Source organism: Sminthopsis crassicaudata, chromosome 1, assembly GCF_048593235.1.
Source record: "Sminthopsis crassicaudata isolate SCR6 chromosome 1, ASM4859323v1, whole genome shotgun sequence".
In the NCBI taxonomy this organism is placed as follows: Eukaryota; Metazoa; Chordata; class Mammalia; order Dasyuromorphia; family Dasyuridae; genus Sminthopsis; species Sminthopsis crassicaudata.
In genome coordinates, this window is record NC_133617.1 from 265,059,290 (window position 1) to 265,636,005 (window position 576,716).

General features: G+C 33.4%; 1 protein-coding gene and 2 pseudogenes across 3 annotated transcripts; 1 reads left to right on the forward strand and 2 right to left on the reverse strand.

Annotated features, from left to right (window-relative positions):
* The first annotated feature begins 61,494 nt into the window (after window positions 1-61,494).
* On the forward strand, window positions 61,495-62,404 carry LOC141553937 (eukaryotic translation initiation factor 3 subunit L pseudogene; annotated as a pseudogene).
* A 30,068-nt stretch (window positions 62,405-92,472) lies between these two features.
* TOX (thymocyte selection associated high mobility group box) lies at window positions 92,473-443,257 on the reverse strand. Of its 3 annotated transcripts, none has more exons than XM_074278738.1 (9): window positions 442,794-443,257; window positions 269,609-269,674; window positions 249,913-250,155; window positions 149,925-150,203; window positions 136,342-136,572; window positions 119,938-120,018; window positions 106,680-107,066; window positions 94,023-94,174; window positions 92,473-93,535 (listed from the first exon to the last, which is right to left on the reverse strand). In XM_074278738.1, the coding sequence occupies exons 1-9, from the start codon at window positions 442,893-442,895 to the stop codon at window positions 93,499-93,501; spliced, it is 1,578 nt and encodes a 525-aa protein (XP_074134839.1). In that variant the 5' UTR covers window positions 442,896-443,257; the 3' UTR covers window positions 92,473-93,498. The 3 variants fall into 3 exon arrangements, with proteins under 3 accessions (XP_074134839.1, XP_074134841.1, XP_074134840.1); XM_074278740.1 differs by having other exon boundaries at window positions 441,511-442,862; XM_074278739.1 differs by lacking the exon at window positions 269,609-269,674 and having other exon boundaries at window positions 442,794-443,060.
* Window positions 443,258-471,169: 27,912 nt separating this feature from the next.
* On the reverse strand, window positions 471,170-473,373 carry LOC141549702 (WW domain-binding protein 11 pseudogene; annotated as a pseudogene).
* Between the last annotated feature and the right edge of the window lie 103,343 nt (window positions 473,374-576,716).

Consider the following 576,716-nt stretch of genomic DNA (forward strand, 5'->3'; position numbering starts at 1 on the left):
AATAAGTGAAAATATATACACCCTGCACAATCTTAATGCATACTTATAGATACATACATTCACAAACACACATATCATTATACACATGTATGATATTTATATATGTAACCCTTGGCTCTAAGAGCTAATTATTTGGAACTTCATTCTTGTTGATAGAGATGGATTAGCTTACACTATTTTCATACCATAAACACACACCCACATATAAAACAAGTGTGTGTGTATACATATACATATTTGTACATGATCTTATGATGCAAAGTAAATAGCTTTTTCATAAAACTTTTAAAGCTCAAACTCTCAAGGAAGGTAAGTAGCTGCTAGACATTGATTTTATTTTGCTATTAATCTCTTTCTCCCTGATCTCTACTATATTTCTTTATCCCAACTTTCTCTAGATATCAGATGCATTTCAGACAAATGCCCCGCTCCGAGTCCTAATTATTTTTAATATTTTTGAATGTTACCTAGTAGAACATCTTGTTCACATGAAAAGATCACACATGAAGAAGTCATGTATATGACCTGACCTCAGTTACCTTCTTACCTGAATGAATGTTTTTTTGCCTATATCCAACTAAGATGAGCAAGCAGCAATTTGGACATACCAATATGGGATCCATAAGAATCTTTTAGAAAAAATCATAGCCTCTATTATTAGCTATTCTAAAATAAATTTTTTTTATTTAGGTACAAGTTGGACAGAGGATCCTAATGTTGCTTCTAGTGTTAGGATTTGACATGGGTCTGTTGAGAGTAAGGGAGAAAGGAAGGGAGGAAAAAGAATAAAGCAAAGACTCCTGATTTTCTTTTTTTGTAGTTTTGGTTCATTCACTTCAGAATGAATGCAACTATTCCAGAGGGATCTCTTTTCCTCCCTTTTCCTCCTCCTCTTCCTTGGGCTATTTATATTATCAATACTATTAATTATTACTAATTACTAATAATACTATTATATTATTAATAAAAACATACTAGTATTGGAAAACACATTAAAACTCAGTTAATTCTTTGGTTGACTGCAATACTCATGTGTATGTTCTCCTATATCTCAGTGATGATGAAATTAAATGCTATTTACTGTGTTCTTCCACAGCAGCAACAACAACAAATCTAAGTTGTCTATTCTTTTTATTTGTACTCTCTAAAGAGATCACTGTTACAGACATATCCCTGATAACAGAATCTATCTGTAGCAAGGCAGTTCTTAAGAGGGTTATTATACACAGATTATACTGCCACCCTTCACTCTGTTTAATTTTGTAGTTGTTCAAGGCTGAATAGATCTTCTTTCATATTGATTAAACATAGCATAATTTAAGGGAGAATAAAAGACAGGCCACTTATCCAATTTATAAGTTCCATTTTATCCAAATGTTATGTTCACAAGAATAAGGTGAAACAGAAGATTAAAGTACTTATATATACAAAGAAAGTATAAGGAATGGCAATTTTAAAATGTAGAATATCTGGCAATAAAAGAAAATAAGACATAGGATACAAAAACCTATGACCAATGCTCTGCTTGTTCTTTCCTCATAAGCTACCGCACAAAATAAAATGGGACATGAAATTCACTTTTTTTGAATATTATGTATTTTTTCTTCTTACCTTTTGCTGTATTTTACTATATCTTCCTCTCATGCATTGTTTGAAAAACTACCCATTCTTCTGTAGGAGGAAAATGAAAGTATATTCTATATTTCTTAAGAAATTCTTTCTCAGAAGGACCTAGTATTGTTGAAAGAGTTCTGGATTTGGAGTCTGAGAACCTGGGTGCAGATTTCAGCTTTGCTTCTTATTTCAATTTATCTTTGTGGTCTTCATAAAATGATCTCTTGTTAGATTAGATGGCATCCGAGGTCCCTATTAGATTCTAAATTCTATTATTAACATAGCTTCTGAAAGAACTGTGGAATATAAGGAACAACCAAGGAATACAATATCTTTATTGTGAATTATGAATTATTTCTATCTGATGTCCTTAGTCATTAAGCCAAATTGCAATGACCAAATAGGTCTTTCCTTATCTCCATGGCAGTGCATCCTATCATGGGAGATCAAACAGAATAATACAATTGCACAGAAAATGTTTCTTATAAAAGACCTGGATTTTCATTGGCATGGACATTTATTGTAACTTTTTCAAGCCTTCTAGATAGTTTTGTGAGCTGTTGTAGACAAAAATATTTATTGGCTAATGACAAGAGAGAACTCCATTAAAATAAATTTTTGTAAAATTACATTAGCTGGGAAGATTTTACCCAAGCAGCAAGAGAAAATGCATTCTTTCTGATTTCTGCTTTGTATCAAGTTCTGTACAATGAGAGCAAATTAGTATTAGCAGTTTGGTTCCTTTCCACTTTTGCCATATGCAGACCAATGCCTTTGTCAGCATGTGGTATGATTTTTCAATCCCTCACAAAATGTAAGAAAGCTGAAGTATGCTTCTATGTCCTTAGGTCCTGCTGTTGAGGTGGTAAGTATAAGGAAGTATATCAGAAGCTTAAGATCTCTTTGCAAATTGACTTGCAGTTAAAGACTAAGTTCCAGCTCAATATTTCCAGACATAATCTTCTACATCAGGAAAAACTGTTCAGGAAATCAATTTCATAGATATTATTCCCACAAAAGGAGAAGGAGGGGACAGAGAGATAATGAGTCAATTATGAGCAACAACGGGGTAATCCCCCAACTTCATCGTGTTGATTTGAAGCATGAGATTATCCAGGTCTGAACAGCTGCCTGGGTCAACCATTTGTAGGTTAATTGCTCAGCAGTTAATATTGCCATGTGATTGATCCAATTCAGTTTTATTAAAAGTAGCAAAAGAAATGGACCACAAAATGGCCAGCTTGGTTATTTGCAATTTCAACAAACAAGTGAATTTGACCCTGTCATGATCTGAGAGCTCTGTGACAATCATTTTGAGCACTTGAAGAAATGACTGAATCATTTTTTGGTTGATTCAATTAAGCAGCATAAATATTGTATCTTGTATGTTGAAAATATCAGTTTGCTGACAGCCCTGGCAAAAAAAAAAAAAGCTGAGCACACCTTAGAGCCATTCATTATTATTGAATTGCTAACTCTGGTAAAGGTAAATTAAAAAACAAAAACAAGAAAATAATCTTGTCTAAGTAGACTATAATTCAGTAAACCTTTAAAACTAATAAAGGGAAATTCTCAAAGCTTAAATGTTTCATAACTACCTCCCAAAAGACATAATTTTGTTTTTTATTTAGTTTATCATAAATCAGAAGTAAATTGTATTAACATTTCCAATAAAATTCCTTCAAAGTGTGTTTCATTTGGTTTCAAAAGGCCCCAAATGGTTCTCCAACTTTGGTGAAGCCATTCTTAATATTGGTTAGAAGACAAATCTTGCCAATATAGAAAAATACCATCTGTACTGTCAAAAAAAAAAAAAAAAAAGTAATGAACTTTGCAAGCATAGTGAGAGGTTCCCCGGGTGAAGAGTATATATCCTTAACTTAGCAAATGTTAAAATTCTGGCAGGGTTAGAGAAAAAAACACACTTAAAACTGAACTATTGCAAGTCATTTCCAAATCTAAAAATGATATCTGGATGAAACTAATGGATTTCATTTAAAAATTCCTTCTTTCTGTGAATCAGTCAAAGTCAATCTTGCCAGTCAGCTGTCTATAGAAATGTTGCTTCCTTTCTTACATATGTTACTAAATTAGACCATATTGTGACTGTGTTATATTACAAGGTTTCGGGGGAGGGGGAGAGGAGATCTGGGTGTGAAATGTAATTTTCAAATGATATCATTTATCCAGGTTTGCTTTTTCCCCTCTCATTCCCTTTTTTCATGAAGTACAGCATTATGGCTACCAAGCTCCCAGATTCTGTTACAGCAGTAATAATGTTTCATCTAAGATCTAGGCCAGTTTTTCTCTTCTCACAGGGACAATATGGACCATGAATAATAAACCATTTAGTAGTTCTGAAAGGATAAGTGCTCATTCTTAGGGCTGTTATGTAACACAGGTTCTTTCCCTGGTGAGGAGTTGAAATAGGGTAAAAAATCAGAAATAATGTAGCAGCAATATGAAAAGTCTTGGCATTCTCTTCTTGAATATTCTGCCTAACATCCAATAAAGTATATATTTCTTTTCTTTGTCTCTTTCTCAGGTGATTAAATCATAGAGGGTTGTACATATTATTCTTGGGCCACTATAACATATTATAAATGTAACATACAAATCTCTCTCACTATATGAGCCTTTAGAAATCTACCCCACGGCTGAGGTACTTTATAGATCCATGCTGTATCTTTAAAATCTACCTCATGAACTCCCTAATGTGCTTTCTTTTACTAGATCAACATAAGGATGTATAAAACAAAATTTATTTAATCAAATAGTGTATCAAAAGAAGTAACAAAGATCACTTCCTCTTTCTTCCTACACAGAGAAAAAGAATAAAACCAACTTCAAATTCTTCTTACAAGGAACATATATGACCATGGAATACACATAGAGAGATAATTCATATCTCAAACATGGCAAAGCCACTGATGCCTCCTGGCGATACCATCTCATTGCTCTCTAAGATTCTCTGCTGTGCATTTTTGTGTTCTGCAGCTGTCCATTGATCTTTGGTTGCAAAGTGGTTTCTTCTTCATGAGTGGAGGGGGGTTCGCTAGCTCTTTAGCTTATGGACCAAAAGTTATATTTAGCTCTTTTGTAATTGAGACTCCAGCTAGTAACATCCATCCACTTAGGTAGAAAATTCCTTTGGCATTTAAAGGCAAGCTTTGAACTTCTTTTTTCCTTCTGCCACTTTGTGTCTCTCTGTATAATCTCTCTCACTTTTTTTAGTTAAAGTGAAAAAACTTCTATTCAACTCTTTTCTGTTCCTATAATACCAGTAATGATCTGTGCAAATCAAAGGGGAATGGCAAAGGATTGAATAGGGCTGATGAACTTTATCCTACTTAAATATCCCCCCCAAATTCAAAATGCTGTACTTTCTGAATGAATAAAATGTGTAGTATATGCGCACATTGGACTAATGAAACCCAAGATCAGAAGGAATCCAGAAAAAGTCCACACTAAGTGTTAAGAAAAAATAAGAATAACAATCATACAACTCAATTTCAGTATATTTTGAAATAGTTGTATTGCAATAAAAGTTTTCTCACAGGTTTTCTCACATAGAAATGATCTTTGACTTTAGGATCAAGTTGATTAAATCATTCTCCTGTTCAAAATAGTATCAATGCCCCACTTCCTCTCTCATCACTTATGAAATAAAATATAGACTATTAATCCTGGCATTCAAGGCTCTCAAAAATCCAATTCCAACTTTTTTCGGTTTATGTCATAATATTTTTTTCATATACTCTATGCTCCAACCTCATCTCTGACTATAGACATCTTTTAAAGTTCAATTAAGGTACTATCTGTCCCCTGAAGCCTTCATTGTCCAGCCAGATCTAAAAGTGTTTATTCTTTCCTTGAATCTCTCAGGAAACTCTGACCTCTTTTATGCACTTAATCATTTTCTAACTTATTCATATAAATTTGTTGCCTTCTATTAGATTATAATATCCCTAGATCAAAGCACAGTGCTTTACATGTAGTTGGTGTTTAATAAAGGTTTGTTGAATTTAGATAAAGACTCAGGGAATTGTTAGAAAAGATCTGAATGGTGCAAGAAAATGAGTAAGGTCCTAGTTATAGTGTTGAATACTAAATTTATTTTTTGTTCTTTTATTGACCAAGAAGCTTGAAAGTTTGTATTTATACAATTAATCCTCACTATCTATATAAAATTAATAATTAAATCACTTAAGAATATTGATCTAATACCTCAATTCAATAGAATTGTCAACTTAGAGTTAGAAGAATAAATCTTTGATATTATCAAATCAACTCCTTAAATTTATAGTTGAGGAAATTGAAATCTAATTATAAGTGTCTTGTTCAAGGTCAGATAGTTAGTAGGTGGCAGGGATAGCATTTGTGCCCAAAACCTATGATTCTCAAACCAGCACTTTTTCACTACAACATACTGCCTTCTCAATCAGTCAGTCAACAAGTATTTATTGAATACTTTCTCCATGCCAGCCACTTTACTAAGTACTGAAGATACAAATAGAAGCAAAAGGAGAGATAGTCCCTAACCTCAAGAAGCTTATATTTCTGATAGGGAAGACAACATATCAAAGAAAATTAAGAGGTAGGGGACAGGGCTGGAAGGTCAATTCCAAGGCTGAAGTGACCTTCTAGGATGAAGAAATTTCTGAGGCATGATGGAGAAGTCCAAAGGGGCACAGCCTAATGGGAAATAAAGAAATGTTTGAACTGGGCTTCTTCTTTAAATGGTGCTTGTGAGAGTCTAGTCAGTCAGAGGGACCCAAAAGGCAGAGATATTTTAGAAAGCTGAAATAATTTTCCAGTATACATATACTTGCATACAAGATACTGAAAGATACAAAGATGAATAAGATATGGCTCTTGGAGTCTGGTTGGTTTGTGGTCTTTAATCATTCAGTCATTACTAACTCTTCATGAGCCCATTTGGGGTTTTCTTGACAGAATGATTTGACATTTCCTTCTGCAGCTCATTTTATAAATGAGAAAACTCAGGCAAACAGGGTTTTAAGTGACTTGTCCAGGGTCATATAGCAAATAAGTGTCTGAGGCCGCATTTGAACTCAGATGTTCTTGTTTTCAAGCCCAGAGCTTTATCTTTTGTATCATCTCACTGCTTTATAGGTACTTAAAATCCCAAAGAGGTAGAATAACTGTGTTTCTATAATTAATGTAGAAATCTTCAAGTCTTCTATTATGGTAGGTAATATGGACGAATGCATATAGAGAAGCTCCAAAATTAGCAGACATAGTGTGTTTGTTTTTTTATATCACACAACAATCAGAGTTGGTGAAAACCATTTTATATTTTATTATGCCTGGAGTGGTTATCATAGAACGGCATTGCCACAAATGTTACTGCAAGATAATCAAAAGAACCGATCTAATTTGGGGATGTAGAGTACTTATTACTATGGCATATTCTATCATTTGAAGCTTTCAAAGCTCATGCCTTTTCATGATTAAGCACATATTATTTTCCTGGAAGATATTTCTTTTTTGGCAGATAAGATAATGGAACAGATCCACTGTTTGTCAAGAGGAGTTACTATGTCATTAAAAAGCCTTTAACACAATGTTTTTCTCTTCCCCATGCTGGTTGAAAAGATTTGAATGCAAAAGCATAGATATAACAATAACAGGAAAAAAAAAACCTAAATTGTCCATGGAAAAGCATAAACCAACTTAAATTTTTCCATTTGCCAAATGGTCTTCAAGCAATTTAAATGTAATTCAAAACAGACACTCAGTAGCCACAGATGTGTGTTCCCTCAAAATGTTCTTTGTCTTTGCTGTTTATATCCTATTTCTTTCTATAGGTGATAAAAACAACAAGCATCCTCTCTATTAGAGCAATGAAGCAAATGCCCAAATTCAGTCTAAAAGTTTATATGATTCAAACCTTCCCCCCTCTGAAAATATATTCTCATCCATCCCCAAAAAACCTTAATCATATTTTACTTCTTCCCCATTAAAGAAAAACTCAGTAAGAACCTTTATTTTGTATAACATGAGACAGTCTAATAATAAATTTTTAAAATTTAAGCAAATAAGCTTGTTTCATCATCTTTTGCAGAATGCACTATTTTTACTTATATTCAGCTTAAAGTTAGAGAACATTCTGGTTTCTATTAGAGGAAAAAATGCCTACTGAACATTCCATAGATGCATAGCATCCCTTAAGATGTCAGTAGTCTGCTCTCCCCAACTACTAATGATTCCTTAGTTTACCCAAGAGGTCCTTGAGCTGGTACAGAAAATTTTGAATGACTTGAATATGCTTTTGGTATATAGAAGATCCCTGAGTGGATGGATTAGCTCTAGGAATCTTTTGGGAGATTCTTAGATCTTCAAACACTTGAGTTAATCTTAGGCTAAACTGAAAATCCATTAAATTCTTTCTACTAGAGTAGAACCCGTGATTTACATGTTATTTCCCATTCTGAATTGAGAAATAATCACTTGTAGTCAACTCTCTGAGATGTCTACACAACTCCGAAAACAATCATGGTCAAGGTAGGTATATTTAGGGAATAACCCTGAGAATTCTATTTCTTTCAATGCCATCTAATTGTAGAGAATAAATGCCATAGGCCCACAGCTGTGATTCGTATCCAAACTGGACTATGGAGGGGGACATTAAATGCCATGAATCATTGTCTTGCAATATCAAAGATATTTGAGATGTGCATGATTTTGCTAAGAGAGAGGGAAAAAAAAAAGACACTGTAAAATGAAACCATTTGTATTCATGTCAAGAAAAATGTGAAGACATTTTTTCCCCCCCTGAGGCTGAGGTTAAGTGACTTGCCCAGGGTCCCACAGCTAGGAAGTGTAAAGTATCTGAGATCAGATTTGAACTCAGGTCCTCCTGAATTCAAGGCTAGTGCTCTATCCACTGCACCACCTAGCTGCCCCTATGAAGACATTATGAAGAGTATCAAATGTTTAGTGTTCATTTGGAGATACTTGCCAGGAAGCAGAATTCTGATTGAGTTGATACTTTTCCTCATTTCCATTGTTCTCTGAGTCTATGGGCCCAGGTTTATATGCGCAGCTCTAGATATTTTCACTAGCTCTGAGGTGTATTGGGCCTAAAATATTCATTAGTTAAGATTTAGTAAAAATATTCCCCAAATTTACAGACCTGTGTCATCATGTATTAGATAAACTTTAGATAAGGATCCTTTCTCAAATCAATGATTTTCTGTATATTTAATCTAAGGCCAGAATAAAGACACAATCCTAACTGGAAGGAATGTTAAGAGTCTATCTAGCTCACCTCCCTCACTTCACAGATGAGTAAACTGAAACCCAAAGAGATTAAATGAATTGACTTGTCCTAACACAGATTGTAAATGGCAAAAGCACAATCTACACTCAAGCCCTTTGACTTCAAATCAAGTGAGCTTTCTACTTTGTCACACTGAACTTTAGTAAACTGAAGTTTAGTATAGCCCAAAGTAGAAAAATCAAGTAATGATAAACTTCCTCTGACTAAGTCCATGCTTATATCCCTCATTTTTTTTCCTTAGGAAGAATAATATGAGATATTCTATTTTTTTTAAGAAGAATGAGAGATGATCCCATTCATTAAGCTTCTACAAAGTTCCTTTCACAGAGTAGATGCTTAATAATGGTTCTTTAAAGGTGCTGAATTGAAATAACTAGTCACAATAGCATTAGAATGATCTTTCATGCTTTCCAAAAGTTTTTCCTTCAAGAAACCTTTATCCTATTACTATGTAAAGTGCATGCAACTTTAGATCACACTAAAAAGCATAGCCCTTTTCTTAAAAGAGAAACCCCCATATAAATCTGCATTCATTCAAAGAATACTCCTGAGTTTCTACAGTATATATTTACTTTTACTAGTTGGTCACAGGGCACAATTAGCTAAAAACAAAGGCATTTAATGAAATAACATGGTTTTTTTTTTTAAAGTATCACTAGACCATTTCTTCATATACCTAGACCACTTTCTTTTCTCTTAGCCAGTCTTAATCATTGAATGGGCATTGCCTGAGTCAAACTGAGACCTGGGAAAAACTGTAATTTTAAAAAGCCAAAGGCTCCCTTTGTGGCTAAAGCCATCTCTAGCCATCTTGATCTATAGCTTGCCATTGGACCCAAAAGGCTGCGGAGTTATTTCTCTGCATGTGGATAGTCCTTTGGAACTGTCTTAGAGCATTGTATTGCTAAGAAAAGCTAAGTCTATCATAATTGATCATTACACAATATAGCTGTTTATGCATGCAATGTTCTTTTGGTTCTGCTCACTTCAGTCAGCATCAATTCATGTAAGTTTTTTCAGGTTTTGCTGAAAGCTGTCTGCTCATCATTTCTTGTAGCACAATAGTATTCCATTACATTCATATACTACAACTTGTTTAGTCATTTCCCAATTAGTGGGTATTCCCTTGATTTCCAAAACTTTGCCACCACAAAAAGAGCTGCTACAAATATTTTTGAACATGTGAGTCCTTTTTTCCTTGGGGTACAGACCTATGAGTAGAGTTGCTGGATCAAAGAATAAGAACAGTTTTATTGCCCTTTGAACATAGTTCCAAAGTGCTCTTCAGAGCATTAGATCAATTCAACTCCACCAAGTATGCATTAGTGTTACAATTTTCCCACAACTCTTACAATTGTCATTTTTCCTTTTTTATCATATTAGCTAATCTGATAGGTGTGAGGTAGTACCTTCATAATTGTTTTAATTTGCATTTATTTAATCAATAGTGATTTAGAGCAGTTTTCATAAGAGTATACATAACTTTCATTTGTTTATATTAGAATGTAATGTTATTTGTTTTTATTGTATTTTTATTTGTTCTTTTAAACACATATCAATTACATTTAAAATTTTTAATATTATTTTACCTTTCTAAATAAGTGTAAAAACATTTTCAACATTCATTGTAAAACTTTGTTTCAAATTTTTCTACCTTACCTCCCTCTTCCCCAAGACATAAAATATGCGTAATCCTTTTAAGCATATTTCCATATTTGTCATGTTGTGCAAGAAAAATGAGAACAAAAGGGGAATTAAAAATCCACTAGAAAGAAAAAAAACAAACAAAAAGACAAAATTACTATGCTTCAATTCATATTCAGTCTCTATAGTTTTCTCTCTGTATACAATTAGTATTTGCATCCCATAGGTATAATTTCTTCATATGAAACTGTCTGTTCATGTCCTTTGACCATTTATCAATTGGGAAGTAACTTTGTATTCTTATAAATTTGACTCCATTCTTTACATATTTTAGAAATGAGGCATTTATCAGAGACACTAGTTGTAAAAATTATTTCCCAGTCTTCTACTTCCTTCTAATCTTGGTTGCATTGGCTTTGTTTGTCCAAGAAGTGTTTAATTTAATGTAATCAAAATTATCCATTTTGTATTTCATAATGTCTCTATCTCTTGTTTGGTCATAAATTCTTTGGTAATAAAATCTCCATAGATTTGACAAATTAACTACATATTGTTCTCCTAATTTGCTTATGGTATCACATTTATGTACCCATTTTGACTTTATTTGAGATTATAATATGAGATGTTGGTCTATGCCTATTTTTTGCCATACTGTTTTCTAGTTTTCCCAGTAGTTTTTATCAAAGTGAATTCTTATTTCACAAGCTGGTCTTTGAGTTACCAGAGAGTAAATTACTATACTCATGACTATTGTGTCTTGTGTACCTAACCTATTTCATTAATTCACTACTCTATTTCTTAGTCAATACCAAATAGTTTTGATGATGCTTTATAATATAGCTTTAGATCTGGTACACCTTTCTTTGCATTGTTTTCCTGTTAATTCTTTTGATATTCTTGACCTTTTGTACTTCCAGATTAATTTTGTTATTATTTTTTCAGGATATAATTTTTGGTATTTTGATTGATATGACACTAAATAAATGAAGTAATTTAGATAGAAATGTCATTTTTATTATATTGACTTGGTCTACCCATGAGAAGTTGATATTTTTTCAATTGTTTAGATCTGACTTTTTTTGTGTGAAAAGTGTCTTGTAATTATGTTCATATAGTTCATATAGTTACCTATTCAGCAGGAAAACTCCCAAATATTTCATAATGTTTACAATTATTTTACATGAAATTCCTTTTTCAATCTCTTGATGATGACCATTGTTGGTAACACATAGGAATGCTGATGATTTATGTGGATTTATTTTATATCCTGCAATTTCGCTAACATAGTTAATTATTTCAAGTAGTTTTTCAGTTGATTTTCTAAGATTCTCTAAGTGTACCATCATAATATCTGTAGAGTGGTAGCTTTGTTTCCTCATTACCTATTTCAATTCCTTCAATTTCTTTTTCCTTCTCTCATCACTAAACCTACTATTTCTAATAAAATATTGCACAATAATGTTGATAACGGGCATCCTTTTTTCATCCCTGATATTACTGAAAAAGTTTCTAGTTTATCCCCCTTATAATTAGTGCTTGTTGATGGTTTTAGGTAGATACAACTTATTATTTTAATAAAAACTCCATTGATTCCTATGCTATCTAATGTTTTTTATAGAAAAACTGTGCTGTATTTTTTGCATCTTTTGAGATAATCATATTATTTCTGTTAGTTTTTTATTGATATGGTCAATTATGTTGATAGTAATCCTAATATTGCATTCCTGGTATAAATACTACCTGTTCATAGTGTATTATCCTGCTTATAAATTGCATGATATCTTTGATAACATTTTATTTTAAAATTTACATAAATATTCATTAGGAAAATTGCGCTATAATTTTTTTTCTCTGTTTTGGCTCTTCCTGATTTAAATATTACACCATGTTTGTGTCATGAAAAGAATTTAGTAGGACTCCTTTAAAAATACATTTATTTCTTAATGAACATGATAGCAAAGCATAAGAAAAATGTATTTCTGATCCAAGTTTATTCTGATCCAAAGTAGTAGAATGATTATAGAAAGTAAAAGTTTGAAATGAATTAAAATTTACTGGCTATAATACTTAAATGGTGATGTGATAAAAACCCATCATTATTGTCATTTATAATGCAGTATTTTAGCAGCAGAGAATAAATAAATATATATGTATATATATTTAAAATTCATTTATTCATTTAAAACTTAAATACAAAATGAGAAAAAATAGAAAAAAAAGAAAAAGAAAGGCAGAAAAAATTGTCATATACCCAGAAGAACATCAGGGAGGATTCAAAATATGAAACAAAATATTCCCATTTTAGGAAAGCATATCAAATAATATAAGGCATTATATTCGTGACTACCCATTTTTTCTTTGTTTCCCTGTAGGTTATTTAAAAATTTTTCTGCTGGGTATTTTTTACTTGATTTTTTTCCCTTCCCTTTCCTATGCCCTTCTTCCCCAAGCAGGCTACCATTAATTCTGGATGTGTATATATACACATACATACATATGTACAAAGACATACACTCACCCCCTATACATACATACATACATCTGTACATACATACATGTATATAGACATGCATCTAAAACAATATTACTATGACTGACATAATGTAGTTTTCTACTGATTAAGTATTTAAGTTTAACTTTGAGATTATTGATTACTAGCTCTATTTTTTCCTAATAAATTCTAATCTTGATCATTGTTTTTGCACTATATATAACTTTTATTTCTTTAAATCAAATTAATTAAAGGTTTATCTATTTTATTGTTTTTTACCTCATAAAGGCAATTCTTAGTTTAATTTATTAGTTCAATATTTTCCTTCTTTCAATTTTATTAATTTTTTTTGGAGTTTCTAGTTTACTATTTAAAACTTTTAATTTTTTTCTAGCTTTTTTATTTGCATGCTCAATTCACAGATCCCTTCTTTCTCTATTTTTATTCATGTAAGCATTAGAGATATAAATTTTTCCCTAAATAGTGTTTTGGCTGCATCTCATAAATTTTGGTGTTGTCTCATTATTGTTGTTCCCTTAGATGAAATTATTAATTGGTTCTATGATTTACTGTTTGACCCACTCATTCTTATATTATTATGAGCTTTTTATGTCTTAATTTATGATCAATTTTTGTGTAGGTGCCATGTACAACTGAGAAAAAAGAATAATCTTTCCTCTCCCCATTCAATTTTCTTCTATAATATCTAACTTTTCTAAAATTCTACTTACCTTCTTAAATTCTTTCTTGGTTTTTTTGTTTTTTGTTTTTGTTTTTTTTTTTTTGTAGTTAGATTTAGCTAGTGATAATAGAAGCAGGTTAAGATCCCCCACTAAGATGGTTTTGCTGTCTATTTCTTATTGCAATTCTTTAAGAATTTAGAAGCTATAAGTATTTATTATTGATATTACTAAATTGTGTATAATACTTTTTAACAAGATGTAATTTCCTTCTTTTATCTCTTTTAATTAGATCTACTTTTGCTTTTGCTTTGTCTGAGATCAGGATTGCTATCCTTGCTATTTTTTTTACTTCAATTGAAGCATAATATGTACTGTTCCAGCCTTTTAACTTTACTTTGTGAGTATCTCTTTGTTTCCAGTGTATTTCTTATAATGTATTGTAGGATTCTAATTTTTAATCCATCCTTCTATTTACTTCTGTTTTATGGAAGAGTTCATCCCACTCACATTGACAGTTATGATTACTAACTGTTTATTTCTTACTATCCTATTTTCCCTTATTTATGCTTTTCTCTCTTCTTTTACCCTGTCCCTCCTTTTAAGTGTTTTGTTCTGCCTACTATCTCCCTCAATCTGCCCTCCCTTCTATTAGTCTCCTTCCCTTTTCTTTCCCCCCTTTCCTTCTACTTTTCTATAGGATGAGATAAATTTCTATAGCTGAATGTGTGTTATTCCTTTTTGAGTCAACTGATGAGAGTAAGATTCAAACAATGCTCACCCCTCTCCCATTTTTCCCACTATAGTAACAGGTCTTTTGGACCTCTTTATGTGATATATATATATAATTTACCCTATTCTTCCTCTCCCTATTCTTCTAGCACAATCCTTTTTTCCCCAATCCCTTAATTTTTTTTTTATATAATCACATATACTCATACTCTCTATCTATGTATACCCCGTCTGACAGCTCTGATAAAGATACAGTTCTTGATAATTACAAATATCATCTTTCAGCATAATTATTGTTGTTGTTCAGTCATTTTTCAGTTGTATCTGACTCCCTATGACCTCATTTGGAGTTTGGGAGGAATGATATTGAATAGCATTTTAAAAATAAAAGTTATAAGAAAAAAATGTTATTGTTACCCTGTTTATCTTTTTATGCTTCTCTTGAATATTGTATTTGAAGATTAAATTTTCTGTTTAGTTCTGGTATTTTCATCAGGAAAATTTGAATCAAATGTTAATTTTCAACCCTGAAAGATTATCCTTAATTTTGCTTGATAGTTGATTCTTGATTGTAATACAAATTCCTTCGCCTTCAGGAATATCATGTGCCAAGCCCTCCAAGTTTTTTAATGTGGAAACTGCTAAATCTTGTGTTATTCTAAGTGTGGTTTTTTGATATCTGAATTATTTCTTTTTGGCTACTTGATATATTTATTTCTTAACCTGCTAGTTCTGGAATTTTGGATTTTTCATTTTGGGATTTCTTTCAGGAGGTTATCAGTGGATTCTTTCAGTGACTATTTTACCCTCTTACTCTAAGATATCAGGGCAGTTTTTTATATAATTTCTTGAAATATGGTATCCAAACTTTTTAAAAACTATAACTTTCAGATAGGCAAATAACTTTTTTCAATTATTTTTCATTTTTTTATTTTTATTTTTTATTAAAGTTTTTTTCTTTACAAGATCTATGCATGGGTAATTTTTCAGCATTGACCCTTGCAAAACCTTCTGTTCCAACTTTTCCCTTCCTTCCCCCCATCTCTCTACCCTAGATGGCAGGTAGACCAATACATGTTAAATATGTTAAAGTATATGTTAAATACAATATATCTATACATATATATATACAGTTATTTTGCTGCACAAGAAAAATTGGACTTAGAAATAAGATAAAAATAACCTGAGAAGGAAATCAGAAATGCAAGCAGACAAAAACAGAGGGAATGGAAATGTTATGTTGTGGTTCACACTCATTTCTCATAGTTCTTTCGCTGGGTGTAGTTGATTCTCTTCATTATTGAACAAATGGAACTGATTTTGTTCATCTCATTGTTGAAGAGGGCCACATCCATCAGAATTGATCATCATATAGTATTATTGTTGAAGTATATAATGATCTCCTGGTCCTGCTCATTTCACTCAGCATCAGTTCATGTAAGTTTCTCCAGGCCTTTCTGAAATTAACCTGCTGGTCATTTCTTACAGAACAATAATATTCCATAACATTCATATACCACAACTTATTCAGCCATTCTCCAATTGATGGGATTCAGTTTCCAGTTTCTTGCCACTACAAAAAGAGCTGCCACAAATATTTTTGCACATACAGGTCCCTTTCCCTTCTTTAGGATTTCTTTGGGATATAGTCCCAGTTGTAAAACTGCTGGATCAAAGGGTATGTGCAGTTTGCTAAGTTTTTGAGCATAGTTCCAAATAGCTCTCCAGAATGGTTGGATGTATTCACAATTCTACCAAGAAGGTATCAGTATCCCAGTTTTCCCACATTCCCTCCAACATTCAGCATTATCTTTTCCTGTCATCCTAAGCAATCTGAGAGATATGTAGTGGTATCTCAGAGTTGTCTTAATTTGCATTTCTCTGATTAATAATGATTTGGAGCATCTTTTCATATGTCTAGAAATAGTTTTTATTTCTTCATCCAAAAGTTGTCCGTTCATATCCTTTGACCATTTATCAATTGGAGAATGGCCTGATTTCTTATAAATTAAAGTCAATTCTCTATATATTTTGGAAATGAGGCCTTTTCAGAACCTTTGACTATAATTTTTTTCGCCAGTTTATTGCTTCCCTTATAATTTTGTCTGCATTAGTTTTGTTTGTATAAAATCTTTTTAAATTTATAATCAAAATTTTCTATTTTGTGATCAATAATGATCTCTAGTTCTTCTTTGGTCACAAATTCCTTCCTTCCTTCTCCACAGGTCTGAGAGGTAAACTATCCTATGTTCTTCTAAATTATTTATAATCTTATTCTTTATGCCTATATCATGAACCCATTTTGACCTTATCTTGGTGTACGGTGTTAAGTATGGGTCAATGTCTAATTTCTACCATACTAATTTCCAATTTTCCCAGCAGTTTTTGCCAAACAGTGAATTCTTATCCCCCAAGCTGGGGTCTTTGCTTTTGTCTAGGCAAATAATTTTAAAACTAACTCTCTTAGAGCTATTTTTCAGATCAGTTGTTTAGGAAATTGATTAATAGCTTTCTCTATTTCTTTTTCTAAAATGGGACTATTTAAGTAATTTATTTCCTCTTCTGTTAATCTGGGAAATCTATATTTTTGTAGGTATTCCTACATTTCACTTAGATTATCAAATTTATTGACATAAAGTTGGGCAAAATAGCTCCTAATTAGTGTTCTAATTTCCTCTTCATTGGTAGAAAGTTCTTTCTTTTCATTTTTGAGACTAACAATTTGATTTTCTTCTTTCCTTTTTCAAATCAAATTAGCTAAAGGTTTATCTATTTTGTTGGGTTTTTCATAAAACCAACTTTTAGTTTTATCTATTAATTCAATAGTTTTCTTACTTTCAATTTTATTAATCTCCCCTTTTATTTTCAGAATTTTGATATCTAATTTGGGGTTTTTTAATTTGTTCTTTTCTAGCTTATTTAAATGCAAGCCCAATTGATGATCTTTTCTTTTGCTATTGTCATTCTCTTGGAGGAAATTATTGATTGTGCCTATGATTTGTTGTTTCACCCTCTCTTGCTTTAGGAATAGATTGTTTAGTTTCCAATTAATTTTTGGTCTATTTTCCCCTGGCTTTTTATTGCATGTAATTTTTATCGCATCATGATCTGAGAAGAATACATTTACTATTTCTGCCTTTCTACATTTGAATTTGGGGTTTTTATGCCCTAATACATGGTCAGTTTTTGTATAGGATCCATGTACTGCTGAGGAAAAAAGTATATTCCTTTCTGTCTCCATTCAATTTTCTCCAAAGGTTGATCATATCTAACTTTTCTAGGATTCTATTTACCTCCTTAAATTTTTCTTATTTATTTTGTAGTTCAATTTATCTAGTTCTAAGAGAGCAAGTTTGAGAACCCCCACTAGTATAATTTTGTTGTCTAATTCTTCTTGCAGCTCTGTTAACTTCTCCTTTATGAATTAGGATGCTATACCACTTGGAACATATATGTTTATTACTGATAATACTTCATTATCTATGGTACCTTTAAGTAGGATGTAGTTTCCTTCCTTATCTCTTTTAATTAGATCTAATTTTGCTTTTGCTTGATCTGAGATCAGGATTGCTACCCCTGCTTTTTTTTTTTTTTTTTTTTTTTTTTTGTTTTTTTTGTTTTTTAACCTTAGCTGAAGCATAATTTATTCTGTTCCAGCCTTTTACCTTTACTCTAAATGTATCATTCTATTTTTTCTTTTTCTTTTTTTATTAGTATAGCTTTTTATTTACAAGATATGCATAGGTAATTTTTCAGCATTGACAATTGCAAAATTTTTTGTTCCAACTTTTCCCCTCCTTCCCTCCCCCCCCCCACTTTCCCCAGATGGCAGGTTGACCAATACATGTTAAATATGCTGAAGTATAAGTTAAATACAACATATGTTGTATCATTCTATTTTAAATGAGTGTCTTGTAAATAACAAGTCTCCAGTCTGCTATCCACTTCTGTTTTACAAAAGAGTTCATTCTATTCACATTCACAGATACACAGATGTGTATTTTCTTCAGTCTTCCATCTTATTTACCTGGGGTAAACAAGTTTATACTCTAGTTTGCCCTGGGGCAGTTCTGCTGACTGACTTCAGGTGCTGCATAAACCCAGCCAGTGGTTCACTACTTCCCCCTTTGTATTTGCTTTTAAGTGTCTCACAGCAAATTGCTGAACCATCAGTTTACAACCAGGATAGAGTAGCCTAAGACCCTCATAGTAGTTTGCCCAGGCACAGATGCCAATGCCCTGACTCAGTGCCTCAGATTCTTGCCCTGGGTTCCTTGCACTGTAGTCTGGATTCAGCAGCCGTTCCTCCTGACCAATTGAAACAGACCTTTTCTAAAGTTCTTCCAAAATATCTTTTGGAAATTTGTTGTACTTCAAATCATTTGTGGTTCTGTCATTCCAAAACCAGTTCAGAGGCTTAATCTGCTGTTAATTTGAGGGAAGCTCAGAGGAAGTCAGATAGATAAGTGTCTGCTCTCCACCATCTTCCAGTTGGTTTTCCAAGGAGGCATTTTTCATTCTCTTCTATTTTTTCCCTTCTTCTGATTTTGCTGGTTGATGTCTCATAAAATCATTAGCTTCCATTTGCCAAATTCTAATTTTTAAGGAATTATTTTCTTCATTTAGCCTTTGTACATTCTTTACCATTTGGCCAATTCTACTTTTTGAAAAATTGTTTTCTTCTGGAATTTTTTTTTTTCATTTAACCAACTGTATTTCTTTTAGGAATTGTTCTCTTCAGTCAATTTTTGTCCTTCCTTTTGCAAGTTGTTGACTCTCTTTTGTATCCTTCTCACTTCTTTTCTGAATTTTCTTCTATTTCTCCTATTTGACTTTTAAAATCCTTTTTCAAGAATGCTTTAATGGGTTCGAAACCAATTCATATTTCCCTTCAAGGTTTTGTATGGAGGTTTTTTTTTTTTAATATTGTTGTCTTCTTCTGAGTGTGTGTTTTGATCTTCTCTCTCATCATAATCATAATCACATTTTATTACCAAGACTCTTTGTTTCTTGATTATTTTTAGACTATTTTGTGGCTTTTAAAAGTTGATCCCTGCTTCTGGGGCACAAGGGCACTGTCTTAAGCTTCTTGTTTTGGGGACCAGGAAGGATTGGTTATTGGCTTTGTGCTTTAAGGCCTCAAGTGGTGGTGGATTATTCATTGGACTGGGGTGGTCTAGTTATGCCTATTGTTGCCTGGGTTCCTGTGCTGGCAATCTGTGCTCTGTGCTGGGGGGCCTCACAATCTGGCCCTCAGTGTCACTGGCATGCCTAGATAGGACCAAAGGATTGCTACCTGTGCTGTACCTAATAGAGTCCGGCTGGATTGCTCAAATGCCATCAAACTGAATTGCTCTCCCTTTTACTCAAATGAGACAGCTTTCCTAAAGTCCTTCTAAGTTGTCTTAAGATGGCAAAATATTTTACTCCATCTTTTCAAAGATTCAGTTGCTCCAGAATCTATTTAGAAACTTGATTTATCATTGTTTTCAAAGGAAATTGGGGGAGAGGTCAGACAACTTTCTGGCTTCTCTCCACAATCATAGTTTTACCCTCTTAGAGACAACTTTTCATTGAACTGGTCAAGGTTGTTTGCATTAAAGATTCCCAGTTTCTTATTTCCAAATTATATTTTTTTGTGCCCCATACAAAATTAGAAAAAAATAGGAGAAGTAAAAGGAAAGAACAAAACCCCTTAAATGAGCCACTAGAACCATCATTTTCCACCTTGTTCAATTCAGGTGAATAAGGTGTTCTTTATTCTTATCTTTATTTTTTTACATTTGGCCAAAAAAGTCATTCTCCTAGCTAGCTTTGTGCAGTCCCCCCCCAAAATAATAATAATAACATTTTTTATTTAAATAAAGCTAAACTGTAGTATCCTGAAATGCAACCTTCCCCTCCCCCCCAAAGGATAAGACACTAAATTTTTACTTACCTGCTTAGATTTAACCTTACTTCTTTCACTTCCAACTTTCTCTGGTGATTTTTCATACTGGAGGAGACTAGTTATTTCTTCTGTTTTCCATTATCTGAAAATACCATTAAGCTAAAGATGACTAGTTGCTGCACCAAGTCCTGATTGTTAGGAAGTGTTGCACTTGTGAAAGTGTCCACAGAAGTATGCAGTATTGTGGCAGTTGGAGTTATAAGCAATCCTACCTCAGGGTAAGATATTCAAGGAAGGCAGTTCTATAATTCTGTTAGCATAGATTTGTAAACAGAAAATAGTTACAAAAGCCTGAATCTGCCAAAGTATTTTTAAGAAGAAATAGATTGTTCATTTTTTCCACATCTAACAACTACAATAAACAACCAAATTCCTGCCTTTGTCTTGTGTCAGAATTTCTGTCTTCTAGAAGAACAGCATCTTCTCTGGAAAACACATCTGGTTTCTGAACTCAACCCGTCCATCAACAAAACAGATGGTTTTCAAAGAGAGACCAGAAGGCAGGACTGTGGATTAGGCTATAGGCTCTTTTCCAAGTAGAATTTCCTTCTTGGTAATTCCAAGGCTTGAAATATTCAATGAATATTGAAACTCCATTTCACAAGTTTATAGTGTGCTATAGAGTTTTATAATTTAGTTGTAGTTATACTAGCTTTAGCATAGAATTTGTTGTCCCTGAAACTTCTAGGGATCCTTAACCAAGCCTCTCAGAACTTCCAGTTTTTTTAACTGGTTAATTATCTGGTGATACCTCAGTTTATTATTGTTCTAAGTAGAACTGTAATAATTGCCATAAAAATACATAAGCAGAAAATTCAATGTTTGGGAGCATTGTATGAAGGTGTAATGGAAAAGAACACTAGACAAGAATTCTGTGAGAAATCTGGGTTCAAGTGTCAGCATAACTAGTGAAAGATTGTACAATCTTGGTCAAGTCACTTAACTTTACAATTATTTCTAACTGTGTCTCCTGCTCTTTGTTCATCTTTCTCAATTTCCCTCTTACCAAATCTAGATTTGAGCTGTGGGATGCTGATCTCTCATAGGTGATAGGAGTCAGACTACCACATCACTTCCCTACCATTTTCAAACATGCTTCTAACTCATACTTCTTCCCCTACCTTTTCTAACTTCCATCTATATATTCTTCCATTAAGTTGTTAGCTACTTGAGGGCAGGAATTATCTTGTTTACTTGTACATAATTGCATTTCCAATTCAATTCCTGGCACCAAATTAGCAGTCTTTCTTCCTTTCTTTCACTTTGGTTTCCTTATCTATAAGGTGATGGAATTGAACTACTTAGCCTTTTTTTTTCCCCTTTCAGTTCTAAAATCCCATGAATATAAAACATTGAAGAAAAGTCAAAATTCAAAATATTTGTTAAAAAATTGTTAGTTTAGCTTTTTTCATCTTTGCGGAATTCTTCCTCACCTCTTCAAGACTAGAATGGAAGACAACAAATTTCTTTATTGTTCACTTCAAGTTGAGATTATCACTGATCACAACCAACTTTTATCTCATTATTGTTATTATTTTTATTTTAAATTTTAACACCATGATCTGTCTCTGATCCTTGTTTTGGGGAGTATCATCATAAGACTATTAGATCCTTAAGAAAAGAAACCACATTTTGATCATTTGATTATAGCAAAATATATAATTATGAAAATATAATAATAATAGTAATTAGTATTTCTATAATACTTTCATCCTAGGCATTATGTTACAGACTTTATAAATCATCATCTTATTAGATTCTCATAATCCTTGGATGGAGGTACTGTTATTTTTCTGTTTTATAGTTTAGGAAGCAAAGGGAGGCATAATTCATATTATTTTCTCAGGGTCACACATCTAGTTAGTGTCTGAGGCAGGATTTGAAGTCAGGTCTTCTAACTACTGCGTCATCTAAAGATCAAATGCTTTTCTGTGATGACAATTAAAGATGAAATAATAGAAAGATCACTGACTTTAGAATCAGTAGATCTGGATTCAAGTTTAGATGACTAATTAATAACAATTTGATACTGGGAAAATAACTTCACCTCTCTGGGTCTCAGTTTTTCAACTTTAAAATGGATTATCATCCATTTTAATAATAATAATCTCATTACCTCACAAGAGTATTAAGGAAAGCACTTTATAAATGATAAATGTTGAAGCTGAAAGATATAATTTAGGACATTAAAATCAAACATTTATAATTGGAAAGGAACCTCAAAGAAGGCTCTTGAGACTTGTTTAAATTATGCACTCCTGGTTATTCATCTGGGATAAATGAGATCACTAGAAAGAACCCAAAGATGTTCTTAAAGATTTTGAAAATCATTGCAGGAAGTAAAGGTAAATAAAAGTTAGGATCTCTTAATGCTACCAACTGAAGATTATAACTTTATTTTATTTTACCTCTTTGCTGAGGCAATTGGGATTAAGTGACTTCCCCAGGGTCACACAGCTAGGACGTGTTAAGTGTCTGAGTCAGATTTGAACTCAGGTCCTTCTGACTTCAGGGCTTGTGGTTTATCCACTTCACCACCTAACTACTCCTGAAGATTATAACTTTAGAAGAGACAGGTTTAGTTAGGACATAATAATGAATACAGAGATTTCACTTTCTGAACCATCCTTAACAGATTCTTGGCCAAGAATGGAGTATAACTACTGTAATTTAGTTTAAAAAAATCCTAGTTGCTATATGAATTTAAGTGAGAGGATTCTTAACTTAAATACGAGGGGCAAGAGTAAAAACTGGACGAAAAGATCTGAAGAATTTGGCATTCCAGAAAGTAGTAGATATAACATAAGAGGAAAAGTAACAAAAGAGAGGATAGAGAGTTCATGGAAGACAATATTTAAGAAGAAATCTGGTTATAAAATTCATGGCCTTATATCTATGTACAAATGCACAAAGTAAGAATAATAAATAGGACGAACAAGAGAAACTTAAGCAAAGAAGGCAAATTTGATCTCAAAGTTGTTGCTAAGATTTGAGAGGATGACAGTCATTCCTAGACTATGCATCTAGAAGACAGTATATCTCATTTCAAGAGAAGAGAATATTTAGGGGTGAGGGAAGAATACAATATATTAAGAAGACATACTCATGTGATGTAATCCATGTAGAGGGCAAGAAGTAGGGAAGAAGCAGCATAGGAGAAACTATTGGAGTGGGGATCAATGGAAAAAGATAGAATTCATATTGTCTTACAATTATACTACAGAATATAAAGATACAAGAGGGAAATGGATGAGTTCAAAAATCAGATCACATACATGGAATGAAAGCATAATGTAGAAGATATGGAAGGATTTAACTATTTGAATATCATCTAGATCTTTCTGCAAAAAGCAGAGTAGCTAATAAATGCTTAACTTAGAATTGGCAGATCAATGATTCATCTTAGTGGACTCCTTTTTGCAACAGTGTTGCTTTCCATAAGCATACGGGGAGTATGTCATTACATTAATTATCCAATAAAAAATATCAATTACTTGAGGGTAGTATCTGAATTAGTCATCAGGTGTCATTTTATAGGGACCACCAGCCCAAGCTTCCCTAACCTTCTTGGGCACATGCAAATACAGTAGCTTGGATGCTGGAGAGTCCCCACACCTGAGATGCTCATCTTACTGCCATGCCTATGCAATGGAAAAGCTTCTTTAGTTAACCCCTCATTGGCTAGATTCCAATTTAATTCAAAACATGACAACATGTTGCTACAAGTACTAAAATATTAAATCTGACAACTGTATCTGGTTCTTTGCTAGAATCATCCTTTTTTTTAGAAACTGTCAGCTTCCCTGTGAGGGCTTTCTTTAGCACTCCCACACTGCTTTGATGCTTGGAATGAACACAGAACTCAGAAGTTCCATCCCCTTTAACCTGGAAGGAGTGATGAGAGCTTGGTATAATAATGTACCAAGTCCAGTGAATGTTTTCTTGTTGAACCACTGCGGATTTCTTCCTCTTGCTAAGAATTGAAATCTATCACATAGAGGATCCTGTTGGTATTTCTGGTTGTATCTCTTCACTGTCCTATTTTAGAAATGTTAACTACTAACCCAATTTGAGGCTAGCTGCCCTAATGTTCTTCCTTTGTCACTCTTGCCCCTGTCTCCCTGTTCTCTGTCTGTTCTGTCTCCCTGTATATATTCTTCTCTTAAATGTGAAAAATAGAGGCCTATTGCTTCCAACATAGAATGGCTGATGTAATTCTTTTTTGAAGTCCATTTAAAATCCTAATCCCAACCAGACTGAAGCATCATCTATATTACTGAATATCCATTGTGGAACACTGGAGTAGTCTCCAGGAATGAAGGATAAGGAACAAATCTGAAGGACTATAAGATATGGTTTGTGGTTTTTGCCATTGAATAGGTTTTTATTTTCCATCATTTTTTATTTATAAAGTGTGATTGCTGAGAAGCAGAAAGAGCCTTATAGATCTCATCAATTAAAAGAAAGGGGGAAAAAAGGGAAGAAAGGGAGAAAAAAAAGAAAGAAGGAAGGAAAAGGAAAGAAAATGATTATTTTCAATAGACTTGGGGTTTTTACACTGACCTAATATAGAAAAATTAAAATCATTTTTTCCTTACACAATTTCTTCCCATATTATACTCAATCTTTTTTTTTTATTTGTATAAAGTTATTCAACCTTCTTGAATCAAAACAGTTATTACCATGACTATACATTTTAAAAATAACACACTCAGACTTGATAACTCTTTTTATCTAGTCCTAAATAGGAGATGAAGACTGTTATCTGCACTAAAAATATAGAGGGTAAAAAGCAAAAGCTGAGTCTATACAATGCCAAAACAACTAATCAATTAATTTAACTCATTTGAAAACATTCAATCCCGGGGCTACACTTTCAATTCAGTTGCAACAGAATTGAGTGCAAGTGGAATTGAGGGATAAGTGACTAAAAGGAGAGTAACAAAGCAAAATGGAACTTAACATAGTAACAGAGCAAGAATAAAGTCTTCCTGACTCTATTTTCAGTTTTCACATCTGTAAAATGAGCTAAAGAAGTTTTCCGATAAGCTCATATTCACAGGGTATTCAAGTAAGAATAAAAGGACCAACTAACCAATCAATCATCAAACAGCTATTATGTGTTTATTATATGCCAGCTAGGTGGTGCCAGCTAGTAGAAGGAAGGCTCATTTCCTGAGTTCAAATCTGGCTTCAGATATTTATTAGCTATGTGACCCTGAGTAAGTTACTTAACCCTATTGCCTCAGTTTCCTCATCTATAAGATTATGTGTAAAACTATTCCAGTATCATTGTCCCCAAAACCCAACCCCCCCAAATCCCACAGGGGACTGTAGAGAGTCAGACACAACTGAAAAATGACTGAACAACAACATGCCTTGCATTGTATTAAGCAATGGAGATGTTTAAACAATGAAAAAAGTGATAACAACGACTGTCCTCAATGAGCTTCTCTTCTATAGGGAAAAATTACATCTACACAATTATATAGAAAATATATCCATAATTTAAAATCAAGCTAACTCATAGAAGGAGGTAGGTTGGGAAATAGTGACAATTAATAAATCAGAAAAGGATTTATTTGGGTAGAAGGTGGCATTTGAATTAAACTTTGATGGAAATTAAGAATTCTAAGTAGAGGTGAAGAGGGAGTTGATTCCAGGCAGAAATCATTAACCTTTTTTTTATCTTGTATCCCTTTGGCAGGTTAGTCAAACTGCTGGACTACCTACTCAAAATAATGTTTTTAAATTAATAAAATAAAACTTTAACAAAAGCATTTTATTAAAATGAAATTTTATTTAATAAAATAAAGTTACAAAGGAAATCAATTATATTAAAATATATCAATCAAAATTATAAAAAAAAAACTTCATAGAATTCAAATTAAAAGCAAAGCAAAAATCTTTGCAAAAGCAAAGATTTGGTTTGAAATGTAGACTAACTTGGGCTCATAAGCAATATTATAGCAACAATCACAGGTTTGTGATTCATAGGCTCATAGACTTAAAACTAGATGAGCTCCATTTTACAGTTGTGGAAACTGAAGCCCAGAAAAATTAAGCAATCTGCCTAAGACTCCACAGGTAATAGGAAAATGGAAGAGCCAGGATTCAAACCAGGTTTTAGGATTTCAAGCTCAGCAGTTTTTCCACTGTACCATACTGACTCCCTTTCTAACTACATCATCATGGTTGCTTTATCTTCTGTTAACCACAGTCTATTATTACTCTGATTCTTTTACTATCCTACACTTACAGAGGTAGGTATACAGAAGTATCTATACCTATTTTGCTATACCTACAGAGGTAATAGCACAGAAAAATGGGAAATGTGTGTTACTATCATTTACAAATATGAAGATGTCATATGCATTTTTATGAATACACAACATTTGGCTCTGCATCTGGCAACATGAAAAATCACAAATCCAGTTTTGTACTCTAGGAGATATCCACTTTGCTTTATTATTTTAATGATTTTGATGCATGTAGGCACTTTCTGAGCACCTGGGCTGGCACCAAAACTGGCATAGAACATGTCATTCATGTTCCCCAGAGATGATTTGAGTTAGCCAAAACATGAGAAAACAAATATTGGGACAGTATAAAGCAGACAAATTTATTAGAACTTTATTGGATCTCATGGTGCCCCAGAAAAAGGCAGTGGATTTGGGGTCAGAGGACTTGATTTCAATCTTAATTTCTACTATTCTCTCCCTGCAATATTTTGGACAAGTTGTTTTTCCATTCTAGGTCTTTACTTACTAATCAATGAGAGAGTTAGACTAAATGATTTCTAAGATCCCTTCTAATTTTAAGTCATATGACCTACTTTTAAAGGTAAATTATGGCTTATTATCTATATTAATTGACTATATAGGGAATCTTATCATCATCTTTCTGTGGGTTTGATAAATATAGTGAATATATATATATATATATATATATATATATTTTGAGGCTGGGGCTAAGTGACTTGCCCAGGGTCAACAGCTGTCTGAGACCAAATTTGAACTCAGGTCCTCCTCTATCCACTGAGCCACCTAGCTGCCCCCGTGAATTTATATTTAGAGAAAGACTCTATAATAGTTCTTATGTTCACTTTGTATACGTCAACTGAAAGTTGTTATGAATTAAACAATGTTATGAATTAGAAAGATTTTTATTGTATATATTGTATAAATTATAAAGATTTCTTGTATAATAAACTAAACTATTATAACATGCCTCATGGGACCATCTGTATCTAAATAAAATCAAAATTATTCCTGGGCAATAAAAAAGGACCTCTAGATCATAGGATTCTATTTTTAGAGGGGACTGATGATAAATGATGGTTATGATACTAATTGAGTAGGAAGAATCTTTTATTGTGAATCTTTCTCATTATGAATTTTTGTAAATATGATGGGTTTGTATAGAAAGAAGTCTGGGGTTTACATCATTTTGTTTGCATTAACTGTTAAAGATCCAAAGATAATATAATCAATGGTAAGGGTTTTATTGGTTTATATTACATAATAAACTAAACTATATAATGTTGTATATACTATGCATCAAGTGACTAACAGTATTTAAATAAAGTCACAATTATTTCTTGGCTATAAAAATAAATCCCTAGAATGTACATTCCTACTATGATATTAAAATAAATTCCACTTTGGGACTTTGAGATGATGTCATTAGATTGATGAAACTCAAAAATAGGATGGCAAAGGGTCTTAAATCTATGCCATACTACCTGTAAGAACTATGCATGTTATACTGGAGAAGATTCAGTAGGGTCATATGTTTAAGTCTCTGTGGCCAAGTGTCTGAAGGATTATCGGGTAGAAGAGAGGTTGAACTTAAAATGTTTGGTCCTGAAAAGCAAAACAAGGAATAATGGGATAATGAGCAAAACCATAAATTTAGGCTTGATACCAAAAAATATTTCTTGACAATTAGAGCTATCTAAAACTTGGAAGAGCTACTTTGGGAAATAATGGATTCTTTCTCTAACCTCCCTTCTCACTTCACTTGGATTTTCAATTGAAGATAGAATGACAACTGGTGAAATATATATGAGTAGGGATTCCTTTCAAAAATGAGTTGGACCAGATGGTTACTGAGGGCTCTTTCAACAATCAGATTTTAGGATTCTGTGAAAATTACTATCTGTTTATTTCAAGCCATCTTCATGGTTACCTTCATGATTAATTCTATTTCTGGTTGAGTTCAGAAAAGGTTTGTTTATAATTCATCACATAAAATTTAATACATCTAATTTATACTTCTTTATATGTTCAAAATGATGGGGATGTTCACTTTCTTCATCTTATAAATATATTTTGGGCATTTCCTCCCACCTTTCACTCTTGACAAGACTTTCTATTGTTAAAGGAAATATGGAGGGGTGTGGAAAGAAGATTTGGCTTTTATCATAAAACTACTAGAGAGCTTTTGGAAAGTTCATCTGGGCATTTGTATCTTTTGACACTCACTCAGTAGGCAGACTTCCATTAAAGAGAGCCGTGTCTAATAGGGCTGTCTGATTCTATTTATTTTTATCATCTTACAGGACCGTTTTTTGGCAGTGTTAAAAATCTGTTCAGTTCTTTAAGTCACTAGTCTCTAAGAAAACAGGCCAATCTTGTGTAACTCATTTCATCTTTTATTTAGCCACTGACACTTACTATATACTGGCTTGAGTTCTGACCTTTGAGATAGATTGGAGTAGAAGTACTTTTTTTAGGGATGATTCCTCTCTTCTATTCATTATCTTTTTATGGAAAGATTTTTAAGCTTGATTGTGTATTTTTCTCTGTCTAGCACCCATGAAAAAGGTTGTTAAACAGAAGCACTTCTCTTTTTTTCCTTTTTCCATGTTGTTTTTATTTCTTCATGTGTGTTCTTTGTACATATCCAAGTATAAAGAATTTGATGCCAGGTCTGGAACTGAGAGTTGGGAGCCAGGATGTGGAATGTGTGAGCCAAAGAACCCATCCTCTACTTTCTGCAGACTAAGCAAATCAAGTTTTATGTAACTGGATAGTTTTCTATCCAAGCATGGGAGTCCTAGCCTTTCCATTTCTGAATGAGATTGAGAAAAATGATAAATTCAGAAAACAGGATGAATTCCATCCATGAATAATCAGATTAAACTTTTAAAATGGCATAAACACAAATTCAAATCAATCTAAAGAATTAAGCAACAAAAGGTAACAAGATATTCAACTGATAAAGTAGCAGAATTTGATATTCAATCCAATTTTACATTAATGATAGAAAGAGACCTAAATCTAAGACTTATTAGGAGAAATAGTGAAACAAACCTTGAACTCAAATGTATTCTTTCTTCACTTATAACTTAGACACTCCCTCTTTCTTCAATATTTAGTTCAAGCATCTTATTACCTTGTATTTATTTAGTATTTACTTAACATATTTATTCTTTAAATACTTATGTATGGATTTTTCTCTTTCCTGAATAGACTATAAGATCTCTAAAGATAGGGATTGTTTGAATTATTTCTGTCTCTTTATTCCCAGAATGCAGTAAGAAATGCTTTCTGACTAATTAATTATCTAAACTCTACCGCAAATAGATGTTTATAAACTTGGTTAAGTCACATAACTTCTCTGAGCTTCAGTTTTCTTAGCTATAAGATGAATATATATATATATATATATATATATATATATATATATATATATAAAATGTCCAAATATAATACAATAAATTGGTACCAGGTTATGAGGATTATTTAATGGTGGAAAAGAAAGAAATAAGCATTTATTAAGCATCTGCTATGTTCCAGGAACTATGCTAAGTGTTTTACAAATGTCATCTCATTTTATCCTCTCAAGATGCTATTATTATTTCCATTTTATAGTGGAGACAATTGAGGTAGAGAAGTTAATTGATTTGCCTAGAATTACACAGCTAGTAAATCTCTGAGGCTCGGAGTGAACTTATATCTTTCTGCCTCTAGGTTCAATGCTTTATTCACCATACCAATCCTTGTTAAAGATGTAGTATTTTATTAGGTTTGCAGTGGTAGGCTGTATGGAAAATTTTGGAATAGAAAATGTACATTCAGAAGATTATTCTTATAGCAGGAGATGTATGGATTGTTAAGGGAAGAAACCAAATGCTGGGAAACCAATTAAAAGACTAATATAATGATGAGAGTTGAAGAAGTTCTGTGGCAACAGTAGGAATGGAAAGAAATGAATAGGTATGAAAAATAGTGTGAAGAAAAAGTGGATGGACATTGAAAATTGATTGGATGTAGGCGATGAAAAAGAAGAAAGCCACAAGCATATTTCAAGCTGGGATACCTGGGAGATTAGTGGTGGTTGTTTGACTTTCATTCTAGGACCATATCAGGGAGGTGATCCCATAACATGCAAATAAATTAGATTTAAGTGAGGGAGGCTAGGCAAAGTCACCTCCCTCACTTTCCCCTCCAGAGCCATTTGGGTCCAGAGCCATCTGGGTCCAGAGCCCAGACATAGATCAGGATGATTGAATCTGGCCCTAGATGCAATAGGAGACCTTAGCCTTTTTGAGCTAAAGTTAGACTGAGGCCACACCCATTCAGTAATTAAGGATAGGTAGCAACTGAGACAAAGAATCTTCTCTTTCATCTAGTCAAAAAAAACCAAACAAAAAACAAAACCACCAAAATAAATAAATAAATGGGGATAGGAAAAGGAATTGTACGAGAAGGGTCAGGTTTGAGTAGAGAGATGCAATTCTTAGATTTGTTGAATTGGAGAAATCTTTGAAAGATTTAAAGAAGGACATTCTATAGGCAGTTGGAAATCAGAAACTGAACTCAAGAATGAAGTCTACACTGGAGATTATCAATTTAGAAGTTATCAGGATAATTAAACCATGGGGATAGGCCATATCAACAAGGGAGAGATTACAAAATGAAAAAGACCAAAAACAAAGCCTTGGGGTATGTTCACAAGTAGCAGATTCAGAAAAAAAAGGAGTTTGTGATGGGGACAAAGGAGACATTAGAGATGTGGGAGATATAACAAGAAATTACATTATTCCAGAATTCAAAAAAATTGAAGGGAAAATCAAGAAGGAGAGAATGATCAACAATTTCAAATGCTGCAGATAGGGTAGAGAAGATAAGAATTGTAAATAAAAGGTACTGAATTTCTCAAAAAAGAGGTATCACATTAGGATAAAGAACTAGAAGTTAGTTACTTTAGAGGTCATCTAGCCTAAGAATCTAACTTAACAAATAAGAAAAGTAAGGTCAAAGAAGTTTAAGGGGTTATATGGTTAGTGTTTTAGATGGTAAGAAGTATAGAGTCAGAATGACCTGAGATTTGTCCTGCTAATTGTGTGACTCTGGAAAGTTCTGTCATCTCTATGATCCTCAGTTTATTCAAATGTGAAATGAAGCAAGAGGCTTCTAAGGCTCCTTCCATATCTAAATCTGTGATCCTATCAAGTCAACTTTTTCTAATTCCTAGTACAATTCTCTAAGAAATCTATCCATACTGCCATGTACAACCCACAGGGCAGGTAATAAAAAGGAGGTGAGAGATAGGAAGGTGATCTGGGAGCATAGCAGGGTCAAGTCAAAAATGTCACGAAATATTTAGTAAGTGCTTACTATGTGCTGGGCATTTGTGTTATGATTGTGAATAGAAATACAACCAAAATGAAAGGTAGTCCTTACCTTCAAGGAGCCTAAATTTTAATGGGAGAAGGCAACACATAAAAAACAAGACGAAAAGGGGGAGAAAAAGAATATGTACTCCATATAAGGGTAGAGTGGCCAGTTGGAGAATTGAGAACTGATCCAGCAGAGTAGTGAAAGTGTCAGCATGGGACTGGCCTAGACATTTTGTGAAAAGGAAAATTCAGGGATGGAAACACTGATGAAGAGATGGGGCCCCCAGAGATAAAAAGAGAACAAAAGAAAAAGGGAGTTTTTTTTTTTTTGTTTTTTTTTTTTAATAGCATTAAGGAGACAAATGGGGGAAATAGAAATGAGGGAGATTTTGAAGATGAAAGAGTAAAGGGCTAATTGTTAGAAGAAGGTCTCAGTGAAATGAAAAAAAGCATAGGTTATAGAGCATAGGTGGAGGAGTTAGCACTGGCAAGGAACAGAGTGTCAACTTGCCACCACAACTTTCTCTGACACTGGAAAAACAAAACTAAAGAAGAGTGTTTTGAGATAAAGCTTAACGAAGGTGGGAGTCTTTTAAGAGAGAAGGGTCTGAAAGTGTATATGTGGATATGAGGAAAATATTGGAGTTTTTCTACGGAAAATGTGGTACATCAGTAAGAAATGAATTAAAAAGTCTAGTTGTGGCTAGTTAACAAATTCAAATACTCAGTTTAAACTTCTTCAACTAGAAAAAAGCCTAGGAATTAGATAGTATCCCTTAACTTGTGTTTGGATATAAAGGGGACAATAATGGGGAAAAAAAAGACAAGGGGGCAAGAGATTCATTAAAAAGTGAGAGGAAGAATGTCAGTGAAATAATGTTGGTCTATCAATTTTCTGTGGTTATTGTGAATATCATATAATAAATAGTAATGATAGCTAGCATTTATATGACATTCCAAGGTTTGCATTTATTAGTTCATTTTATCTTTACAACAGTCCTGGGATGTAGGTGTTATTATTAACCTTACTGTACTGTTGAGGGACCTGATAGGTAATTTATCCCAGGATTACATAATATCTGATACAGAGTTTGAATTCAGGTCTTCTTGATTCAAATACAGCACTCTAGCTACTACATTTGCCTGCCTATGCATAATGTTTGCAAAACAGTTGTGGTCTCCTGGGAGATCACCTGGATATTTTCCTTAGCAAGGCTAATCCTTTTACATGCAACCTTGATCCATTTCTATCCTGTCTTCTTCAGCAGATTGCCCTCATCTTTAAAAAACTTCATTTAATGCAGACAAGATTAGAAGGGAAGCAATAAACTGGGGAAACATTTTTGTAGTTTAAAAGCCTCATTTCTAAAATATATAGAGAATTGACTCTAATTTATATGAATTCAAAGCATTCTCCAATTGATAAATGGTCAAAGGATATAAACACACAATTTTCAGATAAAGAAACTAAAAACATTTCTAGCCATATGAAAAAGTGCTCTAAGTCACTATTGATCTGAGAAATGCAAATTAAGACAACTCTGAGCTACTACCACCTCTCAGATTGGCTAAGATGACAGGAAAAGATAGTGATGAATGTTGGAGGGGATGTGGGAAAACTGGGACACTGATACATTACTAGTAGAAATGTGAAGTGATCCAACCATTCTAGAGAGCGATTTGGAACTACACTCAAAAAGTTGTCAAACTGTGCATACCCTTTGATCCAGCAGTGTTACTATTGGGCTTATATCCCAAAGAAATCTTAAAGGAGGGAAAGGGACCTGTATGTGCAAGAATGTTTGTGGCAGCCCTTTTTGTAGTGGCTAGAAACTGGAAAATGAGTGGATGCCCATCAGTTGGAGAATGCCTGAATAAGTTATGGTATATGAATGTTATGGAATACTATTGTTCTATAAGAAATGAGCAACAGAATGATTTCAGAGAGGCCTGGAGAGACTTACATGAACTGATACTAAGTGAAATGAGCAGAACCAGGAAATCATTGTATATGGCAACAAGAAGACTATACCATCAATTCTGGTGGACTTGGTTCTTTTCAACAATGAGATGATTCAGGCCAGTTCCAATAATCTTGTGATGAAAAGAGCCATCTACACCCAGAGAGAGGACTGTAGGAATTGAGTGTGGTCCACAATATAGCATTTTCACTCTTTTTGTTGTTGTTTGCTTGCATTTTATTTTCTTTCTCATTTTTTCTTTTTGATTTGATTTTTCTTGTGTAGAAGATACTTGTATACATATGCATGTACATATTGGATTTAACATATTTTACCATGTTTAATATATATTGGATTAGTTGCTATCTAGGGGAGGAGGTGGGGAGAAGGGGGGGAAATTGGAACAAGAGGTTTTGCAAGGGTAATTGTTGAAAATTTATACATATGTTTTGAAAATTAAAAAGCTTTAATTTAAAAAAAAATTAATCTGACTATCCCTGCTAATTGGTTAGTTCTGTATCTCTCCCTCCCTTTGTGGTCAAACTCAGTGAGAAAACCTTCTAAGACCTGATGCTTTCCTTTTCTCTCCTTCCAAGTAGGCATTTGATCTCAACATTCAAAATTACTAGTGCTAAATCTAAGGATGATGGCAGCCACTTTTTGCCACCAGAGTCTATCTCCTCTCCTCTCTCTTTCTCTCTTTCTCTTTTCTTCCCTTCTCCCCCATCCCTTTCCATTCTTTCTGTCTCTGTCTCTCTCTCTCCCCCTTTCCTCCCCTCTGTCCCTTTTTTGTTGTTGCTCTATCTCTTTATCTCCTTCCCTCTCTGTTTTGCTCTCTCCATTGTCTCTCTTTGCCTGTCTTTCTGTTTCTTTGTCTCTTTCTTTGTTTCCTCGATTACTTTATGTTTCTCTGTGTCTTTTTTGTCTGTGTCTTTCTTTCTACCCAGTTCTAGAACTGCCTCTCCCTGTATCAGCCTAAACTAAAAAAGAAAGGGGAGGATGAGTTGTAAAAAGAAAAAGAAGAGTGTAAAAAGAAGTTTTAAAGCAAACTTCTGATGATAAACCATAAAAGGAAAAAAAAAAAAAAGAAAGAAACTGACTCCCAAACCCTCTTCTGGAGAGTTCAAAATCTTTCAGTGCCTTGGGCTGGATCCTGTGGCTTTCTGTGAAATCATACATTATCACTGACCCTCCACTGAACCTGGGATTTGTATACTTCCCTTCTAGCACCTGGTGCATGAAATTGTTCAGGACTTCAGAAGGGGCTTGTGCTTCCAGAGTGCAGCATTTGGGCCATTGCAGGGGGCAAATGAAACCTGTCTGGTTGGCCTGTTTGAGGACAGCTACCTATACAAGCTAAAAGGGTCATAATAATGATAAAAGAGACCAAGCAAGTATGCTGTATAAATGGAAGACATGCTTAAACTCCACTATGATGGGAAACATGTGGCATTCTCAAAGAAGAAAAAAAATCTCTTCTTCCTCTTTCCCCCAATGAGGTCAAAAGGTGCCTAAGTATATGATTGTGAATGGAAAAATACAAAAGATAATGAAGTTTCGACAGATTTTTTTCCATTGTAATTTTTGTGAGAATATACATATATACATATATATACATATATGTATATATGTATATTCTCACAAATATAGATAGATAGATAGATAGATAGATAGATAGATAGATAGATATAGATATAGACCTAAAACATCAATGAAGTCACAAAAAGATTCTATGAGCAAGTTTCAACAATTCAGCTTTGAACAACTATAAGTAAACCTGTTAAATGTTTCTGAACAAATTTTTTTAAACAGGCAAATTTCTTTTTGATGGCAAAACAAAACATATTAAAGAAGTTAATGAGTTTTTTTTTTCAGTCCTTAGCTTTCTTGATTGCTTTTTAGCCTTTGCCTCTGCTGATCAGTCTCTTCTCCTAGAAACTTTCCTTCTTAAGTTTTTGTGACATGAGTCTCTTTTGGTTCTTCTTCCTGTTGGACCACCTCCTCAGTATCCTTGACTAGTTTTTCTTCCAGGTCATGACTACTAATTGAGAATATCGTCCAATGTTGTCTTGGGCCTTATTTCCTCTTCCCTCAACACTCCCCTGTAATATGCCCTTAATAGAAATTAACATCTTTACTTAACAGAAATTAATGTTCTTTCCATCTTTTCTATTACTTTTGTGAGAATCATTACGCTTCCAGTTCTCCACAATTTCAGTCTCAAAATCATTTTTTACTCCTCCCTTGAGTACTTTGTTGCCAAGCTTTCTCATATCTATCCTCATAATGTCTTTCTTTACTTCCTCTCTACTCACATACCTGACACTCTGGGCCAAACCCCTCATTACCTCATTTCTGCATTGCTGCCATTACCTTTTAGTTAGTCTTCTTGCTTCAATATCTCCATTCCTCTCCATTCCATCCTCCATTCATCCCCCAAAAACAATATTCCCAAAGTACAGAGCTAAACATTTCTCACACCTATTCATTAAGTTGTAGTGGTTCCCTTTTATTTCTGGGATCAAATATAAAATCTTCTTTTAGTCTTTTAAAGCCCTTTACAACCCTTTCTATGCTTCTTACTCATTATTATCCACACATAAAATAAAATCCAGCAACACTGGCCTTCTTGCTGTTCTTTGAAATTAATCTTCCAATTCTGTAATATGGGTTGACCCCAGTGCCTGGAATTTTGTGCTTCCTTATCTCCATCTCCTGACTTCAAACCCTATTTTATGCAGGAGGCTTTCCCCATCCTGGTCATACTCTTCTTTCCTTCATCTTTACCCTAATCCCATACCATAGTGATTTAGGGCTGAGATTACCTTTCCCTTACTGTATTTGTGTTTACTAGGTACATTTTTTTGCACATAGTCTCCCCTATTACACTATGAGCTCCTTGATAGCAGGGATTGTTTTTGCTTTTCTTTGTACCCCAGTGCTTAGCACAGTGTCTGGGACCTAATAGGTGGTTTCTGTCCTTGGTTCTCAGAGAGCAGCAAATGACATAACTATTATGAAGTCAAGTTAATGGTGTGTCCAACTGTGGCTGATCAGACTAATATGTACTCAGACGATTCTACCACAGGTTGGGCACAAATAGTATGTATGAATATTTGGGGTAGAGATACCTCTAAATTTGCCAATGTCTCCTAGGTTACACAATCAATTGTATTTAATAAACATTTATAAACTGATCATCAATATGTATACATGTCCAACCAATGAACCAGAGAGAATGTACAAAAAGTAGAAATTTTGGAAAAGTATTGTACTAAGAGGAAAGGGAAACTTCTTTCTTATCCAATTACTTAATATTTCTGGGAAGCAATAGAAAAGTATGAATGTCAAGAGTGAAAGTTTAATCTATATGTTGGTAGGTAACTCTTGGAAATGAATTTGTCCTGATTGTACTTGGGAATTCCAAAAGATTTTTATATGCTTTTCTCTCTTTTTCTTTTATAATTTATTCTCCCTCCCCCAAACCACTGGGTTCCTTGGCAGATCTCTTCCAGCTAGAATCTATGATCTTAGTATCCTGTGAATTATTGATATATTAGCAATAACTCCCAAGTTCAATAGCCTCTGCTAATTCCCTCTCAAAATGTATTAGCCACTTTTTTTCCCCTACAAAAGCAGAAGTGAAGCCTTCATAATTAAATCACCAAACCACTTTGGCTTTAATTATATAATATTTTAGTAATTTCTACCTTTAGAGTAGGCATAAATATACATATATTTACAATCTCAGAAAACATAGTCAGCTCTTAATCATCTGTGATAATATTCTTATTAGTGTGGAAAGTGTGGAACAATTGATATTTTTCCCCAAATACAAAATCATTTATAATTAATTGGCTTTTGAATGCAGTCTGAAAAATACCTTCAGGATGTTTCTGTACCAGTTGCCATTCTATTTTTTTTTTTAAATGAACTTAACACTGTATTCCATCATCTAATTTTTTGACTGACTCATTCACTAACCGGTTGAATTAACTGTAACTGAGTTATTTTATTTTTACTTGTTATAGCTTTAAGCAGAGATATATGGGCCAGGTTTAAAATATATAACAAATTATGGTCACAACCAGATATTTTACATTATTATGAATGACAAGAAATATTCGTCTGGCATAAATGAACAGTTGAATACATAGCAGAATGAAGTGTGGGGGGGGGGTTAGTAACAGCAATATTGTTCAATGAAGAATTGTGAATGACTTAGTTATTTTCAGCAATACAATGATCCAAGACAATCCCAAAGGACTAATGATGAAGCATACTATCCTCCTCCAGAGATAGAACTGATATTGATTGAATACAAACTGAAACATGCTATTTTTCACTTTCTTTCTCTCCTTTTATTAAAGTTTTCTTGTACAAAATGACTAACATGGAAATGTTTTACATAATTATACATGTATAATGTAGACATGGTTGCTTACCATCTCAGGGAGGAGGAAGAGAAAAGAGGAATAGAATTGGGACACAAACAAAAATATTTTAAAAATTGAAAAAAATTAGCTATTGGATAAGGAATGAATCTGTCCCAATTAAATAAATTAAAATATAAAAAATGAAGTGGGGGTCTTAATGTTGGATAGATGATGGAGATCTGATCCCATATCCTTGGAAGTAAAGATTTCTCTCCCTGAGTCTCTGCCAACAAATCACCTACAACTTTCTGGCCTAAAATATCACTGATTAGGGAATTCTAATGAGGGTAAATTATAGGCCTGGGATGGGAAAGAATTTTTATTAATATCCTAAATAACTTGGTACAAAACAAGACAAGGAAAGATAGAATACATTAAGTTCCTACTATGTATAAGCATTCTGCTAAATGCTGGTAAGTAAAATTCCCATCTAATGTCATTGCCCTCAAGGATTTCAAAGAGACAACAGTTCATTGTAGAGGAACATTGTGGTATTGTGGACAAAAGACTATATCTAGAACTGGAAGCCCTAGATTTGAATTCCAGAACAGTTAATTAATATCTCAGTGTGCATGGGGAAATACTTCTCTTTGGAGTTTAGTATTTCATTTGTAAAATGAGAGGTAAAGGAGTGGATGTAGTAGTAGTGGTAGTAGTAGTAGTGGTGGTAGTGGTAGTAGTAGTAGTGGTGGTGGTAGTGGTAGTAATGGTAATAGTGATGGTGGCAATAGCAGTAGTAGTAGTAGTGGTGGTAGTAGTGCTTGTGGTAGTAGTGGTAGTAGTAATGGTGGTGGAGGTAGTAGTAGTGGTAGTAGTGGTGGTAGTGGTAGTAGTAATAATAGTAGTAGTGGTAGTAGTGGTGGTAGTGGTAGTGGTAGTGGTAGTAGTAGTAGTGATGGTAGTAGTGATGGTAGTAGTAATAGGTAATAGTAGTAGTAGTAGTAGTGGTAATGGTAGTAGTGATGGTGGTGATAGCAGTAGTAGTAGTAGTAGTGGTAGTAGTACTTGTAGTGGTAGTAGTGGTAGTAGTGCTTGTGGTAATAGTGGTAGTAGTAATGGTGGTGGAGGTAGTAGTAGTAGTGGTAGTAGTACTTGTAGTGGTAGTAGTGGTAGTAGTGCTTGTGGTAATAGTGGTAGTAGTAATGGTGGTGGAGGTAGTAGTAGTAGTGGTAGTAGTGGTGGTAGTGGTAGTGGTAATAATAGTAGTAGTGCTAGTAGTGGTGGTAGTGGTAGTGGTAGTAGTAATAGTGATGGTAGTAGTGATGGTGATAGTAGCAGTAGTAGTAGTGATAGTAGTGATGGTAGTAGTAGTAGTAGTAGTAGTAGTGATGGTAGTAGTAATAGGTAATAGTAGTGGTAGTAGTAGTGGTAATGGTAGTAGTGATGGTGGTGATAGCAGTAGTAGTAGTAGTAGTGGTAGTAATACTTGTAGTGGTAGTAGTGATAGTAGTAATGGTGGTGGTGGTGGTAGTAGTAGTAGTAGTGCTAGTAGTGGTAGTGATAGTAGTAGTGGTGGTGGGAGTGGTAGTGGTAGTAGTGATGGTGGTAGTAGTAGTAGTGGTAATAGTAGTAGTGGTAGTGGTAGTAGTAGTGGTAATGGTAGTAGTGATAACAGTAGTAATAGTAATGGTAGTAGTACGACAGTACTAGTAGTCATGGTGTGTATGGTGGTAGTACGTCGGTAGTAGTCACTAGTGGAAGTAAGTAGTAGTAGTAGTAGTAGTGTAGCTAGTAATGGTAGTGGTCGTTCGTAGGTGGTAGTCTAGTGTGGACTCAGAGTACTAGTAGTACTCAGTGGACTGGTAGTAGAATAATAGTAGTAGCTAGTCGTAGTGATGGACCACTAATAATGGTAGTCAAAGGTAGTAGTAGTAGTGGTAGTGGTAGTAGTGATGGTGGTCGTAGAAGTAGTAGTAGATAATTTCTAATGTCTATTACAATTTTAAATCCTTGATTTACATGACTCCTAGATAGTTAAACTTTTATTTTTTAAGGTGTTTAACATGTTTATTATTATGATTGCTGGATAAGTCATCCCTGTACCCCATCTCTTCCTACAATGTTTTTCCATTTAAAAAGAGATCTTTAAGGTACACAAGGCCTAACCTTATGCCTAACGAGTGGTAAAGAGTCTAATGGGCAGAAATTTTTCTTGAAATCCAAAAACCTGGATTGTATTCCCAGCCCAAACCCTCGCCCCCAACCTGATTGTGTGATGCTGGAGAAGTCATGGAGTTTTACTTGACTTCAGTTTTCTCAACAATAAAAATGAGGATATTGGATTACAGAGAGGCAGCTAGATAGCACAATAGATAGATTGCCAGGTCTGCAGTCAGGAATGGTATGACACTGGACAAGTCACTTAACTCTGTCTCAGTTTCCTCATCTGTAAAATGAGTTGCAAAAAGAAATGTCAAACCATTTCAGTATCTTTGCTAAGAAAATGCCCAAAAGGATCAAAAAGAATCAGACATGTCTGAAACGACCAAACAACAGATTGGATTAAATCTCTGTGATCCTATCAGTTCTTATATATATATATACACACACATACACACATACACACATACACATATATAAAACTCTGTAGTTGAGTAAAGCAAGCTGCATTGACATACTTCTTACAAAACCTCATTCTCAATTTGGGAGAACTGATGCATGGCAAACTGGTAGTAAGGAGAGTATAATGGACAGAGAGCTTATCTTGAAGTCTAAAAACCTACATTCTATTTCCAGCTCAAACCCCACCTGATTGATGCATGAACTGATGCATATGAAATGATCAGAACCAGGAAAACGTTGTGCACATTTATAAAAATATTTTAATGATGATCAACTGTGAAAGTTTTAACTAAAAATGCTATCCACTCTGAGTTCAGTTTTCCTCTTTATTTTTCTTGTTTTATTTATTTATTTATTTAGGCAGTATGGCTAATGTGGAGATATATTTTGCATGACTTCATATGTATAAATAATAACATGTTGCTTGCCTTCTCAATGGGCAAGTGAGGGGCTGGAGAGAAGGAGAGAATTTAGAATTCAATTTTTTAAAATGCTAAAAATAAATGAATAAAAAGAGGTAATTTCTTTTCTTGTGTGTAAGAAGACCTGTAGAAAAGGTCAAACCAAGGCAAATGTTATTTGCAGGAAAGAATAATTAGCAAGCCAGACTTTTGCTTATATTTCTATGACATAAAGTCAAATTTAATGTAGGGCCCTATGTCTTGATTGTAAATGGTAATAGATTAAATTAGATTAGATGAAACATTTATTAAACTCTTAATAGGATGTTTAATCACTGCCCTTTTGACTTGTGCAGGCAGCAGTGAATGAAACTTCTGATAAAGACATCCATGGTACAATCTTCTGGCTGACTCCCCACCTATCCTTATTTTTTCTTTTGAGAAGTTAGAAAAGGCAAAGATTATCTTCTGCCATAACTTATAGCAGTCTTTTCATCTGTAGATTAATTTCTACTACTCTTGACATCATCCCTAAATCTTTGCCTTAAAAAGGAGAAAAGTTGTTTGAAAGGAGGGATTCTTTTGCTACCCTGGTTGTCTTGATGGAAAAGAAAACTATTATTACAGCCCAGGAAACATGCACAAAACATCACTAGTACACTAAATGAGTGTTATGGTTTTTTTTTTTTCAAACCATTCTTCCTTCTCTATTGACTGTATAATGAGAAGGCCAAAGAAAATCACTGTTCCCCTCTCCTGACCCACCATAAATTGATACTAGCCCCAGCTATATAGCTATCAGCTGCTCTGATTTAGCACATTAGTTAAGTCCCTTAATATATACTTCAAATGGCTCACCTAATAATATTCTTGAATGACCAGTGGTTTTACCCTTGCCCTAAAGCTCTGAAGTTCAAATTCTGATAATTTAGTCTCTGTTTCAGAGTACTGTGGGATAATGATATCATAAGGTAACTTTCCACTGATCATATTATAACTGTTAAATTTTTCACAAACTCATGGATTCTCGGTCACAGGTTCTCATGCTAAGGCATGTTAACATTGTTACCATTCTGACTCTACCTTAATAGAGATGAGTGTTCCATTTCTTGATACTAGATATTTGAAAATAATACATTGCCTTAATATTCATACTCTCAATCTTTCCAAAAAGGATGGACCATTATGCTTCTAATCACAAAAATTAAACATGATTTTAGTAGGAGTTCAGAATGGAAGGGCATTCTGAACACTAGAGAGTTTGGAAACAGACTTATTAAAACTCAAAAAGACAGAATGAACATAGTCCTACTACCCCATTCACAGTGGAATGAGTGTACAAGGTCTGCTGGCAATAAATTTAATGGATTAGTGCAAAGGTTGGGATTGGCCCAAGCCCAGATTAGTCAGCAAGCAAAGAGTGGTCTCACCATTTACAGGAAATTTCCTTTGGCCAGCATTCATTGCTTTATGGGCCAGAGAGGAAAGAGCCAAAACACATGACTATTCTCTTGGGCATAAAATGGACAGGCATGATGATTTGCTTATTGATCAGTAATGAATTTAATTGATTGCTCAGTTCTAAGGGGAGCAGACTGATGTTCAAAGGTTTCTTAGAGGGTAGAGATCTTATTACCCTTGTTCAGAAAAGTATCACTACTATCACTATCACTTCTACTTTTATTACTACTACTAACTACAACCATTACCACTACTACTATCACTATTATCGTTACCACTATCATAACTATTAAGACTATTTGTATGACTGCAACTACTACTACTATCACTCTACCTCCAATACTACTACTGTTACTATCACTATTATGATTATTACCACTACCCCAACTCCTCTTCCTCTTCCTCCTCCTCTTTCTTTTCCTCCTCCTCCTTATTGTTCTCCTCCTTTTTGTTCTCCTCCTCCTCTTTCTCCTCTACTTCTACTGCTACAGTGGGTCCTAGTCTGCATAATCAGAAAGTGGTCACAGTGTTGGTAATGTGGGAGTTCATCCATGAAAAAAATATCCAATTGCATAGTCAGTGCTTGAAGGATGGAAAAGATCTCTTTAAGTGTTTCAGCAACTTTAATTCTGACTCTTTGTTATTGAATGTTTTCAAACCCCTTTCATATATCCCGTTTACCTCCATGCATGTCTGAACCCTCTCTTTTTCAGCTTCTCTCTTTCATGTCTTTTCCTTTTGACTTCTCTCACTTTTTTCTCTCTCCTAACCCCAAAGTGATACAAAACAAAAGTAAAGGAGTGTTATCTGGGGGATTGGGGCAAGGAATAAACGTTAAAGAATGGAACGGAAATAAATAATACCATGGTTTCTGGGGCAAGATCTAGTTCTTTTATTAGTTTTGTTTTGAGAAAAGTTGGTGGGCTTTTTTTCCATATAGTAACTCATCACCAGGCTAAAGGAAAGTCCTAACTATAGCATCTTCTGTAACCTAACATCAATATTTTCCCTCTAGGCACCTGTGATCTGGGTTGAAATAGTAGTATCAGGTGACTTGAAAATGGACAAAATAAAAGAAGGTTATCTTCTTTATGCATCCAAGAGGACAGAAAACTAGTGTCTCCTGAGCCTAAGGGGAGAATTGATATCTACAAACACTTGTTCTGGCTTTCATGGATTTATTCTATATAACAATTAGGTTGGATCTGTGAGTGCTTATCTCCCTGGAGTAAACACACATTTACAATTGGAATGAAGTGTGAAATCCAGTTTTATGTCTAAATTAATCTAAGCTGCTTTTTCTTTTTGGTCTACTGCTTGGATTTTGTTCAAAACTACTTTTCTAATACATATTTCATTATTCCTAGATGGTTTTCCTTTTTTTCCCCTAAAAGTGCACTTTTAAATTCTGTTTTCCCATTTCTTTAAGTCATTCAAAAGGAATGGCCAAGTGGATTCTATCACTAACACCAAATGAATTAGGTAAATTCCAGGGGATCCTGCTGTTGATCCATTTCACAGTCAATATGATAATTAATTAACAACAATTACTTCTTATCAGCAGATGGTGAAACTCTAGACAGTAGAAACTATGAAATGTTTGTGGGTTTATCCCTATTATCTTTGATGGTCATTTCAAACAATGGAATAAAATGCCAATATTTTGTATTCAGAAGCTGTTTCCAAAGCTCACGTGAAGGGAGCAACCAGGTGTTTTTAAGTTTTATTTCTTGTATCCTACCAAAATATTCCTGTTCTAAATGAAACTACCTTGGTGGTAATTTGTGTCAGATACGGAATGACTAGTCCTTGAATCTCAGAAAGACTCATACAGGACACTATAGTAGAAAATATTCTATCAATGGAAAAATCTAAGGAAGTTCAGATGGTTTCACAATTGATAAGAAAAAAAATAAGGCATTGTAGGGAAGGAAATAAACTTTAAAAAAAAAAACATCAGTTATATACTAGATATTTTGCTAAGGACTTTACAAATAATATCTCATTTGATCTTCACAAAAATTTTAGGAGTCAGATGCTAGCATTTTCCCATTTTACAGTTGAGGAAATTCAGGCAGAGAGGTTGTCATTTGACCAAAGTAACACAGCTAGTAAATATCTAAGACTGGATTTGAACAGAGGCCTTTCTAACTTCTACTCCAGTACTCTGTCCACTATGCCTCTTATCTTCCTTAAATGCAATAGATATATCTCTTGTCTTATAAGTGAAAATGGGAACATAGGAACATAGATTTGAAAAGTACCTTTGAAATTATCTAGCCCTGATCTACTTTACAGGTAAGGAAATGAGGTCCGGCCTTTGGCAGAGACACTTAACCCTAAATAAATGTTAAATGTCTGACTGGGCTCCTGCTTCAGAGTCTTATAGGAGGCAATGAATATAGAAGGCATTGTGCATCATTAAAATCTGATAGCAAATAAGTACTAGCAAGGATACAGATTATTTAGGGAAAGGAATGAAGAAGGTAGCATGGTATGGCAAGACCTTAGTCCTAGAGAAACTGTGCTAGTGGGCAAGGAACAAACATGGCATTAATGAATGAGGGAACAAGAAGAAAATATAGTTCCTGAGTTGAGATTAAAGATGGAGACTTAGTCATAAGAAACAAGATGAGAACCTGATGATTAGAATTAGGGTACAAGATCAGAGCATGACCAGCCCCAAGAAAAACTCTATCTGAACTACTGACTTAAGTCTTCTTAAATTTTCTCTAACCAAGATCAGAACTGGTTGCAGAGTCTGGGCAGATCTGAATTTGTAGGGTTAAATTACAAACAGCAAATCATAGATTATTTTACTTCTTTGGTCATAGTTGAAAAATAAAAATCAATTACTTCAAGGAATAGTAATAATTTTTAATTCAGTTTCTTTGGACACTAGTTTCATAGAATTTAGAACTAAAGGGGCCTTTACAAATCACCTTATCCAACTAAATATTATAGATAAGTAAATTAAAGTTCAAAAGAGTGAAGAACTTGCTCTTATTAACAGAACTAATAAATAACTGAACCTCAGGTTTTGAACATATCTTCTAACTCTAAATCTTAAGCCCTATACTATTTATTCCAATTCAGAGAGCAAGTTATTATCATCTAAATGATTGACTTTCTGCTTACCTACACTGATCATCTCCTGCAATTTTCTTTCTACACATCCAAGATGTTCTTACCTCTTTTAGTTATAGGTTTCACTCTTTGGAAGAGCTTAATATCAGATATATATTACATCTTTTGAATAATTTTTTTTCTATGGGATGATGTTTCCAATGTTGTAATATAAATGAATGAGGAAATAAGGTTACCTTGTAGAAATTAGATTTTCAGGCAATTTTTCTGGAAAAGTTGTTGAAGATGTGAGAATTAGTTTTCCTGTGAAATATTGAACAATAGAAGTATCAAGAAAATTGTTAACATTGAAAATTTAGATTAAATAATGGGAATTTTTTTTTTTGCTGTGATAACCTAATAAGGACAGTATCTTGTCAAGAAGTCCAAGTGTTTTGGAAATCAACTCATTCTTTTTTAATTCAAAAGTAAAGGAAGAAATTGTCTTTCTCAACATTTTAGCTTATAAAGACAAAGCCCAAAGTCTTTTTAAATTTTAAATTAAAACATTTATTAAAACTTCTTAATTTTCAAAACATATTCATAGCTAATTTTTCAACATTTAACCCTTGCAAAACCTTATGTTCTAACTTTTCCTCCCTTTCCTCCTACCCCCTCCCCAGATGGCACTAATCTAATATATGTTAAACATGGTAAAAATATATGTTAAATCCAATATATGTATACATATTTATACAATTATCTTGCTGCACAAGAAAAAAATCAAAAAGAAAAAAAAAACAAGAAAGAAAATAAAATGCAAGCAAACGACAACAACAACAACAAAATGCTATGTTGTGATCCACACTCAGTTCCTACAGTCCTCTGTCTGGGTATAGATGGCTCTTTTCATCACAGGATCATTGGAACTAGCCTGGATTATCTCATTGTTGAAAAGAGCCAAGACCATCAGAACTGATCATTGTATAATCTTCTTGTTTCCATTTATAAAGGTCTCTGGTTCTGCTCATTTCACTTAGCAACAGTTCATGTAAGTCTCTTCATCTCTCTGAAATCATCTTCCTTATCATTTCTTATAGAACAATAATATTCTATAACATTCATATACCATAATTTATTCAGCCATTCTCCAATTGATGGGCATCCATTCAGTTTCCAGATGCTTGCTACTACAAAAAGGACTCCACAAACATTTTTGTACATGTGGGTCCCTTTCCCTCCTTTAAAACCTCTTTAGGATACAAGGCCAATAGAAACAGTGCTGAATCAAAGGTATGCACAGTTTTATAGCCTTTTGTGCATAGTGCCAAATTGCTCTCCAGAATGGTTGAATCAGTTCACAACTCCACCAACAATGTATTAGTGTCCCTCCAAACATTTGTCATTGTCTTTTCCTGTCATCTTAGCCAATCTGAAAGGTTGTCTGTGTAATTGTCTTAATTTGCATTTCTCTGATCAATCGTGATTTAGAGAATATTTTCGTATGATTAGAAATGGTTTTAATTTCTTCATCTGAAAATTGTGCATATCCTTTGACCATTTATCAATTGGAGAATGGCTTGAATTCTTATAAATCTGAGTTAATTCTCTATATCAGAAGTCTTTTTAAAACATACTATTCAGCTTGCATGTCAGATGTGACAATAACCAGTTGTTTTTGTTGTGGTTGCTATATGTCCTTTGTTCTTGAAGATGACCATGGTATAAGGGAGGTGATGCCATTACATGCAAGTGAATTCAATTTGAGTGAGTGAGGGCTGTGTAATATCACCAATCTCACTCTCCTCCAGAGTCATCTGGACCAGTGGCCTGATATAGATCATGACAATTGGAAATGGTTCTGAATGCAATAGGAGATCTTAGTCTTGGATGTGACTATAGTCTAGATAGATTATGAAAAACAAGCCAAGAAGCTTCTAGAATTAATGGAAAACTTACCACTAAAGTATCAAGCTGCCAACCCTCCCCTCTCCAACCAATCCTCAATATGCAATGACATACTGAAAAGCACAGAACAAAACTGTTAAGTTTCACAAATGACAATGGAGACCCCAGGATCCAATAAAAGACTTCTGCACTTAGTTATTCCTTGAGAACTAATGTATGTGTTCCACTCTCTTTACTGACTCTCCCCTCTAACCCTTCTAGCCTTTAGCCATTCTAGCAATGGAATTATTCCACTTAAATATGGGGGTTCATGAGACAAGAAAGGACAATTCTTCAGACTTTGTGACTACATTCGTAACCATCCCTGGACTCAGTATTCATGTCAAAATAAACTCTGAGAATCTGGAGCTCTAACTGCATGCAGCATTACAGCCGAGCCCAGAAACTGCCTCTCATCCTTCATAGCAGGGGTTTCATCTTCAGAGGTTTATAAATGCAGAACAATATGGAAATCAGAAGAAAAGAATGAAAAGTACCTAGATCAGCTGAGTCATGTCTGCATTATACAAATCTGACTGAAGGCATGAATAAAAACCTTCATCTGCAGCAATGGAGTTGCCAGACTGTTTTTGATGGAAATTTCTATAGGGTTCACAGGGACTATCTTGCTTCAATTAACCTCACACAGAGAGTGCTGCTTCAGACCGTCAGTGATTACTTATTTCTTTCATGAGAAAGTAAGGCTTTTGGAAAAGAACTTGGGGAACATTTTTATTTTCTTCTGCAGTTTTAACCAAAGACATTCCAGATAGAGATGTTCAGAGCGGTGTTCAGTAAGAGGACAAGGCAAGGAGGACAAAGATAGGGCCAGTCAGTCATATATACTCAGCTAAAGTACTGGGAAAGAAGAGATTTCTGAACTTTCTTCTTATTTCCACCATCTTCTATTTGAGGTGTGGACAATATTTTGAAAATAGCAGGATTTGATATGTTTGGAAGCTGGCTTGAGTCCAGTGTACCACAGCCAGATGGATACTTTCCCCAGGTTTCTAGGAGCATGTCAGAAGTCCCAGTCCCTGCTATATCTACGGTAGTTTTCATGTGCCCTTCTCTCTGCCTTACAGAAACCATCTCTTTCTTCAAAATGTAGTTCAAGTTCTGTTTTTCATATGAAGTACTTTATTCCCCAGTTGGTTATACCCTCCTCAAACTACCTTGTATTTAACTACTTTGTATTTATTATCTTATTAGTTATTTTAATAAACATATATGTCCTCATTTACTGTTTCCCCATTAGAATATAAACCCTTTGCTGAATAGGGATTGTTTCATTCTTTATTTTTGTATACTCATTACCTAACATAGAGCCTAGAGCACACTATGTATTTCCTTGATTTATTCAGTATTTATTGCATATAATCTCTAAAAGAAGGCACTAAGATGTCTAGAAACTGGAAAATGAATGGATGTCCATCAATTGGAGAATGGTTGGGTAAATTGTGGTATATGAATGCTATGGGATATTATTGTTCTGTAAGAAATGACCAGCAGGATGAATACAGAGAGGCTTGGAGAGACTTACATGAACTGATGTTGAGTGAAATGAGCAGAACCAGGAGATCATTATACACTTCAACAACAATACTGTATGAGGATGTATTCTGATGGAAGTGGATATCTTCGACAAAGAGAAGATCTAATTCAGTTCCAATCGATCAATGATGGACAGAATCAGCTACACCCAGAGAAGGAACACTGGGAAATGAGTGTGAACTGTTTGTATTTTTGTTTTTCTTCCCAGGTTATTTTTACCCTCTGAATCCAATTCTTCCTGTGCAACAAGAAATACGGTTCTGCACACATGTACTGTATCTAGGATATACTATAACACATTTAACATGTATAAGACTGCCTGCCATCTAGGGGAGGTAGTGGAGGGAGGGAAGGGAAAAAAGAAGTTACTAAGATTGAAGAAGCTAATAAGAAAACTAAGTGAGAGAGATTAGAAGGAAAAGAGAAGAGGAGATAGACTCTTTGGGGAACACTCATGGTTAGACAGGTAGAAGAAAAAGCAGGCGAAAAAAGTGTCAAAAATCTAAAGAAGAAAGAGTATTCAGAAAATGTGTAGAGACCCAAGTGGGAGGACTGAGAAAAATGCCATTAAATTTGGCAATTAATAAATAAATCATGAATAAATTTGGAGAAAGCAATTTTAGTTGAATGATATGAACAGAAGACAGATTGAAAAGGATTTAAAAGAGAATAAGAATGGAAGTTGAGAATGTTTCAGGGAGAAGTTAAGAAGGTAAGAAAACATTACAATTTCCAAGACAATTCAGCTTGATTTCTTCCTCTAGTTGAATTTTAGACCATTTTTAATGTCTGCCCAAGATATAAATAATGATGGATGAGTTCTTTGGTTTGTCCATACACAATGCATGTCTGGAAAACTGGCTTTCCTCATCCACTTTTTTTATAGGAAGATAGGCTGAACTCTATAATGATTTTAGATATTATTTCTGAGTTATTGCAGTACTCTTATGCTTTATGCAATCAGCACAACATCAAATACAGAAAGGAGCATCTGGAATACTTCACCATTCATAATGAATCTCTCTTCTATTTGGATCCTGGAATAAAACAATATCCAAAATTTATGATCATAGATTTATAGTCAGAAGGAGCCTTAGAAGATATTTAGTCCAATAGTGTCAGATTCCTGCTGACCACATATTGACTTTTACAAAAATCACAAATTAGCATTCTATTTTATTATATTTTTATTTAGTTAAGCATTTCCCAATTACATTTTAATATGATTTGGGCTGTGCTTAAGAATTTTATGTGCAGCTGCCTTACTGATTATATGTTTCTGTTTTTAATTAATAATTAGAGATTTAACAAAATTGTTATGTGTGGTGACACTTTTCAAGGAAACTTGTATGATTTTGACATACTTATGGGTAGATAGCTTTTTGAAGAAGATCATTTAAAGAGACAGCTTTGCTCTTTCAAATCAAATCAGTTTTTATTGTCAATAAAAATTAGCCTAGTGAGAACTTGTTTCCACTACAGTAAATTTTGTCACTGTAAAGATAGACTAGGGTATGCTATAGATCAGTTTTGGAAAAGTCTAACTGTTCCTTTTTCACACCTTCATGAAGAATTTTTTCTATATATGTGTAGATTATTCTGATACTTTGTAGATATGAAACATTTTGGTGGTTATTAATATTTTCTTGGTCACTTTTTGAGGAAAATAAAAAGATCTGGGATCCCTACCCCATACTTATGGTAACCTCTTTTCTTTCAGATGCCCTAATTCAGATTGATCCATTAATAACTTGAAACTTGTTCTGCTTTCAGGAGACCTCCTCTGTCTATAATATTGTCCAGTTGTTCTTTGTTTAGCCCCATTTGAACTACTTAATTCAGCATATTGGAAATTAGGTGCGTTAAAGATTAAGTGTGGTGGTTTCCCTATCATAGGAAGGCTTATAAGTCTAAAACTGAAAGGTAACAACTTATCCTTAGAGGGCATCTAGTCCAATTCCCTTGTTTTTGTCTTTTTTGGAGGTAATTTTAAAATTAATCTCTTTTGCCTGACTCATAGTAGGTGTTTGGTAAATTTTTGCTGATCAATTCGTGCTGTAAATTAATTTCTGTTTGGGTTCAAGTTGTCTGAAATTTTTTCTAAAGAGGACTGAGCACAACTGGTTTCTTCTTGTTTGTTACTTCCTTCTAAGAATCTAAGGCCAATTCCATATCCCTAAAGGAATGTTTGCAAAAGATCCTTACCCTTAAAATAACCCTAGCCTCTGTTAGCCTTGATTAATTTAAAACATTAGTCCTTGTCTTCTAATTGAGAATAATGTGTTGAAAATACTTTACTGAGGACAGGTAAAAGCTGACCCAAGGAATTAGTTCAAAACTTGCCAAATTACATAAGAGTGGCCCAGTCAGGTAGAAGATCAGGGTTGACTTGTCTGATTATTCAAAATTTTAATTTTCTTTTTTATTGAAAGTATAATAATCACTAAACACAAGTATTTCTATATAAAAAGTAATACAAAAAAGAGGATTTTGCATGAAACTATAAATTACTATTTAGTTTAGTTTTGAAAATGTAAAATAAACTTAATAAAGCAGTAAAAAAATCATCCTATTTATGTCCTCTTTTGAACATATTATTGCTTTTCTCTATGAATGTTTAATATTTTACTGAGGATTCTCTTTCTCTCTTTCCTTTCTTCCTCTATCTTTTTCTTTCCTTTCTTTCTTTTCTTTTGTCTTTCTTCCTTTCTTTTTTGCCATTTGCTCACAAAACTTGTCCTTTTTCCACGTAGAAATCCTCTGTTTAATATATATTATAGTCATGGAAAACAAACCACATTAACCATATATGTCTTATTCTCTGCCTCTCATTCATAACTTCTCTCTAGGAAGTAAAATATTGGCTTCCTTTTCAGTCTTATGAAGTCATTATTCGTTGAAAGTTTGGTCAAAATTCTGAGTTTTGAAAAAAATATTGTGGAGAGGGGAAAAAAGCCCTCACAGTTTTGCTTACAATCCTCTTCTTGTGTTTTGGCCAGATGTTTTGATCTCTGGGGTTTTTGTTTGTTAGTAAAAGTATCCCATTCAAATTGGAAGTAGAGAGCAAAGTAGATGTTCCATATTCTGGACCTTGGCAATGGGAAATGCAACTCCTTCTGGGAGTCTCAAAAGAATAACAAAGGAGGCCACATACATTTCTGTGTCATTTTCTTCATAATGTTGGACTCTTAAAACATTTCTTCTGAGTCAATCTTTTGAAATATAGAAGGCCATCCTCCCTCTCTGTTTGTCTCCTTATCAAAGCGGGAAATCAAGTTCTTGGAAAATACCAGGGCCATGAATCAAATAACTAATCAGCTCTAGAGGGGTGCTTTGGATTTCATTTGGATTTTTTCTTTGATGTTGGACATAAGGAAGTGCATGTGGTCCATAGACAAACACCTCTAGGTGATAAGAACCTAGCAATTAAACTCATGAGTGATTGTGAACAGATGTTTCCCTATAACTGCTCTTTCCCAAAGAATGAAGTCTGGCTTTAGGACTAGACCCAAGCAAAGAAATCTCCATCAAGATCACAGCACCTGTGTAAAGGCTCTTAAGTGTCACCTACCCTCTATAAACTCTGAGTATTTCTATCCTATAGAACTATACCAAGCCTCAAAGTCTATTTATTTATAAGTAGCCCCCTCATTTTACAAATGAGAAAAAGAAGACCCAGGGAAATTACATGATTTGTTCAAGGTTACAGGAGTAGTATCATAAGTGCAATTTGAATTCAGGTATCTTACAGTCCAGAGCTACTGCTCTTTCTGTTATACTAAACATTGTTAATCTGACAGTCGTCTCTTTCTCTGTTTTTGTCTATCTCTTTCACAGTTTTTGCTTCTTTTGTTTTCTCTCTCCCCTCCTCTTTCTCTTCCTTCCTCTTTTCATATACATATTCACACATGCATGCATACATACATGTGCACACACACACATACCTATACACACCCCTTGTGTATCTGGCTGCTCCTATAAGAATCCTGGTCTTTTTTTAGTCCAGGATAACTCAGAATAGGTCAGCTCATGAAACCTTACCTTAATCTCACTTGAGGAAGATGTCAACAACACATTCATCTTTCACCTAAAAAAACATTCCCTCATCTTCTTTTTGAAACTAAAAGTCATCATACAACCATTGCTTCTCTCTCACTGATGCTGTTCTTGAATCATTTGCCTCATTTGTGTCTGATAACAGAAATCAAAGAAGAATAAAGTAATTGAAACAATTGATTCTCACTTGTTTGGTGGGCTTTTTGCATTACTTTGTTTTTTCCATCCCCATTCTGAATATCTGATTTTGGATTCCTTGGCAAACTGAAGGATATATTGGTCTTCAATAACCCAGATTCATTTTAGGATAAATACTTTGTGTGTGTGTGACAGCAGAACTGAATGATATTTTCGTTTCTGTTCTTACAGCACAAACCTACCTCCTGCTGTCATTTTTCCTTAGTCCTCCTCTAATTTCAGGTCATAAATTTTAGGTAGTTCTGAAAATGAGATGATCCCAGAAGCAACCAGAATTTTCTTGTAGGTATCATGATGAGAGTCTGATATTGTTCTTCTCAGGTTCAGAAAGCTATCATTTTCTCTTGATTTATGAAAAGAAAAAAAATGGCAGATAAGCTTTGGGCTTTCCTCTTTCCTGAAATGACATGTTCTAGTTCCCCAAGGAGTATAAACTCTAGTGCTTTCATTACTGACTTCCCTTAGTAATGACAGGATTATGACTTAGTAGTGAGCCTTCTCATATCCTAGCCATTACCAGCTACAGCTTCTGTGATGTGAGTCAGATCAGTGGTGCAGCAGAATTCCCTGCCTGGTGGAGGAAATTTACTACTTGTGGAGTAACTGACTTCCCATCTTTCAATTTCTTTCTTTCTTTCTTTTCTCTCTTTACTTTTCTTTCTTTCTTTCTTTCTTTCTTTCTTTCTTTCTTTCTTTCTTTCTTTCTTTCTTTCTTTCTTTCTTTCTTTCTTTCTTTCTTTCTTTCTTTCTTTCTTTCTTTCTCTCTCTTTCTTTCTCTCTCTTTCTTTCCTTTTTTCTTTCTCTCTCTTTCTTTCCTTCTTTCTCTCTCTTTCTTTCTGTCTCTTTCTTTCCTTCTTTCTTTCTTTCTCTCTCTTTCTTTCTCTCTTTCTTTCTTTCTTTCTTTGTTTCTTTCTTTCTTTCTTTTTCTCTTTCCTTCTTCCTTCCTCCCTCCTTTTCTTCCCTTCTTTCTTTCTCCCTTTCTTTCTCTTTCTTTATGTTTTTCTTCCCTCCCTCTCTTCTCCTTCCTTCCTTATTTCCGTCATTCCTTCCATCCTTATTTCCTTCCTTCCTTCTTCCTTCCTTCCTTCTTTCCTTCCTCCTTTCCTTCCTCCCTTCCTTCCCTCCTTTCCTACCTTTTCCTTCCTTCCTTCCTTTTCTATTTCTTTCCTTCCTTCCTTTTCTCTTTTTTCCTTCCTTCCTTCCTTCCTTCCTTCCTTCCTTCCTTCCTTCCTTCCTTCCTTCCTTCCTTCCTTCCTTCCTTCCTTCCTTCCTCTCTCTCTCTTTCCCTTTCTACTTTCATGCTTTCTTTCTTTTTTATTTTCTTCTTTCCTATCTCCCTTTTTTCTTCCTTCCTTTTTTTTACAATCTAACAGACCCTTAAGTGCATTGGGATCAGGATATCTCTCTAGATGTAAGTCAAGCTATAAAATAAAACATAAATTAGATATTACTTACGAGCCACATAATTTATGTTGATCAGTTTTCAAACACAGCCTTTTTCCAATTATAGGATGAAGCATAACTAATGTGATGATAACTCACATGGCTAAATGTAGTACCAGTAAAGAACATGATGCTTTGCAGAGACAAACTGTCAGACGGAGGGCTCCAGTGCACCTTAAATATATTCCTCCATCAGCTTCTTTCTTCTTTATTGCATCTAATTTCTTGACTTCACTACTTCAATATGATTGGCATCGGTTACATTAAAAAGTCATATTAGCTCTTCAGTGAATTACAACACTCAACTGTACTCTGTGATTTATCTCTACTCTGCTTCTTTCCCCATTTCACTACACAGCCTCAACTCCCCTTTGGAGCTAGAGGCAGAAGTTTGGATTTGATGAATGAAAGGTAAATGTGAACAAATCTTTAGACTTTTCCTTTTGGAGATTTGCAAAAGGATGTTTCTATCTGTTAAGCTGGCAGAGAGAAGCCAGCATCTTGGGCCTCTTCACCACTGCTAACAAGCTGTTTGAGTCAGCAGAAAGGCCACATTTGTGCTGAGAGAATATTCTGACTATTTTTGATGTTAGCCCTTATGGGACCAAACTTTGAGGTTATTTTCCCCTTAAGTTCCCCTCTCTTTCCCCATCATAAGTGATGCTTTGAATTTCAGTTTAGAACCAAAATGAAACATCAAAGAAAGTAAGTCTATTAGGTTTCACTCTACAAGTTTCAAATTAAAACACAGAAAAACTGTTGCTACGTTTTACTTGGGTTTGGAGACAAAAAGAAGAGTAAAATTATGCTTCAGGGTAGGAAAAAGATATATTAATATAAATAATATATTCATTTCTCAAGCAGAGTATGATGTTTTGGATATGGGTATTCCTCCCAACAATGCAGGTCCCAACTCATCCATGCTTACCTATCTATATGACTATTGTGCTCATCCTTCTAGAAGTTTATCACTCATAGTGTGAGTTCCTGAAGTTCTGACATGTCCAAGGTGTGATGCAGGGTATGTTGGTTATCACGAAATCACTTCCAACATCAATCAATTTTTTTCAATTATCTTTGTTTATAGAATAATCTCCTTTATAGTTTTTCTCCTTTAAGAAGTTACTTCTTAGGCTTCTCAGACTCAACTCACATGATTCCATGTGTAATCATTTTTTGTACTATATTATAAAAATGCCTCATTTATTTCATAAATTAAAAAAAATAATTTGTTTATAAAAAGAACCAAAAAAGGTCCTCTCTCAGACCGAAAGGGTATACATACCTTACTTCACTATGTCCCTCTCCAAAGCTGTCTATAGTGGCTCTGGGTACAGAATCTACCATCTGACTTTCTCATTTCTCATTGCTAAACCCCATTTTCTGATATCTTTTTTTTTTTTAATCATTCTTGACTCTGGTATGCCTTTGCATCAAAGTAATTAAGTATTTAAGTTTACCTTGGTTTAATTTGGAGGGAATTTTCAAGTTCTTCATCTCTCCTTTGCTACAGACATTGGCATGTAGGCTGCAATTTACTTTCATAGTGGACTTCTTTTGAATCCTTATCCAGGTACTGATGTCCCAATGTTTCTTATTGCCTTGGCATACACAATATAATGAATTCATCTAACTCCTTTTATTTGCTTCTCCAAGAAAAAAATTCATTTAGCTAGTGAGAATGTCAGAATTGGATGAATTAGTTCCTCTAGCATTATGTTCACTAATCACTGGGCATGGGTCTTACCTTTAGGATAGTAACAGCTTAGTGAATGTTGATAATCATTCTTAAGACTGTGGTCTTTTGATCCTCTGCCTCCTTTTTTATCACTGCAAGACAAAAAAAAAAAAAGCTACACAGGCCTGGGAGCTTTTTTTTTTTTTTTTTATCATTTCTAATTGTTTTATGACCAAGAAATTTATCACTAAATGGTCACCTTCCAGGTAATGTTCCTGTTCCTTTGCTGGTCCTCAGAAAAGAGACTCAGTGACACTCTTTAACCTCTGAGGTTAAATACAAACTCACCTATTTGGAAGTTAAAACTCTTCACAACTTGGTCCCAGCTTACTTTAACAACTTTATGATATATTGCTTCTTTTCACATATGCTATGGTTCAATAAACTTGGATTTCTTACTCTTCCTCAATAAGCCCTCAGTTTTAGTCTCCAAGCCTTTGTGCAAGCTGCCTCCCATGCCTGAAGCTTCCTTCTGCTTCTTACAATCTCTAGTCTCCTGTAAGACATTTCAAATGCCATATTCTACACAAAGCATTTCCTGATTCTCTTCAGATACCATTGCCCTCTTGTCATAAAATCACCTTTTATATATTATCTATCTATCCATCCATCCATATGTGTGTAAATATATAAATCTATATACTATGTATATATATCAATCTATCTATGGTATTTTTTTTTTTTTTTTTTTGAGGCTGGGATTAAGTGACTTGCCCAGGGTCAAAGATCTAGGAAGTGTTAAGTGCCTGAGACCAGATTTGAACTCGGGTCCTTCTGAATTCAAGGCTGGTGCTCTATCCACTGTGACACCTAGCTGCCCCTATCTATGGTATTTCTTATAATGGAATATAATTTGAGGGCAGGAATGATTTTACTTCTGTATTTGTATCTCTCTAGCATCTAAATGCCTTGTTTTAATCAACTAATGATTTCCGGTGAAGGGCTATAGGTACCCATTTGCCTCCAAAATTCTGAATGACTAGGGCATAAGTACTAAGTTTGCAATAATTCTATAGGTAGGAAGTATAGTAGTTGTGTTTTTTTTTTTTAATCAATGAAGAAACTTAGACTCAGAGAATTTAAGTCACTTGTTCAAGATCAGATAGTTAACAAGGAACAGAACCAGGACTTACACTGAATCCTATTGATTTCAAATTCAGTGGTTTTTCTCCTACGATCTCCCCTTCTTCCCCCTTCCCCTTCCATTTTTACAAGATTTATTCATTGTTAGTATAGGAATCAAAGTCATTTTATGGTTTGAAAAATTCTGTGAAAAATCAAAAGGGATTATTTGTGGGAATTGGAATGTGTTAGGAAGACAATGAAGGAAGAAAGGATTTGAAATAGGAAGCAAGGTCATTTTGGCCGCTACAGTCCTGGGATTTCAGGACTCTCCAACTCAGTAGATATAGACCTGTAGTAGATATAATCTCAGTAGATATAATATCATCATGATGTTTTTCAAAACTATTCCAGTCAATATGTGTAAACTTTCAGTCCTATTACAAATGGGAATTCCCAGATGTTACACATTATCAAAGAGGAAGCTGGAGAAGTTCTTACATAAATAACAATAGATTAATTCACATTATTATGATTCTTTGAATAAAATAGAGTTGGCTTAATTTCTAGTGTTTCTAGATTCTTCTTTTAATGGCAGAAGCCAGATTTATGAAAGGCTAAATGATGTATAGTTATTACTGTACATGACTTTTGGAACTCATTTCTTCTTTTTTTAAAATAAAACTTTATTTTTAAAAAATCAACAAAAATCCTCTTTTCTTCATTCTCTCACCTTCCCCATAACAATTGAAAATGAAAATAAAACTCATGTTATAAATATATATAGTCAAGCATTAAAAATTTCTACATTGGCCATGTCTAAAAGATAAATAAATATATATATATATACATATATATATATGTATATATGTATGTGAATATATAGCAATATATATTGTTGTTCAGTCATGTCAATCATGTCCTATACTCTGTGATCCCATTTGAAATTTTTTTGGCAATGATATTGGAGTGGTTTGCCATTTCCTTTCCTGAAAAGCTCATTTTACAGATGAAGAACTGAGGCAGACAGGTTTAAATGACTTGCCCAAGTTGATACAGTAAGTGTCTGAAGCCAGATTTATGTATGTAAATATTTATGTGTGTATATATTATTGCATATGTAAACATACACACATGCCATATATATATATAAATATATATATATACACACACACATATGTGTATGTATATGTATGTGTGTCTCACTCTACATTCTTGAGTTTCTTAACTCTCTACCAAGAAATGGGAAGCATATTTTATCATCAAAATTTCTGGGAATTCTTTGGAGATTATTTCTGATTCTCACATCCTCAAGTCTGAGTTGCGTGGCACGGGGATTCCCTTTAAGTTCATTGGATCCTATAGAATTCTTTTGAACTTGTTAAAGTTATGAAGTCCATGAAGATGACAAGAGAAAACTCGTGGCTTAGTAAATAGAATGCTGGGCAGGAAGATCTTACTTCAAATTCAGCTTCAGATACTTACGAGTTGTGTGACCATGGACAAAAACACCATTTGGCTTCAGTTTTCTAAACTGTAAAATGAATGTAACAATAATATACCTTCAGGGTCCTGGTGAGGATCCCAAGGGGATAATATTTATAAATAAAACCACTTAGCATATTGCCTGGCACATAGGGGATGCTATATAAATGCTTGTGTTCTCCTCTCTCTCTCTCTTAGGTTCACAGAATTATAGTTGGAAGGGACATTAGAGATTATCTAAATTTATTCTCCTCATTTTCAGATGTGAAAACTGAGATCCAGGGAGGTTAAGGAATTTGCCTATTGTTACATAGGTATTAAGTAGCAGAGTTGGGATTCAGTCTCTTACCTCTGACTCCCAAAGCAGTGTTCCTTCTTCCTCCCACCCCCCTCTCACACCACCATATCCTGCTGCTGTCTCTGAACATGCTCACTTTCCCCTATGTTATTCTGCATAAACTATGACCCAATATCAAAAACTCTAACTGATAACTTCCTGGTTTCTTGAGTTTCACCTAGTTTCAATTTTATTGCTCAAGTCTTATGATTCATTATTTAAAAGAGAAGATTTATGTGCACATAGTATTTTAGAGCAGGACCCAACATTTTTTATCCTATAGTGCTTTTTCTCCCTGGAGTTGGCAGTACTTTAGACACACTAACTCATTACACCTGTGAGACCATTTTTATATTTGTCTGGAGAATGATTATTTGACTGACCCACTTTGAAAGAATCTTATTTTCAAAATATGAGGCTTCCTGTCTAATCAGAAGCCCTAGGGAAATTCCTCTAGCAAGGTCTTTTATGTAGGTCAATGATGAAATGTGACAAGGTCAAACATGATAGGGATTTCCCTTCCTTAGCACTATCTCTGTTTTTGGGGTAACAAAACAAACAAAACTATATTGGAAACTAATATTTTGTCATATATGTTAGGGGCACACATCCCTGAGATATTTAGCTTCAATTAATAGGTTCAATTTGTCCATTGAGTTCTTTTTTATTATAGCTTTTTATTGACAGAACATATGCATGGGTAATTTTTCAACATTGTCCCTTGCAATCACTTCTGTTCCAACTTTTCCCTTCCTTCCCTCCACCCCCTTCCCATGCCCATTAAGTTCTAAAAAAAAATATAAAAAGTTGATGGACAGCTAAGTGGTGCAGTGTATAATCGTAAGTCCTGGAGTCAGTAAGAGTCATCTTTCTGAGTTCGAATCACATCTTAGATATCCTTACTGGCTGTGTGACATTGGATGAATTACTTAACTCTGTTTGTCTCAATTCCTCATCTATAAAATGAGCTTCAGAAAGAAATAGCAAAGCACACCAGCATTTTTAGCAAGAAAACCCCAAAAGGGGGTCACAAAAAGAGACTTTTCATGACTGAAAACTGGGCAACAGCAAATACAAGTTAATAATCTCTTCCTTTTATTAAGAAACATGTATTAAGGACTTGAATTAAGGCAAAAAAAAGTGAATAACTTAACCTCTCCTGACTTCCAGTCTCACGTCTCCAGCTGACTTTTGGGCATCTCAAACTGGATGTCCCATAGGTATCTTAGATTTAATATGTCCAAACTAAGCTAATTATATTTCCCCCCAAAATCTTTCATTTTTCCACTGCCCTTTAGAGCTCCAACATCCTCCCAGCCATCCAAATTTTTAACTTAGATTTATCCTTGACTGTTTTATTATTTCCCAAATCCAATCTATTGATTTTGCCTTTATGATATCTCTGATATACTCCCCTTGCTCCTCTGACACTGTTGCAGTGCTGATACAGGTCTTTATCCACCTCACACTTGCATCATTACAAGGGCATTCAGGAGAGCCTCCTTGACTCAAGCCCCTGCCCTCAAAGGGATGTTACTAAAATGTCAATCTGAGCATTTCATCCCCTGATTCAATAATAGGGAGTCCCCTGGCTCCTTATTTTCTCTAGGATCATTTATAAAACCTTCTCTTTAGTTTTTAAAGTCCTTCATAACTTTCTAGTCTACAATCCAGTGGCCTCAATACTATTCCTCCCATAAGACACTATCTCTCTAATCTGTACATTTTCACTTCTTATCCCATGCTGTAGAACAATGAACTCGATAAGAAAAGCATACATTTCTGGGTGCCTAAGGAGTGGGTCACTACTTATTATTACTTATTATTACACGGGCTTTGTCCATTTGATGATGCACCAATACCAAGGTGCCTTTTGTGTTTTTGCCAACATTCTGCTCTTCATCCAGAAGACCAAGAGCATGTTCCAGAGGACAACATGCTAGTATGATATGATCAGTAAGCAGAACAAGGAGACACATGCCCTGCTGGCCATTGCCCTATGTACCCCATGTGCCTCAAGGAGAGTATTCATCTATAGCTGTAGGATAAGTATGTTGACAAGAAGTTGTGAATGCAGAAGGGGGAATCTGCAAGAGCACAAGGAGCTTTTCAGCTATTCCTGCCCCAAGTTCCTATCCCCCATCATGCCCAATTATGATAAAACGTACCCCAACTACCAAAAGGAATCTTCCCTGCAGCAGCTGAAGGTATTTGCAGATGAGGTGCAGCAGCAGATCCAGCTCTTCACTATCTACAGCTTCCTGAAACTCTACATTACATGTCCATGGTCAAGGTGGCTGAATTCCTGGACCTTATTGTTGTACCCAGTTTCTTGTCTTAAACCAATGAAGAATGTAGTGTGGATAAGAGGCATCTCAATTCTGGATGGTGAGTTCCAGCTGGCCTCTTGGGTAGACTTTTACACTGACAAGGACAATGAAACACATTGTTAAAACTGAGGTAGTTTTCTGCTATGGAGACTTCTTCATCTGTCAGACCCATAAATATGAAGGAACTCGATAAAACCTTAAGAAAGATGGACCAGAGATCCTGAGTTTGTATCATTTTCTGCACATTTATTCAGCATTCATAGAAATGCTGGTGACAAAACATGTTTTCCATCTTGTAGTGTCTTGACCTTTTGATCTAGATCAGTGGGGTTTCCATACTGGGTTGAACATATAAATATATCCCAGGAAGGGAAAAAAAGCATCATCACAAGACTTCTTTGTCCTTCATATAAATACACATTAAATACAAATTTGTTTAAATTAACTTTTTGGCAAATGTAACTCCAGCAAGTAAATGACAGGGACGAAGGAAGCCACAAAGTACTATGGAAACAGTGCTAGAATAGAATGAGACTTGGCTTGACATCTTGAATCTGTTGCTTACTACCTGTGTAAACTTTGGCAGACAACTTCTCTGAGCCTGGTTCCTCATTTATTAAATGGAGGACTAGACAAGAAGGCTTCTGAAGACCCTTTTAGTTTTCCTTCTTTGATCTGTTAATCCCTTCTGAACTTTCTTCTGCACTCTTCTCATTATTTTTAAATGCTTCATTGATATTTTTCTTTTCTTCTTTTTTAAAAGTATCATTAACATTACCTTTTTGTTTCAATAATATTCATTACATTTATGTAATATATATTTAACACATACATTATGTACAATTTTTTTTAATTTGTGGAAGCAATCCTCAATTAATGGACATCCTCTTTGTTTTCATCTTTTAAAAAATAAATTTTTAGGTATAAACCTATTTACCTATATATCTTAACCTTTGTCTGTGACCACAGAACTGTCTACTCATAGCTACCTTTTTATGAATGCATGCTAAAAAACTTTACTCACAAAAAATGGTTTGTGACACCTCAGTGTTATTAGTAGGTGAAATATATCCATATTTGAGAATTGGACATGCACAGGAGCCACAATTAAGAGAAAATATCTTCAGTTACTCAAATCAAGAAGATTTATTTCAAGGGATTAGAAGAGTAAAAGGCAAAGATTTGTAAAGTATTAAATAGTTGACCAGAGAAATTACGCTGTCTATCTGTCTATCTATCTGAATAAGAATGCTTAAGCCTGGTTATATCCATTTAAACCTCTTGGATGTGTCATTTCTTAGAGAGTTCTTCCATAATAAGATTACAATGGATGCTATAATGGCTATGAACAATTCCAGGTACTTTTAAAGACAATTATTTGTAAAAATGAAGATAGTAAAATATCCAGTTAAAAATTAACAAAATAATTTAATTTTGTACATTTCTGAATAAGATTTGACAAATAGAAGTTGACATAAACACATCCTTCTACAGAAAAGAACAGAAAAATGAGACCTCTTAAGAAACCATGAAGCTCTTCTATATATATAGCTGATTTCAATTTTATTTTTGATATTTCATATTTAGCATGGTTGTTCCAGAACCATACTGTTTGTTTCATACTGCCTTCTGAACTTTCTTCTGCACTCTTCTCATTATTTTTAAATGCTTCATTGATATTTTTCTTTTCTTCTTTTTTAAAAGTATCATTAACATTACCTTTTTGTTTCAATAATATTCATTACATTTATGTAATATATATTTAACATATACATTATGTACAATTTTTTTTAATTTGTGGAAGCAATCCTCAATTAATGGACATCCTCTTTGTTTTCATCTTTTAAAAAATAAATTTTTAGGTATAAACCTATTTACCTATATATCTGGGCTAAAAGATACATACAATTTAGTGACTTTAAGGATATAGTTCCAAATTGCTCTCTAGAATAATTATTGCCCCAAAGTTTGCAATTATAACACCAATTAATTAGTGTGCTCATTTTCCCATAACCACCTACCTAACAATAATCATTGTCTTTTAAAAATGGATGTACAATAGAAGCGCATGGTTGTTTTAATTTTATTTCTTTTATTATTAGTAATTTGGTAGTTTTTTTTCACTTTGCTGTTGAATGCTTGCTTTTGTTCCGTTTAAAGCTTTTTGCTCAAATCCTTTTAAAATTCAAAGACAGAATGGCTCTTATCTCTATGTATTTATAAAAATTATCTACATGATTATCAAATATTAGAAAAATTTTTCAGCAAAGATTTCTCCCATTTTACTGTTTAATTTCTAATTCTAACTGTATTAATATTATTTGTGCAAAAATTTGTTCAATTTTGTGTAATCAAAACTTTCATGTGATTCCTGCTATCCTTTGTTTCATCAAGAATTTTCCTATCCATAGTTGGGAAATGTATATTTATGCTTCATCTTCTAATTTTGTTTTACATGATTTTTAATACATTGACTTATATTTATTTGGAGCTTATTGTGATATATATATATATATATATATATAGTGTGTAGTGTTTGTCTAAACCTAATTCTGTCAGATTACTTTCTTGTTTTCTGAGAGATATTGCTGAAAGAGTCCTTTCCTAGTAAATGGTGTCTTTGGGTTCATTGACCATTATGTTACCATGTTGAATATCTAATCTGCTCCACTGATCAATATTTATATTTTTAATTGTTATAAGATAATTTTGAAGATTATCTTTTAGTATAGTTAGACAACTTGCTACTCTGAATTTGTTTCATTACCACTTTTCATTATTTCTTCTTAAATTCTTGTACTTTTGTTCACACAAATTAATTTTGTTATAATTTTTCTAGTTCTATAAAGTAATGCTTAGGCAGTTTTTATTGGTATGGCACTAAATTTTCAAATTAACTTAGATCATATTGTCATTTTTATTGTATTAGAACTATCCAACTATGAACAATTAAAACCTTTCCAATAATTTGGGTCTCTCTTAATTTTGTAAAGAGTGTTTTCTAGTTGTACTCATGTAATTTTGACATGTATTTTGGCATCTAGACCCCAAGATTATTTATACATTTTATAATAATTTTGAAAGAAAAGTTTCTATTTTTTTCTTACTGTGCTTTGTTACTAATATTCAAAAGAGCAAACAATTTTGAAAGTCATTATGCTTATAAATCTTTTGCCTTCAAATGGACAAATGTGCATTTACTTTTGTTAAAAAAAACAAAACAATAAAAGATGAGAAAACTTGATTTGGTGGATAGTGCTGGACTTGGCAATCAGAAAGACCTTTGTTTTTAATTTGGTCTTTTACCAAAAGTTGTGTGATCCTGAGCAAATCATTTAATCGCATTGTACCTGAAGCAACTCCCTAAGACTTATCTAAAAGGAAATATCAGTGCTACATTACAGATAGAAGACATGGGTTTGAATCCAATCTCTTATGCGATGTGACAAGAAGCAAGTAATCTCTCTGGGTTTTAGTTTCCTCGTGTGTAAAATGACAGAGGTAAGGTAGGTAGCTTTTAAGATTCCTTAAAACTCTAAATCTATATTACCATGTTTTTTTGTACTGAGGGTCTTCATTGTCTACTTGTTTTAGTGGAGGAATTTTACATACAAGTGATGAATCAGAAATAAAACATATATGTGTCCACCCCACAGTTGATAAAGATGAGTCCCCTTTTTCTTCTGCCACTCTGCCCACCACCTTACACATCACAAATCTAATATATGGCTATTTCTTTGAACTTTGCACACAAACATAGATTTTCATGAAATCCAAACTAAAAAGGGAACATAGAAGAATGGAAGAAAATAGTCTATTTTTTTTTTTTTAAACAGGTCCATTGTCTAATTTTCTCTTGATTTCTTGCATGTCCCATGTACTTGCTCTTTTTATGACCAATCTGTGTATTTCCTAGGGAGTGGATTAACTCTTGGCATCTCAATAGTATTTAACCCCCTGGAGCAATGTACTTAATATGATCCTTTAAAATAAAAGTGTTAATGTAACTGCCAATAAAACTGGGCTAAACCACTCCCAGGGTGGGTCTATTGGCCTTGAGCACCATTCATGAGTTCGGACTATTGAAAGCATATTACCACTAGAAATGTCATTTACAATTATGCTTGGCTTTGGAAAAACTTGGAACATTTTATCAGAAACACAAAGAGCTAAAGATGAACACCTTAACTTTCTTTATCTTCTAGAGTAAAGTTCTCTTTTTTTGTTTTTGGCTTAATGAAATGGAAGACTAGCCATAAAGAGTGATTTCAGAAAAGGTATTTTACAATAGTTTCCAAATATGATTAGTATGTAAAATCATCCATAAGTCAAGTCAGCAAAAATTTATTAAGTACATACTGTGTGCTAAAAAAAAACAAAAATACAGTCCCCATACTCAAGAAGCTTATACATGGAAAAGACAGTATTCAACAACTATATATGTATTTATGTAACATATGTGAAAATTGGAGATAATTTCAAAGGGAAAGTATTAAAAGGGTTTAGTAAATTCCTTCTTGCTGAAGGTGGGATTTTGTCTGAGCCTCAATGGAATCCAGAGAAGTCAAAAAATAAGAGATAAGAAGAGAAATAATTCCATATATGGGAGTAGCCAATAAAAATATGGGGAAAAAGGAAGAGGGAAATGGAATATCTTGTGCAAGGAATAGCAAGAAAGTACTGTAGTTTATTGAATAAGGATGTAACAGAGTCAACTAGGTGGCATAATGGAGACAGGAAGACATGAGTTCAAATCCTAAATCAAACCTTTACTAGCTGTGTGAATGTGAGTAAGTTGCTTAACCCTATTTGTCTCAATTTTTTTCATCTGTAAAATGAGCTGGAGAAGGAAATGGCAAACTATTCCAATACCTTTGCTAAGAAAACCCCAAATTGGGGTCATGAAGAGTCAGATGCTACTGAAACAACTTGATAACAATAAGAACAAATGACAAGATTTTCACTTAAGGAAGATCAATTTGATAATTGAGCAGAGGGTAGATTAGAGCAGTGCTTCTCTAAGTGTGATCTGGAGAATCCTGGGGGGGTCTCTGAAACCATTTCAAAAGGTCTACAAATTCAAAATTAGTTTTTATTTCTAATGTGGTAAGTATCTATAAATATAGCTCGTATCAAGAAAAAACTCTTTGGGCAGATCCTTGATAATTTTTAAAGGTTTAAAGATACTGAGAACAAAAGTTTGAGAACAACTGGACAAAAACAGGTGTTCTTAAACTTCTTCCACCTGTGACCCTTTTCACCTGAGGAATTTTTATGTGACCCTCAGTATATCAATATATAAAATAGGTAAACAACTCAAACATTTATTGATAATAAATTCTGAAGAAATTTATTTTAAAACAATTCTTTGATATACATATAATTTTACCATTTATTAAAGATGAGAGTAAATTTGCACACTAGTGAAATGGATGTGCTTGTTTATTTTTACATAAAGAATTAAAGCTTGGCAAAATATTTGATAATGCAGGACATAGAGCATCTTCAACATTTTTTAGAGTTGATCAATATTTTGATTTCATGATAGTAAATACTGAGAACACTGCTTCACATACATATCTAATACAAAATGGCAGAAGTGTGTTTAGAGTCTTTTCAGAAATTGTTAGAAATTACAATTAAACTTTGGTAAGGTTATTTTCAATTATAAAATAATCTGTAGCTGTGAACATTTCTAAAAAAATCATCTCCACCCTATTCTTCTATAAATTTTAGTATAACTTTTAATTTTTAAAACATAAATATCTTACATTTTCTCTTGAAGCAATATGTTTGAATAATTGTTTTTCAAAAATATCTGACAACATAATTTTGAAAGCCATACCATGTCGTTATGAAAAAAATTAACAAAATCAGATTTCTTCTCAAAAACATAACTACTTCATCTTTCAATTTCAATAATCTGTTTAAACTTCACCCTCTTGAGAGCCATCTTACCTCTGCATGTAGTAATAAGCTTTTCTAATTTTTTAATGTCTTTACAACAGTTTGAAAACAATTGATGGTTAAGGGCATGAATTTTAATGAAGTTAGTGATTTTAATAGTATCAACAAGCACAACTTCTAACTCTGGTAGTATTTTTTTGGCTAGAAGTTCCTCCCAACAGATCATACAATGAGTGAAAGTGATATATTCATTGCCATCAGATTTAATTTTTGCTACAAATCCAACATTCTTGCCTATTATTGTTCTAGCATCATCTATACAAACTTCAACATATTTTTTCCCCACTGTAAACTTTCGTTTGTGCAAAATTCTTGGACTTTAAAATATGTATCTTCCTGTCTTGTGTGTCTTCCCAAAGGGTGACAAAATAATTCCTCATGTACATAAAGTAACAATTGTGCCATGCTAGAAATATCGTTGATTTGTCTAACTGAATTGCAAATTTTGAACTGCCCTTAAACTTGGTAATAAGCCACTGGAATTGTTCATTACTAATTTTAGAAATTCTTTTGGAAATTATCATTTGATAAAGGAATTTTATGAATTTCATCCCCATACTTTTTTCCATGGCCTGTTTTTGACATTTTAATATCAGAAGGTAACACAAAATTTTCTCCTATTGGGTAGGGCTTTTTTGTTTTTGAAATTAAATAAGAAGTTTTTAAAGATGCAAATAAGATGTTTCATTGACAAAAACAAACTTCTTCAAACATTGCTTTTCTTTATTTGAAGATTTTAAAAGTTGTCCAAAATATTCCTTTGGTTCATTGTAGTACACGATTTTAGGTTGGCTAGTTTCATGCTTTCTACAGCCAAAATTTCATTACAAATTAAGCAAAGAGATTTTTTCATACTATCATCATTATTAGAATTACATCTATATTGCAAAAATGTTTCAAAATATTTTCTTTTTCTAGTTAATTTAGGTGTACTTCAACCTGGTAGAGAAGATTGTTATATTTAATCTCTTAGTCTAAATTTAGCCACTAATTCATAACTGAAAAAATATTTTAGTACTAAGATGTAAATGTTGCTAATAACTTCTCAAATAAATAGCTTTAGTTTATGAAAATCCATTTGGTTATGCTTAATTTTAAAAAATGCTATTCACACTTACATATACATTCAATAGCGATAGTAAGGAAACATTATTAAAGGATTTTAGTCTTTACTTGTTGCAATTAAACACTTATGTTTCTGCAAAAGAAGAAGATAACAGCAATTTAAAAAAAAATAAAACATTTTAACATAATCCAATCCAAAGACATACTAATTCGATAATTACATGATGAAGAATGATGGTATAAAAATATTAAAAGTCTTTATTTTTCAAAATTAAACTATTATGTTTCTGTAAGAAAAGAAACTTTGTATATACAGTAAAAACACTGAAATTCATAACATACAATAATCTTGAATCTGAGCCAAGGTGTTTCTGGCAGCATTTATTGGCATTGAGTGTTGTGATAGCATGCGCAGTGCAAAGTGTGCATGTTATGTGTTCAGAACCAATGCTGCAGTAAAGAAGCGTGATGCAACATGGCCAAGTGCTGCCAGAAACACCTCAAATTCATTAATTCTTGGTCATTGAAAGTTCAGAAACATTTTATTGTTGCCAAATTTTTCATGACCTCCACATTCAGTTATGCAACCCCATACCGGGCTGTGCAACCCATAGTTTAAGAAGCTTTGGACTAAAGTGGGGAGAATTTTGAAGTAAGGAGACTAAGTAGAAAGCTATCGTAATGGTCCAGACATGAATTAATGAGGACCTAACTGCGGTCAGAGGAAAGGAGGAGAATATGAGAGATATTGTCATGGTATAATAATCAGGACTTGGCAGGATATTGGCTGGGGGAGGAGTGAAAGAGTGATTAGTTGAGAAATGAAATATAGGCTGTGATGCTAGATGACTTGTAGGATGGTAATACTCTATATCATAATAGGGAAGTTAGAAAATATGAGAGAGTAGGAAAAAAGTGAGCTTAGTTTCAGTGCATTGAATTTAAGGTGCCTATGGAACATCTAGTTCAAGATGTCCAATAAGTAGTTGGAGATAGAATCCTAGAGATGAAAAGAGAGGTTGGAATATATAAGTAAATCTGAAAAGTATGTGTAGAGAAATGATAACTACATCCATGGGAGATGATAATGAAATAGTATAGTGGAGAACAGAAGAGGACCCAGGTCAGACCCTTGAAGCATTCTTATAATTAGTAGAAGTGATCTGAATGAAAATCCAGCAAAAAATTAAAAATTAAAAAAAAAATCTGAGGATAGATCAGACCAGAAGAAGAAACAGAACAAAGTACTATCATCAAAACCACACACAGACAAACTTGAATTTTGGTTGATTTAACTCTCAGAATGATGATTTCTGGCTGGCATTTTTGACAGTCTATTGCTTCAATTATATTTGGAGGACACTATCCTGGTTTTGTCAAGGTATCTCTATGTCTATTTTTTAGAACAATGATTTTCTTTCTTGTTGAAAACTATTAGCAAACAAATATATTTTGGTTATAATGTGGTTTGAAGTATTTTGAGTAATTTCACTGGTCTATAATTTTCAAGAAAATATACTGCTCAAGATTTTCTCTGTCACATGGTTGAAGAAGGAAAGAGTGATTTATTTTTCTAACTGTAGCTTTTTATTTTAACTAAAAAAATTAAGAGTAAAACTAAGAGCTTTTATTAAAAAAATATGGATTCAACAATGTCTTCTTTGAGCTTTCATTTATTATTAAAATAAACCAAACCAAAGAATTAAATAGTCCCCAACTTTAAAAATGAATATGTATCAACAACAAAAAACTTGAGAGCTGAAAGTTAGGGAGTCTCTCAGTGAATACCAGCCTTCACCTCCTTGCCTCACTGGCCACGATCCAGAAAAGATCAGAAAATGCAACCTTAAAATAAAAACAATTGGCACCATTTGGGTTTCTAAGTGACATTTTCCTGCACAGCTGCCTCACTTGGAACTTGCTTAAACAAATAATTCACTTAAGAGCTAAAAGCTTTTCATAAGTCAAAAAAAAAAAAAAATTTGAATCGTGGACTGTTGCTGCTTTGTACCTCTTTGGGACCACAGAACTGAAAGAGCTAGCACACAGGAATCTAGGGATAAATGGAAGAAATCCTAAACAGAAGCTAAGGATCAAAGGATCACATACCTAGACTCGAAGTAGATGGAAATCCAAAAAACTTCTAATATAATATCCTCATTTTGCTATGAAGAAACTGTGGCTAACAAAGTTAAATGACTTGACCATGAGCTTTAGGTTTAACTTTGATTTGGAGAAATTTGGGAATTTAGAGGTTCTAATTTAATTTTCTGAGGTGGTCAAAGTCACAGCAACTCTTTTGATTATGTCGGGTGTTTGTTTTGAGGGAATTTTTTTTTATTTATTAAGAAGTTGATTTTGGCCACTTTTTTACCTGCTTTTTGCTTTAGATTCCTACATCACTGAAGGTGAGAATTGAAGTTAAATGACATTTGCAAATATGTGTGAATAAAGTGAGATGAGGACAATTTCAAAATGGTTATTTCTTTAATTCAATAGCTTATTTGGAGACTCCTTTTGGCTATATTTTTCCTTTCTTTATGATGTAGCAAACATTCATATAATACATTAATATCCATTTAGCATTTTTAAAATGCGTGTTCTCATTTGTTCTTCTTAGATTTATGAAGTATTCCTCAGGTACTCTTTAGATTATTACTATAATTTTCACAGAAGAAGGAATTAAAGTTCAGGAAAAAAAATGCTGGCTATGGAGTCAGAGGACCTTGGTTCAAATATCACTTCTGTCCCTTATTACCAGACCTCTATGGTTTTTGGTTTCCTCATTTGTAAAATGAACTAAATGGCTTTTGAGATTTTTTCTAGCTCTAGCTCTATGATGCTATCATCTTAAATGACTTGTTCATTATATAGACAAATGGGGTATTATGTTAGCTATTCACTGCTATGTTCCTTTAAGCTCAGTCTAGGCATAACACTCAGGTGGAATGAAACCCAAGGATGAGGCTGTAAAAGAAAAGATGTAGTTGGATAAAGGAGCAGTCAGGTGTGTCAGTTGATTGGGTTTGGAATCAGGAAGGTATCCTTATGAGTTCAAATCTGACCTCAGATATTTACTAGCTTGTATGGTCTTGGGAAAGTCACTTAACCCTGTTTGCTTTAGTCTCCTCATCTATAAAATGAGCTGGAGAAGGAAATGGCAAACCACTCCAATATATCTGCCAAGAAAACCCTAAACTGGGGTCACAAAAACAGAGATGATTCAGTGATAACAACAAAATAGGTGTGTGTGTATGTGTGTGTGTGTGTGGGAGAAGGGTGTGGCTTAATTTTCAAAGCATCTGTTTAGATACTTATAAATTTAGAGAACAAAGATTTTGGCACAAAGGTCTCTTTATTAACTAATCCCATTTTATAACAATGTCGTTGTATGTGAAAGAAATAAAATCTCACAAGATTGGTATACCTAGATTTGGAAATCATTATATATTTACATTTTGAACAAGGTAAGGATGAATGAGATTTAGTTTGGGTAACAGAAGACCTAAGTTCTTAAAACTCTATCATTAATGAATTTTATCATCTTGGACAAGGGATTTTATATCTTGGTACCTAATTTTCTTCTTTGATAATAATATCAAATTGAATTAGATAGCTCCTGGGTCAATGAAATTTGGATATGGCCATATAGGGCAAATAGTAAATAATTCCATCTGCAAACTACACACCTGCCATGCGATACCATGATGATAGAACCTTTATTATGGCCGCCTCCTTCAAATATTCTTATTATATATAAAAAACATAAAAATGGCAACAACTTGACACAATTAGGCCTAATTTCTATATTCTTAAGAATTCTCTCACTATTTCTTCATCTTCAAAGTTTGTTTATCCCATTTATATAGTTTCCAACTCCATCTTCATCTCTCGAATTTCCTTGTTTATATTTCTTCAATATGGTTGTTTTTTCCCCTAAGGATTCTGAATAAGAAAATTCTGATAAGTTTTTGAATGTTGCTGATAAGTCACTAAAGGAAGAGAAGAACTCCAGTGACTGGCCAATGTTTTGATGTTAGAGATTTAATGAATATATTAGGCTATCTTTTTTTTAAACATCCAATATCTGAGAAGACATAACACATCCAGGCATTAATTTCTTAATGTTAAATGTCAGATTACTTTCTTGCATAACAGTAAGAACTTGGATACCAATGAAATCCCTGAGCACACTATACTATGCTGTTCTTACAAATAAACCCATTCCCCTTAAAATATCTTGTAGAATTAATACCCCTATCCTGTCCTTAATTCCTGTCCTATCCTATCCTATCCTATCCTATCCTATCCTATCCTATCCTATCCTATCCCTATCCTATCCTATTCTGTATGCTACCCTGTCCTATTTTATCCTATCTTATTCTATGCTGTCCTATTCTATTTTATCCTACCCTGTCCTATTTTATTCAATCCTATTCTTTCCTATCCTATCTTTTCTTATCCTATCCTATCTTATTCTGTTCTATCCCTGTCCTGTCATATCCTATCCTATCTTCCCCTGCCTTGTCCTGCCCTGTCCTGTTTCATTCTATTCCATTCCATTTAGTATGAGATCATAGGAATAAATAGATTCAAGTCTAAGGTAATATTGTGAGGTAAGTAAAGCTTTCACCTTCATCTTTCTGGGCTGGTTTGCCACCTTATAACAGACCCATTACTGAACAGACTTGTCTAGGTAAGAAGGAGGCACCCTTAGAATACTACTCCATTAAACAGAAGTTTAAGAGATCCCAGACCTGAGTGGGTTATGGTCCTAATGAAAACAAACAAACAAACAAACAAACAAACAAACAAAAAGAAACCATGGGATTCTCATGGAAAATTTGCATGCTTCAGAGGTAGGGAAAGCTACCCAGAAGGACTATACTATTTAGTAACAATTTCAAACTCTTAAGTTTAGAGATTGGGGACTATGGAAGAGAGATTGCAGATGGTTTTGTGGTTATAACTTAAGAAAAAGCAGACATTGCTAGCACATTGCCACTGTCAAAAGGATGCTGCTTTAGGTTCATTCCTTGTGAAAGTCATCAATGCTTCCTGCTTCCAATTCCCTGGGACATCCTGGATATTCCATATAGAACACCCATAGGCTTTATATCTTTTTTTTCCCCTCAAATTTAGTCTGTGAGTTCCTGACTGGCTCTTCAGATTAGTGGCCTTTGGGAACTCCTGGCTTTGAGTCCAAATCAACTTTATTCCTTTGAGTTTTGTCTAGGATAATGGCGTTCATTACCTCCTAATTCATGTTGTAGCATGTTTCTTTCCTCTGGTCCTTAGTAAGTACAACTAATTTTAGCATGATCTTTCTCCTATTCTTTAACCTCCCTTTCTGCCCTTGCCAAATATGGAGCAAAGACTCAATATTATCTTGACTCACTAGTATTCTCATATGTTTTTCTCCCTCCTAGCATAATATGATCTCTAAAAAATATTTATTTCATTTCACCCCAAAAGGTAATAGGTAGATATGTGTAAATGATGACTATAATAATAATAATCATAATAGCTTGTATTAACACTATGCCTATTATGTGCCAGACACTGGGAGTCAAGTACTATTACTGTTTCCATTTTCTAGTTGCAAAAACTCCCAAGATCAGCAACTAAGTGTCAGAGGCCAGATTTAAACTTCTATCTTCATTACTTCAGGCCAAGTATTCTACATCTATATATTTAAAAGTAGACAAACAGGGAATCTTAAGTTTTGAGATAAAAGAATTAATTATTAATTTTATAATTATATACATCAAATAACAAACAGAGGTAGTATTGTGAAAGGCAAAGGAGCCACCCTGGGTCTTCAAAATTATACTCATGATGAGCCCTTAGTAATTAGCTCTGGAATCATAGTATAGAGAAAACCTACATAAACACTTTTAAAATCATACTCAATATCATGTACTACATATACATGCAAAATTCATGTGGCTACATACATATACAGATAATTTTTTTAACTTTTTTTGTATCTTCTTGTGAATGTCTCACATGAAATGCTTTAATAAGTGCTTATTAATTGACACAGACACATATACATGTATACTTTTATAATACCCCAGATTATTTTTATCCTATCTTATTATTTATTAATAAGGGGTCATCTATATAATATAAATCAAAGAAAGGTAAGTAAAGCTTTTTCTGTTCAACTCTGAAAGAAAAGTGGAAAAGAGTATGGATTAGATAGTAGTAACTACCCTATGGGGTGGGGTGTTGAGACACAGGAGATGAGATGAACCTGTGCTGGGTCAGAAGGATACAAAAGAAGAAGTTTAAGCAGCCTGAATTAAAGCGAGAACACAGAACTAGTATAAATATGGCCTAAGTTCTTCTTAAGATGGTAGGGGGAAGGGCAGGCTAAAAGGAGAAAACAGGATGCATCTGAATCAATACAGTCTGAATCAGTTATGCCAGATAGTGTACTAAATGCTGGGAATATAAAAAAGGAGGTAAAAGACAATTTCTGCCCTCAAGGAGTTTACAATCTCATGGGGAAACAACATGCTAACAGATGTTTACAGAACAAGTTATATAGAGAATAAATAGGAAATAATTAATATAGAGAAATCACTAAGAGAGGAGGATAGGAGGTTTCCTTAGGTAGGTAGTATTTTATTTGTAACTTAAAGGAAGCCAGAAAGATCAGAAAGGGAATAGAGGAGGGAAAATGTTACTGTAACGGGGAACATGGTGTCTTGTTTGTGAAATAGTCAGGAGACTAGTATCATTGGATCAAAGAGTATATTTTGAAGAATAAACACTGGAAAGGTAGGAGGAGCTAATTTATAAAGGAATTTAAATGCCAAATGAAGGATTTTGTATTTCTTCCTGGAGACAATAGGTAGCCAGTGGAGTCTATTGAGTGACATGTATTTGGGATGTGTGTGTCTGTATCTCATGATCAGACCTGCTCTTTAGGAAAATCACCTTGTGGTTGAATTGAGGATTGCTTGTAGTTGGGAGAGACTGGACACAGGCCAGCCCACCAGCAGGCTATTGCAATAATCCAAATGTGAAATGATAAGGGCTTGCTCTAGAGGGGTGACAGTGTCAGAGGAGGGAAGGGGAGTATATAGGAGATATTGCAAAGGTGAAATTGACAGGTATGATCTGGAAGAGGAACAAGCAAAGTAATGGTCAGATAAATAGAAGAAAGTGGAACTTTCAGAAGAACTAGAGAAAAGGAAGTTTCAAGATTGTGAAAGCCTGCAGAGAAATTAAAAGAGAATGGAGAAAAGAGCATTGGATTTGACAACTAAGAGATCATTAGTAATGGTCTTTGGGGACAATAGTTTCAGTGAAATGATAAGATTAGAAGTCAGATTCTAAAGGATTAAGAAGAAAGTGAGAGGAGAAAAGCATCTATTGTAGGTAACCTTTTCTAGGAGTTTAGCTACAAAGTGTGAAGATACAGTCAATACTCAATTTTACTACTCTAACTTCTGTGACTTCAAGCATTTGGTGATTTTATTAATAATCTCATTTTTATTTTTGCGTTGACAACAGCACATATTCATGGCTATGTGCAGTAAAGAGAAAAATAAGTATGATGTGCAAGTTTGCAAAGTGACCAGTACCCTTCAAGTCTCTTCATTAGTTTTATTCACTCTATTACTGTAAAGAGCTCTTCGCATATTCAATGCATATCTTCATTGTTTGCCTTTAAAACTCAAGTTTTATGTTGAAATTATGCCCCCTCCCCAAACATAATGCAAGTCCTTTGGTCTCTAAGTCTAATCTTCAAAGTCACTGATGTGACTTAGAGAGAAAATAAAACTGTTACATAAACTTTATGTCACAATGTCTGCAGCTGCTGTTGGCTGGGAGACTCTTGCAGATGTTAAAACACTGCCCAAATGCTGCTGATGGATTATTTCAGGCTAGTGAGTCCTTCACAAACTCCAGTGCCATACCACCACCCATGAAGGACTGACTGCTAGAGGTGATGATAAGACCCTGCCAGTTGTGGTGTCTTTCTTTTTTTTTTTTTTTTTTAATTATATATATATATATATATTTTATAATATTATCCCTTGTATTCATTTTTCCAAATTATCCCCCCTCCCTCTATTCCCTCCCCCCGACGACAGGCAATACCATACATTTTACATGTGTTACAATATAGTCTAGGTACAATACATGTGTGCGAATATCATTTTCTTGTTGCACAATAAACATTAGAATCCGAAGGTACATGCAACCTGGGCAGACAGATATTAGTGCTAACAATTTTCATTCCCCTCCCAGTGTTTCTTCTCTGGGTGTAGCTACCTCTGTCCATCATTGATCAACTGGAAGTGAGTTGGATCTTCTTTATGTTGAAGATTTAGTTGTGGTGTCTTTCAACAAGAGCAACTAAAGTCCCAGTAGCCTCTCCCTTGGTTTTCAAAGGGTGACCAAAGTAGAGAAATTTATAGTAATATTATTGTTGTTTGTCCTTCATTCTTAAAGAGGACCATGACATCAGGAAGGTGATGTCATGACTTGCAAGTGAATAGGATTTAAATGAGGGCTGTACAATGTCACCAATCTCACTCTCTCCTCTAGAGACATCTGGGTCAAATGACAAGATATAGATCAGCACAACTGGAGATGATATTGGATGTAATACAATGTTCTTACACCACCATCTGACACAGTAGAAGGTAATTAGGTTAAAAAAAGTTTTGGTTTTAAGAATCTTATTTGCCATACAGTAATCATGATACCATAGATTTCATGTGTATTGAAAAGTGAATATTGTCTGAAATAAAAAATTTTAAGTAAATTTTAGCACAAAAGGTCACAGAATTCTAGGGAATTATTAGAGAGAAAAATGTTTTATATGTTACCAATTTTATTTTGTGTTCATTTTATAGATTATTTTATTGGTACTGTGTTATGAAATATGTTAGAATTATTTTTGTTAAGAATTTTATGTAAAAAAGTACACTTTCAACAATTTCAATATAGTTTTTGATGGTTGTAGGAACTTAACTCCTTATTTCCTACGATTCAATGGATCACCATTTACATTTTTGACTTTCATGCTATTTTCTTGGACTATTATTCCCATGAAAGTTGAGGATTGAAAAAAATATATGGATACACACACACACACACACAGAGAATGCAATCACTTGAAGTAGTAGAATGCTTAGCCTTGTAAAGAAATAATAGACTTGGGTGAGGGAGCTCAGAGTGGAAGAAGGCACCAGAGTGCTAGGAGATGAGGCAAAATAGTCTCAATTTTTTCCTGCAAAATATGGGGAAAGGATTTCAGCTGCCATGCATTCTTCCACCACAATTCTAATCACACCTATAGGAAAAACCAGAAGTAGTTGGACTCTGGGAATCACTAATGGACTTTTTTTTTACCTTGTTCCCTAATCTACTCATTCCTACTCTACCTTCTGAGAGTGAAAGATTCATCAGAGCTGAAATGATCTTATGTACTGAGAGAATTGCTCTCTTTGGAAATTTTGAAGGTCCTCCACTTCCTTCCCTCATTCCTTCCCTTCCCTCAAGTTATTTGTATTTTTTGTTGCCCTGAACTTTTTTCTAGAGTGGTACTACACAGCACCACTTCCTGCTACTGATTTCTGACTAGACTACTCAGGTGAAAAGAGGAGCTAGATTTTTTTTTTTTTTTCTTTGTGTGCCTTGTGCCTTCCATTTCCTGCTGGTCAGTGTGTCCCTTAAGGAAAGGTGTCTGAGGGCCAAGCCAGGTGTCTTGTATCTGTCCTAAAGCAACAACTTCCATCTGTGCCAGAAAAAAAGCAACTTTCACTTCCTGCTGCCAGCTCCATCTCCCTATAGGGATGTGAAGAACTCCAGAACAAAGAACACTCAACCCTTTGATCTCATGCATTTCCTTTCCTGCTGCACCTGTCCCTTGAGAGAAGAGAAAGAGCATATTGTTGGGTAACGGGACTTCTTTCTCTTGCTGTGCACAGGTTTAACTTTTAATCTCTTGCTGTACCTTTTTCTTGCCTTATCTCTATTCTTTGGAAGGAAAAAGAATACTGAAGCATGGACTTACTCTGGATCACTTCACTTTGTGCTTCCTGTCTCATAGTTCACTTGCCTCCAGCCAGATCATCTCTCTGTTGGGAAGAGGAGTGGTGTCCTCCATTCAGTGATGAGTATTCTCATACCTCGTCATGGGCTTCACATGTCAGTGATTCTAAATCCATTTAGATTTATCATCCAAATACCATTCCCAACTCTCTTACCTGATTTCTTGTTTCCATTCTCCTCAATACAGGGCACAGGAAGGGCCAAGTGGTGCTGGCCTCAAACGAGACCTCACTACTGCTTGGCAATCTTATTATAGCTCCCTTGTCAACTCACTATTTCACTTTCCACAGAAGCCATTATAATCCTTTTAATATCTCCTCAATTTGTCCATGACCCTCCCATCCCTTGCTGTGAACTTTGCCTCATATTTTACAGAAAAAAATTTAGGCCATTTGCCATGAACTGCCTCTTTTCCCTTCCTTATCTCTTATCACTCTTTTACCACTCTCTCCTCCTTCATCCTTATCTCACATGATGAAATAGAAGTGACCTTACTCTTTCCCAAGGATAAGCCCTTTACTTTTCCATAAGTTCCCATTCCGTCATGTCTCTTCCAATAAGTTGGCCCTTCTTTTGTCCCATCCCTTTCATTTATTTTAAATCTGTCTTTATAAATTGGATCATTTCCCACTATCTATAAACATGCCTACATCCCCCCTATTATCATCCTCAAAAAATCTTTACTTGATTCTTCCATTCCTAATACCCTTATGTATATATTCTGCCCTTTGTAACTAAACTCAAAAACGATGTGTTAGGTACCTTTACTTTGTCTCCTCATTCTCATCTTAAACCCTTATATATGCTAGTTTTGACCACTGAAACTGCTTTTTCCATAGTTATTAATAGTCTTTTAGTTGCCAAATCCAATGGCCTTTTCTCAATTCTCATTCTCCTTGATCTTTCCTCAACCTTTGGCATTAGGGATTACTCCATCCTCTTTGATATTCTCTTTTCTCTAGATTATTGGGTCATCACTGCCTTCTGATACTCCTATTTTTTCTGACTACTTCTTTTCAATCTTCTTTGCTGTGTTCTCATCAAGATCTTACTCTCTAATCACAATTATCTCTCAGAGTTCCATTCTGAGGATGGCTCTTTCTTTGTACAACTTCACTTAGTGATCTCATCAACTCCCATGGATTTAATTGCCAACTCTATGCCTTTTAGATATCTTAAACTAGGATGTTCAGAAGTCATCTTAAACAATATATATATATATATATTTATAAAAGAGAATTCAATCTCTTCCCCCTCCAAGTTCTTTCCAACTCTGCTATCCCTATTGTTGTAAAGGAAAACACTATACTCCCTGTTCTTCAGGCTTACAAGCTAGGTGTCATTTTGGATTCATTACTCTTTCTCCACTTTCCCCACTATTCATAAAGCTTACTGATTTCATCTTTGCAACATTTATTATATATACACCCTTCTCTCTTCTGACATTGCCATTGTTTCAATGTAGGTCTTTAGCACCTCATCACTAGATTATTGTATGATTATTGTCTGTTGGTGAGTCTGCCTGTTTTATGTCTCTCTTTACAGTCTATCCTCATTTAGCCGCAAAAGTGCCTTTCCTAAAATCAGGTCTGATCATGTATTCCCTCCCTGCAATAAATTCTAGTAGCTTCCTATTGCCTCCAGGATCAAACAAAATCCTTTGTTTGACTTTCAAAGCCCTCCATAACTTAATGCTCCTCCTATCTTTTCAGTTTTCTTATATCTTACTTCCAATTTTTGTATTCTTTGGTCCAATCATACTGGATTCTTAACTATTCCATGAATAAATTACTCCATCTCTTGATTGAGCATTTTCTCTGACTCTCTCCCATCACAGGAATTCTTTCTCTTCTCAACTCCAGCTCCTGGCTTCCATGACTTTTTAACACTTATAGTTAGGATTGAATATATGTATGTATATATGTATGTATGTATATATATATATATATGCATATATATATATATATATGTATGTATGTATATATATATATATATGCATATATATATATATATATCAACATTTTTATGATAACAAAAATTAGAAGCAAATGTGTGCCTGTTTGTAATACAGGTATTATCTGACACATAGGCTCAACTAGTTTTTCCTTGAAAGGTATTAGAAGTACCCTTGAAACTTAATTCATTCAGGGCACCAACTCTGTGATTGACATAATTTCTTGGTGGCCTAGTTCCAAAAAAAAAGTCCATGAAGAAGAAGGAGTTTACTCTTCTCATAGGTTTCTAACCAATGTAATAGCATGGCAGACACTGAGGCAAAGAAACTGGGACCAATGAATCAATATTCTGAACTTGCTGAATCTCCTTTCCCTGTTAGAGTGAAGTACATTTCCCTTTGTTAATTGTTAGATTGTGTTTAAATGTTTCATTCTATTGGGATTCCAAGCCTGAAGCACTAGACTATCTTAAATCACATATGGTTTAGAACATCATCAATTGTGGGAATAGATGAATAAATGCATTATGTGAATGTAATGGACTATTATTGCAATGTAAGAAATAACAAATATGAATTATTCAGGGAAGCTCAGGAAACTTACAAGAACTGATGTAGACTGAAGTAAACAGAACCAGGAGAACAACTTATACAATGACCATAACAAAGGAAAATAACAGTGAATGACTTCAGAATTTTGACTAATGTAGTGACAAATAATAAATGAGTCCAAAGCTAGAGGCAGCTAGGGAGTGCAGTGAATACAGCATTTATTAGCTGTGTGACTTTATTTGCCTCAGTTTCCTCATCTGAAAATGAGAATAATAATAGCATCCACATACAAGGGTTGTTATGAGAATCAAATGAAATAATAGTTGCAAAGTACTTATCACGTTGCCTGGCACATACATAGTAAGCACTAAATAAATGTTATTCTTATCATCATCATCATTATCAAATAAATAATAATTGCAATATGCCTGACACATAGTGAATACTATAGAAATGATAGCTATTATAAGTACTATTATCAAATGAAGGAATAATTCTAAAGCACTTAGCATAGTATCCGACATAGATATAGTAAACAGTATATACGTTATTTATTTATTTATTTTGTTATTATTACACCAGCAGTGCTAAACACCATCCTAAAATTCTTGATTGCCCAAAAAGATTAAAATGTAATTGGGAAATATTAAATAAAATAAATAATATCATATAACATAGTGTGTTTTTTAAATTCATGATGGCAGCTGACAGGGATTTGTTTCTATATGACTTTGACTCTACTGTTCTTCAGTAAAGTATGTCTTTCTTTAGCAAGACAGAGAAGGTAGTCTATAGATAGAAAAAGGCATGCTTTTTGTCATGTCAGATTAAGCTGTGTTGGGTGTTTTTACTTGACTACATTTCTTTGTTGCAAGGTAAGGATAAGTGGAAGAAGTGGAAAATGGGCATTGAGAAGTAAGATTGATTAAAAAAGCTTCAATAAAACATTCATTAAAAAATAAGAGTAGCTACTCTCATAAACAGACTATTAACATAAGGTAGAATACATATATTCAAAGGATTCTTTTAAATTGGGATGACTTTTAAGGGTTGCTGAAAATGACTAAAATCTTACCTTAGAAAAACAAAGTCAGAAGTATAGCAATAAAGCAAGATGAGGATGAAGGTAGGCTAGTCAAAGTTTAGAAGCCATGCTACTTAGACCAAACAAATTCTATTTTGAAGAACTAATCAATTTTTTAGAGCTGTATTTGATTCTTGGTGTTCTTGTGTGTTATTAGAGCAGATTATTATGTAGTGTTTCCATTGACTGTTTTAACTTTAGATAGTTTATTATTTTTTTTTTTCTTTAACCATAGGAACAGAACATACGGTTAGTATCTAGCAACTTATGTCAGCTATGCACAAAAGCCAAAATTGGGGCAAGTTTTGACTTGCTTATTTGCATTTCTCTTTAAGAATCTAATGCCCTAGGAGGAGTTAGCTTCTCAGTATGGTGTGCCTCTGAATGGAAATATTCTCCAAAGTAATGACATCAAGATAAAACCAAGATAAAGAGCTGGCATCATTATGTTTGACAGAGCATATACAGTACTTATACTGAAATTGAAATGATCATAACTAACCTCATGGAAAAATGCAAACACTTAAAGGTTGTATGAAAAGATACATAAATCAAATTTGCCAAGTAATTCTAATGCAGTTTTTTGGACGTAAATTCCCTTGCAGAATACTCATCAGCCACATTTTCATCTGAATGCTTGTTTGATGGCAAGAGTGATGATGATTAAAGTATGAGACATTGGCAAAACTTCATTTCTGCCAAAATATGAAAACCAAACCTTTAGGCCAAAATGTTAAAAATAGTCTCTTTGGAGGAGGGTTTAGGGGGAGGGAAGGATGAAACCATGAGTATAAATGAAACTAATAGGTTTTATCTAAACCATCTGTTGGTATGGAGGCACTGAAATGTGAAGTCACGTAGGAAAACCCTTAGAGACTTCTGATAACCATACATTGAAAAGAAAATAAAAAAGGGACAAAATAAAGTATCTTTTTCTCCCCTCTCATTTATTTGGGTACTAACAGAGTGATCATCAAAATACACGCATGAGTTAATTCACTTTCTTTCTGCCACAGACGCTTGGCTTGTGGGGTCATTACTTTGTGATTATAGTAGTTATGAGACTGCAAAACCAAAATTATTTCAGAAATTTGATAAGTGATGTAGACTGAATGAATTTTTTCTTTTGTCACTCTCTGACTATGATTTCTTTAAGGAGTAGGGACTATATTTTGCCTTTCTTTATATCCCTAGTGTTTATCATGGTGTCTAGGACATGTTTTTATTTTTCAGGTTTTTTTTGTGACACATTGGGGTTTTCTTGGCAGAAATGCTGTAGTGGTTTGCCATTTCCTTCTCCACCTCATTTTACAGATGAGGAAAATGAGACAGACAAGATAAAGTGACTTGCCCAAGGTCACATAGTTTATAAGGATCTGAGAGTAGATTTAAACTGAGGAAAATGAGTCTTCCTGACTCTAGTCCAGTGTCTTATTCACTGTGCTGCCTCATTGCCCTTGGGGACTTATACACTCTGTCTGTGACATGCTAGACACTTTATAAAATGCCTTTTGACTTATTGACACAGCATACATATACTTCAAAACTTAACCCCTAGGAATGAACAGTTGCAAAGTCCTGTCACTTTTATTATGCTGGTTTCTTTAAACCACACTTTAAACCAGGTGTCAGAAAGTGGCCCAACTTAGCAATTAGGAAAAGGTGCTTTGTAAGTGTATGTATTTTGTAATATTGTCCGGAAATTGCAGTTTCATTTAGAGATATGTCTTTTCTTTCTGTTTGTCTGAAACTCTAGATGAGACCAGATTTAAGTTTCTGTGGTTCTTCTTGATAAAGCAAAACATTCCACCATGCCCCAGAGAGAAGATTCTATGTTATGATTCAAGACTTGGTCAATGTTAGAAGGTATTGGTTGTAATAATATATCTATCAGTGACTAGTTATTGCTGCCCATCAAGGCTGAACTTAGAATTAGGAAGATCTACATTCAAATTTAATATCTAACAATAGACATGTGACTGTGGGAAGTCGCTTAAAGGCCCCTGAGACTCAGAGGCCTTCACTTATATAAAGGGAAGATGATACTCTTAGATATTTTTAGATTTTAGTTACCTATTAGATTTGTTGTAAGAATCAAATGAAAAAGTGTCAAAATGTTTTGCAAACCTCAAAGCACTATATAAATGCCATCTAGCATTATTATTTTTGTTGTTGTGATTGTTATTACACAATAAAACCTCAGAATCCTTACCCAGTGCTTTAGGTCCCCAGAGGAACCTTGCCTCTATTGGAATGTGATTGGGAAACTAAAGAGTGCAATATTTTGTTTCTATCCTTGTTTATTATCTCCTGCTTTTGAATAGTAACAGCAGGGTATTTGATGAACAAATCTTTTGAATTCTTCACCTGATGCTTTCAGAAATCCTTTCTGTGACCTTGTAATATATACAATCCTGTCACTTCTCCACAACTCAGTTTACTCATCTGAATAATCATAGAATCACAGGGTAATGGGGGATGACCAGACCTCAGAGGGGTGCTGTGAAAACTCAATAACATTTGTGAAGTGCTTTGCTGGCAGGCATTGTAAACATATAGCTGAGATTTCCTCCACTTTCTCTCTTATTCCACTATTAAGATGGGAAAAAAAGATTGAGACTCTTTGGAGTAAAAGGTGAAACATATCCATTTAAACTAGTGGTTTCAAAACAAAATGAGAATGTAATGTGAACCTTGAGATTAGGGCTACCCCTTGACCTGGAGATGGGACTTTGAAAAATATCAGGAGAAGATATCCAAGTGACCAAGCTAAAGTTAGGCAGAATTGTGGGGGAGGCCACAGAAGTAATATTGCCTTGACTGAAAAAAAAACCAGTAAGTTTCCTGAGCACACTCTTCCTCCTTATCTCCCCCTCCTAAATCTGTAGTTTTTTTCAAAGTTCGCCTCATATCATATCATTTTCTATCTTAGGCCTTTTTTCAACCCCACTAATTCCTAAGGCTTTCTTTTTTCTATAAGTTACATTTACTTTGTACATATTCAGTATTATTTATGAGTAAATGTTTCTTTCTATAAAATCTAAACTCCTTGAGGACAGGGACTATATCATTTTTTTCCTTTGTATATCTGGAGCTCAGCACAGAGCATGGCAAATACAGGATATAATTAATAAATGTTTGTTGCTTAAGAAAGTGTCTAATATTTCTTATGACAGGGAAGATGTGATTTATAAGCATATGCTTAATTTTTACACAGATTATTTGACTTAGTTATCAACATTACTAGGAATTACTAGGAAAGAGGGAATTTGACAGATATCTATACAATGGACTCTAGACCAGAGTCTTGGGTGCTATTCTGAATAGTGAATCTCTTTATTTTTAAAATTGGCTCAGATTAATGAGGATAATTTGTCACCTCTCTATATCTCTGGAATATGTCCAACATTAAGGGAATAAAACTCTTTTGGACCCTCAGCATCAAGGAATAAATATAGTAAGCTTCCATGCACTACTGGAATTTCTTGATTTGGTATTGCTTCAAAGATCCTAACAATAACCATAAACTTATAAATAATGGCACTTAGATTACTCTGACTTGGCTTTTGAAAAAAATTTCAATGTCTATTCAGGGAATAAGAACTCTAAACTCACAAACTTCTTTGGATGAACAATTATATTTTATGGATTGCCCACTAAGCTCATTGGCCTAATGGCCCAGAATCTGCTAGCCCTGTATGGATCAACAGTGCAACTGTTGTTTTATTAAGATGGTTTGTATCTGTTTAGACAATTTCAGCTTGATGATGCTTGAAAAGGTTTGGGGAAAAAGCAGTCATATTGGAAAAGCTAATTTGAGCTTAATGCTAACTTAGAATTCTTTAGAAGTAGATGTTTAACTACATGGGAATGTTATTCTTTCCCTTTATTATTATATTTTGATTTGAAGCAGTCTTATTCTGAGACAAAAATCTATTTGCCCCTTTTTATGGACTTGAAACAACCACCCTAGAATAGAGCTTCCATTCTCTAGATTTGTAATGAATATGAGTTCTCCCCTCTTTTTCTACTGGGTCTTCACTCCAAAGGAACTCTAGATAAAAATTCAGTCGACTTTATAAAGATTAACAGCTCACTCCTGTATTTTGGTCCAACTTTCAACTATGTAGTCTTTATTCAACACTATGGCACACAAAGCATTTATATGGTCTGAGGAAATGAAACATTAATTTTGGACTTTGGACGACTCTCACATCTTTGATCACCATTTCTAACCGTTTTCAAAACCTTCTGCCAGCAACAGTTGCAAACTGTGGCTTCTTTGTCTCGGTGAGGTGACTAACAGAAATACCAATCTCTATATGTGGGACATGTTCACCTAACCACCTTCTGGCTTCCGGGATCTGTTATCAGCTAAGCCATCAACCATAAGCTGACATTTCAGTTTTCAGAACCCATTCTCCTCTCACCCCCTACACGCCCCAAAGAAAAGTGACAGGAGGAGAAAAAGGCTCATTTGGCAATACTTTTCCATTGCTATTTGGCCCGGAGAAAGACATTCAAAGTGGTATAAGATTGTTTAGTAACAGCTGGCAAGCACCAGGGTGTGAGCCTGATTTTCAGATATGACAGGCACTTACAGGAATGTTGCCAGATACAGCTGTTTAAAAACCTTAATAAACAGCAAGTCAATACTAATCTTTGCCAAATTAATCTTTTCCCTGACAGCCCATCAGTGCAATTATGCTCAGGCTTATTGTAAACACACAATTGTCAAATGGTGATGCCCCAATCTTTAAAATACTGTAGTTTTGCATGTAGCCTTTCTTGAGCATTGAAGGCTTTTTTCCTCTTTAGGTTTGCTAGTTCTTTCCATTTTATTTTTCTAGTCACTTTTCTTTTTGGCTGGCTTCTGATACCAGTGTGAATGAAATTTTACTTTAAAATGTCTATGCTAGCAAGCTGTTAATAAAATGTGAAATAATGACAGTTGTAGGCTCCATGCTGGCTTACATTTGCTAGTAGGTTTCTTTAATTAGGCAGTAGCTATGACAGATGTTGAAATCTAACAAGTCATTGTTCTCAGTTGTCTCCAAGTCAGTAGAATAAGAACTTAATCTTACCTACAATTTAATTTGGCTTGGAATATGAGATGATGAAATGCTCGGCTGTGTAAAAGATGAGATGGCACATTTCATAGCGTCTATCCAAGGAGCCACTGACTCTGTGCCCTTGAGGAGGTACCCAAGCCTATAAAGCTTCTCGGGATTCAGTGGTGCTGGGAAGCAACTCAATTCTTTTCTCTCCACAATGTTCCTCACTGAGGAGTATTAATACCTTTTTGGTGCTAAGAATTGAAAATTCATGTGATGTAGTGGAAAGCTAGCCAATTTTTTAATGTGGGTTCAAGTCACATTTCTGACACATGGTGACTGTATGATTTTGAGCAAGACATTTAACTTCTGGGTGCCCCTGTCAGTGCTCTAAGACTATGAATGAGAGAAAAGATGCCAGCATTCATTGGTAGAAGGAGTTTCTTTATCTGGGAGGTTGCTGTATGTCTGTGAAATCAGAGGTCCAGTCCACTGGCATGTCTAAGATAGGGTCTTCTTGTGAGCATCTCTAAAAGCAAAGCATTTTTTTTTCATCCCTGACATGGCATAGCCTAATCTTTGTAGGATATCTTACTAAAATTTATCTTTGTATCACAAAGGACTCTAATTGGCATGTTCCTGACTTTAAAAGCACTTTGCACTTCTCACAGGTGCACCTTTTCTCGAATTTAATTTAGAATTGTATCTATGTGTATTAAATATTTTTTCTGTTAGAATGTAAATTCTCCAAGAGCAGGATTAGATTCATTCATTTCTGTAGTTCTGTGGGTACCTAGTACAATGTGTTATGCATAATAATATTGGTTGAATTGTATTTATTGCCTTTGACTTATTTTCTGCCATAGGATTTTCTGTTTTGTCCCTAAACTTTATCTCTAGTACCTAACACTTCTGGTTGTCTAGGATCTTTTTCTTTTCTGTGTTCCTTTGGTTCTACTGATGTGAGAGATGTTTTTGCTCTTGCCACCACTAGAAAAATTCCTGACATTTTCAATAATATAGCCTGAGGAAACAAGACCTTAATTACTTTGAAATTTTCTCTCTGTACTTCCTTTCCTCTGCACTTTCACCACTTAATTTCTCTGAAGTCTCTTCAAGCACTAAATGCTACCATTCTATAATGATTCCCACAATTTTGGGCTTCTTCAATCCACAATGACTTCTAGCTAAGTTTATAACCCTTCTTCTGGGAGCATCTTTCAAAACTAACAGAACAAGAAGGCCTCCAGATATTCAACAGATTCTCTTGTGGTGGATCCATGGGAATATATGTATAAAGATACCACATGACACAAAAGCATAGTAGGAAAACTTTTTCTCAAGGTTTACTGCCCTCTCATTCCCAGTATTACAAGAACGAAATCATGGACCCACCATAGAACCAAAACTCTTTATTTGAAGTGTCTATAAATTGAGGACTTTGTCTATGTCTCTATGTAATTGGTTTGTTACTTTTCCTTGCAGAGACTCAAAAATAGGTACTGAATAAATATTGAATAATAAAATGTTTATAGAAGCCTACCCAGCCACAGATATTTACTGAATTCCTTCCTAAGCACAGGATATTGTGCTAGACATGAAGCAATATAAGGAGACAAATATGCCATATTAGGAAGGTCTTATTGCTTAGCAAGGAATGCCAGAGGTGGTCATTCAGATATAGTGAATTTCAATGAAAATGATAAATGAAGCTTGTGAAGAAGAAGTTTTGTCCCTGGTGCTATCAATGTCTGTTTGTAAACCTTAACAAATAGCTGCATCCAGATGGGCTTCACTTTTCTATATTTAAAAGGAGTATAAGACGACTAGTTTAAAAGAGGTCTTTTTGGAGAAATAAGAAGGGGAGTCTAGAAAAAGACCAGAACTTCTGGCCATGACTGTAAAACAATTTCCAATCTTGGCTGATGACCTACTTGTTTCTATTAACGTTGGACAATCCCAAATTCTACTCTAACAAATAAACAGAGATAATCCTTTGCAAATTTATTAAAATGGAGTTGGAATTGTGCTGCAAAATATAATTAACACCCTAAAACATAACAGGAGGGTCATTTAAAATTTGTTTTAAATCTAAAAGGCCATTTAAAAAGTGGTCAATTTAATGCAATGTGATTTCTGAGACTTGGTTTAAATAATAATAAAAATAAATAATAAAAGTTGCTAGTATACGCATTTTCTCATTGCCTCCTTGGGAATTTCTTCTAGGACTTCATAGAGCACTCAGGAAATTTAACTTGAGATTTCTTCTAATGTTGGAGTCAAACTGATTGTTTCTGTTTCCCATGAGCACCTTCCAAAGGGTTCAATAGCTATCCCAAGAGATCTAGGGGAATAGGAATCTGACTACTAATGCATTAATTCTTAAATCTGCTTTTAGAGAGCTTTTCTTCTACTTCTTTATGAACTGTGGATCTTTTTGGGCATGATTTCCTATTGGCTACTCATCCCTTATTAGGCTATTCTCTAACTCTTTAATGCATCAAGATGAAAACAATCCCAGAGAACAACTTTTATCCTTAAATAATGTTAACTCATTTGGTCACTTTGGAAATCATTATTTGACTAACTTTCTATTATTGACTCTTGTTCTGACTTAACATTTGGAGGAGCATCAGCATGCTCAACTTGCCCACTACTACACCCCACTTCTCACATTCCTCATCATTATTATTCCCCTTCCTTTTAATTGTTGGCACTTTTGGTCTATGCTTTCTATGTCTTATGTGCTGATGAAGTGCTTCATTCATGATCATGACTGAATTTGCCAGAGATATTTCTTTAGGAGAATAGCTAGAATCCTCACTTTTATCTCTGTTTTGTTATTACTTTTCAAAGTTATCACTTCACATGTGGTAGTCATTTTATTTGAACCAATGGGCTCTTTTTTCTGTCCAGACATGATTCTAGAATGGTGAGCCCCATGTATAAATAACTTCCTCAGAAATTGTCTCATCCTGATAAAGGCACTTTTTCTAAGTGTTTTGGGTATGAGGATCTTGGGGGGTGGGCAGGAATGGATAGGAAGAATCAGGGCTAGGCATTTTTCTATTTCTGCCCGATCAATTCTGCCAAGATATCCTTTTGGAATTACTCATCCTACTGTGATTTTTCTTTCAGAGACCAATGGATAATCAAATAGAATTCGGTCACACATGATAATAATTTTTATTCATGATGTATTTTCTTTTATTTACATTTATGTTTTTACTGTATTTGGTATTGAATTTCAACACTCTTCCTACCCTGGTTGTACACCTGCTCTAGAAAGGACGTAAACAACATAGTACTTTCCTGTACAAACTGCCTGTCAAAGTCAAATCGGGTTGTTCTCACTCTAGTAATTACCTTCTCATTTTAGAATTAATGCGACTCAAAATTTTACTTTATCATAATATAATAAATAAAAGACATTAGGTAATTAGTAGTGCTGGTATATTTCTAAAATGCTAAACAGACAAACAATAAGCTATGAACTCAATCACATGAGTTCTTATACAGTTTCAAGACAGGAAAATTAGAGCTCTCAGCTACAGTCATTTTAATAATCACATTGGATCTGCATTATTTATTAGTTATTACATGCTCAAGTGATTCAAGGTTGTACAATGCCTAAAATCATTCCAAAGCAAGCATACCTTTTGTCTTTTTTATTCTGACTGGATTACACAATGCATATATTTGTATTTAGTTAAATTGCTAAGTTTATTTCACACACTGCATGAAAGAGACATCAGTCATTCCCTTAATTACCAACTAGACTAGCTTCCTGGATACAATCTTCCATAAGGGTCTAGTTTGCTAGAGCTCTTTGATCAAAAAGCCGTGCATATGTCCAGCTAAATTCCAGTAGTCCTCTGTTTTCCTGCAGGTCTCTTGCACCCACAGCATTCCTCTGACTAACTGAGGACGTTTGGAGAGTGAAGAGGCATGTAGTAGCCACAAAGGACAATAAGAACCTCATTCTTTATGATTGACTTTTGCTTCTGAGTTTCTTTTTTTTTTTCTCCCTGCTGCCTTGGCCACTCATCTTTCATTTTTTGAAGGCATTTTAGACAGCTATGTTTCCCTTATCTTCCTTTTTTCCACACCCTTTATCCCCCACCCCACTCCCACCCCTACCCCAACCCTAATTCATTCATTCTCATAAGCTTTCTGAATGTCCATTAAATGTAACTGGAGGAGGCATTTTGGTCAGTTCACGCTGGTTTTCTCTATTTTGCTTTACTTTTACTTTAAATTTTCTTTCTTAACTAAAACTGGACTGAGAACCAAGAAGTAACCCTTTTTGGATGGAGGACCCTTTTGTTTGTTTAGTCTTGTGGTTCATGTGTCTTTTAGGGTAGTTCCCTGTTTCATTGGATTAAGAAGGGAAGTTCTTAAATAGGATCTCTTTTTTCTTTTTTTTTTCTTTTTTTCTTTTTTTGCACCAACTAAAGAAATGCAGAAATAAGGATTGGTTACTTTCATTTGCTGCTAAATGAAAAGCAGGTTTGGCTTTATTCATGTCACTGTAAAAACTAAATAATAAAGTATTCACACCAGGTGCGAATATATTTTTTTTTTGCCAGCAAAAGTTAAAACATCAAAGAAACCTCTTTAAAATGCTAACAAATTTACTTACAAACACCTATATTTATTATTTCATAAATAGGCGCAACAGGTTCCATAAAAAAAGATTAAATACAGACACAGTATGAAGAAACAATAATACAGAGCCATATGTAAAGGTTATAATTTAGCTGTTTCCAATCTGTTTCTGCATCTAATAAAATACCAGGTAAGCATTTGGCAGTTTTATACATAAAAGGACTTAAATGACATTTACTAACCATTACACAAAAAGTGATACAAAAAAAGCAATTTTTTTTTTCTGCAGTACAAAATAAATGTGTTTGCGCTTCCCCCAACATTTTTTTTTTTTTTTGTCTGATCAATGAGACAAAGCCAATTGGTTTTTAAATTCAAATCATTTGGGAATATTTTTTTTCTCAAATATTTTGAAAATATAGAGCTATTAGTCAGTTGATATTTTTTTTAAAAATGAAGTAAAAATATGAATGTTTGCCAATTTAACCCCTATTGTGAAATCAATAAACTGGAATGAGCCAGTTTCCAATTACAATTTAGCTACAAAAACATTCACATTTTATACTCTAGGAGAGTGTAACATAGATGCTATTTACAAACTTGCTATGACTGCTACATCAAGCCATTTAAAAAGTCTTTAGTAGTTTTATATAAACACCCATTATGAAAACCAATGGAAAATCCAGGACTTTAATCCGAGAGACGTCTACAGTTGCTAAGGCAGTTACTATAGCGAAGCACTTCACAACAAAAAACCAACATAAAATCTGAATGGTCCAAGTTTCCCTCAGGGAAGAAGAAAAACAATGTCCGTAAAGTATTTAGAGGGATGGGGATGGGGAAGAGAGAGAGAGAGAGAAACAATAACGAAAGAAGCATGACTATTTTTTTTTTTTTCCCCAGGGTGGGTGACCCACAAGCTCAGATAGTCCTAAGTGCTTAGCAACTTGTATTTTCTAATAAATTGCAGAACTGCCTTGACTGCACAAAGCAATCCATGGTGAAAAGACTTCCCTGCATTCCTTCTTGGAAAGAAGAGGCGATCTGATTTTCAGGTAAGGTATAGCGCTTTGTCCCTCTGCATGCTCCTGCATGGGGAAAAAACAAACACATGTAAACAGAAGTAGTTATGTTGGCTACACACCCTGGGATGATCAATATAGGGCAGAGAATCTTTACACTCCCTCAGTTTTTTTTTTTTTTTTGGTTTTTTTGTTTGTTTGTTTGTTTTTGGTCTTCTCATTAGAAAAGTACCTGGCACAAGGTGAATACTTAATCAGTGCTTGTTAATGGACTGATTTTACTGTAGTTTTAGAAAATGACCTCACAACTAGCATAGAAAATGGGGGTAAGTAGATACTACTGTGAAGTTAATCAAAAGGCATGGATTACTGAAAGTCTGTTTCATAATTCCTGGAGCATCCTTTTCTGTTTTACAAAATGCAAAGAGCTCTTCCTGATGAACTTTTTGGAAAGTATCAGAAAAAGAGATAGAGGTATGGCTTTTCATCTTTGGGACCTGACTTGTGTATTAAGTGTATTTTAAAATAAAGTTGGCATTCCCTGGCTGCTTACCCATTACTGCAGTAGTCATTATTCCAGTCCACGGTCTGTGCCGGAGGATTTCTGCAGCCTGAACGTACATACTCCATTGCTTGGGTTACAACCTGTGCAGCAGTAGATGTGGGATTGATAATAGTCTGATAGTCAGGTTGAAGAGCAAACCCCTGAAAAAGAAATCAGGCCTGTAGAATCACACTTGTTTATTAACTATCCACTTATTATAAACAAATTAGAGTTGGATCTAGATCAGCTATCTTAACCTCTTGGCCTCAGTTTTCTCCCCTGTGAAATATTTTAATAACTATAGAAAAGGATTATGCAATGCTGTGCACATTAGGTGATATGCAGACAGTAGAACACTACTTAAATACTAATCATGTGAGGCAGCTAGATGCCACAGTGGATAGGGCACTAGCTCTGGAGTCAGGAGAACTTGAGTTCAAATTTGGCCTCAGACATTTAACAGTGATTACATTTGTTAAATTATTTCATCTTCCTGCCTCATTCCTCCCCCTCCCCTCCAAAAAAAAAAAAAAAAAGAAAAAGAAAAACAAATATCAACCATATACTAAATACTTGGGTAGCTTATTGTAAAGGAGGAAAGTGCCTTGTGTTATGTACTTAATACTTTGCTGTTGTTTAGTCATTTCAGTTTCACTCATGTCTAACTCTTCATGATTCCATTTGGATTTTTCTGGCAAAGATATGGAGATGGTTTGTCCTTTCCTTCTCCAGCTCATTTTATAGTTGAGGCAAACATGGTTAGAGGACTTGTCCATTGTCATTCATCCTATTAAATATTTTGGGCCAGATCTGTATGCAGGAAGATGGGTCTCCCTGACTCGATGCCCAGTGCTCCATATTCTGTACCATCTTGATTTGAAAGCCTTTTACTTCATGCATAGTTATACTCTAGAGCGTAAAGTTGTTAAACTAAGGAAAATTTTAAGCTAGAGAGATGATAACTGAATCCAAACATAAGGGGAAATAGCTTCTATAACTTTCAGAGTTTACTTTTTCCTTCATTAAACCTAAAGATACCCCAGTAGTTAATTCCCAGAATATGCAAGAGAATCTTTTTTGAAGGATGCAGGCAGCAGGTGGCTGAGTGTTTTATTAGACTACACCTATTCACACATTGTTCTCAAAACCCTTTTTCTTCATTCAATCACAAAGAAACCATCTGCTTCTTCTTTTATTTGTACTTCTTTCTCAACTAAACAAAAATTCAACCAAAGCTTTTGAGCAGTTGTTGGACTAATGTAGAAAGAAGGACTCATGACAATTTGCCACTGGAAAGCAGAGAAAGAGAAAAGTGTAAGGCAGAGCAAATATTTTTTAATTGAAAAGCCTATTAACTGGGACACAATCAGATTTTAGGAAGATTCTTTCAATATACTAGTTTGGTGAAGGGTTCACTTTCAATCCTAAGAGTCATTAGAAATTCAAGGACAAAATCTCTGAAATATTTAGTAGATGGATCAAGTAAACAGAAATCATGCTAAGAATTATTTTAAGTTTATCTGGTGAATTCAAGAATAATTTAGGGAAGCTTTGTTGGAAATACCCAAAATAAAATACTCAATTAATATATCATGGCTGCCTTTTTCTATTATAGATCTCACCTATGCATATCATCCTTGAAATTCAGAGACTTGAGGGGAATGAAAGAGAAAGGAAATATGTATTTAGCATAACACCTCCTATGTGTCAGACATTATTTAAACATCAATCATTACAATAAGGATGTGGACAACAGTGCAAAGGGAGAAAATACTATGTCCTATACACCTAATTCCTTATTGTTAAGTCATATCAATTGTGTCCACCTCTTCATGACTCCATTGGGATTTTCCTTAAAAAGATACTGGGAGTGGTTTGCCATTCCTTCTCCTTCCTTGTTCATTTTAGGTGAGGAACTGAGGCAAACAGGTTTAAAAAACTTGCTTCAGGTTCTCTTATCAAGTAAGAGTGTGAGGCCAGATTTGAATGATATCATTTGATCTTAAAAATTAATTTATCATTATTTACTTACTGCTAATATTTTGGAAGATACAATATTTTAGAGGATTTTGAAATGTCTAATAATACTATAAATAATTTTAAACATGTTTTTGTTTTTTTCTTGGTCTTTTGTTCATTTTATAAAAACCTGATATAAATGCCTGGGGCACACTGAGATGATGTAAAATACCACTCTAAATCACCCTAAAATAAATTAACATTAATTATCACCATGCTAATTATTGTTCTCTATATTATACCATATAATGTCAGTCAATTAAACTTTCAGCATCCTAGGCAACTCTGTAAGACAAAAAGTTGCTGAGTTGCCCACTGAAGAGATGAAAGAAGGACTTTCTCATTGAAGAAATCACATATAACTTCTCTATCTCTATATTAAAGTTGGGGGGCATATTAGAAATTATGTAGCCCCACATTCTTCTTTCACAGATGGGGAAACTTGAGGACAAAAGGAAATAACTTATCTGAGGTTAAAAAGATATCATTATCTTCTTTCTGAATTTAATTGTTAAACCAAATGATAGGAATAACGTGCATAACAGATGTGCATATCCTCACTAAAATTTTAACATAGATTTATAAGATAAAGGGATCTCAAAGATCAGTTAGTCCAATTTGTTTATGTTATATATGGGTAAATTATGGTCAGGAAGTTTGTTTCAAAAGAAGTAAATAACAAAATTGGGATTTGCCCCTAGGTTTCCAGAGTCAGTAGACATCTAGATGGTATTGTGTTTTAGAATACTGGATCTGGACTCAAGGTTTCAATTCAAATTTGACTTCAGAAACACTAGCTATGTGACCTTAGCCAAGTCCCTTAACTTGTTTGTCTCAGTTTCCTTGGCTATAAGGTAGGATAATAACAGCACTTACTTTTCAAGGTTGTTTTGAAGATCAAATGAGATATTTGTAAATCGCTTACCACAATGCCTGGCACATAATAGGTACTTAATAAATACTTATTTCCTTCTGCTTCTCCTCTTATTCTGAAACCAATGCTCATTTGATGTAAAAACAATCAGAAGGAAAAAATAAAACAATTCAGCTAAACACTTAAATGGATTCACATAAACTAAATTAACACTATTTCATTAAATTCCTAATAACTAGTTTGTGTTTCTTATAAAAGAACTACAGGTAACTTTGTGTGTGTGTGCGTGTGTGTGCATGTGTGTGTGCGTGTGTGTGTGTGTGTGTGTGTATGTGTGTGTGTGTGTGTGTTAGTGCTGGTAAGATTTGAGTGGCAAAGGATTTGATGAGGTTTTTTCCATTTTCCCCCCCCATTCTGTTTATGGTACCTCCAACTTCCCAATTAGTAAATCTTAAAACTTTGAAGCCACCTTTGGTTTTTCTCTGTCATCTAACACATAGGAACAGTTATTAGATCAGTTATTAAATCCTATTTATTGTGCCTTGGCAGTATTGTTGTCATTGCTGTTGCTTTAGTCATGTCCAATTCTTCATGACACTATTTGGAGTTTTCTTGGCAAAAATACTAGAGTGGTTTGCCATTTTTTTCTCTAGCTCATTTGATAGCAAACAGGGTTTTAAGTCAGTTGCCTGGGGTCACACAGTAAGTGTCTAAGGCCAAATTTGAACTCAGGAAAATGAGTTTTGCTGACTCCAGGCCTGTCACACTAGTCACCATACCATCTAATTGTCAATATGTTGACAATATCTTGGAAGTATGTCTCCCATCTATTCTCTTCTTTCCATTGTCCCAATGAAATCTCCTAGTTCAGGCTCTCAGCATCTTTAAGCAAATGTTATATATGTTTATTAAGCACCTATTACGTGTAAGGAACTGTGCTAAAAGCTGGTGATACATAGATAAAGACTGGCAGAGAGTTAAATATAGGGAATTTACAATCTATTAGGGGGATTAAGACATTACCTTTAAGGGGGGTCAGGGTTTGGCAATGTTGAGAGATTAAATCACTAACTAAGGTCATATATTTAATATAGGTCAGAGGTGATTTGAACCTGGGTTTTCCTGATTCTAAGCTTATCTACCATCCTATGCTATTGTAAGATGTTATATAAATAAGCATATTGTCATACAAGGTAAAGGAGAAATTTTTTGGGAAACGGCCTACAAAATGGACTTCCAATCACCAAGCTGCCTCCTTTTTGATTTATCCCAAGGAGAAAGCATGATGAAAATGAGGGATATAGATGGGTTTAGTCATACAATAGAATATATGAGATAAATCTAAAATGGTAGATTGGCATCAGACTGTGACTCCAATTGATCTTTTACATTGCTGGCATGTAATCTTCTTAATGCAGAATTCTGATGTCATTTCTCTTATCATTCTTCCACTCAAAAACCTTGACTGACTCTTCAATGCTTACTGAGCAAAGCATTTAACTTCAGATCCAAAGAGTCAAGGTTTCAAAAATCTGACAATTCTCTTTCTAGATTTATCTCATCCTACTCTTGTTCACATGTTCACATTTTTATCACATTGGACAGTTCTAAACCCCTCATTTTCATCCTTCATTCTCCTTTTTCCCTGCTTTTGTTCTATATTCTCTCCCCTCCTTTGTGCCTAGAATGATCTCTGCTCCTTGCCCTATCTCCTCCTTTTGAAGCCTCTTCATTTCTTTAAAGTATTATTGAATGACTGACAGCTTCTCACCTCTTATTGTCACCCTCTCTGCCTTCCTTAATTTTTTGAGTTCTTTCCCTACAGGATCTGTATTTCATATTTACCACACCCTATCTTTCATCATATATTATTATAGAGGGTAAACTCCTTGCAGGTAGGGAATATGTCATATGTATTTTATACCCCTTCCCAGAAGCAAGTGCAATGTCTTGCACATAACATATGCTTGATGGGTATTTTAAAAAATTGAATGGAACTGAATTCCAACCAGTCTTCTCCAATCCAAATTTCTCAGCATCCACATGATTCTTTGATACATTGAATTTTAATCATCTTCCAAGAGCAGGTATGCACTTGGTAAATGTTGATTGACTAGATATTCTTACTTTTATCATCAATTACGTTGTCGCGCAACTTCTGCTATTGCCTTTCATGGTCCATAGTGCAGTGCTAGACACGTAGTAGGGTAGTAGGACATAAGCTCTTTTTTTTTTTTTTTTTTTTACATTTTTAAATTTTATAATTATAACTTTTTTTTTGACAGTACATATGCATGGGTAATTTTTTTTACAACCCTTGCACTCACTTCTACTCCGAATTTTCCCTCTTTCCCTCCATCCCCTCCCCTAGATGGCAGGCAGTCCCATATATGTTAATTGTGTTATAGTATATCCTAGATACAATAAATGTATGCAGAACCAAATAGTTCTCTTGTTGCACAGGAAGAATTGGATTCAGAAGGTAAAAATAACCTGGGAATAAAAACAAAAATGCAAACAGTTTACATTCATTTCCCAGTGTTCCTTCTCTGGGTGTAGCTGATTCTGTCCATAAATTGGAACTGAATTAGATCTTCTCTTTGTTGAAGAGATGCACTTCCATCAGAATACATCCTCATACAATATTGTTGTTGAAATGTATAATGATCTCCTGGTTAGGACATAAGCTCTTAAAGATGATATGATATTAAATAGATCCAATATAAAAAAATTATATTTTTAATCAGCATCTGTTACAGAGCCATGGGTGTCAATCCTTATTAAGAATTATTTCAAGTTTGGTGGAAGAGACATAGGAAATGAGTATGCTGGATCAATGTTTTACCACTAAACAATAGTAAAATATTCTAAAACAGTATAATAAAAAATGTCTTGATTTAGCAAAATGCATGGAACCAATTTAAAAAAAATTAGTCTTTTCTATAATAATAGAGAAAACACTTGGGAGATATGTTATCAGGAAAACATTATTTCCATTTAATCTCTTCGAAGGTTAGATAAATTAGTGACTGGTTTTATTAGATCAAAAATTGAAACTCTTCAAGATGAGAACATTTAAGATCTCAGCATTATAATGTCTAAATTTTAGAAGGTTACTAATGAGATTCAAAATGAAAGCCAAAGAGAAAAGAGTAGAATTATGATGTAAATGATTATTCTTTCAACTTCTTCCCAGTTAAAATGGAATATATTTCTGATACTGCAAATGAAGAGAGAGTTTCTAGGGTTAAACCCATAGCTCATTTGAGGGGCATTATTTATCTAATTCTGTAACAAATGCTGATGATCAAAAAAAATATTTAAAAAAAATGCTTGAGAGGTCTAATTAAACAATGGTGAATGTTTTGCATTGTAATGCTCAAGAGAAAAATCACCAACTGTTTTGCAACATGCCTAGAATTTTAAATTTCATTTTGTGGTGCCAGATTGAAATAAAAATAGGGAACTTGATAAAGATTAATTTGATGTCAGAAGGGACATTTGCTCTTTAATTAGATTTCTGTAGCCTTAGCAGTTTCCTTGTGCCACTATTGCAAGTCCTAAAAAGCCTGCAGCACAACTAAGCAGTGATCCTCATCCCCACACTTTACGGGGAACTAATTTCATTTCCTGCCTGTCTGGAGAGGTATTTTCAACAGGCATCAATGTTTTTGTCTTCACAACTGATTTATTCATCAATCTCAATGTGATTTTTTTTAAAACCTTTAAATTACATCCAAATCCTAAAGCATCTGTTTATTACACAAGGAAATTGAAAATCTGTCTGTATGATATCATACAAAGATTTTTCCTTAAGGTTATAAAGGAAGTTGACAGATATTAATGATTTTTTTCTGTTGACCTCATTCAACAATATCGTAGAGCAGGAAAAAGAGAAGAATTCTGGACAAATAAAGTAGAACCATTGGTTTGCTGTGTAAAATATATACTAGAAAAATGAGACTATTATTGCTGTTGGACTATGTAATCATTCTATAGTATACATTCATTTTCAAAAGGAAAAGAAAATAACCAAAAGAATACTGAAATATAAAACATTCTTTTAAAAATACTATATTAAAATTTTAAAAATTTTATATAAGAATATGCTTAGTATCCTTGATAGAAAATGTTTCATAAGAAGCAGAGTTTTGATTCTAAAACAAAACAAAACAAAACAGAACACCTTGTCATGACATTAGCAATAAATTGCCATCAAAAGTATAAATGAATGATTGGCATATTGGAAAATGCTTGGATCTTAGTCTCATAAACCTGGATAGGCTAGGATAGTATTTAATCTATCCTCTCTCCTTCCTATGTGCAGGCAAAATCATGCTCCAACTACCCCCTAAATGGATGTCTATTCCATTTAAAAAACAATACCTATTCAAGTGGAATTTATTCAGCACCTGCAAAGGAATGGGAATAGAAAGAGAACTATGATTCCTCAGAAACTAAAATTCTACACCTCATCCTTGTAACTCATTTCATGCTGAACTTTTGTTCATTCATTCATTCATTCATTCATTTAAATACTTTTTGATACCAACTAATAAAGAGGCTTTGTGTTAAGTGGGGAGACAATGAATTCTAATAATAGCCAACTTAAATTCCTCATTCTATAATTGAAGCATCCGGTCTTTAATTATTAATGGGGATCAAAAGCAAAGGAATTTCATCCCCTTCATTGAAGTAATCCATGTGAAACATTAAGGGAATAAAGATAGCAAGACTGCAACACTATAAGCTCCTTGAAGGTACAGGGACTATTTAATTTCTTTCTTTATATCTTCATATACAGTACCTTGAATATGATAAATGTTTGTTGATTAAAAGATTCATTCTTTGAGAGTACAAACTGAAAATGAGGGGGGGGGAGTATTCGACAATGATAAAAAAAAAAAATGAAATGGGCAGTTGGGTAGAGCACTGCACTTGAAATCAGGAAGACACCTTTTAAGTTCAAATCTGGCCTCAAATACTTACTAGCTGTGTGACCCTGGGCAAATCACTTATCCCTGAGGAAACTCAGTTTCCTCATCTGTCAAATGAGCTGGAGAAGAAAATGGCAACCCACTTCAGTATCTTCGCCAAGAAAATATCAAATGAGTTCATAGTGAGACATGACTGAAAGGCCTGAACAACAACAAAATAGCTGAAAATCATAGGAATTAGCAGGGAAGATGGAAATAGAGAGAATAATAGAAATAGGAAGAGGGAGGGAAAGGGAGAATCCTATACTTGTTGGTATAGGTAAGCATAAGTAAGAGTAACCCCTTGTTATTTTTAAAAGGGGATATAACTTTAAATATGCTTTGTGTGTATGTGTATGTGATTTTCAGAGAACCAAATGTTAAACAATTACCAGCACATCCCTGGGCATAATTCAAAAGAGTAAACTGCAATTCACTTTGTCACCTGGAAGTGCTGCAAAGTTAAATGATGTGGCCAAGTTCACAGAGGCAGTAGAAATCAAAGGTTACCACCTATTTGGCTAGTTCTATATATCCTGCCCTCTTTATTTACATTTAAATATTTCAAGTCTAGTGGCTTCCTGATGATATTCTTGGATCCAATATAAGCAAGTGCATTCTAAAAAGATTTTGGTATGAATATTATAAAATAAGCAATCAGAGAATAATGGACTCTTCAAGTTAGAAATGACTTTCACTTTATTTCTACCTGTGTGACAATGTTGGGCAAATTACTTAATGTCTTGGTGATGTAACTTAATCTCTTCCTGTCATGAAGAAGCTTTTATCAGATAATTTTATTATTAGATAATAGCTATTATCAGATAATTCCTAGACTATCCTGATTGTATAGAGTGATTTTGAGGAAGGAACTCTTTTATCAGTCTTCATGGTCTATTACCCAACCTCTGGGTATCTTTAAACAACTTTTTGAGATATCCATTAGCATATCTTTAGACAGGTCTGGGACCTGGTCTGCCAACTGCATTAGATCTGACTCTTGGATCTTCCCTCTGAGTTTGCCTTGGGTTCCCTGAGAAAAATACCAAGGCTGCATTTCCACTATAAAAGATGTGATTATAATGGTCTTTGCTAAGTTTTTTTTTTTTTCAGAACTAAACCCACTCTGAAGTTACTTTCTCTCTCTCCTCATAGTACTTTGTCTTTAATGGCAGCTTTTCCCTTACTCTAGCTAATTTTGGTTAGTCTGCCAAACTTCTCTATGGATCTAATATGCTAGTCAATGGCTTACTCCCAACTTATGGAGTATTTCCTTTCTCCTGGTTAATTGTGAGTTTCCTTAGGGAACTTGCTCTTTCCTTACTATCTATATGCTCTCATGTTTACCATTTCTGTTTATTTTAATTTAATTTGTCTGTAACCTATCCCCATAAATAAATCTATTTTCTGCCAAAGAGAATGGCCATTATGAATTTATTACATGTTTATATTTAACTAGGAATTGCTACCCCGACCCCATAATTGGGGTCCTAAGTTTCTTAAGTCTTAGATCTTAAAATTCTGACCTCTCACCCAACTAAAAATCTTCCTTATAAGAAATGAGGTTTTTATCATGTATAATCTGGAATTCTTTAAATAAAAATTACATTCTTCCTCCATCTGAAGAACATCTTCCTTTTTGCTTTACTAAATGGTAATTTATAATTTTCTCTAATTTTGAGTCTGTGATTCTTCCCTATATGTTTTTATTTGTTAAGGTTGACTTAAATGTAGTCTAGAACAATAATCCAAAAATTGGCATTGGCTATATTTAGGCTCCAGGATAACATTATATAGTCAAGTTGAATAGTGGCTGAATTAAGGAAAAGAAAACAGACTGCTGCTGGTTATTTCCTTTTACTAAATAGTAGAGAGATTGGAATTTGTGGGTCACCAGTATGGCTTTGCAAGGTCCATGTTTCCTTTTCAGGCAAGAATAGACCTATTGTGCAGACAACAGAATACACGTGTGTATGTGTGTGTGACAGTCATTCTGAATCTCTGCTTTCAGTATCATTGTCAAATGTAGTAAACAAATAAACAAGTTTTCAGCTCTGAATGCCTAGAATTATAAGGTCCCTTTGCTAGGATACCCTTATATTTATCTCTTTCTAGGGTGTAGTATAATTGAACTAATTTAGAATGTCCCTGTACCTTTTAACTGAGCTAAACAATAGCAAAAAGCAGCTACACCTCATGGAGCCATCACATAAAGGATTCTCTAATATGTAAATCTGTATCTTGTATGTAATTACTTTGGATCTAAAAGCACAAAATGCAGTCTCAGGCATTACTAAACTCACCTAATATTCATTTATGAAAGGTTACAATTGCTCTCTAGGCTCTTTCATATCTCATCTCCTATTGGGTCTCTTCATTAGCGTCTCTCTCTTTTTCTTTTCTTTATCTCCCTCTGACTCTTGAAGTGATTCTAGTAAGCTTTCTTCTGGGCTTTCAGGTTTTATCATCATCAAAAACTGAGCTTACCCTCATTCTCAGAGATTCCTATCATCAATTAGTCAATCTTAAGTTCCTGCTCTGTATAAGATTAGTGGAGTAAGTATAGAGTTAGTGTTGGGGTCAGAAAGACAGGTTCAAATCCTGCTTCTGAAAGACAGCCAGTAATGTATAGTGTTAGTTTTGATGGCATTTTTTTTTTTTTTTTTTATGAAATGTAATTGCTTTTTCTGTCCACTACAATGTAAATTACATGGGACTTAGATTTCTAGCTCTGTAGGATCTAAAATTTGAAGACCAATATGTTATTGAGTTGAAAAATAAGTCTGAATTTAATGGCTGCATACATGTTTCTATATTTGTTTGGGCAATGGATTTAATATCTTTCTGCATTCTTGAAACTCTTATTCTGTTTGTTGCAGCCCTTTTTGTAGTTGCTAGAAACTGGAAAATGAATGGATGTCCATCAATTGGAGAATGGTTAGGTAAATTATGGTATATGAAGGTTATGGAATATTATTGTTCTGTAAGAAATGACCAACAGGAGAAATACAGAGAGGCTTGGAGACACATCAACTGATGCTGAGTGAAACGAGCAGAACCAGGAGATCATTTTACACTTCAACAATGATACTGTATGAGGATGTATTCTGATGGAAGTGGATATCTTCAACAAAGAGAAGAGCTAATCCAATTCCAATTGATCAATGATGGACAGAATCAGCTACACCCAGAAAAGGAACACTGGGAAATGAGTGTAAACTGTGAGCATTTTTTTTTTTCTTCCCGGATTATTTTTACCTTCCGAATACAATTCTTCCTTTGCAACAACAACAACAAAATTCAGTTCTGCACATATATATGGTACCTAGGATATATTATAAGATATTTAATATGTATGGGAATGCCTGCCATCTAGGGAGGGGGGTGGAGGGAAGGAGGGGAAAAATTCAGGACAGAAGGGAGTACAAGGGATAATGTAAAAAAAAAAATAAATTATTACCTATGCATATGTACTGTCAAAAAAAGTTATAATTATAAAATTAATAAAAAAATCATAAAAAAATAAACTCATTCTGCAAAATAATTTTTTATTTCTTATTCTTCAAATACCTAATTTTTTTTAATTGAAAAAAAATTTATATTAAGTAAAAAATTGCTCAATAGAAATCTAAACTGAGACATAAATAGCTTCCATAAAACCCAGATATAAGATTGGTGGCTAGTATCTCCTGTGTTTTCCGGTATCCATTAAAGCCAGATTCCCACGGTGAGATGTTAAATAACTGAAGCTTCCAGGGTTGCCCCAGTTTGCCTCAATCAAAGGAAACATGATCTTGATTATTTCACTCAACACCAACTGGGTTCAACAAGGATATCAATGAAAGACTTTTTTATTTTCTCAAGAACCTGAGGGCACTAGATAATTGGTCTGGTATGTTTATTCCTCAGTGTTGCTCTACTAGTCTGTGCTGACCACCAATGGACATTACCAGGGGCAACAGCACTGGGGCATGTGGTTGTGACACAGTTCTTGGTTTCTAGATTCTGGCTTCATTTAGATCAGTAGATGAAGTGCTTTTACCTCTTCATAATAAAAGGAGTGGGCTCTATTCTGGTTGTTTTGGATTAAAACTGTGAAACTTTCCTTGCTACAGATGTTTTCCAACAGAACTTATTAAACTATAATCACAGATTGCTAAAGACTCTATAGATGAATTTTAGGGACTCAGGAAGTCCTTGAACTTAAATGGTAGGGAAAAAAAAACATTTATTTTTTTAAAAAAATAGTTTCTTTTGTAACCCTATGTAACTTATTTTATGCATTTAAAAACATTATTCTGAAAAGAGGTCCATGACTCACACACAAAAAGGTTAAGAACACTTTCTTTAGAATTCTTGACATAGAAGCTTGAATATTTTTTTTTTTATCACTTTTTAAAAACAAGCATTGTTAATCCTAGAAACACAAGCCTAGCAATTTGACATGGAGTTGTAGAAAGAAACCCATGATTATGAAAAGAAACCATCAAGAATTCTTGTGACCTTCTCATGTACCACACACTCATCGCTTTACTTCTCCAAAGAGCAGAACTACATTTACTGAATACTAACAGTTCTTCTTTTCTGCATCTACACTTTTTACTATTCAACCTTCCTTTTATTTCTTTCATACTTTTTAAAGCTTCTATCACATTGACATGCTCTAAAAGCATAATAAACATTCTGCAGAACAGAAAAAAAAAAGATTAAAGTTCTTTCCCATTTATTATAATAAGTAATCTTGTCCTGTAGTTAACAAAAGAAACTAGAGCCAAGAGTTAACAAAATAATACTTACTTGTTGCATTGTGGGTGAATGTAAGGCAGACTGGACCTGCATTGGTAGTTGGTTTCCAATTGACTGCTGCATTGTGATTGGCTGGTGTTGCTGTATATTGAGATGCTGGTGAAGAGGTGGGCTGATCTGAAGGGGAGGAGGAGGAGACACTGCCATGTTGGCTATAGACACAGTCACTGGCATTTGGTTATTAGGTTTCGGTGCTATGTTCCTGGGGAGACTAGGGTGCATAGCAGTTACGTGAGGATTCATTCCCGGCTGTTGATGATAGTGGGAACTTAGGTAGAGAGCTGAATGAGTTTGGGTGGGCCCATGGAACACTGACTGTTTAGAATTAATGAGCTGAGGAGGCTGGGATGTTTTAACATCAACAGGTTCACTGTAACTCTGTGGAGAAATCAGACAAAAATAGTATAAGATTGACAAGAACACAGGATGATTTCTGTATTCGAGAATTTATTCTTATACTCATGAATAGCATTATTGTACACTATAGACACTTACTAATGCTTAGTAGATTAGAATACATTTTTGGCTCCCTGATTTAAAAAAAGAGAATTTCTTCATATTGCCTTACCAATAAGATATTACTCAAACAATAATCTGTTTACTGAATTCTGTTGCTGTTGATTTTGTTTTGTTTTATATGGTACTTTATAATTTGTAATGTGCTATCTTATTTATATATAATGTACTGTGAGTCAGACAGTACAAATTATCTTTATCTCCCAGATGAAAGGTGAAGGGTTTGGCTTGGGGTTATACAGCAGATCCAACCAAAGAACCAGCACTTAAACTCCCTGTCTCCTTACCCAAGCCTATTCTTTCACTTTTGCATCTTGTCTTTTTTATTCCAGCTGTCATACCTCTAAAATAATACAGTCTAGATTTTTTCCCCACTCTCCGGATTTTAGTACCCGAGCCCTTGACTTTCCAGGTTATTTGGAAACAAGAGAGTACTACTATTGTTCTAATATGAATCAGATATGCAATGTACTTTATGAAGGCTCATCTTTGGGCTTCTCTTATGGGATTACATTTTCGTATATATTTTTCTTCCCAGTGGGACCAAGAAAATTGACCACAACATCTGTAATGAGAGAATAGGAATTGCTGGAAATGGGTTTTGAGGAAGAGACTGCTGAAATAAATTACTTAAATTGCACAGAACCATATTAACATATCTTTAAAGTAACTCACTGCAGAGCTCATTTTGATTTCTTTAAGTAGTTAGTGATGAATTGTTCTCCATAATGATTGGATAAAAATAACCTCTTTCCTAATTTTAAAACTCCATCATAAATTACTGTAATTTTGCCTTAAAATTTTTCCACACAGTCTTATACCAATTTCCTAATGATCTTTTAATTGACTTATAAACTAAATTCATTCCAGTGAAAGTCAGAAAATTGTTCAGACTTAGCTTGTTAGTGTTCTTTTTGGTGTGATTGATAAAGGTTAAGTATCAAAATCAGGAAGATCTGGATTCAAGTCCTCCCCTAGCTAGGTGACTATAGGCAAATCACTTAACCTCAAAATGCCCCAGATAAGTCAGTAAGCAATAAATTATAGATGACTTTCTCATCTGAATTGTGGACAGAGATGTGGGGAGTTTGTATCTCAGATTTTCCATATCATAATGTAATGACAATTCTGGACTATGGAAGGAAAACAAAGAAGAAATAGTCAAGAGCATACCTACTAATTTTGCAGGGGGAGGAGAGTTTGACAAAATAATTGTTAAAAGGTGAAAATGCTAAAATTTAGCCCTTGGAGAAATAAGTCACTTTTGTCAGAACAAGGCCTTGAAGATGCATGTGTGCCCTCATGCTGTGACCTCCAAGTCACATTTATTCAATTTACAACTCAAAATAAGTTTCTTATTACTCTCAGCACTGCAGGATGAGCTGAATCTGGAAGAGTCTATTTGCATTCTTCCTGATCTATGCGGCATCACCCACAACCAAGAAATACTTGCATTACAAAAATTAGTTTCTTATACATGATAATATAGGACTATAAAAAAACCCTTCATGTTCATAAGCCAAGCTTCAACTCTGCTAGTAATTTAAAAAAAATGTTCTGGCCAATAAAATTAGAAAAGCCAATGAAAAATAATAGTAAGAATAAAACTACATTGTATTTTTCACTTGTTCCCCCCCCCCACACACACATTATATATTAAAGCAGAGGCAGAACCATGCATGTAGTCCTAGGACTGGAATCAGGAATATCTGAGTTAAATTTCACTTCAGATACTTACTAACTATGTGATCCTGGGCAAGTTTTTAACCTTTGTTAGCCTCAGTTTACAGAACTGTAAAATGGGGATAATAATAGGAACCTATATTGCTGGGTGTTTTGAGGATCAAATGAGGTAATACTTGTAAAGTACATTTAATTAGCACATTGCCTGGCATAGAAGTATTTTCTAACATATAATAAATATCACTTATATAATAACTAAAATTTATAAGTTATACACACACACACACATTTTACCCATGTAAGCAGGTACTATTTTTTATCATTTTCATTTTAGAAATGAGGAAACTGATGCAAATAAAGGTTAAATGACTTGACCAAGATCACATAGCTAATAAATATCTGCAACTAAATCTGAATTTAGGTCTTTCTGATTCCACACCTGGCATTCTATCCTCTGTGCCATTTATAGGTGCTTGTTAACTGACCTTTAAATTCTATTTCACATAAGGAAAAAAGGATTACATAATGTTAATAATAAGTTAAAAGAAGATTCAAATTTTCAACTCAAAATTTAATTTACATATTGCTTTCCAATTATTTTTCATTCTAAATTGGAGAGGATTTTTACAATTTTTTCTATGATTGATACATATGGGATTAATGCAATTGAAATTGTTTTCATTATGCATCTCTGCAGCATAAAGCACCTCATTATCTAAGTATCTTTTACCAATTAAATATATATATATGTATTCATGTGTGTATGTATGAAATAAGCATTTTTATTGTCAATTCTATGTAATAGGCAATGTGCTTAGTATTTTTTACAAATATTATCTTATTTGATCCTCATAACAACTCTGCAAGATAGGTATTTTTAAAAACACATTTTTACTATTGAAGAAACTGAGGCAAACAGAGATTAGGTCATTTGCCCAGGATCATATATTTAGAAAGTGTCTGAAGACAGACCTGAACACAGGAGGGAGGGGGTGGTGTGTGTGTGTGTGTGTGTGTGTGTGTGTGTGTGTGTGTGTGTGTGTATAATCTCGCATATGTAAACCTTAATCACCCCAGGAATTAGAATTTAATATAAAATAGATGTCATTTCAATGTTGTTGGCACAAGTAAATTTATGTAAACAAATTTGATTTAAATAAATACATTCATGATAAATTTATAAACGCAATAAGTAATTTAGGAGAACCCAGATGCACTGTTGCATGAGTTTACTTTTTTTTTTTTTTGTTATTGTTCAGAGAAATCACTGAATTCCACACACATTTTTGTCCCCCCCCCAAAAAAATGGCAAATATAAATTAAGATTCCATTTAAAAAATTGTATTTCTTGCCTTAAAAGAAAGCCATGTATGACTATTATTTATGACTTCATTGGATGACTCTTCCTCATCTTGCTCTCTAAAAGGGTATTTCTAAGTCTTCTGTTCTCAGCTTTCTTTTCTTATAGCTATTCTTTTTTGGCAATCTCATAGAAATCCAAAATTTACGAGTTGGATGGGACTTTAAAAAATTATCTAGTCCATTTCTTATTGGAACAGGGATCACTTTAGAACCATCTTTCATAAGTGGCTGTGTTGGTTCCATATTAAGACCTTCAATGAAAAAAATGTATGATCTTCCAAGGCAGCTCATCTCACTTTTGAATGATTTAAATTATTTGACAAATAGAGCAACTGTACACTATTTTTACCTGTCTTTCCTAGTTCTGGCCTCCTTAGTTCAAGCAAAATGAGGCTAATCCCCATTTTCACATGCCTACTCTTTGAATATCAGATTACAGCTTCAATTATCATCTCTTATGCAGTTGACTACCAAATCCTTATTTTCAACCCTAATCTTTTCTGAGTTCTGAATCAGCATTTCTAAATGACTAATTATACCTACAAGTAGATGTTTTACCAGTGTTTCAAACTCAGTGTAACTCAAGCTCTATTCCTTAACTTAGTTCCTGAACATGCCCTTCTTCTTGAATTCCTAGTTTCTGTCAATGTTACTGTGATTTTTCTAATCATACAGGTTTCCTCTGCTATGGTCCCCCAAAATATTTCAAGTATTTCCCTGTTATTGAATAAAATCAAACTCTCTTAGTTGTCATTCAAGATACTTTGCAATTTGACCTTAGCTTTATTTTCCAATCCTTTCCCCACCCCAGCCAAATTCCCCTTAATGAACATAACAGGGAAGCTATGCCAGTGTACTATTTCTTGAATATACTATTTATAAAATTATTATTATTCAAGATTCAGCTTAATAATTCCTTTATGAAGACTTCTCTAATACCCTCATTTAGATGTTCTCTCCTCTGACCCAACAAAGGACTATTAATTTCTCATTCTACTTTCACATTATAGTTTGCATTACAGCCATTTGTGTATATGCCTTATCTTCTTAAGCTCAGAGATTATTTTAATACATACAAATTTGTATATTATATATAAAATTTACATTCATATATGTGCATGTATACCTTATCTTCATAAGGACAGGTATTGTTTCATACATATATATATTATAAACATGTTTATTACAGACACATATGTAAGTTATTTATGTACATTTATGTATGCATTTGACAAATATTAATTGAAAATCCAGTATTTATGAGGCACTATAGATTTCATCACATATATTTTATAAATGCATAAGTGAACATGTGTGTATACACACATGACACTCTATAAATACATACATACACATTTATATATAAAACATGTACATGTGTTACATATATATATATAAATCTTTCACAAACACTGGTTTTTCAATTAACATCTTTTGAATTTTCTCAAATATACCTTTAGAAAAAACTAATAGTTGATGACCCCCATCTCACCTTACTCATACAATATTTCTGAAGACTATAAGAGTTGATATTAATATAGTTTTTGGTATAGAAGAAGTCCTTAGTGAATTATTTTCATTCATTCATAAAATTAAGTTAATTTATTCTTATTTGAATACTTCTGTGGTAGTTTCAGGTACCATTTCCCCTATTTAGCAAATAGAGGAGTTAGGGGATAAGGTATTAAATATCACCTTAAACTGAACAAACAAAATTGAACCCAAATTTACTCATTTTTCAAATCTTTGGTCAAGTTTTATCAATGATAAAGCAAACTCTTTATTATAAATACTGTAAACACTATAACAGTACCATTATTAATATTATAGATATTATAAACTATTCCCCCTCCCACATTTTTTCTTTTAAAGTTCTTTTGTCCAGAAGTCTAATGCAGCATCTATTTCTGTCACAAATCATGCCAATACTTAAGCAAGCATCACTATAACCCCCAACACTAATAACTTTTCTTTGATCTGTATTCGATCTGTATTCACTAGACAAATATAATTGTCTAGTGAAACTCATTTGAAAATCATCTGAGTGAATTTGACATTGTTATGGGAGGAATTTACTCTTGTGGTTATCTTCTAAGTGTGTGCTACCTCCTACTGCATTATTTTATACAGCTGACATAAATGCTGTATACACACACACACACACACACACACACCTATATATATATATATATATATATATATATATATATATATATATATATATATATATATATATATATATATATATATATATATATATATATATATATATATATATATGTATAAAGGTCTTTCCCAGTAAGCCATAGTGACTTCATTAAAGCACTCAATGATATTTCCAAACTAAGGTCCTTCACACCACATTCCTTTCAATATCCTTTTGAGATGTTAAAAATATGCAGCATTCATTGTTCTGCTCTATGCTCCAGGATTCTCTAGGATTCATTATTAAACAAGTTTTTGGTTACTTCAAATCATCTCAATCCCATTTACTCTTGATAATGAAGACACTGCTATATATGTGGCTGCCTCCATACTATGGCAATGTGTGCTATAAAAGTGAAAGATTGACAAAGCAATTGTTATTTAAAATAGGGAAGTATCAACAGAAGATATAAAACTCACTGGAGGTAACACTATAGGAGTTGCTGAACCAAATCAAATTAATAGACCATCTAATTTGATTCCTTGATTTCAGCACTGACCACTACTAGATGCAATGGGAATTAAAGAAATTTTTATGTACCTACTCTATTGTGCATTGTTACACATGGAGGGGGGGATTGTTCCTGGCCCTTGCAGGTGATTAACTTGCACCCTGAAGCATGAGATTTTATTATCTTTAAATCACTGTCTGGGCTTACAGAGCTGCAAATTTTATGTTAACAGTCATAAAATTATCCAGCCCATTTTAAAATTCAGACACAGTATTTGTCTCAATGACTTTCCATGGCACTGAATTCTGCCACTTTACCTCATGCTGTAAAAAGAAATCATTTCTTTTATTTGTTTTAAATTTATTGCCCTTCAGTTTAATTTTAATGCTGTGTTTCTGTATTATGGGCATGATAAAAAGGCTACTTCATAATTTGATTAGACATTATCCTTCTTTTCCTCCTTTGCACCATGAAAAAGGAAGCTTCTTTATAAGTCAGGATTTTCCACCATCTTGGTGAAGTGGAGGAATGTTAAACATGTGGCCCATAGGTGCTGGAACCAGATTAAAATTTCATTGGAAAGCAACAAAATAAACAGAAAGACAATAAAACAGACAATATTACATTTTAAAATTAAATCTATGTGTGACCACAGGGATCCTTATGTACAGATTAGTAGCCCTATTTCTATTTGAGTTTGATATCATTGGTAAAGTGGAAAAAATACTGGATTTGGGTTCAAACCATACCCCTGTTACTTGCAATCTGTCTCATCTTTGGCAAATCACATTAACTTCAGTTTCCTCAAAGGTCTTTTCTAGCTCAAAATCTATGCTCCTATAATCCCAAGATATAATGAGAAGACAAGTTCTTTAAAGTTAGACTGGGATCTCACAAATGAATGCATACCTCTAGGGATGTTGTCTCTGGCAATGAAATATCTTTAGAGGCCATAAACACATGAGAATGTCAACACTTCTCCAAACTTTTTTTAGAAATCTGCTTTGAAATTGCCTTTCTGGCTATTGGTTGTGCTTTTAAGTATACTGATGATTTTTCATCCTTTGAGGATGTGTTTAATTTTCAGGAACTTTCCAAAACCATGTAGAGCCAAATCAGTTGCTTAGTTAGGTGATTAAATTGGTAAAATTATTTTGGGTCAATAATGCAGTGAGATTAGGAAGTAAGGATACTTGTTTTGTAGTCAAACTTATAGGCTCTCTTGGAGGGCAAATTCAAAAGCAGAGGTAAGTTCCAAATTTGGCATAATGGCAACATCACTGAAATTAGAAGATTTTTCAAATACTGCTTTAAAGTTCATAAAGCATTTTGCCTAAAGCTATCTCCACTGATCTGTATGCCAGTCTTTGAGGTGAATGCTATATTGATCCTACCTACTTATATAAATTATAATATAGATAAACCAATATAACTTTATCCCCATATTATAAATGTATAAACTGAGGCTGAGAGCAATTAAATGCTCTGTCTGACATCATATGGTTGTCTAAGACAGGACTCAAACACAAGTATTCTTGGTATGACACCATATCTATTGTACTACAGCTTTTTAACACACGTATAACCTCCTAAGATAATTTTGGAAGACAACAATGGAGCATACTTATTTTCTTAAAGCACTGGACATCCGATTCCCATCTTAGGTTCTGTGTAATGTTTTCAAAAGATTATGCTTGCTAACATCTGGACTTGTCCCTTCCCACTCCTCAGCCTCTCAATCTATATTCTTTTTCCCTATTACTTCTACAAGTAATACAGAATTTGCAATGATTAAAAAATAATAAAAATGCCAGAAATTTAAGATGTTCTAGCAAGGAAATCCTTCTTTCCCTCAATATGCCTACACATAACAAAATAATTTTCTCATTTTTAGTATCATTTACTATTTCCTATCATTTTTCTATTTCCTATCTCTTCCCCTATAGAATAGTCAATTGCGGGGACAGGCAAAGCCAATTATTAGGAGTCATGGATGATTCGTTGTGTTCAGTATAACTTATTATCTTGACTAGAAAAACAACTCAAAAAACATTTCATGGAATCTTCTCTGTAGAAGAAAAGCAATGTTCATTCATGTGTACTTTGGTTTTGAGTCTTAAATTTCTTATTTAGACCTCAATTTATTTCAGGTCAAAGCAGATCCAAAAGATCACCCACATTAATTGAACAGTATTCCATTTAACAAAATAATCTAACAACTTCAAAGAGGGTGTTATTAATCTTTGGCTTTATTTCAGGAGTTGTTTCCATCTTTCATAAGAATATCAGCACTCTTTAAGACTTTACTGTTCTCTTTATATCAGGTATGAGAGAGTTAGGGCATAAGAAAAGTTATAAGCTTAAGGTGCTGCTTAGGTCCACAATGTCTCTGCTACTGATTGGTAAAAACTGCTCTCATTGAAAGGGATAAGGAAAACAGCCTTAGCCACATTCAGAGACTCAGACTCATATACTGGTCAGGATGTTATGGTATGTGGTTTTGTGACACACAGATTTTGACTGCAATACCTGTTTTGGTGAACCCATTTAATGCTGAGAAAATACCTATCAAAATTCAATCAACTAACTAATTAGCACTTATTAAACATTCCCCATGTAGCAGCATTATTCCAAGTGCTAAAGAATACAAATGATAAAAGCAAAGCAAGCTTTAAACTCAAGGATTTTATGTTGTATAGGGGAGAATGGGGGCAACATATGTATGTGAATACTATGTGTGTAAATATTCATTATATATAGCTATATATGCATAAGCATATATTCATATACATAAAACAAAAACATATACACAGTATTCATAAAGAGATTTTATATGGAAAAGTACTAGAAATATAGAAAGATCAGAAAAAATCTTTTTTAGAAGCTGAAGACTAAACTTTTTGATGGAAAACAAAGAAGGGGAGAGAATATGAAGAATAGGGTGCAACCAATGCAAAAAACAGAGATGAGAAATGGAACACTATAAGAAAAATCAGGAAAGTTTATAGAATATAAGAATAGTATTAATATACCAAGAAGACTGAAAAGTCAAGAAAACACATGGATATGAAGAGCTTAAATGACAAAAGGGAGATTACATTGGAATACATAGGTCATCAGAAGTTGGTTGGGTGGGAATAACATGGTCAGACTTACTTTGGAAAAATCATATGCTACATGAATTGGGACAGGAAAAGATTTGAGAGAGGGACTAATTTGGAGTTTGTACAACTCCAAAAACAAACATTAATAATAACACAGTTACCTAGTTTTTTTAAGATTTACAAAAAATATATATTCTTCACAACAATACAAGCTGCACCAATATTACTTCCATTTCCTGGCTTTGTTTCATGAACCAAATATTTCATTCATAACCCATTTTATTTTCTTAAAGAGAACACTTTAAAATAGTTTTCACATTATATATAAACAAGTTATGCTATAAGTTTTATGTGTATGGAAGCAGCTGGCAGAGAACTGCATAGAACACTGGATTCAGGAAGACTTTAGTTCAAATCTAGCTTCCGTTATTTACTAGCTGTATGACTCTGGGCAAGATTTTTTTTGTTTCAGTTTCCTTAATTGTCAAATGAGAAGAATAACACCCATTACCTTGCAGATTTGTTGTGAGGATCAACTGGCATAGTATCTAAAGTATTTAGCACAATGCCTGAAAATGTAGTAGGTGCTATATAAATATTTCTTTATTTCTCCCCCTTCCTTTTGCTTCATGGAAAAATTTAGAGGGAAATGGAAGCTTTAAAAAATAACAATAAAACGATTATTAGACTGGGAAAAAGTAATGTTACTTCCCCTCGCTGACCTTGTCTATTACAAGAGTTTAGACTAAATGATGCTTAAGGTGTTTTCTATGGCTGAAAGATTGGACTTCCTTGCTTCTTTTAAGTCCCAACTAAAATCCGAACCTTAATACGAAGCTTTCTCTAATTCTTTTCTATTCTAATGGCTTCCCTCTGTTAATTTACTATTTATCCTGTATATAGCTTGCATTGTATATATTTATTTGCATATTGTCTCTCCCATTAGATTATAAGCAATTTGAGAGAAGGAACTATCTTTTGCATCTTTTTGTGTCTCCAGCACATAGCACAGGGATTGGTTACACAGTAGGTGTTTAATATGTGTTTATTGATTGATATGATGATGAGTTGGTAAGTTTTATGAAGTCACCTAAAAGGTTATGCTGCATATCTATCTGTCCATACATAGAATCAGGGTGTTCTTTTCTGTGTGGGTAAAGGGTATTTACCCCTCTCCTTCAATTTGTATACATACAATAAATAGATAACTGTACATAAATAGACATTTAACAGCTCCAGCAAAATTCCTTACTGCCAAAGAGAAGAAAAATGTCAGAGTAAGCTGTAAAAAAATGCTTGGTTTTTTAAATGCAGAAATGGCGATTCCAAGCATTTATACAAATTGCTATGTACTGTTGGTTGCAATTCTGAGATAGAATAATACCTAAAGTTGCAACTATGAGCAAATCTAAGAACACTTGTTTTGAAGGTAAAGGCTTAGTCAGTGTTATGGAGTTCTAGTAATCTGTATAGTATTGCCTATAACACTTTGTCCTGGAATTTTACTTTATATATTGCTCTCTACATATTGGGAGTAGCCAGACTAAAATTCCATTATATCTTTAAAAAGAAACTAAGCTGAAATGAGAAATGCAGCAAATGAATTATTTCATATTTTGTTTAGAGTTACATAACATAATTAGCATAATATCAGTGTCATGGAATCTTTGAAGACTTTTAAGTTTGTGATGATGAAAGCCACAGGATGAATTTTAATTTTTATTAGTGAAAAACCATTAACGTCACATAATTTGTATCTAATTTATATATTATTGAACCTTCATAAGAGAGGGCAAAAATATAAATATAAAAATTGGCTCTGATGAATGAATGAATGAGAAATAAATCATAGGTTGATACAGGAGAAGTTAAGGCTTTTTAGGTAAATTGTTAACATTTCTGGTTTGGAAAACATATTTGGATTTGTCTAGTTCTTATTGTCAGGATACATGGCTGAATCACTTGCACCTTATTGGGGCTTAGTTTCTTTCTCATTTGGAGGATAGCTTACATTTTAATATCTAGATTAAGGAGTTTTTTTCCTTTTCCACTGCCAGGGGTAGAATATGAGATCACCTAGACCAATATGGAATATCTTATATTGTAAAATCTTAGTCCATATATCGTAATAATTTTTTCTTTATGTTTTTAAATCAATAAGTCCTTAGTTCATTTTGTCTTGTTTTGCTTAAAAAAAAAAAAAAAAAAAAAAAAAAAAAAGCAAATATATATCCAGCCACTCATAGACAAGTATTTAAGACTTTAAGAATGGAAAATTAAGTAAATTTTAAAGAAGATTACACATATATCTTTTGTTATATTCAAGTCTGAATTATGATATAACAAATAGCTCCTCTGAGACAAAAGACAGAATATTTGAACCTATCTAAAGAACCAAAATTAAGTTTAGGAAATGTAGGTGCCTTAACTAAACCTCAGTGTTACAGTAAAGGGAGCTATAAAAGTTGTAGAAATGCACTCAACTCGGAGTCACAAGACCTGGATTTAAATTTTGGCTTTGATACAAGCTATATCCACAAAAATATCAAGATTCTGAAAAAACAGTCTCTTATAAGTAAAAGAGAGATAAATACATTTGAATTATGCTGGGAAGGTGTTATGGGGTACAATGTAAAGTATCATTTCAAAGTGACTTGTTATTCTGTAATAATTTCAGGCCACAGAGATAAGATTTGAGAATTTGAGATCACAATAATGGGCTATCAAGGGAAAGGGAAAGGATTTGGGGCTGGAAGTTGCCTTAGCTCCAGGTCATGGAGGTGGTCAGTCAGTCAGAGAGCCAGAGCTCATGTGCAGGCCATGTGACTGCAAAGCCAGCATTCATTTCACCACTCCACTATTGAGCCCTTTGTTTCCTTTAAATCCAAACAGGAAATCCTATCTCTTCCCAGAAACCTTTTCCAAAGTCTCTTAATTCTCCACTAATTACTTCCTGTTTATTCTCCATCTAGCTCACTTTGTGTGACACTGTTTGCATTTTGCCTTCCCATTAGATTGTAAGATCCTTTGAGGGCAAGTCTTTTGCCACTTTCTGTATTCAGCGCTTGGCACAATGCCAGAAATATACTAGGCACTTAATGTTTACTGAAGGATTGAATAATTAACCTAGAACTTCAATTTAAAATATTCTATTTGCTTTGGAAAGTAAGATAAATTTTCTTCTTCTATGGAGGGTCTGTCAAATACTACATAGCTGAGGTAGAGGTGTCAAATTCCAAGGGCCTACAAAACTCCCAAGATTGGAACCAGATTTAAAAGTAATTTTAGGAATGCTTAACAACAAATATGCCAACAAAATGCATCATAGCAAAGATGATAATATTTGTGGATTTCCAAATCAATATGCAGTTCACAATGTTCAGTTTCTATTTGAGTTTTATATCCTTATCCTAAAGCATAGAGAGCTTAAGTCACTTATTCAGGTAACAACTTAAGAGGAGGTGACATCTTAGAACTTGGACCTAGATGGTGATGACTTCAAGTCAAGCTTCCAAACCTAAATTCTGTGTCTATATTTGCAACTTATATGTTGTCAGATTTGCGTTTGTTCATTATTTCTCTGAGCATTCACCAACTGAATTATGGAAGTAATAAGCCTAGGAATGGGTCATAAATCTGAGAAAGTTATCTGATATAAAAAATCAACTAGGGGAACCCCACAAAACTGAAAACTCTCATATAGATAATTCTACTTTAAGATGAAGAGGTCTTTCTACTTTGCTTAGGTTTGTGAAACATGAATATCTATTTCTAGAAAAGTGGGGTGTAGTTCAGGATTTAGTTTTCAGTTGAGGCAAGTGGCTGCAGCAAATACCAAAGGGTCCTTTCATGTTTTTTTAAAATCACTATCAAAGTCTGTATCTAGATGGCCACAATCTGTCACAATATGAGAAAATCATGTGTTACCTTGGATACGAGGCTTGCTCTGTATGCAGCTAACTGCTTCAGGTATTCTTTCTTTGCTGCTTCAGTTTTCTTTTTGTAGACCTAAAAGAATAAGAGAGAGGCCTAAATGAGAGAGTACACCTGCTTTTGTTTTCAGAGCAGCATAATTTATATCAATAATCTTTTTTCATGCTGCCAAAAATATTCCTTTCCCAACATCACTTAGAATCACTTATTTTATTGAAAGATTTTTTTTTTTGAAGATTGTGGCTATGGATTATTACAAGTAAGAGAATAGAGATAATACAATTTCACTTAGATCACACTAAAGGATTTATTTAGGTTAGTATGAGCATTGAGCTAGCTGATTTAGGAAGGATATCACTTATGAACACTGGTGAGAATACATGCATACAACCAAAGTATTTTCCATTTACATAGCAGTGAGTTTATTTGACCAGAACAGTAAAACATAACAGATATGCTTTAACAGTATATAAGAAATGTTAAACAAAAATCTTAATGTCTTCTTCAGGTTCACTAACTTTACTGTTTTCTTTTGTTGGTCTTCTATCCTTTGTCTATAGTTGAGTTCACAGAAGTTCAATTTGAATCTTTTTCTTTTGGATTGATTTTAAAAACATTTTCACAATATCTTTCTTCCCATGACAATCTTAATATAGCCTTATGAAAATTCTGAGTACAGAATAACAATGGAAAAAGATTGTGAGGATTGTATATGGGCCACCTCTCTTCTGGTACTAGAACATATGGATAGTGCAGTGGACAGAGCATTGGGTTTGGAGACAGGAAAACCTGAGTTCAAATTTCAAGTCATAATGTTACTAGTTATGAGACCCTGGCCAAATCATTTAACTACTTTCTACTTCAAGTTTTCTCAACAATAAATTGAGATCATATTATCACCTACTTCCTAGGCTAATTATGGGGGGGGAAAAAGAGATGACATTTGTAAAGGTATTTATCATAGTATTTAGCATGGAGTAGGTATTATATAAATGGTTATTCTCTACTATATTTTCCAAGCAGAAGACTGAGCAGTAAGACCTACTCCACTTTTATTTTATTTTATTTTATATTTTTTAAATTTTTATTTATTTTTTTATTTAGAATTTTTTTCCACAGTATATATGCATGAGCAATTTTTTTTATAATATTATCCCTTGTATTCATTTTTTCCAAATTATACTCCCCTCCTTCCACTCCCTCCCCCCGATGACAGGCAATCCCATACATTTTACATGACTCCACTTTTATTTTAAAAAAATAATCATGGCCTTCAATGAATAAGATTTAGGGCATAAGACAAAGGTCATACTGCTAAGCTGAACAAAGAAAAATCATTTCAGAGTAAAAGAAAATATTGGTGACATGAAAATAAGCAGGCATCTGTTGATTCAGTTCCTACTTTTTCTGCCATTTGCCATTTTGCCAGTACTTAGAACTTCCCAAACTTTCCAAATACTAGCTACTGTATATAAAACAAAACTTTTGGTTTAGCATGACTAAATTTAACTTTTTCATGTACTGAAGTTCACATCAGGGAGCCATGATCTTCCACCTTTTTCTAATATTGAAATTTATGAGTAAAGAAATACTAATTTGGACATGTTACCTTTGGCTTTGGCCAAAACACAAAAACAATCAAAACAAGTAAACACTGAACATAGACCTGCAATACAGAAACCCTATTTCATTATTTTCAAGGCAGACAATTGTTAGTGGAGCCTGACTCCCTGCTGTGAAATTCAATATGTAGGAAATACTATTTATTCCTAGGCACTAGTGGTTTTAATTAAGATGGACTATCCCAAGGAAAACAAATGATCAGCCTTGACAAAGGGAATTAGAAACAGGACCCTAATTAATACATATACTAATTGTTCATTCCTTTCCTAGCCCTGTTCCTCACTTCCTCTGGACTTAAAATCATGTCTCTCCTCCTCAGTCTGGAACATTTGGCCACCAAGAGTGTGCACCTTGGAATAGTCTTCAACAAGGCGCTCCTCCCATCAACTAATAAGCTTCTCCTAAAGCTGTCATTCTGTGAAGGGGCCCAGACTGGACTATCTTTAGTCCCTCCTGACCTCATTTTTTGACATTATCTGGCCCACACAATGATACCAGTCTTCTCTACAGCTCCCCTTTTGTGTGTTGTCTCTCAAGAATAAAAGCTCCTAAAGGGAAGGAACTGGGCTTTGTTTTTGCTTCTGTTTGTACCCTTCAGTGCCCAACTTGAGTTGGGTTAGACACTTATTAAATGCTAAGAAGCACTTAGTTCCTTTCTTCTTCCTTGCTTAAAGAAAGTCTCCAGCACATTAGATAGGCTTCTTGAACTTAGGGAAGGGCATGGGCAAGAGCTACATTTTTTCATTTTTCTAACATGTAAAATGCCAGTTGGCCTGGGTTGGACTCTGTGGTCCCCTCCAGCTTACAAAGTAGGTTGCCACAGTCAAAGACACCAAAGCAGAGGAGACAATACAAAATCTAGCAAACAGCATTCAGGCCAGTCCAGCTAGAATACAGAGAGCATGAAGAGTAGAAATGTGAAATTCAGCCAGAACTATTGGCCGGGCCCAGATTGTGTGGGACTTGAAATGATGTCAAGCTGAATCTTTCTATTATGCTAGAGGTAGCAGAGAACCACACAAAAAAAATTTGAGCAGAGAAATGTAGTGGACTTTAGGAATGCCAATTTGGTAGCCATATGAAGGATAGATTAGAAATAGGAGAGACTAAAAAGGAAGGAGTCCAATTAGGAAATGATGATAATACTCTGGATAAGAAGTGATGAGAACTTATGATGATTAACATAGGGATGGGGAAAAAGGGTTGCATTAATAGAGGTTTTGTAGAGGTAAAAATCAACCAAACTTAGTAACTCATTGTATGGAAAATCTAATAGAGTGAGAGATGAGTCAAGGATGACTTTCAGACCGCAATCCTGAGTTTAGAAAGCTGGTGATGTCTTCACCAAAGATGGAGAAATTTAGAGGAGGAAAGCTAAGAAGAGAAACAAGTTTCCATCTAGAACTATATGTCTAAATTCTTTATTTTTTATAGTCTAGTTGTGTAATCTAATTATTTAGGTCTGAATTAGTATTTATTTTTGAAGATAAATGTCTGCAAACTAAAAAAAAATGAAATATTAGATCAAACACTAACACTGCATGTATTTCATTAACTAGGATGTGCTATTTATACAGTCAATTTAGTTACTCAGCCTTTGAGAAACACGTGGTTTCACAGTTATTTGCCGATTTATTTTTCCTTAGGAGAAACAGATTTCTGTATATAGTTTTTAAAGCCCCTCTTCAAGACATAAATTGTAATGAATGGCCTTAAACTGGCAGGGTTTACATTTATTCTTAATACCACAGAAACCTTCTGAGAGGTTATTTCCCATAAAGATAGAGTTCCTATTTACAGCTTGAAAGCAAATATTTTAGTAAAGACGTTTCTGATAGTAACACATATTTATATAACCTAAGCATTTCTATTTTTTTTTTTATTAACAGGGTACTCAAAGTGACCCTTGTTCAGGTAACTAGGGTCCATTCAGTTTCCAAAGATAGTTCTGTCTATGTCACACTTTTGTCTGTAGTATTCCTCAAAAGGGTTGTTATTAAAGAATCAGATAGCAAGACAATCTTCCCTTTGTATTCAGACTTGCCTGACTATAGTTTGTATGCTCCTTTTTCATTTGTTGTCTACTAAAACAGCCATACCACCATGGAATCCCTTATTTACATTAAATGACAATGTGGATAACAAAGAACATGGTACAATTCCTTTGTTGAACTTCATGCTGCTAAACTGATATGAAAGGGTTAATTTCTTTTGCTAACTGTCCATTAACAGTAATGGAAAGGGTATGATGTGGGGGAGGGCTTTCTCCATCAATTTCATCCTGAATATATGCCTGAGTTTCACTTGGGGATCAATGTTGTTATGAAGCACCTGACTAGCATTCATATTCCCATGTTTTCCACAAATGGCTCCCCATTGGCTATTGATGATTGGCTGTGTGGGATCATTCATATAAGTGCCTAAGTACCACTTTAGAAAGGAGTAAACTCATCACGTCACATTACATGGATTGATGGATCCACTTTCTCTTGTTAGCTGTAAATGTTCAGAGGAAGGATTTAAAGGAATGATTATAAGAGACATATTTCTGTGTCAGTATTCAGGGGGCAATGGGACAGATAAGAATGGAAATCTAATATGGATTCTATACAGTCTGTTAGGATTTTCACAGATTTGAGAACTAGCTAAGGTTTACAATACTGTGAGTGTTTATTTTATATATTAAAACACTTAAATTAATGAAAGCTAACCTGGTTCCAGATGCAGTTTTTGATGAAAATGCCTTAAGGAAGTCTTCAACATGTCACTTGGCCTCTGACTGTTTATATAAAACTGCTTCTGAACCTTTAAAACTCCTATCAAAGCATGGCCAAATTATGATCAGAGACTTAAAGAAGAAAGGTATCTAAGACTGATAATATAATTTAACCCCCTAATGATATTGTTGCTCAGTCTTGTAGGAGACTTCATGACCCCCATTTGGGATCTCCTTGGAAGAAAAAATGGAGTAGTTTGCCATTTCCTTCCAAGGAAGCTGAAACAGATAGACTTCAGTGACTTAGCCAGAGTCTCACAGCTAGTAAGAGTCTGAGAACAGATTCACATTCAGGAAAATGAGTTTTACTGACTTCAAGCCTGACGCTCTGTACACTATGGTTGCTCTCCAAATTCCCCTGAGATTATAGATAAAGAAACTGAGGTTGAGAGCTAAAGTTACTTATTCAAAGTCATACAAGTGATAAGTGGCAGAGCTATGATATGAAGCTCTGACTCCAAATCCTGCATATTTTCCTTAGGATCAGGCTCCCTCAAAAAAATGATCTCTTTCTTCTGAACAAATAATAAAAAAGATTCCTGAATTACTCAAGACATTGCACCAGAGGCCCCTGGGAAGGGTATGGCTCAAGAAGCTCATCTATTGTTAAATGACAAGCTAAAAAGGGTGATGAGGGAATGCACTTAGAAGTGGCCTCTAATTTATGGGAATAACATTCTGTGATGACCACTTTACTTAGCCTTCACATGTGATAAGGATAGGACTGATTTGCAAGTTTGTGATAGAAATGGTTTCTCTGTCCCTCTCAGAGAAAGACAAACAATGAAAAGGAATGTGATTTATACTCTAAATATTAGTGCTTCGTTGAGCTGCAAAATGGCTTCCAAATGGTGCACAGCTGGTTGAAGTAAAGAGAAACAATGGACAGGGGAGGATTAGAATATCATAATACATCATATATACAGTTTACTCCAATTTATCAAAAGACTTTTGAACCTACCCTGTACTAACAGATGATATTGTCTGGTATTGTGAGAAAATTCCCATGTCTTCTCCTAGAAATGAATCTCAAGAGGGAAACTAAGGTGTGTGTGTGTGTGTGTGTAAGCCCAAACTCAGCAAAATGTAATCTTCTGAACCTATGATTCATTTGAAATTATGTTCTTAATATTTAGGTATATTTTAATAGTTCCTAACTAAAATATACCCTTTTTTTGGTTTTGTTTTTTAATTACTGATTGTGATGGAAATGAAAAGGAAAGGAAAAAACCCTCCAACAATCTTATGCTTAGGAAAAATTTTCTTATTGTCTTTTTCACCACTCCACTGAGAAAAACTCATATAGAAAAGGAAACTCTTTAAAATCTCTTCTAATCCTTCCTTCCTTCCTCTCTCTTACTTGGTTCATAATCCATATCCAACTATGTTTTATTTCAAGGAAGATTTTATAACAGAAATGAAAGTAGCATAAAATTCTCTACTTAAATTTGGCTTTTATGAAGTCAAATTAGGATTTTTTGGTTAACTTATAATATACTATCCCCAAAGGTTGTATTTGATAGAAATTTAATTCCTATCATATGTGAAGCATGATAACAATAAGCTTATGGTGAATAATTACTTTAATTTTTGGAAGACTTCAAAAATTGAATTCACAAGGACTTCTTTTAGTAGACTTGAGAGATGAATTGGAGGAGATAAATCATCTATTAATCAATCAAAATTTCTCTCTAACCAACTGTGAGACAGACTGAGTATTAAGTACTGAGGCTACAGAAACAAAAATATAACTGTTCTTGTCCTGAAGGAATTTACATTCTAGTAACCAAGTGTTTGGTACATACTAAAAATAAAAAGTGTTCCAAAAGTCTTTTCAGCTCTCAAACCTAAGAATTAAGCACTTACACTTTTGGGACACCCTGAATTTCTTCTAGGATACAATAATTTTTACTACAAATGTCCAATGAAATAAATATAGTAATGATATTCTTCCATGGGACTTAGATATTTATAAGTCAACTCAAGGTGTAGGACACATACATTTATAGCTTGAAGGTCAGCTCATCTTCTCATATTACATTTGAGGAACCTGAATTTCATCTAATTTAAATGTCTTTCTTAAGACAACTGTTAGTAAGCATCAGAACCAGAATATGAAATAGGACCTGGTGATGAGAAATCCTTCATTCTCTCCATTATGACACAATATCTCCCATTATCATCATTTACCCACAACTGGACTTCTGAAAGTAACTAGTCAAATTTAGTCATGATGCAATTTGATTGGGAGCTATCTAAGAATAATAAAACCCAAGATGTCAAAACCAGTGTTTACAGAATGATTGTAGGTTCTACTATAAAACAGCTGGGGAAGGATGAAGGGAAAAGGAGAAGGTAAGAGACAATTATATAGCATTTACTCTATACCAGGCACTGTTTTATGTACTATGTACTATCTTCATTTGCTTCTCATAACAATCCTGCAAGGCAGGAGCTGTTATTATTCCCATTTTACATCTAAGGAAATGTATAGGTTAGGTGATTTGCCCAGAGTCACACAGCTAGTATGCATTTGAGATCAATTTGAAATGGTCTTCTTTTGACTCCAGGAAGCACCTAGCACTGCACCAAGCTCCTTTGTAATGATACTCTTCTGAGACATGTGGAAAAACTCTCCTGCCTTATCTAGTTGTGAAGGGGACCTTGGCTAGGTGTGACAGAATACAATGTGATGTATTCCCATGAATTATCCTTCTATTCCACTCATCTGACAGTGAGATCTACACAAATAATTTTTAAACAGGCTTATAGATTTAAAAGTACCATTTTAACAGAAATGTTAACAAAGTAATTAGAAGATACTATAGTCTCAATTGACCTTGCATTGACTTGCAAGGATAACAGAGACCTGACATAGAGGACACATTTTGTACTCTTTGTCCTAAATCTCAAATAATATAACATAGTTCATTAGAAAATATTTTTCTCAGGATATAAACACAACAAATGATACCAAGACTGACATCCAGAGAAAATAACGCAGGTAACCAGACTTTCCAAAACTGTATTGCTCTGTTCTATAGAAGTGTCTTTTGGATCTTCTACTTTTCCTCTTTTAAACATAATCATGTTTAGAACTACATCTTAAAGAACTTTGGTCCTCCATGCTTTTAAGTGTTTCCTACCAGCAAACTCTGAGTGAAATAGAAGCTAATGTTTTTTTTGATCTAATGGAAAGAGTTGTTGCCTTTGTAAGTCCAATATTAACTATGTTGTTTCTTCTATAAGGATACTTCTTAGGAAAATTTATATTTTTTCTTTAAAAATTGGTTATTTGATCATTCTTCAATTGATAAATAGTTAAGGGACATTGAATAGGCAGTTTTCAGAAGAAGAAATCAAAGTAATCTATAGTTATATGAAAAAAATGCTCTAAAATCCCAATCAATTATAGAAATGCAAATTAAAACAACTCAAGTAACATTCATATGACAGCAAAAGAAAATAATAAATGTTGGAGGAATGTGAAAAAATTGGAACACTACTGTACTTTTGATGGAGGTGTGAACTGATTGAACCATTTTGGAGAACAATTTGGAATTATGCCCAAAGAGTTATTAAACTGTGCACTCCTGCAATACTACTACTGTTAGGTCTGACTCCCAAAGAGATCAAAGAGAAAAGGAAACATTCCATATATACAAAAATATTTGTAGTGGCAAAAGGATGACCATTAGTTGGGGAATGACTGAACAAGTTGTGATAGAATACTGTTATGTTTATAAGAAGTGATGAGAATGATGATTTCAGAAAAAACCTGGGAAAACTTATGAACTGATGCAGATTAAAGTGAGCAGAGCCAGGAGATAATTATATACAATCATAGCAATATTGTACCATGATCAGGTATGAATGCTTTAGCTATTCTCAGCAATACAATAATATGGAAAATTCTGAAAGACTTATGATAAAAATTACCATCCATTTGCAGAGAAACAACTGATATAATCTGAATGGAGGTTGAAGCATATTTTTTAAACTTTATTTTTCTAGGTTTTTTTTTTAGGTTAAAAGCAACAATCACACAAAGCAGTGGAAATCACAAAGTTCATAAATTAAGGTGAAAGGAATTATCTATTAATTATGATCTTCATCCATCTAACCTAGTGCATTAAAATACTTAATGTCTACTAAAAGTCATGTGTGTATTTTTGTAAGACAGTGTCCCTCTTTGAATTTGACTTTCTCCCTTCAAAACTTTGCTCATTTGATTCCTTATACATGGAAAACTCTCTTTCCTTTTTTTCTATCTCCTGCCCATTAATATCTACTTCTCCCTTTAAGGCTAAATTCACATGGCTACTGCCTCCAGTGAAACTTCTCTGTTCTCCATGGCTGGACACCTATTATGTACTTATATTTTAATTTTTATTATATTTAGCTGAGCAATCACTCCTGCTCAATTATAAACTCCTATCTTATTTATTAATTCTATTCTCTCAATGCTTGGCCTAATGCGCTGCACAGAGTAGATATAATTATTGAAAGTGGGATGGATGAATTAAAAATACCTCAAGAAAAATCAAGTGTGTGCCTTTAAAACTATGTTAAGTCTAGATCTATTCTTGCAATTAAAACCAAGCTGGATATTTTAAAAAGAAGATCACTTTAGAGTCAATGTATTATTAGCAATACTATGATTCCACATATATCAATTGCAGTATACTCCATGAAAATTCCTATTTCCAAGTTTGATAAAGTGCAGCAGTTATCCAATATAAGTGTCTGATTTCTCACTTTGAGCACACTTAGCGGGAGGTCCACTCCTTTCTGCCATCCTGCAGAGCTGCAGAAGATTCCTGCTGGTTCATCTAGCACCGCAAATAGTCTTCTCAGGTAAGAGGCCTATTAGACCCTCTTGGTTATCAATTAGTCATTAGAAGCAACAAGTATTTATTGACAGTTTGGTGACTGCACTTAAATCCACAGCAGTATCTTTAAGTGGAAATACACTGTCTTTGCTAACTTTAAAAATATTCTCATTTATCTCTTCTTAGTTAGGTGTTTTAGCTAAATACCTCAAATAATGACATCACTTGTGTGGCTGATTAGACATTTAAACCCCATGGAGTCAATGAAAGTGCCCAGGAAATTAAGAATCAACCATGTGCTACCTTTTAATATGGGCAGCTAGGTGGTGCAGTGGATAGAGCACTGGGCCTGAAAGTTAGGAAGATTCATCTTTATGACTTCGAATTCAGCTTCAACAACTTACTGTGTGACCCTAGGTAAGTCACTTAACTCTGTTTGCTTCAGGCTCCTCATCTGTAAAATGATTTGGAGAAGGAAATGATAAACCACACCAGTATGTATTTTTTCCCAAGAAAATCCCAAATGGAGTCACAAAGAGTTGGAGCATGACTGAACACAAACTTTTAATGTGTGATTTTAAAAGAAGTTCTTTAAATAATTCAAATGTGAAATCCAAATTTCTCATCCCATTAGAACCATCTGCATTCTGGCCTCACCTTGGCTATTCAGTCATATATTCCAACTAAAACTCTTTACTTCAGTCAAGTTAATTAACTTCTTCATTGTTAAATGAATAGCCTCACTTTGATGCATTTGCAAAGGTTGACATATATTTTCTGTTTGCCCAACCTTCTAATCTCAGACTAGGAGCTTAGCCTATTTCACCAAGTCTTTCTGATCTCCTCAACCTTCACAGATTTTTTTTTCCCTATTCTGATTTTCTAAAGAATTTTTGGGGTGGTGGTGAAGAGAGCTAAGGTTGTAAAAGAGAAAGAAATATATTCAACTGCACATGGACAATGGGAAAATTATGATTATAGACAAGGTATTTTTTTTAAAGTTGTCATTTTCTTTTCCTTCTATAGAAACACATTCTAAATTCAAATGGCAATGAATGAATAGGAACATTAGATGTACAAATATTCACCTTATATACATTAATTATATCATATGCATAAAGTGAAATCAACTTGAATTTGTCATTTCTTTAGAAGAACTGCTATTAATTATAATGTAGGAATTGTGTGCAAAGCATGCAGCTGTTATCATGGTGAATCTATTTGGCATACAACTACTCATGTGTATATATAGAATACCTGAAACATGGAAATGAAATATGTATGACATTTTAATATAACACTATGTTTGCTCAATTAAAATTATTTCCAAATTTTATTATTATCAGTTTTAGAATGGCACAAAGTGTATTTATTCGGTATTGTCCTACATTGATATTACTTCATTATAGTAACAGTAGCTATATAAACTCATTCAAAAGAGTCTATAATCACTGGTATTGGTCTTTCTCCTGACTGATGTTGTTCACTCCCCTTTCAACTTGAACAATTGAGGATTTACAGTGATTGAAAAATTAGTTACCAACATTTTAGTGATGAGTCTCTTTGCACTTAGCTGGACTAATGACCAATGATAAGTTAAGGTCTATTGCAAGGACCACAAGTGGAATTCTTCCACTTAAAAATAGCAAGTAAAGTTAAACTTTTTCCCTTTTGAATTTTTATCCTTACACCTAGCAGTGTCTTGTACAACATTGGTATTTAATAAATGTTTATTGAATTGGATTGGTAGGACTGACAAAAGACTGTACCCAAGTGAACTTGCTAACAAGAGATCCATATCTGCCTTGGAATCACAATGAGATTTCAGAGGGGGCCTTGACTGGAGAATACTCAGTCATTTCCAGGGGAAGTTTTTTTGGGGGAAAGATTAGAGGTTTTCTTACTTAAACAAGGGAATTTTAATGGCAATACCAAAAGAAGTCCACATGTGAATTCTAGAATATAATAGGCCTTTAGGTAATGTAAGTACTGGTGACATAAAATCCAAGTTCCATGAGATGATAAGGGATAAATGGCATCATTTATCTGGTGGGTGTTTGAGCACCAATGAGGAGTAAATGATTTGATTTTGTGGGCTCAGAGGATTTGTCAGCTGCCTCATAAGTATAATTCTGGCTCTTCATATCCCTGCTGCTTCTAATTTAGCAGGACAGGCTCATAATTGAAGCAAATTAACTATTTACACTTGCCACTTCTACCAGGGGAAGAGGACACATCAGCAGGAAAGAATGAGTGGGAAATTAAATTCTTCCCACTTGTGTCAGATCTGCCCTTATATAAACACATTAACAGTAATTTCATGAGGCGTCAAACATAGGAATAAATACTGCGGGATAAAATAATGAGGTGTTGTTAGTGAGCTGAACCTCTATGGCTAATATTGCTGGATATGAATTATGCAGTCTGAAAGAAGGCATATGTTACAATATTCAAATACTTGCTTTGCAAGTGCTTGCTGATCATTAAATTCTGGAGCCTGAGGTAAATTTATCTTTCTTTTCAACCACAAGGTCTAGCATTTAAGAAAATATCTTCTGTCTGTCTGTCTGTCTGTCTCCCCCCTTCCACAAATACACACAGGTTGTTGTCCCTTCTGAATATACCAAACTCTGAATAGGCATTCCATTCCATTTTTAGAATAACAGCATGTTTATTTAGCTCTTTGGCTGAAGCTTTAAAGCCATTTAACGTAATGTAAACAAGAACATTTTGTTTGTAATTTGCTAAATGTATTACAGCCTTACTGTGTCTCCAATTAGGAACTTAAGGTTCATTTAGTACATTTACATCTGGTTCTGATTTAAAGTGACTTTCCTTTTCCATTTAAGAGCTACTTTGACTTGGCTGAAAATGACCTGTGCGCCCTTTATAGCTATTTGGACCACTCCTGCCCGCTTTAAAGCCAAAGAGACTCTTATTTAATAGGCTTAGTTTGAGCTTCACAGTAGCCAGTGCACATGGGATCTATATTGAGATGAGCAGTAGAAAAGAATTTAGGAATACTTAGATAGACAGAAGATTTAACTGGAACCTCATTTAAAAAAAGGATGCTGAGGATTGCCGGAAATCCAATGAGACTAATACAAAAGATGGGACACAGTTAAGTTTCTATTTTTCCCTCCATACTTTTTTTCTAGTCAGTGAAAAATAAGTAGCAAAGAACAACATCACACTGATAACTTGTTTTATTTTAGTTTCCCCATCTGGTGCCTTCTTTAAAAAAAAAAAAAAAGACAATATACTAGCTTACTGAAATGAGCTCTATCTATTGTCATACAATTCATTAGCATTTAAAACTTCAGTTGGAATCCCCAATACAATTCTGTTCCCACTCCAGTCAGCACCATTTTCTAAAGTATTAAAATGAAGATATTTCTGATAGGTACATTTTTTCCCCAAATAGCTTAGGGAAGAATTGTGTATGTGCAGGTATGCATTATGTACATGTGTAGTTTTTATGCTGTTCAGAAAATTCGATTTCTTCTTTTTGTTTTTCTTTGAATTCCTTCTTCATGCAAAACTTCACAGTGGCCCAAGTCCATTTCTCTCTCCTTTCCCCCCCCCCCCTCTCTCTCTCTCTCTCTCATTCCTTCACTCATCACAGATCCTTGAAATTAAAGACCTGTCATTCTCCACAGCTTCTTCTCTCCCATACTCCCCAATGAGGGAACATGTGACATAAACACATGGCAACTCTGTTAGTCATGCTCTCATGTGCAGTCAAGAAAACATTCAATTGTAATCTCCCTAATAGCTACTTTTTCTTAAATATTGTAATTTTCTAAGCCTCCAATAAGTCATCAATAATTTTGTCCATTTTTCTCAGTTTGTGTTTACATTTGAAGCTGTTGGTAATTGTCGGCTATTAGGACAACAGGAGTTACACACAATTGTGGGCCATGGAATACTACCCTCCCATTTGAACCAGCTGCCTGCACGATGCCAATTGCATCATGTGGCTTTGTTTTCTAACATGCATATTTGTCCTAAATTTTGGAGCTTAACAGCCTGACTCTAATCTGCTCCAGCAACATTCCTTTAAAAATAAATAACAGTATGTATGCTCTCCAATTTGAATATTAAATGAGGGCAAAGTAGAATTAATTTAGTTTGAAACACAGATATTATATTATGCTGGCACAGTGAGTCAACATAAAGAGAATGAACAGGTGGTAATACACCATAATAACACTTATGAATATTTTGCTGAAATTCTCATGATGCTGAAATGTAAAAACCAGACAAGTGCCTTTACTTTATTGGGAGCTTTTTCAGCTCCAGCAGGGCTATCTCCTGAGAAAAGAGTCCTGGTCCTCCGCATGTAGGATGCAGATTCTAGTAATAATGAGTTGGTTTCATCTCTCTAATCTCATTTTGTTTCTGAGGTAGACTGGGGTATTTGTAATGTTTTCTATGGTTATGGAAAAGACAGTCATTGTCCCTTTCAATGTCTCCTTAATCCCCTCTGTTAGGAAGAAAAGGGAACATTTGGCCATTTTAATGAAGATAAATAAAAACCAAGGTGTCTATTATATAGAGTTCTTGTTTGTCTGGGGCTTTAAAGTTTACTAAGCACTTTCCTCCCCCAACAGTGCTGGGAAGTAGGCAGTAACATAAAAAGTTTCCTATTTGGAGGTAGAGGGTGTTCTTTCTGTTAATCCCTTGTCTTATAGAGACTTATATCTTTAAAATGCTTTTCTTTTTTTTAAGTTTTTTTTAATTTTCAAAATATATACATGGATAATTTTCAGCATTCACCCTTACAAAATCTTGTATTCTGAATTTTTCTCCTCCCTTCCCTCCACTCTCTCCCCTAGATGGCAAGTAATCCAATATATGTTAAACATGTGCAATTTAGAATGCTTTTCTAAAAGAGAATAATAAGTATAAGAAATCTCATTTTTATATGTGTCCCTCCACCATGTATCACTCTAAATTAAAAAACTTGCTTCACCATACCGTATGTGTTGTGCTATCTAAGTAATATGTCATTTTTTTATTTATAGGATGAATGCTCCAAAGCAAGCTCTATTAAGACAAAAGGCAGTCTGATTATATGCAACTTATAAGTGAATCAGAAAGTAAATGCAAGACAGAAAGTCGAGCAAGCTATATCATCATACAAGTATGAAAACAATGCAGAGTCTTCCAACTCTATCTAGGACCTTGTGATGATTTTATGAAGAGGCCTTTCATATTGCTCTATGTTTTTGGTTATTTAATATCTATATTGGGAAGGCTTAATTTCCTTCTTGAAAGTCAGGATTGCTGAGGTTTACTTTTAGCATGAATAGAGTTAAAACATGCTAATGAATAATCTTTTGGTTTGCCTCTCAGGACAAAATGACTTCCTGCAGGCTATCTGGCATCCCTTTTCTTCTTCTCACTCAAAAAATACCAAAATTGAAGACGGTGCTGCTATTAGAAGCAGGAAAATTAGCTAGAGTTCAAGTTTTTTTAGTTTCAAATTGCAAAGTGACTACTTCCTGACCAAAAATAAGACCAAACATTTCCAGTTGGAAGAAACTTTAGAGGCCATTTCAAATTCAACCTTTTAATTTTACAGCTTAGCAAACTGAAGTTAAGTAAGGATAAGTATCTTGTTCATGGTGACAGTATCAGATGGAATTTGAACTGAAAACACCTTGCTTCAAATTCTATCTACTCAATATAGGGGAATAGGTTGAGGAGTTCTTTGAAAGACATTTTGAACAATAATATTCAAATGACCAATAATGGTCTATAACTATGAAGATTTCTGCATATTGCTCAGTAAGATAGAAATCTGGTCAGAAATCAGTGCTGTTTTGAAGAATGTAAGGTAATGTATGGATTTAACTTATTCAGTTAATTATTTCTCATTTAATCAATTTCTGCATTGCCTCTGAATTTGGCTCAAGTAATATGCTTGGAAAGTTTGTCTTATGGGGCTTTTTCTTCTCCTTTAATTGAACTCTAAGTAGCTTATGACTTAGTGGCACAATTATTGTTCCATGAAAGGGACTCTTTTTGAGCTGGATGTCTTTCTGGGTAGCTACATCAAGATTTGTATCCTCTACATGTCTAAAACACTAAATGGGGAAGTTCTCTGTGTGACCTTAGTAGCAGTTTCTACTTTAGGGAAATCCACAACTGAGTTAATTTTCACAATACACAGATATTTTTAGATTCTAAGAGGAGGTGGCAGGGCATAGATTCTCTACTTATTCTGACATGATTTTAAGAACTTGATGAAAAGAGATGTAGTGTTCTATATATCAACTAAGAGACAAGGGCACCAAATGTGGGAGTAACTCATTGTTAAGAAGAGATTCATATTCTCCAAATTCTCATGCTACTGATATCTGAACATTTCAATGACCAATGTGTCCCTTCCTCAATGTACATAAATCTCATGGTAACTGCTGCCTTATTTAAATGAGAATGCTGACTTGTCTGGTCATGGTAAACATGTTCAAGATTTAGAAAAATAGGGCAAAACTAGGACATGGCCAAGGGAGGGGAGTGATTTCAAGGACCACTTCACTAACTTCCCACTGCTCCTTAAAAATTTCTGAAACACCTCAGGACATGGCTGAGAAGCCATCTCTCCCTTGGCCTTTCCCTAGTACAGTAATAGGTGATACTATGGGGATGCATTAAATGAAGAAACAAATTGCACATATGTTCCCACTTAACCCAATGTAGACATATGTTCTAGAAAGGTCTGGGTAACAAACTTTGCTGGTATTTCAGGAATGGTTGAGAGTAGAATAGCTCAAGCTTTAAGTTAACTTAGTAAAGAGTAAAATTGGGTTTTGATGTAAAATGAGTAAACAGTAAGTGCTAAAAAAAGGTGTGGACAGTTTTCAAAATATTCTGAGGATTTTTTAGTTTTTATGAATACACCAACAATTCTAAGGAATGATACAATCCTGGCCAAGGCATGTAAAGTTGCAATATATAAATCTTAAAAGAAAGTAGCATATAGAAAAGCAATAAAGTGATAGAAAATTATATGAAAGTCTCCTAAAGTTGTAGCCCATTTTCTGTCATTCATTCCAGCCATTGAAGAAGCCATTCAAAGCACTTAGAAGCTATTTCTTTGCAGCTTGTACAATTTCTACAATCAAGTTAACATCCATTCCATTTTGTAACATTTCTTACCTGTTTTTGCTCCTCTCCTAAACCATCCCACATTGAGGCCACAATTTTAGAGACTTCACCAAAAGTAGCATTTGGATTTTGACCTTTGATGGCTGCCTGGGTATCTCGGAAGAATAATGCATAGGCAGACACAGGTTTCTGAGGCTCATTTGGGTCCTTCTTCTTCTTCTTTTTGGGAGTTTTTGGTTTCTTTCCCATATCAGAAGCAGGCCTTTTCTCTCCACCATTTATCTGGAATGGCAACATAGGAGAATTACAGAGGAGCCCTCTAAAACATAGGCCAAACCAAATTGCTGTTTCTTATTTAGGCTAACACACATACACACAATCCTAAGTAGTATTTTTATTTGTAGCTCTGGGCTCATATAAAATTTGATATCCATATAAACTATGACTCAGTCCCTCATAGTTTACATAACAAATCTTTTAAAATAATTTTTGACTTTCATAGCAGTTGCTTGGTGGTTGGGTCAATCACATGTTAATGGCACTGATTTATACTGACTCTCACACATGATATTTTTGTTAAGTGAATTAACTTCCTTTAGTCAAGGAATTTATTCTAACTTTTTTGAAACACAGATACTCTCTCAGGTGTCTTGGATCTTTAATATTCCGTAAGCCTACAGTCTCAGGGAAAAATATATAGGGACCAAGAGGATCATCTAAACATAAATAGTTGAATGGCTATTTGACTATTAACTCTGTGGTAACTGAATAAACCAAGCAAAGAATCCATACGTTTATTTACTGGAAGCTTTCTGAACAGTTTTTTTTTTTTTTTTAAAGTTTCTAAATCTTTGAAATAATATTGGATCATCCTCCTATTCCCAAGCCTTCTAATTCTTCAAGATATAAGAAGAACCCTTCAGACTTGAATATTATGTCAGTAGAGTGATAATTCTTTCATTTTTTATGAAGCTAAAAAGTAAAAGTCCTCAAAATGGACTACTGATGTTGTCAGTGGAGCAGCCTAATTAGTTCATTGCTCAAATATTGGCCATCTTGAGATGATAGTTTTTTTGGAGGGAGGAGATAGACAGAGTACCTTATGAAACAATTTAAGCATGGAAAGCCACACCATTGCAATCATACATCCTCAAAATATTGAAACTTTACATTTTGTGATTACTACATTAGAGACTCACATTATGTAAACAATAAAAACCTCACTTGTTTAGACTAACTAATGGCATGGTTTGTCTGAGAGAATTAAAAAAAAACAATAATAAGGTTTCTTTAAAAGCAACAAATGGAAGAAATCAACTAGAGAAATAATGGAAAAATTCTGTGATGATAGTGCAAAAAAAAAAAAAAATCCCTCAATCAAGTCTATAGCAAAAAGGTTTTAATGAATCATTTGACTTAGGCCTGCTAAGGCTACTAGGATGGATCAAAAGATTATTAACACAAAACTGACAGAGAAAATAGTGAGTTATTTAGCCTAATCATCAATTTTATAGATGAGGAAACTGACATCCAGTGATAGAAAATAACTTTCCTGAAATCACACAGGAGATTCAGAAACAGAGTTATGATTCAAACCTCAGAGTTTACATTTGATGCTCTTTTGGGATGGGATCTGAGCCCCTGCTTGGCACACGAGGATTTTCACTTAGGAATTATATCAAAGGTAAGAGATAAATAATAGATATAATGGATGAGAATTGCATGTTTAAGGGGAAGCTTAATTTTAATTGTGACCAGGATTTTGTAAATAACTAGTTGTAAATAATTAGTTGGACATTCAATTTTGGCAAAGGAATTTGATTCTAAAAAAATATGATTGGAACTAATGGGACAAAATTGGTAGAGAGGAAGCTGAGAAAGTGCAGGTATATATATATATATATATATATATATATATATATATATATATATATATATATATATATATAGGCAGTGAGTTTGTTAATTCTTCTAAGCATCAACAAAATTGAGTTGGGATCAAAGTACATAGTATACTGCTCCTCTCTGTAAACTATATATGGAGTGGTAAATGTAGCTATAGAAAATGCTTACATTATAAAGCATTCAAATTACTCTGCATTCCCTGTGTCAAGCTAATAGGGGGAAAAGAGAATTAATAAAGCAAAGAATTCTAACTTCCATATTACCTTTTGGTAAATGCTACCTTTCAGAATAAAAAGTTGGATATACTAGATCCAAGACTGATATTTGATCAATAAACAACGTGTAGATCTCAATAAACAACGTGTAGATCATACACTAAAATCCAAATGATAGCCAAAGTATAGAATGTGAATTTAAAAAATGTCCACTGGTAGCTTAAACAAATGCATATCATTGAATAGCTACTGAGTCAGAAGACTCAGGATTTCTTTGATACTCTCATCTATATAAAAGATTTCAGAGGAAACCTGGAAATGATAGACTGTTAAGTTCACATTGGTCAGGCTAACAGAATTTATCAGATGGGTGAGAATCTCTAAATATTTAGGCAAATATGACCTGGATTTTGAAAGGCAAATTACACTTAAATTTACTATAGGTTTTTCAGGGATCAACTGAGAGAACAATAAATAAGTGGAAAATAAGAGGACATAATTTAGTGAAACTTTCAAAGACTTTACTGATGGGATCTCATCACAGGTAATTTTTTTTTTAAAAGGAGAATTGTTATTTAGGGATTTTTTTTAATGGATTTGGTCAGTTAGCTGAACAAAAAAAAAAAAAACTGGTAAAGAGTAAGGAGAAACATTCACTTCTATAGATGTATTAGTACTAAATCCAGTCTAATAAAATGTTTTTCTGAATTAAATGAAGTAGGAAATATTAAATGAAATCTCTTTTAAATCTATGGATGTTAAATTCTTCTGAATAAGAATATAGTTGTAATAAGAAGACAAACCCTCAGTAGTTGAGTTGCTAGCCTGCATGACAGTTGTTATTTTAAATTGTTTAAGACTCTCTGCCAACCTCACGTTATTTGTACTATTAATTGACATAACAAATATTGTCTTCATGATATTATCTGGTAAATTTTAGCCTAGCTGCTGTGCCCATTCTAAATTAATATGATCTATATTAAGAATTTGCAATAATTGAGAGAATATTTGCTAACCAAAGTATCAAGTTTTGACAATAATGCATTTGCTTATTATTCAGGAAAGTGACCATCATAAAGATTTTTGTATTCTAGGTATTAGACTGTAAGATAGATGACGATGAATTAGAGTGACTTTATAAGATATAATGTTAAAATGACAAATGTAAATTCTTACACTAAGGTTCAAAAAATTAACTGTATAAGTATGTGTATGTGTTTGGGAAGTGGCTAGATAATAGATCAATATGAAAAAAGGCCTATGGCTTTTGATGAAATACAAACCTAATAAAGTCAGAGTAGTCAAAAGAAGATAATCAGGTTTATACTAAATGAATAAAAACATAAGGAGGTGATACTCTTTTTGTATCTAATCTTGATGAGGCCATATTTGCTGTCCTGTCCTCAAGCCACAGTGCTACAATTTATGAAGGACTTTGACAGACCAATGTACTTCTGGTAAATGATCCAGATAGTGAGAGGATTTGAGATTATGCTATAAAAAAATTAGTTGAAATAAATAAGGCCATAAGACTTAATATAACCAAAATAACTGAGTTGAAGTCAAAGTTGATCACTAACAAGTGGAAGATGAATGACAATTATTCTTCTTGATCTTGAATGCATAACAGTAGCAATGAGTAGAAATTAACAAGTAGTAAATCTCTTTTTGATCTGAGAAAAAACAGTCCAGCAAAAGTGCTACTCAAAAGTAAAATGGGTGACTTCAGGAGGTAATCAATTCCTTATTCCTGGTGGTCTTTAACAGGAAGTTGAATATTTACTTGTTTAGTAAAATACAAATTGGACTAAATGATCACAGAAATCACTCCCAGCTCTGGATTAGCTCAGTATGTGTCTACCAACATAGGCACTTCATAAATATCCATTTAATTAAGCTGAAAAAAAATGCTTTCTTAAATCACTGCAAGTGCATTTTCTTCATGTTTTTTGTTTTATTTTTTCCTTTTTAGGTAGAAGATTTATGTAATTTATACCACACTTATTAACAATGGAAAATACAAGTTAAAGAACATGAGCCACCATTAAAGACTGATTTTCCCCTTTTGTCAAATAGGAAAGGCAATGAAGTCTAAAAGAAATAGAACTCACCAGGAATCAAAACCTGCCTAAATATTTGAATTCCAAGTTTGCCACAAACTCAGGATAACAAAATGCATAGCAAGTTGACTAAGTGGATAATTTCTTTGCGCCTGAAGGTCCGATATTATGAAATGGGAATGTTCCACCTCACTGTTGCTTTGGGTATGATAAATCTATAAGGTGGTCTATAAGGACAGTGGAGTGCAGCTGGCCATTTTCTGTCCTTTTGGATATTTTTTTTTGGTGGGGGTGGTGGTAGTTTCTAATATAGTGGCGAATGCTACAAAGGTATGTTGCCATGCAATCAGAGAGAGTTGCCTGACCTACTCTGTTAGACTGTATACAAAAAATACAGTTGTTCATTATTGTGTCTATTATATTTCAAAGGAACACAACTAACTATGACTGGGATGACTGTATGAAACAGTTTTTGATCATATTTTTGAATGATAGCTGCTTTTCTGACTATGAATTATTTGAATTGAACATAATAAGGATGGATATGGTTTGACTAAAATTAGGTAAATGGATACATAATTAGTCAATAAATAATCATTTTCAGCTTTGGTTACCTTATGAAGCACCCACATAGATGAATAGCCATAAATAAGGCTTGGATTTCTAAGCACTACATCAAATCATAAAATTTCTGATATTGCCAGGGCTTTAAGATGGGAAATCATGAAGTCAAATTTAAGCTGTATCACAACGATTTTAAAAATAGAGAGAAAAGCATATGAAGTTTTTTTTTTTTCTCCCCCCTCAGGATGTAGAATTCCAACAACTCTAATATCCTTTTCTACAATACTGTGCCAGGGCCTGGAATGTCAAGCCAATAGAGACATAAATCTTGTCTAGAAACAACAAAAAAATAAATGTTAACAACATGGAAAGTAGTTAGAATGAGACTTTAATTTTGATTCCCATTAGCAATGGAGATATCACCATTAATTAAAGCAAAAAGCATAGAAAATGATTTTTACTTATGAATCATGCACACAAACACAAATGCACACATTTTTGCAACTTACTGATAGGTACAGATTTATTCCTCAAAATCCCTAGAGATGTACTTAGCTCCTAGTAATCCACCTCCTGTCATGGCTTATTGCTTAATTATAGTGATGTATTTAACTTATTTATCACAAGAAAACAATAATCTTTCACTTTAAAAAAGCATGTGCTTACTATGTTGCTCATATAATAGATCTTAAGACTACAACATCTAGGAGTTAAGACTCTCAAGGAAAGTGCCTCACTGATATCTAAATGTCCCTGGAGAAGTTGAAAATGTCTATAAGCATATTTAAAATAAACGGCAGCCATACTCAAGCCTTTAATGGAGCTAGGAGAGCGGTTTTATGCACACTATCTTGCAGTAATCGCTGTAGTTTAAAATAGATTTTAATCAAGCGCCATCTGCATAATAGGCTGAACAAACAACATCAAACTCTACTTATAAGTCTTATCATATAAAGTAAATATTGCAAAGTCTCCACTGCATAAACAAGACCAAGAACAGCACTTTGGTGGCTGTGGTGTTTCTGTTGGTAAAGGTTTAGCTAATAAATGCTTTGGGCTGAGTATTTAAATTGTCCCTTTGTTTCCTTATAACACCCATAAATTGAAAATATTTGAGAATATTTGGAATTTGGGAGCTAAAGTTTATTTATTATGTTTGAGAACAAATTCACAGATGCATGGGAAATCAGATCAAACTTATGGTGTATTCAGCAAGCTTTTTTGTTCTCCCTCATAGTCATGTTTATGACTGTAATCACTAAGTAGCTACTGTATTATGCAAAAATGTGAATTACAGAAAAATACACACAGAGTCTATGACACAGTTTTGTATCTACTTCAAAGTTACTAAAGTAAATGATGGATAAACATCTTGGATTTTATTAAGTAGAATTCATCATTAAGTTCAAGGATGTTAATGCAACTAGTCAGAGACTATACTATTCAACTGCAGAAAGCAATAAAACAACTTTCCATGAAAAAATAGGAACTGAGTGTAATGCAGTAGAAAGAGCACACTGGATAAGAAGTCAGAGGATCTGGGTTCAAGTCCCATCTTTGACACTTACAATCTGTGAAGTCACTTAGCCTCCTAAAGCCTCAGTTTCCTTAAGTGTAAAAAAGGAAGTTGAAACATAAGATATGAAAAGTCTTTTCCAGCTCTAACTCTTTGATTTGTTATTTATATCAAATGTACCTGATTTCCTTGTCGAACTTGTCAATTGCCTATGTAAGCAAAAAATTACTTAAAAAAAATTTATTGGATCCAAGTGTTTTTTGTATATGAGCAATGCTATTGTGGGTCACTTTGCCAAAAAGCCTTCGGAATGAGCATGGGGGTTTCATTCCTTGTGTTTTCATTAATTTGGGAAATAAGTATACATGTTATTGTTACCCTATGTAGAAAGCTGAGATAACTTCACTTTTTGTTTTTAAATTCCCTTCATTCATGCAATAATGTGTGGCATAGAGTATCTGGCTAAGGGATAGATAGATCAGAGGAACAATTTACAACAGCAAATAAATATAATAATCTTATATTTGACAAAGTTAAGACAAGTTTTAAGGATAAGAATTCATTTTTGATAAAACTTGTTGGGAAAACTGGGAAACCAGTCTGGCAAACATTGGACATAGACCAACAATCTTACACAATTCTTCAAGGTAAGATCAAAATTGATCTATGACCTAGATATGAAGAATGATATTACAAGAAAATTTGAAGAACATGTAATACATTATCTATTAGACATACATAAGTGAATAATTTGGACAGCAGTCTGAGGTATAAAATGGTTAATTTTGATTACATTAAATTAAAAATTTTGTACAAATAAAAGAAATGTAGGCAATATTAGAAGGAAACCAGAAAATTGTTGTGTGTGTGTGGGGGAATTTATAGAAAGATTCTTAGATAAGGTCTAAAATCTCAAATACATAGAGAATATTGGCAACTTTATAAGAACAAGAGTTAATCACACATTGATAAATGGTTAAAGGACATGAACAGGCAGTGTTTTGATGAAATAAAAACTACTTACAGTCATATGATAAAATGTTCTAAATTACTATTGATTAAAGAAATGCAAATTTAAAGAACTTTGAAATATCATCTTATACCTATCAAATTGGTTAAAATGATTGGAGAAAGTGACAAATGTTGGGAGGAAGAACTGGGATACTAATTAACTGTTGGGGAACTGAGTCAATCTAATCATTTTCTAGAACAATCTGGAATTAGGTCAACATTAAAATGCCTATACCTTTTGACCAAGCCATAATAATACATGGTAAGCAAAAAAAAAGGAAAAGAACCCCTATATGTTCTAAAACTATTTATAAGAACTCTCTTTGCAGTGACAAATAATGGGAAATTGCAGGGAAGAACATCAGAGAATGGCTGAATAAGTTGTGGTATGATTGTGATGGAATACTATGGTGCTATAGATACTATAAGTTATTAGCTTAATCTTAGGAAAACATGGATAGATTTGCAGTAAATAATGAAGAATGAAATGAGCAGAAGCAAGAGTATACATTATTTTTACTGTATATAATAGAAATAAGTGACTAAAGCCTTCTGACTTAAAAATATCCAAATTAACTACAAAAGACATATAAAAGGTGACAGTATCTACACCCAGAGGAAAAAATAATGGGAAAAAATGTTTGTTTACACACAGACACGCACACATTTGTGTCTAATGGTAACTATCTCTAGGGTACAGTGGGAGGAGAAAAAAAGGGGAAAAGAAATGATACAATAAGAATACAATAAAACAAAAAGAAATAACACATATTTAAAAGGAATAGCAAATTGTACATGATAGATTTGAAGATACACAATCATCTTTTTTTCTTTATTCTACTATGTTATGGAAAGAATGGTTTATTTCTTAAGTTCAGAAAATGAATAAAATTTTGAATACAGGACATAGGGCTACTTGTTCTTTTTATTATCTTAATTTTATCTTAACTTTGCTGTGGTTGTACCAATTATTGCCATGCTTATTTGTTTCTTTTTCTGTTGTGGGTTCTCTGTTTTTAAAAAAGTTTCAGTGGGGCTCTTTCCTTTCCTTTCTTTGTCTTTTGTATCCACCACATCCTCCCACTTCTACTATAAAGCCCTACCTTGTAACAAAAGTAGAGTCCAGCAAAAACAAAAATTATACTGTAAGGTTATAACTAGAAATGTTAGTCTCCTTTTGTAACTACAGTATTTCACCTCTCTTACCAAGAGGTGAAAAAACACAAGTACAGGGGGTTTAAGTGACCTCCTCAGGATCAGTTACTAAAGATATGTTTTGCACTCAATTCTTTGTGACTCCAAGTTCAATTCTATCCACTACATTTAAGGATCATGCCCACAGAGTAGTAAATATATGATGATCCATCAAAGAAAACCAATCTGAAGGAATCAGACAGTTCTGTCTGATCTGAATAGGAAGATCACTAGAGACCATGGTTGTCATGAAAATCCTAGGAAGAGAAAGCATCTAGGAGAAGAGGTGGCCAATTATGTCAAAACCTAGAGATTATTAAATAAAGATGATGATTGAGTAAAGGTTCGAGAATTGAGCAATTAGGATGTCACTGGTAACTTTGAAGAGACAACTTTGTTAAGTGATGGAGTCAGAAGCCAGACTGCGAAGAATTGAGAAATGAATGACTAAAGAAGAAGATAGGAAACAGTGTAAACAGTTTTTCCTAAGAGTTCAGCTGTAAAAAGGAAAAGAAATATAGGAGGATAGCCTGAAAAAAAATATAGGGTCAAGTAATGTATTGCTAGATTCTAGCACATTACAGATTCTATTAAGTGTAAGAGACACGATTGGAAGCAAGGTTTTCCTAATTACAAGTCCAGTATTCTACTGACTACTCTACAGACTCCTCACAAGACCCTACCTCTTTGTCATGAATCAAAGATTATAAACAACTTTAAATTCAGAGGAGCAGAAATATGGATAGCTGATTGAAAAGTAAGTATAGCTCAAGTTGTTTGTTTTTTATTTCATATCTGTGATTTCATTTCTATGTGGAGAATTCTTGGTGAGGAATTTGTCTCAACTAGTCTAGACTGGCAGCTGTTCAGTACTGTATCATTTGAGAGAACTGGCCGAGGCACTGAGAGGTTAAATAACTAATATCTAATCTGTCAGAGGCAGAGCTTGGAAAATGGTCTTCCTGCTTCTAAGACTAACTCTCTATTCACTATTCCATGATGCTTTGCTATATACACATAGTTTAGAAAATCGAGTTTCTTGTTCTCTGTACATCAATTTGTACAGTTTCTTTGTATAATGGCAAGGTTCTATGAAAGAATCTAAATGCAAAGATTTTAAAGATCCTTAACTCTGGCAATTGATAAAAGGAAAGGCATTGCCAAATGAACAGGCCTCCAATGCTAGCAACTTTTCAGTTTTCTAAAGCATCAGTTGCGTTATGAGCACTGAATTATGTGATTTAAAAAAATAAGCATCTAGTCCACAGCCTCACTTTTGTTCACTCCAAATACTTTTCTGTAATAATGGATGGAAATATATCCAGTATATGACTTAAGGCTACTAAGGCAGCTCTTGTAACAATCTGAAAGGCGGACTAAATACTATTTTGGAAAGTGATATTTATTTTACTTAAACTATGCCCATTTTACCACAACTATTTCTTTTCTTCTTGAAGAAAGACTTTTTGTACATAATTATGTACTCATATCAATAGAGGTTGGTGGTCCTTTCAAAAGAAATCATTTACTGAAAATGTATAACTTCTCAAGAAGAAGAAAAAAGGTATCATGGGGAAAGGTAAGGCTTACAGCACTGGGGTCTCTCTTTAATGTATTTCATGGCCAAGTTTTAACTAGTGGTTTAAATTACATCCTGAACTAAAGTGGCTACAACTCAGTAATATATATCAATACCAGTTACTTATTAAAGGAAGAATTCTGGCCTGACCAGTAAAATGTCCACATGGTTTTTGGCTGGTGAATTTTAAGTAGGGAGAGAAAGTGAAAAATTTAACCTATAAGTGGGATGGGAACATAAATTGAACTTAGAAACAAGACACAAAAAACTATGCAGGCTTGATTGGACAAAAGGTGATGTCAGTGGAAAAAAAGAATATGCAAATGAATTCTTATTCTAGCAGAGGAGAATGAACAAATATACTACTAAAAGAATAATGCTTTTTTGATTTCAAGATATTTAAATGTGCAGTTTTTAGTTTCAGCAAAAGTAAAGTTGAAGGTTAAAAACCTTAAAGAAATGCATAAATTGGTCTTTAAGGTGGTAATATGATACTTGTTTTTTTTTCTTTGTGAATATTTTATTTATATTTTTTTGTTTGGTTCCATCACTTTTGCTTCCAGCTTAATTCTTGTCTCTTTTCCTTCTATTGTTGGGTTCCCAATAGAATCCTTCCTTATACAAACTATGCAGAGATAAGGAAAACAAATCATGGCTATGTTTGCAAAGGTAAAGGCAATAATTTTCAATGAAGTTATTTTGTAAAAGGATGTACGTTATACATGAAAAATCAGTTCTTTGACATTATTGGGGGGAAAATTGCTTTTTGGTTTCATTGTGGCTCAAGTATACATTTATTGGAGAGATGTCATCAGAATTCCTCACATTGCTTAATAATTTTATTTAAAACTCTGAATCTATAATTTAAGATTTTGGATTGCCATTATCCCCAAACAGCAGATTATCTGGTTTGTGGATTATCCATGAGGAACTATGCTCATTCATTCTAATCTATTTCTTATTTTAGTCTCAAAAAAGGAAGAAATCAGAAATTATGAAAAGATGAAGTTTTATTCCTTATATTTGATTGTATACTTAAGGTTATATTCTAAAGCCATATAATCTAAAATTTCTTATACTTTATATTAATCTCATTTTTATGTCTTTCTCAAAAAAAAAAAAATTGGAGAGATGACAATCAAAGAAATGTGCCTTAAGGGTATCAAAAGGCCAGTCAATCAAAAGAGCATTTAAGTGCACACCCCTAGAAAAGCTAGAAATCTCCACAACGATATTGATCTGCTATAACTAAATGTCATTAAATGTTTTTTTATGAGAACACAATGTCAATTAGAATGATTTTATAATGTAGAAACATTGTGATTGGTTTTGGTAATAGAGTATTGGTGAAGGTATTGAGAAATGAAATTGACTGGGGCAGATTTTATTGGGTATTCTTTGAAGTATGAAATAAACAGAACACCATAATGTTGACTATGCTACTTTTTTGTCTTTGATTTTTCTGGGAGAAGTCTGGATGAAAGTGAAAATGTTATTCTTTCAAAAAAAGAAAGAAAGTAGAATTTTCAAATTATAACATTGTGATTTGACATCAATTTCTGGGAAATTCTAGAATGTTAGGAAATAACTAATAAAAGTTGTAAATATTTGGGAAAAAGAAGCTGTGAACAGAAGGCACTAGCATGACTTAACCAAGAACAGGTCATTTCAGGCAACTTTATTTCCTTTACAGACAGGGTTACAAGAGGAGTAGATTAGAGGAATTATATTCCTATGAATTAAAACAAGTATTTACAAATCCAAGATAGGAATCAGGGAAGCAAAGATAAGAAGGAAATAGTTCTTGTACTTAATGGAATTTGCATTTTACTGAAGGAAACAATCAGTATGCAAGTATGTAAACAACATATATGCAAATATATCCAAAAGGATTGCAGAGGAGCAGAAAAAGCATTAATCACTGGGAGAAAGGGGAGTGGAAGGATGAAGGAAGGGGTAAGTGGAGTTGAAAAGGTGGGATTTCAAGAGGTAGAAGTGAGGTGAAATGGGAGAACAATCCTGACAGAAGTTGACCTGTACAGAGTCAAGAAGCCAGAAAACAGGGGAGCAAATAGATTAGGTGTGAGGGGAAATAATGTGAAATCAGTATGCAAAGATAGTTTGGAGGGAGATTGTGAAGACCTTGAATGAATGAAACAAAAATTTTGCCAAGCACCTGACAAAATTTTTCATATGGCTTTTGATAGAGAGAGCTATGGGTTAGAAGATAGATATATCCAGATTGATTGAATGGCTGAATAAAGCCTGGTCCAATATTAGTTTGTAAGAAGATCCTACTTTGATGTCCTTTGGTTTAATTTAGTCAATGACTAAATGTAAAAATAGTTTGCTTATCAAAGCTTTCCATGACACTATGATAGTGGAGTGAACTCACTGAATGACAAAGTTAAGAAGCCACTTCCCTATGCTATTCTGTCTCTCTGCCCTCAAAAGAAACAAACAAAACATAATCATATTAGGGTTAGAATATTGGGTTCAAAATAACAAGGTGAAATTTATAGTCTTATATGTCAAAAAACCATCAATTTCAAAAGCACAAGATTATCTGAAAAAGATTTGGGGCTTTTAGTGGACTATAAATTAAAGATGAACCAATAGATGAGTCAGTATGGTAATCCAAAAAGTTAAATGTGATTTTAATATCCACAAGGAGGTGAGAATCCTGCTATCTTCTGCCTTCGTCATATTATAGCTTGAATATAATATCAAGTTATGGGAATTCTATGTCAGGAAGGGCCTTGATAATCTGGGATTTACAAAAGAGAGAAATAGGATGCTAAAGGGCCACAAGATCATGCTCTGTGAGAATTGCCAGAAGGAACTGACAATGTTTAGTCCTAAGAAGTGAAAACTTAGTGGCAGGGTGTCATTGTTATGTTCAAGTTTTTAAAGGGTTGTCATGTAGAAGAGGAATTAAACTCATTCTGCCTGCCCCTAGAGAACAGAAAGGGAAGCAATAAGTAGAAGTTGCAGAAGACATTTTTTGGCTTTGTCAGGAAAAGCTTCTGAACAAGAAAAGTTATCTAAAGGTAAAATTAATTGCTTCCTGAGATAGCAGATTCTGGATGGCCCCTTATTAAGTATATTTTGAATGCGATTTCTTATTCAAGTAGGGATTGGATCAGATTATCACTGAAGTCTCTTTTGAATTTGATAACTGGTGATTCCTGCTACAAAATTCAATATTTATATGGCAAACATTCTTATGCTTAACTTAAAAAAAAAAAGCAATATATTACATTTCTGGGTAAGAAAAATGTTTCCTAAAAAGGTAACTCTCTATTATCCCTTCTGCAAATCTTAAAAGATTGTATGTATGGGATTTCTTTTAGTGTTAAAACTCTAAAAAAAAAAAAAAGGGGGGGGAGGGGGATTAACTGGCAACTGCAAATTAGCTCTGGAGAAGCAAATTGTTTAGTCATTTCTGTATGTGCTCTTTCATGCCACTTGGTGTGGCTTCTACTTACACTCACTTTTTCCTATTACAGTTTAGGCAGGAAGACACTAAAGGAAAACTTTGCAAACAAACTATTTTATTCAGTAGCTCCTATGAAATAGTCTCACCGTACCTTAGTGGTATCATCCCCTTCATCTTCATGGACTGAACTGGATGGCGAAGGAGTTGCCGACTTGCTTCCAGGTGGAGATGGTGAATTATGGGGAACATTGTTTCCCGCCATATTCAAACCAAGCTGTGCACTGAGCTGTGATTGGTTAATGGTAGTCAGCTGACCATGCTGCATCATTCCTGGCTGCCTAATATCTGCAGGCTGAACCCTTGGTCTCATGGCTGCCATCTGAGGGTGGGAACTATATTGAGCTCCTTCTGTACTCTGTATATCTTGCATCTACAAAGGAAAATTGGAAAGGAATAATTTTCCACAAACATGTTTCTAGCAAAAATTGTTTTGCTTTTTTGAGAAAGCAAAATGCCCTCCTGATCTATACATTATTCAAACAGTCAAAAATAATCCTGACACTTTAAATCAGCAAAAATATTTTAAGTAACAATCAAAAAAGGCTTTTCATAAGTGAATAGTTACATTCTGCTACTCATAATATGATTAATTAAATTTTATATTCTTTCCGTGCTAATGAAATGTAAGCACATATCACTAATAGTTTTGCATGGTGCATGTTTCAAAATATTGATGCTTACAAGAGCACTTGACAAAGTTAAACAATTATTAGTTATTACAGCAGACATATCAATTCATTAAACTCTATCATTCCTCTCTCATTTCAGATAGGGTTTAGAATACTGAATATAGTATAGCATTTGGTTGAATTCTATACAGAACTGGCTTATGTAATATAATAATATCTAGATTCATAACACTTGTAGCCTCAGATTGACTAATCAATTAATTGACTACTGAAGTGATTGGATTGAATAGTCAGATTTGAAAGTGAAGCTTTAAAGTCACAAGGTCACTATATTAGTCTATTGTGTTATTTGGGTCACTGCTTTTTAGCATTAATGAGACTCACTCTTTTAATTCAAGCAATGAATTCAGACTCTGCAAGGATTAGAATTAAAAGCATTGGAGGATGAAGCTCTTAACTTATCCAGAGGTCAGATGTACAGTATAGGAGGGGGATGGAGGATTTCACTTACTCTATCTCTAGTATTCTCAAACTCCCTGTAAAGGAGAATATTTTGAGGTGCTGATAGAGGCAGTTTGGTTTCTCTTGTTGGTATGGTTTTAAAAGCATATATGGGGAAAGGGAGGATAAAAGGATAGGGAAGAAAAAGGGAGAAAGTGAAAGATAGATATAAAGAGTTTTAACAAAGGTTAAAGTGACCTTTGTCAATTGAAAAATGAAATCAATGCAGTTATGAAATTCTATATGATGAGTATGAATTTGAGTCACCATCTGTCTACAAATGCTGCTATATTATGAAAACATGATAGACAATAATTAATTACATATGAGGATGCATTTTAATTATAACCTTTTAAGTCATAATATTTAGGTTATTTCACTGAACTGCTTAGGTCCATTTTAACCTATATATGTAGAAAATTAGGGCTTGAAATAGCTGTCTACTGCTGTCACTTTACAGTTAAATAAACTCTTGGCCATAATTTTCTGTCAACCTGATTGATGCCATTAAACTTCTCTCATCTAACTTACCATATTAGCCTCTTACCTAGCTTAAATAAGGTGAAACTGAGCCTGTCTATTCTTTACTATGTATTCCTCTCCACTTTTCTCTTTTGTTCTCTTTTTCAATCTTTTTTTTCCCTCCCCTTTCTAGGCTCTATAGAAACTGCTTTCTAAATATGAATTAACTTTCTCCCATAATCCAACCATCTCTTTTCTTTGTTTCAAATTGTAACAAATATATCTATTCTTCTGTAAAGTATTTTCTTCTTACAAATGACTTTTTGTTTCATACACCAGTTATCTTTGTTTAAAAGAAAATGGTTGCATTTTATATGTATATACATGCACATTCAAAATATCTGTATGTATGTGATAGTATGCCTATGAATTGGAAGAGTACCATACATTCAAACAAATATACTGGTGTACATATGGATCAGACTTGTATTTTCATTGGTACAGGAAATTTCTAGGACAGGAATCTCTACCTTCCCATACCAAAGCAAATCAATATTTTCTTTGCATCTTGAATTGCTTATGTTACTGAAAATTTAAATGATCTTGCATTCCTTATTATGAGCATTCTCATAGTTACTAAGATCTCAAGCTCAATTTCACTCTCTACTCTATACACTCAATATATTCATTCTACCACTTAATTTTGCACACACTTTCACAAAATCCCTTGTATATTTCCCTTTCTTTCTATTTACACAGCTATAATCCTATTCTAAGTCCTTATACCTTTACCTTGACTATTTCAATAGCCTTCTACCTGCACCATTTCCTTCACTTCTCTTCCATTCCAATGTACCCCCTATTCAGTGGCCTAAGGGATTTAAAAAAAGTTTAATTCTAATCATGTCACTCCCTTACCCAATAAATTTCAGTGATTCCTTGTTATTTTCAGGAACAAATGTAAAGTTCACTGTGGCATTTAAAGTCTTCATATTGGCTTTTTCTTGATGTTACAATTCTTATACTTTCTTTCTCTTCATGAGCTCTATGTTCTAATTACACTGACTATTTATCATTCCTTGAACATAACTTTCCACTTCATCTTTACCTGGGCTGTCTCCCTTTGTGGGCAGGGATTGTTTTTGCTTTCCTTTGTATCTTTCTGCTTTAGTATAGCACTTGGCATAAAGTTGGAGCTTAGTAAATGTTTGTTGACTAATTGACTAGGGTCATATAGCCAGTATATAAAGCAGGGCTTGAACCCTGCTCTTTATGGCTTTGAGGACAGTTCTCTATTCACTATACTGTCATCCTGATATGTATTTGTATTTATATAAGTAAGTATATATATATACTTGTGATTTCACTACTTTAGGTAAGAAACTTCCTTCTGCTTCTAAACCTAGCCTTAGTTTTAAAGAGTTGCCTAATTCTCCAAGGTACCCAGTACTGGGGTGCTCATTTAAATAATTTAACCAGGAAGTTTGCAAATAATAGAAGAAGTACTGATCTGCATTGGTGGAGGAAGTTTCCACACCAAGAGTAACATCACTGATGAAATTCCAGGTTCAAAGTTATTTATGGTATAGCTATATACAAGCATGTGCAAGAACAAGTATAAATACATATTTCCATATCAGGAAATCCCTAATACCAATAAAGCTATAGAGATGATGCAAAAAAACACATAAGAACTTGTCAACATGTCAGCCCATTAGAATTTGAGCATTTTGCAAGTAGGGATTGCTTTACTCTTTGTAGTGATATCCCTAGCATTACATGTCTATTGATAGAAGTTTAAAGACATTTTTTATGTACTTTTTTCGTCTTCTCTGAGTCAATCATCTCTAGCCTCTTCAACTGTCTTTCCTATGTGAATTTGAAGACATTCTCCAGAAATTCACAAGCTAATCAACATTCTTTTTAAAATGTGATTTCCATAACTAAACAACAAAAATCTCCAGATTTGATCTAACCAACACAGTTTACATTGCGGCTTCCTGATCCTGATACAATGTATTTAATGTAGCCTAAAATTGCATTAATATTTTTAGTCACCATATATACCTATTAATATTTTGCAGTTTAGTGGAATCCACAGAACTTTTTGAAGAATCATTTCTATCCAAATATCTTTTAATTTTCTAAGTATGAAATCATTTTTCAAAAAGCATGCCATCTATGTCTTCATCAAAAACATGGATAAAAATGTGAAAGAATCAAGCCTGGATCACGGAGACTCTTCCTCAGAGGTCTAATTCTTAGTTGAAACAATATTGATTATTTGGGGGGGTGTGGGTGTAGTCATTCAATCAATTAAGTATCTTACTTATCATATGACATTCTAATTTGCATCTCCCCAGCTTGTCTGCAGGAATCAAACAAGAAATTGTCAGGTGTTTTTCTAAGTATAGGTGAACTATTATCTATAGCATTTTTAGATCGATTAGTCCAATCAGTTTGTTTACAGAGAAGATATAAGTTAGATTGGCATTGCCTGTTCTTGGTAAAAATCATACTCATTTTTTGGTGATCATTGTTTCTTTTTTGATATAGTCCCTAAACTTTCCATAATTAATGTTTTCTGTGTTTTTTTCCCCCTAGGAATCCAAGTTTGTTAATCTTTGTTAGTACATTTATGAATCTTATTCTTTTTTGAAAATTAGCATAATATTTTCTCAGCTATAGTCCTGTGCTTCCATTTACCATGATCACAAAGATCACAGATGATAAGAATTTAGGTTTTAATGCATACAACTTTATAATTATAATGCTTTTGCATCTATCATTATCCACATTTGCTTTTATATTCGGTATATGACTTTTAAAAAGTAAAAATAGTCAATGAACACTGAATGAATTCACATTAGTCTTTTTAGATAATTCATCTTTTCCCACTGTCAGAATTGCTTTTCTTTGTGAAAACCATTTGAATCACCTGCTTATGACACATATTTTTATATTTATGTAGAGAAACCGTTGGCTATGGATTTTATGGCTAGCTCCTTTTTTCTTGATTTTTTTCTCCTTTATGATTTTGGGCATTTCTACTGAATTATTCTTTGTACACTGTAGCTACAGCTACTCTCTGTCTTATCTAGCTCAGGGAGAAGTATGTTGGCAATTTTATTCTTTTTCTTCCTTTTCAATTTAGCCTGCTTTTTGATAGATTTTTAAGAATCTTAGCAAATAGATTCTTACTAGCTACTTTATTCCTGACCAGAAGCTCATAATTTTTCTACTTTAAGCTATGATTCAGAAAAACAACTTCCAAACCAAGCTGATAACTTCCAGAATCTGCCCTTTTATAATGAAGTTCTTGCTTTTGATCAGTAATAAAAATATTACTTATGTTCTAAAGGTCTTTAGTTTCTGACTTAAGCCTTCATAATATTTATTACTGTTTTCTATCAGTATCAATTTACCCAAATGAATCATCTAATATAGATAAGGGTCAATTGATTTGACAAATCTTGGGAGGTTCTACTTAGCACATAGTCACAATGTAAGTACTTAATATGAATTATCAGAATTATGTGAATCAAGACTCCATCTTATAAAATTGACTATTTTGAAACCTGAATTTCATTTTTTTCTGTAAACTACACCTGCTTTCTAATCATGACAATTGAGTGACATTCTGTTTCACATCCAGCAAAGTTCAGTTCCTTATCTTCCTATTCTCCAAACTCTAACAAGTAATTCATCTTCCTCCTAACTTAAAAAGTTCCTAAACTTATTTCCAATTAGAAATCAGCTTGTATCCTGGTTTACATCCTATTAATTGTTTTCTTTTAATACCTAAAATCTGTCTCTTGTATTCAGTCTAGTGCTAAGCTGAGGAGGTGTGGTTACAATTTGTTGTGCAATTGGCATGCACTGCTTAATAAATGGAAATATTTAGAAGCTTGAACTATTGTTTCCTCAGTTATTTCATATTTTATCTGTCACAGTTTTTGGCAAAAATAGCTTCAGCTCCCCAGAATGGTGTCTTAACTTTATGGAAGATTTCCCCTAAAATAGGACTATTCTCTTGATTTTAAATTATTTTAAGCTAAGATAAAGTTTATCCTCACATGGCAAGGGACTACCCACCTTGTTGAGAAAGAGAATATTCCCTTTTTAAGGAGACAATTTTCTCCTAAAGATAGATGTATTGTTTTAGAAAACTAGCTAGTTTTAAAGTAGTCCCAGAATTTAAAAAAAAAAAAAAAAAAAAAAAAAAAAGATATGCAGTTTGCTTTTCAAATTTATCTGAAACTTTTTTTTCCTTTTTTTTTTTTTTTTTTTTTTTTAAAGCAGGGAACCACTTACTTAAAAAGTGCAAAACCTATTTAAGAAATTTCACCAAGAAACATCTCGCCTCTTATAGAAAAGCAGGAGGGGAAAGGGAAGGGGTAGGTTAAATAGAAGGGAAAAGAGAAATAGTAGAGGAAAGGTATAAGAAAGGAGGAGTGTCTCTAAACAGGGAGGACTGCTTGAGGCAAGTGCTCATAAGTAAAATATTGGGGAAGAGGGAAAGGGAAAAAAGGAAAGAGAAAAGTATAATTTGGGGTTAATAAGGCATCAGGAAATACAGAATTAGTAGTTTTAACTGTAAATGTGAATGGGATGAACTCTCCCATAAAACATATTCTAGGAGACTAGAATAAAAGCCAGAATACTATAATTTGTTGTTTACAAGAAACATATTTAAAGCAGAATGATACATACAGAGTAAAGGTAAAAGGCTGGAGCACAATCTATTATGCTTCAGGTGAAGTAAAAAAAAAAAAAAAAAAAAGCAGGGTAACCATCTTGACCTCAAATCAAGCAAGAAGCAAAAATTGATCTAATTAAAAGAGATAAGGAAGGAAACTATAGTTAAAGAGTACCCTAGGTAATGAAGCAATATGAATATTAAACTTATATGCACCAAGTGGTATAGCATCTAAATTCCTAAAGGAGAAATTAAGAGAGTTGCAAGAAGAAATAGAAAGCAAAACTATAATCGTGAGAGATCTCAACCTTGCTCTCTCAGAACTAAATAAATCAAACCACAAGATAAATCAGAAAGAAGTTAAAGAGGTAAATAGAGTATTAGAAAAATTAGATGATAAGTATTTGGAGAAAATTGAATGGAGACAGAAAGGAATATACCCTCTTCTTGGGAGTTCATGGAACTTACACAAAAAATTGACCATATATTAGGACATAAAGACCTCAAAATCAAATGCAGAAAGGTAGAAATAGTAAATGTATTTTTTTCAGAACACAATGCAATAAAAATTACATTCCATAAAGGGCCAGGGGAAAATTGACCAAAAAGAAATTCGAAACTAAATAATCTCATCCTAAAAAACGAATGGGTGAAACAGCAAATCATAGACATAATCAATAATTTAATACAAGAAAATGACAATAAGGATACAACATGCCAAAATTTGTGAGATGCAGCCAAAGTAGTAATAAGGGGAAATCTTATATCTCTAAATGCTTACTTGAATAAAATAGAGAAAGAGAAGATCAATGAATTTGACTTGCAACTAAAAAAGCTCAAAAAAGAACAAAACAAAAACTCCCAATCAAATACCAAACTTGAAATTCTAAAAATAATAGGCGAGATCAATAAAATTGAAACTAAAAAAAAAACCCGAAAAAAACCCCAACAAAACTATTGAATTAATAAATAAAACTAAGAGTTGGTTTTATGTAAAAACCAATAAAATAGATAAACTTTTAAATAATTTGATTAGAAAAAGGAAAGAGGAAAATCAAATTGTTAGTCTCAAAAATGAAAAGGGAGAACTATCCAACGAATGAAAAGGAAACCAATGAAGAGCATTTATCAGGAGTAACTTTGCCTAACTTTATGCCAATAAATTTGACAACCTAAGTGAAATGGAGGAACAACTACAAAAATATAGATTGCCCAGATTAACAGAAGAGGAAATAAATTATTTAAACAGTTCCATTTTAGAAAAAGAAATAGAACAAGCTATTAATCAACTCCTTAAGAAAAAATCCCCAGGACCAGATGGATTTACATGTGAATTCTACAAACATTTAAAGAATAATTAACTCCAACACTATGTAAACTATTTGAAAAAAATAGGGAATGAAGGACTTCTACCAAACTCCTTTTATGATACAGACATGGTACTGATACCTAAACCAGCTAGGACAAAAACAGCGAAAAAAAAATTATAGACCAATCTCCATAATGAATATTGATGCACAAATGTTAAACAAAATATTAGCAAAGAGATGACAGATAATCATTCCCAGCATAATACACCATGACCAAGCAGGATTTATACAAGGAATGCAGGGCTGGTTCAATATTAGGAAAACTAGTAGTATAATTGACTATATCAATAACCAAATTAACAAAAACCATATGATTATCTCAATAGATGAAGAAAAAGCATTTGGTAAAATCCAACATCCATTCCTATTATAAGAACACTAGAGAGTATAGGAATAAATGGACTTTTCCATAAATTAGTTGGTAGCATCTATTTAAAAACATCAGCAAGCATCATATGTAATGGGGATAAACTAGAACCATTGCCAATAAGATCAGGGGTGAAACAAGGCTGCCTACTATCACCATTGATATTTAATATTGTCTTAGAAATACCAGCCTTATCAATAAGAGAAGAAAATTAGATTAAAGGAATTAGAGTAAGTAATGCGAAAACCAAATTATCACTTTTTGCAGATGATATGATGGTATACTTAGAGAACCTCAGGGAATCAACTAAAAAGCTAGTAGAAATAATCCACAACTTTAGAAAAGTTGCAGGATACAAAATAAATCCATATAAATCATCAGCATTCTTATACATCACTAACAAAATCCAACAGCAAGAGATACAAAGAGAAATTCCATTTAAAATAACTGTTTATCAGATAAAATAATTGGGAGGCTATCTGCCAAGGGAAAGTTAGGAACAATATAAGCAAAACTACAAAAAACTTTCCACACAAATAAAATCAGATATAAACAATTGGAAAAATATCAAGTGCTCATGGATAGGTTGAGCGAATATGAAAAAATGACAATACCCCCTAAACTAATCTATTTATTTAATGCTATACCAATTAAACTCCCAAGAAACTATTTTCCGACCTAGAAAAAATAACAACAAAATTCATCTGGAAGAACAAAAGGTCAAGAATTTCAAAGGAATTAATGGGGGAAAATAAGCAAATGAAGGTGGCCTAGCTGTACCAGATCTAAAACTATTATAAAGCAGCTATATAATAAAACTATATTATAAATCATTGAAAACATTTGTTACTGACTAAGAAATAGTCTAGTTGATCAGTGGAATAGGTTCGGTTCACAGGACACAATCGTAAATAACTGTAGCAATCTAGAGTTTGACAAACCCAAAGACCCCAGCTTTTGGGATAAGAATTCACTATTTGACAAAAACTGCTGGGAAAATTGGAAACCAGTATGGCAGAAACTAGGCACTGACCCACACCTAATACCATATACCAAGATAAAGTCAAAATGAGTTCATGATCTAGGCATAAAGAATGATATTATAAATAAATTAGAAGAGTATGGATAGTTTACCTCTCAGATCTATGGAGGAGGAAGGAATTTGGGACCAAAAAAGAACTAGAGATCATTATTGATCACAAAATAGGTAATTTTGATTATATTAAGTTAAAAAGTTTTTGTACAAACAAAATTAATGCAGACAAGATTAGAAGGGAAGCAATAAACTGGGAAAGCATTTTTACATTTTATAGATTTTTTACAAAGGATTTGATAAAGGCCTCATTTCTAAAATATTTAGAGAATTGACTCAAATGTATAATAGTTCAAGCCATTCTCCAGTTGATAAATGGTCAGAGGATATGAAAAGACAATTTTCAGATGAAGAAATTGAAATACTTTGTAGCCACATGAAAAAGTGCTCCAAAACTGAGTGGATGTCCATCAATTGGAGAATGATTGAATAAATTGTGGTATATGAATATTATGGAATATTATTGTTCCGTAAGAAATGACCAACAGGATGATTTCAGAAAGGCCTGGAGTGACTTACATGAACTGAAGCTGAGTGAAATGAGCAGGACCAGAAGATCATTATATATTTCAATAACAATACTATATGATGATCAATTCTGATGGAAGTGGCCCTCTTCAACAATGAGATGAATCAAATTAGTTCCAATAGAGCAGTAATGAACTGAACCAGCTATACCCAGCAAAAGAACTCTGGGAGATGACTATGAACCACTACATAGAATTCCCAATCCCTCTATTTTTGTCCACTTGCATTTTTTATTTCTTTCACAGGCTAATTGTACACTATTTCAAAGTCTGATTCTTTTTGTACAGAAAAATAACTGTTTAGAATGTATACATATATTGTATTTAATTTATATTTTAACTTATTTAACATGTATTGGTCAACTTGCCATCTGGGGGAGGGGGGAGGGAGGAGGGGAAAAATTGGAACAAAAGGTTTTGCAATTGTCAATGCTGTAAAATTACCCATGCATATATCTGGTAAATTAAAAACTATAATAAAAAATTTATTTAAAAAAATAAAATAAATAAAAAGTTCTATGCTGATGTTGAAAAAAAAAGAAAGAAAAAAAAAAAAAGAAAAAGTGCTCCAAATCACTATTGATAAAAGACATGCAAATTAAGACAACTCTGAGATACTACTACACACCTGTCAGATTAGCTAAGACAACAGGAAAAGATAATGCGGAATGTTGGAAGGGATGTGGGAAAACTGGGACACTAATACATTGTTGGTGGAGCTGTAAACCGATCCAACCATTCTGGAGAGCGATTTGGAACTGTGTTCAAAAAGTTATCAAACTGTACATACCCTTTGATCCAGCAGTGTTTCTACGGGGATTCTATCCCAAAGAGATCTTAAAGGAGGGAAAAGGACCCATATGTGCAAAAATGTTTATGGCAGCCCTCTTTGTAGTGGTAAGAAATCAGAAACTGAGTGGATGCCCATTAATTGGAGAATGGCTGAATAAATTATACTATATGTATGCTATGGAATACTATTTTTCTGTAAGCAATGATTAGCAGGACAATTTCAGAGAGGCTTGGAGAGACCTACATGAACTGATACTAAGTGAAATGAGCAGAACTAGTTGTTCATTATACAGGATAACAACAAGACTATAAGACTATCAATTCTGATAGACACAGCTCTCTTCAATAATGAGATGATTCAAACTAATTCCACTTGTGCAGTGATGAAGAGAACAATCTATACCCAAAGAGAGAACCATGGAAACAGAGTGTAGGATACCACATAGCCTTCTCACTCTTTCTGTTGTTATTTGCTTGCATTTTGTTTTCTTTCTCAATTTTTTGTTTTCTTCCTTCTTGATCTGATTATTCTTGTGTAACAATTTAACTATGTAAATATGTATTCATATATTGGATCTAACAAGTATTTCAACATATTTTATATGTATTGGACTACCTACCAGCTAGGGGAGGGGTAGGAGAGAGAAGAGGAAAATTTGGAACAAAAGGTTATATAAGGGTCACTGTTAGAAAAATTACCCATACATATGCTTTGTAAATAAAAAAAACTTTAATTAAAAAAAAAAAAAAACAGGGAACTTCTTAAAAAGTGTAAAACTTAATTAAGAAATAGAAAGCATGATTTAAACTAAAGAGTAATCCATGAAGTGATACAGCCTATCCCAATCCAATCTCACCCAAAGGTGGGTCTCCACCCTTGATAGATATTCACAATTATGGAAAGGTGGTGGTGGGTGGTGGTGGCAAGTAACCAGGAACTAGGAAAGTTGTGGACAGACTGAACAAGAACTTTCAAAGTTTTATACATCAGAATTAATTATTTTGGTAAACTAGAAGTAAGGTCACCAAAGAAAAATTATGGACTTAATAATAAATTGTGGTTGTATAAAATTGTATGCTAAATTACAAATGATAAATTTTGTGAAATAAAGATTAGGTATTTAAATAGTCGAAACATGATTAGAGACTCTACCCTGAAAAAAACAGTCTGGGGGTATATTCCTCAACCTTTAAAATTTTGTAAGCTCCAAAATAGAAGAAAGGGAATATAAGGTTCGCCACTTGTAAACTCCTACTTCTAATGCCACTTAGAATATGTCTCTATTTTTTGCCCCAGATTAAAATGTAAAAGCCTCAAGGAAAGAAAGAGTGGGTTAGATAATGAATGTAGAAGGAACTGCTTTGGTTCTTTTGGGTGATTTTAAAAAGAAAATAAATGAAAAGTTTATGTGCTACTCCAAACCTTTGAAAATGAGCTAATATTAATTCTGGGCTCTACATTTTTAAACTGTAGTTGCCTAATATCCCTGGAAAATTGAGATTTTGATTTTGTGATTTTAAGTCTAGATGTGATGTGATTGAGTTTTGTCTTGTAACTAAATTATGATATGATGAAATTTGTTATATTAATTGTGACATCAAATGAGAAAAAAAAGCTAGAAAAATTCAGGGATACCTGTTACATGCTAATCTCAGCAATTTATTTTCTATGTGAATTTAAGAAACTTATCTTTTTTCTTTTTTTCTCAGTTTCCTGATCTGTAAAGAAGATAATAACAGTATTCATTTTCCAGGGATGTTGTGAGCATCAACATCATATATAGTGATTGTAAAATGCTTAAAATATTACCTAGCATATAGTAAACACTATATAGATGTTAACTATTATTATCATTTCTTATAATTGGATATAATTGTTTCATATTTGGGAATTTTATACTAGTTTTTAGTATGTGATTAGTAAAAAATGCAAAGTGATAAAAGTAATAATTTTTATGTAAGATGATTTGGAACTGCATTAGGTGAAATTGACATCATCTGATTAATAACAAGTTTTGTTTTATTTCTTAAATATGATACTGTGTAGAAATGTTGTTAGACAAAAAACTTCTCTTTTTTATCTGGATACTGCTAGATTATGAATTGAGCTGTTAAAACAAAGTGGTAGAAATATTTGGAAACAGTTAAATATTTAATAGAGTATATTTTATTTTAAAATATGTGGTAGTGATGATGATGATAACAATGTACTCTTTGGGGAGTTATACAGATCCTTAGATGTAAGTTCAGGACATTAATATGAATCAGCTATGACAAAAGCAAGTTTGCCCCTCAATTATGGCATATGCCAGGTCAGTCTGTGCCTTGTGAAGATGTCTTGATGACATTGTTGTAATTGTGTCCCTCCTTTTCCTTTCATAGAAAATTTCTATAATTGGATATGGGTGCAATATCAGATCTTAAAATATAATACTATTATCTATTACTTAATAGAATAATACTGAAATCAAAAATATAGGAATGATATACTCCTTCATGTAAACAAAACATCTTTGTAGACAAAGATGTAATATAAAATTATCTAATTAAATGAAGTAGTAAAATTTGAGAAAGCAGCAGGGTTAGACTGATTTTTTTCCCCCTAAGAACTATATGTTTATGCACATTAATTCCAAAAGCAACTTGCACAGCAATTTAGACTTTATGTTTAGTAATATCTTCTCAGAATTGAATTAAGGATTTTTATATAGACAATTGCATTGGCAATTTTGAAAAAAAGTGAAATTATTTTCCCATTTTAAAATATGTAATGGTTCTAAAAGACAGAAGAGTTTATTTTAGAAATCAAATCAAAATTATTTTTTTTAAAGAGTTTGATGTTAAGGACAGGATTCAGGTAAAGAAATAGGAAGTAGTAAATAAAAACTGACATAAAAAAAGTTTCAGGTGATTATGGATTCCTAATAGGAACAAAATCATATTCCTTGATTTGATTTTCACCACATGAATTAGTTATTGGGAAACCAAATTTAAGAGATTGTTCTAAACAATATTGTCTTGTTACTGGAAGATTTTAGAATTAACTAGGAATTTCTTTAAGTGATTTAGACAGAGTTTTCTTCAGAGCTTCCCTGAGAAAGAGACCTATTCCAAAAATACTGAATGACTGCATGAGTCATCTTAAACTTAAGACAAAATGTGATGATTAAATGGACATTAGTAGCAGGTTACTAGCACACAAAAAAACTTGATGGTCCTTATTGTTTCTTTGTTGTTTTTTGTTTGTTTGTTTGTTTCATGGTCTTTATACTAAATTTTCTCAGTTACCTAGCAACATTTAAATCTACCCTTTCAAAATTAATCTATTGTAAGCCCTCTGAGCTGAATGATTTGTAATCTGACTTAGTTTACTTATAGAATCTAACAAGATTTGCTATCATCATTATTGTTCTTAGATTATGTGTCAGTATATTGTACTAAGCTATGTGAGAGGATTCTTCCTTGTATTTTTTTTTCTTGTTATGTAATGTTGATAGCAAACATAGGAATAGTAAAACCTTTATAAATTTGGCTAATAGATAAGTGAGACATAGATAAAGGAATGGCCCCCTTACCTGTAAATCAAAAAGGAGGAATTAACAAAATTATAGAAATTGTGAACTAAACTAATTTTATTTTGTAAAACCAATTCCATTTTGAGACTAATTTTTTTCTGTAAATTCTACATGCTTCCAAATTATAGAAAATGAGTGATACACGATACACTATTTCATACCTGAAGAAGTTCACCTACTTGCTCTCCACCTTCCAGTTCTTAAAATGAACTCATCCTCCTTCCTTATCTTTTCTCTAATTAGAAATCAATTATTTAATCTTGTATCTAGTTTGTATCTAATTAATTATTTTCTTTTAACGTGTAAAAAAAAATCTCTTTTTTTTTTTCTTCCTATTCAGGGTCCAGTGCCAAACTGAGGAGATCTGCTCTTGATTTGTTATGTAACAGGCATGCATTGCTTAATAAATCAGTGAACTCTAAAGCTCAAAAATGTTTATTTTCTCAGATATTTTACATTTTCACCTGTCACAAATAAATCTTTATCAACTAATTGATATCCTGAATACGATCACCAGGAAAGCAGGGGATTTAGTCTGTTAACATCATGTCAACAAATAGCCATGTTAGTACCTCTTAGAAGGGGGTCACTAACTACAGCTACTTAACTTGTCTCTTCTTGTAGCCCTTATGAGATGATGGCTCATCCAACATCTGTAGAGCAACATGGTAATTTCCTCTTCTGCCTCACTATGTCTAGCTTCCTCCTTATTGGAAAAGATATATCTTACTTACCTTCAAATGTTCAGTGGTCCTTCTTTCCTTTATCCTCTGTGTCATAATATTCCATTTGCCTCTCTCCTAAAATAGGCCAAAATTTTCCTTTACCTTTTCAGGTCCCTTTCCTCCTCTATTTTAGCACTTAAATGCTTCTACTTTTTTTTTTTTTTTTTTTTTTTTTTTAAGAGTACATCACCTAGCTTTGTTAACCTGGGGAATAAAGAGGCATGCTGAATAATATAGTGCTTTGTAGGATCTGAAGATAAGAAGTATTATTTATGATTTCTTTTGTATAAGAGAGTTTATTATGGGGGAGTTCCTTCTATATGATTTGGTGGAAAAATTCTGGGAACTGCCCAAGGTGACCAGAAGTTACATAACTTTCCTGGAATTAGTCAGTCAACAATAAGATTCAAGATTTGAACCTAATACAGCAATATTGATCATAGTACAGAAGATAGTGATAATGATGATGATGATTTAGTCTTCCAGATTAACAGAAAACTGCAAGTTCCGATAAAACAAATTGATAAAACTGAGTGACCTAGAGCCTACTTTAGATACAAATGATATTTCTTATGACTTAATAAATAAGCATTTCCTGGATTTTCCAACATGTCTTCTCTCCAAACTCAAATAGTGCTTCTGTTAAAAGGAACTCTACATTGAGAGAAGATAAACATTGGGAAAACAGAGGCATACTTTTCACACCTATCTTATTAAGTGTTTTCTTACAGTTTTCATATTATTTTCAATATTTCAATGGTTATGGGAAACTCCCCTTTCATGGAAAATACAAAAGTTGCAAGACTGGGTTTGCTTTTTCAAAAAAGACAAGAACTTTTGGGATGTAAGCATTGCCTACTTTAATTTATGGAGGAAAAATCTGTGGAAAAAATAGTTGCATTAAGTTCTATAACTATAGTGTGTTGAATAAACTGATTTTGCACATGGAAAGGACCAGAGTGAGTGAAGAGCTAAATTTTAGTGTTTTTTTTTTTAAACTGCATGTTTTTCAAAATCTTTAGTGATTTTGTGCTTCCTTCTTTCAAATATTATCAGCATCCCTCCCAATCCAACATATGAGCCTTGAAAGCTATCATTATCTCTGCCGCTAGCAGACAATCTATATCAAAACAGTTGTACACATAAAACTCTAACTACTTCTTGGCTGTATCTCTTCTGATCCAGCTGTTTCACTGAATAGCAGTTGGTGAATGGAGAGCTGGAACATGGGTAGCCCTGAGGCCTTATTTGCTAATGTTACTCACCAGCTGCTGCTTTATGTGGTGTTAGCAGGCAAGGCCTGGAAGTATGCCAGTTGCAGCAAAAACAAGAGAAAGTAAGGAATCTCTGAAGCCCTTCCATTTACCCCTGTCTGTCATCGTTTGACACTGAACATTGTTGAGTGCTATCCCCAGGGCTGCTGTGAGACCCTGTTGGAGTTAAACTGTGAAGAGAGCTTATTCTAGTGCCTTCTGAACATGCTCTTGAATGCATATCTTTCTTATCATATAAAAGGGACTTCTGATCCCTGCTAGTAGTAGTCTTTTCAGCTTCCCATGATAAATTAGGTTAGAAAGGCAAAACAATTTCATTTTTCATAGGAATAATGCTCTCCAAGTATCTATGAGAAGAATATAAATGTTGATTTTTTTAAAGGACCCACATTAATTACGTATTTTTGTCAGTGATTCAATTAATATGTAAATGCATTTTACATCCAGGAATGGAGTAATAAAATTTTACATCTTATTTTCCAAAATTCATTCATGAACAAAAACTAACTTGAGGACATTTTTTCTTCATTATTTAAATGCAACAAATAGCTATTATTTTTCATATATAGACAACTCATCAGTAGTAAACTTCATGAGCTGTGTGTGTGTAGATGTAAAACAGAAATGTTCCTAGAGATTATCTAGTCTAGCCTTCTTATTTTACATATAAGAAAATTGAGGCTGATAAAGTCTACAGAGTTTACCCAACTTCACATAGGGACTAAGTGGCAGAGTCAGATTCTGTCCAAAATCCAGCACTCATCTCACTATACTTACCTAATTAAAAGGACTAACTTTGGTTTTTTAATTATTTGAATTATCTAGACTCACCTCAAGGGATGTTTATAGTAGAGTTTCACAGGGCTTTGTCTTGGATTTTTTTTTATATTTTATATATTTATGATAATATTTTTAATTAAAAAGACAATATTTATCTAATTTAGGGTGACACAAAGTTGAAAATAATTAATACAGTGGGCAATAGAATGAAGGTCTCCTAAATCTTTCTCTTTAACTTTCTCCTCATCTCTTCCTTCTAGCTTCCCTGACTTCTTTTAAATTCTACTACCTTTTTGCAGAAACAAGAAGCCATTTGTGGCTTTCTGAATAATAGTGCCTCCTCTCTATTGTTTATTCTGCCTATCTCTTATTTGTGCATGCTCGCTGCCCCTTTGGATTATGAAACTACTTGAGAACAGAGACTGATCTTTATATTTCTTTATATCACCAACATTTAGCACAATGTATATAGCACACCAGATAAGCATCTGATATATATGACATTTTGTGTGTGTGTGTGTAAAGAACTTTGCAAACCTTAATGATGTAAACATCATTCAGTAAGTATTATTGATAGCAATATTGTTTCTATTCTGGACAGACTATATCCATGTTTAGTTCTAGATGCCCCTATTTTTTGGAAAGGCATTGAGAGATGCCATTGAGAGAAACCCATTTAGAGATGAGAAACAAGGATGGTGATCATACTGGATACTATATTCAGTGGGGAGAAGTTGATGAGATTGAGGATGAAGAGACAAGATTTATGGGTAGCTTCAAATATCTGAAGAGCTGCCTTATGAAAATGGATTAGACTTGGTCTGCTTGACACCTAAAAGCAGAACTCAGAGAAACAGTGCCTTGCACATGATAGGTATTTAATGAAGGCTAAATTATAAAAACTTGAAAAGAATGGTTTTCATAATGGGGAACAGCCTGCACAAAGGCACAAGGAGATGGAACTTCCGAGATTAGATGGCAAAGAATAGGCTAGTTTGACTGCATTGTAGAGTAGGTAAAGAGGGCATCATATGAAATAAGTCTGGAGAGGTAAATTGGAATTCAACTATGTAGGAAGGATTTTAAGAGCCAATTTTCTAGCAACTGGAGCTATCCAAAGGCTAAAAGAGCTTGAAAAGTAGTAACCTCCTTATTGTCACTGAAGGTCTTTGGAAACAGACTCACCTTTAGGTGGTGGAAGTTATAAGCAGATGATTCATGGAGGGGTTGACTAGACTTCAAAGTCTCTACTAACTTTAGGTTTGTGACTGTATTTCCTAGGAAAGGTTCTTTCATAAACCATAAAGTACTCTACAAATGTGAGTTATTATTCATATTCCATCTCTGGGCACTAATAGGATATTTGTATTTTAAACAGTGTAAATAGTCATAGTAAATGTAGGGTCTCTTTGGAGTACAATTCATTGGAGATTTGAACACTGCAAATATCACTTTCTAGAACTGCTTACTCTAGGGAAAGATTAAAGATTTCTGAAGAAGGCATATACTCATACACAACCTGACCCTAGACATTCTTTATGACCTATTTTCTTTCCTATTACACTACCTTTTTGTAAATGCATACAGAATAGTTCCCAGAGAATTCTGGGAACAAAAGGAAGAATTAAACTGGGAAGTTTCAGAATTCATGTACAAAAATCTTACAAGGTAAGAAACCTCTCCCCAACAATTTCTTGCACCACATGTTAAATCTATATTGTATTATTTGCTGTCTAAAGGAGGGGGAAGGTGAGGAGGGAGGGAGAAAAATGTGAAACACAAGTTTTCACAAGGGTTAATGTTGAAAACTATCTTTGTATGTCTTTGTATTTTGAAAAAACTATTCTTATTAAAACAAACAAACAAACAAACAATTCCTTGAACCACTCATACAAGATTATCCAACGTTATGACAAGAGGAAAATTGGAAAGAGTACTCTTCATTATTTAATGCTACAGTGGCCTTGGTCCTAACCATTACTTGTGTGGGACCACTGTTCTTATCTTTCACCAGAGATAGTATTTCTACTCAGGTAGGTGTCTCAATTGTGTATCTGAATCCATTTCCAAGGTTGATTTTTTATTTTTTCAAAGATACCAGGGAATAATTCTAGATTATCTTTTGAAAACAATGTATAGAATTTTTAAAAGCCTTCCTTTAATATAAAGGTTTGCTGTAACAATTGTAACTGAGTGCTATATTTTACAAAAAAATAATTGTCCTGAGGTCAGGAGACTTCGATTCAATACTGGTCACTTTAACATCTCTGAATCTCAGTTTCCTAATCTGTAAAAGGGGGAGAAAAACATATGCATTCATTGCTTGAAAGAACTATTTTAAAGAAAGCCCTATACAAATAAATAGTTGACATTTAACTAATGACCCAAAGTGCTTTACAGATATCATCTTTTTTTGCTTCAGGTAGCTCCCTAAGATTTACCAATTAAATCTTAGATGGTTTGAGGAGAGAGAGTTCTCCCTACTAAAGAAATCATAGATTTTTTCATTTGGCCCAGTGAATCATAAATGGATGAGTGACAAGACATCCACATTTCATGTATTGCATTTTGATTTTTTTTGTCACATGTATGGGTTAATAAACACATAAATATAATATATATAATGCATATGCACACATATTTGTATATATAAATATGTTATATACAATACCATATTTGCATACATTTGTGTAATATAAAGCAGTACATTATATGTGTGTGTGTGATTGAAAACAAGAGCATGGAGAGAGACACACACAGTGATGACCCTCAGAGTCAGAAAGATCTGAATTTAAATCTTATTTGACATAAAATGATCATAAGACCCAGTATTTAATTCCCCAGTAACTCTTCTCTAAGACTATAAATTAGGGTCACTGATTTATATTAATAGGAGGTTTTCTTATATGAATGTTTTCTATAACCAATAAATCATAGCTTTGGACCACCCTCCCAAAATGTATAATACATTTAAAAAATAGGATGCTCCTTGTCAGTGAATGAATGACCTCAACATTGGGTTACTTTTCCAACTGGTGGTTGGCGAACCATCCACATGCTGTGAGAAAGACCAACGGCATGTTTATAGAAATGATCTGGGATAGGCTCACAGCAGAATTGAACTTTTCCACCTGAGGAAGTTAACTAGGCCAAATGAACACTGAAATGACAAACAGCTTTATGAGCCCTGTGCTTAACCTTCCTGATCTGAATGACCAAGAGGGAGATATAGATAGCTTTTTTACAAGTAAAAATGTGTTTCTTCCATATGCTCCGTACATGTAATATAATGTGTCCTTGGATCATGACTGGCCAGGCCTATGATGGCACATAGTGATGCTTTTTAACCTCACAGCTGGAAAGATGTTTTTTACTCCAATTGAGCCATACCATCTCTGATTACTTCATTCCAACACTATTTGTCTCCTGCTGTTATTTTTAAACTATCAACTTCCATATTACCAAGCTTCAAATAGTGTTTCTCTGTATGTCCTTGAAAATGGTTCCTCTGCTGGAGTTGTGAATGAGAAATATGCATATGTACAGCAGGCAACATTTGTTCATTAAATGCTTCTGAGAATCTACCAAGATTTCAATGAAATCACTATAAGGACTTTTATATCCAATCAGAGCATCCCCAAGCTGAGACAGAGACACCATCACATACAAGTTCTGGTGTTTGGGACATCTGAATGAATAGCTCCTTAAAAGCCTTTTATTATTTGACAAGAAGCTTCTTTGGGTTTATTTATGAGTGATAGGCAGGCAAGACTTCAGCTGTACAGATCCCACTTTTTTGCATCTACATTACAAAATGCCCAAGGCAGTACTTTGTTCTCAACTGGACTCTCCAACTCTCCCTTTAAATGTGTATTCAAATATGCTAATGTCTCTTCACATCTGCTTTGCTTTGATGTGTCCAGAGAAGTACTTGCATAATGTGTCACTTTATTTTCAAAGCACTTTCAAAGGATTGTGTGAACTGAAACAAATAGAATGGCTTGGCTGGGTAGTTAGTAATACACCAATTGGCCCATCCATTAGACAAATCCTATAGCAGCTGTAGTGTGACTACTAGAAATTTCCTCAGAATCTTACATTTACATTTTGAGTAATTTAGTTGAGAAAGGTTCCTTTTGCTTTATACTTTAGAATTTACTATGCTTTTTTTTTTCTTTCAATAATAACCAGGATTACAATGAAGATAGAGAAGCCAATTAAAAGGAGTTTCATCTGGGTTCATGTCAGCAGGAAAAATGGAAAATTGAGTTCATTTAAAAGTTCTTTGGACATTAAAAACAAGCTCTTATTCATCTGTGCTAAATCTTATGAGCACTAGTAACTCCCTGTCCAACATTTGGATTGAGCATTTAGTAGTTTCTCAGGCCATATCATTATTTTCTGCAAATTTATCAGAGACTATTAAGAAAAGTTTAATTTTTTGTTTGTATTTTATTATGGAAATCATTCAATAATACCATATAATATTAAACACTAGAGCAAAATAAAACCAAGATGGGGCAAAGAAAAGAATCTTCTTCTATTAAGCACATTATTAATAATCTGGGGAAAATCAGTCTAGAAAATTTAAAATTACCTTCTGTTCCTTTAAAATGTCTGTCTCTAAAAGTGCCTTTAAGCTCCTTTAAAACAATTAAATATTCAAATATTTGTCTGCAAAATTTTATAATATACTCCAATAATGTTAAGAATGTAGTCATATACAGTTCCATATTTCTGGGTATATGCTTAATGTTGTTACCATTAATATTCTTCTCTCTTTATACTTTTAAGGCCTTTGAGTCATGCAGGGTCAAGGTCTCAAAACTAATCATAAAAACTACTGACTGCTATTCATGCTAAGATAATAACTCTTTCTTTAAAACAACTTCCAATAAATTTCATTATAAGAAGTTATTAAAAGGGTTAAAAACCTATTAAATGTCAAAGAATTTTCCTGACTCAAACTTCTAATAAAGAAATAGAATAGGCTTTCTTTCTGAATTATTTAAATCTTTACTGACTGAGCATTGAACCATGAAATTAGAAAAGTGTTATTAGAAGTGTTCTCTGGTTTTTAGGAAAGTTGGAGCAGAGAATGTATCAAGCCATAGTCTTTAACTATACTAGTTATAGCAATGGGTTTTTAATCCCAAATACATGGTTTCTGCTGATATAAAAGGGTCATAATTAAAATTCTGTCCTGCAATTTAGAGATAATAAAAATTATTATTACAGGAACATACATGTTCATTTAGTATATTTGAGCTGTATGTTTCTAATTTTCATTTGAACAAATATCTTCGATTTTTGTTTGATCTGGCAAAGTCCACTAATGTGGACATTCTCAGCAAACAATTAGACTCTTAATAGTGACTCATTTTAAAGTGTTAATAGGTAATAAATTGAATTATCTGTCCTTAAGAGTCTAATTCCTACAGGGTCGATGGCAGGTATAGGTTGAAGGCAAACAATGGAGGGCATAAAAGATTACATTATTCAGTGTGAGTGGATTTAGGACAACTAATTTAATATTGCAATAAGGAATAGAATATACTATTCCCTATTGTAATCTAGTTTACTGATTGGAACAATTGCCTATTTGGTAGCCTATTAAAGTATGTTTATGGACCAATCACTTCATTTTCTTTTGACTTACTCTAGGATTAAATCCTGAATACCTTACTCCTTTCTATCCCTCAGTCTACTCTGCTACTTTTGAGTGTTATGTCTGTGGGAACACCTGCAGTTTAGAATAGCGGGGATTCCAATATAATGATACCACTGACAGACTTTGAACTGAAATATGCCAATAATACCGGAGAATAGGATGAATTAAAAAACTGTTTAATGTAACTTTTGGGGACATTGTGATTTCTTTCAGTGGCAATTAATCAATACGAATTTATTAAGCACCTACTATGTGCTAGACCATTGGGATATGAATGTAAAAGTAGATTCCCTTTTAAAGGGGGTACACATCTATAGACATAAGCTTTGTGGGATAAGGGGAAAACTCATGGAAAATTTACTCTGTTTGAAGTAAACAGTTACTTATTAAGCATCTATTATATGCCAGGCATTGTTCTAAGCAAGCACTGAGAATACAAAAGTTAAAAAAAACAATAATAACAATAATAACAATATAGTCTTTGCCCAGAAGAGGGATAGTCAATAAACATTTGAATAGTAGAAAAATTTGCTCTGAGCTAACACTGAAAGATTGGCAATTTGGGATAAAGACTCTTCTAGAGATTGTGTGTGTCAAGCAACCTTTTATTCTAGGCCTTTGTGAAATACATATATAACCACGGGGGCCCAGTTGATTCCCATATACTCTTATTATTGAGGCAGTGTTGAAGATTGATGACTAAGCAAAAATCACTGTCAATTTTGTCAGGTCAAAAGGAGAAACAGATTTTGTTCTCATTCTTTCCTTCTTTCTAATGTATGTCCCCTATAACTCTGAAATTCTCTTTTGTTTTTCAAACTAGATTTCTCTCTTTCCTCAGTAATAAGTCCTGAGCTGCCTTTTCTTTGTGTTTCTTTCCCTGGGAATGGTGGATGTAAATGATCCAAGGATGGGTATTACTCAACTCAACTCCTAGATTATGAGGGAAAGGCATGTACCATTGAAAGATGTGAGTCTTGAGTGCTTAACTAAGATCTCATTTGAGGAGACCAGCACAGGCCGAAGGCTGAACTATGAATGGCTACCTATTCAGAAGACATAGAAGACCTTCAGGGAACTGCTAAGGGGACAGGATAGATTGAAGTGAAAAATGAAATCTCATCAGTACCGCCAAAAGGTGATGGACTTCTTTGAGTCCTTGAGTGCCATTTATATCTGTTTATAGACTCCTGGGAACCCATTGTGATATATTTCTGTTTCATGTTTTAAGTATTTTTCAATATTTACTTAACCAGACTTTTGTGTTTTAAGAACTTCATTTGTGAAGGAGGAAATAAAGAAGGAAATAAAATAAACAGTTGTATTTTGCTTGATGTCTTTTACTTTGTACAATGAGTAAATTTTCTAGAAATAAGCCTGTTAATTCCTTTGGGAAGACTCTGGAAAGAAGCAACTGTCAAATTTTATTTTAAAGATTTTCTTTTTAAAGATTTTTCTCTTCTACAGATTATAATGAATCAAAGAATATGATAAAAAGCTTGATATGAGGTAATGGTTAAAGGACTTTAGTAATTGAAAGTTTTAGGAAAATTTTCTGGTAGAAAATAGAGCTTAAGCCAAGTCTTCAAAGAAACTGTTGGAGGTAATTTTAAGAGGCAAAGAACAAGAGGGGAATATACTTCATGTCTGAAGCACAGTCAGAGCAAAGATATAGGGATGGAAATATAGGAAGAATGCCGTCAGCCCTTTTGACTGAATTGTAGATTTTATAAAGAGAAAAACAGAAAAATTTGATGGAGAAACATTTTAAGTGACAAAGATATTTCCTTTAAAAGCTAAGAGGAAGCCACTGGATTTCACTGACTAAGGCAGTAATATAGTTACAAATGTGTTTTATATTTTCTTAAAAATGAGGAGGAAGAACATGGAAATAGGTCTGTAGTATAATATATCTGGCAGTGACAAAGATGAATGAAGTCATAGCATGACTGTCATAGATGAGATGAAATTAAGGGGAATAGCTAATATGTTGAATGACAGAAAACTCAGATCTTTACAGTATAAACTGAGAAAACTGAGAAAGGTAAATTTAAAGAGGAATTAACATTTTACATTTTGACTAAAAACACCAAACCCCACAAGTACAGTATGATGGAAGCAAGGCTGGACAACAATTCCTGTGGGAAGGGGGATTAAATGGGTGGCAAGAGAAAAACAGCCTCATTCTTCATAAAATAGTAGAGAAGTCAAGAAAAATATATTAGAGTGTCCAGAAATATTTAAGTGACCCTTCCAATGCATTTTTTCCCTGATCAGACCACATATTTTAGAGGTGTCATATTTTAGAAAAAGATGTTGATATCCTGAAGAGAATCCAAAAAATAACAACCAGGATGGTAAAGAGTCTCAAGAATTTATCTAATGAGCATTGGTTGAAAGACCTGGTGGTATTTAACCTGAAGAAAAGAAAACTGGATGGGGGATGGGACACCATAGCTGTGTTCAAATATTTGAAAGGGCATCATGTGCAAGAAGGATTATATGTGTGAAGGATGTGACTGCTTTTAGACTGGATTTCCATGACCCAAAGGGCAGAACTAAAAGCAACTGGAGGAAACTACAGAGAAGGAGATTTTGTCCATATGTAAGGAAAAATTCTTAATGCTGAGACCTCATCAATCAAAAGCTGGATGACTCTTTACAAGAAATGCTATGTTGCAGATTCTTCTGATTTGAATGGAATTGTCTCTGAGATCCCTTATACCTCAATCAAAGTCACTAGGATTTTAATATATAGAAGAAATAAAAATAAAATAATTATTTATGCTTTCCTATAAAGTATTCACAGAATCAGTTTGAATTTTAATAAAAATAGTTGCATCATGCAATTAGGTCAATACATACATACTTATACACAGATGGAATGAAGAAAAAAAAAACAATTAAATACTTAAGAGTTTGGGAGCTATCAATTTGTTAGGCAAGCATTTTATGCCTTGAGCCATGGAGTATATACAAAATATACCTATGGTTCTGCTGTTTTGAAATGATAGACTAGGGGCAGCTTGGGTGCAGTGGATAGAGCACCAGCCCAGAAGTCATTTTTGGGCAAGTCACTTAACCCCAATTGCCTCAGCAAAAAGAAAAAAAGAAAGAAAGAAATGATAGATTAGAGGAACTTCATTAATGAAATGTACCACTTGAGAGAATATCTTCCAATGTATTGCAACTTTTTCTGTCACCTCAGCCACTGGTTACTTTGTACTTTGTATATACCCTCCTCAAGAAAAGAAAATGTATGTTTTGTATCTTTATGTTTCTAGTACCTAACATAATATCTCACACATAGTAGGAATTTAATAGATTGTATTTGAATTAATCTGAGTTATTTAATCTATTTATTTTAGAAAATTAGATTTTGAAAGTTGAGTGAAAATGTCTTGAATTTATTATTTTAATGGAAAGCAATTTTATCTATCAAATGATCCTACACTTGATGTTACATTACAGACTATTCTAATACCTGCAAATATATGTCTAGTCTTCATAATTCTGATCAGTGTAATGAGGAACTACAAGAATGAAGTAAAGGTATAGATGAAAAGGTAGCTGAAACATACTCCTTCTTTCCTGACTGAAAGAAGATCGACCAGAATGGAATTTTGGAATAGTGGTGTTTTCAAAAGAATGTAATTAAAACATTTTAGAAAATTTATAGAAGGAATGGAAAAAAATTCAAAGGGGAAAGACAGACTAGGAGGATAGCTTTGAAATGAACTATTGAACTTCTTATAAACCTTAAAAAAAAAAAAATCAAACTTTTTCCCTTTGTGCATATTTTAAATATTTTAATGGATCTTTTGAATGTAAAAGGATATTAATGTATTATTAAAAATGATGAAAGAATGATTTAAAAGAAATTGGGGATCTCAAATGATGCAAATTAAAAAGAAAAGAATTGGGAGAGGAAATCTATACCATAACAATGACATTATCAAATGACAAATTTGAAAGATTTGAAGACCCTTCATTAATGCAACATTCCCCAAAGATGGATGATGAAGTATATTTACCCACCTCCTGACAGAGAAACAATGGACTAAATATAGAGAATGAGACACAAATTTGTGGAAGTGGCAAAATTGGAATTTTGTTTTGGCTTGATTATGTCTGTTATAAAGTTTTTTTTTTTTCTTTTCCTCCCCCCCCACCCCAGCCATTGGTGAGAAGGTGAATACAGAGATGTGAGGGAAGGAAAATAAATATTTATTTGAATAAAAATTAAAGAAAAACACAAGCTGTAGCAAACAAAGTTACAGTTTTGTAAGCAATGCTTTTTTTCTGCTTATTGTAAATGGAAATATTCATATCTGTCAAGGTCAAAATAACAAGAAATAAAAATAAAACAAATATGGGTCTAATATTAAAAAACAATTCAGTTCTCTTCACTGAGTACTAAAATACCTTTGTGAATATGGTACCACTAGTCTGTGTATTGCTTTAGCCAAGAATGTGGCTGATTTAAGCTTAGATTTGCACCTAACCACCAACAAACATTTTGGTCAACATTTTTATTTTCATTTCAGTGTATGGCTACATGGCAGTACCAAAAATGTTTTTAAGGATAATAAAATGTTCTTGTGGCTAGATTTTTTCTAGGCCTTTAGCAAGTTGTACACTATTCTAGGAGTGCTTAAGTGAAAGCACTTTGTGCTTAATGCTGAGTTAAGTGGTGTATTTACAGAGCCATAAATTCCTGTCCCAAAGGCCAGAGTGATGTTTGCACGTTCATTGCTGCACCTGTAAGGAAGTTTATCTCCTGGTCAATCAGGTAGCAAAGCCCAGCAGTACAAGCCAGAGGAATAAATAGAAAACTGGTCAGACTAGTTTGTCAAAAGGATAGGAGAGTTGGTACATTTTTTGCTAAAGCTAAATTGAAATGTTTGGTTATCTTAGCAATTACTGAAAACTAACTTCACAAGTTGTTCTTCTGAGTCTCCCCTACCCCTTATAAAATATTATTAGACTCTTATTGTAGAGGGCTCCTTTTAAAAAGTAAGTTCATTTTTATACCTTAACATAGATCCAAATCTACATTTTTATTCTTCCCTCTTGTCAAAATGTTTTTCTATAACACTAATGAAAGCAATTCTCTGTTTATTGAGCAAACTGAGGGTTTTTCCATCTGTTTTCACTTTTGAAGTAATAAAGAATTGGGACAACTGTTGGGATATTAGTCTTAAAAACATAAGAGAAGGAAAAAGACCTGCATATTGGCAATTTCCAAGAAATATTTTAAGCTTCTTAAATATTTTACAAATTATATCAATGAGTTTATGTGTAGAATAGTACTGAATGACTACTGCTGTGAAAAAAATGTATTCATTTGATGATGGTAATGAGAATAATCCTTCAGTGAAGATCTACTTCAAAGTGAATATGACTTGAGTTCTCAAGAATCATAGCAGATTTTGTAAGATTTTTTTAAAGATCCTACAAAATTGGAAGAAGACTGAATGTAGAATAGGCCACAGAATGTCCAAACTTATCATTTTAGGACTTTATCACATTAGTGAAACTGAGGTTTTAGACAAATTGCTAGAAGGTTAATGATTTTTGCTTGGATTGCATAAATTTAAAGCAATGAGAACTCTGTATTAGGATTGAGCCTTTTTCACATCATTTCTACATTTAAAGTGTTATGTGTTAGACTCTATGAGGAATGATTTAGAAATATTATTTCATTTTATTTCAAGTCTTCCTTAACTCCCAGCACCAGAACTCTATTCATTGTGCTACTAGCTGACCCTATGAGGTTAAAAAAGGCAAAAAATAAAACAGATTTAAAGAGTTTACATTTTACTAGAATAAATAACAAATATACAGATAAGGATGGTAAGAGGAAAATCGGTGATAATTAGGAAGTGGGGAAGAAGAGCAGAGAAAGTCTGTTGGAGGAGCTTGTATCTAAAATGAATCTTGAGATTTAGAATTGAGGAAGACATTCCAGGCAGGAGAACCTCTTGTACAAATGCACTCATGAAATAGTATATAGTTTGGGGAAAAGCTTCTGGCACAGTTTGATTAAAACTTAGATTTTCTATAATGGTAATGAAATTTACATGTATGAAATGAGACCAAAGAGATTAGTGAGAACTAGACTTTGGAGTGTTTAAAAAGACCAACAGTTTAGATCTTATCTTCTGGGCAATGAGGAACCAGTGAAGATTTTTCTTTTGGTGGAAAAAATATCCACATTTATAAAATCAGATAACATTTAATATTAAATAAATGAGAAGGATATTGATATCTTTTAGAAAGAGAAACAGGCTATACCAGGAAAAGGTTTGGGATGCTGAGAAAGAGCTTGACCAAGAAAGATAAGATTATGATTGTTATATATAATATAAAGGGATCTGAATTATGTAATGAAATTTATATGAAGGATGACTTATCTTTTTAAAAAAAAAATACTTTTTTTTGGTGGTGCTACATGAATGTGATTCATAGAATACTATTTGATTTGAGTATCACCCAATGATCAAATGATAGGATCATAGCAAGTATAAGTAGGAACTAATGTTATAAATGAGGGATTTCATAGGAGAATTACCATAATGTCATCAGAGAAATATGGAATGGAAAAAATTGGGTTGATCACATATCAAAAATGAGAAATCGAAGAGATCTAGCACAGGGATTTTTATCCATTTTGTATCTTGGATCCCTTTCTCAATATGATGAAATTTATTAATTCCTCAGAATGTTTATAAATGCATAAAATAAAATGTATAGGATGACAAAGGAAACCAATCATAGTGAAACACAGCTAACAGAAATATTAATAACAAAAGTTTGCAGATCCTCAAGTTAAGAATCCAAGAACTTGATGAGTCATTGTAAGCATTCCTTCCATATCTAGTTATATTAACTTTCCTTTTTGTTTCAAATGCCATAACTGATAATCTTCCACAAATACAAAAGTCCACTTCGATGCTTTAGTACATATCTCATAATACACATAATTTAAAATTTAATGTTTAGTAGCTAAAGGTCTTACACTTCTTATAGAACATAATTCTGAACTTCAATAAGTTCTGGTCTTATAGGTATAAGAAGGTTAGAGGACCATGAGATTTAGTTGATAGATTTAGATGATATATTATAGAGGTTATGTAGTCCAATTCTCTAATGTGTGAATGAGAAAACTGATTTATCCTGAGACATAAATGTAATAAGTAGCAAAGCTCAGATTTCAACTAAGGTGTTCACACTTCAAATCTATTTCTACTACTAAAATATATTGCCTTTCCCTGTAATCTGAGTTGAATTTGTGCTGACCTCAACTTATGCCTTATAACTTTCTTTAAAAAAAAACAAAAAAACAATAAGCAAACCAAACCTTAATCCCTGAACTCAGTTTGTTTTCATGATATTTGATTCTGCCCTTTAAAAATGAAAGGTATTAAAAAAATTCTAGTTTGTTAAAAGCTTTGGTTACTTGGGTTTTGTTAATAATTCTGTGTGTTTGTGTGTGGGTGTTTTAGAATATATCTTTTGACTTTAATGTGTTCTCACACTTGAAAACAATTAATTGCTATAACATTCATCATAAAGAGTTATGAGAATAAAGAACATATTCATTCTCCTTACAGAGGAATTACTTCACTTAAAGCATCACTAGAGATAAATTCCAAGTTCATTAATGTGAAACAATTATTTACTTTTAGTTACACAACTACTGTATTACTTGCTACACTGAGATATTTATCAAATGTCTTGCTTCTAAACTAAAAGCTAATTTTTACATAGAGAACGATGGTTCCATAGTTTTAACAGTGAAATTATTTTAAGGTTTTCATAATCACTGTGTGTGATTTAACCTCAACCACCCCTCAATGGCAAGAAATTATTTGAGGTATATTTCTTATTTGTTAGTTTAAAATGAATGAGAATTAAGTTGTCATGAATGAATGTACATCCCAACTAGTACAAATATGGTAGCAATACTTGACTTTTTAGGTCCTGCATAACTTAACTACAGTATACTTTGCAAACCTCATCTTTCTCTACACTACTACATTCCAGCCAAATTCATCATTTCCCAAATGTATTCTGGGTCTACCTACTCTGTTCTATGCTTTTTTGCTATATTAGAACATTTGCTCCTCTCCCCCTGGTCCCATCGCTGCCTATTTACACTATACCTATCCTTCAATACCTTGGTAGATGTTTGCTGAAAATGTAACTTAAATGATACTTTGAACTGAAAGATGGGCGCCAAATGTAGTGAGCTGTCGTCTCCAGAAGCTGCCGGATCGCTCTCTGGAAAGAGATCTGCTGTGTCTACTCAAATCTCTCATACAGATTCTTCTTCCTGTAGCGAACCGTTGTCTCCAGGCAGTTGCTGTTAACTCTTGTCCTTAGAAGTGACTTCCCTTCCTGCAGAGAGCCCCGTCAAGCCTGATGCAATGCAGAGTCTTTCTCTTGAATCCTGGCTCTGAATCTCCTCCAACTCTTATCCTTCTTCAGGCCGATCTGCTCTCTGCGCCCAGTGCTGTCTCTTTTTATCCTCCCAGAGAATGGGCGTGGGATAATGCAAGGGCTTCTGGGAAGAACCACCCCAGCCAATGAGCTTGCCCCCTCTATCAAGTCAACCTGAGTTCTCACCTTGTAATTGTCCAGAAAACCTGAATTCTCACCTTGTCACTGTCCAGACAACCTCAGTTCTCACTTAGTAATCCTAACAAAACACCAATCATATACTTTTATGTATCACCTTTCTTATATTACAAGTTTCTTGAGACAGGTAGCTAGGTCTGATTTAACTTGCTATTTCTCTATCTTAGCTCACTGAAATTGTACACAGCAATAGCTTAATAAATGTTTAATGGGTAAGTGAATCAATGATGAGAAGACTTTTACTGGGGTAAGTTTCTCCTTTTTCTAAGCAGAGCCATAAAATGTTTTTAGTCTGAGAAATTTATTTTTTTTTATATAAAAATGCAATGGCATGCCATTAAAAAATTGTCAGAATGGATCATTTTGGTGAATATGAGGTTCTTATTAATTCATTAAATGTTTACTGATATTAACAACTATATTTCACCACATTCCCAGAAGTGTGAACCCAAAAAACTAGAAACCCAATACCACAGTCAAATAGTGTGGCTTTTAAAAAATGTTAAACATCTGTGTTACTGCAAGGCAAGATATTTCTTGTAAGTTAAAAAAAAAAAGCCCAAACCCAAAAAACCCACTTTGCTCTTGGGGAAAAATGTAGTTTAATGATATGGTAATAAGTTCACAATTCCTCAGCATTGTATTTACAATTTTGTATCTAAAACATATTTAATATCTCTAGCATAATTATATGACCACAAGATGCCAACTTCAATAATGTATTTTTGAAATGGGAAAAATCTCAATTACTTTGATGGACTATAAAGAAAAGAGAGAAACTCTTAGCATTAAAGTTTAGTGCCTATTATAAGGGAACAGCAAAGAATGACGACCCAGCAGTTTTAAAATTTAAGACTACCTGATCATTTTTCTTCATCTACATTTCTAAAGGCTAATGGGACTTTTCTGGTAACAATTGATTTCTTAGAGAAAAATATTCTTGGAAATGACATAAGATAAAATCTTCTGAAGAAAAGTAGTGTTTTCCCTTAGTCAGAATATCTTTCTTCTGTAAAATATTTATATCTTTTAAAAAATATTTACAGTCTCTATTTCTTTCTGACTTAACAGAAGTTGAATACAGGCTTTTTTTTTTTATTATTTAGGGCACATGCTTTTGACTATTTCCTGTCCCCCACCCCCAAATATAGTCTTTAAACTATGTTTATTATATTATTCACGGAGAGGCAGTATAACACAGTGGATAGGGAGCTGGCTTCGGAATCAAGAAACCTTGGATTTGAGTTCTGCCTGAGATATTAATGTGTAGCTTCCAAGTCACAACTTCTCAGTATGTGGCAGACAACTCCCTAGGACTATAAGTTATAGAGGAATTGATTTAAAGAAAAATTATTATATGTGGATCAAGCATAGTATTTTCATTGTTGTTGTGTGCTTGTTTACTTTTTTCCCTCTGTGTTTTTTTTTTTTTTTTCCTTTTGACTTGACTTGTCTTGCACAGTATTATGTATATGGAAATGTGTTTAGAATAACTGCAAATGTTTAGCCTAAATTGGATTGGTTGCTGTCTTGGGGAGGGAGGAGGAAGGGAGGAGAGAAAGAAAAATTTGGAACACAAGGCTTTGCAAAAGTGAATGTTGAAAATCTTTGCATGTATTTAGAAAAATAAAATACTATTAAAATTTAAAAAAAGTTATTGTAATATTTTTAGATAAAACTATCTTAGGAAGCATGTGAAAGAATGAGATATGATTTGACAAAATTGGAATGGATCATATGTGGAAACCTGATAAAAGGACCTTCTTATGAAAGTTTTATTCCAGTCTTTAACTCAGTTTCACCATACTTGGGCAGTAAACGAAGTATGACTATGAGAAATATTTCCTTATCAAGCAAGTTTCAAGTAGTATCAGATCATATGTAGTTGTCAGCAAGATCTCTACCTCTACTGTTGTTATCTTTTATTTCTGTTTTTCTGGATGTTTGTTTGCAAATTATGAGTGAATATTTAAAATGACATAGAATGCATTTTTTTAAGATGAGGGGAAAAATGCTATCTGGTCAACAGAGTCAATCAGTATGAGGAGTACATGAATATTCTTAGTATTAAGTTTGGAACTTAGAACAAAACTAGCAGGTGATTATAAAGATCAAGTGTGTTGTAGTCTTCTGTCTACAAATATAATTCAGTTTTTTCCAAGAAATCCTTTCCTATGTCACATTATTTTATCTTATTTATCATCTAATCTCACTCTACTCTGCTCTCTTGGTTCATCCCTGTATGGCTCATCCTACCTATATCATTATTCCATTTCACTCTCTTCTGATTTATTTCCTTACATGTCAATTATCTCTATATTCTCTCATTTGTTGATTTCATCAAATTTCATGAATTCAGTGATCATTTCTATGAAGATTATTCCCGGATTTATATATACAGCCCTAGTCTCTCTCCTGAGCTCCAGTGTTCTATTATAAATTGCATCTTAGCTATGTTCTTTTGGCAAATGAAACTCACTGTAGTCAAATCATAATTCATCATGTTTTCTTCCAAAACCACTCTTCTCAACTTCCCAGTTACTCCTGAGGATGCCATTTCTTCCAGTCATCCAGATTTACAACTTCATTGTAATGCTCAGTTCTGCATTCTCACTTATATAATTGGTCTGTTGCAAAATACTCATTTCTACCATCACAACTTGTCTTAAATGTATCCTCTTTTCATCTTGCCTTCATTGTAATTCATGCCTCTATTACCCTTCTGTCACCTAGAGGTAGCCTTCTCATAGTACACTCTGTCTTAAGTTTCTCCCCATTCTATTCTATAATCCAAATAGCAAGTGATTTTCCTAAGCTTCCTTAAGAATTCAATTTAAATTCTGCTTCATACAAGAAACCTTTTCTCTCTAAGGCTACTTTCCAGATACACTGTATGTATTTTTTTGTATATCTGTCATTTCTCCCATTAGCTATGTAAGCTCTTTGAAGGGAAGGAACATTTTTGTTTTTCTTTCTATCTTCAATAACTTCCACAATGTAAGCAACATAAGCTAAATAAATGGTTATTTTATTTATTGCCAACTTTCTAGATAATATTATGGGCATTCACTGCTTCTGCATTCCTTACTATTTTTTAACCCCAAATTATCTGGCTTCCACATCTATCAACCTATTGAAACTGTTCTCTTAGTGACTTCCTAATTACAAAATCCAATAGCTTTCCTGTGACCTTTATCTTTCTTGACTTCTTTACAGAATGTGACAATGATAGTCACTTCTTTTTTGGAAGTTTTTCCTCTATTGAGATAATATTTATTAAGGACTCGGTAAATGCCTGGTACTGTGCTAAGTACTGAGGATACACATAGAAGCAAAGAGAAAAACAGTCCCTGACCATAAAAATCTTATATTCTAACTGGCGGAGACAACACATAAAAGGATAGAAGGATAGAATTGGAAATAAGGAACATCCAGGTGGATACATAATGCCAAAGTGCTAAGAGCCACAAACACAGGAGAGGGATGAAGTTGTCCTATATCAATTTCTAAATTGTGAGCTCCTTGAGGCCAGAGTCCAGGTCTTATTCAACTTTATACTCTTTGGAGCACATATTTTCCTGGCATCTTAAATGTAGTAGGCATTCAATAAATATTTGTTGAATCGAATATTTCATAATTCCCCATTGGTAGAATTAATAAAATGTCTTGAGCTACAGCTATGACCCTGTCATGTATGAGGACAGTTTGGCTCAGTACATTTGGTTACCCAGAGCCCTTCACATACTATATCAACACTGTTTGCCATGTGGTCAAATATTAGATAGGGCCAACATCAATATCAGGCATTTAGCATTTCATAATGTTGACAGAAGAAATTTATGGGTTATGACAATAAATGGTAAAAAATGATTCTGAAGGGATGAAGACTGAAAAAGAGAACATAGTAGAGGAACATATGAAAATAGAAATACAGATATATTAGAATAAATCATCAGAAAAGCTGGAAACCCCAAGGATACTTTTCACTATTCCAACACATTTCTTCACATAAACTTTCCATAATAGATTCTTATTTCTGACAAATATTTGTGGATTTATAGATTCCCCAAATTATGGATCTGGGAAAGGTATAAGAGCTAATCTAATCTCCTCATTGTATAGGTGATCAAACTGAGTACTAAAAGTATTAAATGACTTTTTCAAAAAGAGAGCTGGAAACTATGTGCCAAACACAATAATATAGCCAGCAGTTATATATAGTACTTTAAGGTATGCAAAGCACCTCACAAACATAATCTCATTTGATCATCAAACAATCCTGGGAGATAAGTGGCATAATTACACCCATTTTACAAATAAGGAAACTGAGGCAGTCTGAGCTCAGGTTTGAATTCAAATCTTCATGACTTCAATTTTAGAGTGCCATCCACTGTACCTCCTGGTACAAAACAGTGTATTAAAGGGGCTATAAAATCTAATATTGGAGTAACATATCCCAATATCAAGACCAATTACCTTGACTTTTTCTCATCAAACAAAAAGCAGTTAAAGGTTAGTTTTCTTCATGAAAGGAACAATAAAAGACAAGTCTCTTCTGTGTATCATTGATAAAAAAAAACAAAAAAAAACCAAAAACAGTTTTGACTCCTGTACTAGATACTGCAGGAGAGAAAAATGATTGGGTAATTACACAATTTGTATTTTATTCCACTTCTGTTAGATGATCCATTATTTGCCCATTCAAAATGAATAAAAAGAAAGAAGTTTCAAAGAAAAGAAATCTGTTCACCAGATTGTATAGATTGTGCCCCTAAGACAGGTTTGCCCCACCCTCCCTTTTGTGTGACTGTGAATGAGAGGAGGGGGATGGTAACTTCTCTAACTGGACTTTCTACTTGCTTCCTGTAAAGATCCCTTTGTGCTGCCTCTAGGAGAAAGCCCTTAAAGGGATGGAGAAAAAATTTCCAACTTCATCACTGGTCTTTCTTTCCTTAATGCTCCCTCATGAGGTAGACTCTCTACTTGGTTGTCTAGCTGCAAGAAGTTCACTAAGAAAAGGATATTTCTACAACATCATCTCTGTAAGTGCAGAGTCTAGGGATTCCCCAAATAACTTGTACTATTGAAAGGAATATCTAACTTGAATGCCAGAAAGCCTTTTTCATCATGATGGATGAGGGCCTTTTGTTGGCCAAGTGTGACAAGAGTCCTGGGCTATGTCATTAATCATTCTAAAAGCTAACATACTTCCAGAGTTTCCATTTTACCTGTCTGGTGAATAGTCTGTATTACATATGGCTTCTTGAGCAAGATCCTAGTTCCATTCCACCCTAGCCTCTGAGTACTGAAGATGTGTAAAAGTAGCTCCTTTGAATTTGAAATGTCCCACAAGAACATGAGTCTATATGAAAATATGGAAGAATTGATTTCAAGACATGATAGAAAAATTTACTCAGAGTTGGGGTAACGGAAAGCGTGAAAGATTTTTACTGTTCATTGATTGCGTTTCAAAGATATCACTACTTATGAGATTTTAGTAGTCATCAAGATAATATTGGCACCTGGATTTGTCTTCAGAGAGATATTTTGGAGCTAAGATTATACAATTAAAGATAAGAAAGACAATCATATGCTAAATTTCTCTTTCTATGGAAAGGAAAGATTTTTTAGTTCACAGAATTGACAAGTTCTAGAAAAAAAATTTTAAACAAGTTTTTTCTTTTGATTCACCTTACTCCAAAATAATTTTTTTTAAAAATGCCATCTAGTTTAGATCTATGTTCTTACACAACACTTTTCAGAGAAAGAGAAAATTGTTTTAAAAAGTTACAAAAACCATGGCATCACAACATTGAAAAGTTTGAGAATGTAGGATTTCCTAATGCTTGACTATCTTTTTGAAGATTGTGACTAACCATTCTTTATGGAAGACCATGACTAAATATGGGTCAAGAACAAAAAGAAGACTCTATTCTTAATTTCAGTTGTAATTCTTTGAACTGTGATTTTTTTATTGACAAATGTATTAAATGATAAAGGAGAGTTATTTGATTATATGGAGAATTAGCATACTCCCCAATCCATAACCTTCCTTTCCAATTTCATCTCATAGCATCCTACTTTTTTCCATAAAATTAGACCATTTATTCAGTTTTAATTATTGTCAAGGTTCTTCTATATTTTGTCTTTGCTTTTGTTATCCCCATGCCTCAGTTGAACTGTGCTAGATGCTAGGGATCAAAGTTTAGTATGTCTAAGTATTTGTGTGTATATATAATTTTATTTTTATTTTATTGCTACAAAGTTGTTTTCTTGCTATTTCCTCCATTAGAATGTGAGCTCCACAGCACACAATAAAGACTTAATAACTGCTTGTCACCAGCTGCCTATTTTGTACCTCTCCTGCACTTATCACACTCAATTCTATCACAATTGTGTATATATCTTTCTTTAATTAGACTGAGAGTTTCCCATAGGCAGGGCCTATGTCATATTAAACTTTGTATCTCTAGCATCTAGCACAATCCTTCAGATATAAGTGATTATTTAATCTTTACTAAATTGTATTGAATTTATAATCCTTTTCACACATGTTTATTGTTGCTTTGGGACTCAGCAGACTTAAACAAAATTCCTTTCACTGGTTGACTATGTCACTGTTTTGTTTTGTTTTTTAAATAAAGGACCTAGAGTAAGCCTAGTAAGACAGAGACCAGAGACAATTTACCATGTATAGATTCAATTTCTTTTTTAAAAATCAGGTGGGAATTAAAAATCAATTGGATAAAAACTATGCTAATATTTTTGGCAGTAAGCTGAAAACAGAAAGTGATATTGAAAAATCTAAATTTGTCAGTATGATGAAATAAATATTTGGTACTTTTTATGTCATTATCCTTAAATGCTAGATAAAGAGGCAAAGATTAAATATACCAGGTCATTGCCCTCATGGAGATTTTAATCTATTTCTATACAACATAAATAACTGTAAATAGTCACAATGTTAAACAGATTGTGGTAAGTGTATAAAATTGTTAAAAGAGTTAGGGTAGGGATAAAATGGATTACTAGACAGGAAGAGCAGGGAAGTTAGAAGATGGTTATTAATTTGAATTTTGAAGGAAAGTTAGAATTTCCATAATTAGAAGATGGAAAAGTGGTGGTATGGGTGGTAGCTATGGGACAAAGGAAAGTGGCTAGAGGGGGCAGATCATTTGAGGTATAAGGAACAGTGGAAAAAAAGGGAAAAGTCATTTTTTATGGAAAAGGGGAATTAGGAAAGCATAATTCATGAGCATGCAGATGCTGCTGGGAATATGTAGAGGACATAGCAAATAGTCCAGATTGGCAGGACTGAATATGAAATGATAAAAGTAGTGTGAATTAAAGCTAGACTGGAGGATTATAAAGGACTTTATGTTTGAACCTGCCCTTTTACAAAATTTCTCATTTAGAGAGAAATAAATAAACTCTTCTTTTTCATTCTTAACACTTTCTGTCAACCAGTTTCCTATAAGTTGTGTCTGATCTCAAGGGCTTTCCCAGGCCAAAAGCTTGGCTACACCATCTGGCCTATGCTGGCTGCCTTTGGAAGAGTAATTTTTATATCTTAAAAACAACAGGCAAGTTTATCTCCTTTGTAAGCAGGGGTATGAGAAAGTAACAATTTTTAACTTTTGTGGCTAAGCACGAGAATAACTCAAGCAAGAGCTATTGTCACGTATTTGCTTTTGTTTTGTGGCATAACACCAGGTCGAGTTTTTATTTCTGCCTTAATTAGCTAAATGAATCTAGAACCTATGGCCTGAAAACAGTTAAAAACACCTTCCTTAAGGATTCATTTTTCCCACTTTGGGAAAAGGGGAAAAAGAAAGGCCTTTTTAAAAGAATTCCTTATTGATCTTTATAAATATGCAATTAGATTAATGTAAATGGCATCTTCCATAATTCTTAGTGTTGCTAAAATTTGTAGATGTATGCACGTAGGACTAATAAAAAAAAAGTTGGTAGGCGCTATATCAATAATTGGGGTGACTGGAGCAAGCTATGTTCTCTAAGAGGCATAATATCAACAAGAACTGATAATATACATGTTTTCCTTCTGCAAAGAGTCTGTTTCGAGTGTGAATCAAATAAACTATAAATTAATTTAAGAAGATTATAAAACCTCTTACATCCTTAAACTATCCCTCTTCACTGGAATGCCATATTTAGAACTATATTAATTTGGATTTACATTTACAAAGATGAACATTCATACCTCAATGGGAATTAACTTGAAACAGATTTTTTTTTCTATAACATTTTTATAAAGTTAAACTTTAACCTTTGTTCAATTAGGAAGTACTTATTTTCTTTTTGTCTCACTTCTTTCTTTCCCTGTCACTGAGAAAGAAAAAGAAAACCTGAATTCTTGTAACAAATATGTATAGTCAGGCATGATTTTTCCCTTAGGAATAGGAATTGTGATAAGACAAAGTTAGGGTAAATGGGCAATTTTTGCTCATGGAGGTGCTGCTGCTATGAGAGGGTTAACTTAGAGACTTTGGAAAGGCAGAAAGCAAAATGTGTACCCTCTAGAGTGCCCTATGAAAGTGGGAGCAAACTATAGTAATTGGCAGATTATAGATGCAGACCCTATTTTAGTCTATTAAAAGTTTTTCATTTTAAGGAGACTTTGTATAGCATGAAAACTTTTATATCAAATCATAACTGAAACATTCAAAATATATTTCCTGGTACAATAAATAGAGAAATCTTGAACTTCAATTGAAAAAGTCCATCCAGCTTATTGTATGTAAAATTTAATAAAAGGCATTAATAAAACTAAATTAACATGGCTTTATTTATGTGAATAAAATTAAAGAGATTCAGTTCAGAACCAAAAACATTACATACAATACATGTATATGTGCAGAAATATGCAGATGAACACATACCTGTATATATGTGCATTTGAACATTTATATTATGGAAGATTACATTTTGATTCTAAGTTTGAATCACTTCTCAGTATTTGTGGTTTGTATATATAGAAAGACAAATTCCTTTTTCTTATACATTTTTAATAATGAAAATTTTCTTATTATTTTTCATTTGATTATTTAAAAGATATACAATATATGGCCAATCTAGTAGTTCACATGAAATTTTTTTCTAAGAAAGACTGAAAGATCTGTAACTGATGCTTATATTCTTTAATTTAGTATTATAATAGTACTTCAACTCTTATCTTCCTTCCCTCTGTTAAGAACATTACAATTCTCCTAGTCACCCAGGCTCATGACATTAGAGCCAACTTTAAATTTTTTCCTTTCCCTTATATCATATAATCTAATCATTGCCAAATACCATGAATTCTTCTATAAATACTTGGCAACTGATTGGATTGTTAACTACAAGACAGATGATGATGTCAAAGATGGCTTTTAAATCATGAGTCTGTGTGAATAAGACAATAAATATATTTTTCATTCATTTTCTCCTTTTTTATTGATATCAGGATGTTAGACAGAACTTAGAGATCATGTAGACCATTTATTTTTATATACAAGGATCTTAAGACCAAATTAGAAGAAATGACTTACTCAGTGTCACATAATTGGAAAAGAATAGAAGAAATGACTTATTCAATGTGACATAATTGGAAAAGAAAAGCAGAATTTGAAACCATGGTTCTTGTATCGAGTCCAGAACTCTGGAAATGATTCCATGCCCCTTTCCTTGTTACCATGAATTTACCCCCTTCATTGTCTTTTGCCCAGAATATTGTTATCACCTTCTAATCTGTCTTTTTGTCTTTCATCTTTGCCTGGTTTCCTATTACTCTCACAACTGCTGGATTCATTTTCCTAATGCACAATTCTGATTATATCAAAATCATTTCACATTCAAATCCATAGCCTGGCATTCATTTCCCATGTATGTATATGATTGTGTGCTTCTGCTCATGTCAGCACTGGACTCTACCCTCTTTCTTTGTCTATTAAAATCCAACATATACTTTAATCTTATGTCTAAAAAGGTAAGAATTTGAGTCTACTTCCTTTAGGAGGTCTTCTCTGATCCCTTTATGTGGAAGCAATTCCACACTTCTTTAGATCTTTGATAACACTTTGTGCATGTCATGTTATCCTATTTTGCTATCATGGTTGTCTATGTGTCTTATCTCCCTAAAAGCTTATGTGCTGAGAGGACAGTGGCTGTCTTTATATCTCTTACACTGTTTAGCACAGAGGATCAGACCCAGTTGATACTTAATTATGCTTATTGAATGAATTAACCTTGAATGAATATGGCAAAAGTTTACAACAAATATTATTAGAAACACTGGTTGTAGTAGGAACAGAGAGATGTTGTAATTCAGCCTAGCTTTTGCTCAAATTCATTCTCTTTCAAATTGGAATTCCATATGCCTGGCTAAAAGTTTCCTTTTTCTCAATATTGTAAAGCAAAGTACCCTCAAGCCTCTTCCTCATATCCCTCCATCTTTGCCCACTGTTTGCATACACAGTTAGTAAAATCACAGCACTCCTCTAATCCAATAAAGCTCACACCATCAAAGATATATATAATCAAGGATCCAGGAGTCCCTCTTCTAGGTTAGCTTCGGTCTCTTTTTAACTTGTACTTGACAAAACAAACAGTCTTTTCAGGCATAGAGAAAACATGTGTCTGTCATCCAAAGCAAATATGAAGTCGTGCAGTGTACTAAAATGTGTAGCCCTGTCAAACCCTTTTTAATCCCAGTGAAAGCCTCTGTTTTCATTAGAGGAATAGAAGAATATTTGAGAAAAGTACACACACACACACACACACACACACACATGCACACATACACAGAGTCTCAAAGATAAACCCTGCAGGAAATCTCTCCAATTGATTTTTGTCTGCTCTCAATATTTTGCTCTAATGGCTTAAGGTAATGAGGATAACAAAAGTACTGCTTAAGTTTTCTAGTCTTCCTTTCTAAGCAAAGGAGCAGGGCTGAATCAAGTACCAACTTGTATTAGATCTGAAGGTTCCCAAAAGTCATGATGTGCAGACTCCTTTGTAAGGATTCAGATCTGAAGCTCACCTCAGGCATCACAACTGCCCAGACTCAACTATCTGGGCTAATGGGGATTTCTTTCAGAGTCAAAAAGAAAGCAGGCCAAAGATATAAAATTAGTTCTTTCTTGGGGTAAGAAGGTAAATGTTATGAGTATGTTATCTGCTTTACCAGCACTCAAACCACAGTACCAGGAAGGGGGAATGTTTTGTCTGGGGAAATAGGCAATCTGGGAAGTCCATTCCATGCTCTCTAAAAAGCATACTTCCAAAAATCACTTTCAGGAAACTCCAAACAAAATCCTCTTCAAGTATCCAAATAAATCTTCTTTGGGATTCTTTTTCTGGCCACTATCTACTCAACAATCTTAGGATTCAATGGGTTTTGCTCAATTCGTGTTAACAATTTCAACTCAAATAGTCCAACGCTTCTTAGATGATTCTTGAAATAGCCCATTCCATTTAAAGTTGGAAAACTCATCAAGCGAAACAGATTTCACAACAACAAATTATTAGAAGGTTCTGTTCTTGGCTTAAGAGGTTTGTTTGTTTTTCTTAAGAGCCCTCTGTCTTAGACTCTTTCTGGATTTGAAGAAATTGTGGGCTTTACTGTTGCCACATGTATACTAGATAAGTAAGTGTGTGTGTGTGTGTGTGTGTGTGTGTGTGTGTGTGTATCTGTGTGTGTGTGTCTGTGTCTATGTGTGTGTTTATGTATGTGTGAGCTCTTGAAAAGGTACTTTTAAAGTATATTGGCACTGTTGGAAGACAAATCCACACATCTGAATTGTAGTTGTTTGGACTAATAGAAAATAAATAAAATCATATTAAAATGAGAAAGCTTCATTTAGTTGCAAAATTCTATAATAATCATTTATAGAATCTGTGCTATTTTGATTCAAAATGAAATAGTAGCACCATGACCAAAAGAGAGGATGTTTGCATGGTAAGTATTTAGAAATTTTTATATGTTTTATATAGGTTTAAAATGAGATATCACATAGCAATCTATAAAACAATCTATAAAAAAAATTCATAAAATAAATTTAATTCTAATTAAAAACCCTAGCCAAAAAAACCCTAGATTTCTTATTTTTAAAAAGGTTAAAAATAATTTTTTTCAAAGTGAAGTTATTAAATGATTGAAAACCTCATAATTACTATTTAAATTCAGAAAGAACCATTGTGCAGTAGCCAATTTTGTTGATTAGAGAATATGTGAATATATTTTAAAAAACCAAAGATACAACATTGAACAAATAAAATCAATTTCACATGAAAAGTGTACTTGAGCAGTACAGAGTTAAGTAATAAATACTTTGTGGGCTTCAATATGGCCTTTCGGGAAACACCATTCCCCTCACTCTACAGAAAAACAAGAAACTGACACATCAAAAAAAAACATATTTCTTACTTAAAGATTTTTTATTTTTGCTAATACTTAATCAAATTATAAAACTAATTATATTTTTACTGAATGTGCTAAAAATTATATGCAAATCTCCTAGGAATTTCCATATACACACCACAGTTACCCTTCTACTTTGGCAATAAAATCTTACCAAGTTGCATTAGTGATAGCACCTTTCTAATAAAACTCTTTTGTATGAGGAAACAATATTATACTCCATTATTTCAGTATTTTAAGGTTCTCATAGGTGATTATATAGCTATGAGAGGTCCCTCTATTCATGTAAATTGCTTCCACATGCTTATGAGATGGTCTTCATGAAAGCCAAACTATTAAACATTAATTCCTTGAGAAAAGAGACTGGTTCCTTCTTGTCTTTGTTTCCATAGTGTCTAGCACAGTGTCTGGCATGGAGTAAACTTGTTGAATTGAATTAAAGTATTTAGTAGTCAGCTTTTGGGTGTAATCCTGTCCAAACTTTGCTAAGTTGATCAGAGGAAGAAGGGAATGTAGTCTCTCACTGGGCTGGTACTTAGAGCCTTTCCAGGCTTTTAAAATTTACTATGGCTTATTTTTCATCAGCTTGATCATTGAAAACTCAAGGTACCTTCACATGACAAAGAGGCATCAGAGTGGAACTTTAGTGAATGACTTTATAACATTATAACTTCCTACTGTTCTTTTAAAAATCTTGTCATGTTTTATTATCTTTCTCATATTTTCAAATAATTGGAATATTTTTAAATATTCAAGGAAAGAGCTGGCTCCTTAAAAAAGATCCCAAATATGCCAAAAAAAGCAAAGCAAATATATATATATATCCATTCAAAAGATTCTCAGTTCAGTCTGTTGCATTGAAAGTGGAATTTTAGGGAAAGAGTGCCAAATTTAGACTAAAAGAGCTTTGAGTTCAAAAGTTGCTGACCTGTACAAGTTGGATTTTATTTTAAAGTCTCTGATTTGGTTTTGTCATCCATAAAATGAAGGAGTTAGACTGAATTCCCTTCCAATTCTAACGCTAAGTATTTTGCTATAGTGAGCTGACCTCAGGGTAGAGGGTAGCTGTGGTTTTTAGCATGGATGAGGAAGAGAAAGAAAAGTAAGAGGAGACAGAAACATGGTATATCTCTCCTTATAAAACATTTTTAGTCACAGGAACTGACCTCGTGATTTGGGAGGATTTGGGAAGTAATCTATGTAGGACAGAACCACAAGAGAGTCAGTATAGCATCAATATATATTTTTGATCCAAATTCACAGGACTAATAAATAATATGATTTGGACCTGAACCTAGTAGGATGATGGGTATGATTTTGCTTGACTGAAATAGCCACACTGGAACTGTGATCAACAGTTGAACATAATGCATGAGAAGCTTTTTTGATGATTCATATGTGATCAGGATTTCCTAGGACTCTGGTAATATCAATTCAATCTAACTTGAAAGTACTCTGGTTGCTTTCCTGAATTTTATTGTTGTGTCACTGATCTTCTTAGGCTCTGGTTTGAGGGGGTTGAACTATATGGCCTCTGAAATATTTTCCAGCTCTAGATACAATTATGATAATGATATATGGGCATAGTCCCACTGACTTCAATTGAAGACCTCAACATGGACTACTTTTATGAGAGCCTGGCAGGCTCATCATCAAAACAAAAATTCTTAACAAAAACAAATTTTTGTTAAGAATGATAAAGATTTTTTAGATCTCTATTTCTCTTTACATCTTTCATTCTATTTACCACTTGGCTTAATTGATTAATTAATGGAAACAATGTTTCTACCATGCACAAGGATTAGTATGTTTTTCTTTTTACAAAGCAATGAATGCTCCCTTGACTTAAAGTAACCAATTGGATCCATTATTAATATGTTAAATATTTGAAAGGAAACAATATTTAAAAAGTAGAAAATGAATCAGATTTGGAGTAAGAACATGCCATCATTGTTTCTATTACTCAATACCTAAATTATCCAGAGCAAGATGTTTAACTTTTTCTGGACCTCAATTTCTTTTGCTTGAAAATGAAGGGGTTCCATTGAATCAGGGGTCAGCAAACTATAACCTGTGACCTGCTGTCTGCTTTTGTATGGTCTAAAAATAAAAATGATTCAAGTATTTATTTAAAAATGTAAAAACCATTCTTAGGTTTTTAGTCATATAAAATCATAGCCATTTTAGCCCATGAGCCTTATTTTGCCGATGCCTGGACTAGATCTCTAACTTAGATTTAAATCTCAAATCCTATGTTCTTATATGTCCCTTCCACTACTGATTATTGTCAAATACATTAGTGAGACACAAATGCAAAATAAAATGATGAAAATATTCAGAATTAAAGTACATATTTTAACTGCTTCAATGGTTGTTATATAAAAACAGCGTGGTTTTATCCCTATTCCATTTCAGAGTGCAAAAACCTTTTTACCCAGAAAGTTCACTGCATTCTTGGACATCTTTCATTAATACTCTTTGTCTTTGAAGCCTCTTTCTTCAATTGGTTGACCCCTCCAAGAGCTTCCATTTTAAGGATAACATCCTTGGCTTCAATTCTTTCAGGAGGCTTGTGACTTTCTGGATTTTCCCTACTATATTTTTGAAGTGGGACCTTCAGCTATTCACAGTCTTGACTTTTCAGATTATTTTTATATGTTGATGTCTTCTACCATTACATTTTTCCAAGGCAGGGACTTTCTTTCTGCTTATATTGCCTGGAATATAGTAAGCAACACTTAATAAATGTTCGTTGATTAGAATGATAGATTTTAATGTTATTGTGTCCAACACTGATTTACATGATTGCTCCTTAATAATATCCATTAGTTATTGATAAAAATTAGATAGATAAAACAAACTGTAGGGGACATGAAAGTTGGGAAATAAACAGAGTGGAAGTATAGTTAGGCTCACAGCAGATATGGCAAAGAGTTTATGTATAAAATGGAAAACCTTATAAAGCTGCTAGAAAGAATAAAAAGGAGGATAATTTAATCACAATATCTGACCAGGGAAATTACTTAGCACATCTATCTGTGCTATAGAAACTATACAAATAGTGAATAAAATAGTTTTCTAATTTGAAGACATGTTCAAATTGACAGGAAGAAACACTGATATTCTGAGGTTTTATGAACAAAGAGGAAAATTAAGGATACAACTATTTAAGCTTTGGGATCTTCCTTCAAGTTTTCTACAAAAAGAAAAGGGGATAAATTTTTCATTTATATATGTATAGAGGTGTGTTTGACAATGTTTGACAAGCTTTACAAAACAAAGCATACACATGAAACATTTTTAAATTTAATTTGCATTTTAAATATTTTCTCCATCACATTCTTAAATCCAGACAAATCTTAAATCCAAATTCTTAAATCAACAAAACAACAACCAAGATTTGAAGTGTCAGTTTTGGAGGTACAAATGTCCACAATGAACACTTAAGAGCTGGTAGGAGCAGGCTTCAAAATACCCTTGAATGTCTCTTTTTATGAGTATGGGCTGGGAACTCTATTAAAGATTGTTATAATATAACTGTCCTAGAATCAGGGCCAGGATTTTGATGCCTATTTCTTTCACTCTTTCACTCTAGTCATTCCAGCAACCCTAATTATTCTTCACCAGAAATTTACCTATTTCTCAAAATCTTGCCAGATCTATCAATACTATCATACCTTTACTCCCATTCTATGTCATCAATTAACTATGACACTGGACCCATCATTTAACCAGAATGGATTTTAGGGATCTATCTTTAAAAATCACTATCCACCTTTTAACATACACATGTAGCACAACCCAAAACTGAGCAGCAGTCATCAAAAATTTAGCATCAAAAATTATTTTTGTTCACTGTAAGATTCTGAGCATCTATCTATAAAAGTGATAGGTTTAGGACAAAAAACAACAATAGTTTGGTTTTAAATAAAATTCATAACATTTACCCTGTGACAACATTTTCCCACCCTGGAAACCACTCCTCTGCTTTTAATGAAATCTGACACTGTAGTAGAAAACAATCTCTCACTTCTCTGAAGGAGAAATACATGTCTTAGAACATTAAGAAGTTATTTTTACACCATAGATTTTAGAATTTATTTGTCTCATTGTGAAGTGTATAGGCTGGAAGGCTCTTTGAAAAATGTCCAATTGTATGTTTTGTTTTGTTTCTTATTAAATTCCTATGAGTATTTTGAAATTGTAATTATGAGAACCAGGCCACAAATTTAAACGTCTCAGAAGACATTTGATTGGCATGATAAATAATTGGTATCTTTCCACTTAATCTACATTAATGTAAACAATAAATCTTCTCTTAAACAAAGATTGTGTGAATCTTCATTTATCTTTTATGACAAGGGAGCAAAGGTTGTGGTTTAATGAGTGGAAAGAAGCAAAAAGGTCAGTTTTAAAAGCCTCATAGGTCAAATGTCTGACATCGCCGAACATTAAAAAAAAAAAAAGAAAAAAAAGAAAAAAAAAAAAAAAGAACCCAACCCTCACATGGTAATTACTATTTTAGTCAGGCCATGAAGGGCCAGCTGTGGCTTCAAATAGGAAGAAAGAAAACACCATAATTTAGTAACATAAAGACAGGCAATTGGAATTACAATATCCTTTTAAGATGTATTCACCAAGCATTTTAAATAGCTTTGAATGAGGTGAATTTTTTTTAAAAAATAATTTTGCAGCTTGGGAAGTTGACAACAGACTATGGCATTGATAAATAGCCTGGAAAAAGAACACCAAATACTTTCATTTTACATATGCATTGATTCCTTCTCCTCCTCTCAAGGAAGACCTCTGTCAACTAAAAAGGTTATTCATAGATCCAAAGAGCTGATCAAATAACAAGAGTTAACTGATCATCATTCCAATAGGATTTGACACTTTTTTTTCAAAGTGGATCCTTAATGCATTGATGCCTGTGAAGTTCATTACAGCAGTAATAAATCATTAGTCTCTACAAAATGATTTATATAAGTTGGTTGCAATGCATTACAAAAGACTGTTGAACTGCTTGGGAAGACTAAGAAGAATTGTTTGGGTTCCTTCTCTCCAAACTGAAATGGCCAGGGAAATGATAGCAATACTCATTACCGAGTTTTCAAACCAGTGTTAATCTAGTGGCGCCCTGGCCTTGTTTTAACATGCTTCTCTATTTAAAAAAATGTTTTTCTTTGCTTGTTATCCTTTGATGCTCTACTGTGACCCTAGATAATTCCATTTTGGTCCACCTTTTCTGATGGTAACTTCCAGCTCTAGTGCCTCCCCTAAGACTACCTGCATGCATAATAATATGCACAGTAAATACCCTTTCAAGTATTTAACACTCTGCCCTAACACTCTATATTAAAGTGATTCTAAATTGAACATGTTGATTTAGAACACACTGTGATAATTAATTTTTATATTCCTATAGAGCATTTGAAGCAGTTTGATGTGTTTTTCAAATATTACTTGATCTCTGGAGAAACAAGAAGGAAATAGCCTGAAATTGTGATGTGTTGGACTAAGTCCAGATTAAAGTATAGACTTTCTGACTAGGTACATGACTAAGAATTCCAAACTTGGAATGTTCATAGATGACACAAGTTTTCTTTTATTTTGAGGTGCTTAAAATAGAGTTCCTATCTGCCCTGGAAGTTTTTGGTTCAATTCCTCTAGCAGTCAGTACACATGTATCTTTAGGGAGCCTTCAAGACACTTTTCATTTCTAAAATTCTTTAATCAAGATTTCTACCACCCCATTATTCTCCATGTGAGAAAAAAAATTAATAAAAAAAGAAAGGAGGGGGTCATGTCACATAACAGAACGAGCGCTGGCCTTACAATTAAGAAGATTTAAACTGAATACCTACTAATTATATGATTTTGGAAAAGTCACTAATCATCTAGTACCTCAGTTTCCTTATCTGTTAAAAAGGGAGTTGGACCTCTAAGGTCACTTCTAATTCTAAATAGATGATCATCTAATTCATCATTCTTGAGATCCAGTTTACCTTATCATATTTTTAAAAGTCCATTTGCAATTACTGAAATATTAAATATTAATGTTTCTCTATGGTAACATTAGAAAGGAAATGTTTTGTATACTTCCATGCACGAATATTAGTTGATATGAAAGACTGACCTATCATGAGTGTCACTTCCAATACAGATTCACAAGTAATATGTTTTGTAGCTATGACACTATCTCTTGATATCTGGACACCTCTCCCCCCCCAAACTAGAAAAGTTCTAAGAATCCTAGATTCACTGAATTAGAACTCTTAATATTCTCATTTTATTGGTGAGTGCTGGGATTCAGAGTGGCTAAGTAACTTACCCAGGATCACATGAGTAGTGTCAGAGCTACAATTCAAACCTATGATTTCTGAGTCTAAATTAGAAATAGCTAGGCTAGAACAGGGGAGAAAGCACTGGGACTGGGAGTGGAGTCACAGAAAGACCTGAATTCAAATCTTTCTTCAGACTCTTACTAGCTATGTTGCCTTGGTCAAGCCATCTAACTTTTGCTTACCTCAGATTTTTCAATGGCAAAATGGCAATTGCCCTTCTAAGGTAACATTGCTAAAACCTTTTTAAATTCTAAAATGGAATAGCGATTAACCTCATTAGAATCTGTGCTAGAGTCAATAAGACTTAGTAAATATCCAGTAATCAAATATATGACATACAATTAGATTTGAGGAATAATGAGAAGTTCCTGAGTCTGTGTATATTATAACAGAATTTCATCTCATGTAATTCATGACTTTAGCCTTAAGGGTGATATTATATCTGATATTCTGTTGTAGGTTCAGAGGAGTCACATTTTCTTTCTAATCTTTATGAATAAATGAATTCTCCACATCCATTCCCTATGCCCAATCCACATAGAGGGATCAGAAGGATATGATTTAGCTTCATATAAGGATTCCCATGTTAGACTTTTTCAAATATGGTAGAATCTCCAAAACTATGAAGATTGTAACCTCCACCAGGAAGAATTTTGGGAAATGGACCTGACTTACTTACATTGCTGAGATCCTTTCAGCTCATGTCAAAAGCAAAGCATCAGTTAATAGGAAAGGACAAAGTGGAAATGAGTAATATGAGGATTAGTTTAAAAAACTATTAACCAAAACTATTTCATCAATTCCGCTTCATAAGTCTGCCATTTTCTATTTTAAATTACAACAGCAGAATGTCTGTCAGGAGGTAAAATTGGGGTTAACTAGAGGCACCACTTGGTGAGAGACAGCCATGCATACATGTACATGTAAATATGCCTGAAGTGAATTTCCTCCTGCCTGTAAACAGAGAAGGCGAAACCAATGATAGGTTGCACATGGTACATGGGTACTGTCAAAAGATTAGATAAAAGACAAATGATTGGCAGTTGTAATAATCAGTTATTAGTGCTTAGACAGTTGATGGAGGATTGTGAAAACATGTTCTTCAAACAAACAAATGTGAAGAATTAAGGAGCCAAGCCAATTGTATTATAAAAAATCTCTGTTGGGAGTAAATGGATCTCTCAGAGGTGTTAGGGAAATATAGCTTTTTCCTTCACAGAAGAGAAAACTGTAAGCACTATGAGTTCCCAGAAATGAGACTTTCAAGAAGGGAACTCTGGTGTCCATAAGCATTGTCAGATCAACATTTCAAAGTCCAAATGTCTCAATCTCACTTGAATTAGCATTGCTAAATTTGTACTATAACACCTCAATTTTTAGTTATAGGAAGGAAAATATGAAACTGATATAAAATTGGAAGCCAGACTATGACTAAAGTACCCTCTAATTTTAACACTACATAAACAGTTCAGCAAACTCAAAACTCATCACTCAGGAGATCTGATTTATGTAATGTCACTTAACTCACACTTGGATGATTGGACATTCACTAAACATGTGGTGTGAAAATATTGAGTTATTAAAATGTTAAAATAAAACTAGTAGGAAATCTAGAGAAATAATGTCTAGAGATGCCAAAGAATGTAGTGAGAGTTTTTCAAAAGTGAAAACATTCTTCCTTCCTTCCTCCCTTCCTTCTACCCTTTCACTGTCCCTCCCTCCTCCCCCCTCTCTCTTGTTTTTTTCTTAAGCATAGAGTTCTATGGATGATACAGAGAGGAATGAGACAACATTACTTGCTCTACAGCAGTGATATCAAATTATAACAGAAATAGAGACCACTTAACAACATATAGGAATTCCAATGAGGTTGCATATAGACTTAGAAGATCACATATTAACATTAACTACATTTCATTGTGTTTTTATTCATTTTGTAAATATTTCCCAATTTCATGTGAATCTGGCTCAGGCTATAGTTGGTAGTGTTGTAGACTACATGTGTGTGTCATGTGTTTGAGCCCTCTGCTTTTGAGGGTCACATATGATCTTCAGACTAATGATATCATTAATATAAATCTCAAGAAGAAGCTGCTTTTAGACTAGAGATTTGAAACTTAGTTTTGGCTTGAGGTATAGATGACATTAATAGAATAAGGTAACAATAAAGATAATAATATTGATACAACCTATCCCATTTCATAGGATCATGGATTCTCTCACACATACATTTATCTGTCTATAATCTACTTCTTTCTATTTATTTATATCTATATCTATATATATTTATATCTATCTAGATATATCCATCTCAACATTTCTCCCAATATCTATCCAGATATGTTTATCTCTATAGTTATCTGTATCAAGCTCTTTCTGTATCTATCATCTATATCTCTTTCTGTATCTATCCATTTACTGATCTTTTTATCTATGTAACTATATTTACCTTTCAAATTATATCTCTATATTTATCTATTTCTATCAGTCTATCTGTATCTTTTTCATGATCTTCAGCTATCTATTCATATCTCTTTATTTCTATATCTACATAGATCTTTTTATCTCTCTCTCTCACTCACTCCAAAAAGCCATCTAGTTAAAATCACTTATTTTTAAAGATGAGGTAACTAAGGCCTAGAGATGTTAAAGGCTTGCCTAAGGTCACAAAGATAATGTGTCAGAGGTGGGATATGAATACAGTTCCTCTGATCAGTCAGTGCTCCTTTCATTCTATCTCACTGACAACAAAAGCATTTTGTATGCCTTAAAATGGTATATGAATACCAGTTATTATCATCAGTAAGATGTTTTGTCCTCACTGCATCACATTGCCTTCAAAAGACAATTGTGTACAGGGATATTTGAAGTCACAGGAATGAATGTGATTGCTCAAAGAAAGAAGAAATAGTAGAGAGAAGAGAGGAAGAGTAATGTTGCAGAATGCCCATAATGAGAGGGTTGGACGATGAAAGAGCAGGAGTAATCTGAGACACTTAAAAAAAGGGTATTAGGACAGTGCAGTGCCCCAGCAACCAAGGGAAGAAAGAATTCTAAGAGAGAGGGGATATACAAGTGCCAAATGCTACAGAAGGGTCAGGGATAAAGGTGACAGAGAGAAAAATCATGGTATTTGAAATTTACTAGGGAATATGAAGAGAGCAGTTTAAGCAGACTGGTGAAATCTATATTACAAGAAGTTAAGAAGGGAGTCTTAGATGGTTGCTTCTAGGCAATGAGACTATAAATTGCAAAGCTGGTGTGTTTCTGCTTTGGTAGAATGGCTTTCCTTACTGGAAAGTTCCTCATGCCTGTGAAATTACAGGTCTAGTTCCCAGATCCCAAGCCCCTAAAGAGTATGTATCTAGTGATAAAAAGGAGGCAATAAGTGTGGGATATTCCTTCAACAAGCCTGAAAATGAAGGAAAAGACAGTCAAGAGGTTTTAAGTACAGGATAAAAGAAAGGGCTTTTTGCTAATTGTTAATGATGTTTTCTTGGATGGGGAGATCAGATTAACAGTCAGAGGTGAATGAAGAAAGGGATTAAAGGTGCAAGAGAGAGAGAGGAAAACTGATAGAAAGAGGTAGAAGAAGATGGAATAAAAACCATTGGATCTGTCTGCGATGAGATTTTTATTTTTTTTTTAATTTGGGAGAAAAGGTAAAATGCACAGACACTTCTTAAGTTAAATAAAGGAAGACAAAGCAAGTTAAATAAGGATCTATTGCATTTTAATTTTCTAAATGAAGTATGAGGAGTGTGTGTGTGTGTGTGTGTGTGTGTGTGTGTGTGTGTATTAGGAATGCATTAAATTAAACATGATTTTAAAATAACAAAGCACATCTTTTATATAAATGTAATTTCCACTACACAATGTTATTTCTATTTGCTAGATCACCTAGTAGATACTCCTGTGGGCAGTTTTTCTATCCCTGCTTCTGGCAAACAGGCTTTTTACAGAGAACTATGACCATTTATGTCTCTATTTACATTTTTTGGTCACTCACTAATATCATCCTACTTCTACAGTCCAGCATGCTTTTTTTTTTTAAAGCCATTTATATTGAAAGATGCTATAGACCAAATTAGTAATTGAAACTGACATTCTATATAGAAGAAAAAAAAAAACACATTCCTGGATAAAAACTATTTCTAAATAGTTTAATCAGCAAGGTGAAATAGTAAATGTATGATAGTCAAAAATACTTTCCTAATATTTTTCACCCATTAGAGTCAAGCAACATATGTAGAACTAAACTTATGTCTATACCATGAGGCGGCTCTCTATTTTCTCTTTTTAAAACATGTATATGGGAAGAGAAAGTGTAAGCAAGCTATCTTCTAGGCTGTTCAGTTTAGTGGATGTAAAAAATGAGAATGTTCTAAGTAGATCCAGGTGGGCCTTGCTCAGGGATTTATTAGTAAATGTTTAATAATGGGCTTTTTGGGGGGGGAAGAATAAGCATGACACACTTTTAAGTTTAATTATTATTAACATTTACTAATATTTTCTTCATCACTTTCTTAAGTCTACACAATCAATGAAAAATGAATCAAGCCCTGATTTTTTGGCCGATTTTTGGGGTGTAAATGCTTGATAAAAAATTAATAAATGTAGATCAGTTTAAGCAGGCTCTAGCATCCATGTTTTTTTCCTTTCTACCACACATAAAAATATAGAACCCCAATTCCAACTGATCTGAAGAATTTTAACTTGAGTGTTTTTGAATGGGTAATCTACAGTGGTTAATCTATGCTAAATAAATATTACAAATTGACATTGACACTAAAGTAGCTAGAAATTTATTTGAATTATTGTTACCTGAAGGATGTTATCCATATTCTTTCCAAAACAAATGAAAAAAAAAAAAAAGAGTACATATGGCTTTGGGTCCCCATGAAAATGTTGCATATCCACAAGAGATCTGCTAGTGCTGGATTTAGAAGTCTGAGTGAGCTGAAATATGTGCAAAATCACACATACCTATTAAATATGCTTCAGATGCTGCTTGCATATGTTAGTTATTTTGCTAACTTCATGGATTCAATTGCTCTCTGGAGTGGGCCCTGCAGAAATGCTAGATAGAGAATCAGAAATTTATTGATTCCTCATCTCTGCATTGATTTGATATGACTTGAAGCAAGTGGCCCAATGTGTTCTAAAAATGGAGCTATACTTTTGATTGAAAGAAATGGAGGAACTGTTGTAAGATAATAATAATTCAAAATGCCACAATAAAATATAAATCCCCAGTCTTATAAGGTGACTAGAGGTAGATGAATTTGTTAGGCTAACTCTATATGCTTGAAGTCAAACACAATATAAATAAATTAAATTTTTCTTTTTTCTATTCCAATGGTCTATTCATACTTTTCCCCCATGACCATTTAACCCACTAGGTTTTTATTATCCAGGAACTATAGTAATTTGATGAAGTAATCATTTGAGTGGAAGATTTAACTCCTGAAATTGCCCTTCATTCCCTATTTTGTTGCTATATACATATGCATTCACACACACACATACACACTTATATACACACACACAGAAGGGAGCAGAAATCAAAATTGAATGCTTAATACCTTAATTTTCATCTTTGGTTGAGTCGTAGTGAGGGTTTGTTTTTTATTTTCCATGATAACATTAACTTTCTATTTCTGCAATGAACAGCTGCTCTAAAACTATGTTCAGTTCAGGATTCACATTCCCTAGATGACAGTCATCAATACAATAATGTTTAAATCTCATTTCTCATTAAAAGTTTGAAAATTATCCCAAACTAGAAATAAGGGCTTTAATCCTTAGCCTAAGAATAATTTGAATGTATGTCTGTACAGATTATTTTCTATTTTTTTAAAGAAATAAAAAAAAACATAATTTTTTCTCTAAAATCAAACAAAAAAGCAACAAAAACTAACCAAACAAATAAACAAACAAAAACTGCTAACATCCCTATAAGTTTGAGAAGTTCCTAATTTGTTGGTTTTGATTAATTTTTGCTGTTTTTCTTGTCTTTCTTTTCAAAAATCTATCAAAGTAGATTTGCCATTATTTCAATAATATATGAAAGGAAATCATACATGCTCCTAAACACATTTCTAAATAAGACAATCTTTGGTAACCATAACTTAGAGTTGCTCAAAGACATATCATGTGAAAAGTTTATGTCAAACTAATAAGTTTCAGCACAAATATAAAAGAAATGGAATTTAAAATATCCCATGTCTCTTAATCAACAGGTGAAAATGGAGAGACATTCAACACAGCAGATGGCAAAGTTGTGTCACCTTCTTAATTTAAAAAACTGAGTTATTTTCATCTCTTTTCTCAGAATAAAGATCATAAAATTTAAAAATTTTGACCCAAATTCATCTATCTGATTAGATGAAAATGAGTTTATATTTTAGTTACTAAACTATTTTAATAAAGATGAATCAAAATATTCCAGTTATTTTGGTTAAACAAGCTTTTTGGCTGACAGTTAACCCTGTAAGTATCATGGACTTTTGGTTGAAATGTTGACAAGATCATTGCTTTAGTAAGTCTAGATTTTATAATTAAATAATTGTGTGTGTGTGTGTGTGTGTGTGTGTGTATATGTATAATTTATATTTATGTAAATATTCTTTATATATAATGTGATATATAATTTTATATTTTCCTTATGATTGAAAAAATCTTATAATGTCTTAGGACCATCATTCTAGCTAGACAATTTAATTTTAAGGGGAATGTAGATTATTGTACTATATTTATATTAATTATCTCACATGGTATAAGAAGGCAGCTGAATGGCATGATAAAATGTGAGATCTTAAGTCAAAAAGACCTGTTCTCAAATTGTGTCTTGGATATTTACCAGTTATGTGAAATATTTTAATCTATCTAAGCCTTAATTTCCTCATCTGCAAAATGAATATAACCATATCTACCTTACAATTCTATTTTAAGAATCAATTTATATAACATTTGTGAAGTGTTTTACAAGCTTTTAAGATCTATATACATGTAATAATAGCAACATATTGTTATTATTACTTAACCAGAATATGCCTGATGTCAGCTTGTTCTTTTTAACAACAGTGAACTTTTTAAAAAATTGGATTAATAGTTCCATTTTGTTGGGTTCTTAGAATTGTTATCATTATTATCATCCACCCTTGGAGTTCTACTTTGATTGTCTCCATTGCATCATGGAAGTGAGTGACCCTGAGTAATTGAAGGTTATATGGGTAAAGCACAAGTTCTGATAAATGCTACAGGCTAGAAAGATCTCTGCAAGGAGAGGGTTACAACTAGGAATTCTGGCACTCAGTGCAAATCTTCAGCATTGCTTTGTTTCAAATTTCAAATTTGCCTCTTACTCTGTATAGGAAGCTAGGAGGTACAGTAGAATGCTGGGCCTGGTGTTGAGAAGATTCATTTTCCTGAGTTCAAATCTAGCTTTAGACACTTAGTAGCTATATGCCCTTAGCAGTTCCTTATCTATAAAATGACTTTTAGAAGGAAATGGCAAACCACCCAATATCTTACCCAAGAAAATCCCAAATGGAGTCACAAAGAGTTGGACAAGACTGAAATGACTGAACAACACATTACCTATGTGTGATTATAACAAGACAGTTACAAGCTCTCTAAGTATGAGTTTCCTCATCAGTAAAGTCAGCCTAGATTACCTTGAAGGTCTCTTCCAAATCTAAGCCTGTGATTTTTTGCTTGATCTTACAATTCTATCCTTTCTTCACCTTTAAAGATATAGGATATAACACTCTTCAATATATGGAACTTTATTTAAGAGCATGTATTTTGTAGTTTTAGTGGCAACAACATCTGGTTTGACTTAATGCTAAAACGAATAGAATAAGAGGAGAGAGATATAAGAATGATGCACTTTAATTGGCAGACACAGGTCCAATTTAATCTTTGCCATTTATGAGTAAAGTCCTTCCTCTCCCCTCCAAATTCAGTTTCTACATTTGTAAAGTGAGGATGTTGGATGATTTCCATTTCTGTGTTCTCTAATTCAGGGGAAAATGATAAACTACTTCAGATTACATAGACATAATTGGAACAAATTGTATCTTTCTCTCTCCCAACAGAAGAGATTCCAATACTTCTCTTCCTTCCTCATCACTCTCCCCCAACCCTATCCACATCTCCCCCTACTCAGGTTAGGACCATACCTCTCTTACTTCGATGAGAAAATTAAGGACAACTGATGAGAGTACTCATTCTTATTTACTTTCTGTTAACCTCCTTTTGACATCATCCCTCATTCTTGCTTCTATTTTCTTATTGTTTTGACAATGAAGTAGCACTTCTTTCCAAAGCCTTTTACTCAAGATGTAGATTTGATTCCATCATCCTCACACCCCTTCAAATCGCCTACCTCTTTGCCATCTGGATCCTTACCTATTGTTTTAAAATATTCCACATCTCCTTTATTCTTAAAAAAAAGTTTTACCATGCTCTCAAGCTACCATCTTTTATTTTTTCTTCTCTGCTTCAGGCAAATGCCTAGACAATTCTGTCTTCAGAGACTGAATTCTTCTTTTTCATTCTTCAGTTATATTCCAATCTCATGACTCAACTGAAACTATGCTTTCTAAAGTTACCTGTGACAATTCAATTGCCAAATTGTATGATCTTTTCTCAATTCTCATTCTTCTTGACTCTCTGCCACATTTGATATCCATTACAATCTCAGGGTATATCTCTTGAGAAGTTTAGAATCACCTCAAGTTAATCTGTTTTTTTTCAGTTTCTTCAACTATAAAAATTGACTTCATTCTCTTTCTTCTCACATCATTCCTTCTTCTAAGCGTCCCTATTTCTTTCAAAGATACTATTATTCATTCTCCCAAGTTTGTAAGTTTGGAATTATCTTCAGTACCTCAAAATCCCTCATATCACATAACCAACCAGTTACCATACTCAATCAAGCATTTAAAAATGTATACTGTATCTCAGGCACTTCCCTAGACAGAAATACAAATAGAAAAGAAAAAAAAAATAATTCCCATCATTAATTTTAATTGAATTGATTAGCTGTTTGCCTGTTAGGAGCTGAAAGTGGAAAAGATAAGGAATTGTCATATGGAGTGTATAGATGAATTTTATTTAGCCCAAAGTTGAGGTATTCTTCTGCGTGTCTTGCTCTGCTATGTTGATTTATTCTGTCCATCAATGATTGGTGTGTGAATGGGTTTGAAATTATATGAATATTTCATTTGCCTAAATAGTATTTATAATGTTAGTCTAACAAATCCCTTATTTTTTAATACCCGTGAAGAGTAAATACCTTCTTATTCATTCAGTTCTTTGATAAAATATTAAGCACTCTATGATGTACTCTACCAGATGCTAGTGGAGAAAGATAGATGAGTTATAATACTTGCCCTCAAATAGCTTTTAATCTAGTAAGAACTTAAGAAATTGTAAAAGCGTAATATAAAATTTAAATATGATGAGCACCATAAGGAAGTTAAAGACAAAGTGAAGTCTGGGAGATCTAAGTAAAGAATAACATCTGGAGGGAGTTTTAGGGAAACTTTGATGGAGGAGGTGAAATTTGAGCTAAGCCTTGAAAGATGAATAGGATTACTGAAGAAAAAAGGAAGGTTATATATGGAAAAGAAAGGACCTAAAGTAGAGGTACAGATTCAATGGATACTTTTGGTGAATGACAAGCCATTCAAAGGCAAGTAGCTGGCTCAGTGGATAGTGTACAGGCTGAAATCAGGAAGACAATTATTAGCTATGTAACCCTGAGGTTAACCCTTAACCATGTTTAAACAAACATTAAATTAAGAAGTGGGATAGGCTTGGGGAAAACAAAAGTGAATTTTCTTTTGGATCTGTGGATTTAGAGATGCTTATAGAAGACATCAGGTAGATTTCTTTTGGTAGAAAATCTTCTTTAAGTGGACAATGACAGTCTTTGAGCAAGGAAGTGATATGATCTGAAGGATTTTAAGATGATTCTGGCAGTCATCATACAAAAAGAATTAGGATTTCAGAATCAAAGTAAAGAGTATGGCTAGGAGACAGTAGCCTAGGTAAGGGGGTTGACACTGGGAATAGAAAACAAGTTGTTGTCAATTGACTGGAGGTCTGAGATAAAGGATGGTAGCAAAATTTCAAGCTCAAGTAGCTGAAAGGCAATGTGATTAGCAGAAATAGTGAAGTGAAGAAGAAGTTAATGGGAAGAAAGATGAGGGGAAGGAAAGAATAATTGCATGTGAATTTGACTGGCATAAAGGTGGATATGAAGGCAACAATATCAAGACAAAAGGTGAAAATGTAGGGTTAGAGTCCAGAAGAAATAATTTTAATCAGTTTTTACTATTTATTAGACTTTCTGATGTTTCTATAGTATATTACATTTCTGGATTTCTCTCTCTCTTATAATCATGACTAAAAGATCATTACCACCACCAAGTCTGAAATGCCTTTAATCTCTGGATTGTAAAACTTTGTGGATTTTTTTTTATTCATAGGAAACCCCCCCCCACAAAATTATACTGCTTTATCTAAAGGTAGTACCTCCTTCCATTATTACCATTATCATTTGCATGTGAATCTATTAAACAATTTATATAGTTTAAAATTTTTGTTATTTTTGCTTGTTGGTCATTCAATTTTGGTTTGTCTGGCATATTTTTGATCAAATATTTTGACATTAGGATAAGCAAGGTAAAAGTTTGGATTTATAGAAATGGTGGTGACTATGATCAATTGCATTTTGAAACTTAATTAGACATATCATTTACTGTATCTGCTTCTTTCTAGGAGATTGTACTTTACTTTTAATTTTTTCACTTTCACTCATAAAAGACTGCCTTTCATAGATGAGCCCCAGAATTCTAGATTTAAAAGCAGAGATTCTTAAGTCATTATTGAAAGAATTAATGTATGAAGAAAATAATTACCTGGGTTAGGGGAGGGTCTGTATGACCCAAACAATTATGTCTAAGCAATGTGCATATCAACTGTAGGTGCAATAATAACTCATCGTATTGTGGAATTTACCTAACAAAAATTACCCCAAACTCAGTAATATGTTCTCTGTTTCTTTTTGACCTTCTGTTGTTGCTTATTTGAAGATCCTGGCAACTGTCAGTGATGGAATATTCATGAGGCAGTAGTCATTCCAAGACTTTAAAATGTTAGATTCTGCCACTTTTTCATAGATGGCTGTAGAAGTGGGATTTTATTTAAATAGATGTCATTTTAAAAAACATATCTTGCGTCTGTGAGTCTGTAGCAATTGTGGTTGTACTGTGAATACAATTTCTCATGACTGTTGAAAGCTATTTGCCCTCTTACATTAGATATTCCCTAAAAAGAAGTATCTTTTCTTCCTCCCTGACCCCTTCACAGTTGCCACCTCACTGAACACACACATATGCAAACAATTAGCTTAGAAATTTGTTAACTTGGATAGTTTTTTTATTCTAAAAGTTAGAAGACATATTCTTTTATTAAACATGATCATTTAAAAATTTTTAGCTTGAGCTTAAAACAGCTCTGTCAAAATGGCAGGAAGACATAATGACTGGGTTTTAAACAAGAATGCCTGGGAACAAATTAATCAAAACATGATAACAGTTTTTGACCTATACTCTTGCACTAAAAAAAGTTTTCAGATGGAAAGAACATGATAAATATACACCACCTATTATCTTCTAATTCTATACAATTTAAGAGATTTAAGCAAATATCAGCAAGAGTTTTAATTTGGGTCTCTCAATAGCTACAAGGATTATTATGAATTTAATAGTTTTATGATGAAGTGGGATTTTGCTGAATTAAACTCATTGTTAAACAAATCATTCAAGCTCTCTCGGGAATTTCAATTTGCAACTTTATAAAAGATTAGCAGCATTTCACTGTTTTAAGGTTGATTATTAATATACACCTTTAAAAGTGGATGACTCTCTCCTCTTAGTGGTTATTTTCTTTTATCTTTACTTAGGTAGAATGGCTATACATTTTAGTCCCAATAGGTTATAATTAACTCTAGTAATGTTACTGCTAATGCATTCAAGTTCAAAGCAAAAATGTTGTTCAGAAATTCTCTGTTCTCTAGAAAGCAAATGGAGGCTGTCTCTGATGGTGTGGCATTTGTGATCAGTCCAAGGCACCTGGCCAAAAAAAGCACATGAAGGGATGATAGCTTTGGAGCAAAAAAAAAGTATTATAGACTCAGAAGCTGAAAGGACTTTAGAGGTCATCTTGTCTAATACCCTCATTTTGTAGACGAGGAAACTGGAACACTGAGAGTGACTTATTTACAATCTTAAATTATTTAATTTATTATATTTATAGCCCAAGAACCCAACACAATACTCCACACACAGTAGATGCTTAATAAATGCTTTTTGATGATTGTCTAATAATAAATAGCAGAATTGGAATTCGAACTCAGGTCCTCTGGCTCCATATATAACACTTGTTCTCCCACATATTGTTCCAGAAGATTTTGAAACAAATGAGGCAAGAGTTTGGACCATAAAAATAGTGGTGGACTTTGGTCAATGTGGTTTAAAACTAGATAGACATATGATTTCTTGTATCTGCTTCCTTTTATAATGTGACACTTTAGCTTTAATTCACTTTATAATTCCCTTACTTCCTAGCAATCAATTTGAAGTGTTAAAACTACTTCTTCTGTACTTGGGAGAACAAAACGTTGCTGAGGCTCACACTTGTCAAAGACAGTATGAAGTGATAAGGCAGTATGTCCTCAATTGACAATTGTGGGCTAGAATATCAGCTTTGGAACCAGGGTTTTCAAGGGGCAGAAATCCTGTCTCTTTTGGTTAAGTGCTAAGGATATGGGAAGTGTTTTTGCTCAGACACCATAGATTACATTTCTCAGTTTGTCTTCTTTGACTGAACAGAAAATAGAAATATCCCAGATTAATTTATGGAAGCATTACTAGAGAGTCAAAGCAGAGTTATCTAACAGGTCAAGTAAAGTCAGGTGTCAAGGCTGTTTGGATAATTTAGGCCAGAAATAAATGACTATTCCTGGAAATAAAAGAGAGATTTAATCTGAAGTCTTAAGAACTCTCCTGCCCCTACATAGATCCAATTCAATAAATATGTGTTTGTCTAGTTATTTACTTTGCTTATAAAGAAAGACAGGGATAAAGATAATTATTCCAAGATGCTCTTGTAAATTTATTCCTAGGTCCATCTATGTGGATAATAATTTTATATGAATTGCTTTGCCTTTAAATACAAGCGATCAGGAACACCCCTTTCATTTTACTTTTCCCCTCACTGACAAACTTACCCTTGTCTTGCCTTGAAATGAATAGTTATTTATGGACAAAGAAGTCTCCTTTGCTCACCTAATGAAATGGGTATTGGGCCATCAGACCTACTCATCCAATAGCAGATTATGTTATCATAAAAATGAATCGTGTACCAAGTGACTAGAAGCAATCTCTTAGGCAAAATAGCTATTAAAACATAATCCCTGTCATTTAAGTGGTACAATTACTACCAATACCTGAGAGTATGAATAGTTAAGATTGTATATCCCACAGAGTATAATAAATATGGCACATATGATGTTGTGGAAATCTACCCATTTGCCAATGCAGGAGAGTAAGCTAATTACATTTCCTCTGATGGGGAGAGGACATGAAGCAGGCTAATATCAAAAGCAAAACCAAGCATATGAATTTCCCTTTTAATAGTTTTTTTGCTTGGGGCATTTTTTCACTGAGCTTTCTTAAATTATTTTTTGTTTACTGTTTCTGTCTACCTAAGCAGTAGATTTGATTTACTTTAAATTGCAAAAAAATGTTCATAAAATGTAACAATTTCAAATATGTACATTTAGCAGCAGCTGACACCATCTATTCATGTCATCTCAATGCAGTTCTTAGGGCAAAGCAACCTGCAAGTCAATAATATATGGACCATAATTTAAAAGCTGCAGCTGAAGGAAAAGTCTAGAGATGAAAGTGAAATGTACATATTTCCTCAATTTGGTCATAAGCCGACATTGAAGATGTTGGAGAGAGAAAGAGAGAGGGGGAGAGGAGAAGAGAGAGAGAGAGAGAGAGAGAGAGAGAGAGAGAGAGAGAGAGAGAGAGAGAGAGAGAGAGAGAGAGAAGGAAAGAGAAAGAAAAAGAGAAGGAAGAGAGAGGAAAAGAGAGAAAGAGAGAGAGAAGGAAAGAGAAAGAAAAAGAGAAGGAGAGAGAGAGGAAGAGAGAGGAAAAGAGAGAAAGAGAGAGAGAGAAAGAGAGAGAGAGAAGGAAAGAGAAAGAAAAAGAGGAGAGAGAGGAAGAGAGAGAGAGAGAGAAGGAAAGAGAAAGAAAAAGAGAAGGAGAGAGAGGAAGAGAGAGAGAGGAAGAGAGAGAGAGAGAAACAGAAGAGAGAGAGAGAAACAGAGAAGAGAGAGAGAGAAAGAGGAAGAGAGAAGGGGAGGAGAGAATTCATGATTGCTAGAAATATGTATTGGGACTCTCACAGTCAATGAAACTAATTTTTCCATGGAATTTGTATGGGAGGAAAAAAAGTCTTATTTTTTGCTTGCTTTCCAATGACAACAGAATGTATCTATTTTTCACAATATGAGGAAGAGTCCACTATTTTATCCTTAAACTTTAAGGCTTAGAGTCTGAGTTTCAGTCCTATATAATGCCATTCTTAATTAGAAGCCAGTAATGGCACAGCTTATCGAATATTTTATTTCTTCCTTCAAAAATCCACATAGGATTGTTTGGTGACTTTACTTTGAAGAAAATGTCTTTTATTACTTATTTTAGTACAACACATTAAAATCAAATATCTCCTGTAGCAAAACGATTCAAGTCCCTGGAACTCAAATAATTTTCTAATAAAAAATGCATGAGACAAATAAATGCACTTTATGTTCCACAAGAAAAGGCAGTTTCAACAGGCTAATGCTCAGAGAAAATTCATTTTATCAACCAGCCATTTCATTCTTTGGTGCTGTTACAAGCGCCTTCCAGTTGCTAGGCAACCATAATTCATAGTACCTTTTAATGGATACTCTGCTACTGCTGAGAACATTAAGGTGAAGAGAATAAATGCCTTGGGTGAATCTTGAAATCTTTCATTATGCATGTCATTCTATTTCTGTAATGCTATAATGCTGAAATGTTTCTGTGGCAGGAAACTGAGTTGGGGTAATTGCATATTCCACTCATATATGTTTTGTAAGCAGAGCAGCACGTACTTGTCTAAAATGAGTTATTTCAAACATGATTGAAATTGGACTTTTCTACTTCCAAAGGTAGTAAATAAATCTAAAGGAAAGAAAGAATAGGTTTAGAGTAAAATGTCTTGAAATTTCTAGTAAGAATGACAAAATTCTACAGCATAAGTTGAAAGTAATCAAGCAGTTTTCAGCGTGATTAGAGAGGTATATATCAATATGTAGTATATGCAACTTAAAATGTAAAAATACAACAAAGACTTCAATCCAATAGCTAAAAAGGAAATCTCTTAAAACAACCCAGGTGAGCTTTGTAGACTGGTCTATGGATGCTAGAAACATTTATGTGGATCAATTTAAAGTATCCAAAGGTTTGTTTTTTTTTAAACTGAATTTGAATAATTGGCTTGTCTATGCTTTATTTTCACTTCATTATAAATTAGAAAAGTAAGATATCTTAACCTACTATTCTGATTATCTGCATTGCAAAGAAATTCACTTGTTTCTAAAGAATATATTCAAAGAAAATGAGGAGGATATATATTAATTATAGTTCTTTAAGAAAAGCACTTGGTCTTTACCTCAGTATCATTACTATTGAAATGTCTGTTTTCTGCTTAACAGGGTATGTGGTTTCTGCAAATGATAAAGGAGAAACCATCTATTGACAATACATTTAAATTGACCCTGATGGATTTTACTTGCTGGGTGACACCAAGTTCAGAATTGAAACAAGATTTATGGTTCTACCAATATGACATGGAAATGTAAAGATGGGGAGTGAAAAAATGTCCTCTATCCAAAAGATGTAAACTCCACCAAATCACAATGTTTCTAAAAATGAGAATATTCAGTGAATAACTAGAAAAGTAAACATTGTCTGAATTTGTGACTTTTCTCAAGGTGTTTGGAGTTGTGAATACTTAACTATCTATTCTGGGGCAAAGCAGTTGAGATAGAAACACTGATGTATCATCAGATCTGGAATATTGCTTTTTACTATTTGTTGGGGAGTTGGATTATAAAAATTTATTTATTTTGAAATGTGTGAATTATTGCCCATACTTCAACGTAAAAAGTGATATTTTGGTTTCTAGTCACCCCATGTTTTTGTCATGTGAAAATATCTAAATTGATTTTTTGGAAATTTTGTTCTATCATGAATATCTATGAATTCTATGTAAGTTCCCTTAGAATGATTTTAACTAGTCCAGTGCTCTGTCATCCTTTTTATTACAAAGCATTTGAATGACTTTGTATTTCCCTGTGCTACCATAGCTAACTGGCTGGGTGAGTGCACACAGTGAGACAAAAACATGAAAATTAGAAAGATGGTAACCAGTATAGAAAAATGTCATTATTGGTAAGTTTTAAAATCTATTGTTGAATGAAGCTTTTAAGTTTTATCAAAGGCCTCATGTTGCCAGATGAGACAGACAGATTACTGAAAGCAGAAATTAAGAAAAGGTCTGAATAATGGTGAGATTAGGGACTCTTAAGGAATGTGTCCAATACTGAAGAATTGAGTTTGTTGAAATACAGTACTAAACAAATGTCCCAGCATGAATGTTAAGGGAATTTAAAAACTCCATTACAAAGGGGTATTGGACTCTATTGTTTTAGATTGGATGTTAAATTGAGGATTCTGATCATGTGCCATCATTAAAGGTCCCATGGTAAATGTCCTTCTTGCAAGAAGAGTCATGTTAGTCAAAGGGTCCTGGCCAAATTCCAACTGTGTAATTGCATCCTATCTAAATTCTCCATGTAGTTTCAACTTGGGGAATGATCATTTTTTTAAAACTATGAGCACAAAATTTAGATGCAGTATATTGTTACACTGTTTAATAACTGATAGCTTTTTCTTCACTCTATTCTAATTTAAAGGTAAAACTTATATTACCCCTCCCAAATACTTATCTTAGTTCTCAAAGTTTTAAAGGATCACTGCTAATTATTTTCTATTGCTTGTCAATATTTACTTATGTGATTAATAATCTTTTTTATATTTTATCTGTAAGGTTAAATACAAAATAATTAATAAAGTTATTGAATATTAAAACTGGAAAGAATATTAGAGATCATCTATTCCATAGATGCTTCATCTTTTTTTGTTTAGTATATAACCCTTTCTTTGAATAATGTTTTTAAATAAGTAAGAGATGTGCAAAATTTCAGCTAAAACTAAGTGAAAATAAAGATTTAATGCTTTTACCACTCAAATTTATGGACCCTAGCAGCCTGACTCAGGCTGGCATCCTATTCAAGATCAATGTTAGAACAAAATAAGGCACTCATGAGTCATTGGACAGTTAACCAAAATTTAAAAAAAGATTTATTTTATTTTAAAATAGAAACACTATTTAACAATTATATAATACTTAGCTTTTCTCATATGGAAAAGTTTGGTCAACAGGTATGGTGATTTTATTGGACTTCTGCCAAGTCTTGAAGTACCCTAAGCCCATATGGGTAAGTCTTTTTATAGTCCCATATAGTCAATATGATCATATACTACTAAAAGGCTGCATCAAGGGAGGTTTAGTTCAGTCATGTTCTATCTTCAGGCAAATCAAATACAATCTTTGATACCTTTTAGGAAAAAAAAACTATATTAATTCAATTTGCAGGTGGTAGAGGGAAATCCTAGTGCACATGGGCTTTGCCACAGACTCTCTGAAATCGATCTATAGATACCCTTTCCCCTTCAATACCTATAATCTACTAATCTAACATTCTCAATATCTCTGGATAAGAGAAATAACTAGTAAAAACAATAACTTAAATATTGAAACAAAAGAGATCTGACTCTGTAGCTTACTAACTGTATAACTTCAGGAAAATCATTCAAATCCTTTGGTATTCTACATCTTTAAAACACAAGGATAAAATATGTGTTCTGTATATCTCAAAGATTTGGCATAAAAATCAGATTTATCCATTGTGATCCAGTTTAGGCTTCAATTCATTGTCTATCATGTGTGCCTAAGATATATTTACTGATGGACTAACTCAATGACCTGCCCATCCCATTGTATATTGTGATTTGATCATAAATAGCTTTGACTGACTGACTGATAAGTATATGCTCTTTTTAGGCACTTTCTTTTTCCATTTTGCTATTTACTGTTTTTCTTTCAAATGAATGAGTTTCACTGAGCAGTTTTTGTACTGTTTAAGGGTTTAATTAAATTAGTTGCAACAACAATTTACAGGATAAAATGCAAACTCCTCAATCTAGTATTTTAAAGCCCTCCACATCCTGGTTCTAATTTGTCCAGCCTTATTTTGCATTGTCCTTTTCAAAAGTTATTACCTTCTAGCCAAGGTGATCCATTGGTAGTTGCCTTAACTTGATGTGCCATCTGCTACCTCCATAGTCAGGCACACCAGCTGCTATAGGAGAATTCCCTCATGTCTGGAATGTACTTCCTCCTGACCTCTTCTTGGAGTCCTTAGCTTTCTTTAAGAACTAGCTTAGGTGTTAACTCCTCAATGAAGCCTTCCCAGATCCCCACAATTGTTGGTATTCTCACTCCTCAAATAATTTTGTATTTATTTATCTGTTTTTTGTGTTATATCCCCCAGTGAAATCAAGGCTTTTTGAGGGCAAGGACTTTGGATTTTGTTTTTATATCCCTCCAACACCTAACATCTAGCCTTATACAATGCCTTTCACGTAGCAGGAGCCTAAAAGATGTTTGTAGAATGAATTGAATCACCAGAGCCAATAGTGTGGATGTGTGAAAGTACTTTTTAAGGTGTTAAGTGCTATGCAAATATAAGGTTAGAAATATCCCAAGGTTACTCAAAGGTTATTCGGTGGTAAAAGCTCAGTGAAAATACTGGTCTTGCTTCATATTATCTTTCCTAAGGATGATTTTGACATTCCTTGTAATCCAAAAGAACTAGAAAAGTATGCAAATAATACCTAAACATAATTTTTATCATACATATTTCTTGGTTTGGGAAACAGATGATTCATAAAAAGACTAAGATAACATACCTTTATATATCAAGTCCTATTTATATGTCAAGTCCTATTTGTATTACAAAATTAGTAACCTGTAGGTTGTGGGGTGAAGAAAAAAAAACAAAACTGAATACTGTTGCTTAGGAGAGTTCTTACCTAGGATGAGTTAATTATCGTACTATCTAAACAAACTATATCCTAGAATATAATTTGGGTTGCCTTTCCAGTTGCCATCTTGCATCAAATCTTATTGAAAATCAAGATCTTCCTGTAAAAGAGCTCTTTTTTTTTTGTAAGATCACATAAACATAATCTATATTTTAAAGAAAATTTAAAATAAAATCAATTAGCTACTATGATGAAAAATTTCTTTAGGATTAATTTTTGCATATTTAATTTGCTTATAGAGACATATCTATCTTCAAAGGTCTGGTTAAGAGAGAGTTGTTTCCACTTTATAAATTATAATTTATAAATTACACCTAGGTTAATTTCTACTGAATTTATAATGAGGGGTAAACTGTGCTATTAAACCTAAACTAGATATGGAAATATAATTAGAAGTAGCATAGTACAAAAATACTTGTTTGAGGAATTATGAATTCCAGTTTTTGCTTTGCCAATAAACAGTTGTGCGATTGTGGGAAACTCCTTACAATCTATTGCTCGCTTTCCCAAATTGTAAAAGGAAAGTATTAGATTAGATGATCTCAAAGTTCTCTTCTGCTTCTAAAATACTTTGGAGGATAGATTTGAAGTTTCACTAAGTTTTTCCCATTTAGAAATAATAATGAACATTTCTAATTTCCCATCAATTATTCTACTTTTTGGAGTTCTCTGGACATCATACTTTCCTTACCCAGGAAACTCATCATTGGAAAATCTCATACTACAAGATTGAATCTGCATGGTATATTTACATCTAACAGGACCTTGATGTCCTTGATGGATCCGAGGGCCTCTTTTTAAGAAAAGGAAACCATCTAAACTGCTTTTGAATTTTTTTGAACTTTATGTCCTTGTAGCAGGTACTTCCATCCTTTTCCTCTTTTTCTTCCATGACTTTTCAGTGTCCTCTTTGTATTGTCTTTTCCCATTAGATTGTAAACTTCTTGAAGACAAGAATTGTTTTTTCTTTTAATTTGTATTTGTTTCTTCAGTGCTTAGCACTAAACCTGACACATAGTAGGTAATTAATAATGGACTGACCGTAAAATGAGAAAGCAGAAGAATGTGAAAAGAAAAAGCTTTTTTATGGTACATTCAACATTATCTACTATGTACTATGCATTGGAGATATAAAAAATGAAAGGAATCCCTGAGGTCATCTACTCTTACTCCTTCATTTTAATCTTTCTTTAAGAAACTTACATCCTATTATTAAAAAAAGGATAATCAAGACAGAAACATTTGGAACTATTTTCATTTTGTGAATAAAAAAAAAACAACATTTCAATGCCAAAAATGTTTTTAAAAAATACTCCTACACTTTTCTAAATATGCTTCAAAGACTTCACCTAGTTTTACCCAGGCAGGAAAGGTTTCTCATTTCCCTATATGTCTTGTTTCTATTCCTTTGAAAAACACTTGAGTTGAAATTTGTTCTATTAGTTTTGCACTATTCTAGAAAAGTAAAGCATTTTCCATTTTTTTTCAGAAGGCAGCCTCCTTCCATCTGAAAATTTATTTTAAAATTTTGTTTGTTTTTGCTTTTTTTTCCATCAAGAGTAAGCAAAGAATTACTAATTTAGAACTTGCTGAGTTTTTTCCTCTTACTAAATTAATCCAAATACTCGTCATGCTAAGTTTCCCTGTGTGGAATAGTTCCAAAGAACAAATTGATGATATTTGGGCAAAAGCTTGAATTATCAATTCTGCAAAAATGCAGAATCACATTTGAATTCCACCATATATAATCTTCAGTTACCTAACCAATATATTCAGATCCTTCATCAGTATTTCCTAATAATTCTGAATATTCATTAGGCAGAACAAACCATCCTACAAGAGACCCTCACAATCATATGGAAGAATATGGACAAAAGCAAAAGGCAGTTCCTTTTAGTAACTTCTGAATTCATTATCCCCATGCCTTATGATATTGGACAAGTAGCTTATCATCTCTTAGATGTCAGTTTCAAACTATGAAAGGTTAGTCCCTTTCAGCTCTCAATCTATTTTCTCATAGAAAGATACCCTCTCTCTATTCCTTCCTTAGAGATTCATATTTCTAGGAAATATAAGACGCAAAAAGAGAATTAAACCTTGTAAAATCTCTCAATTTTTCCTGAAAGAAATTTAGCTATACACGTTTGTGGCAATTAAAGGAGCATAGTAAACTGTTTATTAAATTTTAATTCAAAGAATCTGGCCTCAAATTTTGGCTCTATCATTTGTTATTTATATGATGTTGAATAATAATAGCTAACAATATTATTATGTGGCAGGAACTATGCTAAATGCTTTTCAATTATTATCTCATTTGATTTTTATAACCCTAGGAGGTAGGTTTTACTACTATGACCACTTCACAAATGATAAAATTGACCTAAACAAGGTTAAGTGACTTATCCAGGGTCACACAGCTAGTAAGTGTGTAAGGCTGGATTTGAACTTAAGAAAATGAGTCTTCTTGATACCAGACCTGGCATTCTATACATTGCATCATCTAGCCACTTTCCTTACTTGTGCCTCATTGTACTCATCTATAAAATGAGGCTATTGGACTATGTAAACTTTATGTTCTCTTCTATCTCTAAATCTATTATCCTATGTTCACAAAATAAATGCAGAAAATGAACTGTCAGTCATTTGGACCCAGTTCCTTCTTTTTTAAAAACTTCTGTTTGGCCCAGTACCTCACTGCATAAGAGTCATCTTAATTCAAGAAGAACCTACAAAACTATTACCTAACATTGCACAAGGAGGCAAAGAAAGTGGATGTTCACTATCATTTATCAAAGTAGGAAGAAAACAGTAACAGAGACCCAAGCAGGAGAAGGTCACAGCCAATAACATGTCTGCAAATAGAAACGGGCTGCAGAGGCATCAGATGTAAATTACTGTTTGCTGGAGAATTTTAATGGAGTTCTACGTCACATTATAAAATGTTTAATTGTAACCCCATTTTAATAACACCATCTGATTAAATGAAAAGACGCCTTGCTGATCGCAATTACAATCTGTCAAACTGCATATTTATTTACAGTTCGGTTTCCTAAAACCATAAGATAAAAAAAGGAAACTCTATTCAGCTTGTCAGCAAACTATAATTATTGTGTATCCTTCTGTCAGTTTCTGCATAAAACTTTTGGTCCTAAAATGGATCTAATTATATCTACATCAACATTTTTATAAATGCTCGATTTTTTTCTCCATCTCAGTGAAATCTTTGTAGTTAACTAGGAAAAACATTCTCTCTCTCTCTCTCTCTCTCTCTCTCTCTCTCTCTCTCTCTCTCTCTCTCTCTCTCTCTTTAATAAAGCATTAGCTGAGTTCATTTGTTTTTTTTTCCCTTCAAGATGTTATAAAATAAAACACTTTCAAAATATAAACATAATTGTTTATGTCCTTTTTCTTGGCACAGAATTGAGTAAAACCAACAAATTTGGCTGCTATTGTCACTTTCCTCCTTCTAATTGTCTTGGATATCATGAGATCTTTCTGGTGTGCAGAGATGAAATTTCGTCTTCTCTCTGTCTATATCATTATATTTGGACCTGCTAAGCCCAACTTTATTATGCCAACAAAAGTGGAGAAAAGTTGTTGAACTCCAACAATGTCTGATAATGAAGCTTTCTCAGGCAAAGCCACATCCTCCTTTAGGTTCCATGTTCTCTGTCCTCCACCCTCTCCTCATGAGCCAAGGGCCCTCATGATAGTTAGCATGAGGTTTCATCTGGCTTTTATAACTAAGGAAAGATACTCTTGTACAGGGAATCCCCTCATCATGCAGAGGGATTTGTATCTGGGATAATATTTTTTCAAACCTGCTAGATATATAAAAATAAACCATTGAAGAAACAGGGTCCAGAACCTCTCTCTATATTAAAATATCAATCTTTAACCAAGGTCTCCACTATAATTTTCTCCCACCCCATCCTCTCTGAATGTTTCCTTAACAAACAGGATATATTCTTTGAACATTTTTCTGTCTACTTCCCAAAACCTTTACTTATCTTTTGGCATTCCATTTTCTTAGAACCTTGATAAGCAATGGACCAGTTGATTTAATAAACTGATTTGTGCTAAAGTATCTATGAGTGATAATGGCTTACTGTGTTATTCTGCTTTATAACATATTTACATTTTAAATAGAACTTTCTAGAAATGCTGTGAGATAAATGGCTAAATGTAGAGAGTTGTTATTAAAGGCTTTATATTCACTTAAAAGAAGGCCTCTGTGATATATTCTTGACCCTATGCCATTTAACATTTTTTAGTTAATTACAAATTCATATTCAAAATATTTATTAAGTGCAAAGATGCACCCCAGTTGATAAAAAGCCAGTCTTAACATTAAGAGGCACTAGATTAATGTTCCTTCTCTAATATGTTGCTTTTCAACACCTAATCAAAAAAAATCTGAATTCTTCACTGTTTCAGGCAGCTTTTTAATACTATATATGTTATAGGAGAGTTGGTGAGCTCCTTTGGTTAAGAGAATTTCTTCATATGAGAGCTCCATGTACCAATGTAATAAGATTTACTCTCTCCCAATCTTGTCACTCCATCCAAGTCTACAAGATATTATGCTAGAAGCTAGAGATACACAAAAAGGTATCTGTCCTGCTTACACTAATGACTTTGATGAAAGCATCTGTATTCTGCTCAAAGCTAGGAGTGGTTAGTTAATACCTTGGATGACAAAGTTTATATTTGAAAATATTTTGACAGGCTAGAAGAGTGAGTCAAATATAGTAAGATCAAGTTTAATAGGATTAAAATGATATATATGGGTTCCAAAAACCAACTTTACAAATAAAATTATGGGAAAGTGTGACTAGATAACAATTTGTTTAATTTATACACACACATACATAAACATGTATGCATGTATACATATATTTGCATGTATACACACAAACACACACACATATATACATATATATATATATATATATATATATATATATATATATATATAGAGAGAGAGAGAGAGAGAGAGAGAGAGAGAGAGAGAGAGAGAGAGAGAGAGAGAGAGACTTTAGTGGAGTATAAGCTCAGGATGACTCAACATTATGTGTGATAAAAGCTAAAAAAAAGCTAATGCAATAGCAGACTTTATTTTAAAAAGAACTATGTCCAAAATTAGTGAATTGGAAATTTTATAATATTTTGACACACTTAGACTACTTCTGGAAAAGTAATCTATTTCTAGATAGCCTATTTTAGAATAGAATGAAAGAATCTCAGAGTTTGGAAGACTCTGATGATCTTTTGGTCCAATATATACCAGAACAAGGAGTGGCCATCTAGCCTTAATTGGAAGACTTTTAACAAGAAGGAACAGAAGCCTTTTTTTTTTTTTTTTTTTTTTTAAAGGAATGTGTCTCCCTTACCTTGCTGAGGCTGGAAGTAAAAAGGGGCTACTCATGTGCTCGGTTCCCAACTCTGGCAGGGTTGTGACCTGTTCCATTTTCTTCTTTCTTAGGCAACCTGGTAGCCTCCAGTTGCTGGAGTTCATCATATTTATGTCAAACTGTAAAATTTACCCCCTTTGCAACATCCAAATGTTGTTCCTACTTTTGCTCTTTGGGGCTAAAAAGAGAAAATCAAATTTATTTCTAGCTGACAATCCTTTAATCTTTTAAAGACATAAATCATCACATGTGCCTAATTAAAATAATTTTTATGAATCAAGTAACAAGTCTCAGGATGCAAAAGATGATTCCTGTGTTTGTTCTTGAGAAACAGCATAGTACAAGAGAAAGAGGTTTTGAATTTGAAAACAGAAGACTTGATTTTAAGACCCTGCTCTTCCACTTGCTTAGTTATATAATCCTGGGCAAGTCATTTGTTGTCTTTGAAACTCAGTTTCTTTCTTTATGAAGTAGGTACAACTGGCACACCCATCTCAAAAAGCTGCTGTGAGAATTAAATGAGATGATGAACACCAATTCCTCTGTAATTCTAATCATATGTCCTAGAGAAGTGCTTGAAGGGATCGTCCAATACAATTCATTTTACAGAAGAAGAATTACATTTTATTGAGGCTCAGAGATTGTTACCTACTCAAGGTCACAAAGGTTTGTAAATTACATAAAAGTATGCTTTTATATAACTATATTTTATTTTTATAAATTTTACATATTATATTTATAAAATGTTAAAACTAAGTGAAAATGACATCACCTGAAATATATGTACCTTGTCTCATTTTAGGGGGTCTGAGATAAGAATTTGCTATAATCATAGTTGACATTATATAGGTTTTCCATAAAGTTGTAGGACAATTTTCAGCTGCTACAGCTTAAAACTGCACAAAGACTTTTGGGACATCCAGCATAGAACTTTCAGATTTGCAAAGCATTTTACAAATATGATCTCTTTATTCTCACAACACCCATAGGAAGCAAGTGCTATTATTATTTCCAATTTATTGCTGAATATAAGCAGATCCAATTCTCTAAGAGGTATGGTCATCATCAATAGATAGATAAATGACGTATTTATTAAGTACTTTAATATGCCAGGTACTGTATTGTTGCTTCATTTCTTTTAATTTATAAAATGGGAATAATGATAGTGCATTACCTATGTTAAAAGGTTATTGTGAGGAAAGTACAAAGTAAATCTTAAAACATCATAGATATATGAGTTATTCAAAATGAATGATGTCAAAAAAATAAGGTCAAATACTTGGTGCTCCCTGAGGACAGGAATTATGCTTATTTATGCTTATTTCTTTCCAGGGACCTAGCTTAGAGACTTAATAATGTAACAACTAAATGAATGAATCAATGAGACAAATTGAACAGTAAATGCAATAAGTATTCAAGAGAAGGAAAGATTTAATCATGGTCCAATTAAATTGGCTTATTTACTGTTTTTATAAATTGGCATTCCATCTTCAACTTCCACATTTCTGCAAAGACTATTTTCCATACCTAGAATGCATTCCCACCTCAAATTCATCTTTTAGAGCCCCTAGCTTCTTTCAAGATTTAGCTCATGTGTTTCCTGATACCTTTAAATAGTAGTGCTTTTATCCTTAATCAAATTATCAATTATATATTTAAATGCTTACATATTATATTCGCTTTCACCCCCAAGACAATTTAAGATTTTTGAGGAAGCAAGACCTAATGTGTTTTTTGTCTTTGAATCTCTAGTACTGAGCCAGATGTCTTGCACATAGTAGGTGGTGAATACTTGTTTTGCTTTGCATTGCATTACACTGTACTGTAATGTCATTGTATTGCATTGCATTGGCCATGCCTTCCACTACCATAGTTGTCTTTTTTTGAGAGTGTGAAGGAGTAATGGAATCTGTTAGGCCTAATGGTACATTCCATTGCACACCTACAATCCCTTCTAGCAGGGAGGTCAAGGCAGGTGGATCATTTGATCTTAGGGATTTTGAGATGATAGTAATGTTAAATCCTTCCTAGCTATGGAACCATAAGGGTAACTACTGGGGACAAAGGCAAAGCCTCTATGTCAATCAGAGTGGAGATTGGCCACGATAGCTTGAACCTGGATGAAAAAGCAGGACCTAGTCCCTTACTGTAACCACTACCATATTGTTATGATCTTTAGGACTGGACCCATAAATAACTTTCTTTCTGGTTGTTAATTTTTTTTCCCCGCCATTCTCTTTCCCATTTCTCATCTCCCACTTCTTTACCCCTCAGTAAAATATTATCTTCCAGGGTAAGAAAAATTTTAGCCCACTGATATTTTGTTTAGATGTCAAAGATTTTATAAAACATTTTAATACCGGCCCCAAAGACTAAAGCTACAAAGCTTTTTAAAAGAACAAAAGTAGCTCATACTCTATAGTTCCCTATATGAAGATCAGCTATGAATCTTTGAATATATAAATCAGCAAGAATGAATCTCTGATCCATGGGTGGTAAATTGCTGATCTACAAATATTCAAAGTAGAATTCCTAGATATAGGCAAAAGGTTCTAATTCTATTTCTATCTCCCAGTAAGTGTAGGGTCACCATAAAAGCAACCATGAAAAAAACGCCATCCATATCCTTTTTGCATACTGCCAGTGACTTCCTACCTAATGAAACAGATCTGGCCATGATTACTCATATACTAATTGAATAGCTTACATAAATGGAACAATATAGAATATGATAATATTCTTTTTTCTATTGAAAGAATTCCATATTCAAGAATAAAAATATCCTTCAATAGGAAACTATATGTGCTTGTTGGAAGTTTCTTTTTCATATAAAAATGAAAAGTGTCACTATTTCTTAGTTCTGGTTTTTCCTCTTGGAACAGTAACTAGACTTCTCACTCTACAGGATACCTTTTAAATATTTGAACATAGTTTAAGAATAGGGCACAGTATAAAGATCTCCCTGTGTATCTGGATCCTTAAAGTTCCTTGATCTCTGATGGGCTATGAATATCTGTGATGTCCATCAAATATCAAGTAATATCTGCTATTTATATCATATGGCAATAGAAAGGCAGGGGTAGAGTAGGAATTTCACTCTATGATAAATTGGAGGAGTATGATAATAAGCGGGGCAAGTTCTTGCTAATATGGATTGAGGGGTATTCCATAGGTATCATGCTGCATTCATGTCACTTGTTTTTTATTCAAATTCAAGGCTGGTTAATCTGAAGAGCACTTGTGAAACTATGGAGAACAGAACCGCTGCCAACATGAGATGAGATTTATGGATAATTGAAGGTTCCATTTTCTTATATAGTAAACAGTCACTCAGTTATTAAGCGGCTGCAATGCTTCATTATGTTCAGTGATCAGTCCTAGGCACTAGATGTCTTAAAAGATGTTTAACAGTAGATAAGACTTTACATAATGGGCATGTTGACAGTAAGCAATACGTTTGCTTTTCTTGGAAGCTTAATTTTCATTCTTCAGAAGGAATTATCTTCAGTTATATTGTAAATACACTGAAAAGCATAATTTAATTTGCAGAAATGTGTTTTACAAACAAATTTCAAGGACAAAACTTTTGTTAGGTGTTATATATTTTCTAAACCTTATCTTGGCTATCAAATGGAAAAGCTCATAAAATGATAAAAATTATAAATTCCCTATTGAAAATGTGAATTGTTCATATCACAAGCCTTATAGAAATCTTCTACTATTCTATATTCTACTGTATTCTACTATATTCCTTATAGTTTTATTATCGAGGCACTTGGTGTGTAATAGGTACAGGTTTTTTTTTCCTCTGTAGCATTCATATTTGAAATTTCAAAGCACATTTATGGGAGTGGAGGTGGGATGAGAATGGATATCATTGTCCTATGAAATTTGATGCCTGGAGTTGACTTGAACCTACTCTTAAAGAATTCTTGTTCAATTTCTAGGTTTGTTTTCTATTTTAAAAGTGTTCGATGAATTATCCTCTGGTTTTTCATATTTTTTTTTTTTGGCCAAAGAAATAAAATTCTCTACAATGTATTTCTAGGTCCTTTGTCATTTTCACATTTAAATCATCTTAGCCCTTGGATTTTCTCCAAATTCCCTGGGCAGGGAGAAGGGGGGAGGGTTATTTCATGGTTTAACATAGGATGGTCCCTTTTAAATAGTTCCCTATTAAAAGTATAAAATGGGCATCTGTTTTAAATGGGTCACAGTCAGGGTCAGCAGAAGGGTAGAACAACTGAGTTAAATACTTTGGCCAAGTAGCTGGAGAGGTGACAGGAGACCTTGTCTAAACAATTTCATGACAATATATGAGAAAGGAAATCTGGAGGGAATGTATGCAGAATTAGAAATATCCAGTCCCTAGCTAGTTGCTATCTATCACTGAGTGAATGTATTTTCTGATAAATGAATTTTTTTTTTGGTTCAATTTCATCTCACTGCTTCAACTTATTCTACAGCTTGGATAGTTTACCCATGTATATCCTCGACTTCAATGTCCAAGGAATGTATGATTATAAATAATGAAAAGGTTGAATTCAGAAGCATGCACAATTTCATGAAATAATATGGTACAGCTGAGCCTTCATTGAAAGTTATGTTTTGTTCAACATTGATTATGTCCTGATATGATTGAGCTGAAGTTGATCACTTTGGAGTTTCTGTGTAAGATGACCAACTCATCTGCAAGCACAAGCAATCCAAATATATAATATTCAGTTTTCATGATTTCTCAATTTAACTCCCCCTAGTGACACTCTGGCTAAAGCAGTAGGTATGAAGTCAACTGTAACAGGTCTGATGGTCTCCCACAAAGATTTTTTGAGATAGATTATGCATTTGTAATTGTATTTGTCTGGACAGAGGAGCTGTTCTCAGATGGGTAATTCCAGATTATCAGCCTTCAACTTTCTTAGAGTTTAGCATTATTTTAAAATCTATCAAAGAGTACTTAGGCTCACATTCATTTCTTTTATGACTTTCAATAAAAACCAATATTATTGTTCAAATTTCACTCTTGACACTTAAAGTGGGTGATCCTTGGTAAAACCTTTCATCCCTCTGAGCCTCAGCTTCCTCATTTATATGGATGGTGATGGTAAACAGTTGGTCTATAAGGTCCCTTTCATGTAAATTTATTATCCTATGAATTAAACTGTCAAACAATCTCACCCTTTCCTAGGCAGGAATTTTAGACTGGCCTGGGAAAATGAAAAGAAAGTTAGTGACATTTAGCAAATTAGTTTATCTGTATTTATCACGGTTTCCCCCTTTGTAATATGTACGTTCTAAATAATAGTAGCTATTTTCATATTCTCAGATGTTACAAATATTGGAATTTTCCTAAATTTTTTGGGGGGAAGGGAAATATTTAAATTCATGGTGAGTGAATTTTCCTAAATTAGCATTTCTATATCTAGTGAGAAGTGTAATAACTTATTTAGGTCAAATAAAAATAAGAACTAACTGTGGCAGCAGTTTGGGATATGTAGCTACATATACGGAGGTCTCACCAGTTGGAGAAGTCTGATTCTAAGGTATGGTCTTAGAAAGTCTGATGGGAGGGCACCACAGTAGCATCACTGAGTGATTAGAAAAGGTCAGGGTGAAAGAGCATATGATTTGAGTCCATGACTTCTGGTGATTGCCCCAGTTTGGATAGGAACATTTAATAACAGTACCATTCTAAGACCTGGGAATATAAAGACAAAATGAATCTGAGGCTTAATCTAAATTTCAAGACCATTCTTTTATGGTATCAACTGATATATAGCTGAATTATATTTCAGAGAAACCAAAAATAATTACAAAGAATCACATAATTGACCTTATGGATGAGGAAACAACTAGAAAAGTTAAGTGATTACCTCAAGATCAAACAACTAATTAGTGGCAAAAATTAAATCCACATCTCAGGTCTCCTGATTTCCAATACAGTGCCCGGTCCACTAAAACTTGAAAATAGTTTCTTGCCTGATTTCTGGCAATAAGAAATGAAAAACAAACAAACAAAAAAAAAAAAACAACAACTTCAAAGCTTTTAGATTATTTGTTATATTTTCAGTGTTTCTGTGTTTTTGTAAACACATGTTTAAAGGTGTTACACCTAATCTGTAAAATAATTGAGTGAGAAAATCTTCACATTTCTTTGGGAAGACAATTTGTCAGACTCCCAGATTTTAATATGAGTCAATTTTAATGGCTTGAAATTGTATAATTTCATTTCAAACTCTGTTTGCTAAATGCACTCTTAATCATCTTTAAGTCTCAGATTTTTGTTAGCTTCCTTTTAATTACTGGATAGTTGAGAGTTAAATATTTTTTATTGTTCCTAATTTTTCCCCCAAATCTATCCAAACTTGTGACTTTATCAGTATATTGAATGCAATTAAATATATTGAATGAGGAAAATCCTTTCAATGATATAGATCCACCTTTCACTTATACATTTAGAAACTTACCAGAGACACTGAAAGGGAATAAGTGACTAGGCTACAGACATATAACATGGATTTTGAGGCAGCAAGGTGGAAAAGTAGTTAAAACACAGATCTTGAAGTTGGGAAGAGTTGATTTAAAATCTAGCTTCAAATATTTACTATCTTCTGAGAAAATCACTTAACATTTTTTGAGGTTTCTCCATCTACTAAATAGGGATAATTGAAGCACCCACCTCCCAGAGTGATTGTGAGGATCAAATGAGATATTTGTAAAGTGCTTACCATAGTGCTTGGCACATAGTTAGAGTTATATAAATGTTAGCTATTACTATTATTATATCAGACTTTAGACTTGAACCCAGGTTTCTCTAGCTATTAAGTCAGCCCTCTTTCTACTACATGCTCCATTTCTATTAAAATTACATTAATCTTAATCTTACAAAATGCTAAAAGAGTTTATGACATATTAGACAATGTGATGAGATGTGATGTTCAAAAACATAAGTTTTACCAAATTGAAGAACTAGTCTTAACATCAAGAAAGTAGAATAGGATTTTTTTTGTCTCTATTAAATAAAATCCATTGATTCTTATCACCTTCAACATCAAATATAAAACCCTTTGTCTGGCTTTTAAATTCTTTTATAGCCTGGACCCTTCCTACATTGTTATACCTTATTTCTCTCCGAGCACTCTGTGATATATTAACACTGGCTTCCTAGTTGTTTTTCCTACAGGATATTTCACCTCCCAATTCCAGGTATTTTTACAACCTGTCTTCCCTATGTCTAGACCTTTCCCTCCTGGATTTTTTGATTTCTTTTACATTCCAGCTAAAATCCCATCTTCTGCAAGAAGTCTTTTTTAAATCTTCCTTAATGTTAATGTCTTCCCTCCATTGATTAATTCCAATTTATACTATCTATAACTTATTTGGTCCTAGTTGTTTATTAACTTAACAGTGCCCAGGTCCTTGTTTTCTCCTTCTTTAACTTATTTTATAACATTCTACATGTTGCCTTACAGTGCTCTAGGGTATTTTTAAATCAGAAACAAAAATTGTTCTGTATTCTGAGCTCCATTAGATTGAAAGAACCAAATAAATATGAATCTTTGTCTTCTATCCAGTTTTATCATGCTAAGGTACTTAGGATTGAGAGCAACATGCCTCTTGCCCTAGTCTGCTACTTCCAGGTTATTATAGTATCATCACTTAATGATACCACCTCGTTGAATTCCATAGCATCTCATCATTCCATTCTATCCCCATTCTTATTGCAGCTCTCCATTCCAAGGATTATGTACCACTTCACTATACTATTCTATGTAACTAATATACCAATCAAAACTTGTATTCCTTCTCACACTCCAAATTTCCTTTGTCATAACTGTGTGCTTGTCTTATCTCTCGTAGGAATAGGAACATCTGGGTTTTAGACAAATCCCTCTCCCTTACTGAATGATTTATATGTCACTCCATCTCTCCAAGTTTTAATTGTTTTTATCCGATAGTAAATATTTTATTAAATTATCTTTAATGTTTCTTTTTAGTTTAGATTAATTTAGGTTTCCAACTATGATTCCCAGATTAATGTTGTTTGTTCCACTAGCTAAAACTGAGAAGAGAAACAAATGATTAATTGCTCTCTCAAGACAATGTCTGCATTCCTTCCAAAATCTCACACAAACACTACTGATTTTATTACTACTACTCACCTGACCTTTATTCAGTGGTTTTAGAATACCTTTTGAATGATCTACATTTGACCATTGGATATTCTAAAAGGCTTTAGCTAACCTGTCTATTTCTATTTGTTGTTTCTTCTCATTTGGTGAGAATATTGGGAAGTGAAAAACACTACTAATTGACTACAAGCTTGAAATAAATCAAAGATAAAGATATATGTGTAATTTATATATGTATATACACATATTTACAGTGTATATACACACATCCATATATATTTTTCAAAAATATGCTCTACAAATAAATGTAAACACAGGTTGCACTAAAGATGTACAGATTTCAGAATCCTGGAGTCTTGTATGTTGTGTTGTGCAAAGCATAAAAGATGTCTTATATTCAATTCAAGCTGTGCATTTTGAAAGGGACATTGACAAATATGGGTACCTGAAGAGAAAAACAATTGTAACGACAAAAGAACTTGAAATGAGGTCAAGAAGAATAGTTTAAGGGACTAGTGGCTTGCTAATGATCTTCAAATAACTAAAAGTCTGTCAAGTCTGTCTTTGATGGTGTACTGGATAGAGTGGTGGGTCTTGAGTCAAGACTCATTTTCCTAAATGCAAATTTGGCATCAGACACTTACTAGAGATGGGATCTTGGGAAAGCTATTTAAACTTGTTTGCCTCAGTCTGTCATTCAGAAAATGAACCAGACAAAGAAATGGAAATATCTTTGCCAAGAAAATTCCAAATAGGGTCATGAAAAGTTGTACACAACTGAAACAAGTAAACAACAAACAGTAACAAATGAAAGAAGAATTAGACTTTTCCTATATGGCTACTAAAAGTGAAAGTTATAAAAGAAACAAACTTCACTATAAGAACTTTATAACAACAATCCACAAATACATTATATTTATTATTTGAAATTTACTGATTATTGATTTGACAATTAGCTAAAGTGTTTTAAGAGAAGTGGAATGACTATTTGATGATACTCTGCACTAGTCAAACAATGGATCAACCAACAAACATTTTATTAAACTGCTATTTTTCCAGGCACTATGGATTCAAAGAAAAAAATGAAACAGCTCCTGTCTTCAAGAAGCTTGCAGTCTTATAATAGGAGAAAACATAGACATATATACTTACATACAAAATAGCTATAAAATGATATAAGAAAATTTGAGAGGAAAATCAACAGGAACTTAGGGAGGGTATTAAGAATGTAGAAGGTAACCTTAAAGTTTAAGCTTAGCCTCATAGGAAGATCAATTCTACCTTCTTGTGAATGCACGAATGTATTTATGTGTGTGTATATGTATCTCCCTCTTTCTCTTGACATTGCTTTTATTATGATGGAAGCCTTCAAAATATCATGTCTGGGATCTTGCAAAAAACACCTAGTTGATCTTTCTGCCTCAAGTTTTCCCCCAACATGGTCTTTTCTCCACTCGGCTGCAAATTGATCCTTCCTAAAGTATGTGACCGTATATACATCCTGAGTCAATGAATTCCAGGGGCTTCTTTCTGTATCCTATTTCAGGATAAAATATAAAATCTTCTGTTTGGCTTTTAAATCCTTTCTGACTTTCTGGTCTTCTTATAACCTGACTACCCACTATATATTCTGTGACATAGTGACAGTGGCTTCCTTGCTATTTCTCTCAAAAGAAAATTTATTTCTTGATTCCAGACATTTCCACTAATTGTACACCATTCCTGGAACACACTCACTCCTTCCTCATATCTGGCTCCTTCCTCATATCTAGCTCCAGGATTCCCTGCCTTTCTTTCAAGAGTCAGCTAAATACCTATCTTCTGCAAGAAGCTATTCCTAGTCAATAATAAGTGATTAATAAATGTTTGTTGATTTAACTTGACTACTTTGGGGAAGAGAGAAAAAATTCAAAGGATAACAAGAGGTTACCCAAATTGTTCTGTAGAGATTGTTGTAAGCATGTACTCCTTAAATGAAAGTGTAAGCCAAGTTGCTAAGCTTAGTTTTTTGTCCACAATACACCCAGTCCTCAGTTGGCTAGGCACCAATCTGACATTTTCTGACAACAAATAATTGTTGAACTGAACTGCAGGCTATACTGAATTACAATTCTAAAAGATGTTCTGCATCTCTAGATGCTGGCAGGCTTGTCTAGTTTACAAAACCTATTGAAAATACAGCTTCTGTATTCAAGGGAAAATAGACTCACAAACTGCATTAAGCTCCATAAGTGTTCACCATCCACAAATCACAGGATCTACTTCATGAATATGGAGTGTCCTTCATACCCTTTCCAACAACTCCTGAACACACAGATGGTTCTCATGGCTAGCAGTTGTACCTTGAAACATATTGGTGGTGTATCTCAATGGAACATGCAGATAACTTTAATAAACACACACACACACACACACACACACACACACACACACACACACACACACACACTTATATAGGAGAGGTACCATAGCATAATGGATAGAAGACCAACTTTGGAATCAAGAAGATTACTGCCTCTATTGGATATATGTGATCACAACCAAGTTACTTACCCTTTCAGTGTCCCGAGCAATAGACTAAGACTATAAATCACAGATAAGATGCTCTGTATCAGTGAAGGCATTTCCTCACCAAAAGTTCCCCACACTGATGAAATTAGAGATTTAGAACAAAATCTTTAAAAAGCATATACGTGTTTTAAAGAATATTTTCATTTGCATATAAAAGAAACTCCATAATAATAGTAAGGGGACAATTGTTTGTATCCTTTGTGAATATGGAGAAAGAATGTCTTATTTATTAATACTGACTTTTGGGGGGGGGGCGTGTTGGTGGGGAAATGTGTCTATATTTTAACATTATCAATCAACTTTTCCTGTGTAACTGTTCCAAAAGAATTTCCATTTTAAGACCTTTTCACAACATAAAAGAAAGAACAGGTCATGAGAAGCTGCCCATAATATTAAAAATGCAGAATTTCTCATTTGAACATTTTTTGCCCTTTTTTCCCCCTTTGCCATCCTTTATCGTTTGACACTTTCAGTGAGGACACTTATGGATCCACTATTCAGATAATTGAATAGAGAGTCTTTTACTATCCACACCATTATTACCAAGTGTCATAATGGATGAAGTATGGCCCTATCTGAATTTAGTGTCCAATCATTTACGCCTAATAGTCAGTATAGACCATGATAAAATACATATTTGAAAAAATGAGATATTTTATCAAATGTTTTCAGTTTTTGTGAATTGAACCAATTTTTCTTATGAAGGGATGATAATTTGGGTAAAAATAAAAACCTTCTAAATTTTAAGGGAAAAAAATAAAGACAAATTTATAAAAACAAATTGTTACTGGTAAAAGGAATATTTTACTCCCAAAGTAAGATAGAATTTAACCCAATTGTTATTTTTCCTCCTTGGGGAATTTATAGAGTATAATAACTCTAGAGATCAAGCTGTTAAATTTGAGGTATAAATTTATTTAAATATAACAAGAGTCTATTAGGTAAACAGAAATATCTATTCCTGGGATAATAATAATGTATAATAATGTTTTTAAGAGATTTTTAAAAGAACAGGATTAACCAGACCTATTTTTTTACAACGAAAAGAACAAATAGGCAAATATTATATCTTAAATGCATATCTTTACATTATCTCCATCCCCTCAAAAAGTGTTTCTTTTGACAATAAATTATCATAAACACAGAGAACCTCAGGACTTCCAACCAAAAGAAACTTAAGTGGGAAATTGTCTTTAAAAAGTATCACAATGTCTTGGATTGGGAGAATTTGTTAAATATTTTAAAAGGCAGTATCTTGAAAAGATATCCTTTTATATCACTCTTACAAATCATTTTTGAAGTAATATTCTCTAATTCTGTGGCTAAGTAGATTTATAATGCACCATTTCTGATGAACCTAATTCAGACTTAGATATAACCTAGCAAGTCAGCAATGTTATGTTCTTTATCACCTTTATGACTTTTGGCAAGTCCCCTAATCCTTTTGGGTGCAAAATGTGGGGAATGAATTAGGTAACTTCTGGGGTAGCTTCCAGATTTAAATATCTGATACTTTTTAAACTGGATACTCTAGTAAAAAGCAAAAACCAAAACTAAACTCTACCACTAGTGATATAATAGACCAATTCTTTAGTCACATGGTCTGTTATTAAGGGATAAACATTAATTGCTAAGAACAGCCTAGGAACATTTCATCAGGAAAAGAAAAGTCCTTCTAATGAATCACTATTTAAATGAATTTTTTTTTCACTATCACAAATAACTTAGATTTGTAAGTCTGCAAACAAATCAAGTTAACATTATGTCAACTATAGATTATAATATCTTTAAAAGTGTACTAAAAAACACTATTATGGATTCCTGATAAGATGAGATGCTAAGACTTACATTTCTTTCAACAGTAAATAAATTATAGTGGGTACCATCTAAAGTGACCTTTAACTCAATCCCACATTACATTCTAATATAAAAATCTGGAGAAATGTGACATTAGAGCCTCTCTTTGAGGAGGTCGTACAACTGGCAAGGTTACTCTTAAAGTAGTAATCAGTGCAGTAGTGATCTGGGTTAAGGTGGACATAACAAATGGAGTCCCCATGGACTTAGTTCTGAGGCTAAGATTAATAATGTGTCAATGGTTTGTGCATGAGGGGAAAAAATCAAGTTATTTTAAACCAATGAAATTGATGTGCCTTTGCAAGACATTCAGATGGTCTGTACAGTTAAAATTAAGGAAGTTTGATGCAAAGAGGTTGCTGAAACCCAGCCTTAATCAAATTAATTTTTGTATTCACTACTGGGAAAAATCATCTTTGTGGCTCTTAATGAGAAGTGATGTTTGTAGGCTATATTTAGATGTATGACACCTTTCTACTTTTCTCAAAACAACTCTAAGATATATGTACTACAAGTGTATTACCATTTTAAAGATGAGGAGACTGAGATTCAGGAAGATTAAGAGATTTTGCCACAGTTCCACAATTAATAGGTGCCAGAGTAACATTTCTTCTGATCCCAAGTCCTGTTCTTCCATTGTACCAATATGCCTCTCTTTCAGTTATATAGGTGGAAAAGAAGGGAGAAAGATGCAAAAGTAGAAAAGAGAAAGAAAGTAAAAGAACAGTTTGAAGTCAGAAATGAAAAGGGAGTGAAAATGTAGGGAGAGGGATGAAGTGATTATGGGGGGCACTGGAGAAAAGATCATCATTATCATCATGAATCTGGACATATGAATTATCTCACATCCTCATTTTATTCCAAGTCTAATTTCTTTACTAAACAAGATTATTTTATTTCTTGATCTTTTTTCTGAGCTTGTTCAACAATTCTCTATCATCATTACCATCAGAGAAAATTAATTACTCATTAATCACTTTGAAAAAAGATTCTTTTTATTTTTTAAAGTGATAATCTCAGGCATTATCAAGACTGACTAATAGTTCACTGCTCAGAGAGGATCTTTGATTTTATACTTACTGGGAACTCATGCATCACAAAGACAACTTGCACCTGTATATTTTTTCTTCCTTAACTTCTTTTTCAATGGATAGCTTAATGCACATGTATTATATACACGTATATATTAACAAACATACACATTTGTAAATACATATATGTATCCAGCAAAAGATGCATTAAAAAACTAATATATTATAGTTTTCTAGTATGTTTGCCATTAGGACTTGAAATGCCATACCCACGGACAACATGGGAAATAACTGGCTAGCAACAATTATCAGGGGAAATAAAACATAGGAATCATAATAGTTTATAAATTCAATATGCATCAACAATTCAACAATTATATTTTCAAAAACACTTAGCCAGAGTGTGACTTACAGAAGTCAAGAGTTAATCCTTTTGTCAAAGTCAGTCTCTTTTTAGGACTTCATTAAATTATGCACCCAATACTAATCTACATAGCTTAAGAAAGACAGGTTAAAGAAGAGAAGCTAATATGATTAACAGGTTGAAAAGTTGGACCTTTGAGGAAGGGTTAAAAGAGTTGGAGTTATTTCATTTAGGGAGAAGACAATTGCAGAATGACTTGATAAATGTCAAGTACATGAAATCTATTTATTCAAGTATTTGGAATAAAGATATAGGCAGAGTGAGATAAAATTTATATTAAGAGGTTAAGGCTTTACAATTAGGTAGGAAATTCTTAAATGAAATCCAGATTTTCTACTGAAATTTTGCTATTTCTGCAATATTACTTATAACTGCAAGGTTAATTAACCACAAATATGCTACCAAGGGGAACTATAGAACTTATATTTCTTGACAAAAAGCCATCTACTTATCTTAATGATTTCAGGTTAGCACAACTTAGAGGCAAAAAGACGACTAAATAACTTTTTTGAAAATTGCATATACCTCTATGAAGAATGAATTGGATTTAGAAATTGAGAGGTTCAGTTCAAATACTTGTTTTATCATTACTTTTTTGTAACCTTGGAAAAGCTGATTAACCTTTCTGGGTCTCAGTTTCTTCATTCATAAAATGAAGAGTTGAGACTTAAATGAATTAATTCTAAGACTCATTCTAGTTCTAAATCTATAAAATATATCTTTTCATCATTTTTTCTTCCATGAGACAATATTCTGATTTTGATCAAAAACATAGAGCTTAATAATGAAACTAGTATATATTTTAATTTTAAGTTTTATTACTTAGTTCAATAAAAGAAAGCCCTCTTGTTTGGCCTGGTGACTAGTGAAAGTTATTTAAGGATGCTTCTATTAATCATTAGCTCCAACATTAAAAGGTACCTCCCAAATCAGCAATTCAGTGGAGTCCTAGGGTAATCCTAATTACTAAATTTGGAGTTAGCTTTTGAGAAAGAGAATTCTTAAAAGCACTTTAACGATTACCCAAGAATAGCCTGTTGTTTTGCCCCTATTACCAATTTCAGAATAAATAAAAAGTTGTTTTTTTACAACCTAGAAAATAAAAATGAAAAGACATCCTATTTCTTCACTATATTAAGGTGCTTTAGTACATTGTTCTCATGTGCTGTAAAATTCAAAAAAGGATAATTTGTGAAAAAAAAGGACTGTAATTGCTAAGCACTTGATGAACTGTGGCATAATGCTAAATAATTATTCTCTGCCTTTATACTTCTGTCAAAGTGGGCAAAATCATTTCTTTTTATTGCTTTTTTAAAATAAGGAAACAAGCCACTGTGACATCCATTTCATTTTAAACTAATGCTTCTATTATTCCATATCTAAATGGAGCTGACATCATCTGCTCTTTAGTGTCCTAAAAGATCTTTAGCTCTCGTCCACTGTTACATGTTTTATGCATTACATGAAATAAAATACCTCAAGATTTTGAAAATATTTATTTTAAAAACAGCAATCAAATTGTCTGTAATCACATTTTCTGCTCCGCTTTGAAAGCTGCATTATTCAATATGCCAGTGGTCTTTTCCATAATGGCGACATATTAGAAATTCATGCTGTTCTAATACAGCTGAATTCACTGATGTACTGCACTCCCTATAGACTTAAAGAAACACTCCTGCTTCAGTTTCATGTGTCCCGCACAGTACCTACTGATGTGACGGTTGTCAAAACAGTTGTACAGTGGCCTTTGAATTCAGAGTATGTCACGACTGTATGCTAAGAAGTGACAATAAATCTGAGCATATACATTAAGCTTTGCTTTTGTTGCCAGGGAAAAATAGAACAAAATAAATCCCTCAATTTTATTGCTTTTTAACATCTTTTCCATTTTAAACTTCAAAATCGGACATTTGAAGCACTCAGAAAAATTGCAATCTTTTGTTGCTTTTTCATTGTAAATTTTCTATAATATATCATCAGGAACCACACTACACAAAAAAGCCTTGTTTCTAAATGAAGCCTTTCAATGATTGCCTTCTCCAACTTTGCAAGGTTTTCCTTTGTATGAGCAAAGGACTGTGGCTTGCACAAAGAGCAAGCAATCACTACATGTAGGCCAAGCATCAAGGCTGGAAAGACTTTGTACAAGTCTGCATTTCCCTATGGGCCAAACCTAGTTAAACCAAACAGGGAACGGGTGTCTGTATGTGGGGTAAGGCAAATAATTGCCTAAAAACAAATACGCAAATGCAAGAACTCGATTTTAGGTTCAAGAGTCAAAGATTTTTCATATAAGTCATGAATAATTAATGGGAATTTTTTTTTTTATTCACCTTTCTACAAAATAGCTCAAAGACTTGGAACCAGATTCTAATTTTTTCTGTTCTGCCTCACATGGGGAAAGCAAAAAAAAAAAAAAAAAAAAAATGTCAAACTCAACACAAAGCAATAAGCCAGGTCAGTCCCAACTGCAGAATAACAACTATTCCTTCACATGAAATGACCCTTTAAGGACTCTCAGGTATCTCATTAGCCTACAAAGTATTTCTGAAAGGCAAGTCATTACATAGAAATTGAGGAAAGGAAAATATAGTACAATGTAATGTTGTCACTGGGTGACAAATAGCCAGTCAATAGGAAAGCCAGGATCAGAGCTTTTGACTTCACTATCCAATGAAGTCACTTTCATGAAGTCTCTGCATAGGAAGTTTATCAATGAATCATTATGCTATTCAATAATCAATGCCAATAACTAAGAAAAAAAAGAAATTTACAATATGGAAAATTATCTTCCTTTCCTCATTTACCCATATTTGGCATCAAGGAAAACATCTTTTTGAAAGGATGTTTAGCTTTGACCTGGAGAACTAAAACTAATATACATTTATCATGCTCTCTAAAAAGCTCTACACATTGTAGTCTGCTTGATAATCCATCCTTTGAAAAGAGATTGAGAATGGAATATCTCTCCAATATTGTACCTATCAACCATGTGAAAAACTCAATTTGTTGAGTCCCTTAAAAAGGGAACAGGATTTTTGAATGATTATATAATAAAAACTCATGACAATGGTAAAAAGAGAGCTGGGGCTGGGGCTGGGTTGGGGCTGAGGAACCATTGAGAAAGTTTGGAAGAAAGAGGAAATACAAGAATGTAGAAACTTCATAGTAGCATATTCATCAAAATATATGAATATAAAAAAGACCTTCTATGGAAAACTGTTGTTCTCAGGGTCATATTGATTGTTTAATAAATTGAAATAAATTAGTGCACTGATTAGCCAATAAGTCAAATAACAAAGTTATACAATCTTAGTTGAATTTTCCTAGTAGATTTTTAAAGACTTTGGGACTTGGCTTCAAAAATCAATCATTTGAATAATAGCTTTTCCAACTGGTGGATATTTGATCATTTAAAAATGATTTTATCTTTCTTGGTCTCAAGTTTCTTCATCTATAAAATGGAAGTAATAATAATTTTACTACCTAGTATCAAAGGTTTGTTATAAATGAAGCATTTTCAATAAAGCAAGCATTTATGAAATTCCCACTATGTAAAAGTCATTATTCAGTGCTAAGAATACAAGGACAAAAATGAAAATCAGTTCCTATCTTTAATGACCTTACATTCTACCATGGAATGGAATATATACACATTGAAGATTCCAGATAATTTGATGATACAAGATTCCCAAATCTATGGAAATCAAAAAAAGCTTCTCTATAGGAGTTGATGTGAGTCTCAGAGGGAAACTAGGAATTTTAACAAGTGGAATCCGTGCATTCTAGTAATGAGTAATACCTTTTCAAAGACATGGAGATGGAAAATAGACTGTAAAGTTCAGGGATCAGTAAAGAGTAAAGGACACAGCACTGTACAGTGGGGAAAAAAAAACATTGAATTTCAAGTCAAAAGATTCAAGTTTAAATCCCAGCTCTCTGAAATACTACCTAAATAAGTCAAGTAACCTCTTAGTCTCATTCTCCCACTTCAATAATTAAAAGGTTAGAGTCAATGAATTCCCTTCTAGTACTAATTCCATGTTATAAAGTGAGCCAATTTGTTGGTAACATAGAAACATAGAATATAGAAGGAAGGAGTATGCAAAATCAGCTTTAAAAGTGATATTGAAGTTACACTAAAAGGGCTTTAAATGGTGGCTTGAAGAATTTTAATTTCATCCTAGAGGGAGCCAATCGGATGCATGATTTAGGAATTCTCATTTGTCAGCTGTGTGGAGGATGCATTAGGAAGATATAAGATTGAAGATAGGGAGAACAAATAGAAGGGTATTGAAATAAAACATATGAAGGATGCTAAGATGCTGAATTGGCACAGTAGCTATGTGAGTACAGAGAAAGGTAGAGATAGAAGAAATGTTTTGGAAGTGGAATTGAAAAGAACTGGCAACTGGATATGGCACAGTCAGGGACTATGAAAAGTCAAAGATGGCTCCAAGGCAGTGGCAGGGTTGGGTGACAGGAAGGATTATGGTGCCCCACAAGAGAAATGCAGAACTCAATCTTAGTATTATTTGCAGGTCCCTTGAACCATATATGTAATGTTTCATTTACTGATCAGCCTGGATAGGATAAAGAACAAGTATTAGTTAAGGATGAATGAGAGAAATGTTCTGTAAGGATTTAGGAAAACTGTAGACTTTGTGACTAATTCTATATTACATGAGATATTGCACTGATTTTTTCATTTTCATAATGTGCCTGTTTAACATTATCTAGAAAAATCCCATGATACTGAATCTGTGTATTTATGTTGTTGTTACTTTGTTTTGTTTTTGGTGTGTGTGAGTGATAAGAGGCCTTTTCTAAAACAAAAGAATTTTCTAAGGCAAAATTCAGCAAAAATATACTCACTTGAATTAGGATAAAAATACTTAATTATGCCACATTGAAAGTTCTAAATATAATGCTGCCAAAATCTAGGGGGACTTCTTTATACAGTATTGATGCTGCTCTTTAATCCAATTAAAGTTATTTGACCTTATACACAAATCTATGTAGGCTATATTCTAGATTCAACTAGCCATTTACAGCCAGAGCTTATGGAAAGGACATTATTTCATGCTTTTCATGGTGGCTTTGAGGAGCTTTTGGTTATATTGTGTATGAGCTTTTAAGAGGAGATTTGAAAGGGAAATACCAGGTTCCTTCCAGCCCCTTTTACTGTTTAATTTCATCAGCTTTTCCTTCCCTGTTTGCATATGCAGTTTGGTCAGAAATTGTGAGCTATTCACCAAAGTGTCTCAGCTATTGGCAGGCAAGTCACTGTAGTTCAAATGCTAAATTTCTTGGATCACCTCAGCCATGAGTACCAGTAAAAGCTTCAAAGACTTAGAATTAATTTGAGTAAATTCTCCTCAAGAAGAGTGGCTTGAAAAAAAAAAATTTTTTTAAATCTCTTATTTCCAAAATCCTTTCAAAGCAAATAATCCCTTAAAGACTCATATACTTCCAAGATGTGAATATGGAAGATCATCTACCTTGACATTCAAATTCTTCTGGGGACTGAGTTGAGTGTGAAAATACTTTAGTAGCATATTTTCTGTTTCCTTTCCTAATGTCATCAAATTTTAGTCTAGGTTTCCAAGACTTTTAAACAACTCTAAGAAGCTCTTCTCTACCACTGATAAAAGTAATGTTCTCAAATACACCAAAATATTTAAAACAGCACTTTTTGTGATAGCAAAGAATTGAAAACAAAACAGTTGCCTATCAATTGGAGAACAGCTAACCAAATTGCACTAGGAAAGAAAGAATATGATGAAAACAGAGAAACATAAGATTTCTGTGAACTAATTAGAGGTAAGCAAACAGGCCAACAAAACAAAGATACACAATAACTACAACAATATAAATTGAAAGATCAAGCACAAAACAATAAAAAAATAAATTTTTTGAAATTACAAAGATAAATACGGCTCCAACGAAGAGATATGAGTAAATATTGCCGGTCAACCATGTTGAAGGCAGGAGGTCCACAGATATGGTACAATGCATATACATTCAAGACTAGTTAATGTATTAATCAGTTTTGTTGATTTTTTCCCCTTACCTCTCTTTTTCCATTAAAAAATATTTATTTAATGAAATGGCTTTCTGAGAGGGAGAATATAAAAGAAAATTTGATGATGTAAAAAAATTAAGTTCAATAAAGTTGTTTTTAGAAATTTTTGCCGATTTAACAAGATTATAAACTTAATTATTGCTAATAATAATAATAATAGCCAACATGAATATAACCTTTACTATGTGCCAGGAACAGTAGTTAAGGCTATATTCACATTAGGCAGAAATAATGTAAGAATCAATTTGCAATGAAAGTTGCCAGATTATTAGCTATTAAGAACACAAATGTGATAAAAATTCAGAGAAGAAAATAGCCAGGAACAAGGAAAGGTTCTTTTTAAAAAATAACTTTATTGAAAGACTTGACGCCAGGCCTAGTGCTCTCTCTATCCACTGTGCAAGCTCTTTCTAGGCAGTTATTACTATTTCTTCAATAATTTCTTTACTACCTAAAGACCAAAGTAGGCTCTCAGTAAATGACAAGTTTATATCTAGTTAGGCTTAAAGACAAGACATGAAGAACTCTCTAAAAGGAATATTGGTAGGTGAAAGAGTTTTGTTGTTGTTGTTTGTCCTTCCTTCTTAAAGAGAATCCTGAGATCAGGTAGGGGATGCCATGACAGGCAAATGAAGTATATTTAAGTGAGAGAGGGCTGTGCAAGATCACCTGCTTTACTTTCCCATCCAGAATCATCTGGTTCCAGTGGCCAGGTATCAATGAGGATGACGGTAGATGGCCCTGGATGAAATAGGTTGTTTTGGACTTTTTAAGTTAAGATCTTCAACAGGTCTCAGTTTGACTGAGATCGCAACTCATTCAGTGATTTAAGCCTAGGCAGCAATCGAGGCAAAGAATCTCTTCTTTCATCTAGTCCAAAAAAAAAAAAAATTCTAAATAAATAAGCAAATGAATCAGGAAGGGAAAGACTCTCAGGGCTTCTGATCAAAGCAGAAATTACTGCTATTTATAGTCAATCTGAATCAATCAGGACCCAAACAATGACCAAATGGGGCCTGACCTAGGGTCTATTGATGGCCAATCAATGAAAGAAATTTATCCAGTAAACTCCAAGATAACTTGGGAAGATTCAGAGATGTAAAAGAAAAAAAAAATCTTTTAAGAGCATCTGTATGTGAGGAGATGATATTTTATATGGACAGAGGGAGGGAGAGAGAGAAGAAAAGAGGGAGGGAAGAAGGAAGGAAAAGGAAAGGAGTGAGGGAGGAAGGGAGAAAGGAGGGAAGGAAGGAAAAAAGGGAAGAAGGGAGGAAGGAAAACAGTTTTCCAACACATTGTTTTATCCTTTCTTCTCAAAGAGGATCATGACATCACAGAGGTGATGCAAGTGAACTAGACTTAAGTGAGAGAGGGCTGTTCAAGGTCACCTGCCTTACTTTCCCCTCCAGAGCCATCTGGATCCAGTGCCCATATACAGATGAGGAGACTGGAGATGGCCCTGGATAAAATGGAGGTAGAAGAGAATTTCTTATTCACTAACTTTCTTTCTTTGTTAAATTCCAATTGAACTTTTACAATGTATTTTGCTGCATGTAATTAGGAAAAAGCTTAAACTTCAGCCTTGGCAAAGATCTCAATGTAATATAGGCTTTTTCATCCTTGTGTCATAAACTAAAGTGATTTTGGAATTTCACTAAAAGCCCAAGCCTACTGATACCAGACTATGCCTTCATACATCAGAAAAATGAATTCAATATAGAAGGATGAATACATGCCATCAACTAAAACACCCCAAAACAGATCCAAATGAAATTATCTGGCAAGAAAAGCCTCATGGTATCACTCTACAGGACAATCTTTTTTTAGGTAGAATAGTTATCCACCTGTATATTTTAAAATTCAGGTGTTTTCCTTCAATCTATCAGTATCTTTACTGGGTCTGTATTCCAAAAGAGATCATAAAAAAGGGAAAAGGACTCATATATGCAAAAAATATTTGTAGCAAACCTTTTATGATGGCAAGTCACTTTATCTTTTTAATCCTTCGTTTCCTCTTGTATAAAAAGAAGAGGGTGGATTACATGATCTCTTAGGGTCCCTTCTAAACTTTAAATACATGGCTTATGATGATGTAACTGAAAATAATAGTAAAGGACATCAAAATTTAAATTAAATTCTATTCCCAGGCTAAGTTTCAGAGAATCATTTATGAAACACACTTCACTATTTTTGATAAAGAAGTGGTAAATTATGGGTTTTGAATGCTGAATAAACTGTCAGACACAGCAATGGTGTTGTCTAGTTTTATTTAACTCTCCTTTTAAGAGTATTATGGAAGTTATAGAAAACAATTGAATTAAAAAAAAAAAAAGCTCCAAAGCATCAAACTTTCTAAAAAATGAGAATATATAATATAATTTATAAACTATAAAACATTATATAAGTATTATTTGTAATTATTATTAAATTCTTGGAAATTTTAGGAAAATACCAAATTAATAATGTGAATTATGATCAATCAAATTAATATAAATGAGAACAAATTAGTTTTGTGACTTAGAAACAAAGGACTCATTTTTCCCTAAGTCATGTCATGAAAATCAGAGAAAGTATTTACAGAAAAAGATTTATATAGTATCCTTTTATCTTTTTTGTGTATAGAGTATACTATTTTCTTTGATGGTTTATAAACTCATTCTGAAGGTAATCCCCCAAACAGTTCCACCCATGATTGGAAAATGGCTCTATCAAAGGAATAGTTGAATAATCTTCAAAATATTTAAGTTCTAGTATGATTGTTTTATAAATCTCATGACTTCCTATTCATTCTTCTAGGCAGAGTCTCCTGAGCTGAAATAATCTGGAGAAATTGTACAGTTGATATTGAAAATAATTGTGGGTAATCATTATAGTCAATGTCATAAGTCCATTCTCATATCAGTTGGGATAAAATAAAATTATATATGACTCCATGCCCAATCACAGAGAAAAACTATACCAAAAAATATTCAGTTAGTCAATAAACATTTATTAAGCAACCTACTATGTGCTAGACAGTTTACTAAAGCATGAAAGATACCAAAAAAGCTATTGTTCAAAAGACTGGATGTCAGCTTCAAATAGAAATCCACTGAAACATCTTTTCATCTCCATAGAAGAATAATCTGACTGAAAACTCAATTTCTTTAGTTAAGGCTAAATAACCAAGTAATTGATCTGAGAGTCAAACTGCATTAATGATTCAGGTAATAAAGATATTGTCTAGATGAGTTATTGTACTTAAAATCAACAGCATAATCAGATTATCCTAACCATAATAACAGTTGCACAGATTCATAGATAGTTTCACAAATAAACAATAAAAAAAAATAGATTGCTGTGATAGAAGGGAAAAGCATCTTGAAGCAAGTTGCAGAGTTCTGTGGTCCTTCAACTTGTCCTGCTGTATTACTCAAATGAAAACAAAAAAGAGGTATTCTTTTCAAATCAATGAATAATGCAAAGCTTGTAGAGATAACTCACATTTGATAACAGAACAAAGGTATAACAATTACCTTAATAGACTGAAATAATGGACCAAACTTTAAAAAGATGAATTCTAAAAAGACAATTTCAAACCCCTACATTTAGTTTTTTAAAAATCAGTTAAATGAGTACAGGTGGGAGATACCTGACCTATGTGAAAAGGAAGGTCTCTGTGATAATAAACTTGGCGATATGAGTCAACAGTGTTTTTTAAAAAAATAATGACACCTTGGGCTACATAGGGGACCCCCAATCCCTCACTCCAAACTATTGTATCCAGATCAAAGGACATATTAATTAATTGTGCCACCACACTTGATGGTGGTCAGATTTAGTCTAATTAGTATTATTTGGAATCTCTAGATTATGTTTGGAATGACATCATACATTTTAGGCATGACAAATAATACATGGCAAACTGGATTATGTCTATAGAAATAATCATCATGATAAGAGCCTTGGAAACAATGTTCTAAGAAATAAAGTTAAATATTTGGAGTATGGCAACCTTTAAATACTTGAAGGGCTATCATGTAGAAATGAGATTAGAATTATTCTTTACGACTCCTGGCTTCACAGGGCAGAACTAGAACCAATGAATAAATTACAGAGACTTTTTTTTTTTTTTTTGGCTTAATGTAGGAAAGAAAGACTGAAATCTACAGATGTCTAATAATGGAATAGATTCTATTAAAAAGTAATGGCATTCCTTTGACCCAGCTTCTGTTGGGCCTATATCCTAAAGAGATCTTAAAAGAGAGAAAGGGACCCGCATGTGCAAAAATGCTTTTGGCAGCCCTATTTGTAGTGGCAAGAAACTGGAAACTGAGTAGATGCCCATCAATTGGAAAATGGCTGAATAAATTATGGTATATTAAATGTTATGGAATATTATTGTTCTGTAAGAAATGACCAGCAGGATGATTTCAGAAAGGCCTGAGAGACTTACATGAACTAATGCTACCTGAAATGAGTAGAACCAGGAGATCATTATATACAGCAACAAGAAGACTATACAATGATCAATTCTGATGGACGAGGCTCTCTTCAACAGTGAGATGATTCAGACCAATTCCAATTATTCAAGGATGAAGAGAGCCATCTACACCCAGAGAGAGAATCATGGGAACTGAGTGTGGACCACAACATAGCATTTTCACTCTTTCTATTGTTGTTTGCTTGCATTTTGTTTTCTTTCCCAGTTTTTTCCCCCTTATTGATATGATTTTTCTTGCTGCACAAATATGTATACATATATTGGGTTTAACATATTTTAGCACATTTAACATGTATTGGACTACTTTCCATCTAGAAGAGGGAGTGGGAGGAAAGAGGGAATAATTTAGAACAGAAGGCTTTTGCAAGAGTCAATGTTGAAAAATTACCCTTGCATATGTTTTGTAAATAAAAAGCTTTAATTTAAAAAAAAAGTAATGGTATTTCCTGACAAAGGATTTATTTAAATAAAGGTGAATGCATTTGTCAGGGTTGTTAGTGCAAGGATCAATTATGCTGTTAACTAGGAGATCAAACTAGAGGGTGCTAGATTCCTTTTCACCTTTAGGGGTATAAGATTCTATGATAATAAGCTCATCAATCCTGTATTTACAATTTATGATACCTGTAAGAACATTTGAAATAAATAAGTGATTGTTTCACTTTAATAAAGAATAGATGGAAAAATCACTTTAGTATTTTACAGAATATAGTACAGAAATATAGGACATGTGGGAAACATTTTAAGTGGTTGTCAGTATATCTGGTTCCATAATTCTGTTTTAATATCATTAAAAAAAATCTCACTCATTAACCCAGCTAACCACCACCTCCCTCCATATCCCCTAAATGGATAAAAGTTCTTACCACAGAAATTGAGTTTGAAAGCAGTGTTCCATCTTGGCCCAGCATGTTGGATACAGTAATTTCAGGTAGGTTCATATTTTGTGGATGGAATGGAAGCAGCCCATTATGGTTCATTGGGTGACAAAGAGGGTGATAACCAGACTCTACTTCATTCAGATGTACCAGCGAATGGTCAGGTAGTGAAGGGGGTGTAATAGGAGGAATATTAAAGTCTTCATTTTCAAGACTTGGACCAGGGTAAGACTGCGAAATGAAAATAAGAATATTGTTGAAAATCATCACACACACATGGCATGCTCTCATATAATCCGCTTATATGTTATGGCAGGCAGTAGCATCAATTTAGCAAAGAGAACATTTCAAATACTCATAGATTCTCCTGTTGCAGTTTGGCATTATGCATGGAGGAAGAGTGCCTCAGAGGCATAAGCCTGTCTAGTATGCATATAGCCTCCATTAGGCAAATTTTTTTTTCTCCAAAAAAGCTGAAATCAAACAGATTTCAAGGGTCCCATTAAAATTTTCCAGTCTTAATTTAGCTGAATACCTTTTTCATGCGAATTGTAGGGAAGGAAGGCAATATATAAAATTAATGTTTGATCAAATGTGCTTCATAGAGCTCTCTCCAGTTTAGATCATGGTCTGTATTAAACTGGATTCCAGAAACTTTTAGGTTTTGAAAAAAGGTGCTCATCTTTCCACTGGAGAAAAAATAACAAGAACAATAGAGAAGATATTTGTGGATGTTGTAGTGGACATCACTGAAAATACGACATAGACAAAAATAAATGCAACAAAAATAGTGTCACAATTCAAATTAAGGTAAACTGAAGCACAAACTCCAAGCATAATCAATTTATTAGCAAAGTAAAAAATTCACCAATATACAAGATCTCAGCCTAAACAAACTAAGACTTCAAATGGGAGTTAATATATCATTTTTGTAGAAAAAAGGAGAATATTAAAAAAAAAAAAGTAACTTCATTGGAAAGATAAGGTTCTTGGTTACAAAATTAGATGTATCATAGATATGGAGAATAATGTGAAAGGTTGGGAAATGGCAATGCTAGGCATAGTAACAACCTCTCTTTCCACACTGCTAAGAAATTCTAATTGATTTAGTCCATCTGCAAGAATAAATAATGGTACATATAGAGATAACAGATTTCCTCTAATTGTACAAAGACAACTAGTGGTATGGAGATAACAGATTTCTTTTAATTAAAGTGATTTATAGAAAAACTGAACTTTTAAACTTAGAGAGGAAAAGACTGAATTTCTGAAGTCATGAACTTCCAAATTTAATTCAAATACAATGAAACACGAGTTATGCAATTGTGCAAAACAGCAGCATAAAAATAAAATAGAATCAATTAAAACTAGAATTTTTATTTTCTTAACAGGAAGGCCTATTTTTTAGTTATGAATTCAAACGGGAATAAACTTTCCTGGCATTATATTATTAACATTCATTTCTACAACTTCTTTTCCTTGGGAATTAAGTCAAAACTAAATACTGCAGTTACTTAAATTAATTTTACTGATTTTGTAAAATAATAACAAGACAAATTAAGCACTAGTACTTAATCAGTGAAATAACAATTATTGGTATTTGGGCTTTCCACTGGAAGGTGTCATCAGAAAAGTCTGTGGATAGAAAGGTATTTGAGAATTTCTATTTTGAAAGGAAAATGGAAGTATTCAAAGAGAGTTAAGAAAAATTACATGATAAGAAGAGTGCATGAGACAACACTGCAGAGCATATCTATGGACAAAGATGTTTACTTGGAGCAGGTGGTATCAAAAGAAGAGATAATTTCAATCCCAATATTTCCATGTATCCTATTATTTGACTTGAGAGAAGTTTTATAGTCTCCAGGATCATCAGTAATAAGGTTTACCATGTATAATGTAACATAACACTGCATGCTGAGAGAGGCAAGATTTTCAATGGTCATGTAGGAGGGCAGCCAGAAAGTGAAAGCCAAAGACAGTAGTTAGAAGGTAGTCATTGGGAGCTCTGCCATTAAGTTTCATGCAATTGCATCCAAGAGCCTGGGGTTATTTTCTCCAGATGGTGTCTATTTGTCTAACAGAAAGAAAATCTTTGAATTGCACTTACTAAATGTTTTACAAGTTCTGATATATTTATTTAGGTGCTGCTAGAAGACATGATTAAATGAAGAGCTACTAGTAACATCTGGAACTGAGGCAGGTCCTGAAGGGCAGGAAGGGGTGTGTGTGTGTGTGTGTGTGTGTGTGTGTGTGTGTGTGTGTGTGTGTGTGTGTGTAATGGAAGAATGGAACAAGTTGAGAGGAGGGCATGAAGGAAAAAATTGCTTAATTAAACTTTGCAGATAGAATATTAAAATATAAAGACCAGGAAGAAATGACCTGATACAATGTTTTCACTATTTCTTAGTTTGAAAGCTTAGAGTACATGTCATTAATTTGAGGAAATACACTGTTGAGTGATATGTATCATTTTAAATGTAATTCTTACTTGTCATCAGCCAGATTACCTTCAGGCTCAGGATCTCTGAGTTTGTGCTAATTTTCATGGCTCCTCTGGGGTTTGGTATGGCATGAAGGGTGGTCTAATAGAGGGGAAGTAGATGTTTTTGCAAAGGGGGAATTAAACATAGAACATATAATTGCTATATACTGAAGGAGTATATGAGTCTTTTTCCCAGCACTGCCCTTGCCCTTATTTATGTGAATGGATGTGATAATATTTGAGCTTATTTCTGAAATATAGATTTTTAAAGTTGAAAGGGATGACCTCAGAAGCATGACTCCTTTCTTATCAAAGTGGCAAGTTTTGGATTTCATGATGTTTCTCTTTAAGTAGTTATAGGGAAAACAGGAGTTGCTGTTTGATTCTTCATTGAATGAGGCAAAAGCACCATAATAACAAGGGGGAAATAGAGTTCTGGATTTAACAAGAGATACTTAAACCTATGAAAATACTCAATGATACTCCCTCTAGAGTATGGTGTCTTTCTGTAATAGAATTTCCCTGGTAGTTAGGTTTTAATTTGTGGTGTTTCAAAGGGAAGTTTAATTGGTATCACTTTACATTCAGTGATAACAATTGTACTGCAATTTAACTCGGCTACATGGTTATTTTCATGTAATTACACATTAACTTCATTTAACCCATGTAATTACATACCAGAACCGCAGATTCCACAACTTAACCAGAAATGGGTAGTTAGAATGATCATTAAATATAACTGTACAAGGTTACTAAGCAGCTTCTACTTATGACAAAGAAAGTTTTTTGAAAATCATGATATGGTTATTTGGTACAAGCCAGTTATAGTGTAATTGAAGCCATGTAATTATTTAATGGCATTTATATCTAGATGTACCAATACTGACAAGAAATAACTATGGTGTCAGATTAACTTTACTGGAAATCTTTATACGTGTGTGGAAATGAGTTAGGAAATCTATAAAAATGTCTTTGTAAGATACATCTGTCCTATGATAGAGGTTTGATGAAACAGTGCTAAGTTCTATGTTAACCACATTTCACTGGGTTTTATACAAAACACAGATTAAAGATTCAGAATTAAAAAGGATATTAAAGACAGTATGCTTTAACAATCTACTCTGCTCCTTATTGTACCGATAAGAAAACCGAGGTCACACTCAAGATCATACAAGTAAATAAATAAGCTAGGATTCAAACAAGTTCTCAGACTCCAAATAGAATGTTCTTTCCACTAGACCTAGTTTTTTTCTGTATATGTCAAAGTCAAATGACGAAGACAAATACTATGGGGTTACAAATCAGTTAAAAGCATGATTAAGGACATGTGGTTTACAAATTTCCGTTTTACATAAGCATGACTAAGTGTCTTTTATTCCCAGAATATTTGAGTCTGCCAGTTGACACTATGATGCTATTCATCGATGTTCAAAGGTTTAAACAGCGATCAACTGCCTCAAGTGAGATATGATTAGTCTGTAAGAAGCACTAAGAACTAAAAGGTTCCTTGACATTTGATACTTCACTTTAGTACCTCACCGTGGCTGCCACTGGCCTATAGGTTAATGTGTAGCCTGTTTTAAGTTTCATGATTCTGTGAAAAGGAGATTCCCATTAAAAACTACAGTAAAATTACAGAAGAAGATCTCTTTTGTCTTTTAATTCTTTTTTTTTTTTTTTTCATTATCACTTTTGGACAATGACAACAACAAAACAATAACAATTGCAAATAGCTCACATTTCTATGGCTCTTCCTGATTTTTAATGCATTTTCTTCACAACAACCTTGTGAGATAAGAAGTGTAAGAATGATGATCCTCATTTATAAAAAGATTAAAAGACTTGCTCAGCTAGAAATTTCAGAGCTAGAACTTGCATCAAAATTTCTTGTGGAGGTGTAGAGTATCTGTGTAATGTATAACTTCTGGATGTTATCTCTACAGCTAGAGCTCATGAACAGTGTGTCTGTTTGAGAAAGCTTAGAAGAGAGCTTTTGAAAGGAGAAGAGTGCCAATAGAAGCAAAATGATGATGATACCCTTATAGGCCTGTCAAGGTTCAAGGTAGTCAATGGTATACAGATAACAGAGATCAAAAAACATCTATTAAAATGCCTATTCTGTACCAGGCTCTATGCTAAATTTGGAGATTCAAAGAAAGGCCGAAAAAAAAAAAAAAAAAAAGGTTCCTGCCCTCAAGAAACTTACAATCTAATAAGCATGGTCATAGGGATAGGGTATCTAGGGCTGCAGTCAGCTATCAGAAGCAAGCAAAAAAAATGGAGAATAGTTCTCAACCTAGCAGCTATCATAGAAAGAAAGCAATTGAAATCAAGTTCAGAGAAACATTAAGCAGAGAACAGAACTGTGGACAGCTCAATGGGAGTGATAATCTTTCTGATCAGAAATTTTAATCTTTTTATTTGAAGCTATAAAGAGTTTGAGGAACTATTATCACATTAGTACTTTTTCCTATTTCTTCTTTTCAAATTCTATATCTCTTGGTGTTCCAAATGAATTTGGTCATGATTTTGCCTAGTTTTTTTTTTTTTTTTTTTAATTAATCCTTTGGTAGTTTAATTGGTAGAGTACCTAATATATTTTAGGTAATATCATCATTTCCATTATATTGGTTCCATTCAATCATGAGCAATGAATGCCTCTCTAATTCTCTAAACTGATCATTTTTTTGAGGAATATTTGGTAATTATATTAAAATAGACCTTTTATATGCCTTGGCAGATTGATAACCAGATCTTTGCATTTTGTAGGTGACTTCCCTTTCTATTATTTTCTCTTGTATATTGTTTCTATTCTTCCTACTCCCCCTTCCCAAAGTGGGAAGACAAAGAAGTCTTGAAACAATTGATAGGGAAGCTTAACTTCAATTCCTAGGGGGAAAATTTCTATAACATATTATCAAAGATGGATAGAATTATAAATACTTAAAAAGGGAAACATAATCATTATAAAATATTATAGATTCATCAAAGGCACATTATATTAGACCAATTAGTTTCTCTTTGCAAAAGGGTCCCCAAAATGATATATTGTTAAAGTTCCACATGCATGATGTGCCTGTATATAATTTACACTTGTAGTCAAGATGAAAATATATAGACTGGATAAAAGTAGAATTGTGTTATCAACAGACACAAAGAGTAGTGGCATGCCTCTGTTTGATACTTGTCAATGATTTGGACAAAGCCAAATGGAAATGGGATTTGTTTCACATTTTTGGATGACAGGAAATTACTATTGTCCCCACTACTACCAGGCACAACTATTATACAATGATGCTCCATGTTTTAAAATCTGCATTTGAAAATTGACATCATTATTGAGTTTTGTAAACAAGTATATTTTTTCTTTAGTTGGATGCATGTTACCTATTTATCATTTTGCTGAAATTTATAAAGTAAGTTTGAATTTTAAAAGTTATAATTAGCAGTGTTAATTTTATGAACTTAAAAAAATTTAAGTAATTATAGAAGATGTTGTCCGTATTAAAGAAGAGTTAAGAAGATGAGATTAATACTAGTTCCAGAGAAACAAAATTAGAAAGCCTTTTAGTCCTCCATGAAAATGAAATGTAGGCTAATGACAATTTAAATACAACTTATAAAATATAGCCTCCAAATTATCACATAACTAAAACATTTCTGAGGAGGGATTTGAATCCAGGTTTTCTTTTCTCCAAGTCTCCTCAGTTATCTATTGGGAAATAAATAGATATCAAAATGTGGATATAAAAGATTATATCAGACTAAAAAAATGGCTGAATCTAAAGAAGTAAAGTTTAAAAGGAATAAAATATAAAAACTTACCTTGGGCTTAAAAAATCTTATGCCTAAAAACAGGATGAGAGAAATTTGACTAAAAAAGAATTCAAGTGAAAAAAATCTGAAGGCATTCATGCTCCAGATGTTAATGATTATAACTCAAGAGTGTGACATTAACAGACTCCAAACTCTAAGAGTGTAAACTAACTACATTAAAAGCACAAGTTCAGAATGAGGGAGATTAGATGTTTGCTATACTAAAGGCTGCCCTGCTGGATTATATCTAGATTATGATATTTAGTTCTAGGTACAACATTTTAAGATGGCTCCTGAAGAATTTGAACAAGTTCAGAAAGCCAAATACATTTCCCAAATAATTTTAATTTTAGGAAAGCATTTGTAAAGTTTTTTTCCTATTCCCACTTTTAGCATAGTGGAAAGATTTGAGCAAACACAATAATACTAAGAATTCAGCTCTATGGTTATAAATGAGTCAGGATAAGTTTTTAACATGAAATGAGGTGAATTGCATTAGTATCTGTACTTGGCTATGTACTGCTTAACATTCTTACCTCTGAAAAAAGCATATATACTCATTTGTGTGTATGTATGTGAATGTAGTATTGTGTGTATATATATATACATATACATACACACACACACATACACACACACAAAGACACAGAAACACATATATATCTTAGGAAATTTTCAGATGACACAAAGTTGGAAGAGATAATTACAACAAACACATTGTGCAAACAGGATGTGGCAACTTTGAGTTCTGAGCAAAATTTAATAAGATGGCTTTCAATAGAAATAAATATAAAATTTTGCATGAGTTCAAAAAATTGATTTCATAAGTAGCAAAGTGTAAGGGACGCAGCATGGTTTGATGTAGAATTTTTCGGGGGGACAAAATTAGTAGATTTTAGTGAACTGCAAACTCTATATGAGTTCTATATGAGGAGGAGATAAATGGAAGAAAGTCATCCTTTAAGTATTTGAGGGGATATCATGTGAAAGAGAGATTAGACTTGTGGAGCTTCATCTTGGAATGCAGAACCATGACACTAAAGGAATTGGGTGGAAGTTACATCAATCAGATTTTGGTTTGATAGAAGGAGAAAATCTACTTAGAGTTGCTTAAAAAAAAAAAGACTGGACTGTCTGACATGGAGGGTATTCTTTTACTGGGGGCTTTCATGCAGTAGCTTAATGAATATTTATTAGGGATGTTTTAGCAGATCCAGCATATAGTAAATAACTTTTAAAATCACTTCTCACTCTTAGATCCTGTGGTCTGCTCCTCTTCTCTGCTACCCTTGTTTAAGTAGAATGAGACAATGTAAATGAACAATAAAAAGAGACTGGAATTAAGACTAGGGCTTTATGTTGAATGTTTATAAATATGGATTACTTAAATCACTACTCAGGGCTAGTTTGGACTTCTCTGTTTTCTATCTTCTCTAGTATCTGCTCAATTCCCTTTGCTGATTTGGGTAATTCAGTGATCAATTCTGGGTAACTTGGTACAAAAAAGAATAGCAATTTATTAATTTGCAATTAAAAACTATACTTGAGAGAGTTTTGTGTAGTGGACAGAAGATGGGGCTTGGAATTAAGGCAACCTAGGTCTTATTGCCCTAGGCAACCCTCTGTGTTGGAAAAAGAATGAAGAATTTACTATATATATATCATTTACAAAGGGAAAAATGTTTTAACAAAAATTAAATAAACCAAGTCAAATCAAAACATTAATTTGATTATGTAACTATCTTCCTGCTCCCTGGCAAGACCTCCCTCCTTAAGAAGATCATGCTGAATAAACCCTATTAAGGATGCAGTCTTTCAAACAGAAATGGAATTTAGCGACTTATGCTTAGTGATCTTTTCTTCTGAGTTAAGATTAGTTAGTGATGGATCACCTTGTCCCAGTCTAGGGTAGGATATCTGTCTTGAAAACCATACTTCTGTATGATATCTGCTCATTCAGATGATATCTGCTGACTAAGGTTACATTACCTATGTCCTTGTTGCAAGATTCCAATTTCATATACTACCCATCTAATTTTCATCACCTCATTTCATTTATTGAAGGTCTCATTTCCACCATCATTTCAGTTCCACATTCTCAATGTGTTCCAAGCCAGTATTTTACATATCTCATCCCAGGGTTTAGTGTTTCCCTTATTTCTTTGTAACATTCACATTCTCATTTGCTATAGGTATGCTGGTATATATATATATGGAGGTGGAATGCTAATTTATGCAGCCTTTCCTCCAGACTATAGATACTTCTCATTTTCACGTGTCAAAGATACAGTACTAATTTATGCTGAACAGAATCAAAGAAGAGAAATTTCTTCTTAACCTTTCCTTTCTTCTTTTTCTACATGATTCCTTGCATCTGTAAGCCTTTGCCCCACCCAGAACAATCAGCATATAGAACATTATCTTTGATGACAGGAAGCCTTATTATTAGAAAGTCAAACTTCACAAAATGTTAAATCTGGAAAGCACCTTAATTTAGGTCCATTCTTTCATTTAACTAATATCTTACTGTTATTTTACTAAATGGAGGGCCTGAGAGGTTAAGCTTCTAGGTCAGGGTCACAAGATAGAAAAGAGTAGAACCAAGATTTAATTCCAAGACCTCATTCCAAATCTGATACTGTTTCTATTATATCACATGGTTTTTCTCATAGGGTAAATTTACATCTGTGAGCATACACATAATCATGAATAAATTTAACTCACTATGAATTTAGCTATCACATTTTAAAATATGTTTTTCATTTTGAAAAGAAAAATGGCATTACTGGTAAATATGTACAAAATGCCTTAATTTTTAATCTCTACTATATATCCTTAATACCAAGAGTAAGTAAATGTCCTTTAAAAATATTTCATCTTCCTTTTTTATATGTTTCTTTTCCACAGTTAAAATAATTAATTCAAAATAAAAATGAAGTAAAGAGGTCATTATAATATAAAAATAAATGGACTCTGTATATATTCTGAAATAATATAGGAAAGTATCTTTCTCTCCTCCCATGTTCCCCCAAGGGTTTGAAAAAGATAAGAGTTATCTCTCATTTTTCCCCCAACGATGGAGGGGGGAACCTTCAGAAGTAAGTATTTTTCAGCTTCTTTTGTCTCTGCATGAACCAAGTTTGATAGCTTGAGACTATAATGTATTACTGTGGCAACCTTCAGTCTGTTACATAAATCATCTGAACATTCAGCAAGAACTGTCCAACAGTGCCATTCATGTTATCAAGCCAATGATCCTGCAAACAATTTTTTTGTCTTTCTTCACATGTTAGACAATGGCAATAAATCACATTCATTTATAAAAACACACAATGTACTAATTTATCAAGCAACAGTTATCAAAATATATGATTGCAGAAGGTACAACTTTTGTTTCGTTGTGTACATCAATTTTTCTTTCTCAGGTTAGGCAAAGGGCAATGCCTCAAGAAACCATTAATTTTCTGACATAGTATTCATATACTCAGTAGATGATATTTACCTAGGGCCTACTGTGTGCATGGCCATGTGGGGAGAAAATAAAAATTTAACAGAGGGTATTTCTGGAGAGAAGCCACAAATAAGGTAGAGTTGGTAAGAGGATGAGGTAACTAAAGTTATCTAGAAGCAAGAGATCAGGCAGATCTGCAAGATATGAGGCAAGCAACTGGTGAATGTCCAAGAGGCAATTTAACTTGTATTTAAAATTATATTTCATTGACTCCAATGAACATGGGGTGGAGGGTTTGTTGTCTAAGGAAAAAGCTTCTCTATGAAACCCATTTATAAGTTTATTTCAAGTGTTCTCTTGTCCACCATAGTCAAGTTCAGGATTTCAAAGATGCTTTCTCCCCTTATTTATATACACTGTCTTCCCTGGTTTTCTTCTATATGTAGCTCAAAATTCCATCTTCCATTAAGTGGAGTTTCCCCAGTGATTCTACTTTCCCAGTGTTTTCTACTTGCAATTGCTTCTCATTTACACTGCATTTAACATGTCTATACATAGTTATCTGCAAGCTGATTTCCCCTCTAGAATGTGAGCCTCTGAAGTCAGGGACCAGGTTTTTTTTTTCCCTTTCTTTTTATTCCCTAAGCTTACCATAGCACTGGCACATAGTAAACAGATATTTAATTCTTGGGGACTTACTGACTGACTGAATTGATCTGGCATAAATTTTTGTCACATATTAAGCCCAGTGTAATGGATATCAATCATAACCCCAGACTAATGGCTTAGAGTCTTCTTTTTCCCTTTAGTGAGTATACTACTAGGGTTAATTACTCATAGTCCTTTGCCCAAGCTTCTTTTTCAGAGTTCTTCCTTATCCTCTGTGAATCTAGTGTCATTTACTATGGTTTCCCTATAGGGGAAGGAAGCATCTTAGCATTAGCCTTGTCATGTGGACAGACTCCAGGTATTGTGACAAGTGTATTCACAGTGAGTGATGAGCTCTCTGCAGCAAGGTTTTGAGCCATGGTCATGACTGATGTCAGGGGCAAAACCCGCATCATGGGGATTCATTGTTTTGTCACAACTGGTGATCAATTTTAGGGATTCTGGAATAGTATATTTGGATAGGTAGGGATTTTCAAGCAATCAGAGGATTTAGAGCTAGAAGAGATCTCATGAGATGAACTGATCTAATACCTTCATTTTTATAGAAGAGGAAACTGAGATCCATGGATATTAGTCAACTTCCCTTGCCCCACTGATGCCATTCCTCCCCCACTCCCATTAGGACATGTCAGGGACAATGTAATTTTTTTTTATCTTTGCATCCATACCACCTAGCATAGTGCCCTGTTTTTTTCTGTGTGTATCTTTTATTCTCCCAGAGAATGGGCGTGGGATAATGCAAGGGCTTCTGGGAAGAACCACTTCAGCCAATGGGCTTGCTCCTTCTACCAAGTCAACCTGAGTTCTCACCTTGTAACTATCCAGACAACCTCAGTTCTCACTTAGTAATCCTAACAAGCAGGTATGTAACAATTTACAAATTTTCATTAATGAAATCACAGATTAATTTGAGTTGAATGGATATTCATATGTGTGTGATTGTTTGTTTGCAAGCATGCATGTGTGTATGTGTATGTGAGTGTATAAGAGGAGGTCCCAGTGAGTTGTACAACTCAGCAAAAGTTAAAAAGGTAATAAATAGTAGAATGTTATACAGCAGAATTGGAAACATAGAATTTGAGAGTAGCAAGAGACCTCAGTAGCTACCTAGTCCAATGAGTAAATGAATACTATAACATCTGAAAGGTGTTTTAGATAGAAAGATGGATAAACACACACATATATAGTCATCTGTAACTTTATAGATATGTAACTATAACAATATATAACTCTGTGTGTATATATACACACACACAGAAAGAACATTATGCAATATAGATAGGAAATTAATACTGAACCAGAAGAGAAGTAATTTAATAGGGTTAAAAAGCACATTCTTATGTTTGGGTTTCTATTTCACTCTGATTCAAAGACTTAGAATGAAAGAAAATTCTCTGCAACAGTCTTCCAAGCAATTCTAACTCTCTTAATAAGGAGGACCAAAAATATGCCCAGAGGTTGAAGAGAATTCTGCATTATTAAGGATACTGTACAGTAAAGTAAATTAAAGAAGATGTATAGAAGAGACCAGATGTTGAAGTAGAATCTAGGAAAAGAGATGATTTCTCTAATTTAATGGAGAAAGGCAGGATAAATAGAGGGTCAGCCTTGGAATTAGAAAGACCTCTATTAAAGTTCTAACTCTGATACATTCTGTGAGATCATGGGCAAGTAAATCAATTTGTCAGTGCCTTAGGAAACTATTCAAGACTATGTATTGTAGACAAGTTGCTAATCTAGATGACTCTAAGAAGTTCCTTCTACCATGAAGTCCCATACCTGAATTTAAAAAAAAATGAAAAAAACAAAAACAAAAACAAAAACAAAAACATGGGAGATCTCAATCAGAATCCAGAAACCTTTGGTCTTGAAAGTCAATCCTGTCACAATAAAAGTAAAAAGGATTAATCAGGGAGAAAAGCATATTTAGAGAGTGTATACATCATGTGATTCTACAGAGTGTTGGAATCTTTTGTGAAGGGATAGAAGGAGAAAGGGGAGTAAAAGGACATAAATAGGAAAGGAGGGTGGCAAGATTTAATAAACAAGTTTATAGGTTTAATTAAGAAAAGGAAGATAAAATTTAAGTTATGGGAAAGGAAGTAGTATAGGAGGTAGTAGATAAAGAAGGAAGGGACAAATTGCAGAGAAAGAACCATAGAAGTTAATGGGACAAAGAAATAATAACACCCTTGTGCATTTTCATAAAGTTTTAAAAATCATTTTCAAATGATAACCTCACTAGATTATCACAGAAACACTTTGAGGTAAATTGAAAGGAGAGACTAAAGTGAACAATGTGAGGGGTTTGAAGTAAAGATGATCAACTTTAGTTCTTAACTTTGCCTGTTGAAAAACTGGAAGTGGGACCATAAAATAACCTAACTTCTTATGACAGTAAATTCTGGAATCAAAGGGGGAAGAGTACTCCATCCTTCTTCTGACCACACATTTCTAACATAAAAGCAAGCCAGTCCAAAAAAGACTGAATGTATTTATTGATCTTTATTGATAGTGACAAGAAACTTAAATGAGAGGGACCTGCATGTCCTGCATAAACTATCAAAATTTGCCCTTTTTACTGATTACATGAAATAACTTTGTAAACCTGATAAACATTATATGTAAAACATTTTGCCTTATAAAGTCTTATATAAATGCTAGCTACAATAATAATTATTATGATCACCACCATCATCATCATTATAATTTTCACTACTATTATTATTATTACTTTTAATCGAATATGCATTATCAGTTTAACAATTCTGGGAATACCTCCAGAAATCATCCCTTTGGATTTGCTACATAGAGACAAATTGTCACTATTTACTAAACAAATGTGACCATTTATGTTGAAGAAATTTATTTAACAGCACTTCAAAGCAAATTTCCTCAAGAAACTACCAATATATTTTAAAATTATTATGAATTCCTTGAGTTATAACACAAGCTATTAATTTCTTATTTGTGTGACCTTAGGCTTTAGTCACTTATGCTTGATGGGCCTCAGTTTTTTAATCTATAAAATGGGATGATCTCTAATATATCTTCATGCTTTAAATTCTAGCATCTTTATTGTATTAGAAATAATACTTCTATTTTCTAGCATATCTTAACAATATTCATCTGATTTTAAGGACAAATGAGTGAAGATTCTATACAAAGAGAAGGAATGGAACCATCACAGGAAGACAAAAAACTCAAGTATCTTCTTTGGGGATGAAAGAAAATAGTCTCAAGACAGAGAAGGAGATGGGAGGTGATAATGTTATCTTAAGCAAACCCTCTAGGAGCCTCAGTTTTTACATAATTACAAGGAGAGAAACAATTCATCCATGCACACCAAGAAAGGGTATTGATGACTCATTGTTTATTAACATCTTTCAACAACTTGAAAATGGAGACTATTTGAGAGGTAGAATCATCTATCCTCCAATTATTTTGGATTTACTAAACTGTATCAGTCCTCTGCTATATTTATTGTTAGTTATGTTCTATGGAAGGCCAGAAAGATAAAGGTGAAGAATATGATATTATGAAATTAAAGAGTGAAGTTATTTTTTCATCTCTTCATCTATTTATTAAATATGACTGAACTTTTTCTAAATTCAAGATTGTAAAAAAATACTTTTCAAAATTTATGAAAACTACTGACTAGCTAGTAGTGGTAAGATGCCAATATGACATCCTCGGCCAGGTGCTCAGTAGGCCTAGAGAGTCACTACTAAAGGAGCAATCTTACTTTCACAGCTAATGCTTTATCATTCAGATTTTTGGGGGGGATTAAAAAAAAAGCATTCTCCCTAATGCTTAAAAAACATGCTACAAGACAGTACCAATAAAATTTGTAAGCATATTCTGCAACAAATATTTATATTCTGAAATAAAAAATGAGCCTTATACTCACAAATCCCACAGCTTGGAAATGTATATGATACACAACATTTAACCTGTCAGCAGCCTCATTAGTGTCATTGAATAGGATCTGGCAATCAGTAGATGGTGTGTTCTACATGTGTTTACATTTTAAAATGCTCTTAAAATAGCTCCACTATGGAGTAACATAAAACAGTGGACAAATGGAATTCAGTTTTAACCTACAGATGGTTCCCCAAATCTTCTCTGAATTCAATTACTCCTTGAGGAGACCACTTAGAGCAGATTCAGTATTAAACTTTGTAAATAAAAGAAAGACAGAGTGGGGGTAGGGGAATCATTTGAATATTAATACCAATTTGTAAGATATTAGAAAAATATGCTAAAAGATTTGTGAAGCTTTTAAACTCACTGGACTCTTAAAGCAAGCATTCCCTATTTAGATTGTACCTGTTATGACTGTCTATATTGGCTATTAAGACATTTTTATAAACTGCAAGAAATATGTGAGCTATTACAAGAAATAATTCTGAAAAACAGACTTCTATGTAAGAAGCCAATTTAGGAAGAAAACAACATAAACAATAGTAACTTGTGTGCTCAAGTGAAGCATCTTTTTAATTTTGAGTAATGAAGATGTCAAGCCAAATGCTAGAGTAGTTTAACTTAATTAGGTGGCCTATTTTTCCAAGCAGCCTTTCATTTCCCATTGAAAACTCAGCTTGTATGCAAGGCAACAAGAGCAATTTTGTCTGTAATGAATACCTCCGGGATTGCACAGAGTAATCATTTGAATGTTACACTGAAGACTGGTTTGAGTAACTAGTTTGGGCTTGTTGAGATGCCAGACTCTGTTAGACTAACTAGATTAATCAAAGCATGGCAGTTTTATCATTTTATTGGGTCAAAGTTCATAAGGTCAAGTCGATGTTGCGTCTGGAGCCTCTATCAAAAGGAAGGTGGTTTTAATTTGTAGTTCAAATTCATGTCATGATCACAGGTATTTTATGGAGTGAAAAAAAAAAAAGGTATTTTAAATAAAGTACCCTTAAAATGTGTTGCCTTGAATGTCTCTTAGGCTTATATCTCATAACTCTTCCAGCTTCTAAACCATGAATAAATTTCCTTGTTAGGAAAGTACATCATTAAAATATGCTGTTTATACTGTTTTTCAAATCTAAATCTATTATATATACTATATATATGCATATATATCTATATCTGTATATAATTGCAATAATTGTTAAAGATCCCTCTGCAGAAAAGAAACTAGGAAATTTTTTTTCTTATGTATATGTTTGTGTATCATACTCTGAAATTAGAACATTTCCATTGCACCTCCTGATTTCTAATCATTATCTAAAATGAATGCCTGATATTGAACTGTGCTAGTTATAACATCCTGAAAATTCAGTCTTTGTAATATTGACATATTAACTCCAAAGGAGCAAATACCAAATAATAATTATGTGCTAGATTCCAAAAAATAAAATTAAAAGGATTTTGTTCTGTATTTTATTATTCTTGATTTTCAGGCCAAATAGGAAGCAGAACCAGAGATGGAAAAGCAGTGATACTCAACCCTTTAAAAACTTTATGGGAGGTACAGTAATGAAAGCTGAATAATATGAATGAAAAAGAAATATACCCTGAAAGATTATTTCTGTCCAAGATATAAAATATGGAGAAAAAATACATCTTTCAAAATTAGATGAACAAAAGTTAATTAATTAAGCTTTTATATATATATATATATATATATATATATATATATATATATGTATGTATGTATATACATGCATACACACAAAGTCCTGTTAAGTTAGCATTCATAAAAAGATAAATTTAATCCTCAATTTAATCTAAATAGCACTATGATGGTCTCATTTTTAAAAAAAAAAATTGTCTTTATACCCTTAGTGCTTAGTACAGTCAATAGGAGATGCTTAATAAGTGTTTGTGGGATTGAATGAATTGTTTACAACTGCCTCATGTGAAAGTCTCTTCATAGGAGAAACGCAAACTATTGGAAGAATACAATTTGCCTTTCTCATGCACTGATGTGACCTGACATATAGATTGGGAAAGAGTAGCCTAGACCAGTAGAACAGAAAGTGACCTAAATGAGGTGAAATAAAGGGTACATAACATGAGAAGTGACTTCTATCTATTGGATTTTGGTGTTAAAAGACCTGGGTTTAAGTCTCAGTTATAATCATATGCAAACTTTGGGAAATTTCCTTTACTCTCTTAGACTTCAGTTTCCTCATCTCTAAAATGAAGGGTTCAGACTATGTGATTCTGACACTCTTCCAACTCTTGAGTCTATCATCCTGAATTTCCCAGATCAATTCACTATCATTTTTCAATTTTCAATTCATTCTAATACTACATGAATCATTTAGAAAGAAAGAATATATTCTATATTGAATCACATACTTTTCTTAAGTAATATGAGCAAATAATGATATTTTCCATTTGTATAATTCAAACTCAATCCCCTGGAAGAATAAGTTAAATTGGTTATAAGTGAAACACTAGGAGGTCACCACAATTAAAAGTATTATAAGGCAATGTGGTAAATGTTTGAAGAATGAAATCCAGAGGAGCAGTAGAAATGTCATATGTTTTTATTGCATAGTTGGCAGGCATATCATGGGTGGTGTAATTAATTTAAAAGCTGCCTACCAACTACAGAATTAAGTCCAAAAAAGGCTTGTGTACACTAGCATAAGAGGTATAGAATGCATGCAGTAAAGAGTACTGCCAAACAGCCCTTTGGGACTGTCTAAAAGAATATCATTAATTTTTACAGTATACTTACACTGCTGGCTCAGTTCCAGCAATGGCTTTCTATAAAAATCATTTCAAGTATAGAATTATGCTATTTGCTTGCAGCAACATCACAGGAGCAGTAGTGTGCCATATGTTGCTACTTAGCAACTTAGTCTATAAGTCCCAGAGCATGTACGGATTTGAAAATTGAACAGAAATTATAATTGTTGAGTGATGCTGTGAGGCATGTTGTCTAAGATTACCAAACTATGCAGATGTTTGATGTTATGTAGAAAAAAGAACAAAACTATTTTTTTTAGCTGCAGGATGACTGAAGTCTTATTTATGTTAGCCTAAAGGGGATAAATTGATTAAAATTCCTTAAAAATAATACCAGGTAATGGTTTTGTGAAAATACCATCTTATAGTGAGGAAAAAAAGGCAAAGGAGAGGGAGAAGACCTCAAGTGTAAATTCGTAAATTCTCCTAAGATTATTCAGTGACTTTAATTTGTAAACTTAATTTTTCCCAGTGTATGAATTATCTTATGCTAACTGAATTCTTAGCAAAGCTCAATTTTAAAAAATACTTTCAGAAAAAAAGTTAAATTATTAAAAGAAAATTAATTGGTTTCTGGGTCAAAAGCCTACCATTATTTTCAAAAACAAAAACAAAATCATTTGGGATTATTATTTTTTTTTCTTGGTAAATGACATCTCTGGTATTTAAAATGTGCTTGGTGAATACAGGGCATAAAAATTTAAAACTCAAAATGCTATTTGATTTTTAGACTGATGTTTAAATTATCCAGGGTACTTCTATTAAAAATCTAGAGGGTGGTGCTAGGGGGAACAAAAAACATATATCAGCTGCAAATTTACAATGCTTTCTTCAAAACTCTTCAAGACCAACCTAATGATTCTCTGAAAGGTAGCAGCTGCTTTATAACAGTAATCATTCACTGAGTTTGTGTTTCTACTGTTTCAAACAAATTCAATTAGCCCCTGCACTTCAAAACCCTAAAGGCACAAATGAGACGACATGAGGTTGCTTTAATCTAATAGTAATACTAAACTTGTCAGTACAGTTTGGGGATTGATGGTTGGAAAAAAAATTAATAATAACATTTTTCATTTTTTAATCAAACTATTCCATTCACAACCATCTATGGATCTTAGAGCATTTTTAGTTGATAAATTTAGTCACATGAGAATACTAAATGCAAAATTAAGGCTTCCAAAAATCATTGCTGCAGCAGACCAAAAAGAAATCTAGTCTGGAGATATAGAAACACAAAAATACTGGTTTTGGTTGAATCCTAAGTATTTATTTGAAAATACTGTTGATCAAAGAGTGAAAGTTTCAAAGTACTTGTACATTTTCCTTACCTAATTCTAGTCAATTTTTGAAATACAGAATAGGATGTCAAGGTCACAGACAGTTGGGTACTATCTTTTTAAGACAGTGAAAGGAAGTATTTAAAATCATAGCCTATGTATTCACAACCCTGCTGTTCTGAATTTTAAATTTAAAGCTGAAATGATTTTACTACTGCTATAAAATACAAGGAAGAAAAGGTCCCCATGATGATCACACCCAGTTTTTCTTAGTCTGCCCCTCCCACCCTGCCTCTATTTCCTATATTACTATTCTTTGCATTATATATACTATCTAGGACAATACTAACCAGTGTATTTTTCTTCTCAATTTTCTCTTTGGACCAAAAATCTTATTTTAAGTATCTGACAAAAAAAAAAAAAAAAAAAAAAAACCAAGCATTTGTTTTCTTTTTTCCCCCTTGATTAAAGGTACTTATTTTCAAAACATATGCATAGATAATTTTCACATTCACCCTTGCAAAACCTCATGTTCTAATTTTTTTGCCCTCCCTCCCCCAAGTAATCTAATATATGTTAAACATATGCAATTCTTCTATACATATTTCCACAATTAAAGCATTTCTTTTAAAAGTATGTACTTTTTTGTTTCCATTGTACTTTTACCATTGTTGTTTCTCTTGACTAAATGCTTTGCCAACTCTTTCCAGCAAAATGGATTCAACCATATCTTTGAAGGGACTCATCATATTATATATTTTGGCCTAGAAGTGAAAACCTCACAGTAGATTTTGAGAGAATCATTACAGTACTGCTGATGGTTTCACTCTTGGCAAACCTTCTCCAGCCATATGATTTCTACTCTAAATGCAACACTTGGTTTAAAACTGGCCTAACAGCAGATAATTAAAGCTATTTGTGACATGTGCAGCTTATAATGATTAACTTGTCTGTAGTCAGGAGCACAAATAACCTGCACCTGTAAAGACTTTATTTCCTAAAGGTAAAACAACTGTTTAGGAAAGATCATGCTGGCAAAACAGCTGCTTGCATTCTGGAGAGGAAGCAAGGTAGCATCTTTCAACAAACGCCAACTCCGGTGTTTTATCAGCTCTATCTCATTAACTGGAAACAAGGCTTAAATGCTTTGTTTATAAATTATGATTATTCCTGATTGCAGCAGTTACTGATAGTGCCACTCATTTGCAATGCAACTCTTTGAATTTGTTTAATTACAATTTGAAACAAGACAGAGAAGATTAATTAACCCACCTGGCTTGCTGGCACATAGTCCTGGCTCGGCTCTGTCATACTCATATACATGTTCTCACCGTCAAACTGCGAATGAAATAATAGTAAACATTCAGCAATCTTGAATGTTTTTCTACATCGACTGGAAAACAGTAACCATAAAAATATACTGCAGCTTGGAATATGGGGAACCTGTCATTCGCTGAGCCCATCTTGTCTTTGATGTTCCTGTTGTCATCCTCATTGACCCTGGATGTCAGTGATTGGGAGTAATTAGTGGTCTAGTAATTACAGCAAGTAAGCCCGAAATGAATGGTTTCCTTTCATCTGCAATCTGTTTTAAAACAAAATGGCTCATTTTGTTCACCCTGTCTACATATTGCTGTTTGGTTGTAATGAAGGATTAAATGAATGGCACACTTTCTGACAAGAGGAGATGAAAATGGAAAATGTACTGAAGCACAGCTCAATGGATTCTAACTTTAGATCTGAGAAATGAACAAGTGCAGAGTTTTCAAAACAAATTAAAACTGGTCTCAGCAGAAGTCTCAAGTGAAAATTTTATGAAAAAAATACTGTAATATATGGATATGTAAATACACACGCATATATATATATGTGTGTGTATACACACATATATTTATTTATTGGATAGAATAAGTGGCAAATAATTGTGGAGAAAAATACAACTGTTAATGTATCAAGTTTTGAATATGCCACCTTAGTTGTTAAATCTATCCTTCCAAAATTCCTAAGCTGAAATCTCGGTAAACAGGTTCTGTTTACCAAAATCTGGAAAACAAAATGTGTGCAATGATTAAGGAATGACTAACCAAACGAAAATGTTACTGATCAAATGGCATATTAATTGTCCACAAGGAAGGACTGAGATTAAAAAAATATAGAGAAAAATTCTAAGAGTTGTATGAAGGGATGTGAAATTGAGAAGCAACACAGTTCTGGTCAGTTATAATGGTGAATATAAATACTATACTATCAGACTTAAATGTAAGCTCCTTAAGGACAGGATCTGTTTTATTTTTTACTTTGTATGCCCAGTGCCTAGAAGAGTATCTGACACATATTATGCACTTAACAAAGGTTTATAGACTGATTAAAGGACATTCTTTTCCTTTCTGTTAATAATTGAAACAGTTTTCAAGCAACATACTTTATATGGATGTTTTGTTTTTTGAGAGAGGGTGTCTATTATATAGATTAACAAATACAATGGGGCATCACAATGAAATATATATTAAGTTCAAATATAAAAGTACTATTTTTGCTGTGTTGCTAACAGTGATACAAAGAAATAGTCATTATAATAAGTTTATATATTACAGATACATAAACACAAAACACTATTCTAATAGTATTTTGTTTTTTCAAATACGTAAGAAGCTATTTCCATATTCACCTTTGCAAACCCTTGTGTTTCAGTTTTTTCTCCCACCCTTCTCTTTACCCCCTTTCATAAACAGCAAGCAATCCAATAGAGATTAAACATGTGCAATTCTTCTAAACATATTTCCATATTTGTCTTGCTGCACAAGAAAAATCATCAGAAGGTAAAAGGAAAAAAAAACAAGCAAACAAATAAAAACAAAAACAAAAAAAAAAAAATGAATATACTAGACTAATCCTCATTCAAGCTCCATAGTTCTCACAAACACAAATTCTAATAGAAAGAATGCTTTAGAATCATAGTACTTCATACTTTGTTCCTAAGTGATTAAATTCTCTTCTAGTCTACAAAACTCAGGATGTCTATGACATTAACATTACTGTGTCTCATTCAGTAAAAAAATTCATAGTGTGTGATTCACATATGATCCTAAACATAAATACAATTAATTATGAAAGAAATGATTGGTAGCACCATTCAGAAATAGCACTTTTATAAAGGTTCAACAAATATTCACTTAAATTATTCCATTGATATATAATGTGTCTAAAACCAGCATGCAGCCCACAACTCTCCTGAATGTTGTCTGAACCAGGTTGAAAGGTGATTGGGAAATATTTCAGAAAATAAATAAAAATACACTAAAACATAGAAAATGTTAATACGTGGTTTTCTAAGTCAATATGTTATCTTCAGGGATACTTATGTATGGTTTAGTGGCTCCACACTTATATAAGATTAGTGGATATAATTAGTCTGAGGTACCAAAAAGTCAAAAGACATACCTAATATTATATTGCAATATGAGTAAAAAGATAATATGATATTCTCATTTATTCCAACTGAAGTATTTTACTTTAATACAGAGGGTAGTTGATCTCACTTTCCCCTTTTCTCTCCCAAATCCTGATGAGCTAGTATATTTTGTAGACCATAATGGATTGTCAAACATTTATTGTGTATTTGTTTCTGCTTTTTTTGAATAATTAGCTAACTCTACCTCATCATGCTCCAAAATGTATATTACAGTATGTAATAATGCTTTTACCAAGTACTTTTCATTTTAAGTATTATTTCTCAGTTTGGTTTTGCTAGGTAATAACACTTTATAATAAAAGTGATCTTATAAATAGCATAAATGTTTAAAATTATGTTTTAGCCTGAATATGGAATTATGACACAATTTGAAAATTTTTCTCAATGGCAAGATCATATGGAATTCACTAAACCACTTCTCTTCAGTTTTATCTGTTATAATCACAAGAATCAGCAACATTTGAACTATTTCTATAGGATCTGCACATTAAGAACACTTGCAAACAAATCATAGTAGTCAAACAAAATATAAAATAAATAATGAGATAAGATAAAACCCATTATTTGGGGAAATAATTTTAGAACTCATTTCAAAGTGTCATAAAATAACCCAATTAAGCAATAGGACTGGCTGAATATCATTTCATGTAGTGGGTTATTAATAATTAATAAATATCCACTGAATTAAATTGAATTTAAATTTAAATAACCAAAAATTGAGAGATTCTACTATATGCTCAAAGAAATTGCAACTCCTCTAAAATGCTCTTTCTGAAAGACTATAAAGCTATGATAAGATTATGGAATTAGTGCTAGAAAAGACCTGAGGTAATCCAATCCAACTCTCTCATTTTTAAAATGCAAAACTAAGGCTCAGAATTTAGTTTCTTGCCCATTGGTGACAGATTTGGCAGAAATAGGATTTAAGTTTAGATTCTATGTGACTCCCAACCCAAGTAGTTCCCTTAGAGTATTTAAACAATTATTTCTCTTTAAAATATGATTCATTTGGGTAAAATTTTAACATGTTGGGAAAAAAATTAAGGATCTCAAAATACCAGTATTAAAAAATTTGACTATGTCCATACATAGCCTACCTACTTTGCATTGATGATGGGCCAGAATATAAACAGACATTTTATCTTTAGCAGGCATTTTCCTTGCCAGAATGCATATGAATTAAAATAGTTCTTTTTTTCCTAGCAATTTCTTGAGGGAAAAAAATAGCACTGATTTTTGGTCTAACTAAAAAAATGTTTTCTTTTGGGAACATACTTCCCATGACAATTTTTTCTTGTTAATGATTTAAAAAATGATTAATAGATAATGAATTACTACTTATGTATGAAGAATATTTCTAAAGGTTATGGATTTGGTCAAGTACCATAGTTTGTAGCTGGAAGAAATGTTTGCTTTCATAATATTCTATACTTTTAATGTACTTATATTCTAATCTGTATTGAAATTATGTACATATATGTCTCCTCTCTTCCAAATCAATGCTAAATTCCTTGATGTTGGAGGTCATGTTTTCTTTATCTTGGAATTTTTTTCAGTGTCTACCTAATAGTGCAAAATACAAGCTAGGAATTTACTGAACATTAGTTGTATGAATGAAATGAAAAAGGGTTTGTTTTTGGCTTGAGGAAGGGGTAAAATGGTTTCTGGAATGTGGCCACAAAACTATTTTAATAGCAGATCACTGCTAACATTTCCATAGCTTTTTAAGATTGATGGAGTACTTAACATCTCATTTAATCCTCAAAATAACCATGTGAAGTAGGTGCTATTACCCCCATTTTACATACAAGGAAACTGAGTCTAAAAGTTTCCATTATTTGCTCAGGATCACACATCTATTTTTATCTTAAGACAAAATCTGAACTAGTCTTCCTGAGTTTTAGTATTCCAGGTGGCCACCTGGAATTCCATTCTATTCAGGAAATCACTTAATTACCCAGTGAAGGAAGGAAGGAAGGAAGGAAGGAAGGAAGGAAGGAAGGAAGGAAGGAAGGAAGGAAGGAAGGAAGGAAGGAAGGAAGGAAGGAAGGAAGGAAGGAAGGAAGGAAGGAAGGAAGGAAGGACAAGAAGGAAGGAAGGACAAGAAGGAATAGAAGGAGGGAAGGAGGGAGAGAGAGAGAGAGAGAGAGAGAGAGAGAGAGAGAGAGAGAGAGAGAGAGAGAGAGAGAGAGAGAGAGAGAGAGAGAGAGAGAGAGAAAGATTGAGAGAGAGAGAGAGAGATTGAGAGATTGAGAGAGAGAGAGAGAGAGAGAGATTGAGAGAGATTGAGAGAGAGAGAGAGAGAGAGAGAGAGAGAGAGAAAGAGAGAGAGAGAGAGAGAAGAGAGAGAGAGAGAGAGAGAGAGAGAGAGAGAGAGAGAGAGAGAGAGAGAGAGAGAGAGAGAGAGAGAGAGAGAGAGAGAGAGAGAGAGAGAGAGAGAGAGAGAGAGAGAGAGAGAGAGAGAAAGAAACGGTGTCCCTAATGAACTCACATTCTATTGAGGGCTAATTACAGCAAGGACACTGATTGTTAAATTGTGACCCCTTTGAAGGTTTTTGTCTTACTCTGTATCTCCAGTGTTTAGTGGTATTCATGGCAGAACTAGGTGCTTAGTAAAAGAGTGCTGGATTGTTTATTTGATGGATTAGTATATGGCTGATACAGACCTATATGCTAGGAAAGCCAAGCAATCTAAAAGAAAACAATACATGCAAATTACTAGATTTCAAAGTTTGGCTCTAGATTTCCCCAGAGATAATAACTGTGCTATTATTTATTATGAGGCATATTAATTGCCTGGGTATAAATTATAGAGTCAGTACTCTATGAGTGAAACTAACAATCAACCCCACTGCCATATAAATTGGTTTTATTACAAAAGTGCTTATGACCATTCAAAAATATGTAAGAACAAGCACAATTCTTTTCTCTACCACAGAAAAGTAGATGGTTATATGATTGCCAAGGTGTCAGCACAGAGGGAAAAGTGGCAAAAGACTGATGGGCTCCTGGCTTCACAGAGCTCCTAAAAACAGGGGAGATGTTCCTGCTTCCATGAAGACAGTGGTAGCTCACCATGCTTCGTTTGGTGTCTCTAAGTTTCAGCAAATCACACACTGAACCAGTACTTTCTGAATGTTTTAGCATCATATAATTTTAGCAAGTTTTCAGCAGGGATAAAAATCCTAAAATTTTGGAGTTAGAAGGAACTTTTCAGATTACTGGTTCAAACAACACATTTCAGATATTACTTAACATAGAAGGATTGAACCTATTAAGAGGGGAAGCAGCTTGCCTAAAATTACACAACTGGGCAAGAAAATCCAGGTTTTCTGATTCTAATTCAGTGCTCTTTCCCTTAGTCTATTCTAATCTATACACTCTTTTCTGGTAAAAGAAAGGAATAAAAGAAGGAAACAAGCATTCATGAAGCACCCACTATGGATGAAGTACTGTGCGAAGAGCTTTTTAAATATCATTCTTTTTGATTCTCACAACACTCTGGGAAGTAAATGCAGTTATCTTCTTCATTTCTCAGTTGAGGGAATTGGGGCAGAGAGGCTACATAGTTCATGGTCACAAGAACTAGTAAGTATGTAAGTATGGATTTAAAATCAAGTTTTTCTGACTTTAGATTTACTACTTTATCCACTGAATCACCTATCTTGATTACCATAATTCCTCTCCAAGGACTTTAAGATATAGCATTCAAATCCTAAATAGAGTTTTCAATAATAATACAATAATAATAATGACAATAAACATTTGTAAAGTGCTTCATAGTTTGCAATATACTTTTCAAATATTTTGTTTTATAGTTTGCAATATACTTTTCAAATATTTTGTTTTATCCTCATACCAACCCTGGGAAATAGGTATAGTACCACTATTTGCATTTTTCTAACAGCACTGAAGTTTTCAAAGAAATGTCTTACTAAAAAATAGTGACAGTGAAAGTCACTTGTTATCAGAATACATATCTTGTATTACATACATATCAAAAAAAGAATCAGATAATATACTACTAAACTAACATCATAGCTTGCTATGCAGCTCTGTTATATTTATATAGGGAGTGGAATGTGATGGAGTATCAATGAGAGGATGTATGTTTATTTAGCTTTCAGCTTCAAGGCTGCATATGTTGATGCCAGATAGAGCCTTGAATCTGTTAGCCTCCATGCCATGCACTGGTTGAATGAAATGGTAATACGGAGTACAGCAGGTCATTAAAAGCAGCTCTAACTGAGGAAAGAGAGAACAGTCAGAGAAGAGTGTATCAATATCCAAACAGAAGAAAGTGGGAATACCCAAAGGCTCTTTGTGTGATTGTGTTAGAGCCAGTGAGCCTCTGTAGCTGAACTAGAAAATGGTAACCCTCTCAGCTGGTCTCCTGTTCATTTAAAATTGAGGACCAAATACTATTCTACCATTCTGAACTGTATGAAGAAGTAGCAGCTAAAACATAAACTTGTTTGATAAGCTTACCACTCCACAAGGTGAAAAGATGTTGCTACAAATGCCACTCTACAAAATCGAGACCTAATTGTGGTCCCAACTTTACCATATGAGAACAGTGACTAATATTTATTATCTGGAGATGGATTTGATCTTTTTTAATAGTGAAGAATCCTTTCAAACTGCATCTGAAGAATCAAGTAAAACCAAAATAGGTAACTACATTTGGGGCTCAGAAATAAGACATGACTATAAAATAAGGTGAATGTTTTTCTTGTGCTACCCACAAACTATCTTTTAAAATAATGCAGGTGTTCACTACCAAACTCCTTAACTCTCTCGGCTATCCATCAGCTTGGTGTGGCTACCCCCGGCTAGGGAGCCAGGTTAAAGAGAGTGACTGCTGCAAGCAGTGGGCTTATAAAGGACCTGTGATGTCACACATACAGCCAATCAGCAAGAGAGCCATCACCCATTACGAAGCTATCTCAATATGGCCAGGATCCCACCCACAGGGCAGTCCTATATCCACAGAGATTACTTCTGAACCACTCAATCTCCTGTTGCACTGTGGCCACCCATTTAAAGGCTCCTTACAAATGCCAAAAAAAAATAATAATAATAATTTGCAATAATGTTTTGAGCACTAGTGTCCTTACTGGAATAAATGCTTCACCTCCTGTGGAAACTACTTTGAAGTTCAATATTCTAACATGATCCATAAAGCAGTCTCATTATTTCAGAGCAAAGCAATATGTTTCTTTTATCTTTACCATTTTGTCCTAAAATATGACTTATCCTTTTTCAAATGATTCATATGTGTAAAGGAGAAGAGAAAATTTTCATCACAAGTAAGTGGAAGACATAAAGGGCAATAACTACGAAAGTGATGAAGAGTTAGTCCTAATGAAAAAGAAATTGGAAATGCTGACAAATGTAACTTTGCCTTGGCATCATATTAAAAACTAGTTCTCACCATTCAATGAACGATGTTTTTGAATTTTTAAATTTTGTTGAGAGTATCACCATTCTTCCAAGCAATCCAGATCCATAACTTTGGTATTAACCTTGAATCTTCCCTCTCCCTTGTCTTTTCTATTTCCATAACATCTCTCACACCTGTCCCCTTCTCTCTATTCAAAGAAATACATGAATTGCTCCCCTTTTCCTTCATGACTGCAATAGTCTCATAATTAGTTTTTCTGTTTTAAACTTTTTCCTCTTCAATGTAGCCTACAATTGGTTGCAAATATGGTTCTCCTAAAGTGAAGATTCAACCCTATTTAGTAAACTTCAATGGCTCCTTATTAACAATGAGATCAAATATTAGATTCTCTATTTAACTGTGAAATTCCTTCACTACCCAACATCAATCTACCCTGGTAGGCAGTGCCACCATCTAAAATTTCATTTCTGTCTTTCTATCACCAATGCTTAGCCTGCAGCTTGGCATGGAGTGTTTAATAAATGCTTTTTGATGAATGAGAAGACAAAGTTTTAGACACAATTCCAAACCTATTCTTGTGCATATAATGGAAATAAATGAAAACCAATCAAAACTTCTATGAGAAAACTCTATTGGCTGACTAACTAACAAAATAATAATTCCCCTTAGCCAAGGGGAAAATTTATATTAAATAAAATTGGGTCATGATTATTATTCCGTAGGGGATTCCAAATTTAGAAAATTCTATATATGCAAAATAATTGTCACTTCTACTACATATAAGGGCATATAGCTAAAGAATTCAAGCTTTCAATTGAAATTTAGATGAGCAACAGGGGAAAGGAGGTTGGATTTAGTGTCTGGCTTCACTTTGTCATTTTTCAGTAAAATGTTTCTGAATCTATAAATTAAAAGAATAATTTGTCAAGTATACTCATATTTTCTGATACTCCTGACCCATGTTCAGAAATTTCCACACTTTATTAACTTTCAGCTCATTTACCACAGTCCCTAAATCTTATAAAGATGGGGCATGAAACATCTGAGATTAATTCCTTCACTTTGGTGTGTAGATTATTTCATTGCTGGTACAATTCCTTGGAACCTTCAAACTTTTCTGTCATATTGGAAGAAAATGTAAAAGCCCTTTCTGCAAAAATTTGTGTAGACAGTGTTCAATTGTGAGAATCTTGAAATCATAAAGATAACAGATTAAAGGAAAGATGTACATAGAAATAAAATTGAAAAATTAGGGTATTGCAATGACTCAAGTAAGAAAAATCTAAAAAAGAACATTTATGAATTGGCTAACTTAACTGGGATAAAATGGAATATAATATTGTAAAGAAAAATATTTATTAGGTAAATAGTGAAAGAATATACTACATAACTAAGATTTAAAAGGAATAATTTAAAATTTTGAAATTAAGATATAGAATAATTATAATTTAACTTATTATTTACTCAGCTCAATATAGTTGTAACTAGTCATAATAGTATAGACCACTATGGGGTCAATTTTATTGTCATTAAAGTATCTTGCTTATAGAGACCTTTGATAGGACAAACATTTAAAGAAAACAAAACGAGTAGTATTTTGGTAACTTTTCAAAAACCATGATCAGTTACAAATACTACTTTATAATGCATATCATTCAGACACGCACCATTTTCTTTTCAATACATTTGTTTTTCCCTTTCAGATTGAGTAAGTTTTCACAGGTCTTATAACTGAAAGTCTACTAACATTTTAACTGATTGAATATCAGAAAAATGCCTAAAAATAATTTACTTCAACTGGACATTTATCCACTAGTGTGCTACCCTTTATTTCAGTTGAAAGAAATATCAAAGGTCATTCAATCCATTTTTCTATAATACAGATGTAGCATTCTCAAAATTCTTCTAACATTCTAATTGTAGATTTTTTTTGCCTAGCTTCCATTATTTTTGAGCCCACAATCTCCTATCACTTTGTCTGCTGCCTCATTTACATTTTTGTAATGATTACAATAATTTCTCTAATCTTAGTTTTTATCTTTTTGACTAAAATCTCTTCCTCCAAGTTACAGAAATCACACAAATCTTTAGAGTTTTGTTCCTTGTTTTTCTTTTTGCAATTTTAGTATTTATAGTGGTTCTGGCCATTTCCCTTTGGTCATTTGACCAAACATTTCATCCCTTTTTGTCCTCTACCAGCTCCTTTCCCATTTGTCAATGTCCTTTTCATAGCATGGTGCATTACCTCAGATGGAATGCAGTATTCTATCCATAGCTTTACTTATGTAGCCTGCAGAGAAATGATTGGGTTTCTTTGTTTTACACCCCACGAATATGCCCAAGCATGGAAATATCTGTTGTTTTTTTGCATAAAACTGTGCCCAGAAACTATCATGGCAAACTTCCAAAGGGCTTTAACTATCTACTATGGCACATTAAAATTAACCTGTAATAGTTTCTCATAGTTGTAGCCTGAACAATGCTTAAATATATTCCTTATTGGTAGAATAAGATCAAATAGAACACATCCTCAAACTTCCATCTGCTTTCAGAAGAAAATATATCAGCCAACATTCATGTCTTAAGCATCTCAAGTTGAATATAGAATACATATGCCTGGATATTCCACGTTAGCTCTGAATTCATGGTTTTTCTGAACATACAAAAGAAAATCAAAGGAGTTTCTTCCTACAACTGCTTTATAGAGGCTACCAAGCCACTATCAAGACTAGAATAGCATTTATCTGCATTATGCTAGCCTAACATAGTCTAGGTTAGACTGTCAACTAAATGGAGAGACCAGGGTAGCATTATGCATAGTTTTGGATCTGAAATAAGAAAGACTTGTTCCTATCTCAAACTCTTGCTATCTGGGTGACTGTGTGGACAAGGCACACTTTTTTCAGCTTAGTTTCCTCATCTACAAAATGGAGAAAATAATATATATGGTACTTCTCTTACTAAATTTTTGTAAAGATAAAATCTAAGAGTATAAAATAATACATTGTTTAACTTTCTTTGACCTCAGTTTTCTCATCTGTAAAATGAAATGGTTAGATTAGATACCTCCAAAGTTTCTTCTAGTTCTATACCTATGATACAGAAAAATTTTCAAAGGTGTTGGAACTGAGGGTTATATGTGTATGGGGGTTTTAATGGCTTATATTTATGCAGAATGCAATAGTATGTAAAGCAATTTCAGAAACATAATTTCATTTCATCTTCATGACAACACTCTGAAATAGGTGATAGGAATAATAGCTCTCCTTTGCAAATGAGAAATCTTGGGTCTAGTGTGGTGGTCATATAAATAGTAAGTGGTAAATCCAAGACTTCTGACTTGAAGTCCAGAGATCTTTTCTTGATAATACTGTTAACTCTGGCAGCACTACAAAAAATGGTAAGGTGAAAGATCTTACCCACCCGTATTAACTTATCAAAATATATAAGTGGTACAGTGGATTGAGCTCTGAACCTGAAGTCAAGAAGTTCTGAATAAAAACAGCCTGTAAAACTTACTATTTGATCCCAAGTATATCACTCAATTCAGTTTCTTCATCTATAAAATGAAGATAATAATAGCAATTTCATTCCAGGTTTAGAAGATCAAATGAGATATTAGTAAAGTGCTTTGTAAATCTGAAGCACTATATAAATGCTAACTGCAAATGCTAATAACATCAGACACTTAAATAGCACCTTAAGATTTGCAAAGACAGTATCATGTGGTAAAAGTGACAACATGAAAAGAAATCTTGACCTTCTGAACTGTGAGTTCTAGTCTTACCTTCTTATTTCATTAATTTACTTGATCACTCAGGTCAAATCACTTACTTGGACTTCTGGTTTATTTTCAAAACAGAAAAACCAATCTTGATTATTACGTAGGTGCATTTAAAGACCTTGGGAAAGATAATTGCCTACCTTTATTCCTTATAACTTTTGACATTTAGCTTGTTTCTGCTTAAATTTTAGGAGGTTTGGGAATATGGAAAAACATTTGCTAGAAAACCATACAGTGGCAACATCTTGACTAGATCCAACCTCATCTTTTCCCATTTAGCAGTGTTCTAAGATAATGTGTAAGTGAAGGAGAACTATTTCATAAAGACTTGATAATATTAATGTGTTGGGGGATGAAGTGCTTGTCTCCTGTGGAGAATTTATCCAATCCTTCCTTCCTCAATCAAGAGCATTAATAGTAGCAAAAAGAATGGGAATAATCAAACTCAATAATACTTCATTGACTTCAAGAGACCTTGTTAATAGGTGTTTAAAAATGGATTCTGTCAAAACAGATAATATAATATTCAAAATTTCTATAGCACATTATGGTTCAAAAAGCACTTCACATGCATTATTTCATTGTTCCTCACAATAAGCCTGTGAGTTATGCCTTAAAAGTATCATTATCACAACTTTACACATGAGGAAACAACCTCTGAGAGATTGCCCAGGGTCACACAGCTGATTTGTCTATAGGGAAGGAGAGGTTCTTATCTCATTTGATGTTCATGACAATGTGTAAAGGTTTGCAATAAATACATTTTATTCTCATTTTACATCAGGAGAAACTGAGACTCAGGAGGATGACAGGATGACTTGTTCAAGGTCATATAGTGGATGTCAAAAAAGAGATGAATTTAGAGCTTTACGACTCCAGGTGCAGGGTGACTTTCTTTGCATTATATTCCCTTTCCACATAGATCACCAGATTACAATATCTTCTAATAATGAAAGCATTCAGAAGAATAGATAATTTCAAACAGTACTGAACTACCAAGATACTAATATGACTGGGATATTTCTATTTTTTAAAAGCAAATTTGTCTTTTATTTATGCTTTTAACAGGCTAATCAATTAAAGTCAATTTGTATTTCCTAATTATACAATAACTATTAAAAGGATGAAGAAACACAAAAGTATGGTGACATATAGGAAGAAATCAGAAGGACAGAATATTAAAAGTTCATCACACATTTAGATGAGTGTACATTTCTTGGAGGTAGCTAGGTTGCTCAATGAATAGAGCAGGAACCCAAATTGGGAAGACCTAAGTTCAAATTTGGCCTTAGACACTCACTTAGACTGATCTTGACTAAATTACTTAATCTCCCTCTGCCTAATGTGCTTTAAAAGTTAATGGCAAACTAGTTTTTATTTTTTTTTGTTAAGAAAATCTCCATAAGGGGTCATAAAGAGTTAGACATCACTAAAATGACTGAAGAACAAGAAGTACAATTCACATCATAAATTGACTAGAACACATATTCACTGAATTCATATAGCAGATGATGGTATATAGGCAAACACACAGACATACACACCTCTCAATAGCAGTGTGCTGAGCCTTTCACTGCATATAAATTATTGAAGCTCTGATATGGTATTAAAATAAAGCAATATGATGTATGCTTAAAATTACAGTACTATGATAAAACTACTCTTATCATAACATTTTTATTAAGTAAAGTGGTTCTTATTCATTTTCAGCATTAATTTTCTCCACAGAATCACAATATCTCTTTGTATTTTACTCTACTGTATCATAATTTCTGGTTTAGTTCAGCAATCACATAACCTAGCCAGATACTTTAGCTATTCTATTAATCAGTTAAAGTGCTTTATTATATGGACATCTAAGAAATTATGTAATCTCCAGTGATCCATATGGTATTATTTTACCTTTCTGTATAAAATATTATATTATTAATCTATCTGTTCTTTCATTTAATAAGCTTTCTATAAAAATCCCCAGTATACCATTACTTTAGCCATTAAGAAAATGAATATTAATATTGAAAGAAGAGGGCTTAGGATTTTTCCCTTGAAAATACCCCTTGAGCAGTCCTTTAATGCTGAGTTGAATGCACACAATTTTGATATTTCTTGTGAATTATCCTTCAAGGTCATTACAAATAGAAACTTGAAACAATAAGTTAAATATAGTTTCAAAAGTAGAAACAAATTATAAACTAAACCTGTCATATTACACTGATAAATTACTTTTTAAATTATTTTTTCTTATTAAACAAATATGTACTTTTCTTTTTAGCTGGATCATTCATATCAATGGGACAAAGACAGGTTCCTAAGCACGTCTACTTTCCCATTGCCAACTCAGGATATAAAATCGTATATATCACTGATATATTTACCATCTCATATGCACATTTTAAATATTTTGCAGCATTAAAATAGCATAATTTCAGCTAAAATGCAAGCAATCTTATAAGTAGTTAAGTACATCTGAGTTTGTGCTTCAGAACTGCATATCTCAATTGCATGCATTTTCCCAAACAAAATATTGATGGGAAATGTTTGTGTTTTTTAAACACTTTATTTGTCCATGGTTGTGTGCATGTTGTTAAACTGTGAGTTTTGTGAAAGCATGGATTGTTTTTGTCTTTTTTTCAATGCATGCAGTACATTGTTTGGCACATAATGGGCACCCAATAAATATTAGGTGATATTACACACACATACACACACCCATGTATATACATACACATATACATAAATATGTATACATACATATATGGATTATATCTAACAAATATAAAACTCAGTCAATTTTTTATGACATAGGAATCTATTACTTTCTGCCTTCACTATGGAGAATATGGTAAAATCTATACTCCCAGGATCATAACTTGGTACTAGATAATGAAGGGATTTTTTGGTTATGGCAAGAATCCTGATGCCCTTGCTATTTTCCTCTGTATCCAACTGAATAGTAAGGACCTTACTTTTGCTAAGCAAGCAGCCTGAGATAGCTTTAATCCAAAAGAGTAAATAATCAAAAATTCATTTATACAGCATTTGACTTTGGAATACCCTATATGACTTTATGCAGGACGTCTTCCTTCTAAGTCATATTTAGATGAAGCTAATATTAGTATTTATTTACATACTTTGAGGATATAAGGGTTGAGAAAGATAGCCAGCAACTTAGTAATGTGCAAAGAGTAAGAGAGAAATTAGTCTAGGATATCAAATTAGTTTGAAATAATCCAGAATGTGGATAATCCCCATAATGAAGAAGAATTTAAAATTGACAAGAGAAATGTAATATATATTATATATATATTATATATAGAGCAGAACCTAAAGTCTATCAAATTCTATAAGAGTTTCAAGAAAAAACTAAAGAAAGAAGTATATAGTCTAAGAAGAAAAAGGACTATGTCCTTTTTTTAGCCTTGAAGAATGTATTTAGTATTCATTATATCATCAAGTCTCAATTTTTATAACTGAGAGAATATTTTATGACAATTTTGAGGGAAAATCCAAAATAATTTAAGAATTGTTATATTTTCAAGAAGATAAAATCATGTCTTTGGTGGGGGGCAGAACTAGAATTTTAGATGAGACCTCAAAGGCTGCTTAAGTCTTTCCCATACCTAAAATTATCTCCATCACACACTAAAGCAGCCATTCAATCATTTTTTAAAGACATCTAGTCAGAGGGAACCAACTCCACTTTCTCTAGAAATATCTCATTCTACTTATAGTAATAACAACAAAAATATTTCCTTATATAAAGCCTAAATATTGAAAATTGGTTTTATTATTATTTAAATGTTCTCTGAAAAATAAGACATTTTATGATGCATTTTTATCTAAATTCAACCCAATTTAATTCAACATTTATTGAATACATACCAAATCAGAAGCCAAGTCTTACTGACTAAAGCTCTACAAAATCTCTTTCATTTATCCTTTGTGCTTCAATCACCTGGCTGCTCCCCTAGTCAAAATCCTAATGACCTCTAGCCTATTGTTGTATCTTCTTAACTGGTTCCCTATAGCCAGACTCTCTACTCTCCAATTCATCCTCCAATCCATTGTCAAATTGATTTTCCTAATGTACAGGTCAGAACAAGTCACTCTCCTGCTCTAGAAGCCCAGCAGTTTCTTCTTGTCTAACATGGAATAAAAGCTCATATGGCATTTATACCCCTTCCTAATTTTGCTCCACCTGTCTTTTTTGACTGACATGATCTTATCCTATTTGCCCCTTGCCCTGACCTCTTTTACACATAGACACAGCCAATATAGGCTATATACAACATCCCAGTTTCTATTTTTGTTCCTTTGCATAGGCTGTTCGACATATTTACAATTCAACACCTCCTTACTTTTGCCTTTAGAATACATAATTTCCAGTAAGGCTCAACTCATATGCCATTTGCTTTAAGAATCTCTTCTTGCTTCTCCCATTTTTTTAGTGCCTTCTCCCCAAGAAAAGTACTTTGCACATATAGAAAAGTACTTTGCACACACACACGTTAACTTAGTTGAGTACATATTGTTTCCCCTAAGTAGAACAATCCCTATGAGAACAAGAACTGTTTGAATTGGGGGAAGCTTTGAATCACTAGCATTTAGCATTATCCTTGCATATGCACACTCTGTGACTATTTGGGTTTTTTTTGGCAAACATACTGGAATGGTTTCTCATTTCCTTCTCTAGCTCATTTTACAGATGAGGAAACTGAGGTAAACAGGCTTTAGTGACTTACACAGTGTCTCACACAGCTAGTAAGTGTTGAGGATAGATTTTAACTCAGGTAAATGAGTCTTACTGACTTCAGTCCTGATACTCTATCTATTACACTAGCTCAAAACTCCCTTTGGTCTGAGGTCACTCTTGATTTGCCTTTAAAATATATTCTCTTACTTACTCTAGCATGAATCTATCTCTTTAACCTTCCTTCTCTTTTTCCATCATTTCAATTCCAAGTGCAGAAAAATAAACGAGGATACAACTTTGATCTACCTGCCTAAGAGTTCAGCCTAATTCAAAGTTCAGACAGTTTAAAATAGCTTTAAACAATGCAGGGTGTAAAAAACCATAACAGCCAAAAGCTAGAATTATTAGAACATGGGTTTTATACAATCAGCACATCACTAAGGAGCCTATTCCCCCTTCTTCCCAACCCCACCCCCACACACAAAGAGCAATTTGAATTATAGATCTGATTTCATTTCTTACTGTTAAACACAGCACGTTGGAAATGTACATCTCAGGCCTTGGAGGAATACAAAATAAGAGCAATGCTGTCGTGTATTATGCCAGAGCAGGTAATTCAGTGTCTTAGACAGGATTAGCCAACAGATTTATCAAGCAGCCTCTGAGGAAAGCAGAGTTCAAGTCCAGGCTCATCAATAATACATAAATAAACCGAACAATTAGGGACAAAGTGGCTATCTTGTCAGACAACTTATTAACCGATAAATGATACACTCTGGGCCTGGAGTAGAGAAAAGAAAGATGTGTTAAGATAGAGAAAGGGGAACAAAAAAAAAAAAAAAAAAAAAAGAATAAGGAAGCTCTAAGCTCTAATACTTCCTTACATCTCTGTGGTCCTTGATATTCAACCCTAACATTCCTGCTGGGTAAAGGCCTAAGAACTGTTGCTTACCATACATATTACATGGGATGCAATTTCTAGGCACAATGGGGGTGAATGCAGAATAAACTGGAAGTCTTTCATATGAATCTCATTCTTTTTGTTAAGTTAAATCCACAGGTGACATATGTGTATTTATTGAAGTTGGGAAAGAAATAGTGGGAAAAAGAGTAAAATGATAGATATCTTAAAAGCAGCATAACATAAACTGTTACAAATAAAATTTTAGGAAGTAGTTTTACAAAAACTATTACAAGCTAGACAACAAATACTGGCAGGATGAAAATAGTTCATCTCAATTATTAATAGAATCATAGACTTCTGGGGCTGGAAGGGAAATTCAGAGATTATCCTAGAAATAGTTTACTCATCAGTGACAAAATTCAGAGCATCATTTCCCTTGGAGCTGGAAGGAACCTTAATGTATAATGCCCATATTTCGCCAAGGAGAAAATGAGTCCTCCTGAGCTTAAATGAGCCACCCCAGACAATCAAATAATCAATCAATTAAATTTATTAAGTGCCTATTATGTTCCAAGTACTGAAATAAGAAATGAAAATACAAAGAAATAAGTAACAACAATTCCTGTGCAGAAAGACAGATACAGAGAGATAGAGATATAGAGATAGATATACAGAGTGAGATTAAGAAAGATACACACACACACACACACACACACACACATGATGAGAGAGAAAGAGACAGAGAAAGAGAGAGAGAGAAATGAGAAAATGAGAAAAAGATGAGATGAGTGATGAGAGAGAGAAAGGAAGAGAAGGAGAGAGGGGAAAGAAAGGGAAAGACAGACAGAGAGAAAGGGAGAGAGGAGGAAGAGAGGGGGAAGACAAGGAGGAAAGGAGAGAGAAACACAAATACACAGAGACAGAGAGAAAAAAAACATAGAAACAGAAACAGAGAAAGAGAGAAGGAATACAGGCATATATTTGTTGTTCAGTCATTTTCAATTATGCCCAACTCATCATGACCCCATTTAGGGTTTTCTTATCAGAGAAACTTAAGTGATTTGCCATTTTCTTCTTTAGCTCATTTTATAAACTGAAGCAAATAGCATTAAGTGACTTGTCACACAGACACACAGATGTATGCATGTATATATGTATATACTTTTACATACAGGTATAAGTAGGTGAGTGCATGTGTGTTAGGCATAAATGCATATAAGTTGTACCCTCACGGAAAAAAGATCAAATCGTCATAACCCTGGGGCATACTTGGGATTTTGGAAATGAAGGATAACTTTGTCAAGGTCCAGGAAGCAAAGACCTAGAAAAAGAAGTAATCCACAGAAAACACTGGATGAGGCTGTTGCATTAAATGAAGTGTTTTAGGACCTTTGAAGAAATCAGATAAAGAAATAAAGAACTAGCATAAAGGCGAAAAACAATAAATGGAAGCAGTGGTGTTGAGTTCTAAAGAGAAGACAAAGTCCTGGAAGCTATCTAGTCTGATCTTTGAAACTGAAATGTGAGTTGTCTGAGAGCAGGGACTATCTTTTGCTTTCTTTGTATTGCCGTCACTTGGCATAGTGCTTGGAATATAGTAGGTGCTTTAAATATGTTTACTGCCTTACTGTGCCATTCTGCTTCTTCCGCAAATTGAATTTAGGCAAATAATAGAAATGTAGGGACAGAAATTCATTTCTCTCAACTCCTTGTCAAGTTCTTTTTCCCCTAAAAGAGCAATTCTTTCTGCTCCCTATTTCGTAAAAGATAAAACACAAATGGCATTTAAAACCCTGTAACCTACCTTTATAGGGAAACCACACATTACTATTCATCATGTTCTTACATACATAAAATTCCTTCTCCTATCCCCTATGCCCTATCCCAGGCTGTCCCTTAGGTATGAAATCCTCTTCCTTTTTCCCTCCTCATTTGTTCCACAATGAGATGAAGCAATGGATAGAGCACTGGGTCTGATAGCTAGAAGAAACAATTCAAATCTAGCCTCAGACACATGATTTGAATGATATTGAGCAAGTCACATAACCTCTGCTTTCTCATTTCCTAATCTGTAAAAATAGGGATCATTATAGCACCTATTAGTAGGCACCTACCATAGCAGGCATTTCTATTATTTGCTCATGTTCAATTTACTGACTAATATCACTGAAGATGTAGGATAGCATACTCCATAGAGAACCAGGCTTGAGAATGTGTTCAAATCCCCACCTCATAAATTACACAACCTCTTAGTGCTCTAAACAACTTTCAAATGGGGTCTATGTTGGGACAGCTTAGGTGGTGCAGAAGATAGAGCACCATCCCTGAAATCAGGAGTACCTGAGTTCAAAATTAGAAGACTTGACTCTACTATTTAATCCCTATGTGACTTCAAGTGATCCTCTGGACATCAATTCCCTAAATCTCTTCATTATCCCTTATAAAGTTGACTTCCTTGTGTTGAATCAGACTCTCTGGTGGCCTTGCTGCTTTGTCTTTTTCAAGTTATGGGAATCTTATTCATTTGATATATTCCTATACAAACTAAAGTAACTGGAATCTGGGACTCTGTACTCTTGAGTGCTTTGTTCAATAATCATGATGTTTTTTGACTCACAGTATAATCTTTCTTTTATTCATTCTTCTTAATTTCCCAGGGAATTCTATGACTTTTTACAAAATGCTCCACAATCTTACTATTTGTTAGTTAAATACTCACACTGTTTCATCCACAATTCTAGATATAGTAAAAGTAATCATGTCAAATATGGAGACTGGTATCTTGTGTCCAAATTCTTCTTATTCTTTTGGGGTTTTTTAGTTGTTAATTATATCTAAATATAGTTTCCAGCCAGGAGGCAGTGAAAGGTTATTTTGTCTCTTTCAGAATGCATGTCAATATTCTAATTAGAGGCAAATGGTATAACGGGAAGGATATTAGATTTGTAGTCAGAGACTTAAATCTCAGCTTACCTGCTTGTTATACTTGTTATTTTGGACAAGTCACATGCTCCTTGGATCTCAGATCTATAAGCTATAAAATGAGTGGACTAGCTTGTCGGGTTCCTTCTGGCTCTAAATCTCAGATTACTTTAAAGTTTTAAACCTTGTTACCCTAAATGAAGTAATTAGTAAATTGGGAGGTTGTAAATCACTAATAAACAATCAGTCAACAAGCATTTATTAAGCTAAATGATGAGGATATAAAGCAAGGAAAAAACATCATTATAAGCAAAAAGAAATGGAGTTCAGTAGATAACAAAGAAAAGAATGAACAGATAATGCAATAGACTAAGTATAGAAGATATTCATGGAAATTTCTGACAAGCTAATGGCAGAAAAATGTCTTATTTCCATTATCAGATCAGATCACTCACATCACCATTATGGCTATAAGAAGAACAGAATGAAGGAGAACAGTCCTGGGGCATGAAGCATATCACTTCATTCCTTTGTGTTTGACCAACTTCTTCATACATAAAGAGGAGATAATGGTATTGATCTACCACTCAGGGGAGTGGGATCAATTAATTAATAGAAAACATTTAGGAAATATAAACTGCTATGTGCATACTAAGTATATGCATACATTCGTTGTAAATGTCAGTCTCACATTAAGGCAAGGAGATTTAGACATGAAGAGAAAAACTTGGTATACCCTATACGGGTTGCAATGACTTATTCACTATTTTCTATGGTATATTTTGTCAAAAGTCTCAATTATGGGAACTTTTTTTCACATTTAGAATCTAAGACAGTAGTAGTTAAATATCTAATTTGGTAATTGTTTCTCCTTTCTTAACATTTACTAGTTCCCTCAATTCCCAGCAGGTTATTCAAATAGTAATGATCCATCAGATTTTATATTTCTAAAGAAATGAGTCATTTCCTCTATTAATTGTATTTAAGCATGTGTTAGTCTTAAATATAAAAGTATGTGTTAAATAATATGAAATTTGTCTACTCCCATTTAATGCAAAAGTTTGTAAAGCACAGTGTCTTTTGAGTAGAAAGTGGGAATACCATGACTTCCTCTCATCAAGTCTCCTTTTTGAACCAATTTACCAAAGATCTATCCCATACCTGGTTGCCTATGTTTCCTAAAGCATTATGGCATAGTTGCCATAAGAAAAACACTGTAAATTGCAGATATTCAGACAATGACCTTTCTTTATATTTACTGGTATATAGTCTTCAATCTTGATCCATTTCCTAGATTACTTGTCAGGAAGTTCTATGAATGAGAACTGTTGCATTGATAATCACTCCACTCTATGTAAATCCCTCAAACACTGTCAATTTCTCTCTCTGCTCCTCCTTATTTCATTTTTAGATGACCAATAGGCAAATTAGGCATGTGTCCAAGGACCCTCAAAGTTAGCATGTGCCGATCGGCCAGCAAGATTAACTGAAGCATAAAGTTCATTACCAAACTGGCTTTGGCATATGGGAAGCCCTATGGCATCATACAGGTTTACCTAATTTGTTAATTTACATGTTGGCTCTGCTCCCAACTACCCTTTTTCTGTAGCAGCCTAAACAAAGCACAACTCCGGGTAGTCAGGGCACTTGGGTCACAGCCTCCATTCTTCCCCTTGCAATCATTTACTCATATAGGTCATAAGCCTAAGACTCAACACTATTAGGACACTATTCAATGGATAGTTCTTCCAGATCTGTTACCTTATCCTGACAAGCTTTTGATTGGGATAGCCAAGGATATTAACATTTTGATGAGAAATTATTCTGCATTCTTAAATGCATTATTATAGAGATTTTATATTTCATTTAATAATTATCAACTTCTTTTCAAATTTGCTTTTTTATATTCTAGTTTTATTCATAAAGATCTGGATTTTTTGAGTTTTCAAAAATGTGTTAGAAATTATGACTTAACATGGATTAATATTAATGTTTTATATCTCAGTCTTAAAATGTAAGCAAATGTTTAAAATGTCTTATAAAGAAAAATGCAGAACAATAATGTTATTTTCAATTAAGATTTTCTAGTAGTAAAATAAAGTTTTTTCCTTACTATAACAATAGTTTTTTTGTTCACTTATTTAATTTAGAAAACAGAAATTATCCCAAAAGTTTTGATGTCCAAGGCATCAGGAAACCTTTCTTTCTTTACTAGTATCAATGTCATTGATGAGGTGTTTTGCACATATTGCCTAATAAAGATTTTTTTCCTTCATTCATTCAAATCAAGTTAAATATCAGATTTGCCCTAAAATTTTAGGTGCAATTAAATGTCTTGTTTTCTACTTTTACAAATCTTATGCCATGTTTTTCTTACTGTATATGATATACAAGAAGGTCAAGATGATCCAAATGGCTTGTGACCCTGTTTTGGCAGTTAGGAAAACCTAGTTTCAGGGCCTGCCTTTAATACATACAGTGGCTTTACCATAAACAAATTCCTTAACCTTGTAGTGTCTCAAACAACTCCATAAAACTCTAAGTCATAGATGAGTTGAATTTGTGACCAGTGGAGGAATTTTCCCTAAGAGAAATTCCCTATAAAACATGTTGCCCTTCCCAAAATAATTACATATGTATGTATGTATATTTACATACATATATACACACCTACATGTACATATATATATATATTTTTTTATAAAGGTATCCTTTCTCTGTTAAAGATCAAATGCTATTATTTCATAATCATAAAGCCATGTGTCTTTTGTATCATATTTAATGGCATATTTGAAAAACATTAAGTATAACAAGTATATTCATTTATTTATAAGCATTTAGCATTATTTAATATTCATTATTTAATATATTGTAGGTAGCTAGATGGTAGAGAAATTAAGAGTATTGAACGGAATCTGCCTTAGATACTAGCTGTGTGATTCTGGGAATGCTTCCATGGATCTTAGTTTTATCAGAGTAAATGGGGATAATAATAGCACCCACACCTCCGAGGGTTATTGTGGGGATCAAATGAAATAAGAAATTATATATATATATAAAATTTTTAACCTTAAAGACACTCTTTAAAGTTTAGCAATTATTATTAATTTGAGAATATAAATATTAGTGGTACTATTAAATGGCTGAAAAATTATGAAATTAAAACTCTTGTACTCATTAAATCTAAAGGGATTTGTTCACCAAGAATCCACTATAAAGGACATTAAACATTGACCCTGAAACAAGAAACTAGTAAACCACATTTCTTCAAGCATTATAGAAGTCTCATTTTTCAGAATAAAGTCACAGTACTATTTAAAGAAGCACAGATGTGTGTGTATATAAACAAAGAAATAAATAAGGGAATCATAAAAATGGAAAACTCAAACAAAACCAAGGAAAGCAAAATGTAGCCAAGTTCCAATAAACCTGATCAGTTAGACTTTAGAATTTGCATTTTACCTCAAATGTTTTGGTTAACCTGACAAAATAATGTGCTTCCAAGCAATTAATAGTCTCTTGAGAAATAAAAATCTGTTCCCTTAAAAAAATGTTTTAAGAAACTATATGACTGAATCAGTACAGATTTTGGGGAAAAAAAACCCTCATGAATTTCTTTCTCTTTTTTTGGAGAGCTTTTATCTATAACAAGGAATTAAATCTTTGAAAAGCTTCCTTGAACAGTTTTACATTACACATACTTGTGGGAAAAAGAGTATCTTAAGGCCTTAAGGAGGGTTAATACACTTTCAGACTGTAATCAATGAAAACAGCATGATTTACAGAATCTCCGCTCTTTGTCAAATATAACCAGTGTATCGTCACATAAGATCTCTAGGTTGGCAGGAGCTTACTGCATGATGGAGATGCTGGAGTCCTGGTTACACTAGTTGCACCTGGCAGGCCTTGCTGTGTGTGAGCAATGATAAAATGAAAAGTCTCAGGACAACCTCGGGCTATCTGTCTTTGCTGCACAAGCTACTGGCTGTGACTTTGTAGCTTATGTAAAAATAGTTGTTTTCTAAAATGAAATGAAAGAGAGATGAAGTGTGACAGGCATATACGGAAGCCCTAAAAGAGGTTAGAACATTAAGTAAGATTTGCAAGACGGAAAAAGAATCTGATGTATGAGTTGTTGAATAGTTAAAAGGCAGCTAAAGAAAGGACCATATCTTCTCTTAGTCTTGATCATACATTGGAAAAAAAAATAATAATCAATGCTTTTTATGTAAATGAAACTCAAATGGAAAATGTCCAAAACAAAACTATCTTTCCCATCAAACCATCTCAACTTTCCAAATTCTCTGTGACTGTTAAGGGAACTACTTTATCAGTTATTAGACCTATATAATTTTAGCATACCCAGCTATTCACTCACACTTAATCAGTTAATCAATCTATAACCATTTATTAAGCAACAAAAGGTGTCAGGTAAAACACTAAATATTGGAAATACAAAAAGAAACAAAAGACAGTCCCTTTCTTGAAAGAACTTGTAATCTAAGGGATTTAGATTTATATCAATCCCTTAATTTATATATCCAACCCATTGCTAAATTTTGCTATTTGTACCTCAAAACATCACTCACTTACATTTTCTTCTCTCATATAGCCACAATCTTAGTTTAGGCTGTCTTAACTTCTTATCTAGACTAGTGAAATAATATTTTAACTATGTTAGTTAAAATATTTTTCTTTCCTTACCCCAAACTATCCAGTACACAGCAGCCAAAGTAATTTTTCTAAAGTATAAGTCTAAACAAATCTCTGTAGCCCAACCTCTTCCTAACTCCACGAGTTCTCTACAACTCCTAGAAACAAGTAGAAAGTTCTCTTTTTGGCATTTACAACTCTGACCCTTTCTACTCTCTTCTTACACTTTACACTCCTCCACACAATCTACAATCTTGTTACACTGACCTGCTTACCTTTCCTCAAATTGGATGCCTCATATCCCATCTCTGTGCCTTAAGGGACCAGTTGTGCCCTACGCTAAGAATGTTCTGGTCTCCCATCAATCTCTCTTAGTTTCCTGACTTCCTCCTACAAGACTTAGCTCAAATTCTATTTTTTTTTTAAGGAGGCCTTTCCTCCCTGACCCCACCTCCTGTAACTTTATATTTTCAATTACATTTATCTATTCTGTATATATCTTGTATATAGCTAGTTATTTAGATTCAGTCTCTCCCACCAAAATATATATACACCTTGATGACAGAAATAGTAGGATGTTTTTCCCCCCTTTCCATACTGAGGTAAAGTGCTTTGACAATGTTACAGGACTATAATGTTAATTATAATTGTTTTATGAAAGCAGAACTTTGTGGTAAAATTATCTTTTAGAATTAAGAAAATGATTTAAATAATAACTCCAATTTGCAATACTTTTATGTAGTAGCAAATACTATTTTCCCCCAAACCCCGATTATTCCAATTCTCCTTCTGGTCCTAAAAATATAATGACTTGATGTGAGAAAGATACATTCCTCATTTTTGAGGGACCATTAAAATATGAATCCAGAAATCACAATAACAGCTCTTAGCTTTTCTCATGCATCATCACCAGCATCACTATTGATATTTACTGAGTACCTGACAAGTTATATTTATAAAGTATTGTCAGAGTTAGAGCTTCTCAAAAGACTACATTTACATCTTTAGCTCCTACAAGATTTTCTTCTGTCAGTTGGCCAAATGCTACTAAAGTATTTCCTTCAGTCAACAATCAGCATTTATTAATAACTTTGTGTCCTATGATAGTTCATGGCACACACTAAGGCAAAAAGGAAGCAGCTAGGCTACCATCAAAGAGCAAGCTAGAAAGGAAAAAAACAATATATTCCAGAGGGAACATAACAGGGAATCATATTAGTAAATAGAGAATATGTACAAAGTAAAAATATAGCATTTTGGGGGCAGAGGAATGGGATTTGCTTATTTTATAAGAATAAGTAGGCCTGTTTGAGAAAATTCCCTTAAAGCCCCTCATTTTTACCTACAATAATGCTAAAGATATTTAAAGGCACAGTTCTATAAACCCTGCTACCAAATAAGGTTAAAGCTGATGGGGCACTTTTGTTTGGGAGTTCTAGGTTGCAGTAGAGCTAAAACACTCTGGGAAGACATACTGCCTGGCACAAATATGGTAAATTTGCCAGAGATTAAGGAAAAGTGAACTGGCTTCAGTCAGAAAAATGGAGCAACTTAAAGCTTCCTTGTCAATCACTATTAGGATCAGAACTGAGATCTACCAAGTCCATTTCCAACCCAGTTTATATATGGAGACTCAGTTTCAAAAATAAACACAACAGACAGACAGATAAACAGAAAAAGGAACCTGAAGGTTGAACAGCCAATGGAAGCACAGGGGCAAAATGAGTACCTCTCAGACATCCTTCATGCCATTAAACTTCCTTAGTTAAAAAGGTTATTACTTATTAATTATGTCTAATAATGGCTTTAAATAAATTACATTTATGCCATTTTTCTCCTAACTCCTGCTATTTTTCTATCTGGGAAAATACAAATTAAGTAATGAAGCTCAACAGCCATTGAGGCAACAGTGACCATGGTTGAACCCCACTCAGAAAAATAAATGGGATTCTTTTATGTGTAAAAAAAAATATGACACCTGAGAGGCATCAGATATATCTCCTCATGTTCTGGTCATCTTTTCTATTATGAAAAATATACTTTAGCATGCTGGAGTTCAGTGACTGATGTACTTGCCTGAATGAATCCACACCAACAGGTAAAATATCATTTCTATTACTGAGTGCCATTTCCAAACTGAGGTGACTCACTCCATAATGAGATAGAGTAAGAAGCAGTTGTTTTTAGTGGGGGTTTTTCCTGGGGCTGAGAGTCATTTTAATTTACTTGTCCCAGATGCCACATTTCATCTAGTTGGTATTCCTCTATTACTGGCTCTGTTCTTCCCTTTCTCTGTTCTCTAATAAATATGGAAATCTATTCCTAGTCCAGTTTGAACATTGTAATTTTTATAGCAGTTTTACTCTTTTTTGACAAGACTACTTTGGCCTATTTCTTTTAGTTTCTACAAAATATGAAGAAACAAACTCTTTTACATCCACAGTGAATATTTTAGTTTTCAAATTATCTATGTGCCTTAATTAGTTTTTTTCAAATTCCTTGAAATCATACATGGAAAAATGGAGATCAAGAGATTAGACCAAAGCTCTAGAGGATCCCTGTCTAAATGGAATTCTAACTCAGATTTCAAATCAGGCATCTCTCAAAGGGTCCCATTTCAGCCCATTAAAGTCCTGTACTCCAGTCCTGAGCTGAGATTACCCACAACCATTTCCCCTCTTCTAAACCTTCATATCATTTTAATACAAAAGGTTTGCATAACCAATCTGTTTCCTTGTACTGACACTTTTCAAAATGAATTATATGTGTCCTACTTTAAAAAATCTGACATAAAGAAAATCTGAATATACCAAAACTCCATCATAGACCAAGACTTTGTTTTAAGCAAAAAAATTAGTTTTTCTTCCTAAAAATAAAATAACATTTCAACTTTTTAAAACTTGTTTTGGAATGGGATATGCTGGAAAATGGGTTAACTGAGAGTTAATTGATTTATATATAGTGAGTATGCCCAGGGGAAGACAAGGTAAAGATATCTGTGTTTCATTCTATCAATGAAGATTCCAAATTTCTACTGGTGAATGCCTCATCTATAAATTTTTGTAAAAAAAAACAGCATGTCTACCAAGCAGAGATTAGCAATATAAAGAACGAGAAAATTAGACAGAGTTTACTGCAGTATCAATACCTTTTAAAATTGATATTAAAGATACTCAGTTGAGATTGTCTATAATGATCTTAGCTTTGCAAATTATGATCAAAGGGAAAATTAATCTTTTTCTTAAATATCTATAGGTATAGACTAGAATGTTTCAGAAATAGGTGAAAAATGACAGATATCTTAAAGATAGATTTTGAAAAATATAAGACATTAATAGTTGTTATGGAAAAACAAAACAGCATTGGACGTGATGATCAACAAATGTGTTCCAAATAGAAGCTAGATGGCACAGTAGATAGAACCCTAAGGCTGGAGTCAGGAGTATCTGAATTCAAACGCAACCTAAGATACTAAACACTTTCTATCTGTGTGACTCTGGGCAAATCACTTAACCCTCACTGAAGAAAGAAAGGAAAGAAAAGGAAAAGTAATACATCTCAAGTTGATTTTGGTTCTTCTCATAGGATAAACCTTGATTGGAGTTAAACAAAGATCAAAGTTGGATATGACAGATAAATGGGTTAATAATACATTTGATTGCACTGTATGTCAGAATGCTTGTTGCCTTGTATTCTTAACTTTGACACATTTATGTGTATGGGTTAAGCAAAAATAGCAACAAACTATAAAAGACTTTACTTCCTAAGGTTTTCTGAACATACAATCTTCATTCTTCATTTGTCACTTATGATGATAAAGACTTTAAAAATGACTTCTGAACTCTTTTCTTTTTGTCTCAGATTTTGACACCAAATTCTTAAAATAAATTCTGTCTGCCCTGAATTTTCTTTCTTCAATTCTTTCAAATTCTACTTAAATTAAAAATAAACTTTAATAAGTCCTTTTATTATACTTATTTATTTGTTTCCAGATCACCAACTACTTGGAGACCAAGAAAATAAAAGTTAAAAAGGGAAGAAGCTCTATGAATAGATGGCTCATCTGAAATGAAAGCCCAGAATCACTAAAATTCTAATACTCAGTATAATAAAACAAGTTTAATTTACAGACTTTGTTTGCACAAGATTTTCAGGAAATATTAACAATGGAAAAAAATCCCCCATACTTATTTTTTGTTTTACCTTTCAAAAATATCTTAGTAATGAATACAGAAGACGAACCAGCATGGACACAATTTTTGTTCTCTTGCACAAAACCAGCTCAATCAAAAATCAAACAAACAAACACAACAGCAGAGATTCTTTATATTTTGAGAAAAATATATGTAACGTTATAACTCCCCACACCAAAAACTGGAATACTCTCCAGAGGATGTCAAAGAATATACAAGTTTGAAGAAAACTGGGTAAGATTTTTGTTGAATGGTTGATGAAGATGACAGTTTCCCTACACACACACACACACACACACACACACACACACACACACACACACACTAGATAAGTCTGGAAAGTTTAATTTTGCTCAAAAAAAAAAAAAAAGGAAGAATGGAACAGAATAGGAAGGGATGGAGGGAGGAATAAAGGGAGGAAAAAAAAAACCTTAAATCATTCATAAATAGATAGACATAGATACATATAGATATATTTTGGTGAGGCAATTGAGGTTAAGTGACTTGCCCAGGGTCACAGCTAGTAAGTGTTAAGTATCTGAGGCTAGATTTGAACTCAAGTGCTCCTGATTCTGGGACTGATACAGCAACCATATCTTTTTTTAAAATAACATACTCCTCCCCCCCAAAAAAAAACACAAAGAAAAAAGTGAAAAATACAAAATGGAATGATGAATGTAATATGCTCAGATTTATGAAATTCACTCAAAAGAAGAGAATGAAAGTGGTAAGAAGTAGTTTTGTACCTAAAGTATATGTTAAAATAATGGTTCTCTATATGATCTTAAAAATGTCACTTAACTTCTATAGATTCCAGTTTTTTTAATCTGTAAAATTAATTGGTCACACTAGATTATCCCCAAAGTCCTTTCCAGTTCATTTAATTCTATGATTCAAGAATTTTATTTCCTGAATTAAAATTAATTAATTAGTTTCTAACTGAAGTTTTAAGTTTTTTTTAGAAGTCTAACCTTTTTTTTTTTTTCAATAACATTTAAATGTTACTTTTGGCACTGTACCTGCTATTAAACTCATAAATTCTATTCAGAAAAATGTTTTCATTTTGGGAAATTCTAATAGTTAAGACATTATTTTGATATGAATACCAGACTAGACAAAGATCTGATATTTTATGATTTAACTATGTCTTATACATCTACATTATCAATTTATGTTACAAATTACAGGAAAGATCAGAAAATAATTACAACAATTCAATTCATCATGAAATGACTAATTTCCTAGGCACTGTAACAGACAACTGGGATCCAGAGATGAAAAACAGTAAGATATCTGTCCTCAATGTGATTAGTTCTGTCCGATCAAGTGCTAATGAAACATTTAGGCAGAGATGTCCAACAGGCTAATGGCGATAATGGGAATAGAGTCAAGGGGAAAGAGAAAAGCTAGAAATAAGAGATCTGGGAGATATCTACACCCAGATTACTAACCCAAAAGGCACTAAAGTAATCCCCCCAAGCAGATTATCCTTGAATATAATATTTTTAAAAAAATGAACCTTGTGTTTTACAACCAAGAATAACTTAGTCCACAAACCAGAGACAAATCTTATAAGAAGAAAAATGGGTTTTCAGTAGAATAGAGGACTCACAAATATTTCTAATAAAGGAAGGAAATGAGCATTTAAATTTAGTAAGCACTAGGCAATGTTAGGTACTTTACAATAGTATTTCATTTGATATTCACAACAATACTGGAAAATACTCCCAATTCATATTTGCATATTATCTCCATTTTACAGTTTAGTGACTTGTTCAGGGTCATTTTTTGAGGCTGCATTTGAACTCAGATCTGCACAACTCTAAGCCCAACATTCTATCCACTGCACCAACGAACTAGAGAAACCTAGAAAGCTGCAAGAAGTCAGAAGGGAATGAGATCAAAACATTAAGTAAATATCAGTCTTAACAAGGAAAAGGTCCTCTTCCATAGAGGCTGGAGCCAAAGAGACGGCAAATAGACTGATAAAAAGGACCTTTCAGATGTGAATGAGATAATAAAACCTCTTTTCTCCTTAAGATTCAGAGTGGAGGAGAAAAAAGTCTGGAATAAGAGAGGCTGGAAAGTCTGAGAAGAGTGAAAGGTCTCACCCACAACAAAGTTGGTGAGAAAAAATCTTTAAGAGAAACTCACATTCACAGAGTGACTAAGATTCAGTTACCCAGGGAACAAAACAAGAGAAGGTGGATGGTGGGGAGGAAGCCAGGCTTAGGGCTTGGCAAGATGGGCCACTTCAGGAACTGCAGAGGGCAGAGAGGGATAAAGCTGAACTGGTCAAGACTCTAAGGAAGGAGAGCAGAAGCAGGATGAAGGCCAAAAAGAGGATAGTGAGAGGAGGAACTGGAGGCCATGAGGACAGTAAAAGGGAGTTTTAAGAGAAAGGAGACAGAGGAAGAAATTGAAAGACACAAGGTTCTGATCCAAGAGAGGAATTGCTATGTTATGCCATGCTATATGCTAGGATAGTAAGAATGAACATGGCTGTTCCTGCTTACCAGTAACAAAGCACCCCATGAGTTCTAGAAAAAAGAATCCTGGCTAAGAAAATCTGACCTTGCCCTAACATATGATATTAAGAAGGAAGGAGAATTTTAAATGCCTGGAGCACCTTAGGAAAAAAGCATTAAATACATCTATATTATTACAATGCAAAAAAAAAAAAAAAAGATATCTGTCCTCTAAGTATTAATTTGTAAATAAGGGTGAGAAGTATACAATATGCTATGATATGACAATGTTTTAAAGATTGTTAATGAAATAAGCTGGAGGCAAGAAAGTTATAGTTATTTGACTTATCCAAAAAGAAAATAAGATGGATGACTACTTTTCAAATGAATGCTGAATAACCGCTTTTAGGGGGATGATTAGGAGGGCTTCTCAGGTATAAACTATATGATTTCTGATATTTCTTTCAATCCTGAAATTAAGTGTTTATATGAGTAGAGATGGTAACAAGAAGAATCAATGGAATAAAGCATATCATGAGTAAGGGAAGAGAAAAGCCAAAGATGATTCTGAAGTTATAAGTCTGACAGAAGATTAATACCACTAACAAAAACAGAGTTGTAAAGTGAAAAAAGCAAATTTTGGGGAGATGAGTAACTGAGTTATGGATATGGAACTCCAGGTGGAGAAATCTAAAAGGCAGCTAGGGATATTATGCAGCTCAAAAGATAAGTTGGAATAGAGATGTGGATTATAAAATATTAACTTACAACACAGAACTAGATGTGATCCTAAAGAAGAAAATAAGTTGCAGAAAAAAAGGACAAGAACAAATCTTGGGGAAAAGGGAGAAATATTAGGGCTGAGGAGTCAGTAAAAGGGAAATTTATGTGATAGAAGAAAACTGCAGTACAATTTCTTCTGTCAGAAGATGAGAGACTATGAAAAACAAGGGAATATACACGATGTCAAATGGTGCTGAGAGGACAAGGAAGAAGACCAATGGGTTTAGTAATAAAAAATTCAATGATCTTGGAATAAGGGCATCAGGAAAGGGTTGGGTAACTTCAACAACAATGCTGTATGAAGATGTATTTTGATGGAAGTGGATATCTTCAACATAAAGAAGATCCAACTCACTTCCAGCTGATCAATGATGGACAGAAACAACTACACCAGAGAAGGAACACTGGGAATTGAATGTAAAATATTAGCACTACTGTCTATCTACCCAGGTTACTTATACCTTCAGAATCCAATACTTAATGTGCAACAAGAAAATTGGATTTACACACATATATTTTATCTAGGTTATACTGTAACACATGTAAAATGTATGAGATTGCCTGTCATCTAGGGGAGGGAGTAGAGGGAAGGAGGGGAAAATCTGGAAAAATGAATTACAAGGGATAATGCTATAACAAATTACTCATGCATATATACTGTCAAAAATGTATAATTATAAAATTAAAAAAAAGAAAAAAAGAAAAAAAAAGAAAGGGTTAGGTATAAACGTCTGATTGTAAAGAGTCAAGAAATGAAATGTGTTGTGAAGAATGAAATGGAATCAGTTAGTATGTTCGAGTCTTTCTAGAAGGATAGTATGAAAAGAAAGAAGATAATTGATCAGTATGTATGACCAAAATGACAATATCTCTAAACTATGCCTGAATTATCATAAATGGATTTTTACTTTCAGCTAATTTATTGTATAATTACCAAATGTGGCTTTTTCACTTTTGATACAGAAATAATCTATGGTCAAATCTACATGGCCATGAACTATTTAGACTAGACCCCCCAAAATGGGTCAGTCTCTCTAGAGCTAGACAGATATTTCTAAAATTTTCTAAAATGTCTCATCCCAGACTTCTGGGGGTGATTCAAAATTGACTGAATATTTCAATTCAGTCTGATGCTTGTCATAGCTAACACATGTTTTATTTGGCACTGTCTTTATAATCAAAATGTTTGCCTTCAAATGAAAACATTTGTTTCAGTGGCACACTTTTCTTTGAGTGGGTGAAAGTACCAATCCCCAGAGCAAAAATAAATTTCATCCAGTTGCAAAGAATTTGTTAGTTTCAATAGTGGAACTCCCCAGTAGAAATATTAAAAAGGAAAAAAAAATAGGCCTTAAGATATTACATCTGATCAGAAAATATTTATTTTATGCAAAAGTACTGAAAATGAAGCAAAGGAAAATTGAGCATAGATATAACTTTAATCCTGTTGTCTAAGTACAGATGAAACTTCTCATCATACATATTTTAAACAATTCTGAAATGTACAGTACTGTTACCAGACAAAGTAAAACCCCTTAATAGTAAGGCAAGTCAAAAGGGGATACCAAGAGGCACTATTTGTAAGTCTCCAGAAAAACAAACAAGAATAAGAAGACAATCTATCAAGTAGCTAATTCAAATCCCTAAGAAAGTAATAATATAGACAAAAGTGGAGAAATAGCATGCCTCAAATGGGTGCATTTTGTAGTACTAGATGTGAAATTAATAAATCTTTTTTTTTTTTTTTTTTTTTTTTTTTTTTTTTTTTTTTTGTTAAAGAGAGAGCCTTAGTTGATTTCAAGGTGGAATGTTGGAAGTCATAGTGACCTGTGAGCACATGGATTTATTTTTCAATTTACCACTGTCCAACAAAAATGCATACTAGATAATTTCAAGCAAACTAGAATCAAGAAAGATTGCAGAGAAAATTTCAAATTGTATTGGTAGAGCTCCTCAATCAATTTCCCTCCACTACTGAAATCACTAGTCTGTCAAAAACAACAAAAATAAATTAATGGATATTTATGAATATCAGCCTTTATAATATTTAGATTCTATCTACAGAGAGAATTTCCAGGGAGGAACTTTGTCTTCCACCAATGCATACCACCTTTGAAACATTATCTTAAGAGTTTCCTGGACCTTTGAGAGATTGAGTAGCTGGCACGAAGAGTTGAACTCAGCTCATCCTAACTCTGAGGTAAGCATGCCATGCTTCCTTTCTGGAAATTCATTATGAAATAAGAGAAATATCTACAAGAAGAAAAATTAGATGTAAACATGTATAGTTATCTAGTAGCTAAGGGAATGGCAAACCTTTGGGAACAAAATTTTAAAATATGCATATTCACTTTTTATAGAAGTTAGCTTAGGGGATTATAAAAGAGTAAAGTTAAATAAAACTGATCATTGTAAAGGAAGAAATATTAAACATTGAACAAGGGAAGAAAGGAGAAATAGGGCTATAAACAGACAGGATGAAAACAAAACAAAACAAAACAAAACAAAACAAAACAAAAAAAAAAAACCCTGAAGGGAACAATTTTAAGAATGCAATTCAGGGACAGCTAGATGGCACAATTGATAAAGCTCAGAAGTCAAAAGCTCCTGAGTTTGATCCAGTCTGGAGTTAGATATTTACTAGCTGTAGGACTCTGGCAAGTCATTTAATCCCAATTCCCTTGCTAAAAAAAAAAAAAAAAAAAAAAAAAAAAAAATATATATATATAATTCAAAAAACAATCTAGAGGTTACACGAATGTTGGTATTGAATTTGTAAGGAATTGTCTTTATTATTATTGAAGTCTTGTTTAACCCAATGTGTTTTACAACACATGGAATTGTAAGTTGTCCAAACCAAGTAATGTCTTTTTAGTTATTCAATCATGTAGTGCTATCACTTAGCAGGATATTTGCTTTAAATTTCAAATGCCTTATTTTTTTGCAGTGGCCATACATGGAGAGGATGTGAAGAAATCTTTGTTAATATGGCATATTTACTCAACCTACTAATGAAAGTAATACTTTAGGTTCTTTTGAAACTTAAAGAATACCTTCCTACTGGGACAATTATTCCTTAATCTAATCTCATCCAGTGTTTTTTGTCAAAAATGAAACAGGAAAGTGAGGAAGGATATGAATTCAAAACAGGCAAGTCAATTCAGAAAGTTAAGGAATCAGCTTATTTGCTTAGTAATTGCCTCCAGAGTCATGAAGATACTTTCAGAAATGTAATAGTAGTAGGCTTAATATTGCAGCAGTAATCAAGCAAGCTCTGCCCTGTTGTTCTTACCTTTGTGAGAACCATAATGCAATATCTGTCTGTTTCAGTCTTTGTCTCTGTCTCTCTCTTAATATAAGATCAACAATGTCATGTTAGTATAAAGAAACATGTTTGATCTCTTCTTTCAAGATTTATTGTTCTATATACAAAAGATAAGTGTTTTATAAGTATATAACATTCTTCCCAAAATAATTTCCCCCAAATTTTGTAATCAATCGACAACTATTTATAAAGCATATATTGCCACTGGGGATGTAAATTTGAGAAAGAAACAATCTCTATTCACAAAGAACCTATATTCTTGTTTAAGACATGAGCACAGAAATAAGCAAAAATAGAATAAATATATAGAGCATAAATACAAAATATATAAATAAAAAGTAGACTGGGAGGGGGAGAAATAGCATTTAGAGAAGATCTGAGGTTTCATGGAGAATATGGTGTTTGAAAGAAGAGAAGGAATTCAATGTGACAGAAGTGAGTAGGGGGGTATTCAAGATACTTAGTGTATACAATGTAAAGGCAAAAACTAGAAGACAAAGGATTATTATTATTATATAGAGAGAAGGCCAATTTTACTAGATTACAGAATGTGTGAAATAGATTTGAATATATTTTGTTTTTATTTTTTGATCTTGATAACTCAACATCAAATGATAAATCCTGAAAATTCAAGCAAGGGAGAGAATATAATTTTGGTTGCAATTTGCTATAGAAGATGAGGAGGGAGATGATCAAATGCATAGGTAGAGAGGTTGGCCTTGGCAAAATTAGGGGGAAAAGACCTGAAAATGGGTGATGATGGCAAGATGGTTTTGAAATACAGAGAATAGGAAAAGAGTGAACTCATGCCACATGGGTTCATTTTTCCCAGTAAAACAATCAAATTCTTATCTGGGAGAGAGGAGGCTGAAAAACATGAAAGGCTTGAATAGAAAAAAATAAAATTTCTTCACAGAATAGGATAGAGAATGAATCAAGGAGAATTTTTCTTTTTTTTTTAAAGCCTTACTTTTAACATACTCAGTCAATACTGTCATATGACTACTTCAGGTCTATCAAAAGCCCATGAGTAGAAACAGATGAGGCAAATGATGAAATCCATCTAGGGTGAATGGCAAGAGATGAATAAGACAAGGAGTCTAGGGATTCAGGAACACACAGAAAGTGTAAAGGTGACATGTCTAACTATAAGGTCGAGAATGGAGAGAAAGAAAGCAAATGAAGTCTCAATAGAACTAAGGCTTAAGAAAATACTAAGAAATGGAAGAATCAGAGGTCTTAACAAGGATGAGGATTTAAGGGGTAAAGGCATAAGAAGAGTTGGAATGATAAGTTATTATAATTACATAGAAAAGTGTTAGAATTTCTAATTTAAAAGTTAGTACATTTCTGGGTAATGGTGAGATTTAGTGTGTGACTGGTATGGAGTAGAAAAAGTGGGCTACTGGAGCTAAGGACGTGAGAAATTGAGAGGTTACAGAGTTTGAAAGAACATCAATGAAAATATCAAAGTTCCCTAAAATAAGGGCAAAAGTTAGAAATGAAAGGAAAACCAAGAAATGTATATTGAGTTCCTGAAGAAAGGAGGAGAATGACTTGGGGCCACCATGATGTGAATTGGATAGGAAATTTTGTTTGTCATTTGGTTGATTGCCAAAGAAAGAGAAGTTATTGAATGATGGTGGTAAAGGGAAAGTTTGAAAGTGAGCACAGGGCCCAAAGAATATCATGATTCCCACTTTAGGATTAATGTGTCAATTCAAGACCATAGGGTCTGACAAAAGTTACAGCCAGTTTCAGAGAATGACAAGGAGCTAGATCTCAACAAGGTCCAGAATGAAATGAAATTGTCTACTAAAGAACAATGGGGCACAGAATTTGCTTAAAATAAGGCAGGATGAAGACCCGTTACTATCTTCTAATAAGACTATTGTAGGGGATAACTCTACTGGATGTCCTTTTAAGATTTTGACAAGTTTGTAGGTTTTAAAGGATAAAGACAGACAAAGTAAAGGTTTGAATAGCTGATTTGCATGTGAAAAAGTCAAGAAAACAGCAGGGCATATAACCTACATTAGTGCCTTGTTTCTAAGCTGTCCATTTGTATAGTCAATAAGAGAAATTTGAGTTAAAAAACTGGGAAACCCTAAACTCCAAAGAATCTGGTGATTATTGGGCAAATGGCCATAACCTACAGAGATGAAGATTTGGGAAATATCCTGGAGGATCACTAGATGTAAAGAATGAGGTCTCTCATTGAGGACCAGTTCTGAACCAGGAAGAGATTATTCGAGGAGCTATGCCTTTCTACATTGCCAACTGCTGCTTGAGGTAGAAAAATTTCCGAGCCCTGCCAAGGGAGCCAAATGGAAAGACTTCTGCCAATCCCAGAGTAATCCTAGAATAAAGAGTTTCTGCCCTTTCTGAGTACAATAATCTAACTAAGAGCTTCCACTGAGTACAATAATATAACTAAGAGCTTCCCATTTCATGAGCCCTTTGGAACAGAGTAAGGAAGGAGTGTGGTTAATACAAGAGAGTGAAAAGGTTGCTCATACGGGCACCCACTTTGCTTTTTTCTCTCAAATTTTGTTCTAATTTCCCTAGCTCTAGATCATAGCAATATGGACTTAGGGCCAAAAGCAACCATGGACATCAGCTAGCCCAAGATCTTTATACAGGTGAGGAAACTGGGGTCCAGAAGGCCCAAGGATACACAGATACATAGAAGCAGAACCAGTCCTCTAAGTTCAAATCCAATATTCCTTTTACTTATACCATGGGATAAGTAATCAAATTCTATTCCAGCCTCCCATCTCTCTCATTGCCTTGGGGGTTCCTAATGATCTATGGCTTGCCTCAGACACACTCTGATTTCTTACTTCTGAGAGAGGCTCATAGACCTTGCTTCCTTCTCACTAGGAGTGGTTCCTTTAAAGCTTGGAGTTACTACTTTTATTTACCATTAACCTGACTTCTGATTTCCCCATAAGGGGGCGACCATTCACCATTCATGTTCCCATTTTCCTCCATTAATTCCCTTCCAAAATAATTGCTTGATATTTCCTAGTCATGGCCATAACATAAACCTCACAGCTTTAATTTTTTTTCCAAGTTAGTTATCATGATGGCACTCAGAGAACAATGAAGCAACAAGAACCCACTCTATAACTGTCACTGCCCTTGTCCATCCAAATACTAATAATGTTGTTGGCTTTAGCAGTGCAAGACAGTTCTAATCCAATTTCCCCCCCCCACCATCTACCTCTCACCTCCACCCTAGAAAATTGCACTCATCACTAAGTAGACCTCTAGGACCAGGAGGATAAAAAAAAAAAAAAAAAAAAAAAAAAGACACACCTGATAACTCACTGTAATCACATCATTAGTTTTGATGAGACTTGAAATGACAGCACTGAAAATGAGAAGGTCAATACTCTGAGGCATAATGTCTAAGTGAGAAGTACCCTCCTATTGGCTTTTATGTAGGTTTTTTTTTTTTTGTATTTATAGAAACATTTTCTTCTAGACTTTCCTATTTCAATAATAGATGTGATTGACATTACAGCCAAAATATAATGTGGTATAATCTGCCTGCCATACTTGCTTTACCCACTAGCCCAGAATACAAGCAGCTTTATTAGGCCTGCAGGCATACCAACAAGCTGTGATCACATATTTCATAGATATGAGCATTTTATTTAAAAAAAAAAAAAAACTGATTCTAAGTGAAACTTTAGGATGCTTTTAGAAGGATGCTTATCCATATAAGATACTTTAAGTACACTATTTTGCAAATCTTAAAGCACTAAGTGCAACTATTATTGTTATTATTTCTTTAAATTCTATTTTATATTCAAGCAACATTCAAGAAATTCTAGAAAACTTCAAGGGCATTTAGATGACAGAATAATATGTACAATACTTTGCTAAGTGCACACACAAGTAATCAAAGGGGTTCAGGAAAAATAAGAGTTTACAATAGTGGTAACATGTTTTGTGTATAAACAGTATTTATGGTGAATTTTACTTTTATCAATGAAAATTCAATAGATAGCCTTAAAAACATTGTCCTACTGTCAAATAGATTTTCTTAAGTGCTTTTAAAAAGCCTCCTAAAAAAAAAAATTCACATCATGCAATATAAACTTCTGCTCTTACACTTGTCCAAAATCTCTAGAAAGTTAATATTTATATGACATCATTGGGATTTGAGAGTTCTGTTTAGTTCCTTTTTTGTTTTGTAAACAAAAAAGGCACTTTTAAAAACCTGTCAATCCAATGAGTAATGTTGAAATAGCCTTTTATCTTGGTAACTAATAACAAATTGGTCATTAAAGCTAAACAATTTAAGGATGGAATTTACTTTTGTCCATTTCAGTGGTTTATTCTGTAATCCATACAGAACTCTGGCAAAGAAAAAGAGACTCCTTTTCATTAAGAAGTTTTCTTGGGAGTTCACCATGTATACCTATATAACCAATGGCTTAAGGACATTTTTGGTGATTATAAGGAAATCACTAGAAACTTAAAACTAATATTTCAATTAATGAGTGAAGACTGAATTAGCACCCTGGATACCTTAGAAAGATAAGCAAAAGTCCTTGGTCTTTATTCTTGGTCTTCAGGGGTAGGAGTGAATTGGATTGACACAAAATCTCCCTGACCTCTCCTCTTCATCTCCCGCCCAGAAGTGACTCTGGCTAGTCTTACTGCACCCCCTAGTACCTCCTACAATTCTCTGTATACACCAATTATGGAGCCAGCACAGAATAGTGGGAAGGGCCATTTTCCAAGCATATGCTTATAGAGTATTATCTAATCGGTAATTAGCAGTTGTCAAACCTCAGTGCATTAACTCAAGAGTTTCAGCCCTTTACATTAATGGAAAATGGCATTTCTTGTTTTAGGGAATAGAAGAAATTGAGAATGTAAGGATTAGATTAAGAGAAAGAAGAAACTCCAGTGTCTAATATAGACAAAAGGATGGTTCTGATCTATTGGCACCTTTTTTGGCAATTGTTGGCCCACTGTCAAATGGTGATTTGATGGATCCATCAAATGGGGAAAAAAAACTCAGAAGTTCACTATAAATATTGCATTTGTCAATTTATATATTGGAAAATGGCACCTTGATTCTTATATAATTAGTCACATATTAAAGTTTGTAATCTTGCAACCAACTCTTTAGTTTAAATGATCGGACCTAATAATGTTATTCTTGCTATAGTTGTGTTTCCCTGAAGGACAAATAATTTTGCTTCATTTCTGGCCAACTAAAGAATTCCTAAGATTTTAAAAATATTACATATTCACATTTACCTTCTCACAAGAAAATTATTTACACTATTGGACAATAAAGAAATCATTCTATTGATTCAAAGTATTGATATTATTTTCCAATAGCAACAATTTATAATTATGTTACACTACCACAGTCTATTTAAGTAAATTGCTAAATTTTATTCACAGTCCCATTTTCTTTTTGTACCCCCAGTAGGAAGTTATGTGGCCTTGAAAGATACCTGCTTTTTATATTTTCTATTCGTACTTGGACTATACTGTTCCTATTAATAATAGGAATTTCATGGGTAGGACTTAAGGAAGTAAGTACTCATGAACTACTATTTTTAAGGAAGTTCAGAATTTTTCCATGTTATGGAAAAATACCATATAACTTCTTTTCTGCACTGAAAAAGATAGGGAAAAAAAAAGAATTAATAAAATGTTCAGGTTTTCAGATGTTAAATGATTGAAACATTTTCTATTTAAATGCAAATTTGACTAAAAAAAAAAAAAAGAGAAAGAGTACCAGTAACTTCCACCCTAACTGCTAAAATGAAAATCAATTTAAAATATGGGGAGAATTTAATATACATAGATGTTTTTTATTTTTTATTTTTATTATGAAAACCTTTATGTGTTTTCTTTTGTTTAGTTCATCTTGAACTTTAGATAGATATATCTAAGACTGAAGACAAACATTTTAAAAACTAGTTAAACACAGGGAAAGGGGGGGAATATTGGTTCATCTGTAATTGCTTATGCTTATTAAAAAATTACAAAATAAGCATCAGCAGTTTTATTCATATAAAGTAAGATTAAAAGAAGCATTATGACGACCAGTATTCACTATATTCACTTAAAAAAAAAAAAAAGAAATGGAAATCACTACATTCTATTGATTCAAGAACAGAATCTTCAGACATAAGTCAGCAGTGTTGACACTTTCAAATACATAAAACGTGACATCTGCTCTTACAAATGCACTATACAGACTGTAAATCATCAAAGAGAAAAACAGTTCAATGTCATTTCAGCCACTGTAAGCTATGGTTTACAACTGAGAGATAAAAATAGTCATACTGTCTCTATGACATCTAAACCACTTTTCTATTGCAGTATTCTATGTTCTAATTTATCTTTGTGGTTGAACAACACACAATCAATTGTAAGCAACGAGTATAGTTTGATTTCAGTCAACAGCAATTTTCTCTAGCTTTATCTTTTCTCCTCCTACTGAGCTGGCTTTTGGTATTACCCCAAATATACCTTCAACTTTATTTGTTAATAAAGAATTTCAAGGTTTTGATCCATCATTTTTAGGATTTATTCATAGAAAGTTTTAGATATAATGAATGAGGAATATTGCAGAGACAAGAGACAAATCTACAGTGTCACCATAAATATGGTATTTATTAGGCTCATAAAAATAATTTCATTCTGGATAGCTATGTATTATTATAAGAACCCACTTCTCATGATCATGGGAAATAATGGTGTATGTGCTATGAAATTCCACTTTTGAAAGAAATGCTAAATAGTCGTCTATATGTAGAATAGTTTGTCATTATAATTAACATTCATAGCCATATTCAATTTGCATAAAGTACTAATTTTTTAAATTCTCCAGTGATTTATTCCATATAATCTTAAAGTGAGAATATCAGCATTGTAAGTGCAATGTTTGGTTATTATTAGAATCAAAGGGATCAGAGCAAGCATAACGACTTTGATGTCATGATTTAATGTAAAGAATGGAGCTAAAAATGAGATACTTAGTTCTGGGTAATTTAAATAAAGATTGTTAAAGAATGAAATCCTCCTCATATTAGGTCATTAGAAATGCTATATTATTATTGTCACTACTAGACAATAAAGAATACTACCATATTTGGGGAAAATATCAAAATACATAATAGTGAAAAACAGGATGAACTTTCTTACCAGATTTTGCTCAATGGGCAAGCATTGATAGCTATACCTTAAATGTATGACTTTTAAAAGGGAAGCAATGACATTCAGAAAATCCCTAATACATTTTAGGACTAACACAACTCTACTTTTTGACAATCTTCTTGGATTTTAAACACTACAGTTTTTCTATTTCTTTACCCTGCATCAAGTGAATCTTAAAGGACTTGCTGATATTCCCTATCTATCTTCTTAGCCAACATGATAATAAGGGAACTACTGTTCTTGTTGAATGGAAAAAAAAAACTGTTGTTTAATACTCTATTAGTGATGTGTTCCTCCTCCCTCCCCCAAATTCTTTAATTAGTAAAACTATACATTCTAGGATATACAATTGCAAAACCGTTATAGGTGTAATAGCCTCTGGATAGCCTTCTAAGTTCTGTGTGCCAAATAGGCATAAATGCATTCTTCATCATATAGTATAGTTTATGGGAGAATTCTATATGGATTTCATATTTTCTAATGTTTCAAAAATCAAAGTGATGGCATTTATCATCTTTATTCTGTAGCAAAATTTCTCAGCATTAGTATGATAGTCATTATTATATCTGTATCTTTTAAATTGGTAAAGACTCCATATAACTTCCTTTGCCTCCACTCATATATTCATTGAGCATTTAAAAAAGAATTCACTTTGGTCTCAAAAAAAGAACCCAAAAGGACATTTCCAGGAATTGTCTTTGCTAGGGTATTGCTTCATTAACATATTGCTTTCTACCACAAATAGTTTAGCTAACTATGAGAGATTTGCCTTTGATGAGAAAGTACCTTAGTGCTTTACAAGAAGTCCTAAACATATGATTTCATAAATTGCTAAAAGTCTGTTTATGAATTCATTTTCCAAAAAGAAGAACAGAATTTCTCATTAATAATGGACCAAGATCCTGCATATCTGGACCTTCATAAGTCATAAGGAAGTTAATTTATTCAGCTTTTGTTTCCTGCTCTGGGGCCAAGTGGACTTCCCTAGTTGACTATATTAAATTGATCTCAGACTAAACCAGACTATACTTCATGTAACACCAAGTTATGCATCCAGACCATCTTACCTTGTCATCTGCCCTATTGGGTGCCTAATCCCTAAGCCTGACTTTATACCTCTTGTCCTGGGCACAGTAATCAATCAATAATCCTACTACATCTGGACTTATCAACTGATTGCTCTATGAATGCATTCATCACTTTTCAGATTCTTCATATAAATATTCCCTTCCCAGGCTACCACTCCCCATATATGTTGTTCCTCCATTGCAATACAAGTCCTATAGAACAGGGGCTCTTGTGCTTTTTTATTTTTATCACTAAATCTTAGGTAAAGGAGTTGGCATATTATCCATTTGTTCAGTCTGTCTACAAAGATTTATTTATTCCATAACATAACTACATATTACTAACATGTCAATAATAATATAGAACCTAACCATGATTTATAACCAATTTATATAGAACTTTAAAAAGTTTAGGGTGAGTAAAATTTTGTCAAAGAGCATACCTATGGGATCCACCTTTTTCTCTCTCAATCACAAATGAATTCATCCTTTCTAGGTTGCCATGAAAGCCTAATCTCAGGGCACGTATTTTCTTACTCATGGGTACATCTTGGTTCTCATCTCACCACATTGAAGCAACCAGTACTTCAACAATAGCTATACCTTCAGCTACAATTTTATGGATGACCAAACAGATTCATAAGTAGTAAATTACTTTTTGTGATTTATCAAAGCCCAAAGCACGTCTCATCTCTCTCAGAAAGTTTCCCTTAATTTCTCAATGGCCACTGATTAATTCTTTCTCTAAACTCTTCATGTATTCAGAGGTTAAAACAACATCCCACAAAAAACCAAAAACAAAACAAAATAAAACAAAAACAAAACTCAACAAAAACCCAAAACATCCACCTTATCATTTAGTTGTTTTATAGTTTTTTCATGTACAATAATAGGTTATTACTTTAAATTTTGAGAAGTGCTTTACATATTTTATTTCATTTGAGTCTCAAAAGAACTCAAAAGTAAGGTAGGTACTTTCATTTCCATTGTACATAGGAGGAGGAAATTGAAATTGAATGAACACAAGGTTGGGGGGCATTTAGATCATTAGTAATTGCTTATGTTTATTAATTGAGATTGAATGATTATGAACTAACAATAGCAGAAGTTATAGATATTTGAACCTAGATCTTCTTAAATCCCACCAGAATTCTATCCACAAGGGTATGCTACTAAAAACTGTTTTTTGTTATTGCTACTGTCTTTTTTGTTACTACAATGATTTTGTAAATTGGCAGAAAGACTAGAGAGAAGTTTTAGAAACAACAGTGATTAAAGTTACAAATTCAAACAGTTTCAGTTTAGTGGATAACAAAAGGTATAATAGTTTGTTGATTATGTTGGGATTTTGAAAAGAAAACAATCCTTGAATTAAGAGATACAAAATAAAGAAAGAAGAGAATGAATACAACTGACACTGAGTGGGGAGTTTATAATTTTGGGGGAAAAGAACAAAGGAAATTTAGACAATGAAACTCATTAATGCACCTGAGAAATTAGCAACATCATGCCAAAGATACTTGATAGGAAGGGAATCTAGAAAAGTGAGTCTGAGTTTGACAGCCAGATGCTTGCATATGCATTTGGCATCTGATGTGTGCATCATTTATTAAATCAGGGTGCCAAGTTAACTTGGCACCCACAACTCAGTCAGGCATTGAATACAGTATTGAATACAGGCCCTACTTTTGAGGAACTTAGACAAGTCATGACAGCAAAAAATAGTAAAAAAAAAAAAAAAATTACAAAGATGGAAAAAGAGAAAAATATGAACAATTGAGATGAATAAAAGAAAAAAGGAATTAATTTATATACAAACTGAAAGTATCTTATAATGATAGCTCTATGCTTAAGAAGATATGATTTGACTTAGAGTCCCCAGTTTACAAATGAGTTGTGCTCTAAAAGTTCATTTACAAAGTTCAGTGGTTTGGAACTCAGAACTCATTTCCCCAGAGAAACAATGATAATAAATGGTGGACAGATTCCTAAGCCAATAAACAAAAAGCCTATTTAGCCCAATTATGTACCTGAAACTTAGTAGTGATAGTACAAGTCCAACTTCACAGCCAATCACTGTCAGAATATCATTCCTAAGGGGATAAATGAACTAGACACCAAGATAATACTTCTCCTTTGATTGAGTAACTAGTGCAAAAGAAAGGGATTGGGGATAGGTACTCTTGGTTACCAACAATACATTTAATTCTCTACATCTGCTGAGTGTAAACTGTTTGCATTTTTTGTTTTACTTCCCAGGTTATTTTTACCTTCCAAATCCAATTCTTCCTTTTCAACAACACCAACAACAAAAAATCGGTTCTGCACACATATATTGTATCTAGGATATACTATAACACATTTAATATGATGGGAATGCCTGCCATCTAGTTGAGAGGGTGGAGGAAAGGAGGAGAAAATTTGGAATAGAAGGGAGTACAAGAGATAATGTTGTAAAAAAGTACCTATGCATATGTACTGTCAAAAAATGTTATAATTATAAAATTAATTTTAAAAAACACAAGGAAAAAATTATCTATATTTCCAATAAAATAAAGTTCTTTTCTTTCTCTCCACACAAAAACAATAGAAACTATAGAATTAAGCATTTTGATACCTAAAAGAAAGACCGGAAATGCTCCTAATTATTCTGAATTGAGGATGGATGGAAGGGTACTTAGTCATCTTTATGAATGGATAGCAATGGGGAATTTAAATCCAGAATCTGAACTAGATTTATCCATATTAAATGTGTGTACATAAATCTTATTATGGGAAATGTTACAATGGAAAGACACCAATAAAGACGGGCTAGAATGCAATATGGCATAAGAATTCATAATTTCCAGCAAAGACTGGAAATTTTTTAAAGAAGCAAGACAAAAATAAAAATAGAAAAGTCTATCACGTAGATTCATTTTTGAATAGACCTTAGAAAACACAGGAAGATTTTTCAAGTGTAACATAAACAATCATTCTCAAAAAAAAAACCTGTTTAAAAACCTTTAAATCAGTCTTTTATCAGTATAGAATATAGTTTTTGGAATCTTCATGAATGTAGGGGATATGTTGGCTTGCAATTTTTTTCTTTTTGTAATTATTAATAAGATTATTTGAACAGACTATAAAACTTAACAAAAGCAAGGTTTAATGGGTTCATCACCTAGGCATAAAGAATGAGATTATAGAGAATTGATTATAATTTATAAAAAATCAATAAGAAATAAATGGTCAAAGGATATGAACAGATAATTCTCAGATGAAGAAATTGAAATGCTCCAAGTCCTTATTAATCAGAGAAATATAAATTAACACAACTCTAAGATACCACTACACACCTGTCAGATTGGCTAAAATGACAGATAATGTGCAATGTTGGAGGGGATGTGGGAAAACAGGGACACTGACACATTGTTGGTGGAATTGTGAATACATCCAGCCATTCTGGAGAGCAATTTGAAACTATGCTCAAAAAGTTATCAAATGTGCATACCCTTTGACCCAGCAGTGTTATTACTGGGTTTATATCCCAAAGATATCTTAAAGAAGGGAAAGGGACCTGTATGTGCAAGAATGTTTGTGGCAGCTCTCTTTGTAGTAGCCAGAAACTAGAAACTACGTGGATGCCCATCAATTGGAGATTGGCTGAATAAATTGTGGTATATGAATATTATGGCATATTATTGTTCTGTAAGAAATGACCAGCAGGAAGATTTCAGAAAGGCTTGGAGAGACTTGGATGAACTGATGCTGAGTGAAATGAGCAGAATCAGGAGATCATTATATACTTCAACAACAATACTATGTGATGATCAATTCTGATGGATGTGGTGATTTTCAACGAGATGAACCAAATCAGTTCCAATAGAGCAATAATGAACTGAACTAGCTACACCCAACAAAAGACTCTGGGAGATGACTATGAACCACTACATAGAATTCCCAATATCTCTATTTTTGTCTGCCTGCATTTTTTATTTCCTTCACAGGCTAATTGTACACTTATTTCAAAGTCCGATTCTTTTTGTACAACAAAACAACTGTTTAGACATGTACACATATATTGTATTTAATTTATACTTTAACATATTTAACAAGTATTGGTCAACATGCCATCTGGGGTGGGGAGAAGGGGAAAAATTAGAACAAAAGGTTTGGCAATTATCAGTGTCATAAAATTACCCATACATATATCTGGTAAATAAAAACTATTAAAAAAAAAAAAGAAAGAAAGAAAAGCAGGGTTTAAAGGTGTATTTTTTTATTATCGTGATATTTTATAGTATATTAATTTACTCTATTGGAGGTAAAATCTCAATCCATGAAAATGGTTAATAAGGGGACCACAGAGTTTTGTTTTGTTTTAAAGGAGGGTCAGCTTAGGAATAAAGAAACTTTGACTCTAGTATTCCCATCACTGCCTCATTCACTGGGTATTGGAATAGATGACTTGTACTTTGGCATACTCTTTAAGCATAAATTCTTACTGCCCATGAACACATCCAAAATGGCTCAAAGTCTTCCAAAGGTAATAAACAGCTTCACAGTCATGAAAATTCTCTTGCCACATGTCAATATGTAGACATCTACTATTGAGAAATAGCTTTTGGAAATCAAATGGAACTCCTTACTATAATAGTGATGCTACTAATTCTAAAGCAACATAATTAAGGAAAAAATACTTTCTCACTTTCTCACCTAATCAGGTCTTTCACTACTCATAAATTTAGGTAAACAGTCATTTTTCCATACATTAAACCCTTCAGTTTTTTGCTCATTTGCATTTAATTCTGAATGTGTGGTTTTTTGATCAACCAAAAGGAAATAGATTTAGTACAATTTTCAATTTTTCCTCTTAGGTCAACAGAAAAAGACTTTAAGCAATTGTAAATGAAAAAAAATTTGAGGATAACAAATGAGTACAATGCAATCAAAATGTATATCTTCAATTATCTGAAGTTTTTTAATCTTAATTTCAGATAATGATGAACTACCCAAAGGAAATTGCTGACCTAATGACAAAAATCTATATTTTTTGTAGTCTAAATATTTGAAAACATATCTTACATGTGTACATACACACAAAGGAAAAGAAAAAGATGTATTAATTTTAGAGAATTGCCTGAAGCTAATGAGGAGTTAGTAAGAGACTTTTTTCTCCAGGATCCCATAGCCAGTTGAAGACAGGTCTTATTGATTCCAAGACCAACTTTCTTAATAATATTACTTTTCATAATATTTCCACCTTTTGCTGTTGTTGTTTTTGTTTGCTTGTTTGTTTCTTTTTCTTTCTCATATTTTCCCCCTTTTGTCCTAATTTTTTTTAAATAGCTTGATGAATATGGAAATGTGTTTAGAAGAATTACACATGTTTAACCCATACTGGATTGCTTGCAGTCTTAAGGAGAGGAGAAGAAGGAAAAAATATTGGTTCACAAGGTTTTGCTAAGGTGAATATTGAAAACTATCTTTGCATGTCTTTGGAAAAATGAAACACTATTAAAAATATTTCTTCTTCTGAGTCAAGAAGAAGCTTTGCAGGACAATAATTGTTCCACAGATGGCAAGTACTTTCCTTAAAACTAACAAAAATATGTATACAATGAAACTATCTACTAAGGAGCTGCTTTAAAAGTTTCTCTGTTTTTCTTTGCCCAAGTTGTACTATGATAGGGATTTATTTTTGGAGTAATATTTGATTATCTTTGAAGATAAAGTTTTCTCTAGGAAAAAGCCATATTTTAGTGGGTGTTTGTTTCCAGAAAGGAGAAGTCAGGAAATGTCATGAGATCAGAAGAGAAAATGTATGTAAGGTCCACAATTCAATTCACTGAACTAAAAGTTATTAAAGACCTACTATATTAAAGACACTGGGTCAGGTGCTAGAGGTAGAAAGACAAGGAATACAGCTTCTTTTCTCAATGAGCTTACATTCTACTTGGGGATGCAGTGTATGTGTATATCTCTGTACGCCCAGACATACACAAAATTTTATGTATACATATAGGTTGGTATAAACAGATAAATAATATACAGATAATAACAGATAAATACACATACACAAAATAAATACAGAGTAATTTCAGCAGTGGGTAGATGAGAAAGGATTAACAATTAGAAAATGAAAAAAACTGTTCTTAAAGGAAGCAACATCTACAGCTGATTTGGATTGAAGGGAAGGAAGTCAAATAGGCAGGGACAAGTAGGAAATATGTTCCATAAAGAGGGCACCAGATATGCAAAGGCATGATAGATGGATGATGGAATACCTTGGAAGGGGAATAGCTAGTAGATCCATTTGATTGAAATAGAAAATATATGAAGAGGAATAATAAGAAATAACTTGGGAAATAATGTGGGAGCCAGATGGTAAAATACATTAAATGCCAAGCTAAGGATTTTATATATTATCTTAGGGGGAACAGGAAACTATTGAAGGTTTTTAAATAATAGGGTATCATGGTTTGATCTATTGATCCATTGGCTTGTTTTGTGGAACTGCTTTTTTTTTTTTTTTTCTTTTTTATTTATTCTCTATTATAAGGAGTGTCTGAATGAGAGAAAGGAAGCATCTATTAGTAAATGATATGGTATACAATAAAACATACCAAAAATGTAAAAAGGAGTAAATTAAAAAGCTATGTAGTCAAAGGTCAAATATAGTTAAGTCCATTACTAATTAGGAATCTTATTCAGAGTCAGAACAAAGATGCCATCAAAGGAATCAGAAATCTAGATCTGGAATGGTTTTAACACTAGATGGACCAGATAATTTGCATTGACATTTGTAACATTCTAAAATTCTGGTCCTTTTTAAAAGAAACTATCAAGATCGAACCTACTCATTTTATAGAAGAAAACTAAGGGGGCAGAAAGGCTAAGATATTTGCCAAGGGTCTTAAAAGCAGTGAGTGTCTGGGAGTAGGATGTGAACTCTAGATCTTTCTGACACTAAATTGGATATCCTATCCACCTTCTTAGAAGACTACTCTTTTTCAGGATTAAACATCTTGTCAAGGAAAAGGAAAGAGAGGTTTCTCCAGAGGCATGTTCAAACATCCTCTCTGTAGCATTTAAGAGGAAAATCAGCACCAAACCCCTTCTCATCTGACCTCCATTCAGGTGATAATAATTATCTTCAACACAGAACAGTTCTAAGAAGGGAAGAGGAATCTTGTAGGAAGTGAGAAATCAAACAATAGAAAATGTGTCATAAAAAGAAAATTAACTTATGAAGGATAATGATGGGTGCAAAAGCAATGGAGATTATAGAGGTATAGGTAGAAAGAGCATACAGGAAGCTTATTAAAAATTTTAAATTTTAAAAATTTAAAACATTATACGTGAATATGATTTTATACATATAATTGGAAATGGTTGTGCTCTTAATAGAATTTATAATCATAACACACAAGATAGAAAATTACCTCAGAAGCTTACATTTTTAAAAAATGAATTAAAAAAAATAAAAGTGGTTTATGGCCTATTTTCAATACATGCATTGTTTCTGAAAGAACTAGTCTAATTTCTTTTGGCCCTTGAGCACATGGGACAAAACTGAATTAAAACAGTAACAGTCAGGGTATGATGAAAAGTTACATTTCAGAGATACTTTCAGAAGTGCAATGAGGCATGAGGCTTAACTAAGAGAATAGAGAATTTAGCTAGTTTAAATACAGATCAGTTTCCTTGAGTGATGGGAGCTGACAAGGTATTTAAAAATATTAAGAAGGCTGTGGGTGTAAACTATCAGTTTAATTTCCACTAATCTGCATTAAACTTGGCCTTTATATTTGTGGTTCCAATCCTTCATCTGACTCAAGAATAGCTTCTGCCTATTATTTGTCAAAAGGATATAAGGAATCAAGATTTGGAAGACAATTGTGTCCAAATCAAAGAGTCAGTGAGAGATGTCTCACTGGGGTCCCAATATCATTTTAATCAATCACAAGCTTCAGTGAAAAAAAATAACATCTCCTAGTTTACATCTTAAGCAAAAGGACTAATTTGTCAAAAGGAGGATTATCTCCTTAGGTGATGATCATTGCCCTCCCATATGCATCCCTTTTTGTGGAAGGACTATCCTTAATTATTTCTGGGAAGCATGTGAACAAATCTGAGGCCACAAAGTCAGAGTGGTTGTTAATGATTTCAGGAGCAACATAGCTCTGCCAAAAAGGAAGATGGGCACATTTTTTGACAAGAAGCAAAATCTACTGGGATAATCTAAAGTTGCAGAATTAGAGATGTAAATCAGGAGTATCTAAGACCAGTAGGTAACAATAGTTGAAAATTTGCTTATTTTGTCCACATATGGTTGTGTCATTAATGAAAGTTTGACTATACAATTTTGTTTGAAATATTTTTCTTCAAATTTTGATTACATCAAATTAAAAAGCTTTTGTACAAACAAAACTAATGCAAACAAGATTAGAAGGGAAGTAACAAACTGGGAAAATATTTTTACAGTTAAAGGTTCTGATAAAGGCCTCATTTTCAAAATATATAGAGAACTGACTCTAATTTATAAGAAATCAGGCCATTCTCCAATTGATAAATGGTCAAAGGATATGAACAGACAATTTTCAGATGATGAAATTGAAACTATTTCCACTCATATGAAAGAGTGTTCCAAATCACTATTGATTTGGATTAATTACCAATGCAAATTAAGACAACTCTGAGATGCCACTACACACCTGTCAGATTGGCTAAGATGACAGGAAAAAATAATGATGAATGTTGGAGGGGCTGTGGGAAAACTGGGACACCGATATATTGTTGGTGGAGTTGTGGGAGAATCTAACCATTCTGGAGAGCAATCTGGAATTATGCCCCAAAAGTTATCAAACGGTGCATCCCTTTGACCCAGCAGTGCTACTACTGGGCTTATATCCCAAAGAAATACTAAAGAAGGGAAAGGGACCTGTATGTGCCAAAATGTTTGTGGCAGCCCTTTTTGTAGTGGCTAGAAACTGGAAAATGAGTGGATGTCCATCAATTGGAGAATGGTTGGGTAAATTATGGTATATGAATGCTATGGAATATTATTGTTCTGTAAGAAATGGCCAGCAGGATAAATACAGAGAGGATTGGAGAGACTTACATGAACTGATGCTGAGTGAAATGAGTAGAACCAGGAGATCATTATACACTTCAACAACAATACTGTATGAGGATGTGTTCTGATGGAAGTGCATCTCTTCAACAAAGAGAAGATCTAATTCAGTTCCAACTGATGGACAGAATCAGCTACACCCAGAGAAGGAACACTGGGAAATGAGTGTAAACTGTTCGCATTTTTGTTTTTCTTCCCAAGTTATTTTTACCTTCTGAATCCAATTCTTCCCTATGCAACAAGAAATTCAATTCTGCACACATATATTGTATCTAGGATATGCTATAATACATTTAACATGTATGGGACTGCCTGCCATCTAGGGGAGGGGGTGGAGGGAAGGAGGGAAAATTCGGAATAGAAGTGAGTGCAAGGAATAATGTTGTAAAAAATTACCCATGCATATGTACTGTCAAAAAAAAGTTATAATTATGAAATTAATTTTAAAAAAGAACAAAAAAGAAATATTTTTCTTCTTGAGCTAAATGAATAAAATACATTGGGGCAAAATAAAAAACAATTCTTGTAGAATATGGATGATATGAATTATTCCATAGCTCACTGACACTAATTATACCAACTCATTTTTTAAAACTAGATGCTTTGAAGTGCATTTCCAAAAAATACCTGTTTTACATTTGATTTTGTAAATCACAGAATCACTGAGACAGAAGGAACTTTAGGGATCATATCAGCCCTTGATTTTGCAACAGAGGGAGCTGAGGATAAGATATAAACATGATGATGACTGGTAAAGACAAAAATAAAAACCTTAATAACTGCTGCTTTTTAAAATGTACTCCATGTGTGTGTGTATCTCTCTCTGTGTGTGTATTGTGTTGATCATCTTGTTTAACCCTTAAGAGTGCCTCATGAGTGAGGTGGGTATTACTATTATCCTCATTTTATAGCCAAGGAAATCAAAGTCCTTTAAAAGCATTATGTAACTTGACTGAAGTCCCGCAATTAATGTATATAAAGAAGGATCTGAATTTCATTTTTTTTCTTACTCCAAAGTCCAGAATCCAACAATCCCCAAAATTCATTTATGAAAGCTAGAGTCCTGTACTTCTTCATTATACCATGCTGTTCAATTGTTGAGTATGGGATTAAGATAGTAGTTAGACCCATGCTAGGCACAGCACTGTAAGTTTTACTCCTCTGGGGATTTGTGGTCTATATTTACTAGTTCATTACTCCTTTTCATCACGTTTGACACAGTGATACTGTCTTAATTCCAGGCTTTCTTCTAAGACACAGGATGCAGCTCAATGTTGCCACAGGAATTCATTCTATCCCTATTAGTATTTTGACTCTTCACTTAAAGCTCACAGGTTTTTGTTTTAACCCTACTAAACTTACTTCTTCAGTCTGGACTTTTAGAATAGCTAATAGAACCATTCTGCAATATCAAATTTTGCCAGTAGGTACCACTATCTAATCTTTAATGTACTCCAGTCTCAAAGTAATTTGAGTCTTTGAGTTACATTAAAGAATATATTAATCCTCATGGTTTCTCTCTCTCTCTCTCTCTCTCTCTCTCTCTCTCTCTCTCTCTCTCTCTCTCTCTCTCTCTCTCTCTCTTTTTGGAGGGGGGAAGGAGAGGGAGTAGAAAGAGAAAGAAAAAGAGAACAGACAAATTTACTTAGTGTGAGGTATACCTGTCAATGGATAGTCTATTCATTGTTTTCATGACATCTGAACCTAATTGTGGAATGAAACTTTTTATTTAATTCAATTTAAGTAGATTGAGAAGAAAAAAAAAAAAACCTGAAGTCATCTTCTGTTTCCTTCTGTTTGTTTTATTTAGGAAATTAAGAAGAAAGGGATATATAAAATAATGAAGCCTCTCTTTTGTACAATGGACCTAACATTGAGGAATATTGTCAGATCTTGTATGTATCTTTTATATTCTAAAATCTCTTCTTCACTTACAATGGAAAGTGCTTTTGATTTCCTTTGTGGAATGTTTTGGAGAGAAAGGGAACAGCAATGTTTCAGAAACAAAGTAAAAACAAATATTAGTCATTTATTGCTAGTCAGAAAATGCTATTTATTACAGAGCTGGAGGATGCTATTTATCATTCAATAAACATTTTTAGAGCACTACTATATTCCAGACTTTATTTGGTTTTACTTAAGGAACCCCACCCCCCAAAAAAGTATCTGCTATACAATGTTTCTATAGAGTTGTAAAATTTTGCTTGATTTTTAGGAATGTTTATAACCATGACTGACATGGAAAATCATAAATGAGATCATTGTTAAATAAATGACTACAAACTGTTTCCCTCAAAAGCTCATCAAAGATCTGAATGCTATCAAAAGACAGAGGCCAAGTATTCCAATATAATACCACCAATTTCATCTCCTTTCACTAATTATCTTTCTGAAATTCTCTGCCACATCCTGGGAGCTTTACTAGGGAGTTTTCCCCTTAGAAGTTTGAGCAATCAAAGTATGTCTTGATGTAGATGAGAAAACAATCCCCAAAACCAGAACAAAGAAATCCAAACTTCAAGCTTTTGATATTCCATCAAATGCACTTTGCCTAGGTAAAAACTCGTAAAGAGTCAATAAGAAAACAGACTGAGGAAAATTCTGATGACCTATCTATCGACAGCTTAACTATCATTGTTGCAAGAGCAGTGATGAATACAAGTCAGTTCAGAGAAGTCTGGAGTTCCAATATTTCATTCCACTATGGCATTTATTTTTAGCATTTATTATTATTCATTGAGTACACCTAGAAAAAATGGAAGTGTGAATTATGCATAACTGAATGAAATAGTGGATCATTGCAGTAGTACTGATAATTCTAAATTTACTAACATAAGAGAAATTACTAATACTAGAGTTATCAAAGGAAACAGACTTAATTAAAAAAATAACTACTACAAAACCACATGCAACTCAAAACAGAAAAAGACAATTCAAATCTAATGAGTGAATGCTCTTTATATTAATTACAGAATTCTTAACAATACATTGGGACAGCTCTCTTGGAGAATTCAGCTTACTGTTTAACAGTTTCTGACTAATTTTATTAACCTGTACATCTGAGAGGATCAACCCCCTCTGGGTTTAATTAGAAGAAAATTCAATTTAAATCTAAATGTCAACAGTGGTTACTAATTATGGCAAGGCCCTGGACGAGACATCCAGTCTGTAATCAGGCAGCTCCCTGGTAACAATTAACAGTTTCTTTCTGAGTTATGAGTACATTAAGATTTTTAAAAATAAATATGATTCAGCATGGGACATTGCTAATATTATGAGCACCTACTGCTAGGTGCAGACATGCAGAAGAGGATGCCAAATTAAATTACAGAGATTTCTCAAACATATAGCTGAATAATAAGCAGCTACAAAACTAGGTCAGGGTCGAAAGCAAGAGACCACTACCCCTCCCCCAACATGCAAAATAAATATACCCACTATCTCTGAATAGAAATCATTCTTTTGTTATGCCTTTTGTCAAGAATACATTATTGCAAAATGATATTTATTTCCACAATCTTCACAGCTGTGAGCACGCCTGGATTAATCTTTCTCGAACTGATTTCATTTGCAATTTCATGATTAAGATTATAAAATGTAAATTTATTACTTAAAAAAAGAAATGATTATGAAAGGAAGGGAGGAAAGACAGTTCTTTATCTATTGGTTTGCTTTGCTCTATGCTAATGAAATAAATAGCTGACTAACCCTGAAATAAAAACAAACACTATAAAAATGATTGCAAAAATGTGAAATGAAAGCTAGAAAGACAATGAAAAATCAACTCTTTTAATGTATTGCAGTTGATGATTATGGGACTTAGAGCAGCTGAATTACCAGAATGTGCAAATATTGTTATAGGTAGGCTAAGTTTGAGTGGTTTAGTCATTTGAGCTTTTCAATGGCTGCCCCACAACCTGTGCTAACATTTCCAGACAAAACTGGAAAGAATGGACTCACATTTTATTTAAGCCTTCCGAATTTTTAAGATCATCTCTGTCAGTCTTATTTTTTGCCCTATTGAATATTGATGATCAACATAATAAACAGTTAAAAATCCATATTTATAAGACCAAAGTGATTTTTTTGTGTGGAAGTCATTCACAAAATTAGTTATTCATTTTTGCAGCTTTATTCCCTCACTGGACAATAGCTAATGTTTACTGAGCACTGGACTTGTGCAAGAAATCCTGCAAAAGAATGTGGACCCATACGGCAGCTCAGTCATTCCAAATAAGGAAAAGATATTTGAGGAGAATTTTGTTTTGATAAAAATTTTTAAATAGCTTGCTTCTTTCCTGATATATGTATTTAACTTTCTTTCAAGAGTTCTTAATCTATGATCCATTAATTTATTCCTTAAAAACTATAATTTCAACTTCACAAGTGATTTCTTAATTGTGGGTAGAGATAAGGGAAAGAACCTAAAACTCAAAAATTTTAAAAACAATTTTTTTTTTAAATTTGTAATTTAATTGAATGTAATTGGGGAAAAATATTAAATAAAATAAAAGGAAAAAACTAATTTCAATAAAGATGCCTTCATTTGTGGTCTTAAGTATTATACTTTATGTATTTAAAAACATTCTGAAAGGCTTTACCAGACTGCCAAAAGGGTCCATAGTACAAAGTTAAGAACCTCTGCTTTATTTGATTTTAGCTACATGTACCCTGACAAGTCAGTGCATTGAGAAATCTGATTCTTAAATCTTCACTCTTTAAAAGCCCTACTTGTGAAATACAAAGGAAAAGGAATCATTGTCAAGTATAGCACTGGATATTTGTTTTGCATTTCATTTAATAAGACCCAGAGTCATATTACAAAAAAAAAAAAAAAAAAAAAAAAAAACCCTTCAGATAATAAGCCTAGCCTTTCAAGAAATGACTGAACATTTGGGTCCAGTACATTGACTACAATAGCACTTCCAAGGAAAGACTAACATGTAAAGCAATTATAATGATCTCAAATCAAGGAGCCCTATATTTATTTTTAGCTAATTTAGCCTATTATTTTTTTTCTCCTAACACTTGTTGAAAAATCCCAAGAGACTTAACATAGTCAGAACAAGTTTCTCTCCCAGCCAGTTGGGTCATAAAGAACAAATGTTTTAGGTTTGCACAGTGGGATAGTACAGGGAGTCAGGAAGACCTGAATTCAAATCTAAATTCAGTCTTTTCCCAGCTAAATGTGGGTAACCGTTGTTTGCCTTGGTTTCCTCATTTGTAAAATGAAGATAATAATGGTGCTTACCTTGCAAAGTGTTGTGGAGATCAAAGGAGATTATAATTATAACACATTTAGTACAAGCCCTAGCACACAGTAATTACTATATAAATGTTAGCGATTATTATGACAGGGCAAGCTAAAATCAAATTGTGTTTATTTCCAAGTTAGAAAAATTTGAAAGTAAATCAAATTATATTCCTCATCACATGTATTTACAAAAAAAATTTTAAATTTAAAAATCCTAGGAATCATGAGGGCTATAAGATGAACCTGTAAATGACTGAGGGTGTGTCAATGTTATTTAACATATAACTGGAGTGTCAATTAAAATAAAACATGTGTTTCCTACTACTCCCTCATTTGGGATTCAAGTTCAAAAACATGACTGAAAAAGTACTTAAAATAAATGATGTGATGATGAATATGCTTATGAATATGTGCATTTTATAAAACTTTGCCATTACTCTACCTGACTGAATCCCAAAGATTTCAAAGAAACATTACATATTAGAATAATTTTATTTTTGTTTAATTTGGGCTCTGACAAATCTTTTAATCCATTCCCTCAATCAAAATAGGTTCAATTTCTTGTTCCAGTCTATACAATATAACAAATCATGGAATAAACAATTAGACTCTTTTTTAAATCAGGCCTGGCCTGACAGGGATCTGCCACAACTCTGCAGAAACAATAGACATCCCCCCCTTGAAGAAGTCCAGCATGATATCTCTTCCAACCTTCTAATAAAAAAAAAAAAATCATGTTTTCAATGAGTAATATTGAGGCCAGTACTTCTATATTGTGCATCATGATCCTTAGTTACCACATCAAAAACAGGTGTTGTTTGAAATTGTGACACTGCTAAAAATTCTAGACCTAAATGGAATTCTTTTTAGAAATAAGCAATGATGTCATTGCCCTATGCATCATATACTGTTTTCCTTTCTTTTCTTTTTCAAATAGTTATTACCCAATCCAGAGTAATGAATTGGCATGTTTCTTAAGAAACACCAGATATAGTGAAAGAAAACCAGCTCTACTGAAAGTCAGTTATATTGAATTAGTTATCAAAAAAAAAAAAAAAAAATCACAGATTTCAAGTTAACAACCCTTGATTCTAAAGAATATCCTAAAATGTCACATTTTAGTTACCAGAGCATAGTCTCTGAAGGAGACATACTAGTAATATATCTGGATGGTTAATTATAAAGCTTTGGATCAATTTAAAACTCATATTTAATTACATTTTTGTCTTTTGCTGATGGTACCTTCAAGAAAATTTCCACAATGACATTCTGTTATTAGGTACCTATTAGATATTAACAAAGACTGAGTGAAAAAGAAATACATGCTTGAAAATTTAAGTAAAAGAAATAGAAATGAATAATGGTATTAGACATATGACAGACAATATAAGGCATGATTTTTAAAATATTAGTTGTAAACTATAATTTGCCAGGTATCATTATTCTAAATGTTTTATTACAAACTTTTAACAGGTGTCTAGAACAATTTCCCTGCCCTTAAAAATGTTAACTCTACATCATTGCTTAACTGAAGTTTTAGTTAAGATTTTTTGATAACAAAAAAGGAAGCTCTTTAACCACAACTCAATAATAAGGTGAATGGAAAAACAGTCGGTTTCCGCCAGCCTCAACTGCTTACCTTGATGTGTTAAAGAAAAGAAGAGAAAGAGAGAGTGTGTGTTCTTCATTATATACTTGCAACCGCAAGGTTCAACAAAAATTACAAAGTAAACTTATCTTTCCTATTAGTGTATTTTTAAAACTTCTGTTTTTCTACATTTTCCAATAAATTCTTTTTAAAAAGAATATATCTTTTAATTTGAAAATATGTCCTTCCTCCAACAAAAATTTCAAGCACTTTTTACCTATTGTTTCCTTTCATTAAATATTCAGTCCAGTCAAACTGGTTTTCTTTCTTGTCTTCCCACATAATATTTTATTTCCCATCTTTGTGCCTTCCTTATCACTGGTAGCCACTCTCCCTACCTCCATCTTAGAATTCCTAACTTTCTTCAAAGCTCAGTTTGAGTATTACCATAATTCCATAGGATGATTTTCCCGCTCTCCCATCTATTTCCTCCTTCCCCATTTCTACCTCACCTCCCACCATAACTTTATGTTTACAATGTACAGGCATATCTGTGTTTATGTTGATGCAATGAACAGGGCATGAAATCAAGAAGACTTCCTTTTGTGAATTTAAATTTGATTTCAGAAATTTCCTAGCTGTGCGACCCTGAGAAAGTCACTTAACCCTGTTTGCCCAGTTTTCTCATCTGTAAAATAATGTGGAGAAAGAAATGGCAAACCACTGCAGTATCTTTGTTAAGAATAACCTCATTGGGATCATGAAGAGTCAGACATGACTGAAAAAAATAATTGAAATGTTTACATTGAGTTCCTAAAATAATAAATGCTCCTCAAAGACAGGGATTGTTTTTGTCTTTTTATCCTCAGCAGTCAGCACAGTGCTTGGCACTACTGGCACACAAATATTTGTCATTATAAGACATCCACTACACTTTTGAAGTTTAATCAATAAGGTGGGATGAATATTGGATTTGGGCCTAGGTTCAAATTTCAAGTCCAATATTTATTGTCTCTGTTGTAATATTAGGTATTTCACTTAATCTCCCTGGGCCTGTTTCCTTCCTGATTAAAAAAAAAGGGGTTAAAGAACTTGACAATCTTAAATATGTCTTCTAGTCCATAGATTTTGGACTATGGTTTAAATCCAGAGGATCCATTTGCAAGAAATTTATATTAATGAAGGCCCCCAAATAGGGCATAAAAAATACAACTAAAAGCACATGTGTTGAGAAGGAGTAAACACTCTGGGACTTAGACATTCTTAGATATGTCAATGCCCTTCAAATACACCAATGTGGTTGTAGGTTTTTATCCAGTGATTCTAATCTACCACATAGATTCTCAAGAATTCTACACTTTGGGTTTTGATAGACTGTTAGAATTTGGAAAGAGTGGACTCTTCTAATCTGTTGCAAAATATCCCAAATCATGTCTTTTAACCTCTTTGGGAACAAAGAATATCTTCATTTTGCCTTGAGTTTTCTAGATCTGAGAATATATTTGGATTTGACATGAATTCCCAAGGGAATATAGCAAAGATTCTTTAAATCCTATGGGTTCCAGAGCTTCCAATATAATAATTATAGCTGTCACTTTGATTTGCTCATAGGGTACCAAATTGCAGTAGACACCCACCATTATTAATTGAATTGATGCTAAAGTAAAAAAAGTCCTTCATATTATCTCTTTGTAAAAACTTTTCTCTTTCTTCTTGTTTTGCCTAATGTGCAAAATTCCATCTTTAATTTATGACTACCAGCCAAGAACATTTTATTGTTTTGATTCACTTTCTTTTTTAAAAATAATGAAACTCAAAATTATTTCGCATTGAACAAATGCTTTCAGTTTAAAAACTGTCTTGTGTTTTGGGAATCCTATTGAATATTGGTTAGACCTTGAGACTGAGTCTCAGGCCACTCTAGCTAGAAAATTAGAAGCTAATCTCAACATTTGTAAATGTTTCTTTAAAATAATACTAATCAAATATTATGTGGGGTTAGAATTGTATTCATTGGCATTTTGAATAGAAAGACAATTGTTTAATTTACCATCTTAAACATTTAAAATTTTAAACATTTTTCATTTCTACTAGTTTGCTGAAATTTAAGAAATTATATAGAATCTTGAAAAATAATAACTTATAGATGAATGCCCACTCTACCTCTCAGTTCTGTGTTTTCAAAATGCACTGTTAAATAAGAAATTTGTTGGCCTTCAGCGCTGAGGCAGGTTTATTAGTGAACAACTAAGTGGAACAAAAAAAATCTATAATCCTGATCTTATCGAAATAATTACACAACCTTTAATGTCCCACTAGGCACAAAGAGAGGGGGAAAAAGCATATAGCAAGAAGAACAGTACAGTAATGGAAAGAGACAGAAATAGGGCACTCATTCTACTTTTTACTTAGTGCATAGAAGCTACTGTCAAAAGGAGAAGAGAATGCAAAATGATTGCTTGGCCAAAAAGGAAATTTTAATTTGCGTCTCAATTGACTAAATGTGAAGAAAATGTTCTCAAGTAAACAAAAAATGAAATTCCAATTTAATTGGAGTTAGTCTTGTCCTTTGCAGGGATGTTGATATATAAACATACATACATTTACTTCAAAATACACTATAAATATAAATATGTATAAAATACTTATATTAGAATGAAGTTTCCAAATAAAATATATTTTTGCTGTAGAGAAGCTGCAGGTTATTATTATGCTGGCTAGCTAGAGAATTTAATATTATATACACTAGCCATATAACACTTTAAAAATTAACTTTCATAGCAAAAATGATCCTCTTCCTTTCAATTTACTTGTGGCTATGCAGCCAAACTTACTTGCAGCTGTAGGTTTTAAGTACATTTAAAAGCAACCAAAATGTAAGCTTTTGTAATACAAGGTACCACACCCTGGTATACTTGGACAGGAAGAATAATATACGTGGCTGTTATACTTGAACCTGAATAAAATATATTTCATAATAGAACTTGGCTTCATTAAAACATGTGGAAGATATTTAATGTGTTTTGATTAGTTTGTTATGAATTCAGTAATGCTCTCAGAGGACAGACTAGAAACCCAAATGATGTACAATGAAATATTTAGCTCATATTTCTTGCCAAACACCTAAAACGCAAAATATTTATGTGAAATTTATCTTCTGAATGCATAAGCAAAAAAATTTGGGATCCTTTATTTATTTTTGAAAGTTCCGCTAAAAATGTTACCCAGTCTTATAAGAAATAAAGACAACAAAACTTCTATTATGGCATTTCAAATCATGGGTATTTCTTTGCAAACATATCTGTGTGAGATCTGTGGCTTTGGTGAGATTTTTTTTTATACCCTTACCAGGAACAAAAGAGATCTTGTGTTTGATTTTGCATACACAATTATGTAATCTTACTTAACAAAACATTTTTATAGTTTTCTCCATTGTTCCTCTAGCCTCAGTTTCTTCATCTGTGAGATGAAGGGGTTGAAGTAGATGAAATTAGTTTATCTGGCTGAATAGGAAGACAACTTTTTGTGGTTAATAGAGTATGAGAACTGGCATTCAAGATTCTGGGTTTAAAGTCTGCTTCAGGCACTGTCTCATGGTAGGATTAGGAACAAATCATTTAATCTTGCTGTCCTAATTTCCTCATCTGTAAAATGTGGACAATTCAATTCCACAAGCATTTATTAAGTATCCTCTGTGTATGATGAGGCATTAAAAGATGGCAAAATAAAATGACATTGGTTCCTGCCTCAAGAGCTAATTGATGTATATTTAAAAATACAAATTATATCATAGGTGAAGAAATTAAAGCACAGAGAATTTAAATCATTTCCCCTGAAAAATACAAATGTACAAATAATAAATTCTGGAGTCAGGATGTTGTAAGGAAAGTTAATTGTGAATTTTATAGCACTCCATAAATGTGAGTCATTATCACATAATACAATTTTAGAGTTCGATGCTCTATGCCTCAGAATTCCAACTCAAGGCTAGTTGGGTTGTCAAGACATTCCCCGGATAAGTAGGTGATACAATGGATAGAGTCAGGAGGACCTGAATTTAAATCAGACCTCAGACACATGATACTTACTGTGTCACCCTAGGTAAGTCACTTAACCCTGAATATCTAGAAGTGGAGGGGAGAGGGAGAAACATCCCAAGATGGAAATGTAGCTTCAGGTAGCCTAGAAATAGAACATTATTACTCTCTTTATAACAATGAAGCTATTTGTTGCCTTTTCCTCCTTCATATTTAGGAAATCTCACTTATTCCCCACCTCCACCCCCCATCAAAAAAAAAAAATTAGAAATTGTCTCCCTCGTTAGCCCTCTTGTATTAATTAGAACATAACTGAATTTGATGGAAACAGTCAGTGATTTGGAAAAGACTGATTCCTTAAGATCTGATAAATGAACTGCCAATGTTCCAAACACTGGTGGGCTGGCTGACTTCCCTTGATTATCTACCAGGAAGTTGAAATACCCCTTATTCTGGAGAGAAACTTATCTTATTAGGACACTGAACACAGTAGCCTTTAGTTTGTAGGTTATATGCCAAGTAGAAGGACAATGAAGGTTAAGAACTTTCTGCCTCCTACTTTAGAAAAGAATTCTATGAAAACGGGAGATGCTAGTATGCTAGTACCAGACTCCATAAAGGTGTGTGAACTTTTCATTCCTCCCTCTTAAAAAGAGGTCTGAAGTAAAGCACATACAGAGTGTAAAAGTCACACGAGAAATCCAAGCTATTGCCTGTGTTAATAGTGCCTTTTTATTAACTTTTTCTAAAAGTTTCCATTAAATTTTATTAGGTGATAAAGGTTGCAATATTCCCTAAAGTATCTATTATAGCATACAAGGTAAAAGGATCACCAAAATCACTCCTCCTCTTATGGGATACATGTAAAGGTCCTTAACAGTCTATACATCAAATGACATTTTCTGTAACAATTTAATGCTAGGAAAGTATAGACAACATCTGTCTATCCATAGATGAATCATTTCATCCACTTAAGTTTTCTGTGCCTTAGTTTCCTCATCTGTAAAATGAGAGGGTTGGGCTAGATGACCTAAGCTTCCTTCTAGTCTCCATCTCTGCAGTTATCTCACTTCTGCCTCTTAGAATTCCTTGTTCCCTCCAAATCTCTGCTCAGGAGCATCCTTATAGATAGCATCCTGCCATCTCCTTTCCCAAGTTTTTGTACATATTTATCAATATAAATATTGTCTCACAAATGGAAGATAAGTTCCCTGAGGACAGAGGCTTTTAATTTTTGTCTTTCTTTGTATTCTTAGAACAGAGCAGAGTTCTCCATAGTAGTCACTTAAGAAAGACTTGTTGATTGATTCAATTCTAAATATACAATCTGATGATATTTCTGAGCCTTAGTTCCTTTTGTGTAAAATGAGGACATTAGACTAGATAGTCTATCAAGTTCCATATATGATCTATGTATGTCATGGCTATCTATATACCTATGATTTCTCTGAAACAAGCTTCCTAAGATTTCCTTCAGATTTTAGAACAAGGGAGCTTTCATTTAACCACAATATCAAAAAATACTAGTGCTGAAAAAACTTCTTGAAGATTACCTAGACCAGCCCTTTCATTTTACCAAAGAAAAAACTAAGATGGTTGGATGTGAGGTCACACGCCCTCTAACTTATCTTTCACTATGCAATGATTTCAAAACAGTACAATTTAAATGAAGCATAAGGGTAAGGATTGATGCAGTCAGCCTTATTAGTTGTAGGCCAAAGATCGTTACAGAATGTTTTGTTCTCCAGATGCATTATCATGTTAAACAAATGAAAGTGAATGGATACTTCAGATTATCCAAATATTATGGATCATCATAAAAATATATTTTTATTTACAATGCATTATGTGATCTCATCCCGGTTTCTGTCTTGAATAAATTATTTTTAATTTCTTTAACATAAGACTAGTTTTAATTTCTTGAAAGTTTACCATAAATGAACAAAAACAGAGTCTGGTATTTTAAATATATTGCTGCAGATAATTCATAAAATCAAAAATATTCAATGAATGATGAAGAATTAGTAATAATGGATTGTGGGGCAAAATGTTGGGTTTATTGATTTGTTTCAGTCATGTCTTTTTCTCTGTGATACTATTTGGGGTTGATTGGCAAATATGTTGTAGTGCTTGCAATTTCTTTCTTCAGCTCAAATTACAGATGGGAGAACTGAGGCAAATAGGAGTAAGTGACTTACCCAGAGACACACAGCTAATAAGGCCTGATGTAAAATCACTTCCTCCTATCACCAAGGCAGGGCTCTGTTTAATGAGCCACCTGACTGCCTCTTTGGGGTTTAAATTATCTTGATGGCTTCAATTCTCCTATCAAATGGCCAATGTAAAGATACAGGGGGGAAAAAGATGGTATCATATTACATGTTAGATATCAATTAATATTTTGGAATATTGACCAAATCAAGATTCTATTATTATGAAAAGAAAGTATAGCAGTTTTGAGTCATTATATTTGTACAAAGGAAAAAAAAAACAAACTTCTCTATATCTAAATAAATATAGAGGGAACCCCTACTGCATTGTAGCCTATTACAGTAATTAATGATAATCCTGACTAATCCAGAAAATTCTCAACTATGATAATAGCTAACAATCATTTCTTGAATTATATATCATAATGTCATCTTAGTCAAATGTTCTCTTTTATATTTTCTATATTTCTAAGTATTTGATAATCATTTAATATACGTTATCTGCATGTTGACTGACATGCCACTCAGAAGTTGCATATCGATAATTTAGTTTCTGAGGGAACTATACTTGGTTCTAACAGAGGGAAGAAAGAAGAGAAATAAAGTAAATAATGGTGTATTTCAGCTTAATATAAAGAAACACTTCCTAATTGGATACATCAAAAATGAAAATATATTTAAAAATTGAATAGGAATGGTTGAACAACTTATGATCTATGAATTTAATGCAATATTATTGTGCCATAAGAAATGACCTATAGATAGTTTTAAAGAAACCTGGAAAACTTTTATGAACTGATGCAAAATGAAATGAGTAGAAGTAGAACAATTTCTATGATGCATTAAAAATGACTCTGAAAGAACCCTGAGCAGGACAATGACCAACCACTTCTCCAGAAGTTTGATGATAAAACATGCTATCCACAATGCTGGCATAGAATGAGACACATTTTTCAGACAAGACTAAAGAAGAAACTTGTTTTGTTTGGCTCTGTATATCTGTTACAATGGGTATTTTCCCCCTCCCTTTCCAATGAAACTGGGAGTGGAAAGGAGAATAAACAGATGTTTTCTAATTGAAAAAAAATTAAATTATTCTGATAATAATTTACAGTAGAAAAAAAATGATCTGTTTCTGACAGAAAACTCTCCCTTAATGTTATATATAAATAATATAGTTAAAAATCCTTTAAGTTGTATATTTTGTCCTTTTTTTAACATCAAGGGAAATTTTGTTTACCTTAATAATATTCTGTGCTTTAAAACAATATAATTTTAGGAGTTATATAAAACAACTGAGACTGGGCTTGAAAGTGCAAGAAAAACTACACAAATAATCACAATCTCATAGTACTTTGCATATACTTCTTTTGATGTGAATATTTATTTTTCATGAAGAATAAAGGAATACTAAACTATATAGCTTTTAACAATGTCAGAAGAGTAACATTATAACTTCTATTACAATAATAGACAATTCACTCTTTAAAAAGAGAGAGAAGAGAGAGAGAGAAAAAGAGGAGAGAGGAGAGAGAAAAAAAGTGACAAAAATGGCAAGGTCATTCACTTATCTAATATTTATTGAGAGCCCTATGAATCCAACTTTGTCTCCACTTGTTCATAATCTATATATTCTGCTCCAGCAAGTCTCATTTCTTCATTTCCCTTTCTATATAGTTTTTTTTTTTTAATTTCTCAGTACTTTATCCAGGACCTAGAACACTTTCCTTTACTATCCATATATAAACCTTTCAAGGCCCAACTTCAACCTTACTTCTTCCATGAATTTTCCCTTACTTATTCAGATTCTTTTATTCTCCTTTCTATACATCGAATAACCTGTCTTTTCTGAATTTCTACTGAGTTTACAATCAGCACCATACTCAATATTAGGTTATATATCATTCTTTACTGCTCTTGAATTAAATTAAAGGTATTATAAGTCTTACTTTTCATATTTCCTTGCAAAAGAGTAAGATCACATAGAAGTCCAGTCCTATACTTTGGAAATATGATTTGGGTAGAAATAGTCTCCACTATCCAGAAAATTGTAGTTAAACTGAAAAAATGATATAAATGAATGACTTCAATATGATAATGCATTTTTATAAGCAAACATCAAAATTTGATATCTGTCATCAGTTGTGTACTTTTCAAATTTGAGGCTAAAAATACATCTTTTATTTCTTTTTTTTTTCTTACCCAACTCCTTCCCCTCCTCTCAACAGTATTTTGTTTTTCATGTACATGAAAAGATTGTTTTCAACATTCTTTTCTGCAAGATTGTGTGCTCCAAATATTTCTTCCTCCCTTCCTTACCTCCTTCTGCCTCAAGATAGCAAGCAATCTGATATAGATTAAACATATCATCCTTTTCTTGATTTTATTAAAAAAGTATTTCTTTCCTACAATAAATTCCTTACAAATAGATACAAACTAGTGGTCAGATCAGTTCAGTGATGTGACAATACTTATAAATTATGTTGAAGCACAGGTCAATTTTCCTTTTTCCACTGTCTTTATAGTTGAACTGTTAAAATAGTGACATTTTCCCCCCATCAGTTTTCTTGTCTCTTAAGGTAATTTAAAATAAATTGTTGAAAACCTTTTAATAATTTTTAAAAACTTCAACACCTATCATTTACAAAAAATCTATCATTTACAAATAACAAGAATCAGGAATTAAATTATAATAGGTATTATAAGACAGAAAAAGAAATTCATAGTACTCATGTCATGGTTAATTTTATTAGATGACTTGACAGAGATTTCTATACGAGGTCAAATCATTCAAATCATATTAGAAATAAGTTATTGATAAGCAAGACAACTAAAACTAACTGATATTGGGAAGCTAATTCAGCATAAAATAGTTAGGTATTTTAAAATTGTAATGATCAAAATAACTTTTAAAAAACTGCTTTGATTTGGCTGTCCACATTTCTGGACAACTGTTCCTTCCAATAATACTATGGAAATTCTCCATGGTCTTTGATCGTTCTGATAAATGAAATTTTGTCAAATAATCTATGTTTAGATATGACATCTTAAAGGATAATGAATCCAGGTACAAAAATACATCATGTCAGTCCCAGAAATGTCTAGTAAGGGCATCTGACCCTTTGAAAAATGGGATTTAGCATCACCTGTCAAGAGTGGATGATTCAACTACATGACCATTGTTTGTGCATTTTTTTTTAATTTCACAGTCCAAATGAGTGAAAGTTCAGATCTTTGAGTACAAATCTACCTCATTTTAACTATGAAGGATTCAGGAGGAACACTGGCTTCCCCAGGAACTTTTTCCATGTACTTACATTTCTGGTGGTATAAGGGATTTTAAGGTAGTTTGGGGATTCTGGAGGGAGCTATAAACCTAATACCAGATGTATTTTCTCATATTTTCCTGATTTTTGTTCCTTCTTCTCCTCCTCTTCTTTAACAAATGGTACTTTGATTGACCACTAGCAATAGCAGCATCCAGTGGAAAGTTTTATATTTCAAAGCCCCCAGGTCATTCTGATTATACTGCTGTAGCTATTAAGATATTGCTGTTTCAATGGCAGATTAGCAAATCTACAGATGAATTATACCAATGTAGAAATGTAATAAAAACCACTTTTCCATCAAATATCTTCATTTTGCAGATGAGTAACCACAGACACATGGAGGTAAAATCCAGAGTCTTACAACAATGCCTCCATCACTATCAGAACTAGAATCCAAGATTGTATATGGCTTAAATCTGCTTAAAGAAAGTAACATTAGAATGAACCTTTGGATAACAAAAAGAAAAGATTTATAAATGCTTACAGTATAATAATTTTATATAATATTCAACCAAAATTCCAATATAGTTGAAGAATTCCTATTTTAATTGGATCTGACCTTGCCTTTCCTTTTCTATTGTCAAATTTCCATAGAATATATGGGTTGTAATAGATTCTGAGACCTAACCTCTTTCCTGATCTCCAGGCTTACATCTCCAACTTCCTAATGTACATCACAAACTAGATATCCCACAGATGTTTTATGTCCAAAAGAGAATTCATGATCGTTTACTGTAAACTTCTTTCTTCCAAACTTTCCTCTTTCATGGAGAGTACCATTATCCTCCCATATGCTCAGGCTCACAATATATGCATCCCTTTGACTCCTCACCCTCCTCACATGTTGTCAATTCCTACTGTTTCCATCTTTGTAATACTCTTCAGCATATACTTCTCCATTATATACTACTCAGATAAGCCAGCACTCTGGTCTGGAACTCATCACCACATATCAAAAGTATGGTAATAGCTGGCTGGATGTTATCCTTGTCTCATATCACTTCCCACATCTGTTCATCCTTCACTCAAATGCCAAAGTGATCTTCCTAAAGTGCAGGTCTGATCATGTCAGTCCTTTAGCCAATAAACTTGAGTAGCTCCTTATTACTTCCAGGAACAAATATAAAATCCTCTTTTGACATTTAAAGGACTTAAAAATCAGCCTTTTACCTTCTTTTCTAGATTTCTTATCTCCCTCCTGATATTTTATGATCTAAAATATATTCAGTGTAGTGTGTATTGCTGTTGTTGTTCAGTTGTGCCTGACTTTTCATGGACCTGATTTGGGGTTTTCTTGGCAAAGAAAATGGAATGGTGTGCCATTTCCTTCTCTAATTCATTTTACATATGAGGAAAGTGAGGCAAACATAAGTGTGCCTAGCGTCACACAGCTAGCAAATGTTTGAAGCTAGAATCAGTCCAAATAAATCACTAGAAATATGACTGGCTTCAGAATACAGGACAGTGAACATTAATGTTCATAGAAGATACTTTGTTTTGAAAATACTGCTTTCTGGAACACTGGATCTGGAGTCAAAGGATGTGAGTTTGAATTATAGATATTCCAATTATTAGCTGGAAAACCTTTTATGCAAACTTCGTAAAATATCTAGAACTTTGCTCTTTCATCTATGAAATGAATGGGCTAGAATTTCAAGCTCCCTTCCAGTCTTATATTTATATTTCTATGATCCTAAAAATTGAGATCAGGGTTTCTTCACCTTCCCTCAGAGAAACATAAGTTTACTCTCTTCTTGTCAACTCCTAGAATCTCCTTTGACATTTCTCTTTATCTCAATAACTTCCTAATTTCCAACTGCTTCCTTGTACCCAATGTTACTTCTTCCCAGATTTCTTTTAGCAGCAGGATTACCTTTATACGGATCTCATTCATTCTGTTGCCACTCAAAAGGCATAAAGAGCCCCTGTGAAACTGGTCTCCTACTCTTAATTGCATGCTGAGCCTAAAAGTCATGCATCATCAAGAGTTTCATATTTGCCTTAGCAAGTGTAAAACTGCTATTTACAAGCTGAGTTGTAAATTTATAGTTATTAGTCATTTATAATAGATATTTGGTTAACATTGTCACTGCATTAAGTATCAATCATTCAATAAATATTTATTTAGTACCTTCTATGTGCCAAGCACCAAATAGATGGATATAGTAACCCAGTACAAGAGATTTATAATCTGAATATACCTTCTTAAAATAATATATCCTATCTTATTCTGTCATAATTTTTAAAATTATTGCTATGGCATAAGAGGTACCAGAAGAAATGCACTGATTATTAAACAAAGTTATAGAAAATTTGGTATACTGACTGGTGCAAATTAATTAATAAAGAAAGCTAGCTTGCTTAACTCATTGAAGGCCTTCTCAATTTAAATCCCAGTTTATCCTAAAGATAAAATGATTTTTTCCTATGTAATAATTTGATCATTAAATGCTTAATGTTGATGGAGACATATTAGTCTACTAACCCATATCTTATGATTACCATAACCCATTTCCAATATTTTATTATTCTTTCATGAGATTTGTTATTTTCTCAGACTAAATAAGACTTTTACTGGTGTGGAGCATTTTTGGTGAAGAAAGAGTCTGTACCAAGGTGATTTAGGAATGATTCTGAATCTTTCAGTGTTAAAAGCCTCCCAGGAGCACTAAGAAGTTAATTGACTTATCCAGGACCATATTGACAATAGATGTCTGAAGCAAGACTTGAACAGGTTTTCAATACCTCCTGGCTTCATGAGTAATTTTAATTGACTCTTTATACAATTGAGAAGTCAGAGTACCTTATAATTATGAAAACATAAGCTGATATCTTATTAAAGTAGCATGATATTCTACAAGTTTATCTATACTACTAATTAAACTAATTGTACTTAAAATTCTGGCAAAATGATCTGCTTTTTGATTGCATAGTTTTAAGAATTCAGAACTTGGAAGCAGGAAGATCTGAATATGAATCTTGTCTCAGATACTTACTGTGTGATATTGGAAGAGTTACTTAGCCTCCCTGAATTTTCTCATCTACACAGTGAGAATAATTATAGCACATATTTCATAGGATTATTAGGATAATCAAATAAGGAAATATGTAATGTGCTTTGCAAATCATAGGTAATACGGTTATTATTATAACCATTAATAACAAATACAAACAAACTTACACAATGCCAGAGGGTTGATGTGGCCCTTTGTTGATAAAAATCTTAGTTGTTACCTATGTCAAAGAGTTCCAACCTTTTTTTCTAATAAGAAATTGTTTTTAATTTCTCTCATCTTATTCCTTAACTAAAATAATAGAAGAAAATACTTAAAGTATGAGTTGTAGATAGAATATTTGCCACCAGCTTCTTATCTAGCTCAAAATTCTTGCAACTGTTGGGACCAGTAGATATCTATCATAAATGTATTGGTTTTAGATCATTTGGACAAAATTTCCAGGTGCTAAACTGTTGAAGTTATTTGTCCTTCATTCTCAAAGAGGGCCATGATGTCAAGGAAATGATGTCATGATAGGTAAGTAAATTGGATTAAGTGAGGGAATGGTGTGCAAAATCATCAGCCTCATTTTCTCCTCAGAAGCTATCTGGATCCCAGTGGCAACATACTGATTAAGATGACTGAAGATGGTTCCAGGATTCAGTGAGGGACCTAAGGTTTCAGGTGTCAATTCAATAGAGGCAATGCTCATTCAATGATTAAGGCTGGGTGAGAAATGAGGTAAAGAACGGCCTTTTCTACCTAGTCCAAAAAAGAGAAAAATCAATCTGGGAGGAAAAGACCCTCAGGGTTGCTGGACAAAACAGAAACAATTGCTATTTATATTAGTTACTAATCTGGATACTAATTAATAGGCCCACTGCTATGTTTCAAGTCAATATTGAAAGATGGCAACAGTTTTCTTTGATACTGTGTATATGTCAATAGCTTGGCATATTTTATCCAAGGAATTCCTTCAAAGCACATACTTACTATCTAAAGAATAAACAAATGCTTTTGTCTTTGCTGTGATTAAAGTAAAGTGAGGCACAAATTTCCAAAAATTCAAGCGCAATCAATTTATTAGCAAAATGTAAATTTACTAATAAATAGGGTCTCAAATGCCTCACTTAGCTAAGATCCTGATTGATGGCTGACATCATTTTTAATGGACAAAAGGAGGGACATCCAAGAATTAGAATATAGCAACATAGATGGAGAAAACAGTGCAATTGATTACAAAGGCAGAAGCATCATAGATGTGGAAGACAATATGACTGGCTGAAAATTTGGAATGCAGGGCTTATAGCTGGGACTCCCCTGCATGACTAGTTAGTATCACTATGATAACAGAACAGACTTTTGTGAAGGACAGTCAGTGCTAAGGAAGGAACAGACCAGACTGCCTGACATCCACCTGTATCTTTCAAGGATAACAGATTTCTTTGACACAAGAACAGGACAGTGATGAGCAGGAAAACTGAACTTCCAAACTTAGCTCAGAGACAAATGAAGTGTGACTTAAGTAGTTAAACAAAAAATGACATAAAATGAAATAAGTTACAAAATAGAATTAATTTGATGTTCATCTGCACTGAAAAATATAGATTATTGAAAACGTATGTGAAGTGTATAAATATCTCAGTCTTAGCCAGATGTAATTTGTAAAAAGAGAACTAAGCCTAAAATGACTAATTTGGCAAAAAGACAGTCTGGTAACTGAAAAACTACTAATCTCAGTATAGTAACTCAGTATTGTAGAGTACATCCAAGCTCTTCCCTTCCCACCTCATCCCCTTTACTATCAGATTTATAGGATGAAAGCAAAACCAGGTATATCAAACAATCTGCATCCTCCCAAGTGAACTCTAAAGATGCTGGATTAGGAGTGAAATTACATGGATTCAAATTCTTCCTCAATAGAGAGAGACAGTTAGGTAGTATAGTTGAACAGAGATCTAGGATGGAAGTTAGGGAGATTTGAATTCAAATATAGTTTCAGACATTTATTAGCTGTGTGACTTTGGCACTTAATCTATTTCAACCTCAGTTTTCTCATCTATAAAAAGGGGATAAGGAATGTTAAGTTCAAACAAGAAGATATTTGTAAAGTACTTAAAATAAATCTTTCATCTTTTTTTCTTTGTTTACTACTTATATAACCTTAGGCATTATCACTTTATCTTTCTAAACTCATTTTCTTCATCTCTAAAAGGAACGATGTGGACCAGATGACCTATAAGATTCTTTCACCTTTAAATCTATGCTCCTATGAGGCTTGATTTTAAAAGCTTGTCAAGAACTGTAGTTCTGACTCGGTAGAGAGGGATAAAATATATACATACATGCTGCTCCACTCAGTAGAAATATCCATCTAAGAGATGTTAAGAGAACTACAGACTATGAAATAATCTTATAATTCCACCTTGGATCAGAATTTAGACTTTGAAATCCACACACTTTTCAGGCCCCCCCAAAAATTCTCTATTTTTCTGAAGGCTGTTAAAATTTTTATTCAACACACCCATACAAATAGAAAAGTTTATTCTATTATAAAAGCCTCTTACTAGTTGTTCAAAATTTAAATGTTTTCTTTGTAAAATTTGTCTCTATCTGTATTGTTGCCAAATGGATTGAGTCTAAGTACCTTCCTGAAATATCTTTGATTTGCTGCACAGATTTATATCTTTTCATGTTCTCTCTCATCATTAAGCCAATTATAGAGGAATTATTACCTTTGCTCAATCTGATTTTTTTATGGACTTCATTGAAATAGTCTCATTGCTCATAATACACTCAGGAGATTGGTCCATTGCCCAGAAGTGCACAAAGGATGTTTCTGATGAATTCCCACTAGGATTATTGGGAGGTACCAATATACATATGGTTCTCATCAAGGTATAGAGAACTCTGTATTTTCAAAATGATTCCATATCCCCATTCAATGAAAATGTGACTAACTGTACTTTTTACATGGTTATTTTAGTTATACTAAAAAAAATTTCATACTTTATTGTTAGCTCTTTCAAATTATTATTTGAATTCTTATTGAATTATAACTCTATGACATTCATCCTTATAAATTTATGTTCAACCAAAAAATATCTCTCAAATTATCACAAACATGACTTCATTAGTGGGTTACACATTAGAATAAGCTATAAGCATTTGTACATATTTCAAATGATACATTTTGAGACTATTACTAAAATTCCTAATTTTGTTAATGGGACAACTGGCGATGTATTTGACTCACCCATATCTAACAGTCATTCTTCATTTGTTAGAAAATTCATTTTTTAAAAGGCAGAATGCTTTTAACTTAATTTAAATCTGAATTCACAGAATACTACAGAAATGAAGCTTTTTGTTCAATGCCATAATTCAAAAAGAAAGGTTAGTTTACAAAATGCTGGGAGATTATCTCCTCACTTTTTTTTTTTTTTAGTACCTTCTTAAATGGTTTTCCTAGGAAATGGATTGTTTGCAAACCTAATGACGTATGCCTCTGGCTATTTCAACAAATCGACTGTAGTGGGAACATCTTGTTTACATATTACCTATGAGCAACTTCATATATATCCCTAAAGATAATTTTTTTTAAAAAACAACAAATGTAAATTCCTATCATATTGTGTCTCATCTGACAATATCTAGAACAAAATGGATCTCATAAAAATAAACAAACTTTGGTGGATCCTTCCAAGTTATATCAAGAAGAATTCGTTCCTTCCAACCTTCCTCCCCAGACTTCCCCAAACAGAATTTTAGAAACATTGTTTTAACAATAAAACATAAAGTGATTTTTCAGTAATCACCGGTGAGGTTTTTTTCTGGCTTGATTAGCAAATAATATCTTGGCAAACCTTGAACTTTAGAGAGATGCAAAATTTTGAATTAATGCTTTGGAAATTTTTTTTTTTCTTATCACCATACAAATAGATAATAGCTTGTTTCTGGCAGGGATGCTTTATAACTAAAGTACTTTCCCCCTCAGGGAATCATACTGTCATTTGTTTTTATTTTCAAAATGAAAACAAATGGAACTGTAATTCCTTAGGGCAAAAATGACTCCAGTCTATTTTTTCCCTCTCTACACTCTCATCTATTCATTTTTAGTTAGATGGAATATAGATATAGTTTTCCCCCTTTGGCTTCTATTGCCACAAAATGTATTCACTAGCTGTACAGTAATTAACAGCTCTTGACTGGAAAACTGCCAGCATGTACAACGTGACACTCTTCCTTTGAACACTAACAAAGTGCATAAGTAATTTATGTTGGATTAAATATCCCTAACAGGGACCCTTAAGTAACCCAATCACTTTAAACAGGCTCCACATGTATGCTCCTGAGCAGTGAAAATGTCAGACAGTGATAACCCACTAATAGCACAATTCTAACTATATTCCAGCCATTAGCATTTTATGACATCAATCCTCATTAAACCTGGCAAGGAAAAAGATACTAATGTTTCCCAATTTTACAGCCAAGGTGGAAGAGAAATGGAGAAAATGTAGACAGGTGCTGTCTCCCAAAAAGGATTAACATTTTTTAAAAAGTGGTAGCAATTTTCTGTTAGTACCTTTGTTTGCATTGAAAGAGAGACAACAAAGAGGTAAGGGCTACAAGGACCTCAATGGAATCCAGCCAAGAGGGAAAGAAAAGGCTGGTATTTCAGCCATTGTACACCCTGCGAAAGTACTGTGCCAACTCATCTTCCAACCCATTATATGAAATTTAATTTAACCTGCTATGCAATTAATTCAGATGTTCAGCCTATTTTTCTCATGGCAGAATCCCTCACACAATGCCTTATTTAAATATTAATCAGTCCTCTTTCAATTAGGACTAATTTGCTTCACAGGGTTTCTCTCATCTTCTGATTGCAGGAAAATGGAGGTAACTTGCAACGTTTGAGGATAATTAACATGGTATTTTTATAATACTGATACATCAAATGGGACCTTAATGAACCCCGCTGATTCCATTTAGTAAAGCATGCCTCAAAGTTATAATCAAGAGAAGAAGCCATTGCCATCTGTTTAAAATACTAAGGAGCACAATTTAAACACACAACGGTTATTTCTCGAAACTATCTATTGTCAAGGTCTGCAAAAGTCATTTTTCTATGCAAACTAATTGTACAGTATTTTAATTTGAACCTTTTATTACACAGATACAAACCAGTGACATCTTACGATGTAAGGGCCCCATTTAATTAAATGTTGACAGCCACAGAAATAAGTAATGTTTGTGCATGTTACTTTCTCTAAGCTTGCTGTGCTGAGGCTGCACACAGAGCTGAGGCAAGTTTGACTACAGTTCTAATGAACGTCATATTTCATAGCCTTTTGTTTAATAGCTAAAGAACTTTTCTGAACTAAAGGCGTGTCAAACCACCCAGGAAACACAGAAATGTAAGCATATGCTGCTGTTCGTTTTCTATTTCCTAGTAACATAAGTAAACAGGTTAACGTTTATTCAAGGCTAGTTCACAGACTGATGATACATCTGGTGCAAAGCAGGTGGAAGTTCATCTTTTCAAGGTTTAGGGATGTTCTTGGGTTCCTAGGTAACCTCATGTGAAGGGGGGAGGAAGGGAGAAAAAAGGCTATCTAATCCAAAGGTCTTTATCAAAACCCATCCCAATAATAATAAAACATGATGGAATGGGGGCTGTTGATTATGAATGTGTTTCATTGTTATTGTTTTTATTTTTACAGTGATAACAATTCCTTTCCTTAGCTTCCTAAACAAGGATTTAGCCAAATAGTGCTTCACTATGAAGGAACCAATATTTTACTATTTTTCTATTGAAAACCTTCCCACCCAGGATCATTCCTACAAAGCAAATAAGAATGATTGGAAGATGGTCAAAACTGGGCCACAGCAATAAAAAACAGAGACACTTCAAGTTCAGAATATGTGTCTGTCAATCATCAAGTGTTGATTGAAAGGGAGAGATAAAATAAAGAATACTGGTCTTGTGAGTCAGGGGGTGAATACTACCTTAGATTCGAATTAGTGGACATTAGAAATGCACAGCTCTTCTTAGACCCTGTTTCCTCAGTTTCCTCATCTATAAAATGAGGGTAATGAGACTTAAAGATTTTTGTGAGGAAAGCTCCTTACCAACTTTAAAGAAGAATATCAATGTGAATTATTATTGTCTAGCACAGTTCTAGGAGTCCCAAGGTTAAAAGAAATTTAAGTAAGATTTATTTGGGAACATTTGACCCATACTCAGACAAGAAGAGGAGGCAGTCTTCATAAAGTACAGATTGTAAAAGTATGGTATCCCATCTTCTCTGTGTGTGTGTACATGTGAGGGCATGGGTGTACATGGAGAATAGGAGTGGGAGGGAGGCTTGCAAACCAAAATATAAATGTTCTGTTATGCTACTTGTAAGTGTGGGATGATGCATTCTTAGCATTCTGAGTTAAAACTCAAAATGCATCTTCCCTTGGTTCTATGTCATTGCTACTTCTATTACAAAGTGTCTTAAAATAGAATACTGGATTTAGAATTAGAAAATCTGGGGTCCAACTCAAGTTCTATTACTTAAGGAAAAAAATAATTTTTAAAGTATCTACTATATATCGGGCATTGTGTTAAGCACTTAAGAAATATTATCTTTTTTATCTTCACAACAATCTTGTGAAATAGATATTATTTTTATCCCCATTTTACAGCTAAGGAAATTGGGGCACAGTTTGGTGATTTGACTAATATATACTATAGGCCAGCTTGAATACTGATCTTGAAACTCAGTGTTTTATCTACTTCCTCACTTTTCACTTACCAATGTGACATCTTACTCATCTAATTCACTAACTTCTTTGGGCCTTAGTTTCCCAATTTATTAAATGGTGAAGCTGATTTCTAAGGCCTTTCTATTCTGAGATCCTATTAGTGCTTTATGGGTTATGCAGACTTATGTGGACTAGCTTAGGCACCCAGCAACCATTTATAACATGATCTACAATAATGATGATAATAATAACTTTAAGGTTATTATTGTACAATGCAGTAAGAGAATAATTATAAGACAGTAAACATACAATGTGTCTAAATATATCTCTAGCAAAAAAAAAAATTTCCCTACATTTGAGCTTCAGGACAACTTTATAAAGTCAGTGCATTATTACCCCCATTTTACAGATGAGGAAATGATTTGCCTGGAACACCAGGACTACCAGGGCAAAAGTACAGAGATGAAAGATGGAATTTACCATGTGAAGATTAGCCAGTATAGCTAAACTGTCAAATATGAGAGGAAAAGTAATGTATAATGTTGGATGGGCAGGATAAGGCCAGGTTATAAAGAGGTTTAAAAGCTAAACACAGGAACTCATATTTAGTCCTGGAGGAAATAGATTGAAAAATTTGAATCCAGACATCCTCCAATTCTTATTCCAGATACCAAATATGGCACTGGACAATGAACAATTGATTTCCAAACTATCATATGGATTCCAAATCATACACATATGTTAGCTATGGCTTTAATAAGATGTGGTCTCTGTTCATAAGATACTGATGAGCTTGATGAGACACAAGATAAAACCATTTGGGAAATCTTTAGAAACCAAGATAGTGAATTATGTACTATTGACAATAAATATTTGTAAGCAAGAGTTAAAGAAAACAAAACTCAGTGGGGACCCTAGTATTAAGGGAACACATTTGTGGAGAATGTAGGCCATGAAGGATATGGAAGGAAAATAGGCTGGAGAAAAGAACATTTTCATGAAATGGGATAGTTACAATGAAGGAACAATAAATAAGGAATTGAAAGCAAAGTGAAGCCTTATTTATTATAATACCACATATTGTGTAAGATAGAATCTGCTTGACTTTTTTTTTTTTTTTAACAATTCTAATTTTGTGACTAGGTCAGTCAATAGTGCTAAATTCAAATGAAACAAAATAATGTTTTGTCATATAACCTGGATAACCACACATAGGGAATTCATTCCTCAGCCAAAGAATTTGGCCAGAAAATGTTCAAGATTTTCTATGGCTTTATGATATCGAAAATGCTTTTTGAATGATTACAGAACACTGCATGGACTTTGTACAGAACTGTATTCCATCATTCTTCATTTGCTCTGAATTCACTTTCTCTATGAAAGTAGGGATCTAATCTTGCCTAAAGAATCAGTTGAAATTCATGTCAGGCATGAATATAACTGTTTTCTCTGTTGTTACTTTTAATCAAGCCTGCAGAGAAATGAACTAAAAGGAGGAGTTTATCAGAAATAAAAGTTGTCTTACAGAATTTGGGGCAAGTTATGATTTTAGATATTCAATATTTGTACAATGCAACAGTAAGAGAATGATTATAAGACAGTCAGTGAAATCCATGTGACTAAATATATCCCTTCAAAAAAGATTATCTACAAAGCTTATTATCTAGTTCCTCAATTCATCTAACTGTGAAAAGTAATTTCTAATAACCAGGATAGTACACAAAAGAAGTTTGAGATTGCCTCAGTACAGCTATCTAAAGTGATTTGTTTAGTTATTATTGCCTGTTAAGGGCTGGAAAGACCCACTGAATCCCTGAGAGAAATGTACTAGCAGGAAATTCAACCAGGTCAGATTTTGTAAGTAACTGTCATTTTGATTTCCATATTTAACTTTAAAGCCCAGAGTTGAAACTCTGTTAGAACTCTAGTTTAGTCTTGGCAAATTCTGGTTGAGTATCTAAAAACATGAGTAAAAAAAGTCCTATACTATCAAAAAGTCCTTATTCTTTTTCCTTGCAATTATTTATTCCTCTCAATTTGAGAGATTGTATCTGTCACAGTTTAAAGACAGAATGCCTGCCAACAATCCAAAATGATCATTAATAAGTTAACTCTTACCTGATAAGATCGAAATCTATGCCATTCCTATTTTCAACTAATCTCTACTATGATTACTAGATGAACTCCTGCCAAGACACAAGCTCTTAGTAAGTAGTGATGAAATGAAGTTATCAGCTCACTGAAAGCTCAACCTGACACCTACCTCTAATCTTACTCTGGTACCATCTCCCCAACTCTTCTACTCAAAAACAAAGTGAACATGGAATATTTAGAAGAAAAAAACAATATAACAAAGTAAAGCACTTCCTTCCATCCCCTAAATGACATCAAATCCTCCAAACCTTTTTTATTCACATTCATTATTTATTTGTTCATATTTATTCATTTGTATATACTTATTTACATTTAGGGTATGAGATTGGGAAAGGAGGGAACTGGAGAGTTTCTTTATCCTTTCAAACCAAGATCCTAAGAATCCATTTTCACTCTACTGAAGAAAGTGTCTTTCTGGTCTCATTTGCTAAAAAGGACTTTTGGAGGTAGAGAGGAAAGAGGAAAACTTTGAAAAGAGATAAGGATAACAAGATAAAGGAAATATATAAAGATGAGGAAAGGAAAAATAGGGGAAAACAAAGAGGAGGCTAAAACAGAAGAAAAGTGAGCAGAATACGAGGGCCCAGTCTTCACAAATGAAATTAATGATGCTACCAAGAGGACAACCTAAAACTCACTGCTATTGATGAGAATTCTTTTGCTTTTCTTTCAGTGAAATAGAAAAAAGACATTTTCATTAATATCCAAAAGAAAGTTATGCTTTTATGTAAATTGGTAGAAAAGTCTAAAATATTAAAGTAATAATGGTAAACATTTTTCTCAGGTATTAAAAATAAGAAAAGACATAGCTCATAGTGTGCATTGAGCCTTTAGCTGAAATTATGGTGCTAGGGAAGTAGAACTAAATTTTCAATGAGGGAAACTGGGTTTTAATCTTGACTGTTCTACTTACTAGCTTACTAGACAGACAAGTCTCTCCAGATCTCAGTTTTCCCTTCTGTAAAAGGAAGCAGGTAGACAAGAGTTTTTCTAAGGTCCCTTCCAGATATATTTCCTAAGACCTTGCTTGAAAAATATTATTTCTCTTTTTCATCCCAAAAATAAATTTCTTTTGATCATATTCCAAATTCCCTAGGCTTAAAATCAATTTTGGACTCTTCTTTTTCATTCATAGAACCACATTCAATGAACTCTCAATTTCAAAGTATTCTCCATCCACAATTGGTTTTCAAATCTATCACATCATTCCTACTGCTACCTTTTAATTCAGGCTCTTATTACCTCTTTCTAGAAGTATTATAGTGGCTTCCTATAAGTTCTCCCTCCCTCTGGTCTCTCCCTTCCCCAAATAACCTTCCACATCACTGCCTAAGAAATTTTTCCAATAAATGGTTGACCACTGGGGGATATCCTTTCATCAGTAAGAGGGGAATCTTTCATTAGGCACAAAGTTTGGCCAGATGATTTCTAAATCAGATCACTCAAAATTCTGACCATACATTCCTCTGTTTAAAAAAAATTCCAGTAGCTTCCCATTTTTTTGGAAAAGTCTTTTAAGCTAAAAATCAAAATTAGAATCAACAAATTCTCTGGTCCTCTGTTTGCTGGGCATCTTTTAATGCTATTTATATTATCAACCTTTTTAATAGAAGGGTGTTTTTTAATGTGACTATAGGACCCTGGCACACCCTGACTCATCAGTTATTAAGAAAAATTATTTGTAAATTGTAAATCACTTTATAAATATGGCATGCCCATTTTTGCATGGATAATGATAACAATAAAAAACTAGTTCTCCTAATTAATATTTATACTTGATTTATCAAATATTTACTAACAAACTATTGTGGGCTCATAATTTAAATAGATACCATTCCTGCCCTCATGATGTTTACAACTCACTTTACATATAAAAAAAAAATGAAATGAGATGAAATGAGATGATATTAGTGGAAAGAGATTAGAATAGTAGTCAAAGGAGATGACCTAGGATTAGCCTGTTTCTCAGAAACAAATTTTGTGAAAACCAGGGAGCAATCCTCCTGGAATATCTTTGAGCTTATTTTTTCATGAGTAAAATGGCTTCAGTACTTTCTCTGGAGAAGAATTGTCATGAAGATCAAATGATAAAATGACTATAAAGTACTTATTATTCTCAGAGTTCCATCTAAATGTCAACTATTAATATTATCAACTATCAACATCATTATTATCATTATTATTATCAATATTATTAACATAAAAATAGGATTTATATTTCTGTAAAAATTTCAAATCACTTTATATGTTATCTGATTCTCACAACAGGCTAGAGGTAGGTGCTATAATTATTCCCATTTCCATAAGAGAAAACAGATTAAGTGATTTTTCAGGATCACACAGCTGATAATTATCTGACAAAGAATTCAAATTCAAATTTTCCTGCACTCTACACTGTGTGGTGTAGCTACTGTGTAGATTACAACTCTTTTCTAACTAAAGTTAGACATGTCAAATCCACTTAATGGGAACAGACAATAGTATAAATGAATAGTTCCTGTTTTTGAGCAGCTTTGAATCCCAAGGAATCTCTTCCCTTCACTCTACAAGTAATAGGTAATTGCCCTTACTTTTCTCTTTCTAAAATTCACCAAATTTTAGGTGTTACTATTCCCCTGAACCCAATTAAGCACAATATTTTTTAAAGCATACAGCTTAGCATCTATACCATCTATATTAAAAAAAAAAAAAAAAAAGCTGCAAGATTTTTCAAATCTTAGAAAATATCATGGGAGGGTCTGTCTTTTTTTTTTTTTTTTTTTTTTTTAAACTATCAGAAGTGAAAAAAAGAAATAGTTTTTCCTTGCATGGAGCTCATTAAAAAAAAAAAAAAAAAAAAAAAAAAAAAAAGGTGGACTGTAGCCACCGACACTGTGTGAAACATTACAGTTCTGCCAAAACTGTGGATAATTAACAGATTTGAAAATATATGTAGTTTAAGCCAATAACACATTTGGTAGAGGTGAGGGTTGACTTGCTAAGTTGCTACTGTAAGTATACTCTCCCTCAAAAATATGATTTCCCACCTGTCCCACTTTGGCACCAGAAAGTTGATACTAGATTCATGTTTCCACACAGAAGTGAGGTGATCTTAAAACACCAGAGAAGGCAATAGTATACATATATATATATATATATATATATATATATATATATATATAGTCTATCATATTCAGGTGCTGCTGAGTTTTTCCTTATAAAATGCATTTTTCAAACATAAACATGCACATAAAATTATCACTTGGATCAAATGGATCATGAAATTTTCTTTATTCCATATAGAAATTTGCAATCCTAAATTCTCTTTCACATACTGTGCTTAAGGTATTTAATTTAGTGCTGGAAATGTAACAACAACAAAACAAAATTTCTGTCCTGAAGGAGCTTTTATTTTATTACATTGAAAGTTACATTGAAATCCCAATTTGTCAATATGAATATAACCTAACTTTCAATTAATTTTTGAGTTCAGAGAAATCACACACTTGTCTGTGAAGTGTTACTTGTTGCACTTAGGCTCACATCATTGCCTTTCAGTCTATTTACAATTAGTGACCTATCAGTAGGCAGAGAGGTGTTCATTTTTAGAGGAATTAATAAGTCATTTTAATTAACGTAGTTCTATGTTTAGTCAGTATATTCTTTTAATAAAATAATGAAATGTATGGGTAATTTTTAAATGAGTGGAGAAAAATACAAGGGACAATGCTTAGATTTACTGGCAAAAATAAGTGAATCAAATACTTCAGATTTGCTTAGGCCTGATAATAAAAATGAAGTAGGACTTGATTGTCCACCTGAAAAGAAGAAAAGATTAGGTTTTAAATTGGTTTTATTGTTTGGCCTGGATCAGAGGAGAGTTAATCAACTCTGCAGTGCCGTCATTTGTGTAGATGTTTTGTAAGGAAAGCATGAAGCTAGCAAAGCTTTCCCAACATCTGAAGACAAAGCATTCAGAATTAGGAAATAAACCCATCAGTTTTTCAAATGAAAACCTCTTGAAATGAAATGCAAAGCAGTTCTTAAAAAAAAAAAAAAAAAAAAAAAAAAAAAAAAGGTTTTAGCTGAAAAATCACTTGTAGAAGGTCCCTATTTAATTGTTACCCAAACTGCTCTCAGCAAAAAATCATTTTGACAAAATAAAATCAAAATGATAAAATTGGTTGGTTTCTGACCCTACATCACATATTATATTCATAACTTGAAGTAAAGTATAAAAATAATCACATAAGCATAGAACTTGAAAATTACAAGGGATATCTCTGGCCATCTAGTCCAACCCACACCAAAAGAAGTTCCCAAAACTTTTTTTTTTTTTTTTTTTTTTACTATTATTACATATATTTTTGTGATTCGTGCATTTACCTTTCACTTTTTAACCTAAGTAACTAATTTATTAATTGTGTTATTAAACCTTAATCTCAAACACTGATTGCCCATCCTCAGAAAAACTGATACTTTTAGTATCACTACTGACTATTTCTGGAGTTACCCCCATTTCATTTTTAGATTAGTTGATTCAGTTCTTATTAATACTGAGCAGAAGTCTATTTCCCTGTACTTTCTCATCCATGGTCAGAATGTGGTAGTATGATACTGAAAAGAATGATGACATAGGTCTGAATTTCAGCATTACCATTTGCTAGCCACATGATCTTGATCAAAATTTTTATCCTGTTTTCTCATCTGTCAAATAGGAAATCAAATACAATATACTATCTATGCACATGGATTTTAAAGAGATATATTTAAGTATTAGTCCAAGTTATTTCCTTAAAACCAAATACAATAAATCATTTTTCTGTCACAAATGTTTGAAGATAGGTATCATGACTCTTATTCACCAGTATTTTTTTTCTCTAGGCTAATCCAATCCTTTTATGATATAGTTTCAGCTCTCTTCACTAATATGTTTGCCCTCCTCTGAGTTTGCTTGAGCTTGTCACTATCACTTATAATATAACTAGAAGTGAACATTATTCCAGATGTGGTCTGACCTGTGCAGAATACAGGAGGATTATGTATAACCCTTAATGATGTCCCATCTCCCTTCCCCCTTCCCTATATTAAGTATCATTTTCCCCTTCATTTAATTTCATTACATTACCACTGTTTAAATCTCTTAAATTACACAAAATAATCTCCTTCATTTTTACTCTCTTCACATACCTGCAAACACATCATATTTCTCTTAGTTATCATTTAAACAAGCTAAATTTAGAAGTGAATACTGTGCTTCATTTGAAATATGAAGGAGAATTTCACCTCTGATAGGGTACATCTGTTCTTTCCTGTGTTTATATGAGGGGAGCAATAAAAAGATTCTTCAAAATGCCTAAGAGCTGGAGATTTTATTTTTTAAATAATTCATAGGCAGGACTTGTAACCACTGCAAAAATAATTCTGCTACAAGGATGCAAAAGAATCATGTTTGATTTTTAATAGCCAGGATTTCATTTCATATTTGTGGCTGCATTTGAATAAAAGTAAGCTGTAGAATGTATAGAATAGGCTGCAGAATCCAGCAAGGTCACAATAAATTATAGAGAGCTTTTTGGCATCTTAGACAGTCATTCAGGTTAGGGTGAGTTTGCCTTAGCATTTATATGTAAGAGAAAATATAAAGGACATTAAGAAGCCTCGCAAATCAAATAAGAAACATTTGCTGGCCTTTAGCTACATTTTATTTCTTTGCTCCTTTGGGAAAATGACTTTCTTCCCTATAGTGATCCCTTCAACCTCAGGAAGTGGGCTCAAGCAGAGCTTATGAGGAAGAAAGGTGATCCTTGGACTTGCACAAATATATGAAAGATTTCTTTGGAAACCTCCAGTGGTTAAGAAGGAAAGGAAAGACAAATATTTGAAGAGCCACCTTTTCCTCTCTATTCTGGCATTATAACCACCTAACTTCCCTTCAGTTACTGGTAGAGTCTATAAAGACATAATTTGAACCAAGTGAGAACATTTTTTGTTATAGTGCAATTGCCAGTTTGGCAACTGTACTAGAGCTGATTAATTAAAGAGACCTAGAGTTAAAAGGTGTGGGTTCAAATCCTGAATCTACTACTCAGTGTATATGAACTTGACTCACTTCAAATTTCTAAGAATTAGTTTCTGATTCTACAAAATAGGAGGTTGGGAGAAGCTACATGGTATAGTGAATAGAGTACTGGCTCTGGAGTCAGGAGAACCTGAGTTTAAATCTGGTCTTCGACACTATGAGGGTAACTCTGGGCAAGCCACTTTATCCTGTTACTTAAATGTCCTCATCTGCAAAATAATATAGAGAAGGAAATGGCAAAGCATTCTACTATCTTTAGCAAAAAAAAAAAAAAAAAAAAAAAATTAGGACAATTGGTGTAGTAGATAGAGCACCAGCTCTGAAGCAGGATGCCCTGAACTAAAATCAGACCTCAGACACTAGACATTTACAAGCTGTGTGACCCTCGATAAGTCACCACCCAGAACCCCCTGAGCCCCTCCTCCTGCCAAAAAATGTGTTCATGAAATGTCGGTACAACTAAAACAACTGGACAATACAACAGCAACAAATTTCAACTTCCTCTTCCTCCTACTGCATGAGAGAGTTTGGAGAGCAAGAAAGTATTAGGATAGTTAAAGGCAGTTCTTGATCTTTTCATTTTATTGAAGAAATGCAGTAGTGTATAGATAAGGAAATATATTTTGAAAAGGGAGGAAGATCACTTGCATCTGGTGGGGGATAGGTGAAAGGCTTAATATGGTTAATAATACAAGTTGAATTTTAAAAGATAGGAAATGACATACTCACTGGCTCTGGAGTTGAAACTTGATTTCTATAGTCTTCTCGGGCAAGTTTTGTAACTTTCCTGGGTCTCAGTTTCCTTATCAGTAAACTAAGTGAATTGGACTCCATCAAAAGCTTTTAAGTTAGGGTCCAGGAATTTGGGTTGTTTATTTGTTTTTTTTTGTTAAATGTATATGCAAATCTATACAGTGACAATTATATTTTTATATAACATTTTTCCTTTTAAATCTAATATATTCAATTTTATGTATTTAAAAATATTATTCTGAAGTCTATAGGCTTCACCAGACTGCCAAAAAGATACAAAACAGAAGAAAAGTTAAAGCCCTTTGACTAGATTATCTCTAAGATTCTTTCTATTTCTAGAGCTTCTGAAAGACAGAGGTGAGGAAATAATGTTCTCCATACATGAGTGATATAGGAAGGCACATGAGAAAATGGAATGCTATTTAGCTCGAACCATAGAGTGCATGAAGATAGGCTAAAATGAAATTGATTTGCAAAAACAAGTTGGAGACATCATGGAGGAGTTTTAATTGTGGGCTGAAAAACTTATATTCTCCCTCCTCCCAATGTCAACAGGGAATATCTTATTAATTTTTCTTTTCTAGATAGTTCTGTATGGAATTAGAGAGGAAAGGGCAGCTAGGTGGCACAGTGGATAGAGCACCAGCCTTGAATTCAGGAGGACCCGAGTCCAAATCTGGTCTCAGACACTTAACATTTCCTAGCTGTGTGACCCTGGGCAAGTCACCTAACCCCAACCTCAGAGAAAAAAAAAAAGAAGTAAAGAGCAAACAAATTAGAAACTGGGAACCATATTACAACACAGAATGTCACCTTGAAGATTTTTGGGAGCCATTATATATGGTAGTTGGAATGTAACTACAGAGGAAAAAACAGGAAGAATCAGTACTTCTTAAGCACAAGGTCATTAAACTGCTGAACCATTTGGTCTAAATTTGAAGACCCAATATGTTAGCAAAACATGGGGTTCACCAGATGGCTTATACTTTAGTAATCAGGTCTCCACAATCTCAGTTGTAATTTTCCCATATGAAATACATGTCAACAAATATATATTCTCAAATATAGGTAAATATTTCATAAGATTTACATAACCAATGGAGGATCCATTAATCATTCATTACTCTGTTTATCACAGCAAAGGCTAAACCAAAGGAAACACTGAACAAGAGGAAAGAACTATATTCTCCTATTTTTCAAGAAGATCTCCAAGATAGGACCCTTTTGAGCCAATCTAAAGTTTCTCATTCTCTACAATCTTTAAACAAGCCCTTTAAAAAAAAAAGTCATTTAGTTTAAACTGAACAATTCATCACTTAAGAAGAAATATAAGTATTAAAGATCATACTATAAAAATAATTAGAAGAGAAGAAGATCCTATATCTTTAATAGTTATGGGTAAAAGATTATATATATTTTCCTAATTGCTTGTACTCTTTATAGAGTTATCCATCATACTCCAGGAACTTCTTCATCCTGGAAGATTCAGGTGTAGAATTTATACCTTATCAGCACCCTCTGACTCTGAGACCCTTCTTTACTCTGTTGGAGGGTGGAGAGCTCCTCCTGGTATTGTCATTTAAAGAGGGCAATCTGGTCAGCCAGTCTTCATTTCCTTCTAAGCTATATACTTGTTTGGACTTCTCTATCATGCCTCCACACTGGGTACTGACTGGGGTACTTACTCCCCGTTGAAGGTTCCTTTTGTATATTTTCTTCCTTTTTTAGACAACAAAGGGCAGGAATTGTCTTTCTTTTTTCTTATATTTGTATTCCCAGTGCTTAACACAGTGCTTGTTGATTTAATTTACCCAAACAGTAGCCACAGGCAAGTATAAAGAATAAAAATAACAATTATGTTTTACTAAATTGAAAATGTCTACATAAAAAAAATTAATGCACCTAGAATAAAAACAGAAGTGGTAGAAAACAACAAAACACTTTGGAATCAATCTGTCAGATAAGAATTTGGAATGTAAGATAAAGGCAGATAGGCAGACAGACACATATATGATATAGAGACAACTAGCATATATAAGGGTTTCCAAAAGTCTTTGTGCAGTATTAAGCTCTTAAAAAGTTTTTAAATCTTAATATTGCAAAAGGCTTTTGGAACACTCTTTATAAGACCAGAAACCTATTGAAGCTTTATGCAAAGGATATGAAAAAATAAAACTCAAAAGAACTAAAAATTATTAACAACCATAGTAAAGAATGCTCCAAATTACTGCTGATAAAAGAAATGTAATTTTAGACAATGTAAAAAACAAAATATATCAATTAAACTTTATTAAAAGAATTGCATTCTATATTGCAAAAGAAATATACAAACAAGTCAGAAAATTTAAGATAGAAGTTAATTTGGTGTTTCCAACTTGACCTATTAGATCATATGTTTTAGAACTAAAAAGAATTCTTTGAGATTATATTTTTACTCTAGAAGCCCCCTCATTTTATGCAAAAAGTTTAGGCTTAGAGAAATTAATTTATGCTATGTCACATAGGTATGAAATACAAATCCAAAATTTGAACTTGTATCTTTTCATAATTTTTTGAAAAAAAATCAGAAAATAAATATCTTCTCTAAAGAGATGAATAAATTAATAAGCATTTATCAGTTATCTTTCATGGTTCCAGTCATTGGGTTAGGTATTGGAGATAGATGCAAAACTGAACCAAAAAAACTTGCATTCTATATAGAGGGATGACATGTGCATTTATAAATTTATACAAAATAAGCACAAGTTAATGGGGTGAGGGTAACTAACAGAGTGATCAAGAAAGATTTTTTGTAGAGTTTGTGTTTCAGCTAAGCTTTAAAAGAAATTCAGAATTAGAAGAGGAAGAGAAGAACAGAGGAAGGAATACATGCCAGGCATATAGGATAGACAGCTTGTTCAAGGACATCATCATAGTAGATTAAATACAATTTATTTTAAACTCATGCTTATGTTATCTGCAGAAAGTCATTGACATTTAAGAAGGAAAATTCCTATATTATAGACATATGTGAATTGTTTTTTCTTAAAGCAAGCTGTGATTTGAAGTGTCATTAATGGTACAAGTAAGTTAATTATTACTTAAGTACTAACCAATATGAACATTATTATAGCTATCATAGGAAATAATTTTAATTAAGTTTCTGTGAAAGATAAAGGTCATTTCACTAAAAGTAAAAGGCCTAAATAATCCAGTGCAAGACATTATCATCTTTGGTTACCTCTACATAGATAAAACCCAGGATACAGAATAACTTTCAAAATTAGCTTTGATCCCAATGCTTTCTCATGCTAAAATGTTTATGTTTTATCACAAAATAGTAGCAGCCTTCCTGAAATTACACCTCAAAAAGTGAAACCAAAGCAATCACTAGATTAATATTTCTACTTGCATCAGTAGAGAAGCTCAGTAGTTCATTGGAGCCTAGATATGTAACTCTAAGGACAACTAGAGTAGGGGAAAATACATGGCAACAATCAACATAATCATAATTTCCCTTGACTGTAGGATGATAGTTGCCAAGAGAGAATTAATGGAATTTGATTTTCTTTTTTTGGGTTTATAAAACTCTGAATATATGAAATTTTACACAGTAGTACCAAAAAGTGTCCCAATTTTCTCTTCTAACCTTGTTTTTAATCTCTTTCCATGATTTTACATGTACTCTTTTTTTTCTTTTTTTGATTATTACTATAATTAAAAATTTTGCCTTGAAATATATAGTCACTACTTTTGATTTTTTCTACCCAATGCAGATTTAACATTTATTTCATAAAAAAATGTATATTTGCAATAAAGTACCAAATTATTATTTTTTTTTTACACAAAGGACCTAATAGAATATTAGGTAACATAGGCTTTTAGTAAAATTAGATCATTAATTTAGTCCTAGAAGGGATCTAAAATCCCATCTAGTGTTAACTATTGAATTGTACAAATGCAGAAAAAGAGGTATCCAGAGAGGATAAGTGACTTTTCCATCATAACACAGGTAAAAAAAAATAAATGGCACATCCAAGACTTTACCCAAACCCTTCAGCTCCAAGGTCAAATATATTATACCATGTTCAGTCATGATTACATGGATTCATAGAAAAGGAGGCAGATGAAAAAGTTTTGTATCAGTTTATTTTCTTGCTTCGCTGCATGGAATTCTGACTACATTGAGGAAAAATTTAAGCAAGTTTTTTGCTCTTCAGATTATTTACAAAAAAAAAAAAAAGAAAAAGAAAAAGAAAAAGCAAGCTGATTATATTTGATGGAAAAAAAAAAAAACAACAACATGAAATTTATGTTGAAAGTATGTATTTAGTCTTTAAACCCATAATTTCAGCACTAATGTTCTACTTGCTCTCTCAAGTTAAGGAAAAGAAGAATGTTAATTAATCACTTGATAAGTAACATAAGTTACTCAAGCTTTATTGGGAGATAATGTAGTCACACTAAGAATCAATGGTAATTAGGTAGTTGATCAATGAAATCTCTTCTATAATAGATACAAAACCTCCAAAGTTTAAATCTAGAATTCCTCAGAATAAAAGGGGGAAATTACTTTTTTTATCAGTGCAGTGGACTATAAAAATCTGAAACTCCAATGTTTTTCTATTTTAAATATAGATGAAAAAGAGATTACTATCAAATAAAGAATACATCAAACTAAGAATTAAGAACTAGACAATACAAGATAGAAATAAAAATCCTTAACTGAATATGATTAACGAAAGCAGACCTACATCTAAGCAATTATATAGCTGACTGAAAACGGCAGTTGGATGGGACTCTACCTAGCTATCTAGCCATTTCTGTAATCTAAAAATTATTTTAAATCCCTTGTAAAAGATTTCAATAGGATTTCAAACAACAGTTCTTCAAACCCCTCAGGTAGAAGAGCATTCCTGTTAGCTATTGATACCTCTATGAACGCTTAAGTTAAATCACTTCTATGGGTCAAAAAGTACTTTATGGTTTCCAAAGGGAATGTATATCTGTTTGAAATATGAGTGTTTTGAAAGCTCAACCTCTCTCTTTTTAAAGATGTAGTCAAAGAAGAGAAAAAAAAAAAAAAAAAAAAGGATTGGCCAAAGATTTCTATACTAAGAAGGCTGTGAATGTAAAAGCAATAAAATATATTTTGTTGTATTATATAGTCACACTAATAAAAGCAATAAAGTATCTCCAGGGTCTGCTTGACATGAACAATTTCTTAAGCTTTTTATCGATCTCCATTTTCTTTGAAAGTGAGGTTGTTTTTTTTTACGATGAACCATTCATTGGGGCATTCCCAGTCTATTAGGCTATACTAAGCACAGGGTCGCTTAGAATTTCATAATTTGGGTTCACTTTTTCGGTATTGCAATACCACTTTTTCTGTGTTATAACATATAACATTGTTCAATTATGAATTAAAATGCTCAGAATCAATTCAATTTAAAAATGAGAAATCCTCATGAGTTTTCTCCCCCTTTGGTTTGATTTTTCTTGCACATGACAAATATGGAAATGTTTAAAAGAATTGCACATACTTAATCTATATCAGATTGCTTGCTGTCTTGGGGAGGGGAAAAATTTGGAGCACAAAGTCTTACAAAGATAGATGTTGAAAATTATCTTTACATGTATTTGGAAAAATAAAATACTATTAAAAACTTTTAAATGAATGAAAAGTTTTAAACGCATTTTGGATAAAAGAGACAGAAGTGACTAAGAAAACAAAATTATTTAGCTCACATGGTGTAAAAACAGCAGAGATGAGAATAAAAACTATAATGAAAGCAGCATCAGGAGGATAGAACTGAGAAGTGTTCCAAGCATACTTTTATAAAACACATTCCATGGTGTTATTGACAGAAATAGGATTATGTTTGGAGTTCAGAGATCTGTTTGTTTATTTGTTACCAGTGAGCTCCTTTCAACTTCATAATCTTCATGCCCCACCTCCCCTCTAGGATAAACTCATCACTAGTAAACTCATCAAGGAAAAAACTGCTTCTGCTTTAGGACTCCCACCCCATTAGTGCTCCTCTGTTGTCCCTGTTTCTCTGAGTGGAGAGTATGGAGAGTAAAACTCCTTTTGAAGCCTTACTTTAAAGAAAATCCCCAGTCAACTCTTCATATCCCTAGAATACTTGGGTTTGAATTCACCATCATCATGCTCCCACACAGGGGACCTTCTCCTTCCCCTCTTTTGCAGCTACCTTTTGTGTGCTGTCTTTCCCCATCAGTTTGTATACATGTTGATGTCAGGGACTATCTTCCTTTTCATATTTGTACCTCTGGTGCTTAGCACTGGCACATGATAGATGATCACTCTAGTATCCCAAAAGAATCCTAAATGGAATTACAAAGAGCTGGACTTAACTGAAAAAAAAAAAAAAAACAACAACAAAGAAACAAAACAAAAATAATTGTTTTGACTGATTAACTAATTTAATAAAATTCTTCATCCTAAGAATATGATCCCAATTTATAACAAGCCTTTCCTATATTAATAGTATCATAAAAATATTGCTGTTGGTAGGAAATATTATTCTCTTAAATATTATGGCAACTCATCCATCAGTTAAGGTGCTGTCATAAAATAATCATTTTATCACTAGAAAAACTACATTGCACATATAGATTACTTAAGGGAGGGAAGGAGTGAAATTTGGAACTCAAAATCTTATTTAAAAAAGAATGTTGAAAATTTTCTTTATATATAATTGAAAAAAATACTATTTGTCATTTTAAAATTACCTTAGATTAAATTTGGTTTTGTGTAAATGATATTTTTTTTTAAATGGCTTGATCATATGATTAGAAGACTAATCAATGACCTGTCTGTGTGTTCTACTGTTATTCAGACAAGACAAAAGTTTTTGGAAAGAACTCTCAAAACATTGAGCAGTGTCTGTGGCAAACTGATCAGAGTCAGTATTCCCAACAATATCCATGCTGATCAGTGATCACAGTATGCATTATAGGAGGGAATGGCACATTGAAAAAGTCATTGATTCATTGGAGTATTTATTGTGGAACCATATTGAGAGTAACATCCACCTAAATCTTTTATAAATTAATTCTGTACAAGATATGCAGCAAAATATTTTGCCATGTGATTAACAATAGAGGGTATTTTAAATGAATCCAAATGTTACTATTTTCATATAACCATAAATAATATCATTTATGCTTATCTTATTTTAATAAATGCATATTCAAGCTTTCCACAGAATTTTATAGCCTACAATTCAAATGGCATCAATAATAGAGGGATTCAATTTTCAAAATTAATCCAACCATAGCTTTTAGTTGACTGTCTTTAAAAAAAAAAAATCATTTTATTTTTTCCATTTATAAGAAGGGAATAAGGTACACAAGCCCATGATGTTCTTAACTGAATTGACTTACTGTTTATGGGTTTATACACTCTATTTTCATATTCACTTGTATTAGACAGGATCAAAATCCAGGCCTCAGATTTTTCTGAGTAATGAAGAATGAAGCTATCAGTGATTCAGACTCAGAAGTCGAAATGCTTTCCGTAAATTTGCATGGCAAAACCTCCTAATGACTCTTCACTTCCTAGTTATGCAGAGTATTTAGAGGCCTTCACCATCATTTTTAAGGATGGAGGGAAATAAGATGAAAATTTAGTCTGAAAATATTTTGCTTAATGCTGACAACATACATTATTACTGACTAACCCTATGCACTACTGAAAGCAAACAGTATAATACTCATCACCTTTTGACCAAATAATCTGAGGGAAATCCCCAATTCTTTCCCATTTATTAATAAGTTTGAATAAAAAAGCAGTCTTTTGTAAAACTGTCATAACTGAAAATCCCCAGTGGAAAAGATCAATGGAACTCATGGTTTGTGTTTCTTACATTCTAAAGCAATCCTTCTCACAACATTGCCTTGTCTTGAGTATCTCTGCAGTTTTGGCTAGGAAATATATTAGTCTGCTTTGACTAGAAAAAAAAAAAAAACATAAAACATAATCTTGACTGTTGTTTTCATTTCTTTTATAAGACTAATAATTCAGTTGTCTTCTATCCAGCAATGCAGTCTTTATAACATGTTTTGTTCTGTACTGACATTTTTATACCATTTTTCTTTAAGTGTCATGTATTTCAAACAGCTTTATAGTAAGAATTATTGCTCAAGTCATTGCTTTCAGGATAGAATCTGGAGGACTTGGATCAATGAAGAATTGTAAGTAGAAACATGCATGAATGAGAGTGAGCACATTCTGTTTGACTCTACAAAGCCAGAAACCTTGTATTCTCTGTTGACATTATATTCTCTAGGTCTACAAAACAGTTAATGAAGAAGTGTTAATTGAATAAATGCCCAAATAGGTATGGATAAAATTTTTGTTATTTTTGGATACTTCCAAGGGTTCTTTGTTCAGTTTTGTCCAACTCTTTGTGACCCCATTTGGAGTTTTCTAGACAAAAATACTAGAAGTAGTTGGCCATTTCCTTTTCCAACTCATTTTAGAGTAGAGGAACGGAGGCAAATAGCCTTAAATGACTTGATCAAGATCATTAACTAGTAAATGCCTGAAGCCAGATTTGAAGTCAGTAAGATGAGTTTTCCTGATTCCAGGTCTGATACTCTATCCACTGTATACTAACCCTCACTCCCCAATTCCAAGAATCCTAAGAGGAAAAGAGAGATTTCTAAATAATATCTCTCAAGATTCCCTACTAATGAACATTATATCAAATCTCCCCAAACAGTTAACAATAACATTTGCTCCAAAGTCTTCTAAGCATCATAAAGTTCTCCCTATAATCAAGATTAATTAAAAAAAAAAAAAAAAAAAAAAAAAAAGTTTGCAATCTTGCCTTTGGAACCTAAGGACCTGAAGTATATTTTTTTAACTGATTCCAACAAACTTCAAAAATAGGAAGGCTTAAGTACTCTATAGAACATTTGAGCTAATTTGAAAGATAATGTCCTATTCATAGTGTTTATGACCCAGTATGTGAGAATGAACAAGTAAAACCTCTCATAGAAATTCCTAGTGTTTTTTAATCTTCACATTAACAAAGGCAGTTTATTTTAATTATTAATCAAATACTTATATTATAATAGTTATAAATTATTTAAGCTATAATTAACTCCATTATAAACAGTTCCATGAATAGACATCAGTAAGTATGTATTAGCATATAGAAACCACTTGGAGCTTTGTACACAATTCAACTATTCCCATGTACCCCTGCAGATGCAAAATTTTTAACTGCATGAAGATTTCAAAGCATTTTCCAATATTCACTAAAGTCAGTGACAGTACCCTTTTATCCTACCTATGAAGTGGTGTTTTCATTGGGAATAACTTCTATATCCTGTCTATGTAATTTATAAATGTTGTGATTTGAGTAATTAAAAAGGAAGAGAGGTTAGATTCTAGGATTTAAACATAGTTATAGAAGAGTGTTTAGCAATATCTCCAGGAAAAAAAAATGGTTCTGAATTTTTCAATAGACTTGCCTATTGTAACTTTCAAAAAAGATTTTAAGATTTAAATGTACACGTATCATAAAGTAGAAAAATGTATTCTACACTTTGCTTTACCAGCTTCAAAAAACTACAAAATGTGGGGAGAGGGGAATACTGAAAAGAAAAAGAAACCAATACACTGAGAACCACTTAACTTGTTAGGTTTCGTTTAAAAAGCTTACAAATTTTCAGGGACATTTTCTCATACAGTTCCATGCCCCATAGAGCAGATTTGACAACCAGTTTACTGTATTACTTTGTATCCTCCTGGAGTTGATTCAAACATCAGGCTTGCTGAGATTTCAAAGGGAGAGCTGTGCTCAGATCAGCTGCAAACAGGCCCCAAGAGATAAACTCTCTTTTAAGTCAATAGGAGCCCTTTGCTTGGAGCAACACTACAAGTGGTGACCCGAGGAGCATTACTATGCCTCAGGCATCCCTATAGACACCTGCCATCACCCCTGCCCCCACAAAATTCTCCTGCCTTTTATAAGCTAAAGCCAGGCCAAATCAAGTGGCATCTTTTTTCAGTTTATTCTGTTGCTGTCCCTCTTTTACAGTCTTGGTTGAAGAAGTTAAGATAATGGGAATGAGCAGAATGTTCGAATTTAAACAAAGGTGACAGGATTCAGAGGAAGCTAGAAAAACTTTAGGGCAATGGAGAAAGCCAGGTCAGCAATAGATGAGATGGAATAGATGACATCAGGGATCCTACAACAGGCATTAATACTCCCAATGATATTTTCCAAAGAGATTTCATCTGGGGTGCTAATTTAGCTCTCTATTTTTCTTTCTTTCTTTCATTCTATTTCCTCTCAAAACTCTGGAAATTTCTTACCAAGTTCTCTAATACTTAAAAACAAAAACAAAAGACATTCCCCAGCAAATACTTTGAAAGTGAATCTTATCATTAACTTTTCATACTACATCTAAGTTAATTCAGTGCAATCATTGCCCTGAGAATTTGCATGTGGCTTTGAATCACACTGTGACATAATTCTTTGTGTTGCTTTGAGATTCCTTCAATTGGTAAATTGTTTCTTCAAAGCAGGTCCTCCTTCCAAAGGTGAAAAATCACAATCCACCCACATCTTCTCAGCCAAGCTATTCTTGTAAAAGTCCTTCCTATAAATCCTCACAAAGGATCCATACATTATGCTGGGAACTCTCCTTTAATCTTCTGACATTGAAGAACACCAATGGATCACATGAACTATATCTGTCATTCTCTCATTTCTGATACTTAACGGAGTCGTTTCTTTTTGAGGTTGTATATTTCTTTCTAATATAATTTAAATAAATTATTTTACACATTTCTTTATTGGTAATATTTCACACACTACTCACATATATTTCTCCATTTCTCCTTTAATTCTTTGGAAATTATAGCACTCTATGCTTCATATTTACATAGTATTACTAGAAGAACATTGGTATTCAAAAGATCTTAGTTTCCTGAATATATGAACTGTTAGATCAGTTCTACTGTTCCATGACTTGGGATTGTGTTCTAGTTATATGTTCAGCTCCCTAACTAGTCTCTTAGTTCCTTTGGGGCAGGGATTTATCATTTTCAACTAGCATGACTTTGGGCAAGGCTTCTTAAACAAGGCCCCATTCTTTATCTATTAAATGAGGGGTAGTTGTACTAGGTGACTTCTAAACTCTTCTAATTATGCATTCAATGAACTTTCATTTTGCTATAATTCTCTTAGTATTACTTATACATTCTTGTAATAATACTTAGTATTAATTATACATAATAATAATAGCACTTTGTATACTAATTTAAAGCTTGCAAAATACTTTACCTATATTATCTCATTTCATCCTCACAATAAACATGTGAAGTAGGTGCTGTTAATCCTATTTTATAGATGAGGAAAATGAATCTGAGAGAAGTCAAATTGGCCTGAGTTACAAGAATAAGGAAGTTCTTGAGGAAATATTTAAAGGCAAGTCTTCCTAGATCTACATCTATTTAGTTCTCTATCTATCTATCTATCTGCCCATGGCATCAATTTTTTTTAGTCTGGTCTGTTGAATGAGAGGTGCATTCCTATGCTCATAAGAGATTTAGGAATTGAACCTGTTTAAGGAACTCCCAGCTGAGAAAACTGCTTCTATTTAAAAGGATTAGTACTTCTCATCAATTTCCTTCTTAGACAAATGATTGCCTAGAATACTAAGTTTAAGTGACTTGCTCAGGATTAAACCTATATATGTGTCCAACATAGGACTTGAATCAACTTCTTCTTGGCTATTTTTTATCTACAAGCTGCTTCTCTCAAAGACAAAGTTCATTAAATACATTCCAGATTATTATTAAAAACAGCAAATTAAGAATTGGGTCTTTGCTTTACCAAGTCATAATTATGAAATAGCCAAGTTTCCCTAAGACATTTAAAATGATTTGATTTCTTTATGACTTTTCAGGAATACATCTTTTCCTAAAGTAAATTATACTAATAACTGGTTACAAAATTGAATTAAAATGCAATAAATGGTTTAAAACATAAAAGTGAACTGCTTTTACTCTATTAAGGGAATATAAATAATGCAAGAAACAATACAATTATATGAGTTAGGATTTTGTTAGATCTGATTAGGGGAAAACTCATGTCTTAAGTGCATAAATGATGAGAAACTTGGTTTCACATTTCATCCAATAGTTGGATGTAGAGATCTACATCTAGACAATCCACCATTATAGCTATCCCTTGCAATCCTATTAAAACTCAAATACAAGTAGAAATTTTTAAATGGTTGCTTTTTAATTAATAATTCTTCTATCTAACTGGTAAACTCACTTAGGTTATAATTGTAAGGCCAAGATATGAGCTTATACCCAATACATAGAGATAGTAACTTTTGTTTTCTCTCTAAGGAACTCAAAGCATTTTACAGATGTGATTCTCTAATTAATCCTCATGGATCCCGAGAAACTATATATAGCTATAACAGATGTAGTGCCATTCTTGGGCTCCATGTGGTGGAATTGCTTTGTAAGACATTGTCTTAAAATGAGATATTTTTGCAACTTCAATAATGAAGTTCCTTGGATGGGGTCCAAGACAAACCAGCTTTATTCTGAAATCTACTGTCTTATGAATAGTATATTATTAAGTAGTACAGAATTTTAGTACTCCACCATTCAATTTAAAATGGAATGAATGCTAAAAATTATGTTTTGGAGCTAAGATCAAAGAATTGTTAGAGCTTTTCTTTAAGCAATGCTTTCAGCCTCAATTTAAACTACTATTCTACATGAAATATAAATACACATTTATATATACACATATATACATACATATTTATGTGCATACATACATGTATATGTATTTATATCTGTGAAGAGCAATATTACTTTTCCCTGAGGGTTTGAATTTATTGTATATAACAAGAGAGGAAATTTTTTTTTTGCATCATTCAAAAATACAAGACATAAATACAATTCCAGTTATATTAGTGACATCATGGTATGAAAAACCACATTTCTCCCATATAGGTAGGAAGTTTTTGAAGAAGTTCCAACATAATGGTCTCAAAGTTCAGAAAAGATCACTTGCTATCTTTTTTCTATCACAAATGAAATTTATATCATTATTTATACCTCTCCAGTAGGTGCTTTAGGATATTTCTAGATTTTTTTAAAGATTATATTTCTAGAAAAATCACAAGTTGATTTTTTTTCACAAGTTGTTGTTTTTTTTTAATTATTGAAAGCCTTACATGTGAATTCTACCAAACATTCAAAGAACAACTAACTCCAATGCTATATAAACTATTTGAAAAAAATAGGGATTGAAGGAGTCCTACCAAATTCCTTTTATGACACAGACATGATACAGATACCTGAACCAGGTAGGCTGAAAACAGAGAAAGAAAATTATAGACCAATCTCCCTAATGAATATCGTTGCTAAAATCTTAATAAAATATTAGCAAAAAGACTACAGAAAATCATCTCCAGGATAATACACTATGATCAAGTGGGATTTATACCAGGAATGCAGAGCTGGTTCAATATTAGGAAAACTATTAGAATAACCAACTATATCAATAACCAAATTAACAAAAACCATATGATCATCTCAATAGATGCAGAAAAAGCATTTGATAAAATCCAACATCCATTTCTACTAAAAACACTTGTGAGTATAGGAATAAATGGACTATTCCTTAAAATAATAAGGAGCATATATTTAAAACCGTCAGTAAACATCATATGTAATGGCAATAAACTCGAACCTTTCCCAGTAAGGAGTGAAACAAGGTTGCCCACTATCACCATTACTATTCGATATTGTACTAGAAATGCTAGCCTCAGCAATAAGAGCCGAGAAAGAGATTGAAGGAATTAGAGTAGGTAATGAGGAAATCAAACTATCACTCTTTTTTTCTCAGATGATATGATGGTATACTTAGAGAACCCCAAAGACTCTGCTAAAAAGCTATTAGAAATAATTCAGAACTTTAGCAAAGTTGCAGGGTACAAAAGAAATCCACATAAATCCTCAGCATTTATATACATTACCAACACAATCCAACAGCAAGAGCTACAAAGAGAAATTCCATTCAAAATAACTGTCAATGGTATAAAATATTTGGGAATATATCTACCAAAAGAAAGTCAGGAATTATATAAGCAAAATTATAAAACACTTGCCACAAAAATAAAGTCAGATTTAAATAATTGGAAAGACATTCAGAACTCTTGGATAGGCTGAGGGAATATAATTAAGATGACAATACTCCCTAAACTAATCTATTTATTTAAAGCTATACCAATCAGACTCCCAAGAAACTATTTTAATGACCTAGAAAAAATAACAATGAAATTCATATGGAAGAACAAAAGGTCGAGAATTTCAAGTGAATTAATGAAAAAAAAAAATCAAATGAAGGTGGTCTAGCTATAACTGATCTAGAACTATATTATAAAGCAGCAGTCACCAAAACCATCTGGTCTTGGCTAAGAAATAGACTAGTTGATCAGTGGAATAGATTAGGTTCACAGGACAAGATAGTGAATAAAAATAGCAATCTAGTGTTTGACAAACCCAAAGACCCCAACTTTTGGGATAAGAATTCATTATTTGACAAAAACTGTTGGGAAAACTAGAAATTAGTATGGCAGAAACTAGGCATGGACCCACACTTAACACCACATACTAAGATAAGATCAAAATGGGTCCATGATTTAGGCATAAAGAATGAGATCATAAATAAATTAGAGGAACATAGGATAGTTTACCTCTCAGACTTGTGGAGGAGGAAGGAATTTGTGACTAAAGGAGAACTAGAGATCATTATTGATCACAAAATAGAAAATTTTGATTACATCAAATTAAAAAGATTTTGTACAAACAAAACCAATGCAAACAAGATTAGAAGGGAAGTAACAAATTGGGAAAACATTTTTACAGTTAAAGGTTCTGATAAAGGCCTCATCTCCAAAATATACAGAGAATTGATTCCAATTTATAAGAAATCAAGCTATTTTCCAATTGAAAAATGGTCAAAGTATATGAACAGACAATTTTCAGATGATGAAATTGAAATTATTTCCACTCATATGAAAGAGTGTTCCAAATCAGTATGGATCAGAGAAATGCAAATTAAGACAACTCTGAGATACCACTACACACTTGTGAGATTGGCTAAGATGACAGGAACAAATAATGATGAATGTTGGAGGGGATGAGGGAAAACTGGGATACTGATGCATTGTTGGTGGAGTTGTGAAAGAATCCAACCATTCTGGAGAGCAATCTGGAATTATGCCCCAAAAGTTATCAAACTGTGCAAACCCTTTGATCCAACAGTGCTTCTACTGGGCTTATATCCCAAGGAAACACTAAAGAAGGGAAAGGGACCTGTATGTGCCAAAATGTTTGTGGCAGCTCTATTTGTAGTGGCTAGAAACTGGAAAATGAATGGATGTCCATCAATTGGAGAATGATTGGGTAAATTATGGTATATGAATGATATGGAATATTATTATTCTGTAAGAAATGACCAACAGGAGGAATACAGAGAGGCTTGGAGAGACTTACATCAACTGATGCTGAGTGAAATGAGCAGAACTAGGAGATCATTATACACTTCAACAATAATACTGTATGAGGACGTATTCTGATGGAAGTGGATATCTTCAACATAGAGAAGAGCTAACCCAATTCCAATTGATCAATGATGGACATTATCAGCTACACCCAGAGAAGAAACACTGGGAAATGAGTGTAAAATGTTAGCAATTTTTGTTTTTCTCCCCAGGTTATTTTTACCTTCCGAATACAATTCTTTATTTGCAACAACAACAACAACAACAACAACAACGAAATTTGGTTCTGCACACATATATTGTACCTAGGATATACTATAAGATATTTAATATGTATGGGAATGGCTGCCTTCTACGGGAGGGGGTGGAGGGAAGGAGGGGAAAATTCGGAACAGAAGGGAGTACAAGGGATAATGTTGTAAAAAAAATTACCTATGCATATGTACTGTCAAAAAATGTTATAATTATAAAATAAATAAAAATGAAATAAGGGGGTTGGGTTACATGGTAAATATATATATTGAAAGCCATCATTTTTCTGGTTAACAAAGTTTGAAATTTTAAAATCATTCCTTGACTCTCCTTTTTTCACTCACCCCCAACATTGAAACATGTGCTAAACCCCGTGGTCACTATCTCTACAGCATCTTCTGCCTCTACAGCAATATCTTCTGCCCTCAATTCATTCTCTTTAACACAGTTGCCCAAGTAATATTCATAAAGCTAAAAGCCTGACTAAATTGCTTCCTTATATAAAAATCTTCAGTGATTCTCTACTGTCTCAAGAATAAAATACATGTTCCTCAGACTGGCATTTAAAGCCCTTCACAATCTGGCATAAGCCTCCCTTTCCAGGTTTGTTTTGTATAGTTTGTATTGTATATTCCAGCCAAACTAGTCTATTTTTTGTTTCCTGGATATCTACCTAATGCTTGAAATTCACTCCCTACCTCCACAACTTCATCTTTCATAATTCTCAGCTTCTGTTTAAGTTAAGTTCAAGTTCCAAACTCTTCACTAATCTATTTCACACATTGTACAATGAAGGAAAATCTAGATTCCTTGAATATGAGGCACTATATTTCATTTTTTGTTTTCATATTCAGTGCCCAGGAGAAAGCATCCTGTATGGTATTTAACAAATACCTGTTGAATTAAGTTGTTATGAGAAAAAACATATCCTCTAATGTGACTATTTCTGTGAGGACTCATGGTATATTAAATTTGAAGAATATCAAGTTTTTAATCAATTTACACTTAACTTAAAAATAAGATTACTGGAAAAGTTATTAACATTGTTGATGTTATATAGAGGAATGGAAGACCCTGGCCTAGAAAGCCTAATATCCTGGAAATACAAGGAAGATATTCCTATCTTTTAAATAGAGTCCTTGCTTTTCATATTTAAATGGTTCCTTTGGTTTGTTCAGATAATGTGTTTGCTGGTTTCTTGCTAGGTGGTAAGATAGATACAGTGCTGGGCCCAGAATCAAGAAAATGAGTTCAAATCATATATCATAATATGAAAAGTAACATTTCTCCCACATTAATAAAAAGCTTTTGAATTAAGTCTCAACAGAATAGTCTCAAATTCAAAATATATCACTTGCTGTCCTTATCCAAAGCAAGTGTAATTTTTATCACTATTTATATCACTAAGTTGGTGCTTTGGAGTATATATTCTCATATCAGTGAGCCTCATACACTTTATAGCTATATAACTTTGAATGAGTCACTTAATCTCTATTTCAGATTCCTTTGCTGTAAAATGGGTACTTGTAATGTGCTGTTGTCTCCAGAAGCTGCTGATCGCTCTCTGGGAGGAGATCTGCTGTGTCAACTCATATTTCTTGGACAGATTCTTCTTCCTGTAGAGAACCGTTGTCTCCAGACAGTTGCCGTTAACTCTTGTCCAGAGAAGTGACTTCCCTTCCTGCAGAGAGCCGGGTCAAGCCTGGTCTAGAGCAGAGACTGACTTTTTTCCTCCAGAGCTGCCCTCTTTATCCTCCCAGAGAATGGGCGTGGGATAATGCAAGGGCTTCTGGGAAGAACCACTTCAACCAATGAACTTGCTCCTCCCAAGCTTGCAAGCTCTTCCCCAGGAATTCACAAGTCAAACTCCCAGGAAAGGCCAGAACTAGAAAATTGTCAAGTACCGACTTAGCACTTAGTAAGAACCTAATATCTTATTATCTCATTATCTCATTAGCACTTAGTGAGAACCTAAGAGCACCAACCTCTAAAAATTGTTGCGAGGATTACATGAAGTAATATTTGCAAAGAGCTTAGCACAGCGTCTGGCAAAAAAAAAAAAAAAAAAAAGATGATCTATTTATTTATATAGACAGAGAGATAGATAGGTAGATAGATATAGATACAGATACAGATATATACACATATATGTGATACTACTGCTGCTGCTGCTTTTACTACTATTACCATTAGCACTACCACCACCACTACTACCATCACCACTTTTACCTTACAAGGTTAAACTTTGATTAGTTTGTTCTTTAAGTGTTCTGAAACAGAGAAAAAATCTGAAATTTAGGCTAGGACTGAATGGATAATCTGTTAGGCTAGGACTGAATGGATAATCTGTCTCTCTCTGTTTTTTCTATGTTCATATTACTTTATTGAAGATAGCTTTCTAGAGAGGATGAATTTTGAGAAGATTTTTCCTTAGATAAAAAGAATTTCATTTAAAAATAAAGTTAAAGAATGGTAAAATATGAAGTGTTCCAAAAAGTTTAATATGACAAAGTTTAAAATTATACTGTCTTTTAGGATTCCCTATGTAAAGAACTGATTGAAAATTAGAGGAATAAGAGTTACTTCCAATTTGATAAGTTGCAAAAAGATATGAATAGACAATTTTAAAAAGAAGAAATATGAGGTGTCAATAGCTATGTGAAAAAAAAGTTCCAAATCATCAAAATTAGAAAAAAAACAAATTAAAGTGAACCACACTCCTTGGATTTGCAAAGTTGACAAAAAAGAAAAATGACAAAAATTGTTGGGGCTGTTGGAAGACAGGCACAATAATGAATTAATGGTGAAGCTATGAATTGGTCCAACAACCATGGAAAGCTTTTAAGAATGGTGCAAAAAATGTTACAAAACTATGCATGTCTTTCAATTCAATAGTACCAATATAGGATTATACTTTAAAGAAATAAAAGCAAAAGGAAAAGCTAATTATCAATTAGGGAATACCCCAAAAATCATGGCATATCAGTTTAATGGCATACTAATGTACTATATGAAATTATGAAAGATAGTTTCACAAGAAATCTGGAAAGACTTGTATGAACTGATGCAGAGTGACGTGAGAAGAACCAGAAGAAAATTTATACAGTAAATTACATTATAAAGAATCATAACTCTTAAATATATGAGAACTCAGATCAATAAAATGACTAACAACAGTGCCAAAGAACTGATAGTAAGACATGTTCTCCTATCTCCTGACAGAGAGGTGATAGACTCAAGATACAGAATGATATGTGTGTATATGTGTGTGTATGTATTTGGATATGACCAATGTGGGAGTTTGTTTTGTTTGACTATGAATATTTGTTGAGTTTTCTTTTCCTTTTTTGTTTGAAGTGAAAGGGATATTAACTACTGATATAATTTATTATTATTTTTTTTTTAATAAAGAAACTTAAAGGAGGTAAAGAAAGATGGGGTAAGGGACTACAGAGGAAATGTGAAGTTAATGAGAACATGTTAGGATCCTTCAAGGTGCTAAGTTGGTACTTAACAATTCTCTAGTTCAAAGTTCACACCTTTAAAGGAGTTTACACCTTTAAAGGAGTTCACTCATTGGTTCCTTAAGGAGTTCCCACAAGCCCATGGACTACCCACAAGCCCATTCTCTGGGAGGATATAACATTGAGCGGAGTCACTCAGTCTGGAAAGAGTCTGATGTGAGTCAAGGGGAAAACTTTGGGGAAGCTTAAGGAGATTCAGAGCCAGGATTCAGTGGATCTGCAAGTCCACTAAAGGACTTGCCTAAGTCTAAAGGAAAAGCCTGCTCATGGACTTCTGGGATATTCATATCTAGGATTGAATTCTGGGAAACCCACAATCCCACACTCTTGGAGGCAGAGTCTGATTCATTCCCACATCTACCTTTGTGCTGGCTGGAGGCTTTGGATTCAGATTATCAAAACTACTTAATTGAATATATTCAGGTCATCTCAAGCTCTTAGGTGAAGACTAATAGGACTTTTCAGACCTATCTCTGAAAGCCATACTGTTTTCAAGGCACAAGGAATTTCTGTCAACATCTTGTGTCCCAATACCAAACTTGGCAGTTGGGTATTTAAAATGCAGCTATCCGAATAAACCCAGTATTATATGATACAAAATTCCCTTCTCCATACTGGATATGTTTATTTCACAATTTCAAGATTCAATAATTGCTCATTTTCTTAAAATTCTGTCTTACAGCTCAATTTGATATTTCATTGCATAGTCCAGAAATGCAATGAAAGGTATTAACTTCAGGAAGATATAAAACTCTACTTTATGTTTCTTCTGATTATATTGAACCTTTTGTGTATTCCTATTGTCACTTGCTGGCCTAGAATTCACACTAAACGTGACAGAGTTTCCATGAATTACCATCCTTGCCTTTGGTGGTTTGATCTGGAATAAACCAATTCAAGCTGGAATTCAGTTGTGGCAATTACCTATGCAATCTTGAATGAATCACTTAATTTCTCTTGTCTTCAATTTCCCTATAATTAAAGACAGATATTGGATAGATGACTTCTTAGATCCTTTTCCAGCTCCAAATCTATGATTTTTATGAACCCAAATTTATTCTTCTCCCATAGTCCTGGAAGTCAGGAAAAAAAAAATTCATCTTGTTACTTTTCTAACATTCTGAAACATTAGTTACTATATTGCTGATTTTTTTAACTTATAGTCAAGAGTGAATAAAAGGGGATTAAGAAAATAAAAGTCTCCCTTTTCAAACCTCAATTCCCACCAATTTGTATTTGCAATAGGAAAGATTATTTTCTCATTTTCACTTTTTGCATAACTCAATAGGTTTTGGGCTCCTCTCTCCCTACTCTCAACATAAATCTTGGCATTTTGAGTTTTGATAGTTAAGAAGTACAACTTCGATACTGCTTTCTTTTTCTCTAATGATTCTAGATAAGTGATATTGGTTCATTTAACAAAATCAACTCTTACATATCCAGATTACTGAGGAAAGAGCTCCATCTGACTATCAGGAAATCTAAATAATCTGGAGTTCCCACCTCTTCTCTTCTCAACCCTCTCTCAGGAATTCTCAGCTCTCTTTTATCTCTGATTCTGACTCTCTTTTCTAATACTGCACTTGTGCTGTGTCCAACTGAGGCACCTACACCAAAAAAATAAAAAAAACATAAAGCCCCTCCTATATGTAACACATTGTGGTAAATTAGGGCTGATAATCATGTGGGGAGCTAGTTCCTTGCCCATTTTTTCTAAAACACAGTTCTTGATCAATCAATTACAGCCTCTTACTTATAACCCCAGCTCATTACTATTTTTCTGGTCTGTACTCTAGCTTTTCAAATCTTTAAACAATTTTGGCCAAGTGGATGGGAGGGAAATAAATTTGAGAGATTACAATGTAGCTGAGTGTTTGATATCTTATGGTTCAGGGATTCTTACCACTTTTTTCCACCATAGTTCTTCTTTGACAATATGGTGAAAATTATGGCCACTTTCTCAAAATTATATTTTTGAATATATAAACTATCATGCATCTGATTACAAAAGAAACTAAATATTGATGAAGATAAAGATATAAGGGTGTTTTTTCCATCCAAGCTCACAGATCCCCTGAAATCTATCCCTGGAATCTCTGAAATCCCTGAATAGTTTAAGGCAAGAGCTTAAAATAGCCACTTAGAAACTATACTAATTTGTTGGACTTCAAAGGTTTTTTTTTTTTTTTCCTCCTTCCATATTTTATGTTAAAGACAAGGCAAGATGAAAACTTGGTTACTAATAGTCAAGAGATTTATCTGGAAACTAGCTCTTCTAAAGAAATTTTGTTTTAAAGAAAACAATGATCAGGTGGGCTTTACCACTTAGAAAGTGTCCTAGTTGATTCTCTAACAAAATGTATACTGGTTTTTGAGCCAATTTAGCCAAGTCTTGCTTTTTCACTCTGAATAATTTAATTCACTGCACATTTGACCTGCTCTTTGGTAACCAGCAAAAAAGTAAACATTTATTAAGCACCTACTTTATGCCAAGCCCTTTAGAAATCTAATTTCATTTAAACTTCACAATAACCCTGAAAAATAAGTACTGCTATGATCTTCATTTTATAAGTGAGGCAAACAAAACTTAAGAAACTTGCTCAGAGACTTGCATGAACTGATGCTGAGTGAAATGAACAGAACCAGAAGATCACTATACACTTCAACAACATATTCTGATGGAAGTGGATATCTTCAACATAAAGAAGATCAAACTCACTTCCAGTTGATCAATGATGGACAGAAACAACTACACCCAGAGAAGGAACACTGGGAAGTGAATGTAAATTGTTAGCACTACTGTCTATCTACCCAGGTTACTTATACCTTCCAAATCCAATGCATGTTAACATGCAACAAGAAAATTGGATTTACACACATATATTATATCTAGGTTATACTGTAACACATGTAAAATGTATGGGATTGCCTGTCATCTAGGGGAGGGAGTAGAAGGAGGGAGGGGAAAATTTGGAAAAATGAATACAAGGGATAATATTATATAAAAAATACTCATGCATATATACTGTCAAAAATTATAATTATAAAATTAATAAAAAAAAAAAAAGAAACTTGCTCAGAGACATACATCTAGTGAATGTCCAAGGCTGTGTCTAAACTCATATTCCTGACTCTAGGCCCTACACTCTATTCAATGCTCATCTAGCTGATGCAAGGAACATTACATAGAGAAAAAAAAGCCCTAGAAAATGATACTAATTGTTAAAATAGACAAAAGTATTTGACTAGATATACTATGGACCACTTCACTACATGGGCAGACACTCTGTATTTTTATAAGAGAAATGGAAAAGGAAGTCAATAATTATGTAGCATTTAATATTTTTTGGTTCCCTTTCCCCAATTTCTCTACTATATTTAAGAAAAAAAACAAAAACAAAAAGAAAAGAGAATGTATTTTAGGAGCATAAACCTCTGTATTTATTTGTTGTTGTTCACTTGTTTGGGTCATGGCTAACCCTTTATGATACCATTTGGGCAATCTTCTGTTCCTCAAAACACTAGTTAACATCTACCAGGAAAAGCCATCTCCAGGCTATCTTTTGGTTTATCAATCACTTTCATAGATGACAAGAGTATCACTTAGCTAGGAGAATACCTTTAAAGTTTCTTCCTTTGCCTTTGGGTTTTCTAATCTCAGGACCTTGATATAAGAAAACAAACTATATGGCCAATATGAAAAAAATGTATTGCTTGCCTTCTCAATAGGTAGTATAAGGGAAGGAGAGAGAGAATTTTGAATTCAAACTTTTTTTTCCCATCAATGGTATTTTATTTTTTCAAATACAAATTTAAAAAAAAAATAAAATAAAAACCAACCGGTATGATATTATTGTTCCTTTTGTTACCATGAGGGAAGACAAAGGGTTCTAATCTGAGCTGTGAAACCAACTAAGTAATTCTGGACAGATTCCTTAACCCCTCTGTGAAATAAGAGACTAGATTATTTTTAAGGTATTTATAAATTCTAATATTCTTGCCTCACTTTCAGATTACTCCCAAATATTCTCATTTCCAAGCTGGTTGTCTTGCTCCTCTAAAACTCTATTCTAAGACTTACTATCTGATAGCTGATGATTCTTTGGAATGGCTATATTCCAGAGAAGCCCTAGGTAGTTAAGCTGCTCACTTTACTTTCAACTCACTCTCTGCTTTCTTCTACTTCCATACCATCTTCCTTATCTCTCCTCAGGGAGCACACTGTCCAAGTCCCCTTTATGTTTTATCTTCCTGTTATAATTCAAGTTCCTTTAGAGTGAGGACTCCCATGTACTTTTGGTTTTATATCTCCAGTGCTCAGCACTGTATTTGGTACAAAATAAGTGCTTAATAAGTGCTTGATCCAATTTAGAGGATGAAAAGATGTACACTATATTTATTAATCCACTGAGAAATAGTCCAAAAGATCAATATTTATATATGTATTTGATCACCTTGAGTCTTAAAAAAAAAACAAATATATACAAGAACAGGTGCAGATGTTTTATAGCAGTTTCTCAATAACAGAGGTTGAAACAAGCTACAAAATACATAAAGTTTAACCTTTGGTCTTCACTAGTCATACTATTATTTATACCATGTGATTTCTTCAACAATTATGAGATCTCTCAAAGGTTATTTGCAGCAAATACATGATGTAAGAAGTCAGCACAAAAGAAAACCACACTAATTTGGCATTGAACTTATATAAAAATATTTATCCTAATTCAGTTTTCCTCTAAAAAGTAAACCCTAATTTTTTCAATTCTAGTTTAGTAACATCTTTAACAAGAAGATAAAATGATAAGAATACTATTTGGTAAAGGTATTAAATTTCTAATTTGCTTCACACTTTTCATGCCTACATTATTTTTATAAATAATGTGCATGCAAAAGTTCCTCAGGAAAAGCATTATAACCAGAAAATGAAACTTGGCAAATGTATATTTAAAGAATCAAAGCTACTAAAAAAAAGCACATATTTTTGAATTGGATTGTTTTTAAAAAACTTATTTTGAAACAAAAGATTAATATAGAAATTGCAAATAAAGAACAAACTCTGGGTATTATTATTCAACAATTCAATTCAACCTATATTGACTAAGAACTCATTACATGAACATGAAAATATAGGAGGCATCATGGGAGAAATAAATATGAATAAGACATATGCCCTCAAGAAGTTTATAGTCAGAAGTAGGGGGCAGGGTATTGGTGATGGAGGTAATATTAATCTTAGTCAGAAAAATCTTTCATAGGAAAGATACTTATTAAGTGAAGGTATTATTCATGTACTTGAAGTGATAATAACTGCTAATCTTCTATGACTCTAATTAAATAACAGTCCCCAAAATGTGTTTCCTTTTTAGAAATTAAATATTAGTTAAATCATGAAGATTAATTTTAATATTAAATTAAATGACTGATGTTAAGAAAGCCCAGAGCTTAGAACCATTGATGGGTAACTACATGTCAATTATTTTATAAAAACATCAAGACCTTGAAAAAGGTCTTTTTGACTAAACCAATTGGGACTACTGAAGGGGTTTTGCAAGGAAAAGTAAAAGTAGAAGGGGGACCAATATAATAGTCTTTTGTAATTACTATGCTTTCCCTGGTCAGAAATCGTCAAAATGAATGTGCCCTTATATTACTGGAATACAGACCTCTCTCACTTCAAAACTATTAGTATGTATAATGCATATGTCTGGAAATCATAACTATTCTGTGATTATTTGGAGATATAACCCTGTAGGGATCTACATTATTGTATAGTCCTGTATTATGGCAAAATAGGCATTTGGGTTCCCAGGACATTTTACAATTACTGTGGGGAAATTTTACATTTAATCAGTAATTCAATGTCTTTTGTTACAAATATAAATATTTGGAGACATTTTTACTTTCAGAAAATGCCTTATGGCTTTAAAAATTTATGTTGTGCCATCATATTATATAACTAATGGCCAACTAGCCAGTTTTCAATCACTAGAATTATTTTAATATATCACAGTTCAGAACTATTAATATAGTATTTCTTAGGAAAAAAACCCTAGCTTTTGAAAGTTGTCAAAACATAGCAAAACTGCTGCTCTGTTTACACCATAAGAATAAATGTAAAAATTACAATAAAATGAATAACATTAATTTGCATGTTTGTAGTACTCCAGTATTTCTTTTTTTGGACAATTATAATATTTTATCATATGGCATATTATGCCTTAACATACTCTGTAAACAATTTTTTTCCAACTCCCATTAAAAGCTGAATAAAAAAGAAAATTTCTGACCTGCATTCAACTAGATTTCAACCCATATCAATTTGCCTTATAAAAAAACAAAAACTTTGTATAAATTCTTTATAAATATAAAAGAAAGATTTTAATGTCAATTCATCGCTGTCTCTTAAATATAGGATTCTATACTTCTAAGAGGGGCCCAACTTCCATCTAAAACAAACTGCTTCAAGTCCCTAGACTTTCATTTGCTTTTCTATATGATAAAGCTAGATGGTACCTAAAATTGCTTTCAGCTTTAAAATTCTTTGATGCTAATCTATGAGTATAGCAATATATAATAATGGAATTTATAGCAACCATTTCTTAACCAAAATGAATCAGCAAGAATAAAAACTTACTACTTCATTTTAATGGTATCTTTTCATGGCAAAGGAGATTCTGAACATTATTTGCTAATATTTTGAGAACTGCATGGTGTAGCATAAGAAAAATTTTTTAAAATCCAGCATTTTTTGATAATGAACTATCTTTCAAAATGATTAGAATGATCCTTACATTCATATCCATACAATTAGGTACATTTCAGATCACTATGGTTATCTTTTTGTATGTGTGGAATGAATTGTTTAATTACAAGGTGAGATTTAGAATTCAGATCTCCTCTTTGTCAATAAAGCATCCTTTTCACTATGATGCACTGATACAAAGCAAAAATAACTCAACTTCAAGGGCAAGAGAAGCAAAATCAAACAAGTGTAAATTAATACCCTCAGTAGAACTATATGAATCAGAACAAAAACAAGGCATAGTTCTTTTCTTTCTTGAGTGTCAATAATCATTTTTTTTGTCATCTTCTCTTATGTTTTTAATGGGTTGCCATGAGACAAATACAAAGGGGAATGAAAATGGGAGTGGGAAATAGCAATGAAGAAGACAAAATAAGTTGCCAAATTATCCCAATGAATCATATATACTGATAAAACCAGTAAGAATGTTATAGCATTTTCATAGATTACCCAATGACTATGTAAGTGAGAATGATTTTTTCCATTGGAAAAAAAAACTTATTCTGGAGTGTTTCTTAATAAACAAAAGATTGCTATATAACTGTCAGATTACTTGTTAGAATTGATTAGATGCTCAAATGTAAACAGGGAAAAGGAAGAGCACTTATAATGGGAAGCAGAGGCATAGTGCACCACAGAGGAAATAGAATGTCACTTCCTTCTTGGATATTCCTAAATAACTGGCATGTGCAAAGTTAAAAGCTTCTCGTGGTATAGCCTTTGTCTAATAACAAGTTTCCAGATTTTGGAAGAAAAATAATGTATCCAATATTTTTATAGATTACTAATTAATTCTGTTTCTGAGGATACTTTAGCCACAGTTGGAAAGGGAAAAATTTTGCCAGATTTATACCAAAATAGTACAAAATGGAATTTCCTTTATCATAGTCTTACTAATATACATATCTTTGAAACAATAGGATAGCTGTTGTTAATTTCCACTAGACTAATAATGTATTATGTTACTTGAGAACTTAACTAGTTGTTCCAAGGTTACACTGAAAATATATCATGTTAGGCCCAGGAGATCATTGTATACTTCAACAACAATACTATATGATGATAGATTCTGATGGACGTGGCCGTTTTCAACAATGAGATGAACCAAACCAGTTCCAATAGAGCAGTAATGAACTGAACCAGCTGCACCCAACGAAAGAATTCTGGGAGATGACTATGAACCACTACATAGAATTCTCAATCCCTCTAATTTTGTCTGCCTGCAGTTTTGATTTCCTTCACAGGCAAATTGTACACTATTTTAAAGTCCGATTCTTTTTGTACAGCAAAGTAACTGTATGGGCATGTACAACCCAAACCAAATTACACCACTTCTCAACAACTCAATGAAATAAAAATCCAGAAGTCTGCTCAAATCTACATCAATATTTTTTTCCAATGAGAACAATCTGGTGGGCTTTACTCTGCTTGATACTTATTTTGGCTATAATCTATATTAGTTCCATATTAGTGGACTAAAGGCATTAAATATATTCCTACACAACATCTATATTTTAATTTGTAATATCTTTTCTACAGCTAAAAGGCACCTGAATTTTTATGCTATAGGAAACTCAAGCTCATTATTATTAAAATCAATGCATCAGAAAAATAGTAATGAAAGTAGTAAATATAGCCAGAACTGCATGGTAATATCACATTACTGATAACCCTTGAGGTCTCCAATAAATTATATTAACATAAAATGGACAAGCCTTCAGAAATGTCTTCTAGGTTAGAAAAATTAACTTAAGGAAAAGCAGAAAATAAACATTTTCATTTATATAATCCATTTAATAATAGCTCATCATTCTAGTGTGTCTCTCTAAGCTGGAAAAATCATACCTTTTTTTTTTTTTTTTTTTTTACTTCCATGAAATGATGTAATTTATAAGATATCTTTTAATTTGGAAAGAGTAAGATATATTAGCTTGGTTATGCTAATATAAATATACTTTTAAATAATATTTTGCCTCCATGCTCTATACCTATTATAGGTAGTATGGGATGGATAGACATTCACTATTAAAGCCTGAAAGAATTGGTTTCTGATAGAAATGGGCTGTGGAAATCTGGGCAAGTCATTTGAAAATATGCATTGTGTGTGTGTGTGTGTGTGTGTGTGTGTGTGTGTGTGTGTGTGTATGTATGTATAAACATAAACAACAAAGTCATATAAATATCCACATGAGGCACAACTAACAGAATATACAGAATATCCTTTTGAAAATGGAAAAACAATGCAACCTTCCAGATATATAAAATTTAAAAGTATGTAGGAACTACCCTATAATTTTTTTTTTTAATCACACACATTAAAAAATGGATTTTGCAATTACTTGATCCTTTGTGTACTATTTACATTGGCATAGTTCTAGATATAATCAGATAAGGAAACTGATTCACTGATAGTTCATTGAAATCTCCCTCAAACATATATAATCCAAACTGTGACCAAACTACTTGTTCATAAGAAATGAAACCATTCAATATCAAGCATAATTCATGGGATAGAGTTGTCTCCATCCAGTGAATTGGGCTATTAGTTCTTCCCCCTCAGATATTAATCCCCAGAAAATAACCTGCACTTTTCTTAATTAACTGTTCAATTATTAAGCTTAAATTACTGCTTGCTTTAGTTATTCCTTAATTAAGTGAAGTAATGCATTTGACTCTGAAACAGTATAGGATATAAAGAATTTTTAGAGGAACAATTCCAGGAGGATTTGAATGTGCTAGTTTATAACACCCAAATGATAATGTTATGGTATACTGCCCTGAAAGGTTTTAAATGATGCCTGTTTCCACACCAAGAAAGTTAACAGAGAAACCGAAGACTTATTCAGTGAATGTGACCAGGTAGATTGTAATGATGAGCACCTATTAAGACTATAGACTATCCTCTGGCCTAGTCATAAGACTTTATTCTTGACCTATATCAATTCTCTAATGAGGTTCCTTCAGCCATGTTGAAGCTGTTTTGGTGGTTATATGAAGACATGATTACAGCAAAACAATCTAAATCAGTCATGTCAAATTCAAATAGAAACAGATCCTTCTAAGCAGCAAAATATTGACTTGTAAAACCATCTATTAACATTATCTATGTTGCAGTTTAAAAATTTTATTTTGTTACCAATTACATTTAATTCTGAAGTTTTGTTAATGGTGAATTTGGCATTTCTGATTTGGATAATTCAACCTTGAAAAAATTGGCCTTATTTTCTTCAATTAATCTGAATTAAGTAGGTAATTGTGTCACATTTCACTTTGACTAGAATAAACTATCAAGATATATCAAAACTCTTACAACTCCATGAGTGTAATAAAAACATAAGATAAGCAGAAAAATCTTCCACTAAAGTTTCACCCACTAATCATAATTAGTGTTTATGCAGTGTTTTAAGATTTGAAAATCTCTTAACATCTTATCTAATTTGATCCTTATAACAAGAACTCTACCAGGTAGATGTTTTTATTATCCCTGTTAACAGACAAGGAAGTTGAGGCTCAGATCCATTAAAGGACATATAGATAGTTACAATCTGAGGCACAATTTGAATCTGGGTTATTTTGTCTTCAAGGTCAGCATTCTATACAATGCACCTTGTAGCTAGCTACCTATAATTCAAATGCCTCCTTATTCATTATTAGCCAACATTTATAAGGCTCTCTAAGGCTTGTAAACCACTTTACATCCATAGTTCTTCTCATTTGTTTCCCTTTGTTTTGTTATCTCACTAGAGTTTTCCTAATGCCTGGGTCTTGAAAAACTATTCACTGTCAAATTTACTAACAGCAGGAAGCTTCTGCCAGAAAATACTTTGTAATAAAAGTAAATTAGGTAGAGATCTGACTTTTTTTTTAATTAACAAGTAATTTAGTTACTTTCAAATGTCTTTTTTCTTTCTTTCATCCCAATATATATTCTATAGAAACATGATAGCACTTTTAATTCCAGTCAGGCTTCTTGTTTCCTATTACTCCATTAGAAATCACCAGATATTGCTAATATTGTAATGAATTGGTTAATATTTTAAATTTCCTTAGTGGCTATGAATCTACAAAGTATAGCCAAGAGATGTTTCCACATAGTGGAGAAAACACTTTAGACTAGAAACTAGAAGACAACTACCAATTGGGAAAGTAACTTATTATCTCTAGGTCTCAGTTTTTTTGTCTATAAAATGTATGCATATATGTATTGTATATAACATTCTGGAACATGAGGCTGAGTATGCATACTGCAATCATCAACTGTGAATTTTCTAATCCTTTTGTTACTTACTGCAGTTCTTTCGAGTGCTATGAAGTAGAAAAAATATTTTGTGATTGGTCAAAAAGCTTTTTTCAGAAAGACCTTATGTAATCAGTCATTTTCCAGCACAACATTCAACAGACTTAACTCTGAATGTGTTTTTAATGACTTTCTTCTTATGCCATAATTAACAAAGTCTAAAAGAATATAATGAATTTTTAAAAAGTTATTAAAGATCACAAAGAGCCTTATTTATCATAGTAGAAATTATTTAAAATTTTCTTCAACTAGATATATTAATAATACATATACAAAGCTCATTATATATGTATGTCAATAGTCCTATCAAATATTATGAGTGTACTTTTCATTTTAGTTATTTTTCAATGGTATCTGACTCTTCATGGTCCCATTTGGGGTTTTCTTGGCAAAAATACTGAAGTGGTTTATCATTTCCTTCTTCAGCTCAATTTATACATGGGGAAGCTGAGTCAAACTGGGCTAAATAATTTTCCCAGGGTCCCACAGCTAGTAAGTCTCTGAGGCTAGATAGAGTTGAACCCAGATCTTCCTGATTCCATGCTCCATCAAAAATGCCATTTAGCTCTGTGTGTGTGTGTATATGTATACTGATAGATCAATAAATCAGTAAATAGTAATTTTATATGTGTGTGTAATAAATAAACATCTATCGGTCTATGTAACATGTTATAGGATTATGTATATGTGTAAAAAACATTTACAAAAAAATGGGTCTCTCTTAAAATGGTAAAAACCCAAATTTATATCCAGACCAGACTAATTTTCTGTTTTTCTCTGACACACACTGACAATATACAGTGGAATTTCTAAATAATGGCTTCTGATTTTTTCATTTTCAATATTTCCTATCTTAGTCAGAAAAAAAAAAAAAAAACAACATACAAATTACTATGTACTAGCAATCAATGAAAATTAGGATGAATTGTCAATACCTATAGATATTTATTTGCTGCCTACTTCATAGTACTTTTGTTAGTAAAGCACTCTGTAATTCTTAAAGCACTATATAAATGTGTCTTATTGTCATTATCTGATCTAGAACTCTAATACTTATATCCAGGTAAAGCCAATTCTACCTATGAGCAGATAGTTAAATTTTCAGTGTGAGCATTCATCAAGGAAACTGATAAATGCTACAATTCTATCTAGTCTTATAAAAGTAATGGAGAAAATGTAAATAATGCACATTAAGCCTAAAAAATTTAATTTTTTTTTAAAATTGAGAACTGGTCTTTAAACATTTATAAACATACCACTGTCTTTATTTGTATCTAAACTCAAAACTAAGAATTCTGTATATGAAAGAGAGAGTTAACAGACTAAATGGCAAAGCTATCTTCACAAGACTAAAATGATGAGTTATAACATGTTATAAGAAGTAAAAGTAAGGTTATATATTTGAATTAAAAAAAAAGAAAAACAAATCAGACAATATAGGGTAGAGAAGACAGATCAAAAAATCATTCATATACAAAAAAGATCTAGAGGGTCTTCCCTCCTTCTACTTCCCTTTACCCAGGGCCTCACTTGGAGTCTGCAGCTCTCTATACCACAGTTTAGGAAAAGTGGAGGCTAGGTGATCAATTATTGGGGATTATTAGAATCATATTAAAGAATAGAATGGATTAGATTGTTTCTGAGGGTCCTCTAGCTCTGAAATCTTGAAATGCATCTGACCAAACATCAATGAATCCAGTATATTGCAACATGAAAGTTGAGTGTTTAATTCTGTTCCACTTTATTTTAATGTTAGCATAGCTCTGACACCAAACTTAGATAATGGAGCATTTTCTTTTTCTTAGCTCTTCTAGAGAAGTGTAGTCCTTAAGACATTATCACTGGATGCTATCCCAGAAAATTAAACACAAATCCCTAAGCAAAAGAATAAGGAAGGTTTAATGTTCTGGATCTTCATAAATCTGTTTAATGGAAATAGAAAGCCTTTCTCAGGACAGATTTGGAAGACCTGGCTTAAACATTATTAAATGTTCCATCTAAAAATGATATAATATAATCTGCCTAATTCTCTCCTTTAGCTTCCAAAGGGCACAAAAATGCACCACCCAAAATCATAAAGGGAAGAAAATCTCTCTGAACTTCTCAAGGATTTTTTTATTGAAAACAGACACACAGCCACTATGAGAGCCAAACTGACTTGTTGGCTTTAAAATAATAATTGCTCTTATGATTATTATAACAAACAGAAAAAAATAAGCTAATTCACAGAGAAAATATTTTTCCTCACCTATATAACCAAGAATTGTTTTTTGTCTTGAAGTATATTAAAAACTGACTCATTTTTCTATTTTACTCTGTGTGAATAAACACTGCCTAAGGTAACCCCGAGTAAGTCACTTTACTTCTCCACACCTAAATTTCTCCAACTATAATCCATCTACAAACATGCAATATATAAACTCTCTGAACAAATGCTTATTAAATTTCAACTGAGGAATGGCAAAAAAAGGAATTTTCTCACCAGCATTTTCTAGCAATATTTTTCTCTATTAAAATTACTGTGGAAATTTTTACAGTCTAAAGTTTCTAGTAAATATATTAGCATATAACTACTCAGCATGCTGCTTATACAAGTGAAATAAATCAACATTGTATAGAAACATTCAATATTAGAAATACAGGTAATAAGAAATATTCAGAAAGTAAAAGAGGTCTTGATAAGAAAATTTCTTTTGTCCATTATGTCAATATGTCCATTATATCAATCAGCAAATATTTACTGAACATCCACTATTATATGGTTAGCATTGTAGATTAGAAAGTAGACAAAGGAAAAAATTCATTCTGGTTTCAAACCTGGTTAGAGAAAAAATATTCAGGGATACAGAACAACCCGGGAATAATAAAACACAATGAGTACTGTCTAGAAATGTATTGGGAAAAGTTGGAAAAGATTTTATTTGCAGAATGAGGCTTGAACTGGGTGGGCCTTGTAATCTTTAAAAAGGTAACAAGAAAGAGAGAACCCTGCAAATAAAAGGAAAATGTTATGGGTCAGAACTCAGTACTTGAAACAAGGAGTCTAACAAGGTGTTAAGTCTGTGGAATTGATAAGATAATGGTTATCTAATTTAGCTTGGTGATAGCATAGTTCGCTAGTTCAGTATGATTGAATTAATCTTACAACAAATAATGGTTCCTTAGTGATATAATGATTGGCTTATACTCAATATACTGCATATAAACTGGAACATACTCAGCCAGAGACAGACTGGGAGCAGACTCAGAAGAGTTCAGAGACAGACTTGGAAGGGGATTGGAACAGACTGGGGGAAAACAGTGACTGGAGGCTGGAGCACAAGCCCTTGGACTGAGACCATCGTGGTGGTCCTCCTGACACAGAAACCAAGACACATTGCAGAGGACCTCAAGAAAGTTAGCCTGAGCCCCAGGCAAGGAAACTAGACTATGAAGGAGATAATAAAAAATTTGGACTTTATCCCTGGCTATTTTCATGGTGATTACTCAACTGCAAAGAAGGCTGGTCCAAAGACCTCCAGAAAAACCAACCAGAACATTACAGGAAAGAATTAAGACAAGAGATTGAAATGACCAAAAACATGCTTAGAAGATAGTGGGAAGCTAACTAGACCACTAACATTTGTCTTTGTGTTGGGAAGTGATGGGAAATAAGATAAAAGGTAGAACACACTAAAAGCATTGTGGAATATTGTTGAATAGATAATTTCTATTTGCAAACATTTCTGTATACGAATTTCATGATAGTTTTTGTATCACCATAACCTAGCATAGTTTTTTGCACACAGTGGGTATTTAATTATCACATGTTTATTGGGATGAAATGAACTTTAGATACCTGATCAAGGGAATAAAAAAAAAAATGGAATGATGTTTTAGGAAGATTAATCTAGGGTGACTAAACAAAAATGGTTTTGAGACAGGTATATTTGTTATGAAATTGTCCTCGGTATTCAACCAATCCAATGATGGAAGCCATAATACTGTAGATAAAGGTGGTAGCAGTGAGATTAAAGAGGTTAGATGAATTAGAAAGGACATATTTACTGACTAAAAGAATGTAGTATTTGAAGAACTGAGGAAAATCAAAGATAATCATTATATATATATTTTAGCCTGGGAGACTGCTTCCACAAGTAAACAGGAAGGAGATTGAGGTTGAGAATATAGACCAAAAACAAACAAACAAATCTTAGAGTTGGAAAGGACTTGATGAATGATTTTTATTTGGGATATGTTGATTAGACATTTAGAAATGCAGAACTGCCCATTGTTCAAGATGAAAGTGATTGGAATATGTGTTTTATGAGCTACACCTTCTATAGTGACCCAGAAAGGAATCTTTCTAATTGGCACCAGGCTGAACCACTAAGGTTTCAAGAACTACAAATGTTATAAAATTAACAACTTTCTTTCCATGTCTAACATTCTACATAAAATATCAGTGGTTTCTGAAAGGTAATTAATAATTTTATTGTAGATTTAAATCACATAAACATATCCCTATGTTCAACTATCTTTCTGTTTCTCTAAGGGAAAGAAAGGTTTATTTTAACAAATAACAGGGGGCGGCTAGGGGGCGCAGTGGATAGAGCACCAGCCTTGAATTCAGGAGGACCTGAGTTCAAATCTGGTCTCAGACACTTAACACTTCCTAGCTGTGTGACCCTGGGCAAGTCACTTAACCTCAGCCTCAGGGGGGGGGGGGAAAGACAAATAACAGCTTGGTTTCAGTCTCAAGTTGTTAAGCCACATTCTTAAGAAGAGACAATCTATCCTTTAGATAACTAAAAAGGGGAGAAATCTTTCTAGTTAGTTAAAAATATTGTTTATTCTATTATTCTACATTCATAATTCAATCTAGTTGAAACAAAGGGGAAAGACAATAAAGTCAGCTTTAGGGGAAGGTACAACAATTTATATCATGCAAGGAAAATAATGGTCATTTGTTAATGAATTAAAGAACTGTCATCTTTAATATTACTTTTTCCTCTGTGTGTGTTATATATATATATATATATATATATATATAAAATGTACAGTATGTATTATGTAGACATATATTTAAGTATATGAGGTTTGAAGTGAAAATTTGACTATGCCTTCTTCACTTTGCCAATAATTAGAACAGTGCCTGGCATTAAGTAGGCACTTAATAAATGCTTGTTCCCATACCCACCTGCACTCCTCCCTCTCACTGTGAGGGGGACATCACACTGACAACTAATGTTTACAGTGGTATACCAGGATTCAAATTCTAATTCTTGTACTTCTGTAAAATGTGACAAAAGGTAAGTCATTTAACCGCTTTGAGGATGCAGATTTCAACTACAAAATGGGAATAATTATTCCTGAGTTGCAGCTATAGGATTATTGTGAACCCTAAATGAGATAATGTATATAAAAAACATGTTGCAAAATTTAAGGTGCTAAACCACTGGAAGCTTTTATTATTGTAACTCTAAACTGGTTGTAAAAAGATAAGATTGCAAACAACTCAGCTGACTATATTCCTGGACTAAATAACTGACATGACCTTACAGGGGTGAAATACCACTAACTTCAATACTTATTGATTTATGTTTGTTTGCTAAAGTAAAGGGTATAAAAATTTATTATTGAAAAAGGAAATTTATTTATTGAGCTCCATGTGATTTAGATGATGAGAAAGTATGGCAACCTATTAAATCAGAGTACAGACATTTTTCTTTAACTTGAAATATAAAGATCACTACCCTGCCTTTTAATGCCTTCTCAATGGCCTCATTTTTTATTGCTGCATTCTGGTGCTACTTCTGCTGCAGCCTGCAGATGCTATTCCTCTAATCTAGAAGCCACTTCCAGTTAATTTTCTGGTCTGAATGTGACTGCCTAGTATAGGTCTGCCACAAATAAGAAAATGAAGGATCTTCATGGGCTTACTACTAGTCCACTAGTGAGTCAATTTCATTGCATTTTAAAGTCACTTCATTGATGCAGATACTGTTATTATTCAGTTGTTTTCAGTTTTGTCAAACTCCATGATTCGTTTGGAGTCTTCTTGGAAAAGATGCATTTCCTTCTTTGGCTCACTTTACAGATAAGGAAACTGAGGCAAACAGGTCACAGAGTTAGTATCTGAAATGAGATTTGAGCCCTGACTCTAGGATTGGTGTTTCATCTATTGAACCACTTATCTTATCCCTTCATATAGGTATAATATGTAATACAGAGAAGCAACCATTGTAAGTAGTTAAAGAATTAGCCTTAACCTCTGACATATTCTGTAAGTCACTGAACTCCCATCCCCAAAACCATTGCCCCATTTTTCTTTGACACTTTCTAAATTGTAAGTGGAGATGCTGACCTGCATTGGTAGGATTTTTTTGAATACCAATGAAAACATAGGTTGAGTTTCTAACCGTATCCAAGGTCTAATATAGAGTCCCAATTGGGAAAAGGTAAAGAATGTAGTATTAAGAAGGATGGTGTATTATATCATTAGATCTTTAAAACAGACCTCTCAAGTAGCTAGCACAAATACTGTTAACTTCCATTCTACAAATGAGAAAATTAAGGCTTAGGAAAGTAACTTACTTAAGGTTTGGTATGGCAGTTAGTAAGTGATGGAGCCATTCTGATCAGTAAACTAGCATTTATTAATTTGAATCAAAGCACAAACCTAATGCAGTGAATTTAACTGAAATATATAAGACCAAGATCCATTATCCAATGGATCTTTTTAATAGATATAAAGAATTCTAAATAAATAAATAAGTTATTAACAAGTACATGAAAGATTTTATCAAATCATTAATAACAAGCATGAAAAGTGACAAGAAAGATCATCTGGTCCAAATTGTACCTGATTGAGTAAATTCCATTTATAGTGTTTCCAACAAGTTTTGCAGTCAGAGTAAGAAGATTCAATTGAGTAAAAGTGTTTCCTTCTCTAAGCAGCCCATTTTATTTTTGTATAGTCTCAACTGCTAGGGAAATTTTGTTTACATTGAACCAAAGTCAGCTTCTCTGTGACTGCCACCTATTCCTTAAGCCTTTCAGGGCCAAACAGAACAAGAATAAGTCTGAGGTATTTTTGTCTGTGGGCAAACTTTATATACAAAAAAGTCTTTTCCAGGCTAAGTATCTCCAATTTCATGACTCCAAGTCAATTGCTCTTCCTTATATCATTCATTCATTCTTTCATTTAACTAGCTAATTAATTAATTCATGGAATTTTATTAAACCTCTTACTACAGTGGTGGGGAACATCTAGCCCGCAGGCAAGCCATGTAAGGCATGCAAAATCATTTGGTTTGACCCTGCAAAGGTAATCACAAGGGATGATAAGCTGAAAGTAAGTACAACAATCTTCCACTTCTTGAATTTTAAGTTAATAATTTTGTATGGTCTGTGAATGATGTTATAAATATCCAAATGGCACTTGGGGAAAAAATGGTTTCCCAGTCCTACCCTACTATGTGCTACTAGTATGCATTGCGTTAGACCCTGGAGTTATACTATCTTCTAATTCATTGTCCCATATCCAGACTCTCTAACTTTTAATCTAAGTAAATAATTTCAGATGTATAGTTACAAACACATTAACTCCAATTCCAATAGCTTTATTGTCTTCCAAATTACTACAGAATAAAATCCAAGCTTGGTGTGACACTTAAAACTAGATGATACAATTTAATTTACAATTCATGTGGAAATATCTATAGAAAAATTGAACTTTTAACATTTATTGGATTACTTGTCACCTTGAGGGGAGAGGGGGTTGAGTGAAGAAAGGGAAAAAAAAATTATAACACAAAGTTTTGTAAGGGTGAATGTTGAAAACTATCCATGTGTTTTGGAAATAAAAAGTTTTATTTATAAAAAATAAATAAAAAAAATTTTTTAAGTGTACAATTCATAACTCCCTTGAATCCTTCTTGCCATTTCTTTTTTCAGTTTTCCCCATGCAATTTCTCCTGATATGGTCTTCATCCCACTTCAGGCTTTCAAAATACTTCACATAAGTCAAAGTGCAGCTCAAAAATACTTCTTTCTTAAAGGTTTTTCTAATCCTCCAAATTAGACTTTAATTCTTTTTTAATATTTTCCTGTCTGTGGGGTCTGTCTATTTATCTATCTATAGCTATATATATACACACACACATATGCATACATACACACATATACATATATTAATATAAAAGATTAAAATGTCTATTTTTATGTGTCTTTTATATACTTGTCATCATATAGACATATTGTGAGAAACCTAGAGTAGTAAATATAGTTCTGAATTTGTTGTAGAAATTGTTATCAAGAGAAAGAAAGATGTACCAGAAATCTGAAAGATCTGAGTTCAAATCCAATTATACTTCCTTGAAATATACTGACTCTATGACTTTTGTTATCTCTCAATACACCATACACCTTTAAAAACTATACACTATAGATATATTGCAACTAGAAAATCTCTACAACATGGAATCACTTCATCAATCTGCTCATATGGAGATAAGATCTTTTAAATAAAAGTACCAAACTGTCTTCTGAAATTAAGCCATCTCTTTCCCTCTCTTTCCCTCTTCCTCTCCTTTTCCTTCCTTCACTCCCTCCCTCCCTTCCTCTCCCTCTCTCTTTCTCTTTCCCTCCCTCCTCTCTCTCTCTCACATGTGCACCTACGCACGTGCATACACACACACACACACACACACACACACACACACACACACACACCCCTATGGATAATGTTGGAGTTTTTAAACTTTTTACTTTTTATCTTTTAAAAAAGTCATAGAGAATGGATTAATCAATAAATTTTAATGACCTATACAAGACAGTTCAAATAAAGTAACAGTATATTCTGATTTATAGCCAATGATCCATGTGAAAAGACGGGGGAGGCATAAAATTATTACAATAAATTAGTAAGGCTGGGAATAGAGGCTAAAATACAACTTCTCTCCTTTCCTTTTCATGTTCTTTGTCCAAGTCATGGCAGAACACTGAAAACATTCTCTGCTTAAAGATGGCAACATTCACACTCTCTGCTTTCTAATGAGATCCTGGATTGTACTTGAGAACAAACACTGTTCTGGAGTAACAGAAGAGAATAAAATGGAAAGAGAAATCTGCTTTCAGAAATATACTCACATAAATTCAACATGTCACTAAAAAAGCCCATTAATTTCCTAAGAACATTGCTACATCATGAAATCCCCACATGGACTCCAGGTGCTATGACCTTATAAATCCTAGCAAACTTCTACAAATCCCAATGATTAGGTAGACAGTCCACTGGGCATACAGTATTATATAATGAGTCTTGGATCATGTGCCAAACGTTAACAAACTAGAATTTGATTGGGCCAATGAAGAGGGAAAAACATTCTCCACAATGCTAATTATAAGACTTCGGCTATATAAAGACCAAATGATTGCAAAGGAGAAGCCAATTAATATCAAGTGCTTCTAAGCTAGAAATCAAACTTTCTTTGACCACTGAAAATGCTGTCTTCTTAGAGATGCTCATATTCAAAACACAGACAACTTCCTAAGTAATACCCAGTTTATTCTGACATTTTTAGTTTTACAACATTGCTTATATATATGTTCTCTTCTTTCTGTTTAACAAAGCCATTATCCTTGTACAGATCTACATCACCCTATCATCTCTCTATTGTTATTGTCTTCTAATTGGTCTTCAGCCTCAAGTCTCTCCCTATTCCAATTTATTCTTCATTTAAGAGTCAAGGTGATTTTCCTAAAGCAAAGTTCAGGCCATACTCAATAAACTTTAGTGTCTCTTCAACACCAAATTCTGTTCCTTTATACCAGTTGTCCTTCACTTTCATAATGTTCTCCTTCATTACTCTCCCTTTTATCTTTCCTGACTTCCTCTGCAGAAGGCCTTTCCTGGTCTGAGTTGATAGTGAGAAGTCTCTAAGCCAGCCTTCCATAAACTCTGTACATCTTATTTATATCTATCTATCTATCTATTTATATATAAATATACATATATACATATATATATATATACACATATATACATATTTTCTGACCCATTAGAATGTGAGTTCCTTGAGGGCAAGGATAGTATTTTTTGTTTTTCTTTGTATCCTTAGCATTTAACATAATATCTAACATATTGTATGTGTTTCAAAAATGTTGGTTGATTGAGACTAGTTGGTTAAAGCATCTCCTTCTATGACTTAAGTGGAAAAATCAAGTAGAGACAGAAGTCCAATCACCTCACTATGATAATTCTATTTGATTACAGCAATCTATAATCTAGCAATTAGTTACATAAAAAATAGTTATTTCATTTTTGCCAATTAAGAACAGTTCAGTCCCTTAAAAGACTATAATTATCCATATTAATCTTATTCTCACTCCTCTAATCATACTCTATTCCATTGGCCCACTAGTGAGTCTGATTTAAAAAAAAATAATAATAAAAGGTGGGAAGGACATTTTCCTTTGAAGCTAATTTGATTTTCCTTACTTATACTTTATTATTTTTTTTCCGTTTAAAGCTAAGGACTTATTTTCTGTGGTTTTGTTTGTTTTTGCTTTTGAAGCTGCTTCTCCAGTCTACTTCTGGCTTGTTCATTATTAGTAGTATTATTTACCACAAAGCATTTTTAGAAATTTAAGTTGACAGTGTCTCAATTTGTTTGAAGATGATTGATAGGTCTACTCCTGTGCCCTTTCCTTCTCAAATTAATTCAATGCTCTCTATAATATAATCATTTAGTTTGTTCATTTTTTTGTCTTTCAATAGTATTCTATTTTTCCAATTATATGTAAAGACAATTTTCAACATTAATTTTTTGTAAGATTTTGAGGTCCAAAATATTTTTCTCCCTTTTTCTTACCTCCTCCCCAAGGCAGCAAGCAACTTGATATAGGTAATACATGTATATGTCTCCATGTAGAATCATTTAAACATGTTTCCATATTAATTATGTTGTGAAAGGAAAGCAGAACAAAAGGGAAAAAAAAAACATGAGAAAGAAAAAGCAAAAAATGAACAACAACAAAAAAAATGATGAAAATAGAATGCTTTGATTTACATTCAGCCTCCATAGTTCTTTTTTTGGATGCAGAGGCATTTTCCACGCAAAAAGTAACAATTTAGTTTACATTTGGGAGAGTTCACTTCAAAGTACATTACTGTACAAGACACAGTCTTTATTTTTGGCTTTTTTTTTTTCCCCCCTGAGGCTGGGGTTAAGTGACACAGCTAGGAAGTGTTAAGTGTCTGAGATCACATTTGAACTCGGGTCCTGAATTCAAGACTGGTGCTGCCCCCTAGCTTATTGTCACTCTATATTTTAAAAAAAGTAAAATAAATTGCTCAGTTTCTGTACTTTTCCTACTACGATTATGGTAGCCAAAAAAAAAAAAAAAAAAAAAAAAAAAAAAAAAAAAAAAAGGCACAGAATCTTATAAGTTAGGAGACCCAAGAGGTCAGTTTAGTCTAGGCCTAAGCACTACCAAACAAGAATCCTTCAACATCAGAGAGAAGTGGACATGTAAATTCCAATTCGAGGCTTGCAATAAGGGAATTTACTACTTTCAAGGGTAGTCCTTTCTGACTTTGACCTAGTTCTGATTGTTCAGAAGTTTGTCCTTAGAGCAATGTAAATCTGCCTTTTTGCGACTGCTATCCTTTGCTTCAATTTTAGCCTAATGGGCCACCCAAATAAAACAAATTTAATTCCTTTGCTTTTTAGAATTCTTAGATTCCTTCAAAATCAGTTTAAAGCCACCTTTTATCAGAAGATTTTTCCTTATCCTTCCATCTAGTAGGGTCTACCCTCTCAAAATTGCCTTGTACTTATGTTGCATAAATTATGTATATATTGTTTCTCTGGATAGATCTTCAAGACAAGAACTGTTTCATGTAGGTCTTATATTCTCAGCCCACTTCTGCACTGGAACATAGCAGGTAATTTGGATAGTCATTCAAGTCCTAGAAAATAATTATTACATTTCCCTTATATCTTCTTTGTTCCAGACTAAGCATTTTTTAGTTCCTTTAGCTAGTTCTCTATGTCATCTCTCTAGACAGATAATATAATGGCTAGAGTGCTGGACTTGGAATTAGGAAATGACTTTCTTAGGATCATGCAGCTTAATAGGTATCTGAGGCAAGATTTCAACTCAGATATTCCTGACTACAAAGAATTAGTCTTGTCTAGAAAAGAGCAACCATAAAGAAAGCATGATAACTCTCTCCTAGTATTTGAAGGGCTAGCTAACAGTTTGAATCTTCAGTCACCTACTAAGTTGTATGATCCTAGACATGTCACTTAACTGCTTCAGAGACTCAGTTTCCTCAATTTAAAAAATGGAGGAGCAGTAATAGCACTTATCTCAAAGGGCTATTTTGCAGCTCAAATTGTTGAGGTTTTCAGTGTTAGGTATGGTTAGCAGAGGAACTGATCTCTAAGACAGGGAGGGAGAAAGCTCAGATAGAGATCAGTTTAGTACCATGGTCTCACCATTTGGGGAGGTGGTCCAATCTGAATTCCAAGTATGTCAAACTCACGAGACCCACCTTTTGTAGAGGTATCTAGCAGTCTCACCTTGCCATGCCCTGTCAGAAATCCCAGTCATGTCCCTGAGGTTAAATTTTTCCTATAAAATCTACTTATGGACCATTCCATGGTTGCTGCCTTCCTTTGGGTCAGCTTACCACAGCACTCTGATTCCAGGTGTCTTCCCCTTTTTCCTTCCCCCAAGCCACATGGTATCTCTCTAAACTCCACTATACTTTTCAACCTCACTTCTTCTACTTATAGCCAGCTAATTCATGTGGGATGCTATATCCCTTTCAGAAAAACCCCAACTCTATTTCACATTTATCATTCCCAGTGTCTGTTGTATCCTTTCATTTGGTCTGTAACCTCTTCCCTAAATAAATCTACCTTTTGCAAAGAGAATGGCCACTGTGAATTCTTCACATAACAAAACCCCAACATTTGGTATCTACCATCATCTGGTGTCTACATCATCCATATCATGTTGATCCTTGAACCACATCATTTGGTGCCAAACCCCCCTTCATAAACTACATCAAAATGAGATAACATGTTTAAATGTTTTACAAACCTTTCAATGTTATATACATGTTACTTGGAGTTATTTAGATTTTTTTAAATGCACAGCAACATATTTCCAATACAGGTTTGCAGCAGGAAAAATGCTGCAAATTAATAAAGATAAGACAAAAAACAAGATCAAAGATATGTATACTACCAAAAACGGAGGTAGGACAGATATTTATTAAGACTGGAAAGATAACATATCAATGTCCCAAATGCTAAAATGGTAGCACAATAATATAAAATGAACCAAAGGAAGGTCTTTAGAATATTAGAAGATATCCTTTTGGGGAAAAGTTATAGAAATATATTTATGGAGCATATAGAGCAAAAAATGGTGTAAAAGACCTGTAATCTGTACCAGCAGAGAATCACTGAAGAGATCACAAGTACATGAATCTAAGTATTGTGCATGCTCTTTATTGCTATTATTTTCATTTAAACTCGTTTTGAGAATGTGAATGGTCAAGTTGCTACAATATAATATTTAAATTGTGCCTTTTCTGCATTCCTTCAAACTTAGAAGTAACTGTTTCAGTCCACTGGCAGTCATTTTCCAAACAAAACTCGAGCTTGTATACACTTCATTTACCCCTTTCTTTGGGCCCAGAATTTAGAAAAATTCCATGTTTAGCAATATTTCTTTCCCCATCTCTAAATTCCACTCTTCCAGTCCTCAAGATTGTCAGATGTTTTCAGTGAATGATGGGGGAAAAAAAAAATAGGAGGGAAGAAGAAAGAAATGAGAGGAGAGGAAAATGGAAAGGGAAATGGAGAAGAAACATGGGAGTGAAAAGGGATGGGAGAAGAGAGAATCTAATTAAAGTTTGTCTTTATTTTGAGTCATAGGGGCTAATAAAAAGACTGCAAGAAAAGAAATTCCATCAATTACCATTCACAGAGATGCAAATCAAGAATGAAAAGAAAAAAAAAATAAAGCATAGAGCAAAAAATTAACTTCTACCTGATCTAATTCTTATTATGTAAATAATTCTACAGAGTTTTTAACAAAAATTATTCTGTGATATTTACCAAATTATATTTCAAATCAGATAAAACACTACCTAAATCTTACTGCAGAACTGCTTTATTTCAAAATCCTCTTTAGTTCTCTACTTCATAGGAAAAAAAAAAAAAGGTAATGAGGTTGCAGTATTTTTATCACTGGCCCAAAGGATATTTTAAGAGCCATTCAAATACATTTGGCTATTTGACAGGTTTACTGCTAGAATAAGATAAAAATGAGTGCTTCCTTATTCCTGTTTTAAAATCAACACCACAAAGAACATTTATGGAAATGAAATACATTTGCATTAAAAAAATGTTCTGAAAGAGCACATTAAGAATGTGTTTTTTTTTTTATTTCAATCCAGAAAAAGAAATACACAACCTTCTACCCCAATCTCTGTTTTTGTCTTGTTTCAACATCATGTCTTTTCTGTACTTTCTCCTTCTATAATAAATACTCTCTCACTGTCCCTGTTTACTGACAATAAGGTAGGTGAACTCTGTACCACATACATCTGTCATTATTAATGACCATGGTAGAGAGAAGCAATAATTCACTCTTTTAGGAACTCAAAGTGCTAAATGCTACAGAATTTTCCATTCACATTTTCTGCTTTCAGAATACAGGCTTTCAAACTTTCCAAAATCATGGATATTCCTCAGCTGAAGAAAAATAAAAATCTTCCAGTATTTCCATTTTAACTTGTTGTCAATGATATGTTTGATTTTCCGGCAGCAATGCTATATCCTATGTTTTTATCACTACTAATAATACAATCCTGTCTAAGTTCAAGCTAGAATGGAATTCTCTGGAAAAGAACATTAATTTTTTTTTTTTTTTTTTTACTAGTAGGACCGAAATAACTTTGAACATTACTGAAACAGTGACTGCTTTCACAGAAATAGCTCTCCTTTTACTGGCTTAAAAAAAAATAAAGTTAAACTTTTCTCTTCCTAATAAACTATACTTGAATTATGAAAGATAGCTTGAACCCTGTATTATAATTCAAATGTTAATTAGTCATCATATAATTGTTTTAAATACTCTTTAAAGACTCAATTGTAATGTTAATATCAAACTGAAAAAATGCTCACAAAAGATTTGTAAATGTTAGGCGATATTGAAACAATAACAAGATTATATACTTTATTTTTTACCTCATAAATACTAATTCACTTGTGGATCCCTTTATATTTCACCAGTTCTACATAGGTAATAATTTTTTGTTCATGCTCCACATGACAATATACTGTAAATATCTTTCACTTTTCTTTAGCATTAATGTTGATGAAATGTTGTTATGAAGGTTATTCTGACTTACTGGAAATGGACTTTTCCACAACATAAATTTTAATACTTAAATAGATTGAGAGACCTCTGTTAAAACCACTAATATGTTCTGCTAAGTCTCTCTTGTCTTCGCTTTACTCCCTTACAATGTTTTAAACAGTTTTATTGACATGTGAAATTCTGGAAATGTCAGCTTCTGGCTGTTGTCTACAACCATGATAAGAAGTCCTCTTAGGAAGTGTAAAAGAATGTTTAATGGGAAAAATGTGTTTTCCAGTAAATCTTAAGAATACAGTGAAATACTATAAGTGTGTAAATGCACACATGCACACACACATAAAGACATAAAAAAAAATCTCCCAGCAATTATGTCCAATACAAAGTTTCCAAATATCTTGGTATGTAGATATGTAATCAGCTATATAGCTTATATTCCATATAATGACCCCACATTTTTCTTGAATGATAAATAAAGACAAATGACAAAGTCTTAGGCTTGAGAAGAATAAGAGACTAAAGTCAAAAAGTCTGCCCTAAACTTTTTTTGAAAGCGTTGTACTTGGTATACTCCAGGATGGATATACAATTTAGATTTTGAAATCATTTTTCCACACAAAAAATTAATGTATTGTAAACATGGGTCAGAACTTCTATCTAATGGACTTCATTCATAACTCAACTTTCAGCAAAGCAATCCTCTTGAAAGAGAGAATCCAGTGCTTTCCACTATTTGTCAAATGAATGAATCCACACATATTTGTCAACTTCAAATAATGTAATTACTATTAGGGGATAAAAAGCTATGTCAACAGAGGAACCATTAGACTGAAATCAATTAAAAAAAAATTCTTTTCTTTTTGTCAATATGATGTTTGGTTTTCCCACTGGTTGTTTTTGATTCAAGGAACACATAGCCTTATTCATGCTTCAAAATGCAAACACATGTATGACAGTGCAGCAAAATTTCTTTTGGTATGGAACCATCTTCTACTTAACCCAAGATATCATATACTCTTAAAGCCCTTGGCATCATGGGAATAGGAAGAAAGAGACATGTGCTTTATAGAGAATTAATTTCAAGTCAGTCAGTGTGATTCTTCTATTCCAAGTTTCTATGTGGGGAAATGTCACACAGGAGAACAAGGTAAAAAATAACAATAAGAAGTCTCCCCTATGGACTTGAGGGTGTAGGGATGGCTATAGAATAAAATTCTTTAATTTCACATACACCCATGGAAAACCCATGCCATCCTGGACTTTGATGCCTGGATCAGAGAACCAAGTTGAATATGTTTTTACTCATTCTTTGCTGTTATTTTTTGCCATATTGTCTCTCCTCATCAGTATGTGCTTGCTAAAGGGGCAGTGTGAGTTTTATTTAATTTCCAAATCACTAACACTAGAAAAGAATTATCAATAAATATTTCAGGAGCATTAAAATCATTCAATTCACCAAAATGTACTGAAACAAATTAGCCAGCCAACTACACTTTATCCTTAAAAGTGAAAAAAAAAAAAATCATGGTGCTAAATATTCAATATTATCAACCAAGCCAATTGGCCCAGGTCAAATGAGCAAATCTAAAAAATGAGATCGCTAAATTTCTAGGCTTGATAGCTTAGTAATAAATAACGTGTCTCTATTCAATCTGTACATTAAGTCTTTTATGTGGCCTTAAGGCACTCTTCTTATGGCTGTGCCCATTACAGTGTAGTCATAGAAACTGACACATTTATTTCTTGGATTAGTGTGCCATTGAAAATATTAATATAATGCAGTAAATGGGGATTTAATCTAATCTATTGATGGTAGGATGAAGTTAGTAAAAGGTTGAGTGCCCTTACGGAGAGAGAAAGATTATATCTGTAGAATGCAGCTTGTTATTGGTTACAAAGATCAACTAAACAGCCTATGCTACTGAATGCTCTTTCTGTACTTAAGCAGACTTCATGAAATGCTGCTCAACAAGCATCTGTTTCACGCCCTTTGATTTGTCTTTTGAAGACTTTAGTAACAAAATGGAAAATCCCCTTCCACAAATAAGCATGCACTGAGAGCATGCTCTGCCAAAGGGCTATTTACAAGAAATATTCATAACAGTGGCAGCCCCTACAGCAACTCATATTTGCCCAACTCAAACTTAAATAGTTTTCTTCTTCCTTCCTTCTAGTCCCATAAGGCTGGTTCTTCAACTATTTGCATCCTTACTTTACAGATGAGAAAAAATAAACCTCAGAAAAGTTACATTTTTAGTGCCAGAGCTAGGAGAACAACTCAGGGCCCAGATTTTGCAATCTAACTACTTATTTTATTTGGTCATGTTTTGCTTGAACTTACAAGTCAAAATAACTAAAAACAACTTTTAAGACAAATTTGTGAATGATATGACTAATGAATATATGCTGTTAATTTTCACTTTGGAATCAGATGTCAGTAAATATGAGGGTTCCCTTTTTCAGGATAATATTGGACTAGGTGTCTCACAATAATTTAGAGTACTCATGCTCTGTCTACCCTTTACTCTGAAGTATACTACATAAATTTCGAAGATATATTCTGACAGATGAAGCATTGTGGAAAAGCAGAGTACAGCTCTTTGTCCTTGAAATGTTAACATGTAATGCCATAAAGTATTCAAATAATAATTTACTCAATCTTTCAGGGTAATTAATTAAAACGCTCTACATGTTAGAGAAAATCACCTTGAGCTTATAAAGCTGGAAAGCCTCCTCTTTCCCTCTCTGCATGCAAGCTGCTCCAGTGGACTTACCACATGCTTTCCCAGTTATGGTTTTTGATTTCAGAAGATAATAAATAGCCAGGATCTAATTTTGCCATGTCACAACCGATTATGTTTCACAAGAAAAGGTGGAGTGCTCACCTACCAGATGAAGGTGAAACATAAAACCACTTTTATTTATGTGATGTGTCCAAATTCAACTCAACCTGGTACTAGGAACAGGGAGTATGTAGACTTTCACTGTCATGTGAATTTATAGACCTCAAGAAAATGTCAAATATAAACATAAATTTAATCAAAGGAATGGAAACCTTTATTATCTAAAAAATAAACACATTTTTGACATCTAATATAAATTATTTTAATATGTTTTTCACTACTTTTCAGAAGGTCACAAAGAAAAAAATGAAACATTAAACAGACATTACTTGTGGTTATGTCTTCATGGGTAAAATGAAGTGATGTCCAAGTAATTAGTTGGACAATTCAGAAGGAAACACACACACACACACACACACACACACACACACACACGATTGAAAACACTGCTTTTAAATAGTTCAATTCAATTGTCTACATCATCAAATAACTGTTTAATTGGAAGTATTAAGGTAATGCAGTAAATGGGGAATTAATTCTCTATTTCACTTACTTTGTTGGAGACTGATAATAACTTTTAAAAATTTTATTGCAAATTTATGTGAATTTCTATTTTGTAGTTTAACTCCAAGGTCATGACTTCATCATAAAATGTAGGAAAATTATAGCAATTATCTAGATCATTCAGAATCACTCCTCTACTATGGGTACCTAGACATAGCCAGTATTCAAACATCCTAGTTCCTGTTTCTATTCATTTCAGGGGGGATAAAACAGAAGGCTTATAACAATAGATTAACAAGCACCATGTACTATGCTGTTCTCAGTTGGATAGTCTTTGGACAGAATTTTAATGACTAAAAAAATGCTTATGATGAATAAGGATGTCATTTTCAATTAACATGAACAAAGGATCATTCCCATATTTGGCAAATGAGGTAGTTGTGGTATAAGAAAAAGCAGGAATATTCACATACAATGCCACAGACATCATTGCTCTTGAATCAAAACAAACTAATGGCATTTTGGTACAATCACTGCATATTTTTAGCAAGTGCTTATTAGCCACAAATTCTACACCCAAATGATGATCTCTTCTTTACTAAAAATAGTATTATTAATTTATGCTGTACTAAGCATATGTATACACACATGCACTCTCATTAGCAGAAACCATAATATTCAATAAATATACCTAAGTAAAGCACAGAGTATATGTTTATTCAGGTTTGTTCAAAATAAATAAAACGAAATATTATAATCCTGGCATAAGATTTTTTTATTATGTGCAATAAAAATTCCCTGTATTTTGTTAAAGATTATGGATCCCCAAACTTGTTCTTTGAAATGAATTTATCTTATCTTACCAAAAAGGTTTCATAAAAAGTCAAGACTTATCAGCAAGACATTTAATTTCATTGATGTTGGGAAAGATTGTTCTTTCCTACTTTAAAAACCTAGCTATCAAGGGCAAATCCATTTATCATAATGGCCCCTTCAGGTTTTTCAACTAATTTGATAATACATTCAGTTAAGAATGGGGTCCAATTCCTTAGAATTACCCTAATTTACTACTATAGTGAAAGAAAGCTAATTCTACAGATTCAGATGCCAATATGACACTGAATTCTAATTCACTGGGCACAAAACTAGACTTTTGTAAGCTTCTCTAAAGGTATAACATATTATCAACTTCTTGAATTTTTGTCTTATAATGACAAAACTAGGTCTATGTGTACAGCTAAGTTTCCTCTTTTGCTTGCAAGCTGGAGGAATTTAAGTTCTTAAGAACCTGAATAATCTTGTTCTTGTCTTTTTATCCCAAAAACCTTAACTATAGTGGGTGCTAAATATTTGATTTTATTATAAGGCAAATAACTGGTAGTTAGCTTTAATACCGAAGATAACCATGATGAATTCATCCTGACAGTTAGATGAATGTTTTTATCAACTGATGTTATGATTACAATGTGTAGTTTCATGTCTGAGGCTTTCACCAATGAGCCCTCACTAGAAAAAAATTTGACAGTGGCTGTTAGAAATTGGCATACCCACCCTTCTTACTATGAAATTAATGATCCCTAGATCCAATGTATATGTGAGTGTGTGTGTGTGTGTGTGTGTGTGTGTGTGTGTGTGTGTGTGTGTAAGAAGTGATGGATAGAACTGTTATATTCATAATAAAGAATATAATTTTACTCACTCTTTAATAGTATAAAGAAGACTCAGTATATCTAAATATTAACAATTTTGCTCTGGTGGGAAAAAATATTTCTTTACAATCAATTTAATTTCCTCAGCTACTAAAGAAGGAATAAATAATTACTTCAGTAAAGTCCCAAATAAATAAATAAATACCATAGAACATTATAAAAGAAACTCAAAGCATTTTTATCCAGATTATACAAGAATTTTGTTCAAAACACTTGAGAACTTATACTAATTTTCCTCATGTAGTAGAAAAAGTAGTTGATTTAGATTCCAAATGCTTGAGTTTAAATCCCAACTCTTTCATTTATTAACTGTTTAACTTTGGAAAAGTTTATTTTTGACATTTAAAATCCTTCATAACCTAGCCCTCTAATTCCCCCACCTTTCCATTTTTCTTACTTTTTACATGTTCTTAACCACCAAAATATGCTTGGATCCAGCAATATGAGCCCCCTTGCTGTCCTCACAGGACAATTTATCTCCTAGCTTCAGGAATTTTTACTGTCTGGAATGCTTTTCTTCCTCATTACTACTTTCCTGATTTCCTTCAATCCTAGCTAAAATTCCACTTTGTAATGGAAGTCTTTCCTAGCCCCTCTTAATTCTAATGCCACCTCTCTATTGATTCTTATTTATCCTGAATACAGCTTGTTTGTACATATTACAGGCATGTTGCCTCCCCAATTAGATTGTAAACTCCTCAAAAGCAAATATTGTTTTTGACTTTCTTTGTTTCTCTAGCACTTAGCATAATGCCTAAAACATAGTAGGTGTGTAAAAAATGCTTATCCATTGACTGACTAATAGACAATCTCTCTAATTCTCATTTTTCTTTAAATTTAGAAGAGTTCCAAGATTTCTTCCACCTTTAAGACTGTGATCCTCATAAAACATTTTTACACTTGTGTAAAAATGTTTGTAGCAGCTTTTTTTTTTTTTTTTTTTTTTTTGATGGCAAGGACCTGGAAATTTAGTGGATGCTCATCAGTTGGGGAAGGAAAGATGAGGAAATAATTTGGAACAGAAGGTTTTACAAAGGTAACTACTAAAAACTGTCTTTGCATGCATTTGGGAAAATAAAAAGCTATTTTAAAAAGAGTATGATCCTTATATTTTTGTAGTAGTAAGAACCTTGAGGAAGTATATAGGTAACTCAATGAGCAGAGCACTAGGCCTGGAATCTGGAAAATCTGAGTTCACATCCAGTCTCAGATATTTACTACTATAATGATAATAAACAAGTCATTTAACCTCAATTTACTTTACATAATTAGAGAAAGAAATGGCCAAGTACCCTAGTATCTTTGACAAGAAAACCCCACAAACAGTATGGTCCATGGGCTCATGAAGACATGGACACAATTGACTAACAACAATAGTAGTATTTGTAGTCATAGCCCAAGTTTGTAAAAGGCCTTACAAATGCTATCTCATTTGGTCCTCATCTTGAGATTGATGTTATTACTATCTCTATTTTATAAATGAGGAAGCCAGGACAGATAGATAATGAGTTGTCCAGGGTCATTATGTCAAAGGAAAGTTTGGAACTTCAGGTCCAATACTCTATCTAATGCACTGCTTAGATACTCCAACTTTAGGAAAGTTATTTACTTGCATGTCTCAAAGATCTCAAAACTACTTTGACTAACATTAGGATGTTTTATAACAAAAATATGGTTAAATGGCATACAAATTAGGGACTATTCTGATAGTCTTTATGGATCTGTAACACACTAAAAACAAATGCACCTCATTTTAAATGCTATCTGACATATAAAAAGTTCAAGAGACATTATTTCTGGATAGTTGATCATTTTATTAATCATGCTAGTAATAATTAATAAAATGAGTTAGTGGCACTGCCAAATGCTAAATCCCTCATAGAAGCCCCTCAATAATCATATCTTTGGAGGAATAAGTGTTTCTGAGGCTGGCAATCAATTTTGATTGGCTAATAATTAATGAGAATGAATATTTTAATGAGGTAGGGCTTATTCTAAAGAGGGGTTGGGGAATGTGAGGGCAAAGAGTCTTCTCTTTAATGCTGACTATCACTGCCTAGAACAATTTAGACAAAAAGAGATCACCTCCACTGAGACCTGAATCTACCACAAAGGGCTGGAATTCACCTAAGAGTAAATTCTTTGTAAGGTTCTTTAGTAGGGTGGGACAATAATTGCAAGAGTTCATCTCATCATCTACTTAACCTGCAGAGAACCAAGCTTTGACCTAATATCCAAATGAGGAAGAGAAAAAAATCCTGACTCTTTCCAATATTTAGTTGTTTAATAATCATTTTCTCACATGTTTTTGAAAAACTCTATGGAAATCCTATCCTAATCAAATTTTGGATCTTTCTTAGCTTCCATTGTAGTTCTGAGTAACTCAGAAAAACTTTTAGGGAATCTTTTCTGTAAAGCAAATGATTATCTCTTCATGAATTTGTCCTTCAAGTTTTTGGAATCTGGACTTTCTTAAGGAGAGATCCCCCTGCACATGATCTATAACTATTTTTATGTATTTTTTTTTTTAATTCTCCAACTCAGTCCTTTTGTACTTCTTTTAAATCACAATGTCAAGATGTATACCATTGCTTTTTCTTTGTACCAACCTGTAGAAAGAGTTAAAAACTACATGAGATACTGGACCTGAAGTCATCCTGCGTGGTTCCATATAATTTATAGTCTAATCCTGTCCTCTTTTGAACATTCACTTTCTTCCCTGTACTTCAACATCAGGCAAAGAGCTGATTTTTGTCTAAATCAGCACAAGGATGATGCAGCAACATTTCTGCATTCTGCAATACTCTTCTAAAGGATTCTTTAATTCTTGGACCCAGTGCATTTGAGTGACATGAGCAATTTATTCTACTTTTTTTTCTAAGTGAGAAAATTTACATGAAGTTTTAAAATCTGGAAACAGTTCATAAACTAACCACCACCAACTCATTGCAAGACAAACTAAACTTCCTCTGGTCCAGTTTTGGCTGTTTAATCAGATAGAGAAAACTTTAAGTACTCATTTGCATACATCTTAATTTAGAAAACACTAAACTCAATTGTTTTAGCAATATAAAAAATGATCTTTAGTGAAGACCCAGTAAAACTGAAGTATCAAGAATTATCTTTATAAATGTAATCTCCTTATGATTGTAATTATTACTATGACATTAATATAGTTATGGGTACTTTTTGAAAAATTTAAAGCCAGGAAACTTTTATAAAATATGTTGATAATCTTCTTATTCATTGCTTTAAGAAATCAGAAAGAGATATTAAGTTCTACAAAGAAATGATAACTTATCAGAATATTTCTAATCTTTCTGGATTTTGGGGTAGTCTCTTATTAGATAGAGTTTATATCTTCAAATATAAAGCATAAATTAAAGACCCGGATTTATTTTCTTCTGTGGTCAGAGATGGAAAAGGAGGAAGAATGGACTCAAGGTCTCACTAGTATGTCATTTTTCAATATTTTTCAATATTTTCATATTTTAAAAATTGAACTACAAAAAATTACTAATGACCAGTAAATATTGATCACAGAACCTTGGGTTCTGTCATAAACTAGCTTCATGATTTTTTATAAGTCATTTAATACATTTGGATCTCAGTAACTATCAGTAAAATACTGAAGTTGGACCAACATGGCCTGGAGATACCCAGGAGTCTCAAGACCCTTTCTGAGGGTCCTAGAAGTTAAAATCATTTTCATAACATTCCTAAGATGTTTTAATTTCTAATACATTAAATATTAACTGATGAAGACAGATTTAAGAGTATAAAGGGGCCTGGAGGTCAAAAAGCTTGAGAATCATTGAATTAGAGAACCTCTGAAGACATTTTAAGCTTTGACATCATCTGATCCTATCTACATATATAAAACAATAAATCATTGGTTATTTGCTTACTATGTGTAGAACACATTGTTAGGTGCTTTAGAATAAAAGACAATTCTGACCTTTGGAATATGAAACATACACAATGGAGAAAATTAAGGGTACAAAGGAGAGGTCATCAGGTTATTTTAGGAGAGATTTATATTTTCATTAGGGACATAATTAATCCAGATCTACATAGCAAAATCAGGGAACTTAAAGCAGCAATTTTCTTACTGAAGTCTTTTCCACTGATTTATCTTCTAACTCAGTGGTCCTCAAATTTTTTAAAATAGGGGGCCAGTTCACTGTCCCTCAGACTGTTGGAGTGCCGGACTACAGTAAAAACAAAAACTCACACTCTGTCTCCGCCCCTCAGCCCATATGCCATAACCGGGCTGGCCACATAAACATCCTCAGCGGGCCACATCTGGCCCAAGGTCATAGTTTGAGATCCCCTTCGACTCTAACTCCTTGTGTGTATATGTGTGTGCCTACACAGGCACACCCACACACTCCAGTGTTAGCAATTTTGGTCAAAAGCAACACTTTTCTATACAAAAGTCAAAAGGGAACACACATTGAGGATCATTTCCAGATCTGTATACCCAGCTTGCACCTCTCACAGTTCTAGGTACTGACTGGTATCTCCACTTAGATGTCCTGCCATAACTTCACAATCCTCATGTTTGAAACGACTATGAACTTAACTACTGAAACTACTATTGAACTTAAAACTTCCATAAGATGTTGTTTCTTTTCACCCTTCTCTGCCTTTCTTATTTCTGTTTACTTTTTCATCATTATTCTCTCTATTGTAGCTCAAAATTAAGACACCCCCAACCTTTCTTGTACATAAGAATAGGGAATGAATGTGGTCTTTGGGATAGGAGATTCCAGGTAAGAAAAGTCCTTCTACCAATGTAGATTAACACTTCCACTGTAAGCTAAAGAAAGTTCTTAGATAAGCAGTCAAACTCAAAACTCAAATTAAGAATAGAAGAATAGAAAAGGGGGCTACTACATGATTCATTGTAGACTGCATATTGATTTAGAAAATCATATTTATTTATTTAGTTTTTTTCATTAATACATCAATACTTTAAAATTTGATAGGAACACCCCCCCCCAGGCAATTGGGGTTAAGTGACTTGCCCAGGGTCACACAGCTAGGAAGTGTAAAGTGTCTGAGGCCAAATTTGAACTCAGGTCCTTTTGACTTCAGGGCTGTCGCTCTATTCACTGTGCTACCTACCTGTCCCAGGAACAATATTTTAATCTGATTCTGGCTGAATATAGCTGGTGTGTAGGTCGCCTCTGGCCTACAGTACACTGCATTAAGATTTATTTTTACTCTTTGTCTGCAGTCATAAATGCATTCTGTTAATGTTCACCTATATAGGAATTTTCTATATATTAAGAAATGTTTCCTTGGCTTTATAAGTAGGACCTTGACCAAATTATGATCTTACTCACCAAGTTGGAAGATTCAATTTATTATTTTTATATTTTAATATCAATGAATAATTAATTAATAATTAGTTTATTTCAAAATTCAGTTTTTAGAAAATGACCCAAGAAGAAACAATCACTTATCTATATAAATATTTTTTGAACAGTGAATCAAAAGTAAGCTAATATTTAATTAGTATTATTCAAATTTAATTAGGGCCAGCAAGGGAGGTCATTGAGTTCAACCTCCTTAATTTGCCAGTGAGGAGGCTGAGACCAAGAGAACTTAAATGACAGATCCAAGGTGATATTAGTGGAAGAAATTTTTTTGTAGCCTAAACTACTAATTTAACTATTCAATTGTTTTCAGTTGTGTCCAAATCTTCATTTGGGATTTTCTTGTCAGAGATAATAGAGTGATTTTTCATTTTCTTCCCCAGCTCATTTTACAGATGAGAAAACTGAGGTAAACTGGATTAATCTACTTGTCCAATGGGATCAAGTAAGTGTTTGAGATTAGATTTGAACTCAGGAAGATTCATCTATTCACTCTGCCACCTACCTGCTGGTTAACTTCCCTATAACATTGTTTTAATGTGTTCCACTTTTTAAAAACATTCACTTTGGCCATTAGATTCATTCCTATAAATATGAATATGAAGTGAATATAAAGAAATCAAATTATTTTTTCCCCTTTCATAATTTCAGAGGCTTGTTCCCAAGGGGGGAAAAAATTCAGTTCTAGCTCATAATAAAAATAATACATAACATTTTATTTCAAGAAACATCTTTGTCAGTTAGTGGGCTTTTAATTCTCCAGCCTCCTTCCCCAAACCCCAATATTCCTGTAAGGAAAGATGATCAAATGCAGTTAATCTCCATATATTTGCAGCTGTTTAAAAAGAACAAGTGTATAAAACAGCAAACAATTAATTTGCATTTCCTAGGGAGTTCTCACTGACCCTAGAGATTTGAATTAAGTAGATATAGTGATTATGCCAGTGCTCCAAGTATTCTACAAAACTGACCCTATGTAAATTTCATTCATTTATCAAGTAGGAGATATAATTCTTATTGTCACCTAAGCCTCCATCTAAGCTATATTGTTGATTAAATGACTTGAATGAATTTAAGTGTCCATTAATATCTATTGGCAAAGATATTCACTGCCGTGGCCTTTTGAAGTTGTTTTATTCCAGTTTGGCTAAGCTGGAAAACATGAACTTAAGTTTGAAGTTTGGATGTTTGAGTTCTACCTAAATCATAGCAAAGATCATGACCATTAACAACTGAATTATACACAGGGTCATGCATATCTTCAAAAGTATATACTGGGTTTCTAACATACTGGTGATTTAAAAAAATTAAACTGTGTTAAAATATTATGCACAAATCACTATTGCCAAATATAGATTTGTGTGTTAGCTAGAAGAAATACTCATGAGTACATAAATGGAAGTAAAATTTATTTAAAATAAATTAAAATTTCAAGATTTATTTTAAAATGACTATGTAATTATATAATTCAAGAATATGCAACTTGGAAAATCCTGAGTATACTTTGGTGCTTAACTTCTTTGGACCTCAGTTTTCTGATCTGTAAAATGAGTCTTGAACTTGAATAGCTCCATCTCTAAGTGATAATTTCCTATAATCAAAGGATGAAAGATTTAGAGCTGGGAAAGACTTTAAAGATCATCTCAGCTTGCCACCTCATTTTATAGCCAATGAAAACTAAGTCCAGGAGAGATTAATTCTATCATTTAGAGCTAGGATTGACTTTGGAATCATCCAGTACAAAGCATTAAAAAAAAAAAAAAAAAAAATAGAAAGAAAGAAAAGCAAGCTAAATGAGAGTCAAAGACGTTTTGTGATTTGCCCATTATTTCTACATAACTGTTATTCCAACTCAGGTCTTTTGATCCCAAATTTGTTGTCATTGTTGTTAAGTTGTTTTCAGTTCTTTCTGACTCTTCCTTATGCCATTTTCTGGGCAAAGATACTATAATGATTTGCCATTTTCTTCTCCAGCTCATTTTACAGATGAGGAAACTGAAACAGTATTAAGTGACTTGCCCAGAATCAAATACCTAGTATCACTGAGACCAGATTTGAACTCAGGAAGATGAGTCTTCCTGACTCTGGCCCTGGCACTCTATCCACTGAAAACCACAAATCTAAGCAATGGGAAGAGCTAATAATTAGCAGCCATGGCATTAATTTAATACAGATATTTGGAAACAAATGCCTCTTGTCAAATCAGGTACAACTTACATCAAACATATATGGAGCCAACAACTTCATCTATATAGTAAAGGGCCAGGCTTGGACCAGGGAGCTACCATACACATATGACTGGCCTTATATTACAAATGGAATTGGTGTCTCTGTCACATTCTGTAAATCATATATAACATGTCAAAATGCTCTTGAACACCTAAATGAATATTGAAGGGATTATTAATCAACTAAAGTAGGAAGTGGGTCAAAAATTGTAGATAATAAGGATCCCTGAGGCCATGTCTTCATAACCTAAGTGAGTTGCCAGTTTCAGAGTTTTTCCTTGCCTAGCGGGCAGCTGTGGAGTTAATTTACTGGCATAAGCTGATTAGATAGCTCTAATCATTCCATGGCTGCTATAATTCAATTCAACAATTTAAGAAGAATTTGAAAAGTTTCTACCATATATAAAGCATCATGCTAGGCCAAGGATAAAATGGCACCCCCCCTCAAATTAAACAATCCCTGCCCTCAAAGCTATTTCATTAAACTGATAGAGAAACAGAAGATAAATTGAAGAGGACAAGTACTAATATTTAAAGATGCCAGCAAAAGCTTCCCAGAGAAAGAGGCATCTAAATTGAATCTCAAAGGAAACTAGGATTATAAGGGACTAAGTAAGGAGAAAGTACATTTTACATATAATTTAGCATTTTCATACCTGATTACAAAAAATTCTGCTAGATTATTACATATATACATATATATATATATGTATATATATATATATATATATATATATATATATATATATTTATACAACCAAGAAGAAAAGTATTCTTAAATCAATTGTTTCAACCAATTTACTAATATCAGCAGTATGGATTCTCTTGAGAGTCTAAAGCTGTTTCCTTCATTTGACTAAAGATGGATATATCTACTGACATCTTTGAAAAGAAAATCAGTTTCACAAGTTGTAAATATATAAATGTTTTCCTAAATGTAGATCTGGTGGTGTGTTAAATAATTAAATATTCTAAAAATGTAAGATTATTGCCCTTTAAATTATAACTTTCATAAAACACCTTTAGGTTTGCAAAGAACTTTACATAATTATCTCATTTGATCCTCACAACCACTTCTATTTTTCAAAGAATGCTACTATGACCCAGATAGTGACTTGTGGAAGGTGAAAGTACTAATGTCTTGTGTAGCATTTGAATATAGACCTCAGTAATTCCAGGCTCAGCATGCAATCCATTATAGTAAATCACTGTTATCCTTATTTAGATTTTAGCATTGGGCATGCTTAATGAAACTGGTTTAATGAAAGACACATACATTTCAGTTATCTTCCTCAAAGGGTTAAAATTCTTCTATACACCTAGGATCCTAAAATTATAATATACTTTCAGCCCTTAGTGAAGTAACTGCACATTAATATATATTAACTTAATTAAGTAGGCACTTAATATATATTAACTGGCTGCTTTTTACATAGAAGCTCTTATTGTAAAATAGATATGTTTAAGATATTATGTAAAACAAATTGCCAACATAATCACCAAACACAGTTACAAAACTGTATATTCACTGTGTGGGATGTTAATATGAATAAGATATGCCCTCAGCCTTTAAAAAAAAACTTACAATTTAGTAAGGTAGTAAGGTAGATGGCCAACAACAATATGGACTGATATGATAATATAAACTGGAATATGATAAGTGCATAGGAGATATATAAGGTACATCAAAAGACAAATATTATTTCTTGCTAAGGAACCAGGGAAAGCTTTATGGAACAGATAACAATTGAAATGGGCACTAAATAATGAGAAAGATTTCAATAGAAGCACATGAATTTTTCAGACAATTTCTATCTGTGTGATCTTGGGCAAGTCCTGCTTGCCTTAGTTCCTCATCTAAAAGATAACCTGGAGAAGAAAACAGGCAATTCACTCCCAATATCTTTGCCAAGAAAACCCCAAATGGAGTCACAAAGAGACAGAGATTACTATGAAATGATTCCATGATGACAACAAAAACTCAAAATATCAATATACGTAAAAATATATACAGCACAAACATTATGTTAATACATAAAGACATTATGTTAATGCAAGACAGTTTTAGAGAGTGGGCCCTAACATGAGAGTAAGAGATCAAGAAAGGTTCCAAGAAGAAAATGGGGCTCGAACTACACTGCAAAGGAAAAGTAGGAATTCTATCAGGCAGAGAGAAGGAGGTGCATTCCAGGTATATGGGAAGGCCAGTGTAAAGGTCTGGAGATGGGAATATTGTGTGTAAGGAAAATAGAAGAGTTTGACTGTATCAAAAAATATAAGAGTAATGTTCAGTGAAGTTGACAAAAGAGGTGGGACAAAATTGTATAGAGTTTCTGTAAGAGTAAAACACTAAGTTGATTAAGAGAATCACATGGTCAGATCAGTGTTTGAGGGAAATTGCTTTGGGAACAGTATGCAGGATAGATTGGGGTAGTGAGAAATTTGAGACAAAATCACTAATTTAAGAATTGTTCCAATAGACTAGGCAAGAGGAGTTGATAACCTGAACTAAGATAATAGTTGAGAAAAAAAGGAGGGAGGAGGAGGAAGATAACAAATAAGAAAAGTGCTGTGAGGAAATGGATGAACATGGGGAATGAAGGGAAGTGAAACATCAAGGACAATATGAAATAATAGACATTTAAGAAAAAAACGGATTATGGTCACTTCAATAAAAATAGCTTAGAGAAGAATAGTCCCATTTACACTACCAGCTTCTCCAGTTCACATGTACCCCACTTCATCCAGAAGTCTTCAATTAAATTTTTGGTCTAACGTGAAGAACTATAATCAGTTACACTAGGACTGGTTTCTACTAGGCATTGAAGCATAGGAAAGCCCATGCTGGAAGAAAACTGCCTCAATGATCTCATTTCCCTTATACTGAAACAAATATTTATCTTTCTGCTTGTTTTTGTTATCTTGTTTTTTCAACGTATAAATCTTAACTAATTATTTGTCTTGAAATTTCTGGGTGTCCTCTTTCCATAGTGTACTGTTTTTCTGACTTCCCTTTCCCCACCTCAAGATTGCCCTAAACTTCTCATATTCATGTTTTGTTGTTTATCCCTATCCCATTCCTGATCACCACTGTGATCAGACTGACTCCTAATAATTTCCTCTCCTGATAGTGTTTGACTCAGTTGCCTGGCATCCCATCCCTGGTATAGACTGTATCTAATCAATGACATTTAAACATCTATAGCCAAGAAGTTCAAATATTTTAATATCAAAATAATTTTCATATCACAATCATTTATAACATAGCAAAACACTGTAACAAAAATTATTTCACAGCAAAAATGAAAATATTGTATATATGAATGTTATGCATTATATTTGCTAATTAGATGTGGTTAGATGTTATTTTATAAAAATATATATATTTGATATGACCTTTGAGTTCATTTCATTTATGAGCAGGACAGGAATCAAGATATCATGGGTTTTTTGAACACTTGTTATATGAAACAGCCTCAAAAGACACTTGAATTTATCCCCTACATAGAACCATAAGAATCTTCATAATTTAGTAATAGCTTTCCTGTTACAAAGTGTTAAAGAATAGACATCATAGGATCAGAAATAGAGTTTGGTGCCAACTTAGAGATCTCTTAGTTCAACCATCTCATTTTACAGGAAACTGAGATACAAAAGGGAATCTTTTCTAGGTAAATGGCTAGACTTGGATTTTAATTCATCCCCTGACTACAAATCTAGTACTCGCCATACCATATATTTCTCAAAATAAATGTTGTGAGGTGGGAATATAATAATAATAAGTAGCATTGAAAGAGATGCTATATTTCAGCACTTATATATAAAGGAGAATGAAAAATAAACAAAGGTTTCAGTAGAAAATTAAACATTTTAGAAAATAACATTAAACTTTAGAAACCTGGAAATTTATAAATTTTTTTTTATTGTATGGCAATTAAAAGTGATAAGACAAGAATTCTTGGGTTTTTTCCCCTTAGTTCTATTTAATCAATTATTATAGTAGTAGTAAATAAAAATTATTTGTATATTCTCTATTTTAATTTTTTTTAAATTATTTTTCTCACCTGAATCTTCATCCCTCCCCCCAGGTTTTTGTATACTCAAAGTAGCTTGCTGTTGGAAAAGTTCACCATCCAAACAACTAATATAACTTGTAGAACTTTAAATGCTAAAAGGGACCCAACAGTTGAGAAAACGAAGTCCCACAGAAAATAATATGGCTAGTCTACAGTCATATAAACTCCTGATCCGTAGTCCAGAACTTTTTCTACTACATCATTGTAATTTTAAAAAGTTAATTTAGTTATTCTATAGTTTTTCAGTACATATGATATATAACAGGTTGTGTGAAATAAAAACACCAATTTTTTACATATAGTCTGCTAAACAAACTATAGACATAATTTCAAAATCTGTTATTCTAATTTAGTTTCTGTTGATACAACTCCAAACATTCAATAACTTCTCTCTGTTTTCTCTCTCTCTGTTTCTCCTCTTTTTCTCTCATCTCTTCTCCCTCTCCCCCCTCACTTCTTCCCCCTCTTTTTCTCCCTCCATCTTTCTCCCCCCACTCCCTCTCTCCCCTTCTCCCCTTCTCTTTCTTCCACCCTTTCTTTTTCTCCCTCTCTCTCTCTTTATCCATATACATAAAAATATCTGACATTGTGTAGTCTTCATATTCTATATACAAAAACACTTAGTTTACTCAATCATCCTGCTCTTTCTAAAGAGATACTACCATTCAATTCGTCATTCAATGTTACATTACACATATATTAATATTACCAATTTATATTTAAAAGGTCTTGACCTGGGAAAGAAGTTCTAGTGCTTGGTTTTAGGTAAAAGCAAATCCTGCAAAACAAGTAAAAGGATAAAAATTCCTATTCAAGGAGGGTAACAGACTGTGCCATATGGCTCCCATAGTCAACCAGAACTCTTTTTGGAAGGCTCTCAAAGACCTTAAACACTGATAAAATACAATAAGAAAAGGAGAACATTTCCCTTTGTATTGTAAAAGAAAGATTTTTGTTTTTATTATTAAATGTAAAGGTATCTCATATTTAGATATGACATCTCACTTTTCTTTTTCAAGAACAAGACAAGAATTGCAGTAATTTTTCCCATTACATGTAATTATTGGAAAGTTTATGAATGAATTATTTGAAGTAAGAAATATTAAGTAGCCTCTTTCAAGGAAAAGGGAATGGAACCCTTAACAACATTAATAATCTTCAGGTTGTTACAGTCACAAACATACCACTGCACTGTTATTGTATTTATCTTTTCCTTCTTAAATAAAGACCACAAATAAATATCAAATATCACAAAATTCATGGTTCTAATTCTGCCCGCCACTATAATGAAGTCATGGGGATTATTACAAATGCTTCAACATTAAAAATTCATCACCAAAAAGAGAAAAGCTTTTTATTTGTGTTGCTCTGAATTTAAACACAACATGCTAAGAATGGCTGATTGTACTGAGGAAGAGCTGCTGACAGCCATCAGCAATCCTGTGCAAATGGTGTATGTAAAATGTAATAAGAGCTTCAGGAGTATATTTCAACCCATATAATAAAGCAATTGTGAAGCTGTAATTGCAGTCTGGTTCCATACAATATTAGGGTAAGGAATGAGATGGTAAGAAAATAAAAGATTCACAGAATTATTTTGTAAGCAATTTCTACAATGACTGTCTCCTGGAATATGCAGTGTTTGTCAGAAAAATAAAGAATATACATATAAAGAGAAGCATACCTTTTGAAATCTAATGTGACAGACTCTAACAAAGCAAATACTGATAATTTTATTATTTTAAAATATCTTTGTATATGTATTGAACTTGTAAAAAATGCTGTTTAAATAATGTTAAGCATCTTAATGTAGCCCACAAAATTAAAAAATAATTAAAAGCTGAACTGAAAATCTCAACCTTTGTTTCTATATAACATAGAATTCTCTCTTAGAATGTACTAAAGCTTACATAGTTTATATTCTATAATATTAAAAAAAAACAGTAAGTAAAGAATGGTTTTTCAGTGATAAATGTAACTTTTCATTGCTTTATACTTAATATTATTAGAATGCCATTAAAAATTCTCAAATGGATATTTTAGAAATATAATCGATTCCAGCTCTGGTTGGTCATTATTGTATTGGTCATCATTCCAATGGGGCAATGGAAAGAAGGCCAAAGACTCTACATCTGTTGTAAGACAGTCCATCCAAAATAAATGACAAGAAAGAGACCAGACAAAGTCTAGTAACAAGAACTAAAACTAAGAGATTTAGTTGCCTTCATAGTGTAGGAGTCTTAGATGAATGATACTTTGGTTAGCATTTTCCTGTCACTTGAATCCCTGTCAAGCTAATTCTCATTGATGGGGACATTTATAACTAAATCCAGTCATGTTACTTGGTGTTTTTTTCACTCTCCCCACCCCCCAGCTCATGTAATATGTGCCCAAATTCTCAGAATGTAAAAGAAATTAGGGTAATAAATATACAGGAAATTTGATGATACTCTTAATCAGAAAAATTCTGCTTAACCTTGCTATTGATTTATAGTTATATTTTCCAAAGACTCTATGTTAGTATAAAAACTAATTTAATATCTGAACAAATGTTGTTTTCTCTTAACCTAATGTTATGGATATGGTTAATTATAGGTTAAAAACCTGTGGAATTTTGGTGAATTAAAATATGAAATTCTGGTTTATGTATAATTAATTGAATCCTTGTTTTAAAAAAATAAAAGATTCTCATTGTTCACTATTTATTCAGGCTTTTACCATGTATCCATTAAGTTCATCATAACATCTGGCTGACAAGGATGAGAAAAAGCCCTAGTAGTTATGTCAGGTAGGTCTCAGAAACTCAAAATTTAAAAGGATCTTCAATAACTGTCTTATCCAAAATAGTTGAGAAAACCTGATATATCATCTTTACCAAGGAGTCATCCAGCCATTGTTTGAAAATCAATGGTAAGGGGGAGGCTATTGCTTCTCAAGGCAGTTCTTTTCACTTCCTACCATTATTATAACATTAATTGTTATGACATTTTTTTAAATCAAGCTTAAATTTGCCTCTTTGCTAGTTCTAATCATGCTATTATTTGAGGCAAGCAGAATTTAAATTATTTAAATTAGCCAAATTCCTTTTTCATAGGCTAGACCTTCAAATAGACATAGCTATCATGCACTAATTTCTGCCCTACTTCTCTTTCCCAATTTTTCTCTTTTTCAGGCTAAATATCCCCAGTTTCTTCAAATGATCTTCATGTAACATGCTCTTAAATGTCTTCATCATCTTCTTTTATGGATACTTACTTGTCAATATCCTTCCTGAAATGTGCTGTCTAGAACTAAAGAAAAATTCCACATGTAAACTCCAGGTGAATTTATAGTGATATTCCCACCTCCCTAAAACTAGATGTTCTGCTTTTTACTGCTGCTTAAGTATTTACATTTTTGTCAGCCATATCACAAAGCTGAATTATACTGAACCAAAGCTTCAGGTCTTTTTTTCTTCAAAGGACTATCTTATCCTTGTAAAGTTGATTTTTTTTTTAATCCAAGCATAAAACTTTCCATTTGTCTCTATTAAATGTTATCTTATTAGTATAAGCCTAGTGTTATAAGTGTTAGCTTATCAAGAATTTTTTTGGCATCTCAATTTGTCATCCATGCCATCTTCTGCATGTTGGACTTTTTCAATTCATTGCCTAAAAATGTTAATCACAGGACCAAGCACAGATCCATTGTATAATACACTGGTGAATTATTTCCATTGATGGACTACACTATGGGTCTTTGACCATCCAATCAGATCCAAATCCATCTACTTATATTCTCATTTTTCTTATACTTCACCATCTAGTCCACAAGATACTTCCCCCTTCAAGTGCTTTGCCAAAATCTAGGAAAATTTCATCTATCACTATTCTCCTGATTCACAAATCTACTTTTCTAGCAGTTTTCCAATCTAAAATTTTCAAAGGAATCAAAGGCAATCTAATTGACATGTCATTTTCAGACTCCATTCTAACCCATCTATTCTTTCTTTTTTTTTTTTTTTTTCTAATTTAGACTAATAATCATGCAGTATCTTCCACATTTTCTATTACATTTTCTAAGACAATTGTCAAGAGTTCAAAAATTATATCTGCCACTTCTTTCGGGATCTGGGAGCAAATTCTTGTGAGGCTGGTAGTTTGAACTCCAAGGTAACCAGTTTATCACTGCCCTTCTTATCTTGTGTCCTAAGTTCCTGTTAACCATTTAGTTTTGCTTTTTCCAATCTAATGATTCCCCCTACATGGAAGAAAAAGAAACAAATCAAAAGCTACTTCTCATCCATCCTGAACAGATCACCTCTCCCTTCCCATATCCTCTTCTTTTTCTTACTAAAGTTTAAACGTAAAGTAAAATCCATATATAAAGACTGGACATTACAAAATTGATTGGTATTCATTCTGCCACTCATGACCCACAGGACTAGGAGCAAATCATCTCATCCTTGTGCCCGTGCCTCAATATTCTCATCTGTAAAATAAGGAATTTGGACTTGATAGCCTATTTCAACTCTAATTCTGATCTTAGGATCCCACCTAGGACATTTTGCATAATTATTACTACAGCAAAGAGGTGATATCATCTATTCTACCAGACCCTAAAGATGAGGGGAATGGCTGAAAATTACTACACAGAAACTGAATCTCAATGAGAACATGGTTAGTGAAGAAATTCCCTGGAGCAAGGAGAAAGTCAGGTATGCTTTTTGAAACTAATTCAAGGCACAACATAAATCATTATTACCAGATTTGTTACTTTTCAATCACATTGCAGGGTTACAATAGATCTATTACGAAGGATTTGGAGGTCCACTGAGGAGGGGTCCTGACTGAATCTGAATCCCACTTTTGATGCAGTTTCATACTGAAAAAAAAATTAGGTGTTATTTTTAGGGAAAGAAGGTTGATATATTGAAAAAAACATTAAATTTGAGGTCAAAGGATCTGAATTAAAATCTAGACTCTGCTAACACTAAATGCAACCTTGGCAAAGTACCTTCGCATTTTTGGACCTCAGTTTCCTCAAATGAAATGTTCAGACTGGATGATCTTTAAGGATTCTTCTAGCTCTGAATCTATGGTCCTATGAAATAATGTCTTCCCATTATGCAGCTTCATAATTCAAGGAAGAGATTTGGGATGTATTTTTCTTCCTAACCCAGATCTTTTTCTCCTACTTTCTCTTTCTAGCATTTCTGAAGTTCTTTTCAGATATGTTCATTGTGTTTACCCTGAACAAAACGCCCATGGCTTGAAACCCTCATTCTGTAGCAAAACATTTTCTAGGCAAAAGTTCTAGCTGGTGACTACATTGTGCAAGCTCAGTAAGCATCCCAAAAGTTCAACATTATGTGAATATTCCCTTTGCTCACCCTCCCCCTTTCTCAGAGCTTTACTTCAAAATGTAGTATAAATGTGGATATAAATGCATAGCCTTGGGCAATTACTACTATCCAAGGACTGAAATAACTCCTCAGTAGGATTCCTATCCCTCAATGAAAAAAGCATTTTCTAAAAACCTTCATACCAATGAAAAAGGACATTAATGGAAATAGGGAAAAGATTTAGGATGACTAAGGAGCTCCCAGGCAATACTCAATAGCCAGCCTGTCCTAAGGAGATCTTGGGGATTCTTTATTAAATCCATAGTGATCAATAGGTACAGAAGATTAGTACATTAAATGGATCTTTGAACCTTGCTAGAGGACCTCAAAAGTGTTGCCAGATAGATTTCTAAGTATGCTAGGATATTTAAAAATTCATCTCAAATCTAAATACTACTTAACCTGGCAAGGCTATCATTGAACAACATATTTTAGGGGAATCTCTTATAGGCAATTTTAGAAAACTAATGCTATATCACAATTAGAATGATTGGTTCCCAGAATTGGAAAGACCCTCATATGTCCAAACACTATCTGAAGTTTGATGCTCTGTTTACATCCACAAAACATATTCACCCAGACATTTTAGTTAAAGACCTCTAGTAAGGAAAAAGCCACTATTTCAAGAGCCAGCCTGTTCTACATTTAGCCAGCTGTAATTATTAGTTAGGTTGTTTTTGTTTGTTTGTTTTTCATTTTAAACATGGAGCTGAAATCTGCCCTTTCTAAGTTTCTTGCATTGCTCCTGTTTATCTCCTGTGTTCAGGTCAATTCTGGTCAGAGAGACATAATCATAAAAAAGTTCAATAGTCAAATCCTTTTTCCAAAGGTTTATACCTAATGTAGAAAAATGTATTGGCTACTAATATCTATTCTTATTAATTAAAGTAGTGAAATTACAGGTAGGCCACAAAGATTTAGTGTTCTGGAAATCAGTTTATATCTAAGAGATGTGTCTTTTGGTTGAATTATAAATCCACTAAGCTTGTCATTGATCTAGTGCTTTAAAGTAAGAAAATACAAGTTGTGTTGTGATAGAAAGAGTTATGCATTTGGAGTCTAGGTTCAAATCTTGGCTTATTTATTATTTGTATGATTTGTGGGCAAGTCATTTAACTGGTGTAGGCCTCAGTTTTCCAAAGTGTAAAAATGAGGGTTTTGGATTTGATGACCCCCTAATAGTCCTTTCATGTATTCTAAATCTAGATTTTTTCAGTATGATGGGCTTACTAGGCACAATTATTAGAAAAGCCTAGAGTCACAACCCCTTAAAGTAAATTAATGCTTATTTTAAAAATTATTATGCACTCAGGCTTTAGAAATGGACAATGAAAATTACTTATTTGAAGCATTATCAATAAAGTTCTCTAGCTTCTTGTAAAGTGCATACTAATTACGGTCAGTTAATATCTCATCTAATTTTTATTCAATTGCTTCACTATCCATTTGAAAATCAGAAAGCATAAAGGCAACAATGAAACAGATTTAATAGAGGCAACAGAGGCAGCAACTACCTTAATACTTTTGCAAAAATGGTCTCTGCTTGATAAAGGTCTTTACTAGAATTATCATCTATAAAAGTGCAATGTGTTCACTTAAATTCCTCTCCCCCAACCCACATTTTGGAAGTGCATTTCCTCCCCCCCCCCCCCCAATTCCCCTTGCCTGAGCTCTCAACATAAAGTGTAAAACAATCTTCCATTGAGTTAGAAAAATTTCACTATGGCAGAATATAAAGCTAAGAGCTTAAAACATCATGAGTTTTTAGTCTTTTGCTTTTGAAAGGATCAGTAGTTCATTTAAACAGCAATTACACTGTACTCTCTGCCATATAAAGGGCTGACTCATGATGCTGTAATTTTACACTTTGTTAGAGTGTGTTGAGATAACATATTAGAGCCCTGGACAGTGTTCAATCCCTCTGGGATGTCCTAAGGCTGCAGAGTCACAGCTTTTCAACATCACTATACTTATTACTCTGGCTATATTTAAAATAGCCCTGATGCTAATCTCATTCTTGCTAATTCAGGATCACATAGAAAAAAAAAATAGGCTCAGTGTTCAATTTACAACCTGAGTGGCTAATTTTCACATCCTGTTAAATAAAAGTAAGGGAGAAAGCTTCCTCCTTCTCTGATCCACATGGATTTTTACTAATTTAATTTCCAGTTTTTTATTAATAAGCTCTTGACCAGTATAGACATCTAAGGCTAAAGTTATCTGAAAATGAAAGTTGTACTCTATTTGAAAAAAATAAAATCTTTGCATTGAGACATCTCAAATAAGATACCTAGAACCCACAGACTACCAAATCTTGGTAAAGATTAATTAATCTTAAAGTTTTTCAATAGAAAAGGTGTTCTAAGAATAATACTTAAGTGTACTTCTTAATGTCGTCATGAAGAACAGTAAAATCTTTTGTTTCTACTTAAATTTATATTCAGTTGTATGAGAATCCCACCATTTGATCTTTTATTTTAATTCTTTTAAGGTGTTAGATTTTAAAAGGCAATAACCTCTGTAAATTTTTCTATTGCCTTAAAAAAAGATCTGTTCAAAGTACTCCTCAGGGGAAAAAAAAAGAGGGAGTAGAGAAATATAAACATACTTTTGTGACACAAGGAGAATATGGTCTGGCAGACTTTTTCCCAACTTGTAACTGAAATGACTTTACATCATCCAAATAAATTATGGGTATAAAGAGTAAAAACTGATTGAATGAATTTTGGTTCTACTTTTAAGCAACAGAGGCTATGGGGACACCAAGTGTTTCCCCTTTAGAAAATGAATAAGGAATGACTATAGTTCTCTCTCTCTCTCTCTCTCTCTCTCTCTCTCTCTCTCTCTCTCTCTCTCTCTCTCTCTCTCTCTCTCTCTCTGTCTCTCTGTCTCTCTCTCTCAAAAATGGCCATTACAAAAAAAAAAAAAAAAAAAAAAGAAGAAAAGAAAAAGCATTTTTTGGCACGGCTGACCTGCAGAGATATGGAGCTAAGCAGAGTCAGTGAATTCACTCACTCTGATATGCACACATGATATGCAATTAAAATCTCCATTCACATTCCTACCAGGTTGTCAATCAAAAGAAAAGCCTTTTTGACAACATTCAGTGAAGCGTACCAACTAACCGCTGAACAGGAACTTAAACAGTAACAGCTTTTGTTACTCGCAAGAACGGATTTTTTTTTAAACCAAGATTGGGTTCAGTTTCTAAGAAATCATTATGTTCTGAATTTGAAGGCCTTTCCTTAAAAATGAAAAATGTGTCAGCAAAGATTTTGTATGGGAGGCTATGTGATGTAATACCTAGAAAATATGAGATATGTAGAAAATTTTAACCTTTTTGACTGGAAGAAACTCTTTTAACTTTTCACATTTAGAACAATGAACAATGCTCTTAAAACAGGGTTTCCGGGAGAATATATATCTTCTAATCCATTTTAAAGTTTGCGATAGACTAGATTGTAAAAAGAAACTTTGCACGTTGATCTACTTATCTTAAAGACATCTACAATGGCATAGAAAGTAGTCAGCCAGCTTATGAAAGTAACACAGGAAGGCAACTTTATTAATCATTAGGAGAATATGAAATATGTGAGAAATACTGCATGCATCATACCCTTCAATTTATGATGCTCTATAGAAAATATTATGCACATAAATTCTTTCCAGATGAACATAGAAGACACCCTGGCCCATAACTTAGTTTCTGTTGAATATCTAATCAATGTTTATGCCCTTGATAATAGCATATTAGTGTACTTTTAAAGTTATAAATCCATAAAAACAGGGCATAGCAAAAATTGAACATAGTATGTGTGTTAATCAGATGCTGTGTCTGTTTTAAGCAACCAATCTCAGGTTATGATTTTTAAATGAGTTAATAGTATCAAATATTGAAATATTTGTCTCCTTACTTCTCATACTCTGTAGCTGGAGAGAGAGCAGATGCATCCTGACTATTAACAGTCATGACAAATTGCCTTACTAATGAATGTTACACACTGGAAGTGCCACAACTGATTAAGCTACCATTCCCCACTACCAGACAGAGAGAGACTGGGGAGCTCCAGCATGGACAGCTCTGATATTCTGCCAACACGCCTTTAGGGCATAGTGCAGTATTTAGAAAAACACTGTAAATTCCATATGAACATATTAGAAAAGCCTATGTGTATACAACAGGTTTGTAAAGAACATTAGATAAAATAGCTTAGATTGTGGCTGATGAGCCATGTCAAATGGATATGTTTGAACTATTTGGTATCATTATAAAGTGATGTTAAAGAATATTTCTGTTGTGCAGTTGTTCTCTCTTCCCCCCAACTTCCCTCCCCAACCCCCCAACATTGCTTGTGCTTTGCATTTCACATAAAATCTTTCTTTTGTCAGTTCCTTTGTTGGTGCAAAATTGGCCGCAGTTCAAATTCAAAGTACTCCTATTCATTTACTGACCAATGTCATTCTAGTTCACATCAGCCAGCGAGCTAAGCTCTAAAAAACATAAAAGGCTTGCTTCACCACTGACGAATAATGTGTACATTTTTACAGAGCTTAAACCTTAATGCTTTCCCTGAAACTAACAATACAGTATATCTTATCATTCCTTTTTCACAAGCAGGCAGCTGCTGAAACGCTTGCCACTTCAAAATATCAATTGCTTGCCAGAGTTGTCCTCAACACACCCTGTCAAACTCATGTATATTGTGCAATGAAAACGGTGCAGGGCTGAAAGCTAGAAATTGTGTCAAATTCTGCTGTAAGGGTATGATGTGCAAAGAACAATGTATGACAACCGTAGAGAGTACAAACAATGGCATTGGAGCCAGAGACTTCATATATCACAACTGTGCCTGTACATATTTTATTGTAGGCATTATATATTTAAAGCATGACAAATGTACCATAGTACATTATGGGCTACACAAATAGAAACCCTCCCACTAGTTTGGTTGTTTGGGTTTTTTTGTTTTGTTTTGTTTTTTAATTTCTCTTGAAGATGGAAATGCAGTTGGAGTTTTGTCTCTTTTTCATTACGTAAACACTGAAGATTTTCCAGTCATATAGGGAAAAACACAGGGTTATCAAGATGAGTGACAGAAAACAGAAGAAAGCAATACATGATGAGAAAAGGAGATTTTGCTCAGTTAACATTTTGACTTTTCTCTTAAAGACACAATAGCCAGGATTAGGTCCAAGACAAACAGGCTATTAAGAGAACTACACTATCAGTATGCCTATAAATTGTTGTATACCTAATTTTAAAACAGATAAGTGCTGGTCTATTGATTTGCATGATTTCCTAGCAAAATGGAAATCCTATATGAATATGTTCTTTGTGTGCAGAAAATATGAGCTGAAGAAGCTTTTACTCTTATTGCTTCTCTATGCCAAAAGGACAATTAAGAAAATAATGTTTCACCAGTCTATCAGATTTGTAAACTTAATGACAATTCCATAATGTCTATTTAGAGGTTAAATAATATTTCCTAATCTCCTCCTTGATTATATTTATTTTAAATAATTTGGATTATTGAGAAGGCACTTTTCTTCTGAATGTCAAATGAACATATAAAATCTGAAAATGGCCTAATTTAAGGAGACACCAAGTTAATTATAAAGAAGCTCATGACTCCAATAAAGCTAAAGTAAGTCATCCATTTATGGTTGAAATGGGAAAGGTTGTTTAGGAGAAAAAGATAAGTATATGGATATCTAGTCATCTGTCCACAATCTAGCTTAAGTTGTAAAAATCTTTCTCATACAAGTAGTTTTGAGGAGAATTAACTGACAGAAGGCTAAATGAAATGAAAATACAGGCTTTTAAGGTGTTAATAAATATTTTGGGAAGAGAATAGGTAGTTTAGGTGCTTAGGGGTGCTGACCTTTGCTGTGTTTATTAGTGGGACAATGATGCATTATTAACACACAGCAGCTGTACCTGAACTGCTGCCATGAATATAATAGCCTTTTATAGCCATCAGGGGAGTGAGATAGGAGGCCTTTATTAACCACTAGACATGATTAGCACATTATGTGAACTTTAGTAGGCAAATTATCTCTTATTGAAATATAATGTTGGTTATAACTAATTGTAAACATGATTTTTAAAACTTCCCAGTGCAAAACTAAATGCTTTACTACTATTTAGCAAATTACTGGTTAGTAATCTTTGGAAACCTTTTCTTTTGTCCAATGTATGTGTATGTAGGCTCTTTATATCAAAAGGGATATTGAGTCATCTGAGACAAAATGTAAAATTACTTAGCACTACAAGATCTTGAATATTAACCTTTAAAAATACAAGGCTACAAACAAAATTTCTCACAACATTTAGGTAAAACTGTTAATGAACAAGAAAAGCTGCTTTGGGATTTTTCTTTTTATTTCTTTAGGTATTTTTTTTTAAATATTAGTTTTGCAATAAATTTTCAAGAGTTAACTTGAAAAAGTAACAGCATAATTTACTTCAAAAAGCTTAATTTTGGGAAAGGAAAGATTATCCCATTAGCCTTAGTAACTGAACATAGCAATGAGAGTCCATTATGAGCAGTCTTTTATGCCCTAGCAGAAAGTCATTAACATAAAATAAATCATTAGCTTTGATATTAAGCTTCTACTATCTGCAGGTTTCTATGATTAATGTTCATGACTGCATCTGCCAAATGATAAAATATACTTTTTGTTGAAAGGTTATCCTGCCTTTTTATTATTAATATTCCCCCTATCCACAATTGTTATTAGCATCTTAGACTGGAATTTTTAGTATATAGAAGCAGAATTCATTTCTAATATAGTATGACAACAACCAACTCATATATGCTTACCTATAGATATATGTGTATATACACACATGCATAAATGTACATTTATTTCTTTATATACATACATGCATGTAATATACATGTGTATATGTATATTAAATAAGTAACAATAGTTAAAGGGGGGCAAGAACATGTTCTAAAGTGATAAACTGGTCCCCCAAGTCCACTTGGTTCTCCCTTGACTTTGATTTGCATACTCTGTTTCACAATTTTTGCCTTTTTCTGACCAATATATCAGAGGGGAAAGTGGGGGGATCTGGCTAATCTAATGACAGGAAATGCAAATTGTTTTCTCTTTCCAGCTGTGGACAGAAGGCATACTATTGCACACTATTAACTGGGCCAAGAGAATTGTTAAAGCTTAATTTTTTTGGGGGGGGGGAGGAGAGGAAAACTTTCCACAAAACTTCTTTCAGCAAAGAATTCCAAAGTACTGTTTATCTTTATTGAGCCTAATCCTTACTTTCTATGCTGCTTATTTGAAACTAACAAATGTTTTTCTCCACTTCCACTGAACATGTTGAACATGATAGGGAGAGAGTACTCCACAATGACCTGGTATTAGAATTCAGACATTAGCCAATACACTGTTTTATCAAGGGATACAGATTAAGTTCATGTCTGATAAAGAAGTAAAATACCAGGGAGAACGAAAGAGCTCCAATTTGCCTAGGGAATAATAATCATTTGGTCTTTAATGTTTTTGGTTATTTTTACCCCACATACAAGTGAGGTATCCTCAAGTATCTACAAGTATACTCAAAAGGGACTAGATTTGGGACTCTTTTCAGTTAGATCCTCTTTGCTTTAGAATACTATATTAGCTATAATATTCACTTTCATTTCCTTAAATAGGGGAAATAACCAGAACATTCCATTAGCTAATATGCTTTTTCTTATTCCACGATTCCCCAGTATAGTCTTTTAGGCATTATAATCTATACATATACACATAACTATAGCAAACAACAATATGATTTTATAAAAATTAGTCTCTCTAGCTAGGTAACCTACAATTGTGAAAAAGATCTTCCCCTTTCAAAAGGAACATGATGGGCTACACTTGTCAAGAATGGGAATACTAAGAGAATCTGACATTTGCACCAACCTGGATTTGTCAGACATATATAACATTCAAGTGTGTTTTGTAACTTGGAATGCTCTGTATTTTTATACAGAACAAACTTATTGGCATCTCTTTCTGTTGTTTATCTAGGAATTCTTATAAAACATTCCCAGAGAAGTGCTTCTTACAACCTAGCAATGAAATATATCAGATGCTTTGCTATTGTACAATCATTTTAAACATCCAAAATGAAAAATGGACAAACAAAAAAAAGCATTAAAGTGACCTTTAATATATGTATATATATACATATATACACAATCATATTTCATATATAAAATGAAAATGCAACGATAGATTTTTAAAAGCTAACTTTAAAAATTTAATCAAGTAAGTTAAATCCTTCATATATCAAAATAAAAGGTATTGGAAAATATTGGCACTCCCTACCATGAGCAAAGGCAGATTTTCATTCTAGCTCTCCCCCCTCCCCCAACCTTTTTCCTACCATACAATCAACATCTAAGCCCAGAACATTATGATGTTGCCATTTTCAAAATGAATGCTGTAGGGAAACATGTTATAACCAGGAAAAGCTCATTCAGGTTAATGTGAATTCCATGTCTTCAAGTATTATGGAAGTGCTGCTATAATTAACAGTCTGTTGGCACTTCCATTATAAACCACATTTTTAAGCAGTTTCAAACTCAACTGTTTTTAATGAGAAATTGCTCTTTAGTTGAAACTTGGCATGCAGGGCCAAGTTAACAAATTTTGTTAACAAAAATTTCTCAAATTCATTAAGATAAGTATAAACTAGAATATCTTGACAATCCAGTTTCCCAGCAGTCAGTCCATTTAACAAAACTCATGATCAAGAATAAGAGCTATTGTCTCTGCTGCTAGCACCACCAACAATAGGAGGGCTTGCCATAAGCTTCTTCAACCTGAGATGGTTAACTTCAAAGTAGAATGGATTTAAATGGAAGATAGTGTTTCAATGACCCGATACCTTCAAGGCCAGGTTACACTAAGTTATTGTTACTCTTGTGAGCATTCAGTGTAAAGAAATATCAGGAATTAGACTATTAAAATGTCAGAATTTTTAATTAGGACAAATTATGTGACTCATTTTACCATAAGATTTGATACTTGTACTTTTTTTTTTTTTACCATAAGATTTGATACTTGTACTTAACTATAATTTAGTTTAACAAAAAAAAAAAAAAAAGATGAAATTTTGGATACTGACATGGTGCCATCTAGATCATTAGTTTTATTATTTTAAAAAGTAACACTAGAATATTTAATGTTGAAATGCATCTCACCAAGTCATAATTATTGATTTTCATTTTTTTATATGGAGATATAGGATTAGATTTTCATAGATGATGTCTAATCATTGCTCATTGACATTCCCATAACTTGTCATGGGTACGAGATGAGAAAAAGGTTATTTAAATGCTATTGAATGTACAAATACTACTCATATCTTGAATATATGTACAATATTATATTCATGTACAAATAGAATGTTAGCCCTAACTTCTTAAGTTTTGATCTGTCACAAAAAATTGGAAGTCAAATAATTTTCTTATATTAGGAATTTTAATCCAATTATTTCAATAATTGCAATATGAAGACTATCTCAAATAGAAAATTCAATGATCCAATTCATGCAACATCTATTAACTGAGACTTCCTGTGTGATGTAGTATGTTGAGCACAAGAAATACAAGATACATAGTCTCTATCTTCAAGTTATTCACATCCTAGAAAGGAGGAAATGAGACAAATATACAAACTAGCTTTAATATAAATTATAAGGAGAAGACCAAACAGAACAATAAGATTCAAGGTTAGAAAAATGATTAATTCCATTCCAAAAGAATATAAGTTCCTTGAGGGAAAGATTTGTTTGGTTTATCTTTGTATCCCTAGTATCTAGATTACAATCAGTATATAGCAGGTTTTTAAATAAATGCTTGTTAAATTAAATTGAATTTAATTCATAGGTAAGAAGATCAGGAAAGATGTCATGGAAAAGGTAGTATTTGGACTGGGACTTGAAGGAATGTAAGAAAGAGTTGAGGTTTTTTTTTTTTTTTTTAATTAGAGTGTATTACAGGAATAGAGCAAGTTAAATACAAAAGTAACTGGCAGAACATGGATGGAAAAGAGTAGGAATAGAAAATTATGGTGAAATGAAATGTCTGACAGAAAGAGAAAGTGAGAGACAGAGAGACAGAGACAGAGAGAGAGATTGGGAGGGAAATTTTAGTCAGATTTTACAGACTGATTTTAAATGTTAAACTAAGAAGTTTATATTTTATATGATAAGTAGTAAGACACTAAAATTTTTTGAGATTGGGACTGATGAGAAAAAACAGTAGCATAAGTTGGTAAATTTAGTTCTTCAAACATCTTTATTATATGGAACCACAATATATTTTAAGAATTCGAAGATGTTTTAGAAATCATGTAATCCAGCTCTCTCATTTTAAAGACCTGGAAAGTAAATTCAAGGTCCTAAGACTCAATGGCATTAGTGGCTAGAATTTTGGATTCCCAGTGCTTTCAAATACTCTTATCATGTAATACCAGTACTGGCACTTACTAACTTCAGTAAGTCACTTAGATTCTCTATTATTTAGTTTCCTTATACACAAAATGGAATAGTTAGTTGGAATAGTTGACTTTTAAGATGTCATATAATTCTAGATATATAATGTTCTACTAGTTCGTTGCTTAGCACAATCATAGGATCATACATTAGAGCTGAAAAGGGGCTTTAGAGAACATCAAATACAACCATCTCATTTTACAAACAGGCAGAAAAAGACAGAAAGAAGTTAAGTGATTTACTTAGAGTCATAGTATCTGAGGCAGGATATGGACAAAGGACTTCCTCAGTCTAAGTCTGTGCTCTATCTAATGAGAAGCCATGTCATCAAGGACAGAATAATTTTCCCTAACATCCGGCCTCATTCCACCCCCCACAGCTGAACATGTTTTTTCTCCTCTCAATTTTTTCTAGACCACTTTGGATCTCTCCTTCATTAATTTGGGGTGGTGGTTGGTAGTGGAAGGATCAGATTGGTGACCACATAAATGGAAGTAATTTCTAATAGGGAGGGAAATTTTTCTTCATTTACTCAAATCACCAATTCATCCATCACTTACAATCTTAGAGAGTTACTTGTAGCTCTGGACATCAAATGACTTTCCACAGCAAATAGTTGATAAATGTCAGATTAAAAACTTGAACTCAGGGTTTCTAACTCCAAAGACAACAACTCCAAATACAACAATACTCTATCACTAAATCCTAATATATTCTTTGCATCGCTGTTTTTTTTATGAACTTAAATCCTAGTACATTGCAAAAAGTAGGAACTTAACAAATTTTTTTTTTTTTTTTTTTTTTTTTTTTTTTTTTTTTTTACTGAAGGAATGAATGAATGCCTTTAGTCTTTTTCATTTCGATGGTTCACTTGTAAATTCAATATGGTAGGTGAGGTAGATTGGAAGTGGATTGGTACTACTAAGAGTTGAAAGATAAATGAAAGAGAAAAAACACTGGTGAAAGGAGAAAGTTGACCAGAATAATGATGTTAATGAAAGGAAGAGAAGGCACATGTCACAAAATGAACACAATGTATCAGTACCATGAAGAGGTGAGAGAATATACACATTAGGATCCAAAAAATGTTTGTCCCCATATTCTGATTGCAAAGTTAAAGGAAAGAAGTTGCTAAAGAGAACATGAAACAAATGGGTAAACTCCTGATGACAATTTTAGAAAAAAAGGGGGGAAAAAAGTAGATTCCCAAGAAACACATGAATCATCCCAGAAGTTCTCTATCTAGTATATCCAGTAAATAGTATCAAATGAAGATGAGATGACTTCTCAAGTCATAGTGTAATAAATTTGTACAAGCTACCATCTAGCATTTTTCATTATTCCCCCTTTCTTTTATAAATCTTCTTTCTCAAAAGGGCAAAATTGCAGAGAGGCCAAGGTACCCCAAGCAGCTCCTAAAAACTTAGCTCTAGGACTTGAACAAAGTGAACCTTTAATCTGGATTGTCCCTAATTCTTCCATATCTTGCTCCTTTTGTTGCCATATCAATTATGCTACTCCTACTAAAGCTTGCTTGAAGTTTCATGCTTGTATAAGCACTAGTTTCAGTAGAATATATTTAAATGAGTTTTCTGATATTGCAGTTTCTTTTGCTAACTAGGCAAAAGATCAAATTGCTTCAGAAAATCATTCCATATCCCTTAAAATGGAAAAAATCACTCCATGCCCCTTGAAATGAATCATAAAATGTGGAAATACTAAAGTTTATAGAATAAGTATCTTAAAATGATAGCATTGCTTTTGAAAACTCACAGAGATAATTCTTTACAAAGAAGTCTAAACTTTAGATTATTGGCATAATAAAGTATCCAATAAAACCAAGATAGGCAAGTTAGGATCTTACCTTCCTTTTGTTCCAGTAACTTAATCTGTAATCTCTATGAGACAATGATATTGTACTTCTTCATTGAGTTTTTTTTTTAATCTGTTTAAAAACCTCTTAATTTAAAAAGTTAACAAATAATCCCACCAAACACCAAAAAAAAAAAAAAAAAAAAAAAAAAAAAGTGTATTTTAAGCAGTAATCCTGAAAAAAAACCCAAAAAGTATGAAAACTTTCATAAATGCTCTAGCAAAGATAGAGACAAGTTTCAAACCAGAAATACAATAATGTGCCAGACCAGTCCAGAACTGATATGCCTAAATTGCTTGGAACCATAAGACAATTATTTTAAAAGCAAAATATCAAATAAAATACTGACATAGAATTATATTTTTAAAGGTTTGGGAATTCTGGGTTTTATAAAATTTGAAACTTGGGTAAATGAGAATGATCAAACTACATTTGAAAGGCAAAATATCTTATGGAAATATCATCAAATGAAATTGTGCACAAAAAAAGGGATGGGTGGAGATGATGAATAATGTTTTTTTCTTCTGAAAAGTAAAATAATGTTACAAGATTGGATCATAGGTCAATGTCAAACTAATTGTGAACAGATCACTTCTCCTGCACACACACACACACACACACACATATATATATATATATATATATATATATATATATATATATATATATATATATATATATGAAAAATAATGCATTGTATTTTCTTATTCAGATGAATAAATCTGTTGCATTTTGACAAGCAGGTACTATCACAGATATTTAATTCAATTAGTTGATAATGGTTGGTGAGCAAAGATGTGTTTGCACTCCTTTATTTCTGATTTAACTAGCAATGCAAGAAGTATGTATAGCACATGATTCCACAAAAGTAGCCATTGAGAAGAGAAAAGACCATTATTTTCCCTCCCACTGTTGGTAGGGGTCAGCCTCCCTGTCATTAGTAATGTCATAACATAATTATATTACTGCTTCTTATGTGGGCAGATACTTAGCAACTTGGAAATACACTACAAAGTTTCAAATGTGAAAAAGTACCACCTCCTTATCCCAATTTAGCACAAAATCAGTGAAAACAATCTTTAGAAATGACAGTACACGGAGAAACCAAAGGAACTGTTATTACTATGTAGGTATATATTTAAACTGATGATTTGACATCTTCAACTAGAACAAATAGGGCTATATTTTACTACCGAACTCATACTGTGTGCTCATTTAATCCAATTTCTTTGTAACATTCAGTTCAATTAAGGGATACATTGTTACTTAAAATAGTCTTAATTGGCTGAAAGAGGGCTTTGGTAGAACTATGTTGTTCATCTATAAATGTCTGAAATATAACTAGGATTACCGAATCAGATGAATAGTGTTACTTTAAGTCTAAATCTGTCTGTCCAGCCTATAAGCCACACTGTTATTTCAAAGGTTGACCTATATACAGCAGCATACCATCCATTTTGCCTGTTTATATAAGAGATACCTCACACAGTTGCCATAACCAACATTGTTTGCATTGTCCTCTCACTTTTCTCCCTCAATAGACTATGTGAAAAAGGAGGCAAGTTTGCATAAAGATATGTAATGTGTTCTCACAATAAATAGAACACTAGACTGAACTGTTCAGAAAATTCCTTCTGCTGAGTTTATTAGAAGAAAAATGAAAGCAGTAGGATTTTTTGGCCATCTGTAAAACAGCAATGCAGAAGAGTGCCACTATAATCTAAAGTTGTGCTTTCATTTAAGAGAACTTGGAGGGAATGGTGGTATATTAATTTTTATAGACTGCCTGTGTAAAAAAAAATTGGGCAAAGTACAGTTCTCATTATATATGTAAATATAAGTCATAATGTGGTAATAGATTTAAAATAAACAATTTATAATTCGCTTTATTAATGCGATTTTCAAAAGCAGAAATAATGAGAGCATCTTACTATAAAATATGGCTTCATTGCAGTCTTACAGAAAATTCAAACTGTTTTCCAATCTGGTAAGTTTGGATTAGTACAAGTGAGGTTATTTGGCTATGTTTTGTTTTTTAATTAAAAGATACAAGTTTCTTATTAAATATCTTTTCCTAGATATATCTTATAATGCATTAGAAAGTCACTTGAACCTTCATAAACATAAAGAATAGTTAAATATTTTCTAAGCAATTGAAATATTTGATCTAGATAAGTTTTGTATCAATGATAATCATGATGGACTGGAAAACACAATGTTCAGAGAAAGTAGCCTGCCTCTCAGGGGCCTACCAAACCTACTCAGCCCATTTAATATAATCAGGGATCAGTGACAAATACATTTAATAGACTGCTACGAATAGATGTTCTGGAGAAGGCACCCTGTGAGAAATATTCACATGAAGTCTTTTCCAACTATGATAAGTATGTCTTATGACTTTGCATTTTTAAACCCATTATTGCCCAAGATAAGTTAAATAGAAGACTTGCAACTCCTCTATAGAAAGGGTAGCTAATTTGCATTTAAAAAGAACAGTTTGCTGCTTCATACATGGCATGACTTAAAAGGAGCTTCAATGAGCTAGTCAAGAAACTCTGAGGACTTTCTAAATTAATTTATTCGATTTGCAGCACAACCCACCAAAATTATTTAAAACACTTAATTGGGAAATGATTTAATATATTAAAGTAATTTCTGATTTTCCAAAGCATTTAACTTTTAAATTAAATTTAGCCTTACTATCTCAAGAATGATGAGCAAAATGTGTATCCAAGCCATTACCTTGCTTTTGGAGCCTTAAATCAGTGCAAGATTGAATAAGGTTTGTCCAGTTTAGCTGCCAAAAGGTTCCACAACATTCATTGAATTTCAACTTAGGCCAACTAATTTTTGTTTGTTTTTAAACCAAAAGTATCAAGAAAAACAACTACTACCCTTTAAAAAAAAAAAAAAAAAAGCAAATCCAAACTTAAACTTAAAACAGGTATGCAACTTTGAAGTTCATCACTCACACTCTTTCCAGTGCCCAAAGTTCAGATTACTTTTAAACTTTCTATTTACTATTCAAGTCAACTCTTCAAACTTCCTTAAGTATCAACTCTAGGGAAAAAGTTCAGTATATTACCTACTAATAAATAATCCCTAAAAACCAAAACAAAAACCATAGCCCCAGGGTGGCTGATTCCCTATGTTCTGATATAGTTTACTTAAGTTGTGTGAACTCACTTTTCTAATCCTTCTATCTACAAGTTTTTTTTTTTTTTTTTTTTTTTTTTTTATAATTAGGGCTTTTTAATTTTCTTTTTTATTTCTTTCTTTCCTTTTTTTTTTTTTTTGAGAAGGCAGAGCTGAGGACGGGAATGCATACTCTCTCCCTCTCTTCCCCACCTCCCGTTTCTCTGTCTCTCTGTCTCTTTGTGTGTGTGTGTCTCCCTCTATCTCAGTCTGTCTCTCGTCACAGAAATTTTACTTGCATAATGAATCGCCACTAAAAGCTAATGTAAGAATACAAACATTTTCCAAGGAGTTTAACTGAAGAGCACCTCACTCATTAAATTGCTCCAAAGGTTATGAGGCATCAACTTAGTAAAGGAACAACACAGAAACTGTACAGCTGAGGTAAATGATCACCGTTTCAAAAAAGTGTTTCCAGGAAACTTTAACTAGCCTATTGGTCCAAGTTCTTCGGATGAACTTTCAAACATACGTGAAACAAAAGCCCCCAAAAGGACAAACACCCACAGACACACTGACTTTAGTATTGCTTATTCATCATTTGCTTCCCTGGTTGGAGCTTGCATGTTCAGAGAGTTTGGAGAACCACTTCCTGATAATTTTTCCTCCCACAATCTTTTTTATTCATATGCAGAAACATTCCCCAAAGGCAAGGAAAGTGCGATCCATATATAAATAAACGCCAGCTGGTTTACTCCACAGAACCACACTGAAAGTCATCTTGGTTTGCTTCTGGCCAAAGGTAATCGAAGTCCTCTGGTGTCTTTGCAGCCAAGTGGGCACGAAGTATTCCGGTCCCGCTGGCCACCCCACCGTCCAGAAACACTTTCTTTCCCTCTGTCACTGCACAGAATTTCTTTCCTTAGAAGTTTGGCCAACACGGACCGAATCAGGTTGGAGAGAAATTAGTACCGCAGTTTGCAGGCCACTAATGAGTCGGGTTTGTCCAGTTCGGAGCAAACTTGTCATCTCCTTTGCACCCTAAGCTGGGCTCCGATAGTCCCCAAACTGTTAAACTACTAAACCCGGGGAATCCTGACGTGTTAACTGTCGGGCTAATTGAGAGTTTAGCAGCCTGATTTGATTTGTGAAAACAAAAGAGTTTGGCTGGGGGAGGGGTTCGCTGGGGGACTACAACCCCCAACCCTTAGTAGCTGGGGAAAAACACTTGTACAGACATTTAAATGTTCTATAATTACCTCCTTTTCGAAATAATGTCTCAACGTCAGAAAGGTGGCAAAGAACACATGGGGTCTGCCAGTCCCGAGAGTAGGGGGAAGGGGTTAGGAAGAAACAGGGAGGGGGGAAATGGTGGGAAGAGAAATTCACTCGTTTACTCTCCCCACCAGTCCTCTACTTATCCCAGACCCACCCCCAAAGTATTCCGGGTTTTATTCTTTTTTAAGGTCTCCAAGACGAATCTCGGCAGGCGTCCCCTCTACTCGGGAACAGCAGGAAGGAAGGGTTCAGAGCAAATCCTGTCACTTTCTGTACAATCGCGGTGTTTTGAAAACACCCGGAGCTACAATATTTACTATCAAACTGCAAGAATTGCTTTAGTGGGCTGCGAGCTGAAGTGTTAGTTAACTCAGAAGGTAGTCTGTACGTAGAGTACAGTGAGCTTCCATCTATGCAAACCAGTAAGGCAAGAACAACAAAATAACAACCCCATCACCCTTGCATTTAGGGAGAAAAAAAAGGGAAAGAAAGAAAAAGGAGCCCCATTCCCCCAAACCTAAAAAATCGGACTAAAAAACAACAAACAAACAAGGAAAAGGACGAAACAAAAGCAAACAATTCACCTTGTTGCAATAGTAGGGGTCCAGACAGGGAGAGGGTCCCAGACAGGGAGTATCGGGAGCGGCAGCAGGCTGTGGTGGTGGTGGATAAAATCTTACGTCCATTTCACTCAAACATCAAGTAACTCCTTTCCTTTCCTTTCCTTCCTTTCCTTCCCTTTCTTTTGAATAATAAAAAAAAATGTCCAGCAAAACAAGATTTGAAGGAACAGAAAGAGGTGTCTGGGCTTAAAGTAAAAGAAACACCTTCCTCGCCTCACATCCGTTTGCGGTTCGTTTAAAAAAAAAAAAAAGAAAAGAAAAGAAAAGAAAAAAAAAAAAAAAAAACCACACACACACACAACTCTTCCAAAAAAGCACCAGTCTGCAGATATCTGCAACAGAAACAACAAACCCTTCTTCTTTTTCTTCTTCTTTTTCTGCTGCTGCTGCGGCTGCTGCTCCTGCTGCTGCTCCTGCTGCCGCTGCTGCTGTTGCGGCTGCTGCTCCTGCTGCTGCAACTGCTGCCGTCGCTGCTGCTGCCGCTGCCGCCGCCGCCGCCGCCGCCGCCGCCGCCGCCGCTGCTACTCCTGCCGCCGCTGCTGCTACTCCTGCCGCAGCAGCTGCTGCTTCTCCTGCCCCTGCCGGTGCCGGTGCCGCCGCCGCCGCCGCCGCCACCACTGCTACTCCAGCCTCTATCACCTCGGCAGCCTCTGCCGCCGTCGCCTCCGTAGCCGCTACAGCAGGGCAGGTAACTTCAAGTACTTATTGTTTTCCCCCCTCCCTTCCCACCCATCCCCCACCCCACCCCACTCCCCTTACCGACCCGACACACACTAACTAGTTTTCTAGCAGTAGACTTTTTTTTTTTTTTTTTTATTGAATTCTCTAAGTTCTGATTTTATTTTATTCTCTCCACCTTCATAGATTGGGGGGGGGGGTGTCGGTGGGCAGGGACGAGAGCGGGGGGGTGGAGGAGTAGAGAGAAGTGGCCGCTACTCTCCACTTTCCCGGGAATGAGATGGGCTGAGAAGGGACTAGACGCAGACCGGCCTTTTAGGCAGGCGGAATGGCTGCGACTGCGGCTGCGGTTGCTGCTGCTGCTGCTGTTGTTGCCGCCGCCGCTGTCCCTGCTACTGAGGCCGCTGCTGCTGCGGTTGCTGCAGCTGCTGCTGCCTCCGCTGCTGCTGCGGCCGCTGCTGCTGCGGTTGCTGCAGCTGCTGCTGCCTCCGCTGCTGCTGCGGCCGCCGCTGCCGCTGCTGCTGCCCCAGGCGCCCAGTTTAGAAGACCCAGAGGAAAAGGGAAGGGAAAGTGGAAAGAAGAGGTAGGAAGAGAAAGAAGGAAGAGGTGGGAGGAGAGGAGGAGGAAGAGGAGGAGGAAGAAGAGGAAAGCTGGGAAGGAATGCTTCGCTTTCCTTCCACTCGGCTCCTCAGTGTTCTACACAAAGAGGTTGGCGAGCCATTTGCTGCTTCGGGGCACTGATCCTTAGGATAAAGAGAGGGGGCGCTATGGAATACCCCTACCCCCCAAACCCGCGCCTCCTACTCTCTAGTCTTTACACGCCCCTCACACCAGTACCCACCCTCACTCATCCTTTCTCCTTCCTCCTCCATCCCCACCTTTCTCGATTCCCGTCCCTAATCCAACACCCACCCACCCACCCACCACTGAGACCCTCTTCTCTTCCTTCCCATCCCGAACTGAGCCATTCCAGTACGACATCCTGGACGCCGGGCTGCTGCGCCGGGGACCTGGCAAGGAACTCTTCTGGAGAGTAGAGGCTTGGAGCTGGAGGGGCTTACCCACGGCCGGGTGTATGGTATTACTTAGTATCCTCGGACCCACTGGGAGATCCTCAAGCCTCAGGCAAATGGATCGCAGGAGTATTGCCCCCCCTCTCCCGGTTCCTTCACCCCCTCACCAAATCCCAACTCTCCTTTACCTTTGCCTCACCGGACGACGTGAAGAGGTTTAGGATCAAAGATTGCCTTGGAGTTGGGGGCGAAGGGGTACCCATGAAGAAGTCAGAGAAGGTTATTCTAGAGTCAATGAGAACATAGTTATTCGGGCCAATAGAGGAAACGCACGTGTTTGGAAAGTTGCTGTGAAGAAGGAAAAAGATACTTCTTGGCCTTCTTTTCTGAGGCTGACTTTTGTTGCTGTTTTCCCCTGAGGCATTCGGGATTAAGTGACTTGCCTAGGGTCATACATTTAATAGGTGTCCAGTCTCGGATGCTGGATTTGAATTGAGGTCTTTCTGGTTCCAGGGCTCATGCTCCCTCCAGTGCACCACCTAGTTATCTCACAGCGGAGTTTTTTTGAAGGAGAATCACAAAACTGAAGTTCTATAATCGGCCTCCTTGTCAGAACATTGGAAAGGTGAAGTGAAGAAGGCTCAGGGACTGTTTCCCCCTCCTCTCCACCCCTAGCACTCTATAAAGCCGGCTCAGATCCGTGTCCTGGGCTTTATTACTTTATATGGGTTTACTACTTTACGGGTAAATATGATATATTTAAGACATTCCATGTTTATCCCATATTTCCAGAGTCTTTCTAGAGCTTAGGGAAACAAGCTCTAGAGGAGGAACTTCAGTGTTTGCCTTTTGAGTTCTAAGGATACCAGGCACCCAGGGTCTGCTATTGAGGCACAGTTCTTTCCATCAGTTTTATTTGTGCTTTGGCTCTGGGAAAAAAATTAATGCAATTTTGTAGTCTTTCCAGTACACCTCATAACTTGTTCAGTACTCACAATTTCTCCATTTGAGAAATCAAGTAAAAGATAGCAAAAGCCAGGGACAAGAAATCTTAAAATATCAGCCCCAAGATGCCCTTCATCATTTCTTTTAAATTTGTAAATGATAGAAAATGTTAAACATAGAATGGCAACATAGAATAAAGTCATATGAAGAGTATTGAACTTGACTTCTAGAGCTCTGGGCTCAAATCTTGGTAATGACATTTATCTGTGATCTTGACCAAGTCATATAATATCTATAAGGCTGCTCCCTAATCTATAAATTGGAGATACTTGTTTCTACCTCCCTAATGACTGTTGTGAAATACTTTATAAAGCTTTAAAAAAAATTTAGACATATTTACACATATTTTATGTAAGTATATATTGTACATATGCATACTATATATATATACACATATGTGAGTTTTGATTACTTTTCTATATTATCTAAATAAAAAAGAAAATCGAATTGGAAGATAATTTAGAGGTCATCTGAGATAAAACCCCTGCTTTGCTTTTACATATGATCATTTGATCCAGGAAAGCTCAAGAGCCATGTACAAAGTCCTTCAAGTAGTAAATGCACAGGCAGGGTTAAATCCCAAAACCAAAGGGCTAGTACTCTAGTATTTTTCATTTTAGTTCAGTATCTTTTTTTCTGATTTTTTTTTTTTAAGTAGTAAAAGTACCAAGCCACAAGATTCATCCAAGAAGGGAAGAGAGCAAGAAAAACTAGTATCTCCAATTCAATAAACTTGGGCAAGTATTAAAGTACTTAAAAAGAGCAAAGCCCAGTTGTTCAAGGAATGTGTAACTCCGTGGTGGTGAGGAAGAAGGGGTATAGAAGAATATATGATCATTTGAAAAGAGAGATAATCCCTAATAATGACTAGAGGGACTAGGAATCCACATTCAGAAGAGTTTTTTGACATAAAGAATAGAATAGAAAAATTGGCATTTCTCTGTTCCTAATAAAAATTAAAATAAATTTAAAATGAAGTTGTGGTTTTTAACTTTACTCAGTGGTATACATGTTTAAATGTGCTTTTGTCTCCTTCTACTAGAGATTAAATACTATAACACTTGACTTCAGCTTTAATTTAAAATCTCAGCTCACATTTCTACCATATTGTGTGTCTTCTGTGTGCCTGAATGCTGTGGATGCAGAGATTAGAGTGGTATCAGCTCTACACTTAAAGAGGTTGCATTTTACTAAGGGAAAACACAAATGGCTAAATATAATTTTGGAGGGCAGGGGAGGCAATCCAGATCTAGTAGTCTTCCCCATGGTCACCCAAATTTTAAGGATTTGAGTTTGGATTATTTGAATATAGGTCCTTTTGTTTCCAGGGATAGTGCTCCAACTACTGTACTACCTAGTATTCCCTGAGTACTTTTAAAATCATGTCTGATCATCACTCAAAATTTGTTTCTAATATGCTCTCCTATTTCAAAACCTCACCTGGAAATGTAATTAAACTTACTTATTTAACTATGAGACAGTGTGGCATCCATATCAGAAAGATCTATATTCATTCAATTCCTTTCTATATCATGTCGTCTAAAAAATCCTGGGCAAATTAAAGTTGTAGATCTATACTAGTATAAGGAGTTACTTTATCAGCTCTCTAAAACAATACGATCTTAGTATCAGAACTGCCTCAAAAAAATCAATAGTTGCTTTCTCTGATTGAACCAACCCAACAAAAAGAAAAGCAGGGGTTATAAATGAGGCAGCTAGTTGGTGAAACACATAGATACTTGAGTTTGAATCTTGCCTCAGATACTAGTTGTGTGACTCTGAGTAAGTCTTATCCCAATTGCCTCAGTTGCTCATCTGTGTAATGAGATGGAGAAGGAAATGGCAAACCACTCCAGTACTTAGTCAAGAAAACCCTAAACAAAATCGGGAAAAGTAGGACACAACTGAAACTATTCAACAACATAAACAACAAAATTCACTCTCCTCATGTATCAATTGAAGATAATAATAGGACCTACACCACAAGGATGTTATGAAGATTAAATGAGATAATATATATAAAGTGCTTTTTACAACTTAAAGCAATACATAAATGATAACCATTATAGTTATTATTGACAATAACTTGAAAGGATTTGGAGCTATATTCTCTGTCTCAATCCTACACCTTTTTCTCAACTGCTGAAAGCTCAAATGTCGGTTCTGCATATTTATTTCAACTTATCCAGAAGTTAGATTGGATTTGTGATGTATGAAAGGCAAAGTAGTATGCTGAAATTGAGAACAGACAGTGGGAAGTGGGCAGAGTTAGTTCTGGAACTGCTTTATTTCTAACCCTACTTCCTGTGACATGGATTGAATAAATGTAGCTATACTAAGGTAAAACTGAGGAATGTGGAAGCCTAAACCTTGGAATATATTTTCTTAATTTATGAGGGAAAGCAGGGAGATATTATATGAATTTTTCATTTACTAGAATGTTAAAATTGCTTCATGCCTCCATTAGTGTCTGATGTTTAATTCACTCTTCTATGTTCTCAGAAGGATACAGAAACAATTAAACATTGTTCCTGCCCTCAAGGAGCTTATTAAAGTCTAATAGAGTGTATAAACTACACCAAAGCATGAAAATATCAAAACAGAATTATCCTCTAGGGACAATGTAGTCCATGACCAATTGATTGAGATTTACAAAGATAACCTCTTGACAAGTTCTTTATTATTTAAGGTTGTGTCCTATACACACTGAAACTTAATTTAAACACTTTATTCCTAAAGAAATGATTTACCCTAACCCAACTCACAAGAGAAATTTATAAATTAATTACCAATTTGCTAAGTAACAATGGAATATCTGTGCCTGGAAAACTTAGGCTTTTTGATTCAAGCTCTTTAGGGAATTAATATACCTGGAAATCAATAATCAAGTAATTTGATGAGACTGCAATCAGAGAAAAAGGAGAGCAATACCTCAAGTACATCTCCTTTCTTCATTATAGGGATATATCTGTTAATCTGGACAATGCTCATGATGTACCAACTTTTCTACTCTCCTTTACTGACTTTTGCCATTATATCATCTTCATTCTAATCATTCTCATTTTAACTTACTATTGTAGCACATTTTAGTTCTAAGTTTACATATAATTTTTCATTAAATTATACCTTTCATTATACCTGTGATTAACATATAGGAAGGCATCCTAATCTTATCAATTATATGTCATAAAATTACAGTGCAAAACAAATTACCTTGGAAAGGTTTATTCAAAAATTCCATATTTTTAATAGGCCCTTATAAATGTTAATCAGAAAGTGCTACTTTCTGACCTGTATATCCTGCTCTTTTTCTAATACATAAAGTTTTGAAATCAAAATTACTATGTGTGTGTAATCTTCTATATTTTGACTATAAGAATATCTCCTGAAATAGATTTTTTTTTAAAGTAAAATGAAAGCATAGCAAACTAGACATAGCATGGCACACATTCTTACAATTAAGAAATGAGATTCTCCATATTATTTGGGAACACATTTTCTCCAGTAAATAGGTGTCTCAGTAAACACCACTGATAAGACAATCTATATTGCTCAGTATTATTATTTCTATTGTCCTTCAAATGAACTATTGAAGGTCTCTGACAATAGAGTCTGTGTTTTATATCTCTTTGTAGGTATTATTAATGTTTAAGATACATTATACATATAGTAAATGCTCAAATACTTATTGGTGATCATAACGCTGAATATCAAAGTCCTTATGATTAATGGTTATTTATTAATTTAACCTGTATAAAGCTCACTGATTGTTGTTTGATATAATCACATTGTATAATGCGATGATAAATAAAAAGACAAAAATTACAATGGAAGAGCACCTAGATCTAATTTCTTTGAATTATTTCCCCCCTTTAATTTCGGAACATATCAGATCTTGGCATCAGGAACAGGTTTCAATGGAAGGGACTGCAGATACATCTCACAGCACTGAAAGACTCATGAAATCTAATGGTGTTTTGTTTTTTTTTTTTTTTAAACATCTTATGGGAAATATGCCATCCATGTACAGCTCACAACTGAGAGTGATACAGTACTTTGATCTTCAACAATATACAACATTTGTGGTATAATAGCTATAATAAGATGATACAGCTATTTTACAAGGCAATAATCCAGTCCCCTCTCATCAGGATAAACTGTAAGGATAAATCCTTTCAAAATCAGAATTATTTCCTTGTAAAAGAGGCTACAATTATCCTTTAAATAGGAACAGCTGCAACATGGTACCGGCCCAAAGCATAACAGTGATGTATTTTTTCAGCATAATTAAATGGATTTTTAATGCAAACTAATACTCCATAAAAGTCAATTGGGGAGTGAGTAGGTGTGGAATTGCTGAGATAAAAGGAATCAGCATTTTGCTTACCTGAGTTAATGCTTCTTTTTTAGTAAGTGCTATTTTGGTGAAAAAGGATAATCAAATCTAATTTTTACTGGGGAAGTGGATACCAAAGCTAAAGTGGATGAGAGTGAGACAATTGAAGAATATTCCTTTAGCTTCCTGGTACAATTTCTTGTTTTGAGAAAAATTCATAACTATAGCTCTTTTTTTCCCCTAGAGAAGTATCATGAGTCAGTAATGTATAACTGTAGTTAAAAAAAGAAAACAAATCCTGGGGTGAATAAATAGGAATGTATCATGTAGGATTCATATTGGCATCTTACTAGACTACTATTACCAGATCTGAATTCTGAGCCAAAAAAAAAGGATAGAAAGGACACAGAAGAACAATGAAGAAGATTAAAGGATTGGAAAATAGGACCTATGAAGAAAGATTAAAGGCCTTACCAAGAAAGAAAAAGGTTGAAGGGCAATTTAATCTCTTCATGTACTGTATATGAAGACTACTTTCATAGAAAATGGTAACTAGTTCTTCTCCATTTCCAGTGAAGATAAGAAATAAGGAAATTGATTTGAAAGTAAAGCTTTTGGCAGTTGTTAGCTGTGAAGAAGTTTTCCTGAAGATGTAAGTTGTTAAATACTAGCATGCATTGCCAAATGAATTTGTTAAATCTCAATGTGGCCTATGCTTAAATGATAGGATCCCAAACAAGACTGCAAAGATCTGCTCACCTTGCCATTCCATCATTTCAAGGAAGGGAACTTTTATTGGCTGGGCAATGCTCACCAACATTATTACAACCCTTCTATTTCTTATTTCATGTTCTCCATGAATTGTCTTAGCTAAAAAAAAAAAAAAAAAAAAAAAAAAATCATATGATGAATAGTGTTCTGGAGATAAGCTTCTCTAGAAGATTTAGATAAACTTGTCCTCTGGCACCTTATAGTAAAAGTCTTTCTACCTTGATTGATCAGAACCTGCCAGAAATTATCCTTTGGTAGTGTGGCTTTTGAGAAACTATAGCTATCTTCACAATATAATATATAAATTACAGTAAGATGTTAGTGATGGCGTCATCCTATTAACTTCCAGAAATATTTTCTTCTTATCACCTAAATTGCCCTCACATTTTGGAAGTGTCCAATTTTTGCATTGAATCATTTTGTCAATATATTCATACTTGTAGAACTTTTCAAAAAATATCTTTTTATCTATATGCACTTGTACATAAAGTCCTATTTGAAATCATACTGATGGACTGCAAAACTCTTCAGAGTTGCTTTAAAAAAAAAAAGGGTAATTAGTTACTTCATGGGCCATATAGGTGGTGCATGGATAGAGTGCTGAGTCTGGAGTCAAGAAGATTCATCTTTCTGATTTCATATTTGGTCTCAGACATTTACTAGCTGTGTGATTCTGGACAAGTCACATCACTCTGACTTATTTTTCTCACCTGTAATGTGAGCTTGAGAAGGAAATGGAAAACCACTCCAGTATCTTTGCCTAGAAAACCCCAAATGGAATCACAAAGAGTTGGACTCAGCTGAAAAATGACTAACAATAACAACATAGTTCCTTCCTAGTACAAAAATGGTTCTTTCCATTCCAAATAGTACTGCTGTAGGTAGTATGATGGATAGAGTGGTGGACCTGGAGTCAAGAAAGCCAGAATTCCCATCTGGGCTTTATTTTTTTCATTTATAAAATGGAGACAACAATAAGGTACTACATTCCATAGTCGGGGCAGCTAGATAGCTCAGTGGATAGAACAATGAGCCTAGAATCAAGAAGACCCGAGTTCAAATTAAGCTTTAGATACTTATTAGTTGTTGACTCTGAACAAATCACTTAACTTCCATTTGCCTTAATTCACCAGAAAAAGAAATTGCAAACCATTCCAGTATCTTTGCCAAGAAAATTGACTCATGAAGTCAGGCATAATTGAACAACTAAATATCCTCCAAGAATTGTTGTGAGAATACATTGAAATAATATTTGTAAAGCATTTTGCAAATCTTAAAGCACTATATATTTGTATATATAAATATGCATACACATGTACACATACGTATGTTCACTATTATTATTGTTAATAATTATTATGTGCACATATTATTTCTTCTCCTTGGCTAAAAGGGGACCATTTATAGAAAAGGCAGTTGAGGAGTGTTTGAGTTTATATGTATACTTTAAAGATGTTAACAATAGTAAGTCTTACTCTGATGTCTCAATGTAGCATAAAAGTTTCTTAGGATTCTTGAAGATATACCAGTTGGCCACAATCACTGGTTTGGTCCTTTCAAGTTAGAATGACTTCAAGTATGAAAATCCTTTGAATATGTTGCTCCTCTGAGAATTGATCTTACTATTTATTATTACCAAATGGATGGTCACTAGGTGAAGATTTTTTTTTTAATCATTGCAATAAATGTCATGATATTCATTGATGTAGAGAATACTCACTCAGATATAAATTTCAGAATTTTAAAATTTTGTTGTGCTTCATGTTAAAATATATTAAATGAACTGAAATTTTATAATAGTTTTTCAGTTTATGTTTGTCAATTGTTAATTTAGACTACTCATGATAGATTTTATTCTTCACGAGAACCTCAAGTGTATTTTCAAGTTTGAATTATCAAGATGGAGTTTTATTACTAGCTATTTTCTCCTCTCTCTAATATAATAGATAAAATAGCAGATTTGGAATTAAAAGACCTAGGCACACTTCCTAATTTTACTACTTGAAGAATTCTGTTACCTTGGGCAAGGAGTTTAACTTTTCTTTGCCTCAGTTTCCTTATCTGTAAAATAGGAAAAACAAGCAGCTAAGTGATGGTACATAGAATATAAGACCTGGAGTTCAGAAGTCCTAAGTGTGAATCCCTCCTCAGACTCTTACTAGCTGGGTGGCACTGGTCTTACTATCTGTTGACTTCTCTGTACCTCAGTTTCCTCATCTGTAAAATGGGGATAGTAACAATGCCTATTTCACAGGGTTTTTGTACAGTTTAAATGAGTTAATGTATATGTGTAAAGTATTTTGCAAGCCTCAAAGCACCATATAAATGGTATTTTAAAGTTTTCATCACTTTTTTAATAGAAGAAAGTGTTTTATAAAACTTGAAGTGCTATATAAATGTGGTTTAATATTTTTACACTTCCTTCTTTAGCAGACTCCTTCACTTTCACACCACATCTCTAACATTCATGTGGATAATTCTCTAATTTTTTTTTCTTTAAGGATTTCTCTCTTACACTGAGACTTTTGAAAGACTTCAATTTAAATAGACCAGCTCTCCCAATATGTATTGCCACTATACTCTGTTTACTCTGGAAGAGAGAGTGGGACTGATGATTTTGCACAGCTCTGCCTCACTTTACTCCAATTCACTTGCGAGTCATGTCATTGGTCCTTTTCCAGAAAGAAGGATGGACAAGCATGATCGGACTACAACAATAATCTTTTAATAGAACTCCTATTTAGTATATTTGTTTTCATGTTAATTTTTCTAAAGTATAGTGCTAATCTGGTCTCTCAACTGCTCCAGAACCTTGAATGGCTCTCAATGATCTACAGGATAAAATCCAAATTTTCACCTTAAAAATTCAAGCTCTCCATAGTCTGGTCTACATTTCCAGTTTTATCACTCATTCCTTTCCTAAATGATCCCCTAAGTCCTATTTAACTGTCCCACTCACTTCTTATGGCATACTAATTAAATTAAAATACTATTTAAATACTAATTAAGCATTTTTAAATGTAACTTATTTTGTATGAAACACTTGTGAAACAAAGACAAAAACCAAACAAAACATTTAACCTCAGGAAATTTACATTATATTGGAAGGATAGAACATGTACACAGTTAAGTAAGGATGCTGAGAAAGGAAGAGGAAGACAACACAAACACATATATAATGAGAGCTTCATGGAAAAAGTGTTTCTTGAGAGAAGTTCAGCCTTTAAAAAAAGATAAGGATTTTTATAAATGGATATGAGGAAACCAGGTCTGACATAGAGAATGGTTTGTATAAAATGAAAAGTCTAGACGGTAGGTGGAGAAAGGTGGTGGAAGGTCTTAAATGATAAGCTGAAGACTTTTATTTTCTAGGCAACATCATACATTTCTCCCTTCCTCCACTACTTCTTTGCTTATGGAATATTATCACTCCTCTACTGCTGTCTTTCCTTCTTAAACCACATTAATTACTATTTCTTCTTCTTTCCCAAGTCTTTCACTATTGCTTCTTTCATCTTACACTTCCTTGCACAGAATATTCAAAAATATTTGTTGAATAATCAATGAATTATGAAAACCTGAATTAATTTATAACATTTATCTAAACGACTTACTTGGTACTTAATCATATATTGCCTTGTAATATCTTTAACATCATTCTTAAACTTCTCGGTTTTTATTTGACTTGTCATATATATTTTTATTTTTTCTATTGCCTAGTAGGTAATGTTCATAGTGTCTTTGTATTCCCCCACAGCATTTAATTCAGAGGTTTGTCCATAGTAAGTACTTAATATTGATTGATTAATTAAATGATTGATTAGAGGCACTCTATTCCAACTTCAGGCAGCTATCAAACTGCTACTTTCATTAAGCTTTTCTGAATCGATCAGGTAAGAGTTTGTCATTTGCCCTTATCCTGACTGATCTCTACCCTCATAATATAAAACTATTTTTCTAGAGAGAAATCACTAGTTTATTTCTATTTAGTACTTAGATATAATACTGTTAGTTATCAATGGCTTAATAAATGATTTTTTCAATGATAACTTAAATATATTAGTTCATTGAGATTTTTTCCCCTTGATTTTGAAAAGAGGAAATATGAAATGTTCCAACATTTTATTACCTATAAATGCAATCAATATACCAAGATAGTTGAAAAAATAGTTTAAAATATATGTGTTAGATTCATATTTTCAAATTGGACATACTTTAGAGATGACCAACTACATAGAGACTATCCATGTAAGAGTTATCTGTACTGCAGACACAACAATTTGAGATTCTAATATCCCTTGAAGGGCAGGCACTTCACTGTCAGTAGGGGATCACAGATTGAATCAATGGTTGTAAAGTTCCTATCAGCTACTAGAGTTCTCTTTACTTTCTTCATTCTGACTATTCCAATTTCATTTCCTTTTTCCTGGAAATTTATTAACATGACCCATAATATTAGTGATATTGATGACAAAATAAAATTATGAATTAAAAAAAAGTTTAGGAAGATTTAAAAGCAAAATAAAAAACCTTAGCCTTTTTGCTCTTAGGAATAACGAGGCTAAGAGGCTTACAGAAAAAACTCTTGCACAGTATTGAAATAGAAAGTCAGCTCCCAGAAATTTATCTGCCTGTTAATTTTAATCATTCTCTGCATTTGGGATGGTGAAATCTCTTTCTAATGATACATTCTGAGATGAGAACTAATTTAAAATAAAGGGTTATAGCCACACAATTAGCTCAAGGATAATAAAATTTGGAGGAGGAATATTCTACATGGTTACACCAGAGCATGGAATACTTCAAAGCTAATAGCAAAGCCAAAGGCAGAAATGGAGATCCTTCTGAACTTCATAATTGTAAAGTGGAGATCCATTTCATAGCAATATGAGGATTCATTTTACCTCTATAGGATCAGGGATGACCCAGCCTGTCCATCCCTTGGTATCACGAAGTTTCCAAAGATTTCTCAGATTTAAAGTTCTTTTCAGTTCATTTGTGGAAACTCCACAGAGAATTATTTTTTAATGTAGTAATCATTTATTAAGCACTATTTAGGAACAGTTTCATATATTTTTTCATAAAGGAAAAACCAGATTTTTTTTAGGGGGGGAAACTGATTTTATCTTCACCTCAGAGAAAACTGAAATGAGTTTTTTTTCTTTTTTCTTTTTTTTTTTTTTTTAAGGAAAATGATTATAATAGTACATTTCTAATCTCCAATTTAATAATTCTCATTCTTTTAAAATGGTTTTTCAGAAAGGCTGCCTTTTGGTAAAAAGTGATAACATTTCAATATGCTCTCAAAAATTATAAATGAATTTATAAAACTATTCAAAGTCAAAACTCTTGCTTTCATAAGTGAAAATTCATAAAGCTGTTTCCTATTAATTAGAGTTTTTGCATTTAGAATTTAAGTTAACATCTAATATATTACTTAAAATTGCAACTACCACATATTAGGTGCTTCTTACTCTTGTCTTTAACCTGCAAATAGGAATTTCTTTTTCCATAATGCCTTTTATAGCATCCATATTCAGTAGTTATCCAATCTCTGCTTGTAAATTTAGAGTTCTGGGAAAATCACTATCTCATAAAGCCACCCATTCCCATTTCAGATAGCTCTAACTCCAAAGAACTTCTTCCTTTTATTGAATTGAAATCAGCTTTCCATTGGTCATAGTTTTGTCCTCTATTTCTACATAGAATAAATATAATCCCTTTCCCCATGATAGCCCAGCCAGAGTCATTTGGGTTTAAGACAAGGCCCTAGCCTATAAACCCCAAGATGTCTTGGGAGTTTAAGCAATTAAAAGTTATATTCCTTTTGACAGAGCACTTGCAGGTGTGGCTATGATACCTGAAGTGGACAGGGAGAGAAGGGAAAGAAGAAAGAAAAGTAAAAAATAGCTATGTTGCCCAACTAGCTAGTATCTGTTGGGTCTCCAATGGAGCAGCTCCTCCTCCTCCTCACAGAAATTGTTATTTGTCCTTCATTATCAAAAAGAATCATGGCATCAGGGAAGTAATGCCATGACATACCAGTGAATTGGATTTAAATGAGGGAAAGCTGTGTAATGTTACCAGCCACTAGTGATTAAGGATCTTCCCTTCCCAGATTTTTACATATCTATATATCTATCTATTTCAGTCATATTTTTTCTATATCTTGGCCTTGGACCCTGATGTCTCTGGAGGAGAAAGTGTGGCTGGTGATGTGCACAGCTCTCCTTTACTTAAATTCAATTCACTTGAAAGTCATAACATCACTTTCCAGACATGGTCCTCATCAGAACAAAGGAAAAACAGCATCAACAAAATAAAAACCCTACAAGGACAAAGACAGAAACACTTTCCATTAAGTTATGTACACTTGGCAAATACCTGTGCTTTTCCCCATTAGAAGCTGAGTGTCTTGAGAACAGATACTACTTTTCCTTTCCTTTGTATCTGTAGCAATTAGCATAATTCAGGCACAGAGTAAATATACAATAAATACTTGTTGAATAACTGTCTATACAAATAAAAATAATGAAACTCCCCACTCTCATCCAAGAGCTATTCTATGTAATGAAATTCAACTAATTTCTTTATTAACTGATCAGTTACCTATCTACTGGAGACATAATGGTCAACTTATAAATATTGAAAAGAAACTTTTAGGGATAGTTATAATACTCTGTTTACTTAGCTGAAGATCATCTGGTGCTGGGAGGCCAGCACTAATTCAGGAACCCAAGAACTGTTGTTCTCATGAGATAACAGAAATTGAGATAAGCAGAAAACATTTATTCCTCAGGATTGCTATTTAGTGCACTGAGCTCAGGAAAAGAAACATGAAGCAGAAACAGCAGCCAAGGAATATAAAGTTCAATCTTAGATTTACTTAGGCAAGAACATACCTACTGCCCTTTGTTCATAGATAACAATTTCTGTCAGGAAAAAAAGCTCTCTCCCTTCCTCTGTCAATGTCAATGCCAAGAAACACCTGGCAAAATCTTAGAAGATGCTGTAAAGATAGAACTAGAGAGAAGTACCATTTTTGTCCCCTCCTTTTATGGTCTATTGAGAGCATAACTTTTGATAACTTAGTTACCAATCTTTGACATAGTCCCATAACTTAAGAGCAAATAAAGTCAACATGAAATGCAAGAATTTCAGCACTAATCTAGAATATACATCTATTTCTACAAACCCAGAATGCATGTCCTACTCCATTGTATCATTTTAGTCCAGCAAATTAGCAGGCTCCTTATTGATCTGGATCCATACATTTTAAAAGGGACATTAACATACTTGAAAATTGTTAAAGTTAATAAGAATGGGAAAGGGATATGAAAATCATATGCCACATAAAAATTAATTGAATGAACTAGGAATGATTGATTAATCTTATAGAAGAGAAGATGGGATATAAAAGCTATCTTTAATTTTTTTAAATAGCAGTTTTTTTATTTTCAAAATACATGCAAAGATAGTTTTCAATATTCACTCTTGTAAAACCTTGTATTCCAAATTTTTTTCCTTCCCTTATCCCTGCCTCCTCCCCAGATAGCAAGTAATCCAATATATGTTAAACATGTACAATTCCTCTGTACATATTTCCACATTTATAATGCTGAACAAGAAAAATTTGATCCAAAAAAGAAAAAGAAATTCAAAAGAAAACAAAAAGCAAGCAAACAACAACAAAAAAGGTGAAAAACGATGTTGTGATCCACATTCAGTTCCCATAGTCCTCTTTCTGGATTCAGATAGTTCTCTCCATCGAAAATCCATTGAAATTGGCGTGAATCACCTCATTGTTGAAAAGGAGCCTACGTTCATCAGAATTGATCATCACATAATCTTGTTGTGGCTGTGTACAATGTTCTCTTGATTCTATTCATTTCACTTAACATCAATTCATGTAAATCTCTCCAGACCTTTCTGAAATCATCCTGCTGATTATTTCTTACAGAACAATAATATTCCATAACATTCATACAACATAACTTATTCAGCCATTCCGCATCTGATGGGCATCTATTCAGCTTCCAGTTCCTTGCCATTCCAAAAAGGGCTGCTACACATATTTTTGCCTATGTTATCTTTACATTTTTGAGGGGTTATTATATTGAAGGGGGATGAGAAATGTTTTTCTTGGTCGGTTGGGACAAAAGTAGGACCAATGTTGGAAAGTACAGAGAAGCAGATTCCTTTGCTTATATAATGGAAAATTTGTGAGCCATTAGATCCATCCCAGTATGGAACTGACTGCCTTGGGAAGTAGTAAGATTCACAAATCTAGAAGTCTTCCAAAGAAGGCAAGATGGCTACTTATAAGGAATTTGGAAAGTAGAATTCTGATTCCAGTTCTTATTTTTGACTTCAGTATATCTTTTCAATCTGCAACTGTGAAAGTTTGCTCATTCTTTAAATGCAGTGTGGTATTGTAGAAAGAGCGCTGAACTTGGCAGTAGAAAAAAAAAAACCAAACCTGAATTTAGTTTATGTTGTATTCTATCTGTTACTTATGATTTGTATGACTATAAACTAGTCACTTAATTTCTGAGCCTCGGTTTACTCAACTGTAAGATGGAGAGAAAAGTGATTTGGTGATTTACTTCATAGTGTTTTCTTTGGCGATTATTTTGCAGAGTTCTTAGGAAGATCAAATGAACTCATATAGGTAAATCACTTAACAAACCTTAAAGTGATAGGCAAATATCAACTACTATTATTCTTGGGATTTGGACTTCTTTACCTGGAGGATCTCCGCAAACAATATACTTCTGAAGAACCAAAGAGCCTCAGAACACATTTTTTGTTATCATGAGATGTCATTAACAAGAAAATCCTAAAAGTACCACCAATAAGTTTGTTATCAGTCAGTGAACAATAATATAGAGGAACAGAAAGATAGGTTCAAATCCTGGCTGTTTGATCAAGGACAACTTATTTGGTCTCTCAATTCCCCCAATCAATTTGCTAAAGACTATAAATTATAAATAAGTAGCCAGTCTAAATGAAGGGCCTTTACCTACCAGAATTTCCCTGAACTGATGATATCACGGGCCCCAACCAGTACCATTTTTTTCTATGATCTACTTGCTTAGAAAAGAATGAGACCTACTTTAAAGGATAAGTTTTCCTTGAACAAATGTTCTACATCTTAATTTTTAATTTCAATATACTTTTTATTGATTTTTTTGCCCTTTGGGATGGGAAAAATTGGGATTGTGTTCCATAATATATTATAATATCATTGGCATAAGTTATAAGTATAGTATAAACTTTTCCTTAGTTCTAAATATACTCATTTTACCCTTCAGTATTCTATGCCAAGGAAAGTATACATCTCCTCCATTGTCCATTTCAACTGAGAAGGATTCAGTAATGAATAACTTAAGTAGACTTAAAAAAAAACTTTAAGAATCAGTGTATACTTTTCTTCTAGAACATTTTGAGGTCTTGAGATTCTAGCAGGACATAGAGACTACAAATAAGATTACATAGCATGTTTTGTCAAGCTATCAGACAGAAAAAGTTATCACACAGAAATGAACACACACACACACACACACACACACACACACACACACACAGCTTTTCTAAATCAATCAAGCTCCTCTTCTTGGGGTGGAAGTGAGGAAAGGAATTCTGGAGCCAAAGCCATGGGAGCTAGCCAGCTGGGTATAGAAAGCCTCTTTAAAATTACACCCAGTTGGGAGGACTGGGACCTACTCAAATAAAACAATAGTATTTAATCCCCATACCTTTTGGTACTTCATCCCAATTCTTTCTAAAGGGCTATTGTCCTGGGTCACTAAATAGGTTTTTAGAGCCAGCTACCTTAGATTGTTTCCCAAGGTTCACAGTATCTTATCCTCTTTGTGGAGAATTTACCTGATCTTACCAAAGAAAAATGAGAGAACCCTGACAGACTTGAACCATTTAGAGTGTTCAAAGGGAAATGGGAGTCTTAAATTCTCCCAATCCTAATCCCAATCATCCAGGTACCAAACCAGTTCTTGGCAAAGGAAAAGTATGAAGGATTCACCTGTTTTTACTTATGGGCCTTTCTCAACATTCACAGTATCTTATCTTCTTTTTAATCTCTCCTTCCTCTCCCCCTTTCCCTCCTCCCCCAGTTGTTTGTCTTACCTGCATTGTTCCTTACCTGACTGATTTCAAACTTTTCTCACCTGGTTTATCTCCTAAAATGAATTAATTCTGTATCTTCACTAGCCTACTTCCATTTTTGCCTTCTCCCTATGTCTCTCTTCAGCCAAGCCAAGTCCAAGGACCACCAGAGAATCTCTGGAGGGCATCTGTCCAAGGATTCTGTATGGGAGAGATCCTTGATAAATAGGAAATATTTTAGAAAAAGTCCCCAAACTGTGTGGAACAATGACTTTTACCCAAATTAAAATCAGAGATTCTCTAGGTAAAAACAGGCAAAAAGGGATTTATTATACTCTCCCAAGAAAGGGCAACTCCCAACAAACAAGATATAGAGCAGTGCAAACTGCAAGTTGCAAAACACAAGATTAAATAGACCAGAAGCCCCCATCACCCTGGCCTTTCCTCCTATTGTTTGGGGGAGCTCAGGCCTACAATCTAAATATGGAAGTCTATTCTAGAAACAAAAAAAATTTTGTAAATAACAAATTCTTAATTTAAATTTTCCTAGAGAACTGCTATACAAGTGATGGAGGTTGAGGTCCCTTTAAGATTCCTTTCTGATTCCCCAACTCCCATGTCTGACCTTTGATTTACAAATCCTGGTCAACAGGCTTTCCCCAGCCCCACTGGATATGAGCTAACTTGAGCTTTCCCAACCCCCACAGTTTAAACCCATTGAATTCTATTCAATGCTGACTCTGGCTGAAAGCCCACCAGGAGCCTGGGACTGTACCCACCTTCAGGATCACCAAGAGCCCCCATTATAAAAGGGGCTACTTTGGAGTCCATGTTTGCAGAAGTCCTAAGAATGGCATCCTTATGTCGGTCATGCCAAGAGTTTCTGCCCACCAGACCTAATCTGGTGCCCTTTTATCTCTACCCTCAACTTTACTAACTAAACTTTACTTCCAAATCCCTACAATAAACTTTTTTTTTTTTTTTTTTTTTTTTTATCAATCTAGGTTTTCAGGCCTGCAAATTCATTTACAGGAGACTCTGCACACTGTCACGGGACTATCCTTGTGCCGACCCAAGAGGGGTTCCCCCTTCCCTAACTCTCATCACAAGTAGATATTCTTGGATGAGAGAATTCTGTTACCTGAATTCTCAAAGCTGTCATTGCCTTTAAAAAAAGTACTTAAGTGCTAATTAAAAGGTATGTATATGTGTGTGTGTGTGTGTGTGTGTGTGTGTATGTGTAGGGGGAATAGAGGGAAGAAATGCTCATCCAAGACAATGGAACACCTACAGCTTTTTAGCTATAACTCAATTGTTATTGCAAAGTCTCCAGTCACAATTAGGATATAGTTCAAAACCACATTCCCATGAGAGGTCTTCACTCCCTTTATCCCATGCAGAATTATTCATACATTACTAGATATAACTTTTAAAATTAATTTTATAAGTATAATTTTTTGACAGTACATATGCATGGGTAATTTTTTTACAACATTATCCCTTGTACTCACTTCTGTTCTGATTTTTCCCCTCCTTCCCTCTCCCCTCTCCCCTAGGTGACAGGCAGTCCCATCCATGTTAAATGTGTTATAGTATATCCTAGATACAATATATGTGTGCAGAACCAAATTTCTTGTTGCACAGGAAGAATTGGATTCAGAAGGTAAAAGTAACCTGGGAAGAAAGACAAAGTGCAAGCAGTTTACAATCTTTTTCCAGTGTTCCTTCTCTGAGTGTAGCTGCTTCTGTCCATCATTGATCAACTGTAAATGAATTAGATCTTCTCTATGTTGAAGATATCCACTTCCATCAGAATACATATTCATATAGTATCGTTGTTGAAGTGTATAATGATCTCCTGGTTCTGCTCATTTCACTAAGCATCAATTCATGTAAGTCTCTTCAAGCCTCTCTGTATTCATCCTGCTGCTCATTTCTTACAGAGCAATAATATTCCATAACATTCATATACCATAATTTACCCAACCATTCTCCAATTGATGGACATCCATTCACTTTCCAGTTTCTAACCATTACAAAAAGGGCTACCACAAACATTTTGGCACATACAGGTCCCTTTCCCTTCTTTAGTATTTCCTTGTGATATAAGCCCAGTAGTAGCTCTGCTGGGTCAAAGGGTATGTACATTTTGATAACTTTTTGGGCATAATTCCAGATTGCTCTCCAGAATGGTTGGATTCTTTCACAACTCCATCAACAATGCATCAGTGTTCCAGTTTTCCCACATCCCCTCTAACATTCATCATTATTTGTTCCTGTCATCTTAGCCAATCTGACAGGTGTGTAGTGGTATCTCAGAGTTGTCTTAATTTGCATTTCTCTGATCAATAGTGATTTGGAACACTCTTTCATATGAGTGGAAATAGTTTTAATTTCATCATCTGAAAATTGTCTGTTCATATACTTTGACCATTTGTCAATTGGAGAATGGCTTGATTTCTTATAAAATAAAGTCAATTCTCTGTATATTTTGGAGATGAGGCCTTTATCAGAACCTTTAACTGTAAAAATATTTTCCCAATTTGTTACTTCCCTTCTAATCTTGTTTGCATTAGTTTTGTTTGTGCAAAAACTTTTAATTTGATGTAATCAAAATTCTATATTTTGTGATCAATAATGATCTCTAGTTCTCCTTTGGTCACAAATTCCTTCCTCCTCCACAAGTTTGAGAGATAAACTATCCTATGTTCCTCTAATTCATATATGATCTCATTTTTTATGCCTAAATCATGAACCCATTTTGCTCTTATCTTGGTATATGTTGTTAAGTGTGGGTCCATATCTAATTTTTGCCATATTAGTTTCTAGTTTTCCCAGAAGTTTTTGTCAAATAATGAATTCTTATCCCAAAAGTTGGGATTTGGGGATTTATCAAACACCGGATTGCTATAGTTGTACACTATTTTATCCTGTGAACCCAACCTATTCCACTGATCAACTGGTCTATTTCTTAGCCAATACCAAATGGTTTTGGTCACTGCTGCTTTATAATATAATTTTAGATCAGGTACAGCTAGGCTACCTTCATTTGATTTTTTTTTTCATTAATTCCCTTGAAATTCTTGACCTTTTTTTCTTCCATATGAATTTTGTTGTTATTTTTTGTAGGTCATTAAAATAGTTTCTTGGGAGTGTGATTGGTATAGCACTAAATAAATAGATTAGTTTAGGGAGTATTGTCATTTTTATTATATTCGCTCAGCCTATCCAAGAGCACTTAATGTCTTTCCAATTATTTAAATCTTACTTTATATTTGTAGCAAGTATTTTGTAATTTTGCTCATATAATTCCTGACTTTTCTTTGGTAGATAGATTCCCAAATATTTTATACTCTCAACAGTTGTTGTGAATGGAATTTCTCTTTGCATTTCTTGCTGTTGGATTTTATTGGTGATGTATAAAAATGCTGGGGATTTATGTGGATTTATTTTGTATCCAGCAACTTTGCTGAAGTTGTGAATTATTTCTAATAACTCTTTTTTTTTTTTTTTTTTTTTTTTTTTTTTTAGAATCTCTGGGATTCTCTAAGTATACCATCGTATCATCAGCAAAGAGTGATAATTTGATTTCCTCATTACCTATTCTAATTCCTTTAATCTCTTTCTCTACTCTTATTGCTAAGGCTACCATTTCTAATACAATATTGAATAATAATGGTGATAATGGGCAACCTTGTTTCATTCTTGATCTTACTGGGAAAATTTCCAGTTTATCCCCATTACATATGATGCTTACTGACAGTTTTAAATATATGTTCCTGACTATTTTAAGGAGTAGTCCATTTATTCCTTTACTCTCAAGTGTTTTTTAGTAGGAATGAATATTGAATTTTATCAAGTGCTTTTTCTGCATCTATTGAAATGATCATATGGTTTTTGTTAGTTTGATTATTAATATGGTCAATTATACTAATAATTTCCCTAATATTAAACCAGCCCTGCATTCCTTGTATAAATCCTACTTGATCATGGATTATCCTGGGGATGATTTTCTGTAGTCTTTTTGCTAATATCTTATTTAAGATTTTAGCATCAATATTCATTAAGGAGATTGGTCTATAGTTTTCTTTCTCAGTTTTCAACCTGCCTGGTTTAGGTATCAGTACCATGTCTGTGTGTGTCATAAAAGGAGTTTGGTAGAACTCCTTCATCCCCTATTTTTTCAAATAGTTTATATAACATTGGGGCTAATTGTTCTTTAAATGTTTGGTAGAATTCACATGTAAATCCATCTGGTCCTGGGGATTTTTTCTTGGGGAGTTGATTAATAGCTTGTTTTATTTATTTTTCTGAAAAGGACTATTTAAGCAATTTACTTCCTCCTCTGTTAATATGGGAAGCCTATATTTTTGGAGGTAGTCATCCATTTTACTTAGGTTATCAAATTTATTGGCATAAAGTTGGGCAAAGTAACTCTTTATTATTGCTCTAATTTCCTCTTCATTGGTGAAAAGTTCCCCCTTTTCATTTTTAAGAATAACAATTTGATTTTCCTCTTTCCTTTTTCTGATTAGATTTACCAAAGGTTTATCTATTTTATTGTTTTTTTCAATTCAATAATTTTATCAATTTTATTTTTTATTAATTTTTATTAATTCAATAGTTTTTTACTTTCAATATTATTAATTTCTCCTTTTAATTTTAGAATTTCAAGCTTAGTATTTGATTGGGGGTTTGGTCTTTTTCTAGCTTTTTAAGTTGCCAGCCCAATTCATTGATCTTCTCTTTCTCTATTTTATTCAAGTAAGCCTCTAAAGATATAAAATTTCCCCTTCTTACCACTTTCGCTGCATCCCACAAATGTTGATATGATGTTTCATTGTTGTCATTATCTTGAGTGAAATTATTATTGTTTCTATAATTTCCTGTTTCACCCATTCTTTAAGATGAGATTATTTAGTTTCCAATTACTTTTTAGTCTATTTACCCCTAACTTTTTGTTGAAAATAGTTTTTATTGCATAGTGATCTAAAAAGAAAGCATTTACTATTTCTGCCTTCCTGAATTTAATTTTGAGATCTTTATGTCCTAATATATGGTCAATTTTTGTATAGGTTCCATGAACTGCTGAGAAAAAAAGTATACTCTTTTCTATCACCATTCAGTTTTCTCCAAAAATCTATCATACCTATTTTTTCTAATATTCTATTTATCTCTTTAATTTCTTTCTTATTCTTTTTTTTTTTTTTTTTTTTGGTTTGATTTATCTAATTCTGAGAGTGCAAGGTTGAAATCTCTCACTATTATAGTTTTGCTGTCTATTTCTTCTTGCATCTCTCTTAACTTCTCCTTTAGGAAGTTAGATGCTATACCACTTGGGGCATATATGTTTAGTATTGATATGCCTTCATTGTCTATGCTACCCTTTAGCAAAATATAGTTTCCTTCCTTATATCTTTTAATTAGATCAATTTTTGCTTTTGTTTGATCTGAGATAAGGATGGCTAACCCTGCTTTTTTTTTTTTTTTTTAACTTCACTTGAAGTATAATAGATTCTCTCCAGCCTTTTACCTTTATTCTATATGTATCTCCCTGCTTTAAATGTGTTTCCTGTAAACAACATATTGTAGGCTTTTGACTTTTGATCTAGTCTACTATCCATCTTCGCTTAATGGGACAGTTAATCCCATTCACATTTACAGTTAAAATTACTAATTCTGTATTTCTTGCCATCATATTATCCCTAGATTATGCTTTTTTTTTTTTTTTTTGCCCTTCCTGAACCCCTTCCCCAGTATTAAACTTATGGGCCCCACTTGCGTCATGCAGCCCTACCTTTTTGGTATCCCTCCCCCCTCCTTTTAAATCCCTTCCCCTTTCTTGTGTGTTTCCCTTATTACTCTTTTCCTTTTTCTTTTCCTTTTTTTAATTAGGTAAGAGAGAATTCTCTGTAAAACAAATATGTCAATTATCTTCTCTTTGAGCCAATTCTGATGAGAGTACGATTCACACGATGTTCCTCCCCCTCTCTAAATTCCCTCAGATATGATAAGTTTTCCTTGCCTCTTCCTGGGATGCAATTTCCCTCTTTTTTTATCTCCCCTTTTCCCATTTTTCTGACACTATCCCCTTTTCCCTTTTTTTAATGTTATATCAGTAAAATCAAATTATACATGTGGACTTTCTGTATATCCACAACAGAAATACAGTTCTCAAGAGTTCCTTTTAGCTTTTTTAGCTTTTTCTGTTTCTCTTGAGCCTTGTGCATGGAGATCAAATTTTTTGTTTAAGTCTGTTTGGTTTTTTTTTGTTTTTTTTTTTTAGAAATAAATGGAATTCCTCTGTTTCATTAAATGTCCATCTTCTTCCATGGAAGAAAATGCTCAACTTAGCTGGGTAGTTTATTCTTGGCTGCATTCCAAGTTCTTTTGCCTTCAGAATATCAGCTTCTAGGCCCTTTGATTCTTTAATGTGAATACAGCCAGATCTTGAGTGACCCTTATTGTGGCACCTCGATGTTTGAATTGTTTTTTCCTGGCTGCTTGCAATATTTTTCCTTAGTCTGATAGTTCTGAAGTTTGGCCACAATATTCCATGGAGTTTTTTTTTTTTTGTTTGTTTTTTGTTTTTTGTTTTTTTAGGGTCTTTTTCAAAAGATGTTCCATGAATTCTTTCAATGCCTATTTTACCTTCTGGTTCTATTACCTCTGGGCAGTTCTCTTTGATGATTTCCTGTAAAATAGAATCTAGGCTCTTTTTTTCATCATAATTTTCAGGAAGTCCAATAATCCTCAGATTACCTCTCCTAGATCTATTTTCCAGATCTGTCAATTTTCCAAGTAAATATTTGACGTTTTTCTCAAGTTTTTCATTTTTTTTTTTTTTTTTTTTTTTGGTTTTGCTTGACTGATTCTTGGTGTCTCAATGAATTATTCATTTCTATTTCTTCAGTCCTGATTTTTAATGAGTTATTTTCTTCATTCACTTTTTTTTTTTTTACTTCTTTTTGTATATGTCCAATTGAGTTTTTATATGAGTTATTTTGCTCTATGGAATTTTTTTTTTTCCATTTCACTATTTTTTTTTTCCAGTGAGTCATTTTCTTTTTCCAATTTACAAATCTTACTTTCCAGGGATTTTTTTTAACCTTTTCTGATTCACACATTTTGTTTTGCTGCACTTCCTGTGAATTCTTTATCTTTTCCAATTCAAATTTCAGGACATTGTTACTCTCTTGCATAGCTTCTCTTTCCTTTCCCCATTTTTCATCTAACTCTCTTTTGAGGTTTTTAATAGTGTCTTCTAGGAGAGAGTTATGTGATGGGGGCCAGGTAATATTCCCCTTCAGGATATTATCTGGAGACTGTCTGTGATTAATCTTCTTGGGGTTGCAAACCTGCTCTCTTTCTATATAGAAGCTATCAATTGTTCTCTTCATTTTTTTACTCATTTTTAAAAACCTATAAGGTCTGCCTTCAGGGCAAGGAGGTTACCAGCTTCCTTTGCAGAACAGGGATAGGTATATGGACAGCAGCTGTCTTGTGAACTGGTTGCAAAGGTATGAGGGTGCTCTGAGAGAGAGTCCCTCCCAACCCCCAGCAAGTGATTCTGAGCTGTTTAGCAGGGGCTGGGCTGTGGAAGTTCCCAGTGAAGAACCCCTGCTGTGTGGCCTAGCGACTGCCCTGAGGCTAGAGGCTGAACAGTGAAAGTGTCAGAACCCCAGGTCAAAGCCCCCTATGAGGCTGTGGATATTAGCAGCTGACCCGTGAATAGCCCCAGCACACAGACCCGAAGTGTCTCTGCCAGTGGAAGCACAGTTGCTGCTGCGGAAGTTTTGCTATTGTGGAAGTTCCACTCCCTCAGGCTAAGCCCCCCACTGTGTAGATTAGAGGCTACCCTGGGCTATGTTCACCTGCATTGCAGATTCTTAACTGCCCCAAGGAAGAGCCCGGGACAGCAGAATGGGCCTGCAGAGCCCTGCTGTGATCTGTGCTGAGTCACTTCCAGTTTGGGGTAGCTATAGGCAGTTTCTGGTGTTTTTTTTTTAAGTGGCTTTGATTTCTCTGCTGATCTGCTGTTTTGCAAGCAGAGTAGAGCAAACAGCGTATGCCAGAGTCGTCTGTCTCTGTAGCTTTTCTAACCCCAGAGGCCTCCCCAGCTCGATCTGCACAATATGATAGCCTAGTTCTATCACTGTCCGCAGCTGGTCTTTTTCCCCATCCCTCAGGACAGATCTTTTCTGACGAAATTCCAGATTCTCTTTGGCTGGTAAATTGTTGTACTTCTAATCTTTGTGGGTTTTACCAGTCAAGCGCTATTTTCAAGGCTGAATTAAATAGTTGGTAGTGAGGTTAGAGAGAGCTTAGAAAGTCGTGTGTGGCTTCTGTGCCATCTTGGTTCTGTCCCCCCCCCACCCCCCAGATGTAATTTAAAATATGGCAGGCAGAAGGTTTTTTTCAACTACCTGTAGAGAGGTAGAGAATTTTGTCAAGATTTGAAGTCAGGCTCAATCAGACTCCATTTTTTTTTTTTTTAAGTCTTTCCCCTTTTTGGAAAAAAAAAAATTAGGAAACTATTTGTCTTTCTCTAGTCCTAAAATACTATTCTTTGTCTCTATGATTAATAGTATTGAACAACATACTATTAACATTATCTCATCTATCCTAATTGATGATTCTATTCCCACTCCATCTCATGTCTCTTCCTGAGTCAAGTCAAAGGACCTCATCAAAGTAATAGAGACCATCCATAGTAATCACATATCTCTATAATAGTACCCCTAAAATCTCCTTACTATCATTTTCACTCTCTTTTCCTTTGTCCATTATCTCTAGTCCAGTATATATGTATGTATATGTAGCTATGTATTATATTAATTATATCATGTCATTTTATAGTTAGTATATATGATATATATTAAAATATATGCATTTCTAGGTACATAGTCTTCCTCCACCCAATGAGAAGGTAAAAAATGTAAAACCCATTACAAATATGAAGTCATATAAAACAAATTTCTGTATTTGTAATGTTCTGGAAAAAAGAATGAAAGAAAAAATGTATTTTATAAACTATACTTAATCTACATTTTGAATCTATCTCTTTTCTAATTGGAAGTAGATAACATTTTTTATCATGAGTCCTTTGGAACTTTACTAGGTTATTGTTTTGATCAGAATTATTGAGTCCTTCCAAGTTCATTATATTTATAATATTATTATTGTCTAAATTGTTTTCTTGGTTTTGCTCATTTTGCTTAATGTCATTTCATATGAATCTTCCCAGGTTTTCCTAAAACTATGTCCTTCATCATTTCTTAAAGGGCATTAGTATTCCTTCACATTTTTATACTACAACTTGTATAACCATTCTCCAATTGAAGAATGACTCTTCAGTTTCTAATTATTTGCTATATAAAAAGAACTGCTATAAATATTTTTGATTATATGATTCCTTTTCATTTTTCTTTGATCATTTTGGGGTATAGACTCAGTAGCAGTATTCTTGGGACAAAAAAATGCCCAATTCAATAGATTTTGGGGCATGGTTCCAAATTGTTTTCAAGAATGTTTTGAGTACTTCATAACACCATCAACAATATATGTGTTCCTATTATCTTATATCACCTTCAAATTTTCACCAATAGTACGTCAGTATATCTATTTTCCCACATCCCCTCCAAAATTTATCATTTTTATTTTCTGTCATTCTAGTAAATCTGGTAGTTATGATTAGTTATGATCACAATGTTGTTTTTACATACATTTTTCTAATTATTAGTGATTTAGAGTCTTTTTTCCCTATATGGGATACTGATAGTTTACTTCTTTTCCCCTCTGAAAATTGTTGAGATCCTTTGACTATCAATTGATCTCATTCCTTTCTACCTACATTGATTGTATCCTCTCTCTATTTTTCACTTTCTCTCATTCACCTTTTCCTTTTCTATCTTTCCATCCATAGGTATACTTCAGTTAATTCTGCCAACCTCTCAAGCTATCATCTTTTTTCCATAGTTAGGTTCTTAAGGAAAAAAAATCATTCATTCTTGTTGCCTTTGAAGTATGGTTTTTGACCTCCTCATAGACCTCAACTATTTTTCCCATATTGCCAATGATCTTTTAATTGTTAAATTTAATGATCTCCTTTTCTTAATTTGCCTTTTTTTGACTACTCCAACCCATTATTATTACATTTTTTGGTAGAACATTTATTTCTTTTATGAGAGATATTTATATATTTTTTGTCATTGAGAAGTCATTTCAACTAACACATATGTATAGTTTCTTCATCCAGAAATCCTGCTTTATATTAAGGAAATCAAGCTGTGATCCATTTTACTACAAGTAAAATGTTAAAAAATATTTACAAAGAAAGTTTCTTACTCTATGAACTATGTTTTCTAATATGAATTTGTGAGATAACTTCCCCTTGGCATCATAGGCTGTCACAGTAGCTCCTCCATCTCTTTCATGAAAGCTTCATATATTTCATTCTTGGTTTGTACTAAAAGAAATATAGAAAGACAAAATTTAAGAACTACTTTGAGAATTTAGGGCATAGCATAAATTTCTTTGGAGAGTAGCAACAGCTACTACTTGTAGCTATTTTGTTGAACCCTCAGTGCAGTGGGCACAAATCTGGTAATATCTGTTTTGGGATTGGTGATTTGTGGCTTGCCACTAATAGCTGCTGTGGCTTTCTTCTCAGTAGTTGCTACACTGGTATCATCCACTTTAGGTATCTGGATCAAATTGGGTTGGGGCACTTAAATCCCTGGATTCAGCAAGGTAGCTGGTGAGAAAAGGCTAGGTGAAACAGATCCAAATGGAGGCACTAGAAGTGGGTGCATTATACTAGGAAAGGGAAGGATGCCTGGGGGTGGTGGGAGAGGCTATAGTGGTGGTCTTCATGGAGGAGGACATTGAGGAAGATCAGGAGGTGGGCTTGGTGGTAGATTGGGAGATAAAAGCAGGGCTTTCAAAGCCCTGGCATTCCAAGTAGTCTTAAGAATGAAGGAGCTCCTGGAGTTGGACCAGGAGGAAGGTCAGTGGGTGATCCAAGGTTGTAATGGTGGAGCAGGTAGTGGCCCAAGATAGGGTGGTCCTGGCATGGAGTACCTGTCTTTAGGGAGGAGGAATATTGCTGTTATTGGGAAGCAGGAGAAGATGATTCTCCATCAGGTAGAACTTCTTTTTGTGTTGTTGTTATGTAGTATCCTTTAACTCTGTCCTCAGAATCTCCTTCCTCCTCATCTGCCACTTCTCACTCCTCTTCAGGAATTTCCTGACCTGCCATTCTAAGCATTATAGCCTAAAGAGGTATTAATTCCTTCATGTTTTTCTTTTTCTTTTGTGATTTTCCAAGAACATCAGCAAATCCTACACTGAGATCTGACTCATTGTTCTCTCTCTTTTCATGATCACAGTGCATGAATTCTCCTTCACTGTCAGCATCTGACCTGACAGTGTCACTGTTATTATAGCTGTTATAATGTTTATTTTGTTCCATTCTTTAGGATAATCTTCATCTTCACTAGTACTGGAAGCCTCATTATCAAGACCTTGAAGAGCAAGTTCTGGACTATATAAAATGTCCTCCTTTTGCCTATGAGGAGCAAATTCTAGGGCAAAGCCCACTTTATGGCCATATATTTGCAGAACTTGGAGAGAAGATGGCCCAACGGGTGGGTCATTAGACTTTCTGCCAGGAGGCAAATGAGGAACACTACATCCAAGAAGAGGAATTATAGAAATTACCTTGGTGGGAGGTCCATAAGCAGAGGTTTCCCCTCCCCCAGGCAATTGAGGTTAAATGACTTGCCCAGGGTCACACAGGTAGGAAGTGTTAAGTGTCTGAGGCCAAATTTGAACCGAGGTCCTCCTGATTTCAGGGCTGGTACTCTATTCACTGAACTACTTAGCTGCCCCAGCAGAGATTATTTTGAGACTAGAGAGTGTCTGTGCATCAGACAATGGGATGTCTTGGATCTCTATGATAGATGGAATATGAAGCATATCTGGCAATAGGATGCTGAGTATTTTTTTTTACATCATCAAAGTATTGGCTGAGCTGGGTCCTCTTCTGCATGTATTCTACCACAAACTTTTAAGGTTCTTTGCAATTATCTGGATTTTCCTTTATTGGTTTTAGAGAATGCATTCAAAACTTTCACAAAGATTTGTTTTGTTTTGTTTTGTTTTGTTTTTTTGGCTTATCTTTCAGCACCTTTTCATTTAGCTGTGGCTGCTGTACTGGATTAAATGCTCATTCAATTTCTTCATATCCCCAATAATTGTACTGCAGCTCATACCATCATTCATTGTTTCGTTTTTGTGAGAACACTGAAACCAAGATCTGGAAGGCTTCCAGAAAACTAGCCCAGCCCCAAGTGAAGGAGATAAGATTTGGAAAGAGACAATAAAGGATTTTAACTCCTGGCTGCTTTGGGGATTATTGAACGGAACTGAAACTAAGTCTGCCTCCAGAAGCTCCCCAAGAAACCTGCTCCCAGTGAACGATTTATAATTTTAGAGACGAGAACATCACATTATTGTTTTAAAATTTCCTCTCCTGGGTTTCTTTTCAAGCCTGCTCAGTAGAATTCATGAACTTCCCACTGTTGGTAGAGGATATAGATCTTTATCCCATTTTCACAGGTTATATGGTTTAATTAGTTAAGGGGAAAATTTTTCTTCATTCAAAGTAATACACCAAAATTATTATCAGCAAAAGTCTGGTGATTTTCAAACTTTTTCATCAGACCATAGAACATCCACCTTTCAACTGCTTATTGTAAGTCGGAGTGGTCACAGATCCTGGTAGACTTATGGACCCTCCTTGTTCTCCTTGGCCCAGGATTGAGAGACCTTCATTTTTGCTCTCTTATTCAAAACCTAAGCCACCACTATCTTGAAACTGTGTGTTGCACTACCTCCCACTCTCATTTTTTTCTTCTCTATACATTTCAGTTTTTAATAATTTTAAAAATTTGGTCCCATATAGGATATCATTTATAAAAAGCCAAAAAAACCAAGACTATGTATTGTTTTAAGTTTGCTCTTTATTATTCACATTAATTATTGTCATAAAGATTTTGTAGTGAAGGAAAAATTGGCACAGTTTAGTGGTTATTAATACTTTCTTACTCCCTTGTTTCTGATCATAATATGGCGTAAGATAATTTTTAAGCCTTTGATAATTTCCTCTCTTTTAGATATTTTGAAGATCAGTCTTCTAATAATTTAAAAATTGTTCCTCTAACAAGGCTTTTGTGTGTAATTAAGAGAGATCAGCTATACTTCTCAACTTTAAAAAAAAATTCAATTTCTAGTAACTCATTCAGCACATGTTCATGATAGCATCCAAATGTCCCAATCTCATCTCAACTACAGAAGGATAAATATCTCTGACTCATGGTTCAGTTATTTTTCAGTCCTATCCAACTCTTTGTAACCTCCTTTTGGAGTTTTCTTGGCAAAGATACTGGAATGGTTTACCATTTCCTTTTCTAGCTCATATTACAGGTATGGAAACTGAGGCAAACAGAATTAAGAGACTTGCCAGGGTCACAAGCTAATAGATGTCTGAGGCCAGAGTTGAATCCATCAAGATAAGTTTTCTTGACTCCAGGGCTGCCACTCTACATCTACTGTGCCAATTAGTTGTTCATTCCCTTTCATAGGGCATGACAAAGATCTTCTTGCTCTCTCTATTTTAAATAAAGTTAGACAAATAGAATTATACTTATGCAAATAATTCAGTTAAAACTCAGTTTCACACTAAATTATCTAGATAATGAAGGAAAAATTTTTCTCCTCCTCTGATATGTCATTAATTAAATTACTTGTCCTTGAACATAATCCAGAGTAAGAGACAGTTTATATAAAAAAGTCGAGAAAAAAAAGAATGTTCATACATAATATATGTATACACACACACACACACACACAAACATGTATTCTATAAAACTAACAAGTCACTGCACTTCTCTGAGCCTGTTTCCTTATCTACAAAATGGTGTAAATATGACTTTTACTAATTTCACTAGGCAGTTGTGAAGAAAGTAGTTGGTAAATTTAAGCTTTTCCAAAAATGTGTTATAATTGCTAATGAAAACTGTGACATCATTCCCTGTATTACAGCCATTTTAGCACACTTATACATGAGAAATATTTGTTGATTTAATGCATCACTGAGAGAACACAAATATAAGATAATTCTTGGGTTTGGAACTTCAGTGAAATATGGGCATAATTAACAGATCTTTGTTTGGATCTGGGTTTGGAATCCTAGTTTTGCCATTTACTACCTATGTGATCTTGGGAAGATGATATAACCTTTTTAGATTTTAGTTTTAATTGTTAAAATGAGGAAGTATTGCTTCCTCTAAGGTTCCTTTGAGTTCTAATTCTTATGAGAACTGTCAAACACATTTCCTTGAGAATTCTCCATTTTAAGATTGAGTCATAGTCTTCAATGTGAAGATGTGAAGTCCGGATTAGCTCCCTAGAGGCCTCAGAATCAGCTGGAGTCAGGATAAGCAAAAGTCCTTGGTCTTTAGGGGGAGAAGTGAAGGGGAAAAACAAAACTGCCACACACTCTCTACCGACTGACCTCCCTTCTCCTCCTCCTCCTCCTCCAAAATGACTCTGACTTATCTTACTCCACCCCCTAATCCCTCCTACGATTATCTGTATACACCAAAAGATTTGAGTCAGCACAGAATAGTGAGAAGGGCCATTTTTCCAAACATATGATAATAGAGTATTGTCCAATAGGTAATTAGCCTTAAGTGCTGGGTTGTCTGATTCAAAGTTTCAGCCCTTTACATTCAAAATGTCAGAAAGTACAATCTTTGAGCCTATCCTGAAACCTTCCCATAATCCTTTCCAAAGAAGGGTTTTGTGGATATTAATCATGGAAGTATTTCATAATCCAGCAGCACTGGTTGCCATTCTTACAAATTCCAGGTGATACCAAATTTTATGTGATTTTAGACGTTAGTCAACTTTATAATGAAAATTATAAAGTACCCTCATTCTGTCAAGGGGGTGGACATGGAGAAATAACTCATATTGAGTTGATTAAAACTGCCCAATTAACAAATGAACTCTTCTTTTTCAGGATGAAATATAATAGTGAAATCTTCAGCTCCACGTCTTCTGAATGTCTTATTGCCTTTCTTTACTTCCTATAACTTTGACAATAAGCTCCTGGATTGAAAAAAGAGGAGGAGGTGATAGGATATTTAGCAGAACATAGCAAAAAAGGAAAAGGAAAAAGAAAAAGTACTGTTAGAATCAAAATAAAGAAACTGGGGCCTTCCTGAGGAAAGTTTTGGGGTTTTCATAAGATGATTATTTTGTTTGAATCTATAAGATAATATCATTTGGGATTCTTAGTCTCAAATTTTAGTTGACTTTTAAACCTCTTATTTTTTTGAAAGTTATAATTATGGAAAGAGAAGTATCTGTATTAGGTAATTACAGGGCATTTCCTCAGTTCTACTAGGAACTAATGGTAGGAAATTAAGGTTCATTAATTGTGACTATCATGTATAGTGGAATAATGGATATGTTTTTCCCTTTATCTTTCTAATTTCTAAATTGTTGACTATTTTGTTAAACTCTGTTTTAGGACTTCTACACTTTAGTTCACTGTTCAGGGTTACTACCACTTTATTATGTAATTCAATGGCATGTGAATTCATTCAACAATCCTGTATAACAGGCACTGTGGTAAGCAAGGGGAAAATTTTTTTTAAATGAAATAATTCTTACTCAAAAAGAACATGTGTTCTATTAGGGATAAAACAACACACACACACACACACACACACACACACACACACACACACACACACACACACATATAGGTACATAAGAAATTTGTTTTCCTTCAGTTGAGGCTGAGACCAATAGAAAAGTGACTTGATTCTTTTTTTCCAAGAAGGTCTCTGGCCTAAGGTGTTACTTTAAAAATTAAAGTAAAAATTGTAGCTTATAGTTTTTTTAATAAAATTATTTTAAAAAAATATTCTGCTCATTTTCTTAGGTATTTGATTTTTATCTGCCTTCAATTTTAAAAAAAAATGAAGCAGTTTTGTTTTCATGTTTTCTTTCTTTCCCACTAGTGTTAGTAACACAAACATATGAGATGGTTACATATGTTACTTTCAATACCCTGGAGCATACATAAGTCAACTGGTATCCTATCCTTTCATGGGAAAGAAAAAGAGAGACCCAATGCTTTTAATCTAGAATTTGAAGGAACATTTTGGTGGGAGTACCATGTAATTTGCATGAGGACACATCATTTTCACATCAGAGATGTTGGCTGGGGTGAAAAATTATTGAGAATAGTTAAAACAGAACAAGAAGAGAACAAATAGATGGTTGTTTCTGGGAACAGATTTTCTGTGAGGAAGGATTTGGAAATAACAGTAAAATTTCATGTGGGTATGAATATATATATTTATGTAATAGAGAAGATAGATTTTACTAGATGTGTTAAGTTATTTGAACAATCTATTAGATAACCATAAGTAATTATTTAAACTATTTCATTAAGATTATTGCTTCAATTGAGATAACTCTTTTCCAGAACATATAGAAATATGGGAATATGGGCATGTGAATTTTGAGAACTGGTAGGTAAACTAAATTTTCAATAGCTGAATTCACAAGCAAACACCACAAAGTACTAGACATCCCTTTAAGTGAAAACAAGATTTAGTGGCAAAAGAGACACAGATAAAAATGTGGTGATTTTTTAATGCATTACTTTCTCTTTCAGGAAAAGGTAGAATATTATCCATTCTGAATAGAGAGATTAGTACAATAAAAGCTTTTTCCTCTGATAAATGTGATTTTGGGATTGTACTTTGCTATTTGGGTCCCACTACTCATTTGACATTAAATTGCCTTTCAGTGTTTCTTAATTATTACATACATAGTGCCTTGAATGTCATTAGATTGTAAAATTCTGGAAGTATAATATTGCTACTGATATTATTGTTATTATATAAAAACCTGTGGTTTCATCAGTGTAGTTATTTCTTTACACCTGTGTGGATCTCCAATTCTTCTGCTACTTAGTTTTAGAGAGATTGCCTGGGACACTGCAAAGTCAAATAATTTTCCCTGGGTCACACAATCAGTTATCAGTCAAAAGTAAACCTCGTACTCAGGTCCTCCTGCCTCCATGCCAGCCAGCCCTTTCTCTCCTCTAGCCAATCCTCTGCTATTCATTAATGATTAAGTCTTAAATATTTTTAGAGTGAATTAATACATTAATTGCTATGCTAGTGTGTACTCTGAACTGGATAATTACTTCTCAGTAGCCATCATTTAAAACAGTTAATTAGAGTTTGTTATGTTGCTATAGAGTAATAATGGCTAGATTTTATATTATACCTTACAATTTGTAAAGTACTTTGTATATGTTAACTCATTTGCTATTCACTTTATCCAGTTAAGGTAGAGGCTATTATTGTCTCCATTTTACAGATGAGAAAACTGAAGCCAAGAGAGACTTAATTAACTTGTTCAGGATCACACAGCCTATAAGTGTCTGAAGCAAGATTTCAATTAGGATATCCCCAGCTCCAATCTTGAATCCTATCCATTGCAGTATCTAGCTGCCTTATTACCCATTAATTCCCACTTTGTATAAGGATAAGGACTAGATCTTTGATTTTACTTCTAAATTTTTGATTTTCCTTCTAAATGAGGAAACTATATCAATAAAAGTCAGCACTTTCTCTGCCATTTATAATCTAAGAGAATTGTCAAACTGAAATAGTAAAGATCCCAGCTGGCCCCATATTACTTAGAAAGTCATAAATGAACATGATCTATATTGCATCATATTTTTATTTATTTTCTTCATTTTAATATGCATAGGCCTCCTTACCAATTTTTGGAAGCTTCTTGAAGCAGGGAATTTGACACCCCTTGTAGCAGTGAAAGTTTAATAAGTAACTTATCCTGGGATACTAGATATGTGTCAAAGGTGTGACCTGAACTCAATTTTTCCAGTTTTGAAGCCAATGTTCAATGTCTGTTCAATGTCTGTTCAATGTCTATCACCCATTTTGCACATGGAGAAAAACATATTTGCCTGACACTATTCCTTTCAGAGGAAGAAGAAAACAAGTCATCTACACTTTGTATCCTATGGTTAAATAATTGTCCTACTGTGTGTGTGTGTATGTGTGTGTGTGTGTGTATATATATATATATGATATATATTACATATCTATATCTATGTGTAGGTCACAACTCACTATAAAATAAGTGTATCTTAAATGATTTCAACTTTCACCTCTTTCATATGAAAACAAAAGCTATATTAGCCATAATATCATAGTCTTTGGAAAATCTACTGGAAGTATTGGAAAATCCAAAAATTTTTAATGCATGTGCATAACTGAACAATGAAATATATAATGAAAATTAAATGATGCACATTTATAACAAAACCAAATATGTCTCCTATAGGAATTTGAAGCAAGTGGATGCAGATGAGAATTGAAAAAAAATGCATACTGTCATGACAATTGGTAGGACTTTCAGAGATCTATATTTCATCTTAGGAAACCTGATAATTGAAAAAAAATGTTTTTAATTTATAGAATAAAACAAGCTTTCCTTATCATAGTGCAATAAAAATAATTACACACAAAACTGCAAATCCATTATATACAGCTTGCTATTACTTTTAATTACATAATAAAGAGTAACACCACAAGCCCAAAAAATGTTTTTAGAAAAACTTTAAAGAAAATTTAAAAAATCATTTAGGCATAAAGAGGGAGATAATAAATAGATTAGAGGAACAGAGGATAATCTACCTCTCAGACTTGTGGAGGAAGAAGGAATTTATGACCAGAGGAGAACTAGAGATCATTATTGATCACAAAATAGAAGATTTTGATTACATCAAACTAAAAAGTTTCTGTACAAATAATACTAATGCAAACAAGATTAGAAGGGAAGTAACAAATTGGGAAAATATTTTTAAAAACACAAGGTTCTGACAAAGGTCTCATTTCCAAAATATATAGAGAACTGACCCTAATTTATAAGAAACCGAACCATTCTCCAATTGATAAATGGTCAAAGGATATGAACAGACAATTCTCAGAGGAAGAAATTGAAACTGTATCCACTCACATGAAAGAGTGTTCCAAATCACTACTGATCAGAGAAATGCAAATTAAGACCACTCTGAGATACCACTACACACCTGTCAGTTTGGCTAAGATAACAGGAACAAATAATGATGAATGTTGGAGGGGCTGTGGGAAAACTGGGACACTGATACATTGCTGGTGGAGTTGCGAAAGAATCCAGCCATTCTGGAGAGCAATCTGGAATTATGCCCAAAAAGTTATCAAACTGTGCATACCCTTTGACCCAGCAGCACTACTACTGGGATTATATCCCAAAGAAATACTAAAGAGCGGAAAGAGACATATATGTGCCAAAATGTTTGTGGCAGCTCTTTTTGTTGTAGCTAGAAACTGGAAGATGAATGGATGTCCATCAGTTGGAGAATGGTTGGGTAAATTGTGGTATATGAAGGTTATGGAATATTATTGCTCTGTAAGAAATGACCAGCAGGAGGAATACAGAGAGGCCTGGAGAGACTTAAATCAACTGATGCTGAGTGAAATGAGCAGAACCAGAAGATCACTGTACACTTCAACAACAATACTCTATGAGGATATACTCTGATGGTAGTGGAAATCTTCAACATAAAGAAGAGCCAACTCACTTCCAGTTGATTAATGATGGACAGAAATAACTACACCCAGAGAAGTAACACTGGGAAATGAATGTAAATTGTTAGCACTAATATCTGTCTGCCCAGGTTGCATGTACCTTCGGATTCTAATGTTTATTGTGCAACAAGAAAATGATATTCACACACATGTATTGTACCTAGACTATATTGTAACACATGTAAAATGTATGGGATTGCCTGTCATCGGGGGGAGGGAATAGAGGGAGGGGGGGATAATTTGGAAAAATGAATACAAGGGATAATATTATAAAAAATATATATATAATAAAAAAAAGAAAATTTAAAAAATCAAACTGTATATCTGACATTTTTATATATTTGATGACTTCATTGAATTTAATTTATAATTCTCATATGGTCCAAGAAATTAAGTTTATCTCTTCCTCAAAATAAATTCTAACCAGTCATCTTCAGTGGATTAACAAGGTGGTGGGCAAAGGAAGAAAGAAGGTGGTTGAGAAAGAAGTGTGTTAAGTTGGGTTATTTCACAGTTTCATATTGGATCTCCGTGCTCTACTTTCTTCTGCTCTTGAGTCTAAGGCCAATATTTTTTGACTGTGGGAAAGAATATGAATAATATACCACTATTAGTACATACATACTACTAGTATGTACTAGTGTTATATGAAATCAAAAGTCTTCAATTAAAGTTCTGACTGGAACACTTACTAACCTGTTTGAGCCTCCATTTCACTATGTCTCCTTCATTTGACTATGATTTCCTTGAAAACAAGACTGTCTTTGTATCCCCAGAACCCAGCACAGTTCCTGGTATATAGTAAAGAATTAATAAATATATATTGACTGCTGATGGATGGACTGACTTACAAGATGAAGCTTTTCATTCTCAATGCTCAGGAAAAAAAAAGTCAAACCTACTACTTTACAGTTTGTAGATACTACCTTCTCTTTTTTGGAAACATAGATAAAATTTTTCCATTTTCATTTCCATGATACCTCCTCTATTTCAGTATTTTCCAAAAATTACTGACAAGGCTACAGCACTGTATCTATCAGCCCTTTTAGTAATTTGAGATAACACTCTTTAGGATTGAATGACTTGACTCCTTGAGGACAATGAAGGGCTTTCTGGCTATTTCCTTACTTATTCTGACTTTCATCTTCTCTTAAATATTTTTTATTCCTTCCTTCTCAGTCCATAGGTCATTTTCCTTGATAGATAAAGTTAATTTAAAAAAAGTAGTTCTATCTTCTTTCTAGTATTCTTGATCATCCTATCAACTATCCAAATACAGTTTATAAGATAAAACAACTCATCTCTGTTTGCCTCAGTTTCCTCAAATGTAAAATGGGGAGAATAATAGCACCTATGTCTGAGAGTTATTATGTGGTTCAAATGAAATTATAATTGTAAAGTGCTTAGAACAGAGCTTAGCACACTTAGAGTAAGTGCTTTAGAAATGTTAGCTATTATCATTTATGATTATCATGATTATTATTAATTTGCTTCAATTCATTTTCATCTATAGTGCTCCTGACTTAGAAGATTCTGCTACTCTTTTCATCCTCAGATTTTGATAAGTGTGAACATTTTTATATTTTACATGTTAATAACAAGTTACTTCAGAGAAATGCATAGTGACTTACAAAAAATAAAGTGAAAGGTTACAAAGGTCCTACTTTTAGGAACAAGCAAATTTTTTTTCTTTAATATAATATGAAATAGAGTTTGTAACAATATTTCTTAGCTATTCCCATTCACTTAACAGTTTTCCTTTTTTATTTGTAAGTTTTTCTTAAGAATTATCTAGAAGGAAACAAACTTATTCCCACATTTAACTCAGATATGCTTATTAGAACAAGATGTTTGGAAAGACCTTAGGATTCGCAGCACCTTTTAGAGTCAACTTGGTCATTTTTTCAGGTGAGGAACTCAAGACTTAAAAAAAGGCATTTGTCTATTTGGACCCCAAAGATTTCTCTTACAGCTTCAGAATCATCTTCCCTTAAACTGTAACCTGTAATCATTCGATTTCCTTGGAAATCCTGTTTCTTCCAATTCCTCTCTATTCTTATCACTTTCACTAAAGTTGTTTCACTAGTGTGTTGTTAAAATTATCAGGATGTAATGAGATATGGCAGTGAGTTCTCCATTTCATATTTGCTTCTCTCTTTTCCAGTATATAAGAATATTTCTAGCCCCTTGTCTCAGTATTCTGATAATATACCACAGATTTGCCTTGTCACTACTGGCTTCCCTCTTTCTCCATTTCTAAGATGTTCTAAATAAGAAGTATCATCCCATTGCTATGTCTCTGGGGTGAATTCTTGAAGTTTTCCTTCTGGGCTAGTTGGCCATGAATATAGTGAAACATAATACTTCCACTTATCTCCCTTAACAATACTAACAGACACTGAAAATTTCTTTATGGTCTTGACAAGGAAACTGTTTTCCTTTATGAACAAGGACAGGATAGGACAGATTCACTGGTGTGGTACCAATCACTATGTCACACATAAACAGGGATTGGACATGAAAGGACATCAAAAAAAAAGAGAAGACACCTGTTATACCCAAAGAAATACTTCCTGGATACTGCCAGGATTAGTAATTGAAAATAATGGACCAGGTTTGAGAGTTCAGATTTGTTAAAAAGAATAACAAACATTCAAGATACTACTTTTCTAAGCATTCATGGTACTGCTGCCTAGGTAATGGATATTTATTGGGTGTCACTTCAATTACAACTCATTCTTCCCCTTTTCCCCCATGAAGGGGAACAATCCTTTCCAGAATCCTAAATGCAGGTTCACCACAGAAGAAAATGTTGCAATACAGATAAGAATACTTCATTCCCACTATCAATAAGAGAGTGATCATTTTGTGATGATTTTTCACAGTATTCCTAAAAAAAAAAGCCACACCACTAAGAATCTGTCAACCCAGAAACAAGATTAAGAAAAGAGATTATTTATTTATTCTTGCTGTTTCTCATACATAGCATATAATCTTCCAATTCAGTCTCCATTTCCTGTCTTTGAGCCTTGACACTGACTATCTTTCAAGCCTGAAATGTATCTTTCAAGCCTGCAATGTATTCCTTCCTCATTATCTTTCTTGGAATCCACCCTTGTTTTTGCTTGAAGAGGTTATCTCAAGTTGTCTTACTATGGGAGACCTTTCTTGATTCCCCCAATTATGTTAGTTCATCACTATTTTTTTTTTTGTAGTGTCCAAGTCTCTGTGATCCCATTTAGATTTTCTTGGCAAAACTAATAGAATAGTCCACCATATCTTTCTCTAGCTCGTTTAATAGATGAGGACACTGAAGCAAACAGGGTTAGATGACTTGCTTAGGGTTATATAGCTAGTAAGTGTCTGGATTTGAACTCATGAAAATGAGTCTTCCTGACTTCAGTCCTTGTACTCTCCTCACTGCACCACCATGCTTAGTGTCCATTTTGAATACATTTTTATGTGCACATATAATCTTTCCCAATAGAATGTAAACACCTTGGGGGAAAGACTATTTCATTTTTGTCTTTGAATTATCAATTCCTGACAAAAGGTCTTCTACATAATAAATGTTGATTTCTTGAAATTGCAGCTAGATAGAGATCACAGAATTCTCTCTAACTCTTTGGCTAGTCGGTGCCATATTGGATGTGCCTCTGATGACATGCCTTGTGCAATTTTGAGGAGCAGAAAGTGAAATAAAGAATATATGTTTTAGAGTATAGGAATAAATGGACTATTCCTTAGAATAATCAGGAGCATATATTTACGACCGTCAGTAAGCATGATATGCAATAGAAATAAACTGCAACCTTTCCCAGTAAGATCAGGAGTGAAACAAGGTTGCCCACTATCACCATTACTATTCAATATAGTACTAGAAATGCTAGCCTCGGCAATAAGAGCCGAGAAGGAGATTCAAGGAATTAGAGTAGATAATATAGAAATCAAACTATCACTCTTTGCAGATGACATGATGGTATACTTAGAGAACCCAAAAGACTCTGCTAAAAAGCTATTAGAAATAATTCAGAATTTTAGCAAAGTGGCAGGATACAAAATAAATCCACATAAATCCTCAGCATTTTTATATATCACCAACAAAATGCAACAGCAAGAGATACAAAGAGAAATTCCATTCCAAACAAATGTTGAGAGTATAAAGTATTTGGGAATCCATCTACCAAAGAATAGTCAGTAATTATATGAGAAAAATTACAAAACACTTGCCACAAAAATAAAGTCAGATTTAAATAATTGGAAAGACATTCAGTGCTCTTGGATAGGCCGAGCGAATATAATAAAGATGACAATACTCCCCAAACTAATCTATTTATTTAGTGCTATACCAATCAGACTCCCAAGAAACTATTTTAATGACCTAGAAAAAATAACAACAAAATTCATATGGAAGAATAAAAGGTCGAGAATTGCAAGGGAACTAATGAAAAAAAAGTCAGAGGAAGGTGGTCTAGGTGTACCTGATCTAAAGCTATATTATATAGCAGCAGTCACCAAAACCATTTGTTATTGGCTAAGAAATAGACCGGTAAATCAGTGGAACAGATTAGATACAAAGGACAAAAAAGGGTACATCTATAGCAATCTAATCTTTGACAAACCCAAAGATACCAACACTAGGGATAAAAATTCATTATTTGGAAAAAACTGTTGGGAAAACTGGAAATTAGTATGGCAGAAATTAGATATGGATCCACACTTAACACCATATACCAAGATAAGATCAAAATGGGTCCATGATTTAGGCATAAAGAATGAGATCAAAAATAGATTAGAGGAACAGAGAATAGTCTCCCTGTCAGACCTGTGGAGGAGGAAGGATTTTATGACCAAAGGAGAACTAGAGATCATTATTGATCACAAAATAGAAGATTTTGATTACATCAAACTAAAAAGTTTCTGTACAAACAATACTAATGTAAACAAGATTAGAAGGGAAGTAACAAATTGGGAAAATATTTTTAAAGTTAAAGGTTCTGACAAAGGTCTCATTTCCAAAATATATAGAGAACTGACCCTAATTTATAAGAAATCAAACCATTCTCCAATTGATAAATGGTCAAAGTATATGAACAGACAATTCTCAGATGATGAAATTGAAACTATATCCACTCATATGAAAGAGTGTTCCAAATCACTACTGATAAGAGAAATGCAAATTAAGACAACTCTGAGATACCACTACACACCTGTCAGATTGGCTAAGATGATAGGAACAAATAATAATGAATGTTGGAGGGGATGTGGGAAAACTGGGACACTAATACATTGTTGGTGGAGTTGTGAAAGAGTCCAGCCATTCTGGAGAGCAATTTGGAACTATGCCCAAAAAGTTATCAAACTGTGCATACCCTTTGACCCAGCAGTGCTACTAGTGGGCTTATATCACAAGGAAATACTAAAGAAGGGAAAGGGACCTGTATGTGCCAAAATGTTTGTGGTAGCCCTTTTTGTAGTGGTTAGAAACTGGAAAGTGAATGGATGTCCATCAATTGGAGAATGGTTGGGTAAATTATGGTATATGAAGGTTATGGAATATTATTGCTCTGTAAGAAATGACCAACAGGAGGAATACATAGAGGCTTGGAGAGACTTACATGAACTGATGCTGAGTGAAATGAATAGAACCAGAAGATCGCTGTACACTTCAATGCTGTATGAAGAGGTATTCTGATGGAAGTGGATATCTTCAACATAAAGAAGATCCAACTCACTTCCAGATGATCAATGATGGACAGAAATAACTACACCCAGAGAAGGAACACTGGGAAGTGAATGTAAATTGTTAGCACTACTGTCTATCTACCCAGGTTACTTATACCTTCGGAATCTAATACTTAATGTGCAACAAGAAAATGGTATTTACACACATATATTGTATCTAGGTTATATTGTAACACATGTAAAATGTATGGGATTGCCTGTCATCAGGGGTGGGAGTGGATAATTTGGAAAAATAGGGGTAATATTATTTAAAAAAATTACTCATGCATATATACTGTGGAAAAAAAATTCTAAATAAAAAAAAGAATATATGTTTTAAGGATTTCTGCCATAATCTATTAATTATCTTCAATTTACCATATAGAGTTGTTTATAAATTTTCCTTAGATCGTAAACTTAGAAGAGATAGAAGTGGAAAGTGTTTTTTTTTTTTTTTAATTTTGGTGGGGGACTTTTTTGTATCTCTAGCATTTAGAACAGAGCTTGGAAAATAAGCAATTCTCAATAAGTACTTGTTGACTTTACTTGACTGTTTTGATTTGGTGTAATTTTATTCTGAAACTAGTCCAGCTTGCATCAATGAATAAACACATTAGATTTTCTTTTGAAAGAAAAATTGTCAAATCATAATAGTTGTATGTATCATTACCTAGTGCTATTTAATTCAAAATGCCATTAAGATGCACCATATGGATTGACTATTTTTTTCAACATTACACTTTTAAAATGAAGATTTTTCTCTTTTCATATTGTTCCAGATTGCCCAGATATGGTTAAAACACAACACATATTTTTACATCTAGTGTCAGTGCCAATGATAAACTACATTGCTATAATACCTTTGGTGAAATTGATATCTAATAAAAGTGAAAAAACTGAAAATCAGGACAGTGACAATTTTTAGGTTTTTTTAAAAAATAAGATGCATCTAAGTCTGAACTTTTGCTTTGATTTAATTTTAATTAATAATCTTGACCTGAGGAAAGAAAGAAATTTTTTCTAGGTATGTCTGAATTAAAATATTTAAGAAAAAACACTTAGACCATGATGAAAATGCCATTTTTTTTCATTTATGAAACATTTGACTCTGCTATGAAGCTGAGAGAAGTTATACTCTGTCTTCATGAGTGAGAGAACTGAAAATGGCACAATTCATGATATATGAAAAGTTCTATGTTATGCTTTGAGAAAGACCACTTACTTATGACTATACATTGAGTTGTTAGGTGGTGATCGATTTAAAAATTATTGCAAATATTTAGCTCTCTTTACTTTGCCTTTATGAAACTTGCATAACAGGAGATAGGTGTAAAGTCTGATGTTGGAAGAGAGATTTTAGAAAGCTTTTCAGAGCACAGCATTCAAATATGATTTCAATGAATTGGATGCTTAGGCATTGATTTGGTTAGCATTCACTAGAGTTCTCATAAAAATTTAAATTTATTAATATGTTTTTGTCACCATTGAATTAGACAATTGAATTAAAAATAATTTTCAATCCATAAATCCAAATTATTTGAAATGCTCTTATTGTATAGTAAAATTCTCTAACTGAGCAATTTTGGACATGACTATATAGACACTGATGTGTAAAATAATTTCCACCAGGCTTTTGTATAATATTTAATATCCCATGATACATAATAACAACAGATTTTTATTTTGTACATTATGTACATTAGCTCATTGGAATCTTATTGCTGCTCTGTGAAATAGATGTTCCAAGTATTACTTTCTCCATTTTGCAGATGAGGAAACTCAGTCATAGGGATGAAATGACTTACATATGTTGACACAGCATGTGTTAGAAGTAGATACTTACAGATGTTGATACAGCATGTGTTAGAGGTAGAATTTGGATATAGGACTTCCTGATGCTAAATTCAGAATACTGTCCAAACAGCAATACTATCTCATTTAGTTGACGCTCAAATTCTGTGTTAATGATCCAACCATCATCCATGCATCTATCCATCTACCCATTCATTCATCCATCCATCCATTAGTCCATCAACCTACCATCTTATCTATCTGCCTATCTACATCTACTTTTTCCTTTGCTTCTCTCCCCCATCTCTGTTTCTGTGACTATCTCTCTCTGTCTCTGTCTCTCTTTGTCTCTCTGTCTGTCTGTCTCTCTCTTTTCCTTTTGTCTTACAAATCTTGTGCATAGCTTTTTCCTTGTATTTTTTTCAGTCTGTATTAGTTTCATAAAGTTAAGGAGATGTCTGTGAAGAAATTTCCTGTTGTAGATTAGCAGCTTGTCAATTTATATTCTCAGAGATTTGCCTGGAACACTAAGAGGTTAAAACTTGACTAATATGTCAGAGAAAGGTTTTGAATTCAGATCTTTCTGAATTTGTGGCTGGCTCTCTATCTATTAGTATATGTTAATTGCACCTAGCATTGATAATCAAAAATGATGATTAAGAACACAATAATTTTCTGTTTGATAAGAGTTTTTATGATTTTTGTGTCATAGAAATATCTCTGTATGATTTAGGATAGAAACCATATGTTTCATTTGTAGGGAGGGATATTAACTTGAAAAAAATAATTTTAACTGAAGTTGAGAATGCTATGATGTTCTCTAACAATTATATATTTTATTTTTGATAGAATAATAGATAATTTATGTTCTGTTACTACTTATAGTATGAAGCAGGATTAATATTCAAGAAAATATAGTAATGACTCTGAATAGAAAAAAAGTACCACTACATCTTAGACCAAATGAGTTTTAAGAAATTAATGAATATCTGTTAAATCAAAAACTTTCCCCATAATCTCTCCTTTGGTAATCTCATCCACTCCATTAGTTTTGTAATTATTATACTATTCATATTCAAAACTTTGGATTCTCCCTCTCCCTTTAAATCCTGTCAGAAATCAAGACCTATGAATTTTTTCTCCATGATATTTTACATCCATTCTCTCTATTCCATGTATTTGTCATCATCTTAGTTTAGGCGGTCATTATGTCTTATCTAGAATATTCTAATTTTTTAACTTATCTTACTTTTACTCTCTTTAATCCATACTTCATATTATTAAAAAAAGTAAACTTAATGCATAAATTGGATCCTCCAATGCTGTTCAAAAACCTTCATTGATTATTTAATTAAAACACAAACTCTTTAGCTTGACCTTTAAGTCTTTATATGGTCTTGCTTAAATCTTCCTTTGTCAATATTATTTCACATTAATCTTCCTTGTATTCAATACATTTATTCCAAATCATATTGGTCATAGTATTTTAGAATTTTAGAAGTGGAAGGAATTTGAGAATGTACATAGACTTTGTCCCATTGTCTGTGAGTATTTGTAAAATGATCCTATACTTATCTAAAGGATTATAAATGCAATTGTTGGTAACAGGGGAGCAGAAGGCATATTTCTATTTCTTCTCTAGAAGTCCCACTTTTTTCCTCCTTCCCCCAACTACATCACAGTGTTACCTTGCAATTTGAGCATCCTATAAAGGAAATATGCTTTGGGGATAAAGGAAATATTAACTTTGCATTGGTTGTGAATTGTACAGATATTTGGAAAGTGAATCTCTTGCTCCCTTGTGGCTGTAGCTGCTTGTTTCTCACCTAATTGTTGGGTTCCATGTAGCCATCCTGTTATCTTTGTAAGAGACACAGTTTGGAAATCCAATCCCCTTTGGGTAGAAATTTGGATGCCTAAACTCTTGAAATTGAGATGGACTCATAATTATACACATATAACCCATACCAGATTGTTTGCTGTCTTGGGGAGGGGGAAGTTAAAGGAAGGAGGGAGTAAAAATTTGAATCTCAGAATCTTACAGGGATGAATGTTGAAAGCTATCTTTCCAAGTAATTGGAAAAATAAAATATTATTGAGAAATTGAGATGACTCATGAGAAAACTCCCCACATTGGTGTTGACCTAGAAATCTCTTATCTTTAGAAAGTTAAATTCTTGGTTCTGGATGCCCCAAAAGTCTTCTTAATTTATTTAACAAGTATGGATTTGAGAGAAGCATTACCTAAAAATTTTTCTCTCAGTTTAGCTCATACAGTTTTTATATGTTTCTCTAGGATATTCCACTCTTTTCCTGATTTCTGCAAAGTTCCCAGCTAGGAAATGCACAGGTCTCTCAGAAAAAGAGAAAAAAAGGCCAAAATCAACCAGCTTCTTGAGGTTTAGGAACTTCCCTCTTAGGCCACACATATAGCTTACTAAATGTTTCTGGCAAAAAGCAACCATTGATGGCTTCATGTTGGAACCAGTGGAGGAATACCATAGTACCACTTGCTACAATCATAGATTCCCTCCAAAAGAAAGATGAAAAGAAAAGGACAATATGACTCCATGTTTTCAATATGTTAGTGAAAGAGGTGATTGATGCCTCTTTTATGAGAAGCATTAGCCCGTCAGTTTTTCTCAGATGCAGTTTGAGAAATTTTCTTCCTAGGAATGGCCAAGATACTATGCTGAATAAGCCTCTAATCATTATGATCTAATTCAGAAATGTCTTTTGTCCTCTCAAAAATATTTCTAACAGTTGTTTTTACTTAAGGTCCATGATTAAAAACAACAACAACAACAACAATTCAATAATTATATTTTAATAATTCAATGTATTTTAAACTTTAAAATTCTTATTCTGAGAAGAAATATATTACCTTTTATCATGTTACCACATAGGAGTCTGTAATACACACACACACACACACACACACACACACTACACATACACACACACACACCTTTAAGAAACCCTGATACATAGAAAATCCCAAACAAAAGGTTCCTGCTCTTTGCCATTTAATTTCATTAAGACCTTTGGTGTGACTGGAGAGTTAAAGAAGATGACCAGGAAATAGTAGTGTAGGGAGCATGCTTTGATCCATGCTATAGATAGGTTTGAAGGAGTTTTAGTCTATGATTAAAGCATTTCTTCTAATCAACTAGATAAATAGTTTGAAAAGCATGTCTGTTTCAATGTTTTTAAAATTAAGATGATTATAATTATTTATGACAAACAATATTAACATGAATAAAAAGCTCCAAGAAGGATATCAACAAGCAGAAATGATTGGTTAATGATTTCTGGGCAAGGAGGGCTGCATATGAAACTGCAGAGAAATAGCATAGGCTATAGGATGAAACCAGGAACAGTTAATAGCCCAGTTTGGCTGGAATATTTTTTATATATAAAAGGGAATAAAGTGAAATAAGGGTAGAAAGATAAGTTGTAAGCAGATTGTTAATTAGGATTCTTTTTTCTTTGCTAATAGGTATGAGACTATTGACAAGTTGACTATACAATCTGGACCTCTGTTTCCTTATATGTCAAGTGCTGGAGTTGGACCAGATGACTGGTAAAGTTCCTAGTAGCTCTCATGTTCTGATAGCTCATAAATGGTACAAATGTAATTATCTCAGAAACATATGTAACATCTATAGAATAGTAAAGTTTTCCAAGAACACAGAAAAAGTCATTCTCTATCTCTACTCAGTAGACCATCCATTTGGTCTTAGTTTGAGGACAAATTGAGGCATGTTCAGTAACCCTCAGGGACCCTCTTGATTCAGTTTTTTCCCCCTTGTCAATCAGGGCACCAGTGTCAACATATGTAAAGTCTTAAATGAAGTTTCTTTCATGGATGATTTTCCTAGGTCTGAAATATTAATCTCATTTATACTGGATCAATTTCCCTTGAGGACCCTCCTTCTCTATCAGTAGTCTAAGCACAAACATATTTACTGCCATGGAATTAAAGGCTGAATTTATTGAATTCAAGAACATAAATAAAATCAAGAAATTTAAAGCTTCCTTTTAGTTTATAGGTATAATTATGCATTTGAGTTAACATTTGTATCTAAAGGTGACATTTCTATGATTATCTATGCATAATGTAGGTTCAAAGATATTTCCTGAAAACTATTTTCAGTTTTGATTAATTTGGTGAACATGTAGGTACTTCTTTACTCATATCATCTCATCCAAATTTGTTATCTTGTCAAATTCTTGTTTATGTTTTTCTCATAAAAATTCCTTCAATAAACAATCTCATATACTAAAGAATGTCTTCTTATTTATTTAGTATCATAGGAGTTTAAGGGACTATGAGGCTGTCCATCTATTGTTTTATCATTTTTGATACATGTCTAGAAAATCTTCTTTTCTATCCATAACTATTTTCAATAACTTAGTTTATGTCATTCTACTTGGAATTTGTACTTGATAACATGCTGTAGTCTACTTATGAACAGCATGTATTTTTGCATTGTCCTTTTGATTATTTGTAATTTTAACTCTTTTGAGATGTCATATAGTAATTCTTAGAGTTCATAGCCATATGGTATCATAATACTGGTATATTGATATAATTTTTTGTGCCCTCAACTCCCTACCCTGGAAAAACCTCAACAGAAGAAAGTTAAAACCACCACACAATTTTCTAATTACAATTCAATCCAATCTCTTTCTGCTACTCAATTCTTCAGTTCTGGGTCTATCTTTTTTCATTACTTTCATCCTATTCCAGTTTAGGCAATAGTAATATTTTTATTCATTTTGTTTTTCTTTGTATATATTTAGATCTTTTCTTTTGCAATTCTATTAATTTCATTAAAAAGGCTCCATGAAATTTGAACAATATCATTTGTTATCAGAAGACTTGGTGATCACATCAATTTTTTTGGAGGGATTTGATGCAAAGCATATATTGTGACAAGAGTGAAAATATATCCCATTATTTAATGCCTTGCTTAATGTCAATACCTAGAAGATTATTGAATTAAAAGAAAATTTGACAACTCTGTTCAACAATAATGCTGAGCATCTAAAAACTGGGGATTCAAAATTGAAAAAAAAAGTTACCTTCAAGGAGCTTATAATTAGGAGAAAATATATGGCATGTACACATATTAAAGTGGGTAAATAACATTTATGCAAAGGACTGAGGAGTGAATGGATGGTGAGTAGAGGGAGTGAATATAGATTATACTAATTCTGATTTTAGTAGTGAAAAGAAGAGTAAAATTAGGGCATGACATAGTCAAAGAAAACTTTTTTATTGAAGTTAAAAAAAGTTTTAAGCATATAGAAGGAATCTGGAGAAAAGAACAGATTGAAGGTTATGTGAGATATTAACAGACAGAAGTTGCAAAGATGAATGGGATAAACTCCTGATGGAAACAAGATGAAATGGAACTGAGGACACAAATTCTAAGTATATACCGGCTTCAACTGCAGTGCTTCTGACATACTTAACGCTTTATAAACCAGACCGAATTTTAATTTTTTTTTTGTTTTTCATTTTTTTGCTGAGGCAATTGGTATTAAGTGACTTGCCCAGAGTCACACAGCTAGGAAATGTTAAGTATCTGAGATCAAATTTGAACTCAGATCCTCCTGACTTCAAGGCTAGTACTCTATACACTGTACCAACTAGCTGCCCCCCAAGCTGAAATTTTTTTTATAATTTTTGAAAGAAAAGACTTCAGAGTGAATAGAAAATGAAGAAAAAGTATATTTTTTTCTCTCAAGAAAGTGTAAGAAACAATAAAAAATACAGTGCAAACTGTCTACTCTTTTCATAAAAATCATTTTCTTAACTCAGATTTCAAATTGCAAGTAGAATTGAGTATCCCATTTTGATTATCACAGAAATTTTGATATATGTGAGGAATATATATCCTCTAAAGCAAATCTATGAAGTTGCATTTTGTTCTGTCAAATGAATTCCTAAAGTCAATATATGGTAACCATAATCAAATCTTTTATTCTTCTTACTGTTGTGTCAAAATATGGTCCTCTGGAGTAAATTGTCTGTAGATCCTGGTGATTCTTTCTGATGTTTTCATCAAGTATCCTCCTTCATATGTGCATAGACCAACATTTTCACCAATATTTTACAAAAAGTAGTATGTACATGGCTCAATAAAGCTCCCAATATCTTCTTTGTTTTATTTGGGGGGGGTGTTAAAAAAAGCACTGTTTGTGATCTTTTCTCATTCTTTTCCAACTGTTTTAAATATTTTGAGAATATTCCATCATTGTTTCAAAAATTATATCATCTTCAGCTTAAAATTCTTCTGTAAGCATTTAGTCAGACCCAACTTCTTCTGATACTATCTTCCTAAAAATTTTTACCACTTCATATAGCACATCAAACACAAAGACAAAACAATTGAAATGTGGTGATTGTTAGTATACATATATCTCTCTAAAAATGCAAAGATCTATTTCATTTTTATTTCTTTTGCCTTTTCTCGTTAATATTTAATAGAATTTGACTTATCTTGACCTCATACCAATTCTTTGCTGACTTCTTTCCTCTTCAACTTCTCCCTTGTTGATTTGCCAGACTCTGCAGGGATTTGCAAACGTACAAATGAATTTAAACCGGTATTTTTCTTTGCTGTTTTAGATTTTTATTTGTCAAAGTGATTTTATTTGCATACTAAAAGAGAATATCCAGAATGTATGGGCTTCCTAGTTGTGGCTACTGGTTTTTTTTTTTTTTTTGGGGGGGGTATCAATTAACTTATGCAGAAATGGTGATAGTCCATCTGCTGTCTTCTATTCCTCATATTTTAGTGCAGGCAAATTATCATAAAAGGTTAGACTGAAATCTTTGCAAGTTTATTTTTTCAATGTTGTTTACTTTCATCTTTCCTCTTACCTGACAATAACCTAAATTCACTTTACTTTTTTAGCTTTTTATTTGTCAAAGAGATTTTATTTGCATACTAAAATAGAATATCCCGAGCGTTTGGGCTTCCTACTTGTGGCTACTGGGTTTTTTTGGGGGGAGGAGGGTATCAATTAACTTATGCAGAAATGGTGATAATCCATCTGCTGTCTTCTATTCCTCATATTTTAGTGCAGGCAACTTATCAGAAATGTTAGACTAAAATCTTTGCAAGTTCATTTTTTTCAATGTTGTTGTTTACTTTCATCTTCCTCTTACCTGCCAATAAGCTAAATTCACAAGGTATTTCAATAGATGGTGTTATTACTTATCATCTATATCACCTTCTGAATTTTTTTCTTAGACTACCAATATCCCCATTGTTCAGCTATCTTTTTGATAGGCCCATACCTTGGGTTTTGTCTCATTCTTGCTATATAGGATTGACTCTTTATGTTACCTTAGTCTTAAATAATTTCATTTATTCCATTTCTATGTCTGTTTTCCTTAGTAATATAGAGTTCTGTGATTATGACCTCTATAATTATTGATGAAAAAATGACATGCAAATAATACTCTGTTTTGCAAGCACTTTGCATATATCTCTAGCATTGGTAGCTCATAACATGTCTGTAGGCATTATTATCCCTTTTTCATAGATAAGGAAAAGGAGGCTTGAGATATTAGAAAACCTGCCCAAGTCAAATTACCCTGCTGGTAAAAAGAATTTGAGGTTAAGTCTTTCTGGGTCCATGTCCAGTGTTCTTCCTTCTTTTCAAACTTTTAAGTTGTCTCTGATTCACACATGCTTTTACTTCTGTATACTGTGATCAGCTTGGCAGATGGCCTTTATGAGTTACTATGGTAAAAAACCAAAATTAATCATGTGGCAGCCAAATCTTCTACTAATGAGATGAAAAATACACAATTTTGTAAAGAAAGAAATTCTACCAGACAATGATTAAATTCTAGCTATGCTTTATTGCTATTCAACTCCTCTGGTTATTGAAAAATTGGTAAGATATAGTATTTCACAAGAGCCATTTTTATCTTCAAAGTTGTCAATATAAATACACATATACATGCATATATATATATATATATGTGTGTGTGTATGTGTGTGTGTGTGTGTGTGTGTGTGTGTGTGAATATAGTACACATGGATGTATGTGTGTTTATATTCTTATTTATTTGCTTTCTCCAATATTCCTGAAGATGTTACAAGATATTTGGAAACCAAAGATTTTTCCCTCTGAGATAATCTAGCTATTCAGAAAGCTTTATGTAATAATGAAAAAATGTCAGAAAAATGATTTGAATACCTTAGAAAGCAGCAGTGACTATGATCTAGTTTTCACTCACAGGAAGACATATGACAAAATGTATCATTTTCTTTTTTTTAAATTAATTTTATAATATAACATTTATAATATAACATTTTTTGACAGTACATATGCATAGATAATTTTTTTAAAAAACATTATCCCTTGTACTCCCTTCTATTCTGAATTTTTCCACTCCTTCCCTCCATGCCCTCCCCTACATGGCAGGCATTCCCATACATATTAAATATTTTATTGTATATGCTTGGTACAATATATATGTGCAGAACCAAATTTTGTTGTTGTTGTTGCAAAGGAAGAATTGCATTCAGAAGGTAAAAATAATCTGGGAAGAAAAACAACAACAAAAAAAACCCAAAAACAAAAAAATGCTAACAGTTTACACTCATTTCCCAGTGTTCCTTTTCTGGGTGTAGCTGATTCTGTCCATCATCGATCAATTGGAATTGGATTAGCTCTTCTCTATGTTGAAGATATCCACTTACATCAGAATGCATCCTCATACAGTATCATTGTTGAATTGTATAATGATCTCCTAGTTCTGCTCATTTCACTCAACATCAGTTGATGTAAGTCTCTCCAAGCCTCTCTGTATTCCTCCTGTTGGTCATTTCTTACAGAACAATAATATTCCATAACATTCATATACCATAATTTACCCAACCATTCTCCAATTGATGGGCATCCGTTCATTTTCCAGTTTCTAGCCACTACAAAAAGGGCTGCCACAAACATTTTTGCACATACAGGTCCTTTTCCCTTCTTTAGTATTTCTTTGGGATATAAGCCCAGTAGTAGCACTGCTGGGTCAAAGGATATGCACAGTTTGATAACTTTTTGGGCATAATTCCAGATTGCTCTCCAGAAGGGTTGGATTCTTTCACAACTCCACCAACAATGCATCAGTGTTCCAGTTTTCCCACATCCCCTCCAACATTCATCATTATTTGTTCCTGTCATCTTAGCCAATCTTACAAGTGTGTAGTGGTATCTCAGAGTTGTCTTAATTTGCATTCCTCTGATCAATAGTGATTTAGAACACTCTTTCATATGAGTGGAAATAGTTTTAATTTCATCATCTGAAAATTGTCTGTTCATATACTTTGACCATTGTCAATTGGAGAATGGCTTGATTTCTTATAAAATAAAGTCAATTCTCTGTATATTTTGGAGATGAGGCCTTTATCAGAACCTTTAACTGTAAAAATATTTTCCCAATTTGTTACTTCCCTTCTAATCTTGTTTGCATTAGGTTTTTGTTTGTGCAAAAACTTTTAATTTGATGTAATCAAAATTTTATATTTTGTGATCAATAATGATCTCTATTTCTCCTTTGGAAACAAATTCCTTCCTCCTCCACAAGTCTGAGAGGTAGTTTATTTATGATCTCTTTCTTTATGCCTAAATCTTGGACCCATTTTGATCTTATCTTAGTATGTGGTATTAAATGTGGGTCCATGCCTAGTTTCTGTCATACTAATTTCCAGTTTTCCCAGCAGTTTTTGTCAAATAATGAATTCTTATCCCAAAAGTTGGGATCTTTGGGTTTGTCAAACACTAGATTGCTATTTTTATTCATTATCTTGTCCTGTGAACCTAATCTATTCCACTGATCAACTAGTCTATTTCTTAGCCAATACCAAATGGTTTTGGTGACTGTTGCTTTATAATATAGTTCTAGATCAGGTACAACTAGACAACATTTATTTTTTTTTTCCATTACTTCCCTTGAAATTCTTGACCTTTTGTTGTTCCACATGAATTCTGTTGTTATTTTTTTCTAGGTCATTAAAATAGTTTCTTGGTATAGCACTAAATAAATAGATTAGTTTAAGGAGTATTGTCATCTTAATTATATTCGCTTGGCCTATCCAAGAGCACTCGATGTCTTTCCAATTATTTAAATCTGACTTTATTTTTGTGGCAAGTGTTTCATAATTTTGCTCATATAATTCCTGACTTTTCTTTGGTAGATATATTCCCAAATATTTTATACTATCGACAGTTATTTTGAATGGAATTTCTCTTTGTATCTCTTGCTGTTGGAGTGTGTTGGTAATGTAAAAAATGCTAAAGATTTATATGGATTTATTTTGCATCCTGCAACTTTGCTAAAGTTCTGAATTATTTCTAATAGCTTTTTAGCAAAGTCTTTGGGGTTCTCTAAGTATACCATCATGTCATCTGCAAAGAGTGATAGTTTGATTTCCTCATTTCCTACTCTAATTCCTTGAATCTCTTTCTCGGCTCTTATTGGCGAGGCTAGCATTTCTAGTACTATTTTGAATAGTAATGGTGATAGTGGGCAACCTTATTTCTCTCCTTACTGGGAAAAGTTCCAGTTTATCGTCATTACATATGATGTTTACTGACGGTTTTAAATATATGCTCCTTATTATTTTAAGGAATAGTCTATTTATTCCTATACTCTCAAGCGCTTTTAGTAGGAATGGATGTTGGATTTTATCAAATGCTTTTTCTGCATCTATTGAGATGATCATATGTTTTTTTTTATTAATTTGATTATTAATATGGTCAATTATACTAATAGTTTTCCTAATATTAAACTAGCCCTGCATTCCTGGTATAAATCCTACTTGATCATAGTGTATTATCCTGGGGATGGTTTTCTGAAGTCTTTTTGCTAATATCTTATTTAAGATTTTGCATCAATATTCATTAAGGAGATTGGTCTATAGTTTTCTTTCTCAGTTTTCAATCTACCTGGTTTAGGTATCAGCACCATATCTGTGTCATTAAAGGAATTTGGTGGGACTCCTTCAATCCCTATTTTTTCAAATAGTTTATATAGCATTGGAGTTAGTTGTTCTTTAAATATTTGGTAGAATTCACATGTAAATCCATCTGGTCTTGGAGATTTTTTCTTAGAGAGTTGATTGTTCTTTTCCTTTTTCTGAAATGGGACTATTTAGACTACTTACGTCTTCCTCTGTTAATCTGGGCAAGTTATATTTTTGAAGGTATTCTTTCATTTCATTTAAATTATCGAATTTATTGGCATAAAGTTGAGCAAAGTAGCTCCTAAGTATTGTTCTAATTTCCTCTTCATTAGTGGTGAGTTCTCCCTTTTCATTTTCAAGACTAACAATTTGCTTTTTCTCTTTCCTTTTTTTAAATCAGATTTACTAAGGGTTTGTCTATTTTGTTGGTTTTTTCATAGAACCAACTCTTAGTTTTATTAATTAATTCAATAGTTTTTTTTTTCCTTTCAATTTTATTAATCTCACCTTTTATTTTTAGAATTTCAAGTTTCATGTTTGTCTGGGGCTTTTTAATTTGTTCCTTTTCTAGCAATTTTAGTTGTAAGCCCAATTCGTTGACCCTCTCTTTCTCTATTTTATGCAAGTATGCCTCTAGAGATATAAAACTTCCCCTTATTATGGCTTTGGCTGTATCCCACACATTTTGGTATGATGTCTAATTATTGTCATTTTCTTGGGTGAAGTTATTAATTATGCCTATGATTTGCTGTTTCACCCAATCATTCTTTAGTATGAGATTATTTAGTTTCCAATTATCTTTTGGTCTTTTTTTTCCCCCCTGGCTTTTTATTAAAAGTAATTTTAATTGCATTGTGGTGTGAAAAGGATGCATTTACTATTTCTGCCTTACTGCATTTGATTTTGAGGTTTTTATGTCCTAGTATATGATCAATTTTTGTATAAGTTCCATGAACTGCTGAGAAGAAAGTATACTCCTTTCTGTCTCCATTTAGCTTTCACCAAAGATCTATCATATCAAACTTTTCTAGTATCCTATTTATCTCTTTGACTTCTTTCTTATTTATTTTGTGGTTTGAGTTATCTAATTCTGAGAGTGCAAGGTTGAGATCTCCCACTATTATAGTTTTGCTGTCTATCTGTTCTTGCAGCTCTCTTAATTTCTCTTTTAAGAATTTAGATGCTGCACCACTTGGTGAGTATACATTTAATGTTGATAAGGCTTCTTTATCTATGCTACCCATTAGCAAGATATAATGCCCTTCCTTATCTCTTTTAATTAGATCAAATTTTGTTTTTGCTTGATCTGAGATGAGGATGGCTATTCCCACTTTTTTGGCTTCACCTGAAGCATAGTAGGTTCTGCTCCACCCTTTTACTTTTATTTTGAATGTATCACCCTGTTTCAGGTGTGTTTCCTGTAAACAACATATAGTAGGATTCTGGCTTTTAATCCAGTCTGCTAACTGCTTCTCTTTATGAGGGAGTTTACCCCATTCACATTTATGGTTAGAATGACTAATTCTATTTTGCTTGCCATCCTGTTAACCCTTGCTTATGCTTTTCTCTTTTCCTTCCCTCTTACCCCCCTACCCAATATTAAACTTGTGAACACCACTTGCTTTTCACAACCCTCCCTTTTTAGTATCCCTCCCCCATCTTAAAGTTCCTTTTCCTATTTTACCCATTTTTCTCACAATTTCTGTATTTCCTTCCCCTTAGCTTTCTCCTTCCTTCTCACTTTTCAATGAAGTGGAAAAAGTTTCATCATAAATCGAATATGTCTATTGATACACACTATGTTTATCTCCCTCCTTTCTTTCTCTCAGATATAATAGGTTACCTTTGCCTCTTCATGAGATGTAGTACCATCACTTTACACTTTTTTATGATATAATTGCCTTTCCACTTCTGGTTTCCAGGACAAATTATACATATGTTCTTTACATATTTTTATAACAGAAGTATAGTTCTCAAGATTTCTTTTTACCTTTTTAGAAATCTCTTGAGTTCTGTATTTAAAGATCTAACATTTTATGTAAGTCTGGTTTTTTCATCCAGAATAGATGGAATTCATTTATTTCGTTAAATGTCCATCTTCTTCCCTGGAAAATGATGCTCATTCTTGCTGGGTAAGTTATTCTTGGCTGCATACCAAGTTCCTTAGCCTTTCGGAATATCATATCATTCTTTTAATGTGGACACTGCTAGATCCTGGGTTATCCTTATTGTGGATCCTCCATATCTGAATTGCTTTTTCCTAGCAGCTTCCTGTATTTTTTCCTTCATCTGATGGTTCTTGAACTTGACCAGTATATTTCTTGGCATTTTGATTTTAGGGTCCCTTTCAGTAGGTGATCAATGAATTTTTTCAATGTTTAGTTTACCCTGTATTTCCAAAAGTCTGGGCAGTTCTCTTTGATAATTTCCTGGAAAAGTGTCCAGGCTCTTTTTTTCCTCACATTTTTCAGGGAGTCTGATTATTCTCAAATTGTCTCTCCTGGATATGTTTTCTAGGTCTGTTATCTTTCCAATAAGGTACTTGACATTCTTTTCAATTGTTTCGTTTTTCTGGTTTTGCTTGACTACTTCTTGGTTTCTTCTTGAGTCATTCATTTCTACTTGTTCCATTCTAATTTTCAATTATGTGTTTTCTTCATTCACTTTTTAAATATATTTTTGTATTTGTCTAATTGAGTTTTTATCTTCTATAAAATTTTTTTCATTTTATTTTTTAGAGAGCTGTTTTCTTTTTCCAGCTCACTAATCCTGTTTTTCTTGGAGTTGTTTACCTTTTCTAATTCACTAGTTTTATTTCTCAATGATTTGATCTCTTTATCCACTCTGGATAACTTCTCCAGGCTCTCTTGCCAAGCTTCCCTTTCCTTTTCCCATTTCTCTTCTAGCTCTCTTGTGAGAGCCTTTTTGATTTCCTCTATGAGATTCTTTCATAGTGAGGAGCAGATCATATCCCCCTTAGGGGATTTCTCTGGGGAAATCTGTTTTTAGTCTCCTCAATGTTTGAAGTCTGCTCTCTCTCCATACAGAAGCTGTCAGTGGTTAGAGCCCTTTTAAATTTTTTGTTCATTTTGTCAGAGCGGGAATGGAAGAAAACAAATTGACTAGAGAAATAATTGGTCTGTTTTTTGGGGGAATGGGGCTGGATGGTGTTAACTAGCTTCCTCTACAGACTGAGGGAGACTGCAGCGAGGTACTAACAGGACAGTGATGGTTGTGCTGCGTCTGAGCTCTGAGGTTCTAAGAACATACTGAGTCACTCCTGGTATGGGTGGGGGTGGCCCGTCCAGAGAGACACTAGCTTTCTGGGATTTTATTCTTTACCTCTGGTGTTTACACCTTCTCTGCTGCTCCTGACTTGCTGCCAAGCAGGAACATCTACACTGGAGTAAAAGTCTTTTCACAAAAACGGCAGAGATCCCACCTCTCCCCCTTCTGTCTGCAGTGTAAGCTGCCTGTCTTGCTCTGGCTGCCTGCCCTTAGTCTGCTCCCAGTCTGTTCATCTCCTCCCTGGAGCAAACAAAGACCTTCTCTGGCCAATTTCAAGGATATCTTCTGCTGGTGATTATGTGTGGGCTTCTTTTCCGGTCAAGCATTAACTCTGAGGCTTGTCATGAAGTAAGTTCTGAGAGAAAATGCAGAGCTCAAGCAGCTGTCTGCCTCCACACTGCCATCTTGGCCAGAAATCCAAAATGTATCATTTTCTTTCTCTTCCACCAAGGTAGCTCTGCCTCCTGCCTTTTCTATTTCTGCTGTTAGTACCATAATTGTAATTGTATTATACAATTAGAAGAGCACAGACCTGGGGGTTAGAAAATCTGAGTTCTAGTTCTGTCAATATTCATTAATTGTGTAACCTTAGACATAAATTTAAATTTAAATTCTCTTGGTCTTCATTTCTTCATCATTAAAATGAAAGGATTTTATTATAATCAATAAAGTTCTTTATAACTTTTAAGTTCTGTGACCCTACAAACTTTGACTTCACATATTGATTCTTCTCACATGACCCAAACAATGTTTCAATGTTTCCTTCCTTCCGCTCTTTCTTCCTCCCTTATTCTCCCTTTCCACTCTTCATTCTACCCTTTCTCCTTTCTTCCTTTCCCATTTTCCTTCTTCCCTCTCTTCCTCTTTCCTTCCCTTTTTCTCTCTCTCCCTTCCTCCCTTTTTTGCTTTCTTGCTTGCTTGCTTCCTTCCTTCCTCCCTCAAACCCTTTCAAAGATTTACTCTAATTTACATCAAGCTCTACTTTGTCACTTCCCTTCAACAGTTTACATTCTAGGAAGAGTGGGCTACTTTCTTTTGTTCTTTAACCATATCCTGTACTTCTCATTTCCAAGTCTTTGTCTACGCTTTGACTTCTCCTTCATTTCTTTCAAAATTTTCAATTGTTCAAGTCTAGGTCATATTCTTCCCTTCTCTACTAAGTCTTCTCTCCCTATAGTTTCCTTTCTAGTGTTAACTGACTGTATTCTCACTAGGTTTGAACTGCTTCTCTGAATTCCATTTCAAAATACTGCCTAATCCTTTGAATGAATTTCCTTCAATAAACACTGGTCAAAGAATTCATGTGGTTAATAAAAGGAGTTCTGGATTTGGAGTCAGATTTTGCTTCTTTAATTTACTCTGCATGTGACCCTGGTCCAGTCACTTATCCCCTCTGGATCTCAGTTTCTTCATTTGTAGAATGACAGGATTGGATTTTATGTCCCCCATAAGCTATAAATCTATGACTTTGATGGTCAAAGATTAGCATTTTGTATATCATTTCTGAACCCAAGTTATTCTGATCCCAAATCTTCTGACTAGAGACATATTAGTTTTCTACTCTTAGCAGCTATGAAACCACTTCAAGTCCACAAAAACTTATGATAAATCTCTAAATTTTAAGTCTTATTTTGTAGTCTAAATTAGGGCAATTTAAAAATATCTAATGATCTTTTCATCACCATCTTTTCAATTATCCATATTCACAGACTGGAAGTCATCTAAGTTTTGTTGTTTCTACCTACTTAACATTTCTCACATCCATCCCCTCCTATCTTGTTACAGGACCACTAGCTTAAACCATCATCAACTTTCTGGACTACTGTGGTAGTTTTCTAGTTTATCTGTCAAGTTTTTCTTCTCTCCAAGTTTTCTTCCATTGAGTTGGTCAAGTGATTTTCCAAAAACATAAGTCTGGCTATACTATTCCCTTGACTACTAGAATTAAATATAAATATCCATTTAATATTTCACACCTTCACTTCAATTTGACTTTCCAGGATTATAAATTATTTTCTTCAGATGGAATCTCTAATGTCCTCAGGTTGTTCTGTCTGTCTCCCTCTGCTGAACTGGGGTGGAAAAAAATGACCACTTTCAGGTTTTCTTGGACTTTCTCATCAGGTTTCAGGAAAATATATTTTTTATTAAAGCCTTTTATTTTCAAAACATATGCATAGATAATTTTCAGCATTCACCCTTGCAAAATCTTATGTTCTAACTTTTTTTCCTTCCCTTCCTCCTAATCCCCTCCCAGATGGCAAGTACTCCAATATATGTTAACCCTGCAATTCTTCTATATATATTTCCACAATAATCATGTTGCAAAAGAAAAATCAGATAAAAAAGGGGAAAAATGAGAAAGAGAACAAAAAGCAAGCAAACTACAACAAAAAAGAGAAAACATTATGTTGTGATCCATACTCAATCCCTGTGGTCCTCTCTCTGAGTACAAATGGCTATCTTTATCAGAAGACCATTGGAGTTGTTTGAATCACCTCACCACTGATTGAAGAGAGCAACATCAGTCAGAATTAATCATTGTATAATCTTGTTGTTTCTCTCTCTATATAATGTTCTCCTGGTTCTAATCACTTCACTCAGCTTCAGTTCATGTAAATCTCTCCAGGCCTCTCTGAAATCAATCTTCTGATCATTTCCTATAGAACAATAATATTCTATAATATTCATATACCATAACTTATTCAGCCACTCTCCAACTGATGGGCATACACTCAGTTTCCAATTCCTTGCCACTATAAAGAGGGCTGCTACATAAATTTTTGCACATGTGGGTCCTTTTCTCTTTTTTAGGTTCTCTTTGAGATACAGGCCCAGTAGAGATACTGCTGGATCAGAGTATGCAGTTTGAAAGACCTTGGGTATAGTTCCATATTGCTCTCCAGAATGGTTGGATCTGTCTGAGAGGTGTGTAATGGTACCTCAGAGGTGTTTTAATTTGCATTCTCAGCTCAATAGTGATTTAGAACATTTTTTCATATGATTAGAAATGATTTTAATTTCTTCATCTGAAAATTGTTCATATTCTTTAACATTTATCAATTGGAGAATGGCTTGTATTCTTATAAATTTGAGTCAGTTCTCTATATATTTTAGAAATTAGGTCTTTATTAGATCCCTTGGATGTAAATTCCCCCCTTCCCCAGTTTACTGCTTCTCTTCTAAGTTTTCTGCAATGATTTTGTTTGTACAAAACCTTTAAAACTTAATATAATAAAAATTATCCATTTTGCATTCCATATTGTATTGGCCACAAATTCCTTCCTTCTCCACAGGTATGAGAGGTAGATGATCTTTTCTTCTTCTAATTTGCTTATAGTATCATTTAATGTCTAAATCATGAACCCATTTCAACCTTATGTTGGTATAGGGTGTTAAATGTGGGTCAATGCCTAGTTTCTGCCATAATAATTTCATTTTCTCCAGCAATTTTTGTCAAATAGTGAGTTCCTACTCCAGAAGCTGGGGTATTTGGGTTTATAAAACAACTGTATTATTATAGTCATTGACTATTGTGTCTTTTGAACCTAACCTATTCCACTGATTGGCTACTCTATTTCTTAGCCAGTACCAAATGGTTTTTGATGACTGCTGCCTTATAATATAGTTTTAGGTCTGGCACAACTAGGCCACCTGCATTGGAATTTTTTTTCATCAATTCCCTTGAAATTCTTGACCTTTTGTTCTTCCAGAGGAACTTTGTTATTATTTTTTCTAGATATATAAAATAATTTCTTGGGAGTTTGATTGGTATGGCTAAGTAAGTAGGTTAATTTAGGTATTGTTATTTTTATTATATTTGCTCAGCCTACCCATGAACACATAATATTCTCCCAATTAATTAGATTTGACTTTATTTGTGTACAAAGTGTTTTGTAATTGTGTTCATTTAGTTACTGGCTTTGTCTTGGTAGATAATCTCCCAAATATTTTATGTTATCTACAATCATTTTAAATGAAATTTTTCTTTGTATCTTTTGCTGGACTTTGTTGGCAACTAGAGATGGTGATGTTTTATAGGGATTCATTTTATATCTTGCCACTTTGCTAAACTTGTGAATTGTTTCTAGTAGTTTTTAAATTGGTTTTCTAGGGTTCTCTAAGTGTAGCATCATATCATCTGCAAAGAGTGATAAATTAGTTTCTTCATAGTCTCTAATTTCTTTAATTTCTTTTTCTTCTTTTATTGTTGAAGCTCATATTTCTAACAATATTGAATAGTAATAGTAATAAATAGTGGGCTGTTCTTATTGGGAATGGTTCTATTTTATCCCCATTATGCGAAATGCTTGCTGATAGTTTTAAATAATTTATCTAGTTCTGATAGAGCAAGATTGAGATCCCTCACTTATATAGTTTTGATGTCTAATTCTTCTTGCAACTCTCTTAACTTCTCTATGAATTTAGATTTTATACCATTTCATGTACATGTGTTTAGTATTGCTATTACTTCATTATCTATGTTACCCTTTAGCAGGATGTAGTTTCCTTCCTTATCTCTTTTAATTAAATCTATTTTTGATTTTGCTTTATTGAGAATAGGATCACTACCCTGCTTTTCTTTTACTTCAGCTGATGTATAATAGATTCTACTCCAGCCTTTTACTTTTACTCTGTATATATCATTCTGCTTTAAATGTGTTTCTTGTAAACAACATATTCTGGCTTTTAATGAATGAGGTGAACTCTCCCATAAAGTGGAAGCAGATAGCAGACTGGATTAAAAACCAGAATATAGAATATAGAATTATTTTTCTTCAGTTAGCTTTTTTATCTCCTTTTGCATTTGGCCAAATGAACTTTTAAATGAGATATTTTGTTCATTGTTTTTTTTTTTTTTTTTTTTTTTTTATTTCACAAATTCATATTTTTCAACAAATTGATTTCTTTTTCAAATCTATTTTTAAAGTAGTTATATACTTTTACCATTTCAACAAATCTATTTTGTAAGAAGTTATTTACTTTTTCCATTTTGTCAAATCTCTTTTGTAAGAACTTATATGATTTTTCCATTTCACTAAGTATATTTTAAAGAAGTTTTCTTTAAATAATTTCTGTGTGTCTGTAAAGTGCTCTCTTGGCAGTTACAATTACTAGTCTGTCCTAGACCCACCAGAGTACCTTTGACCACTGTCCTTTGCAGTGTGAACTCTACCCAGCTCGCCTCCTCTGAGGCCTTCAAAGGTCTCTGGCCACAATCTCTTGAATCTATAGCTTAATAACCGGTAGCACACTCAAGAACAGCCACGTGTAATCTTAAAAGCCTTTATTATACCTACTCACATAATGCCCTAACTGATGCCCTGACTTGTTGGTTCCCTAGTGAACACCTGGTCAGAAGACCCACGTGTTCACTACCAAAATCCTTACCTCTTTTGGCTATCCATCTTGGCTTGGCCACCCAGGCTAGGGAGCCAGGGTGAAGAGCACTAGGTTAAAGAGAGCGACTGCTGCCTGCAGTGGGCTTACATAGGGCCTGTGAGGTCTCACACACACAGTCAATCAGCGAGAGAGTCGTCACCCATTATTATGCCATCTCAAAATGGACAGGATCCCACCTACAAGGCAGCTAATATCCATAGAAATTACTTCCGGACCACTCAATCTCCCGATGCACTGTGGCGCCCATTTAAAGGGCTCTTACATGTGTCCTCTTACAAACTCTCTCGCAATGTTCTCATTTCCTTTACCCATTTTTCTTCAAACGCTCTTTAAAATCCTTTTTTGAATTCTTGTAAGAGAGACTTGTGAGATAGGGACCAACTCATATCACCCTTTGGGGCTTCATCTGGTGATGATTTGCCTTTAGGATCCTTAGGATTTGAGGTCTATTCTCTTTCTTCATAAAAGCTATCTATGGTGATACTCTTTTTTTCTTTTTTGCTCATTTTTATAAAAAGATTGAGATCTGCTCTTAAGGCAAAGGAAAAATTGTCCCAAGCTTCCTCTATAGGTCACAGTGGCTTTAAACTAATCTGGAATAGTACTGCTGACTTCCTTCTGGTTCTGGAGTGTGTGTGGCCAGGTCTGTATAATTCTGGGGTTTACAGGCTCACTATTGTGATGTCTCAAAGCTAATCTGCTGATTCACTGACTTGTAACCCGGATAGAGTAGCCAAGTCTACTGTATTTTGGCTAAGAGCTTCCCAATAGATTCCCTGACAGCTGGATGCCACACCACCCTGGATTCCTCTTTTGCACATCCAAAAGTGCATTTTCTTTCTTTTTTTTTTTTTTATTAATTTTTATAATTATAACATTTTTTTTGACAGTACATATGCATAGGTAATTTTTTTTTTTTTACAACATTATCCCTTGTACTCCCTTCTGTTCCAAATTTTCCCCCTCCTTCCCTCCACCGCTTCCCGTAGATGGCAGGCATTCCCATACACATTAAATATCTTATAGTATATCCTAGGTACAATATATATGTGCAGAACTGAATTTTGTTGTTGTTATTGTTGCAAAGGAAGAATTATATTCAGAAGGTAAAAATAATCTGGGAAGAAAAACAAAAACAAAAAAATAATAATAATGCTCATTGTTTACACTCATTTCCCAGTGTTCCTTTTCTGGGTGTAGCTGATTCTGTCCATCATCGATCAATTGGAATTTGATTAGCTCTTCTCTATGTTGAAGATATCCACTTCCATCAGAATACATCCTCATACAGTATCATTGTTGAAGTATATAATGATTTCCTAGTTCTGTTCGTTTCACTTAGCATCAGTTGATGTAAGTCTCTCCAAGCCTCTCTGTATTCCTCCTGTTGGTCATTTCTTACAGAACAATAATATTCCATAACATTCATATACCATAATTTACCCAACCATTCTCCAATTGATGGGCATATCTGTTCATTTTCCAGTTTCTAGCAACTACAAAAAGGGCTGCCACAAACATTTTGGCACACACAGGTCTCTTTCCCTTCCAAAAGTGCATTTTCTAGATGTGTTTGGAGGAATGTTTTTTGATGGGGGGAAGTTCATTCTATTTCTTCATACTACTCTACCATCTTGGCTTCTGACATAATATATAACTTTCTGTGTTGTCCGGCTTAATAGTGATTCTTTCATTACTTCTTTTCATTCTCTTCAGTTTTAAAATAGGTGTTTTGTGATTTCTTCATCATTTGATTTTCCCTCAATATCCTCTTTTTACCTTGTGATAAAAATTTTAAAAATAAATAAAAAAGTAAAAATAATCAAAAACCTCATTCAACATATTAAAGAAAATCTAATATATGCAGTATTTCATATTCATGAATTCAGACCTCTGCAAAGGATCAAGAGGACATGTTCTCCCTTACTTATTCAGAGATAATCCTGCTTTTAATAATTTAGCAAATTCAACTTTTATCATTTTGTGGTTGTTCTTTCCCTTTATATTATTGTAGTTATCATATATATATCATATGTTTTGTTTCATTTTGCTTCAGTTCATCAAAGTCTTTTCATGTTTCTCTGTCTTTGTAACATTTGTTGCTTCTTAATATATAATAGTTTTCCAAATACAATTTGATAAATGGTTCCCAAATAGATAGATATCTGCTTTGTTTCTAATTCTTTGCTATGAACACTTTAACTATCTTGGTGAATATGGAACCTTTTCTTTTTATTATTGATATCCTTGGAATATATAACTAGTGGTGGAATCTCTGGCTCAAACATTTTAACCACTTTATTTTTATAATTTCAAATCACTTTCCAAAATAGTTGTACTAAGTCAAGTCAATAATAATGCATTAGTATACGTAGGAGGTAGTTATATGGCTCAATGTATAGAATGTTATGCCTAGAATCAGAAAAAAAAAAACAAAAAAAACAAAAAAAACAACTGAATTCAAATATGGACTCAAACACCCACTAGCTATGGGACAGGGCAAATCATTTAAACTCTCTTTGCCTTAATCCACTTGAGAAGAAAATGGCAAACCACTTTAATATCTTTGTCAAACTTCCCCCACCCCCTCCCAGACAGTATAGTTCATGAGGTCATGAAGAGCTGGACACAATTGAATGACTAAAAAACAAAAAACAACAACATACAACATCTTCACATAATCTCTCTAATACTGACTTTTCTAGTCATTTGCTCTTTGCTCAATTTGCTAGGTAGGAGATAAAACTTGTGAATTGGTTTTCATTTCCATAGTTCTTATAATTTAGTAAGTTGAAGCATTTTTTCATATGTTCATTTATAATTTATAATTCATCATTTAAGTACTAAATCCTTTAACTACTTTTAGGCTTATGTATTTTAAATTTTTATTTTTAAATCAAATTCTTGTATTTTTAATACATCTCATATACCTCCCAGTTGACTATTTCCCTTCTTATCCTAGCTGCTGTAATTTTATTTATTGAAAACTTTTAGCCTTGAATTCAGGAGGACCAGAGATCAAATCTGGTCTCAGCCACTTAACACTTCCTAGCTGTGTGACCCTGGGCAAGTCACTTAATCCTAGCCTTAGGGGGGAAAAAAAAGAAATATTTTCATTTTCAGGTAACCAAAGTTATTTATGACCTTTTTTATTGATTCTATCTTTTTTCTGATGACTAATTCAATGGACAGTATAAGCTATGCTTCTCTTATCTTTAAAAGTATAATATCAGATATTCAAATCATATATTCATTTTGGAATTATTATAAAATGTATTGCAATTTGTTGTACTAAGCCTGATTTCTTCTAGACTGTTTTCAAATTTATCTAGCATCTCTTATCAAATAAAGAATTCTTTTAAAATTATTTATACTTTTAGTTTTATTGGATTGTGTTATTGAGTTCCATTATTTCTGAATTTTTTAAATTTTCATTTATCTACTTTTATGTTTTAAAAAACAATATCAAATGATTTTTTTTGTGATTATTGCTTCATAATATAGTTTGAAATATTTCTCCCACTTTCATATCTTTTAAAATTATTTACCTTGGTAATTTAGGACTTCTGTCTCTAAATTCAATTTGACATTATTTAATACAGTTCTATAAAGTATCCCTTTCATACATACTTTGATTGTCATTTTTATTATATTGAATTGACTCATCATTTTTTATATTGTTATTTTTTATTACATTGGTATGACTCAACCAATAATATTGAATATTACTCTAGCTATTTAACTTTCTTTCTCATTTCTTTAAAGAGCAACTTGCAATTTAATCAATACAAGTAGGGAGTATGCTAGACTGATTTTGAAACATTTTATACATTTTGTATACATTTTGGTCAGGGAGGCACATTTTTTCATAAGAAATGCTCTCCCTGGACACCAAATCCCCCAGATGATATCCATTGTAAGGTTTTCATCTTCCAGAAAAGACATAGAACTTTTCCCCAAGGGAAAAACTCATCTTTCTGAATGACTATTGGATATGTATCTCCCTTATTGTTTAATCATGGAGTTGATTAGAGGTTGTCATTCATTCGCTTCCATCCTTTTCCCATTTAAGCAACTTCCTAAATCAATGTTGTCCCACCACTACACTCCCAACAAAATACATTGATTCATTAGTGGAGAAGGGTCATGAAGTTTATTCCTTGATGTTTTGAGCCTACTCCTCTATTGTTGTTTCTTTTATTTCTTTAAATTCCATATCTATTATTTTATCTCCTTGTATATTTAAAATATCTTTTTAATATATGTTTTTTTTTAAACTTTATGTCATAGAGAAATGCAAAATGAAAGCACCCTGTAAATTGAATAAGATGACAAAAAAACAATAATATTTTAATAATGAAAAGATTAAGGAATAATAGGCACATTAATTCATGTTTGCTGGAACTGTGAAGTGATATAGTTATTCTGGAAAGCAGTTCAGAATTATGAAAATAAAATGAATTAAATGTCCATACCTTTTTAAATTAAAGATGTCTTTATTAGAATTATACGGTAATAAAAGCCCAGTCTTATTGATCTCTTCCTAGCCATTAATAAGAAAAAAATACACAAAATATACAAAAATATTTATAGAATCACTTTTTGTGATAATAAAGAATTAGAAATAGAGATGCCTATTGACTGGAATAAGCAAATTGCAATATATGAATGTAATGGAATTTTATTATGTTATAAGAAGTTGCAATTAATTATTCAATTAATACAAAGAAGCATGGAAAGAGTTACATAAACTGATGCAGAGTGAAGCAAGCTCAGGCAAAGAAAACAATGTACACAAATAACTACAACAATGTAAATGGAAAGAACTACAATATATAAAAGCAAGAAAACAATGTACACAAAAGCTATAATAACATATGTAAATGTAAAGAACCACCACACATAAAAAAATCAAAAGTAAATGTAAACAAAATTGTAAAGATCAAGTAGGCTTCAACCTTACCCTAAGTAGTTTCTGGAGTTATTTCAGGTGGAATTCATTCTCTATTGGTGCTGGGTTTGGTTGGAGCAGGATGGGTATTATAGTTGGAACTAGTTGCACACTTCCTAATTTAGGGTCCACTATCAGCAGAGGTAAATCCAATTTCCTCTTTTTCCTCTTCACATGGCTGAGTAACATCAGTAGCAAAAGTTTGTTGCAACAGGGTGTGGTCTCTGTCAAAGGGAGAGAATCTATTTGTTATTCCTAAAACACTTAGAATGGATTAGAGTCTTAGAAGAATCTCTGTGTGGCTCCCAAAATATAGACTCTTGTAATGGTTTATGCTTCTTGTATGAACTTGGAGATTGATGGAAAAAAAGGTGTTCAGTGAGTGCCTTAAGAATTAGAAGTGTCTAATTTCCATTTATATAGCTATTACCTTGTCAGTTTTCTTGCTTTATTGTTCTGTGGATTCAGTTGTAACTTTTTTTGAATATTTTTTTCTTTTTTAAAAACAATATTTAATAGTTTTTGACATTTACTTTCATAAGATTTTGATTTTTATTTTTTTCTCCTGCGTCTCCTCATCCCTCCCCAATATGGCAATTAATTTGATATGGGTTATACATGTACAATCATATTAAACATATTTCCACATTAGTCACATTGTGAAAAAAAAATCAGAACAAAAGGGAAAAATTACAAGGAAAAAAAAAAGTAAAAATGGTATGTTTTAATCTGTGGTGTGATTTCTCTTTTGAGTGTTTTTTTATTTTTTATTTTTTTGAGCTAGCTGATAAGAGAGAATATGCCCAGTTCTGCATCTTTGTGGTTATATCTATGCATTTTAAGATGCTTCATTGGCTCTTTTTTCTTTATTTTCTTTTTTTTTTTTGGTACCCCAATTACACCCACCCCCCACCTTTCTCTTCCATCTTTATGGTCCTACCACTGGGGGAAAAAGAAGGAAAAAACAACCATTTGTAACAAATATGTTAAATTAAATAAAAAATCAAATTTCCATATTGCTTTTGTCCAAAAATGTATGTTTTATACTTTATCTTGCATCTGTCAGCTCTGTCAGGTGGGGAGCACATTTTATCACCATTTACACCAGTTCTCTGAAATGATTTGGATTTGCATTGATCAAATTGATTAAATCTTCAAAATTGTTTATCTTTACAATAATATTATTTTTTGTATAAATAATTTTCTTGGTTCTTCTGAAGTCACTTGGCATCAGTTAATAAAAGCTTTCCCAGGTTTATCTGAATCTGTCCCTTTTAAAATATTTTATAGCATACTAATATATCCCACAGAATTCATGTATCATAATATACTCCACCATTTTCCAATTTGTGGTCAACCAATTCTAGTTCTTTATCATAACAAAAATGCTGCTTCTTTGACATGTGACATTTATATTTCTTTCTTTGATCTTTTTGAGCTAGATTAAGTAATGAAATCATTGTATAAAAAGATATTCCTAATTTAGTGACATTTTGGGTATATTAGAGAAAATTGTTATAAAGATTTTTTCCTAATTACTTGTGTCTCTTTTGATTTTAGTTTGCATTTTAAAAGTCCAAACCTTTATAATTTTATATAATCAAAACTGTCCATTATATTTTCTGTGATTATTTTTCTGTATTTCTTTCATCTTGAATTCTTTTTCATTGGAAGTTGCAAAAAGTATTTTCTTTCTTGTTCCTTTATTTTTTTTAATGATACACACTTTTAAATTTATGTCATGAATTCATTTGAAGTCCCCCCCACACACCTTTTATTTGTTGGATTGCTTTCTGATTTGCTCAGCAATTTTTGTCAAGTACTGATTTATCAATCTTTATATTATGTTCATTTGTTTCTGTATGTTGTGCTGTATACCTTATCTGTGGTGATGTTTGAGTTCTCTTCTTTTTTAATCAGTATCAAATAGTTGTGATGACAATTGCCTTGTAGTATGAAAATCTAAACTGATAAGCCCAATTCCTTCTCACATTTTTCATTATTTCTCTTGAGACTCTTGACCTTTTCTTCTTTCAGATGAATTTCACTAATTTTTTTTCTAAGTCCATAAGCTAAATATTTAGTGGTTTGATTGGTATATGTAGCAAACTAATATAGGCAGTTATCATCATTTTGTAATGCTGGAGAAACTGATGCAAGATAACGATTAGAGAGTTTTTAATATTTTATTTGGATTTCTGAGAGGTAGAGATTTTCTGGGACCAAAGGATCCATTTTGGTTCCAGGACTGATGTCTTAAAGTATTCAGCATCAGCATCAGTATTGAATGTGAGATTCCAATGGCTCCAAGATCAGGGAGACAAAGGCAGGGGGTGGAGTTCAAACATTGAGAGTGGGAATTTCCAGAAATGGATCATCAATCCAGTTCTGACAGGGTGGGAAGTGAAGGCCATAAATTCTGATAAAGTGGGAGTGAAGGGAGAAGTCAGAGATAGAAAGTATGTAACTTAGAGATAAAGGATGCCAGTTAGGTATCTCAGATAGGACATCTGGAGTTTTATCTTTTGGAATGCCAGAGTGGCCAGATCTCTACAGCCCTAATTATCTCACCTCTAATGAACAGGAAAGGGGATTTGCAACCAGGGGAATTGAGGCAGAACAATTTAGGGAAACTAAGGCAGGACAATTAGGGAAACTGTGCACAACAAGTTTAATAATTGTGGTGCAGCCTAATCATGTGTATTAATATTTAATTATTTAAGTTTAAATTTTTTTTACAATGCCATATACATACACTTTTGTACACATACATATGTATAATAATATGTGAAAAAATTTCTCCCCAATAACATATAAGCTGTTTCATTTTTTTTAATTCCTTAGTATTTAGCTCAGTGTCACAAACATAATAAATGTTAAACAAAGGTTGATTGAGTGATTAATTTATGATACTTAATTTTAAGTTGTTTCTCCCTCTTAAATAAATATAACTCTGTTGATGAAGAATGAGACTTGTTTTTGTGCCTAAATTTACTGAATATTTAAAAACATCCATATTAGGAATACACCTAATATTCTGAGCATATTACTGACCCATATCAGTCTTATTTGCCCTATAGTTGTTTTAATGTTGCTATTACCATGATTTCATGATAATTTAGTGACTCCAATCCCTTAAGTAAGTTGAACGGATAGAAGACTGGACCTGGAGTCAGGAGCACTCTCATTCTGGGTTCAAATCTGGCCTTGGACCCTAACTGTGTCACCCTGGGCACGTCAGTTACCCTATTTTCTCAGTTACCCTATTTTCTCAGTTTCCTCATTGTAAAATGAGGTGGGGAAGAAAATGGAAAATCCCTTCAGTATCTTTGTTAAGAAAACTCCAAATGGGTTAATGAATAGATGGACATGATCAGAAATGACTAACCAAACAAATAGCTCTCCTCCAAATCTTTAGAATTCCTAAATCAGACTAAGTTAACATATACCTCTGTGTCCCAGAGAAGTCTGGGAACCCTAAGTTACCAATATTTAAATATTTGCATGGGGGAAGGAATTTTCACTTTTCAGCCTAATAGAAACAGAGATCTGGATCAGTCATCCAACTAAACAAAGAAAAATCTTTACTATAGGAACTTGAGGATAAGAAAATACCTCTACTAAAGCAGATTGGAAATTATTATTCTGAAAACTGCCTGAGAACTTAAATAACTTGCCTTGTATCTTCCAGCCAGTACATGTCAGTAGCAGAACTTTCACCCATATCTCTTGATTCTAAGGCCCAAACTGCCTATATTCTATGGACAGTTTTGTTTCTGGAACCTAGGAAATATAAAGACAACAAAAATCAGACCTCCTAACTCTAATGTTGATTCTATCTAGTAATCATGCTGCTTCTCAAATACTTATTTGATAAATATATCCAGTACTGTATGATGTGATATTGTATTCTATTATTTTTAATTTATAGAATCTGGAAAAATATTAGTTTGCAGTGAAGCTCATTTTTTGGAAAGTTATAGAAAAAGCATGGTGAATATAATATAACACCTTACCTTACACTAAGAGCTTATATACTTGAAGTCCTCCTCCAGCAGAAGACAGTTCAAGGAAGCCCTTCAAAACATTTTTTTTTTTTTTTTTTTTTTTGTCATGGACTCTTTTGACAGTCTGCTGAAGCCTATGAATTCCTTCTCAAAAGAATGTTTTAAAATGTATGAAACAAAATAGAATTACAAAACAAACCAATTATTTTGAAATACAACAGGGGACACCAAGTTAAAACCTCTGCTTATAGGTTTTGACTTTCATGGCCTTTTCTCCTTTGCATAGTGGTAATTTGCTGCCTCAGGCCCTGCTTCACTTTTGGAGGGCTGGGTTTGGCTAAGTTTTCACTTTATTCCCCTCCTCCCTCTATCAGTCTTTATGGGGAAAATTATCACCAGGAAGAGAAAAAGGTTTCACAGAATATGGCTTCATTGTATACATAAGACTACATAAAAGCAGGAAATTAAACTCCAGTGACATTTGTTACTTTTTACTACTGCCACATAGTGTGCTTTCTCACATTTTGAAGGACACTAGAACAGCAACTAGTGGGACATCATTGTAAAACCATAATTTATGTGTCATAAAATTCTACTCGAAGATAGTAATAGAAACAAGGATTATCACTTGGTCTAAATATATCAATAAATCTCTATGAATTAAATGTCACATCTATTAGTAAAAGTAGGGGAAAAACCATATTAATATTGCTTTAGCTCAGCAACAAAAGTTGGTGAGTGAGATGAGGGGAGGTAAGTGCTTAGCACAGAACCTGACACATAGTATATGCTTAATAAGTATTTATTAACTCACTGATGGGGAAGAGGAAGAAGATTACCAAAGACACTTTTCTTTATTTAGGCTTATTTAATGAAATGAATGTTATTATTGAGAAATGGTCACATATTTTAAAACTATAACTAAGAATGGCAACATGTTTATAGTGGAGAACGAGCTGGCCAAGAAATAAGCCAAGAAGACTAGGATTCATTCCTTTCTTTGACACGTACTAATTCCTGTGACACTGTACAAGCCATTTAACTTGACTCTTTGAAACTTTTAAATTACAAAGATGATGCAGACCTGCATTGGTAGGAGGTGTTTCCTTATCCATAGTTTCTTATGACAATGAAACCAAAGTTCAGTTCCTTTCCACTGAATAAAAATTACACAGTACTTAAGCAAGTTCACCTTGTTTAGCCTCCTTTTGGGTCTTAAGAATATCAATTTAAAGTAGATTTGAATAGATACTAATGCTTTAGAAGTAACATTTCTGATACATATTCTAACTCAAGAGTTGTCTTTGGACCAATCATTCTTACTTCTTTGTAATTTTGTAGTTTATAGAGTTTTTCAACGTAATTATTTCCCTCTGTTTTCTGCTGTTGAGATGATGCCACTCATCACTCTCAGATCCATCTTGCTGAAAGGTACAAGAATTCTTGCTTTTATTATTATTTGCTGCCATCTTGTACAGTGGCTGAGGTTTTTTTTTTTTTTTTTTTTTTTTTTTTAACTTAGGAGAAAGAAAATGTATTGACTGTGCAATGGAAGAGAGCATTTTTCCAGTTCAATAGCTCCTGCTGAATTGTAAACAATCAGGTTGTTTCAAAAGGAGGGTATCATGGCCTGTAACTACTAAGACAGCTAGTAGCCCCCTAGTTTACTGCTTCTGCCACCTGCCTTCTGGCTTAATGTTGGAAGCAAGAAGCATGCAATTAAGTATGAGGAAATGAAAATAAATGACACTGTTCATTGCACATTACAAAGTGCCTGGCAGAAAGAATGCTGTCTGCAAAGAACCAATGACCCCTCAGGAAAATGTGCCTCTGCCTGGGAAAAAGCTAGTGAATGAGACACTGACCCTGGTTTTATCTGTCATCAAATGTACCCATTGTTTTCTTAACACCTCTCAACTTCCTTCCTGATTTAAAAAAAAAAATAGGACATGATGTTTAAAAAAAAAAAACCCAAACCAAAAACAACTGATTTGTAGATTGGAGCTGCAGAAATACTTACTCTTTAGGGATTTGAATGAAAAACTCAATAATTTTGAGCTACACATAACATAAGCATGGGGACAAAAGGATCAGTTGATTGAAATTTTTGATCTATTAAAATACCTTAAGCAAAAAAGTCTACTTTGGATTATCAAATCATAATTAAACAAGTTAAAAATTACTTGAGTTTAATTTATTTCAAAATCTGTTTCTTTAAAAAACAAACATCTGCTTGTTGCATCTAGTTCACCTAGTAGTAACAAATAAATGATTTGGTAATCAATTATTAGTTGAAAATAAACTAGGCTGCTTATTTCCAAATTGGTATGCTTGTATGATTCTTTTAGTAAGTGAACATTTCAGAGTACACATGTTAACAATAACAATTATATTTAATTTGAGGACTATGGAAATGTGTATTTCTTCATTCTTTCTCTATTAGCTTTCTTTAGAAGCCGAGAAAATAGACACAGATAGGGTAGATGGTTCCCATGTATTTTTAATAAATAGTACTGCTTCATTCCAAATTTAGAGATGAGACCTGGGAAAAGAGTTGTGTTTGGTCACAAAGCTCAAGGGAAAGGGATTTAACTAGGTATGGAAAGAACTCTCATATCCTCAGTCTTATGATTTCAGACTGATTAAGATACAGAAATAATTTCAAGAAGCACATTACCTTACAGATCATGATACTATACAGATTTAATAACTGGTGGGAAGAAATTATTGCCTAAGTTTATTTAAAACATATGCTGTTCTATTTCCTGTGTCTACAATGCACAGGAGAAAAGGAATCTTGCCCCTTTAAGAAATAGGATGGTTACCCAAATGCAGATTCACAAGGAAGCATATGTTGCTGAAACAGGGATCATAATGTCCCTCCATTTCTTTTGAAAGGCAGATGTTTGCCAGGAAGCAAACAGAAGGCAGAATGAAGAGCTTTAACTTAATTCAGATCCTTGCACATAGTAGGCACTACATAAATATTTGTTGAACTGAATCGAATATCAGGCAAAGGGTGGTTTAGCTAAGAGAAGAGAATAGTCTATAAAAGGAAATGAAGATTGGCAGAGTTGTGAGGTGATCTAAGAATAATAAGGAAATAAGAGGTTGTTAATTATCCCCTTGTCCAGAGAGCCCTCAAAAACAGCCAGGGACTTTTAAGCCCAAGGATTCTGAAAGGAGCTTAGAAGGCAGTCTGTAAGGAAGAAAATCAGAATAAAGCTACAGAAAACCAATTGAGAGAAGCACAGCTTTTAATAGCTAAACAATGAGAATAATGCTCAATTTGAACTTAGAAGTTTGTTGTGATTTTGATTCTTGTTCATTAGGTAGAATGGAGAAAATTAGAATATATGTGTTAAAATTCATTAGTTTTTGTATTTGACTTATTTATCTAATATTTCTCCCCACCCACAATTAAGAAATCACATGTGTGTGAAGTTATACAAAACAAAAATAATTATTTTTTGAATAGCAAACCCTCTGGTCTATCTTCTCAACTTGGCACTCACAGACAGGTTTGTTTCCTAGGTGCATGATTATTTACCCAAATTCAAGGTACTCTTTGGATCTTTACTCCTAAAAATATTATCTGCAAGACCTTAATTGTGATCTTAGTTTAAGTTCACTACTATAACTGGTAGATGGAATTAGTTTTAAACAAAGGCAGTTTAGATGCTGCAATTATTAAATGGCTAAAAACACCCCTGTCCTTAATCTGGTGTGCATTCCCTACAAATATATATATATATATATATATATATATATATATATATATATATATATATATATATATATATATATATATATATATATATATATATATATATACCATCTTTGGAAAGTGGCAACAAATAGTCCCTGGGAGTGAAGCACACATATGTGACTAATGCAACTTTTACCTCTGCTATATCAAAGCTTCTGATTCCTTATTCTCTTCTTATGATGTTCTTATGCTGTTATAATTTGAGTGTAGCATCTCTGATGGTCAGGTTGCTAAACTTGGGTTCCTGTATCAATTCCATCCTGCAGCTTAGATCTTGACATCCAGGCCTCAAACAGTCATCTAGTTTCTCTGATACTAGAGGTGACAACTCTGAAGCTGCTTTCTGCCCCTAATTCTTTGTGTCTGTGACTATCTACCTCTGTTCTCTGATAAATTTTTATCTCCTATTATAGAAGTAGATCATGGATCAGAAGAGAAAATCCTCTCTCTCCACTCTGACCCACTGGTAAAAGTTCAGGAGTTAGCCTCACAAAGCTGCTCCCTACTTAGACTATATTGCCTCTTAAAGATGGTAAGATGTCTTTTAATGACCTCTCTAGATATGGCCAATCTAGAATCCTTCAACAGAAAACTGCCCTTCTAATTCCATCTGAAATAACTCCATTCTTTTAAAAAAGGAATGGCAGGATATAAAAGTGTCTTTGAACTTGGTTTAGACATATTAAAATCTCATTTCTATTACTTCACTTTTGATTTTTTTTTATTATAACATCTGGAAGTTAGGGGAACCAAATCCTACCCCCTCTCATATAAAAAACAAAAATGAACAATAATATTTTATCTCTCCTACTTTCAATTAGCAATGTGCAAATATATTAATTTAGCTACTGTATTAATGTTATCTGAAAGAGATTATTAACCCTAAAATAACCACAAATGGGATTTTTCTTTTTTGCAATATATCTGCAAATGACTCAAGAATTCAAATAAAGGGAAACAAATGAGTCATTCTTTGTGAATAGAAAAATACAACTCTCTGATGAAAGATGTGTGTCTTGGGCAATTTTGTACCTACTTGCTTCAACAATCTATCAATAATCAAACAAGTACTTATTTTGAATTTCCTAGGTGGTCATGTCCATTTTTGTTGAGTTCTAGATATCCATATACCTGTAGGAAATCCTGGCTGTGTTTACAGTATCTTAATTGTTATATCCAGAAAACTGAACTCATTATCTTTCCCCCGAAACTTGCTTTTCTTTTCTATTTCACTATTTTTGTAAGAGATACCATTACTCACCTAATTTTCTGTGTTTGAAATATTGGTGTTATCTTTAACTTTTCTTTCTCACCCAGCTTTCATATTCAATCAGATTCACATAATATAACTAGAAAGCACTCCAGAGATCATCTAATCTACCTAGTATCTGGAAAGTATTCTAATCAAGAATATTACTATTCCATCTAGAGTGTTACTGACAATTAGTTCTCAGTTACTGACATTCAGCTCTCAGTTGATCACCTATAGGGTTGAGAACCCATTATCTGCCTTGGAATCCCATTTTACTTATTTAGATAACTATATGGATCCAAAATCTATCTATTTGCCTGGCACATAGTAAATATTTAATAATTTTTTTTTTTACTTGAGGTGATTTCCTAAAACTTTCTTCTAATGCTTCTGGTTTTGTACTCTGATTCAAGCAGAACAAATCTAATTAATCCTTCTTCCCCAGAGCTTTAAACACCAAGTCCTATAAATGTTATCCTCTGGAATATCTCTAACAGGACTGAGGACCAGTTTATATTTTTCTTTGTTTCATAGGTTGCCATGGAGAGGTGCATGATGGGTGTAAGCAAGCTGCAATACATTACAAAGAAGAATTGCAAAGAAGCAGCAGCATAAAGGATTTCATCAGAGAGATGTTTGATCGGGGAAAAAAAGATGGGTTGAAGAGAAGAGTTGGAATAAAGGATAATTTGTGGTGGACAATTCTGTGTACCATTTCCTTCCTGCCTGTGCTTCTGACTTTCTAGAAATTAACATAATGACTCAGTGTCAGTTTAATCCTGAAATCCTTCAATCTCTTCATCTAGGAATATTCTTTTTCTCTACCATGATGACTTGCTTCCCCAGCTAATAAATTCCTTCTGGGGTCTCCATTTTGGGGATGAACTCAGATCTACCAATTTCATTCCTCTCCTGGTTATGCTTCCAACTTTCTGGATTTCAATACCTGATCTCCTCATAGGCTCTTCTATTTTTTCTAGTCTCCTGCTTTTCAGGTCCTTTTTATGTCTTTTTGTTTGTATTTGTATCCTCAGTGTTTAGATCATAGCAAACACACAATGCTAGTTGGTCTTATTGCCCTTTAATCTACAATATCAAGAGAACTAGAGAGAGGCTTCCAACAAGTTGGGTGAATGCCCTGTGGAAGATTTACAAGTCAACAAATCAAGTTGATAAATATTTTTCAAGTGTTTATGATATGTTGAATACTACTAAGTGCTGAGGATACAAAGAAAGACAAAAAATAGTTTCTACTCTCAAGAAGCTCACATTCTAATGGAGGAGGCAACATACAAATATATAGCTATGGACAGATAAGATGTGGACAAAATAGATGGAAGATAATTGTAGAGGGGAAGGTACTATCACTTTAGGGCCTAAGAAAAGACTCTTCTGGAAGATAGGATTTGAGCTGAGTTCTTAAGGAAACTAAGGAAACCTAAGAGGCAGAAGTGAGGAGAGAAAACATTTCAGGCTTGGGGAGAGTTAGTGCAAATACAGAAAGATTGGGAGGAGAGGGCTACATTGGAAAAGCATCATAGAATTCATGGAAGGGAATAAAATGCAAGGATTTTGGAAAAGGAGGAGACTAGATTATAAGGAGCTTTAAGTGCCATAGAGAGAACTTTGTAAATAGACAGGATGGGCAGGTATGGATATTCCTTATGCTTTCTTTGTATTGCTGGAAGGAATGACCACATTAAGGAGATCATAGATTTATTTAACTAATTAAGTAATGTCTTTCATACAAGACTTTTCTTTGTCTGCCCTCATTACCAATATGGATTAGTATAAATGTAAGAAAGACTTGACAGGTCTTTCCATTTTTCTTTCCTCTCTTTTTCTTCCTATCCAGAGATCTGAGCATGCCATCTTGCTCAAAATTCTTTGGTAGCTTCCTATCCCCATGGAGTAAAGTTCAAATTCCTTTGTCTAATTTCCTTACCCTGAATGTCAGCATTAGAGTTCATATAATGCATATCTTGTGTCTCACTAGCAGTTTAATAACAAATGAAATTCAAAGTCTAGTGTCCTGACTACAACATTATTCTGTCAAAGGAGAAAATAAACAGGAACAGTATCTTGGTGGGATATTTTTCTTTTTCAGACTAAACTTACCTTTCTTTGAATAGGGAATGAATCCAACAGGCAAAGCCTTTGATGTCTTTCTCATTATGCTCACCAGAGGTAGAATGCTGTCTTGTGGTTCTAGTCACAATATCTAAGTACAAATTTCTTATCCTTTCCTTGTGAGACAATTTAGAGAAGGATGATCTGTCAGAGTATTTATAGAAACCATTAGCATGATGAGTGGAGTCTACTGATAATTGATGAATCTTTAAAAAATATAGCCTTATGAAGAGAAAAGGGGAACTTGTAGGGTGCCTTTTTCAAATAGCAGATTGCTATATTTGGGTGGTCTAAGGATTAGGACAAATGTCAAGGACTGTGCATCATAGGAAAGCAGCTCATTATAGCTGCACACACATAATGCTGGATTCAAGGTTGAGTAGCTTATTTTGTTATGAACACTAATTTTGAGATTATGCAATTTAGTATTTTTAATTAGCCAAGACAGTTTCTGGATATAGATTTACTACACCTCTTTACATATGGGTTTCTTTATGTGATAAAAATCTCACAGATTCTATTTTGGTTTCAAAATAGGTCAAAATAATTGTTTCTGTATGTTTTGTTCTGCCCTACTCCCAAAAGAAATTAACTCTGAAAATTTATGTTGTGTATGTGTTTATAGTCCAATCCTGCAGTAATCTTAAATATCATTAAAATTAATGAGAGTACTTCATATAAAAATGTGTAAGGCTTGTCATTTTAGTGCATTGTGTTGACTCTAATGTCTCTATGCAATTGAAATATATTTATAAAAAAGTAAATCATTTGGCAATTTAAAATTTGTAAATGGCCACTGAATATATCTAGTATTTTTATTCAGCATCTTTATTATTGGCAAAATGACGTAGGCAGCATGAAGAAAAGACTCACAATGTTTTCATTTAATTTGCAAAGCCTATTTGGTTTGATTGAACATGTCTTATATTCATATAATATGAAAATACAATAAATCAACAAAAACCCAATGCCTGGACATGGAGAAATTCCTCAGAGGGATGAGTTCTTAAACTTGATGCCAAAAGATATTTGGGCTGCCAACATCCTTTTTATCCTCAGAATATTACTGGGGATACAAAAAATATAATTTTGCATAGTAAATGACATGGTTTTCTGTGGCCTTTTCAAGTCATTTCAGATAGATTACTAACAAAACCTTTTCTTTTAATTTTTTTATTTGACATTATTTTCCTCTCTCAAATAGGTTTATCATTATATATTTCTCTTTAAATTTTTCTCTTAAACATATAATTAAAAAAACACAAATATTTATTTTCTTTTCTTCCCTCCACATTGGTCAACCCCAATTGAACAAAAATATGTACATCTTCCAACCCCCCAATAAATTTGCATTGTAAAGAGAAGCAAATTTCCACACTACTTCTAAAAATATATGTCTCATTTTTCATCTCAATGCCATCATAGCTCTGTCAGGATGTGGATGGCATGCTCTAAGATCAGTCTTCTGGAATTGTGGTTTGTCACTACATTGATCAGACTTCTCAAATATTTCAATATTGGTTTTCTATATAATTTTGTTATTGCATTTTTTCTGTTCCTATTCACATCATTCTTCATCAGTTCAGACAAATCTTCTCTGTTTTCTTTGAAACCATCCATTTCTTGTGGATCAATAATATTACATTGCATTCTTACCATGCTTTTTGGGTCATTCTCCAATAGATGGAAATCTCCTTGGTTTTTACATTTTTTGTTACCACAAAAATTAATTATAAACATATATATATATATTTTTTCCCTTGCTCTGATTTTTTTTTTAAGAGTAAAGACGTAGTAGTAGAATTTCTTGGGTTAAAGGGCACAGTCAGTTTAATGACTTTTAGAGCATACTTCCAAATTGCTTTTTAGAACAGCTGGACCAAATCATTATATCTTTATCAACAGGGCAGGAGTGTTCTTGTTTTCCAATAGTTCCACTAATGATTTTCATTTTCATTTTGTTTTTGGTCACCTCTGACAGTCTGGAAAATATAAGACAAAACATTTGTTTAATTTTTAGTACTTTGTAAACTTTTTTTTACACAGCTATTAATAATTTAGATTTTTTTCCCTTGAAAACAGCTTGTCAATATCCTTTGACCATTTGTTTATGTAGATTGTTTTTTGTTGTTATAAGTTTGAATCAATTGCTTATGCTTTGTAGCTAAAATCTTTATCAGAGAAACTTCTTGTCAAGATATTTTTCCTCTAATTATAAGAGCATTAATTTTGTTTGTGCAAAAACTTTTAAAAAATTATCCTATTGGAATCACTCATTTTATCTTCCTTTCTATCCCCTATTTGGCCATTAATGTCTTACTTATTTATAATTACAAAATATTTTTTTTTCTTTTACTTTAATTTGTTTGTGAGCTATATATCTATCTAGAGCTTATCTTAGTATTTGCTATATATTTGTCTATCTAAAATTTGTGACATATTGATTTCTAGTTTCAAATAGTGAGATTTTATTCCAGAAGCTGGCATATTAATGTTTTTTTTTAAGCACTAGCTTTTTATAGCTGCTAGTTATAGTCTTTTTGAATATTGTGTACTTAATCTATCCTTCTAATAAATCTTTCTACTTTTTAACTACTTCCATATATATATGTATATGTATATATACATATATGTATATATTACATATATGTTCAATGATTATTGTCTATAGTGTATTTTAAAATCAGGTGCTGCTCAGCTGCATTTTTGACTTTTTTTTTCTTTTTTGTCTTTGTAATTATTTACCTTTGTACCCCTAGTTAAATTTTGCTATTATTTTTTCTAGCCCTATAAAATAATCATTTCATAGTTTGATTAGTGTGGCATTGAATAAGAAATTTAATTTAGATGGTATTGTTATTTTTGTTCTATTATATTGTTGTGTTAATAAAAACTAATGTTTCTCCAACTATTTGTGTCTGTTTTTCTCAAGACTGTTTTACAATCACATTCCTAAGTTCTGAAGTTTTAGAAAGACTCCCAGATATTTTGCACATTTGTTTTGAATGGCATTTCTCTTTTTTTGTCTTTCATGTTAAGTTTTATTCTTAATATGTAGGAATACTGATTTATTTTATGTACTTCATTTTTTTTTTTTGAAGTAAAGCCCAATTGGCTTGGGTTTCCCAAGTAAATCAAACCATTTACAAAAATGATTTTTTTTCCTTTGACAAACCTTATGATTATTTAAAAAAATTTTTTTTGTCTTTTTTGGGGGTGTATCATTGCTGTAACAAACATTTCTTAAACTATGTTAAATAATAATAGTTATCATTTATTTCTAATTCCCATTCTACCAGAATATATATTTTGGTCTCTTGGAAAAACTTTACAAGATTATACATTTGTAATTGAAATGACTTTTATAAATTGATTATTGTAGTTATTTTTTAGAGGAGAAAATTAAGATCCAAAGTAAGTAAGCAGGTTACAAAACTATCAAAGAGTAGAAATAAAGTCCTATTTGCCAAAATGAGTGCCTTAAAGGGAAATAAACTGCCCAATTTACATATAACTACTCAAGAAAAAAAAAACTTTTTCTTTGAAAAAAAATTCAACTAAAATACAAAATAGAAATTCTGATAATTGAGGAAGATATTAATAAATAAAAATCCCAGGAGTTTGCATGAGAAGAATAATGATCACAAAATACAAAGAGAAAGAAAAGTAAATTATCCCTTCCACTTTAGAACTACACAAATATCAGAAACTCATGGGAAATAATAATGACAGCAAAAAAAAATACTACAAACATATAGACAGGAGAAATTAAAGTTCTAAGGGATTACGGTCAAAATCAAACAAGTTCTAAAAATCACAAGAGATCTTGAAATACAATAATCCAAAAGACAAGAGTTATAGGATAAAAAAAAATCCCAGGAGTTTGCATGAGAAGAATAATGATCACAAAATACAAAGAGAAAGAAAAGTAAATTATCAGAGATTTATCACCTCTAATTTTTCTGAAATTATATTGAGACATTATGTTTCTTATTTATTTTTTGTTTCAGTTGTCTAAGTCTGAAAGTGGTACAGTAAACTCTCTCACTATTATCCTTTTACTATATATGTTTTTATCTTCTAATTCAATTAACTTTTCTTTTAGGTATTTACAAGCTATGTTAATAGGTGTGTATGTATTAAACAAATATTGATAGTGATTCATCACCTATGATGACATTCAATATTTCTGATGAAAAGTCCAAAACTCATTAGGAATTTCAGTTACAGATAAAGATATCCAGAAAACCTGGTGAATTTATTTTAGCTATTGCCAGGAGATGTATGATGATTCTATATTTATAGTCTAATAGGGGAAAAAGAAACTAATTTCTCTTCAAAACCTAAATGTAATTGAAGGGTACTTAAAGAGATAAGCAAGAAAAATAGAGGTCCTTGGGAACTGGGGAGAGTAGTTATTTTCTTTTTCTGAGTACCTGAAGTGAAATTTTCTACTTGTCATAATTGGGGTACATGAAAAGGTTTTACAAATATGAAGGACAGATTGGAAAAAATGGGCATCAGATGAGCCTCAAAAATATAATAAGCAGTTCTATGAACATTTAATTGGGCACAATATTTTCTTATAGTTTCCTTTATTTTCTCTTAAATTGTTATAGATTCTTTTTTAAAATTTTTGATAAAAATAATTTTGTTTTTTCTTCTTTATTAAAAAATCAGGTTATCTGTTATATATTTTATTAATTAAAATAGATTCTTGTTTTATCCATTAATTCAATTGTTTTTTATTTTTTTCCAGTTCAAGTATTCAGGTTCAACCATTTTAAACTATACATTCAATTCATTGATTTCCTCTTTTGTTTTCTCTTTTGTTGACAAAGGCATATATGAAGATTCATTTTTTTACCTCAAGATTGCTTTGATATATTGTCTCGTTATTATTTTCTTTGATGAAATTTTTTATTGTTTTCATAATTTCTTCTTTATACACAACTTCTTTAGAATTATGCTATCTAATTCCCAATTACTTTTAAATTCTTTCTTTAAGAGCTTTTTATAGAATACAATTTTTATTATGATATGTGATTGGTAGATAATGTGTTTGTCATTTCTTTTCTATTTTCTAAGGATAGATCATTATAATCTAGCTAAACAGTTCAGCTTGGGGGGTTGAAAATACTTGCTATTAATTTTTTTCATAAACTTCCTAATATTTTCTAATATCTACTTTATTTCAGAACCATATGATCATCTCAATAGATGCAGAAAAAGCATTTGACAAAATCCAACATCCATTCCTACTAAAAACTCTTGAGAGTATAGGAATAAATGGATTATTCCTTAGAATAATCAGGAGTATATATTTAAGACCGTCAGTAAGCATAATATGCAATAGAAATAAACTGCAACCTTTCCCAGTAAGATCAGGAGTGAAACAAGGTTGCCCACTATCACCATTACTATTCAATATAGTACTAGAAACGCTAGCCTCGGCAATAAGAGCCGAGAAAGAGATTCAAGGAATTAGAGTAGGAAATGAGGAAATTAAACTATCACTTTTTGCAGATGACATGATGGTATACTTAGAGAACCCCAAAGACTCTGCTAAAAAGCTACTAGAAATAATTCAAAATTTCAGCAAAGTGGCAGGATACAAAATAAATCCACATAAATCCTCGGCATTTTTATATATCACTAACAAAATGCAACAGCAAGAGATACAAAGAGAAATTCCATTCCAAACAAATGTTGATAGTATAAAATATTTGGGAATCCATCTACCAAAGAAAAGTCAGGAATTATATGAGAAAAATTACAAAACACTTGCCACAAAAATAAAATCAGATTTAAATAATTGGAAAGACATTCAGTGCTCTTGGATAGGCCGAGCGAATATAATAAAGATGACAATACTCCCCAAACTAATCTATTTATTTAGTGCTATACCAATCAGACTCCCAAGAAACTATTTTAATGACCTAGAAAAAATAACAACAAAATTCATATGGAAGAATAAAAGGTCAAGAATTGCAAGGGAACTAATGAAAAAAAACTCAGAGGAAGGTGGTCTAAGTGTACCTGATCTAAAGCTATATTATATAGCAGCAGTCACCAAAACCATTTGGTATTGGCTAAGAAATAGACCGGTAGATCAGTGGAACAGATTAGATACAAAGGACAAAAAAGGGTACATCTATAGCAATCTAATCTTTGACAAACCCAAAGATTCCAACATTAGGGATAAAAATTCATTATTCGGAAAAAAACTGTTGGGAAAACTGGAAATTAGTATGGCAGAAATTAGATATGGATCCACACTTAACACCATATACCAAGATAAGATCAAAATGGGTCCATGATTTAGGTATAAAGAGGGAGATAATAAATAGATTAGAGGAACAGAGGATAATGTACCTCTCAGACTTGTGGAGGAGGAAGGAATTTATGACCAGAGGAGAACTAGAGATCATTATTGATCACAAAATAGAAGATTTTGATTACATCAAACTAAAAAGTTTCTGTACAAATAATACTAATGCAAACAAGATTAGAAGGGAAGTAACAAATTGGGAAAATATTTTTAAAAACAAAGGTTCTGACAAAGGTCTCATTTCCAAAATATATAGAGAACTGACCATAATTTATAAGAAACCAAACCATTCTCCAATTGATAAATGGTCAAAGCATATGAACAGACAATTCTCAGAGGAAGAAATTGAAACTATATCCACTCACATGAAAGAGTGTTCCAAATCACTACTGATCAGAGAAATGCAAATTAAGACCACTCTGAGATACCACTACACACCTGTCAGATTGGCTAAGATGACAGGAACAAATAATGACAAATGTTGGAGGGGATGTGGGGAAATTGGGACACTAATACATTGCTGGTGGAGTTGTGAAAGAATCCAGCCATTCTGGAGAGCAATCTGGAATTATGCCCAAAAAGTTATCAAACTGTGCATACCCTTTGACCCAGCAGCGCTACTACTGGGATTATATCCCAAAGAAATACTAAAGAGCGGAAAGAGACATATATGTGCCAAAATGTTTGTGGCAGCTCTTTTTGTTGTAGCTAGAAACTGGAAGATGAATGGATGTCCATCAGTTGGAGAATGGTTGGGTAAATTGTGGTATATGAAAGTTATGGAATATTATTGCTCAGTAAGAAATGACCAGCAGGAGGAATACAGAGAGGGTTGGAGAGACTTAAATCAACTGATGCTGAGTGAAATGAGCAGAACCAGAAGATCACTGTATACTTCAACAACGATACTGTATGAGGATGTATTCTGATGGAAGTGGAAATCTTCAACATAAAGAAGATCCAACTCACTTCCAGTTGATCAATGATGGACAGAGGTAGATACACCCAGAGAAGAAACACTGGGAGGGGAATGTAAATTGTTAGCACTAATATCTGTCTGCCCAGGTTACATGGTAATCTTCGGATTCTAATGTTTTATTGTGCAACAAGAAAATGATATTTCACACACATGTATTGTACTTAGACTATATTGTAACACATGTAAAATGTATGGTATTGCCTGTCGTCGGGGGGAGGGAATAAGGGAGGGGGGTAATTTGGAAAAATGAATACAAGGGATAATATTATAAAATATATATATATATAATAAAAAAAAATAAAATAAAATAAAATTATCAGAACAGAAAAAAAAAATATCTACTTTATTTCTATGCTTTCCATTCCCATTTAGTAATTATCAGAGATTTATCACCTCTAATTTTTCTGAAATTATATTGAGACATTATGTTTCTTATTTATTTTTTGTTACAGTTGTCTAAGTCTGAAAGTGGTACAGTAAACTCTCTCACTATTATCCTTTTACTGTATATGTTTTTATCTTCTAATTCAATTAACTTTTCTTTTAGGTATTTACAAGCTATGTCAATAGGTGTGTATGTATTAAACAAATATTGATAGTAATTCATCACCTATGATGTCTTTAAGCATAACATTATTTTCTCAATTAGTTTATATATATATGTACATACATGCATATGTGTGTGTGCAAATGGGTATATATTTACTTTAGCCTTATCTGGAAATGCATAAACTTTTTTATTTTCTTTTCTCTTCTTACTTTTACATATATATATATGTATATATATATATACACATATATATATGCCTATACACACATGTATCACACACACACACACATATATATATATGCACATATATAATGTGTATTTACATATAGAAATACTTTACCCTAATCTGAAAATGCATAAAACTCACCAAGAAAACAAAACACAGTAGGGAATGAAATAAAGAAAGAGGACCATACTAGGGATAGATTAGTCACAAGGAAGACAAACTGTTTGATCCTGAATTGGGGATTAAAAAGAAAACAACTAGAACCAAAATGGATTGCCTTAGGTTGCCTCTTAGATAATTAAAGAATGGCTGAACAAATTGTGTTATATAATTGTAGTGGAATATTATTGTGCCATAATAAATGATGAAAAAGATAATTTCAGAGAATTCTGGGCAGCATGAAGTTATTCAAATTAAAGTGAAAAAACAAAACAAGGGGAGCAATTTGTATAAGGACAATAAAATTGTAAATGTTGAAATAATTACAAACTCTGATAAGTGCAGCTATTCCCCATGTCTTTAGAATAATTGTGATATAAGATGTCACCTACATCCTGACAATTTATGGACATAAGATGTAAAAAGAGAGATACATTTTTAGACAACATACATAGAAGAGAATAGAAATAAAGTTCTGAGGGAAGTAAAGACAAGCATGACAGTTTTGAAAGTAATGTATGATGCATGTTTCTATTCTATTGCTTAATGAAGGGATTTCTGTTTATCTCAAAGATATCCTGGCTTTACTGCTTATTATGTTTGTCACTATCAACAAGCCATATTTACCTGACTTGCTTCTTGTTTAATATTGGGATGAATCATTTATGTTTATAAGTACCTTCTATCTAACACTTTTATACCTGTAAACTAAAAGGGTTCTATTGGATTATTTCATAGCTTCCTTCTCCCTCTTCCCAGAATCTATGATTCTATTTGGGGAGTTTTAAATCTATTTGCCATGCAATCTACTAGAATGTCTACTAATCTTCTGGGTTTTTGATGAGGAAGGGTTAACTTTTCCATAGCTGACTTAGATTTATGAATCATATTATTTTGGCAATATCATGTGAGTTTTTCAGCTTGTTTATGGTTTGTTTTCTTGTTTTGAGAGACTGGTATTCCATAAGTGCTAATTGTTTAAATGTATCCTTCCAATGGAATTTTATTTTCAATGTCAATGTCTATTTCAACAAATCTCTTGATATATCTACCCATAGCTTTCTCCTTGATAGCTTTATGCTTGATAAATCCTAATTGGTTTAGAACAAGGAATTTGTAAATATTACTTCCATCTGTTGGTTCAGTTTGATCTACAGGCCAAGCTCAAAGCATTTGGTCTTTGCCTTTCTTTTGCATAATTTGTAATGCCTCAGTTTCTTGCGTATTTTAATAACAACTAGGGCGTATTATAGAACAGTTGATTTTTAACCTTATTGAAGTGTTATTTTGCTTAAACACACTTTAAGCCGTTCTTCTGTTAATTCGGGTTAATCATATGACCTCAGTGGCTGGCACGAGATTTACCAACCCTTTTAATTATAATTTAGTTAAACTTTCATTTATTTCTCAATGTTAGTCACTGCTATATCCCTTGGGGGTGTGGTTAAACAAGATGTTATGGGCTACTCTTAAAAGTATTACAATACAACAATTTCTGAATTGTTCTGCCTCAGTTTTCCTGGTGGTAATTCTCCCCCCCCCCAACTCCTGGCCATTAGGACTGAGATAATTAGGATTGTGGAGCTGCTGCCACTCTGGCATTCCAAAGAGTCATAAAACTCCAGATGGCTTATCTCAAATACTTGGGCATCTTCTGGCCCAGACTTCTTGTCTCCTGCTTAACCATCTTCTTCACACTTAACTTATCAGAATTTATGATCCTTTCTTCTTACCCCCTAACCTGTCAGAATTGAATTTTGATCTTTCCTAGAATTTCTACTCAACCAGTGCTCTGCCTCCCCTTGCCTTTGTTTCCCTGATCATGGGAGCCCTATAAAAGTTTCCGGAATTACTTGCTTGTTGCTGGATGCTTTGAGACAAGAGTCCCATGCAAGGTGGCTGGCTTGTATGGCTTCCCCAGTCCAACTTCTCCACTATTAAAATATTAAAAACATGTAATTTCTGTCTTGCTTCAGTTTCTCTGGCATTACATTTCTAGAGGTTCCACTGAGATATAAGATTTGAGAACAAGATTAGAAATTAGAGAGCAGGTCTCCACAGGAAGCCTTGAAACAATTGAGTCTGGCTTCTTTTGGGAGGCTATGTAGAAAGACCCCTTAATGTCAAATGTAGATTAGACACATTGTAATGGTTAGAATAGCAAGACAGAGTGAGAAGCAGATAATCTTTTAGGACCTCATATTTGTTTTTTTCAAAGAATATTCCTGTTCATATTCATTCCTGGGAAAGAATTTTTGGGAAAGATATATAATATGTGTTTTTTTTCTTATCATTAATATTGCAAAGAAATAAATTATTTTCAAAGTGCTTTTTAAAATGGGAATGTTAAAAGCTCCATAATAAATTGATTATCATACATCATAAAATAATTTTTTTTTGTTATCATACTTTGCTGCATTGGTTTAAAAAAAAAAAAGAAATGAATTCTTGAACCTGGAGACTTTTTTTGGTAGTACAGTATCTCTTAGACTAGGAAACAGAAAATTAGAGTTCTAGTTTTGGCATCAATTAACTTTGTGATATTTGTTAAGGAATGCCACCTCTCTGAGCCTCAGTTTCGTCATTTAAGAAAATGAAGAAGTTGCCCTAAATAATCTTCAAGATCTTTCTAATATTTAAGTGCTATGGGAATCAGGACACTTGAATTTGAGTCCACAGTTCTCTTGTGAATCTGGATGAACCAGTTAATCAATAAACATCTATTAAGTTGTACTGTTTGCCCGAAACTGTACTAAACACTGGACATACAAAGAAATGCAAAAGAAAATCTTTGCTCTCAAGGAGCTCATAGTTTAATGAGAGAAATAACATGGAAACAACTAGATGTTGTAAAAAGATATATTCAAGATAAATTGGAAATAATGAACAGATTGAAGGAATTAGCATTAAAATAGAACTAAGGGGGATCAGAAAAGGTTCTTGGAGAAAGTAGAATTTTAACTGGGATAAAAAGCAAAAGAATTTCAGTCATGGAATTCTAAAGAAGATAGTGAGTGAAAATGTATGGAGCTCAAGGAATAGCAAGGAGGCAGTGTGGCTGGATCACAGATATTACCAGTGTGGATGATTTAAAATATAACAACTAAAAAGCTAGGGAGGATGGGATATAAAGGACTTTGAATGCCAATAGCAGATTTTATATTTGATCATTGAAGAAATAAGTAGGGTCAGACTTGTATTTTTAAGACCAATTTGAAAACAGAATGAAGAATGTACTATAATGGGAGAGATGATACAGGGAGAGTAATTGTCTAGGTGTGAAGTAATTTAAATATACTTGCAACTGGATAGAGGAACTATAAGAGAAGAAAAGGTGTTACTGAAATTTTAATAATATAAAATTTACAATTTTGACTAGACCTGGAGTTGGGGTGAGAGAGGTGAGGAGCTAAAGATGATATCCAGATTGAGAGACTGGGAAGGTAGTGATACTCTTCATAGAAATAAGGAAATTCAAAAGAGGAGCAAGGTTTGTGAAGAAAAGTAATTTATTTAGTTTTGGACACGCTGAACTGAAGATGTCTATGGAACATATGTTCAAAAGACAATGAGAAGAATAAAGATATGGGAGGTCAGCAAAAAAGTTAAGAATGAATAAGTAAATTTAAGAAACACCAGCTTAGATATGATGATTAAATTTATGAGAGTAGATGAAATTATCAAGAGGAATAATATAGAAGGAAAATAGAAGATGTACTAGAACACACTCCTGTGGGACACCTATATTTAGTGGAGGGGGACAGAAACCCTTACTCAAATTAAAATCAGAGACTCAAGGAAAAAGCAAAAACAACTTAAATAAATAAAAGGCAGCTCCTGTGCAAAGCACAAACTTCAAAGCATAAGATTATATAGACCCTAACACAGATGCCTCCCCCTTTTCTTTCATTGTTTGGGAGAGTCCAGGCTTATAACTTAAACTCAAGAATCTATCTTAGAAATTATTCCATTAAATTCATCCCAATAAATAACAAATTCTTTACCAATTAAGTATTTAAATGCTAATTAAAAGGTGGAGGAACAGGAAGGAAATGTTTTACTATCTGCAGCTTTTAGCTATAGTTCAACTTGTTATTGCTAAGTCTCAAGTCACAATTAAGGCATAGGTCAAGTCCACTGAGGAGTTATCAGATAGGTAAAAGGATTGAATAATGTCATAGAAATCTATAGAGAAGAGAATATTAAGTAATAAAGGTTTATAAACAATGTCAATGGCTACAGAGAGAACAAGAAGGATGAGAATTAAGAAAAGGCTATTAGATTTGATAATTATAATTAATAGCTAACATTTATATATTGTTTACTATGTGCCAGTCACTGTGCTAAGCACTTACAATTATTTAGCAATTAAGAAATCACTAGTTACTTGGGGAAAGCAGTTTTGGTTGAAATATGTCAGAAACCAGATTTTTGAGAGTCCAGAAGAGAATGAGAGGAAAGGAAGGGGACAGACCTATTAGCAACTAATGAGTATGTAGAGTGGATAGAGAGCTGAGTGTATAGTCAGGAACACTCGTCTTCAAATCTGGCCTCTGAAACTTACGAGCTATATGACTCTGAGAAAAACTCTAATTCTCTATCTGCTTCATTTTCTTCATATGTAAAATGGGGATCATAATAGCCTATCTTACAGGATTGTTGCAAGAAACAAATGAGAAAATGTTGGTAAAGCATTTAATATGGGATTCTGTGCATAGTAAAGTGATTAATAAATGCTTTCCCCTTGCATCCCTATTGCAAATAGTCTTCTCAAGAAATTTAGCCACAAAAGGAAAGAAAAAAAATGAGATTATAGGCACTAGGGATGAATGAATCAGATGAGGTTTTTTCAAAAATGGGAGAAACATGGACATATTTATAAGTAACGGGGTAAGTAAGCAGGAGGAAAGTAGAGACAAATGAGAGAAGGTTAATTATATAGGAAACAATCTGCTGCAGGAATATATAAAATTGTTTTCTTTATCATCTAAACTCATTTATCTTCATAAGTAAAAATAGCTTAATCTTTCTGTACCTTAGTTTCCATATCTATATAATGGGAATAATAATATTGTGATGAAGAATGACAATAAAGAATAATGAACAGTACTGGACTATGTGTACATTACTATAGAATCAGTAATTGTGAAAAATAGCCTTATAAACATTGCTGAAATAAAATGGCACTACCACATGATATATCATAAAATAGGGAAACCTACAGTTGTCATTGCAGAATTGCTGTCAATGACTTCTGAAAAATTCTGCATAGTTAGGGAGGTACTGCAAAACTAAATATGGGAAAACATTGCCCCAGTTTTTGAAAGGGACAACAAGAAGGTTTCTCAACTGTGGGCTGGTAAATAAATACCTTAAAATTATTTCCTGGTAACAGTCATCATAAAATGTGGCTTTGAATAGTCATAAAAGGAAGTTGTGATCACTTGTAATGTTATTGTATTTGTGTGTGTGTGTGATTTAGAGGAAGATACAGATGACATAGTATAAAATTTGTGAATGACATGAATCTAGAATGAGTAACAAGCATGTGGAATGACAGAATTGGGATCCAAAAGGATATCAGGAAGCCAAAATGTTCAGCTGAGTCAAATAAGTTTGAATTTAATAGGAATAATATAAATTTTATATAATTTCAAAAAGCCTCCTTGACGACTACAAAATGGTGATTAGAAATTGGAAATTAGAAATGATTAGAAAGCATTTCATCTGAAAACAATCCTGGTGATTTTTCATGAACTATAAGTTCAATATGAACCAAGGGTGATATGACAAGAAAGCAGTAATGATTTCAATCTGCATGAATGGAACAGTGTCTACCACCAGACAAGTGAGAGTTCTATTGTACCTTGTCCTGATCAAACTACATATGGCATGCTACACTAAGGATTAGGTATCACATTCTAGGAAAGTTATATTGATAATCTGTAGAATATTTCATAGGAGGGTGATCATGATGTTGAAGAGTTTTAAGTTAATTTCATATGAAAATAGGGTGAAGGGATTATATGTTTAGAGTATTGTTTAGGATAATGGTGACAATATGGAAAGCAATGAATGATATATCCCTTCAAATTTTTTTAGGGCTATAAAAAGTACAAGAATTATATCTGGCCCAAACAGGTAAAATGAGGAAAATATGTAGAAATTATAGGAAGATTTCAGCTTTCCATAAGGAAAAAACTTTCTTTTTTAATTTTCTAAAAATATTGTATTTTCTTTGTAACATTCATTAAATTTTTTTGAATGTCTGTGGCAACCTTTTTGTAATGGCAAGAAACTGGAAATTTAGTGTATGCCCATTATGGCTGAATAAGTTATGGTATATAATTGTTATGGAATATTATTGTTCTATAAGAAATGATCAGCAGGACGATTTTAGAGAGACCTGGAGAGACTTATATCAACTGATTCTAAGTGAAATGAGCAGAATCAGGAGATCATTATATACGATAACAAGAAGATTCTATCATGATCAATTCTGATAGATGTGAATTTTTTCCAAAATGAGATGATTGAGGCCAGATCTTGTGATGAAAAGAGCATCTGTACCCAGAAAGAGGACTATGGAAAATAAGTGTATATCACAACATAGTATTTTCACTCTTTTTGTTATTGTTTGCTTGAATTTTGTTTTCTTTCTCACTTTTTTTTCTTTTTGATCTGATTTTTCTTGTGCATCAAGATGATTGTATAAATACGTATACATATATTGGATTGAATTGAAATTGGAATTTCCCAGAAATAACTGTTAAACATTTGTAGCATCCTACTGAATATATTTATTATGTGAGTAAAGAACTTTAAGTTAGTACCTATCTTGAAACTTATTGTCTCAACAAGAGTCAATAATGAATGATTTGTCACAACCAGTATGTGCCAGAAGCAGGTTTTGAATCCTAGCTTTCTGATCCCAAAGCCATGCTTTTATCCTCTGGATCAGTGGTTCTCAAACTTTCATTCCCAGTATCCTTATACTATTAAACATTATTGAGGATATGTTCAAAGAGTTTTTGTTTGTGTTGGCTACATTTATAAATATTTATCATTTTAGAAATAAAAACTTATTTTGAATTTGTAGACCCTCTAAAATGGTTTCAGAGACCCCCAGGTTTCTCTGAAGCACATTTTAAGAACCATTATTATAGACTCAGCTACTTTTATGGAATTATAGAGTATAACATATATAACAGGAATATAATAATTTAGAGCCAGAAGGGACTTTTGAGATCATTTCATATGAACCCCTATTTTTAGAGATTGAAGCCCAAAGAAGTTAAATATTTGTTCTAGCTAGTTTTAGAGCTGGTAGTGAGTTTAAGATTTTCTGACTTTCATCCCATGATTTTTCTGCATCAACTTTTTTCTTTTACAAACTTTCAAGTGAATATAATTTAGTTTCTTAGAGGAAAATAATGATGGTTATCATTGTTATTATTAGTAGCAGTAGTAGTGTTCTACCACATATAACTAAAGTGCATTATATATATACATATATATGATACATGATTTATATAACTTATAATCTTTATGAAATTTATATGTACTAATAATGAAATTATATTTGTTTTAACTTGGCATATAATTTGGTTTAAACTAGTAATCTAAAATGTTATTTATAAAAACATTTATTAAAGTTCATGACAGCTACATTACATCATCATACGAACCATATTCTTATTTCAGAAAAAAGAAAATTGGCACATAGATAGGAAGATAGAGTCTATATGATAGAATTCAAGCCTGTAGAAATTTCTTCCCTCAAACTACATGGTTCTATCATACCAATAACATAAATCACGCAAGTTCAAAAGTTAAAGTTTAAAAATTACATAATGACTTTATGAAGACATATCTGTATTCATTCCCATAAGAATATATATGACTCAGCAAAGTAAATGTCAATTTAAAAAATTACCACATAGAAGATATATATTTGCTTATATGAATGTATATATTACAAACTTTTATTGTTTAAGTGGTTAGATAAGGTCAGAAAGCAACTTAACTAATTTTTTGAGACATCTGTTTTCTTTTCAAATGTTAACTTTTATATAGTACTTGTTTCTTTTGAACAATAATCCTCTAATACACTTTCTCTGCAACGAAAAAAACAAACTTTCTTTTCCTAATACCACTTATGATCTATTGTGGGATGGGTCTTGCAAAAGCTAAATAAATAATGACTTAGCCTATATTTACCTTACTGCAGGTGAATAAATAAAGTGACCAGGAAATACCTTATTTTTCCTGACAGCTAAGCAAGTAGTCAACTTTCCTCACTGAAATAATAAGACAACAAATAACTATTTTGTTTGGTTTTTACCTTTGTTATAGGAACTGTAACCCTGGGGAGTCCACAATTTGTTAGCACAAGCTAAAGAAATAGGATTTGTTTATTTATTTTTAATTCACAAACTCTTAATTATATCCATTTGGTAATTAGGATTATTGGAATTTAAGACTGAAAGGACCTTTTAAGATTATCTAATTTAACACACACATTTTATAAATTATTAATATCTTGCAAGGGATATCCATTTACCATAGATATTTGCCACAATTATAGATATTGGCTATCTCAGAATATGGAATAAAAGTTCATTCCTAATACATTGTGTGTGGATGACATAATGCAATTTGCATCCAGCCCCTAAACATCAAAACAAATTATGAATAAGTAAGCACATTAATGATAGATGCAGAATAGATATAAGGTTATATCTTTGGGAAGACACTAACAGCTAAGGAAATTGAGAAAGACTTCCTGCAGAAAATAGAAGAAGCTGAATCTTGAAATAAGCCAGAGAAACTAAGAGACAACTTAAGAAGTAGGGGATTTCAAGCACTGGAAAATTTCAAGTAAATAAGCCTTTGTATGGATTGTAGATTGAATGGGTTGGAGTAAAGTATAAAGATAATAGAAAAGTAGGAAGGGACTTGCTGGTGAAAGATTTTGCATTTCATATATTTCATAATTAGTTTTCTAGAACCACAGTTAATTTTTTTCTATAATCAGCACAGACTTTTTAGTAAAGGAAATTCAAAATATACCTTCCAGGAAGACTAATAGACGTTATAAAGAAACAGTAGCTTTAGCATATAGGAATATTAAGAAATGCATTAGGCAAAGGTACCTTCTAGTGTGGGTATCAAGTAGCATATGATCACTGGAATTTATTGTGTACAGGGGAGGTCACATGGTCAGACCAGCCATTTAGAAATAATGAAGGATGGACTGCAGTGGGGAGAGATTAGAAGTAGGAGATCAATTGGAATAGGCTGGGGAGAGGTGATGGACTAGACTGTGTGGCAGTAAGATGAGGAAGTATAAAAGAATGATTGTTATGCTAGAGTTGAAAAAGTTTGATAATAGTTTGGATATGTGGATGGAGATGCATAAAAGAGGAGTTGAAGATGATACTGAAATTGTGGGCCTTGATGGCTGGGAGGATGGTGATACCCTTAACAGTAAGTAATAGGGAAGGCAGGATGAAGGTAGATTTTTGGGGAATGAAAACAGATTCTTGTTTTTAGAAAGATTAAATTTGTAGTATCTATGAGATGCCCATTCTAAGAAGTAATTGGCAGTACAGGACTAGATGGATCTCAGGAGAGAGAGAAACTGGTGACAGGTTATATAGATTTGGGAACCATTTCCATAGAGATGATAATTGAATCAATAGGAATTGATTAAATAAGAAACAGAATGAGAGAAAGAATAGGGAAGAAAAAAAAGGCTAGCATAGAGTCTTTGGAGAGATCTATATAGTTAGTAGCCATAGCTTGAATGAAATCTGAACAAGTCTAAGAGATAATCATACAGGGAGAAGAGTCAGGAGAGGATAGGAGCAGCAGAGCCAAGATGGACAGGTATAGAAAGCAGTGTAGTTGAACTCCCAACATTCCAAATAACCTTAGAACAATGACTCAAATTGAATTCTAGAGCCAACAAAAGATCAGAGTGAAATATTTTTCTTACCCAAGACAACTTAAAAGGTCATAGGGAGAGATTTGTGATACGGGGTAAGGACTGGCTTGGAGCCCTCAAGATGGGAACACAAGCTGTAGGCTTTGAAAGTATCATTTTTTAACTATAGCCTGCTTGGAGTGATGGGGAGAATAAAAGGGGAAGAAAAGAATGTACATATAAATCTTTCCAGGTTTTTCTGAATCTCACTTGTTTATCATTTCTACTCATACAATAATTTTTCATCATATTCAGATACAATAACTTTATCAGCTGTTCCTAAATTGATGGACATACCCTCAGTTTCCAATTTTTTTGCCACCAAAAAAAGAGCTGAAGTTAAGATTTTTGTCCATATAAGTTCCTTTGTCTTTTTTACGTTCTCCTTGGGTTATAGACCTAGTAGTGATATTGCTGGATTAAAAGATATACACAATTTAATTGTCTTTTGGGCATAACTCTAAACTGTAGCAATATGCCTGAAAGATCATTCCCTATGACTAGAGTGGATTTATATAAGAATTATAGTGATGGTTCAATATTAGGAAAATTATAAGCAGAATTGGACTTACTAATAACAAAACAACAAAAATCATTTATGAAGAAAAAGCTTTTAACAAAATATAAAATACCTTCCTATTAAAGTCACTAAGGAGGATAGGAATAAACAGTCTTTCTCAAAATAACAAATTGTATCTATCTCAAACCAAGAACAAGCATTATCTGTAATGGGGGAAAACTAGAAGCCTTCCCAATGACGGAAGAGATGAAACAAGGATGACCATTATCACCACTATTATTCATTATTGTGTTAGAATTGCTAACTATAATAGTAAGACAAAGAAAAGAAATTGAGAGAATAAAAGTAGGCAATGAGGAAACAAAACAATCATGCTTTGTGGATTATGTAATAGTATACTAAGAGAATTTTAGAGAATCAAAATTAGTTGAAACAATTAACTTCAGCAAAGTTATGTTACAGAAATAAATCCACATAAATTATCAATATTTCTTTATTTTACTAGTAAAACCAGCAGGAATAGATAGAGAAATTCTGCTTAAAATAATTGCACACATTATAAAATGCTTGAAAGTCTACCTGCCAAGACATTCCTGGGACTTTATGAATACGATTACAAAACACTTTTCACAGAAAATAAAGATAGATCAAAACAATTGGGGAATTATTAATTTCTCATGGGCAGGTTGAGACAATATAATAAAATAGGCAGTTCTACCAAGTTAGTTTATTTATTCAGTGCTATGCCAATAAAGTTGCTGAGAAAATATTCTATAAAACTAGGAAAAATAATAACAAAATTCATCTGGAAAAATAAGAGGCCAAGAATATCAGTGGGGATCAATGAAAAAAATATGAAGGAAGGCATTTTACCAGTATCAGCTTTCAAACAATATTTCAAAACATTAACAATCAAAACAATCTGATACTGCCCAAGAAATAGTGTGTGGATCAATGGAATAGATTATGTATCTAATATACAGTAATAAATAAACATAATAATTTAGTGTCTGATAAAATTAAAAATTCAAAATTTTGAAGCAATAATTCATAATTTGGCAAAAATTGCTGGAAAAAATACTAGAATGCAGCCCATTAACTTTCTTTCTTTCTTTCTTTCTTTCTTTCTTTCTTTCTTTCTTTCTTTCTTTCTTTCTTTCTTTCTTTCTTTCTTTCTTTCTTTCTTTCTTTCTTTCTTTCCTTCTTTCTTTCTTTCTTTCTTTCTTTCTTTCTTTCTTTCTTTCTTTCTTTCTTTCTTTCTTTCCTTCTTTCCTTCTTTCCTTCCTTCTTTCCTTCTTTCTTTCTTTCTTCTTTCTTTCTTTCTTTCTTTCTTTCTTTCTTTCTTTCTTTCTTTCTTTCTTTCTTTCTTTCTTTCTTTCTTTCTTTCTTTCTTTCTTTCTGTTCTATTTAAGAGAATCTAGCTCTACCTTTATTTAGAAAGATGAAATAAAATGAGTGGAACAGTTTCTGGTACAAACAGAAACTTAAAGACAATTCAGTAATGAATTTGAATAACAATATTCATAAAGAGAAGGTTGAAGCAGAAAACCCATGAATCTAATTGGTTTGGGGCATCTTAGGCTTTTTGGTATTCTTCTGGAAAATTATGCTTTCCAAACTAAACAAAACCAAACCCTGAATGTAAGTTTTCTTGATTTGCTTTTTCCATACTTTGAATAAAGAAGGTAGAAATAAGGATTGAAATTTAGTATTCCAAATCTCCAAGTGAATAATAATCTCCTCATTAAGGAGATCTTTGATACTTTTCAGTATCATTGACTTAACCTGTTTACTATGGTTTTCACTGAGTTCACCATTGATTTGTATAGCAAAAGTCTCCCCCCCGCCCCAACAGTCTATTCAGAAATTACAAGAAATTTGCTGCTGGATTAATTTGAAAATGCAAGACTTTTGCAAAGTTCTCTTTCTCCCACAGAAAGCTTAGAAATATAGAGACTTAAAACCTAACTTTATCTTATCTTTTATCTTAAACTTAGTAGATTAATTGTTCAAGTTCAATTCTCCTTGAATTTGATAAACTACAACTTGTGTTATCAATTCTAATAATTCTATCTCTTCCAATAATCAGAATTCCTTGGTAAATGATTCCCCCCCTACCTGAAAAATCCTTTTCTTAATTGAGGAAGTTTTGGCATTAGTTGCTAATGTGGGTTTCTTGAAAATAATATTTCTTTCTATTGATGTTAAGTTGAATCTACTAATCAGAAATCAGTTCTTGATTATAATATTGATGTACATTTTCTTTAGTAATTTCCTGAAAAACAGTGTTTAGTTTCCTTTAGGTAGTCTGATTTTTAAATCACTTCTCCAAACTTTCTTATTTTTTTCTATTTGCTTATAATGGTGTTAAGCTTATTAAAGTTCAGATATCTTTTATCATGTGTTGTTTCAGTCTTTTCTCCCTCCCCTCCATCCCAACCTGACAGTCGTATTTCTTTTAGATTTAAATGTCCAGGAGATTTCTCTATGTTGTTGATTTTTATCATTTCATCTTGTTCTGTTCTTATTGATGACAGCTCTTGTCTTATAGAATGTAAATCTTTACTGAATCCAACTTTTCTTTTATTTCCTTTTAAATAATTTTTTTAAAAATCCAATTTGATATATGTTACAGTTTTCCTTCTGAGGCCTTTGTTGAAGTTAATCAGTAATTCCCCCTTCTTTTTTGTTGATTTCTCTTCAGATCATTTTAATCCAAAGTATTTGTTTATTATATTTAGAGTTACCTCTGTGTTCATTTCTTTTTTTTTTTCTTTTTCCTTGCCCAAGAGGGATTTATTCCTTTTAATTACTATGCTTATTTTTTGCTTTTCTGTTTTATTGTATTTTATTAATTTTTGGGAGTTTAGCTTACCTGTGCTTCTATAGGTGATACTGATTCTTTTTTTTTCTCCTTTTTATATGATTTCATAAGATCAAAGAATATGAAGTAGGCTTTGAACCTCTAGTCTTCCTAACTTCTCTACTTAATACACCCTGCTACTTTTTATGAATATTTATTATGTTGATTGTTTTTACTGGTATTATACTTTGCATTAATGTCTCACATTATAATAGACTATGTATGGATGAAATTCCATCCAGCTGCCTACCAACATAATGCTGCTTATTGTTTTAATAGTTCTACCCCCTTCTTTTCTTGTTGGGATCACTAGATGGGGCAACTCTCAGTATAATTTTAGAGTTCATTCCTAGGCCCTGTCACCTGAAGGCTTCTCATTGATTTCTAGGAAATACTCTGAGCATGGAAACATACAGACAAATGAAGCTGTCTATATGGAATTTTCATGGAAAATAAATGTCAGGATGCACAGTAGAATGTGGCTTTCCATCCTTGCTGCGGCCACTCATCAAGCAAGACTCACCCCTCTCCACTTTCAGCCTCCCCTCACACCATCAGCCTCATTTTTATGATCTCCTTTGCAGGTCATGCCCATGCTCATTTATCTTCCAGCTGAGCTGTGGGCCTTCTTCATACTGTATTGACTATGAAAATTGTATTGTTCATGTCAGAGGTTTGTGAATGGTGTGAGATTACAAGCCATGGAAGCAGGATCCTCCAGCTTACTGACAGAGTATGATTGGCACAAATAACTATTGTAGCGAGCTGTCGTCTCCAGAAGCTGCCGGATCGCTCTCTGGGAAGAGATCTGCTGTGTCTACTCAAATCTTTAAGACAGATTCTTCTTCCTGTAGTGAACCGTTGTCTCCAGGCAGTTGCTGTTAACTCTTGTCCTTAGAAGTGACTTCCCTTCCTGCAGAGAGCCCCGTCAGGCCTGATGTAATGCAGAGAGTCTTCCTTCTTGAATCCTGGCTCTGAATCTCCTCCAGCTCTTATCCTTCTCCAGGCCGATCTGCTCTCTGCGCCCAGTGCTGTCTCTTTTTATCCTCCCAGAGAATGGGCGTGGGATAATGCAAGGGCTTCTGGGAAGAACCACCCCAGCCAATGAGCTTGCCCCCTCTATCAAGTCAACCTGAGTTCTCACCTTGTAATTGTCTAGAAAACCTGAATTCTCACCTTGTCACCAGCCAGACAACCTCAGTTCTCACCTAGTAATCCCAACATCTCCCCCTTTCTTTTGATTTAGAACATAGGACAGTCATGACCTTGAAACATAAATCCATCAATATGGGAAGTATTACAGATAATTACATAAATTACATAAGCATATAGTAACATAGTAACGTAACACATGCTAGAAGTATATAACATAATCATAAATTGAAAATTTATAAATGTCCATAAGTCCATTGTCCATTAGTCTCATCTTGTGTGAGGAAGTCCAATGATTCCTGCTGGTTTTTAAAGTTCTTTAACAGTCTTCTTATTATCCATGCTCTTTCCGTGTCAGATGTTTCTTAGATCTTCTCCTTTATTTTGAGGTCTTTCTCTTTTTCTGTCTCTCTCTGATGGACAAGGCGAATATGACTTGTTGGCACCCATCTGATTCCTTCTCCTGCTGAAGAAATACAAGCAAACCCTCTCTCCCAGGCAGTTAACCTATCTAATTTCCTTCTATTTACCACTTTCTAAATCTATTCTCATCATCTGACAATTACATTGGAGTTGTTTGCACTGGGCACAGCCCTGTTGGTTTAAAAGGCCTGTATTCTCCCCAAGTGTAATCCATTTTTGCAGTCTGATTGCCTTTTGGCTCACTTATTAGGTAATCCCTTTCTGCCATGTGATTGCTTTTCTGCTGATTGATTAAATCAGAGTCCTGGCCTTCTAAAGGTTCTTTGGGTGTAACATCAGCTGCCATCATGCCCCAAGTCTTTTTTGCCTGGGGCCCTGGACCTGGGCCCCTCATCCCATTTCCCTGAATTATTCTACACTCTGATGCCCAATGGAGTCCTCTGTTGCATTTTGGACATGGGGTTTTAGGTCTTCTCTCACCCTGTCTTCTCACTGTATCTCCATACCTACACTGAGCTCTTAGATGTCCAATTTTTCCACATTGAAAACATCTCCGAGTTTCTCTAGAAGTCCCTTGCCAGGAGGGACCCTGTCTTTCCACATTCATCATTGTCCGGGTGTAAAAAGCATTTGTTCCCACTGTAGCACAACGTCTTATGATCTCCTCTAAAGGAGCATCTTTGTCTAATCCTCGTCTGGATTGTATCACTGTGTACTGGACATCAAAAATTCATGATCCCAATCTTTGGGGAAAATAAATAGATTTTAATCTTTTGGTTTGGGGGGGAGTCAACTTATCTCACTCTGTCTGTATCTCTTTGTCTCTCTCAAAAATGAACAAAAAATAAGTCAAACTTCCTATTTACAGAAAAGATTTTGGTAGGTGAGAAATTTCTTGGTTATAAAGTAACTGCACTTTTTTGGACAACATAAAGAAAAAATATGAGTCATCAAAAAGAAAATCAATCAATAAATTCTTAGAAAATTAAAATACATGATGAAAGTAAGGCACTTAACTGCATAGTGTTTGACATGACATGGCATGACATGTCAGACACTGTGCTAAGTTAAGTGCCTTATTTTCATCATTTTAATCCAGAATGAAAGCTAAGGATCCAATTATAATTATTCTCTCATTCTAGGTGCGTGGCAATTAGTTTCTCTTCTCTTTTTAATTTTTCTGTTTTTTGCTTTATTTGGAATTTTTCTTGTTTTATTTAGGTTTTAAACTTTAAAATGTCATACCGATGTCTCAAAAAGAATGTTTCAAAAAGCAGAATTGGCCAAATGGAAAAAGCAGTACAAAAATTTATTGATGAAAATAGCTTAAAAAGGCCAAATAGGAAAAAAGGTTAAAAAGTTCACTGAAGAAAATGATTACTTAAAAATTAGAGAAGATAATGACTTTGTGAGACAACGAGAAACAAGAAAATAAAGTCAAAAGAATGAAAAAATAGAAGAAAATGTGATATATCTCCTTAGAAAAAAAATTGACCTGAAAAATAGATCAGGAGAGACAATATAAGAATTATCTAAAAGTTGTGATTTAAAACAAGTCTAACATTATCTTTCAAGAAATTATCAAGGAAAACTACAGTTATATTTTAGAGCTAGAAAGTTAAATAGTCACTGAAAACCAATTGCCTTCTGAAAGAGATCCCATAATGAAAATCCTCAGGAATATTATAGCCAAATTCCAAAGCTTCCAGGGTAAAGAGTAATATTGCAGGCAGTCAGGAAAAAAAAACAATTAAAATATCATGGAGATACAATCAGATTTACACAATATCTAGCATCTTTCACATTTAAGGGTCAGAGGGTTTGGAATATAATAAACAGGAGGGGTTTACAACCAAGAATCATCTACCAAGAAAAACTGAGTATAAACCTTCAGGGAAAAAATTATCTTTCAATGAAATAAGGGACTTTTAAGGATTCCTAATAGAAAGACCAGAGCTGAATAAGTAATTTGACTTTCAAATATAAGACTCAAGAGAAGCATAAAAGATAAACTGGAAAGAGAAATCATAAGAGATTCACTTGAGTTAAACCGTTTATATTTTTTACATGGAAAAATACTTGTTCCACTTAGATTCTTTCTCAATATAAGGCCAGTAAGGCATATATCAATATATAGTAATTATATAACATATATCAATGTAGGTAATGGTGTAAGTTGAGTATGATGAAATTATTATCTAAAAAAAAATTAAGGGTAAGAAAGAGGAATGCACTTTGATTAAGAAGAAAGGGATAAATAGAATTGGTTAAATTATCTGACATAAAAGAGGGGAAGATGATGGTGGGAGAGCTGAGAGGGAGCATGTGAACATTACAATCCTTAGAATTAGCTCAAAGAATGAATAACATATATATTTATATTTATACATATATATTCAGCTGAATTTAGAAATATTTCTATTTATTTATTTATTTAATATTTGTGTTTTCCCCAGTTACAGGTAAAACCAATTTTTTTAACATTTGTTTTCAAAATTTTGGATTTTAGATTCTTCTCCTTCCTCCATAGTCATATCTCCTCCTCCATTAAGAACATCCATATGAAGTTGAACAAAACATTTTAGTAAGTCATGTTGCTATAAAATCATGCTCTTTGACCAAATAATACCACTTCTAGATCTGTGTCCCAAAGAGATGAAAAGTACAAAAGTATTCATTGTAACTCTTTGTGTGGTGGCAAAGAATTGGACAATTCTGAAGGACTTAGGATAAAAAAAGAGAATGCTATCCATGCCCAGAGAAAGAACTGATGGAGTCTGAATCAGAGTAAAGCATACTTTTTCCTTACTTCTTTTTTCTTTTAAATCTGGGCTTTCTGATCCAGCAATGCTACTACTGGGCTTATATCCCAAAGAAATACTAAAGAAGGGAAAGGAACCTGTGTGCCAAAATGTTTGTGGCAGCTCTTTTTGTAGTGGTGACAAACTGGAAAATGAATAGTTGCCCATCAATTGGAGAATGGTTGGGTAAACTATGGCATATGAATGTTATGGAATATTATTGTTCTGTAAGAAATGACCAGCAGGATGAATACAGAGAGGCATGGAGAGACTTACATGAACTGATGCTGAGTGAAATGAGCAGAACCAGGAGATCATTATACACTTCAACAACAATACTGTATGAGGATGTATTCTGATGGAAGTGGATATCTTCAACAAAGAGAAGATCTAATTCAGATTCAATTGATCAATGATAGACAGAATTAGCTACACCCAGAGAAAGAACATTGGGAAATGAGTGTAAACTGTTTCCATTTTTGTTTTTCTTCCCAGGTTATTTTTACTTTCTGAATCAAATTCTTCCTGTGCAACCAAAAAAAAAAAATGGTTCTGCACACATATATTGTATCTAGGATTTACTATAACATATTTAACATGTATGCCATCTAGGGGAGGGAGTGGAGGGAAGGAGGGGAAAATTCGAAACAGAAGGGAGTGCAAAGGATAATGTTGTAAAAAAATTAACCATGCATTAAAAAAAGCTTAAAACTAAATTAAAACTTTTGGAACACTTTAGATACAACTATATAGAAAAAAAAATAAATCTGTGCTTTCTTTTACAACCTAACATAGAAATATGCTTTGCATGACTTCATAGTATAATACATATCAAATTGCTTGCCTCCTCAATGGAGAAGGGAAGGAGGACAGAGAAAGGAAAAGAATTTGAAACTCAAAGTTTTTTCAAGTGCTTGTTAAAAATTTTTGCATGTAATTGGGAAAACTATTAAATTTAAATAAGAAATAAAAATACCTTACCAAATGCTTTTAAAGAAAAATGAAAAACTAAGTGATGTTATACCATATATTTCAGTAATTTCCAAAAATATTCTATAGGTATTGTTGTATCTATAACTCATCAGCAACAACTTACGAGATAAGAGGAGCAAATATATTCTGTATTTTATACATGAGGCCACTGAGAATAATGGAGGAAATTTATGTAGAGGAAAAATAACTGATTCTAGATTTGGGAGACCAGTGTTTAAATCAGTTTCTGACTTTTACTTTTTGTATGAATTTAGACATCTTGTTTAATTGTCCTTGCTTTTGGTTTATTAAGGAAAAAATGAGGAGGTAAAAATTAAATAGATATGGTTCAGCTTTAGAGCTATGATATTGAACTTTGGAGCCTATGATCTGTCTGTGGTCAGTAGGTGACTGAACTGGAACTTGTATTTGAAATGGTTGCAAAAAGTAAAGGTCTAGTCAATTCCCTTTACTTATATAGGAATTGATAGTATTCTAATCTTGATTTTTCTAGAATTCATTGTTGTTAATATATTTTCATGTAGCACTATGTTATTGTAATTGGTAATAAACTTTACTTCCCTAAAATATGTTCTAAAACTCAAAAAATATCAAGAGGCTAATGACAATGCAAATGTTATCTATATAACCAATAAAGAGAAAATATAGTGATGACAGTATAAAATATTTTATGAAAGTTCTACATCATTATATAAATTAAATTTAAGAATTACTGCAAGGTAAAAATTTTCCTTTAAACACTGTAAAATATAACCATTCTTTTTTTATTCTTGGTACTATGTATTGTTCATACAAACAGAAAAATAATCTTTGTTGATTTTTTTTTGCCAAGAAACTATTTGCAAGTTTCATATTTTTTAACAATAGATATTTTTGTTTGAGTTCATGTATAAGAAAATATTGAAACATCTAGGGCTCAGGGTCTATCTAGATAATAATAGGTGCATCCCAGTCCCAACCAACTTAATTTTCAAATATGTTTATTGTTACAGATATTTTTTAAAATCTAAAAGTATGGACAGTTCAATATATAAATCAGAACAAGATTTTTTTGGGGAGAAACATTCAAATAAGTTTTATTTCTGAAAATTAGCCACTGCTTTATAGTCATATCTTATACCTGTTCTTCTTAAAAATCTCAGTGTTCTAGAAAAGGAAATAAATGCAGCTATAGGCTGCTTTGTTGAGTCCTTAAAGAGGCAGCTAACTGTAGCACAAATAAATTATCATTTCATAAATAAATCCCAAGACATCAAGTGGGCTACAAATGCACTAGGTCATATTAGCTATCTCATAAGGTTTCTCAGAAATCTGATTACCCATACTAAAGGATGACACTGATATAGACCAAGCACTATTGATAACTGAATGCAAAACCATATCTGCTTGAGAAAAATGTTCTTCCCCAATGCTTTCTCAAAAGAAAGGATTTCTCTTTAGTCAAGAAATAGATTGTTCCATCAAGCCCTCAATAAGTTGATGAGGAGGAGCCCCCCCAAATTGCCCACTTGATCTAAGTCTCCTTGTCAGAAAGACAGATTCTATCCTGCCACCTGAGATAATTGGGTCTTGCCTCCCATTCTCTATATGGAAGTCATCTGTTTTTGTTCATTGTTGTTCAGGGCTTTCAGTTATACTTTACTCTGTGATCCCATTTGGGATTTTCTTGGGAAGTGGTTTGCCATTTCCTTCTCCAGATGATTTTTTTTTTTTAAATGAGAGATACATTTTTATTCTGTTATGGCTTGAATTAGAAAACCTCTTCCAATACTGAGATTTTATTGTTCTGCTATATAAAACACTATATAAATATCTGCTATACTTTTTATTGAAAATATGGCAAATTCTACATTGAATGTTATCATCCAAACCTATTCCTGCACATTCAGAATAAGGTTCATTCAGTTACTCATTCTTTCATCTGTTTCTTTATGTACTCAACTAAGATCAGGTACTCTGCTGTATCCTAATTCTGAAGTAATTCACAGCAATTAAAAAAAAAAAAACAATTATAGAACACAAATTTTAGAGCTTAAAAGAGAAGAACAAGATCTTAATCAGTGGTTTAGTATCTTTTCAGTAGATGCATAATGGCAAAATGAAAAGAACTCTGGATTTGGAATCAAGAAATATTGGATTTGGATTTTAGGCACAATATTTACTACTCTGTGACTCTGAGCAAATAATTTTACTGTCTTAATCTCAACTAAGTGAATTACAAAGTGGGAATTTTTAATAATATTACTTGCAAAGTTTAGTTAAAAAACTGGCTTGAATCTTGACCCTGCTATTTGCTACTTGTATAAACTCAAAAAAACCCATTTAGTTTCCTTTGTCCTAAGTTCCCCCATTTTTAGAATGGAGGGGCTATACTAATTGACGTTTAGAGGTTAAATTTTTATTCTATTGTTATATTGCCTACTTCATGGTTGTGATTGTGAAGATTATAAATCTTTATGGGACATATAAATGTGGATTATTATTATCTTAGAGCTTAAGTGGTAGTCACTAAGATGATTATTACTGATAGTCCCTATCTCTAGCAACAGGAAATGAAGTAAGACTCATTGCATTGTTTTTAACACAGAGGTATCAAACACAGCTGCATTCTGGATGAACCTGAAAATTTTATTTTATTACTTTTTTATTATTAATTTTATAATTATAATTTTTGACAGTACATATGCATGAGTAATTTTTTTGTATTTTTTTTATTCTTTTTTTAAATTTTATTTTATAATTATAACATTTTTTTGACAGTACATATGCATGGGTAATTTTACAACATTATCCCTTACACTTACTTCTATTCAGATTTTTTCCCTTCCTCCTCCAACCCCCTCCCCCAGATGGCAAGCAGTCTTATATATGTTAAATATATTACAGTATATTCTAGATACAATATATGTGTGTAGAACCAAATTTTTTGTTGCAAGGAAGAATTGGATTCAGAAGGTAAAAATAACAGTTTACATACATTTCCCAGTGTTCCTTTTCTGGATGTAGCTGGTTCTGTCCATCATTAATCAATTGGAATTGGATTAGCTCTTCTCTATGTTGAAGAAATCCACTTCCATCAGCATACATCCTCGTACAGTATCATAGTTGAAGTGTATAATGATCTTCTGGTTCTGCTCGTTTCACTCAGCATCAGTTGATGTAAGTCTCTCCAGGCCTCTCTGTATTCCTCCTGCTGGTCATTTCTTACAGAACAATAATATTCCATAACATTCATATACCATAACTTACCCAACCATTCTCCAATTGATGGACATCCATTCATCTTCCAGCTTCTAGCCACTATGAAAAGGGCTGCCACAAACATTTTGGCACATACAGGTCCCTTTCCCTTCTTTAGTAGTTCCTTGGGGTATAAGCCCAGTAGTAGTATGGCTGGGTCAAAGGGTATGCACATTTTGATAACTTTTTGGACATAATTCCAGATTGCTCTCCAGAATGGTTGGATTCTTTCACAACTCCACCAACAATGCATCAGTGTCCCAGTTTTCCCACAGCCCCTCCAACATTCATCGTTATTTGTTCCTGTCATCTTAGCCAATCTGACAGGTGTGTAATGATACCTCAGAGTTGTCTTAATTTGCATTTCTCTGATCAATAGTGATTTGGAACACTCTTTCATATGAGTGGAAATAGTTTTAATTTCATCATCTGAAAATTGTCTGTTCATATCCTTTGACCATTTATCAATTGGAGAATGGCTTGATTTCTTATAAATTAAAGTCAATTCTCTGTATATTTTGGAGATGAGGCCTTTATCAGAACCTTTAACTGTAAAAATTTTTTCCCAATTTGTTACTTCCCTTCTAATCTTGTTTGCATTAGTTTTGTTTGTGCAGAAACTTTTTAATTTGGTGTAATCAAAATGTTCTATTTTGTGATCAATAATGCTCTCTAGTTCTCCCTTGGACACAAACTCCTTCCTCCTCCACAAGTCTGAGAGGTAAACCATCCCATGTTCCTCCAATTTATTTATGATTTCGTTCTTTATGCCTAAATCTTGGACCCATTTTGATTTAATCTTAGTATGTGGTGTTAAATGTGGGTCCATGCCTAGTTTCTGCCATACTAATTTCCAGTTTTCCCAGCAGTTTTTGTCAAATAATGAATTCTTATCCCAAAATTTGGGATCTTTGGGTTTGTCAAAGATTAGATTGCTATTTTTATTCACTATCTTGCCCTGTGAACCTAACCTATGCCACTGATCAACTAGTCTATTTCTTAGCCAATACCAAATGGTTTTGGTGACTGCTGCTTTATAATATAGCTTTAAATCAGGTACACTTAGACCACCTTCCTCTGACTTTTTTTTCATTAGTTCCCTTGCAATTCTCGACCTTTTATTCTTCCATATGAATTTTGTTGTTATTTTTTCTAGGTCATTAAAATAGTTTCTTGGGAGTCTGATTGGTATAGCACTAAATAAATAGATTAGTTTGGGGAGTATCGTCATCTTTATTATATTCACTCGGCCTGTCCAAGAGCACTGAATGTCTTTCCAATTATTTAAATCTGACTTTATTTTTGGGGCAAGTGTTTTGTAATTTTTCTCATATAATTCCTGACTATTCTTTGGTAGATGGATTCCCAAATACTTTATACTCTCAACATTTGTTTGAAATGGAATTTCTCTTTGTATCTCTTGCTGTTGCATTTTGTTAGTGATATATAAAAATGCTGAGGATTTATTTGGATTTATTTTGTATCCTGTGACTTTGCTAAAATTCTGAATTATTTCTAATAGCTTTTTAGCAGAGTCTTTGGGGTTCTCTAAGTATACCATCATGTCATCTGCAAAAAGTGACATTTTGATTTCTTCATTTCCTACTCTAATTCCTTGAATCTCTTTCTCGGCTCTTATTGCCAAGGCTAGAGTTTCTAGTACTATATTGAATAGTAATTGTGATAGTGGGCAACCTTGTTTCACTCCTGATCTTACAGGGAAAGGTTCTAGTTTATCACCATTACATATGATGTTTACTGAAGGTTTTAAATATATGCTCCTTATTATTTTAAGGAATAGTCCATTTATTCCTATACTCTCAAGCGTTTTTAGTAGGAATGGATGTTGGATTTTATCAAATGCCTTTTCTGCATCTATTGAGATGATCATATGGTTTTTATTAATTTGATTATTAATATGGTCAATTATACTAATAAATTTTCCTAATATTAAACCAGCCCTGCATTCCTGGTATAAATCCCACTTGGACATAGTGTATTATCCTGGGGATGATTTTCTGAAGTCTATTTGCTAATATCTTATTTAAGATTTTAGCATCAATATTCATTAAGGAAATTGGTCTATAGTTTTCTTTCTCAGTTTTCGATCTACCTGGTTTAGGTATCAGTACCATGTCTGTGTCATAGAAGGAATTTGGTAGGACTCCTTCAATCCCTATTTTTTCAAATAGTTTACATAGCATTGGAGTTAGTTGTTCTTTAAATGTTTGGTAGAATTCACCTGTAAATCCATCTGGTCCTGCGGACTTTTCTTAGGAAGTTGGTTAATAGCTTGGTCTATTTCTTTTTCTGAGATGGGACTATTTAGACTACTTACTTCTTCCTCTGTTAATCTGGGCAAGCTATATTTTTGAAGGTATTCTTCCATTTCATTTAAGTTATCGAATTTATCGGCATAAAGTTGAGCAAAGTAGCTCCTAACTATTGTTCTAATTTCCTCTTCATTAGTGGTGAGTTCACCCTTTTCATTTTCAAGACTATCAATTTGCTTTTTCTCTTTCCTTTTTTTAATCAGGTTTACTAAGGGTTTGTCTATTTTGTTGGTTTTTTCATAAAACCAACTCTTAGTTTTGTTAATTAATTCAATAATTTTTTTTTACTTTCAATTTTATTAATCTCACCTTTTATTTTTTGAATTTCAAGTTTTGTGTTTGTCTGGGGGTTTTTAATTTGTTCCTTTTCTAGCAATTTTAGTTGTAAGCCCAATTCGTTGGCCCTCTCTTTCTCTATTTTATGCAAGTAGGCCTGTAGAGATATAAAATTTCCCCTTATTACTGCTTTGGCTGTATCCCACACATTTTGGTATGATGTCTCATTATTGTCATTTTCTTGGGTGAAGTTATTAATTATGTCTATGATTTGCTGTTTTACCCAATCATTCTTTAGTATAAGATTATTTAGTTTCCAATTATTTTTTGGTCTATTTTCCCCTGGCTTTTTATTAAATGTTATTTTGATTGCATTATGGTCTGAAAAGGATGCATTTACTATTTCTGCCTTACTGCATTTGATTTTGAGGTTTTTATGTCCTAGTATATGATCAATTTTTGTATAGGTTCCATGAACTGCTGAGAAGAAAGTATATTCCTTTCTGTCTCCATTTAGCTTTTGCCAAAGATCTATCATATCAAACTTTTCTAGTATTCTATTTACCTCTTTGACTTCTTTCTTATTTATTTTGTGGTTTGATTTATCTAATTCTGAGAGTGCAAGGTTGAGATCTCCCGCTATTATAGTTTTGCTATCTATTTCCTCTTGCAGCTCTCTTAATTTCTCTTTTAAGAATTTAGATGCTGCACCACTTGGTGCATACATGTTTAATATTGATACTGCTTCACTATTGATGCTTCCCTTTAGCAGGATATAATGCCCTTCCTTATCTCTTTTAATTAGATCAATTTTTGTTTTTGCTTGATCTGAGATGAGGATGGCTACTCCTGCTTTTTTGGTTTTGCCTGAAGCATAATAGGTTCTGCTCCACCCTTTTACTTTTAGTTTGAATGTCTCACCCTGTTTCAGGTGTGTTTCCTGTAAACAACATATAGTAGGATTCTGACTTTTAATCCAGTCTGCTAACTGCTTCCTCTTTATGAGGCAGTTTGCCCCATTCACATTTGTGGTTAGAAGGACTAATTCTATATTGCTTGCCATCCTATTAACCCCTGCTTATGCTTTTCCCCTTTCCTTCCCTTTTACCCTCCTATCCAATATTAAACTGGTGAACACCACTTGCTTTTCACAGCCCTCCCTTTTTAGGATCCCTCCCCCACCTTAAAGATCCTCCCCTTATTTTACCCCTTTTCCTCGAAATTACTGTATTCCCTTCCCCTTAGCTTACTCCTTCCCTTTCACTTTTCAATGAAGTGGAAGAAGTTTCACCATAAATCGAATATGTCTATTGATACACGCTATGTTCATCTCCCTCCTTTCTTTCTCTCAGATATAATAGGTTACCCTTGCCTCTTCATGAGATGTAGTACCACCACTTTACACTTTTTTATGATATAATCTCCTTTCTACCTCTAGTTTCTAAGACAAATTGTACATATGTTCTTTACATATTTTTTGACAGAAGTATAGTTCTCAAGATTTCTTTTTACCTTTTTAGAAATCTCTTGAGTTCTGTATTTGAAGATCAAACCTTTTATGTAGGTCTGGTTTTTTCATCAAAAATAGATGGAATTCATTTATTTCGTTAAATGTCCATTTTCTTCCCTGGAAAATGATGCTCATTCTTGCTGGGTAAGTTATTCTTGGCTGCATACCAAGTTCCTTAGCCTTTCGGAATATCATGTTCCAGGCCCTTCGTTCTTTTAATGTGGACACTGCTAGATCCTGGGTTATCCTTATTGTGGATCCTCCATATCTGAATTGTTTTTTTCTAGCAGCTTCCAATATCTTTTCCTTTGTCTGATGGTTCTTGAACTTGGCCACTATATTTCTTGGCGTTTTGATTTTAGGGTCCCTTTCAGTAGGTGATCGATGAATTTTTTCAATATCTATTTTACCCTCTGTTTCCAGAATGTCTGGGCAGTTCTCTTTGATAATTTCCTCGAAAATGGTGTCCAAGCTCTTTTTTTCCTCCCATTTTTCAGGGAGTCCGATTATTCTCAAATTGTCTCTCCTGGATCTGTTTTCCAGGTCTGTTGTCTTTCTGGTAAGGTACTTGACATTCTTTTCAATTGTTTCATTTCTCTGGTTTTGCTTGACTACCTCTTGGTTTCTCCTTGAGTCATTCATTTCTACTTGTTCCAGTCTAATTTTCAATGATGTATTTTCTTCTCTCACTTTTTTTATATCTCTTTGTAATTGTCCAATTGAGTTTTTATCTTCTATGGAATTTTTTTCCATTTTATCCATTTTATTTTTTAGAGAGCTAATTTCTTTTTCCAGCTCACTAATCCTGTTTTCCTTGGAGTTGTTTACCTTTTCCAGATCACTAATCCTGTTTTCCTTGGAGTTGTTTACTTTTTCCAGCTCACTAATCTTGTTTCTCAATGATTTGATTTCTTTATCCACTCTGTCTTTGAATGCATGGGATGACTTCTCCAGGCTCTCTTGCCAAGCTTCCCTTTCCTTTTCCCATTTCTCTTCCAGCTCTCTTGTGAGAGCCTTTTTGATTTCCTCTATGAGGTTCTTTTGTATTGAGGAGCAGCTTATATCCCTCCCAGGGGATACATCTGGGGACAGTCTGTTCCTAGTCTCCTCAGCATTTGAAGTCTGCTCCCTCTCCACACAGAAGCTGTCAATGGTTAGAGCCCTTTTGAATTTTTTGTTCATTTTGTCAGAGTAGGAATCAAAGAAAACAAACTGACAAGAGAAACAATTGGTCTGTTTTGCGGGGGATGGGGCTGGACGGTATTAATGGGCTTCTTCTACAGACTGGGGGTAGGGCAGCAGAGAGCCACTAACAGAACAGCAATGACTGTACTGAGTCTGGGCTCTGAGGCTCCGAGAACGCACAGAGTCAGTCCAGGTGGGGGTTGGGGGTGGCCGGGCTCTGAGAGACGCTGGCTTTCTGGGGTTTTAATCTTCACCTCCAGTGTTTACACCCTCTCCACTGCTCCTGGCTTGCTGCCAAGACGGAGCATCTACACTGGGGCAAAAGCCCTTTCACAGAAACGGCAGAGATCACACCCCTCCCCCTCAGGTCTGAGCTGTGTGAGCTGCCTGTCTTGCTCTGGCTGCCTGCCCTCAGTCTGCGCCCAGTCTGATTGACCCTCCCCCCAGCAAACACAGACCTTTTCTGGCGACTTTCAAGGATGTCTTCTCTTGGTGATTATTTGTGGATTTCTTTCTGGGTCAAGCATTAACTCAGAGGCTTGTCATGAAGTAAGTTCTGAGAGAAAACGAGGAGCTCAAGCAGCTGTCTGCCTCCACGCCGCCATCTTGGCCGGAAGTCCGAGTAATTTTTTTTTTTTTTTACAACATTATCCCTTGTATTCATTTTTCCAAATTTTCCCCTCTCTCCCTCTACTCCATCCCCTAGATGACAGGCAACCTCATACATATTAAATGTGTTACAATATAACTTAGATACAATATATGTGTGTAAATCCAATTTTCTTGTTGCACAGTAAGAATTGGATTCTGAAGGTATAAGTAACCTGGGTAGAAAGACAGGAATTCAAAGAGTTCATATTCAATTCCCAGTGTTTTTTCTCAGGGTGTAGCTGTTTCTGTCCATCATTGATCAACTGAAAGTGAATTGGATCTTCTTTATGTTGAAGATATCCACTTCAATCAGAATATATCTTCATACAGTATAGTTGTGGAAGTATATAATGATCTCCTGGTTCTGCTCATTTCCCTCAGCATCAGTTCATGTAAGTCTCTCCAAAGCTCTCTGTATTCATCCTGCTGGTCATTTCTTACAGAGCAATAATATTCCATAACATTCTTATACCATAATTTACCCAACCATTCTCCAATTGATGGGCATCCATTCATTTTCCAGTTTCTAGCCACTACAAAAGGAGCTGCCACAAACATTTTGGCACATATAGGTCCCTTTCCCATCTTTAGTATTTCTTTAGGATATAAGCCCAGTAGTAGCACTGCTGGGTCAAAAGGTATGCACAGTTTGATAATTTTTTGGGCATGGTTCCAAATTGCTCTTCAGAATTGCTGGATTCTTTCACAACTCCACCAACAATGCATCAGTGTTCCAGCTTTCCCACATCCCCTCCAACATTCATCATTATTTGTTCCTGTCATCTTAGCCAATCTGACAGGTGTATAGTGGTATCTCAGAGTTAGTTGTCTTAATTTGCATTTCTCTGATCAGCAGTGATTTGGAACACTATTTCATATGAGTGGATATAGTTTCAATTTCACCATCTGAAAATTATTCATATCCTTTGATCATTTATCAATTGGAGAATGTTTTGATTTCTTATAAATTAGAGTCAATTCTTTATATATTTTGGAAATGAGGCCTTTATCCGAACCTTTAATTGTAAAAATATTTTCCCAATTTATTACTTCCCTTCTAAACTTGTTTGCATTAGTTTTGTTCGTATAAAAGCTTTTAAATTTGATGTAATCAAAATCTTCCATTTTGTGATCAATAATGATCTCTAGTTCTCCTTTGGTCACAAATTCCTTCCTCCTCCACAAGTCTGAAAAGTAAACTATCCTATGTTCCTCTAATCTATTTATGATCTCATTCTTTATGCCTAAATCATGGACCCGTTTTGATCTTATCTTGGTATATGGTGTTAAGTGTGGGTCCATATCTAATTTCTGCCATATTAATTTCCAGTTTGCCCAACAGTTTTTTTCAAATAATGGATTCTTATCCCAAATGTTGGTATCTTTGGGTCTGTCAAACACAAGATTGCTATAGTTGTACCCTATTTTGTCCTGTGTACCTAATCTGTTCCATTGACCGACTAGTCTATTTCTTAACAATACCAAATGGTTTTGGTGACTGCTGCTTTATAATATAGCTTTAGTTATGGTATAGCTAGACTACCTTCCTCTGACTTTTTTTTCATTAGTTCCCTTGCAATTCTCGACCTTTTATTCTTCCATATGTATTTTGTTGTTATTTTTTCTAGGTCATTAAAATAGTTTCTTGGGAGTCTGATTGGTATAGCACTAAATAAATAGATTAGTTTGGGGAGTATTGTCATCTTTATTATATTGGCACGGCCTATCCAAAATCAATCAATGTCTTTCCAATTATTTAAATCTGACTTTATTTTTGTGGGAAATGTTTTGTAATTTTACTCATATAATTCCTGACTTTTCCTTGATAGATGGATTCCCAAATATTTTATACTTTCAACAGTTGTTTTGAATGGAATTTCTCTGTGTATCTCTTGCTGTTGTATTTTGTTGATGATGTATAAAAATGCTGAGGATTTATTTGGATTTATTTTGTATCCAGCAACTTTGCTAAAGCTGTGAATTATTTCTAATAATTTTTTATTAGAATCTCTGTGGTTTTCTATATATACCATCATATCATCTGCAAAGAGTGACAGTTTGATTTCCTCATTTCCTACTCTTATTCCTTTAATCTCTTTCTCGGCTCTTATTGCTAAGGCTACCATTTCTAATACAATATTGAATAGTAATGGTGATAGTGGCCAACCTTGTTTCACTCCTGATCTTACTGGGAAAGGTTCCAGTTTATCTCTATTACATATTATGCTTACTGATGGTCTTAAATATATGCTCCTGACTATTTTAAGGAATAGTCCATTTATTCGTATACTCTCTAGTGTTTTTAGTAGGAATGGATGTTGTATTTTATCAAATGTTTTTCTGAATCTATTAAGATGTTTATATGGTTTTTATTAATTTGATTATTAATATCGTCAATTACACTAATAGTTTCCCTAATATTAAACCAGCCCTGCATTCCTGGCATAAATCCTACTTGATCATAGTGTATTATCCTGGGGATGATTTTCTGAAGTCTTTTTGCTAATATCTTATTTCAGATTTTAGCATCAATCTTCATTAAGGAGATTGGTCTATAGTTTTCTTTCTCCATTTTCGACTTGCCTGGTTTAGGTATCAGTACAATGTCTGTCTGTGTCATAAAAGGAGTCTGGTAGGACTCCTTCATCCCCTACATTTTCAAATAGTTTATATAACATTGTGGCTAATTGTTCTTTAAATGTTTGGTAGAATTCACATGTAAATCCATCTGGTCCTGGGGATTTTTTCCTGGGGAGTTGATTGTTCTATTTATTTTTCTGAAATGGGACTATTTAAGCATTTTACTTCCTCCTCTGTTAATCTAGGAAGCCCATATTTTTGGAGGTAGTCACCCTTTTCACTTAAGTTATCAAATTTATTGGCATAAAGTTGGGGAAAGTAACTCCTTACTATTTCTCTAATTTCCTCTTTATTGGTGGAAACATTCCCCTTTTCATTTTTAAGACTAATAATTTGATTTTACTATTTTATTTTTCTGATCAGATTTACCAAAGATTTATCTATTTTATTGGATTTTTCATAAAACCAACTGTTAGTTTTATTTATTAATTCAATAGTTTTTTTACTTTCAATATTATTGATTTCTCCTTTTAATTTTAGAATTTCAAGTTTAGTTTTTGATTGGTAGTTTTTATTTTGGTCTTTTTCTAGCTTTTTAAAATTGCAGGCCCAATTCATTGATCTTCTCTTTCTCTATTTTATTCAAGTAAGCCTCTAAAGATATAAAATTTCCCCTTATTACTGCTTTATCTGCATCCCACAAATTTTGGTATGATGTCTCATCATTGTCATTATCTTGGGCGAAATTATTAATTGTTTCTATAATTTGCTGTTTCACCCAGTCATTCTTTAAGATGAGATTATTTGGTTTCCAATTGCTTTTTGGTCTATTTACCCCTAACTTCTTGTTGAATGTATTTTTTATTGCATTGTGATCTGAGAAGAAGGCATTTACTATTTCTGCCTTCCTGCTTTTAATTTTGAGATCTTTATGTCCCAATATATGGTCAATTTTTGTATAGGTTCCATGAACTGCTGAGAAGAAAGTCTATTCCTTTCTATCACCATTCAGTTTTCTCCAAATATCTCTCATACCTAGTTTTTATAATGTTCTATTTACCTCTTTAATTTCTTTCTTATTTGTTTTGTGGTTTGATTTATCTAATTCTGAGAGTACAAGGTTGAGATCTCCCACTATTATAGTTTTGCTGTCTATTTCTTCTTGCAACTCTCTTAACTTCTCCTTTAGGAAGTTAGATGCTATACCACTTGGTGCATATGTTTTGTATTGATTTGGCTTCATTGTCTATGTTACTTTTTAGCAGGATATAGTTTCCTTCCTTATCTCTTTTAATTAGATCAATTTCTGCTTTTGCTTGATCTGAGATAAGGATGGCTACCCCTGCTTTTTTGGCTTCACCTGAAGCATAATAGATTCTGCTCCAACCTTTTACCTTTACTCTGTATGTATCTCCCTGCTTTAAATATGTTTCCTGTAAACAACATATTGTAGGGTTCTGACTTTTGATCCAGTCTGCTATCTGCCTCCATTTAATGGGAGAGTTCATCTCATTCACATTTACAGTTAAAATTACTAATTCTGTATTTCCTGTCATCATATTATCCCCTGATTATGCTTTTTTTTCTCCTTGTCCCCCCTGAGCCCCTTCCCCAGTATTGAATTTATGGATCCCACTTGTGACATGCAGCCCTCCCTTTTTATTATCCCTTCCCCCTCCTTTTAAGTCCATTCCCCTTTCTTGTACCTTTCCCTTATTCCTCTTTTCCTATTCCATTTTCCTCTTCCCCCTTATAATGAGGTGAGAGACAATTCTCTGAAAAACAGATATGTCAATTATTTACTCTTTGAGCCTACTCTGATAAGAGTAAGATTCACACAATGTTTCTCCCTCTCTCTAAATTCCCTCAGATGTGGTAAATTTTCTATGCCTCTTCCTGGGATGTAGTTTCCCTCTTTTTATCTCTCCTTTCCCTTTTTCTGATACTATCCCCTTTCCTTTACTACTTCCCTTTTTTATGTTATATCAGTAAAATCAAATTATCCTTGTGGACTTTCTGTATATCCACAACAGAGATATAGTTCTCAAGAGTTCTTTTTACCTTTTTCTGCTTCTCTTGAGTCTTGTGGATGTAGATCAAATTTTTTGTTCAAGTCTGTTTTTTTCCTTAGAAACAAATGGAATTTCTCTGTTTCATTTAATGACCATCTTCTTCCATGATAGAAAATGCTAAACTTAGCTGGTAGTTTATTCTTGGTTGCAATCCTAGTTCTTTTGCCTGTTGGAATATCAGGTTCAAGGCCCTTTGATCCTTGAGTGACCCTTATTGTGGCACCTTGATATTTTCCTTTGTTTGATAGTTCTGCAGCTTAGCCACAATGTTCCATGGCATTCTGTTTTTAGGGTCTTTGATGATTTCCTGTACAATAGAATCTAGGCTCTTTTTTTCATCATAATTTTAGGGAAGTCCAATGATTATTTCTCCTAGATCTACTTTCCAGGTCTATAGATTTTCCCAGTAAATATTTGATGTTATTCTCCAGCTTTTCATTTTTTTTTTTTTTTTGTTTTGTTTTGTTTGACTGATTCTTGGCTTCTCAATGAATCATTCATTTCTATTTATTAAGTCCTGATTTTTAATGAGTTATTTTCTTCATTCACAATTTTTAGTTCTTTTTGTATATGACCAATTGAGTTTTTGCTCTGTTGCATATTTTTCCATTTCACTATTTTTTTTTTAGTGAGTTATTTTCTTTTTCCAATTCGCAAATTCTACTTTCTTGGGAATTTTTTTTTCCTTTTCCAATTCAGAAATACTACTTTCCTTGATTTTTTAACCTTTTCTGATTCACAAATATTGTTTCCCTTTACCTCCTGTGAATTCTTCATTTTTTACAACTCAAATTTCAGGATGTTGTTATTCTCTATCATAGCTTCTGTTTCCTTTCCCCATTTTTCTTCAAACTCTCTTAATTTTTTAATAGTCTCTTCTAGGAGAGAGTTATGTGATGGGGGGCAGGTATCATTCCCCTTTAGGGTGTTATCTGGAGACTGTTTTCTGTTAGCTTCCTGGGGGTTGGATACTTGCCTTTTCTCTATATATAAGGTGTCAATCATTCTCTTCAGTTTCTTACATATTTTTAAAACTCAGTGGGAGGTCTGCCCTTGGGTAGGAAATTTGCCAGCTTCTTCCCAGTCCGGGGATAGGATGCAGCTATTACTGGGCTAACAAAGAGCTCTGGGAGAGAGTTCCCCTCCCCACTCCAGAAATGACTCAGAGATGCTTAGCACGGCTGAATTTTGAGGAGTACCCAGTGAAGGACTCCCCCTGTGTGGCCTAGTCACTGCCCTGAGACTAGAGGCTGAACAGTAAAAGCATCACAAACCCCAGCCAAAGCCTCCTGTGGGGCTGTGGATATTAGCAGCTGATGGAAAAAGCCCCTGTGCTCAAACCAGAAGTCTCTGCCCGGAAAGCACAGCCATTGTTTCAGAGGTTACGCTGCTGTGGGAATTCCGCTGCTGCTGGAGTTTCGTTACTGGGAGAATTCCATTCCCTCAGGCTGAGCCCCACACTATATGCATTAGAGGCTGCCCTGGGCTATGTCCCCTGCTGCTCAGGTTCTTAACTGCCCCAAGGAAAAGCCCTGAACAGCAAAAGGCGGCTGTACAACAGTGCCGGGATCAGTGTTAGGTCACTTCTGGTTTGAGGTGATTATATTTTCTGGCTTTTTGTTATAAAATGGCTTTAATTTATCTTCTGATCTGCTGTTTTATAAGCAGAGTATAGCTATCAGCCTATAGAGATTCCTCTATCTCAGTGGCTTCTCTGATCCCAGAGTTATCCCCAGCCTGTTTGGCACAGTGTGCTAGCCCCTAGTCCAACCCTGTCTGTGCTGGTCTTTTTTTTTTTTCCTTCCCCTTGGAACCGACCTTTTCCAGATTCTTTTCAGCTGATAAGTTGTACTTCTAATCCTTGTGGTTTTTATCAGTCCAGTATTATTTTTAAGGCTGATTTAACTAGTTAGTATTGAGGGAAGAAGGGAGCTTAGAAATTCACGTGTATCTTCTCTGCCATCTTGGCTCCGTCCCTAAACCTGAAAATTTACAACATAAATAAAAATATAGTAAAATATAGGTAATATCAATATATAATTTTCTAAGTCAACATAATACCAATATATGGTCAGCAGAAATGCTTATGTTTAGTTAAGCAAACTTATTAATATGTGAGTTTGCTAGGGATTTTACCATTATTGTTTCTCTTTCCTCTGTTGCTTTCCCACACCAACTCATACTTCACCACAGAGACCTCAGAGTCAATAATCTTACTTAAACCAACATTATAAAGGATTACATTACGGCTTAATGAAAATGAAAAGAAATTCCTCATAATATTGTTTCAAACACTTAAAAATTACTTAGAGATGAAAAATAAAATGAAATTAAAATACTGTTAATTTCTGATATAAATGTAAAATACATAGTAAATATAAAAGGCAGGATTTTAAAGCTATGTCTTTTTGATTACAAGTCCAATACTTTATCTGCTGCTCAAACTCTAAATTGAGTAACATGGTTCAATCTTTTATTTCTTTTTTATTTATTTATTTTTTTTATTAATTTTTTATAATTATAACATTTTCTTTGACAGTACATATTCATAGGTAATTTTTTTTTACAACATTATCCGTTGTACTCCCTTCTGTTCCAAATTTTTCCCCTCCTTCCCTCCACCCCCTCCCCTAGATGGCAGGCATTCCCATACATATTCAATATTTTATAGTATATCCTAGGTACAATATATATATATGTGCAGAACTGAATTTTGTTATTGTTGCAAAGGAAGAATTGGATTCAGAAGGTAAAAATAATCTGGGGAGAAAAATAAAAATTGTTAACAGTTTATTACACTCGTTTCCCAGTGTTCCTTTTCTGGGTGTAGCTGATTCTGTCCATCATTGGTCAATTGGAATTGGATTAGCTCTTCTTTATGTTGAAGATATTCACTTCCATCAGAATACATCCTCATACAGTATCATTGTTGAAGTGTATAATGATCTCCTAGTTCTGCTCGTTTCACTCAGCATCAGTTGATGTAAGTCTCTCCAGGCCTCTCTGTACTCATCCTGCTGGTCATTTCTTACAGAACAATAATATTCCATAACATTCATATACCATAATTTACCCAACCATTCTCCAATTGATGGACATCCATTCATTTTCCAGTTTCTAGCCACTATGAAAAGGGCTGCCACAAACATTTTGGCACATACAGGTCCCTTTCCCTTCTTTAGTATTTCCTTGGGATATAAGCCCAGGAGTAGCACTGCTGGATCAAAGGGTATGCACATTTTGATAACTTTTTGGGCATAATTCCAGATTGCTCTGCAGAATCAACCTTTTATTTCTTGAAGGCGTTATAGAATATTTAATGCCCTAATTAAAAAAATCACAGAGCTTTGATATGAGACAATGAAGCCAATTACTATTCTAAAAATATACATAGTAAGGGAAGTATAAATCAGCAACAAGAATTCATCTAAAAATGATCCAAAAATAAGACAAGGACAGAAAATCAAAGAATCAAGTTACTTGAAAAATAACAAAATAACAAAAAATAACAAAAAAATAAAAAAATAAAGAAAAATAACAAAAGAAATAACCTATATATCATATTTCAAGAAATCATAAATTAAAATTGCCCAGATATATTAGATTGAAGTGTTAAAGTGAAAATATAATCATCTGCTCATTTTTTGTTAGAAATCTCAAGAGGAATACTCCCAGGAATTCCATAGCTAAAATCCTGAGCTTCAAAGTCAATGAAAATTTACTATAAACAGCCATAAAGAAAACAATTAATGGTATATCAATATCAGTCAATAAGTGAGTCAATAAGCATTTATTAAGCCCTTACTATATATCAGGCATGGTGCTAAACATTGAAAATACAAAGAAAGGCAAAAGACAGTCCAAAAACTAGAAGAGCTCACAATCTAATGGAAAAAGACAACATCTATGCAACTATGTGCAAATAAAACTATATATAAGATATGTAGAGGACTGCATATATTGGGGAATTCTGGAAAAGTATACTTGAAACAAGGATACTTATAACAGAGTGTTTGCTCAGTGTGATTGATGAGATAATAGTTTTCTAGTTCATATATACTTAGTGTAATATGGTGATGTAATGGTTCTACATTTGGCACATATTCAATGTGCTGTAGTGATGTAATTGTACTAAGGTATTTAAGGGCTGAGAGGATTAGAGACAATAAGAATGTGAATGAGTTTGAGCTTGAGCTCAGACTCCAGACTTCAGACTCCAGACTCTAGATTCTATCCCTGGCCATTCTCCTAGTGACTCTCTTGATAAGACCAAGGTCTGTCTAGAGAACCTCCAGAAAGCTAGCCCACACATTACATTTTGGCATCCAGACTTGGGCACTAGATATTAGGCTTGGATGTAAGGACCTACACTCAGAAACTCGAATGACTCTATTGTAAACTCAGTGGAGAAATCCCTGTGACCTGGAAACAGGGTAAGTACAAAAATAGACAAACAGGAAACTTTGGTAAGAGCTAATTTAATCACTTTTGTTTTTCAGCTGAAATGGAGCAAATACTAAGAAAAGAGCCTTCACCATCCCAAGGGGAGTATGTAACATACATAATTTGGAAGGAGATCACTGGAGTCTTAAATATATTAGAGTGCATGTCTCCTTGGCTCTCTAAGGAAGAAAAATTAGAACCAGATATGTGGAAACTAGTTGGAGAGCAACTAATTAATGTTACCAAGATAAAGGTCCTAAGGAAACATTTCTTATATACAACATGACACAAATGGCTTTAAATAATCTCACAAGTTCTAAAACAAGGAAAATTTTTAATGTGGACAGCCAGAGAAGGAAGTTGAGGAGAAACAGTAGGAGGGGGATGATACTGACAAAGCAGCTGAAAAGCATGGAGAATTGGAAAAGTTTGGAATTAAGTACAGTGGATGAATTTAAGGGGTGTGGCACTTCTCACTTTCATAGCTCAATTACCCTGAGCAGGCATCCTTAGGGCATTCCCTATCTCCTGACTCTCCCTCCTCAATTTTGCTTTTGTGAGTGGAGGGAAGAGAAGGAGTGGGAGGAGCAGTGACACCATTAGCACCACCCATGCAGCAGCTTTGTCCAGCCCCTATGACATTACAAATTTTACACACAGATCTCCATTAAAGATAACCTGGCTATTACATAAGTGACAATGAATTTTTGAAGAAAATGTTTCTTAGGTTCCTCTTATAGATGTATCCAAACATAACATTTGTGCTGTATATTCTCATGACTTAACTATATAGAGAGTAGTCAGAACTCTTTTTCAGTCTACTCAGCAGAATTAATTGTATCCTAGCTCTTACTTATTATCCGGGAGATGTAAATATAATATCTGATTTGGTTTATTCAGTAGGTATGGTGCAAAGAATTGCCACAGACCAAATAAAATTTGTAGCTTCTAATATATATTAGCTCTTTAAGGAACTTCAAGAGCAAGTGAGAAAGCATCCAGGGAAGAGTATATTTTGCATGTTCACTCTCATAGTTGATTTCTGGACCCTATTTTTGATGGAAATTCAAAGGCAGATAGCCTTTTAACTATGTTAGCAGTATTCCTTTATTTCAGGCAGCCCAAGAATCTCATTCTAAATATCATCAGTGAGCTCGAGCTTTATGCCTGCAATTTAGGATAACAAAAGAGGAAGTTAGGAGCATAGTAAAAGCCTGTATAGCTTGCCTTCCTTTCTATGTTCCTAAGCTCCCTCCAGGGAACAACCCTCATGGTTTGAGATCCAATGAAATTTGGCAAATGGATGTGACCCATTATAAATCTTTTGGTTGTCTGTCTTTTGTCCGTGTTGTAGTAGACAACTTTTCAAGATTTACTTTTGCAATACCAGCAGCAAAAGAGACAGCCTGAGTGGTCATTGAATTCCTTACACAAGCTTTTGCAATTATGTGTGTGCCACAAGCAATAAAAACAGATAATGGACTTGCATATACTTCTAAACATTTTGCACACTTTTGTGCACAGTATGAGATTTTACGTACCACTGGCATACTTGTAATCTTCAAGGACAGGTAATAGTAAAGAGGAGAAATAGGGACATCAAGATCCTCTTCTAAAAATAAAAGAAAGGGGGAGCTAAAGCTAACTCTTGAGAAATTTTAAATTAGCTCTTTATTGTTAGGATTACTAGGTGAGAACTCAGATGACCCGCTGAATTTAAGCATATTAGTCAGAGGAGGAAAAGAAACTAACCAGGATTCCCTCAGTAACGGCAAGTGAACAGGGAAGAGCCCAGCGCCGAATCCCCGCCCCACATTGGGCGCCAATTGTAGCGAGCTGTTGTTTCCAGATTGTCCCCAGAGGAATCCCCTAAGGGGGAATATGATCTGCTCTTCAATACAAAAGAATCTCATAGAGGAAATCAAAAAGGCTCTCACAAGAGAGCTAGAAGAGAAATGGGAAAAGGAAAGGGAAGCTTGGCAAGAGAGCCTGGAGAAGTTATCCAGAGTGGATAAAGAGATCAAATCATTGAGAAATAAAATTAGTGAATTAGAAAAGGTAAACAACTCCAAGGAAAACAGGATTAGTGAGCTGGAAAAAGAAAACAGCTCTCTAAAAAATAAAATGGATAAAATGGATTAGTAGTAATAACAAGGTTGAAGATCCAGTAAAGGAGGCTGAGAAGAAGCAGTAAGAGATTCACAGGTAGGAAAAGAATCAGGAAGAGTAGAGTTTCAAAACCTAAAGAGAATAATCATGGAAAAAAGGGGGACATGTCAAAAGCTACAGAGAAGCTAAGATGGCTAAAAACAGAAGAAAAGTCATTGGATTTGGAAATTATGCAATCATTTGAAGTAGTTGGAAAGAATAGTTTTGATGGAATGAAGAGATAAGAATCCATATCATAGAAAGTTAAGAAGTATATGAGAGGAAAAGTGGAAGTACCTATTGCATATGACCTTTTCAAAGATTTTAGTGATAAAAGGCAAAGAGATATGGAGAAATAGTGTGGATGGGATGGGTCAAGTGATGTTTTTTTTTTGAGGATGAGGTAGCTATGATTCTGTTTATAAGCAGTTAAGGAAGCAGTCATCATATTGAGGTATGAGAAATGAGGGGTGAGAGATCCTCAGGCTGCTGTCACAGGTTTTTGGAGAAGAATTCACAGTCTTGAATGCAGGCAAGTTTTGTGGCAAAAAATGGATTTATTACACTGAGAAGAAACAATTTCTCAGTGAGCCAAATCTTGTTTGGATTTTTAGCAAAGATGGGTTTACACTGAGAAACAATTCAGTGGGCTTTCCTGATTTGGAATTAGCAAAGGTTTGGGGTTCAGAGTTGTTTTTTATTAACATTCTATAGTTTGAGGCAAGGGAGCATAAGGGCTAATTTTCAATTCAATAAAAGGTGGTGATTATTCCCCAGGCCAAGTTCTCTAATTGAATTGTAGGTGGAGATCCCATGGTAGTTTTCGCTAGGAACAGGAATGCATGGGCTCCCCTCCCAAAAATCAGGAGGGGTTGATTTCTAACTCAGGTCTACCCCCCTCAAAAAAAAAAGATCAGGGGGACACAGTTTACATCAATCAGATAGGAAGAAATTGAAGAAAAGTGAAAGAATAGGGTTCACAGAAGGGATAGTTTGCTAGCCAAGATGGGATGAAATGAGATCACCTGTTCAGGTAAATGTGTTTACTTCAGCAAGTAGAAGGACCATTTTTCATGTGAAATGAGGTGAAAGAGCAAATAAGAGCAGAAAGTATATGGATGCTTATGTTATATGATGAAGAGGAAGGGAGAAAAAGTTACCTCTCGACTAATGGCCTGAGTTGTTTTTTTTCCCTCCAGGAAAATGTAAGGCAAGGTTATCAGATAAGAAAGTAGAAGGAAAAGAAGTTATGGAAGTTTGAGTAAAGTTGAAGAGGTTTAGAAGACATTTATATGCTATATAAATGTATCAGTATTATCTTGTAAGAAATGACAAGAGACATAGTTTTAGAAAGATTTGAGAAAATTTGTATGAACTAACGTATATATATATAAAGCAAAACAACTTTGAAAGACTTAATGATGATCAATGCAATCATCAATGAAGAAGCTTCTTAGCTTCTGTTAAATAAGTGATTGACTCAATTAGAAATGTATTTGAATGGGACTGATTGGATGAAGTACTTCTCATATGATCCCTTTTCCCAGAACTGGAACCCTGGGGGGTCATATGATCTTTGGAGGGATGAACTTGGAATCCTGGGATACAGGAAATTGCAGGAAGTGATGTGATCTGTGGGAGGCAGCCAATATTGGTGACCATTGGATGATTACATCCTTTTAGTCTATCCAATAAGAAGGCTCAAGTTTTTTGCTTTTAAACTCTGAATAAGCAGGTTCCAGGAGCACATGGCCGAGTTGGGATGGCTTCAAGTTGTGTCTGAGGCTTTCCCTGCAGGGACTAAATAAATGTTTTCTCTTTGTACCTGAAGATATCTCTGATTAATTAATGGGAAAGGGGGTCCTGCACCTGTCCCAGACATATTTTTAGAATATGGCCACTGTGGGAATGTTAACACAAAGGAAAAAGAAAAGCAAAGGAAGAAAAAAAAATAATCTTGATGTATTTTTAAAGAATGCATGAGAACAAAAGGAAATACCAAAAAAGAAACACAAATAAGTAGGAAAGCTTTGATAATTAAATTTTATATTTATTATATTTTTAATACAAGAAGCAAGTTGCACATGATAGTCAAAGTTTCATTTACAATCTTAGGTTGCTTTTTTTTCTTTTTGTTTCTACATCATATATGCACATGCTTATTTTCTTTGCTGTTTATTAATTTCAGATTTAAAAAAAAAGATTCAGCATGCAGTACAATAAAAGAAAAGTGTTCCCAAAATATGTTCTGAAAGGTAAAAATAAAGGTTTACAATAAAGAATAATTTACTATATAAAACTAATTATAAGTCCACAGGGGAAAAAGAATTTGTAATAAAATAGAGGGTTTTTAAGCATTCCTGATGAAAAGACTAGAGCTGAGTAGAAGCTTAGAAATGCAAACATAAGAGTCAAGAGAAAGTTATAAAGATAAATATGTTTAAGTATTTGAAAGGGGTTAGAGGATATTGAAGTACATATATTCTATTTGGTGAAGAAGAAACAAATATCCCTTCAAAATCCTAGTGTTTTCAAGTGTCACAAAGATGGCTAAGATAAAATAGACTGGACGTGATGCAGTTTTATTTTGATCATCTTAAAAGAAATAATAAAGGAGGAAAAAAAAAGAAATATTCTAGGGAAGAAAAGGTCATGAAAGGAGGATTCTATATCATATAGTAAAGTGGGAGGAATGAAAACTATGCAATCTTGAAAGAAAGGCATGTAATATTATTACATGAACCTCATTTTTATCTGAACCAGGACAAAAGAGGTTTGAACACATCGTCATGAACATATACATACAAAAGCTGTTGTAGAAATACATTAATTCATTAGGGTTATAGGTGCAGAATAAAGTGTTGTCTATGTGAGGGAGAAAAAAAAATCAAAATTAGTGTCAGAAGGCAGATTATGAAGGGGTGATTAAAAAGAAAAGAAGAATAAGAACCTATCCTCAGATTAAAAAAAATAGAAGAGATCATTGTGATGGTGGAAACTCTGAAACTGTCCTCTGTCTTTGGGAGAGAAATCATAGGTGAATTCTTGAGAAACTCTTCTCTGGGAGAGCTTCATTTTGTTATCTTGGTAGGACTAGCTGCACCCTCTATTGAGCTGAAAATTAGTCCAGGATTACTCCTACTTAGCTTGAACTTAAGTGGTTTTATTCTATTGGAAATCTAGGCTTGTGGGGCAGTAATTTCATTCAATTGAAACTTCAGTTTCAGATTTCCTATTAAAGGGCAATTTTAAACTCATTTCTTTGCAGTGGCCCAAAGCAGGACCATGCTTGTCAAGGGATCTCTCTCTCTCTCTCCTTGGCATAGGTGTCTGTCAGGATCCCTGACCACTGTGAAGACATTCTCTTCTCAGTGTTAACACTTCTGTTTACTTCCCTGCCAGGACCTGTCCACTGAGGAAGTCAGTCTCCTAGCAAAGCTGACTTCTGCAGTGCCAATAAAACTTCCTTTTACCAGTAAAACTTTTCGGATTCATGAATTCTTTCATGTTGAACCTGCACCGACCTGAAGGGAATTCTCACACCTCAACTCTCTGCACTGCCACTAACTGCATCAATTGGTAACCATAGAGAAAACAGTTTCAGTCTAGAAAGAAAGCCACATGATAATAAATAACATTTATGTAGTACTATGTGCCATGCACTGTAGTAAGCACTTGATAATTATCTAGTTTGATCCTCACAATATATCTGAAAGTTTGGTACTATTATTATTATTTCCATTTTACAAACGAGGAAACTGAGCCAAACAGCGGTTACATGATTTGAACAGGGTCACAAATAATATTAATAAATATTTCTGGTCAGATTTGAGTTTTTTTGACTCCAGGCCTGGCACTCTGCTATCTAGTGCAGGTAATTTCTTTCTTCCTGTGAAAGGGAGAAGAGATTAGCATGACAAGTTGAGAAATAAAATCAAGTAAATGATTTTTAAGATTAAGTAAAATGAGAAATGTATTTTTAGAATATGGCCTCTGTGGGAATGTTAACACAAAGGAAAAAGAAAAGCAAAGAAAGAAAAAAACAAACAAACAAACAATTCTTGATGTATTTTGGGGGATATTTGGGGATAATAGAGGAGGAACCAGGAAGAGAAAAAAAGTGATTGTAGGTAACTTTCTAGATGAGAAGGGAGGGCTTGATATAGCACAGATAAAGAGAAGGGTCAGTTCCTCATTAGAAACTGTAACAATGGAAGGAACAAAATCTGAGATCAATTATAGAACAGAAGAAGAAGCTCAAAATGAAAAGCTTCTATTTTAGTTAGTGAACTAATATGCAAAGTCCTTTGCTGAGAGAGGGATGGGTAGGAAAATATCATATCTGCTCTAAAGCAGGGAGTAAGTGTAGAGGGACAGAACTCTGAAAAGGTGTACTTGAATCTAGATCAGCATTGTACTTATAGTCAAGCACTTACTCAGTGTGAGATAATGGTTCTCTATGGTGATATAATGGTTGCATATGCTCAGTGTGTTGTAGTGATGTAATTGTACTGAGGTATTTAAGGAAGTCTCAGACACAGAAGGCTCTCTCCTCCATAGACACAGGAGAAGACTCCAGCTTTGCGGTGGCCCTCCTTGCCTCCTTCATTCCTCCACTAAGACCAAGGCTGACTAGCAGAGAGAGCTAGTCTGGACATTACAAGTAAGGATGGATCTACGAGTACCAGTGAGTCATTCCTCCTCTTATATCTTTAAACTCATCAAGGCTGAAGCTCTGTGGTGACATTTCTACTTATTTTTCTTCCTTTCCCCTGGCGAACTTTTTAGTTTTTATTATAGAATTGTCTTGTATAAAAAGGGATTAGACTTTTCATTGTGATCTCAGAGGAAAGAATTTAAGCAATGATTATTAGTTATGAAAAAGACAATTCTACCAGTCTTGGTGATGGCATGACATCATGTCATGTGTCATCTCTGTTATTGGGGAGGCTGAGACTGATGGATCACTTAAACTCAGGAGTTCTGAGCTGCAGTAGAGTTAAAGAGAATCAGGTATCCCTACTAACTCTGACAATAATATGGTGCACTCCCAAGGATGGCGGAGGGCATCCTCAGATCAAAAACAGAGCAAATTAAACTTTCTACCCTAATCAGAAGTAGGATTAAGTCTGTGAGTGGCCACTGTACCTCTCACCTGACCAAGAAAAGGATATCCAGCCTCATGAGGAGGAAAAAAGGAAACATGATTTCAACTTGATTCATAATATTCTACTATTCTACTTCTTAACAATTTAGATTAATCCAAAGGGAACAGTCACCTTCAGAAAGAAATGAATTTGCAATGACTGGTTCTTCAAGTAGAAACTGAATGATAATTTATCATGAATGTTTCAGAAGGGATTCTTGATTTGGAATAAGTTGGACTGGAATGGATGGACACTGAAGTCTTTTTCATTTCTAGGTGAGGTAATTTTATGAAATATTCCCTTTGTATTTTGAGTAAATGTTCTGGATAAAA

Coding starts and splice junctions, on each gene's coding strand:
- TOX (XM_074278738.1), bottom strand. CDS start 442,895: ATGGACGTAAGATTTTATCCACCACCACCACAGCCTGCTGCCGCTCCC. Junction 250,156..269,608: donor ACTATGTGCCAGCAAGCCAG/GTGGGTTAATTA, acceptor TTCATTTCGCAG/TCTTACCCTGGTCCAAGTCT. Junction 136,573..149,924: donor AAGGGGATGATACCACTAAG/GTACGGTGAGAC, acceptor TTGCCATTCCAG/ATAAATGGTGGAGAGAAAAG.